This window comes from Alligator mississippiensis, chromosome 1 (assembly GCF_030867095.1).
Source record: "Alligator mississippiensis isolate rAllMis1 chromosome 1, rAllMis1, whole genome shotgun sequence".
NCBI lineage: Eukaryota > Metazoa > Chordata > Crocodylia > Alligatoridae > Alligator > Alligator mississippiensis.
The window spans coordinates 367715170-368291885 of NC_081824.1; the positions used below are offsets into that span (position 1 = coordinate 367715170).

Below are 576716 nucleotides of genomic sequence, written 5' to 3' on the forward strand. Positions count from 1 at the left end.
CAGCGGTGCCTGTGGGCTGTTGGTGCTTGCCACCCCCCGCCAACATGGCTGCAGCCACCTGCAGGAGCTCTCTGCTTGGCCTGCCCCAGCACGGTGGCTGCCTGTGGGAGCTTCCCGGTTGCCGCCAACACGTCCCTGCTGCCTGCAGGCGGTCGCTGTGCCCCCCCCCAGCCTCTGGAGGAACGTGGCGTTCATGCCCAAATCCATTGGCGGGCATTGTAGGTGCAGGCCCAAGCCTGGCTGTTTACGGTTCGGATGCCCCCAAGCCTCACTTGCCCTTAGTCAATGGCCACAGGAGCAAGCTAGGGAGGAGCCCACCCCATTTCTGTCAAGAAGGCAACCAAAATCCTTCCGCTAATTGCTGGACTTGTAGGGCGCCTTGCCCACAGTGCATTGTACAGGGGTGTACCCTCCACTTTTTTTTTTTTTTAAATGGAAAATGTTTCGTGTCCCGAGCCAAATCAGCCAAATCATTTCCAAACCCGCGTGAATCGGTCAGGAGCCATATGTGGCGCTGCGACCAGCAAGCATCCTCCACCCCCCGTTGCGGCTTCAGATCCTTCCAAAGCCTTCGGCTGGCAGCCCGCAGCCCGAGGCTCGCCCTACACCACGCCCACTCCTCTGCGCCTGCAGGCGCCAGAAGGCGGAGAAGCGCCACGCCCCCCCGCCCCGCCCCGCCCCCCCAGCGCCAGGCTGCAGCGGCTCCGCCCTGACGCGTCTTGCCGGCGGGGGCGGGGGTGGGCGCGGGAAGGGGCTGTCGGCCCCGCGTAGCTGGCGCAGCCGCAGCCGCAGCGCCCTGGATCCTTGCGGCTGTCGCAGCTGCGTCGGAGCCGCTTGGTCGAGGAGAGCCCGAGGTGAGAGCAGCGGGGCCGGGGCTGCAAACCCCCGCACCCTGTTGCGCCGCCCCCTTCCCGGCAGGAGGACCTGCCCGGCCTGGCTTAGCGCGGGGTCCCCCCCCCTCCCCTCTCCTCCCCGGCCCAGGGCATCCTCGGTCGGGGCCCGCTTTGTCCTGCGGCCCTGCAGCCCGACGCGCGCGTGTGGTGTGGTCCGCGCGCCTCCACACGCGTCTGGTTCTGAGCATGGGCGCGCGTGTGTTTGCGAGTGTATGTCTGGTCTCTGCGTATGTGTCTGGTTTTGTGTGCGTGTGGGTGGTTCTCCGGGTTTGTGTGCGGGTCTGGGTTTGTGTGCCTGTGCATTGGCGTTGCGTAGGGGGTGCACACGCACCCCCTGAGATTGGCTGCTGCCCACGCTACCAGTGGCGCCTGCGGGCGGTCCTCGCTCGCCGCCCCCCGCACCGCGGACACTGCTGCAGCCACCTGTGGGAGCTCCCTGCCACCATGCCCCCACCACCAACAATGCCGCCACTGCCTGCGGGCAGTCGACGTGCCCCCCCTAGCCTCAGGAGGAACACAACATTTATGTGTGTGTGCACGTTTGCAAGGGTGTCTGCTTCTCTGTGTGTTTGTGTGCCCGTGTCTGGTTCCCTGTGTTTACACACATCTGGTTATGTCTGCGCACGTGAGTGCCTGTGACTGGTTCTGTGTGTGTCTGTGTGTCTGGTTGTGTGCATCAGTGCACCCATGTGTGTCTTTCTGCCTGGCCCCTCTGCAAGGAGGTGACCACTGTAATAAATCAATTGGGTCCTGAAACGGGGCACACTCAATTCACAGATATTGTGGAGGGGTGTCTCCAGTCCAAGGAAGGGGCACCTCCAGTCTAAGGAGGGTGGGAACTACTGGTCTGTATAAGGTGCAAATCTACCCGGACTTCTGTTTGACTTCAGACTAACAGGACTAACTATGTCCCTCAGCTTGGCAGCCTGGACAGATACCAAAACAGTTCCTGATGTCATCCTTGGAACATGCTAGACTTTGCCCTTATTCCAAGATACAGTTCTCAAATCCACTTAAAACAGATTTACTGAGACCAGCACAAAATGCAGCCTGGATATGCCTACTTAAACATGGTTTAATAACCATTTAACAAATTGAATCATGTCTATGCCGAGTCTGATTTAACAGCAGTTGCTTTAAAATCACACTGTGTGCATAAGATGAAGACTTAGTGACTCGAGCTCTTTCCTGGCCTCGGTATCCTTATGGCAGTGCAGGACAGAAATATGCAGCTCAAAGATCTGCATATGTTCTGTGTAGTAGAACTGCCATGTTAGATGCGTTGAAGATCAGGAATTAATCTCGAAGATCCTTGGGAGCTGGCTTCCTTTCTCATATGTCTTAAGAACATCTTTGAATGAAAAACCTTTCTGACATTGATATTTCATGTTGTTCTAAGGCATTGAAATCATGGACATTTTAGACATTATTGTTTTTTATTCAGCTATGATTGCCTTCAGTCTAGTGATCTCTGAGTAGACTGGATGTTATAAAAATGGAGTCAGTCCTCAATACAGCATCAAAAACAGTACCAGTTTTATAGGAAGTTGGCTTTTTGTTTTTGAAATGTTTGAGTTGACAAAATAACGATGTATATAGTTCAGTGATACCTAGGAGGAACTCGATTTCATGTTTTCTAAAGAGGTTAAGTTTCTATTAGAGGTGCACTGATACATTGGTCTGATATTGCATTGGTACCAATATAAAGAAAATTGACTATCGGAAATTGGCCATTCCAGGCAAAAGTGACAATAATTTGGCTGATAAATGCCCTGTGCATGCGTGCAGCTGCAATTCAGTATGTAGGTGACAAGAAGCACAGCCTGGCAGCATGGAGAGCTGCATCCAACTGATAAGTCTGTTGTGGTGGAAGGGGGGGAAAGGGGTGGAGGCAGGAGCAGATCAAGGCCCCTGCAGTGAAGGAGGGAGTGGGGCTGGGGCAGGCACTGCCCAGCTGGGGTGGGGCACGGGATGGAGCCTCAGCTCATGGAGGGGCTCCCACTTCTGCACACACCCTGGGAGGGCATAGGGGAGAGGCATGTGTCCCGGATCTGTACGCAGGATGCGGGTGGGCTACAGCTGTGGGCTGAGCTCTTCCCAGTGGGGACTGCACTGGGCTGTGCTCAGAGCACATAGTGACAGCTCTGGGAAGGGGCTACAGGGGGTTTGTAGCCTCTCCAAAATTTCCCACGGGGGGGGCCCCCCCCAATTCCCCCTCCTAACGCCACCATCCACCCTGTACGTAGCCCTGGCCCGAGCCTGCAGGCCACCCTGTCCTGAGCAGATCCAGGGGCACACGCATGCTTGTGCTTGTGTTGGTCTAAGGACAGGCAGACAAGGTTCTTTGGGTTGACGTGATCTCTTTAATTAGACCAACTAAATAGTTGGAAAGATTGTTTTGTGCAAGCTTGCGGCCACAAACACCCTTCAAATTGGAACAATCTTTCCAGCTGTTTAGTTGGTCTAATAAAAGGTATGACATCTACTGAAGAACAATGTAGATAGCAGCATTCGTTGAGGACCTCTTGTTGGGAAATTCAGAAGCAAAAATATTTTTTTTGTTGTAGGCATAGACCGCTGTGTTATGAGTATCTAGTAGGCAACTATCGATTCTCTGGATCATGGTGTACATGTAAGTGGTTTAACTGGATCCTGATGAATCCATTTGTAGCTGCCAAGCCCAGTTTGAGAGCGACGTTGCTTGTTGCAAGTCTCGCGTATATTGTCTTAGTTGGAGTACAAGTTAAGAGCATGCTGCTTTCTTTTTTCTCATTTTGCTTCCATGCTCTGGATGAAAGCTTCTTCATATTGAGCTGCACCCAGTGTCAGATATTCCCTCTGGATTGCATAGGATTCTGCACGCTCCTCCCAGCTTTCTGTGCTGATGTTGCATGCAAAAATGGTATAAAAATAATTCATCGTGGTACCTCTGTAGAGGGTGACCTGGTTTCTAGAGCCATCTTGAATCTCACTATACAAAATATTCTTGGCGATACAGTTTTCTTCCATTATCCTGTCATAGCTGATCCATCACAACCTCCTCTTGATAGGGGCATCTAAATGTGTCAGTCCTGTCACTTCAGCACCTCTGTGTTTGGTATTCTTTCTTCCCACTTTATTTTCAGGCTCTTCTGCAGACATCTCATGTGGAAGCTGTTCAGTCTTTTGATATACTTAGCATATGTAGTCCACATTTCTGAACTCTAAAGCAGGAATGACAGCTCACAAGTCCTGTAGATTTGCATCTTCACCTTAGCTGATAGTTTTCTGTTATTCCATGCATGTTTCTGTAATAGACAAAAATCTTAGCTGCTTTTTTGATTCTGTTAATTCAGTCTGAAGGTCAAGATTCCTGCTGATTGTAGAATCCAAGTAGCAAACACTTTCAATAACACCAAGAGATTTATCCTTCAGAATGATGTCGGGTATCAGTTCTTTTGCCCCTTGGTACATGATAACAGTCTTCTTGAAACTAATTGCTATCCTGAAGCTCTTGCACGATTCAGAAAATCTGCCCAAGAGATTTAGTGGGGAAGATTCACTGTGGACACCCAAGGCCATATCATAACCAAACAGGAAGTCTCTCAGAACCAGTTCTTTCACCTTGGCTTTCACTCTAAATCTTGTGATATTGAACAAACCTCTATCTAATCTGGTTAGACGATAAAGGCTATCGTTACTGCCCTTGAATGCATGAAGCAGCAGAAATGTAAACATTAAAAAGCATGGGAGCTAAGACATACCCCTGTTTGTTGATGTACTGTTGATGTCTGTTGACTGTATGAAGGCCATCATTGGATCAGTGAAGGCTATGCACACTGGTATTCGTTTTTCTCCACACTTCTCCTTGCAGTTGTTTGACCAAAAATATCATATCAATGGTAGAGCAAAAGCCACATTGCCTTTCAGGATAGATTCTTTCACCTAGAGATTGCAGACTAGAGAGCATGATGCAAGTGACAATTTTTCTGACTATGTTCTACAGGGAGATACCTCTACAGTTGTCATAGTTGGTTTTATCCTCCTTTGTTTATGCATAATTGTACAAACTGAGTATCTTTGAAATCTTGTGGTACCACTGCCTCTTTCCAACAGAGCAGCATATCTTTATGAAACTTTTGAAGTAATTCGTCATTGGCACATTTGTACATTTCAGTAGGCAAACAGTCGTTTCCAGATACCTTGTTCCCAGGAATTGATTTAATGACTTTATGCTAATGTAGGCTTGTCTAAATCCATCGTAACTTCAAACCGTGGTAATACTCCAAGCTTTTTGTATTAGACTTCATCTTACTAGAGTATATAATTCTATTATGTGCAATCCAACTCTCAAGTTGTTTTTGTTTATCAGTAAAGACATTTCTATTTAAGTCTTTCAGCAGAGTTGTTTTCTTCTCAATTGGACCACTTGCTCATTTGATGCCTTCGTACATTCTGTGGCTATCGCCTGCATCAGTTGCTTCCTGAATGTCATCACAGATTCATAGATGTTAGGGTTTAAAGGGACCTCAATAGATCATCGAGTCCGACCCCCTGCATAAGCAGGAAAGTGCTGGGTCTAGATGACCCCAGCTAGATGCTCATCTAACCTCCTCTTGAAGACCCCCAGGGTAGGGTAGAGCACCACCTCCTTTGGGAGCCCGTTCCAGACCTTGGCCACTCGAACTGTGAAGAAGTTCTTCCTAATGTCCAATCTAAATCTGCTCTCTGCTAGCTTGTGGCCATTGTTTCTTGTAACCCCCGGGGGCGCCTCGGTGAATAAATACTCACCAATTCCCTTCTGTGCCCCCGTGATGAACTTATAGGCAGCCACAAGGTCGCCTCTCAACCTTCTCTTGCGGAGGCTGAAAAGGTCCAGTTTCTCTAGTCTCTCCTCGTAGGGCTTGGTCTGCAGGCCCTTGAACATACGAGTTGCCCTTCTCTGGACCCTCTCCAGGTTATCCGCATCCTTCTTGAAGTGTGGTGCCCAGAATTGCACGCAGTACTCCAACTGCGGTCTGACCAGCGCCCTATAGAGGGGAAGTATCACCTCCTTGGACCTATTCGTCATGCATCTGCTGATGCACGATAAAGTGCCATTGGCTTTTTTGATGGCTTCGTCACACTGCCGGCTCATGTTCATCTTGGAGTCCACTAGGACTCCAAGATCCCTTTCCCCCTCTGTGCCACCCAGCAGGTCATTCCCTAGGCTGTAGGTGTGCTGGACATTTTTCCGCCCTAGGTGCAGCACTTTGCATTTCTCCTTGTTGAACTGCATCCTGTTGTTTTCTGCCCACTTGTCCAACCTATCCAGGTCTGCCAGCAGCTGTTCCCTGCCCTCCGGCGTGTCCACATCTCCCCATAGCTTTGTGTCATCTGCAAACTTGGACAGAGTACATTTGACTCCCTCGTCCAAGTCACTGATGAAGACATTAAAGAGTATCGGTCCAAGGACCGAGCCCTGCGGGACCCCACTGCCCACACCCTTCCAGGTCGAGACCGACCCATCCACCACGACTCTCTGGGTGCAGCCCTCTAGCCAATTCGCCACCCACTGGACTGTGTAGTCATCCACGTCACAGCCTCTTAACTTGTTCACCAGTATGGGGTGGGATACCGTTTCGAAGGCCTTCCTGAAGTCTAAGTATATGACATCCCCCCCTCCTCCTGTGTCCAGGTGTTTCGTAACCTGGTCATAGAAAGAGACTAGATTGGTCAGGCACGATCTGCCCGCCACAAACCCGTTCTGGTTTCCCCTCAGCATAATTTGCCCTGCTGGGCTCTCACAAATGTGAGCCTTGATAATTTTTTCAAAGACTTTACCAAGGATGGAGGTGAGACTGACTGGCCTATAGTTGCCCGGGTCCTCCTTCCTCCCCTTTTTGAAAATGGGGACCACGTTAGCCCTTTTCCAGTCCTCTGGGACTTGGCCCGTGCGCCACAAGCGTTCGAATATTCCTGCCAGTGGCTCTGCAATGATGTCAGCCAGTGCCTTCAGCACCCTCAGATGGAGCTCATCCGGGCCTGCCGACTTAAAGGCATCCAGTTCTTCCAAGTGACTCTGCACCATCTCAGGATCTACGCATGGAAGTCTGGCACCTTGCTGCTGCCTCTCTACAACCCCAGTGAGAGACTTGTCGTGCCCCTCGCTTAGGAACACTGAGGCAAAGAACTCGTTGAGGAGTTCAGCCTTGTCCCCCCTGTCTGTCACCAATTGTTTCTGCCCATTTAGCAGGGGTCCTATTCCTCCCCGGGCCTTCCTTTTACTCCCTATATATCTAAAAAACAATTTCTTGTTGCCTTTTACTTGGGTTGCCATCCTCTGCTCCATGGTAGCTTTGGCCCGTCTAACTGCCTCCCTGCAAGCACGAGCAGAGGAGGTATATTCATCTTTAGTGATCTCACCTTGTTTCCACTTTTTATGTGCTCCCCTTTTGGCCCTTAGGCTGCCGTGGATTTCTCTGGTCAGCCATGGAAGCCTCCTGGCCCCTTTCCCTCTTTTGCCTCGCTCGGGGATCGTCTTGCTTTGTGCCCAAAGGATTGTTTCCTTAAGGCACAGCCACCCTTCTTGGGCTCCCATCCCTTCAAAACTCCTACTCTGCAGTGCGTCCTTGACTAATCGCCTGAGTTCATTGAGATCAGCTTTCCTAAAGTCTAGCACTTTCACCCTACTAGTTACCTTACCCACTCGCCGTCTTATGTTGAATTCTATTATTAGGTTTAGCCAAAAATCTTGGGCACGCCTCTTAGCCTCCTTTTGCATTTCTCTTTAAGCCTTTCTCAGATTTTCTAGTGTTATGGTCTTGGGAGATTCCTTATAGTTGGTTAATGCTGTCCTTTTGTTCTCAACCAGTGGTAGAAGGGTTTCAGAGTGCTCTTCAAACCAGTGTGCGTTTTTCTTGCACTGTTTTGCCAAATATTATTATAGCAGCACCGTACATGTTCGCTTTTAAGCCTTCCCAAGCCTCAGTGGCTGAGTTGTTAGGTAAACTTGCGTTTGCAACTTTTTCATTGAATAGTCTGCATTTTTCTGTCTTTGGTTTGGCTGATACCTATGTGAGAGTGACTGGTAGTCTTGCAATGGTGGATCTTTTTGACATGGATTCTGACTTTGCAGCAGACTAAGGCATGGTCAGTATCACAGTCAGCGCTGAGATAAGACCTCATATGCAGAATTTCTTTCAGGTGGCTATACTTGGTCAGTACAAGATCTAACTGATCTTGGTTTCTTCCACAATGTCCTTCTTGTGATTTGCCAGTGAAGCAGATGTTAGTAACACAGGTTTTGACTTGCACAAAGTTCTAACACTCACTGTCTATTTACATTAATCCTACCAATTCTGTAATTGCCCACAATACCAGGCCAATTCTTAAAATTACATCTAACTCTTGCATTGAAGTTGCCGAGTATTATAATGATCTCATTTCTGTGAGTTTTCTCAATCTCTTCTTCAAGCTGTTGGTAGAAAATATTCTTGTCTTCGCTGCTAGCTTGAAGGGTAAGTGCATAACCACTTAAACAATGTGATTGAAGGTGTTCTGTGTAGGCATGCTGAGCGTTATGAATCGAATAGATACAGCAATGTGGCTTTCACAGAGGGATAGGAAGCTGTTACTAATACCAGAGTCTACTCCCTGCTTGTTCCTTTCTCCTGCTGGATTTGCAGGCCAGAATATAATGTAATCATTCTCTTGGATAGAACCTGTATCTAAGAGCCAAGATTCTGATAATGTCAATTCTGAGTGTAACCGATTTATGGTTTAGCAGTGCCGTTTTCTTTAAGTCTGAATCAGACCCAAGGGTCAGAGCCTGAACATTCCAGCATGCGAGTTACATTTTCATTTTTGGCTAGTATAGATCACACCAAGACTTTCAGTGCATATGTCTAGGCAGGAGTATGGAGGAGTGGAGGCTGCCCTTGATCTATCATCTCTCCTTTAGACCGTTAAGACAGTCCAAAGGCCAGACCAAATTGTTCAGTGTCCTGATGTCGCTCAAAAGTAGGCAAAAATAGAGCCTCTGGCCAGATCTAGCCTGCCAATGGATTGGATTTGGCCTGCAGGGTACACCTACCAATTGATTGGATCTGGCCCACAGCTGACCCTGTGGTGCTCCATATGGGGCTTAGCCCCACCCAAGGCAGTCATCAGTCACCTATCCTCCAGCCCCAGTCCTGGCCAGCTGTTCCCAGTGCAGCTGCAGCTGTCCTGATGCTACTCAGCTCCCCTCGCCTCCAGCGGTGACTCCTCCTGCTCTTGCTTTACTGCTTTGGGCGAGGAGGAAGCTTCAGTGGCTCTTGCTCCAGCAGGCAGGGTTCCAGCTCCAGCTCTCAGCTGCCTTCCACCCACTACACTCGCCCAGCAAAATGAGCACCTACCTGCAGGCAGCTGAGTGGGTGGAAAGCAGCTGTGATGTAGTGGGGTTCAGTGATGCCATGGGGTAGTGTGTGGAAGTGCAAGCATGTGGTGCATGTTAGTACTGTGGCAGGTGAGGCTGGAGAGGTTAGCTGGTGTAGTAAGGGGAACCTGTGTAGGGAGCAGTCAAGATAGGGCAGTGTTTCTTAACCTTTATAAACTTTAGGCACCCTTAGATAGACTTGAGGAACCCCACAGAAAATTCTAGCTCTTAAGTTTCATTTGTTTTTTTGGCTACAGAAATGTTACGGGACATTTCTTCTGTTGCAAAGAACTCAAAAACACCACAGCAGGTCAGAATGCTTTTAATGGTATGGATTCCTGTTTTAAAACTCTGGGTTTATGATGTGAATCATGTTTGTACATCTAACAGTGCTAATACAGCATGGTGCCCTACAGCACCCTTGAAAGGATCTCAGGGCACCCCAGGGTGCCTCATCTCCCTGGTTGAGAATCACTGGGCTAGGGCAACATGCGTGGAGGTGCCTGGTGAAGCAAGAAATGTGTTTGTGGGTGAATTACTTGAGGATGAGGTGCTAAAGCAATAGGGAGGCACAGAGGTACCCAGTGAGAGCTGCATTGTTAGGGCATGGTGAGGTGAGGAGGGGCTCATTGGTCCCAGGAGATAGTGTGTGGATGGAGGGGCAAAGCAGGCAGTATAGGGTGGTACTATACCTGGGAGGGAGGAGTATCAAACCATTGCTAGAAGGGGTGTCTGGAGAGATGCTGGGGGTGGGGGGCATAAAGAGGCAGTGAAGCAGGGACAGGCTGTATTTGTGGGGTGAGGAGCTTGGTGGCTGGGGTGGGAGCTGCAGTGAGGCCTGGGGTACAACAGCACAGTGGGGAGAGGGGAGGCATGGGGGCAGAGGAGAGCAAAGCAGGGGTATTGCTGAACTCATGGGTTTGTGTGTGTGTGATGCTCTCACATGCTCATTCTCTCTCTCTCTCTCTCTCCCCCTCCCCCCCCCCCCAGGCACCGCAGAGGCTTTAGCCTGCAGGCAGTGGTAGCCATAGCAACGTGGGCCCCACACAGCCAGTGAGAGTGGAGGCCAGGCTGGGCCAGGCCCGCTAGGCATGGTAAGAGGCTGCAGCTGGGCAGGGCAGTGCAGAGGAGGGCAGTTCCTCTCCCCAGCCCATGCTAAGCCCTTCTCACTCTCTAGACACACTAAGCCATGTCTTTGTGTCTCTCTCTGTGTGTGCAGCCATTTCGGGAACATGTGTACTACCCACTGGATGCAGCCATGGCCGCCCCGGCCCCAGCAGTGCCGACTTTCGGGTTTCGGGCACGGCAGGGCAGCCCAGACTGGCGGCGCCTAAGTGCGGTGGACGTGGAGCGGGTGGAGCGTGAGCGGGATGTGGCACTGCTGCAGGAGCACCTGGCGCACATCACCTTCTGCAGTGCGGAGCGGGAGTACTGCCCACACTGCCGTGGCCCTGCTGACCCGCTGCTGCTCAAGCTGCTGCGGCTGGCGCAGCTCGCCACAGAGTACCTGCTGCACTGCCAGGATGGTCTGGCCACTCAACTCCACACCCTCGAACAAGCGCTGGAGGCAGCCCGGGCTGAGCGTGACCAGCTGGGTGAGGAGGCGGCACGGCATGGGCAGGAGGTGCAGCGGCTGCAGGAGGAGTGCCGGCGGCGCAAAAGGATGATCAGTGCCCTGCAGAGGATGCTGGAGGCTGGAGCCAGCTGCCACCAGGTAGGCAGGCCCCCTTCCCCCTCCAGGAGGCATGTGCAAACACACTCACGTGTACAGACACGTATACATGCGCAGGTGTGTGCCCTTGTTGCCTGTGCTTGCCAGTCCCGTGGCATAGCCCCTGGGCAGCTAGGCACAGCGTATGCCTGTCCGCTTACCCAGACAGGCTCTCACACACATACACATGCACTCAGGGGCACAGATGCACATGTATAGGCATTTGCTTTTGTTGCTGGTGGGGCACACCTTACTTTGAGAGTATGGTTGACCTCCTGCTCCACCAGGTTCACACACACTCAGGAGCATGCATGTACCGGCAGACACTCATGTGCCGGTGTTTGCCCTTGCTGTCCATGTTTGCCACTCCCCTGGTTCATTCCCTGTGCAGGTAGGGCATGCCTTGCTTGATCCCACGTCCCTCTCATATTGACACCTTTCTCTTTGCAAATAACCACCGCTTTTCAGTATGCAGTAGTTTCATACTCAGGCTTTTGGGCAAGAACCTCACACTGCTTGAGAGGAGAAGGAATTGTTTGGTTTTCCCACAGATTTTTTTGTTGGCTGATCGACTTCCCATACTAGTATCCATTTTACTATACTGTAGGGCATGTTTGAAGGAGGGAATTAGCTCTGGTCGTTTTCAAGGCTTCTAAAATAGTCCTTTGACACCTGTTTCCCTTTCACCATTTCATTTCAGTTATCTTACTAGACCACAACTGCATTACAAAGTAGGCAGTAGGGCTGGAAGATGCTTCGCATTGAAATGGCTTATGCATGTGACCAGCAGACAGGTAATTGGAGTTTGGTCCATTGTAAACACTGTAAACGAACGGTCATAAACTACTACAAGACCGTTTCAGGCTGGACATAAGGAAGAATTTCTTTACTGTCCGAGCCCCCAAGGTCTGGAACAGCCTGCCACTGGAGGTGGTTCAAGCGCCTACATTGAACACCTTCAAGAGCAAACTGGATGCTTATCTTGCTGGGATCCTATGACCCCAGCAGACTTCCTGCCCTTTGGGCAGGGGGCTGGACTCGATGATCTTCCGAGGTCCCTTCCAGCCCCAATGTCTATGAAATCTATGAAACAGAAAGTAGTTAAATGGGGCTGGCATCCTGTTTTGCAGTTAAGTAAATCATGCACTTACCCAGTATGCACATAAGTGGAGTGCCTATGAAACTAAGGATTACACAAGGTGGAAAGCCAGCAAAGAAAAAGTTGGCCCATGAAGTCGTAGAGTAGCAAAGTGCCCAATAAAAAAATATTGCAGAAAAGGACAGTTTTCTTGCCATTTTCCAGTTGGTCTAATAAAAGGTATCATTTTGGAACCAAGAGTTCTAGATTTTGTATGTCAATAAAAAAAATGGAACTTCAGTACATCATTCCAAAATTGAAATCTTGAAAATTCTCCTCCAGCTTTGAAGCCCTCTTGAAATGTCCTGCCCAGCTGCTCCTGGCGGCATGCACCTAACCTAGAAATACAATGGGGGTCACTCTCACATACTGAAGATATAGATTTCATAGACATTAGTGGCTGGAAGGGACCTCGTAAGATCATTGGGTCCAGTCCCCTACCCAAGAGGCAGGAAGTCAGCTAGAGTCAAAGGATCCCAGCAAGATAAACATCCAAATGTTTCTTGAAATTGTCCAGAGTAGGTGCTTGCACCACTTCTGGGGGGAGTCTGTTCCAGGCCTTGGAGGCTCATACAGTAAAGAAGTTTTTCCTTATGACCAGCTTAAAATAGTCTTGCAGGAGTTTATGACCATTGGACCTTGTCATCCCTTGGGGTGCGCTAGTGAACAGTCATTCCCCCAGATCATGATGCACACCCCTTATGTACTTATAGGCTGCCATCAAGTCACCCCTGAGCCTGTGCTTTTCCAGGCTGAAGAGTCCCATAGCCCACAGCCTTTCTTCATAAGGCCTGTTCTCTTGCCCTCTGATCACGCATGTGGCTCTCCTCTGGACTCTTTCAAGCTTCTCCACGTCCTTTCTAAATTGTGGAGTCCAGAATTGGATGCAGTACTCCAGCTGTCATCTCACCAAGGTCGAGTACAATGGGAGGATGACATCTTGGATCTTGCTTGAGATACATCGGTAGATGCAAGCCAGAGTTTTGTTCACTTTGCCAGCTACAGTATCGCATTGGTGGCTCATGTTCATCTTGCGGTCCATCATGACCCCCGAGTCTTGGTCATGATGCTAGCGATTGTAGCACTGCCAAACCTGTAAGTGTGATGCGGGTTTTTTCCCCCCCCGAGGTGGAGCACCTTGCATTTCTCCATATTGAATGCTATCAGGTTTTCATCCGCCCACCTTGCAAGCCTATTGAGGTCAGCCTGGGTCACCAGCCTGTCCTCAAGTGTGGACACTCTTCCCCAAAGTTTGGTGTTGTCAGTGAACTTAGCCAGTCTGTTTCTGACACCAGTGTCCTGATCGTTTATGAAGACATTAAAGAGTACAGGTCTGAGAGCAAAGCCTTGGGAGACACCATTAGTCACTGAGTGCCATGTTGATTCGGTTCCATCAACTACCAATCTCTGGATTCAACCTCGGAGCCAGTTCCCCAGCCATCAGACTGAGGCCGCAGTTGCCCAATTTTTCCATGAGGGCATCATGGGACACCAGGTCAAAGGCTTTTTTAAAGTCCAAATAATTATATCAACTTCTTCCCTTTCGTCCAGGTGATATGTCAACTGATCACAGAAGGAAATGAGGTTGCTCAGGCAAGACCTTCCCACAACAAACTTGTGCTGGCTATCCCTCAGAATGTTGTCTTCTGTTAGTTTGTCAAGAATGGTTTCTTTGATAATTTTTTCCAAAATCTTCCCAGAGATTGAGGTCAAACTGATTTGGCCTGTAGTTTCCTGGGTCTTCTTTCCTCCCTTTCTTGAAGATGGGCACCACATTGGCCCTCTTCCAATCTTCAGGTACTTTGCCTGAGCGCCACGAGTTCTCAAATATCCTTGCCAGTGGCCGCACTATGTCGTCTCCCAGTTCCTTTAGCACTCTTGGGTGCAATCTGTCTAGACCAGCTGATTTGCGGGTGTCCAGCCTCTCAAGATGCTTCCTCACAAGATCCATGCCAATGGATTCACCCTCACCCTGGTCATCCCACATCATGTTAGGCAGGGTGGTCCCTTTGGGCTGGTGAAAAACCGACACAAAGTAATCGTTAAGCAGATTGGTATTTTCCTAAGTGTTGATAGTCAGCTGCCCCAGCTGGTTTAGCAGGGGTCCAATGTTGCTCTTGTTTTTCTTTCAGCTTCCCACATATCTGAAGGACTTTTTATTGTCCTTGATTCGTGTAGCCGCTTCAGTTGCAGCCTTGGCTTTCCTAGTTTGCTTCCTGCAGGTGTGGACCAATATAGAATACTCCTCCTTAGTGGTATTTCCTGTTTTACATCCTTTATAAGCCTCTCTTTAGAGACATAGGAGATCCATTAATTAGTTCCCTGTTGAGCCAAGGGAGTTGTTGAGCCTTTTTACCACCTTTCCTATGGGTTGGCATGGACTCCCCTAGTGCTTCTAGGATCTCTTCATCATGAACTCCCCTCCCTGTGAAATCGTGGTCTGTCAGGGCCTCAAAACAAGCTTCCTGAGCTTATGAAAGTCAGCTTTCCTAAAGTCGAGGACTACTGCATTGCTGGCTGACTTGCTAGCTTTGCAATGGATACCAAAAGCGATCAACTTGTGGTCACTGTCCTCCAGCTTCCCTTCAATTCTTAGGTCACAGATTAGATCATCCCCTTTGGCCAGTACCAGGTCCAGCAGCACCTTCCCTTTTGTCGGCCCATAAACTTCTTGAGACAGGCAGAGTTCATCCACATATGTAAGGAAACTTTGAGACCGATCAGATCTGGCCGAGTGCTAATTCCGTGAGATGTCCCAGTAGTTGGAGTTTCCCCATGACAACCATGCACCAAGAGCATGCAGCCTTGGCCAGTTCCATGGCAAATTCTTGGTCAAGTTCTTGTTCCTGGTTTGGAGGTCTGTAGTAGACTCATTGTATCCCCTTCACCACGTTCCCTTCGTATTCTAACCCAAAGGGTCTCCAGTTGTCCTCCTTGGGTGCCAATCTCAGCTTGTAGGGACATGTAGCTTTCCTTGACATAGAGAACTACACCCCCACCCTTTTTCTCGGCATGATCTGTCCTGTACAAGGTATAGCCATTTATACCCGTAGTCCAGTCATAAGAGGAGTCCCACCACGTCTGTTATCCTTATGAGACTGTAGTCATTTTTGGTTAGCAAAAGGACCAGTTCCTCCTGTTTATTCCCCAAACTCCTAGCATTAGTGTACAGGCAAGAAAGTTTGCCATGGGAGGCCCTAGGCTTACTTGTACTTATGCAGAAGCTCTGTTCCTGGGCTAGGGTGGGAGTGGGTTCGTTTGTGCATCCTAACTTGCTGATTTTTGCCGTTGATGCTTGGTGAGCTTGCTCTGATGGTTGTCCGCCCATCCCCATGTGAGCTTAGTTTAAAGCCCGGTCAAATGCAGGCTTGAATGCAGCTTCATTGCTGCACTTCTAGGTTTATCAGGATAATAGGGACCATGTATTCTTGGCAGCAGGTGGAAAGTGGTATAGATATACCGTAAGTTGACTAGGGTACTTCCATTTCAGTGTTAAAGTTCTCCATGTGCCTCAAGTTCTGTTTCTGTACTTGCCCGGAAATATCCCAGCAGCCCATACCTCCTCAACTGACCATGAAACATAAAACAGGGCATTCTTTCTGCCTTGAGGGGCCTGATCTAGTGGAGTTCCTAATGCTTAACACTGTGGTGCTTATGTTGCTTTTCAAATCTAGGCCTTAGGGCCCCTCTACACATGCAGGTAAAGGCATGATGGGATCTAATGCGTGAGCCGTGCAGTTGTACCTGGGAAGAGGCGTGATTTGGGATTGCGAATTGGATCCCATCCCACTATGGCCAGTGCAGAGGGAGCTCAGGATAGGGCTCCCCCTGCATCAGCGAGAAGCAGGCTCCCGTGGCTGGGAGCCCCCTCAGCTGATGGGCGCAATCTCCAAGCTGCAGGGGTGCTCCTGATTAGCTGATGGCACTCCCAGCTACAGGGGCCCCTGGCCACATGTTCAATTAATGGAGTGATAAGAAGCAGCTACAGTTATTCCACATATTTTGTGGAATAACTTTGCAGCTTTTTCCTTTTTTTAATCGCTCCATTAACTGATTGAACATGTGGCTGGAACTGATTAATCACACTTCAAGTGTAACATGTAGATGGGGTGTAGGTTGTAGCCGTGCTGGTCTAAGGACATAGGCAGACAAGGTTCTTTGAGTGAATTTGATATCTTTTATTAGACCAACCCAGATAGTTGGAGAATAGTTATTAAGCAAGCTTTCGGGTTCAAAAACCCTTCGTCAGGCTAAGGAAGTTTCAGCAGTTGGTGTGTGCTCTTCCTGGATGGAATGAAAAGTAAAGAAGCCAGGGGCTGGGCTGGGGAGTCAGTTGCCAGGCAGATTATAATGTATCAAAAATCCAATGTCTATGTTTAGTCCATGATCTCTAGTATCCAGGAGGTTGATGAAATGGAGCTCATAGGCTCGTCTCTGGGAAGTGTTGTGTAAGTTTCCCTGAGGATCAGGACTGAGAGATTGGAGAGAGAGTGGCCCTCCTGTGAGAAATGTGCCCCCACCGGTAATTGGGTATTTCTGTCTTTGATAGATTTCTGGTGTGCGTTCATTCTGGTGCGCAGTTGTTGTTTGGTCTCTCCTACGTATTTTCCATCAGGGTATTTGGTGCATTGGATGAGGTATATTACGTTTCTGGAAGTGCAGCTGTAAGATCCAGGGATGCTGATGTCTCTGTTGTGGGGTGTAGTAATTGTGGGGGTGGTGGAGATGTGTTGGCAGGTTTTGCATTTCTTGTCCTGGCGCGGTCTGGAGCCTTTTGGTGTGTTCTGGGCTTGAGGAAGTTTGCTTCTGGTGATGAGGTTGGCGAGGTTCGGTGCTTGTTTGAAGGCTAGGATGGGTGGCTCTGGGAAGGTCTTTTTAAGAATAGGGTCTCTCTAGTATGGGTTGCAATTTTTTGAGGATTTTCTGTACAGGTTCAAGGGAAGGGTGATATGTCATAACCAGCAGTGTGCAATTTGTGGGGGGTTTAGAATGGGGGCCTTTAATTTAAGGGTTTGTCAGCTTTTGTATTGTACTTCAGGAATGAATCATTCTACCTTAGTGTGTTCTGAAATGAAAAGAACTTACTGAATCAAGACATGGCAAACAGTATCCATGGCCAGCCTTGTATGCTTTTTTATCTTTGTGTGTGTGTGTGTGTGTAAAGTTCATGTGGAGCATGTCTCCTGATTAGAGTGGGTCCAAGCACATCCCACCCACCCATGCTTTCACACACTCTCCAAACTTGGAAGCACACCTGTGAAGTGGTTCCAGGGTCGTCCCTAATAGTGCATTGGAGAGCAAGATCTTGGGACTGGCCACAGATTGATGTCTCAGAACATCTTCACCAGTGCACTTCTGGGTTTGAAGTATATGTGCAGCAGTAAGCGGGCAGGGTGTGGTTTGGGGTCTCCTAGCTCGGATGCATGGTCATTATATAGTAGACATGCCCTTTGTTTGCGTTAACCTGACAGCCTTGAAGGTCAAAGCCCTATGTACAGAATGCATACAGCATAATTAAGAACGGGGTATGCTTTCCCCCATGGTGCCACCATTGGCTTTTGACCACCAACATATCATGGTTGTCATGATGCTAGGGGAAATTTAATTCTAAGATATCTTGACTCGGGATAACTTAAACCTCCATTAATCCAATAAATAAACGCATATTTTTCCCGAATTACCTTATTTTTAATGATAAGCCATGGTATTTGTCATGTTTTGCATTTGTGCCCCGATTGTTCAGTTGTTATATCCTAGTGGATGGACTTCATTGGAATACAGTGCAGATGCAAAAGGCTCCCCTGTAGACTCAGCTGAAAAATAGGGGCCTTTAAGGCAAACTGTTTATGTACTTTGCATGTAGCAGCTTCTGGATGCTTTGATTGACCAAAGTATTTGATTTGGGTTGACAATGAAAACCAATCACTTATTGCTTTTCTGTAAATGCAGCAAAAAAACAAATAATCCTCCTATTGCATTTAGAATGCAAATATAACTAGATCTGTGTATATAGACTTCAAGTGGCTGAGTGAAACCAGAAAATTGTATACTGGACTTGACTTGCAATTGATTACATATTTTTTTATTTTGCATTTAATACCATAAAGCATAATTTGAGGAATCTGATGTCACACATTTTGTCAGTAACAGGAACAGAGAATTACAATTCTATGTGTTGATCCTGTCTTGAAAGTAAGAGCTTGCTTCTACTATATCCAAGTCAGACTGACATGAGTTTTGTGCTTGAATGGATAATAGTATTTCACAGCCAATTTGATACCATAAATCATGCGTAATCTGTTACAGTGTAAGAGATCCCTGATGGTTCTTTGCTTTGTTGCTGTACTGTATCTTCTCTATCTAGACTTTATATTAGGACTTTCTTGCATTTATGCAACAAAATGTAGCTTAATAATTCATGGCCTTGGTGGGAGTTGCAAGACATATATTTAATAGTATACTGGCTATCACTAAAATAATTTAAATATTAGATGAGAGCTGGGAATTTGACTAAAATGATAACATCTTGAATCTGCTGAATGAGTTTTAAATTGTCTTTTACTCATCATTGTGATAGTCCAGTTCTGGCTTTTTCAAGGATATTTCTGTGTTTTGAAATACAGCATTCTATACTGGTCAATTTTCTACAAATGGGATATTTTGATTCTCAGTGAGTCAGTACATTTCAACACCTGTACATTTCGCTCATGCTGTAGAGCACGATACCATTTTATATTATTCTTAAAACAGAATATTCTTTAAAGGTGAATTGAAAAAAGCCTTATAGAATTGAAATTTAATAAATGTTTACAAATATGAGTGTAAAGTAGCAACAGTGTTAATAGGCAGGGTCAGGTATAAAAAAACCCAGCTGAATGTTTTATTTTGTGTGTCTACATACAGACATACATTTATATGCATATGTATGCACAACTTGCACACACCCCGGGATGTGTACACCCAAGTTTGAGAAACAATAATCAATGTGTGACACAGTATACCAGGCAAGATGGACCTATGGGGTCTGACCCAGTAAATGGCATTCTTATGTTTTTAATGGAGTATGTCTTTTAATAAAAGTAGCAGTAGAAGCTATGTTAAAACAAGACTGAACAACGCAGCAATTGTCCTGTGCTCCAAGATCAACTAGTTGAACTAAGAGGCTGTGTTTAGATTCCACTTTCCATCTCTAGATTTTATAATACTGCCCCCCCCCGCGCGCCAAATGACTGCTGCCTGGTCCTGCCACTTGTTCTTCTATGCCTGTTCCTGCCCCTAGCTGCCTGTTCCCTACCCCTTGTGCTTCTGTGGCTGTCTCTGCCCCCCACCCTGTGCATGCGACACCTTATCTTCTGATGCAGCTCTACTCCTCTGGGGCAGTCAGCAGCAGCATGGCCCCGGCCTGTCCAGAGACAAGCAGTGGTAGTTCCAGGCAGGGCCTGGTTGGAGCTGGAGGGACTGGAGCCAGAACAGAAAGTATTGGGGCAGGGGGACAAGGGGTGGAGAGGCAGGCACAGGCAGAGGGGGAAGCCTGCAGGTTCCCCCCTCACCCCATGGTTTCCCCCTACACTCCCTCCAGCCACATGCCACCAAATGAGGCATTCCAGCTGAGGGCAGGCAGTGGCTTAGCTCTGGTTTTGGCCCCAAGCTCAAGCTAAAACTGGAGCTGCTGTTGCCACCTGCCCCAGGCAGGTACTCGAATCCAAGATGAGGTGTTTTATCCCTCTGTGCTGGTTGGGGGGAATAAAACCTCATCTCGGATTCAAGTAAATATGATGTATATATATTAATGGAGGAAGAGAAACTGACCATATATTTAAGAGTGAAAGAAGCATGCATTTTTCTTTTCAGCCTGGTTTAGCTCCAGATGGAGCTTTGTTATGTTTAATTTTAATTTAACCTAAAATAGTAACTTTGAGGCCAGATGGATGTTTTATTTTAAAAGTGTGATAAATAATAGGGGCTATTATTTGAACTACTTTCCAATTTTCACTGCAGTATCCAAAGGTATACAGAATGCTACTAAATTCATTTATGTTTTCCCACACCATGGGCTTACATTGCCTTCAGCTGGATGCAGTTGTCAAACATTCCCAAATATCTGTGATCTAGTTACTTGCTACTGATTTCATCTTATAGAGGAATTCATCCTGATGTTTTTATTTTAATGTTTTAATTAAACATTAAAATGAATGCTTAATTAGTTGTCTCTAGTGTGATCTCCTTTGCCACGATTCTTACAAAAATCTTGGCAGTGGTTACGACTGTTGTTGTGCTGAGACTACTGTTTCCTGATCAGTATTGCCACTTTGCTTCCTTGTCCCCAAACTCAGTTTGGGTTTTTTTATATTTAAATCCTGTCTGAAATAACTTAAAATCTATATTGTTGGTCTATTTTGCACAGTGCTGAGCACACTGGAGTTTTGATCTGTGACTGTGGTTCCTAAGTGCCAACATTTTTAATAATAATTTCAGTATGATAATATTTGAATTTGGGGGACAGAATTTGGATGTACTAGAATGGCATTAAATGTCTGGATGAAATATAATTTAAAATATTACCTTGTAATTGTTTGGGCGCATCTACATGTACATTAACGTGGTTTTTTAAAATGATGCTTAATGTGCATTAGCCTGTTTTAATGCATATTAACGAAAAAGCATGCTTTTTAATGATGCTTCAGTGTGCATTAAAATAGGTTAATGGGCATTAAAGCATACATGTAGACACCCCCAAAAGCTGATATTGTTGATATGTACATATCAGGTATTTTTCTGTATTTTGTAGTGTCGATTTTGTGAGAAGGCTTTTATGAACTATTCTTTTCTACAAAGTCATATGCAGCGGCGCCATCCAGAGGAATCTCACACCGGTATGTACTTTCATGCTGTCAAAAAAGTTAAAATAGTATGGAAATATAGAACATGTATTTAGGCTTGTAACTCAAGATTTTCTGTGATGTAGAAGAAGCTCATTTGACTTACAGATCCCAGGGCAAATTTTTATATCTGACCATTAGATTTATTTCTTTGCATGTAAGCTTATCAAATATGATATATAAATTACTGAACAATAATAAACATAGATTTGTATGCCATCTTTACAGTTACTTTTCAAACCAAATTCTTATAGAACACTTTTTGCCAGTGGGAGAATTCAGAACAATGGTTTTCTTTGGGTAGATAAAATTTGCCATATTACAAAAATATGGGTAGCATAAATAGCTGGCATTATGGGGAAAAAAAACCCTTTACTGATCTGCATTGAGTTATCACCTAGGACCAGTCCAGTTCCATTGAAGTCAATGAGAGTTGGATCATGTTCATAAAGAATTACGCCTGACTATATGATACAACTATAAGAAATAATTCTATTACTGAGCAGCCATTTCATCTAGCTTCCCCTGAGATGATGTTACATTATTTTCATCTTATTTTAAAATAATGTCTTATAAACAACATTCCCGACCAGGAGGTGAAGTTATCTCAGGATACGTTAACTTTAGGTAGTTGAAGGTGCTTGGCTTTTGTCCTTGTAACTCTAAACATTCTTAGAACACAACACAGAACATAGGTGCTGATGCATTGGTAATCCTGGATGGCCTGCTTTGTACTAAGATACCGCTGTGACAAGCAAGAGAAGGCTGAAAGGGGATCTTGTGGCTGTCTACAAATTCATTGGTGGGGGACAGCAAGGGATAGTAGATGCTCTGTTTATCAGGGTACCCCTTGGAGTAACTAGAAATAACAGCCACAAACTGACAGAGTAGAGTCAGGTTAGACATTAAGAAGAACTTCTTTATGGTAAGGGTTGCCAGAATCTGGAATGGGCTTCCAAGGGAGGTGGTATTCTCCCCTACCTTGGGGGTCTTTAAGAGGAGACTGGACAAGCACCTGACTGGGTCATCTGACCCCAGCGCTCTTTCCTGCCCAGGGCAGGGGGTCAGATTCGATGACCTGCTGAGGTCTTTTCCAACCCCAATATTTATGAACTTTATAAAAATTATATAGGTAGGTAGAGTGGCACATTAAGATTAAAGGCTACACTTTTGAGCGTACATTGTAAACTAATTTTTTGACAGTAATCCTTCAAATGAAACTTGGAAATGGAAGTTCCACCAAACTCTCTCTAAAGAAGCTAAACATTTACTGATAAAAGAAGCTGCTTATATTAAATGTTGTCTAATGCATCTTACCAAAATAAATCTTACAGAAACCCCACTTCATTCCTTTTTTGAACCTGTGCTGTAAGTGAAATTGGATTTTATAACACTTAAAAAGTATTTTAAATTCTAAAAGATACTAGAATCTTTTACACGTTGCATTTTTGGTAAGATTGTGGTATTCAATCTGTGGAATGCATCCTGGTAGTCGGGAAAATGTTTTATTTCAAGAACTAAGTGTTTGGGGTGGGATGGGGTGGTATTAGGGAAAGAGCTGGTCTAGGAGAGTTCTGGTCCACAGAATTTAAAGGTGGAGGAAGCAGTGGAGAAAGGCCTTTGCAGGAAGAGTCACATTTCCCAAAAATATAACTAACATTTTGCAAATGTATGTTTCTTTCAAGCAGAGCAAAAGAAGAAAGCACAGACAGATAAATTACAGGATGAGATCAATAAGTTGAAGGAGCAGTTACAGCTCACCAAGTCTGAGCTAGAGGCCGAGCAACATGCTAATATGGTCAGATTTTCTAAGGTAGTATACACTAAGTATTATCAACCTCTTACAAGAATCTGTATTCTGGACTGTGATCACAGACCTCGTAACTATTGTGTAAAATTTAATTTTAGCATAATTTTAACAGGAAGGATATTAGAATGTCCTGCCCTTCCCATTTTATAACCTGGTATTTAAGGCACTATCTTGGAAAGTGGGAAATATAGGTTTGAGCTTCTCTGAGCCAAACTCAATGTTCCCAGCATGCTTAATGAGCCCTGTCCCTGCTGGGACTTAGAAGCTTCCCTAACTCCAATATCAATCACAGTAAATGGTAGGTGGGGGAAAGTGCATAGGGGATCAAACCGGATTGCTCTGAGCATGCTGCTCAGAAGTCTGGGTACCTAGGGAATTTTGTAGTCCAAAATAGATATCATCTTAATTTGAGTATCTGCTGAGTTTTGTGACTGTGAAGTAGGCCCAGTCTGGATTGCTCTTTGGGCCTTGGACACCTGTATTCCACCTAGGTCCCATTTAGGTGCCTATGTGGCTAAAATGGGTCTTAATGTATAGATACTGTGCTGATTTGGTATGTAGCTACAGCATTATAAATGCATGTAGTGGTCAAAAATATTCCTAGTCATGAAAAACTTACTGTCTACCACATGAGATAATGGTTTAGGGAGGAATGACAAGAGGCAAGGCAAGGGCTATTACTTCAGCCTTTTGTTAGAGTTGAACCCTATGTGATCATAAGGGATCCTGGTTTTCTCTGATTTAAAAAAAAAAAAAAAAAGTCCCCAATTTTCAGATTTAAAAAAAAAAGTAACCCCAAATCCATATATGTGTATATGTATATATATATGTGTGTGTGTGTGTGTGTGTGTGTGTTTCATTTTAATCATGGAAAAATGTGGATTATTTTGGGTCACATTTCTTAGTCTGAAAATTGGGGATTTTTTTTTTAATTGGAGAAAACCGGGATCCCTGGTAACCAGTCTACAAAAGGACCTGAGTAACCTTAAAGCAGTACATAGTCTCAGCCATTGGTGAGGTTCAATGAGAGATGAAAGAAAAGTTTAGAGTGAAATAATTTAAAAGCAATAATAGGGTAATAGTACTGTGATGGCAATTATAGGCAGGGGCTTTACTTTGATTGTTGTTATTATTACAGTAATATGACAATAACAATGTGATTCTTGTTTGTTGTTGTAATAACAACATTATGATCCTCCTGGTAAGAGAGTAAGTAAAACAAAAATAACGATTCTGTAGTTATATTAAGCTACTGCACATCTTGATCATTTTGAATCATAGAATTTTTATTACTATTTAAATACAGTCAACAGTCTTGGAGGTGGATTGTAGGAAAAATTATAGAGGAGAGAGTAGCGGTCTCGGAGACTATTTTGGCAATTAAATTCTACACATAAGAAGCATCCTGGAAGTAGTTTTCTGATTACAAAACAGACACTTCGTTCCTGTTCTCTGTTTCATTCAGCTGTCCCCAACTCTGGTATTTAGTTAAAGAATGGGATGGGGAGGGTGGGAACAGTCTTCTTTTTGTCAGGACGGTATCGTTTGAAACACCTGTCCAGAACATCCCACAGAAAAGAGACAAAAGTATTCATTTAACTGAACCGATTAAAACCAACTAAACACTCAGGAAAGGTGTCTAAAATGGACTGTCTGGCTTTTGGCCAAACATGCTGCCCCCAGTGTTTCCAGATTGCTAACATAACCTTTTTTCTTATAGCAAGTTTCTCTCCACATGCTTGTAAATATCTAGTCATTCAGGCAACTAACTATTTTCTTTCAAGGGACCAGCGGAACTTTTCAAACAACACGTTGATTTACTCTGCTGCTGACTGTTAATTTTGAAAGAATCACTCAACATTTATTTTAATCAGAATAAACATAACTCTAGCTGTCTAACCCTCTTCTTCTTTACTGCTAAGGAAAACCCACTTTTACACAAAGTATGCAGTATTTCTCTTTCCGCTTAGCCCCTATCCTGCTTGAAGTCTCCATGTTCCTTTCCTTTCATAACAAACCCACCTGTTTTTCACACTCTCCAATCCATCAGCTACCCAAAAGAGATGGTGATATTTTATCAGAGTCCACTTAGCAGTAGTTATTCTTTTTGTGTGCATTCATTACCATATCTACCTAGACAGTATGCTGTCTTCTTCACCCTTTTATGAATTGAAATACATTTTTAAATTGCTTTGTAATTTTCCCCATCTTCAGCTTTTTGATAATTTTCTCCTACATTCATGGTCATAAACTTCCCTTAATTTTACTGGTAATCTTACACTAAAAGCCATTGTTTTTTCTGTTAAGAGGCAGCAAAGGAAGGACTTAACCCATGCTTAAGCCCATGCTTACCTGACAGTTATGTTTCTGGCCAGACTGCATGTTTCAGCTGATGTTGAAAAAAGGCCTATTGCTAATAGAAGACCTAGGTAGAGTATTACTTGTGGCTCTGAAAGGATTTCAGGAAGCTGTTTGTAAGGGAGTAAGCACTTGTGGAAAGATGCTGCTATAATTGTTTTTAGCATTGATTCACATTGCCTGAGCTTCCTGTCCCTGCCTGTTCCTTCATACCGGGGAGTTAATGGCCCTTCTTTATGTAGCAGCATAACAGGACCAGTGGAACAGATGCTTGGAAGTTTATTCAGCTGAGGTGGATTTTTCTATGCTTGCTTATGTTCCCCATTCATCCATAGCAGCTGTGAGTCCCTTTGGTGTTCTGGGTTTGTGTTGTGGGGTTTTTTTTGTGGTGTTGTTGTTTTTTCTTAATTCCTTATGCAGGCTCCTTAAGGCTGTGATTATTTTCCCCCTGCTCATGGATCTTTGTTATGGAAGAAATCTTCTAATATCAAGGGCTCCCTTGGTTCTTCACTGTTCTGTAGCTATGTTTGATCCCATTAAAAGAAACCACATGAAGAGCTGCTTTTTGTTATCAGAAGGGGAAAGAAAACCATCTTTTGGCAGTGAGGAAAAATTAAGATTAGCCAAATATATGGAACATGATGTTGTAAATAAGACTTCTTAACTATACCCTTAAAATCAGACAAAATGTAGTCTTTAACTGTCTCTTAACCTCCAATTTTTAGAAGTAAGAGTCACAATAATCTGTTTCAGAGCAGCTATGATATTTAGTCCTTTTTCACTGAGAAATCTCCTTGGGGAAACTACTTATTGCTACCCATCTTTTAATATGAATCTCCTGTGCACATCTTCCTGTCTTTTAATTTAAGTGTGCATCTGTGGTGGTAAGGATTCCTGAGCCTGGAGACTCACATGGTTGCTTTTAGAGTGGTGGGAATTGCTTTACTCAGTTCTGAAACCTCATGCTGTCTAAAACATTCTTATGAACTGTTTCCTACTATCATATGTTTATCTCACAATCTCAAATTATTTCCTTAACCCCAAATCACCACATGTCTTTCTTTAACATTTGTTTTCCCTTGTAACTTCTAGAATGTAGTTTTGTGTGTTTAGTACAAACTCGGCATTGTGTAGAAAAATCCATTATTTTAGAGCATAACTTAAACTCATTTTAATACCCAGTTATACTGATTAGTTGGTTTGGGTGTGTTTCCATACTTACTAAAAAAAACATGCTTTAAAAAATAATGTACTTGAAGCTGCAGTACAGTATGTAGTAAGTCATATCAGAATATTTGAGAAATAAGTAGATTTCTCTGCAGAATTTAGTTCAAGTTTACTGCAGAATACACGGGACTTTGCTTTTAATAATGCTCCCGATATGCACTGGATTACATGCTGTCATTTGCTTAGATAAATCTTTCACGAACCATAAGAAACCCCACAAATATTAACTGTTCAATCCTCCGTGCATTGCTTTGAAGCAACGGCAAGTATGTTGAGTAATCCAATAAAATCATGTTTGTGTGTAAAACACAGGGGAATTGAGTCAAGTAAGGAAAAACCTGATTTGTGAATAACTTCATGTCACTGCAAGAAAATCCATTTAGCTGTATCAACAAGGCACCCAGAAACCTTTCTCTTGACAGAAGCAGTAGGAGTTAAGCCTGTGCAAATAGGGAAGTATTCAATTCAGATTCGAATTTGGGCAATTCAGAGGACAGTGATTCGATTGGGAGATTTGGATCACTGCCCTGAATCAATTCGGCCAAATTGGCTTCAGAAGATTCGGTGCTGATTTGGAGAGAGTCAATGATTCGGATCAGCCAGGGAGAGGCAGGCACAGCCAGGCGGCTGCAGGTTCTCCCACAGCTCTGGCTGTGCCTGCCTTTCCCTGGGCAGGGGAGCTGCAGGAGAAGCCCCCATGGCTGCTCTGCCTGACCCCATCTTCTGCCTGGCCCCAGCCTAGTCCCGGCACTTTTTTTTTTTCTTAAGCCCCACACTCACCAGCTGCAGCAGTGTCAATTGGGGCCCCTGAGTGCTTGTGGCAGAGCCCCCTGCGCAGTGGAGGGCAGCGGGTATCGTGCCTCTAACTGGCACCCATGCAACAGCTGCCCCATGGTGCAGGTGCAGCACAGCCCGGCAGGGCACTGTGCACTGCCTGGAAGCCAGGGCCTCTGGGGTTGAGCTTTCCAGGCTCCGGCTGACACGTGGAGCCACCCCAGCTCCCAGACGGTGCACAGCTCCCTGTCGAGCCATGCTGCACACGTGCCATGGGGCAGCTGCTGTACAGGTGCCAGGCCGGGGTGGGGGGCAATCCCCACTGCCCCACACTGTTCAGGGGGCCTCTGCCATGAGCCCTCAGAGGCCCGGATGGCTGCTGCCGGAGCCAGTAAATGAAGGGCTTTTTTAAAAGTGTTGGAAGGCTGGGCTGGGTGGGGGATGGGGCTGGGCAGGACAGTCATGGGGGCTTCTCCCGTGGCTCCTCTGGCTGTGCCTGCTTCTGCCCCAGTGCGGGGAGTTGCGGTGGCTATGCCCTGCTGCTGCTTGCCCAGCCGGCGGTGGGTGAGGGGTGTGATGCAGGCGAAGCTCACTCCAGGTGGCAGCAGGACATAGCACTCGCTCCCAGCACTGTTGCGCTTGCATCAGCGCTGGGAGTGGGAGCTCTGCCCTGTTGCCACTTGCCAGCTGGCGTGGAAAGCAGGTGTGGCAGCACTGGGAGCAGGGGCTCTGTCCTGCTGCCACTTGCTCCCTTCCTCCTGGAGCGAGCTGCACCCTCATCTCGCACCCCCTGCCTTGGCTGGGCAAGTGGCAGCAGGGCAGAGCCCCTGCTCCCAGTGCTGCCGCACCCACATCCCACAGCCTCCCATGCTCCCCTCCCTGAGTAACGCACCCCCCCTGCCCCAGCTGGGCAGCTTGCCTGAGCTCCAACAGGCTTACAGCTGGAGGCAGCTGTGTCAGCTGCCTGTTTAGTCTATGGCCAAATCTCCAAAGTGGACGAATATTTTCTGAAGCTTTTCCAAATCGATTTGGATGTTTCAAATTGATTCAGAGCTCTTAATTGGTCTCTCAGTTTGATTGGGATTTGGAGATTTGGTCCCCAAATTGGGCCGAATCCTCTCCGAATCGAATCAGCTACTGAAGCTTCGCACAGCCCTAGTAGGAATAGTCTGTTGTGAGAGGTTCAGCTTTATTTCTTATAGGTGACAGTATCCTTGCTGTGTTGATGTATGTACCCCGTCTATGTCGTCTCTGCTGTCAGTTTGGCGGATGACAACCAATATAGTAGGAAGGTTTTGGCTCTGATGCCAACTCCTTCTGCAAGCTGGCAGTCAGTTCCCCACTGTCTCTAATGGTGTCATTGCACCTGGCTCCTCCTTTGTTCGCTGATAACAATTAAGTTATTCCGGCCATTTGAAGGCACCATACTTTACATACAGCAGGACAAGCTGTAGGAAAAGGCTAAAACTATCAGTGGCGTGAGGCAAGAAATCTTCCTGGGCAACACCACTGTTCCCTACAGGGGAAGGTTATGTCCTGCTTGCTGTATATTGGTCCCTCTCCCACTCTTTGGGTAATCCTGACAAGGCACACCAAGTGGCAAAAGAAGTGACTCTGCATTGGAGGCTTGTGCGGCAAGGGGGGCCCTACTAATAGTAAGGGAATAACCCGAGGCCCCCTAGCATCATTCAGATCTCATGAAGGAGGAAGTAGAGGATCTTATTTCTGAGGAGAAGCTCCAGGATGACATCTGCCAGAAGGCAGGGAATGTCCAATCCTTTTGGGGTTTTTCCCCATTTCATCTATATCTAACAAATCCTTGGGGGGTGGTGCAAAAATATCAGCAGCTGCTGTACTGGCAGGACCCTTGCAGTAGCCATTGATGCTGGTCTGTGCGCCACAGCCAAGCAAGCAGCACCCAGTTACACATCTGTTTAGAAGCCATGTGTTAAGCACATTTGTTCACTGGCACATACTGGTAGTTGAGCCTACCAGCTTATTTCAATATACATTAAGCACTGAACAACAAGTAGATGTTGTTCCCCATTTCCCTGATGCTGTATTCAAAACAATGATGCTAACAAGAGTGAACCTCCAAGACCCTTTTTCTTGTCCATTTATATGAGGGGCAACTATACTTACTAAGCTAAGGTGCCCTGCTTAGCTCAGTCTTTTAAAATTGCTGTTTTTTTCCAAAAATTTGAGTGACCTGTTGCAGTCCATGTTGGATTGATTCCCTACTTTTTCATTAGGATAATGGATTGCAGTTTGCTTCATTATCACGTTAATAAACTGGACTGTGCAGTGTGACCACTTAAGAGTTGTATATATGATGAAGCTTGGTTAGACTTTGTTGCCTTACATTGTTCTTTTTTTCTAATTCTTACATGTTTCAGTATGTTTGAAATCAGTGGGCTGTTCTCATGCTGACAATTTTTAGGTTGAACTTCCCATAACTTTACTCTGATATATTCAAGACAGTAGTAGTAACATGTACAAAACAAGTAATTAGAGGTTGAACATTAACAGGTGAATATGGTGCAAGCAAAATTTCTTTTTTTGAATGAGCATGTGGAGTTTTTTTAGTGTGATTTTTAGAAAACAACTGATTCGAGTGGGAAGGTTTTTTTGTTTAAAAATTGATGTTGTGGTATTGCCCAATAAACATTAGTATTTGGAGAATATAAGTATAATTGTTTCCTCTTTTGAGATTCACATTTATATTTCATGTGAGACAATTCTTCAAGTAAGATTTTAAAATAATTTCAGGAATGTGAACAACAAAAATCAAAAGAAGAAGAAATACTGCAAGCATTTTATAAATGGAAAGAGGAAGAAAAAGAAAAATTGGCTAATGAAATAGAAAAAGTGAAAGAGATGTTTATGCAAGAATTCAAAGAACTAGCTTCAAGAAATGCAAGCTTAGAACATGTAAGTAATTTAAATATGGATTTTTTGTAAATACGATCTGCGATTCAGTGATCTCAGTTCATCTGAAACCTACCATATGCCTTAGTTTGCTCTGAAACTTTAAAATTTATTAGATGACTGTGGCAGGGCACTGTTTGTGCCTGCCACTTTAAGGGCCAGAAGGCAGCAGCTGGCAGGTGCCTGATGAGGGCAGCCATTTTGGATCAGGGGCTGCCCATATAAACAGGGCAGTTCTGCTGCTGGAGGGCCAGGCAACAACATCGCCTGGCTGGAAAGCTGCTGATATCATTTGGAGGTAAGGGAGGAGCTGTAGGGGATGGTCAGGAGGCTTCTGGTCCTGGGTACGACCTAAAACTGCACCCTGCTGGGAGTGGGCGGCCTGGTGGGGCTCTGTGGCACGGGAGCCCCCAGGAAATACCAGGCCAGTTACCACCCCGGTGAAAGGCGGGTCGGGGCGTCTTAGCCCTAGCCCCCACAACTGGGTGGGTTACCCCTTGTTTGGAGGGCGGACCCTTGGAGAGTGAGAAAAGGGCCATAGACTCAGGTCTATCTGAACTCCCCCTGACTGGCCCATGCTGGGGCCAGGACCGGAAGGGTCGAAGGGCCGGGGGCCCACGGCGAGGAATGCCCAAGAGCTGAGGGCCTGGGGTTCTTACTGGCCTGGAGGTGGGTCAGGGCTAGTGAGCCAAAGGTCCCAAGGGGAATCGCACCTGAAGGGGGATCAGTTCAGGGAGCTATGGTACCTGGTATGACGGCAGAAGAGTCTGCCTGAAGGGAGGAATCCAGGTGGGGTTCAGTAGTAGTGTTCTGGGGCCCAGTGTGGGGGCCGGTGACGATGAGAACATCTAGATGCCATCTGCGAGGCTTGGGCTGTGGTTTAGGGGAGGAATGGAGCTGCAGATAGCGCCCCCTGGCATTGGGGCAGGAAATGGGCAGCCTCCCCCTTATTAATATCTACTAATTAATTATAACAGCAAAGCATGGCGGGCGAGAACGTGGGCGGTTGGCCCAAGAACAGGTGGGCGGGCCACGGCAAGATCGGCCCTGAGCAGGCCCCCTGTTACAGTTACATAAGTATGGTTATAATCTTTATCAGGGGTCTAAACTCTAAGCAGGTGGGGGCTGCATGCCTGTGAGCTGCGCCAGTGCAAGCCACTGGCCCTCAAAGGCATACCCCTTCCCCTGCTACGCTGTGCATACAGACACCCTGGCTTCACCTTCAGCTCCCTAGCCTCAGGATTCTCTGGTACACTGTGGTACTTGGGAACCCCATGCCATGCGCTCCTGTCCATGGCACTATGGATTGTGCTGCACCATACCACTCTGTCCCCTGGGATCAGGGCAGGAAGAAGTCAGAGGAGAGAGTGGAAGAGCAGAGACACTTGCTGCTACTGCAGTCAGGGTGTGTGGGGGAGGGGCAAGGGGAGGGTTGGGTGTGAACCCAGGGGCCTCAAAGTAACTCTTAACAAGCTGCATGTGGCCCACAGGCTGCCACTTGGACTGCCAGATCTATAAATGGTATTCCCTTCTGTCTTGATCTCTGAGTTCTTGTTTTGGAATTGGTTAATAACATATTATTTGTGTCTGTTTTGGCATCTACAAAATAAAGAGAGCATAAGCTTCAGTGAAAAGGAATAACCTTCCTAGGGAAGTCCTAACGGAGTAGAATGGCATGGGATGCTTTCCTTAATATCAAAAGAAGTATTTCCTGGAGTTTTGTCTAGAGGAAAAATTGTGAGAATATAGCCAAGTCAGAAAAGTAATGCACATGAAAGTAGTAGAGCTGTTTTCTTGTGTTGGTGCTATTCCCACACTTGCATCCCAACATTCACAGTATATCTGTTATTTAGAAGTGTTTATAAGGAGAATCTGTACAGTTCTTTTTAAAGTAAACTGCATATTAAATAGCAACCTACAGTAACATTTGTTTATTATGTGCTGGCACTGGCCTTTAACATACATTTCCCCCTCTCTTAGCAGCTCTTAGAGTTACAGCAGTCCAATATGCAGCTGAAATCCAATCTAGGCACTTTAAAAGACAGCCAGGAATTTACAGAAGATAAATCTCAGAGTACTCAGGATTATCAAAATATGATGCGACTTCTTGAAAAACAGGTAGGTTCACTAATTAGTCTCTCTGTTTGTATTTCAACAAATAAGAATTTCTGTAACTCTTATTGTCTAAAGTAGTTGTTTCTTTTCTGATTTACAGCTATCTACTAAGTACCATTAATAATTTCTGTAATGAAAATGTTTCTTAATATGACATGAAGAGGGCATTAGATGCACTTGACTCAGATACTAAGCTGTGACCAATATACTCTGAAAGAAATGTAGTGGTCGAAGCCAAATAAACCATTTACATCTGCCTCTGGAGGCTGCTTTGGTTAAATACATTTAAAAATTGAAAAAATGAGAAGTAGCTCTAATGATCAAAACATGATGTAACATGATGAAAAACGAGTTGTATTCTAACACAGGGGTTTCAACTGTGGGTCACAACATTTTGGTCCCGTAGGCCAGATGAATGGTGCAAGGCCAGTCTCTAGACCAGGTAAGATTTTTGCACACCAAGATTGGGCTCTGGTGGCCCTGTACCTCCTCTGCCTGCTAGGATTGGCTCCAAGGTCCCATGCCACCTCTGCCCACTGGGACTGGGTTCTGAGTCCTCATACTAGCTCCATCTAGCCCCTCACGCTAGAATTGGGGGCCTGTGCTACCCATACCCAGTTCCATGTGCTAGGATCAGGGTCCAGGGCCCTGTACAGTCTCTGCTTGGTCCTGCGTACCATGGTTGGGTTCTGGGGTCCTGCACCAACCCCAGCCAACCCTCCACACTGGGGTTAGGTCCTGTGAATAGGGTATTAGTGCAAGAAGCAGGAGATCCAGGTTTTAGGGTTTGAACCAGAAATCTGGGTTTTCTGGAAAATTTTGAATTCCAATAGAGCGTGATCTGATTTAGCATGTTTATTTGACTTGTATTTAGTAAAAAATACACAACTAAATAAGTACCCCCATGTTAATTTTGTGTCCCAATAGCCACAAGTATTTGAACTGAAATATTTGATTAGGAAAAAAATTAAATACAGCACACTTAATGTGGTTTAAATGTTATATTCAAAGCTTTATGTGGGAAGAAATTATTTTTATTGGAATACTTGTAAAAATGTAAAGACAATACAGAGTAGCATGTACTTCCCTTACATTGTTTGTTTAAATTTAAGAAAAAAAAAATAAAGGCTCTGAAAACTGTTAACACACTAATTTTAGCATACCCCAAAGAACTGTGCATGATATGCTGTGGCTGTCCACTCATCTACATCAACAAAATTTAACTCCCTTCCACTGAGGTCATTGCACCATCTCCAGTTTCACTGTCACTAGCTGTAGAATCACTCACACTATTTATGAGTTCCATTCCAGAATCAGACTGAAGCAAATTGAACCGCATTCTCTTTTGCTAAACGATAGTTTTACCAATGAGTCTGTGGGCGAGGACAACTTATCACGCTGCATCTTCTTCACTAATTGTGCTTCTGACTGATTCTCCAGAAGCAAGAAATGTTGAGAAATAGAAACAAGCTTAGCAGTGCATTCATTTGTTAGTCTATTTCTCTTTTTTGTCTTAATTGAGCTGAAAGCTTTCCAGTTCTGTTCGGAAGAGTAGTTGTTGGTGGAATGCTTAGGATCCTTAGAGCAATCCTGGACAACAGTCGGGTGTTACAGTATCCCTTCCACCTTGTGAGAGGAGACATATTCTCTGCTGCCCAGCAAATGTCTTTGAGTTTTTCTTTTGCGTGGTACTCAGCAATATCTATCATCACGGCTATTTTGTCGATACTGGGGACATTCTTAGCTACTTCCATAATTGTATCAAGAGCAGTAGATAATTCATCTTCTGATAAATGTTGTCCTCTGTGTTGAGGATCGAAAAGGTTTGTTACCAGATGAACTGGATGAGAGCAAAACTCAGATCTCTTAGTAAACATTTGTTTTACATCTTCTTTTTTGAATAGAGGTAAAGAAGGCAAAAGCTTGATTAGATTTTCATTCAGTTGTCTGTATACTTCTGGAATATTTGAAAGGCTTGGTGCATCTCCTTCAAGTTTTTTGATTAGCCACTGAAGCTGGTAGTACCAAATTGAATGCTCCTTGAACTCTAATCCAGAACACATCGTTGTTGAGAATCTGCTTACAAATATTCATGGGAATAATCTGGGATACTGCGTCATATATTGAAGCACACTTCAAACAGTTCTTTGTGCACAGCAAACTATGTAAACACTTTGTAGCCAAGCCCCATCTAGTTTCTCCTGGCAATAAAAATGCACTTTCCTTCCCCTGCTTCTCTTTCTGTAATTTCTTCAAAGTCTGATTAGCAAAATGATGATTGTTGAATACCTTCACAATCGCTTTGCAGTTTACAATGTTGTCTTCATTGTATTCACACTTACTATGTCCTTTGCCAGAAGATTCAACCCATGAGCAAGACAGCCAAATACTATTAAATGAGGAATACTTTTCCTTTAATATTTGCCATGCAGCTTTCATGTTTCTTGCCTTATGAGTTACAAGGGTGGCTTGTACCCTGGAGGGACCTGCACTTTCAATCTCTTCACTCAGTAATTTGGCTATGTATTCACCTGTATGACAAGAAGGTTTTGGTAGCAATTGTTTTCAGGAATACTGGTTTAGGTGTTGCTAACATAATGTTCAATAAAGAATTTCCTTGTATATCAGTCCATCCATCTGACATCAGAGTCAGTGATTCTGCTTGACCAATCCTTTGAATAACCATTGTTTGAACTCTGTCTTACTCTCTATCTAAGAGAGAATGTGATAAGCGATAATGTGACAGTAACTTATATGACGAGTGAATTGGTTTGTAATGTTCTTTCCAGTATTGATTTTCAGTTATGGAAAGAGGTATACCACCTGCAAATATAGCTCTAGCTAATGTCTCATCTGCTTTTTCTTGATCTTCTTTCGATATTTTGTCCACAAAGCTTGAGAAAAAGGTTGACTGTCTTGAACAGTTACTCATGGTGGATCGCATATCTGGTGACAGTGATCTTGAAAGCGAGCATCCTGCTTCTTCTTCCAGACCTGGCAGCTCAACATTTTCATTTTCCATTTTTTGCAAATCTGCTGTTTCATTTGAGCTACCAAGTTCCTGCAACAAAATGGGGGTGGGGGAGAGATTTTTATTTTAGCCTATTCTACTCTGGCCTCATCCTTCAGAAAGAGAAGGAAAAGCGGCAGGGAGCTTGCTTCTCCCCTCCCTGCCAGAAGGAGTACTCTGCTGCTCAACTTGCTGCTCAGTTGCCCTGGGGCTGCAGAACCAAAGAGAAGTATAGTCTGGCCTCTGCCATCAGCCAGAGGACTAAGCTCGCTCTGTTGGGTTGAAATAGTTAACTATTTATCTATTATGTAATTTAAAAAAAATATATTGTTAAGCTTAAGTCACTTTGGGTGCTTAGTGCAAGCAGAAAAAGAGGATATAAATATTTTAAATAAATAAAAGTCCAGAGTTGCATTAACAACCTTTAAAATTATAATGTTCCAAAACAATATAGATGCTAGTGTATACTGTGTGTTGTTTAACATATTAATTTGTTTACTTACATAGGATTCCTGATGTAGACTTTTCTTAGATGATGTTGCTCCACCACTTCATTGCATTAGCTTTCTGTGCATGGCCTGTATTCTTTCAGGACAGTTTCTACATGTTTTTAAATGTTTCTTCATTCTTGTTGCGTTGTTAGCGTACTGCTGCCTGCTGTATTTACATCTACCAGCTTTCTCCCTTCTTTCAATAGCTTGAACTTCACTATAATGATGCCACGTGCTAGTTTTTTTCTGATTAGGCATGATTATGACTATTTCAAGCCAAAAGCACTAAAAAACTAACAGATCTTATACAAACACTTCCAACTTCCCCTAACTCAAGGAAGGAAATGAGGCACAGCTCTGCGCTTGCTGAACTGAAAGTGAAACAAAAATTAATCACAGGTTTAGTTTTGGTTTTCCTTTCACTTGCAGCCTGAGATGAAATAAGAATTTTAGCTTTGGTTTTGATTTGACCTGCACAGCCAGCAGGGTGATTTCATACCTTGATTTTTGGTTTGGATTATTATGTGAGTGTATTTACCCTCCTGTTTACAGATCAATAAAAGATATATGTACTCTCTCTCTCTCACTTCCTAGGGCTAATTATCTGAAAAACATTAATTATAACTTTGAAACTGCCAAGCTTGCCTAATATTGTATTGGCATCCATTCATTGTAACTAACGAATTCTTTGAAACAATGACTTTTTGGAAATGGAAAATTTCCCACAGAAAAATAAAGCAGTGGAAAACTTCCTGCCCTACACTTCTGATCTGAACCAGAAAAGATTTGAACCTGTGTCTTTTGCTTTCTAGCCAAGTGCTCTAACTAGGGAGCCATAGGTTAGGCTTTGCCCAGATCCCTCTCTCTAACTCTCCTCTTGAAGCTGGCCTGGTGCACCTTGGATTTATTATTCTTCAGTTAAAATGGCTAAACAGCACTGTGAAAGTTTCTGTCGCATTGGGATCAGGGGCCCAGTGAGAAACCAATACCCTCTCCCTTCCAAGGCAGCATCTATCTCACTGGGTGCATCTACGTGTGCAATTAATGCAGAGCAATAAACTCAGAAGGAGTTTGAACAAGAGTAAACTACTCCTGGATGCAGAATCTACACGTGCACCTGGGACGGCAGCAGTTTGGGCTGGGGCAGAGCAGGCCTGGGCTGGCAGGGGGCACAGCCCCAGGCTTTGGGTGGCAGTGGTGGAGGGGTGCCTGGGGCATGAGGGTGCTGACAATGCGAAGCTGTGTGGCTAGATGGCAGGTAGTACTCTGGCCCGCTGCTGGCTGGGCTAACCTGCTATAGTTTATACCCACGGTCAACACCTACATATGCGTTTAATTGCACTTTAATTACCTCAGCTAAGATAGAACTGTCCCCAACAGTACTATCTTGCTGCAGTATAGATTAGTTTGCTATGGCCTAATACTATCACATGTATAGCCAATGGGCATGTCTACATGTGCAGTTAATTTGAAGTAGGCTTACTGCACAGTAAGCATACTGGGGAGCACATGTGCTCCCTCTTGGGAGCAGATTTGCTCCCACCCTGCTGTGCCTCCCTGCAGCAGCCAGGGAGAGCTCCAGGCTTTCCCTGGGTGCTAGCCCTGGGGTTGGCAGGGAGCACAGAGCCAGGAGATGGCGGTCTCCTGGCCCTGTACACATCAAGAGGGGTCCTGATGTGCACGGGGTGAGAGAGCTGCTGCTGCAGAGCTCTCCCACCCCATCCACATGGGGACAAGTTCTGTGCCCAATGGGGCCTCTCCATGGCTGGCCAGGACCTGTCCCCATCTGGGGCAGGTCCCAGCCAGCTCCATGCTTTGCCCCTTCCCCACAGTTCTTTCCCAGCCTCATGATTGGGGCACAGGGATGAGAAGAGTCCCTTCCCCTGGAAATTCTGCCCTTTGCTGCCTAGCTGACTGGGAGCAAATTTGCTTCCAGTCTGCCGTCTACACGTGCCTTACTGTTCAGTAACTACTCCACAGTTAATTTGCTAACTGCATTTGTAAATAGCAAACTAAACAAGGAGTAGACCGATATACTGTGAAGTAAACATCTACACGTGTAGACGTTGATGCTTATTGCCCAGTAAATTAGTTTACTGTGCAGTAAAGTGTCTCATGTAGATGCGCCCAGTGACGCTTTACTCTGCAGTCAATAGTCTACTCCGCAGTAAAGCACATGTGTAGATGTGGCCACTGAGACATGCAGCTTTTGGCTTATTCTCCTGTTCCTGGCTCCACATAGTCTTCTCTTTTTGGCTGCCCAAATATATAAATCAAGGTTACTATGAACAAATATAATACTTCCAGGATGTTTAATAACCTAATGACACTAAAACATGTGAGGCACTTCAGTGCTGTTTTAAGTAATGATAAGCATTTACTGAATTTTTAAAATTTTAGTCATTTCAGGCACATTCTCTACTTTAAGGTTGTTACCAATTTTTATACAAATAAAATTGTGAAAATTGACATTGATTTCCTCTATATAGGAGAGTAAATGGACTTCTAGAGTACAAGCCCTTCATCAGGAGCATGAAAAAGAAAAGGGCCAGGTAAGAGCACCCCTATTGCTGTACCTAATGGCACAGGAGAACAATGTAGCAAGCTGTCACTTCCAGCTGCTTGACTCCTCAGCTTGTATGACCAAGTAACCATTTATACATGGTTTGACTGGGGCAGGGGGAATCCTTTAGCTTAAGTCCACAGCAGGGCTTGAATTCATACATCTGGAGCCATACCTAAACACCTTAACTGCTCTGCTGTCATGCCTCGAGACTGCATAGCAATATTCTTAAAATAACATGCACGTTTTTCACATTTTTAAGCAAATAGAATAAAAGAAAGTGTTTCATGGATGGAATGTATGTGGTTAGCATACAATACCTCCTGGATTAGACAATGCAGAGATTTATAATTTATGTTCAGAGTAAGTCCTATGAGAAGGCAGAGTTGTTCACTTTTCTGTGTGTTTATTTAGTGGCAGCACCCAGAAGATAACAGTCAAGATCAGGGAGCTATTCTAACTGTAAAAGAGTTTATATATACATGCCTGAAGAGAATATAATATTTTCACAAATGTTTAAAGTGGTGGTGCTTCCATTGTTGCCAAATGACAGTATTTTAGGGAAAATACATCACTGAAAATGCAAATGTTCATCTATCCGGGACCTGCAGTAGGAGACTTTTTCCAGTGCAGGACCTTCAAGCCCTAACCCTTTTTTTAAAGCTGTTTTGACTATTTAGCACAGTATCTTTGAGCAGTCCTAGGAAAAACACTATCACAGAATGTCAGGTTTGCATTAATGCATGTATTTTACTTTCCATCCTTCTCTTCCTTAACCTTTTTAATATCTGAGGTTTTCTCCGTTATAGTCATATCTCCTTCCTTCTCTAAGTTTCTTTCTCTTTTTCTTTCTCCTTTCATTTCCTGTTGATCTGTATGTCAAAGTAGGAACTGTCCAAATTACAACTGAAATAGATCAGAGGCTACATGGGCAATACCACTCTTCCCTTGATAAGGGCTGGGAAGAGCCACAGAACCCCCTCAGAAGGGATGTACTTAATTTATCTCATTAATGCTGATCCCCAGTACTCGGAGTTAAGCCTAAATGGACAAACAAGCGAATTGTATTCATTGCCCAAATTCTGATGTATTTTCCCTAAAATAGTGTCATTTGGCAACAATGGAAATGTAAATTTTGATATAAATATACGTTTTTCTGTATGTCCTACTTTCACACTGTGTTCACAATCTATATGTACATCTTTTTCTACTTGCTATAATTTTGTATAGTCTCCGTGAAAATGAAAAGTCATCAAGACCAAGGTTTAGGAAGCACTATAGTATGTTCATAAGTCCCTGTGAAATGACACATGGCTAAATACTTTTCTGGATTAGGTTCCTAGAGAGAAGGATTTAAACCAAAGTTCTGCTTATTTGAAAAAATAAAATATTAAAACATTTTATGCACTGTTTTTACCAAGCTACTTTTCCCACTACTTGTTTTTTAGCTTTTGTTGCAGCTTGAGAAGCTTAAATCATCAATGACAGAGGATCTGAATAAAAGTAATACCTTTTATAAGAAGAGGATAGAGGAGCTAGGGCAGAGACTTCAGGAACAGAATGAGCTAATTCTTACTCAGAAAAAGCAGGTTCGTTTTTAAAATATATTTTGGGTATGAAAAGCTATGAGACATAACAAAAGATTTTTAAAAGTAATTATTTTTTGATAAAGTTTCAGTCCCATAAAGCATAATGAGATCCAGTGATTGAAATTACACATTTGTACTAGGAATAAGTCGCAACTTACAACTAATTGGGCATGTCTTCATAGTAGGTAGGGTCAGAAAGGACCTGAGCAGATCATCAAGTCTGACCCCCTGCCCTGGGCAGGAAAGAATGCTGGGGTCAAATGACCCCGGCTACGTGATTATCTGGCCTCCTTTTGAAGACCCCCAGGGTAGGAGTGAGCACCACTTCGCTTGGAAGTTTGTTCCAGATCCTAGCTGTCCTGACTGTGAAGTAGTGCCTCCTGATAGCTAGCCTGAATCTACTCTTGGTCAACTTATGGCCGTTATTCCTCGTTACTCCCGGTAGTGCTCAGGGGGAACAAGGACTCTCCCATAGCCTGCTGGTCCCCCTTGGCCAGTTTGTAGACGGCCACCAGATCCCCTCTCAGCCTTCTCTTGTGGAGGCTGAACAAGTTCAGCTCCTGTAGCCTCTGCTCGTAGGGCCTGCCTTGCTGCCCCTTGATCATGTGGATGGCCCTCTTCTGGACCCTCTCAATGCTGTCCACATCCCTTCTGAAGTGTGGCAGCCAGAACTGGCCGCAGTACTCCAACTGCGGCCTGACCAGCGTCACATAGGGGGGGAGGATCACCTCCTTGGACCTGCCCATGATGCATCTGTTGATGCATGACAAGTTGCGGTTAGCCTTCCTGACCGTGTCCCCACGTTGGTGGCCCATGTTCATTTTGGAATCAATAATGACACCAAGATCCTTTTCTGCCACTGTGCTGACTAGAAGGGAGTTCCCCAACCTGTAGGTCTCCTGCTGGTTCCTCCCCAGGTGCAGTACCTTGCACTTGTCAGTATTGAATCCCATCCTCTTCTCCTCCGCCCACCCCTGTAACCTGTCCAGATCTAGTTGTAGCCTGTCCCTCTCCTCCAGTGTGCCCACTTCTCCCCACATCTTAGTGTTATCTGCGAATTTTCACCCCCTCGTCCAAGTCACTGATGAAGATGTTGAACAGTGCGGGCCCAAGGACCGAGGCCTTGGGGACTCCACTGCCCACATCCCTTCAGGTCAAAAAAGACCCATCCACCACCCCTCTCTGGGTGTGGCCCTCCAGCCGATTTGCGACCCATCTGACTGTGTAAGCATCGATGTCTCTCACCCCATTCTCATTAAGAAATTAGGCGACTGTGGCAATGTTGAAGGCCTTCCTGAAGTCCAGAAAGACTACATCCACCGTGATGCCTGCATCCAAGAATTTTGTGACCTGGTCGTAGAAGGCTACCAGGTTGGTCTGACAGGACCTGCCTCAAATTAACCCATGTTGGTTGCCCCTAAGCATGATCTCCCCTGCTGGTCCCTTGCAGATATGCTCCTGGATAATTTTCTCAAACAGCTTCCCCAGGACTGAGGTAAGACTAATGGGCTTGTAGTTTCCTGGGTCCTCCTTCCTCGCTTTTTTGAAAATGGGGACCGCACTGGCCCTTTTCCAGCCCTCTGGCACCTTGCCAGAGCACCATGAGTGCTCATAAAACTGTGCCAGGGGTCCCACAATGACCTCTGCTAATTCCATCAGCATTCTGGGGTGGAGATCATCAGGACCTGCTGACTTGAACACATCTAGACCCACCAGGAGTTCCCTGACTAGGTCCTCACTGACCCTGGGCCTGGCAGCGCCTCCCCTGGGTCCATCGGGGATCCCAGTGTGGGGGATGCCCTGGTCCCTGCTCAAAAAGATCGAAGCAAAGAAATTGTTAAAGAGGTTAGCTTTGTCGTCTGGTGTGACCACCAGATTTCCAAGCGTATCCTGCAGACGCCCTATGTTACCCGGTACCTTCTTTTTACCCCCTGTGTATTTAAAAAAGGACTTCTTGTTATCCTTGATCTGGGTCTCTTGTCCCAGTTCCATTTCCGCCTTAGCCTCCTAACAGCCCCACTACAATCTTGGGCAATGGAGGTAGAATCCTCCTTGATGATGGCTCCTCCCTTCCATTGGGTGTACGCCTCCTTTTTAGCTTTGAGAAGTTTGTGGATGCTTTTGGTGAGCTATGGGGGCTTTTGAACACTCCTGCTCCCTTTGATCCGTGTAGGGATTGTCACCCTTTAGGCTTGGAGGATCGTCTCCTTGGAGGATCCTCATTACATGTGCATTAATGTGCTATAGGTACTGTGCATTAGGTTTAGTACCTGTAATAAGAGATACTAACAGAATGCACGGTACCAGTGCTACTGCCTAATAGCACCGACACACGCCTTCTTAGTGACGGTAATGTGCAGTAGACTAATTCTAACGCACATTACCATAATAACACGGCTTTTGCTATGCCTGCACATTTAACACCTCATGTTGATGCACCCAGTATAAAGGTAATTAATTATGGAATAATTTACCTGGGAAGGTGGTGGATTCTCCATCACTTGAACTGATCTTCCTAGAAGAGATGATACTGTTGAAACAAAGTTATGGATTTAGATTCCATGTTCTATGTTATTCAGTAAATCAGATTAGAACATTGTTGTGGTCCCTTCTTTAAAATGCATTGATTTATTGATTTAGTAAATGTTGCACATTTACAACAAGGGTTTGAATTAATAGATTTGTGCAAGTGGTTAATTTTAAGCACACACATAAGCATTTACAGAATTCAAGCCAAGGTTGGGGAGAGCTGGTTATTAGTAAGTTACAACTTTTCTGTCTTTTCATAAGAAAAGTAGCAGCTGAACCTCAGATTAACTGAGCAGTAAGCAAAAGACAATAAATCTGAGTTTGCTCATGGAACAGAAGAAGCTTAGTTCAGAAATATTTCTTACGAAAAAGTGATACCTATAAAAAAAAAAAAATTGCATTACTTGAATTGTCAAATAGCTACCAGAGGTTCCCAGATTATTGTTTGTGAAAGGCAATTATGAAATTCAAAGTTTTCTGTACTGGACAATATTGGCGATGCATAAGGGGTGCACACTGGTGCATGTTCACCCCCTGAGATTGGCAGTGCACCCCCTGGGAGAAGCGCCGTTAAATAACATCAGGTTTTCGTTTGCCCACTTCCCGAGCCTGTCAAAGTCAGCCTGGATTTACCCCCCTGTCCTCAGTGTGGATGCTTTACCCCAACGTTTGGTATCGTTGGCAAACTTGGCCAGTCCACTTCTGACTCCAGTGTCCACATCATTAACAAAGAGGTTGAACAATATAGGTCCAAGGACAGAGCCTTGTGGGACCCCACTGGTCACAGGGCACCTTGACGATTGACTTCCGTCAACCACCACCCTCTGAGTCCAACCACAGAGCCAATTTTCCAGCCAGCAGATCATGGTAGACCCGAGGTCACAGTTGGCCAGTTTTGCCAAGAGGTGACCATTGGATACCAGATTGAAGGCTTTTTTTAAAGTCAAGATGTATGACATCAATCTCTTCCCCCTTGTCCAGGCGATAGGTCACTTGGTCGTAAAAGGAAATGAGACTGGTCAAGCACGACCTACCTGCAACAAACCAGTGCTGGCTATCCCTCAGGGTGTTGCCATCGGCCAGTCTGTTAAGAATGGCCTCTTTGATAATTTTTTCTAAGACCTTCCCTGGGATTGAGGTCAGGCTGATGGGCCTGTAGTTTGCCAGATCCGCTTTCCTCCCCTTCTTGAAGATAGGCACCACATTGGCCTTCTTCCAATCTTCGGGCACTTCACCAGAGTGCCAGGACCTCTCGAAGGTCCATGCCAGGGCCTGAGCTATGATACAGGCCAGCTCCTTAAGTACTCTGGGGTATAAATTGTCAGGGCTGGCTGACTTGAAGGTGTGCAGCCTCTCAAGGGGTTCTTTCACAAGGTCAGCATTGATGGAGAGCAAGGAACTCACTCGTCCCTGTCCTGTAGCGGGCAGGGGCATCCCATGGGACTTGTGAAAGACTGACGCAAAGTACCCATTGAATAAGTTGGCTTTTTCCTGGGCATCGGTCGTCAGTTGTCCCATCTGGTTTAGCAGGGGTCCAGTGTTTCCCTTGCTTATCCTCTGCCTCCCACATATCTAAAAAAGGACTTTTTATTGTACTTGATACTTGTAACCAGCTGGAATTCCATCGCAGCCTTGGTTTTCCTGGTTCGCTCCCTGCAGGTCCAGACCAGTACAGTATATCCCTCCATGGAGGTGGATCTAGCCTTCCATCCTTTGTAGGTCTGTCTTTTTAGATGCAGGAGGTCTGCTAGTTCCTTGTTGAGTCAAGGGGGCTGCTGTGCCCTCTTGCTGCCTTTCCTCCGAGACGCCATAGCCTTAACTTGTGCATCTAGGATCACTCCCTTGAGGAGCAACCACTCTTCCTGGGCTCCCCTCCCCTTGGCGTCATGGTCCCTTAGGGCCTCACCGACAAGTCTCCTGAGCTTGTTAAAGTCAGCCCTCCTGAAGTCGAGGACCTCTGTACTGCTGACTGACTTGACCGCTTTTTGGCAGATGGTGAAGGTGATCAGCTCATGGTTGCTGTCACCCAGCTTCCCTTGATAAATATCAATATTTATTGATAAATATCAATATTGATATTTATAAACAATATCTAGAAACCACATTAGGGGATGAAGAGAACTGAGTATGATACCAGTATCTTAAAAGGATTAAGTAAAATTTTGAGGAGCAACGACATTTAAGTCTGACCCCTCATTTATAAAGCTTATTAAGCATGTAGTAAAAGCACTGTTATATGTACAGATTATTCAAAGTAAAAATTAATTTATATGGGAGTGTAGTGACAAATATAACACATCTTTCTGAGGAAATTAAATAGTCTGCTTTCAGAGAGAAATGGACATAATATATAGTTAAAAATTTTACTTGTAGTCCTGCTTTGCTGAACAATAAAAGTACAAGCTGTTTCTACTGTCTAGAAATATATTTTAATTTTTACTTATTTTAGGAACCAAAGAAGTCATTTGCAAATACTATATTGCAAGATCTTCAGGTTGCAGAATTAAGCCATCAAAAGTGAAAAATCACTATTTAAGCTTCTTTAAGCATTTTTTGCATTTTCCTTTTATAGGGATAAATTAGCGGTGTGAAATATGTTGAATCTATCTTAGAACTCTTGTTACAGCTTTATTGTTTACAACCTTTATTTACCTGAGCATTTAAATCTGTCCACTGATACTTATTCATTAAATATGACATATTTTGTTTGTATGTATTGAATTGGAGGTGAGGGAACTGAGGGTGAGCCTGGGATTATTCAGGCACTCTGTGCAGTGATAAACAGAGGGAGGGCCTGTGCAGGCGCACAATGCAGCAGCTGGGGAAGAAGCCAGGGGGTGCAGGTACAAGGTGCTGGGGCAGGGGGAGGGATAGCATCAGTGAAGATGCAGCCCAGGGGGCCCACAGCTTACTCTAGTATGGTCTGCGGTTGTGTGGCCCCCACTGATGTGACACACGAGGTGTTTGGTTTGGCCACCAGGTGCTGACATATTTGTCATCCCCAATCAGAGTGAGGCAGAATTGTGTTGAGAATTAGGCTGAGGAGCAGACATAGTCAGTCGAATTGCTCACAGACCTGAAGTGAAGCAGGAACATAAAATACTCTGATAGATTGGGGCTAGACTTGCAAGATTGAAGATCCTTTGCTGAAGTTGAAAGTACAACCTACAGGAAATGAAGCAGGGCTCATAAGATCACTGACTATTTCTTTGTATATAGACTATATTGTGTTTAATGTGTCAGGCAGGAGATCACACAGAAGACAAGGATAAAAAGCATTGTGTATTTACAGCTTGCTCACTGAACGATTCAGGGATACAATGAAAACAATATGTCTTTATTTATGAAGAAGCTATCATTTTGCAGTAAAGTGTTAGATTTAATATAGTTCAACAATGTTTATTGTTTGAGGCTTCTCAATTTTAAGATCGCTCTTTTATCCATTGTATGACTTACTGCATATACATTCTTAGATGTTTGTAGTATTCTTATTTAACTGTCTTCATCTCACTTTATTTTTTCTTTTATTTTAGATAAGGGAATTATCCACTAAATCAGTAGCAAATATCAAACCATATGATGGTAAGTGCAGGAAAAGACTATACATTAATTCCGTTTCAGAATCAAAATCTAACATCTTAATACTAAATATTAAAACAGTTATCCCAGTACAAACATGGCAGTGTATTTAAAAAAACAGATATAGAGAATTTAATTTTGAAAACCAAGGAGCACTTGCAGCTTAACTGTGCTTCCTATTGCGATAGTGGCACTGCTTCCTTGTCTGTTTTCTGTTGATTGTCCAAACTGATTTGTTTTGCAGCCATGAGCACTTGCTGGACACACAGCAGATTTATCTTGAATAGTGAAGAAATATGAAAGCAGTGGTATCTAATAATTTTATAAGTTAAAAAATGTAACTTCTGGCTTGGATTTAAAAAATGAACCAAATATGTTTTTATTTTATTGTTGGGTGCCTAAAGGCAGCATAAATTTCTTCTGAGCATTTGCTTTTCAAGTACAGTGAGGGACAGATATTGAGAAGGCAGACGAAATGGAATAATTTATCCAAGTATTAGCCATTGTAATAATGCTTTACACTTACATCGCCTTGCACTGAAGAACTTAAGGACATATACACACAATTAAATCTCACAACACTTGTAGAACAGGAGAGTGTTGCAGACCACATCTCCCCTGTTTGACACTGCAGACACGTTGCCTGGGGTTCCTACTTCTTTCTCTAGACATCTCGTGTAGCAAGGGGCTGATCTATTAAATCCTCACAATATAAAGGGTTTATTTGGTACTTCCAGGTTCCAGCCCTTTCGTCCTTTGCCCTTTCAATTTATTATTTTCCAGGGCTTGAGGCTGTGGCTTTTGCTATGGTGCATAGTTCCCTTTCTGATTTGGAAACTTTGCCAATCCTGTTCCAGCCTCTGGGTCTCTTTGGTGAGACTTTTCCCCAGGTCAGTTTCTGGCCTGGTTCCTGTGCTCTAATTCCTTCTTTCCTTGGGGCAGAATGTGCACTGTTCCCATTTTTGGGGTTATACTTGAATCCTGACAGGCTTTCCTCCTCATCCAGCAAAGGAAGTCTTCCTTCCAGGTCCCTCCTGATCAACTGGGATCCTGCTTTTCTCTGATTTAAAAAAAAAATCCCCAATTTTTGGATTGAAAAAAGAATCCAAAATCCACATTTTTCCATGATTAAAATGAAACACCACTAATATATAGATATATAATATCTCCTTATAGCACCAAGATTTTTATGTCCATCCACTGACACCAGCTGTTGGATACAATGTTGGCCCCATTGTATAAAGCAGCTTTCTGCTACTTGGGCAACTCTGTTGTATAAAATTTAGTTTGTTCATTAAAGAAACAGATTTTCTATTTTATAAATGTGTTTGAAGGACATATTTTCTGTGTTTATGAATGTAACAAGATAAAGTTGCTGATGTTACCATAAAACATTTGTTAATATCTTTTTCTTTTTTTTCCTTTTTTTTTTCCTGTTTTAGTGAGCAGTCTGGCACATCAAGTAGCAGAACCTAAATCAAGTCTACCAGGTATGCATGGTAAGTTTCTATAATAGATTCAGTTCCAGTGCCCACAGATCTAACACTCAGTCTTCACAAATTCATAATCTATGGGACTAGTTCTGTAATAATAAATTAAACAGAATTCAACATGATTAATTTTGCTATAATCCTCACATGACATGTATATGTAAAACAACGGTGCAAAGATGAGTAGATGTGAAAACTAACAATGTTTTAACAGTGATTCCTACCAAATGGATGGTTTATTACCTACCTAGTATATTATGTTTTGTAATTCATTTTTCAGCTGAACTTGATAACTAACAGTGGAGAGGAAGCAAAATTGTGAGTTTCTATTTGACAAATGTTGAACAAACTGGTATATACATAAACAGAGCAAGTGAATAGTTTACTGTGAATCTTGTAGTTTCAATCATTGTGGGGGAAAAGCAACAAAAATTATCTAAACATTAGATAGTCATCCAATCTGGATGGTTCTGTATGTACTGTAAATTGGTAGTTAGGGTTCTTAAGCCATAGCATGGTGATACTGTTAGATATTAGCAAAAATATGTTGTCATTGTCTTTAATTATCCCATGTTAGGGATAATACCGCAAAGACCCCTTATTCTTTTTTTCTTGTTCATTACTAAAGGCTGGAAAGTATTCTACCTATTAGGCCCCTAAGTGTGATTCTATTTCATCCTGCTCAAGCCCATGAAAAAAAAGTTGTTTATTTTGATAATATGCCATCATTTTAAGAGTAAGTCACAAAAAGCAGGAAGCAGGGGGAAAACCTATCTGTTATTTGGTTTTCAGGTCATGAAGATTTACTTAAAAAGCTGCTCTTTTCATTCAAACAAGTTCTAATGGACCAAAATGGTGATGTGGCTGGTAATAAAGAAACCTACTCTCAAAAGTAGATTAGCTATGAATTCATAGTTTAAGGATCTAGAGTTCATGAAGCAGGTGTGCTTCTTCAGTTACAGCTCCAAGGTGTTCATTTTTCACATTTGTAAAACACTACATGTTCATCTTTTTGTACTGGTGCAGCAGAAACAGTTTTGTTATTGCTAATCATTTTCACTACCCTGCCTTAGTGAGGTCTGCTTATTTCTGATTATTACCTTCATTCTTTGTGTTCCTGCTGTGGATTCTGTGGTGTTTTCTGAGATTTAAAAAAAAAAGAGATTACTCTTGCTTATTAGTATACAAAAGTCCAATATTAGTTTATTAATGGGGGTATTTTGCTTGGAACATTTTGCTGATGATTATTTTACTTATGCCTTCAGGTTTCGCTTTGTCTCTCCCTTTTCTTCCCTCCTCCGTGTAGATATTTTTGCTCCTTAACTTTCCAAATTTGTGGATATACAAGTTAGCAGAAACTTGAGAGTTGTCCTAAATTGCCAAAGATTTTCATGAGCTTTAGTTGGATCTCCAGTAGGTGGAGTATGAGTGTATCTGACACTGAAAACCTAAGGATTTGTCTATCATTTGAAAAATACCACTCATCTTTCAGTATTAGAATGTTTGTAAAATAAGAAGGTTTTTAGCTTTTCTGCAAAATAGTTTCCCATGTCAGGAGTATCCAGATTATTCCTTTTTCTTTTGGATAGAATTATGAAATTTTGCCTAAGTTTATATTTTCCGAAAGTGCTTGAGGGACTTAGGAGCCCAAGGTATGTTTGCACAGCACAATGCAACATGGTGTAGAGCTACTTGAGCTAGCTCAGCTGCAGGAAGTAGTATAATTATATTAGCATGGCACTAAGACACATGTCTACCTAGCCTGGGTGAAGCACTCTTCTAACCTGGGTGTACTGTCTGTGGTACCTAAGCAGGTTCAATATCTCTACATAGCACTTCATTGTGCCATGGAGCCATGTCCTAAGTCTTATTTTCAAAAGTCACTTGGGAATGTAGGTGTATAAAGGGCTTGTCTATACTGCAGCGTGCCCTAGCACTAGAGGGCATAAGCAAACCCTGCCTCTTCAAGGCCACTGACTTGTTCCAGATATGGGAGTCCTCTTGCAAGGCTGTTCTTGCCTTGTCCCCACACCCATTCTTGAGTCCTTTATCCCTGCAGAGACCCCAGGTTCTGCATGCACAGATCCTGGTCTCTTCCCAGAGCTGTGCAAGGGGCGGGGAGCATTTCTTCATGACTCCACCTGTCCCAGGGAACCCCAGGATGGGTTGAGCCCTTCCACCTTTGCCCTTGCACAGCTTCAGGGTGACTAAATGCTCAGAACAAAAGGCAGAGGTGCTGGAGCTCAAATCCTTCTGGGACTCCCCCAGACAGCGGGGAAGAGAGAGAGGCAAGAGACGGGGCAGACTGTCAATCGTCTGGCCCTCCTGTGGTGGGGAGGGAACTGAAGGCTTAGAAAGCTTGCCAAGGCTGAAGCTGGCCTGCTCTGGCTGAAGAACTTGCCTTTGAGGCATCTATATAGGTGTTCCAGTCTCCTGGCTAAAGAGCTGTGCACCCCATCCCCAACCTATTTATTCAGCATTAAGAATTTCTTAGCCCTGGAACTGAATGCCAACCCCTAGCTGAAATCTGCATTTCAAAAGGGATGTGGCAAGCCTGGAGAAGGTTCAGAGGAGGGCTACCCACTTGGTGAGAGGGCAGGAAGACACGCCCTACGAGGAGAGACTGAGGGACCTGAACCTGTTCAGCCTCAGCAAGAGAAGGCTGAGGGGGGACCTGGTGGCTGCCTACAAATCCATCAGGGGAGATCAACAGCAAATAGGCAGAGCCCTTTTCTCCCCAGCACCACCTGGGGTGACAAGGAACAATGGTAATAAGCTGATGGAGAATAGGTTTAGGTTAGAGATCAGAAGGCAATATTTTACAGTTAGGGTGGCCAGAATCTGCAACCAGCTTCCCAAGGAAGTGGTCCTCGCCCCTACCTCGGGCAGATTCAAGAGGAGGTTGGATGATCACCTGTCTGGGGTCTTGTGAACCCAGCATTCATTCCTGCCTGTGGCAGGGGGTCAGGCTAGATGATCTGTTCAGGTCCTTCCTGACCCTAGCTACTATGATACATGAATTTAGGCATTATTAAAAAATGTGCCTTTGACATAATTCAAGAACATTCATTTAAAAATGACCAGCTTAGAAGCATATATGTATATTGTGTAAGTGCATTGCATGATTTTTCCATTAATTTCTTGGCAGTGAACTGATATACATCTATTTAAAGTGTGCATGCATCACAGAGCAGCTGATACCTCTTTGAGCACAAAATCTGGTTTGAATGCATGAAGTAATTGAGACCATATCTTTTCTGTGCACAGTGATAAAATGATATGATAATCCGGAATCAGCATAGAACGCAACTAACTGATGTAATAGGTGGTTTATGATTCCTTAATTAACTTTTGCTTATTGACATAAGATGTGACATTGACATACTTCCTTTCTTACAGATTCTAGAATATCATTAGATATTAGAAAACATTATAGGATCGGCTTTTGAATATATCCTGGGATTGTATTTCAGTTTACAGCAATAGATTTTAGATTTTACACTTCCATTTCATTTTTATTTTGGGTAAAATCAAAAGCTGTCTAGGACAGCTGCTTTCTTAGCATTGTGTTGTATTCAGTGTAGCATAATGGAGACCAGACTCGTTACTAAAGGTGTTAGGCACCACCCCAATATAGATAACAAACTAATAGTAAAATGATACTCCTATTCGCACTGAAAGTACTTTATCATTGTGTTTTAAGGCCCCTAGTAGATGTTCATTAAAAGGCCCCATTGGATCTGATGTGCGATCCCAACAGTTGCACTTCCTGCGAGGCTACACGTGTATGGCAGGAGGCACAATTGTAGGATCAGGGATCAAATACCAATCATGCCATCATCCATTTGCATATGATTTTTTTTGCATATATTGCTGGAGATTAGTTATTTTACGAAGCATGGTAGGGAAACTGTGTATCCCTTATTTTCTTTAAATAATATAATTGTCCAATTAAGAGATTTAGGTAATCTACATATCTGGTACACCCTGCCCTGCTACAGTCCCCTCCAAATTAAGCCTGGAAGAAGGCATTTGGAAGGATGTGAAGAAACAGTTATAATCTAAGGGTGGATTTATTTGTCAATCAGGAAATTGCTTGGCATGCCCAGTACTTGGCTTCCAGGTGGCTGTGAAAGTCCTATGGTGATCCACAGTGATGGAGGAACTAGAAGTAATTACAAAAACCTAGTTTTGTATTCTGGTGCAAATCAAGGTGATATGCAAAGCTCAGAATTTTTGTTTCTATGTACATATCACCTTTTTCTTCATGTTTCATCTTGAGCAATGAAAATGTTTTGGAATACTCTTACTGGTAGGCTACACATTTAAAATGCTGGGAAGAATGCCAGAGAGGATGTTTTCAGTAGTGGGGAGGGTTCTTGACTCTGCAGATTCCTTTATCCATGAGTCCTACAGAGACTTCAAGACCATACTTTACAAATGTTACTCATTCTTTTGTCTTAGTGAATGGAGAGGGAGGAGAGAGGGGTTTTATTTTTGTTTGGAGGTTTTGTTAGTTCACCTTTAATCTGTTACTTACATTTCACTTGTTTGTGTCTTTAGAGCTGGTGATGTATGCATTTTATAAATTAGAAAATAACTGTGTTTCCATCAAGGGATATTATTTCTTTTGCCTCTTTGCTCTGTCAATGTCCATACGTGCATGCCTATGTGTATGCATATTCACAAAGACAAAACAAGCTCATCTGAAGTTCTGTAAATTGAGGTACTAGAAGTTGTTCAATTTAAGTTTCAAAACTTGATGCAGTAGATTCCTAACAGATCACCTAATGTGCCACTTGCAACTCAGGTAATGTAAGGAGGAGAGCAGGTATACAATGGAGGAGAGCAGGTATACAAGATTGTCTGTGCGGGTGTTAGTAAAGACAGTGTTTTTAGGAATACTGTTGCTAACTCCTTATAGGCATACTATAAGGATTGCATGGATTGCAAATTGGCTGAAGGGCCGTACTCAGAGGGTAGCGGTGGACGGGTCATATTTGACTTGGGAGGAAGTGGGCAGTGGAGTCCCCCAGGGCTCGGTCCTTGGGCCCGCACTGTTCAATTTCTTTATCAATGATTTGGACGACGGGGTGAAAAGCAACCTGTTTAAATTTGCTGCTGATACCAAAATTTGGGCTGAGGTGTGCATGCTAGTAGGGAGGGAAAGACTGCAGCAAGACCTGGATGGGTTGCAGGGGTGGGCTAACAAAAACAGGATGCGTTTCAATACTGACAAGTGCAGGGTGCTGCACTTGGGCAGTAGTAACCAGCAGCACACTTATAAGATGGGAAACTCCCTTCTTGAGAGCATGGAGGCAGAAACAGATCTTGGAGTCATTGTTGACTCCAAGATGAACATGGGCCAACAATGCGAGGTCAGGGTCGGCAGGGCTAACTGGACTTTATTGTGCATCCACAGGTGCATCTCAAGTAGGGCCAAGGAGGTGATCCTCCCCCTCTACGTGACACTGGTCAGGCCACAGCTGGAGTACTGTGTCCAGTTCTGGGCGCCCCACTTCAAGAGGGATGTGGACAACATTGAGAGGGTCCAGAGGAGGGCCACCCGCATGATCCGGGGACAGCAGGGCAGACCCTGCAATGAGAGGCTACGGGACCTGAACCTGTTCAGCCTTCACAAGAGAATGTCTGAGGGGGGACCTGGTAACCGTCTGTAAACTCACTAGGGGGGACCAGAAGGGGTTGGGGGAGACCTTGTCTGGAAGGGTTTGGGGGAGACCTTGGAGTGCCCCCCGAGATAACAAGGAATAACGGCCACAAGTTGTTGGAGAGTAGTTTTAGATTAGACATCCATAAGAACTACTTCACAGTTAGGGCGGCTAGGATCTGGAACCAACTTCCAAGGGAAGTGGTGCTGGCTCCTACCCAGAGGGTCTTTAAGAAGTGGCTTGATGCCTACCTGACTGGGGTCATTTGAGCCCAGTTTTCCTCCTGCCCAAGCAGGGGGTCGGACTTGAAGATCTACAAGGTCCCTTCCGACCCTACTTCTTTGATTCTATGATAAGCAGCTCCGGAATTACTCTTTCAGTGCATGTACAAGCATGTGGATAAGCTGACAGGCTGTAACATGAAAGGTAACTGCTTTTGGGTAGTGATAGTGCTTCAGTCTCCTTCAAATTGTACTTGTCTAACTTCAGGTGATCCAACAAGTACTTACATTAACAGACTATTTTTGTGATTAGTGTGTGGAAGCAAGGCTGGTAAAGAACTAACTCAGCTACTTCTCTGACAAACGCTTGTAATTGTTGAGCAGAATATTGTGAGACAAGGGGAGAAACAACACGCAGAAGGTTAATACTGTCTTTAGATTTCACACAGTTGAACAAGGTGTGTAAACCTGGAGATGAGGGGTGAGGGGCCCAATCAAGCTGTTAGAAAACCTTGGGTACCCCAGGAAACCATTTTCATCCCATAGATACTCAGAGGGGAAAAGCTCCTGAAGGGCCCGGTGTGTTAGAACAGGGCTGTCCAACTTCAGAGTGGCCAGGAACCACATGCTGCAAGAGATCACATCAGCAGGGATTGCACACGGGGAACATGGGCCTCTTAGGTTGCATGCGTGTGTGGGTGGGCACTCCCCCTGTCCTTGCTGTATTATGAGTCAGGCAGGCAGGTACTCTCCCACTCCACTGCACCGTGCACAGGTGGGTGGATGCTCCCCTGGGTGGTGCAGTACCCACACCTTCAGCTCCCTGTGGGTTCTCCTGTGGTATTGCACTGAACAGGCACTTCAGGCTGCTGGCACTGTGAGCTGTGCCATACTGTGCTGCAGTGCACCTCCCGCTAGGGCATGGATCTGAAGCAAAACCTGTGGGGATCCCCAAAACCCTGGATGCTGCTGCAGGTGAAGATATGGGGACACTGGTGGTTGGGTGGGAACTCAAGGGCCTCATGTGAACCCCTCACAGACCTGCATTTGGATGGCCCTGTGTTAGAAGCCTGAGCTGTAAACCGGGTCATGCTTTCTTGTATTAGATTCTGTTTCAGGGAAAGAAAAGTATTTTTATGCTAAGGGCCAAGAGATGACTTATTCCATTAGAAAGACGTTGTTAGTGGTGTTGAGTCTTACCCCACTGCTCATTCAACTACCTAGCCAGGTTGATATCAGCTGTCAGTTATGCATGCACAAGGTTTCTGTGAATGGCACACTTACTTATATGGTTTCCACTACTATTATCATTATATTGTTTTTAATTCCTAATTTTTCTACTATACTTAAGGGGGAGAAGCAGGTGACAATATGATGCATTATCGGATTATTTTAAATCCTGGATTCTGGGTGTTGGGATTTTCCTGTTATCGGAAAACTTCTTAACAAGGACTTTTGTGTGATGACCAAATACACTTAAGTAGATGGAACATGTAAACAGGTTGGGGATGAACTAAATGCAGTTACGTAGCAACTGGCTTAGTGATAGATTCCTGCTGATTCCAGCCAGCAAAGCAGGCTCCTGGTCAGTCAGTCTCTGAGTCTTGCTTTTAATTATTCTATAATAAATGATAATGGTAAACCCTGTTAGCTTTCTCTGATGATATAGCTTGTAAGAAGCATTCTCAAAGCTTCTAATGTATTTTAAATTGTATGGGAGCCAAATTAAGAGACAAATCTTAAGTCTGGTAACTTGCTTAATAATTAAGTCAGGGGTTGAGCAATCCTTTAGAGGTGGGCGTGGAGAGAAAGTAATTAACCTACTGAAGTTTCTGAACAAGCAGTAGAGAAGTTCTTATTTTTTATTGAAATAAGAATGTTGTTTATGCAATGTAGTTTTTTTAAACATCTAGCTAAGCGTCTTTGTATCCCCTTCTTGATCAAAAAATATAATAATTTAAAAATGTAGTAAGAAAAGGAAAAAAAAACACCATAGTCTCAGTCATATAAAACTCTAATGAAGTCAGGATAATGTGTATTAAACTTGTCAGTCTTTGGGAAAATCATTTAATTGGTTTGCAGAAGCTATGTTTTCAGCAGGGATGATGAGGGCACTTCATAAATTTATTGGAGCAGGGACAATGTAATCCTGACTGCACTGAAATAGGATTTTTTTTTCATTAATTTTATTGGGTCTTGGGTTTTAACTTCTGTCTCAGTTATTTATAAAGCATGATCCCACAATAAGTGCATAACATCCCAAAATGATAATTCTCCAGTTTAATAACTTTGCTTATTTATGGGGTTTACCTTAAGTTTTTGAGATCTTCTATAGCCTACCATTTCATTTAATTTTTAAACTCTTAATCCCAAACTGCAAATACACTTCAATTTTTTTGCAATATTTTAAATTTTCTAAAATTTTACCTTGAAAAAGAAAACTGAGCCCAAAAAGAAATTAATATTGCTTATAGATGTTGAAAAAAGACTAAATAAAAAAGGGCGCTTTAAACTCATCACACCCCCACCAAGTGCAACACATGCCCAGAAGAGGCATTGCATTATTTGGACCCAGCTCACCCAACATCTGTATAGATCAGGCATTTCAGTGGGGCTTTTTGGTGCTTTTGTCTAAGCTCTTTGAATCATCAGCTTTAGACAGAAATGCCAAAAAGCCCTGCTGAAGCGCCCGATCTATATAGACACTGCAGATCTGGGTCAGATTAATGTGCTGTCTCTTCTGATAAAGCACTGTTTTGTTTTGTTTTGTTTTTTTCACGTCTGTAAGCAACCTACGTGATTATTGTAGTCTCCAGCCTTCTGCTACCAAGTGTGCTTCTGCTTACTACTTCTGCTTGCTACTATGAATAGTTGCCCTGAATTTGGGTTTTTGGATTTGTGCAGTAAGTTAGCAGCAGCGGTGGGTGGGAGAAATACCAGGATGACATCAGCATGTGTTCTTTGGCATAACTTTTCTACTCTGGACCTTGACTTTCTTCTGTCCTGTTTGTCTGCTATTCCTATTTTTCCTCATTAATAGAGCAGACAGTCTTGATACATATGCTGGAGCCCATAGAGGAGCTTTCAGAGGAGGAAAAAGGTAATGGTGGGTTCAGTCCAAAATGTAGTGTCATTAAATTTTATTTTTTTTGGAAATAAAAATTGAAAACTTTGTTTGATACCTAGGCCATGGACAGGCATTACATTTATGGTGAGATGTATGACCTTTTAGTGCTGCAGAAAGAGAACGTACAGCCATTCAGGCAGAAAAAAACATGATAATTGCACAACAAAACGTTAGCTCTTGCCAGTAGCAACTTCTTAGCCATGCAGTGATTTCCAGCACCATGTGAATACCTGTACAGTTATGTGTAGCACAACAAGGTGTGCCTTGGTCCTCTAGCATCCCAGGAAGCTTTGTTCCTTGCCCTGCCCACCCTATCCCTCCAGGGAGTCTTTCTTGCACCCCATACTCTACTGCCCAAGGGAGGCAGAACTGGACTTACAGGTTGCTGCTCAGCCCTACCTTTGTGAATAGGATAAACTTCTTGCCCAAAAAGGCACAGCGGGAATACACCTCCCAAATTCCCTGGCCATGCAAAAAATTCCTGCTCCTGTCGCTTCAACATCTTTGACATTTTCTACAAGGACACCAAGCAGGTCCTCATAGTTGGTTGAGCTTCTGATCAGGTACTTCAGAAAAATTGGCTCTTGTAAATGGCAGGGCTGGTGTGGAGGGGAGAATCGTCAGTGCTTCTCCTAAAGGGGAGGGAGTGTCAGAATAGGGGGTGCACGTGTGGTTTGCATAGTGACTGGGTGCTGTAATTCATAAAGGCCATGGCTAGGGCAAACAGGAGACTCTTCATTGTCTCTTCTGAAGCAGAGAAAGCATCAGAGCCCTGTGAGAGACAGTGCCTTGGGCAGTGCAGATGGGAGGTGCACATATGTCTAGTCCAGTGAGTGGTTGTTGTAATTCACAAAGGCCTTGGCTGGGGCAAAGGGGAGTCCCTACTACAACCCTCTTGAAGTAGAACCATGTCAGAGCCCTCCCCTTGCCACCAAACTCATGCAGGTTGACAAAGCAGGTGAATTGTGGGGGCAGCACCCACTGGATAGCTAGGGATGCATCCCTCACTGCCTCTCCCACTGTGAACTTGCCTATTCTGAACTAGTTAGGGAGTCAGGGACCACATGGCCAAAGTCTCAGTCATGTCTGCATGGTCATACATAGCACTGAGCACTAGCCTGCGCAGGAGCTGAATGAGCTCTCTGGCAGAGTGGTAGTGGGATTTGACTGTGTGCCAGCAGGAGAATGACACATGGGGGATCTGTTGACCCTGCTAGATCTGAAGCTGCAGAGCACGTAGGTGTCAGGAATCCATTTGAAGCTGGGAGTGAAATTGATGAGCCTTTGGCAGTGGAAACTGAACTGGTGCACTGTGGCTCTGCACTCCTAGTCTTAAGTACTAGGTTTTAGGTGGTCTTTACTAATGGTTTGGCCTCTGAGGGAAGACAGGTGCTGGCTCAGAGTTCATGAGCCAAATTACCAGATCTGGAGGGAAATCTAGGGACTGAGTACACAACACAGGCCAAAGTCAGGGTCCAGGAATCAGATGCTAAGAATAATCCACAGGTTGAAATCTGAGAACAGAGCTAAGCAAGGTCAGGAAACCAAGAAATAGATCTGTGGGGAAACCCAAAGCCAGAATCTAGGAACAGAGCCAAATACAGGGAGTGCAGGGACCAGAAGCCCCAAAGCAGGCCGGGGTCAAAACTGTTGGCTGGCCTAGAAGTCTACCTACTTCCACAGCAGAGACTAAATTGATAGGCAGTGCTGCCAGCAGCCTAGGTAGCTAACCCAGGCTGGGCTGCTTGATTAGAGTCCCCCACCCTGAAGGGGTGTCTTTCAGGCAGTGGCCCACATCTTTTCTATGTTCCAAGTATTTTGTTCCCCCTCTGATGGGCATGAAACTTCCATTGCTATATTTGGGTGACTTCCAAGGGGCAGGAACAAACCTCCAGAGTTCTGGGCACACAACAGGGTCGGGCCTTCAGGGCTCTGAAGGTGGAGCCGAGTTAAAACACTGGACAAATATTTCTGCAGCTCAAGAAATCATTGCATACAGCCCCCTACCCTGTGATGGAGTACTGCCAATACAGGTCCTTGCCATGCTCTGGCAAAAGCTTGAAGGCCACGGACTTGAATGGCTATATACACATTTCATGCCACGTTTTCATAGCACTACAAATTTCCTGGAATTGCTCAGCACTTCTAATGAGTGCCTGTCCATACCCCTAGAGTCTTCTTCAGTAGGATTGAGCATGTTTTGTGTAACTTGCCCACGTTGGTCTCTTTGATGTATGAATGTCTGGTTTCTTGTTGGTGCCTGTAAAATATTATGAACAGTATATTCTAATGGAGATCTAAAAATATGATGCAAGGTAACTTCTTAGGCCTATTCAATAAAGTGATCTATTTACGCAAAGAACCTTGTCTGCCTGTGTCCTTAAACCAACACAGTTGCAACCTATACCCCTATTTATTTGGATGTCTTTATTTTACCCAGCAATGTCCAGCTGGTGACTTACAGGCTGCATGCAGCCCACAAGCCGTTAACTCATGATCCATGGGTTCCAGCCCAGGTGCAAACCCCCCTCCCATCATTCCCACTGTTGCAACCAGGATCTTCAGGTTCCTGTTCCCTCCTTCAGCATCTGCTTCCTGCTTCTGTCCCTGGGGGCAGAGAACCTACAACCCATTTGGCAAGAGGGTCTAGGGTGGCCTGCTTGCACAAGGGACCCATGGCCCACATTGCATGCAGCCCTTAGCCCTTCAGAAGTTGGATAGCCCTGATGTTACTTATGAATATATTAGATGAGGCCTATTTTTATGTCTGTAAAACAGTAATAGTAGCTAACCAGAGAAACAGAGTATCTGATTAGTTAACATAAAAGCATATGGTTAGATTCTTTGGTTTGCTAAGGACATTTTTTTTCTGAGTAAACTTAAAGGGTCCATGATGGTTAATGGAGAACACCCTTGTTTGGTGGAACTCTCCACAGGTTTAAACTGGGGGAGGTTGGCACCATTGCCACTAATACTTAATGCTTTTCCAACTCTTAGCATTAGGGGATGGCGTATGGAGCAGGTTTATGATGGAGCAGAGCTCTGAAGCACCTAATTTTCTCTTACAATATCTAAGAAATATTTTGCAAGTAGTGTAAACTTGGGCTATCCCTAATTTAGCCCAGTTTAGCCTAATTTAGCCTAATTTAGGCTGAGCAACTCCGAATTTGGATGTACAGAGACACCACACCACAACAAAGATAATTAAATCACCTATTATGATATCCCGTCCATGTGACAGTGAGTAGTATCCAATATATCAGCTAGTGGCAATACCTGCTGTCCTACATCTATTGCATAGATGGCTGTGCAGAATTATATATTGAAGTAAAAGTCCTTTCTGACCTTCATACAAAGTCAGTTTAAACCCTAAGGGGAGAGATGCCGATACCATTTTAAAATCTTAATAGTTCTGCAGACTATTTGAGTAAAAGAAATCTTCCCAAGGAAGAATCAACTGTCCTAATCTATCTGTAATATAGATTTCTTGCATTTCTACTCTAGTTCTATCAATGCTTCTGTTTGCCATCTTCTGCCTTTATAGTTTATCTTCATTCCTCTAGTGTACCCAAAGATCCACTGTGTAGTGCAAAATAGAAATAAAGACTGCACTGTATAAGCAGGCCAGAATATTTATTATCCATTACAAACTGTTGTAAGGGAGAGTATAAATGTTTCTGGGTCTGAAGACATCTTTTTGAGAAAACATTGGAATTGAAATACTGGATGAAACCCAAGGTCCATGTAGTCCAGCACCATGGCCAGTGCTAGAGGCTTTAATTCAGCAGTCAACAACCGCTTCAGCCAGCAGGCTGAAATGAACCTGCTTGGGTCTGATACAGCCAGCACAAAGAACCAGCTACTGGCACTTTTCCTAGCAACGGTGCAGGTATCTGCTCTCAAACTGCCAAGGTCCTTCACTGCCAAACACTCCCCAAATCTCTCGGTTCTGGGCCAGGCCAGCTCCAGTGGCTTAGGCTGTGGGTTGTAGGTTGTTGACTCCTGCTTTAACTCAGTGGTAGGCAGAATGGGATCTTCCTCCCATTTAAAGTCTAATCTTGTTCTCTACTAGAGAAAAGCTGGTTTAAATGCTATTCCTATTTTTTTAATTAGGATAAGTCTGGAAGTTTTATATATTATATTATATTATAATTGTCTGTCTCTAGAAAGATATATATATTATATAATATACTAATATAATATCTCTCTCTCTCTCTAGATATAGCTATATACCTATCTATAGATAGATAGATAGATAGATAGATAGATAGATATTATATCTATAGATGGATGTTCAGTCATTTTTCTGTATCTCTCTGGAAGTTGCTGAAGCTAGTAACTCAGTGGCAATGAGGCTACATTGAGGAAAAGAGCTGAAAAGGAAGCAGACAAAAGGTTTAAATGAGAATCTAATTTTTTTTCCTCCCCATTTACAGAGGTTTCCCATTCCCCAAACTATGCATTGCACCTAAAAGACTATTTTAATGGTTTAGGAAAACTGCTTACTTTCTGACATAAAATACAATTCTACACAAATTACAAATATTGTTAATAATAGAGAAACAAGAAATTGAAAATCAGACAGAGAAATATTAATTGGACTATAAAAAGAGATGCAAAATTAAAACAGTAAGGTATGTATAGGATATGTTGCTCTATCACATTGTAGCTCTTAAAAATAAATTTTCTGTTTTGGTTTTGACATTGGTTAATTCTGAGTTTGGGCTTAATACAATAGTATTAAATGCATTAATTTTTTGTTGTTGTGGTCAAGCCTGGCATCTTAAAGGCACTGGACTTTCAAAATGTTTAGTCCTAGCCTCCTAAAAGTCAGGCTCCTTTAAGGGTTCTCATATTGGGCAGTTGCAAAGTATACTAGCTGCCTATAAAATTTCAAAATCCAAATAAAGACCCAAACAGATACTGTCCTGCCCAGCACTTTCTTAGTACTACATAAGGACTGTTTTTAAGATCCTCTTTTCTTTCGAAGTCATGAAAGGGATCTTCTCCCAGGTTTCCTTAGTAGTAATCTCAAAACTCAACTAATCCATCATCTGCCAACCTGAGGCTTACATTTCTTGTCCCACCTGGACACAAGTTTAAGTTCCTTTTTTCTAGCAGAGCAGCAACCCCCAATACTACCTCTCGCATCTTGTCCCCATTTCTCAAAGCCAGTCCCAGAGTGCTGTCTCCTCCTTCCTGAACTACTTCTCTGTCTTAGGCTGTCTCCTAACTAAGCCCTATTTTAAAAGAAGGCTTAGTCCTCTATGGTTGTTTTTGCTTCCTCAAATACATCCAGGTGAAGCCATGAACACTGACTACTCCAATTAAATCCTGCCCACATCCAGGTGAAGCCCTGAATGTTAACTGCTCCAGTTAAATTATTCTCTATAGCACTAACAAAGCATTAATGCATTGTCACATACTAACTGTAAAAGCAGAGGCGTTTGCTTGTGACTGTATCAGAAGTCAGTAAGCACAGAAAACATTAAAGCTGAATTGAACTGCGTTTTAATAAGGCTTATCATGACCACATCTATTTTAAAAATCAGACAGTACTAAATCAGACATTATATAAACAGCACAGCCCAGAGCATGGATGGTACTTGGGGATGCTGCTCCAGAAAGAGCACTGGCAAGAATTAGTGCTGTACAGTTCTTTGTTGGTCTTTCAGAGCAAGGAGTTTGGATTTACCATATCCCTTTCTGGGGTATTACATACTCCCACTCTATGCCCTGGTAGGCATAATGGCCATGATTATTTGGTAAGAATTAAGGCAAATTCTACAGTTTAGGAAGTGTGACGAATCTTATCCCACTTTGCCCTTGTATGCCATGTAAGACCCAAGCCTAATTTATCTTTTACCTTTTTACTTACCTATTAAGGATTTAGTATTATCGTATAAGAGTTGATGATATTACAGATGTATAAAACAAGAAATAGAATTGACGCTACCTTCTCTGTTTTATGCATGTGTGATGCTCTCTACTCTCACAGAAGGAAACTACATCCTGTGGACCCTAGTAAAGCAGAAACTATGTCATTATTTTGGAACACATTTTAAGAGGAGGAGGAAAGTCACTTGCTTGTCATATATCTAGTTAGGAGACATGAGCCAGAGTCCAGCTGTGTTGTTCCATGCTAAATTAGTTATCACAGATCATTTTCCTTTCCCAGAAGGGCACACAGTTCCCTCCATAATTCCATATTTATGCATATAACTTTTTGTTGTTGCAGCATGAAAAAAGCATTGACACTCAAGGCAAGTGACTATTTGGAGGTTATTTAAATGATGGATTCTGAGTGCTCTAATTATCGTAAGGTAGTGCTAGACATTTTTAAGAAAAGAGCAAGACTGAACAAATACAATCCAACTAAAAAAAATATTGACATTTGTATGCTGTTATAAAGAATTGCATGCTTAATTTAACTATAGTATGTGTCCCATGTACTATGCATTTTAAACATTTTTTCAATGCGATTTTCTTATCTTATTTCAGAAATAGAGAAAGGCGATCACAAAATAGGCAGAAGTAACCAGCATTTAATAAGCGCTTTGAAAACGCATCCTTCATTAACTAAAGAATTACGAGCTGTTTTGGAGCAGGCCCTGGAGGAAAAGTTGGAATCCTTGGGAATTAAAATGGTAAGGTGCTTTTAAATTAATAGAGGGAAATAGTCCTTTCTCCTACCTTTTTCCCTTTCCCCTTCAGTTTCTATCACAGCTCTCAAAGCTACTGTATCCTACTAACCTTTCTAAGTAGAAGTCCACTGTCATTATAAGCTAGAGAAGCTTGCTTAAGGGGATTGCTGAAACTCCCCCAGGCCTTAGGATTTTATCTCTAATTCCCACTAACTAATTCTAATTCTCTAATTCCCAAGGTGAGAGTTTTCAGTAGTTCCTGTATGAAAAATATAGTGAGTTTTTGATACCCTTTTAATATATGCCTTCATCCATCTTTCCTCAGTACTGCATCCCACAACCTTTTCCCCCCTAAGGTACAGCAAAATCAGAATCAATAAGTATGGATTAATAGTTTAAGGCCATGGATGTACATTATAATGTTATAAGCTGGGAGAGGCAAAGCTCCCAGCACAAACCAGGAAAAAGTCTCATTATAACTACTGCGTTCAAGGAGGCAAGCTATGTTTGTTGCTGCAAATGGGTGTGTGCCACAACTTGTACTAGTAGCAGAAGCAGTTGGTATCAGGCCCCTGGCAGACATTACACTTAAGACATGATTAACCAGTTAATCACATTTTAAGTAGCAACCCAGCCACACGTTCATGCAGTTAACGGCGTGATAAAACATAGAATGTGTACTAACTTTGTGGTTGTTTCCCATCTCACTGGGGTCTTGAAGCATTCCTGTGCACTGTCGGAGCTGGGAGCATCAGTGGGCTGATTGTCACCCTCTGCCTTGGGGTACACCAGAGCCCTGCAAGACCCCAGTATGCTCCTGAGGCTGGGAACACCAGTCAGCTGATCATTGCTGCCAGCCTCAGGAGCACACCAGAGCCTTGAAGGATTTCTCCGCGCTCCCTTGGCTAGTAGTGCCAGTCAGCTGATTGGCGCTTCCAGCCACAGGAGCACATTGGAGCCCTTCAAGACTCTGGTACGCTTCTGTGGCTGGCAGCAACAGCCAGCCTGCTGTATTACCGGTGCAAGGGAAGCTCAGGATCAGCATCCTGAGCTCCCCGTGCACCAACAAGTAGCAGTCAGCTGATCAATATTCTCTAGTCACGATTGGCACGCTAGTCAGCTGATCAATATTCGCAGCCATGGGAGTGCATTGTAACCCTTTGCTCTAGTGTGCTTTTGAGGCTGGAAGCTCAAGTCAGCTGATTGGCATTCCTAGCTACAGGAGTGCACTGCTGTGAAGGGCTCCCATCCACTCCCATGGCTGGGAATGCCGATAAGTTGACTTGTGCTCTAGCCACAGCTGCACCGGGTACCTGGCTTGCTACTTACCGGTTCACGGGGGGCCGACAATCATGATCGCGGGCTCCCTCTGCATTAGTAATAGGGTGCAATTGGGATCCGATTCCTGATCCCCCAATCGCACCTACTGCCATGCACCTGTAGTATTACAGGGGGCTTGATTGTTGGAATTGCAGCTCATATCCCATCACGCCTTTAAATGAATTGAATGTCTGTCAATAGCTTGAGGGACCTTTGTAATGCTGCCTCCCCCAGTGTATTATAAAGTACCTGCTTCAGCACTGTGTGGGACACTTCAAGAAAGGTGCCTGGCTTCTGCGTGACAGCAGTGGAGAAAGTCCTAGGATTTACCTGGCACCTCTTTCTGAGAGGAAGACAACACCACTTTCAATCTGTAAGGGCAGCAGCATCAACATTCCTTGTTGTGGTCTCCTTAAGCTATTACAAATCGGTTATGCCAGATTATAATGACGTATCTGGCTTCTCGTTCTAAGCCTGCATTTTGTGGAGTCCTCAGCTGCAGCAATAAGTAGATGCACATTTTGCTACAGCAGATGTATTGTCAAAGGGTTGAACTGGACAGTTCTGTTATATAGCACTCTGTAGACCTTTTTTTAACCTGCTGTGCAGACCTGCCAGAAGATAAGATGGATGATGAACAAGGATGACTTGCTCTGGGACTATCTCCAGTCTCGGCTGTAGGTTTTAGATTTCATAGATTTCATAGACATTAGGGCTGGAAGGACCTCTGAAGATCGAGTCCAGCCCCCTGCCCAAGGGACAGGAAGTCAGCTGGGGTCATAGGATCCCAGCAAGATGAGCTTCCATATTTCTCTTGAAGCATTCAATGTAAGTGCATGTACCATCTCCAGTGGCAGGCTACTCCAGACCTTGGGGGCTCAGACAGTGAAGAAATTCTTTCTTATGTCCAGCCTGAAACGGTCTTGCTGGAGTTTATAACCATTCGACCTTGTCATCCCTTAGGGCACTCTGGTGATCAGTCATTCCCCCAGATCCTGGTGAACACCCCTGATAAACTTATAGGTGGCCATCAGATTGCCCCTGAGCCTGTGCTTTTCCAGGCTAAAGAGTCCCATAGCTCTCAGCCTGTCATTGTAAGGTCTGTTTTCCTGACCTCTGATCATGCATGTGGCTCTTCTCTGGACTCTCTCAAGCTTCTCCACATCCTTTTTAAATTGAGGAGCCCAAAACTGGATGCAGTACTCCAGCTGCAGCCTCACCAAGGCCGAGTACAATGGGAGAATGACGTCCTGGGATTTGCTTGAGCATCTATGGATGCAAGCCAGCGTTTTGCTTGCTTTACTGGCTGCAGCATCACATTGAAGGCTCATATTCATCTTGTGGTCAATCATGACCCCCAAGTCCCTTTCATCCGTAGTGCTAACCAGCATAGCGCTGCCGAGACTATAAGGATGCTGCACGTTTTTTCTCCCAAGGTGGAGAACCTTGCATTTTTCAGTGTTAAACACAATCAGGTTATTGTCCATCCATTTCTTGAGCCTGTCAAGGTCAGCCTGGATCACCCTCCTGTCCTCAGGTGTGGATGTTTTACCCGAGATTTTGGTATCATTGGTGAATTTGGCCAGTCCGCTTCTGACTCCAATGTCCACATCATTAATGAAGATGTTGAACGATATAGGTCCAAGGCCAGAGCCTTGTGGGACCCCACTGGTCACAGGGCACAATGATGATTGACTTCCATCGACCACCACCCTGTGGGTCTGACCATGGAGCCAATTCCCCAGCCAATGGATTGTGGTGGACCCGAGGCTGCAGTTGGTCAGTTTTGCCAAGAGGTGATCATGGGATACCAGATTGAAGGCTTTTTTGAAGTCAAGATATATGATGTCAAGCTCCTCTCCCTTGGTGCAGGAAAAAAAGGAGACTGGTAGGGAGAGGATTGTGCTAGACCCATGAAATGATGAGCAGCAGCAGGAGTACATCAGAATGTAGAAGACCAGTGTCTTAGAAATCTGTGCAGAGCTAATCCCAGGTTTCCTTTGTCAGGGGAAAAGCTGCTGGCAATAACTATGTGGAAGTTGCAACCACTTTGGAGGGCTGAAGGCTAGGGGTTGCCTGGTGTCAGACTAGAGCAGGGGCGGGCAAAATATGGCCTGCAGGCCAGATTCGGTTGCCAGGCCATTCCATCCAGCCCACTGGACCCCTAAAAAATTTAGAAAATATTTATGTGCTCCTGGCTGCCTGTCAAAGATGACAGGAGCCAGGGGCATAGATTTCATAGACATTAGGGCTGGAAGGGACCTCGGAAGATCGAGTCCAGCCCCCCACCCAAAGGGCAGGAAGTCAGCTGGAGTCATAGGATCCCAGCAAGATAAGCATCCAGTTTGCTCTTGAAGGTGTTCAATGAAGGTGCTTGAACAACCTCCGGCGGCAGGCTGTTCCAGACCTTGGGGGCTCGGACAGTAAAGAAATTCTTCCTTATGTCCAGCCTGAAACGATCTTGTAGTAGTTTGTGACCATTCCACCTCGTCATCCCTTGGGGCGCTCTGGTGAACAAACGTTCCCCCAGATACTGGTGGTCACCCCTGATAAACTTGTAGGTGGCCATCAAATCACCCCTGAACCTGCGCTTTTCCAGGCTAAAGAGCCCCAGGGCTCTCAGCCTGTCATCGTAGGGTCTGCTTCCCTGACCTCTGATCATGCGCGTGGCTCTTCTCTGGACTCTCTCAAGCTTCTCCACATCCTTTTTGAATTGTGGAGCCCAAAACTGGACGCAGTACTCCAGCTGCGGCCTCACTAAGGCCGAGTACAGGGGGAGAATGACGTCCCGGGATTTGCTTGAGAAGCATCTATGGATGCAAGCCAGCGTTTTGGTCGCTTTACTAGCCGCAGCATCGCATTGCAGGCTCATGTTCATCTTGTGGTCAGTGATGACCCCCAAGTCTCTTTCTTCCATAGTGCTAGCCAACACAGCACTGCCGAGCCTATAAGGATGCTGCAGGTTTTTTTTCCCAAGGTGGAGAACCTTGCATTTATCGGCGTTGAACACCATCAGATTCTCGTCCGCCCACTTGCTGAGCCTGTCCAGGTCAGCCTGGATCACCCGCCTGTCTTCTGGTGTGGATGCTTTTCCCCAAAGTTTGGTGTCATCGGCGAACTTGGCCAGTCCGCTTCTGACTCCAGTGTCCACATCATTAATGAAGATGTTGAACAGTATGGGTCCAAGGACAGAGCCCTGGGGGACCCCACTGGTCACAGGACACCACGATGAGTGACTTCCATCAATTACTACCCTCTGGGTCCGACCCCGGAGCCAATTTTCCAGCCAGTGGATCGTGGGGGACCCAAGGCGACAATTGGCCAGTTTCTCCAAGAGACGATCATGGGACACCAGATCGAAGGCTTTTCTGAAGTCAAGATATATGACATCAATCTCATCTCCCTTGTCCAGGTGATAGGTCACCTGGTCATAGAAGGAAATGAGATTGGTCAAGCAAGACCTACCCGCAACAAACCCATGCTGGCTATCCCTTAAGATGTTGGCGTCGACCAGTCCATTAAGGATGGCCTCCTTAATAAACTTTTCTAAGATCTTCCCCGGGATAGAAGTCAGGCTGATGGGCCTATAGTTAGCCGGATCCACTTTCCTCCCTTTCTTGAAGATAGGCACCACATTGGCCTTCTTCCAGTCTTTGGGCACTACACCAGAGCGCCAAGAGTTTTCAAAGATCCGCGCTAGAGGCTGGGCTATGATGCTCGCCAGCTCCTTGAGTACCCTGGGGTGAAGATTGTCAGGGCCGGCTGACTTGAAGGTATCCAGCTTCTCAAGATGTTCCTTCACGAAGTCAGCATTAATGGAGGGCAGGGGATCACCCTCGCCCGGACTTCCCGGCCCTGTAGCGGGCACGGGCATCCCATGGGGCCGATGAAAGACCGACGCAAAGTACCTATTTAATAGGTTGGCTTTTTCCTGGGCGTCAGTTGTCAGTTGCCCCATCTGGTTCAGCAGGGGTCCAACGTTGCCCCTGCTTTTCCTCTGGCTCCCCACATATCTGAAAAAGGACTTTTTATTGTCCTTGATGCTCAAAGCTAGCTGGAGTTCAGTGGCAGCCTTGGCTTTCCTGGTCTGCTCCCTACAGGACCGGACCAGTGCAGAATAATCCTCCTTGGAGGTGACTCCCATCCTCCATCCTTTGTAGGCCTTTCTTTTTAGCCTCAGGAGGTCTGCTAGGTCCCTGGAGAGCCAGGGGGGCTGCTGTGCCCTCTTGCTGCCTTTCCTCCGAGATGGAATAGACTTAGTTTGTGCATGGAGGATCGCTCCCTTGAGGAGCAACCACTCTTCTTGAACTCCCCTCTCCCTGTGGTCACAGTCCCTTAGGGCCTCACTGACAAGCCTCCTGAGCTTGTCAAAGTCGGCTTTCCTGAAGTCAAGGACTTCCGTGTTGCTGACTGACTTGCCAGCTTTTCGACGGCTGGTGAAGGTGATCAGCTCGTGGTCGCTGTCACCCAGCTTCCCATCGATCACTAGGTCGCCGACTAGGTCATCCCCAGTAGCCAGTACCAGGTCGAGCAGCGCTTTGCCTCTCATTGGCAGTAGGACCCAGGGGGAGCCTGCAGCACGAGGCAGGAGCCCAGCCCTGCCCCACCCTCAGCCATTTTTCTGCTTCCTGCCTCTGCCCTGCTCCAGGACCATGTGGCTCCTGGCTGCATGGCTGGACCAGGCAGCACAGGTCCCTGCTGGTACAGGGGGGATGTTGGCACAGAGGCAGAGGGACAAAGAGAGAGTGTAGGCAGGGGTAGAGTGTGTGTGCAGGCAGGGACAGTGGGTGTATGTTTGTAGGGCGAGTCCCACATGCACACCCCACCATACACATGCACCCACACCCCACCTTGCACTGCCCTACATGCAGACCCACACCCCACATATACCCATGCTCCCCACCCCCCACAATATACAAGGATGAGACTTCTTTTTAAGCTATTATATACAATCGCCTCTATGCACATTACACAAACACATGTAAACCAGGACAAAAATATTTTTGAAATAAATTAATTAATTTTGTAGATCTTCACATTTTAGAATATGATTTGGTGCTTTTCTGGTTCCGAGATGGCAAAACCTCTTGCTATACTTCTGGAGGCAGGGGGCGGGACTTCTGGTGGCAAAGGTCAAAGGTAAAGGCACAGGACTTACCAAGATGGCTACCAGGGGGCGGGGATACCCATGTGGCCCTCAACAGCTTGCAAAAACTTGGTAAGCAGCCCTCCACCCAAAATAACTGCCCGCCCCTGGACTAGAGAGAGAATTACCTGCCCAAAATTGTGGTTGCCTGCTGTGCTGTATGCAACATCTGTAACAGGAAGGGTGAGGTGGGCAGCACTTGCACAGGAGAGGCAGAGGGACTGACAGCCATTCGAGCAGGAAGACGAGGAGGAGCCCCAACAGTTCTTCCGAGACCACTGCCAGAGATGCCCTGTTTGGAAGGCACTGAGCATCTTCATGAGGAAAGAGCATGAATGTTCCTGTGTGTTACTGAGTGCCTGCTGTGGGCACCCTCTGTACAGCTCTGAGATTGCATGCGAGACCACTGCTTTCATTTTTCCTGTTCTAGAGGGTCATTGGGTGCAGATGCACTCTGTGGCCCCCTTCATGTATTGTTTTCCTCTTGGCATACTGTATTCTCAGTAGGCCTGTGCATATCTTTTACTGTGCCCTTAATATTTCTCCCTTTCTCCAAAGGAGTGGCTAAGGTAGGGAGACCCAGGCCCAACCAGCTCCACTGTCCAGGGTATAGAACTGCTATGAGAGTAGCTTTAACAGAGCTAATAGCTCCCATACCACCCACAACTCGCTGGACCACTTCCTAGTTCATTTTTCGTGCAGGTTCCATTTTGGGGTTACTTCTTCCTTCCAAAAGTCCCTCCACCTGCTGTGGGCTTTGTATGCAGCATCTCACCTGGATATCTCCTCCTCCCTTGTGCATGGTTTAGCACTACTCCTCAACCCCTGGAACTCATGCCATTTTGGCTGCCCAGTCTACATTAAGTCCTTCCCCCAGCTCACTGCCTCTGTTGATCAAGACAGGCTTAAGTATATTTATATTAAACATGATGTACATGAAACAGCAATGTGTTATTTTCTGCAGGGTGTTCGTGGTATCCCAAGTGACCATTTAAATAGAATTTTACTTGCTATTGAATCTGCTAGAGAAGAGAAAGAGAAACGGATGCCTGACATGCAACTAATCCGGGAAAGCCTTGAACGTCAGATCAGCTTCAGAATTGAAGAGAGGTCATCATCATCTTGTAGTAGACTTGTTTCCATCCCCCATCGTTCTTCAGAAGGTTAGATAATTTTATTTTACTGGTTTCAGGATTTTGTTTTTGTACTTGTTTTTGAAACCCAATATAATTCTAGTGCATATATTTCATTCTCAAAGTAAAGGGTCTATGTGTATAGTTATTTATGGCTACCTTTTGTAATCTTTTTATGCAGATCTTTCATGCTGTATTTTTGCTGCCTACTAAATGACATTGTTTAAACAGTTCTATACTTTTCATTTATTTTCAGAAATATTTTCTAAAACTGGGCAAAATTCATGGCTGGTTTTCAGAGAAATTTAATTTTTTCATCTTTTCCTTAGGTGTATTCCACTTAAGGTTCCTCACCAACAATGACCTTCTAATGTTGAGATTTGATATTTTATTTTGTAGATAAACAGATGTTGATTCAATTAGGAACTACCTTATCAACATCGTTAGAAAAACCTGTAAAATGGACTTCTAAAACTGTACGCCCAGCTGGACAAAAAATGTCTGTTGCTGAAAACACATCTACACCAAAGTAAGATTTAGCATTTTCTTAGCACTCCTGCCACAGATAACTCAAATATTATTGTCCTAAAAATGTTACAAGTTTGTTCTTTTCATGTACAAGAGAGCTGATATGCCTATTTCTGACTAATGTTAATAGGAATTATCACAGAATGCCCATTCCTATATATAAAGGAAGACAGTTTTCACTGCATATATAGTGGACAATGGAAGTTAAGTAACTTGTTTTATTTCTTACAGACCCAGGAAGCATGTTTTTATAGATGGAGTTTCCAGAAGAACATCTAGCATTGCGTAAGTTTTGCTCACTTCTGGTTTTGAAGATAATATTTTTTAGTGATCTGAGCTTACTTAGATGCTGATAGATCTAGGATGTGAAAACCTATTATTAAGCTAAAATCACAAGCATTTTATGAACCATATTTTTATAATTTATTCTAAAATACATTTCTTTCTGAGTTTGTTGTCATAATTGCTGATCCAACATTCTCACTTGATCTGGTATATCTATAGTACTTAGCCTTTAGTGACAGGGACATAAATATAAGGTATTTTTAGCCTGTTCAAGATTTTCTCTTACCTTGTTAAAATCTTTATTTTTCAAGACTTTACTGCTATATAAATATGCACAGAATTAAACACAATATTTCATGTTAGTCATGTGCAACATATTACACCCATATTCTATAAATGGTACTATCTGTTGATTTTTTTCCTGAGCGGCATTCAGGATGTTAGTGTTGTTTGTAAAATCATAATACTTGGGTACTGGTTATATTAGAAATGTCTTTTTCATTGTCACCAGCTGAACAGGTGGGATAGATTGGGAAACTTCTGCAACTAGTCCCTAGATTTTTTTTTTTTTTTAAGTAGCAGAATTTTTTTGTTAGGGTGTCTTGATTCTGGACTCTTGCTTTCCCTCCTGATTCACAAAAGCTTATGCTTGTTGATCTGGGCAGCTGATTATGATTTGGCTTTTGTTATATAGGTAGAGGGTATAAGAGAGTTAATTTAAGATGTCAGTTTATTAGTTACTTGAAGTTTCTTTAATATATTGTTTGTGTATTTTGAGGTGATATGATACACCATTATTTTCAAATGAAAAACATACATACATTTCCTAGGGAAAACTCAGAAAGCTCAAGATTTCATAGTTCTTAAATAACCCATCTGTTGTTTTTTTTTGTTTTAGAACACCTCCATTCAGTTCAGAGGATGAAGTGGATGATGATGATGATGATATTACGCAGTCTTACATATCACCAGAACTTTTACAGACAAAACTGTCCAGCAGCAGTGTATCTAACTGTGGCATGACCACAGACAAAAGTGCTATAGACTGGATAGAAGACAGTGAAAAGGAGGAGGAGGAGATTGAAATGCCTTTAAAACCCTCCAAAGGTTTTTTTTCATTATTTTTATATATCGAAGTAATATTTTTGGATAATGTTTTAATTTTAAAAAAAACACCTCATAGATGATAACATCAACATGTTAAAAATGCTTCAAAGCTGAACTGTGTGGTAGACATATGCCCCAAATCACATTAAACCAGTGGTTCTCAACCTTTTCAGATTCAAGTCCTCCTCATTAGACTCAAGGTAACCTGTAGTAAATACCAGCTCTTAGCTTCCATTCAGTTTTTGGCTACAGAAAATAATATATTAATTGTTTTGTTGCAAAGAACTCAGACCACACCAGGTCAGAATGTTTTTGACATTCATAGTCTCTGGGCTTACATTGTAAATCATGTATAGGTGTTTGCATACCTAACAGTGCCAGTATTGCGCAGCACCCCCTAGCATGCTTAAAAGGATCTCGTGCCACACCAGGATGCCATGGCATCTTGGTTGAGAATCATTGGCATTTGACACTACCTACTGTTTTGTAGAATCTCATTCTCAGATAGAGATAATCTCTGCCTTGGAGAGATTGCGTTTTGAAAGTCAGAAATTAACAAAGAACTGGGGATACAAACCAACAGGTACAACAGTGAATGAATAAAGTTTACTGAGTTACATGATCGGTTGTTGATGGGGTTTTCCATTTTGGCAATTGGTTTACAATTTTCAGAAATACATGTTTGAAGTTAGGTTCTTATTTAGGCACCTAAATACCCTTATTGTCAAAAGTGGTGAGCACATAGAAGTACACTCAGCTGAACCAGAATTGCTGCTTCAAGTAGTTCAGAATGTCCTAGGCTCTAGTCTAAGCTCTGCAGCTACCTAAATATATAGGTGGTGGAAAAATATGGGAACATTCTCATTAAGATTTTCCCTTTTAATATTCAGATATTTTTAAAGTTTCAACCATATTGTAAGGTGTTTGACAACCTACATGAACAACAATTCTACTAATACAAATTCCAAACTTTATGAACAAGTGTTTGCAGGGTGAAGGATAAAATTAAATTTACTCTTGTCCACATTTGAACTATGATCTGTATCCTACAGTCAAAACATAAATGAATGATTCTGTCCAGAAGTTTGGCTTACGAACCAAACTTTGCTACTTTTATTCTTCACAGTCATACTGACAAAAGCATGTTTTCACTCTTTTTTTATTTTAGTTTTTCTCTAAGGTCAGCTACAAAGAATAGAACAGACCTCTGATACTACTTTTGCATCTGCAATATTTCGTAGATTTCATAGATTTCTAGAGTTAGAAGGGACCTAGTAGATTTCATAGACATTAGGGCTGGAAGGGGCTGGACTCAATGATCTTCTGAGGTCGTCTGCCCCAGGGGCAGGAAGTCAGCAGGGGTCATAGGATCCCAGCAAGATAAACATCCAAATGTGGCTTGAAGGCGTTCAAAGTAGGTGCTTGAACCACCTTCAGCGGCAGTCTATTCCAGACCTTGGGGGCTTGGACAGTAAAGAAGTTCTTCCTTATGTCCAGCCTGAAATGGTCATGGAGGAATTTGTGACCATTCAACCTTGTCATCCCTTGGGGCGCTCTGGCGAACAATCGTTCCCCCAGATCCTGGTGGACACCTCTGATAAACTTATAGGTGGCCACCAGATCACCCCTGAGCCTGCGCATTTCCAGGCTGAAGAGTCCCATGGCTCTCAGCCTCTCTTTATAATCTGTTTTCCTGACCTCTGATAATGTGCGTGGCTCTTCTCTGGGCTCTTTCAAGCTTCTCCACATCCTTTTTGTATTGTGGAGCCCAAAACTGGACACAGTACTCCAGCTGCAGCCTCACCAAGGCCGAGTACAATGGGAGAATGACGTCCTGGGATTTGCTCGAGAAACATCTATGGATGCACACCAACGTTTTGCTTGCTTTACTAGCCGCAGCATCACACTGAAGGCTCATCTTTATCTTGCGGTCAGTCATGACCGCCAAGTCCCTTTTGCCTGTAGTGCTATCCAGCGTAGCACTGCCAAGCACTACTTCACAGTCAGGGTGGCTAGGATCTGGAACCAACTTCCAAGGGAAGTAGTGCTGGCTCCTACCTTGGGGGTCTTTAGGAGGAGGCTTGATGATTACCTAGCTGGTGTCATTTGAGCCCAGTTTTCTCTGCTGCCCAAGGCAGAGTGTTGGTCTAGAAGATCTGCAAGGTCCCTTCCAACCCTACATCTTTGAATCTATGACCCCCCAAGTCCTTTTCATCTGTAGTGCTAGCCAGAGTAACACTGCTGAGCCTATAAGCATGGTGCAGGTTTTTGCTTCCAAGGTGGAGAACCTTGCATTTTTCGGTGTTAAACACCATCAGGTTCTCATCCGCCCATTTTGTGAGCCTGTTGCGGTCAGCCTGGATTGCCCTCCTGTCCTCAGGTGTGGACACTTTGCCCCAGAGTTTGGTATTGTCAGCTAACTTAGCCAGTCCGCTTCTGACACCAATATCCACATCATTAATGCAGGGGTTGAATAATATAGGTCCAAGGATAGAGCCTTGTGGGACCCCACTTGTCACAGGGCACCACAACAATTGACTTCTGTCAGCCACCACCCTCTGGGTCCGACCACGGAGCCAATTCCCCAGCCAGTGGATCGTGGTGAGGCCAAGGCCACAGTTAGTCAGTTTTGCTAACAGGTGATCATGGGATACCAGATCGAAGGTTTTTTGTTTTTTTTTAAAGTCAAGATATACAACGTCAATCTCTTCTCCCTTGTCCAGATGATACGTCACCTGGTCGTAAAAGGAAAGAAGATAGGTCGAGCAAGACCTACCCGCAACAAACCTATCCTGGGTATCCCTCAGGATGTTGCCATTGGCCAGTCTGTTAAGAATGGCCTCTTTGATTATCTTTTCTAAGACCTTCCCTAGAATAGAGGTCAGGCTGATGGGCCTATAGTTTGCCGGATCCACTTTCCTCCCTTTCTTGAAGATAGGCACCACATTGGCCTTCTTCCAGTCTTCGGGCACTTCACCAGAGCGCGAGGAGCTCTCGAAGATCCGTGCCAGGGGCTGAGCTATGATGCTGGCCAGCTCCTTGAGTACCCTGGGGTGTAAACTGTCAGGACCGGCTGACTTGAAGGTGTGCAGCCTCTCAAGGTGTTCCTTCATGAGGTCAGCATTGATGGAGGGTAAGGAATCTCCCTCACCCAGGCCTCACTGTCCTGTAATGGGCAGGGTCATCCCATGGGACTGGTGAAAGACCAACGCAAAGTTCCCATTTAGCAAGTTGGGTTTTCCCTGGGCGTCGGTTGTCAGTTGTCCCGCCTGGTTTAGCAGGGGTCCAGTGTTGCCCTTGCTTTTCTTCCGGCTCCCCATATATCTAAAAAAGGACTTTTTATTGTCCTTGATACTTGTAGCTTGTTGGAGTTCCTTCGTAGCCTCGGCTTTCCTGGTTTGCTCTGCGCAGTTCCGAACCAGTGCAGAGTATTCCTTCATGGAGGTGGATCCAGTCCTCCATCCTTTGTAGGTTTTTCTTTTTAGATGCAGGAGGTACACTAGTTCCCTGGAGAGCCAAAGGGGCTGCTGTGCCCTCTTGCTGCCTTTCCTCCGAGACGGAATAGACTTTGCTTGTGCATCCAGGATTGCTTGTTTGATCATCGGGTCCGACCCCCTGCTCCAGACAGGAAGGAGCGCCAGAGTTAGGTAACCCCAGCCATATGCCTGTCTAATCTCCTTTTGAACATCTCCATATTGTTTGCTATATTTACTTTAAAAACAAATCATTTAGGGCGTTTATACACGTGCTCTGGGAGTTGCAGGGGGGGGCACTTTAATTAGAGTAGCTTCAAGAGCTGCTCTAATTAAAGAGCCCAGAGCTTCTAATGTATCAGTGTCTCCGTGCTTCAAAATGGCGATGGAGGCACTTTATCTAAAGCTCATTAGATGAGCTCTGGGCGCTCTGGACTCATTAGATGAACATTAGATAAAGTGCCCCCACTGCCATTTTCAAGTGCAGGGATGCTGATAAATGAGATGCTGGAGTGTGGTAATTACCACTCTCCAGCAGACCTGAGTAATCTGTAATTACAGTGCATTGATATAGCACATCAGAGCAGCCTCACTGCTCGTGTATAGTCACCCTAAATTATAGGAGCAATTACCACATATGTGCAATCTCATAGAGAACAAGATCACAGAAAAATCACTGAGCATATAATGCATCTTACAGCATTTTCACTAATTCTGATTAGTGTTTTACTGATTTTGATTTGTTAATCTACTATACTGATTTACTGATACAAATAGGATGGAATTATTTTGACTTACATGATCCATCTTGAAGTTGCAAGCCAGCAGGCAAAAACAAAAGATATTTTGAAACAGAGTGTTTTATATATTTAGAAACAACATATGTGGAACTTCACTTTACCCTTCTGAATAGAAATATTTGTTTTTTTAAATATGTATACAAATTAAAAAGGAAAAAAGCATAATTAATAAAAAGTACATTTACATTTTAGTTACTTCATTTTTATTAATTATTAATGTCATAGGATAAATATTTTTATACCTTGCTCTCAAATTAACAGTCTTTCTCCATTTTGTAATGATCTTACAGGTGCAATTATCCAAAAACTGACTGAACAAGTTGAAAAGACTCTTTCTAACCATGGAAATAAAAATAAACCACCTGGAGGGCTTAATGTTGCAGAAGCATTTGTTAAAAAAGATGACATACAAGAACTGAAGGTATTTGTTGTTTTTGTTGTATGAAGTTTAATTAAACATACCTACATTAGCTATGTTTTGGTTAGTTTTGCTATAATGGTTTGTATTCCAAGCTGAGAATAGTTTAGAAACAATGGAGAGTTTATAATAAACCAAAAAATGGCCACAAGCTATGTATAGAAAATAAATTTGGTATACATTTATAATTTTTTGTTTCTTTGTACAATGGGACACCATGTTGGGGAGTCGGAAGCAAATCAGATCTAGCTAAATAGTCCCCAGAACACATACTTCAAATTTTAAAAAAATATTTTTTCTGTGGTATATTTTACATAAAGTGAACGTGCACAGAAGTGGTATGAAGGCTGTGAATTTGGGACGAGCTGCTTAACTTACTTTGGGCTTTTCTGTATCCTGGTTGTCCAAACAGCATTATACCAAACCATCCCATATTCTGTCTTCCCGTATATATGTAAAAGTTTACATATGTATGTTTACATGTGCACAGCTAGTAAAGTTGCATTTTTGCTGAATGTTTTAAGGTGCCTGTGAGATTTAGCCACCAAAGTGACTCTAACATTTGACTGCATGGCAAACTCCATTAAGGCTCCTCTGAAACTGCCTTTTACCAACATAATTTGGAGAAGGCTGCACTGATTAGGAATGACAAAGGTCATTCCGAGTGCTATAAAACTTACAAAGAGGTGGCTAGCCAGGTTAGTCTGAAGTCAGGCAGAAGATAGGGCAGGGTGGCACCTTTGACACCAACTGGTTGTGAGGGACATAGGCAATAACCTATGTAATCCAATAGAATCTAACGAAGAAGGTTGTTACTTATAAAATCTCATGCCTCTCTGAACCAGTAAGGTGTGACCATGCTTTTTATACTTTTATATTATCTTGTAATCTACTTGTCATATTTTTCAGGAATTATTTTAGAAATACTTAGAGTAACAATATTGGCTTGAACTACTTTTATATCTCCCTTTGCCTATAGCGTCCTAACTACTGTGAGTTCAACTGTGCTAACGTGTTACAGCATTTGTTCGGTAGTGGATCCTTTAGTTAATATTGTATAAGATCATTGCCCTCTCTTTATATTTGATCTTAATTTTATTAAGAATTTTGCTTAGGGTCAGCATTTTTCTCTGCAAAGGTCTATTTCATTGTTAATTTTGTAACACTGTAATATATCATTGTTATTTTGAATATTTGAGGAAAATCCCCCAGCCATTATTTTTAATATATAGAAATACACCTCTCCCATTATTGCCACACCTTGCTCACACGGATAACTTAAAATTGCAAAACATTGAAACATGGAATGTTAATAATACAGTACAGCGAGCAAATCTGTCACTTCCTGACAAATATTAGTTTTCAGTTAACAAAGATATGAAGGTTAAAAATGTATGGATGTTGCAATGTATGGCAGTTCCATCAATCTCTGCACTTTAGAAGAGACGTGCTGCATGTGCATACTTGTGAATTTTTATCACTGATGCACATATTGTCTAGTAGCTGCTGACCCTGCCTCTTAGCAAAAGTCACTGACCTCTGTAAGGAACTAAATTCTATGTCTCAGTTATGATACTAAAGTTCTCCCTAGCTAGTGTGAGAAACTCTCTCTCTCTCTATGCAATTAATGCTCTCCAATAACAGATAATTGAACCACAAAATTGCTAAGAAATTGAGAGAGAAGGAGTTTTTTAGGAGATGTTCCTACATATGAGACTGTCTGGCACAAGAAATATGATGATGATGGACTGTATTGTATTCAGATGAGATACAGATTCACCTCTCTTACCTGGCTTTTGCTCATTAAGCTTAATATGCAAATCCAACATGCTAATTTAAAAAAATTACTCCTACCAGATGCTGTGAACAAGAAAAAAATTGAATTTATGTTGTCCATATAATTCTTGTAATGTTGTTTTGTTTTGTTGTCTTTTTAATGCTTTGGAATTAGGAGTTCTTATCAGGTTGTTACTGATAAACAAGACAAGAGACATGTACAGCCCTTTTTTTAATTGATCACACCTAAATGATAAGCTAGGCACTGGGGTAAGTGTGTATTGTGCTGCCAATTATAGCAGAATACATATGCTTACTTCTATTGGGGAAATTCAGGAAAGAGGAGGAGGAAGGCTTGCAGACTGGCTTGCAGGCTGTTTTGGATCCAGTTTTTTCACCAGTTTGCAATATATATACCTGCTTTTCCCTAACAACAGCAGTTCAAATACTCTTAGTCTTGCTGAGACTCTAGAAACAAGACTCAAGCAATATTTCCATGGTTCTGGAAGGTGTCAGTTAGTCAAAATGTATTTCTATGTGAAACTGAAGGGAGGATTTCTTCTTATTAATATTCTTTTTTTCTTTCTTTAATTTATGGTATTCTCTACAAATCTGCTTTTGGTTTTATAACTTATAAGAGAAGCTTAACAAAGGTGTACATACTATAGCATAAGTTACATTTGACACATTATGTTATCTTGCCCATTATTTATACTAACATTCTCATAGAATTGCAATGTGCTGTATTATGGATTACTTATTTCAAGACTTTTGGGCAGGTTTTGTTTCCTGCCAGGTCTTTCACTTAATTTACATGGCAGAGGACACATCTACACATGCATTTACTCTAGGGTGGGTTTACTCTAGAGTAAATTACTCTACAGTAAATACGCCCGTGGCAGGCATCTACACGAGCAGGGATGAAGGAGCTCCAGGATTCCCTGTCCAGCTGGGGGCTCACTGCTAGCTGCCCCATTGGTGGATCAAGGCAGGGGACTGAGACCTGCCCCTCCCCTGCAGCACTTTCCAAGCCCTGCATCTTGATTGCCCAGTAGGGGCACAAAGCTGGGACCTGCCCCCGACCAGGACAGTTCCCAGCCCCCAATCTGTGACTGTGGGGTTGGGGCTGGGGAGCCTGTTCCCAGCCCCTGCTCTGCAATTGTGGAGCAGCAGGTGGGAACAGTCTCCCCAGTCCCTGCTCTGATTGTGATCGGGGAGTGGGGTAGGAGCTCCCTGCTGCCAGGACATGGTCCCCATCCAGGCTCTGGTGCCCAGTTTGCTGTCCCAGGCTGCCTAGCTGTGCAGGATCAAGTTTGCTCCTAGTCCGCCATCTACACGTGCCATACGGCACAGTAAGTAATCACGAGTAAATTTGCTACGTGTATTTACAGGTAGCAAATTTATTCGTAATTAGAGCCAATTATTGTGCAGTAAGCATCTGCATGTGTAGACAGTGACCCTTACTACACAGTAATTAGCTCTAATCTTGAGTAAAGCATCTCATGTAGACGCACCCAGATTCCACTATTTAGTTGTGCAGATTAATGACTTCGCAAGTTCAGTTAAACCTCCCACTTGTAACACTGCAAAGATTCATTTTGCAGGCATGCAAAAACAGTTTTGTGAGCCATAGTTCATGTCACTCTCCTGCAGCTTGGCCCAGGCCTCCTGAAAATGGCCAATGCTGACAACAGTTACTGTAAGGTTGGGTACCAATTAAATAATTAGATACAGAAAGCCTTTATGATCATTTTGTACCAAATATTTTCTATTCTTTTTTTTCATTTTCTCAACATTCTTTTTTATCCCTTCTTTTATTTTCCCCTGTCATTCAAGGAACCTTACATATTAAAAATGGTTTGTGCAGTATTAAAATTGCACAGTTGAAAATACAAGAAGTCAAGGAAAGAAAAACTTGTTTCTGCCAGATAACCTATATGGCCTGTAGTGTCTTAAGCTGTGTACACATATTCAAAGGACCTGGGAGAATTCTCCTGGTTTGGGTCTCCTGTTAGAAAACTTACCCTGAATAGACTCCTGAACAGACATTTGAATGCTGAGACCCTGAAGATCAGAGAGCTTGCAGTGCAGTGCTGATGCTGCTCAGCCAGGTCTCAGTACACAGATCTCGGTGTACACAGATCTCAGTGTGTTCTGCAAGCTCCCACAGTCTGCCTGGTGACAGATGACAGATGGCTGCAGTGCACAGGACAGCCCTGATGGACTAACCCAAACTGCTCAGGGTCCGTCTGTCTCTGCCTGTAGCACAGTATGGAATCGTGAAGGGAACATGATCTCTCCCAGAAGTGTTTTAAACCGGCTTATTCCCAGGTTCTTTTGCTCCTGGAACAGCTATTTTTGCTCTGGTGTAAGTGGCATTTTAATTAGAGTGGCTCCAAGAGCAGCTCTAATTAAAGTGCCTCTCAGTGTCTCATGTATCGATGTCCGTGCGCTTCAAAATAGTGGCGGGGGCACTTGAACTAAAGCTTGTTTGACACTTGTGTACAGACACCCTGAATGTCATGGCGTATATTCATTTTTTCTTAAACTAGTAATAAACTAATATGTAATCAAATCCTTTATAATACTGTAATGCTTAGGAACACCAGTCAACGGCTGCAGATAGCTTGTTAGGCAAGGTACACTATAACACACATAGCATGCAGTGTAACTACATAAACATCATAGTGTGATCACTGGGTCAGGTCCTCAGCTGGTGTAAACCAATGTATGGGGACGGTGCTGTTGAGTGGGACTGCACTGATTTCTACCACCTAAATGTCTGGCTCTAACTTTTGCAGTTCCTGTCACTTTTTTGTGGGGCTTTTTAAGAGTAGGAGTCTAGCACTAAAATAATTTATTGCATTCAATGCGTGCAGAGGTTAAAAGCACATAGGTCGTTTTTTAACCAATGAAACATAGAAGTAAGGTGATATGTCACAACACCACATAGCCTTCATACAATGTGGATCAGAGTATCTTACTTTTTAAGTATTTCACTTCCAAACACTTCTAGTCTTCTCCTGTGTGTCTTGTAAATAGATTTTCAAAAGAATCTACCTTTATAAGTTGAAGTCAGAAAATAGTTTTCCTTTTTAAAAGAAAAACTACTTTTTTATCAGTTCACAGAAGTTGATGATGATGACTGGGATATATCCTCTGTTGAAGAAGAAAGTTTATTGGCAAAAGATGAAAGAGGTCAGAAGGGAACTGCAATTCAAAAAAATAATGGACCCAGTACTATATCAATGGTTCAGGCCTGGGGTGCTCCTAAGGCGAATATGACAAAGGAGGAAGGTAACATGGAACACTATTCAAACCTTTACAGCATTTGAGGGAAAAATCAGGTGTAAATAGCTGATGTAGTTAAAGGAGAACTTCGGTGTAATGTAAAATGTTATTATCACAGCATCTGATTAGAAAGAAAAGTCAAATATTTTTTAAAAATTAAGGTGGTTTAACTTTATAAAACAGATGCTAAATGTTTCTAAGTTCCCCAAAGCTACAGCCAACCATTTTTTAAATTAACCTACCAGGAAAATATCCTTCCATTCCCTCTAAATGAGAAGGTTGTTTTTAAATTACTTCAGCTCCAGAAACCAGAATCATTTTAATGTGAGAATAATATTCATCCTTTGACCTGCTGACATTTAAGATTTCTATCTGATGACTATTAGGCTTATCTAGAACTGTTTATACAGTTAGAAAGGAGACAGTCCCATCTTTCTTGTGAGGGACATACACAATTGCTTTTAGTTCTGAAGTTTCAAGATATACCCGCCGGGCCTCGTGCATCTTACCTCGGGCTTCCTTGATCCGAGTGCTTGCCGGTACTCGCCTTGCCGTCGGAGGTGGCCTTCCGGGAGGTCTTCCCACGTGCCGCAACCTGCCCCTTCTCACCTGCCACGACTTGAATCTTTCAGTGGGTGGGGCTTCGTGCAGCGCGGGTGCCCTCGTCGGTCACCTGCTTCTAAGATGTCTTCTGCGAGGCTCCTCCTCCCCTGCACCTCGCCCTTTACCCAGCCTGGCGGATCTTGGCTGTTTCCGTGGTTGGCCGAATATCCCCTAGATACTTAAACAACGAGCTCACCTCTCGCTCCAACTCCCTGCCTCCACCACCTCAGCCCCTTCTAATGCAGGGAAACACAAAACTCCCTCCAGAACTCAAACGAAAAGCTCAATGAGCCTCAAGAGAGACATAACCCTGCCCCTATTGGGCTTCCTTATGGAGCCGACGGCCTCTTTATCCCTCCGCTTGTTGACAGGGCCACCTGCCCATGGCTCAGTTCTGTGGCCCCTCTCCGCCTATCCCAGCCTCACGCCACTCCTTCTCCGGTATCCTACCGGCGTGACCCTCTGTCTGGGTCCCCTGGGTGCAGTGCCCCTCTTTCCGGGTCTTCCCCGAGCAGCAGTCCTCTCTCCGGGTCTTTCCCGGCCCGTTGACCTCTCCGTGCCACTGGGGCTCTTACCGTTTCCTCTCCCGGCTCGCCTGCAGCTGTCGTGCTGGCCTCGGGCGCTGGCTCGCCCCTGGGTTCCTTTAGTTCCCTGTGGTGAGCGCGGGTAGTCACCTCTGGCATTCCGCGCCTCCAGCTGACTCCACCGGCCAGGCTCCCTCCCGGCAGCCACATGCGCGCCCCGCTCCTTTTCACTGCTGGCCCTTTTATTTCCGCCGGCCAGCGATTGGGAGTGACGTCATCTGCCAGCCGCGGGTAACTTAAGGCGTGATCTACGCCCCGCGCGGGCTTCTCCTGCCGTCCCTGCTCCTCCTCCCATCCTGTGGTGAGCAAGTTACCCTTTTTTATTTTCCTTTTCTCTGTTCCGCCCCCAGCTTCTAGCCCTGGGGCTCCCCCGTGGACTCGGGAGTCTCCCCGGTCTTTCTCTCCCTGTGACACTGCCCTTTAGAGTTGTTTCATTTTTCTGCATAGAAGAGATACTTTGGGCCTATCTGTACTACCTCAAGACCATGTTGGGGAGCTCCAAAGTGAAGCATGCCATGTTTGCTCCATGTACACTATTCCCTGAAATGGGTGTAATATGACTGCCCTACTGCAGTGCTGGGCACATGTCAATGTTACATCGATTTGAGGGCACGGTGTATGTAGATGGGTATGGCAGCATGCTTCGTTTAGTTCTCTAGCATCCTCCTGAGGTAGTGTGGACATGACCTGCAGGTTCTGGGAGGACTTCTGTGCTAGTATCAGTGCCTCATTGTAATGACAAAGGCAAAGTTCTTTTATAGATGTCTATAATGTCCCTGGTGTGGGGGAACCCTAGCCCCATTGAAATCGATAGGGATTTTGTCATTGATTTTTCTTGAGCCAAGATTTCATTGTGTACAATCGATTGCCAGGAAAATAACCTCTCAAAAATAGGATCGAGAGTTGTTTTGGTATGACGTTGTTTTCTTCTTTCTTTGTTAACAGGACTTCATGATGCTGATACAACAAGCACATTAAAAAGCAGCTTAGTCACTGTAACCGACTGGAGCAATTCTTCAGATCTGTAACTATTGCATTCTAAATGGGAGGAGATTCTGTTATTGATTTTATTCAGGTTAAATATCTTGTCTTAAACAGGGCTGTCCAACTTCTAAGCAGTCACAGGCCACACTGGTTGGGGCCACCTGACCCAGGGACTGCACTAGTGTGAGCCACAGGCCCCTGGGTAGCACCTCCCACCCGCTGCTGAACCTCTTCCCCACATAGACACCAATGAACTGCATAGGCAGGCAGCTCCCTCCTCAGCTCCCTTGCTGCACTGCACCAGAGCACTTCCAGTGCTTGGGGCTGTACTGCCCCACCTTGTCCCCTGGGGCAGGAGCAGGAACCAAAAGCTGACTTAGAGAGGGGGAATAGCAGCAGCAACCAGGGTAATAGGGGAAGTGCTGGCTGGGCCTAGGGGCCACGATCAACCCCTCACAGCTGGACAGTCCTGGTCTAAAAGATTCTGACTCCTGGGTTTTCTTTGTATTTTACATTAACAACCAGGAAGACTTGTTTAAGAGAATATGATGGTGTTTAACCTTGAATTGTATGGAAGGATGTTTAAATATATGCGACTAGTCCTCACAGTTTAGAAACGGGAGAAATTCTTGGCCTTGTTGGCTCCTGTGCAGAATTTCCATTGTATTAATTGGGCCAAGCATTCACTTCTAATGTTTGCTTTTAAGACCAGCTGTTAAAGAAGCCCAGAAGTATTAGCCAATAGGCAGTTTATTGCAGTGTTACTAGATCAGTATTTTAAAGCATTTCTAAAATGTATTTTTTGTATTTTGTCCCAAGCTTTATATTAAAATGTAAGTATTTTAAATAAAGTATTTCTTAAAATTAAAATGTTAACATTTTCCAACATGGTTTCCAGTGAGCATCAAAAGCTGAAAAATGACAGTTTACAGAGTTGTTTCTAGAGTATGCCTTAAAACTCAGTATTGGGAAGGTGTTTCTGCTTTAGTTGTTAGAATAGGTTTTTAATGTGTATTCACAGTAAAATAAAATTTGGAAAAATATAACAGGACAACTCAAACTAGAGCAAGAATGGTATGTGTGGCATGGAACACTTTTTTGTTTTTATATTGTATTCAGTTGTACTAATTTACTGTTATTAGCTGCCTTCATTTAATAAAGACTTAACTGTTTAAAACTTAAATAGATAAAAGCACTAAATTAAAAGAAAAACTTTTGTGATCATTACTGTTGTAAAAAGCTTCTTATCTTTTATTTAACTGCAATATTATACTTGCCTTTATTTTCCTTTGCTAAGCCAGTAATGAGTAGAGGATATGCTAAACCAATAATGAGGATAAATTGAGCCAACATTGCATACTACTTCAGTGAAACTGAGGGTCTGTCTATCCAAACTTCAAGAAAGATTTGGCTTTGATTCTGACCAGAAACTAATCCATTATAGTGACTCAGACCAAAACACATTCTGTGGTTATTCATAGACTCTAAATAAATCTGGATTATTATTTATATCATAGTCCATGTGACATCCACACATTTGGCAATCCTTTCAAGCATTCTTGTAGCCTTTCTGAAATTTATGCAAACAGCAAGACTGCAGCAAGTGGCTAGTTTTTATTTCCTACAATGGCTTCTCCTGTTTGCGGTGTCACATGTCTGATCACACCCAGCCAATCTGGAACAGGATTGAACACTTGCCAGAATAAGTGATTTTCCAGCTTTGGGGTGAAGAGCAAAAGGGCAACCATGTTGCAGAGAGAGTAAGTATGAAAGGGTAGGCTGGAGGAAAACTAGGAGAAAGCTATAAATGGGAGCTGAAGTGGGTCAGAGGCAGAATGGAGGAGCCTATTCAAAACTATTGTATTGTCCTTCACATAATCCCTTCAGGTGAGAGAACTTTGTGCTCTTACTCTGCTCTTCCTACCCTGTCCCATTTTCTCCTCACACTCCCAACATACTATTCTCTCATAGTCTGTGCCTGACACAATTAGCCTGACCAGATCTGATTTATCTAGGTTCCCTAGCCATCCCTAGTTCCCCTAGCTTGCTGTACCCAAACCGTTCCCCAGCCTGTTCCAGTGGTATGGGATTCATTATCTTCTACTTTCCTTTACACCTTAGCCCTTTGCTCCATGGTGTCTTAGCTCAAAAATTAAGACCAGATTGCCAGCCGTACAAAGCCCACTCAGCACCCCTTAACCTCCATTGGAGTAGCAAGGTAAGTTAGTAGTTCTGAAGCTGCACAAATGCACAAAACCTGACTGCTTTTTCCAGTACTTGACCTGTTTCAGAATTCATTTCTATGCTGCTGCTCCAATGTACTGCATTGGAGATTGCATACGTGATACCATACAAAGAATCTGACATACAGTATCTGTAAATATCCCATTTATTTTTTTATACAAGGCTACATCATCAAGTGATTTACAGTTATGAATTTTATGTATACCACCAATATAATTCTTAAAACATTGTATAAGAAAATTGATATCAACATGTAAAATCCTGCAAGATAATATTTTAAAAATTCATTGTTCTGGTGGCGATTGCTTCGATACTCTTCTGGAAATTACTCTGTAAACGAACTGTACAAACTGATTTAAAAATTGGCTCTGGTTCTTAGGATAGTACAGTTAAACATAAGCATTTTTGTCAAAGTGCCGTGGAGAGTCTTTGGGCAGTTTAAAGTCTGCTGTGTTACTGTGGGCCTTTGTCCGAGAGGAAATCACAGATGTGGCTCCTTTGTATGTGTACCCGATCCTGAAAGAGAACTATGCATTTACAACTCATACATAAAAGTATGAAGCAGTGTGTGCTGCTGCCCCATCCCCTCACCTGTGCTGGTGCCCCCCCCACTCCCCATTCACTGCTGCCTTATCCCCTCAGCTGCTGTCCATCAAAAATGTGGGTCAGGGCATAGGGAACAGGTTAGGGGATGCGGTAGCAGTGTGTCCAGGGATGGGACCGTAGTATCCATGGGGGATCCAGTCAGGGACAGGACAGCAGCCTGAGTGAGGGTTCAGGCAGCAGCAAGGGTTGGGAACTGAGTCGAGGAGATAGGCAGCAGGGATGCAGAGGGAGTAACTGCCAGGGGGGAAAGGGAACAGGCACCTGTGGGGGCGGGGGGGGGGGAGGCAAGCAGCAGGGGAGGAAAATGCAAGGGTCAGGCTACTGACCCTGCTGCGGCTGGGGACAAATTTAGAATGATCCTCCACTAATTAGGTTCTATACCTGGAAATTACAACATTTATAACTTTCCATGTGTAAAATCTAATTATTGGGGAGTGTGTCTTAAATGTGACATAGTTTTAGATTCTGGTAAATACAGTACAAGTAATAGAAAACTGGCTTTCTTTAACAATAGTACAGGCACTTTAAAAAGACTTGTTAACTTTAAATCCCGATTCTCTTTCCTTCATGCCATTTTTTTGCCTAGTTTCATAGTTCTTTTGGACAGTAATTAAATTTCAGCCATGTACTTAAAATTTACTTCTCTATGCCTTAACTATCACCCATTTGCCAGTAGTGGGGTTTTTTTGCAAAATAAGTGCAACCTTTTGTTCTGTACCTTGGGGTTTTGTTGTTTTCAGCTATTGAGAAGCAGAATATACTGCCACCAATTATACAAAGTGATGATCCAGCCCATCCAATGAACAAAGCTGCTCCTAACTCATACCTGTGGGAAAACAATAAATATGCATTTACTGGACTTATAATTTAGCTTGTAGATTGGTTGTAATGTTCTTCTTGATGCATTGAGACCAACTAAAGAACTTCACGTTTTGCTAAATGATTTTAGACATGTGATATGTACATCATTAGAAAACCAACAATAATAAACCCACAAATGCTGTCTCTAAAGGCTTGAGCATTTTCAAACCTGTGGTTTTCTTTTTGCAAGCCAAAATGAGTTGGTGGGGAGGCACGCTCTCTATTACGCCTGTTGAAGTTGTTTCATTGCACTGCAAAATATATTTAAGATTCATTGTGCCAAAGAGAGGAAGAGAAAGTAAGAACTGTATAGCCTAGAGATTACTGGGTTCCAGTCCCTGCTTCAAAGACATGGAAACACTACAGCAAGATGCCTTGCAGCAGAGTTCATAACCTTGGTTTCTCCCCTCCCAGGAGAGTGCCATAAGCAGTTAGAGTCATGCTCATCACTGGTGCTCCTAAGCTTGTTTCATGTCTAACCCAAAGTTTATTTTCCCCTAACTCCATTATCTTTCTATTAAAGCCCATTACATACTTTGCTAGCTCTTGGGCTAAAAACTGAAATGTTTCTTTAAAAACAATTCTCTTCTTTCCTTTTCTTCCATTTTTATTATTAAGAGTAGTTGTATGAAACGGGATCTAGGATCCTTAGAAACCTGCTCTAAAGAAGCCTTAGGGTATGGATACTCGTACATTTGGAGCCATTTAAAAAAGAACATTCCAAAAGGGAAGCAGCTGTTGTGTGCTAACATTGCTTCATCCAGTCTTGAAGTCAGAGCAGTTCTGCTATATTTGTGTTGTTCCCAACTTGCCCACTTATAATAATTAGAAGGTAACAGCTGCTGTCCTTTTGAAACATTTCCAAATGTATATGTCCATGCCCAGACTCAGCTCCTACTGAAGTGACAGTGTTTCTATTGATTTCAATGGGAGTCTGTTCAATACAATGTAATAATGATGTTTGCTAAAAAAGCTGCAAGAAGGTCAGTGGAAAACTGTAAAATGATTACAAATGTCAAGTCAAAGATCCACCTGTACCTAACAGTCCACGGGGTTAGTGGGATTAAAGCACACCAGTTTCTGAAGCAAGTAGAGAATGATGTGGCTAACACCACAAGTGCTGCCTTTGACTGTAACCTGAATGACTAGGTGCTACTTATAGATATGTAAACTGGGGATGGCCTTTGATACGAGTCCAGAGCAGGGCATGACCCATACTTACCTACTCTGCCACCACACCTCTAATAAAGGATTAGAATTAAAAAGAAGGCAGAGCTTGACTCGAGTCTTATAAATTATGCACAGTGAACCAAAAACCACCTAAAAGTGTTTGCACAGGATAAATGCCAAAAGAAGTAGATACCATATTTACTGAAACATAAGATGAGATTCTAAAAATGGAAAAATTATAAATTAATTATAATTTTCCAGGTAGAGAATCTAATTATTGGAGGTTTGCCTTGAATTCTTGAATTTGTCCCCCCTCCCTGTGCTGCAGCAGGGAAAATAAATGGGGGGGGGGGGGAAGGTCGCTCCCTTGCCCTCTGCTTCGTGTGAGCTTTTCCCCCTTGCACCACTTTCCCCCTCTCCTCCTTATTGTCAAGACCTGCTTTCTCAGAATTGGAGTACTTGGAAGTGAGAGGCAAATTTGAAACACTGACCTTGAAATAAATACAGTGGTAGTAATTTGCATATAGTACCCATAGACTAGATTCACCCAGAATTGATGTATTTTACCCCTTTTTAAAACCACAGCAAGTTTCAGCATAGGTACTCCATAAACAGACTTTTAAGCAGCATTGTTGTACCTATTTATATATAGTACATTTTTGGGGGCTTAAGGCTATATTAGTTCTGATTCCAAATCAACTGAGCTGAGCTCAGCTGTTCAAGTCTGCATGTGGTTCTACCACTGGGCAAGTCTCCTTCCTCCCAGACTCATCAGTCTGGGACTTCAGATACTCCTCAAATCCATGGCAGGCATCCTGTGTGCAGGCCAAAGACGTCGGGGTTCAGATGTCCCCTAGTCACGCTGGCTACTAGCCAAAAGGCTGAAAGAGCAAGTCGAGGGAAAGTACAAATGCAGTTTTCTGCATTTGGGAAACTCACAGAAGTCAGCCTGCCCTGAGTGCAATGGATAGACCTCACCCTAGGAAAAACTGTTGATCATGGTCTCTTTCCTGCCAAATAAGTTCAAAGGCTGGGAAGACAGGTGAGGAAAGGCTCAGGGAACAGTTCATGGTTTGTTTAGAAGGCTAAGGGCAGACAGTTCTCTACAAATATGGCAAAAGAAGTTGTATAAAGAATTAGATCAATTATTCTCTTTAGTCAATAGGAAGAGCCAAGTGAATACAGCTTACTGTATTGAACAGATAGGGAATCCATCAGAAAAATATTTATTAGCAGTAGTCGTTCAGTAGAATAGGATGCCAGTACAAGTTTTGGAAACATCATTATTGTAGACAGAGAAAGATTGACTAGCTTAGGTACTCTTGTACTGGATCTGCCTTAGGAATAGTTAAATCAGTCTTGCCTGCAAGATGGTAGTTGCCCCATCTTGTTCCAGTTAGTTGACATATATAAGGGGCAGGCTTTTACCTTCCTCTGGAGTTTATTTGGTAATGCAAATCTGTCACAGCAGAACATACAACTCAGCATAAGATTAATCTTGAAACCTGCTCCAATGCACTATTATTACAGCATGTCAAAGCAGGCTTGATTAATCGAATCTGCTAGAGCATGCTAATTACACTCCAGCGAGCCTCCACATCTCATGCATCAGTGTTCCTGTGCTTCAAAATGAGCTTTAGTTCAATGAGTTCTAGTTAAATCTCCCCTGCTGCCATTTTCAAGTGTGGGGCTGCTGATACATGAGATGCTGCAGGAGCTTTAATTAGAGTGGTTCTCGGAGCTGCTCTAATTAAAGCATTCCTCCCACCCCGGAGCATGTGTAAAAACACCCACTGTTTCTAGACTGTTACTGCTAGGTCTTCCTGTCTTTACTCATAATTCTCAGTGTGAGGGGCTTTATATCCACCTCTGTCCTGGGAGAGATTAATCAATATACAGCAGAGAGAAGTAAGTAAAAGCTTGTCTGCAAAGCCCCCTACTTAAACTGTTGCAGAGGAAGAGGCATGCTATACCTTCCCTTACATGAAACAAATATATTGCTTGAAGCACAGTTCCCTATAATTAAAATCTAAAGTTCAAACTTTATTTTGGATTATTCCTCTGTACAGAGCAACTGGTTTGTGTGCGGGCAGGTGTGCTAAGATGGAATAAATGACAACTGAATCAGTGACAAATGTAGACCTAAAAATCAGCTTAGCTAAATTGAATTTATCCTCTGCAATTGTTGTAGTACACAATTATAACATTATGCCTTTACAAAGAGATTAAATATTAGTTACTTTATAAGTAATTTGCAAAGATTTTTGTCAGAAGTAATTGCTTTTGTTAGTTCCTGAAGTTCCTGAAGTATGTACAACTTGGTAGTTTAAGTTTGAATAATATAGTGAAACATAATTACAGACCTCATATTTGTCTCTTGTCTAGAGAAGGGGAGTCAAACACCTGGCCTGGAGGCCAGATACAGCCCACAGAGACATTGTATCCTGCCTGCTGGACTACTGGAAATTGAAGGCATTGCCTGCTGCAGAATTCCAGGTCCCTGGACCCTACTGGACATGGCCATTGGCAGCAGCAGGGTGAATGAGGGCTGCGCTGACATAGCCCGTGCTTGTCCTGTGGCAGTTGGGCCCTACCACCAGACCTTGGACCCCTGGACCCTTGCTGCCGCCACTGCTGGACTTGGCAGTGTTACAGCCACTGACCTTGTGGATCTGGCCACAGGTAAGTGTGACAGCCCTGGTCTGGAGCATCCAATTCCTTTACAAATTTACTTCAGTATGTATTTTATCCAATCTACAACCTAATTTGTTTGAAAAATTAATGGGCGTAAAAGTACTTACTTTTGTGCAATAAAAGTAGGATCAAAGAATTCCGATGTGATTCTGTTTGCATATAGGGAACAACCAGTCATAGAGCACAACCCTAAAACACATCAAATGAACAAGTCATTCATGGGCATCAGTATATTACTTTGCAGCTTGAACCTGCTGGCAGTTAAATCAGAGGGAGTTGTGCTGTTGATTTAACTGGAAATAGAATCAGATCTGATAAGGTTTCAGACATGCAGATTTATAGTTATAGTTTCATATTTACCAGAAAGTATGAAAATCAGCCCAGCTAAACAAGCTATTTTAGCTTTAGTCTGATCTGAGCCTCCGACTTTTGTACACTTCATCCCAACCAGTCCAAATATGGAACCAACGAATCCAAGACTGACAGCAGCTATCATGAGTCCTCTGCAGGCTTGTATATAACCTGTAATCACAATGTTTAATGCTGATATTAGAATAGCATTAACTAACAGCTTTCATTGTAGGCTCTTTGATTTCACCCAGGGTACACAGGAGTAACCCACAAGCAGGACCATGCTCCATACCAAGTGATCAGCTCCTTTATCCCTGTTACTCCTGATTCTATTGAATTAAATGGAAACACTCTTATTTATTTCAGTGGGCTTTTGATTAGCCTTTAAGGTCCTGATTCCATACATATTATATTTTCCAGTAGATAAGACATGTTTTCCTTGCAAAAAGGAGCTCTTAGAAAAAAGAATAGATTACTGAAATTAAACACAGGCATCTTGAAGAAAAGCCTGAAGAGCCAATGAGAGTCCAGGACCAGGTTGGTGGTTGGGTGGGCAGGAAGATACTGCCATCCTTTCCTCAGGTGGGTGGGTGGGAGCATGAAGGCACAAATTTATCTTTTGGTGGGTGGCTTAACTTATACACTGATGTATCTTGGACACCAGAAAATATGTGTCTAAATTTAAGCCCACGGACATCCTGTTGACTTGAACGGAAGTACTCACATGCTTAAAAGTAAACATACTTAAGGCTTTGATTCAACAAGGAATTTTCTTGCGCAGGTGTTGAGGACACTCAAGCATAGTGTCCTCAAACAAGAAATACTGAATACTTGGCACTTTGCATCTTCTGAAAGTAAAATCCTATGATAGCAGCAAGGCTTATGGTGAAATGATGCAATCTTTTAAAGCTGAGTTTTTACCATAAAAGATTACTCTTCATGACTTGTTTGTTATATGTTAAATGGAAAGGTGCTTCCATTACTTTATTCACTCATTTCACTTTGATCTCTATTGAGCCATTTTCTGGCTGTACCACAACTGGAACACCATGCTCTATTTTACCCATTCCCTCCCACTGTTAGTCATTTTGAGTAATAGACCTAACAAAGAGGAAAAAGTAGATACTCAGTGGAAAACAAATTAATCAAAATGTTTTAAAACAATAATGATTAAGGACACCACAATAAAGCAAAACAAGAAGCAATATTCATCATGCAGCACCTGTACCATCTATTCTTCAACACCATTGACCAGGATTCTATTAACTTGTGACATATCTGTTTTTACAGTGCTCCTGTTATCTCTCTGCTTAAAGCTCAAAATATTAAATGAATGACTATTGCTGATGGTGCATTACTTACATATGTGCAATCACACCATAGGATTTCTACAACCATATTTATACACGTAGCTAAGGACATGGTAGAAAAAAATCAGTACAAAAGCATGGCTGAGACACTTTAGCTTGCCATCAGAGTTGATACACCAGTATTACCAGGAAAGAGTCATGATCTGGAAAAATATTCTAGCTATTTGAATGCAAATTAAATTTGGTTTAGTTTGCCTGTGTTGTGCAGAACATAATGTGTATTAATATAGAGCACGGTCTTCTGAAAACAAAGCCTATATTCTTTTGTCTACCCTAAGAAGAAACCTTTTGGGGAAAACATTTATTGCTTCATGAAGGGGAAGAGGAGATGTTCTCTAAAACCTTGTGAAGTTTTAGGATAAGTGAAACAACTGGTTGCCAATACTGCAGGGGCTGTAGCATCTGCAGAGAGAGCCAGCCCCTCTGTGGTGGACTCCAGACTTCCCTCTTCTCCAGCAAGACAGCTGATTCAGAAGCTAGAGTACCATAACATCCCATCATTCCATTTTTCTCTATTTGCAGCGGAAGAGGGACACTTGGCTCAAAGTCACCATCTATGGCAAGGAGTTTAATTCTGGTAAGGTACATAAATAAAATGAAGACGAGATGAACTGCAATTAAATTCCCATATACAACTCCATGTAGAGGAAAAATGTTTCCAGTTTGATCAGTGCTGAAGCACTGTAAAAAGAGCACAAAAGGGCCTTTATTTCTTTGTGTTTGGGAATAACCTAAATGAAAATGAAAAGTACACCTTTAAGGACTTGTGCACCTTAAATTTAAGTACTACAGCACTCCAGCATGGAATTCATAACCCTGTGTTAGCTACTTAGGCTTCGTATAGACTGCATACATACAGAGAGTGCTAAGTGCCTCCAGATGGGACCCAACATGACCAGCATACTGAACAGGGAGCTACCTAAAATGAGACCATGGAAAACACACTGGAATTCAGGCAACTGATGTGGGATGACAGGGAGATGTCTTGTTCCGCTTGGGATCCACAACCTAGAACTCTCTCTTGAAGGTGTGTGTCTACACTCTTGCTTTTGTAGGTCTGAGCAGCACTCACTCTTTTAAAACATGCCTGGAAGAAGAGGGACCAACATAATCTACATTTTATATAGTAGCTTAGCTGTTAGAGCACTGGATGAGAATGCAAGAGAACTGGTTTTAGCTTCCTTCTCAGCCTGAGGAGATTAAAATCCACAACTCCCACTGCCTAGGACAGTATTCTGCCCACTAGGTTAGAAGCTGTTCTGAGTTGGGAATAGGCATTCTTCATCCCTCCTGTTAATACTATGTGACTGTGCAGAAAAAAAACAAGGATAAATTGGGCCAAGAGAGACCTAGGGGAATGGGAGCTTGCTGGTTAAGACACTCACCTAGGATGGAGAGTCCTGGGTTGTTTTCTAGACTTTCTGCATTTTACTGAAAATGGCTATTGGATAAAATATAGAAACAAACCAGGGAGCAGGACTCTACCTGCCCAGGTGAGCACCGTCATGGTTCCTACTGCGTTCTCCTGACCCAATGAATTATTTATTTGAAGACAAAATTTTGGGTATGCTTACCAGTGAATAGTGTGAATAATTTCTAAATAATACACTCATGTACTATAAAAGGTTTGCTCAATTCCAGGACTGCCTGTATAATGAAACTGACTTTACAGGTGATTAGAATAAACTGAAACTTCAGAATTATAGCCTCCAGAATTATAGTCCTCAATTGACTTGGTTCCTGTTACAGTAATAGGGTGTGTCTACACGTACACATTTAATCTGCATTAGCCCAATTTAAGGCACATTAAGGGCACGCAAATACACGTGCACCCTTAATGCCCCCTAAAAATGATGATTTAAGGTATTTGAGCCTAAATTTGATACCTGCATAAAGATATCAAATTTATGCACTAAATGGCATTAGTGAATGCGTAAAGGCGCTAATGCACATTAATGTGGTGTGGGTCCATTGACTTGGGACTAGCTTTAATCCCAAATCGGTCCACACACCTGCATTAATGCGTGTTAGCGCATGCATATGTAGACATGTGCCTAAATTGCCTTAATGTGCATTAGGTTAATGTGCATTAGGCACATGTAAAAATGTGTAGACATGCCCATAGTGATCTTTCTATTTCTAGGACAAAAGCTGCACCTCTGTTCAATCTTTACTCTGATAAACCTGCTAGCTGAGTCAAGAGGGGGGAAATTTTAATAAGGGAGGATGCCAAAATTAGACCCTTGATTTGTAAGTCTATAATAAGCTATTTCCTTTTTTAATTTTAGCAACATGAATATCAGAACTTACTTCTACTTTCTTTGCTTTGGCAATATATTTGCCATACCATTTTGGTATAGTAGAAGATGAAAACTGGCTGAGGAAGCCATTATTTTTGACAGGTCAATTTATTGGCTCTGTTAGCAGCTAATTAGCACATTAAGGTGCTGAACCATGAACATATTTACCCACGGGTTCTTTAAGCTTTATTTATGTCTAAGTTTCCTAGGAGAAATATTCACCTCAACAAAAATAGTTAGCCTGTGCTATAAACAACATGGCTGAGATTCGTTTGTTACTAAAGGTCAAAGCATGCTTGCAAAATAATAGAGGTTAGTGCCACAGCAAGAAATAATTAACTCACTCAACTACAAAACAGTTTCAATTAGCAATACCATGACTTGGAATATCCGTGGATTCTGTTGAATGAATAACTGTACTTGACCAATGTTTTACCAAGTTCAGTAGGCCAAATAAACTCTAAGCTCAGTTCCATGTACTAAAAAAATCATCCAGTTAGGGCAGCATTTCCCAAACTGTTAAATACAGTTTTAAATTTCCTTCTGACCACTTAGCTAATAGGAAAAATACAAGAAAAAACAATAAAAGAGGAAAAAGTGAGGACTTCTTCAGTTTCTACTGGTGAATGAAATAAATATACTACTTCCTAACATGTTAAAAACATATTTGGATTGCAAGCTGTAAGAAACTGGTTTATTGAACTATGCACCAATTGATCATTCCAATAAACAGCCAGAACAACTTAAAGTCACACATTTTAAACAGAGGAGGAAAAATAAATTATTGAGAGAAACAAATGTTTCAGCTACATTATATATGTTCAGCAGCATTCCAATCATGACCTACTTCAGTTTTGGTCTTTTGTTTTTAAATGTTTTGTGCATTCAAAATAATCCTATTAGGTAATGAACAATACTGCCCTCATGTATGAAAAGTTCTGAGGAGCTGACACATCCATTTCTTATGATATAAAGAAAAAATGCATAATACTATAAGGACTGTCACTTCTGAAATGCATGCCTTCTATGACATCGTCCACATTGCACCATGTGAAACAAATGAGATTTCTCTATAGACAGATTCTTTCATAAAACGCACACCCAGGATGTAAGCTTCTGTATAGTTTTCTTAACTCTTTCTTTCCTGAAGTGAACTATTTTTCAGCTATCCTCTTTTAGCAAGTTATTTGACCCATTGGTGAGAAAATGGTGACTGAAATGTGCTAATTGTGTGTGGTGGCTTCATTATTTGTGTCCTCACGTGGCACTGCACAAAACTCAGAGATAAATTTATGACCTGTTTACTCAGGCAAAGCTCCCACAAATTTCACAAGAGTACTGTAAGCAGTGTGGTATTGGGCCCTGAATCAGAATGGGCTATATGGTGTGTAAGGCTATCAGGAAGTAAAGGTTGTGGGAAAATCTCATGAAAATTGCCATGATTTAAAAAATACTGCAGTTCCTCATCAGCTTTTGATTAGGCACGAACCACCTGCTTTCAAATATTTTTCACAAAAAAGAAGAAACAGGTTGTGGGGAAAGGGGACCCCTGCCACAAGTACGTAGGGAAACTCAGATTAAAACCCATACTTAAGAAGGACTTGAACAAGGAAAAGCAACAACTTGAACCTGGGATTCTTTTTTTCTATTGAAGTGATCTGATCTCCAACCTAGATGTATCATGTGGGAGCTGTTCCAGGGCTCAGAGAAACTGATTCTATCCCCTAATGCACAAGTATCAAAGATCCAGTCTACAAGTCAAATCCATCCCAGAGAATCCCACTATCTAGCCCCCAGTGCTGCCCCTGGGTCTGTAGTTGACCTGCATGCAGCACCTGCAGGGTCTGAAACACACTGCACATGGCACCCGTTCTGCTGCCCTACTACAGCAGAGGGAAGGGGCTGGGAGAGGGAAAGGGCTGGGGGGCCAGATTGAGAATGTGGAGGGAGTGCGTCTCTGTGCCCACTCCTAGGAGCAGGGCCGGGGGGGTGAGGGCAGCAGTGCCCCTCTGCAGGCCACACGCACTGCCTGGATGACTGGTGGGGGTGGGGCTCACATGCGGCAGCCGCCACCACCCCACCACTGTCAGACCACTTTCCCAAGGCCAGTCACACATGTGGCTCTGCAGGCTACTGAAGGGCGGCACACGAGGTGCGAAATGCGTCAGCGGCCCACGGAGCTGCACATGTGACCAGCCACAGGAAAGCAGCGCGGGGCACAGCAGTGGTGGCATGGGGCAATGGCACCTGCCATGTGCAAGCCCAGCTGGGCAGCGTGTGTGCAGCCTGCAGAGGGGCACCGCTGCCCTCAGCCCTGCTCCTGGGAGTGGGCACAGAGAGCAAGCTGAAGTGTAGGGTGGGGAGGTACGGCGGTGTGCTAAATGGGGCTGGCAGCACCCGGCACACCCTTCCTGCTCCCCGGGTAAGAAGCAAAATATGGGAAGGTGCCAGGGGAGACCCCACTACCATGCCCCAGAGCATGCTCTGTCCGCGCTCATCCACACGTACGTACCCCCTATGTCCTTTCTAAATATCCCTGGGGGTATGCGTACCCCCAGTTGACAACCCCTACGCTAGACTGTTGGCAACTTTGTTCTCACTTGCTCTTATTCCACACACCTATTCCAGTGGACCTGACTAGTTGGTCTTGCCAGCATATTGTGGTCTGAGGGTGGGGGAGATGGAATAATGGTTCTTGACTTTCCTTGGGGGACCCAATGGGCTAGATCTTATTCTGCCTATTAGATGCCTAAGTAGACTGACATCTAAGCACAATCCTATTCCATCCTGTTTGAATTCCTGCAAATCCATTAATGTATCTATTTTTCCAACCTACAAATATCTTTAAGACTAGATCATAAAAAAGCAGCAAGACAAAGGAGGATCCACACACCTTTTGTATTAACAGTTTCTCAGAGACTCAAGTGAAGTGGACCAAGATCTCACATAAACATGCAAATCTACTTATTCATCTAACAAGTAAAGTGGGATCTGGCCCCATATCTTTATTCAGGAGATTAGTTAGGAAGAAAATTCTCACTACTCTGTATCTTAAAAATGGGAATTCCCTGAGCCTCTAATACAACTGGGCAAGAAAGAAGGGGAGGGAAGAGGGAAGCTACATAAACGCCACACAGAATTCTGTATGTGCCTTAAGGTGAGGGAGGTAGAAACCATCCTGAGCCATGCCCGGCATATCACACTGCAGCACGCCTGACATTTAAGTTCTGTGACATCAGGTATGAGATAGGAAATATTCATAACACCATGTGACAGGTTCATGGCAGGTTCTGCACCATCTCACTGAAGGGGAGTGATAATGCCAGTCTGACCATGGAATGCCTATCTAATGAGACTCATCAGCTGCTAAATCTTAAGCTGATATAGCAGCCGACCAGTCACTCCATATCTTTCCTGGAGTTTTGGGGAACATGTCACTGCCAACACACTCTGAATCACCCGATTGTGGCCAAGCCTAATCATTTGGTCCCATATTAGAGATACTGACCGTATATATGCTCACACTGAAATTAGTTTTGTTATGGGACCAAAAAAAAAAGTTAACTTCATAGTGGTTGCAGAGTGAGGCTGATGAGGGAAGTCCTACCCCTGCTGCTATGTCTGGAACCTGCAGCCACCTGCCAGGTATGTCTCTGGAAAAGCCTGCCCCACTCCTCCATCAACTCTGTTCTCCAGCATTCAGTCCAACCATCCCACCCACCCCTTCTGGCCCAGGGTGCCAAAAGACCTAGCTGCACCTTTGCTGGTAAGGAACTTTTTCTATACCCATTATTTTTTCTTGCTGTCCTATTCTTATTCTCTTCAGAGTTCTAAATGCTCCTCATTTTACTAGCTTTATTGTTAACTTTGTTTTCTTTTTCAGAGCAAGTAAATCTTGGAGCCAACAAAAGGAAATGCTGTGATTTTTGAAAGAGGGCAGAATGGAGCCAGTCATCATTTTGTTATGACTGGTTTTATACATTGCACCTGTTGAAGGGAACGGCAGCTCCTTAGCTGGTGAAATTGGCCTTAGCATCACACAAGTCATCTGAAGTAGGAGAAATGACACTATCCTGGGATCTGGCTCGGAGGGATTCCGTGTCAATGCATGTGGTTGCCAACCTAGAACAGGTTGTAGATTGGACAAAGACTGAATTCTTATCCCCACAGGCACCAACTTTTATTCTTGGGTAGGGAGGGGCAAAGGATGATAGATATGTGGAAAGTTTTATGCTTTTCAGGTGACCGCCCTCTTCCCAGGGGGGCCGGAGCCCATGAACCCCCACGTACTCAGCACCTCTGCTTATGCTTATTTGTAAAGCAGAAGCAATTCAACAAAAACAGTTGAAAGTCACCTACATGACCCTGCCACTGTACCTCACCCCTGCTCTGGCAGGCCCCTTGACTGGGATCAGTGAAAGGTTTCATATCTCACTACCACCCCTTTTTAATGATTCAGCTGCTAATTAGTTTTTTGTTTGCCTGTTTTTGTTTTTTTGTGGTCAGAGTTTTTACACTAGAAATATTACTGCCTCTTACCTCCTTTTTCAGCCACAGGTTGCAAAAAAAGGATTGCAAATAATATAAATATTATACATCCTATTTCACATCCTGCAGTTCACCCAACTACATCCAGAGCTAGAAGTGATAAAAAAAAAATATCCCTTCCTGCCTCCCATATGTAAATGATTCCTTTTAAAATCAGAAGAAAAATTATTTAGTTCTTTGCAATAACTCAATCTTTAGCTTCAAACACCGGAATAAAATCGCAGTTGCAGCACTGTATTGCTACTTGCTTCAAAACTAAGCGATGCACATCTTATTCGTGCATACCCAACTGTTGCAAACTTTTAAATTGCCATTTATCAATAAAGTAATTACATCTGAGTTAGTACCACTTGGAAGCAAAAGAACATTCATTAAAATAGAATGATGTAAAGGTTCATTTCCTCCCCCCTCCCTCCAATCCTGGGCACGTTTGGCAAAAACATAAAAAGCTTAATGTCTCAATGGTTTAGAAACAATTAAGAGACAAGAAAAATTAGGTCCTGTTCTTTTCATGTCAGCTCCAAGTGAACTGCTTGGCATTCACATAGGAAATTAGCTACTGACAGCTGGAGAAGGTAGTGTGCAGAGTTATCCTCCTGTAAACTGCCAAGTGTGGAATATATATGCCTGTTAATCTTTCAAACAAATTGCAGGTAGGAAGTTCCAAGTTAACTACATAATATTGAAAAACTTGGGAACACAAAAGGAAAAGTCAGCTCACTTAAGTGCCTGAGTGTCCAGGAAAGCAAGAGTGGGAAAGAATCAGTTCAATTTTAAGAAATGTTTCTGACCTGCGCCTAAAACCACCCTGGGAAGCAAGTTTTGGATGAGAAGCTGTGTTTCATGCCCTGCCATTTTTGATCAGAAATGAATAAGGGGACAGAATGGAGCCGTTGGCATCTCGCTGCGACCGACTGGCGGCCGGCACATCCCTGCATCTACTCAAAGCCCGACCCAAGTGGTGACATTGGCGTTAGCCTCCCAGAAGTCGCTGGAGGTGGGAGATAGCCCACAGTCCTAGGATGGGGGTCGGAGGGGTCTCACGCCCCCGCCTCTGTTTGCCCACAAGGCACAGGCTGCGCGTCCGGCCTAGGCTTTAGCGCAGGCATCGGAGTGGGATTAAAGCGCAGCGCTCAGGCTTTGTGGCCAGGGCAGGGCAAGGAGCCTGGTCGAGGTCTGACACCCGAATGCTGAAGTCTAAATCAGCTGCCGGGGAGATGGGAGAGCTCTGCACTCTCGAGCAGCCCCTCTGCCCCTCTCTCCCCCTCCCCAGCCTCGGGAGAAGAGGGGCAGATGCCCGAGGAGCCCCGCAGTGCCCCCTCCAGCCCCCTCCCCGCCCCACGGAGCAGCACAGGCAGAGAGGGGAAGGGGTCGGTGCAGACCGTCCAGGGCCAGCATGGAGGGGAAGTCCTTGCAGTTGGAGACGCCGGTGGAGTCGGTCACGCAGGTCTTCCACAGGTTGGCCCAGAAGGTGGCGGTGGTGATGACGGTGCCGTCGATGGACGAGACCTTCCAGTAGTCGGTGGGCAGCGTGGAGGACACCAGCACCCAGCCCGCCAGCGCCAGCGCCAGCGCCGCGATCTCCGCCGTCGTGCTCGCCATGGCCTCGCCGCCCGGCCTGGGCGACAAGGGACCGGCCCCGGCCCCGGCCTGGGAGGAGCCGCGCGCCCGCCTCGTCCCGCCCCGCCCCGCCCCGGCCCCCGGGACACCATTGGGGCCGGCCCGGCCCGGCTCGGCTCTGCCCTGCCCTGCGCCTGCAGCCGGGGGCGGCCGGGCGTGTGAGAGACAGCGAGGGGTTGGGTGCTTGCATGAGACGCTGTGTGTTTGTGTGAGAGTGTGTGTGTGCGGGAGAGAGAGGGAGACTGCGTGTGTGAGAGAGTGTGTATGTGAGAGATTGTGTGTGTGTGTGTGTGTGTGTGTGTGGGAGACTTTTTCTGAGTGTGTGTGAGAGGGAGAGACTGAGAGTGTGTGTGAGACTGTGTTTGCATGTGAAAGAGTATGTGTGTGCAAGAGGCTGTTTTAGTGAGTGTGCATGTGTGAGAGAGACATTGTGTCTGAGGGTGTGCGAGAGTATGTGTGGGACAGAGTGTATGAGATTGTGTGATTGTGAGAGTATGTGTGCGCGTGTGGCAGACTGACAGTGTGAGAGATTGTGTGAGGTAGGGTATGTGTGCTTGTGTGTGAGAGTGTGAGTGTGTGTGAGTGAGCGTGAGACTGTGATTGAGTGTGCGTGAGAAAGTGTGTGACAGACTATGTAAGAGTGCGTGTGTTTTAGATTGAGAGAACAGGTATGATTGTGTAAGTGTGCATGACTGCATGTGTGTGTGATTGTGTGTGAGAGAGTGTACATGACTGTGTGAGAGTGTGTGTATAATTATGTATGTGTGAGACAGCATTTGTGATTTGTGTGGCGGGGGGTGACAGAGAGTGTGTGATTGCATGTGAGAGTGTATAGGTGTGAGAGAGAGAGAGCAGTTGTCCAATTTTGGCCACAAAACGGCCAAAACCTGTGACACGATCTAAAGAGGGAACAAGTGCTGCTTCTGTACACGAGCCGGGACAGTGCCATGAGAGCCTTTTAAAGGTCCCGCGCACATTAGTGCTGCAAGGTGTGCAAACATTGGCTACAGATTCACAAGATCAGCCCAGAGGAATTCAGCATGCCCAAGCCATGCTGCCTACTGTGGCTTTCTGTGCTCTTTGCAACAGAAGAATTGCTCCTGTTATGCTGTGGTCATAAATAATGCCACATGAAATTGAAGAGCTGGGATTTTTCAAGAGGTTCCTTGAGTCGACAAAGAGCTACCTGGCTCTGAAAAGGTTGAGAACTGCTGCACGGGTGCAAATTGTCTCCTACAAATCCTGGTACAATGTAGCTATCCTTTGGGATCTGCTCCCTTACTTCAATGTGAATGAGTGGACGCATGTTCCAGTTCACTTCTAAAATTCAGGATTTATACAGCTTCTGCTGATCCAGCAGAATAAGCCAGATCTCACAGGATCACATTATTTATGGTCTGCACCAGCCTTGCAGCTTCTTAAGCTTTGTACAGTCCTCATCATAGACTATGAGGGTTGGAAGGGACCTCAGGAGGTCATATAGTCCCATTCATCTGTCCGTCATCATCCCCCTCCCCCATGCTCAAAGCAGGACCATCACTTTGTCACTTTGTCTAGTGGGTCTTCAAAGCCTCCAAGGATTTACATATTCAGCTCTCCTATGAAAAGTAATAACTGGGCTAATCTACCTAGTAGGGCATTGCAGAGATTATTCTGAAATAGCTATGCCAGTCAGTTTTTCAGTGTAGGCAAGGCCTCAGAGGGGTTGCATGTAGCAGCAGCACTGGAACATTCTTATCTCTCAAGTCTTTTAAGCAAAGCTCAAGTTAGAAAAAGGATAGGGCTAAAGTGCTATTTAAAACAATAAAAACCAGAACAAACTTTCTATGATTACATTTGGACTTCTTGCTCTTCAGAGAGTTCTTTTGAAGGTGCAGGGAGGAAATTGTCAGTAACAAGTGTGCCCAAAAGAGGTCTGCCCAAGCCTACTTTGGATATGGCAGGCCAGTTCTACAGCCAGTGGCACATGAGGGAGGGGTGTAGGTATCATGTCTGCTTGCCCTTAATGTCCCATTCTGAATGACTAGGTTCCCAGCTATAGCTGGGTCAACGGGGGGTGGAGCAAGACTCAGCTCATGCTTTTAGAACCTAGCAAGATACCTTAACTGCTGTACCATAGTGCCCCAGCAGACCCAATGCCTGGAGGGGGTCTCCTGAAATTTTCTCACCAGTAAATTTTCTCTGAGAGCCACTCTAATTAAAGCACTGCAGCATCTCATGTATCAGCATCCCCGCACTTCAAAATGACGGCGGGTGGGCTTAAACTAAAACTCATTTGACGAGCTTTAGTTCAAGTGCCCCCCACTGCCATTATGAAGTGTGGGGATGCTGATACATGAGACACGGGAGGCTGCTGGAGCATGGTAATTATCATGTTCCAGCAGACTCGATTACATGGAGCAGCCTTTGTGCTCATGTACAGGCACCCCCAGATTCTGATTGATTCCATTTATGCTCTGACATTCTTCCCTCACTTCTAGCGCATCAAAAATCTTGTGGAAGTCTCAGGGACTTGGAAATGCAAAGATCAAAGACAGAGCACTGTGAATTCTAGAAGACTCAGTGGACCTGAAGTCAGGGAAGATGGCATTAGGAATCAGTCACAACCTGAGACTCTAGACTAGGGGTACTCAGCCTCCAGCCTGCAGGCTGGATGTGGCCTGTAGATCTGTGTCATCTGGTCCATGGTCTCCCCCCGGGTCTGAAAATTTGGTGGAAGGGAAGAATGGCAGTGTTAACCGCTGCTCCTCTGCTCCTAAATTTCTGGCTGTGTGGGGCAGGGGGAGGTGGTATGCTGCCCGCCGGGCTGGGACCCGATATGGGCGTGCAGCGTAGGACCCAATATGGGCATGCAGGTCTGGGGCAGCGCAGGGCCTGATCCAAGCACGAGGGGCCCAATCCAGCCCACAGACCAGCTGCATACCACACATCTGGCCCATGGGGCTGAAAGGTTGAACAGCATTGGTCTAGACAGATGAAGCAATTGTACTACTTTAAAAAGGAGTGGGCGGAAGACTTACCTCAATTCAGCTGAATCCACATTTACTGTTTTACCAGTCTGCTTCAATCCCATGGTAAGTGGAGGTTAAACCAGGCCAATTTACCCCTGAATGAGATAGGGCTGGGTTATTGATTTCACTTGCTGCAGGATAGGAGCAAACACATAGAACAGTGAAATGGATCAGCTGAGGTGCAGTCACATGGAGTAGATCCCTTTACATTAAAGCAGCATAATTGTGTAATTACATAGATTTCATAGATGTTAGAGCTGGAAGGGCCCTCAAAGATCGTCAAGTCCAGCCCCCTGCCCCAGGGGCAGGAAGTCAGCTAGAGTCAAAGGATCCCAGCAAGATAAGCAGCCAAGTGTTTCTTGAACGAGTCCAGAATAGGTTCCTGCACCACTTCTGGAGGGAGTCTATTCCAGGTCTTGGGGGCTCGGTCAGTAAAGAAATTTTTTCTTACGTCCAGCCTAAAATGGTCTTGGAGGAGTTTATGACCATTGGTCCTTCTTTTTCCTTGGGGCACTCTGGTGAACAGACCTTCTCCCAGGCCCTGATGCACACCCCTTATTTACTTATAAGCAGCCACCAGGTCCTCCCTGAGCCTGCACTTTTCCAGGCTGAAGAGTCCCATAATTCTCAGCTTCTCTTCATAAGGCCTGTTCTCTTGCCCTTTGATCATGCATGTGGCTCTCCTCTGGACTCTCTCTTGAGCTTCTTGAAATCCTTCTTGAATTGTGGAGCCCAGAACTGGATGCAGTACTCCAGCTGCAGCCTCACCAAGGCTGAGTAAAGCGGGAGGATGATATCCTGAGATTTACTTGAGAAGTATCTATGGATGCAAGCCAGGGTTTTGTTTGCTTTACCAGCTGCGACATCACATCGGTGGCTCATGTTCATCTTGTGGTCAATCATGATCCGCAAGTCTCTTTCAGCCGTGATGCTAGCAAGCATAGCACTGCCGAGCCTATAAGTATGCTGCAGGGATTTTTCCCCGAGGTGGAGTATCTTATCAGTACTGAACGTCATCAGGTTTGTATCCGCCGCTTACTACGTTTATCCAAGTCAGCCTGGATCACTAGCCTGTCCTCAGGTGTGGACGCTATGCCCCAAAGTTTAGTGTCATTAGCGAACTTAGCCAGTGTGCTTCTGACACAAATGTCCACATCATTGATAAAGATGTTAAAGAGAACCGGTCCAAGGACAGAGCCTTGGGGGACGGCACTGGTCATGGAGTGCCATAATGATTCGCTACCATCAACTACTACTCTCTGGGTCTGACCTTGGAGCCAATTTCCCAGCCATCAGACTGTGGTGTAGCCAAGGCCCCAGTTGACCAATTTTTCCATGTGGAGGTCATGGGACACCAGATCAAAGGCTTTTTTAAAGTCCAGATATATGATGTCAAACTCTTCTCCCTTGTCCAGGTGATATGTCGGCTGATCATAGAAGGAGATGAGAATGGTCAGGCAAAACCTACCCGTAACAAACCCGTGCTGGCTGTCTCTCAGGATGTTGCCCTCAGCCAGCTTATCCAGAAGGGTCTCCTTGATAATTTTCTCCATAATCTTACCGGGGATTGAGGTCAAGCTGATTGGCCTGTAATTCCCACAATCTACTTTCTGCCCTTTCTTGAAGATGGGTACCACATTGGCCTTCTTCCAGTCTTCAGGTACTTCATCTGAGCGCCACAAGTTTTTGAATAATTTTGCCAATGGTTGGGCTATGACCCCTGCCAACTCCTTGAGTACTCCAGGGTGTAATCTGTCAGGACCAGCTGACTTGAAGATGTCCAGCCTCTCAAGGTGATCCTTTACTAGATCAACACCGATGCTGGGTATAAATACGCCCTCATCCTGGCCGTCCCACGTCTTGCTAGGCAGGGCGGTCCCATTGGACTGATGAAAAACAGATGCGAAGTACCCATTAAGCAGGTTGATCTTTTCCTGGGTGTCAGTTATCAGCTGTCCTGTTTGGTTCAGCAGGGGTTCAATGTTACCCTTGGCTTTTTTCCAACTCCTTACATATCTGAAAAAAGACTTCTTGTTATCCTTGATATGTGAAGCCAGATGGAGCTTGATTGCAGCTTTGGCTTTCCTGGCACAGACCAGTGCTGAGTACTCCTCCTTGGTGGTAATTCCAGCCTTCCATCCTTTATGTCTCTCTTTTGAGGCATAGGCGGTCCTCAAGTTCCCTGCTGAGCCAAGGGGGTTGCTGTGCCCTTTTGCTACCCTTCCTCCAAGATGGGATGGCCATCCCTTGTGCTGTCAGGATCACTCCCTTGAGGAGCAACCACTCCTCTTGGACTCCTCTTCCTGTCGAGTCGTGGTCCCTTAGGGACTTGACAACAAGCCTCCTGAGCTTGTCAAAGTCAGCTTTACTGAAGTCAAGGACTTCTGTATCATTGACTGACTTGCCAGCTTTGTGATGGATAGTAAAGGTGATCAGTTCGTACTCACTATCACCCAACTTTCCATTGATTCTTAGGTCGCTGACTAGATTATCCCTTTTGGCCAGTACCAGGTCCAGCAACGCTTTACCTCTTGTCGGTCCATGGACTTCTTGAGTCAGGTAGAGCTCATCCACACATGTGAGGAAGCTTTGTGACCAATCAGATTTGGCCAAGTGCTCTTCCCATGAGATGTCTGGATAGTTAAAGTCTCCCATGACAACCATGCACCGAGAGCATGCAGCCTCAGCCAGTTCCCTGGTGAATTCCTGGTCCAGCTCTTGTTTCTGGTTAGGAAGTCTGTAGTAGACTCCTACCATGATGTCCCCTGTGCCACGTTTCCCATGTATTTTAACCCAGAGAGACTCTAGTCATCCTTCCTGGGTGCCAATGTCAATTTACAGGAACATGTAGCTGTCCTTGACATAAAGAGCTACAATCTTTGTACAATCTTGCCTGTAAAGGGTATAGCCATCTATACCTGTGGCCCAGTCATAGGTGAAGTCCCACCAGGTCTCCGTTATCCCTATGAGGTCGTAATCATTCTCGTTTAGTAGGAGGACCAGTTCCTCCTGTTTATTCCCCAAGCTCCTGGCATTGGTGTACAGGCAGGTAAGTGTCCCATTGGGGGCCCCTGCTTTCCCTACAGATTGTTTCTGGGCTAGGGTAGGGGTGGGTTCCCTTAAGTGCCTTAGTCTGCTGGATTTACAAAGGTTGCCCAGTGGGCTTGCAGTGGCAGTAACCCCCCCAGCCCCCAGCAGGCTTAGTTTAAAGCCTGGTGGAGCAGGTCAGCTAGTCCCTCTGAGAAGAGCCTCCTCCCTAGATGAGTGAGGTGGAGGCTGTCTCTCCCCAGAAGACCACTGGCTCTCTCACCAAAGAGCAGACAGTGATCGTGGAAGCCAAAGCCTTCATGATGACACCAGAACCACAGTCTTTGGATGACTACTTCGACCCGTCTCTCCCTCCTCAGCCCGTGACCCACAACCAGGAGGAGCAAAGAAAAGACCACCTACACCCTCAACCCTCTAAGCCCCACTCCCAGAGCCCTGTAGTCTCTCATGACCTGGCTAGGATTGTTCATGTGTCCTTTACAAAATAAAGAATTTTAAGAAATGTTATTCTTAAATAGGGCAGGAAAAAAAGACACATTTCTTTTGTGTTATTCTTTTTTCATGTCATGTACACTTGGACTGTTTTGGGAGGTGGATAGCTGGTTTTATGCCAACTACCTTCACTTGAAAATTGAATCAAGTTTTTCTTCCTCCACCCCTATGCGGGGAGAATGAATGAGATGAGATGGAGTTAGCCAATTACTTTGTAGCTGACTGTTAAAATTAATTTGGCATCTCAATCAAAATGCACTGGTTTGGATAATTTTTTTGAATCCAGGGGTACAAGGCATGTAAAGGGGGCAAGCACAGGTCATCGTCTGTGTAAGTTTCAGCCTTCCTGTTCACTAGAGATGTGAAAGCATCTGGGGCCCTAGTGCATTGGGAACGTGTCTATTCTACTGAGCTGAGGCCTGTAGTGAGAGAGTAACCCCTTGTCTGGTGGAAGTTACCAGTGCTTCTTTGGCCTTCTCTATGCTTACTTGATGCAGTAGCAGAAAGTTTAGTGCCAGCCAGAAGCTGTCACTACTAAGCTGCCACCTTGAAAGGGTGGGAGGGTGCTGGCTGTAGACCAAAGGCATCTTCACTTGCTTTCAGCTGACTGTCTGGGTGCACTTAAAGTTTCCTGGAATCTCTGTAGTCTTGACCTTTGTGTGAAGGTTTGGATTGTTAGGTGTGCTTCAAGGAGCACTAGAGAAACTTCCACCCAACAAATCAATTTTTGTTCCTGATGATCTCACGTACTACAGACTGGTATCAAGCCTCCTGGTTTGGGCGGGGGTTAATCATTGTAAAAATGAGGATGAAGCAACTGTGGACATTATTGGCAGGATTTGGATTTCCTTAATTTGGTGCAGGGCAGTAATTATAGGTACTGCTATTTCCTCTTGTTTATAGATGATGAGGATAATGTGGGCTTGATTCTCATGAACACTAGGGCAATATTATGTGTCTCTTCTAGAGTAAAGAGGGCTTAAAGTGAGTGTAAATACAAGTTGTATACTGCCTTGTCGATTGCTAGAATGATGTAAAGTGACCTTTGTGTAAGTGAGAAGTAGGTACAATCTGTCTGTTCTGATTGCTTACATGAATGATTCTGAGGTGCTGAGCGAAGAAATGTGGTCCTACACAGAACTACACCGAAGTAATTTTGCTCCTGTTTGTATGAGTGATTATAAGCAGGGATCCTGGTTTTCTCTGTTAACAACCCCCCTTCCAATTTTCAGATTTGAAAAAGTAACCCAAAATCCACATTTTTCCATGATTAAAAGGAAATACCACTAATATATATATATATAGTGGTGTTGCATTTCAACTACAGGAAAGTGTGGATTTTGGGTTACTTTTTTTTTATCTGAAAATTAGGGATTTTTTTATCAGAGAAAAGTAGGATCCCTGATTATAAGCAATCTATCTATCTTAAATACTCTTTCATGGCAGAAAATGCAGGCTCTGATTTGTTTCCCATTCTGTTTGGTCAGGTTATGTATAAGAGCTGTAGAAAGGCTAATAAAACTTTATAGGTGACATTGTTTTCAGTCTGTGGATCCCAACCTGCTGTAAATCTCTACTACAGCTGATCCCTTTGGTGCAAGGGAACGGATGACTCAATGTCCACAGAAAAGTGGGTCCTGAAAGAAGACTGACTGGATTAATTTGGGCAAGGCTGAGATAGCATCAGTAGATTTTAGAAAGCACCTGAAAAGGGACTAGAATTGTGCTGGCATGGCAAATTGGCTGTCAGTAGCCTCTGATTATGTATCAGTATAATATGGGCAATCTTCTTTGATTCATAACTAGTTGTAGGTGTTCTGATAGCAGCCCTGAAGAGCATATATTTTTTGTGTGTGCCTTGTAAGGCATGTGAACTCTTAGTTCAAATGTGGTCCTTAGTGCATTTTTCCATGACTTTTGTCACCTTGTGATTATATTGCTGTTACATTGCCTCGAAAAAGCTGCTACTGGGGACCATTCAAGCCCATATAATGTGGTGCCTCAGTTATTGAATTTAATTTATGTTCTTTAGTAATAGTTTTCCACCCTGTGGATTTATAACGCATGTGTAATTTATGTGTATTTTGTAAATAAATGTGTACCTTCCTTTTTAAAAAATCAGACCCTGTTACTAATTTCTTGCCAAAAGTCTCATAGGCATTTAGGGGACCTAACATTACAATTTTTAGAATTATCATTCTTATTATACATGGGATGCAAATGACCTTGAAACCGTTTGATAATCTTGTATAATATGCAAAAATATATTACTTTGCATAAAGGAGTCCTGAAACGTTTTTGTTGCCAAGTCTGAAATACAATATATTATTTGAACATGAAGGGGTAAAATCACAAGCAGTCATCATTGCCTCATAAATTAAATCCTGGATGACAACATTATTTGTTCTTTAGCCAGAATAAATAGAACAGGGTCGTCATGCCTGTGTACTGGGTTCAGATTTCTTTTAATTTTATCATCAGCAGTAGGGCCACCTGAAATTCTTTCCTGGGTCTTTAGCGTCATGATTTTCAGGGTGCACAGAGCACCTGGCCAAAGAAAACAGATATCATTATTTGAGTAGTATTGAAGAATTAACTTCTTTGAGTCATAGAGTATTCCTGATAAATCACATATTGCAAACAGAAGTTAGAAATGGCCATCTCCAGAATAAAATGAAAAAGATGTAAGCAGGACATTCATCTCTGAATAAAGTCAAGTAAAATGGATAATTTCTTGATTTTATCTTTGCTATGCAACTTGGAAAAGATCTTTCACAGCAGGTGCACAGTTCTTAATCCACAGTTCTTGTTTGTCTTGGGAAATTGCAATTGGTTTTTTAAGCTATCAACAATCAAGTTAATCAAAAAAAATGTTAAAGTAATCATCCAAATTAAAAAAAAATGTTAGGACAAGAATTTATATTACATGAGAAATATTTGACTTCAGAGGAAATGCTAACATACAAGATTTTTAAAACAGTGAAAAATGACATATAATTGAAGAACTTTCCTCAAATCAGATTCCTACAGTCTTTTTGAAAATAAAGACCTTGGTTTTTGACACTGAGATTAATGATTTTTTTTCAGCTTTGCCATATATATATATTTTAAAAAGCCTGGGCTGTTCCTTGGAACGTTTAAATACAATGCTTTTAAAAATAAATAACCTGTTTAGCACACTGAACAGGAAATCTGCAAAATATATCTCTCGCTTTACATTCCACCTGGCAAACAAAGCAGGTATAGTTTTCAAAAGTTTTCTGAGCACAGAATTTGGTCTTGCTACGCATGAGCAGATCAGAACCTATTTAGCAGAGATTACCATATTTTCTTGCATACAACACTCCCCCGAATCAAACAAACAGCTTGTTTTTATGGAAGGCAGAATGTAGAAAAATAAGAGGGGTTTTTCAGTTATACCCAACTGTGTGACATAGAGGCAACAATTCTTGTAGGTGCTATGTCTTATTTGATCATCTGTATGGTTGGTATAGACATAGACAAGTTTTTAGGTATCACCCTTCTATGTGTGACACAGAGTGCCCATGAAGTGTTGTCAGCTACCAGACTCAGACTGTCTCCTGGGATGCCATACTTCCTGGAGACTGTATTTCCAGGAGGAGTTACTCTATGTCACACAAGGTTGGGCCCTGGACCCTTGCAAGGAGAGTGTTAGTTCTTTACCGTATGTAGGTTTTTAATATAAGTTCCTGTCATGAACACTGCATGCCCCCGGAAGCTGGGGGGCATGGCAAGATCCCACAGGCAGTGGCAGCAGTGGCAGCAGTGGGAGCATGGTGGAGGCAAGTGGGGAGCTGCCGCAGCACTGTTGGCTGTGGGGGGCGGGGGTGGTGGTGAGTGCTGACCAGTGGTTGGCGACCACCCGTGGACACTGCTGGCAGTGGCCGGCATCGATCAAAGACCTCCCGCAGATGGTGCCAGTGGAGTTGGCGATGGGGAGCAAGTTGTGGGGGGCAGCAGCAACCGTCCGTGGCACCTTTTCACAGGGGATGCACTGCAACGCTCAGGGGATGCACATGCACCCACATGCACCCCCTGCACATCACCAGTGGTTCCTGTAAATAAAGTGCTGTTTCTATATAACAAGCCTTATCAACATACTACCAGTAGCTCACTTGCTGCTTCATGCACAAGCTACAGTGCACAGCTAATAGCTATGGCTGGGAGAGGGTTAACACAAGACTTCCCCCATCTTGGCAGCCATCTTGGCAATTGCATGGCAGTTCTCCTTCCAGCGAAGAGAACAGCTTCTTCCAATTTGGGGGACCTGATTTTGGAAGAAAACTGTGTATTGTATGTATGTGAGAAAATAAGGTAAATTTATTGAAGCAAAGATTTTATTTATTGGCTGATTTATAAAATGTGTCCTATCTAACAAGGTTTGGAATGCGTGGACAAAACGTAATAATGCTTTTGCTTCAAACAATGGAATAGAATGGAATTTTGCACTTCTGTAAAACACCAGTTGACAGCAGTATGAAACAGCCTTCAGAATCATGAGATCATCCTTAAAATGTGCCCTGAAAGTTGAATGATTCAAGCTATGTATAGTCATTACATTCATACTGGTAAATATGCCTGGAGAATTTGCCTTTGAATCTTAGTAGCTCCTCAGCCAGGAGGCTGGAATGGCTGAATGCCTCACCCTGCCACCCCCACCATAGCGCAATATTTTTGTAGTGCTACAAAGTACCAAGACACTTCGTAGCACTACAAATGAATACCTGCCCATACCCTCAGTTGCTGATCAGTACCTAACTGAATTCCAGAGTTACCCTGCTGTCAATCCTAGATTTATTGTCTCGTGTACCATAGCTAACCTCAACTGCCACTTCAGACTGTGTGCAGCTGTGGGATGCTAATAACCTGGTGCCTTTCCAGAGCTCCAAACTAGCTCTAAAAATTGAAATGATTTGCAAAGCAAAAACTACAACTGGGAATGCTATTAGAGGTCTATCTTACAGGAATGCGGAACTATAACTCAGAATTCACGGTGCCATTTTAAAGAACTGAACTTCTACCAGATAACTTTCCATTGCTATATTGATTCGGGGCAGCAGAATAAAGTAACCACTTGCTTTCATGACAGATGTTCTTCTTCAGACACATACCTAGGGCAATATATTCAAAGGCATGTTTCTGTATCAAAAACGGAATTTAGACATGGTTTGATCATTGTTATTCCTTTTAAATTGGGCATAACAAGGGGAACAGTTCTTTTGATAGGTAGCCATCCAATCTCCAAACAACACATTATACATCTTACTGCTTATTTTACACTTACCAGCAGTCTGTCACAGCTTTTAACACATGGAACTTTAAATACAGAGCTGCTCTTTAGAGAAAGGTCAGAACCAAATAGTGAAGGCTTTGAACCAAAGGTTGTCCTGAGAAAGATACTGGACCAGTCATCCCTGGTAGATTTAGCTACTTGATTAAACTCAAAGAAGTTGCACAAAGGATTGATTTGCCCCTTTATGTTTATATTTTAACAGGAAGCACACTTCAGGGAATTAATGGCTGTAAAAGTAAAATGTAGATGTGCAGACCAGTAGGCATAGCTGCAGTAACACAAGGCTGTCACACTTGTGAGCATCTGGGGGCTGCATGATGCACAAGTCACGGGCCCCTGAGGCCCACATTGTATAGGCTGCGTGCCATGGGGGGCACATGCCACATGGGATCCCTACTGTTGCCATTGTGAAAGCAGTACAAGCTCCCTCACTGCTGCTGATGCATGAGCAGGATGATCACTGTGCCCCTTCCTGCTGTGCTGCCCTGTCCCAGAGACCCCAGCTACCAGAGCAACAAGAGCAATGGGGACAATGGTGGCCAAATGCCAGGGGCTTCATGTTAACCCTTGTGGGCTAGATAGAACCTGCAGGCCACCAGTTGGATGGCCTTGTAGTAACAGATAATCCCAAATTTCTAGCTATTTAAGATAGATTGATATATAGATATAGATATAGATATATATAGATATGTGTGTGTGTGTGTGTGTGTATTTTCAGGTAAGCCTATGCTAATTCATAACAGTTCTAAACGAAATTTTGTACTTTTGGACTTTACCTCCTTTTTTTGGCAATATTTTGGGATATGTTAAAAACATAAAAGGGACAATGGATCACTAAGGATTTTTGCCCTACAAATAGACTCAGAAAAAGAGTGGAATGGTTTATTTATTTATTTATCTGGTGAGCATGAAAGTGTATCTAAAGGCCAGTCTTATTTCGGCCATTAGTGTAAAGCGGTGGAAAGTAGGGCTGTGCAAAGCTTTGGTAGCTGATTTAATTTGGAGTAGATGTGGCCCAATTTGGCTGCCAGATCTCCAAATCTGAATCAAATCAGGAGACCCGTTAAAAGGTCTGAATCAATTCGGAGATTTGGAAGGCTTGCAGGAAACATAAACTGAGAAGAGGGAGGGAGAAGAGGGGGGAAAGACTGCTCTGATATTGGCATCTGTAGCTGGCCAGTGACTGTGATCTTTCTTTGAGTTCCCTTCCAATCACAGTGCTCTGGGGGAGGGATGTAGAAACAACATATCAAGCTGTGTTTGAAGTGATCTGTACCTTTTGTGAGTTGTTTCTCTCTTGGACCAGCAGCATCTGAAAGGCTCTGGCAACTCTACCTAGTGTCTTGGTAGCTAGTCTCTCTTCTCGTACGTTGTATCCAATCCTTTTCTACTTACCCTTGCCTACAGTCCCTATTGTTATCCCTATCCATTCCTTTCAACTTATTCTTCCCTGCAAATCCTCTTATTTGTTTTTGTTAGTCTGCCTTGATTCTTTCCCCCTACACAAAGAAATCTGTGTTTTCCCTGACAGTGTGTCATCACTGTGCAGGAAAGCACAACATATATTACAGACATACACACATTTTGCAGCACACCAAACATTATGAAGCGTGCTGGAAAGTCAGGTGCCAGGACTTCTGGCAGGGGAGGGAAAGGGGGCAGACAGAGAGCTACAAGTTCCTCCCACCCCAAACATAGACACACCCTTTTTCCTGGCAGTGATGAGTCTTCTGCTGCTAGTGGGAGCAAGGAGGTGGTAGCAGTGCCTGTACCTGTACCACCACCACTAACACCACTAACCAGCAGCAGAATGACATTCTCCACTCCAATTTCAGTTCCCAGCATGAACCTTCCAATGCCAGAGGAACAGCTAGATCTGGAAGCAGAGGAGCTGAGGGCCATAGCAAAGGAAATTCTGGGGAAGGAGAGGGAATCTGTGTTTGTGCTCCAAGCCTCTCAAAGTTCCCCTAGAGGCAGGTCTCCTTCTCTAGAAGGCACTTCAAAGGAGGTTGTGGGGGCAGGTGGGGAGGAGGGGGATCAGGCAGGATCCCTACCTTCAACCCAGAAGCCTGTGGGTAGTGTAGTGTGAAATCATTTTGAGGTGGCAGATGATCCCACGTATGCTACCTGCCAGCACTGCTGAAAGCATATCAGCCAGGGTAAGGAGGTGGAACACTCTGCCACCATGGCAATGACTCAGGAGACAGAATCCCCTTGCCCTTGTTCCTCCTCAGCCTGGCACCAGTGGGAGCATGCCCAAAAAGAAATCCTCTTCTCGCTCCAAGTCCCCCATCCCCAAGAAGCAGAGACAGGCCACTCTGGACCAGTGGGGAAAGGTGGAGACAAAGGGGGTGCATTCCCAAGGTGAGTGAGATCACCCAAAACATTGGGGAGATGTTTGCTCTAGATGGCCAGCCCTTCTCCTTTGTTGAGCATCCAGGGTTCAGGCAGCTCATGGCACTCACGGCCCCATCCTTCCAAGTGCCCACATGCACCCCCTTTAGCAGGACGGTGCTGCCGGTCCTGCATGCCTCATACAGGGAGTACTTGAGGAAGGAGCTGTGAAAGGCAGGTCTGCAGGTAGCCTTGTACTTGGACATCTGGAGAAGCTGGGGTGGAGATCATGACTACCTCTCCCTCACAGGGCACTGGTGTGATCAGTCAAGGTATCAGTGGGCTCTCCTTCAGCAGAGCTGATGGATGGGTCCCACACGGTGGCCAGGAACTGTATGGTGCAGGGTTGGCTTGCTGGGCAGGGTGAGCTCACCTGTGGGTTCATGGTCACTGACAATGGAGCCAATATGGTCAAGGCAGTGCATGATGTCAATGGCACTGTTACTATCAGCCAGCTTATTTTGAAATGCAGGAAAGTGGCAGCATACTTCTACTGGAGCATCAAGGGGGGCAAGATGCTGCGGGACAAACAGGCAGAGCTGCGCATCCTGCTGCACAAAAGCATGCAGGATGTGGAGACTTGGTGGAACTCCACATACCTGATGCTTGAAAGGCTGGTCAAGCAACAAAAGGCCATCCATGAGATGGCCTTGGTTGGGGATATTGGGATCAGTGGCCCCTTTAATGAAACAGAGTGGGATACTATCTCCCAGATCTTGGTGGTCCTCAAGATGTTCCTCATGGCAACTGAGAGCCTCAGTGCTGGCAATACCCTCTTTAGCCAGGTGATCCTGTAGTGAAGGAGCTTGAGAATGAAATGGAAAAGTTCCAGGGGATCACTGTTCCTGGCTGAGGCATGCTGCTTTCACCATAGATGCAGGCACTGGTGAAGCAGCTGAAGGAGGGCATCAAAAAATGGCTGGATCCCTTGCAGTCCAGTACAGTCCATGTACTGGCAGGCATGTGCAACCTGAGTGTGAAGGGGAATGTCTGCAGCAGCAAAACCCTCAATTACTGGATGGAGGTGTTGGTGAATTGAGTCAGGGAGGCAGAAGGGCAGATCCTGGGGGGTAGGGGGAGTGGAAGAGGGGGATCCATTTTTCCGTGCCAGCACTCTAACCGCAAGCCAATCTCCTCCATCACAGCCACTGCCAATGTGGGCCAAGGGCATGGCTTCAATTTTGGGATTCAGAGGCACCAGATCTCATCATCAGGCAGGTAGCACGGAGGCCTTAGTGGCTACCTATCTCACCAAGGATGTGGAGCTGCTCACTGCGACCCCTTGGCCCATGGGGCAACCTGCAGCCAGGTGTGGCAGGATCTGGCCATGGTTAACTGGGAACACCTGTCCTGTCCACTGACCAGTGTTCCAAGTGAGAGGATGTTCAGCATTGCTGGGGATGTTGTGACACCCCCCTCACCTCCTTAGATCCTGGTTGGTGGAGCAGCTGGTGTTCCTGAAGGTGAATCTCCTGCTGCTGGGGTTCCCCAAGCTCCACATGTAGACAGAGTGAGTGCCAGCCTCCTCACTCCATGCCTATTTGTTTTTTAAATTTGTTTTCAGAACCTTGAGGTACAGTTTCATGGAAACCCCTGCACCACTCTGCCTGAAACCTGGTGGGCCTCATGCCTGCATGAGGGGCTACCATCTCTGCTGTTTTCATCTTGCTTTGCCTTAACACACACTAGTGATACGAGTTTTGCTTTCAACAGTTTGAGGTGCACTTTCACAGAAACCCCTGCACCACTCTGCCTGAAACTTGGCAGGCCTCATGCCTGCATGAGGGGTTACCATCCCTGCTGCATTCACCCCACTCTGCCTTAACACACACCAGTGATACGACGTGAGTTTTACTTTCAATAGTTTGAGGTGCACTTTCACAGAAACCCCTGAACCCATCTCCTTGAAACTTGGCAGGCCTCATGCCCTCAGAAGGGAATACCATTCCTGCTGTTTTCATCTTAATCTGAAAAAAAATGACAAAGTTATAGGTATTTTAGTGTTTCCCCATTATAGTCTATGGCCAAATCTTTGAATTGGTGTCAAATCTCCAAATCTGAATCAAAGCAGGACAGTGATTCAAATCACCTAATCAAATTGCTGTCCCTCCGAATCAGCCAAATCTGAATCCAAATCAAATACTTGCTGCTTCACGCAGGCCTAGTGGAAAGGGTAAGTGATTGTGCCTGATATCTGACTCCCCAGGTACCTCTCCACTATTCATCCCCCTTCTCTCCCCCCGACCCAGCCTGTCTCTCACCCACTGACTCCTCAATTTACATCTTCACTGACTAACTATCTTGTATGCATACCAGCCCAGCCGCTGGTTTCTTTACTTTTCATTCCATCCAGGAAGAGCACGCACCAACTGCAGAAATATCCTCAGCTTGATGAAGGGTTTTTAAACCTGAAAGCTTGCTTAAAATTTTTTTTCCAACTATTTCAGTTTGTCTAATAAAATATATCAGATTCACCCAAAAAACCTTGTGTGCCCAATGGAAACTCACACCAGGGAGCAGGAGCTTTATGGTCTGTCTGTCTAGGGTTCCATGGGAGTGCTATGGGTGCAGGCTACTTGGGAAAGTGGCAGAATCAACATGTCCCCTGACATGTCCCCTGCCCATTCCCAAGCTGTCTGCTCCACTCCTGATGCCATCACATAAAGCAGCAATATCAAACTCACATCCTGCCCCAGGCTGGATCTGGGCTGAGGGGCTCTTTGCAAGCTGGATCCAGCCCAGGGCACAGGGTGGCATCTCCAGCTCCCGCCTGGTGTGTGCAGTGGTGGTGGTGCAGCTGATGCCACATGCTGCTTGCCAGAGCTGGACCTGCTGAAGCTGGCATGCATTTCATGCTGGAGTAGCAGCTCTGGCTCTGAGACAGCGCACACAGTGGTGAAACCTCCAGCTGTACTTCCAGGCTCAGTACAGGGCATGTGGCAGCAGTGGCAGCAGCAGGTGCCACTCATACTCCCTGTATGAGGCATGCAGGACTGGGGCCACCACAGTGGTGATGAGTGGCAGCTGGAGGGCCAGTGGGGATGTGTCAACCTGCTGCCAATCACCATGACCAGTAGGGCCCAAATGCCCTGGATTCTGTGGCAGGCCACACCCCCTAACATCCTGTGTCCTGCTGGTAGCCTGGTGGGTCAGATCCTGTGGCTCCCCAAGCAGTATGTTCGACACCCCTGTCATTAGTTGTATAACAAGGGTGGAGCATATGGGCAACTTCCCCGGATGCTGACTGAGGGGGTAGTGATAAAAAATGCCTGCTGCTCGCTGCCACTATCACAATCCAAGCCGTGTAACCATAATCATGGTTGCAGTGTCAACCAGAAGTCACCACTGCCTCTGTGCCCTGGGGCCCTGGCTGCATCCCTATGCTGTTGCCTGTCATAAAGATTCAGATTTCCCCCCACAAGCAATGAAGTAGGGATATAAGCAGTTAGTGATGCTGCTCTCCCCCTTCAGATGACTGAGTGTTAGTGGATGCTGTCATTGTGACAGTGGGAACTGTAGCGGATTTGAAATGAAATTGAGGCTTATCTATTTAATGAATAATTATGGTTAATATCAGTGAAGAATTAAAATGGCATCAAAATGCAAGAAGTCAGGCTTTTTACCTGATTTTGTTCTCTATCACTATTTTATGATTCCTGGCCCCAGAAGCCTTTCTAAGAATATCATGCTATGCAGATATTACCTATTCAACTAAACAGAGTACTTTGTAGACATTCTTCATTAGAGATCTAATCAATCTATTATTTTTCTAAAGGAAACATAGCACCATTAGTGCATAGTTGTGAGATTTGTATGACTTTGTAAGAGCAATTACTAAAAACTGGTTCAAGCTAGTCAAAAACTGCATTGATTTATAACCTATTGTTTTGTGTTCTTTGAAAAACAGGAAAAGGCTGATAAACACACTTGAACTAAATCAAATCTAAATTGATGAGCCAACAAAACTACATCTAAAAGACAAATTAAACAAATTACTGTACTGCCTATGATTTCCTTCAGCTTCTGGATGGTTTCTTGATGACCACATTTACTAAGCCCAGATCAACATTTTCAAATAAACTATGGAAGTGAAAAATAAATCTAAGTTCAGACATTGTAAAAATGATAATGAAACATATATGTTCAAATAGTTTTTCAGTGGGTTTCAAATACTGGCCCAGGCTCTGAAGTGGTTATCATGGTCCCATGTAGTCAACAATTCACCATTAGGTGCTAAGGCTCATCAACAACAGCATAACTGTATAAAGGCAATGATGTACTGCCCTGGTGGTACCACTTGCTGCCAATAGGAGCACCTGGGGGGACTTTTGCTAGCTCCCAGGCTTTACAGAACACCAAGGGGATATATTGGTCCTATGAACGTGTATGTAAGAGGGAGTATGGCATGTAGGAAGCTTCGAAGCCAAGCAGTGGAAGATTTCTAGTTGGAAGAAGACTGATTATGAACTTAGACAGCAGTGGGAATAAGGGTGGGACAATGGTTTCAAGCCTAAAGATGTTGGGTGGGAGAGGATTCTGAGGCAAGTGGATCTGTGAAAAAGCAGAGTATCAAGGGAAGCAAGGATTTTTTGGAGTGATATATTTTATTGGGGATAAAGTTAAACAAGCTTTCAAATGCAAGGCATTCTTCATTGGATCTGAGGAAAAAAGCAGGAGGTGATAATCTTTGGACATGAGTGGTAGGAATTTTTGAATAACTGGGGGCTGGGATGGACTTAGGATGGTTTTGAGTTGGGAAGATGGATGGGTCATCTGGGCTCAGTACAAGGGGGGCATGGAGCCAATCAGTGCACAAGTTTGCAGGTGAATTGGTTGTTTGGATTGTGATAGAATGGGAGGACAAGAAGCAGTCTGAGGAAAAGGTAAGGGACAAAACAGTGGGGTGATAAAGAGAAGAATACTATTCTATCAAGCTCTACCTCTCATTATGTGCTCCAGTGTTTCATTCTAAAGGGGAGAAGTAGAAGAAGCAGAAGGCTGAAGGGATGGAGTTTTTCTTTCTTCTTCACCACTGACCTTCCACATTTCCAAAAACTCTCTTCCCCATGGTCCCCTCCTTCACTAGCTTGACCACCAAATCCTCATTTTTCATGCTTGTGGGCAGGGGTCTTACAGATGGCTTTCTTCAGCACCACTGCTTGTTTGGGGCAGAGCCTGTCACAGTCTTTGATATAGGATACTATTAAATCCAAGGCATTAAAACTAAAACTTTAAGCAGAATAGTTTCTGTAGTGTGACTTAATCTGAATGTGGTCCAGCTGGGATCAGAAAAGGTCAGGGTGACAAATGAAAGTTAAAGCTTAAATCAACATGGGCACGTAAAATAGAAACAAAAGAGAATAAGGAAATGCTGTAAAACAAAAGCTTTAGTCATATGAGTCCAACATGGACTTCTAAAAAATATAGTAACTAGGATACATTTGCAAGATAATGTACGTTCGGCCTTCAGCAATAAGTGCTTCCTTGATCCTAGTATGTATTTAAATGTGATGAGTGTTTGTTAGAAATATAAGCAATTGATAGAGTAGATTTGTAGGTAAAAGGGTAAAGATAGCACCAACAAAAGTTCACTGATAAGGAGGATAGGTTTAAAATCAAACTTGACGTAACAGGATGCAGGAAGTAGCAAGTTACTTTTGACCACAGGAATATGTGCGTCTAGACAAATGTGATATGTCTGCAGTGCCACATACTGCACATTCAGCTGTTCTCTCTGCTGCAAGGTAGCAGTGTGGGGTTTTTTGACTCTGGGAGATCCCGGGGTCAAAAAAACCTGTGCAAAAACAAAAGCAGAGTGGTGTTCGTGGGGCAGCATGTACTGCCCAAAACCAGAGCCTGGGTGGCCAGAGCCACACTCCAGCTGCCAACCAGGCTCCAAAAGTCAGGATCGCTGCTGCTGCAGCCCCAGGAGGCCCCCAGGATGCCAGGTAAGGTTCCTGGGGCCAGCCTCGTGCTGGGCCCAGCCCCCGCTCCCCAACCTGGGGTAACCTGCCGTGCACCCAAGAGCGTGTGGCACAGGCATTTCCCAGGGACAAGTAGCAGCGGCACAAGGTGTGCTGCTGCTTCTTGTCCCCAGGGAAACAAATATCCATGCTCATGTGGATGCAGCCCTTTGGAGCAAGAACCAGAGAAAAACTCAGAAAAACAGATGTGATTTGGGAGCATATGAGTTCTGAAAGGAACCTTCTCTTTCTTCTTCCCTTTGTCTTTATCAGGTTTTGACATTTCAAAATGAGTATCACTTCAGTATATGCACAACTCTTAATTGTTGCTTTTTATTCTTTTCAACATCTGAAGTAGTAACTGATTCCTTTACTCCTCTTTTTATCTTGGAACCACACCCCAGCAGAAGAATGCCCAGGGACTCTTGAAAATAGTTTTCTAGCATTGGTCCCATTGAGTTTGGTAAATTAAATAAAATTTTATTTTAGAGGTAATTAATTTAAAACATTCTTTATTACCACAGTTACTCAAGTATAAGACATGTTCCCCCCCCCCCCCTCCCAAATCTACATAGGGAAAAAAGCCCCTTATCTTACATTTACATGCAAGGAAACCTCAGTAAATACATGCTTTATCATTAAACTCCTGTGAAAAGCATGGAAACCAACTATGAAGCTGATTAAATATAGTCAACACTGAGCATGACTACAAAACACATGACACATGTTGCAAACATGAGCAAACATACTGCACATTCAGCTGTTCACTCTGCTGCAAGGTAGCAGTGTGGGGGGGGGGGGAGGAGGGGGAGGGTTGACTCTGGGAGATCCCTGGGTCAAAAAACCTGCACCAAAAAAAGTGGCATCCTACATGCAAGCCCCCGACTAGGAAATCTTGGGTTTCAGATGCCCCCTAGTCTCACTTTCTCCCCAAAATTGTGTACTCAAGTTTGCTGCGTTTGGGGAAACTCGCAGTGGTCAACTTGCCTGGAGTACAATGGACAGATCTCACCCTGGGAGAGTGACCTTGGGGAAATCACGGGGGTCAGCCTTTCCAGACTCCAAGGGACAGGCCTTACCCTGAGAAACCCATCTTGGTGATCACAAGGGATCCTGATTTTCTCTGATTAAAAATATCCCCAATTTTCAGATTATTTTTCTGTGATTAAAATGAAACACCGCTAATCAAGATCTCTCTCTCTCTCTCTCTCTCTATATATAGATATATGTGTATATATATATAAACAGTGTGTCATTTTAATTATGGAAAAATAATCCAAAAATTGGGGATTTTTTTAATCAGAGAAAACCAGGATCCCTTGTGATCACCAAGATGGGTTTCTCAGGGTAAGGCCTGTCCCTTGGAGTCTGGAAAGGCTGACCCCTGTGATTTCCCCAAGGTCACTCTCCCAGGGTGAGATCTGTCCATTGTACTCTAGGCAGGTATATATATAATTTTGATCATGGAAAAATGCAGATTTGGAGTTACTTTTTAAATTAAAAAATGGGGATATTTTTATCAGAGAAAACCAGGATCCCTGCTGATGATCAAACATGCTGATAGAAACCTTTTTTTCTTTTTTTTTTTGGCCCTTAAATAAACAAAAAACTAGGTAGGTGTTCCCTCCAGGGAACTAGCACTGGGTCTGGAGATACTGCAATACTAGGCTAGCAATGGAAGGTCCAGAGCCAACCCTAACATTCTCCCCTTGGTGACAAATATTCTATTACATTTGCTCTTAGCCAAAAGGACAGGTTACTGCAATCCATCTGAATAAATTACAGGGTACTGCCAATTATACTCAGTCCCCCTCAGTGCTGACTCTTTTCTAGGTCATTGTGAGCCACTACATTGAATACATTTCAACTTCTGCTCCTCTAACAGCTGAGCTGTGCCTTTCTTTTCCATTGTCAATGAGTCCTGTTTTTAAACTAGCCTTAAATGTCTGGCAAACATCACCAAATGGGGCCCCAAACAATTCACCCAGAATTCCTCTGTTGCCCTCTCTCACAGCCTGTTGCATATGATTAATGTGGCCCTGACCTTCAGAGGGTGGAGCCTGACCTGTTTGTTCTGAGTCTCATCTGAAATCTTGAAATGGTGCACACAAGGGCTATGTGAAATTTCGCCAGCTGTTTCATTTCAGCACTATTTGGATTCGTTTTGAGCTTGAAAAAGCGAAATCAAAATGAATCAAAGGGCTTTGAAACAGCCTTGAAATGAAATGAGGTTGGTTGAAATGTTTCAAAACTTTCAAAATATTTCAAGTTTCAAAGCTGAACCTGGGCTTGCCTGCAGGGAAACAGAAAGTAAGGAGAGGGAGGGGGAAGAGGTGGGAAGGACTGCTCTGATATTGACTGTGACAGTTTGGCTGCCTGAGATGCTGCTGGTGCTACTGTGCTGCTTTCTAATTTATTACCTGTTGCCATTTGAAATGGTGGACTGGAATGAGGCTGTAGGGTAGGAGGAGGCTTCATTGGGGCACACTACCATGTTGTGTAGAGGCCCTAGCACCAGTGAGGTTGTGCCTTAACACACACACAGTCACACATCATGAGTTTTGCTTGTCAGCAGTTTGAGGTGCAGTTTCCCAGAAAACCCTGAATCTATCTCCTTGAAAGCTGGCAAGCTTCATGGCTTCAGCAGGGGCTACCATCCCTGCAGTTTTCACCTCACTGCACCTTAACACACACACAGTGACACATGTCACGAGTTTTGCTTTTCAGCAGCCTGAGGTTCAGTTTCCCAGAAACCCTTGCACCTATCTCCTTAAAACTTGGAAGGCTTTGTGGTCTCAGAAGGGGCTACCATCCCTGCAAATTTCATTCAATCAGGCAAGAAATTACAAAGTTATAGGCAATTTCATGCTTCACTATTATAGCCTATGGGCTATAATAAACAGCATTGAAACAGCGAAACAGTTTAGACAAAGTGAAATGGAAAAGACTTTTGAAACAAAATGAAACTCAAAATGAAACAGTGTCCCGGCAAAACGGAAAGCGAAACAAAATGGTACTGTTTCACCCAGCCCTAGTGCACACAAATCTTAGACTCTTTTTCCATACTTAATAGGAATGTATTCCTCTAATGATGACTGAAATTATTATCCCTTGGTAACAGGTTACTTTTTATTAGGGCTCTGATTCTGCAAGGACTTAAGCATGAGTTTAACTTTGCGTATAGAGAGTTGTGCCATAAACCTTCAATTAAAAAGTTACCATTGCACTATAATTTTCATGTACTGCTGATAATATTCTTTCATTGTTATAACAATGTTATTTTGCTATTATTCTTGAAAAGGAGCAAAAGCCTTTGTCATCCACAATAGATTTTCAGAACCATGCTTTGTTTTTGCTCTTTTTTCCTCTGATTCCTGACTGATAAAGTGTCATGCCTCAGATGAAAATTACTTTGAAAGCAGATTTTCATTACTGGTTGGACTGATCATTCTGGAATGAGTTCTGACTTCCAAATTAAATTTAAGTGCATATTTCGAAGAGAGAGCCTGACACAGTAACACTTTCAGTGGATTTTGAAGTAATAGCAATTAAAACTTAACATATTTTTTGTGACTAAGATAGGCATCACAACTTATAAGGAAAACCTGTTTCATTAGTTTCTTCCCTATTTCAGTTTTGTAAAAAAGGGAGGGAAAATTTACAATATGACATGTATCTTCTAAATTTTTATGTGGTAACAGTCTTTTACTTGATTTTAAACAATTGATTATCATGCAGTTTTTTAATGCAGCATTGGGCCCGAAACCAAGAAAGTAAACCAATGTATTTACATTCCCCCAGCTGAGTGAAGTGCAAAATGTTAACAAACGTCTCTATCAAGCTATTTCTACTTCTTTTCATCAATAACAAATGTTACATATCCTTTCTTTTTTGGGAATTTTGAGTGTAGCAAGAAAGGATCTTGATGCTGTTTGATAGATTACAGGAATCTTACAGTGTGCCCCATGCTCTGCAGGTTACACTTAGTAGTAGTAAAAAGATGCAAATGTCAGTAGTTACCAAACAATGAGATCTGAGGTGAAAGTGGGTGTGTCTACATGAGATGCTACATTGCCATAACAATGAGCTATGGCGATGTAGCATTGGCAGGCAAAACCCATGATGCCACAGCTATGTCACCTAGTGACACGCTCCCTTGGTATAGTGCATCACTATGGTGACATAGCAGCTAAAAATAAGTGTGTGCCACCGGCACGGTGCAGAACAGGCTGTTACTGCACTGTCATTTAGTACTTCCTTTTGGAAGTACTAAATGAGAACACAGTAATAATGGCGCTGTAGGGGAATGTATAGATGAACCCAGAGTTTCCCCTATACTTACCATAGTGCTTATCTTAGTCTCTAATAGCACCATGTGGTAAAAATGACATTTTCAATTATATCTGGTGTAGACTACTAGATATAAATTGAAAGCAGAGGCAAATCTGAGGACTGTTCTAAACTGTTGGCCCTTAGGATAGGCCCATAACATCTCAGTAAGGTATTTATCATAGAATCATAGAGAAGTAGGACTGGAAGGAACCTCCATAGGTGATCTAGTCCAAAGGTGAGGCAGGATCATCCCTATCCAAATCATCCTATACAAATCCATTGTCTAACCTCTTAGCAAGTCAATCCTGACACAACACAAGACATAACATGCTAATATACCGCAGGTAAAGTAGGGGGACCAAAGCAGTCCATGTCCTGCTGTTGTAAATTTTTTTAATATATGCTCAAGAGATCTCAGGAAGAGGGCCATACTACATCCCTATGGTTCATACCAATCTGATCACAGGGTAAAATTCCTTCCTGACCCTAAATATGACAATCAGCCTAACCCTGAGCAAAGGGGCAAGACCCTATTGTCAGGAATCCCAGGCTTGAAGTCCCAGCAGGCACACTGGTACACCCTAGTCAAAATGCCCAGCCTTGGCTGCAGCCAACACCCAATGCCTCAGAGGAAGGCTTAAAAACACCTTGGGCGTGTTTACATGAGATGCTTAACTGCACAGTAGCCTAGTTTAGTGCGAAGTAAGCACGTGCGTCAACACATGCACATGCTTATGAGGCAGTAAATCTCTCTAATTGTGAGTAAATTTGCTACCTGCAAATGCAAGTAGCAAATTTACTTTCAATTAGTAATGGTGCAGCAGTGCTTTTGTAGATGACTGACCAGGAGCAAATCTGTTCCCGGTCAGCCATCCACCAGGGGTTAGAAGATTGCTCCCTGCCCCTGGAAGCTGCCTGTTGCCAGGTTGGGCTCTATCACTGAAGCCTGGGCATGCACTACATCTCCTTACCCCAGCAGCAGGGAGCTCCGAGCTCCCTGGTCCAAGATAGCGATTGGGGGGTGGGGGCTGAGACATCCTTATCTCCCAGCCCTCCCTCCGCCATCATAATTGGAGAGCAGGACACTGGGATATCCATATCTCCAAGTGCTGGTCACGCTGTCACAGAGCTGGTGCTGAGAGGTAAGGATCTCCCAATGTCAGCCCCACAACTGTGGAGCTGGCACTGGGAGTTAAGGCTCTCCCAGCTCAAGCCCCACAACTGTGGAGCTCAGGCTGGGAGATAAGGGTCTCCCAGTGCTAGCCCCACAATGCAGAGCTGGAGCTGGGAGCTTCCTGCTGGTGGGGGCTGGGGAGCCTGTTCCCAATTTGTTCACAACCCAGCTCCACACTTGCAGAGCTGAACAGGAAACAGGCTCTACCACACTTGTGAGTTGAGGGCTGGGAACTGTCCTGGTCAGGAGCAGGTCCTAGCCATGTGCCCCGATCAGGTGATTGAGGCACAGGGTTTGGAAAAAGCTCCAGGGATGTGGTAGGCCCCAGCCCCCTGCCCTGATCTGCTGATGGGGCAGCTAGCAGCAAGCTAGCTGCTCGCTGCCCTATTGGTGCTGTTGCAGGGCACCTCGGTGCGCCCTGCTCCTAGAGAGGAGAAACTGCCAGGGTGAGAGCCCTGGCAGTGCCTAATGAGCACAGCTGCAAGTTGCCAGGGCAACTAATCAGAAGCAGCTGGCCAGAAGGGGGCAGGGCCTGGCCTTTATAAAGCCCAGGGCCGAAGCCAGGCTGGCAGTTCTCTGCCAGCAGCCTGGGAGGCAGGAGTTCTGGCAGTGAGGATGTGGAAAGAAGCCTGACTTGCAAGTACAGCTCATGGTAGCCCTGAGAGGATGGGCACTATGGTTTAGCCAGGGGGCTTTAGGTTTGTGTTATAGCCAGGAGGCTTGAGTTTGTTTGACTTTGTTATTACACCCGGAGGCTTGGGTGAGGCTGTAGGGGTTGGAGGAGGCCTCAATCACAGGGACCCCAGAGAGTGTGGGGTGCCCTAGCGCCAAGAGGGTGCGTTATTTTCATAGCGCCAGGGAGGGCGCAGCTCGCATGCCAGTGCGTGAGCAACTGGCGGCAAGGAGCGCGGCCAGTGGGTCGCGGGCGCAACCAGTGGGTTGCAGACGGGGGACGTAGACCCCAGATTGCGTGTGGGGTACATAGACCCCAGCCCCAGAGCGAGGGGTGATTGCATTGAGAGCCCCGTGGGGGCACGGTGAGCCCCAAAGAGGGGGAACGCCACATCGCATTATTGAGTAGCCCAGTGTGGGCACGGCGAGCCCCAAAGAGGGGGAGCGCCATACTGAGGAGCCCTAGAGAGCGGGGCGAATTACTGAGGAGCCCTAGAGCGGGGCGAATTACTGAGGAGCCCGAGACGGGCATAGTGAGCCCGGCCGCCGGCTAGTGCAGTAACACCCCTCAGACCGAGGCAGGGCGCTGCGGTTGCCCCCGAGAAGACAGGGAGTAGCAGCGCGGTGAGCCGGGGTCGGAGAGGGTATCCGTGCGGGTGGCCAGGGAAGGGCCGAGGCCCGCTAGAGAGTCCCTGAGCGGGACCGCACCATCAGGAGAGTCCCAGCGAGAGACTGGGTATGAGAGAGAGAGGCCCAGTGAGAGGCTGGGCACGAGAGAGAGCCCAGAGTGGGCTACACTATAGAGGAGGCCCGGGAAGCGGGCGTATAGACCTAACAACATCCATTACATCTGCGAGGCTTGGGGCGTGGTATTAGGGGCTGGTAGGAGCCACGCACAGCCCATAAGTCTGGGGTGCTTGAGTAGCACCCATCGTACGGGGCGACCCACGAGGGGTCCAGGAGTTTACGTGCCCAAGGAAACACAAGGCAGCCTCCCTATTACATATTCCAGCAAGACGTGGCGGGCGAGAATGGAGGGTGCCCTCGGGCCGAAGTAGCGTGGTGAGAGGGCCTCAAGGAGATCACGGCCCTCCTAGAGGACTCTGCTGTGACAGGTGCATCAAGGCAGGGGGCTGGGACCTGCCCCTCCCCTGCAGCTCTTTCCAAGTCCCTTGCTCCTGATCAAGGAGCCAGGGCCAGGAGCTCCCTGCTGCTGGGGCAAGAGGACATTGCCCCAACCTGGCAGCAGGCAGCCACTGGGGGCAGAGTGTAATATCTCAGCCCCAGCCAGGTGACGGCTGTCTCCTGGCCGGGTGCTTCCTGCCAGGCCCTGGACTAGCACCCAGGGGAAGCCTAGAGCTCCCCCTGGTGGTGGCAGGGGCTCATTGGAGGGCCCCAGGAAGCGGGACCCTTCCTTGCATGTGTAGACACCTGCCTGGGAGCATTTACTCGCAAGTAGTTTACTCATGAGTAAACTAATCCCAGATCAAATGCATGTGTAGATGTTCCCCTTCACATGCAGGAGGGGGAAAAATTCCTTCCCAGCCCCATGCAATGGCCAGTAAAGCCCAGAAGCACAGAAAATATCCATAGTAGAACAGAAGAATAGCTACACCTATATTGTCCCTGACCAGTGGCTGTCCAAGTTTTTCTTGACCATCTCCAGTGATGGAAAGTCCACGACTTCCCTAGGCAGTCTATTCCACTGCTTCACTGTTCTAACAATGAATAAGCTTTTCCTGATATCCAATCTAAACCTACTTTGTTGTAGCTTCAAGCCATTGGTTCACGTCCTGCTCTCTTCAACAAGGAAGGAAAACTATTTTTCTTGTTCTACATGTCAGCCCTTCCTGATTTAAAGACTGCTATCATGTCTTCTCTTAATGCCTTTTCTGTAAGGTGAATGCACTTATTTTCTTCAACCTCTCCTCATATGGTTTGCCTTCCAGACCCTTTGTCATCTTTATCACCTGTCTCTGGACCCCCTCTAATTTTTCCATGTCCTTCTTAAAAGGTGAAGTCCCAAACTACACACAATATTCATTACGCATTCATGCTATACTATAGACAAAATGATTGTCTAAGTGTTTACTTTTACATTAGTTTCTCCATTAAAAAAACCCTTAATTTGTAGGGCTAAAATTTGATGGAATAGGAAGTACTTTAGTTCTCTCCTAGACTTATTCAGACTCTCATGGAAGGCACTGGAAATTCTCACATTTACTTCAAGATGGAAATGGATCAGATCCATAAAGAGCAACAACTACTTTTGTGTTACTTCCTATCTTAAAAAAAAGTCCAATACAAATTTCAAATGCAGAGTCAAAAGATGTCCAAATGTCACAAATGACATAATTTCCACCCCATACTCAGAGGAAGATAATGTTATGCCAAATGGTATTGAAAAATAGAGACGCTGTTAGCCAAATTTTCAAAGATAAAAGTAAGATGTTTCTGTATCTGTAAAAATCTGCCTATTATGACCTATACTTCTGTACTTAAACATCTGTATGCAATAGTCTATTTTGTGTTAATTAATCAATTTTATATATGCACTAAACACACTATTAAATTTTGCAGGTACACTTTAGGTATATCAGTTTTACCATGTCACAATTAATTTCTTGTAAGAAGTGCCTCTGAACTTCTGAACTTTAAGCTTACCGAGCTAAGCAACAGGGAAGATTTCTTTATATTAAAACCTAAAACCATGCCTAATGAGATGATTCATGCCACATACTGATCATACCAAATACTTGTCCTGTGGGGCATGCATAATTAAATTTATTGAGCTAAATTATACTCTTAAATGCAAGCAGATTTGCTAAAAGTCATTAGGAGAGCATGTCTGTCACTAGAAGCAGGGTTTGGTTTGCAGCCAATCAAAGAGCATGAAAAACAAATGACCAGTTCTTTTGGAAAAACTCTCTAAACAGCCTTAGACCAAAACCCCATGGTTTCAACATATGACGAAGTTCTGGTAAGAGACTGATCTTTATTTCTCATGTTATGGGGTATAGGTTGTAGTCATGTTGGTCTAAGGACATAGGCAGACAAGGTTCTTTGGGTAAATATGAAGAATCTGAAGAATTTTTCCAACTATTTGAGTTGGTCTAATAAAAGATATCAGATTTACCCAAAGAACCTTGTCTGTCTTTATTTTCTGCACCCATTCAAGTGATCTAAACAAATGTTACAAGAAGGTTACTGGGTTTTTGGTTGTAGCCATGTTGGTCTAAGGACATAGGCAGGCTAGGTTCTTTGGGTAGATGTGATATCTTTTATTAGACCAACTGAGTGGTTGGAAAAAAGTTCTTTGCAAGCATTCGGGCACAATCACCCTACTTGAAGCTTAGGGAGTCTCTGCTGTTCTGAGATCTCCAAGGAATTAAAGAAGCTAAAAGCGTGACAGGAGGTCTGTAAGAATGTAAATAGATGGAAGTTAGGAAAACAAAAAGTAGAAAAGGGTGGAGGGGAGAGTAGGAGGGGGGAAAAAAGCCAAAGGTAAGTAAGGGAGACTCTATTGTAGTAATTTTCGAAGGAAGAAAAGAGGCTGTTTGTGAAAAAGTAAATAGCTGGAAATTGGGAAGACAAAGGGTGAAAAGGAGAGGATGGGAGGAAGTTGGGGGAAAGAGAAGTGTAAAAGTTCAGGTCTGGTAGGTACCTGGTGAATCAGATGTCAGGCAGGTTGTAATGTGTCATAAATCCAATGTCTATATTGAGTCCATGATTTCATCACAACACAGAGTCATGATCCACTCACTCCAGTGTCTGTTATTATAGCTTCCCTTTTAAAAAAATGAAAATCAAATATGAATAAAGCACAATAACCAAGAACATCCACCATAAAGTGATATGTCTAATGAATAAAGTGGATTGAGAAAAAAAGAGAGTGGCACTTATGGACAGAGGAGGGAGACAAGACTTGACATGCCAAACTCCCTTGACAAGTGGAAAAAAGTTTTTATCTATAAGGCCATGTCCATAGGGCCATTTTTTCTTCTCAGAATGTTTACTTTTGCAGTTACATTCACCAGCTGATGTTGGTCTGTCACTTAGCTCCCCTGTTTGCTGCCACTAGTGTATTTATTGTCTATGGGTAGGCTAGGTGTTACATGTGTTAGTATATAAGTGATGTAAGGAGTTGTCTGGATGTCCTTACAAACAGAGAGATCATACTGTTTCTCCTGAAGGATTGGCCCTAGATGTGGTTAAAGGACATGATTCTGATGTGGTTAGGAGGTCTTATGCCAACTTTTATGAAATCTGGCATTCTCTCTCACTTGCAAGAGGAAACCAAGATGTAACTGGTTAGTATTTTTATCGTAGCATTTGTCTCTTCTACTTTCTTTTAATCCATTTTTTGTGATTGCTTAAGGGTTAATTGTCCATACGTTACATGTATTGAGGCATTTTAACAATGCTAAATATGAATTGCTTCAATCCATAAGAGCTTTGATTTTATTGAGGTCTTTGCTATTTGTACTGACTTTTCTATTAGTCTACTTGATTGTACATAATAAGAGATTGATGTAGTGTGCTTTATGTATCAAAGCATATTGTCAAAACAAGTCATTAGTGAATTGTGAGCTATTATGAGTTACTAAGTCATTTGGAATCCTTGAATTGCACTTTATAATATATTATTACATTGCTACTTATGGCAAGAACTCAATTTTATAAAAAAATGGAATAACAATCCACTAATAAGAGGTAATTTCTCCCAGCTTTGTTCCAATAGAACATCATCAGCCTTGACCTCAGAGGAATTTCACGTTGTTTCAGTAGGTTGTTAACATTCTGTTACCAATGTTTGCTTATGATTTAACATCTGGATATTTATCTTTGATGTCAAGATTCATGGCTGGCCAGAATAAGATATCTCAGGCTCTGTTCTTACATTTCTCTATGTCCCAATGTACCTTGTGAATTATGCTTAGCATTTCTGGATTTATAGTGGGTTTGTTCTTGGTACAAAATCCCATGTATGCCATCATTTATCTCTGTTGTCCCAATGCATTTTTATGCCTGGGCCTATTTGGTTGGTCATCTAGAATTAATCTTTTGTGTTTTTATAAGATTAAGTAATTTTGTTTTTCATTTGAGTTTGTCAGAATTTGTTTTAGAAATGGGCAGATGCTATATTTATTGTGTCTCAGAATATCTAGTGTTACTTCAAATTCAAGTTAACAAAGTTATGGTATATTATGAGAATCTCAGTTCTCCTTCCTAAAACCAGGGTTTTCATCCTCATGATTATGAAGAGAAGCTTAAAAACATGGCCCAAATTTTACCCTGAATGCTCAACTACCGAAAGGGAAATAAACATAACTTTGCAATTTTTAATCTAATAAATTTTAAACCAGTCTCATGATTTCTTGTTCTGAGTCACTATGTTTGAATGCTTGATGTTAACAATAAAGTGGGGACTACTTAAGTTACATTTACAGTTACATTTTTAAAATCATGCTTGCTGTTAAGAAGCTCTTTAGAAGGTTTGTCTTTCACACAGGATAAGTAATTTTGCAAGTTAGTTTTGGGTCTGGACTTGAAGATACTCTGAGGTCTCTTCTAGCCCTAATGTCTATGAAATCTATGAAGTTGATTATCCTCTCCTGAAATCTAAATGTTGGTTTGTATATAATCATTTTTATAATATGACTCCCAGCACATGCCCCCCCTGAGATTGGCCCTTACCAGCCAGGGACCGGGGAGCACCAGCTGGTGCTCCTCTGAGAAGTGCCGGCAGCACTTCCAGTTTTGCTGCTGGTGCTTCCGGGTTCAATTCGCACTCCCCCGCCCGGTCGGCGATCGGCTGCTGGTGCCCCCCCCCCCCCCCCCCCCCAAAGTCAAAAGGCACCAGAGTCAAAAGGCAACTGGTGTTGCCTTAGTTGGGGGGGTATGTGCCCCCCCCAGCGACCAGTCAACAACTGGGAAGGATCCCCCAATCTCACTGACTGAGGGGGTCCCCCCAAGGCAGATCCCACCAACCAGGGGGGTGTTTCCCCACAGCCAATCATGAGGCAGCTGATTGCTGCGGCAGCTTCCAGTGCCGGGGGGGGGGCACTAGCGGTCCCCCCTGCCCATCGCCTAAGCAGCGAGCGTGGCCGGTCAGGGGGTGCACTGGTGCTCTCAGGGGGTGCATGTGCACCCCCGTACACCCCCTATACATTGCCACTGGCACCAGACACCCATGCTATGAGTGTTTTGATTGAAGCCTGGGCCTAAATCTGGGCCTCAATGTGCCATCCTGAACCCCAAAGGGGTTTGGCATACTACTAGTCTGATTGGTCTTATGGCCCATGCCTGCTTCTGTGTTGCGGTGAAAAAAATATTTCTGGCACACCACTGTGCAGGGGGGGATCTGGACCCACACCCACACTTGAACTTACAACCTTGTGACTGTAACCAAAAGGTAAACCCCTAAGCTAGGGAGCAAGGGCAACTGCAGTAGTTTGCCACAGTCCCTGCCTACACCAGCACCCCACACACATGCAGATGTTTGCCCAACACCACACCACACCACACCACCCCACACTAAAAAAAATTCAAACCCTTGATGGACAGCCCTGTCCCTTGCAAAAAGAGGACAGAGGCAGCAACAAACATCCCCTGCCTGCATCATGCACAGCCCCAGAGACGCAACAAAAGCCTCCAGGGTTGCTGGCTTCTTCATTATTGGGCCTCAACTTTCTAGGCTGCTCCAAAATTAAAAAACAACAAAAAATGCCATTTTGTCCCCACCATCTTCCCCTTCCTCAGAGACACTCTAAATGCTCTGATTGAAGCATGGGCCTAAATGTGGGCCTCAGTGTGGCATGCTGAACCCAAAGTGGGTTTGGCATGACACTCCAAGGCCTGCACCTTTCTACCCTGTAGCCCGCCCACTTTTCCAATTGGTTCTGGGGTCCATGGCAGCGTCCATGTGTTGTGCTGAAAAAATACATACACACTCACATACAGACATTTGCCCAACATCACCCCAGACTAAAAAATATAAAAATAAATAATCAAACCCTTGATGGATGGCCCCGTGCCCTGCAAGAAAAGGGCAGAGGCAGCCACAAACATCCCCCTTTTCCCTGTCTGTATCGGCACAGTCCCAGAGACACAACAAAAGACTCCAGGGCTGCTGGCTTCTTTGTGCTCAGGCCAAACTGTCTCAGCTGCCCCAAAATTCAAAAAGGAAAAAAAAAAAGCCATTTTGCCCCCACCATCTTCTCCTTTCTCAGAGACACTCTTGAGTCATAGATGATGCGGGGCGGGGGGGGGAGGGGGAATGTGCTCCCCCCCCCCGAGATTGGCCTTCGCCGTGGAGTGGGGAGCACTGGCCAGTGCCCTCCCTGAGAAGCACCTGCAGCACTTCCGTTTTTTCCACCGGCGCTTCTGCATTTAGGTGCCTACGTACCACTTAGGTGTCTCACAGGTAAAAGAGGATTTGGGCCTGAATGGGCATATCTACATGAGATGCCCACTGTGCAGTTGTTACTGAGCAGTCATTTAGTACTTGCATAACCAAGTACTAAATGACTGTGCAGTAACTGGCATTACTGAGCAATAGCATCCCTGCACAGTAGGTTGTTACTACTGCACTGTAGCACTGCATCACAGTTTGTGCCTGGTGACACTACTGCACAATAATAATGAGCTACTGCACAGTATGCTTCTCATGTAGACACAGTCAATGTTACCTTATTGCTCTGGAGTCTAAAATTAACCTTTATGGCTTTATATGGACACCAGAAAGAGACTGACTGAAAGAGATTGACAGTTTATAAAAATATTCATCACAATGATTCGTCAGTCAAAGAACAACTGAACCGTAAGAACAAAATCTTCAAAAATATGTCAGCGTCTGTGGTTGAGGATTAGCTTTCGAAAATTACTGATGTTTTTATTTGGGTGCTGAAAGAAAGTGACTAGAATTCTTTAAACTGCCCAACAATTTGAGAATGATGGTGATTTTCAGTGCTTCATTCAAAAAACTGTTCTTGAAAATCTGCCTCTACAGCTATAATAGCTATTCAATGATAGTTTAGTAAACTGTCATTAATGTACCCTTTTGTGGCAGTAATTAAAAGAGTTTTTATAAATCAAAGAAGGCAGAGGACATATGATGTTTAATTTTCACTCCAGGATTTAAAAACAAAGCAGCAAACTGTTCTTCATGCTGTTTGCTAAATTTGAACATTTGTTGGTAGCAGTATCTTTCTTTAATATTAACACATATGAAATCTGCGCCCTCTCCTGGAAAAAATGGTTAGAACAGGTAAATAATTTGGAAACATTTAAACTTTTCTGTATTAGTACAACATAAACATGGTTCCATCTTCATTTTACTGAAAAGTCTGTCACAATTAATTTCATATTAAATGTTTAGGATCTTTATTAGCATTATGATGCTTTATGATTACTAGTATTTTGCAAGCCCCAAACTAGCTATTTAACTGCTAATGATGTTGGCACTTTGTTTAGGATCTTAATGAGATTATCTATCTTGAGAGGAAATAACTGAAGCACAATCAACACACACCTAAGGAAAAGGTAAATCAACTCCTACTTGCTTTGCAAGAAGAACAGATGTAAAGATTTAAAGAAACAAATGACTGGAGGGGATTGGGATTAACAACAGTATTTTACAGGGATGTAACTCAATTGGCTTCTGCAATGTTAGCTTTAATTGCACAGGTGTGGGTTGATAATCAGAGCCTATACATAATGACAAGCAAATAAAAGGGCAATAATTTATATCTATTGTTAGAGTAACTCTCACCTGTCAGTGCTATATATGTATTTATCTTACTGATAAATCAGCTGAAATATTGTAACCATGATCACTTTCAATAGAGTGATGCCAGGCAAAAAAAATGTGGCTTGTTTTAATGTTTCTGATCACACGGTGGAATACTTTTGCAATCAAGGTGGAAAGGCTCATGTGCTATCAAAGCACTCAAGAGTGATGCCATCTGGAGTTTTGTACTCTTGGTAAGGTCACTCATGGCAAAAAGGTCAAGAGTGAGGTTTCCAGACTAATAGCAATCCAAAAATAAAAATGAAAGTCCTTAGTGGCGGAGCAGGAAGATGAAGAAGGAATACTTCACAGTGGCTGAAAAGGCAGATGAACGCTGCAGCAGAAGAGAAATCTAGGCTTTCCTTGCCATCAGATTAAGGTTTCTTTCTGTGAAGTAGTGTGAAGTTGCTGATGTGCAGTCTTATATTAAACAAACACACATGCAGGAGTCTTCTACCAATAGCAAGTCTTGCAGTGATGGACAAGTGGTGATGGGGGGCAGGTGCTAGCAATTACCAGAAGCCCTTAGTCATTGAACTACACAGAGGCAATGATTATATGATAGTCACTGTAACAGACAGGCCTGGGCTCTCTGTTACTGAGAGGGAAAGCAGCCTAGCCAGGGAGCTCTGCAGGCAGGCAGGGGGCAGCAGCTGCAGGTCACCAGGGCAACTGGCTAATGAGATAATTAGCCAGCACCTGCAGGCGGTCAGATGATTGGATGTAGGCAAGGCCCAGTCTGCTTATAAGGTCAGGGCTGAGGCTAGACAAGGCTGTCTTTCTGTGACTGCTATTGGGGAAGGAGTTCCTGTCTAGGGGAGTCTAGGAAGCTGGATTAGTAAGCATTTACACTCTTGCAGGGGTGGAAGGCTGCTACAGTGGTATTTATGTTATAGCCCAGGGGGCTTGTATTTGTGTTATGTTAACTGGTGGTTTGCAGATGAGGCTATAGGGGAGGTGGAGACCTCATTATTGTCCAGGGGGGGAACTGACTGCCTTGAGCCGTGCCAGGGGCAGGCTCAGGGCTTGGGCACTTAGGGAGCCACAGAAGGGCCAGGGGTCCAGCTCCAGCAGGGGCGCAGTCACAGAGGGGCCTGGTGTGTAGGAGTCAAGGGCTCGGTGCCTAGAAAGGACCGTAGAAGCTAGTGCCTTGAAGTCAGATCCTACTCAGTGGGCCTAGTCTAGAAGGCCTAGCTAGATTAAAGGGGCAGAGGCCAGGGAGGCCAAAGCCACCACAGAGTAGGGTGGCTATCATAGAGGACGTTGCAGTTTTCTGCTACTGTCCTCTATTGATATAAAATCCGATGTCTTTTATGTCTTCTATTTTTTTCTCTTACAGGGAAAAATAGAGGACATAAAGGTGTTCGGTTTCATATCAATAGAGGACAACCAGACTGTCCTCTAGATGACCACTCTACCCCAGAGGGACATCATACTGTAACACCCATGGGGCATGGTAAAAGGGCAGTTTGCAGCTGCACAACTAGCCCAGAAAGCTTTGGGTGCCCTACCAGGCACAGTTGATCACAGAGGTCCAGCCAGGGGCCTCAGACCAGTGGAACCAAGGCCTACCAAAGGTCTGGGGACAGCCTCCCTATTCATTTATAACTCATCAAGGCATGGCAGGTGAGACAGCGGGAGTGCCCTAGGGGCAGTACAGGGGATAGTTGCGGAGCTACCAAGGGGGATCACAGCCACACCTGGGACCCCAATGTGTTATAGTCCCTTTGTACTTAAAGCTGAGACAGGTATGCAAGTTGGCAGCTGCAGTCATGACTGAGCAAACCTATTTAGGATCCATTCTGCTCATCTCATATGGGGAGGGGGCTAGGAAAGATGTTCTAAACATAGTCTATCTCCCTTCACCTGACTAGAAAAGTGCATCCAGTGGGATCACTCTATTTGTGGTACAGTATGGGCAGTTACTGTGCTGTGGTTTAGTACTTCCAAAAGGAAGTACTAAAGCACGGCACAGTATTAATGTCACTGTAGGTCAACATGTGATGTGCCGTCGGATACAGGTACTGTCTGATAGCTTAGTAAATTGTTGTGGTTAAATGCACATAAAGATGGTGATGTCGGGATTAGTTTACTCCAGCTCAAATTGCACCAGAGTATATTCAGTCACATTAATTGCACATGTAGACACACCCAGCGAGACCAGATGTGCAGGGGACTGGCAGTTTAGAGAGCCCAGTAATGACTACACTTCTTTTGGAAAGGAAAAGCTGAACAAAACAGGCACATCCACAGCATTAGTTTTGCTATCAAGACCAAGATTGTTATTCAGATGGTGGGATGTGCAGCTGGCATCAACAAACATCTCATGATTCTGTCTGCCCCTGACCAACAAACAACATAAAACAATCATTGGTATATATACCCCAATCCTTGATGCAGAATGATGAACCAAAGGAAGAATTCTATTCTCAACTCAATCTCTCATCTCTTCCCCAAAGAAGATTAGGTAATTCTTCTTGGTGATTTCAGTGCTAGAGTGGACATGGACTCTGAGCTATGGAAAGGAACATTTAGAAAGGAAGTGATGGGGAGAAATTCATTCAAATGGAATTTTCTCCCAAACAAGTATTCAGAACATGATTTTGCCATCAAAAACTCCCTGCTTCATTAAATGGAAGATATAGATATACCCCTACTCAAAACACGGACACCTAATTGATCTGACTATCATAGTGCATGCCTGGGACTGTTGCAATACTTGTATCACAAGCTATGACTACTGCAGATGATTGCTGGACTGATCATCATTTGATACCTTCTACCATGTCTATTTGTATTGTCCCAAAATGGTGTAAACAAAAGAAGCATTCAAGGAAGAGGTTTAGTATGGAGTGCCTGAAAGACTCTGCTAAAAGTGATCATTTCCAAAACTATCTTAGTGAGAAATTTTCTAAACTCCCTGATGATCTTGGTACCATTGATCACTGGGATAGCCTCAAGAAAGGCAGCCGTAAGGTATGTGAAGAATCTCTAGGCTTCTCCACAAAGAAACACCAGGATTGGTTTGATGAGAATTGTAAGGAAATTCAAGCTCTCGTTGACAGAAAAAAGACAGTCTCCAAGTTTGGCAGAATGACATCAACTCCAAAAAGAAGCAAAATACTTATTGCCACATTAAAGCAGAGACCCAGCAGCAAATTCAAGAGCAAAAGAACAAGTGCTGGGAAGATGAAGAAAAAGATATCTGGAAGTTTGTTGACAGCTAGTTAATTTCTTCAGTACAACCAAAGCTACCTATGGGCCAAGCACACAAGGAGCCATTCCTCTGGGCTAGGTATAGACAGTCAAAAAGACTGATTGATCTAAGTTGCACGGTTTTCTGTAAGTGGCATAGTTTTAGCTAGGTAGTGAATAGAACACGCATTCACAATCAACACCAGCATTGAAGCCATATTTATACAGCACCAGCTCCATAGGACCAAGACATGTCTTAAGGATGTCTGACAACCAGCTCCCAAAACAGGTCCTATAATCCCAACTCACCAGTAGTCACCACTCTAGAGGTGGGCAAAAGAAGAGACTCAAGGACACCTTGAAGGCCAATCTGAAGGAATGCTATATTAACATCAATACTTGGAGGACTTGAGCACTGAATAGTCCCCAGTGGTGCTGTGAAATATGACAAGGCATCAACCATTTCAAACAAACTCACTTAACTATGTAGGTGAATAGGCAAGAGAGTAAAAGAGGCTGATCTGTAACTTGACATCACCTTTTTCACATCACCAGCTTGACATCATCCTTCCTTCTGGAATTACATGCCATGTGTGGCAGAACACCTTTGGTAGGAAAAGCACAGGACCAAGACCCAAAGAGTGGGGCCTGAGGCCCATGGGGCATAAGGCCCAAAAGTCCCAGTGACGGGGTGAAGTAATGGCCCCAGTGAGAGGGCGGAGTGAGAGCTGAAGGCCATGTAGAATGGGGTCCATGGGGGGGCCTGAAGGACTGAGCATAAGTTGGCCGGAGTAGAGGCCCAGTGAGGGCAGAAGAGCGGGCCCAGGAGGGGTCCGGAGTAACTATGTGGTCCACAAGCTCGCAGTGTGAGAAGTATTTGGAGGGGCCCAAGAAAGCAGACCTGTATGGAAGAGAGGGCTTGCTGCTCAAGATCCTACCCAGAGAACTTCAATTGGTCAATGCTGGGGCCAGGACCATGAGGGCCAAAGGGCCATAGCGTCCACCACAAGGGATGGCCAGAGCCAGCCACCTAGAGTCCTGACTGGCCTAGATGTGAGGCCTGTGAAGCCAAAAGTCCCGGAGGGGGCCACTGCTGAGAAAGAAATGGGTTTAGTGGGGGGTTGCAGCCCAGATTGATGGTGGAGTTTAGGCTGCCTGAGTAGGAGGGATCCAGGGTAGGGTCTGAATGTCAGACTGGAATTATAGTGAGGCCCAGTGTTGGGTTGGAGCCATATAGTGATGCCATCTGCGAGGCATGGGACATGATGTAGGGATGGTATGGAGCCGTGTATTATGCTCATGGCATTGGGGCATTAAATGGGCAGCCTCTCACCTAGGAACAAGTATTTAACTTGATTACAACGAAAGTGTGGCAGGAGAGTCAGGTGGGCGGACTGCCTTAGACAGGTGGGTGGGCCGTGTTTGGACTGGCCTCGAGATAGCCCCCTGTCACACCATGTTTGCAGGTGAACATGCAAATTTCAGATTAGCCTCTTCAGTCATCTCCAGACTTAATGATGACTTCCCGATCCACAGGAAGATTGTCATCCTAATACCAAAGGACTGCCAAAAATGGTAGTAATTTCAACTATAAGAACTATTAAAGTAGAACTTCCCCCAAACATTTTTACAAGTGGCAGAGGGGTGGGGAGGACAGGGTTTGACTGGTTCCAGTAGCAATCTAAAAATTCTTATTTTCAAAATTGACTTTGTCCTAATTATAGTTTCATGATGTCACTTTGTTAGAATCTGTATTTAGATGGCAAACAATTGCAAATAGTCACCAGAGCTGCTAGTTTGCATGATATCAGGTTTTTTATGGGTACTTTGTTTTCCCTACTGCTACTTAGCCACTTATTGAAAATGTTTGATCATTCAAATGCTTCACGTGGTTAAGGAAATGCTCAACAAATGAACTTATTGTACTTAAAAAAGCAAAGATGCCAAGCTACTCTTTGTACGTCTTATGGACCAGCAATATATATTAACATTGACACTAACTTCTTGGCCAGAATCTTAGCTAATGGCCTGGAAAAGGTCACTGAAGTAATCAATCTACTCCCACTATATTTCAGTATGAAGAGGAACTTTTGCAGAAATAACTGATGAGATCTGTTTTGTGATGTTAACTCTTCCTTTGTTTCCATTTCTACCTTTTACTTTATACCAGTTAATAGTGATGGAGATTTTGATGGATTTGCTTGTAAGTTTGGAATCTCTACACTGAAGCACTGAGTGAGATATTCAACCACTGGATAAGAGAAGCATCAATGACCTAGTGCTGCATGAGTGGTCTTCCCAAGTACAACAAAAATTGTTTGGCTTAGTTTGCCTATTGAAGCTATTGTAAGCTTTCTACACATGCAAGCATTGTGTTCTACAATGATTTCACAGTGGTGTAACAGCCTGACTTTCCAGTGATGTGAAATACATGCACATGGGGAACTGAATTATGTATAGCAATGTTGAGTCTGAAGAACTGACTTACTTAGGAAAGGAACTACAGCAAAAGTAGGTGGTAGATTTATTTTTTTTCATGTTGGGTAATTCTACATAATAGAAGCATATGGAAGAAGTAGAGGGATACAGAATTTTTGCTGGGAGAGTGCAAATTCAGAGTGAAGGGGGAAGAGACATAGGAGAAAGGGTTGCAGTGGACGGTGTATTAGGCCATAGAGAAATCTGAGATGTGGCCTTCCCCTATGGATCATATTGTGGACTGTAGTCAGGCTAGAGACAACATGAACATGAGAGACAGAAATGAGCACCAAGAGAGTCGCATTCCTAGGAAAAGGTTGTGCAAAAGACAAGTGATGCACTGTGCAGCAGCAGATATCTAGAGGGAGTATATTTACCCTGACTGATCATGAAAAGGGCAGAATAATAAATAAGTGCGCTTTAGTAGTATTGATATAGCATTTTAAATACATGTGCACCAAGAGAGAGTCTCAGCAGGTCCTGTGCTGGCATTTGGCTCCTTATTGCCCAATATTGTGTCATTATTAGCAATTTGAATAGTATTTATTATAAATAGAATGACCCCAAATTGTCCACTTCAGGGAATTTCACTGTCCAGGTGACACTTTCAGCAAACTTAGCACAAAGATATCATGCAGTGCTGGCCCTATCTCCCTGCTCTCTGGCACAATATAGATTTTAATCACCAAATTCATAATTTTTCTGAATTTGGTGGCACTGCCATGGAGAACCATGAGCATAATTGGCTATTTCTGTGCCTTGGGCACAGAGTGGGATGGGGAAGGGATTGTACTGAAATCAGAGTTGGGGGGTGAGGGGCAGGCAGAGGTGGGTTTTTTTGTTGTTTTTTTTTTAATATGTTACAGTGTAAACTCACCCAGGGCTGCAGGCTCACAGTGGGGACCCAGAGCAGAGTCCCCTTGTCAGCTTCATTCACCCTCTCCCTTGTTAATCCTCTTACAAATGCCAGTGATCTACATGTAGATAATATCTGTGAAAGCCTGAATTTGGCTGTGAGAGGGTTAACAACATAGCTGATGCTATGCAGTGCAAGGGTTATCTTGACTGGCCAGGCAGACCTTCTCCGTGGAAAGCGCCCATGGCTTATGTCCCAGTCACCTAGCTGCAGCCAGGCAGAAAAGTCTCTTGCACCTCTGTTTTCAGGAGGGGGCATGCTGGGCAGACTAGGTAGGGCTGTTGCAGAGGAGCTCCTACTGCAGCTGCTTTTTGGTCTGTCTGGTGATCCCCTCCTGGAAGCAAATTTATGCGGACAGCTCCATCTAGCAGTGGCAGTGGTGGCAGCTCTGCAGCACACCTCAAAATGTCTTACAGCACTCCAGTTGAGAATTGCTGTCTTAATGAAATAATCATCCCACCATCAGGTAGGTAGAATTTGTACCAGCTCCTATTCCACTACTGGACATCTAAGTGAACTTGTGTATCTAAGTGCAATTCTTTTGCATCCTGTTCAAGTCCTTTAAAATTCCATTAATGCATCTACTTTTTTAACATACCATCATCTTACTGTTAAGACTGAGCCACAAGAAAGGTTCAAGGAAGAGGAGGTTCTGCCCACATACCTTTTGTATTAATAGTTTTTCAGGGACTCAGGCAGGGCATATAACATGTAGGTGCCTAAATCCACTTATGTGTCTAATAGGTGAAATAGGATTTGGCCTTTTTTGTGCACAGCAGTGGTTGTTCAGTCACCCTTAGCTTTTGGTAGTTGATGAAAGTTATGTTTGGGGTTTCCATACATTGTCTGCCTTTTTACATGCCGCCTTTTTTCCACATAGACAGCACACAGAGCACTGGATAATCCCTTCATCCTTTAAGGCAGGTATTTTATAGACCTGCACTTCTCTGCAGAGGATCATTCCTGTGCTGCATTCCTGTCTGAGAGACAGTTGGTCTCTTTGTGGTCTCTTATTGGACCTCATAAGGGGACATGCAAATCTACTGTGCTTGGTGATATTATGATAATAATGAAAATGTAAATCTAAGGGTAGAATTTTGCTCTTCATTGCAAGCTATGCTGTATGTGTTTCCCATGGTGGTGGAGCTGGTGAGAGAGAAGATGGTGATGACAGCAGTGACTAAAAGGACTGGGAAATAGACAGGGAAAGGAAGGAGGGAGGGGGAATGGCGGAGCTAGGGCGAGGTTGCATCATTGTGATGGGCGGGGATGATGGTAATGGACATGTAGGCTTGCGGACACGTGGGAGTGCGGGTGAGAGAGTGTACAGTGTGGATATTGTGACTGGTATGTGTACAGTGTAATTACAACTATGTGCTTTGGACTGTCAAGTGAGCCATAGCAGCAACAGGACAGCTTGGCAGCGGTACTGTGGTGTGTGTGTGTAGAGAGAGAGGAATATGCTTTTTAAATTTTTTTTTAAATGTTTCCCATGGCACTGCCACTTCCCTGCAGGTGCGGTCCTATCTCATACTGCCAGGACCCTCTCCCCCAAAGTCTGGTTGTAAAAGCTCTTCCTTCCCTGCTTATGGTGAGGGAGGGAAGGAGGAAATGATGAGAGGCTCCTTAAGATGGGAGCTAATTAGCACACTATTAAGCTACACACCTGGAATAGTTCTATTATCAGATCATTATACTGTAGCTTTAATCCTCCCTTAAACCTTATTAATACACTGCTATGTTTATCTCATTTAAACTACAGAATGAAGTGGCAGAGTTACTTAAGCAGGTGGGTTCAGTGCATTTAAAGTCAGGCTTATGGATGTGTCTGGTTTGTTCTATTGTTGTTTGAGATTTAGCTAACGTAAAACTGTCAGTATATAATGCACAATTTTGTACTTGTAGGCTCCTCTCTTGCAGGCTTCCCCCACAAAGGACATCCTTACTTAGGTGGGTGAAAGTCATGAAGGTATTCATGGGTGTTGTATTACCATATGATGGCATGTTCCATATGATACCTCTTGCCTGAGGTACCTCACCATCTTTCACAAATGTTCATTTATTAAACCTCACAGCATTTCTGGGGGAAGGTAAGAAATAGGCTGCTGACATTTTTTTTTATTGAAATTTTTCAATTGTTTGATTTCCTAACTGATGTCTTTGCCCCTGTCCAGGATGCTTTTTATTTTCATGTAGACCTTTTTGCTTTTCCTAAGTAGTTTCCCTTTCTTTATTCTTAGCCTCAAGCCATTAAAAAGGATCTGTGTCTCCACCCCTGTCCCTATTGCTAGTTTGTTAAATTTGGTTTCAGAACCTGATATTCCATTTCGAATCTATAATCCATTTCTAGTTCCATTTTCCACCCTAAACCATTCAGCTTTCTTGTCTTGGGGCCTTGTTACACCTTACGCTGTAAGCTGCACAAATGTTAGTGCTGGTTTGGAGCAATCACACCCTAAGTCTAGAAACCTTCTCTGACTGTCCCCAACCTGCAGAGCTGTGACTTGCCACTAGAGGCCTGGTGAGCAAGGGCGGGACTTGGAACTAGAGGCCTTGTGTGCTAGGACAGACTTCTATCCCTCCTCTACCAACAGGGGTGTGAGAGACCCTGGGATACTTGAGGATTTCAACTTGAGTGACACATCTGTGGGCAGTGGCTAGACTTTAATGGAACAGGAGCTGGGTAGTGCAGATCAGAGATAATCCTGCCCTGGAGCAGCGTAACTTTGAGTTGCATGATGAGTGCTTAAAATTAATTTTAAGGTGTTAATGTGTAGACAGTCCAGGGGTTAAGAGCTCCAGAAGCCACCTTTGGACTGCTGTGTAACAAGGTCCTTGGACTGCAAATTTTGAAGTGTGTTATAGGCTTCAGATGTATTCTGCTTGTCAGGGGGTTTCTGGAAGCCAAGATTCATTCACATTCTATCACATTCTTCCGGACTTATATTGGGACCCATAGCCATAGTATCTAGCTACGTTTCATCACTAAAATCAGGACCTAATTCTCTAGTCAGAGGCTGGCAGCCTATGGCCCTCAGGCCAGACCCAACCTGCCAAGCAATCAGATCCAGCCTGCAAAACCTAGACACCTGCAGCAATTCAGCAGCTGGGGATGTCTCTGACATTTCTGTGGGAGGTCAGAGCTATGAAGGGCAGCAGTGTGAGTGGGAGAGAGAAGTGTGGTACTGTGGTGGAAAGGGAAAACAGCAGTGGCAGCACCAGGTAGGTCAGAAGTGGCGGCCTGCCTTTAGAGTTGGGTCCGTTAAAGTGACCCACCTCTTCAAAAGGTTATGGACACCTGCCCTTGGTGGCTTCCTGAAGCCTCTAGCCTTTCTCCCTATGAGATCTGTGCTCTGCTTGGTGCACATATAGTTGCTGTTTTTCTCCATTCATCATGAAATGCATAACCTGGGTGTCTGTAAAAAAATATCCCCTGTTAGGCAGAAGGCAAGTTGGAGTGGCACCTAATATATGTACCTTATACCCTACGTTCTGCTTGACTTCAGACTAACATGGCTGACTACTTCTCTGCTTTTGGATACCCCTGGCTAGCTATATCTGTTCATTATCTTCCAAACAGCCTGCTTGTCAAATTCTCTAACACTCAATTTTAGGAGCCCATTTTTTTTTATTCATAAAGTAATGAGAAGAGATAAAATTCAGCTCCATTCTCCAATGACCAGCTGTCCAAGAAGCAGTTCTCTAGCGGTTGTTGTTTTCAGAACAATTCAAAAATATTTTCAAGGAAGTCGCTGAGCCTGCTACTTTTCTGCGCAGCAGATAAACATTTTCTTTCCTTCCTACCCTATTCTCCCATTCCTTTTTTTTCCATATCTGAACCATATTTGAGGCACACTTCAAAAACTTTTCTTTTAAAGCATCTTTCAAATTAATCACTTTTTCTATCAATTCACCTGCCTCTTTTTGTGTCCACAGTCTACAATATCTCCCACTTACTAGACTTTATCAGGTCTCATTTGACCAAAAAAACCCAAAGGCACACCCAAGCCTTCATGGTTATGGCTACCAGTTTCAGTAGCCATTGGTATACAAGGGAGACGGGATGCTAGGATTGAGCCCTGCAGCCTTTTGACTCCCCAGCCCAAATGACCAGCTACTCACTCACAGCTGGGTTAACAGGGGTTGGGGTTGCTTTTGGTGTGGGGTTTGACTTCACACCTCAGGAACTTCACACATAAACAGCTCTGTTTGATGCAAATGGTGGGTGGGTTCTCATACTCCTTGCTGCACTTACTTTTTGTGACTTAGGCCATGTACAGGCATTATGTTTTTCCCAGGACAATCACCACTCTTCTCGTAGAAACTACAAGTGCATCAATGTTCATTCAATTTCTCCCAGGAGAAACTTGACCCCAAATGAGATGAAATCTGTCATGAGAAAGAATGCTTGTACACTCACTTCCTGGTCTGGTATGAGGGAGTGAAGCCGTGGGCTAAAGCACCTCTGCCCATTCCCCAGACCAGGGATGCCCATTCTGGGGACTGGGTAAGGGGTTGTCAGCTGTGCCCTTGCTCTGCTCCCAGCAGTGGGAACAGAGCAGAGAAGCAGCCAATGCTTTCCTACCCCCTTCTCTTCCACCTGCTCCCCAGACTGGGGTTTCTGCTCTGGGAAGAAGAGAGGGGCTTGTCTCGCTGTTCCAGTTCCCTCCTGGACCACTCTGGCAGGTGATAGAGCCATTGTTCCCCACACCTTCCCCAGACCAGGGCATGCGTGTACTTCTCTCTGTCCCAAAAAGACTTCTAGCAGTGAGAATTTTTTTTTAACTGTTCTCAAAAATTTCCATTGCTAGAAATGAATACCTGTTCAAGCCCTTAGTTTTAAAGCTAAGATCATGGCATATTGCAAAAGTAGAAGAATTAATAGTTTTGTAGGGACTTGAAAAGGAGGTTGAATCATGCTTAGGCACATAAGGCCCCTGACAGATAAAATAGTATCTGGCTCAGGGTTTTGAAATTCTTCCTCCAAGCCACATATGCAGGAACCCCCATGTTTCAATAAAACCAGTTTATAACTCATTTGTCTATCTTTTCCAAGATGGAATCCAATTGAAATTTTGTCTTTTATATTGTTTTTTCTATGAATGACTTCTTCACCAAAAAAAGTTCTTTTCCATTGAAATATAAAGTTTCTCCATCATCTGCAGAAAGTGCACAACGTTTTTTGTAAATAATACTTACCCTTACTCGGGATATATCACATTACTCTGTATTGTTTTCTGTTCTAACAAAAGGTTATGTTGTTGGTTTTTATGAATAGGTTGGACAGAGTTCTTGCAAAACTGGTTGTGTCTGACATGTTGAAGCTGTTCCAAAATACCTTTGGCAAAAAATGCTGTGTCACATATGTTGTACATTTATTTTCTATAAATTTAGGATGGTGTGTTACTTGCATGGCCCTTCCACCTTTGGGCTATATCAAAAAGTGAGGGTGAATGAAGCAATACCTTCTGTAACAGGAGAGGCAGGCGCAGAAAGTTGCGTTATTTCTGGCAATGTGTATGAAACAAGCCAGAAGCAGGTTGAAAAGGAGTCACACTTTGGTGTGAAGAGGGGTGGAGAAGCCAAGGAGGTCTTCCAGAAAAAAGGGGCTCATGATGATTAGGGATCCTGGTTTCCTCTAATTTAAAAAAAACCCTCAATTTTCATATTAAAAAAGTAACCCAAAATCCATATTTTTTCCTTGATTTAAAATGAAACGCCATTCTCTCTATATTAGTAGTGTTTCATTTTGACCACAGAAAAATGTGGGAAAATTGGGGAATTTTTTTTTATCAGAGAAAACCAGGATCCCTGATAATGACTAATAGATAAAGCAAGAGAAAATTGTAAAATTGCATGCGGTTGTTCCTATTTGCTTTGGGTAACTGTAGAGTTACAAAGGACTTTTTCTCAGAAAATATATTTGGAATAGTCCTCAACAATGAAGTCATCACTAAACAAAAAGACAAGGTTTAACTCAGTTAACATACTGGATTAATTTAGCACTGTATACTACATTAAAAAAGAATGTAATCTCCCTAGAACACTGTGCTTGTGGGCCTCTTTGCTACCACAAGCCACCAGCAGCAATGTTCAGCCCCTGCTTTCATGCAGCTCCAGAACCCAGGGGCTGCACAACACTTCTGCTTTTTCCCCTCCTTTCCTCCGCTGAATTCAAGAGGGTGGGGGCAGGAGGGAGAGGAAGCGTGAAGAGCAGAGGTGTTAACGGTCTGGACTCCGTAGCTGTTTGAAAATAGGGACTCTGAGCACCCCGTACCAGTCAGCTGGTGAGAGCTCATAGCACCTGTGGGCTGTGCACAGCCAAAGGGAGGTGTGAGCATGCTGCCTCACTCCCTTTGCATCTATCCATCCCCCATCCTAGGGTAATGCTTGAGGTGAGAGTATGTTGTTGCATGCTCTATATTACCCTGGGGTAATGCACTGAAGTCACTTGAGCTTCTACACATCAGCTGTGGTGGAAATGAGGATTTGTCCTTAGCTTTGCCATGAGCTCCAGACCCAGCTTGGATTTTGCTGGTATTCCTGGCTTACATGCAAGCTGTATGACATGTAGGCATCACCTTGGTGTCTTGTCTCCTGTATGCATGCTGGTGTGCTACAGAAAACCACCCCTAGGGGCTAAGCCCTATTACTGTAGACCAGGGGTCAGCAACTCCTGGCATGTGCCGAGCATGGCATGCAAGGCCATTTTGCTTGGCACACCACCTTCAGCCCAGGCTCTAAGCAGCTGCTGCCAGCCACGGAGCCCGGTTGCTCCTAGCAGGCAGCTGAGAGGCTGCAAGCCCTGCTGCAATCGGACCGGGCTCTGTGGGCCTGCTGCAGCCAGGAGGCTGCAAACAGCTGCTTGGGGCTGTGGCATGTCAGCACTTCAGCATCTTCTAAGAGAGACATTGTAGTTTTTTTGGCACTCCAGCCAAAAAACACTGCCTACCCCTGCTGGAGACTGACACAGCTACATGAAAGACAAATATGATTTTGTGTTGTATCAACAGGAGAATTATGTGCAAGACATGGGAACTGATAGTGCCTCTTCGATTGGCATTGATTAGACCTCATCTAGAGCAGTTTTGGGCTCTGTATTTTTGGCACGTTTTGAAGAGGACATGGAGAAGTTAGAGAAGGTCCAGAAGCAGGCAACAAAAATAAAGGGCTTGGAAGGCATCACAGCATCTGATGAAGTGATCCTGGGCTCATGAAGGCTTGTGTATCTTTCCTTCAGCTGATCAATAAGATGCATCTTTATCCTGCTTTCTGCCTGACTGCAGACTAAATCTTTCTGCTCTGCTATACAAGGGGAGGTTGAAAGAAACTGGCATGTTTACCTAGTGGAAAAGGCAATTAAGGGGGGATATGATGGAAGTCTTCAAATATTTGAAGGGCTGCCATAAAGTAGAGAGAAAATACCTCTTTTCCTTTGCTGCAGAGAGCAGGATGTGGACCAGTTGGATATCAGGAGAAACTTTTTCACTGTTACAGCAGTGAGGAAGTGGAATACACTGCCTAAGGAGGTTATGTAATCTCTATCATTGGTTTTCAAGAAGAGATTCCATAAACGTTCATAGATCATCTGTATTCAGTAGCTAAGCCTGGAAAGAGCAACATTTGGAAGCTGAGGAAGCCCCCTCCCCACCACAGGTCTTTGGGAGATGAAAATAGCTCTGCAGCCTGGAGCAGGTGGCTGTTGGAGAGGACCCTGATCAGCAGCAGGAGAGTGAAGTAGAGCTCCAGAACCAGCTTCATTACAAAAGAAGACTGTAGAAGTGGGAATAAGTTTATGGAGGGGATACAGAAAGAGGAGTTCTGGCTGCCTATTTAGAGGATGTGACTTGTGGAGTTGTGCTTGCTGTCCCCAGGTTGCAGAGTATAAAGAAGGGTGTTTGTTTTTTCTGATTGCCATGTGGGGCTGGGAAGGAATTGTTTCCTTCTCCTCTTGCTGCACATATTGTTTTTATTTCACTTTCCTCAGAAACATTGGTTGTTGGCTGCAGCCAAGGCTGAGGATTGTGACGGGTGTTAAGGCATTTGCTGGGACTAAAACCTGGAGGTTCAAAGTAAGAGGGTCTTCCCTGATGCTCAGGGTCAGCCTGATCACCACATTTGGCATCCTGAAATAATTTTACCCCATGGTCGGATTGGTATAGACACTGGGGGATTTTACCTTCCTCTGTATCAGGGTGCACACCCTCATCCTTGGATCCCTCAAGTGCATTTTAACAATCCTTGCCGCTGCGGGACACTGGCAGGCCTCATCCCACTGCTTTACCTGTGGCAGGTTATGGTGCTTTTAGTATCTTTCCACAATATTCCTTGTAGTTGTGCAACAGGGTTCATTTTGTAGTTTTAGGTTAGAAAATGACCTACATGAAACAGTGTGCATAGAGATGATCCTCCTTCAAGCAGGGGCAGGGGAAATAGCTTAGATGACCTTTGGCAGTCCCTTGCAGCCCTGTCTGTTCCCACCCAGTACAAAGGATGAGTGAAGGGAAAGAGGAATGTAAGAAAAGGAACAGGACCCCCCAAAACCATTAGATAGAGGCAACCAAAATAATGAGAAGGATGCCCTTGAAGATGTCATTGAGGGCTCGGGCAGAAATTCCCTGAGAAATAGGTCTATGTTCAAGGAGTGTCAACCTGCTGCTGAAGTTCTTTTGACTAGTACAGGGAACAAGAGCAGGCCTACCTGTGACGGGAAAAAGCCAGAGGAAATTGCTCAAATGTGTATATTCTAAAATATGAAGGGCTTTATATAGATTATATTCTTGCTTTGGATGCGAGTATTAGGTAATATACATTTATTACTATATTTCCTAACACACCTTACATAACTTTCCCCTGCCTCGTATCATCTCTCCAAAATTTGGGTGGATGTCTTAACTGGATGCTGGAACAGAAACAGGGAGTTGGTGTGCTCTCATGTCTGCCAAAATGGTTCTCACTTCTTTCTGGCTGAACAAACAGCAGGGGCAGGAACCAGTGTTAACCCTTTCACAACCACTAATGGCTGAGCATTGTCGTTTGTGCCTGAAGCAGCAATTGAGCTGGCTCAGGGCAAGTGAGCTGCTGCATGCAGTCTGTATTATTATCTTGATGATACTTGTGGTATGGAAACAACTCTTAAAGGAATATTTAGAGGAAATTATAGAAATAACTATTTACAGTAAAGAAGTAACAGTCTGTTCTGGGGCCTAGTTTTATTGCTGTCCTTCCAGACCAGTGCCTAGACTGGTTCCTGGGATGCCATGCTTCCTGGACACACTGTTTTCAAGAGGACTTGCTCTGTTACACTTAGTCATGACCAGGGATACTGTTTTTCTCCAATTAAAAAAAAAAAAAAAAATTCCCAATGTTCTGATTAAAAAAAGTAGCCCCAGATCCACATTTTTCTGTGATCACAATGAAACACCACTATATGTTTTAGTAGTGTTTCATTTTAATCACAGGAAAATGTGGATGTTGGGTTACTTTTTTAATCCAAAAATTGGGGATATTTTTTATCAGAGAGAACCAGGATCCCTGGTCATGACTGGAAAAAAATCTTTTTTTCTACATTCTGCTTTCCAAAAACAAGGTACATGCCATATTTGGGGGGCATGTGGAATACAAGAAAATATGGCACTTTTAAAAATAGCACTAATGAATTTCAGAAAAATAATTAATTTTTAACCTTCTTGAAAATAAATTGTTTCCTCTACCTTTGCTAATGAAACTTAAGCAGATCATATTCCTAACTTTAGAGTGGGATATAGCATACATGCAATTCTTGGTTTCATCTGCTAAATATATAACTGAGGAAATATTTTTCCTTTAATGGGTCTAGGTGACTCCAATTGCTGTTAATGGAAGAACTGTGTTTAAACAGAGAGCCTGATGTTTTGCTGTTGTAGGGTGTGACAGGAATGTGAGGTGAGCAGGAGGTTACTTTGAAGACTATTGTGTTTTGCTGATGATGAGGTTGCTGTAACACGAGTCAGCAAGATCATCCGGCGCAGCATAGCTACTTTAACATAGCTATATACTCTGTCTTGATGCAGGTCTTCTTTTTATGGGACTTCTGCTGAATGGGCTTTTCAACAACTTTTTCCCTGTCCAACATGAACAGGAAGACAAATATGAGAGAGAGTTATCTAGTTTTCAGATTTTCTTTCTCATTGAAGGAATTCAAAATTTATTAAAACCCCTCATTAAAAAAATGAGTGACATGGAACATCCAGGAACTCAGTGTGTATATGTGACAAACTTCATCTTCATTTGCCAAGCAGAGACGTGAAGAAACAAACTGTGTGCACATCTCCTGGTTTGCTTGTGCAAGTGACAATATAAAAATATGATGGCAGACAGTTGATCAAATTTCATAATAAAATGTGAGGTTGGTGTTTGGCCGTAGGTGCGCACAAAGCTTGTGTGGCTCGTAAGGGATTTGGAAAAAAAATAGCCCTTGATTTATATAATCTTTTATTAATTCCATGTAAAGTGTTTACTTCAGGTAGATCATTTATTTATGGGTAGTATTTGCAAAAGCACCTAATAGTTGGAGTTAGGTACTGCACTCACTTCTCGCGCTCGGAGTGGCTTCCTGAATTGTGTGGTAGGCTCCTGTGCGCAGCACAGGGAGAGTCAGGTGCCCCAGAATGATACCCAAAACCAGCACCTGAGTAAGAGCCAGCATAGTCGGCATGCAGCTGCCTAGAGCAGGGGTGCTCAGTCCCTGGGACACATGGGCCACATCCAGCCCTGGCGCTGGGTGATCTACCTTGTGTGGTTTCCCATGAGTATGTGGGGAACCTTGTGGACTGTGGCTCTGCACACTAGATCAGGTGTGCAGGACAGCACCAGACAAATCCTGGCATGCGGGACCAGGCAGAAGCAGTATGGGGCCCTGATCCCAGTGTATGGGGCCAGGTAGAGGGGGTGTGGCATCCTGGGACCCTGATCCTGGCATATGGGATCCATTCTGGCCTGTGGACTGGCCCTGTATTATTTATGTGACCTGTGGTGCCAAAATGTTGAGCACCACTGTCTCAGGGGAAACACTGAAGATACGGATGTGTCTGAAATCTTGTCCTCACTGGACTTAGCTCAGCTTGCTCAGTACAACAGACAGACCCATCTGTCCTATTGGGATCCAGAGTACATTTTGTAAGATGCTCAATAGGGCTCACCCTCTCCTTTGAAATCTACACTAAAAGAGGAGGAGGAGAAGAAGGAAGAGCTGATCCCCTATGTAGGTGTCAGACGGTTAGGGCATGTGCCTGGGAAAATGGATCTCCATGGTTTGTTCCCTCCTGAAGGCTTTTTCTGCATTTTATCCAATGACTGCTTAATATTAAATCCAGACAGTCCTGGGATCAGCAGCAAAGGCCCTGGACTCCACTTACTTGTTTGAGTGCCAGGCTATCCAGGCACTGTGCCTCTATCTTATTGCATCTTTTGGGATTAATGAATGTGGATTTTTTTTTCTCCCCAAGTGACCTAACTTCATCAAGAGGAGCAGAGAGTGCCTCCTACCCCAGAACAGCTTATAGTCTAGTGCTTGGGGCTGTCTTCAGGGAGAAACACTGAAGGTGTAAGAAGGGTACTTCCTAGTGCTTGAGTACAAGACTGAGAATTGGGAGTACCTAAATTTCAAGACCTGTTCTGAAAAGGATTTCTTCCACCTTAGACAAATCAATTAGTCATTTTGACCCAGTGTCATATTTATACATGCGTTACTAAGAAAATGACTGTTCTCTGCTAAACTCTATTGAAATCTATTACTTTTATATGGACCTCCTTTCCTTTAATCTCACTTAGCATAAATATTAGCATTTAAACCATCTATTTCTGTATTTAAAATTAAAATCAATTTTAAAATGTGATCCGACGATCTTCCCCCAACACCTCCACAAACAATACCCTGAATGGTGAGACTTAATCGGCATTACCGGTTCCCAGACATGCATAGTACATAAAATGGCCTTTAGAGGGAAGCAGATCCAAAGGATCTATCTACCTACAGGGCAGGAGGAACATTATTTAAGAGGAAACTTCAGATCTTAAAAAACCTGAACAACAATGGCTGGCTTCTTTGCTCCTTTACTATTTTCATCAAACATGAGCACCTTCCTTACTCTTCTAGAATAAAAACCCTCATACAACAAAGCGATTTATTCTTTCTTCTTATTCTTTTATCTTAATTTGCAGGTGTAGGAAAAGCCTGTTGCATTATGTTTCAGGAAGTCTTCCTCCTCCAAAATCCTCTCTGAGAGGTTTTGATGTGAGGAGTAGTAAGCATGAAGCCCCTGGAGGCTGGGGGGCACGGTGCCCACCCACAGGCGTCAGCAGCAGGGGTGTGGCGGCAGTGAGTGGGGAGCTCCCGCAGGCAGCCACAGTGGTGTTGGCTGCAGGCTGAGTTGGGAGCTCCCACAGGCAGCCACAGTGGGGGAAGTGGGGGTGGCGACTGGCCAGCACTGACTAGCAGTTGGTGACCATTTGCAGATGATTCCAGCGGCAGTGGCAACATTGGTGGGCTTTTTGTAGGAGGTGCACTGCCAATCTCAGGGGGTGCATGTGCACCCATGTGCACCCCCTACGCATCGCCAATGGTTGTAAGTCATGGGTTTATGTTTTTGAAGGATGATGAATGTCAGGAAGCAGTGGAGACATGTAGGGTTACTGGGCTACTACCAGTGGTTGATACTCTAAGATGGTGATTCTCAACCAGGGTCCCAAAGCACCCTGAGGTCCCTTGACATTATTCCAAGAGTTCTGTGAGTTGCCACGCAATGTTAGTACTGTTAGATGTGCAAACATGATTCATAAGATAAACTTGCAGATTTCAAACAGGGATTCACAGTGAGAACTAGGAGCTGGCACTTTCTAAGTGATGCCTTTCATCTAAAAAGGTTGAGAATCACTGGTCTAAGACCTGTATAATTTACTTCCTGCATCCAGCTAAGAAGGGGCAGTTTGAAAGATAATCTACCAGTTGAAATGTCCTGGCTATTTCTCATTCTCACAGGAAAAATCTTGTGAACAAGATTTTCTGTCCTGCTCATGATCTTATGCACTGCCCTTTGGCACAAAGACATGGCATCCAACTCCTGGAAGTCATTCCCAGTCCAAATGTAGTGGGCTACTGTGCCATTTTCCTCACAGGTATTTTAGGAAGGCCTGGTCCTGCAGTAGCTTATAAAGCACTCCTGCTTTGTCAAAAAATCTGTGGAGGTAAAGATTTCAGCAGCCTATCCCCAAGTGTTGTGAAGGCTTTGGGATTGTCTGGGATAGAAAATACCAGAAATGTAATCTAGTATAACAGCAGCATTTATCAGAAATTTTATGAGCAACTGGTTACAGGGAGACCCTGCTTGTGTGATAATGGAAGTGTCTGTTATTCTTTTAGCTCTGGGTTATCTCCACTATCTCCATTCACCTCAGCATCCAAAAGAACACTTGGAATTTCCCCTAAGAACTCTCAACTTTTCATTTCAGGTTATATAAATAACTAGCACATTGAAAGTACTTTGACACTGGCAAACCTATCAAAAAGCTATTGCCACTATGCTGAATTGAAATTCTTATAATTCTGCTTCATATCTTAGAATCCATCTATGAATTCACATCTATGAATATATGAATCCCTCCTAGAAAGGCCAAGGTCCTTTCTTAATGCAGCTCCTGTCTTTAGAGCAGTTTAATAGCACATGAAGTTTACTCTACCTTAGGGCTTTCAGGTTTATGAAAATAATTGCTAATCTTAAGTACCAGATTGAATAAGATATCTTCTTGTCCGGAATTTCATAGAAATGGTTTCTTCATCATCCTTGAACTTGAAATAGTGCTTGAAGTGTGGTGCTTCAAAACACTTTGCAATCCTAACCAGGGTTTAATTTTTTGTTTGGTTTCTCTTTGCTTTTGTACTGGACTTAGCATCTCGTGCAAATAAATTTGTCATTGCAAACACCATTATCAGTGGTGCCAAATTAACTATCTCTTCTTAGAGAAACCTGCCTATATTTCATATTAGCCTTTTTTATCTTGATAGCTCTAATCAGTAAGAATGACACAGCATTATGTGGTTTGCTGGCTTTTGAATATTGCCAGCACCTCTTTGCATGGATTCACTGTTGCTTATATCAGTGCTCTGTAGCTAGCTGAAATGCAAACAGAGAAATAAATAAGGAAAATTAAACTGTCTGGTTGTGATGCAGGGATCACAAAGTGGTTACTTCTATAGATTAAAATCACATTTTTAACTCTGCCACCAAAGCAAACCCCCAGTTTGTCTCTGTTTGTTCTCCAGGTTACGTGTTGTTTCCATGGCCCCTTTGCTAAGGTGTAACCAGCTGTAACAATAACTTCTGCCTCAGCACAGATTAATGCATTTTATAACTACAAATGCAAGGCCACAAGGGCTAGGGACAGACATTCAAAAAGCCTGAGCCTGAATTGATTGGGAGAGACCCTGTTCCCCCAGCGCCCCCGACGGTAACAAGGAATAACGGCCACAAATTGTTAGAGACTAGGTTTAGACTAGACACCCGAAGGCACTACTTCACAGTCAGGGCAACTAGGATCTGGAACCAACTTCCAAGGGAAGTGGTGATGGCTCCTACCCTGGGGGTCTTTAAGAGGAGGCTTGACGTCTACCTGGCTGAGGTCATTTGAGCCCGGTTTTCTCTCCTGCCCAGGGCAGGGGGTCAGATTTGATGATCTACAAGTATTTCTACACTTCCAACCCTGCTTCTATGAATCTATGATTCAATCTTTGTAAGTTAGTCTAACCTGCAAAGCTTGAACTGATTTGGAAGTGGATAGACATTCCCTTTTCATTCCAGAAATGCAGGCACATGCCTGCAATGGCTTAGGCTAGAAGCTGGAGGGGTGGGGCACTAGAGCAGCCCTGCCTCCCCTTCTACAGTACTGAGTGGAGGGGGGCTTGGCCAGGCCCCTGCAGGATACTCTGATTAGGGACCCCCTCCCTTGCTAGTCAGAGGAGCAGCGAAGGGAGCCAGCGTGGAGTTGCACAGCATTTACTTACACAGCAGGGAGTTGCACAGTGTTTATCAGCCCATCAGCAAAACAAAAGGCTCTCATTAGTTCAAGCTCTTCTTAACTTTTTCCAAGGAAGGAATGGAGGGACATTACCGTCTATTTGTTGATTAGCTCCAAAGAGCCCTAAGATGACACTGTTGTATCTGCCTTTGTCCCATCTCCCAAAGCATGGATTGTAGCCAGCGTGTGGTATGCTAGCTAATGCTGAGAGGTGTCTGTGTAAGGCGGAGGGGATGGGGATCCCTGGTTGAGCAGGGAGTGGTGATGGGAAGGCAGGGAGCAGGAGGAAGCCAGGCAGACCCTGCTGTACCTGCAGTCTCCACTGCTAGGGACCAGAGGGCAGGGGCCAGCCCTGATGTGCTGGAGCAGAGCCATGCCCAGAGTTGCAAAGCATCTAGGATGCTGGAGGACTCTGATTTAACTTAAACCAGGAAGAGGTCTGGGGCAGACACTGCATAAACCTGTTTGAGCCAAATCAGTTAAGTCTGATACTACATTCAACCAGGTTTATCTCTAACCTGTTTCAGGCATTTTCAAACTGGCTTATGTGTACTGAACATCTGTTCTGTTACAGGTTTAAACCAGTTTCTGATCTCTTCAGCCAGTTTGTGTGTAATGTCTGTCCCTAGCCAAGGTGAAGGAAATTCAGATCATACTTATTCTGAGTTCCAGCACTTAGAACTGCAAATTACCTGGGTAAAATTTCCTATTATATGGAAAGTGAAGACAACTTTTATGCATAGCTGAGGTTCCACTTAAATTGTGCGTAGGTAAAGTTCTCTGAGTATAAAAAGCAATGAGAAACAATAATGAAACAAGACTGGACTCGTATGCACTGTAACAGAGTAGTTTGGCAGCAAGCCCTGTTAAAGATGTTCAGCTATGGGGAATTCTGCTAATGAGAGAGTGTCCCATTGGGAGCTTAAAACCTCAAAAGAGAGAGCAGGAGGCAGGCTGTGAGGGAGCAGTTTGCAAGGAGAAGTCAGGCTACTGTGCTGGAAAAAAGCCAGAGTAGAAAGTGGTTTTTTTTTCCTAATGTCCAGAGAGACAGAGGATTTTGGTTTGTTCTGTTTGTGTTAGGGACTGAAGTTTGTTTTATGGGAACTGAACTGCTTGAAAGGCTATCAGCAGAGCTAACTGGCCTCCAAAGGGCAGCAAAATAAAGGACTTGCTTACGTGTATGTTTTGCTGAAGGAAAAAAATTAATATATAGGAGAAATATTTCAAATTGTTCATCTTATACAGAAGGGGTGCCAAATGTGGCCTGCTGGCTGGATCCGGCCTGCAAAGCTCCGTCATCCAGCCTGAAAGACTCCTGGAAGGGCTACGAACTTGGGAGCAGGGCCCGTTGCCAAATTATGGATATAGAACCCTGTTGGGGATATACTTCAACAGCAGTTGGGCAAAGCCACAGCTGCATGTGGTTCAGGCTAATGCCACTGCTGCTCACCCCACAGTCAATGGTGAGTCTGGATTTGGATCTGTGAGGAGCACTGTGGCTTAGATCCAGCCCAGGGGGCCAAATGAGCTTGATACCCCTTTTACAGAGTATAATTTTAAAAGATCGCATTTAAATTTCTGTCTCAGAGAAATCAACTGAGAAGTTATTTGAACATCTATGAGGATATCACCTAATAATAGAATTCAACATAAGACGTCGAGTGGGTAAGGTAACTAGTAGGGTGAAAGTGCTAGACTTTAGGAAAGCTGATCTCAATGCACTCAGGTGATTAGTCAAGGACGCACTGCAGAGTAGGAGTTTTGAAGGGATGGGAGCCCAAGAAGGGTGGCTGTGCCTTAAGAAAACAATCCTTCAGGCACAAAGCAAGACGATCCCCGAGCGAGGCAAAAAAGGGAAAGGGGCCAGGAGGCTTCCATGGCTGACCAGAGAAATCCAGGGCAGCCTAAGGGCCAAAAGGGGAGCACATAAAAAGTGGAAACAGGGTGAGATCACTAAAGATGAATATACCTCCTCTGCTCGTGCTTGTAGGGAGGCAGTTAGGCGGGCCAAAGCTACCATGGAGCTGAGGATGGCAACCCAAGTAAAAGACAACAAGAAATTGTTTTTTAGATATATTGGGAGTAAAAGGAAAGCCCAGGGAGGAATAGGACCCCTGCTAAATGGGCAGAAACAATTGGTGACAGATAGGGGGGACAAGGCTGAACTCCTCAACGAGTTCTTTGCCTCAGTGTTCCTAAGAGATGGGCAAGACAAGTCTCTCACTGGGGTTGTAGAGAGGCAGCAGCAAGGCGCCAGACTTCCATACATAGATCCTGAACGGTGCAGAGTCACTTGGAAGAACTGGATGCCTTTAAGTCGGCAGGCCAGGATGAGCTCCATCCAAGGGTGCTGAAGGCACTGGCCGACATCATTGCAGAGCCACTGGCAGGAATATTCGAACGCTTGTGGCGCATGGGCCAAGTCCCGGAGGACTGGAAAAGGGCTAACGCGGTCCCCATTTTCAAAAAGGGGAGGAAGGAGGACCCAGGCAACTATAGGCCAGTCAGTCTCACCTCCATCCTTGGTAAAGTCTTTGAAAAAATTATCACGGCTCACATTTGTGAGAGCCCGGCAGGGCAAATTATGCTGAGGGGAAACCAGAACGGGTTTGTGGCAGGCAGATCGTGCCTGACCAATCTAGTCTCTTTCTATGACCAGGTTACGAAACGCCTGGACACAGGAGGAGGGGTGGATGTCGTATACTTAGACTTCAGGAAGGCCTTCAATACGGTATCCCACCCCATACTGGTGAACAAGTTAAGAGGCTGTGATGTGGATGAGTACACAGTCCGGTGGGTGGCGAATTGGCTAGAGGGTCACACCCAAAGAGTCGTGGTGGATGGGTCGGTTTCGACCTGGAAGGGTGTGGGCAGTGGGGTCCCGCAGGGCTCGGTCCTTGGACCGATACTCTTTAATGTCTTCATCAGTGACTTGGACGAGGGAGTCAAATGTACTCTGTCCAAGTTTGCAGATGACACAAAGCTATGGGGAGAAGTGGACACACCGGAGGGCAGGGAACAGCTGCAGGCAGACCTGGATAGGTTGGACAAGTGGGCAGAAAACAACAGGATGCAGTTCAACAAGGAGAAATGCAAAGTGATGCACCTAGGGAGGAAAAATGTCCAGCACACCTACAGCCTAGGGAATGACCTGCTGGGTGGCACAGAGGTGGAAAGGGATCTTGGAGTCCTAGTGGACTCCAAGATGAACATGAGCTGGCAGTGTGACGAAGACATCAGAAAAGCCAATGGCAGTTTATCGTGCACCAGCAGATGCATGACGAATAGGTCCAGGGAGGTGATACTTCCCCTCTATAGGGCGCTGGTCAGACCGCAGTTGGAGTACTGCGTGCAATTCTGGGCGCCACACTTCAAAAGGATGCGGATAACCTGGAGAGGCTCCAGAGAAGGGCAACTCGTATGGTCAAGGGCCTGCAGACCAAGCCCTACGAGGAGAGACTAGAGAAACTGGACCTTTTCAGCCTCCGCAAGAGAAGGTTGAGAGGCGACCTTGTGGCTGCCTTTAAGTTCATCACGGGGGCACAGAAGGGAATTGGTGAGTATTTATTCACCAAGGCGCCCCCGGGGGTTACAAGAAACAATGGCCACAAGCTGGCAGAGAGCAGATTTAGACTGGACATTAGGAAGAACTTCTTTACAGTTCGAGTGGCCAAGGTCTGGAACGGGCTCCCAAGGGAGGTGGTGCTCTCCCCTACCCTGGGGGTCTTCAAGAGGAGGTTAGATGAGTATCTAGCTGGGGTCATCTAGACCCAGCACTCTTTCCTGCTTATGCAGGGGGTCGGACTCGATGATCTATTGAGGTCCCTTCCGACCCTAACATCTATGAATCTATGAGGAATCTTTGCAGTCTTTACCCATAATATAAAGGCTCCCCTCTACAAACAGATGCTCTCTACACACAGTGAAACAACTTGGTCTTGATTACAATATCCAAGTGGCCCACATACTGAAGCCAACCTTCTTCCAACAATTTCTGCAAAATTACTGTCCTACCAGCAAGATTAGTTAGCCACATTTTACTAATGCTTTTCATGCTGGCTTTTAAATTAAGTTTGCACCTGTACAAGACACGTTTCAACTGAAACAGGTTAATTTATATATTTATATAGTTGTATATTCAAATTGTTCTTTCTTTGAAGAACAGATAAAACAAGACAAAATAATAGCAATTGGTTTGTGGTATGGAAGAAAATAGGTTATGTGGTAAAAAAAAAACAAAAAAAAAACTCATGATTTTTCATATATGGTTAGAACCAGGAAGTATTAAAAAGTTCACAAAAATTTCAGGATCAAATGTTGGATACGCATCTGAAAGATGACTAACAGTGTAGGTTTTCCCCTCACTATAATGCATTGGAATTATGTGTATTTATTAGAAGCTTACAGTTAACTGAGAAGACAACTAACAATATATTCCAGCCCTTCCATGTGGCAGTACAAAGCCCTAATACTACATCATGACAGCCTTCACAGGCAAGTGACTTGTCAAGACCAAGGCTGGGCAGCATATCCCCTGTGATAGCGAACTACTAATCTCCTGGATATGTTATTGTGCATATAGTTTTCCTGTGTGGCAGTATTGATACTGCTAAAACCCCTGACTCTCATCTGAGTCTGTCTCCTTCTCTAATAATATTTAGAGCACACTGACCAAATTTATGCAGGAACCCACTCCCTCTTGCTCTTCCTTCTCTTCTCTGTGCTACTTATGAACTTTATCACTTAGAATTAGGGTCCATCATTTTTTTTTTTCTTTTTTCCATCTTTGTTTACTCAGTGCCTAGAATAATGGTAATAATCATGAGTCTCTGTCTTGGGTTCCTAGGAACCATAATAATATTAAGTAATAATAATAAAAGTTACAATTTCAGTGCTGCAGTTCCCAATAAGCGCATTTTTGCTGTGTATGGAAAAGAGCATTTTTTTTGGTTCTCCTACAGAGCACTGCAAGAGAGAGATGTCATTGTCACTGTAAGAGTGCCTTATCAACAAAAAGAGTGAAAATCCTTACACATCATGATGCCAAATGCACAAGAAACAAACAAACTAAAATAAGAATCTATTTCCTAAATCATTTGTTATTGATAAAAATGTGCAGCACTTTCAGATGGAAATATGCTTTCAACTTAACTTGGTCTCTTCAAGAAAAAGATGAGGAAGGGTGCAGGCAGTTATAGGTAGAATTAAAATGTAGGAAAAATGGGTGACTGAAGTGGAAGATAGCTAAACAGAATGATTTGTAAAGTAAACTGAATTTCAGATATATTGCTGGTCAGGTTTTCAATATGGCTTATGAACAAATGTAGCTTGTGTTTCTTGTGCTTTTCTAACCCCCTCCCACCAAAAAAAACCCAACCAGATTTAGGGTTGAATATATTGCCCTTATACATGATTTTTAACAGGATTACCTGTGGAGATAAGGTACTGTTCAGCTGGTATATGCAGAGGTGACAGAATTTATTCCTTGAGCCTAGAACTGTCCTAGTTATATTGCTTTGTTACTTTCACTTGATCCTATTGGACACAACTCCATGTGTGCATCTGCTCAGCATTGGCAGTGGAAAGGGAAAGCTAATGGGGCTTAGCCCTCACAAATGCGGGGTAGCGGTAGGGCCGCAAAGCAGCCCAGCCACAGGGTTCCAGCAGCTGCAGCAGGGGTGGGGAGGGAGTGAGTCTGGGGCTGAGGCAGGCACTGTGCAGCTGACAGGGCACAGGACTGAGCTGCAAGCAGTTCACCCAGGGGGCATAGCACCTGCTGCTATGTGCACTCTGGGAGGCACGGTGGGGCATGTGCCTCGGATCTGTGCGGGGCAGGGCAGGCTGCTGCTCACTGTGGGCTGGTGCTGGAGCAGCACTGGGCTCTTCCCAGCAGGGGGAGCTGGGCCGGGCTGCGCTCAGGGTGCACGGCAGTGGTGTTGAGAGTGGGACTATGGGAGGGGTTGCAGTCACCCCAATATTCACTATAGCCCCCACTCCCAGCACCACCGCCACCTGCCCTGAGCACAGCCCGGCCCAGCTCCCACCTCTGGGAAGAGCCCAGTGCCACCCCAGCCTGCAGCTGCAGCCCACCCTGCCCCTTACAGACCATGGGGCACGTCCCCCCATGCCTCCCAGGGTGTGTGCAGTGGTGGGAGCCACCACCCCCTCCCCACGCTGGGTGCCCTCTGGACCAGCCACTTGCAGCTCCGTCCTGCGTCCTGCCCTGGTTGTGCAGGGTATGGCCTTGATCTGCCCCTCCCAGCCCTTTCCCCTCCCCCCATCCCTTCCTCTATAGACTTACCTGATGGGGCAGGGGGCATGCATGTGCGCTCAGCGCCCCTCTCAATTTTTTTTCTTCTTCTGCCTATGCTGTTCAGTGATTTAAGTAAAAAAAAAAAAAAAAAAAAAAGAGGTACAATAAGATACAATTTTATTCCTAGAAACTAATATCCATTGTACCCGTAATGAAGACCTTTGAAGGATCAGTGAAATTGTGACAAAGCTCAAATGGATAGACAGGTAACTGCAAGATACAGATGCACATATAAATCAAGGTAGTTGGTGCAGAAATTCACAGGACCAGTTTGACAAAATTAAATATGAAAAAATATTCCCTATATGCTTCAGAATGAAGGTAATCTATCCCCAGTTTCCTTACAGGCCAGTTTGCTCAAGGTCACAAGTTCTACTGCTATTGTTAAGTTAGAAGTTACTTGTTTTCATTTGCCGAATCACTGATCTAAGTGAATTTGAAGCCTAGTTGTACTTTAAAAGCATAAGGTTCAGTAATCTTACAAGACAATTAGTACATTAACATTTCCAGAAGTTTTGAATAAAAGAGACTCTTGCTTCAAGTACGTTCTGGGTTAATGAGTGACAGTGACTTAGCGTGGCAGAGCTCTCTCAAGCAAAATGCCCTTCAATTGAATTAATTTTGACAGTTCTCCATTTTTCTGACCAACTTATTGCTCTTTTCTTTCTGCAACTGGGGAAATAAAGAACTGGAATTGTTCTTCCTGAATAGACTAGATTTTGTTTTTTTTTTAGTTCCTAAATTACCTTTCTGTTGGAGTTAAAAGTAGAGCTCATTCCTGAAGGGAGAAATGTTTGTTCATGCTGGGAAATAGCAGTAGTCTTTTACTAAGTTATTAACTTCTGAGCAGTAAGGAGGTTCACAGTTAGATTTCATCGCAGACAGAGAATAGAAAGACTCATTAGAAGATAAACAAGCTACTCATGGAAGTAGTGAAATGTTAACCGGAAATTTTCAAGAGTCAGGATTTTTCTGGTCTGGTTTAAGATAACAGAGCTGGCATTTGTGTAGATTGGGCTAGATGATCAATGAGGTCCTTCTAACCTTCTGATTTTACAGGGTATGATTGATTCTATAGTAGATATTATCCTCAATAGTTTTACAGCACCACATTTCCAGCATTGCTATTAGAAATGCAAATCATTTATGGCAGCAACAGTCAGAATGCTTACTTAAGATAAGAGACTGAACACACTGTGGCAATTTTTTCTCACTGAAAAATGCTCTTTGGATGAAATTGAAATGTTTTGTGAACTGCATTACCTGTGACAAAGCAGCACAGGGACTTGAACACGAGTGTGCCTAATGCTTGGCCTGGTCACTGCTCAGACTTGCGTTTTCTGTCTGTCTGTTACTTTCTGCTGGACTTGAGAAATGTTGTTAAAAGTGATACAATTCCACTAATCATTTCACCATAACAGTATTTTAAACAAGAATTTTTCTGGATCACCTCCAAGGCGATTTTGCATGCTGGCTTAGAGCCAGGACTTGAACCTGGTTTTCTCATCTCCCAGGCATGTGTCTTAAGCACTGGGTATTGACCATGCTGAGGGACGTGTCTTCTTTTCCTCCTTGCTTCCCTCCTTCATTTGTCATAAACTCTCAAAATATATTGCCTTTGTTCTGCATCAGAATGGAAACAAACTCTAAAACCATGAAAATTTTCATGAAACAGAACTGTTGTTTTCTGAACAACCTTTGGAGGCATAGGTGGCCATTGATAGTTTAATGGCTCTGCTATCTAACTCTACACGAAGCAAGTGAAAGTGACATGGTGGTTAAAATATGGACGCCTGCCAGCACTTTATCTATGCTATCACTCCCTTCATTGCCACTCCTGGAGACCTGGAAATTTTAATGGACAATTCAGTGGGCATGTGACAGGAATGCTAGTGAGGATGGTACAATGATAAAAAGTGAATCGGTAGAAATAATGATAATGTAAAAGGGCTGAAAACTTAAATTTTATTAACAGTAGAAATGGAAGAAAATATCAGAGCCAGTATAAAAATCAACCAGACTTCAACAGGGAAACAATATTTTTAGAGCCATCTGGTAGTATGTAGAAAATATTTTTTCTTCTTGGGAACATTGTTCAAGATTAGCTAACCAGTACATAGGCCTGTATCTATGGGCAGGAGGGCTTAAAGCACTTAGCTAGAAAGGCTCTAAGGCCTTGTACCTGAGCAGGAAAGTGGTACACAGACTACTTCTGGGATCATACAATGCTGAGGGGTAGCTTGTTTGTCTAGCAAAAATTTCAAGACCCCTTCCTAATACCTGCTGTTAAATTTTATATCAAGGAGAAGTATTCTAGCATGCATGGTAGGTGGTATTCAGCCACAAAATTTGTTGATGCACCGTATAGATGAGGGTTCCTGCCCTCTTGTCAGCACATCAATGCTAAATAAGCCATGATATTGTCAAAGACAGTGAGATTTTACACCAAAGTTTCTAAGTCAAGAGCCTGAAGTTAGGCAACTAGGACATGATTGTTATGTAAACTGATACCACTTTGCAGCAAGCGAAGGCCCTAAAGTAAGTATAAAGCACATTTATATCTATTTTACACTGCTACAGAAAGGTAAAGGCCTCAGCAGGCACATCCACATGTGCATTAAGTTTAATACATGTAATAACGCGTACTAACTTAATGTGCCATAATTGGCACTACTGCACAGTAGTGCCAGTGCCTGTCTTTTAGGTAATGCTAATGCACAGTAGACTAAATCTATTGTGCATTAGCGTGGCTTTCACTGTGACATGCTGTTGTGCAGTAGAATTAGTCTACTGTGCTTCAAATGACTCATGTCATGTAGATGTGCCCAGTGTAAATAAGGTTGAGGCCTCTAATAAATCCACATTTAAATATCATCTAATGATACGGTATCAGTTTTCGGAGGTGCCAAGCACTGAAGTCAATGGGAGCTATGAATTCTCTACACCTCTAGGGTCAGGCTGCTTATGGATTTATGTATCAAACTGTAGGCACCTACAAATCTTGCAAATCTTGGCCTGAGTTTATGGACCACAAAAAAAAAACTACCTAAACAAGTAAAAAAAAAAAAAAAAAATGACTACCCAAGAATTAGTTTGCTGTTAGAATTAATTTGCAATGTTCCCACCCCCTATTGCTCTCCTCTTTGAACTTGTAGTCTCTTCCAGACCATTTAAAGTGTACCACAAAGTGTACTGAAATCACATTATTATCACAAGTAGACTTTTAAGTTTCTCAAAGAACAGAAAACCAAAAATCTATAACTTATGCTCCAGAGCCGCTCTAATTAAAGCACCTGGAGCATCACATATCAATTTCCCTGCACTGAAAAATGGCAGCAGGGGTGCTTTAACTAAAGCTCATCAAACGAGCTTTAGTTAATGCGTCCCTGTTACCATTTGTCAGTGCAGGGAAACTGATACATGTGATGCTGAAGTCTGCCGGAGCTTGATAATTACCATGTTGCAGCAGACTTGATTAATCAAATCTGCTCTGACACATTGTAATTATAGCACGTCTGACCAGCCTTGATGCATGTGTATAGGCACCCTTAATAAGCAGTAAAATAGGCTACTGCACATTAAAGTAGACTTGTAGACATGCCCAGAGTGAAGTAGTTTTATATCTTGAAAGCCTTATTCACTCTCAGGAGTCAGCTGGTGTAATTTCCACAACATCAATAATGTTTCTCTGTCTTTAGAATTTACATAATTTAATGGTGACACAGCCCTGAATCTTTAAGCATGTCCATTCTGTACAAATGTGACATGGGTTGTGCAGAGGGAGCACTTAGAACCAGCAATTCAGAAATTATCACATTATCAGATCCTTTTTTCTTTCTAAGATGGCAGTTTATCTTTGTGTATTCTTGCACTGCACACTCATATTGATATTAAAATTAAAATCATGCTTCAGTCACATCAAGACATTTAAAATATTTGCTGATACTTTAGCTTTGCAACCTGACCAAAAAATCTGTTCATCTTGGTATCAGTATTCTACAGGCAGTCGTCAACTTACAACGTTTTGAGTTACAAAATTCCTTGGAAACGTTCTTTAAGAAAGCAGACAAGACTCCAGAAGAGCCTGCAGCCAAGACTCCTGAGAAGACTCCAGCCAAGAACCCTTCAAAAAGTCCAACCAAGAGCCTTTCAAAAAGTCCAGCAAAGAAGTCCTTCCCAATTAATATGATTGCTATTTACAATATAAAGACATTAATGTAGCTATATTACTCATCTATAATTGATCGAGTACAAAATTCTGGAGTATTTTTAGTGAAAATAGGGTGTCAGGCCTTGATTCAGGAACCAATCCCTCATTCATAACATTGTTTCTTATGAGAAAATTGGTTCCGAGTTACATTTCAACTTAAGACGCGGTTTTCAGGAACCAATTGTGTTGTAAGTCCGAGGACTGCCTGTATCTACTACGGACAATGGACTCCTTTAGAAAAATTGTGTCAGCCTGTGGTATGCTAAATGCTTCACCAAGAAATCCACCCATATGTAGCGGTTCATGGCCATAGGGGTGGCCGTGATGCCCTCTTGGTGGCCATAAAGGCACCTGCTTGGCTCTCACTCTAATGTTGCCCTCCCTTGATTACTCGCCCACCACACCATGTTCTTATTGAAAGTTGAGTAAGCAAGGCTGCCTTAGATTCATAGATTGTAGAGTTGGAAGGGACCACAATGGATCATCGGGTCTGACCCCCTGCCCCTGGCAGGAAAGAGGACCAAGGTCAGATAACCCCAGCAAGGTGACTATCTAGCCTCCTCTTGAAGACTTCCAAGCTAGGTGATAGCACCACCTCTCTTGGAAGCCCATTCCAGATCCTGGCCAACCTTACTATGAAAAATTTCTTCCTAATATCTAACCTAAATCCACTCTCAACTAGTTTACACCCATTATTCCTAGTCATTCCCTGGGGTGCCTTAGTAAACAGCGCTTCCCCTATTCCCCGTTGACCTCCCCTAATAAATTTATAGGTGGCCACAAGATCTCCCCTCAGCCGTCTCTTGTGAAGGCTGAAGAGATTCAGCTCTCTCAACCTCCCCCCGTAGGGTCTATCACGAAGGCCATTAATCATGCGAGTGGCCCTCCTCTGGACCCTCTCGAGATTCCCCGCATCCCTCTTGAAGTGTGGCGCCCAAAACTGGACACAGTACTCCAACTGTGGCCTGACCGGTGCCGCATAGAGGGGGAGCATCACCTCCTTTGATCTATTAGTCATGCACCTGCTAATGCATGACAAGGTGCAATTGGCCTTGTTGATGGCCTCGTTACACTGCTGGCTCATGTTCATCTTGGAGTCAATTATGACTCCAAGATCCCTCTTTGCCTCCGAGCTGCTGAGAAGGACACTCCCCAACCTATAGGTGTGCTGGGGGTTCTTCCTTCCCAGGTGGAGTACCTTACATTTGACTTTATTAAATTGCATCCTATTTCCTATTTAGAGAGTGAGCCTTAATTTGGGTTTTTCCCAAAAGGGGTCTCTTGTGGATCTCACCAGTCTACGTCCCACCCTCAGGTCTGATAGGTCCCTATCAGCCTGTCTATACCTCTGCAGGGTACTTGTAGCTTTAGGGTCAAATTGTGTGGCTCTGTTCTGCCTCTATACTATACCCCAAGCTTCACAGGTGTTATCGCTTATGATGTTACCTTCACACACTCAGCCTCCTTGGACCCCCTGGTCCCTCACTCAGGCTTTCCTCTGAGCTCTTGGAGCCCTGGTTCCACACAAAGCACTTCTCTCAGAGCTCCTGGACTCCTGGTCCAGCTTGCAGCCCCTCTTGGACTTGTGGACCTTAGTCCAGCTCTCGTCCCATTCCTGGGCCCATGGACCCTCTAGTCTGACTCTTAGCCTGTCACTAGCTCCTGAATCTTCAGGTCCCACATGTAAGCAATCTCCCAGTCTTTGGACTTTCTTTGGTCTCAATCTCTCAGCCCTGCTTTGTGCTCCTGGACCCTCTGATCACCCTCCCAGGCCTTTCTGGGCCTGGGGGTCATGGATCTCTGGATCCTTACCTCTGGGCCCACTCTCAGCCACTCTTGGGCTGCCAGCCCTCTGAGTAGGCCTTACCTGGCCTTTTAGGGTTTCAGGCTAAACTGCTAGTACAACTTCATAATGAGCACCTGCCCTCTAGCAGACACTCAAGCCTTCCTTAGGCTTAACATAAACCAGGGCCACCTGGCCATATAACTAAGCCCCTCTCTAACCCAGGTACCTTCCCTTGTTCTCTGCCTTGGAGAATGGCTTTCTTTCAATGCTCAGGAGCCCTGCTGCTAGGAACTCCTCATTTCATAGCTCCCAGAGCTGGACTGCCTGGCTGGCTCAGGCTCAGGGCTTGTATAGCTCCAGCGCAGCCTGCTGGTGATCAGGTGAATCTTTATTTGTCGTCCCCCTCCTCCCCCCAACCTTTTTCTCCCTGCATGCAGCCCCTCAGGTTGCTTGCTCCCTTAAGGGAGCAGGCACACCACAGTGCCCTGCTATACCATAACTATGTCCACCCATCTATAACCATCTGTACTGCATCTAGTACTTCCTTCCATACCCTGCCTCTCCTGGTCAGTGTTCTTCCCACTATTCAGTACCACGACTACTACATGGTTCCCCTACTGGTCAGATGTTCTACAAGAGGAGCTGTGAGGCTGTCATCAGCAGGGATCCTGGTTTTCTCTGATTAAAAAAAAAAAACCTTAAAAAACCCCCCCAAAAAACTTCCCAATTTTCAAATTAAAAAAAGTAACCCAAAATCCACATTTTTCCATGATCAAAATGAAACACCTGATGAATACATATATCTATGTATTGATTAAATCAATATATAGCTATAGATAGTGGCCTTTTATTTTGATTGTGGAAAAATGTGGATTTTGGGTTACTTTTTTTAACCTGAAAATTGGGGATTTTATCAGAGAAAACCAGGACCCTGGTCATCAGCAGTTGCATAGATTGTCCTGTGGCATTTGCCTATGAGAAAAGTTGATTAGGTAGGCTACAAATCCCACTTTGGTGTGTTTTGGATGGTGAAGCTACTCAGAGAGCAAGCTGCAGCTTCGAGGTTCCTACTCTAATGCTACAACAGCTTTGTCATACTGTACTACCACTTCCTCCTTCATGTGTGTTGCTGGAGTGGGCGATAGTTTAAAAACAAACAAAAAAAAGGTCTAACTGTGTGTCACCACAGTATTGGAATACCTCCCAGGAATAGAAATAGCAATAACAATTTCTTCCTTCCTGGCTTGTTTAAGAATCTATTTGATTAGTCTGTGGGGATTTGTATGCTTGTGTGTGGTAAATGTGTTGTGGAAAAGAAGTGTCACAGAAATGACTTTTGCATTATATCTTGCAGAAGTGAGCTATGTAGTCTGTTCAATTCCTATCAAAAGATCTCTTCCCCACATTCATGGTCTTTGTCCTCCACTCCTGGTTGCTCATTTTGTTGTTACAGTGGATATACCCATCATGTGACGTGCAGCGAGGTAATCTCTTGGGTGTATAGTCCCAGGTCTGTTCCTGGGAAATGGAAATGCATGATGAGCTAATTCAGAGAGGGCAGCCCTATGGTGATAACCCATGTTGCCGAGCAGAGAGGCTGTGGTGCTCTGTCCCAGGTGAAGCTCCACCAAGGGATGTCACTTATTTTCTAGATACAAGCTGTGACATTCAAGCATAAGGCTATTACTAGGGACCTACTGAAATTGCGATTTTGTAGATTTTGTGCAATCTGGCATTACCTGTGGAATTGGACAAGGCCTGCAAAATCCACGGAAAAAAATACTTACTGAAAAGAAAATGCTGGCTCCTCAGAGGGAGCCTGCACTCTTCAGGGTGTTGCTGCAGCCTGTCAGGGAAAAGGGGAGGGAGGTCTGCCCGCTTGAAGGGCTGCTGCCTCACCTCTCACCACTGATTGGCTGTGAGGACTGCCTCTCATGTGGCCCCACTCCTCTCCACCAATCTGAGGCAAACGGTGGGGCTTCATGATGGGCAGCCCTTGCAGCCTATCAGTGCGAGGGACAGAGTTCTAATAGAGGTTCTGCAAGGAGCCAGAGCTGGAATTGGAATAATCCCTGGGATGTGTCAGGCTACTGTATTCTGTCTATGATTGTTTGTAGTTAGTAAAACAAAGCAAAAAGATGTGCAAAGCAGCAAGTGTTATATATAAAACATAGTGGGCTGTACAATATTTCACAATCACTAGGATGCTGCTCCCACTGCATTTTGAGAGCGTGGGCATGGATTTCAACAGAGCAAGATTTCACTAACAGTTTTATCTAAAATCTTAAGGTTAAGTGAGAAGTTAGATCATTTTTAAAAAGCTTCTGACATTTTCATGTATGAAAGAAATTCTAAAATTACTTGCAGAAATCAATCAAGGTATTTTTAGCATTTTTTTTCCAAAATTGTATCACTCTAGAAAGTTCCAAATAAAAATCTTGTTTCCAGCCCCTGAACTCCATGTTACCCACCTCGTAATATAGCACTTCAAGGCCACAGCATTTTTATGTATTTTTTGCAGGAAAAGTATACATCAAGGATACGAGCTTACAAACAAAAGAAATCATTTAGGGGCCTTGTTGGTGTCCCTTTAAAAGAGAGGAATTTGAAGAGCCTGTTTTCAAATGAGAATAAATTTCTGCCATGTGTGAGTCACCCAAAGCTACTTCCTGAGCTAGAAAAATTACTGGCAAATTTCACTTCTCTCCATTAAGGAAAAGAAATAGTATTGTTCACCAAGAAGAAACAAAAGATGCACTTTCAGGTCTTTAAGTGCTTTGGTTCTTATTTCCTTTAATTTAATTTCCATGATTAGAGATATTTTCTATTGGGGTGTATACCTTATTTTCATTTCCTTTGATCCATGAAGCTGCGCACTAGCTACTACTAGGCAGCTGGGTCCTCTATTGCTTAGCCTATGCTAAAAGTTACAAAAGCTAGTCCATGATGCCAAACTTCTCTTTTCTAAGTAAGGTAATCACTGAGACCTATAGCAAAAATTACTCCCCAGAGTGACTTGTTAGCTGCCACTACCCTGGTTTCCATCAAACCAGCTACAGGCCTGTCCCACAAACAGCACATCCCAGCACAGCAGCATGGGACACAAAGAGCACTTGTTGTTCTAATCTCTTAATAGAGAAGGGGGAAGCATTGATATTCATCCTGCTGGGCCATTCTGTTCCCTTTGATGCTCCCTATTACCCTGACCCTCTTCCCTTACCTTCTTCCTTTATTATACCTTTACCGTCTCTGGGCATGTCTACATGAGGCGTTTATTGCAGTTGCCTAATTAGCTCTGCAATATATGTCTCGACATCTATGCGTAAGGCTGTATGAGGCCTTGGGAAACTAATAAACCCTGCAGCAGGGTAATACTCATAAACATAAGTACTATCCTGCTGTGGCGTTTTTTACTCCGCAACACCACATGTGTAGACGCTGATGTGGCTGACTGGGGCACAAGGGTGCTTCATTGTGTGGGCTGCCTGCTGGCTAGCTCCACCCTGGAGCACCCTCTTGCCCCAGCCAACCCCTCTGCAACATGTTGAGCTGAGCTGGAACAGCCCCAAGGTGACAGGCTGACTTCCTCGGCCCCCTGCCAGCCAGGGCTGCTACGACCTGGCTCAACATGCTGCGATCCTGGGTGCACATTCAAACTACACCCCAAAGAGCAATACACTCCAGCACGATGTACACTGGAGTTAATTGCTCTGCATTAATTGCATGTGTACATGTGCCTTCTGAGTCTTAATTTTGGGTTGACACAGACCCACAAGCCCCCTGTCTAGACCTGTTCTATGCACTGTTCCCTACTTACTCCTATAATGGCTGAACTACTTTTCTCAGAAGCTCCATTTGTTTCTTTTTCATAGTTTCTTAATGTCACATCTTTACAAAGCTAGCCCAGTTTGCTTTGGTGTCGTTTCAGTATCTATGCTCTTCTTGTTTCCTCGCAGTTTATTTTCTTCTGCACCTCTCACGTGGGAGAAACCTTCCTTGGATGGCAGTTCTACATCGTCTAAAAGATCCTCTCCTGGGTTCCAGGCAAAGAGGAACAGAGTTAATGCTGTCTTCTCCCTTAGTCCACTTCTATCAGAGCTAATTTCTACTGACAACAGCATTGGTAACTTGTACAGTATATGTAAATGTAACTTGTATGATGTATGTAAGTGTATGGAAATGTGATCTGCAACTGACCTACACCTCACTCCTGCTCCCCACTTTTGGTCTTTCAGGCGACTTGGGAGGGAGAAATGTCTCCGCAATAACTCTACCGGGTCACTGCAATCCATCATACATTGACCAGTGACCCTAAAGGCAGTATTTTAACATTTGCTTAATTTTACTGACATTTAAAACAAGAATTTGTGAGGTAAATGGATGATGCAATACCATTCTTTTCCTCACCAGCTCCCATAAATTTCCCCCTTAACTAATAGTGAATTGTGTAACAAGAGTGCAGGGATTTGCAGACAGGAAGGGTGAGGGAATGGGAAGTCTAGCCACTTATTTTCCCATTTGAACAAAACCACCTATCTTAACACTAACTGAAGAAGGATGCAAAGCCTCTTGGCAAACAAACTTGTATTCGGTACCTTTGCTGGAAATGTTTATAGTTTTTCCTGTAAAACATACCAAGAGTGTTGATAGAACAGCCTCATGTTCAGATTGCACAAACTGAAGTGGGGGAGGAGCAGGAAGATCTCTAGGAGATTGTTGTGGAAAAATATTTGCTAGATGAAGTATGCTAGGGCATTGCTAAAGCAAAAAAAAAAAAAAATTCTTTAGAGGTCACTTATGAACCTTAGAGCCAGGGTAAGTTTGTCAGGGAAGAGATTACCTTCTATGCTAAGCTAGGAAGCGTCTTCTCTTTCCAGCATGCTCTTCTGAAAACTATCTATCTGATTGTAAGTTAATTCTCACCATCTTAGACACATTTGAAGCTGATACTGCCCCGTCTGGAAAGGAGGTCACTGAAAAAATGCTGTGTGGCCAAAGAGGACAACAGGGTAGTGATGTGAAAGTGCTAACCTCCCAGGCATTTGAACCATACCTAGGAGAACTAAAGCCCAGTGAGAACACATGGTCCTGTTTTGAACACTTGTGTAAGCAGTGTCTCATTTTGGCTTCCCAAGTGGGTAAAAATTACTTTGTGAGTAAAGCTTGGAAGAGGTACTACTTTTTCCCTCCTATTAGGCCCTTCATGGCCAAAGGGAAAGGCTTAATTTTAAGTTGCTTAAATTTTGTGAAGATTGAACACAAGAAATTGTGGTGCTAGAGAGAGTGTTATATAATCTGAAGTTGGTCTAATAAAAGATATTTAGTTTAGACGGGCCAAAGCTACCATGGAGCTGAGGATGGCATCCCAAATAAAGGACAACAAGAAATTGTTTTTTAGATATATAAGGAGTAAAAGGAAGGCCCAGGGAGGAATAGGACCCCTACTAAATAGGCAGAAGCAATTGGTGATGGACAGGGAGGACAAGGCTGAACTCCTCAATGAGTTCTTTGCCTCAGTGTTCCTAAGAGATGGGCAAGACAAGTCTCTCACTGGGGTTGTAGAGAGGCAGCAGCAAGGCGCCAGACTACCATGCGTAGACCCTGAGATGGTGCAGAGTCTCTTGGAAGAACTGGATGCCTTTAAGTCGGCAGGCCCGGATGAGTTCCATCCGAGGATACTGAAGGCACTGGCCGACGTCATTGCACAGCCATTGGCAGGAATATTTGAATGCTTGTGGCACACAGGCCAAGTCCCGGAGGACTGGAAAAGGGCCAATGTGATCCCCATTTTCAAGAAGGGGAGGAAGGAGGACCTAGGCAAAATATAGGCCAGTCAGTCTCACCTCCATCCTTGGCAAAATCTTTGAAAAAATTATCAAGGCTCACATTTGCGAGAGCCTGGCAGGACAAATTATGCTGAGGGGAAACCAGCACGGGTTCGTAGCAGGCAGATCATGCCTGACTAATCTAGTCTCTTTTTATGACCAGGTTACAAAATGCCTGGACACAGGAGGAGGGGTGGATGTCATATACTTAGACTTCAGGAAGGCCTTCGATACGGTATCCAACCCCATACTGGTGAACAAGTTAAGAGGCTGTGACTTGGATGACTACACAGTCCGGTGGGTGGCGAATTGGCTACAGGGTCGCACCCAGAGAGTCGTGGTGGATGGGTCGGTTTCGACCTGGAAGGGCGTGGGCAGTGGGGTCCCGCAGGGCTTGGTCCTTGGACCGATACTCTTTAATGTCTTCATCAGCGACTTGGACGAGGGAGTGAAATGTACTCTGTCCAAGTTTGCAGATGACACAAAGCTATGGGCAGAAGTGGACACGCCGGAGGGCAGGGAACAGCTGCAGGCAGACCTGGATAGGTTGGACAAGTGGGCAGAAAACAACAGGATGCAGTTCAACAAGGAGAAATGCAAAGTGCTGCACCTAGGGCGGAAAAATGTCCAGCACACCTACTGCCTAGGAAATGACCAGCTGGGTGGCACGGAAGTGGAAAGGGATCTTGGAGTCCTAGTGGACTCCAAGATAAACATGAGTCGGCAGTGTGACGAAGCTATCAGAAAAGCTAATGGCACTTTATTGTGCATCAGCAGATGCGCGACGAATAGATCCAAGGAGGTGATACTTCCCCTCTATCGGGTGCTGGTCAGACCGCAGTTGGAGTACTGCGTGCAATTCTGCGCGCCACACTTCAAGAGGGATGCGGATAACCTGGAGAGGGTCCAGAGAAGGGCCACTTGTATGGTTAAGGGCTTGCAGACCAAGCCCTATGAGGAGAGACTAGAGAACCTGGACCTTTTCAGCCTCCACAAGAGAAGGTTGAGAGGCGACCTTGTGGCTGCCTATAAGTTCATCACAGGGGCACAGAAGGGAATTGGTGAGGTTTTATTCACCAAGGTGCCCCCGGGGGTTACAAGAAATAATGGCCACAAGCTAGCAGAGAGCAGATTTATACTGGACATTAGGAAGAACTTCTTCACAGTTGGAGTGGCCAATGTCTGGAATGGGCTCCCAAGGGAGGTGGTGCTCTCCCCTACCCTGGGGGTCTTCAAGAGGAGATTGGATATACATCTAGCTGGGGTCATCTAGACCCAGCACTCTTTCCTGCCTATGCAGGGGGTCAGACTCGATGATCTTTTGAGGTCCCTTCTGACCCTAGCAACTATGAATCTATGAAGATATCAGATTCACCCAAAGAACCTTGCCTGCATATACAGGTCAGTTGCATCTTATGCGGGGGTTAGGTGCTGAAGTCAGCGGGTAAAGTGAAAATCGCGTAAGGTGAAAACCGGTGACTATACACTGGGTGGGAGGGGAGCAGGGCTTGAGTTTGCATGCGGCGCCCTGCTTAGAGCTGTGTGGCTGGTGGCAGCGGTGCAGTGCGGGGTGGTGGTGGGGATGGCTGTGTGCTGCCCGGCCACCACCACACTGCCGCTGCTGCTGCCGCCTAGTGGCCGGCCACACAGCTCTGGGCACGGCTCCATGGCGACAGCGGGAGGTTTTGGAGGCAGTGGCTGTCACCACCATAATGGGCCTCCAGGTAAGTGGTAGTGCTGTGTGCAAGCTCAAGCCCCGCCCCCCCCCACCCCGCATATAGTTGAATTCGCGCAAGTTAAATGCGCGTATGATTCGACTGACCTGTAATCTGAATATATTTAGTAGCTATTGATCAGGGCCAGCCCTATTTTGCCCCAAGATAAAGTGCTTACAGTCAATAGCAGGACAGGAACAAAGGAACAAGACAAAGAGTGTGCAGCTCCCCCACTTGGCTGTACTGTGCATACACAGTGGGTACATACAGATGTTTGGGGAAGTTAGGGGGAGGTTAGATTATGTTGTTCATCTGGTTGCTCATCTAGAGGAGAATCAGGGGGGCTAAAAATAGCCCCTGGTCAGTGGGGAGAGTTCCTCCCATTCCCCCAATCCTCCCTAAGGACTCTGCTAGCCTTTGTGATCCTGCCAAATCCTGCTAGTCCCTACCAACACTCCTGTAGTTTCTGCTAGCCTCCCCCCACCCCCCCCCAACAATACCCCAACCCCCTGAAGACCCCACTTGCACCCTCAATCCCTTTTGTGGACACTGTTTGCCCCTCTGATTTCCCCAAACCCCCCACAGACTGCTTGTCTCTCCTTGATCCCACCCCCAGTCACCCACAGACCCTGGATGCTCCTGCTGATACCCCAAAGCCTCCCCACTAGGTTCCCCATCCTGACTTACCTTAGATCAGGTGGCCATTTTTAACTCAATCTAACCTTTCCACCCCCAACTTCCCTGAATGTCTGTGTGTATCCAGTGAGCTCTGACCTCACCAGCTTATTGGGGAAGGGTCTGGCAGAAGAACCTGCTTTTATATGGCTCTGGAGCTCAGGGAGCTCCAGCCAAACCCTGTACCGAGCTCATGTGCAGCCCAGCTAAAGAAGGGTGGAACTGTGCTGATATACACTCTCTGGATCCACCCTGGCTTGGAAATCTCTGGGTACATACAAATCTCTGTATATAATTGTAATTTATTAAATTGTTTCTCTCTACACTTTGTACTGTATCTACAGTTGCAAATAGGGCTGACATTTTGATGCGTTAGCATGGGGTAACAGCCATAACTTGCTATTTGCTTGCCCAGTGCACACATCTGGCCCTGCAATTGAGAAGGCTCTTATATCTCTTAGCAGACCCAGTCTGGTTAGTAGGCCAATTAAACAGGATGCTAAAATATGTTCACTGAGTCACATTTCTTGGTGTCTACTATTTCTTGGTGCCTGGGTTTTGTTTTCCTGTAATTACCATATACAGGATATGATGTTAGTAAATGGACTTTTATAATTTTCATTCTGTTTTATTATTTATGATTTCATTTACAGAGAGGAAAGGCAGTCTCCAAATGTCAGAATATTTTGGAACATTTCCATCTGTGAAAGGAAATCTGAAACTCCTGAGTTGTCATTTCCTTTGGAAATATGTATCGCTATTCACTACTTTGAACAAATGTACTATATAAAAAAAGTAAGATTTACAGTACATCTTATATCTTGTACTCATTTAGAATGAGGATATTCTTTTACAACTAGCAATCAGATGCATCTTAGTTGGTCTTCCTTGAGTATGAAAATATCTGTAAGCAGAGAGGTTGGTATCAGTGATACCAGCAGAACAACAATATGTAATACTTCATTGTGCTTTACTGGAAACAGTCATAGGATGCCTTTAGGATTAGAAACATGAACATTTTGAGATTGAAAACAATGGACTACAAATTAAATTCCAGTAGAAGAATTTAAAAGGTTATTATATAAATTGGATAAAATATCCCCTTTATTGCATAAAATAGTACACCATGTGGAATGAAATCAAAGAAATCATAGGGAAGCTAGCAGGTTGTGTAATGGATGCCTACACAGTCAGGTGGGTGGCCAACTGGCTTAGGGACCGCACCCAGAGAGTGGTGGCGGATGGGTCATTCTCGGCCTGGAAGGAGGTGGGCAGTGGGGTCCGGCAGGGTTCGGTCCTTGGACCAGTGTTATTCAATATCTTCATCAGCGATTTGGATGAGGGTGTGGAGAGCACCCTCTCCAAGTTCACAGATGATACCAAATTATGGGGCAAAGTTAACACACAGGAGGGCAGGGAGCAGATACAGGCCGACCTGGATAGGTTGGATCAATGGGCGGAACAAAATAGAATGTAATTCAACAAAGGTAAATGTAAGGTATTCCACCAAGAAAGGAGGAATCCCCAGCACACCTATAGGTTGGGGGATGACCTCCTCAGCAGCTGAGGCTGAGAGAGATTTTGGAGTCATAGTTGACTGCAAGATGAACATGAGCTGGCAGTATAACGAGGCCATCAACAAGGCCAATTGCATCTTGTCATGTATTAGCAGATGCATGACCAACGGATCAAGGGAGGTGATGCTCCCCCTCTATGCGGCATTGGTCAGGCTGCAGTTGGAGTACTGTGTCCAGTTTTGGGCGCCGCACTGCAAGAGGGACATGGAGAATCTGGAGAGGGTTCAGAGAAGGGCCACTTGCATGATTAGTGGGCTCCATGAAAGACCCTATGAAGGGAGGTTGAGAGATCTGAATCTCTTCAGCCTTCACAAGAGACGGCTAAGGGGAGAACTTGTAGCCACCTGTATGTTTATCAAGGGAGGACAACAGGAATTGGTGATGTGCTATTTACCAGAGTGCCCCAGGGAGTAACAAGGAATAATGGGTGCAAACTAGTGGAGAGTAGATTTAGGTTAGACATTAGGAAGAAATTTTTTACAGTAAGGCTGGCCAGAATCTGGAATGGGCTTCCAAGAGAGGTAGTACTATCGCCTAACTTGGAGGTCTTCAAGAGGAGGCTCGACAATCACCTGGCTGGGGTCATTTGATCTCGGTCCTTTTTCCTGACAGGGGCAGGGGGTCAGACACTATGATCCATTGTGGTCCCTTCCAACTCTACAATCTATGAAAGACATACCAAAAGAATTTACCATAGAAAAAGAATCATTGTTGCAAGTACTGTCTATGGAGTTTAGTATGGTACTTTTTAAAAAAAGGAACAAACCTTTTGGCTAGGGACAGAAATTACACATGAGCCAGTATAAGTGATCAGAAACCAGTTCAAATCTGTAACAGCAGAAATTTGGTGCGCATATACCACTTTCAAAACGGCCCAAACCAGTTTAAGATAAACCTGGATGGATGTATTATCAGACTTAACTGATTGAGGTTAAATTGGTTTATTGAACTTCTGTCCCAGATCCCCTCCAAATTCAATTCAACGCAGAGTCCTCCAGCATCCCAGGATGCTTTGCAACTCCCCCGCAAATTCCCCTCACAGGGTGGGCAGGGTAGCCTTGGCCCAACTTATCTGCTTCAGCCAACCAGGGGAGCATGCTTTGGCATCCCTCGGCTTCTGGTTTGGACCACTGCAGGCATTTCGTTGCATTTCCAGAATCAAAAGTGAATGTCTATTCACTTGCTTATTGGTTCACTCTATGCAGCTTATACTAACCTGCGAAGATTGAATTGATTCAGCCTCTGGCTTTTTGACTGTCTGTACCTAGCCTTTATCAAAAGCAAATTAAAGTTGCAAGCCTGTTATACCAAAAACTGGTTAATGCTCCAAACTAGATACCTTTTTCCCGAAGTTTGGTATCCTTAAAAAGTGAACAAAAGGACAAATTTACATATGTAGAAAGTTAATGATACTTAGCGATATTCTATTAATTTGTTATTCTGACCATATACTTTTACAAATACTAAGGAACAAATAATTGGGTGAGCAGTGTAAACTGGGCAGGATGAAAAATGACTGGAGTAGCTTCCATGAGTCTACTCATACGCTTGAAGGTAAGCATGTGCTTTGTGGAATGAGGGCCTAATTTGTTAATTTCCAGATTTTTGAGTACTTTCGTATGGTAGGGTCTTGCCAAAGAATTCTTCCAGTCCTCTGTCCCAGGCACCACTATTGTTCTGAACTGTATGAAGAAGGAGCCCCATTAAAGGAAAAATATGCTAAAAGAATATGCTAATACTTACACAGGAAGGGATAAATTAGGGTGTGAGTGTGTGACATTGTAACTTTAATATTAAGTTTTAAAAGAAGGAAACTAAAAAAGCCCAGAAGCCTTATCATCCTGTGTGTAATATTTGTAATGTCTGCACTGTGCACTTGATTAACTGTATTCTCTTTAATTAATTAATAACCAGGGATCCTGGTTTTCTCTGATTTAAAAAAAATCCTCAATTTTTGGATTAAAAAAGTAATCCAAAATCCACATTTTTTCCACAATGAAAATGAAACACCACTAATATATAGATGTATCTACAGTGGTGTTTCAGTCATGGGAAAATGTGGATTTTGGGATACTTTTTTAATCCAAAAAATGGGGATTTTTTTTATCAGAGAAAAGCAGGGATCCCTGCTTATAACACTTGCATCCATCCATAAATGACTAGTTTAGACCACATGGCTCTCTATTTGTGTCTCCATTCTCCCCCAGCCTCCCCATAAAATGTTCTGATAACTTTGATTCCCACTTCAAATTCCTTACTATCATTACATTACTCTTTTTCACAGAGATTTGATTGTCCCAGAGTCATGATAATTAGTTTCTGTGCCCAGCAGGTTTTTTTATCCATTATCTCTAGAGGTCTGACCAGGAGAAACATTATTAAGTTGGTCATGAGCTGTCAGATTCAGTGATGTGGACAGTTGATATGACAATATGGCCCATTTATGCAGCCATATTGAACTTGTCAGGGTGGAGAAGTTTACCAGGACCTGTCCAAAATTGCTGCTGAGAGGAGATCTACCAATATATATTAGGTGATGTAGTATACCAGTAATACAGCAGTATCAGGAGCTTTATATTACTCTTCCTGAGTACTGGCTGTCTGGTGCCATGTTGGTAAAAGCTTTCTTCACATGCTTGGAGATCAATACTGTCTTACCTAACATTCCTTCAGATGTTTGCATCAGGAACTTAACACTTTATAGTTTTATTTCTCTGCACTATCTATTGCCATTGCAGCAGCTTCTCGCTCAAGCTGGCAGTTGCGATAGAGAGAGAACATTATTTCTTTACCACGTTAAACCCTGTGACAATTGGCTTCATTTGCCATCCTCCTTCCCTGAACTTTTTGCTTCTCATTTTCCTTTCTTTCCCCCTTCTTCCCCCCCCCCCCCCCCCAAAAAAAAAAATTGGACATTCCTTGCCTATTTCCTCATTCCCATTAGCAAAGGAGGATTAAAATTAAAATACATTTTTAAGAAATATTTTTCTTAGAAATAATTAGAGAAGGTGCATTTATTTCTAGTTATGTTAGTGACCTCACTTTTAAGAACTCTAGAGGTGTTCAGGCTACAAAGACTTACCCAACACACTGGTATTTTCAGGCACTATGATGCATTTGCATGGATACCAATTACTGCTGAATTCTACTAGTGTATCATTGCACTCTGTGGTGAGATACGTTCATACTTGAGTCATGAACACTGTAAGGTAAAACAGCCCTTTTACCATATTTATTCAAATAGAGGATGACCCTGATTATAAGATGACCCCCAATAATTAAATTCTATATATGGAAAATTTGTAAATTTGTTACAGTTTTCCAGGTATAGAATCTAATTTTTTTGAGGTTTGCCTTGAATTTGTCCCCCTCCCACTGCTACAGAAAGGAAAATAAATTGGGGGGAGGGGGGAAGGCAGTTAGCCCTTTCCCCTGGCCGTCCCTTTCTTTCCCCTCTCCTTACTGTCAGACCCTGCTCTCTCTGAGCACATGGAAGTGAGGAGTAAATTTGAAAACAATAACCTTGAAATTAAACATGGCCGCAGAAATTTACATGTAGTACCCATGCACTTAGCTTATCTAGAATAGATGCCCCATACCTTTTCTTCCCCTCCATGCTAATTAGGGAAAAAATAACTCCTTTTGCATTCAAGTGAATATGGTAATATTACTGAGGTAGTTTGTTTTCTTTATCACCAGCTGGAAGGTATTGTCTGGACAAATTGCAGCTGTTTCAAACCTTTCCAATATGCCCAGTGACATGGCCTGGAGTAGCATTCTTCCAAGTAAGGACTGCTTTCAGAGCTGCACATTCAGTTACTACCCTCTCACCTTAAAAAAGTGAGAAGGACTTCTCCCTTCAAGCCCTCTACTCCACTCAAAGGAAAGGGGGATCCAAATGCCCATATTACAATCCCCAACTCATACCAGTGAAATTAAGTCACAATCAATCATACAGCCTCAGTATTCCTTCATTTCCCCAAAATACATCAGGCCTATGGGCAAGTCTTCTGCATTGGACATGTCCAACCTTCAAATGGAACCATAGGGTGGCATTTGGCATTCCAAACTCATGGGAAAATAAAACATTTTATAGTGGTTGGTTTGGAGTCTAGGAGGAGTGGGACAATACTTAAAAATGTTTTGTCTGATTTCTCTTCATACTTGTAACCATGCACAGAGAGGAATTATCAGCCACAGACAACCTGTCAAACCTCAAGAAAGTTACAAGAGCTAAGGAAGTTCCATTCCATGTGGCATTCAATCATCCCAGACTTAGTGAGCAACTGTTCACCAGGACACCCAAGGGGAAAATCAGGAGCAATGGCCACAAACTCCTGAAAGATCAATTCGGGCTCAACATTAGGAAAAACTTCTTCACAGTCAGGGTGTCCAGACTGTGGAATAAGCTCCCTCCAGAGGAGGTGCAATCGCCTACCCTGGGAATATTCAAGAAGAGACTAGACAGTCACCTTGCTGGGGTCACCTGACTCCCCATTATCTTTCCTGCTTGATGCAGGGGGCTGGACACCATGATCTTCTGAGGTCCCTTGTAATGCCTTACAACCTATGAATCCCAGAGGGACACAAAAACTTCAGTGTTACAGTGAAGGTTACTTGGAGCATTCTCCAAAGCTCAAGACAGAGCACATTGCCCTGGTAAAGGACATGATACAGGCACTGCAGAGAAAAACGGGGGTGATGGAGTCCCCTTTTGTTATAGAGGTTTAATACTTCAATGCTCTAGTGTCCTGCAAAATGCATAGAACACATGATGCTGGTGCCACCATTTCAATCAGCCTTTCTAGAGGTCCTTCTCACCACATTCTACCCTAAAGGAGAGGGAAAAAAGAAAATCTTCAAAGTATGTCAACTTCAGGAGTTTGGGTGAGCACTCCTGACCAGGCCTAACTACTTAACTACTAGGGCTGCGTGAAATTTTGATGAGTGTTTTGTTTTGAAGCTGTTTGAATGCATTTCGAGCTCAAAACAGCAAAATTGAAATGAAACAAAAGGCTTTGAAAGAGCTTCGAAAGTTCTGAAAGTTCAGTTTTGAAGCAGCCTGGTGGCAGGAAGCAGGGGAGAGCCAGGGCTATGTTCTGCCTCCCACCACCAGGCTGAGCTCCGTGGGGATGGCAGAGCCAGTTGGAGCACAGCCCTGGCTCCCCCCACCTCTGGCTCCTGCCACTGGGCTGCACTCCAACTGGCTTCGCCAGCCCCACAGAGCTCAGGCCAGAAGTGGGAGGCGGGGGAGAGCCAGAGCTGCGCTCTGCCTCCTGCTGCTGTGATGAACTCCGTGGGGCTGGCAGAGCTGGTCGGAGCCCCATGGAGCTGAGCCTGGAGGCGGGAAGCAGGGGAGAGCCATTGGCTAGAGCTGCCCTCTGAGTGGCTCCACCACTGGCTCTCCTGCCACTTACCAGTGCCAGGCTGAGCTCCATGGGGCTGGCAGAGCTGATAGGAGTACAGCCTGGCAGTGGGAGGCAGGAGGAGCCAGGGCTGCGCTCTGAGCAGCTCTGCCAGCCCTACAGAGCTTAACCTGCCCTCCCAACACTGCCGGACTTCTCCCGGGGGTGCGGGCCCCCAGATCTGTGCACAGGATGACAGGAGGCTGCCACTGCTGGCAAGTGACACAAGTTTTGCTTGTCAGCAACTTGGGGTGCAGTTCCCCAGAAACCCCAGCACCTATCTCTTTGAAACTTTGCAGACTTTGTGCCCTCTGAAGGGGCTGCCATCTCTGCAATTTGCATCCAAATCAGACATGAAATGACAAAGGTATAAGCATTTTCATGAATCCCCATTATAGCCTATGGGCAAAATGTTGAAACGTGTCGAATCAGCGAAACAGTTTTGAAGAAACGAAATGAATGGTGTTTTGAAACGAAATGAAATGACAAAATGAAACACTGTCCCTTCGAAATGGTGAAACAGAAGTCAAAACAAAATGCTGCTGCCCGTGCTTTTCAGTTACTTCGGTGTTCTCCTACATTTATCAGAGAAACATTGTTAGCGATGCTTTTTTAAAATCTATAAATGCATTTTCTATGAACTTGTTTATTTAGGTCCACTTAAGCCCATAAACCAAAGAACACCAGTTGCTCCAGGCTATTTACTTCTAATAAGAATAAACTAGAACACATTTGTCAGTTGATGGATCATTCATTGGCCAGCTACACTCTGGCTTTAAAGTCATAAACAATGCATCTGTAACCCTGTTGCCCTGACCACTTGGGCAACTTTATGGTGCCCTCTCTGGTCATCCACTGTTTTGAGAGAATCTCCTCCAGGACTTTTCACTTGGTCTCAAATAATTCAGCATGCATTGATCACACGAGGCACCAGTGTGCTGAGAATCATTCCAGTCTTTTCACAAGGCATCACTCTGCCTCTCCTCTCAGCTTTCCAGAAGCACAGCGTGCTGACATTCTGCAGCTGCCCAGAAAAATGTTAAACTGCTCATTTCTCATGTCCAACTGTCCAACAAAGCAGAGGCTCAGAGCACACAGTGTTTGAGTGCTCTTAATCATTCCAGCAAACAGGCACATGTTTCTGAAAATTCATAGCATCCTGGACTTTCCCTGATCACTCCTAATTAGTATGTGTGTTTCTTCCACAGTGATCAGGTAAACTTTTGCAGTGAGATATGGATATGCCTTTGGCTGTGCACCAGGGGTAAAGAATACACATTTTTGGCCATAGCTACAGGTCCAAAATGGCATTGTTACAGTAAAGTGAATGGAGGCCAGGAAGGGATTTTTGGGATGTTTGAACACAAGTACAAGAATTCCTGTAGTTTCTGGTATGTATCCCACAATGCACTGCATGAAAGAAAAATCAAATCACAGAGCATAGAATGGAGTGGTGCAACTTGGTGGGACCAAATCCCAGTGCTTTGTGGGATACCTGCCCAGAGTATTGAAGAGTTAATCTGCATAAACACAGAAATGTTGAGATGCAACTATTAACTGCTATAACTGATATCTGGGGACTGATTTCAGTTCATTACATTTAAATTTGGCACTGAAAGTGAACAGAGTGGATTGCTATAACATCACCAAGCAAACAAGTCCTGAATAAGTGAAACTTGCTGCTGTGAAATCTAAAGCAGACTCTTGTGAAATTCCAGGGTTCTAGGACTGCTAGAGTTTAAGAAAGAATGACTTAAGTGCCATTCATCTGAGGGTTTTAGGCCCTGTAAATAAGACCCATAACTTCCCTGTAAGATGTAGACTAAATGGTTTAGACCTCTCCCAGTACTGACAGAGATAAAAACTACTGTGGACAAGATTCATTCAGGCTTTTCTACAAGTAGATTTAGCAGACCAGGGCTGTGAAACAAAGGTACATCCACACTGCAGCTCAGCTAAACAGTAGTATAACTAAGGGGGTGCACCTGCCCTAGGTGCCAACTTTGGGGGAGAAGGGGAAGTCACAAAAATAGCTGCCACTGCTGATGCTGGCCTTGTACTGTTATTGGTGGCAGTGACCTGGCCACTGTCACTGCTCTGTGCATGGCTTGCCCCACAGGGAGCGCATCTACATGAGATGCTAACTGTGCAGTAGGCGAATAATACTGTGCAGTAGCACGACACAGCACAAACAGTGCTAGCATGTTACTGTGCAGTATTAGGCTACTGTGCAGTAGCATCACTAAAAAGGCATTTGCCAGTGCTACTGTGCAGTAACTCTGTTTACTGCACTTTTATTTAGTATTTGACTATATAAGTACTAAATAATACACTGCACATAGCATCTCATATAGACACGCGACCAGGGTGTAGAACTGCCCAGCTTTGCCCCTGCATATGGATATACCTAAGGTAGCCTTAAACTAGCTAGCTTAGTTGCTGCTAGCAGAGGAACCATGCTAGACAATACCACAGAACAGGGTGACCCTTTGAATTATTTAACCTTGTTTCTGGGCTGGGTATTGCAGCCTGCTCTGAGGTTGGTGCTGCCATAGGTACACAACTAACAGCACCTGAGCTTCTTAAATGAAAGCTAATTTGGGACTGTCCACAGGAACTGTAGACACTGTCATGACAGCAGTATAGATATACCCAACTCCTATACTTTACATTCAAAACAGACCTGTCTCCTGTGTTATTGTTTCATGCAATTTCTGAAGTAGGAAAAAGCATCTGAAATTGTGATATATTCTGACATAGCTTCAATATTGCCCACTTATTCAATAACACCTTTTTGCAGTTTATCACAACCGCCTTGCATCAGTTAGGTAAGCTCTTTGCTTCCTGCATAACTGTTAGTCTTTAAACTCCCCTAAAAAAATATGAAGAGTAATAGGGAGATATTATTTCTTTTGAATCAAGGCTGGTTAGAGTATTAATGTTTTCATGCACTTTAGACTTTTGTGTGGAGAGGAGCTGTTTTCCTATCCTGGCCTACAGTCAGTAATAATGATGATATACTGAGGTTCCAGAAAACAAAAAGACAACTTTGTTACTTTTGAATAGCAGTGTTTTCATGTTTTACAAAAGAGGACACTGTGCAGAGATCTGCTAGTTTTGTTTTGTTTTTTAAGATTAAGATGATGATGTATTTTGTAGTTTTTCAAAACAAAGTGTTAACATTTTTTTGAATGCTTGCTTCCCCCTGCATGTAACACTACACTATGCTTGCACTGTCTGGTTAAAATTAGATTTCCTAAATGTCAGTTCAGCATATTGCTGCCATCTCATTTTAACAGGAGCATGTAGCTTGAAGCGTTTGTAATTTCTTATCTGTGTTGTTATAGACCTCTAGTAAGCAAAAGCTAATTGGAATGTGCATACATTTTATTTAGAGGATTTATGCATATTCATGGTAAATTTACTATTGTTGTGCCAAATTTAGTTAATCATTGATTAAATAGTTCTAAATAATAATACTAAAAAAAAAAGAGGACAAATGGAGCTATAATGGAACTATAATTTCATTCATTTTCACAGTACTAGTTTGTCCATCAATTTTATCTGTGTGGCTTTTACATTTTCACATGGGTAAATTCTTTTTGCTGGCAAAGACAACACTTACAGAAGTGTATTTAAGTCATAGGGTGTGTCTACACATTGCCATACGGCAACATAGCTATGTGCTACATTGCTGTATGATGCTATATAGCAATCGTTTGGGTCTATACATGATTGGCAGCTATGTTGTAGCGGCGCACTCCCCTGGTATAGCATGCCACTATGGCCACATAGTGGTGAAACGTAACCATGCGTTGTGTGCATGGTGCAGTATGGGTGGTTACTGCGCTGTGCTTTAATATTTCCAAAAGGAAGTACTAAAGCATAACGCTGTAGCAATGTCGCTGTACAGCAATGTGTAGACGCACCCATAATGTGTCAAATTGCTCTTTTGTTAAACCTTAAAAAAAACATTTCCAATTTATTCAGTGGGACTATGATTTGACCTATTTAAAGGCCCCTTGTGAATTCTCCCCTAATTAACTTTCTTGCAGTTCTCCTAGAAGGTAGGAGCGTAAGTAGGGGGGTGGATGAATGGCACCCAGGGTTGGTGCCCCAGCTTAGGAGGAGCTCCATAGTCATCCCTCACTCTGTGAAGTCTAGTGCTGGTAGCAAAAACAGCCCAATGTTGCTCTTGCAGCACCAGCAGCTGGGTGCCTAGATGCCATGCTGTTGCTGTAAGAGCTATAGCTAGGGTTGGCAGACCATGTGGCAGTGGCTGCATCAGCAGTCACAGCCAGGGACTGTTTTAGAGTCCCCAACTCCGCTTGTTACACCTCTTGCTGGAAAGTTTTGAGATGTTGGCTCTGGCCTGGATTTTTTCCCTGACTCCATAAAAAGACTTCTTAGGCAGAATCCTATTTCATGTTATGACCCAAAATGGCATTGATCCATCTATCTAAGTACTATTTTTGACACTTACACACACGGTGATTGCATGCTACTGGTAGTGTGAATATGAGGCATGCTCTGTAGCTGAATGTTTGCCTATTCACACAACACATGGAACAGGATCAACAGCTGTGCATGAGTGCCAGAAATGGATTTATGTGGCTTATGGACAAAGCAGTATTCTGGTGTGTAAAGTGAAATGGGGTTTTGTCCATAAGTTCTCTTTGTAACTCAGTGCACCCCTTGGTGGGCTGCTCCCCTCTGTTTGTTTGCCCTATCCATGCAGGGGGGTGCAGCTTTAGCAAGGTCCGTTGCCCCTATAGGTACCCTAGGGTAGGAAGGAACACTGCTGCTTGCAGTTGAATAGTGCTGCTATGTAAATTATCATTTTAAAGACCATCTTTTTTAGTATCTTAAAATATATCAGCAAGATACTTCTCTACACATACACAGGAAAAAAAACAACCCGTCACCGAAAAAACCTGAATCTAGTAGAAATTCTGTGGTCAAAGGTAAACTTCTCACATTTCTTTTTACAGTTTTACAGATTACTCATGCATAGTTACTGTATCTCAAACTCATACCATATATGTTTAAATGTTAGTGCATACACCGGTATTTAACTGATGCTGGCAAGTTGCTTCATTGTAAAGGTAAGCTTAAAATCAAGCATTTGCTTCCCCTCCTTAGTTATTGCAAGAAGTGTTCTAAATCTTGTCATTGTTATTTACTTTTGTTATCCTGATGTATATGTAGTTTCATACTAAAAGTAGACAGGAACAAGATGTAGGTCATCCAGCCCCCTGCCAGTCAGCAAAGCTTTGCTAGTGACAGTAAATTTGTCAAGGCTTTGACCAAGACACCTCTAATTGTCTTATAGTTCAGCTTCCACCTCCTTCCATGAAAGGTCCGTACATACAGCTATCAGGTAGTTATTTCTAATATTCTGTTGTTTTATATTCATACCATTACTTCCAATCATATAAACAAAAATAGTGACCTTCCTCCTTAGGCTTGCACCTTGAAATGCAGTTATTTGAGGATGGTACTTAAATGCCCTCCACTGATTGTTGTTCCTTGTGCCCTTAAGTTCTAATAAGATCACATTTACTTACCTTCTAATCTGAAGATGGTGAAATGTGGTCTGCAGTGAAAAGCCCCCAGAGCGTTCCCTGCACAGTTCATCCAAAGACCCTGGAAAACCCAAGTTGCAGTAATAACTGAGGATGCTCTGCTAGTTACTTTCCACTCGTTTGATGCAGTGGCAGCAATAATAGCACCAATTCCACCAAAACAAAATATAAAAGCTACAATCTGTATTCCTAACATGCTTCTTGAATCTCACTGTATTCTGAGCAACTAGCAATGTCACTGTGTGGGCAAGGAGTAGTATGTCAGTCATCTGGGCAAGCAAAAAAAAAGGTACAACATAAGCAAATTACACTTGAACAAGTATAACAGAAAGTTAATGTGGATGCAAACCACTTTTCATGCTTGAGTGATTAAGAATGATGCAGGTGATAGAGAGATTTAGAAAGAAAAGATATTATTTTTAGAGGTCATTATCAGTAGATATTAAAATGTATTAATGTGTAATTTAATTCTAAAAATCATTTTAATTGTTTTCATATTTTTCTCCTTTTTAGTATTCCAGTTAATGCTTAATTTTTAGTTAATTGGAAACTTAAAGTTTGCATCTTGGAAAAAAGTGCAGAGTCCAAATTGTAGAATGCCATTTAACAGATTTAGAAACACATTTTTAGAAGATCAAATATGATTTGGAACATATGATTTAAAAGCAGCTTTGAATTTAGCTGTAAATAGTTCAGCTGGTAGTTCTTTCTCCAGGGCTTTAATCTCTTAGGGATAGGGGCTGCAAAGATTTATGATTCTCTATTATTGTCTATGATTCTATGATTAAGGTCCATATGCCTGTGGTATAGCTGGAATGATGTATAGAAAAGGACCTCCATTATGAATAGGACCTTACTAGTCTTTTTCCTTGGTCAAGAGTCAGGATAGCAGCATTTCAGCTTATAAATTCTCTTAGGATCTCACTTTCCAGCCTCTCTCTTGGCTGCCTTGTGCTCTGGTTTCTTCCTCCTCAGTTCTGTCAACCTTCTATGAAAGCATACCTTCTTCTGCACATTGAACACTTTCCACCCTTGTCCTCCCTGCCTCCTCACCCCCCGTAGCAGTTGCCTTGCTTTCCATTGAGCCAAGACAACAATCTGCTGGGATTTCTGACATAGTCATATCAGGAGATGGTGAGAACACACTGTGACATTTGAACTTGAAAGCTGCCTAATATCTGCTCCACAGATGTTTTTAGTGACCAAGTTTTTATTCCACTGAGCAGAGATGTCATTGCCACCACACTGCACGCTCATATCTCAGTCATCACACTCACATGCCACTATCTCAAAAAAGGCTATAAAAGGTGTTGAAACACTACTGAGATGTTTCGTAAGGATGGCTCTCCCATGTTAGCTGGGCCTGGCACTGGTGCAACGGCTCTGAGAGGCAAGGTTGTACAGAACCTAGATTAAACTATGAGAAGGATTTCTTTTTTGGTCAACTAATTGATTCACCTACCACGCTCCAAGTACAAATGGGAAGTATCTATTAATATACTTAAGACATGACAAACTGCTTTGCCAAAAAACATTGAACAGACATCAACATATAAAAGATTCTACAACAAGGATGATTATACTTAGGAAGCATCCAATTCCTCCCAGTTGTCAGATACTACAGTAAGGTGCCTATGGCAAATAATCTTTCTTGCCATTAGCATTTTAATAGGATAGAAGAGAATAATTACAGTCTGGGTAAAAGTAGTATAAAATGGATATACAACTAGTTGGATCATCATGATCCAAAAAGGCACAATTGAATTGGACCTCTAAACAGCTCAATGTTTAGTTGGGAGGAGGTATGCAGTGAGATTCCCCAGGGGTGCGCCCTGTTTAGTGTCGTCATTAATGATTGAAGGATGGAATTGATACACGCTTAGCAAATTTGCAAATGACAACAAACTGGGTATATTTTCAGACACTTTGGAGGATAGGATTAGGATTCAGAATAACCTTGTTAAACTGGAAAATAGTCTGCAACTAATACAATGAGATTCAATAAAGAAAGAAAAAAGTCCTACATTTAGGATGGAACAATCACATGCACAAATACAGATTAGGGAATAACTGGCTAGGCTACAGTATTGTAGAGGGGACTTGGGAATTATTGTGCAGTATAAACTGGATGTGAGTTGATGGTGTGCTCTTGCAAAAAAGGCTAAGAGCATACTGGGTTGTATTAACAGAAGTGTCACTTGGGAGTCCAAAGAAGTGATTCTTCTGTTCTATTCAGCACTGAGACCTTATCTGGAGTACTGTGCCCAGTTTCAGGTATGAAACTTCAGGAAAGAGGTAAGCAAATTGGAAGGAGCCCTGTGGAGAGAAACAAAAATGCATAAAGATCTAGAAAACATGACTTACAAGGAAAGGTTGGAGAATATTAGATTATTTTGAATAAGAAAAAAAAAATGAGAAGAGATTCGATAACAGTCTTCAAATTTTAGAAGTGATTATAAAGAGGATGGTGATAAACCATTTTCTTTGGCTGTAGCAGACAAGACAAGAAATTAATTATCTTAAACTGTGACAAGGGAAATTTATGTTGGATATTAGGAAGAACTATGAAGATGGTTAGGCATTAAAATAGATTTTCTAGAGAAGTTGTGGAATCTCCATCCTCTGAAGTTTCCAAGAGCAGCTTAGACATACACTTATCTGTAGGGACCTACTCAAATCGCAATTTCATTAATTTTGCAGAAATTGCGAAATTGGGCAATGTCTGTAAAATCTGCAGAAAAAAACTTACTAAAAATAAAATGCTGGCTTCCCAGTGGGAACCAGCAGTCCTCCTGGCCATGCAGCCTGCTGGGAGTAAGGGAGAATTGGGATAGGAGGGCACAAAAGGGAGTAGACAAGATGGCGGTTGCTCCTGTGCCTCACTGCTGAGAAGGCTGCCTGTCATGCAGCCCTGCCCCTCTCTACCAATCAGCAACAAGGGATGGGGCTGCATGAAAGAAAGACCTCTCTGCCAATCAGTGGGGGGGGCGGGGCCATTGGGGCCCCTTGACCAATTAGAGGCATGGGAGCCCCCACTGTGATAAGCCTGCAAAAATGGCAGCCAGCCTCCTTGAACTGGGTAGACCCCTACTTATCTAGAATAGTTTAGACAGCAATGACAATGCCTTGTGAAGGTTCCATCCCTATGATTGTATGTATGCCAACATTTAATAGGTTTGAAGGGGCAAGCATTACCTTTTTTGTTCCTACTATGCCAAACAAAATGGTTGGTGCTTTCCTTTTCCTTCAGGGCTATATTAATTTGTTCAGGAAAACCAGTAAGAAAATAAGGAGGAGCTAGGTAGCATATAGCTCCCCGATCTTACAGATCCTTTTCCTACTAAGCTAGCTATTTCACACTAATAGCTACCTGCTTTTTAGTGAAGTAGGAGGTTGTCCTACATTATTTTAATTAGTAAAAAAGGCACAAACATGTATTTACTGTTGTACTGGCGGTGATCCCTCATGATTGAGGATGATCACTCTCACAGGTCAAGTTGAGGGTTGTAAAAGAGTCGGTTGACAGCTAAGAAGGCCAATCCTAGAGCTGCAGATTATCTGGCAAATGGCACAGATGGTGGTTAAAAGGTGGGATGGACCACAGATTTCTCTGTCTTGTTTCCTTTCCTTCATTTCCGTAATTTTTCTGCCTCCAGGGAGAGATGGTATTCCTCAAAGTAAGATGTACTTTGAGGAAAACCTTTTCTGACAAGGCATCACTATGTATCTCTGTCCCATGCTAGTTTGTCCCAATTTGTGGTGCCAGTGCCACACTTCTTAATGTTTGCATTGTGGGTATCCTTGAAGCAGTTCCTCTGGCCTCTGGTCCATTTCCTCTGGTCCTTTGTCCTTGGTGGAGTTGGGAGTATAGCACCTTTTTTGGTAAATGTACATCAGGCATGCTCACACAACGTTGTGTCCACGGCAGCTGATGAATAATCAACGCTTCCATAGTGGTGTTAGCATTGGTGAGGACACTGGGAATTGTCCAATGATCCTCCCATTTTATGCCAAGGATCTTCCAGAGGTAGTGCTGGTGATGGCATTCCAGGCTTTTCAGGTGGTCTCTATAGGTTACCCAAGCTTCACAGCCATAAAGAAAAGTTTAAATTACCACAGCCTTAAATAGTAGGAACTTTGTTTGAGTCTGATGTCATGATTGTTGAACACATGATGATTCAGTCTTCCAAAGGCAGAGCTGGCACATCAAATCGTATCCTGATCTTCAAATCATTATTGGCCTTCTTTGAGAGATGGTTACTGAGGTATGCAAAATATTCAGTATTCTCCAGCTCCTGTTTGTCAATGAGGATCTTTGATGGGGGAGTTGATTGGCTTGGAGCAGGCTGGTGTAGCATCTTTGTTTTTCTGGCATTAAGGGTCAGTCCCAGGCACTGAGAAGCAGTTAATGGCCATATGTAGGTCTTCCTCCATATGTGCAATTACAGCACAAGCATTAGCATACTGAAGTTTCACAATCAAGGCTGAAGTAACTTTGGTTTTGGTACATAGGCAGGAGAAATTGAAATGGTTCCTGTCCAACTTGTACTCAGTGTCGATGCCATGTGGCAGACAGTCATGGATGAGCATCTTGATGACCACAAGAAAGATGGGAAACAAAATTGGCGTGATCATGCAGCTCTGCTTGATGCCAGTTCAAATGGCAAAGGGCTCCATAGTGGAGCCACTGCATAGGAGAGAGGCAGTCATCTGGTTATAAAGGAGTCTTAGGATGCTGATAAATTTCCTTGGGCAGCCAAACTTTGGTAAGATGTTCCACACAGTCTCATGGTTAACAGAGTCAAGGATTTTGGTTAAATCAATAAAGGCCATATACACTTCCTGGTGTTGTTCTCAGCATTTTTCCTGGATCTGTTGCACCGCAGAAGTCATATCTGTGGTGCCTCTCAATGGTCTAAAGATACACTGAGACTCAGGAAGGATTTCCTTGGCAAGAGGGAGCAGTCAGTTCAGCAGAATTCAAGCAAGGATCTTCCCAGTGATAGAGATAAGGGTGATACCTTGATAGTTTCTGCAGTCAGACTTATCTTCCTTTTTAAAAATGGTGACAATATAAACATTCCTTAGGTCAGTGGGAATTTTCTGTGTTCCAGATTTTGAGAAACAGTGCATGGGGCTTGTTTGTCATAGTTTCCCTGCCAACTTTGAAGACCTCAGCTGGTATGCCATCAGAGCTAGATGCTTTGTTGTTCTTCATCTGTCTTATCACCTGGTGGACTTCTTCAGAGATTGGTGGACTGGCAAATGCTTCCCTTACTGGATGCTGTGGGATGAATTCAGTGGTTTCATCAGCAAGGATCCTGGTTTTCTCTGATTAAAAAAAAAAAAATCCCCAATTTTCCGACTAAGAAAAGTAACTCAAAATCCACATTTTCCCATGATCAAAATGAAACATGACTGTATATATATACATATTAGGGGTGTTTCATTTTGATCAACGAAAAATGTGGATTTTGGGTTACTTTTTTACATCTGAAAACTGGGAATTTTTTTTATTAGAGAAAACCAGGATCCCTGTTCATCAGTCACTGTCGATTCTTGGTTCAGGAGCTTTTGGCAGTGCTCCTTCCACTGACTCCTTCTTTGTCTTCGAGAAGTGTATTGCCATCTTCAGATCTAAGCTGGGTGAGTCCACAAAAGCTTGGTTGCACACAGCTTTGATTGCACAGAAGAAGCACTGCATGTCTTGACTGTCAACAAATTCTTGGATTTCTTTTGCCTTCTCTTCCCACCATTTGTTTTTGATTTCTCAATTTTTTTTCTGGGCTTCAGCTTTAAGCCATCAAAAAGTTCTCTGCTTCTGACTGGTTGTAGGATGGTTTTGCTAGTCACAGAAAGCTTTTCTCTTCCAAATGAGAAGGGCTTTGATTTCAACATTGTTTTTGTGAAACCAGTCTTGATGGTGTCAGGTGATAAAGTCAAGGTGGACTGAAAAACCTTTGAGAATGATTTACTGTCCTTTTTATAGCCAGTTAATAACGTATCAGGGCTGTGTAAACACTTATTGATGAGTAAAAAGCTTGCTGTCTGATGAACTTGACCTACCTTAGTGGACCCAGCCCAAAACACATCTTGTGCACCACTTAAATCTCAGCTGTAATCTAAGTGTCTTTACATGTGCTCTAGGATGTGGGGGAGGGTGCTTTAAATAGAGCAGCTGTCAGGAGCTGCTCTAATTAAAGTGCCCACAGTGTCTTCAGTGTCCTGTGCTTTAAAATGGTGGTGGAGGTACTTTAACTAAAGCGTGTTCAATGAGCTTTAGTTAAAGTGCCCCTCCCGGCATTTTGATGCACAGGGATGCTGAATACGTGTGACGCGGAGGCTGCTGGAACTTGCTAATTAGCACGCTTCAGAAGACTCGATTAATTGAGTCTGTTGCAATGTTTACTAATTAGCATGTGTTTGGAGCTGGTGTCTGGCACGTGTGAAGGTGTCCTAAGGGCTTAAGTAGTTTATAAGTGGTTTATAGGCCTAAAGCTAGTGGTGAATTTTACCCTATTGTGAGTAATTCCATTGCATTCATTGAACTTTCCCCTGATTATGGGGTTCAGTTCTTTATTTGTGAGTTCTCAATAAATTAAACAGACACATAAGTGGTAAGAAATAAATAATCTTGTTTTGAGCCTTCATGTTTGAAGTTATAAGCCATGAAGAAAAAAAGTTAATCAGTTGTGTAAGAAGGTCAGGGCTAAGTTAAAAGTTAATTTGACAGCAACATATTTCACAATATTGAAGCTTCTTTTCTTTGTTACTGACGGGACAAAGGATTGCTAGATAACAACTTTGTCCTGACAAGTTATAAGTTTTCAAATGCTAAGGGAAGAAAAGGTAGGCATTGATTTTGACTTTTATTAAACTATTCCATCCCAAATATCCCAACGTGATCTTATCTAATTTAATTGAAAAACATATGAACAACATGGGATAGACTGTTACTACTCTTACACTTTTATGAAATCTTTTCAGTGCTGGTTTCTAAAATATAGTTGGCAATAGAAGCTGCTCTGCAGAAAATGATAAAAGTTGGTATTAGCCAGTAGTACTTTCACTTTTACACTTCATGTTTTGCTTTAAACTAACCTATAAGATGGTTCAGTGAAACTTCCTATTGACTGTGCTGTGTGATGCATGGTCTGGATACTGGCAGTATTTGGTTACCTCATAAACAGGGATCCTAGTTTTCTCTGATTTAAAAAAAAATCTCTAATTTTTGGTTAAAAAAAGTAACCCCAAATCCACATTTTTTCTGTGACTTAAATAAAACACCTCTAATATATAGATATACATATAGTGGTATTTCATTTTAATTATGGAAAATGTGGATTCGGAGTTACTTTTTTTTAACCAAAAATTGGAGATTTTTTTTTAGTTAGAGAAAACCCAGATCCCTGCTCATAAAGATACCTACAACTTTGCAAGCAACTACCAGATGCTCAGACCTTATCAGTAGTATAATGTATAGATGGCCACTGTTGCACTAGAGCAGGGGTTGGCAACGTTTTTGGCCAGAGCGCCAAAAACACCTCAACCCTGACCTATGCTTTGATTTGGCATGCCATGAGTGGACAGCAGGGAAGCCATGAAGGGCCTGATCCTTGACTGCAACCAGTTGCACTGGGCTCTGGAACCCTTGTCTAGGTTCTGTAGCAGTGTGGCTGCATGAACACTTCTGGGGGGATGGCAGGGGAGGAGCTGGGGTTGTGCTGCCCAGGTCATAGATTTAATAGATTTCATCATAGACATTAGGGCTGGAAGGGACCTCACAAGATCATCGGGTCCAGCCCCCTACCCAAGAGGCAGGAAGTCAGCTGCAGTCAGATCACCCCAGCAAGATAAGCATCCAAGGTACCTCTTCTACTGTTCACGTGGAAATGTGTGTGCACCTGCCACTGTCATGGAGCTGGTGTTTGGGTTCTAGAGCCCAGTGCAGCTGTTTGTAGCATCCTGACTGCTGCTGGCCATGGGGCCCAGGCTGCTCACAGTAGGTGGCTGGGAGACTGCAAACCCTGTGCCCCATGGCCAGCAGCAGCAGCTGAGAGTCTGGGGTGGCTGCGGCATGCTGAGCAAAATAGCCTCACATACCATGCTCTGGCATGTGTGCTGGGGATTTCCAACCCCTGCACTAGAGCCTAAAAAGACTTTGTGTGGCAGTGACCATGAGACAAATTAGGTTAATGTCCAAGGAAAAGTTGGTTGAAACAGGAGCCAAATTGGATCTGAAGAAGTTAAAGAACAGCTCCAGGAAGGAAGAATACAAGATGATGTTTGAAGACACGGGAGACTGGTGCCGCCTTAGACAGGGGGAGCACATGTCCCCCCAGTGACCGGGGGATTCCCCTGCGGCCAATCCTGCTGACTGGAGCAGAGTCCCCCCATGGCTGATCTCACTGACTGGGGAGAGGGGGGTTCCCCCATGGCTGGCCGTGAGATGGCCAATCATTGTGGCTGATTTCTGCAGCTGCTTCCAGCCAGCGCTTGCATGGGGGACACCGGCACTCCCACTTGCCCCCCCTGCCCATTGCATAAGCAGTGAGTGCGACTGGTCAGGGGGTGTATCAGCGCTCTCAGGGGGTGCACGGGCACCCCCGTGCACCCCCTATGTGTCATCACTGCTTGAAGAGTTTTTCTGGACATTGATTTGTGAAAATGAAGATCTCTCACTACAGACCAGATGGCAAACGCAAAGTGATACTAAGCACAGCAGAGGATGTTATTGGAAGGCGTAAACAAAGAAGGAAAAGCTGGAGGAATGGTGAGGCAAAGGAATTTACAGGACAAGCTAAGGCTGCCAGGAAAGTGGAAGAAATAAATGCATTACATAAAGCAGTGAAGAAATCACTAAGACTAACCACACACAACCTTTGGAAAGAAGTTGTTGGCTTAACAAGTAGAAGGGGCATCAAGAGAACAACATAGGGAAACAATACACAAGAAGGACATGTCACATGGAAGTACAATGAGGCCAGCAATGCAAGTGGGAAGAAATGGTACGTGACCCGATAACTAATGCCAAAGAGTTAGAAGCATGAAAGAAGCACTTGGACAAATGCTGAACTCTGCTAAACATACTGGATGAACAGGACAAGTTGCAAAACAACAGGTGTCAGTTCTTAACCACCACAAGAAGAAGAAATAGAGCAGTGAAGCAAGGAAAAAGGGAAAAGCTGTAGGAATGGACAGTAAGGTGAGCTGCTAAGATCTATCTGGAAAAATGTGTCCAAACATTAAAAAAATTTATAAAGTCTGGGGATTAGATAAGCACCAATTGACTGGGTAAAGACAGTGGAAGTGCTGGTCCTATAGAATGTAGATCCTGTCAATCTAAATATTGCAGCTTTTTATCAGTACTGGGAACAATCTTGATGAAAGTAATTGTCCACATTATAAGGTCAGTTTTAGAGGAAGTCGTTTATAAAGAACAGTGTATCTTCCAACCAAAGCTACATCAATCAGTCAAGCTGACATTTGATAGGAAAAAATGGGGCATGTGCATTAAAAGTATCTGCTGTTTTCAGTGGCCTTCAAAAACATTTGATTTGGTTTGGAGAAAAGCATTATGGAAAGCAGAGAAATCATACAGTGTCAGATAATTATGAGTGGGAAAACTCTGTGTGAATATTCCTGCAGAGCAGTAGGAATCATCGTCAGCATTACCAATCCTTCACAGTCGAGGATGATTGTCTCTTTCAAAATCATCTTATCTGTGGGTCCAAAGATGGCTGACAAGGCCAATCCAGGATTGACAGGCTCTACTGCAACTTTGGTATATTTCTGTGCAGGGTGGGTGGCTCTGGATTCCTGATTCAGTCCACAGTACGCTGTTTCTGCCACTCCCACTTTTCTGTCTCCTATTGTTGTTGTGAGATTTGAAAGTACAGGCAGTCCTCGACTGACAACGTTTCGAGTTACAACGTTTTGCATTTACAGCTTTTCTAAATTGACACCCTGTTTCAACTTTCTGATGTCAGTTTCGACATAACGCTTGATCTGATGTGATGCCATGACAGCGAACAAGTCGCTGTGTCACCCATCTCCCTGGAGAACATCTGTCCAAACTTCCTTGGATACTTTTTTAAGAAAGCAGACAAATCTTCAGAAAAATCTGCAACCAAGACTCCTGAGAAGAACCCAGCCAAGAGCCCTTCAAAAAGTCCAGCAAAGTCACCTCAAAGAAGTCTTTCCAAATCAATATGATTGCTATTTACAATATAGATACATTAATGTAGCTATATTACTCATCTATAATTGATTGACTACAAAATTCTGGGTTACTTTTGGTGAAAACAGGGTATTGGGCCTTGGTTCAGGAACCAATCCCCTGTTTCCTATGGGAAAATCGGTTCCAAGTTACAACATTTCGACCTATGTCACCGTTTTCAGGAACCAATTGTATTGTATGTCCGAGGACTGCCTGTACTGAGATCCTTCCAGCAAACTCTTCCTCTATTTGGGACGATCCTGGACAGTAAGAATAGATGGGAAATTAGGGAACTGGTTCAAAATAAAAGGGTGCAGAGTCAATGTTATTCTTCATCAAGTCCTTAAGATGGATTTGAAGGATGTTAGATGGGTTGGGCAGTGCGATCTAGAGTTAGGCTTGTACCTACAAAGGAATCTATATGTAGTGACCCTGAGTGTGTGTGAAACTGGGATTCACAGAGCCAAACCTCCTGCTAGACTAAAGTGCTACACAAAATTCAGATGTGTAAATTAGTCCCAAAACTGGTACTGAGGTGGAATTTAGGTTTCTATGTCCCCAAAAGTGATCCAGATCAACTCTCTCTGCCTGTGGCCAGAAAATGCCTTAGGTGCCCAAATCCATTCTGTTTGCACATGTTGATTCTTAAAGAGGCTTAAATACCTAAACTTATGCTTATGCGTCTGTATGGAAGCACCCCTTTCAGAAGACTGAGGTGTCTAGCTCTCATTTAAACCTCATTGTGAATCAGGTAGGAGGCAAAATGGCACTCATTCCACTTAAGTATGCAAAAAACCCCAATCTGCAAGGCATTCTCAGAGCGCACCTAATGGTCATTGAAGGGACTGAGTTTAGTACAAAGCACAGTATAAGTCACAGTCATTTTAACTTAAAAGCATGGTGACAGCAGTAAGTAGTACCTCTGCCTTTTGTATAATAGTTTTGGGGTCATAGCACTTGCCAAGGAAGTAGAAGAAGTTCAAGGCCTTCCTCAGCCTGAGAGGATTGTAATAGGGCCTCTGCTCCATTACTGAGAGGGGAGGGAGCCCAGGGCCTGCTGGCCAGCCTAGCCCCTTGAACAGAGTAAATGGGAAAAGGGGACCTTAAATTAGATGTCCTCCCACCCCAGATGTAAGCTGTGATTGGCAGGTTTGGGGCAGAAGTAGAGGGTCAGGTGACCCAGGGAAAGGCTCAAAAGCCCAGGGCTTGGCCCAGAGGGGGCAGTCTGCAGGAGCCACAGGAGGCAGAGCTCCAGGGAAGAGCTAGTGTGGACTGCCTGAAGGAAAGGACTGTGCCACAGAGACTCTGTGCTGTGAGCAGCATGAGATAAGTATTTTCAATCTTTTTTGTTTGTGCTACCGTACTTTCGATTTACATTTGAAGGAGGGCTGGAGTGGATTGGAGGCCACTAGGGTGCAGCAGGAGCACCTAGCTCAGAGTGCTCCTGGGGCCCAGAACCCTTGGGAGTTGAGTACAAGCAGGAGTCCAAATACGTTCAGAGGGAAGTTGTGGCATGTCAGAGGACTGCGTATCTGACAGCAAAGACTGGAGAGTGCAACTCTTGTGTCCACAATGGGCCTACTTAGGGGTCAAATGGCCCAGATCCAGCAAGGGACTAGAGCTAGAGCCTGATGACCCAGGGTCCTGGTGTAATGGACCCCAGGCAGTGGGACCCAGACAGATTAAAAGTGAGCCTAAGCTAGGAAGGGCCTAAGTTCAGACAAAGGCCTACCCCAAAACCCACATCTGCCTCCTGGGGGTCACCTCCCTATGACAGTACAACATCAAGTCATGGTAGATGATATAACCATGTTCTGGGAGGAACCAGATAGTCCAGAAGCAAGGGTGGGGAGGCTGGAGCCCAGCGGCAAGCTAGGCTAGGAGCCTTGTCATGCCAGCATTGAACATTTGGTTACAGGGATTCAAACTCACTCTCACTTCCCAGGAGAGTGCCTAACCTCCAGCCTGCAGGTCAGATTGGGGTTTGTGCACTCTCCACCCACTCTGTTGAAGGCAGGCCATCATAAAACCAAAAACTCAAGAGGCATGGGGCCAGAAGGAGAGCAAGCAACAGCCAGTCAGTCTCTGAATCCTGGTGAGAGGGTATTCCTGGAAGCAGGAGTCCTGGGTTCTGGTCTCTGCTCCCTGAACTGCCTATGCATTTTACATTAGATCAATGATGCTCAACCAGGGAGCTGCAAGATCTTTTTGAGAGTGCAGTGGGGCATTGCACAATATTAGTACTTAGATATGCAAACATAGGAAAGAGAGAGACTTGATGGGGGAGGCACCTACAGATGATCACAAGAAAACACAGTGATTTTAATAACAATAAGTCAGAATGTTTTCACACTATGAATTTACATTATGAATCCCAGTGTGGATTTTGACCTGATTTTTACTTCAGAACCACCTCCCACCTCTCTTGATTCTGACCTCATCCCCACATTCACTATCACTAGAACAGGAGAAAAGTGTCAGAGTATCATATCCTTTATTATTCCATTTCAGATTCAATCAGTGTGGCTTGCTTTGATGAACATCCCAGACCTGTTCCCTGGCTATGTATGTATATTAGTATTCAGGTCTGACTGACATTTAGTCTTACTTTTAAAGGGAACCCTGTTGCAATACTCAAGAAAACCTCTGTCTTGAGTACCTGTAGTAATTTCCCTGTAATTCTAATATAATAAAAGGCTCTGTCTGTCTGTAACGCTTCTGGGCAAGTATGCATGCACCACTGAGAGGGTGGGTGGCCTGGGCTGTGTGGGCCCAAGTTTGCACTGCTGCTGGGGAAGTTTGGCAGTGGGAAACATTCCCTGGCCATTCCAGCAGCGGGGCTTCCCCCCCACCTCCCTGCCTCAGGGCGAAGGGAGGGATCATGGTGGCAGCACCCCCCAGAACGTCAGGCAGGGAAGGGGAGGCAGTGGTCAGGGAGGGAGGGAGGGGACTGGGGAGGCAGGAGAACATGAGCCAGGTGGACCCAAAGCAGTGTGGGGGGGGGGTGGAGTGGGGTCAGACCCAAAGTGGTGGGGGTCTAGGGGGGAGCAGTATCAGACCTGAAGTGGCCGGGGGGGGGGGGGGAGTAGGAGTGCAGTGGAGTCAGACCCGAAGCCACAGGTAGGTGAGGGGGAGGAATGGGTTTGGACCTGATTTGTCAGGAGAGGTTGGGGGCGCAGTGGGGTTGGAGCAAAAGCAGCAGGGGAGTGAGGGGGGAGCGAGGTGGGATCCAAAGCAGTGAGGGGGAGATGGGGTGAAGCAGGGCCAGACCCAAAGCCATGGGTGGGGAAGGAGGGGAGTGGGTCTGGACCTGAAGCTGCAGGGGGGAGGAGGGTTGCAGCGGGGTCAAAACTGAAGGCTGAGTGAGGGGGGAAGGGGAGGGCAGGGGGTATTCTTGACGGTCAATTTGCTACTACTAATAATATGGATCTGGCCATGACTGGAGAAAGCAAGGTGAATTTGGACCTGAAAGACTAACCAAAGTAGATATATATATATATATAGTGCAAGCTTTTCATGAAGTTTACTTAATCAGAGGGTGTGAAATGATGGGCAGAAAGCCAAGTATAAGAAGGATAGAGACTTGACTGGGGGAGCAGCTGGCTGCCAAATAAAACACCCATTCTGAAGGCACCACCCTGGGAATGCAGTTGAAGATAGCTATGTAGTTTATGCAAACTAAACTTCTTTGCTTCTGCTCTCCTTGCCAATTCCCACCAGCTTGCCAGATTTTTAGCAGTTAGTAGAAATACCTGTCTCTGGATCTAACTCAGTCTGCAAACAGACCTGCCTGGGTGCAGAAGAGTATGTGGGAAAGCTCCATTTTTATTTTGCTGGGAAAAGTAGTCCTGATCTGCTAAACAATCTGACATGAGGCCAGCAGGCATGCATCCTCACTTACATCTACCTTGCTGCAAATAAAAATTCATATGGGAGTCCCACCACCCATGACTCTCACAGCTGGTTTGGGAACTACTGATGGATCTAAAATAATCTGAATTCCTAGGAGTTAGAAAAGAGTCATCCAGGGACTTGGCTTCTCAATATAGCTTAGCCCTTGTGATAAAAAAATCAGCAGTTTAAAGCCTGATGGGGTATCAAGGCTACAAGACTGCTTAATGTGAACTTTGCTCTTAATTAGCAACTCTGATATTGTTTATAGCAGGGACAAAGAAGAATAAGAGAAAGATCATTATTCTGTGCCCATCATTCACTAACTTCCTCATATGAAGATACTGGCTCAAGTTATATTTATAAATTCAAAGGCCAGAAAGAACCATGGGACATTTTCCTAACTTCATACAGTGGAAGTAATCACATCAGTTGATAGCTTCCTGACTTTTCCAAATCTACATAGATAATTGTTTCCATTGTTCCTGTTTCCTAGATTCAGCAATGGTTTTAGCAAGATGGCTTTTTTCATAAGGTTGCTTAGGTGTGGAATAAGGGTTTAGAGTCTGACATGTATAGAAGCAGGGGTGGATAAAGATGGGATGTAGTGGCACGGTTGCATCCTTTTCAACAGTGTAGTATACTTGTCAGTGGCTCCATTTCCCTGTGGCCACAAATGCCCAGGACTGCTGTGGAGACCAAAGCCCAGCTGGAGCCTGGTGCTGGTGGGGGATATCTGGGGAACCATGCAGGTAGCAGCTAAGGAATGGAGGACTCACCTACTGCTGCTTCTATCTCTATCTGCCCAGAGGTCAGCTAGGGAATAGCTCTGTGCTGTGCTCCAGCTGGGGTTGGGGGGTGGGGGGAGGAGGAGTTCCACGAGTGGTTGTATGTGGTGCTAGACTTGGTGGCAGCAGGTCAGAGGGCAGATCTCAGCTCCCTGTCCCCTCTCTTGAGTAACCCCTGATGCCCATGCCTGCTTCAGGCCAGCAAGGGATACCTGTGGGGGACTGGGAAGGGGGCAGGCGCTGGGGGTGAGGACCACCCATCACCAGTGAAGTCCCCAGCTGAGCCCAGAACCCCCTCACAGCCACTCACCAAAGCCCCAGGTGGATCAGGGCAGTAGTGCCCCTGGGTCAGCCAGGGACAGTGGTGGGCGGATCTCACTCCTTCCTATGCCTGGGAGCAACACCTGGGTACTCCCTGCTGGAGAGGGGGAGGAGAGATCCCACTGAGCACTGGAGAGGAGGTAGTGCCCAAAACAAGGGTGAGGGAGTCATACCTACATCAGGGACTCAAAAGAGTCTTTACCAGCTGCTGTCATGGCACAGTCTGCCCATGGGTGGGCGGAGGTAGGATAGGAGAGGATAGTTGCAGTCACCCATGTGGTGCCAGTGGTATCTCCTGCACCCTCCTTTTCAGAATCCTAGATCTGCCAGTGTATCCAAGTAGAGAAATAAGGAGTGCTGTACTGCCAGCTGTATGTCACAGTGGTTTCTGTTGAGCTATCACATTTGAAAGAGTCCTTAGGGAACTAAGTAAAATACTTAGGAACTGAACTTGTACATCATAGAACCAGAAGGGACCTGTAGGATCATCAAGTCCAGTCCCTGCCAAGGGCAGGAAGTTATTGGGCTCAGACAAGCTCAACAAGGTGCCTGTCTGTTCAGCCTTCTCTTGAATACCTCCAAGGATGGTGACTGCACCACCTCTGTTGGGAGTGTGTTCCAGATTCTGGCAACCCTTACAGAAGAAGTTCTTTCTTATATCTAGCCTGAAATGACCCTCCATACATGTATGCCCATTGGTCCTCGTCCTCCCTTGAGATGCCTTCCTGAAGAGTTGCTCGCATAGATCTTGGTGTTCACCCCTGATGTCGTTGTAGGTGGCTATCAAGTCACCTCTCAGCCTTCTCTTACTCAGACTGAACAGGCCCAATTCTCATAGTCTCTCCTCATAGGTCCTATCCTCCATGCCCTTGACCATGTGCGTGGGCCTTCTTTGTACCCTCTTGAGCTTATCCATGTCCTTCTTGAAGTGCGGTGCCCTGAACTGGACAGTACTCCAGCTAAGGCCTCCCCAGTGCCAAATAGAAAGGGAGGAGCACTTCTCTGGATCTCTTGGCCACACATTGACTGATGCATACCAGAGTTCTATTTGCTTTCCTGGCAACCTCATGACAGTGCTGACTCATGTTCATCTTCCAGTTGATCTTAACCCCCAGGTCTTCAGATCCTGAACCAGCCAGTGGACCACCACCCATCCTGTAGTTGTGGTTCTTCCTACTCAGATGAAGGACTTCGCATTGAATCCCTGTTAAACCTCATCTGATTCTGTTATGCCCATGAGTTCAGTCTGTTGAGGTCATCCTGGATCCTGATCCTATACTCCAATGTGCCCACATTTCCCTACAGCTTAGTATCATGGGCAAACTTAATAATTGAAGTTTCCACCCCCTCATCCAAGTCGTTAATGAATATATTAAAGAGCATGGGTTCAAGCACTGATCCCTGGGGAACATCACTGGAGACGGCCCTCCAGGATGAGGCCATCCCATTAATTTACCACTCTCTGGGAGCAGCCTTTAAGCCAATTGTCCACCCACCTCACTGTAGACTGGTCAAGTCCAGCACCCTCAAGTTTGTTTGAGAGAATCCCATGGGAAACAGAATCAAAGGCTTTACTCAAATGTACTCTGTCCAAGTTTGCAGATGACACAAAGCTATGGGGAGAAGTGGACACGCCGGAGGGCAGGGAACAGCTGCAGGCAGACCTGGATAGGTTGGACAAGTGGGCAGAAAACAACAGGATGCAGTTCAACAAAGAGAAATGCAAAGTACTGCACCTAGGGAGGAAAAATGTCCAGCACACCTACAGCCTAGGGAATGACCTGCTGGGTGGCACAGAGGGGGAAAGGGATCTTGGAGTCCTAGTGGACTCCAAGATGAATATAAGCCGGCAGTGTGACAAAGACATCAGAAAAGCCAATGGCACTTTATCGTGCATCAGCAGATGCATGACGAATAGGTCCAAGAAGGTGATACTTCCCCTCTATAGGGCGCTGGTCAGACTGCAGTTGGAGTACTGTGTGCAATTCTGGGCGCCACACTTCAAAAGGATGCGGATAACCTGGAGAGGCTCCAGAGAAGGGCAACTCGTATGGTCAAGGGCCTGCAGACCAAGCCCTACGAGGAGAGACTAGAGAAACTGGACCTTTTCAGCCTCCGCAAGAGAAGGTTGAGAGGCGACCTTGTGGCTGCCTTTAAGTTCATCACGGGGGCACAGAAGGGAATTGGTGAGTATTTATTCACCAAGGCGCCCCCGGGGGTTACAAGAAACAATGGCCACAAGCTAGCAGAGAGCAGATTTAGATTGGACATTAGGAAGAACTTCTTCACAGTTTGAGTGGCCAAGGTCTGGAACGGGCTCCCAAGGGAGGTGGTGCTCTCCCCTACCCTGGGGGTCTTCAAGAGGAGGTTAGATGAGTATCTAGGTGGGGTCATCTAGCACTCTTTCCTGCTTATGCAGGGGGTCGGACTCGATGATCTATTGAGGTCCCTTCCGATCCTAACATCTATGAATCTATGAATCAGGTCTAAATAAATCATGTCCACCTCATGTTCCTCATCCAGATGGCTGGTTACCTGGTCATACAAGGACGCAAGGTTTGTCAGGCATGATCTACTCTTGACAAAGCCATGCTGATTGCTTCTTAACATCCTGTCCTTTGCCAGCTTGCAAATGATGGTTTCCTTTATAAATTTATCAAAGATTTTACCCAGGATCGAGGTCAGACTGACCAGCCTGTAGTTTACAGGGTCATCCTTCTTCCTTTTCTTGAAGATGGGTACCACATTGGCCCTCTTCCAGTCATCTGGGACCACTTCCAAGTTCCACTTAGCCAGATAGTTTGGGGTTGAGTGGTTCAATTAGAGTGGCTCCAAGAGCTGCTCTAATTAAAGTGCTGCTGTATCTTGTGTATCATCATCCCTACACTTAAAAATGGTGGTGGGGGCACTTGAACTAAAGCTCATTCAAGGAGCTTTAGTTCAAGTGTCACCACTGCCATTTTTAAGTGTGGGAACACTGATGCACAAGCTGCAGGAGGCTGCTGGAATGTGGTGATTGCCAAGCTCCAGCAGATTCAATTAATCGTGCTGGAATTCCAGCACAGCAGCCTTTGCGCTTGTGTATAGGCGCCCCGCAACAGCAGGCCCCATTTGCAGCAGGCTCATCTCAAGGTGCTTATTGTGGCACAATCTGTATAAAAGAGGAAAACTTTCACAAAGTGTAATTGGTGTCTATTGTTGCTACCTGGTGTACAGATGTGGCTCTTGTTCCAACAAAGCCTCCAGGCAGCAAACCTGATTAACAGAAAGTGGTCACATGTTCTCTGCTAAAGAAGATGATTGTAACTCTGCTTTTTCTTCCATTTGCTCCTCACAATCTACAAACTAATTCGGTTTTTTTTGCATTGAGTTTCAGCCAGTGAATTCTAAACCCATTCCCAGATCCTCTGTTCTTGATGGCTAAGATGATAAGTAGCATCAGCTGAGTCTCATGGAAAAAAGACATGGAGATGAAAAAACTGGAAAGACAGGCTACGTTGAAGCCCTCACCCCCTTATCTCAGTCATCTTGCAGTTGGATATAAATTTCCCTGATGTCCCTCATTAATATTACTTGATTTGTTGACAATTAAAAAGTTATACTGAGTGGATTTGCACTTTCATGACATGATTCCAGATTTAATATATTTTTGTACTTGTAAGACAGGAGCAAGTAATCTATCTAGACTTGAATCAGTTTATAACAGTGATTCTCAACCTGCTGTGGTCTTTCTGAGTTATAATTGGTCTATTTTTAAGTTTTTTGTCATCAAAAAACAAGAGAAAACTAAGAGCTGGCATTTTCTGAGAGGTGTCTTGGGTCTAACGAGGTGCCTTGAGTCTAAAAAAAGTTGGAAACCACTAGTTTAGAATTCATAGATTGTAAGGCCAGAAGGGACCTCAGAAGGTCATTGGTTCCAGCCCCCTGCACCAAGCAGGAAATATTTCTTTTTGTTCTTGCTGTCAGCAATGGTCCTTCTCATGGTTCTGTATCTCCTGGGCATTGACAGATCTGTTAGCCATCATTTGCTTTCTGGCATTGCTTCTACCCTGTTAGCAGTTCTGCCTTTCATATGGCATAGACAGCTAATCAGGGAGATCAGAAAGTGTTTCCTGGAATGGTTATTTTACAACATGTTGGATAATCCCCCACTAAAACCATTATTATTTTGTGCACAAATTCCAAGCATTCCTGTATCCCTCTAATGTGGCTTTAAACAGATTTACAATGAGCTCAGAAAGAAGAGGTCTGCTTATTTTATATGTGTAACCAGATATCTGTCAGATCCTGTTTTATACGAATAAGAGGTACAATTCAGGAAATGACACAAATGCACAAGGTATGGTCTTTACAAAGGAACATTGTTTGGTTTTAACTTCCATTTTTTGGTGTTTGGAGTTATCCCTGTATTCTCCAATTTGACTAGTTCATGCTTAAAAGAAAAAAAAATATCTGGCACATTCCCAGCTGTCTGACACCTTGTTCATGATTTATAATCTGCTTAAATGGCTAGTCTACTATGGCTGCAATGGAGTAAAACATGCAGATTTATAAAGAAGGATAATTAGTGTGTGATATAAGTAACTGCCACCTGATCAATAAAATGTCAGTCATAACAGGAAAAAATATGCAATTTTTAAGGGTGGAATCACTTGTTATCATTTTCAGTCCAGCAGAAGGCTGGGCAGGGTGGCATAGGGGTCCATTGTTGGTCATCAGATTTCTCCTGAGACAACGCTTTTTATTCTGGGATCCTACAAACAGACAAATCCAATTGTCTACTTTAAGTACCTGGGAAGTATTTGAGATGGTATGTTTTGCTGTGACAACTGGGGCTAATTCGAGTTAACTGCCATTCAGGTTGCATGTAGAATTGCCATTCAAGCTCCTCTCTATGCCCCCCTCTCTCTTCCTCTCACCCCCATACCCTTTCAACCACTTTGATGGGAATCAAAGCCTGGGACAGTCAGACCTGAGAGAAACCAAACATCTGTTTTTACCTTGTACCTGCCTCCGTTCGATTAGGAGCTCGCGCGCCGCCTTAGCCCGGGCTCGGGATCTTGTGCCCCCGAGCTTCGTTGGTATGCCCCAGGGTTTACCCCGGCTGGTATTAAGGGGGACCCCAAAACTCTCCTGCCATGACTTTGATGACTCACTCAGTGGGGGGTCTTCCCTTGGGGTATCCCCTGGTGCCGGCACGCCTCTTCGCGGGTACTCTCGGGGCTCTGTCCTCCCCTACACCCCGGCCATACGCCACCTCGGGTCTTCCTGTCCTGGCCTCTCACCCATCCTCGTCTCGTCCTCTCTCTCGGCTCGGTCACCCTAGCCCCTACCGGCTGTCTTCGGGCTGGGTATGCCTCTCCCAGTTGAAGGGTGCTGCCCTGATCCCTCCTTGCTTGGGACGCAGCCGTCCTCTCTGCCTCCCCAATAGTCTCGGCCGCTGTTACCCGCTCCGTCGGCCCCGCAATACCGGCTACAGCGGGCCCCGCTCTCGGGGTAGCTGCTACGCCTCCCGCTGCCTCGGGTGTCGGGTTCCCCGCTGGCTGCGGCCCCGCCTCTGGGGCTGACTTCTCCCCCTGTCTCTGCCCTTCTGGGCTCTCCGCTGCGCTGCTCGCAGCCTGCTCCGCCTCTACCCGGCGGCGTCCCGCACTCCGCGGGTGGCGGCTGATCCCCTGCTCGCTGGGGCTCCGCTCTCCAGCTCTCTCCCTTCAACCGCTCTGCCGCTTCGTCGGGGCCGCCTTTTGTTCCTTCCGGCCCTGCGGGAGGTAAGCAGACCCCTTGGCCGCCGCAGGGGTCTCCTGGTGCCCCCACTCCCCTGGGACACACCTTAAGAAATTAAGTGGTTCAGAGAGGCATAAGCTTTCAGAGGCAACACCTTCATAACATCTGATGTTGTTGATCATGATAGGGACCAGATATTCTTGGGCCTGGCATGGCCCAGCCCAGCCCAACACAGCAGATGTGGGGGGAGGGGAGGAGCAAGGCCCCTCCCCCCATTGGGCCCAGTCCGATTCCTCCCTCACCCCCGCTTCCCCACAATGGCTCAGCCTGCTCTTCCTATCCCCCTGCCATTGCTGGGTTGGCCTGGGCCTGCTGCTTCAGGGGGGAGCGGGCCCAGACCCAAAGCAGCAGGAAGGAGGGGGCGCAGCCCTGGATGGGTGGGGGGGGCAGGGCTCCATCCCTGCCCACTCCCCTCCCCCCATCATTACTGACGGGCACCTGGCTAGTATATCAAGAAAGGCAAAAGAACTTGAAAGAACTCCAAGCTAACGGAATGTGTACCACTTTAATAAGATTAATAAGAATAAGCAAAAAGTCTAAACGGAATGGGAAAAAGAGCTTACCAGTGGAGAAAGCTGTGTGAGATGCCAGGAAGTGTAGGGATAAAGTGAGATTTACCAAAGTCAAATTGAGTTAGACTTTACAAGTGGCATTAAAACAAACAGTAAAAGGTTTCTCAGTTATATAAAAGGGTACCCAAAAAGCACTCTTCTTAGTGAAGAAGGCTAGAGACAGACATTCAAAAAGCCTAAGCCTGAATTGATTCAATCTTTGCAGGTTAGGCTAACCTGGCTAGGCTAAACCAGTTTGTAACCACAGAAACATCCCCTCTAGACTGAAAAAATGTAGGCACATACCTCCAGTGGCTCAGGCTAGAAGCCTGGGAGGGGTGGGGCGCGGGGTGCTAGAGCAGCCCTCCCCAGCCCTCCCTTCTCTTCTATAGTGCTGAATTGAGGGGAGCATGGCCAGGTCCTGGTAGGATGCTCTGATTAGGGAGGGAGGGGGTTCCCCTCCCCTCCCCTCCATACTCCTGACCAGCCCAGCAGGGAATTCATAACACAGTATTTATCACCCCATTAAGAAAACAAAAGAGGGACATTACCAGCTACCTGCTGGTTCTGCCTTTGTCCTGTCTGCCACACCACCAACTCTAGCCAGCATGTGGCTAATGCCGTGTGTCTGTAGAAGGCAGAGGGGATGGTGGAATCCCTGCTTAGAGGGGAGGGGGGGCAGCAGAAGCCAGGCAGATGCCTACAGTCTATGCTGATCTTGAGCCAGGAAGCAGAGGGGAGGGGCCAGCCCTGCTATGGAGCAGAGAGCCCTGCCCAGCCCAGAGAGCATGTCAGGATGCTGGGGGAGTCTGATTTAACTAGGACAGACATTGTATCAACCTGTTTGAGCCAAATCAGTTAAGTCTGATACTTTTTTAAACCAGGTTTATCTCAAACCAGTTTCAGCCATTTTCAAACTGATGTATGTACACTGAACATCTGTTCTTTTACAGGTTTAAACCAGTTTCTGATCACTGAAATTAGTTTGTGTAATGTCTGTTCCTAAATGAAAGGACAGACAGTAAGGATAATTTGTGTAGCTCCCAAACCAGAATACTTTGCCTTAGTATCAACAAAGATAATGATGTTGATGAAATGGGCAAAGGCAAGATGGATGATAAGAATGAGGGTATAAAAAGAAATTACTACAAACATGGTGAAACCCAAACTCAAAAATCTTAAAGTGCTCAAGTTAGGGGGACTAGGGAATTATCTCAGAATTGTGAAAGAACAGGCACATAAGATAGTGGGTCTGACAGCAAATATTTTAATAGATCTAGCAAGCTAAGGATTAGTGTCACCTAGTAAGAAAATGGCAAAGATAATGCAGTACTTATATTTAAAGAAGGGGGAAAAGCAATCCATGCAACTTCTGGCTCATTATTTTGTCTTCAGAAGTCTGCAAGCCTTTTGAACAAATTTTGAAAAAAAGAATAGTTAATGACATAGCAGTATCAGACAAAATCCAATGTGGGTTTACCAAAGGTAGGTCATTCTGGACTAACTTGGTGGTTTCTTTTGATAAGATCAATTATTTTTAAACAGAAGTAATGTAAAATATCTTATCTGTGTTGACTTAAAGTATTTGATATGGAACTACCTTGGAAGCTATTAGTGAAGCTGTTGAAGATGAAGATTAGTAGAGGGATTACAAATTGGGAAAGAACCTGGCTACAGGGGAAATTGTAAAGGGAAGTATGAGGCTGGAAAGAGGTTAATAGGGGAGTTCCTTGAGGATAAGACCTAGGATCTTTTGGCAAGTCTTCCTTGATGACTTTGGCTCAAAGTGTTAACGTACTGTTGAAATTTGTGGATCACACAAGGTCCCGGTGAGATCTCATCTGAAATACTGTGTATAATTCTGAATAACTCGGTATAACTCATGATCAAATAAGTTTTGCTGAATCTGCAGAGAGAGGCTACTGAGATGGTAATTGGAATGGACAGTTTGTCATTGGAGAGGAGAAAACTACCAACATTGGCTTGTTTAGTCTAGCAAAATGGGGAAGACTAAGACATTAAATGATTCCTTTTCATAAATACATTGAAGGAAGATAAACACCAGAGAGGGGGAAGATGTAATGCTTGCAAAGGACAACGAATATAAAAAATAAATGAATACGTTTATACTGGAAATTGGAAGCAGGTTGCTAACCATTTGTAACATGGTGGTCTACCCACTTAAGAGAGAGCAGCCAGCTTTGTTGAGTAGCTGTAGCTCTGATGAAGCTGCTAATAAGGAAGTGATTCACTGGGAACTTAAAAACCCAATATGGTTAGAAGGGAGAGCATAGGGAGACTGTGAAAGAAAAGTTTGGAGAGAAGGAGCCAAATATGAATAATCTGAAAGGTCACAAAGTTTTCTCATGTGCGTGGAAGACCTCTATCTGGCCCAAGAAGTCTACAGGCCGACAAGGGGTAAAGCGCTGCTTGACCTGGTACTGGCAATGGGGGATGACCTTATCAGCGACCTAATGATAGAATGGAAGCTGGGTGACAGTGACCACGAGCTGATCACCATCCGCCGTAAAGCTGGCAAGTCAGTCAGCAATATAGAAGTCTTCGACTTCAGGAAAGCTGGCTTTGACAAGCTCAGGAGGCTTGTCAGTGAGGCCCTAAAGGGCCTCAGCCCAAAGGGGAGGGGAGTTCAGGATAAGTGGTTGCTCCTCAAGGGAGCGATCCTCGATGCACAAGCAAAGTCTATCCCATCCTGGAGGAAAGGGAGCAAAAGGGCACAGCAGCCCCCTTGGCTCTCCAGGGAACTAGCAGACCTCCTGTGTCTAAAAAGAAAGGCCTACAAAGGATGGAGGATGGGATCCACCTCCAAGGAGGAATATTCTGCACTGGTTGGACCTGTAGAGACCAAACCAGGAAAGCCAAGGCTGCAAATGGAACTCCAACTGGCTACAAGTATCAAGGACAACAAAAAGTCCTTTTTTAGGTATGTGGGAAGCTGGAGGAAAATCAAGGGCCACATTGGACCCCTGCTAAACCAGATGGGACATCTGACAACTAATGCCCATGAAGAAGCCAACTTGCTAAATGGGTACTTTGCATTGGTCTTTCACCAGTCCCAAGGGATGCCCCTGTCCATTATGGGACAGGAAGGCCTGGGTGAGGGAGATTCCTTACCCTCCATCAATGCTGACCTTGTGAAGGAACACCTTGAGAGGCTGGACACCTTCAAATCAGCTGGCCCTGACAGTTTACACCCCAGGGTACTCAAGGAGCTGGCCTGCATCATAGCCCAGCCCCTGGCACGGATCTTCAAGAACTCCTGGTGCTTTGGTGAAGTGCCTGAAGATTGGAAGAAGGCCAAGGTGGTGCCTATATTTAAGAAGGGGAGGAAAGTGGATCCAGCAAACTATAGGCCCATCAGCCTGACCTCTGTCCTGGGGAAGGTCCTAGAAAAGATTATCAAGGAGACCATTCTCAACTGACTGCCCAATGGCAAAATCCTGAGGGATAGCCAGCATGGGTTTGTTGCAGGTAGGTCTTGCTTGACCAATCTCATTTCCTTCTACGACCAGGTGACCTATCACCTGGACAAGGGAGATGAGATTGATGTCATATATCTTGACTTCAAAAAAGCCTTCGATCTGGTGTCCCATGATCGTCTCTTGGAGAAACTGGCCAATTGTCGCCTTGGGTCCCCCACGATCCACTGGCTGGGGAATTGGCTATGTGGTCGGACCCAGAGAGTGGTGATTGATGGAAGTCAATCATCGTGGTGCCCTGTGACCAGTGGGGTCCCACAAGGCTCTGTCCTTGGGCCTATATTGTTCAACATCTTCATTAATGATGTGGACATTGGTGTCAGAAAAATGCAAGGTTCTTCACCTCGGGAGGAAAAACCCGCAGCTTATAGGCTTGGCAGTGCTACACTGGCTAGCATTTCTGGTGAAAGGGACTTGGGGGTCATGATTGACCACAAGATGAACATGAGCCTTCAGTGTGATGCTGCAACTAGTAAAGCAAGCAAAATGCTGGCTTGCATCTATAGATGCTTCTCAAGCAAATCCCAGGATGTCATTCTCCCATTGTACTCGGCCTTGGTGAGGCCGCAGCTGGAGTATTGCGTCCAGTTTTGGGCTCCACAATTCAAAAAGGACGTGGAGAAGCTTGAGAGAGTCCAGAGGAGAGCCATGTGCATGATAAGAGGTTAGGAAAACAGACCTTATGAGGAGAGGCTGAGAGCTATGGGACTCTGCAGCCTGGAAAAGCTCAGGCTCAGGGGTGATCTGATGGCCACCTATAAGTTTATCAAGGGTGCTCATCATGATCTGGGGGAACGTCTGTTCACCAGAGCGCCCCAAGGGATGACAAGATCAAATGGTCACAAACTCCTCCGTGACCATTTCAGGCTGGACATAAGGAAGAACTTCATTACTGTCTGAGCCCCCAAGGTTTGGAATAGACTGCCACCGGATGTAGTTCAAGCACCTACCTTGAATGCCTTCAAGAGACATTTGGATGTCTGTCTTGCTGGGATCCTATGGCCCCTGCTGACTTCCTGCCCTTTGGGCAGGGGGCTGGACTCTATGATCTTCTGAGGTCCCTTCCATCCCTAATGTCTATGAAATCTATGAAATAAAACTGTTTCCTACAGTGACTGGTGTGTCTTCTGTGCTGGGGGCCAGAGCCAAAGGGGTTCTCTTTTGAGTGCCTGTAACGGGGCATCAGGGTTTGGTTTTGATTGGCTTATTTGCCTATTGGTTTAAAGACTGTGTGTGAGTTTGGAGGAGTGGCTGAAAATCTCCTGAGGGTGCCAACCTGCCTGCCAGAGCCAGCAGGCTAAGCAACCTGTGTACACCATAAGAGTAATGTGTTTCTGGAACAGCCTTCCTATAGGAAAAGTGGGAGCAAAACCACTAAGTAGTCCTATGGTAGAAATGGATAAGTATATGAAGAGGATTATATGAAAAGCACATAAAATAGCAGGGATGCATGAGGCCCTCTCCAGTTCTATAGCCTGAAGGATTTCTGGTTTTACCCTGATCCTATTGCTGCTAAGTATATTGGACTTCTGGGTGCTTAATCTCTTTTATCTTTCTCCTCAACTATTGGAACATGTTCCAGGAAAGAGGAAGAACATCTTAAGATGCTAACTTACCAGCCTTTTAAGGTGGTTTTAAATGAGATTTGAAAGAAGTCAGTTACAAAAGCCCTTATCCGTCGGAACAAGAATATCAGTGACCTGGTCAAACATCTGTAGTCTGGGTGGTGAGGGGCAAATGTGCAAATGCAATAAGGCTAGAGGAGGGAAAATAATGGACCGGTATGCCAAACATCTGAGATGTCCATATGAAATTGCCCAGAGGCCTAGGGAAATAAACTAGAAGTCCTAGTGCAAAACCTAAACTATAACATACCTGGCATCAAAGAGATTTGGAAAGACAAATAACAGAACTGGAATACAGTTAAGGTAGCCCACAATGAATTTATTTAGTGGCCAGGAAGCTGACCAATATCTTGTGGTTGGATAATCCTAGAAGCCCACCAGCTGGCTGCCAGCTGGTAGCAGAAGCCTTGCCCTGCTCTGCAGAGGTGGAGTAACCTGGATAGAGAAGATTATGCTGCTTTTGAGGACCTGTGAGTGCTCAAGTCTCTGCCAGCAGAATTTTGTGTGTAGCAGTGCTTAGCTTATAGCACAAACAGGAGTTAAGTGCCTTATAGAGCTTCCGACTTTCAGTTTTAATAGTAGGTGCTCAGCATTTTTGCAAATGGGGCCCAAAGTTGAAAGGTATGCACATAGGAAATGTGGAGAGCAGAAGTAACCATAAAAGAATCCTGTGGCAGAAAGAGTAACAATTCTGTAGTGTTGTATTCAACTTTCTTAGTTATGAGACTGTACTTTTTCCTCCTACAGTTTTCATAAGGATTTTTTTTAAACTAGTGGGCTAGGGACAAACATTAAAAAAACCGGATTCTGAATTGATTCAATCTTTGCAGGTTAGTCTAACCTGCAAAGATTGAACTGATTTGCAAGTGCACAGACATTCATGTTTTATTTTGGAAATGCAGGCAACATGCCTGCAGTGGCTTAGGCTAGAAGCTGGGGGGGAAAGGGGCACTAGAGTAGCCCTCCGGTCCCTTTGCAGCAGCCACAAGACTGGAGGGAAGCTGCTGGAGATGTGGCCAGGCACCCTGCAGGAGCTAATTATGATTGTGGAGGGGTTTAAACCCCCACCCCGGCCTGTAGGGATCCCAGCCAGGCTGTGTGTGGAGAGATAGGAGGGATGCAGCCCTTGCCAAGCTTGTCCCCAAGGACAGAAATGGACCAGGGCAGCACCTCAGGCAAAGGGGGGCAGGGGATGGGGATTAAACTTCCCCGTCTCCAGACATGGGACGGCAGTTGGGGCCTACCCAGCTTTCCCTCCTGTTCTTGCTTGGGGTGGGGCTGGGGGCCTGGCCAAAGCCAGACGGCATGGCCCTGCTATGGCCCTACCCAGGGCTGGGGCTGTACCTGGGGCTGCAGGGCTGAACACAGCCAGCCTGTGGGTGTTGCTGATGGCAGAGGCAGAGGGGCAGCCCAGGCTATGCAGCCAAGCTGGGTGGGGCTGTCATTGAGCCCCAGCCAGCTGGGTAAGGCCCCATGGGGCTGGTCCTTGGGGGCAGGACCCTTCCCAACCTGCTGCAGCTGCATGATGGCCCTGTCTGGCAGCACAGATGGGAGCTGGCTGGGGAGTGGGTTTCTCGGGACAGCTCAGAGATGCCAGCTGGCTCCGAGCCTGGCAGCTGCCGTCGCTGCGCTCCTTGTCTCATGCAGCACCTGGGACTGCAGCCACACAAACAGCCGTGGGCTGGTTGGCCTGATGGGGGGCAGGGCTGTTCTGCCCTTCTCGCCTCCAGCTGCCACTGCTGTGGCAGTGCCATGCCACTCTGGGTGGAAGGGGGGATGAGAAGTTTCAGCCCCATGGCTTCTGCCCAGTGCGTGGAGCTCCAGCTCCAGCTGCCAGATGCCTTAGAAGGTGGAAGGTGTCTGGGTGGAAGACATGCCAGGGCTGCACCCGGAGCTCCATGCATGGGGCAGAAGCCGCCAGGCTGAAGGTTCCCCTTGCCACCCCTCCTGCCTCGTCACCTCTCAGAGCAGCACAGCAGTGGCAGGAATGGGAGGGGGAGTAGCCACTGGAGGCAAGTGGAAACTGGCTTGGCCCAACAAGGCTGTCTTTCTCCCCTTGCCTCCAGCTGTGGCTTCTGCTTCTATTGCACTGTGCAGTGCCGCTTGAGGTGAGGGGAGCTTCCTTCAGCCCAGCTGCTTCAGCCCAGCTCATGGAGCTCTGGCTCCAGCTCCTAGACGCTTTCCATGCTCTCTGCCCACAGGGGCTGCTCATTATACCATGCGGCAGAGCAAATGGAAAGCAGCTGGAGCTGGAGCCAGAGCTCCATGCACTAGGCTGAAGCCCTGGGGCTGAAGCTCCCCCTGCCCTAAGCAGTGCTGCATGGTGCAGCAGGAGCAGTAGCCACAGCTGTAGGGGAGTGGAGAAAAACAGCCCTGCTGAGCCAAGTCAGCTTCCCTTTATCTTCAGCCAGCTACTCCTCCTTCCACTCCTGTCACTGCTGCACCACTCTGGGAGGTGGCGGGGTGGGGGGCGAGGAGAACTTCAGTCCAGTGGCTTCTGCCTTGCGTGTGTAGCTCCAGCTTCAGCCCCCACACACCTTCTATCTGGGTACCTTCCACCTTCCAAGACATCCAAGAGCTGTGCATATAGCTGGAGCTCCGCATGCTGGGCCATGGGCGAATGTTGTCTCCCGAGTCTGGGGGGGTACCAGATCACCAACCAGTGACCGGAGGGGGAGGATAACCCAGCAGCCAATTGCTGATGGGGAGTGGCAGGGGGAAGGTTCCTCAGCAGTCGATCGCCGAGCCCGAAATCACTAGCTGGTGATTTCCAGGGGGTGCATGTGTACCCCCTATGCATCGCCAATGTGCTGGGTAGAGGCCGTGGGGCTGAAGCTTCCCGATTTTTTTTTCCACCACCCATAGTGGCACAGTCATGGCAGTGGCAGCTGGAGTTGAGGGGCAGAACAGACCCACCTTGCCTCCGCCAGAGTGGGCAGCCCGCTGCTGGTTGTGCAGCTGCAGCCCCAGGTGCTGCACAGGACAGGATGTTCAGCAACAGTGGCTGCTGGCCTTGGGGCCCGCTGGCACCTCCAAGCTAGCCCAGGAGGCCCACTACCCAGCCAGCCCCTGCCTGTGCTGCTTGGCTAGGCTGCCATGCAGGTCCCTGCCCCCACAGGCTGGCCCTGTGGGGCCCTTCCCCGCTGGCTGGGGCTCCATGACAGCCCCGATCGGCTTGGGCGTGGGAAGCTGCACAGGCCCCATGGCCCCAGCCCAAGCTGCAGCCTGCTGGGGAGGACCCGGACCCAGCGGCCCAGCCCAGGCTGGATCCTCTACCTCCGCCTTCAGCAGCATTGGTAGGCTGACTGGGCTCAGCCCTGCAGCCCCAGCCAATGGTGAGGCAGGTGGATGGTGAGGGCCATGCTAACTGGCTCTGGCCACGCTCCCTTCCCTGCTGTTGGATTCTGGGTGGGGGGGAGAAGAATAGCTGACAGGGGCTGCAATCCCCTGGTAGGGGACTCAGGGAGGAATAAACCCCTCCCCTGCTCCCTTTGCCTCAGGGGGTCATGCATCTGGTCATGCCTACATCCCTGCTCGGGCTACAGAGCAGAGGGCTGGGGCCAGTCCTGCTCTCTGGAGCAGAGAGCACAGCCCCACCCAGGGCTACAAAGCATCTGGGATGCTGGAAGACTCTGATTTAACTTGTCAGGAAGGGATCTGGGACAGAAGTTGCATTAACTGGTTTGACCCAAGTCAGTTACGTCTGATACTACATTCAACCAAGTTTATCTTAAACTAGTTTCGGCCATTTTGAAACTGAGTTATGTGCACTGAAACTTATGTTCTGTTTCAGGTTTAAACAAGTTTCTGATCACTTAAATCAGGTTATGTGTAACTTCTGTCCCTAGCCTTGTAGTGAGGTGGCTACTATGTTTGTGCACCATTGCTCTCTCCTGGTGAGAAGATCAGAAGTACTTATCCCTGAGTGACAGGCCTGATATGAACAATGACAACAGCTAATAGCATTTTCTCTTTTTTGTGTGTGTTTCTGACTTTAGAGATTAGCCCACAAACAGCATAGTTGGACTACAAGCACATCTATAGATACCTAGTTTTATGCAGACTAGGGTCTGACAGCCATGCTTCTGATGGCTGATCCAGCACCACTTTCTTTCCTGAGCCGCACTAGATAAATAAAAACAAAATGGAAGTGTTTATATTATGTTTCTGTACATTGAGGTACAACCCATTTTTAATTGCTATTGCTTTCTAAATGTAGCATTATTTGGCAATTGTATACTTACTCTGTTATATCATTAATCCTCAAAAACACTGAAGTGGAAAGAACACCACACCCTTTTGCCCTTTAGTCATAACTGATATCAGCCCTTACTGCGGAAAACCTTCTTTTGCAGTTGGTAATACTTGCTGAGCTTTTTCAAGGTAATTTTAAAGGGAGAATGATAGAACATCTTTATAATTTCCACATGAGTGAAGAAATCAATACTTCCAGCCACATGGTGCAGAGGCAATCTGTGCAGAGTTCAGTGCCTAGATGCAGATTTGGGCTCTTTCTCTTGTAGTCATGCTTCAATAACTCTGCATCCTTTAGATTCCAAAAGGTGACTGTAGTGTGATCGCTTTGCTGGAACCACTGTTTCCATTTTTCTCCTTAGGCCTTAGGGGAGTCATTGTCACTGGGCCAACTTTGCAAATTAAATTCTTGCATTGCTAATGATGAGATCATCTGCAATGTCTTTGAATCTAATTTCCAACTGGTCCAAAGTAACAGCAGCCCCTTTCTTTGCTTCAAAAAGAACAGCAGGTCTACCAGTTCCCTTATTTTCTAAAAAGTTTGAATAGGATCAGAGCTTTTGTCTTTCCCTGGAGAGAAGCTTAATTCATCTGTACTGCAGTGTGGCATCCATCACAGATATATTGGTATCCCAAAGGAGCAGAAATATCACACTTTCTAAAATGCTTAATATAACCAAAATTGGAACATTACCGTTTGGGGAGATAAACCGACAATACCTGCTTAAAATATGTCTACCTAAATTTCCCCCGAATTTTCCCCTAGATAGACTGCTCTTAACTGTCATGTACTATAGTGTTTTAAAACAGGTCTCTGTTTTTTTTTTTGCCTACTAGTAATATTGCAGTGACACATTAAAGGTGATTTGTTATATAGCTCACTACTGAAAAATGTCATTTACAATCAGTATTATCTTCCATCGTGTTAGAAAATGTCCACCAAAACCAGTCTGTTACCATGAATTCATTGTAAATATATAAAATGTAAAAGTGCAGCTATACATCTATTAGATATGTAACCAATATGCCACACTTGGGGTTGGTGAGGATAATTAAATATTGCCTAGCACTTTTGTTAAGTGTACTTAACATAATCTTGCAGTCACCAAGTAGAATGACAACATATGCATGAACAGCTTTTCATATGTGAATTCTTCCACTGAGGCTAATTTTATCATTTTATGAACCTAAGTCCACGCACCTGTAGATGCCTTAAAGTTCAGGGCCTAAATATTGTATATAAGTTACCACATCTAAATCAACATAAAATATAATTGCAATACATCAAAACTGAACAGGAAGACATAAGCCTACTATATATACATTTCATTTGTGTTATAAGTATATTTGGTGTATATTTGACATTATATATGTGTATCATATAGAGAGAACTCACTGAAATGGAACTGAATGATCTATTAGTACCAGCCTACTGAATTTAACTGCTCTTTCTGCATTCTGTTTAACAATTATCGCCTCAAAGAACTTTTTTTAAGTTTTACATTTTTATCTGTAGAGAGACCATGTCTTTACAGTGGTTTGTAAGCAAAATATGGCTTCAGTTCTCTTCTAGATCTCTGGAGACTACTTCAGTATAAACAGATGTTAGATAAAAGGCATTAGCTGATCAGGCGGCTGTGACAGGTGCTCTACATCCGAGCTGAACATCTTAACTGTAGAATCAGGATCCTTCCCTCTCTCTTTCTCTGGTCCAATGATTCTTGAATTCTTTGTCCCGTGGCCCAGCTTCTGCAGGAGGGCTGGGGAGTATCTCCACTCAGTCTGGCTTGCAGTGTGCTGGAAGTGGGCATAATGGATTTGAACCCCTTCAGGCCAGTTTGGGGTGAGAAATTACAGTGAGGGCTGGGATTTTTCTTCAAATGGATATTTTGTTGTAACTAAACTTGGGTCTTTCACTTGCTGGAGGAGTGCTCCAACCACTAGGCTAAGGTGGACAATATCACCCTGGCATGTGGCCTCCTGAGATCATATCAAGGGCTCAGTGACTTGGGAAGTCAGCCTGGGCATGTCTACACATGCATTTACTGCACAGTAAGTGGTTTTTACAATAGCATCTACACATGCAGGTATTACAGTGCAGTAACTCTGTGTGTGGACTGATTTTTAGGACCTAAGTTAGTTCCAAATCAGTCCACATACACAGGGTTATTGTGCAGCAAGGCATCTACACGTACATTGCCATGCAGGTGGCAAATTTACGCCCAAGTTGGCAGAAGCTGCCATAGTTACTGTGCAGTATGGGTGTGCATATGTAGACACACCCCCATACTGAGCAGTAATTTTTGGTTACCTAAGTAACTGCGCAGTAACTGTGCATGTGTAGACGTGCCCCCTGTGTGGCAATTTGGTGAGTTGGCAAGACTGTTCGTGAGCACAGGACTCTATTGGAAAATGTAGCTTGTAATAGGTTGTCAGTAGATTTTGAATTATATAACATTACAGGCATGTTGCATCTTATGCAGGGGTTAGGTTCCGAGGTCATCACGTAAGGTGAAAATTGCACATAGCTAGTGGCGACTGCCTCTGCCTCCAAAAACTCCCGCTGCCACCGCAGAGCTATGCTTGGAGCTGTGCAGCCGATGGCAGCAGCGGAGCATGGGGTGGTGGGGGGGATGGCTACATGCTGCCAGGCCACCACCATGCTGCTTCCACTGCCGCTGCAAACTGAAGCCCCGCCCACCCCTCCCATCCCGCGTAAAGTTGAATTTGCGCAAGTTAAATGCGCGTATGACGTGACTGTACTGTATATACAAGGGTTGAGGCAGCAGAGGGCTTTTTTTTTTGTTTCAAAAAGAAATTTTGTGATAGGTTCCATCTTGTCAGCATGTTAGTAGGTCTTCTGAGCATGCTTCAGGGGGCTGTATCAGTCATTCTGGAGTTTCTGTATCCTGATATGCTTGAGCTAGTTATGGAGTTGGCCTGACTTAGGACTAAATGCTTAGGAGCATAGGCACATATAGAACTCTAATTGTCCAGGGAATTTTAAAATGAAAGAAATTTAAGGTCCATATAGAGTGTAGGCACTTTAGGTGAGAACTGAATAGTGATTTTGGATGTAGGTTCCTAATTTCCACTTAAGTCCTGCTCTGCAAACCCAAAAGCTTGTCTAAATCTACCTCAATCATGCAGTTGGTCCAATAAAAGATGTCACCCACAAAAACTACTTGCTGCTAGGCACTTAAGTACTTTATTGGATCTATCCCCTAGAAATTGGATATTATTAAGTAAGATAGTCAATCTGACTTTAGCAAGACCTACATGACTTTCTCCTTTGACCATTCAGTATTATTTCCCCATATCAAATTTTGAAGCATTTTGATCGGATAGTCTGGTAGAAAAATTTGCACTCCCTACGCTTATTAATACAGAAAACACTTTGTTCAGAGTTAGTTATACTGATGTTCCTAATCTGTGTGGATCAAGAAAACACAATTCATGTATTTAAAGTTGCAAGCAGCTCTATTATGTGTTAATTTTGTTTTCAAACTGAACTTTTGTGATTTCCCCATTAATGGTGTGATGAATATAAGAAATCAGCCAGTGATTAATAGTGGCTTGTTTGAGGGTAGTTAGGAGAGTTGACACTTTGTTTCTGGAAAACGTTAAAAAAAATGCATTTCTATGTAGTGATATTCAACGGTACATACTGCATTGTTTCTTTATGTTGTCCTGGGTCTTGTTAATCTCCAACCCTTCAATTACTTCTGTGTACATATAAGGTTTACCTGACTAGAGGCAGTTGTAGAATCATGTACTTGGACTGGGAGCTGTACATAGCAGCCACTATGTCTACATATGCATTCTTGCAGTGCATGCAATCCATCTTCACTATTGCCTCTGTACAATACTGCAGTATGTATTTAATAATAAAAACTCTATTGATGACTACCTCAATTTCCATTATTGTTCATTATTATATCTGCTCTGGTGCTATTGATAATGCTTTTTATATAAAGAAGAAAATAAGCAAAGCAGAGCAGTGTTGTCTGTGCTTCACAGTAAACAAGAGGTAGGGAAAAATACCTATCTTATGCCAAATGTACTGGAGGAAAAGAAAAGATAAACATTTTGTGCAGCATGGGCACTGTGGAAAAGAAAGTATACATTAAAATGATGGAAAAATTCTTGACATTGCCACCTTCATTCCAAACAAACAGAAATCATTCTAGGTACTCTAATAAATGTATCAGAGCTTTTTATTCCCACAACGAACAAACAACATAAATATAACCATGAATACTGAATTGCATTGCATTTAGCTTTACTTAAGTCTCTAGGCTGTGCCCTAAAGTTGGTGAAGCTTTACTGACTGTATGAATACTGTTTTGTGTTGAGGTCAGAAGAAGAAAAATCATAAGGACAGACATAACTTTGCTAAAGAAATACTCGTGAAATACTTTAAATGTGGAAACAAAGAAGTGTAATGAGAGATGGTGTGCCAGGGCCTAATAAAAGCTAGCTTTAAGTTAAAGCTTAGTAGGAATGTGCAGGTGTGTATTATGCCTGCAGCAGATTCAAGATGAAGGGGAGAAGTAGGGAAGGAGAGTGTGAGGAATAAGACATGCCAAGGAGAGAAAGTGTGGGGAGGTCTGAGATCCTTCCTCAAAATGAAATGCTATTACAGTCTGGACTAGAACAGTAAAAATACAGATTCAGTGACACAGAAACAGTTTGTTAATTTGCATAGCATATCTAGGGTTGACCAAGACGGGCACCTGCCCTGGATGCCAAGTTAGGAGAGGCTGAAATCATCCCCCACCCAGCAGAGTCTGCACCCCAGCAGCATACCTGTGCTGGGAACTCCAAAACAACCTTGGCTGATGCTGCTATTTTTAGAGCAAGAGCTGGGGTGGGCAGAGCATGCCGTGGTGACAGCAGCAGCTCAGTCGAAGACTCTTTCAGAGTTGTTGGCAGGGGTAAGAGTGCTGGGGCCTGCTTCCCCAGCTTGCAGAACCGTGTGCCCTCCCTCTCCTCTTTGCCCTCCCTGGAACTCTGTGTTCTGTCTGGGAGCAAGCATGGCTGGGGGAACCACTCCAACCATTACCACTGCCACGGTTCCCTACTGAGCCCAGTCCCTAAGCCAGCCCAACTGGAGTGAGCAGGAATGGATAGCCCTGGAGCTTGCACTACTCCTGGGAAAGCAGTAGGGGGAAGGAAGGGGAGGGATGCGTCTCTGAGCAATAGGGGGGGAAGGGAGTGCAGACACCCCTGCAGTGCTGGTTGCTGCTCCCATACCTCTTTTTGTGAAATCTTGGATCCCCCTCTCAGGATAGATCTATGCAGTCTTTGAACTATCTTTTGAAAGTTAGTGAAACTCATGACAAGGGGCAGCTGTCATTCTATATATTCTTCACTCAGGTCCTTAGTATGAATATTTGGTCTCTGCAATATTTCTTGGACCTGAAACCATTCTGTTCTCCTCTGTGCTTTGTATCTGCTCCTTTTTTCATCTTGTGTAATACCACAGTGTGGAAGACCTTCCCTGTAAGACAAAGTAATTCAGTTCTTCTGTTGTTACTGTCACCCTTTTTGGATATACCAGCAATGATTCTGTTTCCAGACTTCATTAAAGATCTGTCAGTTTTATTGGGGCTCGTGTTCAGTATTTTTTACATTTCTATTCTGGTCTGTTCTTTGAGGGAATATCTAAAGTGTTCCATGTCTGCAATTGAATAGTCAGAAAAATCATCTATTAAGCCGCAGCGGTGGCAGGGGAGTATGCTTCTGGCACTAGCCATTGTAGGCATATCATTGACTTCTGTACATTTTTTAAAATGTACACAGGGAAAAAACCAGGGCAGTCTCAAGCAGTCTTCCCCTGGCCCTGCATTCCCATCCTCTGCTGTTCTCACCCAGCCACACAGGGGCTTGCAGGAGGGTCTTCCCAGGCCCGGAGTCTCCTCCCAGGCAGCCCCTCTCTTGTGCCTACCCTGGCAGGGCTTAGGGGGAAAAGATGGAGAATGGACATACTGTAGCACTCTCTTCTGCAGGGCTCTGCTAGGGGCTCTCAGAAGGATGTGTGGGCATTGGTGATGCTTATGGGGTGCACATGGGTGCATGTGCACCCCCTGAACATGGCAGTGCACCCCCTGTGAAAAGGCACCACTGACATTGCCGGTGGCACCTGCGGGTGGTCACTGCTCACCATGCCCCCACCCCTGCCGACACCACTGGTGATGTCTGCAGGTGGTCCACAATCACCGCTGGCCAATGGCACTGCCAGCAGCGTCTGTGAGTGGTTGCTGACTGCCAGTCGGCACTCACCACCCTCACCCCCCCCTCCTCGTTTAAGAGCAAAGGTGTTAGCTGGGTAGTGCCATACCCTGGGAGGTGGCAGAGCACAGGGACTGGAGCTGCAACCAGGCTGCTGGTAGCAGCTGCAGTGACTGGGTGAGCAGTGTGGGTCTGATTTGTCTGTGGAGGCCTTGCTGGTGGGTGGTGGACTGGATAAGGATATCTTCCAGAAGCCCCAGTCCATGTCATGGACTCTGCCAGGTAATTCTGGTTTCTTAAGGAGAGAAACATTGGTGGGCTGCTTATACAATTGCATTTTTTTTCTCTTGGCAAATTTTCTATTTCCATGTTTGATCTATTGGCATGTGGCTGCCCCACATTTTTTCATCTCAAATTAATAAATCATGAAATAATAACAATAATAAAATTTAAGCCTTTTGTATTAATAGTATTAGGACAAAGAAATTAAAATGTAGATGTGACGGGCTAGCTGGCACTGACCTAGTCCAGGGGTTTTGAAAGGGCAAAAGATGATTGGAGGACTTGGGATTCCCTTTCCTCACCAACCAGGCCCCAGAGACTCACCCCTCATGTCCCCTGATTGGCCCCTTGGGTCACCTAGAGGGGGATAAAAGGGGCAGCATGGCTGACTCAGGGAAGAGACCAGCGAGGGACCACAAGGAAGGAGCTTCAAAGAGCTGGCAAGAGCTGAGCCAGGGGGGCAGAAGCAGTTGCCCCAGAAGAGCCTGAAGGAGCAGGACCTGCAGGCAGCAGTTGGACCCTCAGCATCACGTCGTGTGTCCAGCGGGAGAGGCTTCCTGCTGGGCTCCAGGATCCCCTATGAGAGGCTGTGGCCAGCAGGAGAGGTTTCCCGCTCCAGCAAGGATCTGAGCAGCGACCTGAGGGGTTCGCAGCTCGGCTTCCAGCTCCTCCAATCAGAGACCGGGCAGTTTGACATGAGGCCAGGCTCCAGGAAGGTCAAGATCCCTAGCAGCTTGGCACAGTACCAGCACTGGTGGCTGTGTGGCAGTGTTTCTGCCTACCATGTGGGTGATTGAAGTTCACTAGGGGTGAGTGAGCTAACAAGGAAGAATTCTTCTTGCAGTGGAAGGGGCCATTGTGCTTTCTCCCCTTCCAGGTACCTAGGCCCTATATTTCTTTGACATTTTGTATTTTGTGCCTTTTTATATTTCCCCAACCAGTATTGTTTGCTCTGCTGTTTGTGTTTTATATTTTGTTAACCCTGTCTTTTGTCAATGATTGTAAGTGTCTAACCTTTGTTGATTCCTGCCCCCTTGGGGCATTGTAGTGTCCACTATACCCCCTGATTATGCCTGTTATGTTCCCAGTGTTGTTCCCTCCATAAAAGGTATATGGTTAAGTCCCCAGTGGTGGTCTGGCTCTGCTCTATAGTGGGAGGAAAGTCCCTACACCTCCCACAGCGCTTGTGAACCTGCTTTGATCCCTTCAATTGGAGAGGGGGTACCTTTTGGAGTACTGCCCGGGTTACACAGAAATGCTGTAGATTCTGCTGTATGAGTCCTGATCACTAGATCAGTTTAAAAAGCATTGTTTTAATAACAATTGGTGTTATATCGCAACTGAATAAATACATCCATAGGGTTTTTCTTTCCTGTTAAAACAGTGAAACTGGGAAATCCATGTACCTTTCTGTGTCGAATAATATTCACCCACTTTCAGAGCAGTCATTGCTTTTAGTCATCTCTGGAGCATTTTGTGCTAGATCTGGACTGCAAGGATTCCACGTCACTTTCAGTACAACTGAGAGCTGCAGAGATGCCTTAATTTTCTCTTCTACCACTGGATTAACCCAGAGAGACAGTATGACCAGAAGAAAGGATGTCTGTGGTTACAATAGGCCTGTCAAGTTTTTATATTTGGGGTTTTTTGTTTTAGAGATACATAAGGAAGTTGTAAGAGGGGTGGCAGCAGGTTTGAAAATCAGTTAAGTTTCAAGACTCTAGTTTTGATATAAATGTTTTGGCTGCCCTACTAACTGATGTTGGGGCATATTGAATAAAGTAAGTAGGTGTAACAAGTCTGAGTAAAAACATTTTATATAAGATTTTAGTATATCTGATGTAGTCTACACCATTTGTCCAGTTTACTTCTCACAAACAATGGGACACAAACAATTAAGGCTCCAGGCTTTTTGTTCTGGATGGATCTTCCTGCAGAGAATGACCTTCCTCTAAGGAAACACTGGACTCTTAAGATTTCTAAAGAAAAACCTCTAGAGAATTGAAATACTGTGTGACTCATGCTCAGCACAGACAACAAAAGCCAGTAAGGTAACTGTTATTATTACTATGTATTTGTATGGCAGTAATGTCTGGCAGCCGTAGTCATGGACCAGAATCCATTGTACAAAACAAAAATATGGTTCCTACCCCTAAGATGAAGGTTGCCTATCATATTTAGATGCCTAATTAAAGTCTTGATTATACTGTTCACTTAATAAAAGAGGTACATTTAAATTTATAGCTTATCAATTTCATATACTTGTAACAGTCTGAAAAAAATGTACCTGTATCTTTTTTTACTCTGAAATGTGAGAGTCTTTTGCTCTTTTTAACTGCTTTGCTTTTGTTGTGTGACGGGGCATACAAATCCCACACAAGTCAGGAAAGAGTTAATGAAGTTTCTGGGCCTGCCTCAGCTCTGCTCTATAACAGCTGAAGCAGATGTCAGGTTTTGAAGGAAGAGCAATAAGGAGAGTGTTTGGTTCAGTAGTTGGTAGGTTGACTGGTCAGGTAAAGTTAGCTCATAGTAGAAGTTTCTTGTGGAAAGGAGGTTTGTCTATTTTCCAAAGACTGAGCTTAAAAAGATAGATGATGCTAAAGCTTTTTTTTTTTTTTTTTGCATTTGCTTTGTTGTATTGTGGAAAAGTGGAAGTCCTGTGTGACCTGGGTGGAAGACTAGGCTGCGAGCTTCTCCATGGGGTAGGGCACCGGTGGCTGGTTGGATCACCTGAAGCTAGTGGAGAAATAGCTGCAAGCACTGGCATACTGTGTTATTATATGAGAGTGCAAGGTGGCCAGGGCATGTTGGGTTGTGGTTGTGATTTTTTAAATCTTTATTTATTTTAACTAAATCTAACTACATACCCAGTGCCTGGGACAGGAGCTGTAGATTCTGTATTGCAGCCTAGCCCTGGTCCCTCCCCATCACCAGAGATCCTGGTTTTCTCTCATTTAAAAAAAAGAAAAAAATCCCCAATTTTCAGATTAAAAAAAGTAACCCAAACTCCACATTTTTCATGCTAAAATGGAATGCTACCAACACACACACACACACACACACACAAGTATAGTGGTGTTTCATTTTAATCATAGAAAAATATGTATTTTGGGTTACCTTTTTAACCCAAAAATTTGGGATTTTTTTTTTATCAGAGAAAACCAGGATCCCTGCCCATCACTGAGGACCACAACTGCAAGGCTGTACCTGTAACAAGGACACTTCTTGGCTAGCTTGGATTTGAGATATGGCTAGGAACAGAATTTCATGGCTTTCTTGGCATGGATTAGTGTATTTTGGCCATCTGCCCTTTGTATCTCTTGCCACTGACACCTTCTATATCAGGGATGTCCAACTTCTAAGCAGCCAGGGGTACCAGTGGGGCAGCATGCCTGCAGGTCATGCCATGATGAGCCACAACCCCCCTGGGCTGCATGCTATGCAGAGACCCACTGCTGCATTGCTTTACCACACGTCTCATGCCTATCTCTCTCTTCCCCCCCCCACTTTTTCTGCTAAAATGCTCCCTTTCTAAAATGATTGCACTCAGACCTGACTCCTGTTTTAAATGTTGTTCCCTTCAGCTATGGTCTCTGAGACCTGGAACTCTTTGCCTGACAAGCTGCCCTCTCTTAGGGAGGTCTCTCTTGCTCTCCATCAGATTGTCAGTGGTGGGCTTTTACTCTACTGTTCTTGCTGCTTTCAAATGTCTTCTCATTTTGAACTGTCCTAAATCTGTTTTCTCTCCTGCCCTTCCACAGTGATGTTATCTGTCTGCCCAGTTCTGCCTCATCAACCTTCCTCTTTCCCTCTCCTTGCTCTTGCTTGTTTTCCATTACGTTAAGCTTCCATGTTGATGACCTATCTGACTCATTAAATACATATATCCTTACCCTCACATCTTAATTTAATGTGACCCTGATTCAACTCATCCATTTGCGAAGTACCTTTCTCTCCACTGAGTTTCTCATTGACCTCACTCATTGCTTCCCACACCATCCTGTCACTAGGTTGCTCTGTGACTTTAATTAATCAACTAAATGATAACTTCTCAACTGCTTCTGATGAGGGTTCTCTGCCCTTTTGTTTATTTATGCCTCACTTTTTGCCCTTTCTACCATTCCTTTTGCTCTACCATGTCCCTAGTTGAACAACTCTAATTCCACAACTTAACGGAGTCCCATATCTATAGGCAAACCAACCTTTTCCTTCTTTGACTCTTTATGTCCTTCACTTCTTTCTGTGAAGGATCTTGCCAGTTACTTCCAAAAGAAAACTGACAAAGTGACCTTTACTTGTCTTCCACCAGCTCCTCCTTCTTTCTCATTAAAGACACGGAGGATGACAGCAGACAAACTTCTGACTCCTGAACTCGCTCCAGTGACCCCATTACAACCCATCTTTTAATCTCACCCATGTCCACTCTCATTCCATATTTTCTTAATTCTTCTCTCCTCTCTTTTGCCTAAGCTCTTACTTTGTATATTACCTTCTATATTTTTACTTTATTTCATCTTAAGGAAACCATCTTCTACTGCATTGGCTTCCAGCTATGTTGCAATCTCCTTTGCATCTCTAAATTTCATTTGAATGTGCTGTTAATTGTAGCTATCCAGAGTAAACCAGATAGGAAACTTTTTCCCATCTTGCAAAACCTTTTGAGATTTCAACATTTTCTCTCTCTGTATTGCAAAAAAGGAAATGCATTCCAGGAAAGCCAGTAGCCTGGTGGGCGGGGTACTTGCTGGCAGTCCCACATCTAAGGTGAGTGCCCTAACCACAAATGCATGGTTTCTATTTTGGAATGAGGCTCTCAATATATCACTGGAGCTGTTAATATAAAAGTGCCAGTATTCATTAGTGCTGGAAGAGAAAGGGTGTATCTTGGTGGTTAAGACAGTGTATATCACAGTCTTTGTGGGTTTGTTTCACCACAGCAGAGTGTGCACTCTCACACTCCTCCCCCTACTTCAGCTGCCACCATTGTGGCTCCCTCTACCACTGAGGGACATCAGCAGGAGTCAGCAGTGGATGGGGTTCCAGCAGTGGATGGGTGGTCCCTGATGCCAATTCCTGACTGCCACCAATTCTGAGGACCTGGCAGCAATCAATGGCCATTATTTGCTTGTGCTCCCACCCAGGAAATGTGCTCTCCCCAGGGCTGCATGCTCCACACTTTGGGAATCTCTGGGTTAAGACATTCACCTGGGATACAGGAGACAGGTTCAGGTTCCTGCTTCAAGAAATATTTAATTAAACAAAAAGGAGCAGTTTTAACGGAAGACAATGAGAGGAAAATACCTGAATAGTTTACAACCACAGTGAAGTCCCCTTTAGTTGAAGTGACATGCTCTGAATTAGCCATTTCTTTCCATGGCTTAGCATTGCTCCTGGAATCCTTCCAGATGCTGGGCTCTTGCATAGCAACACCTTTTGAGTACTCTTTTTCCCTTCAATCTACAATTGGCTAGCGGACTCCATTCCAGCTTTGTGGAGTATAACCAAGGCCAGGTCACACACAGGCACCTTTGTTATCACTAAGCTGAACTATAGCAATGCAGTTTAGTTGAACAATACCACATAGCATAGAACACTGCAGCATGTCTCTTCAGCTACCCTGGCTACTGTAAACATATCATGCCTATTTTCTGCTCTATGCACTAGTTTCCCTTAAAGTATTAAATCAAATTCAAGGCCTAAATTCTTATCTTCAGGACCAGCCACAGGCTATTTTTTTAAACCCTCTAGGGTGGAGATTGTTGTTAACAGGTCTACACCTGGGAAGAATAGAACTTTTTTTATTACAAGGGCACAATGTGCCAGGGCAAAAAAGCAAAGCTTTTCCGAGCAGCTTGTTTGATGATATGGAATTCAATTCTAATGGGATCTGACAGCCATCAAAAACTTCACCTCTATCTGTTCCAAGCAAAAAGTGTTCTTCAACCTCAGTTTCTCTTACATAAACATAGGCATGTCAATGCATGTATTAAACACACACACGCACAAAAACCTTTATGAGAACAAACGGTATGTTGCACACAATCATCTTACCTTGGAAAGTAGGAGAGACTGCATGCAACACTTGACACAGAGTAGTCCACATTTAATATACTGTTGGAAGGTACTTAGCTGCTGCAGTGACTTGACTGAAGTAGTATAAGAAGTGATACGTAACAGAGTAAAATGAAGCATGTAAAGTCTTTAGTCCTTTAGTCCTTTACTCCTATGCAAAGTTATGCTTATGAATAACTGTTAGCAAGAGTGGGGCCTAGATCTTATTTTTTTAAAAGAGCAAATTAAGAAATATCAAGGCAATTAAATACCAGTTCTTATTGGGTGGGATATATAAATTCTATACATTAGTTAGTGGTCTGCTGGCATCCCAATTGGACCTGCTCTGTAATGCATGAAGCCAAGCCGACAACAAGCTAAGAGTGAAGAACTAAAAAGGAAGATTCCCTTAGTTCATTTGATGATGGTAGTGGTGAGCTAAAGTGGATCATCAGCAGGGCACCTCGGTGCTCTGCTCCTAGAGAGGAGAAACTGCCAGGGAGAGAGCCCTGGCAGGACAATAACGAGCACAGCTGCGGGTTGCCGGTGCAACTAGGGAGAGTCAGCTGGCCAGAAGGGGGCAGGGCCTGGCCCTTATAAAACCCAGGGCAGAAGCCAGGCTAGTAGTTTCTTGCCAGCAGCCACAGAGGTAGGAGCTAGGATGTGAGCATTGCAGGAACTGCTCTAGCTGAGTGAAGGAGGGCAGCTTGAAGAGGTTGGATCACCATGGTTTAGCCAGGTGGCTTATAGTTAAGTTGTAGCCTAGGGGCTTGTGGTTTTGTTGTTGTCGTTTATTACACTGGTGGTTTGGGTGAGGCTGTAGGGGTTGGAGGAGGCCTCATAGGGGGCTCATGGTAAAGTGGGGACCCTGGTGCCAGTGAGGGTGCACTAGGCCCTGAGAGTTGCAGGGCAGAGTTGTGGGGTCAGTGAAGCTCAGAGAAGAGTGGCTGAACCCCAAGGGACCCACAGGTGTGTGGGGCTCTAGTGCCAGCGAGGGCGCAGCATACTCAGAGGGAACCCCAGTGGTGTGGGAACCCTGGCGCTAGTGAGGGTGCAGTATCCTTAAAGGGGCCTCGCGGCGGAGCGTGAGGACCCTGGTGCCCAAGGGGGGTGTAGCAGGCCCCAGAGAAGGGGCAGTATTGTTGCTGTGCCCACGCTAGGGCTCCTCAAGTCCCAGAAGAGGGGGACTATGGAGAAGCCCAGGATGGGCGCAGCAAGCCTGGGTAGTAGGCTAGTGCTGCAATAGACCTCAGACAGGGGCAGGGTGCTGCAGTGGACCCCGACGAAAGGGGTTAGCAGTACAGAGCCCAGGAGAAGGGCGAAGTGTGGCGGTGGTCCCCGGCAAAAGGGGATAGCAGCATGGTGCACCCGGAGGACGGAGGTTAGCAGTGCGGTAGGCCTAAGAGATCGGAGGGCTTGGTAATAAGTCCCAGAGCGGACAAGGGTCCTGGAAAGGGACGACACTTTAGAGAAGGCCTAAAGTCGGCCTCGAGAGCCCCAAGGGAGGGGCAGTATACTAGAGAGAGCCCAGAGTGGGCACAGAGAGGGAGAGCCCAGGAGAGGGCGCTTCCATAGAGCGTACGGAGTAGGCCCGAGGGAGCGGGTGAGTTGATTTGCGACAGGACAACGTCCAGAACATCTGCGAGGCTTGGGGCGTGGTATTAGGGGTTGGTAGGAGCCACGTGTGGCCCTAAGGCTAGGGTGTCTGGGGAGCACCTGTTGTACTGGGAGTCCCTGGGGGGGGTCCAGGAGAACACGGGGACAGAGGTCCCGATTAGCCGTGCCCAAGGAGGTGTAAGGCAGCCTCCCAAACTTACTGAACATCAAAGACGTGGTGGGCGAGAATAAGAAGGTGCCCTTAGGCCGGACTTGACATGGTGAGAGGGACTTCAGGGAGATCATGGCCTTCCTGTGGGACCCTGCTGTGACGCTCTTATTTAAAAAAATCCATGATTTTTGGTTCAAAAAAAACCCAAAACCCCAAATCCACATTTTTCTGTGACTTAAATGAAGTGTCACTAATATATAGATATACAGACAGTGGTGTTTCATTTTAATCATGGAAAAATGTGGATTTGGGGTACTTTTTTAACTGAAAATTGGGTATTTTTTTTAATTTGGAGAAACCAGGATCCCCACTCATCAGATCTTTCTATGGGAGACCAGGCTGGTTTGAGCCAGGACATGAAGAGGACTTTCTTATAGAAAGGTAGGTCTGGTAGTCTGCTGAGGCTTGAGCTCAGAAAGTGGACAAGAGTTGGTGTGTTTATCTTGAACTTTAGGTACCTCCGAGGTGCAACTTTTTACTTAACTAGCCACAAAGCTAGGCTACTGAAACCCAGAAGGTGTTGGAGGCTGAGTGGTTCAATTGAAGACTAGGAGGCACGCAGAGGTAGAGGCACTGCCATGTCAGCTGTAAGTGCCCAGGGTGGAGGAGTCTACACTCCTGCTAACTGAAAATTAAGTTTACTACTTTAGAACAGCAAAGATGGGGGGGAAAAAAGCATTATTTCTCACAGAGGCATAACGTGTATTTTAACCAGTAGATTTATTGTGTCCAACAGACTTCTGGGTGCTGCTCATAGTTTAGTGCTGCTGCTTGGCCTAGTGGATAAGAGAAGACGCTGTTGATCCACAGAAGTTACGCTCCTTAAATGTAATATGCCACTGGATAAGTGGCATACTAATTGAAAAACTTGCAAGGCAACAAGATCTGCGGTTCTACTTGATAGCCGGAGGGGATATTATTTAATATACGAGGAACATTTGCTTTCTTTTTGTACCAAAGAAAACAGCGCAAACTCAGATCCTTAGGGCCAAATCTGGCTTCTGCTTTTATGAAGGATATTAGTTCTCCCATTCCTTTGTTATTAAAATAACCAGGGGTTACTCAGACTTGCTTAATAAATTTTCAATCTGGTTATCAGGTGCTCCTTCCCTCAGTTATATATAAGGGTCCATATTTTAAAAGTTACTTTAGTATTATTTCACTCAGTGTTGCAAAATCTACATAACTACATCAAGTTCTGCTGCCAGAACATAAACCATTTTCAAAAGTGACTCAGGTTTCTCATGGCTTTCTGAAAAAATGGGCCTTCTTTTTCTAAATCTCTTAAGTTTCACTTTACTAACATTGCAAAGGTTTAATACTTACAAAAATCTAGATCAGAATCCATAGGGAAAGATGCTTAGTTTGGATAAACCTTTGTAGCACTGCTAAAATAAAAGATTTGGAACAGCTGAGGTAAAGGCTGTTAGCTCATATTTAGGTTTGGAGAGGAAGTCTTTTAAAAATGTGACTATTATCTGTCTTCTTCCCTTTGGGGGAAAAGTTTGAGTTCTGAGTTTTTTAAAGGGAGGAAGATGGATAACTAAATCATGGTAAAAATCTAGTTAACTTTCCTGGAAAAATCACGATTCAGATGACCCCCTAGAAAGCAACACTGCCAAAACAATGCCATTTTTGTTCAATTTTTTTTAATGTCTTAGGGATTTTTTTGATGTTTGTTTCAAACTGCAAGGGGCAGTGCACACAGGATCCCTAGTACACCGTGTGCAAGTGAGAGACTGTGTAAATAAGTTCTTGAGGGTTTATTAGTCAGTATATCCATGTGCTTATTTAATGATAATTTGTTATGTTGTAAATAATTAAATCTTGTAAATAGTTTGAGAATTGTCTGCGAGGGTGCTTGATTGTAAGGGGAGGCTCTCCGCTTGGGGGCACTGGAGCAGCTTCCCAGGGGGGCTGTGTAGGGCTACTGGCTACCGGGTACCCCAGAATCCCATTATTCAGGTGAGGGCGCATGTAGTGTCATGCCCAGGGTCACATTTGTACTCTAGACAAAAAAAATTCTGGTGCAGGTAGCACACTCTATTCTCTACTGCTTTGGAAGATAGGATAAGCTTTCAAAATGACATTCATAAACTTGAGAAATGGTCCTAAATTACTCAGATGACAAGTGATATACTTATTTTGTATAAATAAACATTACTGATTGATCTATAGGAATGAATTGAAAGAACAGCACTTAGCTCTATGATTTTTCTAATCATTCCTCAAATTATTAACTTTTTTACTGTCTAGTCATCCAATTGTCATTGTGCCATTTAAACAGATTAAAACAAATGCAGAATCAACTAATTATTTTGAAAAGAAATAGTTTTAAAAAGTTCCAAGGCCTACGTGAAGAATCACCTCTACCCATGTCAACTTCCAGAACAGTGGTTAGCTGAAATACCTGGCCTAGATTGCTATAGAGGAGAGGGGAGCACACTTAAGGAATTCTCTGTGAAGGTTCTGGGACAGTTTCCACTTTTACATTTTGGGGGAGGGAGGGCTACAAAGGTAAAGAATCTATCCTTATGAATCAAGCTGAAAGTGGTACTCTGGAAGTTGCCTTTCCCTTTGGTACAAAATAAACTGAATATGGTGATCTCATGGTCACCCTGAAGGAATGGAAACTTGTAAAGAAAACCTGTTTGGTAGGATTTTTGGAGCAGCTGTTGCCTCCATAGTGGTAGGAAGAAGCTCTCTTGTCAGCCTTCCTATTTCAACAACTATGTTAATGCTTCTGGGGTTTTGTCATGATACTGTTTTAGGGTAACTTGAGTTTTGTATAGCCATGTGATTCATTGAAACAGAATCAATTAAAAAGATGGAGAGAAAAAAATAAAACTCACTGGGGTAGGATACAAAGCTAATGAGTATGAACAAAGAAGATGGGAAAAATGGAGTTTGGGTGAATTCAGCTGAAAAGAGTATTGGGTCAGAAATGTGTGATGCTTTATACTGTATGTACCTTAGAATCTGTTTCTGATATTTCTCTTTGTCAGGTCAGGAATTTAGTTAATTTATCAGTGGTTTTGAAGTATGCTGAGGGAAGGTAGAGCAAATGCTAGTTAAGGATAGGAAAAAAAACTATGAATTTCTAAATCCTCAACCTCCCAATAAATTCTTTTTTCTGTGCTGACTAACCTAAGATACCAGGAATAGAATGAAGGTGAACTTCACTGAACTCCATAATGATGATTGGCTGATTCAATTTTTATCCCCATAATTTGGGTTCCTGGACTCTTAAAACAAGTAATTAATGCTTTCTAAATCTACTGTGACAGCTCTTTCAGAAGCCCTCCACTCTAGGACAACCATAGTAACACACAACTTTCTCACATGCTACCTACTGTAGGTCACCTACAAAGAAATAACCCTAAATGTTAGTATTCTTTCTTACTTAGAAAACTCATTTATAGTCAGAGAAGAGATGGAAGCAGGATGGAATGAAGAATGCAAAGATAGTGGACAGTCAAATTCAGTGTGTTGTGAACATGTTGAATGAATATGGCAGAGAAGGGGAGGAAAAGCTTTTACCCATAGAATCCCCAAAACTGCCACTTCAGACCTCCACACACAATTGAGGCACAAAACCAGAAACACCAAGAACACCCCATAATGTAACACAGGTAGATATGGATGAGGATGCTGCCATTGCTCTGGCACTGCAGTGACAGAGAAATAACTGGTTCATAGCATCCTCTCAGCATGTATTAAGAGGACCATGCCCCATGCTACAGAGGGAAGCAAAGTCCTTGCCAATCTGACGTAGAGAACAAACTCCTCCTTTCTGATTCCAGACTTGGCATTTATTATGACCCAGAGCAAGACCTTCCCAGAGTTTCCTAAGTGCCAGCAGGAGCATTAGCACACCCCAGGCAAAAACCTCCAGCCATAAATGGCCGTGCCCAGATAAGTGTGGACATGTGGTATGTGGCGCCACAGACCCATTTGCAAGACAAACACCACACATGCAGACATTTCCCACACAGCTACCTGGCAGCGTGGTGAGTTTTTTGATCCCAGGAGATCCCGTGGCAGCAGTGAGCAAGGCCTAAAACCAGAGCCTGTCTGGCCAGAGCCATGCTCTAGCTGCTGGCTGGGCTCCCAGCTGCAGTGGTACTATGGCCCAGGACCCCAGGTAAGGCTTCTGGAGCCAGCACAGGGCATGTGGCATGGGTATTCACTGGAAACAAGTAGCAGTGGCACAAGGTGTGCTGCTGCTACTTGTCCCAAGGGAAACAAATGTTCACGGTCATGTGGACGTGGTCAATATGGCCAACATCCCAGTGCTTAGAGGAAGCCTCCAAAAAACCCCAGAAGGTAGTAGACTTTTATCTTTCCTACTTCCTGCAGGCAAACAAAAGCCCTGAGGAATTGAATTACCAGACATCTACCACATTTTAAGAAAGTTAGACCTGTACCTCAACATAGGGATTGTATGTACTTGACCCTATATATAACCAGGGTTGGTGCCACTGGGGTGCAATGGTGCAGCTGCACTCCCCTTCGATTCTTGCTGCACCCAAACTTTAAAACCAACTACCTTCATAGCTCATTATCATCTCCCTGATTCCTGCTAATCTCTCTCCACTCCATGGGTGATAATGACCCTCTGTCTTTTTAATGGTCCTGCTAACCTACTGTTCAAACTATCCTTTCTTCTGCCATTTTGTTGTCTGTTAGCCATTCCTGGTAATGTCTCTTCTATTTCGTAGCCTGAAGACTGTTTTTAGTTCTAGGAAAAACCTTAACTCAGGTGTAGAAATGGCTAACAGGAAGTATTGGCGGTACTATCAAGACACTCGAGAAGAGTAGATTTTGCTTTATGAATCTGAATAAGAGATGTACATTTAATTATAATGACTACCGGACTTAATGATACAATATATTTTGATCATTTTGACTATTTTGCCTAGTTTATTGTGTTTTTTAAACTTTATAGATAATCTAGCAAATTAGTGCACATTTAACTAGTTATATTGGTTTTTGCTTTGACCTTAAAATGCATAATATGGTGCTAGCATATTAGCAAAGCATCTGGTTTTCCTTTAAGTAGATAAAAATGTGTTGTGTATATGTGATGATGTGCCACACTGTCTGCACCTCCCTTTTCAAAATCCTAGCTTTGTCTATGCATATAATACAAGGTAATAGTTGACCCAACAACTTCTTTTCCCATAATATTATGCTTTTGATAACTTATCTAGTTCAATTTAAAAACAGTTCCGGTTCTTTGTCCCCACATGAGGAAACACTTTCTAGTCAATAAATCAGAAAACGGGATAACAAATTGGACACAAACTGAACAGGTGGGTTGTAAGCCAGTAGACTACCAGACTGTTTTTGCCTATAGTATGAAAGGAAACCAGGCAAGTCAGTTGGCTGGTAAGCCCAGCAGCCTACTTGCCTGTCTGCTTTTCTGTCTTGTTTTGAACAAAAGCTTTGACAGAAACATGTTCATCGGAATCTTTTGATTCCATCAAATCATCATTTTCCTATGGACAATTGTTCCCTTGGAAAGCTTTCAACCACTCTAAACTGCTTTCTATGCTTCCTTTGCCAGACAGTTGCTATGTAATGCTAGGCAAATCACTTAAACCAAATTTTTGTTCCTGGTTACTCATTTTGTGACACCCCCCCCATTTCCTAATACTCATCTTGGGCCCCTGGGAGCTGATTTGCAGAAGTTCTGAATGCTCATAGCTTCAACAGATTTCAATGGGAGTTGCACTTTGAAAATGCATCATTGTGTTGAATATCCTGGAAAAGTAGGTTCTAGATGTACCTAACTGAGTAGACATTTTTTATTTCTTTGGAAATTTTTAATTTACATCTCCTTCATTGGAAGTTTTTTTTTTTAATTTTTAAAGAATAGGCCAGATAAGCATTTGTTAGGGATAGTTTAGGAATAGACAGCTTGCATCTGTGCAGGCAGTTGGACTAGATGATTTTTGAGGTCCCTTCCAATGATTTTAATAACGCTTTGCTTCAGTTTCCCATCCAGAAATTGGAGGTCATACCACACTATTGGGAGATGTAGGGTGAAAAATGTTTGTAAAGCACTGGGTACAGTAGTGATAAATACACAGAAATGCTCACAGGGAAGTTAGTAATTCTATATTCAGACCAAGGTATGAATAGAGCAGTAAATAAGGCATATTGCCATATATTGAGAAATGAGGATAAAATGAATATTGAACAGCTGCCCATTCAGTGATGACCAGTTTTCCTGTACACCAAATGAGAAAGGAAATCTGTTTGTGTTGTTTTTTTTAAATGTAATTGAAGGCTGTAACATAATGCATATGTATAAGAGGTTGAATTGTGTTGCCTTTTCTTAGGCATTTCCTAATCATGAGTGCTTGATCATACAACCTTAATGTTCTTTCAAGGTAGCTGTATGTAATTATTAATAAAGTTGTACTTTCTAGAAATGGCTCTGTGTGTGTGTGTGTGTGTGTGTGTGTGTGTGTATATGTATCTGTGTATCAATAAGCACAGAACTCCATATATGACTAAGTGCAAGTGTCAAGCTAGTGGTTTTGTCCCTCCTGTCTTTATATTATTTCCTATGAATTTGTTCACTTTTCATTTTCCCATTTTCTTTTGTATGTAGCCTTAAATTTTCAGAGGACAAAATTCCATGGCTTGTTTTGTGTTTTATTACCTTTTATAATGATGCAATGTTCTATTTCTGGGTTCTTGCCAGGTAGTGGCATTTTCCCAATGGTAGACAGCTCTGTAACAGCTACTCCTACAAATTTATCTAGCCTACTGGCTTTTAAAAAAATATTTTCTGTTTAATATGATTTTGTTTTTTTCCCCTTCTGCTTTGCTTTCCTCTCTCCATCCAATTATCTTTTAAGAGCATTTGGTTTTGGAAATTAAGTTATTGGAAATACTTAAATGTGTGTAAATGTTTACAAGGCTGGAGCCCTAGTTGGTATCATTTACAGTATCAGTGTCATTCATAATAATGGGGGTGGAATGCAGAGAGAGAGAGGACTTAAGACACTAATCCAGGAAGTAAATTATTTATTCTTTTCTCCAAAGCCAATGTCCTTGGGGGAAAAAAAAATTCTCTCTGTGTTATAACAACAAAGCAGTCATTACGGTATGACTAAAATTAACCAAGGATTATAGACTTAATTTTGCTGCCTTATCCAAAGAAAGAATCCTAATTCACAGGCAGCCCAACTTTACTATTTTATCCCAGGAAGGTAATGGTGCTTATATTAAGATCTCCACCTTAATGTCTTTTCACTCTTTTAAAATTTTTTTCCCCCCTCTGAGTGGTATAAAGACCTTCTACAGGTTTTTTCTGAAGTTCTGGCATGAGCGACCGGTGCCTTCTGAGTCAGATGGGTCCCCCTGCAGCTGATCACACTGACCCAGAAGTGCCAACGACGCTTCTCCTGGTGCCCCTACTCCCCAGCCAGCGCTTTCAGGGGGAGCACCAGCGCTCCCACCTGCCCCCCGTCCATTGCTTAAGTGGGGAACGCTGGCTGGCAGGGGGTGCATAAGCGCTCTCAGGGGGTGGATGTGCACCCTCATGCACCCCCTCCATGTTGCCACTGAGTCCCAGCTTTAACTTTTGTATTAAAAACTGCACGCGCATATCCAGAGAAGCTGTAATGGGGTAGTTATACCCCCTCTTTTGGATTGCACTGTACCAGGGGAGCTTTGGGGGACTTTTTAACTCTTTAAAAAGAAGTGAAAACCTTCCTCCCCTGCTTTTCCCCACTTTCTCTGCTTTCTCACTGTCCCAGGGGTGGGGGAAGCACCAGAGCCGCTCCTGTCTGGTGTAGCCAGGCTGCATGTGGGCTGATCTCAGCTGGGGACGGCAGCAGTGGGGATGGGTTGAGGGGAATCCCCTTCAGTCTGCCTGCTCCCAGGGGATGGAGGACAGAGAGAGGAACTACTCTCCCACCCTGGTGTTGCCCCTGTCCCCTCCCCAGATGAGGCCAGCCTGGCTGGGTGAGGAGGAACAGCTCTGGTGCTCTCCCAGCCCCCAAAACATCTGGGAAAGCAACAATGGCAGCTGTGGAATGGGGAGGGAAGGGAAAGGAGGTGGGACTTGTCACCTGCTTTAGAGACCTAAAGTCCCTGCGGGCTGTTGAGGACAGTCTGTTTGCACGGGTGGGGAAGGAAGCAGGGAGGTAGGGGTACAGTCACCCCCACACCTCTCTTTGGGAAATCCTAGATCCACCCCTGAATAAAAGGTTGGCCACATTTGATCTCGGGGTAACCATGATTTGCCTGTTTTCAGCGAGTGCTAGATTCCAGTGAGAGTGGGCCGTGTGTGTTTGAGCGTATGTTTAAGTGTGTGAGCATGTGTCTAAATGAGCATGTCTCCACATGCACCGTTACTTGGCAGTAACTTAAGTTACCTCTCAGTGGCCAAAAATCACTGCGCAGTCCGCACACTGTGCAGTAACTCTAGTGACATGCACCGATTTGGGTGGAAATTTGCTACCTGCATGAGGCAGGTAGCAAATTCCCACCTGAGTGTTTCCTGCACAGTGACAGGGGTTTAGGTTGTAGCCGTGTTGGTCTAAGGACATAGATGCCTTACTGCACAGTATCCCTATTTGTGTACCCAAGTCCATCCAGACACAAACTTACTGCGCTGTAATGCCTGCGGGTCTAAACCCAACCCTCTCCATAAAAGCCCGGTAAATGCACGTGTCGACATGCGCGGTGTGTGCGTGTAGCTGTGTCCCTACATGCCATTCAAGAAGGGTTTGGGCGCTCTGAGGTGGGCTGCAACCTGCTCTTTCCCTGCCGGGCAGGGGCAGGGCCGCGCCGGAGCCTGTCGCTCAGGGCCGTGAAGGAAGGGACTTTGGAGGGGAGCAGGGCACCCGCACCTGGGCTGTTTCCGCGCCAGGCTTTGAAGGCAGGGAGCGGGAGCGGGTCCGGGCAGCCCTCTCCTCTGGGGCGGCTCCGCCCCGGCCCGGCCCGGCCCGGCTCCCGGTTCCCGCCGCCGCTCTGTGCCGCAGAGGCAGGGCCCGGGGCGGCCCCGGAAGCGGCGGGTGCCCGTGCCAGTGCCCGTGCCCCGGGGCTGGCGGCGGCATGGAGGCGCTGCCCCGCGCGGAGAACCCCAACCCGCTGCAGGGCGCCAACCTCTGCTCGCGGCTCTTCTTCTGGTGAGTGCGGCCCGCGGGGAGCCGGGCTCCTCTCCTCCTCCTCGGCCTCTCCCTGCGCCTCCTCTCGCAGCCGCGGCTGGAGGGAGCTTCAGGTCGGGAAAGCCTGTGGTCGGGCGCGCTCTCCCTCTGCCCGCACCCGTGTGTCCAGCCGTGCCTCTGCCGTATCTGGCATCTCTCTCATTCGCACTCGCTCTGTCCTATCCCTCCAGAGCTGTTTCTTTCTATCACTCTCCTGCTGCATCTGTCACCGTTACCATCACTCACTCTGTCACTGTGGTGCCCTATTGCTCGCTCGCTCTTTATCACATCGCCTTGCTTGCTCTGTCACTCGTATCTATCACCTTATCACTGTCTTGCTCCCGCTCACTCATATTGTATCGCTTGGTCTATTGCTATCATTTGCTCTATCACTTGTCTCTGTCACCGTATCACTGTCTATTGCTCACTCTCTCTTTATCACATCGTATCGCTTGCTCTGTCACTCGTATCTATCACCATATCACTGTCTTGGTTTATCGCTCGCTCTTACTATCATCTCGTATTAGTTGCTCTATTACTGTTACTGTCACTCGCTCTGTTGCTCTATTGTATTGCTCTCTCACTGTGTTGCTCTATCATTGTATCACTGTCTACTCCTCTTTTGCTCTCAATCATATTGTATCACTTACTCTATCACTTGTTCCGTCACTCAATCACTATATCACTGTCTTGCTCTGTCACTCACTCTCTATCATATTGTATCGTTTGCTCTATAACTATAACTATCATTCACTCTATCAATTATATCTATCACTATATCACTGTAGCTCACTGTCATATTGTAGTGCTCACTTTATCACTCGCTCTGTCTGTCGCTCTATAGCTATAGATCTGCTTTAAGGTAGATATTGCTCTGGTGATATAGCTGTAGATCTACTCTGCATAGACAGATCTAGGATTTTGAAAAGGGAGCTGGGCATATAGTGTGGTACGTCATCACGTATAACACAGCACATATTTATCCAGTTAAAGAGAAAGCAGATGCTTTGCTAACCTTTGGTTAGTCTATAAGGTGCAAATCTACTCTGCTGTCCACTTGACTTCAGATTAACAGGGCTAAAACTCCATGCTCTGTACAGAGGTGGCATCACCCATGGCTCATCCCTGCTTTCTACAGTGGTTGCCCACAGCAGGGAGAGAGTTTGCTTCTTGTTTTCCCTAGACTTTTTGGAGAGGGAGGTGAAGAGGATCCCACCCACTTGTCTTCTCCCACTCTGTGCATCTGGATCCCAGCTTTATTCGTCCCTTGGCCAGATATGCAGTGTGAAGACTTTGCAGGGGCTGGGCAGCATGCCAGAAACCTCTTTGTTTGAACACTTTGGAAACCCAGATGGTGTTTGAATTAACCATCTTGACAGTACAACCAGATCTGAGTAGGTGCAAGAATCCTTTCTGGAAGGTGGAGAGGGACCATCCCTTCCTCCAGAAAGACAAAAAGCAAGTGACCAAGCAGATTTTCCCTTATTTAGGGTATGTGTTCAGAGGTCCTAAGTTTTAGGAGGTACAAAAACAAAACATCCCAGATAGCCCTGGTAGAGTTCCCTCTGCTGGGCGCTCACCAGGCTGCTGTGTTTGCGTCTCAAGATGCTAAAGCCAGGATTTTTTTAGGTTTTCCTTGGATGGAAGAGACTGCAGCACACTCTTTTTCCTTGCCCTCTCTAGCCCTTTAGCACAGAGGTGTTGTTAGCTGTGTTAGTCTGAAGTTAAATAGAAGGCAGGGTAGATCTGCACCTTATAGACTAATCAGACCACCTCTATTTTGGTTAGTCTGTGAGGTGCAAATCTATCCTGCCTTTCTCTCTAGCCCCTTCCTGGGCTGTTTCTGCTCCACTGAAATGAGACCATATGGGCCAGCTGCCCAGCACATTAGAGCAAGTGCTAAGCTCTCTGTAGCTTGTGTGCACCTGTTTGCAGGACTGACCTTGTTGGTGTTTTGCATTTTCAGCTCTCCCTGAGTGGTTACACTATATGCATACAGCTGTAAAGTGGATTTCATTGCTGACCTGTATTACAAAAATAAAGCTAGTGTTTGCAACACCACTAATACACTATTTTGTTAGAGCTGGGGAATATGGAAAGCCTAAAGGCCGTGTTGAATGAGTACTTTAAGAAGTGTGATTTTTTTTTTTTTTTAACAGCTCAGTTCTTAATCATTATTCTTAGGGGGAAAAAAATTATAAGTTTGTGAATTAATCCAAAGAAAGTAAAGCATGTATCTCAGATACCAGAACTACAGTGCACAGAGAAGAAGAGAGAGGAAGCAGAGAAATGTGCCAACTGTTGTGTTTTGTAGTGAGTCCTGTCAGGAATGGCACCCCTCTAGGGAATTCCTACGCTCTGCATTAAGAAGTATGCAACATTTGCATAGTTATTCCTTGGTTGCTCTCATTTTCCTTTGTAAACCCTTGATGTCCCAGTACTGTGGACCTTATGATGAGTAGTAGCCTCACTTGTTCTTTCAGGCAGGTGGAGAATGTTGAAAAGTCACGGGTTCCTTTTGCTGTGGATGTAGAGACTTTTCTCAATCCTCTGCACATGCTGCTGTGGAGGGGAAGGAATTCAATCATTTTTAACCTGACTATAAAAAATAGTCATTTTTAAAGTGCTCACTTAAAACTTGAGAATCCTAGTCTTGAGGATGCAGTGTGGTGTGGATTGATAGATAAGCTATTCATGTGCAGCTAAAGAATCCCAGTGAAATCAAGGGGGTTCAGGGGGTCCTCCCGTATGTATTGCAAGGCAGGTGAGTTCATGGCCATTTTTAATCGCTTTTAATTAGTTTTTATATAGTAGTACAACGCTATAATGTTTGTACTTCAAAGGATTCATATTCATTCATATACATTAATATGAAATTTTTTTTTCCCAACGAACTAAAAACATTTCCTTATATATTGTGCCTAGTAAAACTTTCTCCTCCAGAGTCTTAATGTCTTAAAACTTTTCTAGTCTTGACCTTTTAACATCTCTTATTTTATATATATATATATATATATATATATATATATCGAGTTACATTTTAATCATGGAAAATGTGGATTTTGGGTTACTTTTTTTAATTAAAAAATTGGGGATTTTTTTTATGAGAGAGAACCAGGTTCCCTGGTGATAAATCTTTTTTGTTTGTTTTTCCTAAATTTTTATTTTTTTTTGTATCTTAAAAAAACCTGACTGTTTCTTCAGTGAAAAGTTTATTATGGCTTGTTAGTTTAAAATGAGCGTTTAGGGTTACTTACTAGAAGTTACAAACACCGTGTTTATGTAAGAATGCCAATAAAAGGTTAAATATGTTTCACAGATGAATCTAGTCTGCAAGTTAAAGTTCGTTTCTAGAATTTTACAGCATTTCTGCAAGATGCGTGAATGTGCAAGCTTCAGAAGTTCTCCATAGGTCATATGAACAGCACTGACTGCATTGTACCAGTTGTTTTACACAGACTGAGGGGCTTTCAATGGAAATCATTAGAAATGGAGTGTAAGGAGAGAAACTGATGGGAAGAGCTGCAGGTGAATAGAGTTCTTTAAAACTACGTGTATGTTGTCCCACAGAAACTTGGTCTTGCACAGTGAATAACATTTAATCACATTTTCACTAGGCATTTGTATTGAATATACATTCTCTATTATTTAAAGCCTCAGAACTATTTTATTTCATTCATGTGGGGGGGTTGTGAATTTGAAAATATGTGCTTGGGAACTAAAGAAATGTTTTAGTGATGCATCCTTGGGAAAGAGCAGTGTCTCGATTATATTTGATCGTTGTTGCAGAATGAAGTCCTTCGTATAATGTAAATCATCTGATATTTTGTCTACACAGATGTTACCGTAAAACCAGACTTTATTCATGTCAGTTATGAAGATCAGAACAACAGTAAAAGTCTTGTTTATTAGTAGCTTTCACTGGAATGATTTATTCTAAGATAGGATTAACAAAGTCCAAAAGTAGTTTCTGTGCTTCCTGGCATTCCAGGTTTCCAGGTACTACTGGTATGTTCTGACCCTTATGCAACCAATTGTCAGAGTCTCATATTCCCCCCCTATTTGGCATTGGTGAGGCCACATCTGGAGTACTGTGTCCAATTTTGGGTCCCCATCTACAGAAAGGATGTGGACAAATTAGAGAGAGTCCAGCAGAGGGCAGTGAAAATGGTTAGGGAGCTGGGGCACATAACTTTTGAGGAGAGGCTGAGGGAGCTGGGCTTTTTTAGTCCAGACAAGAGAAGACTGAGAAGGGATTTAATTGCAGCCTTCAGCTACCTGAAGGGGGGTTCAAAAGAGGATGGAGCTGGACTGTTCTCAGTGGTGGCAGGTGACAGAACAAGAAGCAATGGTCTGAAGCTGCAGCAAGGGAAGTTTAGGTTAGATCAGGGGTCAGCATGCTGGGGATGGATGGCAGGGTAGCTGCGAAGGGCCCTATCTTTGTTGTGGCAGCGCAGCCCTGGCCCCTTCCCTGCCATCCGCCCTGAGGTATGCATGCCTGTCACGGAGCCCATGGTGCTCGTAGCAGGTGGTGGGGAGGCTGCAAGCAGCTTCATGGAGTCTGTGGAGCCCTGGCCCAGTTCCTTGTCAATGGCGGTTACACACATCCCTCAAAGTGGATGGTGGGGAAGGGGCTGCATTGCCACAACAAGGATCAGGTCCCTTGTGGCTCTCCCACCGTCTGGCCTGAGGCACGCATGCCAAGTAAAATGATTTTGCTTGCCATGCTCTGGCATGCATCCCGAGGGTTGCCTACCCTTGGGTTAGATATTAGGAAGAACTTTCTTATCAGGAGGGCAGTAAAGCACTGGAACAGGTTACACAGAGAGATTGTGGAATCTCCACCCTTGCAGGTTTTTAAGACTTGGCTTGACAAAGCCTTGGTTCAATGATCTGTTTGGGGATGGCCTTTAAGCAGGGGCTTGCACTGGATGTGAGGAAGCCGGTGGCGGATTCAGTGGCAAGGGGTGGGGGAGTGCTGAGCATCTGGATGTGAAGCCAGTGGCAGCATGGAGTTGCTGCGGCCGCTCCGCCCGTCTCTGCGGGGCCCCCCAAAGTGCGGGGCCCGGGATGGTTGCCCTGATTCACTCTCCCCTAGGGATGGCCCTGGGTAAGGGTATAATATTCTGTTATAGAGGTATATTTATTTGGCTTCCTTACTCTCACTGCATGAGTGCATGTTGCTTGCTCATCTTAACATGAGGGCTCTGATAGATTGAAACCAGTGTCTGGGTTGTCTTTAATTGTAGGACAACTGAGTTTATTGTTCTCTTCAAAACTAAGTTAGTGTTAAATCAGTTTAATGTTTTGCCCTTCAGATCAGCATTTCTTATGCCTTGCCTTAAGTAGGGAACAAAGTACATTCTTAACTTGAGCTTTTTACATAAGGTAAAAACCCTTTTTTCTTATTGAAGACATTTCCTCAAAATTTAGAAAATATATTACTGTGTGCTATATATTATGTAGCTTATCGGAACACTGATTGAATTGTCAAAGGGATATTTCAGCTGTGCAGTTAAACCTATTAAAATTGACTTTTCATGTTATCTATATTCAAGATAAGAAGTTCACTTCTGCAAGATGTGTACTATACAGTATTTAAAAAAAATCCTGTTGTTATTTATTGTGACCATTGAGAAAACCACTGGTTATGTTAGCTAGAACACCCTGTCAAGGAAAATGGAACTTTTTGTTCAGAACATCAGAAGATTATTTACAGAAAGAAAAAAAAGAGAACAGTCCTTCTAAGTGTCTTTCTACTCATCTCATTGCAACGTTGAAAAATGGGCTATCCCATCTATCCAAGGCCCCTTGGATAGGTACCTTACTAGATCATCCACTGAAGAAAGGCAATATAGTAATTCCCATTGTGACTTGCTGAGTTTAAATTTACTGGAAGGTGAATTTTATGATAGATAACATATTCAACTTGTGATAGCATACTTTATCTAATGATGCTGCTCTTGGCCTACCATGGAAATGTATAGACAGTGAGTCACTACTCACTTCTGTGCTTTGATAATCCTTTTCAATAGTCCGATGCACACCATAGTGGGAGGAGAACTGCCCTTGGACCTCTTGTCCCCTATCTCCCCCTCCAGTCCATCTGGGCCGGGGTATCCCTGGTGAACTCCTGCATGTGGGATCTGATTGTCATCATGCACCTTGTGTAGTCATTTACTTTTGAGTAAATAAGGACAGTAGTGTGTATAGCCCCACCAGGAGTGTAAAGGCCAGAAGGGACCATATAAATAATAAAAACTGTTCCTACCGTGTTGATCCTTTGGTGCTTGGTTAAAGCATGTCTTCGAAAAAACCAGTGTTTATTTTAAGATATCAAGAAAGAAATCCACCACTATTCTTGGCAGTTTGTTCTAGTGGCTGATTTCCCTCAGCGTTAAAATTTAATGACAGATTTCTAATTTGAGTGTCTGGCTTTGGCTTCTAGCCATTGGTTCTGGTTATGCCTTTCTTTACTAGATAAAGAAGCCCTCGTGAAGGCAATTACACACGCTGTAACGAAGTCATTTTCTCAATTTTTTCTCTTAGCTAAACAGACTGAGATCATTCATTCTCACTGGAAGGCTTTCTTTTGTCTCTTCGTACTGTCTTTCTGTTTTTCAACACCCCTTTAAAATCAACTGTTGGTGTCTACACTGTCTTATGCAGAAGTAAAACTGCCTTCTTAATCACCAGGGATCCTGGTTTTCTCTAATTTAAAAAAATAATCCCCAATTTTCAAATTGAAAAAAGTAACTCCAAATCCACATTTTTCCATGATTAAAATGAAACACCACTATATATATGTATAAAATGTGAATGAATTTTATGTGTGTGTGTGTGTGTGTGTGTGTGTGTATATGTATATATGTATATTAGTATTGTTTGATTTTAATCATGGAAAAATGTGGATTTGGGGTTACTTTTTTCAATCTGAAAATTGGGGAATTTTTTTATCAGAGAAAACCAGGATCCCTGTTAATCACCATTCCGCTCTTCATATGTCCAAGTTTTGCTTTAGACTAGTTCACATTCAGCTACTTGCCCTCCTTTTGTCATTCATCATTTTCAGAATTATTCCCCCACAGTGTAGGGATGGCCTGTGTTTCTTGCTCCTAGATGTGTAACCTCACTTTGTGTTTGAATGGGATCAGCTCAGCAAGCTGGCCACACTACTCTTTGTGCATATGCCAATCTGTCAACCACACACTTATCAGCAGTGATTTTTATGGCTACTTTAGATCAGATTATGGATGAATACTACTTGAGGTTTTATAGAATCATAGGGTCAGGAGGGTATACAAGGTCCATCTGGTCAAACCCCTGAACAAATGAGGGTTTTTTCACTCCATAGAAATGCTTTATCCAATCTCTTCTTGGAAACATCTATTGAGATTACAGAATAGCCTTTTCCTTTTTCCTACAGTTTTTAGTTTTCCCTGAGAGTTAATCCCCAGGGCAAGTGGAGCAGTAGAGAAAGACTCCCCATGCCTTTCCCACACTGGGATCTCCTCTGCTCTGCTCCTGGTTTCTGGGGGTGAGTAGAGGTAGCAATGGGGCAGAAGTCTTCAGCCCCTTTCCCAAGCTGGGCTTTGCCTGGTTTGGGAAAGAGGTAGAAGGCAGTGGCTGCTGCTTTCTTCTGGGTAAAGCACAGGGAACATTTCTTAAAGGAAAGAGGGAAATCTTTCTTCTTCAGGAAGCATTTTTTGCCGCAGGAGAAACTTGATTAATGTCTGTAGGCTTGTGGTTTCTATTGTGAGAAAAGTAGTGCCTGTACGTAGGCTAAATCTGCCTTTTTGCTGTTTAGACTCATTGCCTTGTGATTTGCCCACCGCAGCAAGGAAAAGCTGTTATTCTTCATTTTGGCACATTTAAGATATTTCAAACTTGCTATTATGTCCTCCTGTTAACATCTTTTCTCCTACCTAAACATGTCTAGTTCTTTCAACCTCTTTTCATATGCCTTGCCTTCCAACCCCTTTATCATCTTTATCACTTGTTTCTGGATTCTTTCTGGTATCTCTATATCCTTAAAATACTTCCAGAACCATTCACAGCACTCCCGCTGAGGCCTTACCAGTATCAAATAGAGAGGTTCTGTCATCTCCCCTATCATACACACAGTACTTATGTTAATGCAGTCCAAAATTGCTATATTCTTGCTATCAATGCCCTATCCTGCATTAGTACATTTGTTTTTCTTCCCAACATGTAGCACCTTATATATGTCTTTGTTGAATTTCATTTTGTTTTCTGGTGCCCAGATCTCTAGTTTATCAAGATCACTTTGAATTCTAATCCTACCTTGTGAAGCTTTTGCAAACAGTTCCCAGTTTTATGTTGCACACCAGCATGATCAGGGAGAGCTTTGTTTCTGCATCTAAACAATTAATAAAAATGGTAAACAGCCCTGTACTCAGGCAGTTCTTTGAAAAACCACTTGAAATTTCCTGCCATTCTGACATCAATGAAGGCATATTTATTCTTTGCTTGTTTATTTAGCCAGTTATGTCTTTACTTAACAGCAATTCTATCTGGCCTGTATTTCTCCAGGTTTTTTTTTAATAAGAAGGTTGTATGGGATTGTATCAAAAGCCTTACTAAGATTGAGGTTTTCATATTTATTGAATGTCCTTCATCCACCAAGCTACAGTAGTTACTGTGTCAAAGAAGGGAATCAAATTGGCTTGGCTTGATTTTTTTGATCGCAAACAATCACTGCTTCGTCTGTTATGTATTTACTAATTGATTGTTTTATAATCAGGGATCCTGGTTTTCCCTGATTAAAAAAAAAATCCCCAATTTTTGGATTAAAAATAACCCCAAATCCACATTTTCCCTGATTTTAAAATGAAACACCACATATTTCTTTATATTAGTGGTGTTTCATTTTCATCAGGGAAAAAGGCAGATTTTGGGTTACTTTTTTTTAATCCAAAAATTGGGGATTTTTTTTTTTATCAGAGCAGACTAGGATCCCTTGTAATGAGGCCTGATATTTGTCCCCGTGATGATGATTTCTGATTGACAACCCATTTTAGAGATTTTCAGTTAGGTATCTCTTTCATGTTTTAAATCATAACTGTCCAACTTCTTAGCAGGGGCATGTTGCACCAGTGGGAGCTGCACAGGAGTACACCAGGGTTCCCCTGGGTCACATGAGTTTCCAATGTTGAACTGCCCCTTATGCTGCATTGTGCCATGTGGTTGCTCTGGGTTGCAGGTTCCCAGGCCCCACAGACTGTGCCATGACACCCCATCTCACCCCATCTCCAGGGGTGGGGGCAAAAAAGGAAGTCAGAGAAGGGAGAAGGGGCGTGGATACTCCAGCTGTTGTAGCTGGAATGATGTGGGGAGCGGTGGCCATGTGGGAGCTCAGGGGTAGCAAATTAACCTCTCACGAGCGGGCTGCAGGTTGGACAGCCCTGGTTTAAATGATTAATCATTAAATTGCTGATGTCTTGTGATACTTTTTAAAGTGTTTGATCTAGTATTGTGGGTAGTCATTTATATCTAATACATTTTATCAACAAAATTTCCAATAACAAAAAAAGATGGGGCTTATTTAATAACATCTGTTTTCCCTGAAATCATGTTGACTGGCATTATATTCCTGTCCTTTCATTTCTTGATCACTTAAACCCCATGTCAGTTTCTCCATTATTTTGCCCAGAATTTGTCAGGCTTGTAGAAGGAAAAACAAGTTCTAGGGCAAGTACCTATGATATCTTAGTATTTACTGTCACAAATAAGCATTTTTGAGGTTTAGAGGCTCAGTTCAGTTGGGAACAGCTAAAGAAGGGTTCCCCATACAAATTTAAGTGGGTGTGAGTATTGTTTGGAATGTAGCATTATCTGTCTGGATGGCAGAGATGGAAATTATTATTTTTTAATGCATTTGAGCCTTAAACAATTTTGAAATACAAGTATTTATGATAATTGTTCAAATGACCAAGTCCCCAGTCCATGGTTTTAGTAGGGAAGAGTCTGGTGAAACTCTTTGTGGGAGTGGAGCCTCTTTTCCTTTTGTCCCTTTCCTGTTTTCTACCACACCAACTTTTGTGCCATATGCATCCTGATTTTTTTTAAGTAATCATTTTATATCTTTCCCTAGATTAACATATTTAATAGCCTACTTTGAAACAAATGAGAAAAAGTTGCATTTTTCAGGGTCATTTCAGGCAGTTGGTAGTTTCAAGCATATAACATTTTTTTTACAAATGAAAACTATAATTCAAGAATGCAAGCTGAGGAGGCTTGGTTAGTAACTGTTACAGAACTGGTGCAAGAACACTTCCTGTTCCTTCTCCCAGGTCACATGAGGCTAAGTGGAGGGTGTTGGGGGTGGGGGATGTGACAGTCTCTGGGGTTTTAGTGAAATACAATCTGCTTGCAACAGATAATTCCTAAATTTTAATTTGCACTTGAGCCCTTCTGGTCTGCTGTTCTTCCCTACCTGCTTTGAGCATCAGAAGCCTTCTTAGAGCAATTATACACTGCAAAATTGACAGGGCAGCATGGGATTCACTGGTTGCATGAGGCCATCTGTGAGAAATGAGACCACTCAGCGCTTTAGGGCTAGGGACAGACATTACACATAAACCAGTTTAAGTGATCAGAAACTGGTTTAAACCTGTAAGAGAACAGAACAGACTTTCAGTACACACAAACCAGTGTGAAAATGGCTGAAACCAGGTTGAGATAAACCTGGTTGAATGTAGTATCAGACTTAACTGATTTGACTTAAACCGATGTATGCATTGTCTGTCCCAGACCTCTTGCTGGTTTAAGGTAAACCTGACACCCCCAGCATCCCGGCATGCTCTCTGGGTTGGGCAGGGCTCTCTGCTCCACAATAGGGCTAGCCCCTCCCCTCTGTTTCCTGGCTGCAGCTCCAGCACAGACTGTGGGCTGCTCCCCTCCTCCCACTTGCCACTCTCTGCTAAGCAGGATTTCCCCACTCCCCTCCGCCTTGCTGAGGAGGTGTCTGTGTATTAGGTAGCAGACCACATGCTGGATACAATCCCTGCTGAATCAACAGGCAGAATCAACAGGCAGCTGGTAATGTCCCTCTGTTTATTCACTGGGGCGATAAACTGTTATCAATTCCCTGCTGGGCTAATCCGAGCATCCTGCTGGGTTCTGCCCCCCTGCTCAGTTCTGTGGAAGGGAAGGGAAGAGAAGAGAGGGCTGCTCTAGCACTGCCCAGCTTCTAGCCTGAGCCACTACAGGCATATGCCTGCATGTCTGGGATGTATGTGCAGTTACAAACTGGTTCAGCCTAGCCAGGTTAATCTCAGGCAATGAGAATTTTTGGACTTTTCTTTTTTTTAACAGTTGAATGTAGTGAAGCTCTGGGATTCTGAAATTTGTGGTAATGAGCAGGGATTCTGGTTTTCTCTCATTTAAAAAAAAAACCCAATTTTTGCTTAAAGGAACCTAAAATCCATATTTTTCCATGGTGAAAATGAAACACCACTAATATGTAGATATACGTATTTGTGTGTTTCATTCTAATCATGCAAAAATGTGGATTTTGAGTTGCTTTTTAAAACTAAAAATTGGGATTTTTTTTATCAGACCAAACCAGGATCCCTGGTAATGAGTTCTGCAGGTGAGGTATGCCTGTAAGAAGGCCTTCAAGCAGTTTTCAAAAACGTTATGAACTTCTTTGAAGATGTTTTCATTTTGTAAAATGTCAGTTATTGCAATATATTCAGCATCAGAGTGGCATACTGATTTGCCATCTTTGGATGGATGAATTGTTCATGTGGTCTGCTGGCACTCTAGTTTGTCTGTCAGTAAATGTTTTCTTTTCATCCAGGAGAGAAATAACTTAAGACGCTAGCAAACATGACTAAGAAGACTTCCTGGTTTTTAGGAGATGTGATTCTTACTCTGCTACATAGAGAACATAGACTGTCTTGATTCAAAATATATCTTCAAGATAGGAGGGGCCTAACATGCTTCTGTATTAGACCACAGCAAGAAAGGATAAGACAAGGTCAACTGTCCCATTCTTACTCTCACCTGAAGGCAGCTCTCATTTAAGTTGGTATGTATTTCACCCATGTGTGTTCAAGATCAAGTCCTCTAGAATCAATGAGAGGAGATTCAGGGCCTAAACAGGAACTTCAGAGGTTATTTCCCATTCTATCACATTGAATTTTTACTTCTGTGGTTGCTGTAATTACTATGATTAGAGCTGGTAGAAATCAAATATCTTTCCATGGTTATGAAGCTAGAAAGCTACAGAGCATCAATTGTATGTGATACTGGAAATCTTTGTCTTGTTAATATTGGTATCTTAGGATCCATCGTGTGTGACATTGGAGTACAGTGACTGCTGTGGTGTCCATCAAGTCCAGATTTGTAGCAGTCTCCTGTGAAACTAGCTGGCCCTAATGTGACACCAACTAGCCCTCTTCTCTTTCCAAAGTTGCTGGATGCTGTCTTTGAGGTGGAACAGTTTTTCCATTGCTGTTTTGTAATTGAGTATCCCAGGAGCTTGTGCCAGACTTGTGAGTGAGAGGTACCTTGAACCCAAGTGACATTAGTACTTTGGCATTGACATGGATTAAGTCTTGGACTCTTTTCAGAATGATGTCCTTGATTAATTATTCACCTAGGTAGGGAAAGGGAGACATTTTCAGCTAGGACAGGATGCTTAAGGTCTTGTCTGATAGTACTCCCATTTTGATGTATAACAGTTTAGTTTGTAATACATTTTGAAAGGGATTGCACAAGTATCCAGATTTTTTTAAGATGCATTTGGGTGAGGTGCTACTTGGCTGATGTATAAAAAAACTGGAAGACTAGTAAATTCCAAGCAGTATTTAATTTTTCATCCAAATATAGAAAGCGCACAGGACCAAAGCATCAAATGAGTCCTGCACATAAATTCCCTTACCCTAGTATTACCTGTCTATCCATAGCTCATGTCAGTTTGACTTATTCCCTATCTCTAAATTGAAGGGACGAGCCTTTACTGCTTATAGCATACTCCCTCTGTTTCTGTGAGACTTTCTGATAATCTTTTCAGCGTGTCAGCATTTTTTAAAGTGATACATACTGGACAGCCTCTTTCATCTTGTTCATAACCTGGATCCCTTTTGTTATTTTTCTGAACTGATTAGTAGCTCTCGATATGAATCTGGACAAGACAGGTACTTGTCAAATCTGGGAAATGAAGAAGTCCTTTGGGCTGTAAACTTGGTGGCTGTGATGGAGGGGATGTTATTTAGCCAGGCTATCCCTTCCCCCCCCTTTTTTTTCTTTATTTTAAAAAATATTTTTACAGCCTCCTTTCATTTTAAGTATGCCTTCATGTGGGCAGCTGTGTAAAACTGAATAGGAAAGATCATAATTTCATTTTAAAGAAACAAAACAAACAAAACCCCCCCCCAAAAACCCCAAAACAAAACAAAACCCCCCCAACCAAACCAGACATTTTGCAAATGGATTACAGTAGCCTATATGAAAAAAATATGTTAATAATTACTTGGGTGCTAGAGTTCATGCTGTACAATCTAGTGTTGCATTTGGCATCTCCATAGATTTTCATATTAAATAAATGAAAGTTTTTTAGAATAATAGCTGAAATCTCTTTAGCCTCTCAAAGTGATGCCTCCAGGCTTAAGTTCAAGATGAATCAAGGGGAAAGGGAAGCATGTACAGCTGTTTTGCTCTATTGAACTAGTGTTTTGAACAGAAAGAGGACTTCAGTCTTTAGGTGTCTCAAGCCATGCCTTCCAAAGGACTTAGTTCCATTAGAAAGGAAAATGCTCTGACTGAATCTTTTTTGGTCTATAAATTTGCTTAATAATCTAAAAAAACCTGTCTTATCTCAAGGGTTAAGCATTTACTAGGACAAACTGGAACATCTTAGATTTACTGCCTTAACAGATATTTAGCTTCTTAAATCTTTTGAAGCAACAGGTCTTAAAGATTCATTTTTAGAGAGATAGAGATCACTGGTATCTAAATTCTTTATAGTGTCTAGGATACCATGAATATTTAACTTCTGGTAGATGTTTAAAGGCACATACTCCTGTTTTATCCTAGAAGATTCATTTATATATGTGCCTTGAGCTTGTTCCTAGTGATAAGCAGTTTGGTTTTCAGAAAGTTTTTTAGTTTTGGTTATATTCATATTAAGGAATCTGTGAACCATGAGAACAAAACTCATAATCCTCAGTAAATTATTGGACTTTGGGAATGTGGTGAAATTTTAACCAAGATTGACACAAGAATCAAAGCAGGACCTCAAATACACAAGTTTGATGAAGCCTTTTCTAGAATTCTGTCTCTCTTCAAGATCTGAATTTGCTTATTAGTATTTAAATGCTGGCAACACACTCAGTACACTGGAAAATGTAAAATACAGGCTGTTTTTGCTGGAAGAGCTTAACTGCAGAACTAGATAAAGACAGAGGAGGTATTGTGAACTAGAGAGCCTCTAAAAATAAATTATTAGGAGTTTTAAAGTTGTTTTACATGGAATATTTTTACTTAACAGCATGAAAGCATGACAAATTTCTAGGAGTTGGTCTTGAACTGCATATCGTTACTGTCATTTTACATGCGGTAAAACTGATTCGTAATTGAAGTGCACCCAATACTTGTTCCCTTGAACTATTGTTCACCCTACACTTTACATTAAGTATGTACTTAAACATTAAGCCTTATTATGGTATGTTATTATTAAGCATAGCCTAATTTAGGGGTGTCAACGATACAGCCTGTGGGCCATATCTGACCTGCAGAGCTCAATTATCCAGCTTGTGATGCTGCCTGTAGTCCAGACGTCTTGAACCAGCCCTTACCCTGGGCCCACATGTTGCATGAGTTTTTAGTAGAGGTGAGAGAGCCTTGTTCCACAGAATGTAAAACCAAAGGGGATTTTCCTGTCTGTTTTGTTCCTCTTGGATTTACCCTCTAAAGATCCCTGTTGCTTATTGTATATACTACCTAAATTAATCTCTGATTTACTAATGTTACAAATAACATAATTCTGTATAGTGTTTATGGGACACAAGATTTGGAATAAATGCTCTTAGTAATGTTAGGGTCAATGCATATCTTTATGTAATATCGTCAACCAGAGGTGATGCTTATTCTAAGTACAGTGTTGGTAAGTAACGAGGATGTTATCTAAGTGCCGGCCACAGGAAATAGCAATTTAAATGGAAGAATGTACAAAAAGTAGGTCTGTGTTCTTCATTTCAAAGGGCAAATATTGACATCCCTAGCTGTCAGCAGCTGTAAAGAACTAGTTAATGAGGTCAGTGGGATGGAGGAGTCTGGGGTCTTGAATGTGGAGTAGGACTGGAATTTCATTAAGTCAAATATGCTAGAACAATCTGGAATGTGTGTCCCAAGGAAGGTTCTTCAGATCTATGTGGATGAAGGATATCAGAGAAGAAAGAATTAGAAAAAAGGACTGATAGTAAAGAAAACTTTCTTTGAAGTAAAAAAATGTGGGGTTAAAGTAAGAGATGTCAAAAGCCCATAGGCTTTTAATGGACATTTAAAATACAACAAATGTTTCTTTACTAAAGAGGAAACGAGGACAGAATCATAGAGAAGTAGGGCTGGAAGGCACCTCCAGAGATAGTCTAGTCCAGTCCCTTGCCCGAGAATTACTAAAGGTAGATCATGTCAGACTAGCCTGCTAACTTTCCTTGGGAGCACTGATTTTTATTAATGCAGCTGGAGAGGATGAGGATTAGTGGAGGAACCAGGAAATGGGTCAATACGTGGATGAAGGTGAGACAGTGGTGGTGATGTTGCAAGGAGACGGATCAGGATGAAGGGGGAGTTGCTTAGTAGGGTGTTCAGGTTGGTGCCAATCTTGTTTCCAGTATATTTTCATTAAGGACCTTAGCTAAAAATATGGGAATATACTGATATAACTTCCTGATGAAACAAAGTTAGGAGGCATCAGTGATGCAGAAGAAGATCAGCATGCCTCAGTGAAAGAACTGGGTGACTTTGAGGAAAAGAGTATTTGAAATAGGATGAATTTCAATTGTATAAAGCCCAAGGTTTTGCACTTGGGGGATTTGAACCAATAAGTAACTTATTTCATAAGGTGGGAACTTATCCTTCAGAATGTGAGAAGGACCAAGTTGCACTAACTCATGATGCTGTGACTATGAGCAGCCAATGTTATACAACAAGGGTGCCAAAGATATGGCCTCTGAAGCCCTATCATCTGGCCTACAGTGCTACCTATGGGTCATGGAATAGGGTGCTGAATGCAGCAAATCCTAGCTCTGACCCTGACATCCAGCATTGTATGCAGTGTGCAGATCATCTGGCACAGGCTGTATGTGGCATGGGGTCTGAAGCTGGCACAAACGCTGCACATGGCATGCAGGGCCAGTCTGGACCGTATGCTGCATACAGTGGCTCTTCCAGACTGGCCAGATTGGACCTGTGCTAGATCCAGCATGCAGGGACAGTCTGGCAAGGGTACCATGTACAGCATGCTACCTGGAGTGTGCCATGTGAGAGAACTGGCCCAGTGCCTTGCTTAGCTTATGCCCCCCAAAAGGGGCTAATGCATGCTGTATGTGGTGCATGGGGCTGGAGCCTGCAGGTGCATTGTGAGTAGCACACGGGCTGGCCCAGGGCATGTACTACAGGCAGTGCCTGCACTGGACTGTCCCTGTGTGCTGGATTTGGTTTATGAGATCACTCTGTAGGTCCAATGCAGCCTGCAGATTGGCTCCCTCATCTGGCACTGCAGGATAGAGGATTTTGACATCCTTGTTATATAGCATGAAAAAGATATGATTGTGGGATGACGAGTCATCTTATTTGTTGTTTCCATTAGAGAGAAACAAATAATAATGATACTGCCACAGTGCTGGTGAGACCTCAGATGGAATATTAGGTGTAACTCTGGTCATCTGTGCCCAAGAAAGATAAACAAGTGTTTAGGACTGCTAGGGTAGTCAAGAGCATGAGGAGCCTATTTTTAGAAGTCTAGAAGAGCATGGTTTCAATAGAAAGGTTGAAAGAAGTTACGATCGTTGGCCTTTATAAACAATACTATGGTATGTCATAATCAGGGGTCCTAATTTTCTCTGATTAAAAAAACAACAACCCCATTTTCATATTTAAGAAAGCAACCCCAATCCACATTTTTCTGTGATTTAAAATGAAACACCACTAATATATAGAATGGTGTTTCATTTTAAATCACAGAAAAGTGTAGATTGGGGTTACTTTTTTAAATCTGAAAATTGTTGGTTTTTTTTTTTATTAGAGAAAACCAGGATCCCTGGCCACAAGTATCAGTTTAAACTCTTTGCTACTGAAAATGTTAGTTAGCTGGCTTTCATATCTACACAAACTAGGTCAACTCCTTAGGTCAAGCTGAAACAGTAGATCAAAATCACACTCTTGCTTCAAAACAATGCTCCTAAAATTAGTCACAAAACAGAGGTACTAACTTGCTTGCTCATCTCAAATCAGGCAACAGTCCTTTGAAAACTCCTTTTTTAAGTGCTTACTGTGTTGATATAGGTCATGCTACTGTCTATAGTCTTTTTTAAGTAAGTCCCATGATTGCATATCCATAAATCTAAAAAATAGTGTCAAGGGGAATGTGAGAAACCTTTGCAAAGAGCTGATTTTGTAGCATAATAAAATCTGTTTTCAGAGGTCTCATATGAACCAATTAAAACATATAGAAAATGTAATGTCTCTTTCACATGTGCTCCAATTTACTTCTGGACACTTGAAGCCTGTTAACTTTTTAAAGAGTTATTTAGGTTGTAGTACTGAGCACTGGAAATGCAGTAAAGCTAGATTTATGGCTGTACCTTAATTCTGTGCTCTCATGCATTTGTTGTGTCTGCTTTCATGGGGAGTTTGGGGCAAGGTCCTTCCAATTATTGTAGGCTGGGAGCATGCATGTATGTAGTCACCACTGGACAAGTATACACAGTCATTACAGTGCATTTATTTAGTACTTGTATTAGCAAGTACTAAAGAAATGTGCAATAACTGCAGTTAATGTGCCATAGCACCAGAGAACATCTTTTAGGTGACGCTAGTGTGCAGTAGCCTAATAATACTGTGCAGTAGCATATAAGCACTGTCCATGCTGTGATGCATTACTGCACAGTATTTTTCAGCTACTGCACAGTCAGCATCTTGTGGCAATGCACCCACTGAGTAGCTAAACACTGAAAGGTCACACCCAAATAACATGTTTGGGTGGACATCCCCTTTGGACAGATTCTTAGGTATTTCGATATCAATTTGTCTCTTTAGGTGCCCAACACCTCCATTTTGATACAACTGAAAGCACTATTTGATGGTAGCATTGCAAGTATTTGGGTCTGTGGGTTGGCGGTTGGCTATCTATGGCCCATGGGCTATATTTGCTCCATGGAGCCATTATATCTGGCCTGCAGAGCTGGGACTTCAGTGGCTTTTGACAGAGGGTTCTTCACTTTCCTGTGTTGTGCCCCAGCTAGGCAGCAAGGAGAAAAGGTGATATTGACGGTTACTGGGCCCTAGCACCAGCTTTCCTTGAATCTGAGCTGGACCATTCTGGCCTGCCACTTCTGATCTAGGTTTCAGAGTTTTAGCTAGTGAACATGTGCAAAGCCGTGTAAAAGGTGATGCCTCCCCCTGCCAAAGAAAACTGAAGCCCTGGAGGCTCCAAAGCAGGGTTTGAAGTAAGTGCTCCCTTGAATGCCATATCAGCAAGGTACTAGATGTGTCTGGAGCATCCCTAGGTCATGCAGTATTTTTATATAGCGGATAGTTTGGTCGTTACAGTGTTCATTTAGGTTGTGGCAGATCTGGGTTGCATTCCCTTTTTACCCAGTTCAGCCCAGAAAATTGAACTTTAGACTCACACATTCCAGATAAGTGACTTGATAGCCAGGGTGGTGGTTATTCTGGGAAGTGTTTTTCTTGGTTTCTCCTCATGGAGATGCTGTTTGTTTGTTTTTTTATATGTCTAGATCTGGGTCCAAGGTGTTGATCCCACCTCTCAGGTAAGTGGCTTAGCTGAAGTTAGAGCTGAAGCTAGCCCAGTAAATAACTAGTTATACAGAGTGAAACATCCTCCTTAGTAGAGAATGAAGCATCTGCTCTGGAATTAGTAATAGTCTAGGGCACTCCCTTGGTATGCAGGAGATGCTGGTTCAAATCCTGTTTCGGCCCCTTTTTACAGCAATGGGTGGTTTGGACAGCTCCTAACTTGGCTGTTTTTTGAGGAGCCCGTGTGTTGTATGGAAGTCTGTGCATTTCTGTCAGGATTGCGTTAAATGGCAGAGTGTTTGGACATTCTAGCTCACTAATAAGTGCCCTTAATCTCTTTGTGCCTCCATCTGTAAATCTGGGTAACTTTGTACCTCTGATGTTCTGGGAGAGTAAATAGATTAAAGACTGTGAGGGGTTGTTTCCCCCCCACCCCCTCGCCATCGATGAGAGAAAATTATAGTGTAGTGATCTACCAAATATATGAGTAAACTTATTTCCTGTTCTATTGATTTGAATGTAATAGTCTCTATTTGAATATAATAGTCTATATTTGAACAGGTGGCTGAATCCTTTATTTATTGCTGGTCATAAACGGAAGCTTGAAGAAGATGATATGTACAAAGTGCTGCCTGAAGATTCGTCAGAAAGGCTTGGAGAGGAGTTGCAATGGTAAGGGAAAAAAATCAATATTCTGGTATACTGCATCTTCATCTGTGAAGAGCGATGCTGCATTAAGGTTTTGGCATGAAAATAGTCTACCAAGCAATCTGGAAGGCCTTCTCAGCTATCTTGCTAGTGATGGCTCTGTTTTGTTTTCCTTGTCCTTGAAGCACTTATTTTCTATGCAAGCATCAACTTTTTGTTAATGAGAACCTATGAAAGGACTCGTATTTATATCAACTACACTTCATTTGAATGGCACCCTGTGAAATTCTTAGAATTGAAGACATTTTCTCCTCTGTCATTCCTTAATAGAGCAAAGGATTTCCTATGCTGTAGTAAAGCTATATAATATTACTTATCTACTGTCTTGGTGCAAAGATGTGGACATGTCTTTATGTTTTGCCTTTTCTGCTCAATCCCACTACCCCTGAATTAGCATTGGCAGCTCTATAACCTTAATAGGGTGGGGCACTGGTGGAGAGGTTAGATGGGCTAAACCTATAGGCTAGGAACAGAAATTACAGATAGACTGGTTTTATCTGTAGTGATAAGAAACTGGTTCAAATCTGTAATACAGCAGAAGTTCAGTATATGTAAACTGCTTGCAAAATGGCTGAAACCAGTATAAGATGAATCTGGATGGATGTAGTATTAGACTTAAGTGATTTAGGTTAAATCAGTTTATTGAACTTCTGTCCCAGATCCCCTCCAGGTTCAAGTTTAACTCAGTCCCCCAGCATCCCAGGATGCCGTGTATCTCTCCCCCAGTGCCCCCCCCACCCCCTCCACGCCTTGCAGGGTGGGTGGGCAGGCTAGCTTTGGCCCAAGCTGTCTGTTCTAATGGAGCAGGGAGGTGTGCTCTAGTGCATCCTGCTATTTGGCCTGGGCCATTGAGGGCAAGTGAATATCTGTTCACTTGCTTATCAGTTCAATCTATGTAGCTTAGACCAACCTGTGAAGATTGAATTGATTCAGCCTCAAGCTTTGTGGCTGTCTGTACTTAGCCTTAAACGCTTGTCTTTACCAGGAATTTTTGCACTGGTATAGTACAGCAATACAAATATTATTTTTGTGTCTGTTCAAAAGTTGCATTCTTCCTGGTATTTTTTGCAATCTTGGGCCTAAGAGTTGGGCTTTACTATAGCAATACAGCTTTTAATGAGAATCAATTTGGCAAGGTGTGTTTATTTTTTTTTTTGTTTTTCTCTCTTGGGTCTCCTGAAGATCTGTCGATTAAAAAAATGTGCCTTGAAAATTTCTAATAGGTTTTTATCAAAAACTAATCTGATACAGGCAGTTTTTTCAATCAAATTGGAGTAGGCTGCTAGAAAAGTTCTATTTTGTGCCATAAGAATGTCAGCGTAGTCACTTAACCTCCTGCACTTTATATGAGGGGGTTATGAAAGGTCTGATCTTCACTACAGGATTGGGAGCAGGGGCTTCTCTGTGGAGGAGAAAGGAGTAGAAGGATCTTTCACTGTCTTGTTCTGACTGAGTCAGGGTAGATATGCACCTTTATAAATTAACTAAATAAGATCTTTATATCAAGCACAGACTTTCATGAACCTAAGGCCAGTTGGGTTCACAAAATCCTGTGCTTTATATACAGATCTTGTTTAGTTGGTCTGTAAAGGTGCATATCTAGCCTGCTTTCTGACTGACTTCAGACTAACACAGCTAACTACCTTTTTCTGGCTGAGTTAGCCACAGCTGAAGAAGAAGAGAAGGCAATAATCCCTTTGGAATTCAGCATTTAACATCTTTCCAGCAGGAGATTATTGCCAAATTCCAAGACTATTAGCATAGCAGAATGTAACTTTATGAGTATAATGAATGTCTTCATTATGATCAAAGTGAATATCCACTGATGTGCCTTAAAGCGATTCAGGCCTTTCATTATGGAGGAGGACAAACTCTTTCTGATTGCTCTTTTAATAACTGCTCTCTTTTGCAGGGGAGTAACTGTAGGGGAGGGACTGAGGCAGCAGCCACAGGTGCCACCTTTTGGCAGAGGAAGGAGTGGGGGTCCAAAATACCCACTGCTGCAGCTGGAGGCTGGCTACGCTGCTGACGCTGCTCTGTGCACTGGTGCTGCCCATGGAAAGAAGTTGCTTTTTTTATACTTCTGTTCTTTTGCTATGTGTTTAGGTGAAACACAAACTAGAAAAGTTGCCTGTGTATGTGTATATGTTTTTTTTTTCAGTCTTGTTCAGCACACACAGACAGTCATTTATACACTGTTACTGAAGTAAACAGCCTTCTCACTGATAGACTATGGTTTACAGAAGCATCACAAAACCTAGCCAGTTGTGGCTTCAAACCTGACGCTTTCAGCTGACCACATTTGTAAACTCTTTTATCTATAGAAAAGATTGTGAAGACTGGAGTAAAAATGGAGTTCCTTAATAATAAAGTGGTCACTAGAATAATATTTTCTATCTCCTTGGTGTTTGTGTACAACACAAATCCATTGTTAGATCTGGATTTGACCCCTTGACCTAATCTCAGTCCTCAGAGTTTACTGAAATTTAGCCCCTAGAAACCAAGTGGAATACCTTAAAAATCCTATGATTTTAAGAACTGTTCTTTGTGGTGTGTTGTAGAAAATGGACCAAACCACCCTTCTTCCCCCTCCCCCACTGCTTTTTCCCTGATCTTTTGTTTGACTGTGAAAAGAAAGTGTCCTGCTTGTGAACTGTTGCACAGCAGCACAGGAGGATCTACCACTCTGGATAGGTCAGGGAAAATTCCAGTCCCTGCCTTTGGCAGCCTGTGGAGTGCTGCTTTCGTTGCTAGAATGATACAATCTACCCCATTACCATGGTTGTGCTTCCTTTCCACCTAATGAAGGTAAGAGAACCAGAGACCAGAGGCAGGTAAGCGAACACTGTGGTAGACTGGAATGTGCTTACTTCCCATGTACTGCTGCCACCCTGCCTTGATACAGGCTAGAACCAGGAAAGAATATAACTTAGCTTGCCTTAACTAACATAGCTGGCTCAGTCTGAACTGGGTCAAGAACAGACAAATGATGCCTTAGGAGTTCTGCCTTTTGTAGTATCTATGTATTAAGTTAGCAGCCAATCCAAGTTTTTGTGATATAAGTGGCTTGCTCTCGACACAGAGGAACAAATAACTCTATAATATTAAATGCAAGCCTTTCATGAGTCAGAAACAAAAATCTGATTTTCCTATAATGTTTATTTTAAAAACAGTCTATGTGAAGTTAGAGCAGTGGTTCTCAACACTCATGTGCTGGCCAGATGAATGGCATGGAGTTTGTCTCCAGGCCTGATCTGGTGCATGGGGTTGGTCCACAGACACAGTTTGATCTGTTGGGTCACGTTATCTGGCCTATAGGACTCCCCACAGGTCTGGAAATGTGGCAGTAGGATGAATGGTGGCAGCGTTAATTGACATGGGCCTGGGAGTTGTGGCAATTAACGCTGCCACTTCTTCCCTCAGTGTCAAATTTCCAGACCTGTGGGGAACCCTGTGAGCTGAGTGACATGGCTCTGTGGCCAGATCTGTCACCAAGATCCATCCTGAGAGAACTCTGGTGTACAGTGGTCAGAGAACATTGAAATTCTACAGCATGTCTAACTCTGTTTCACTCCTTTAGCAAATTATCTTCTGTTTTTCTTACTTTTTTTTTAAGTCATACTTTTCTATCCTTCAGTTTCATTTTACTTTGAATTCTAGGTACTGGGAAAAGGAGGTCCAAAAAGCAAAAAAAGCAGCAAGAACACCACATTTAACCAAAGCAATTATTCTGTGTTATTGGAAATCCTATCTAGTCTTTGGGCTCTTCACGTTAATTGAGGTAAAGGATGAAAATACAGTAAAATATAACTTTTTCCCTTATAGCAATGTGAAATGTAGTCTGGTCCAACTGGTGTTTGGTGAACACTGGCAACTTTGTTCTGGGACCTGCTTTTTCCCTACTTGATCTTTACCTGTTACAAAACAGCACCTCTGATGTGATTTAAAAAAACCCCATATTTGATGGCTTAGAGTATTTTTCAAAAGTTTGTGTTGGCTTATTTTTAATATCAAAGGTACCTCTTTTGGAGTACATCAGTAAACAAACAGTCATCTGGTTTCTTATCATAGAATTATAGAATCATAGAAGTAGGGTCGGAAGGGACCTTGTAGATCTTCAAGTCCGACCCCCTGCCTGGGCAGGAAGAAAACTGGGCTCAAATGACCCCAGCCAGGTAGGCATCAAGCTGCTTCTTAAAGACCCCCAGGGTAGGAGCCAGCACCACTTCCCTTGGAAGTTGGTTCCAGATCCTAGCTGCCCTAACTGTGAAGTAGTTCTTACGGATGTCTAATCTAAACCTACTCTCCAACAACTTGTGGCCGTTATTCCTTGTTATCCCGGGGGGCGCTAGGGGAAACAAGGTCTCCCCCAAACCCTTCTGATCCCCCCTAGTGAGTTTATAGATGGTCACAAGGTCCCCCCTCAGCCTTCTCTTGTGAAGGCTGAACAGGTTCAGGTCCCATAGCCTCTCATTGTAGGGTCTGCCCTGCTGTCCCTGGATCATGTGGGTAGCCCTCCTCTGGACCCTCTCAATGTTGTCCACATCCTTCTTGAAGTGGGGTGCCCAGAACTGGACACAGTACTCCAGCTGCAGCCTGACCAGTGTCGCATAGAGGGGGAGGATCACCTCCTTGGCCCTACTTGAGATGCACCTGTGGATGCACGATAAGGTCTGGTTAGCTCTGCCGACCATGACCTCGCGTTGTCGGCCCATGTTCATCTTGGAGTCAGTGATGACTCCAAGATCCCTTTCTGCCTCCGTGCCCTCAAGAAGGGAGTTTCCCATCTTATAAGTGTGCTGCTGGTTACTACTGCCCAAGTGTAGCACCCTGCACTTGTCAATATTGAAACGCATCCTGTTTTTGTTAGCCCACCCCTGCAACCTATCCAGGTCTTTCTGCAGTCTTTCCCTCCCTGCTAACGTTCCCATTTCACCCCAGATTTTGGTATCATCAGCATCATCTTGTAATGTTGTAAAAGAAATTAACAAGGTGAGCTACAGTGCCAGTAGTTCAATTCTTTGGCTTGATACACACTTGAACAGAACACTACAATATAAAATCTCTCTCTCTCTTTCCCTCCTTTTTTTCTTTCTTTCAGGAAACCCTCAAGATAATACAGCCAATATTTTTGGGAAAAATTATTAATTATTTTGAAAATTTTGATCCCCTTGACACTGTTGCTTTGAATTTTGCCTATGGCTATACAGCTGCTTTGTCTGTGTGTACACTCATTCTAGCTATAATGCACCACTTGTACTTTTATCATGTGCAACGGGCTGGCATGAAGTTGAGAGTAGCTATGTGCCATATGATTTATCAGAAGGTAAGCAACCTTTTATGTTTTAAAATGTATGTAATATGTTGGCTATTTTATTCTAGTAGCTGGTCATAATAAATATTTGCATTCATTAGTTATTATCCTTTATTCCTTATTTATTATTTGACAGAATATAATGCATATTAATATAAATTAGGGTTACCATACAACTAAGTGTCCTTCATACCATGCTGAACATGGAATCTGCTTGGGGCTACTGCTTGTGGTAGGAAAGAAACCTAAAAGATTGGGGAGAATCTGCTGATTGTTGTCTGACCATGCTGTTGTGATCCAGAGGTATACTGGGACAGAGCATCAAGCTCTGGAATGGGGGAAATAAAGCTTATGACTGTATATACTGGAGCCTAGCTGTTCCTGATGCCTCAAATTGCATATTGGGGGTGTTCATGGGAAGGGGCTTGTGTGCCTTCCAGTATCCAGAAGGGAAGGGCAGTAGGGGAAGTGTTGGGCACTCTCAACCTTGTCTCAATTTAAAGCCTTTCTGGGCCTTTAGGGGCTGTTTTGCCATAGGCCTGCCCCCTGTCCTTGATGTAGCTGTGCTCTTTTCAGAACAGGGTTGGTCTGATCAATGCCTGCCTCTCAAATCTGGACGATTTATGGAGATTTATTTATTTTTTTCCTTTTAGACCAATTTGTGGATCAGTAGTTCATAAGCTGTTTTTCCTTCTTTTCAGCACTGGAGGCATAGCTTTTGTTAAAAGGTGCAAGAATGAGCAATTTAATTTTAAGAGGACTGCAGAGGTATCTGAGACCACTTGTAGATAAAGGCTAGAAAGACCAGCTCCCAGAGTTACGAGATATGGGATATGGCTGGTGGACCTTTCACTAGCATACTGATGTCCCCCTTGGGTACTCTCTGCCCTCCTGATTGTGGGAGGATGAGACACTTCAGAAGAGTACAGAGTCCCTGGAAAATCTTGTCAGTTGTATGATGGGAGTACTGATATGCTTCACTGATCCCAATTTAAATGCTTAGTATCTGAGAAGGAAAAGAGAACCCTATGCCTACCCTATTGTTAAGGCATGGGCCTGCTGCTTAAATGTTGTCCTTGTGTTTGTTTGCCTTCACTTGTTTGTCTTGATCCAACATGAAGCAACCTACATCTGAAAAAGAAACCAGCATTGTTAGGTAATAACCAGTGGAGCAGAAAGAACAGATGTTATTACTGTAGGGCAGCAGATGGAGGAAGCTGCTTGTGCCTACCCTGTCTGGCTCTTGAAGCAGCAGCCTCCCCTTCTCTCCCTTTATCTGTGATTTAAGGGCACACCCAAGTCTTCAGGTCTCTTTTCACTTCTGCTTCCCAAGCAGAAATCCTATGGGGAGGTATCAGAGGGGAGAATGATCTGTCCATCTAGTTAGGGGCTCTGGAGAGAGCCGATTTAATTTTCATCCTCTCAAATTATTGGAGTGGTGCCTGTCCAGCATTTGATTAGTAAAGGAATTTGGCAAGGATTAGGTATTTCAACTTGAACATAAACTTAACCTTTTATTTTTTTTTCATTTAAGAATTATAAAATGGGTACTGTTCCTACTTCAAGGAAAAAAGTTAGAGTATTTACCATACACACAAATAAGGATGTGCGGGGAGTTTGTGGGGACAGCGGTACAGTACAGAAAGGGAATATGCTAGGGAATAGTGTACAAGGCCATCTTGAACTGTTGGATTGTTTTTCTTGCACATATTTATTCTCCTCCTTCTTATGATACCTTGGAAATTATCCTCTGGGAACTCAGCTCTAACATGGCACACTGCTTTCTTGTACATAAACATATCTCTGAGGTATTAATTTACTATACTGATTATCATAACAGTTTGAATTTCATGAAATATTTATATAGCAAGTACTGTTTGTTGCACTGTTGAAATTAGCTTACAGGGCTGAAAGCTTGGAAAGGCAAACTGTTCATAGTGTGCACCCTTATTTCAAGAGATGCGATTAAATGGAAAATTAATCTTCTCTCATCTCATAAATGTTTACTCCTCAGGGTGAAGGCTGAGGTCATGGCAGAACATTGATAAACCTTACTAATCAGTTGTCTTCATTATTTAAGGTGTACAGATAGATCAGACCTTCTATTTATCCTTTATATATGCTTTTGAGAGAAGCTGAATGCTAATTTACCAGTACTTTTGTCATGTTCATTAATGTCTGTAGTAAATGTATGTACCTTTTGAAATGATAATTTTTGGTGAGTGCTGAATGTCTGTCATTAATGTGCTAGCCATATTTAATTCACTGACACCTCTGGCAGACGTTACACTTAAGATATGATTAACTGGTTAATCTTGTCACCTCTTAAAGTGTAACCTGACCACAGTTCAGGCAACTAAAGGCATTACAAAAAGTAAAACCAGCCACAAAATGGGTAATACTTTTTTTTAGCTGTTTTCATTTGTGCCTTAAAATGAGTGTATGGTTAGATTGACTGCACAGGGGTTCTACTGCATGCCATTAAAATCTCTGATGGCCCCAATCAGATGATTGGTGGCAGAGTGGGGACTATCCCAGGGCTTGGGGGGGGTGGGGTGTTCATAATTCTTTTTTCAGTGCTAGATTTGTGGATAGAATCCTCTAAAGCATGAAAAAATTATATCAGTACAACACAATTTATGAAAGCCTGAGGTTTTGGGTTTTTTTCCTTCTCTTTTTTAGGCACTTCGTCTCAGTAACTCAGCTATGGCAAAAACTACCACTGGCCAAATAGTAAATCTTCTGTCAAATGATGTGAACAAATTTGACCAAGTAAGAATCATTATTGATCATCTTAAATGGATTCAAAGTGCAGATTTTAATGGGCTTGGAATATGAGGTCACAGTTAGTGGCCACAAATTTCTTTTGCTGGTTTACCAAACATCATGAAATTAGGGGTGGGGAGAAGTTGATTTCTTTTTTCCAAGGGGAGGGGGGAGGCATGGCAGCTCTGCTTACAAATGTATTAATGTACATATTGTAAAAACAACTTGGTGTTTCACTTTTACTTTAGAATTTTTCCAACTATTTGATTTGGTCTAATAAAAGATACCCGATTTACCCAGAAAAACCTTGTGTGCCAAAGATGGAATGGGCATGAGTCGCTGGGTTGGGGGTAGGTTGCAAGCAACAGCTGCATTAACCCTGTGTTGCCAGTGCTCTCCCAACTGCCTGCATCTGGCCTGGGAGGCTCTTTGCAGTCTGGGTCAAGCCTGTGGAGAGCTCCATGGTCTGGATGCAGCCTACGGGCACAGATGTGTTTGACACTCCTGCTTAAAACAATTATATGCTAGGCTAAATTGATAAAACAGCATCCTGTTATTGAACTAATTGATAGCTTCCTAAGCAGTTTTATTATGCTAAAGAAGCATTTAACCTAAATATTGTTACATACAAATGATCACCAACACGGGCATTCAGCAATTAGGGCATTCTAGAAATTCATGTGCATTTGAGAGACTATATTTTTCCACAGGCTCCCTGCCTTATTTTGTGCTCAGGAAAGATAGGGTTAGAGAGTGGTGTTGTACCTGTGATAGTCCAGGAATCATACAAGAGACAAGGCTTTTTTGTGATCTCTTTTATTGGACCAATCATAAAGTTGGGAAAGCTGTTGGGCAAGCTTTCCTGCAGTCCTCTCAACTGTACAGTTGGCCCTATAAAAGATATCACAAAAAATCCTTGCCACCAGAAAGGTGGTATTTACTGAATGAGTAGCTGTTCAATACTTGGTTTTATCCTCATTGTTCAGTGTTTGGCTCAGTTTGTTTATGGCAAAGCATTCAAACTCTGCTCTAAATACAGAATTATTACTGCTATTTATGCCCTTTTTAAGATGTTCATCACTAAAATATGTAAGAGATATGTTCATGTTTGTGAAGCAATATTCACAATATCCTGCAATGGTGAGATAGTATTGTCACCAATTTACAGCTGTGGAACTGAGATGCAGAGGTGATGTTCATTAGCATGCAGTGGGGTGCCCAAATTTAAATACAAAGCAGCTAATTTTTTTCCAGAGTACTTAAAGTAGATATAATGTGTCAATGGGAGATGGACTTTGACCTTCAACTGCAGCTATGAGAGCTCAACATTTCTGCAAGGCAGACCCCATGGTTCAGTTCTTCAAGGTAGTGCCAACTGTCTAAACTCCTTTTTTTTCCTGTGGTCCTGTGTTACTCACTTCCCAAGTTTTGCAGCAGAAAAGGGATGAGTTCTGTAGAAGACAGCTTCCTGTGCTACGTAATCCTGATTCATCCTCAGAGCAGGTCCATCCTGTGAAGTGAACAAGGTAGTTAGTGCTGAGGAAGAAAAGTAGCAGCGGTCCTGACCCTGAGCCAACTTGCTCTCACTCCTCCCTGATTTTTTTCACTGACTTCTAGTCCCAGTCTCCTTTTTCTAAGCAGTCTTTCTTGTCTTTTCTTACTTCCCATGATTTTTGGTTCATAGTCACAGTCTCCTGAGACTCCGTATTACAATTTCTCCTTTTCCTTCTTCCTTTCTCTTGCCTCTTTCATTTCTGAATTTGAATCAGATGGCTGCTGTTTACACACAGCATAAAAGTCATTCTGAGCAAAGATGAGAGAATAGTTCCCAGATCTCATTTCTGGTGTCCTGCCTTGGTGTAGGGCAGCCGTTACAAGGAATGCCCTTCTGGACCTCATGGTCCTGTATTGGGGCATGTAGGCAATCAGAGAGGTTGAGTGCACTCAATGCAGACAGAGCCTTGGGAGATTTTTTTAAGCTGCTAAGCTCTGCTGAGTGCGAAGACTGCCATTTTTCAGAATGTTCTTACTTGGCTTAATTTTGGGAAAACGTAGAAGTGGCTAGATCACTAGAATTTCACATAGGCAATAATACATGATTTTGTCTGTCTTTGTTTTTGATAATGAATTATCATGATGAATTTAAAAAAAATAAAAACCTAAGGTAGTCAATTGGCATAGAGAGCTTTGATTAGCAAAGTTTTATAGTGGCTGAAGGCAAGGGCTCATAGAGAAGTGCTGGAAAACGGTAGTCTTACTTTTTGCTGGCTCTGTTTAGAATATGAATGAGAGAGAAAAAGAAAACTACAAGGATACTTGAAAACAAAATAGACTGACAAACTGCTGAGGGATTACTCTTCAGAACTGCTTTGAGACTCTTCCTCCAGTAACTCCTTATATTCTTTTTTTCTCTCTTGTTCCCCTTTTCCTTCTTTTGATGTTTTTTTTTTCCTTTTTTCATTCAGAAGAAATATTTTTTGATACAGGTCAGAAAGGATTTTTCCTTCTCAATAATTGTAATTTATTTTTCTTTAATTATATTCCAGAACTGAATTGTGAAGAGCTGAGATTTTTCCCAATAAAAACATTATTTGCATAAACTTACTTAAGTTTTCTGACATTTTCATTGTTTGTACTTATGAAGGAAAGGAGGAATGAAAAGTTGGATCGAAAAGAGAAAAATAAACTTTCAGATTTTTAAAAATTGTTTCTGTTTTAACAAGTTTAACATCCTCAGTCTTTTTCTTTTCCCCTTTGTTGTTTGTGGTAAATTTTTGCATTTTTGAATCTTCAGCCCAAGGGAATATAAAGTTCACATGACATGTTTGCTGTTTCCTGACATTTTGAAAAGTGAGTCAGCAGGATTGTGGTCTCCAGATAGACTAGAGAAAGGCAGAGTTGCACATAGAAATACTACTCAGTTGTAAGCTTTGTAAATGAGCTGAGAAAATAACAGATCCTGTAATGCAGTTTTGCAAGTCAGAATGAAGAGATGATTTAAGGTTCCTGATGCAATTTCCTGTGCTATAGCAAGCTGATGATCCTGATTTTAAAATACACCTTTTAATTTTCTCCCAGTAACTGTACTGTGAGTATCCATTTCTTCTTGTGTTGACTAGAAGCCATTATCTGCTGCTTCTTGGCTTCCTTTCCAGGTCTGCCAGCAACAAAGTTGCCACCTCAACTTCACATTCCCTTGAGTTGAAGCAGGACAATGAATAAATGTTTCCATTTTAGAAATACAAAATGACATTTAATTTCTGCTGCTGGGTGTGTTGTGCATGTGCAAATTAATACTAAAGCCAATTTTTGTGTCTTAACCATTTGTTCAGGTAACAATTTTCTTACACTTTTTATGGGCGGGACCACTTCAAGCCATAGCAGTAACCGTTCTTCTCTGGATTGAAATAGGGCCATCGTGCCTTGCAGGAATGGCTGTTCTGATTATTCTTCTTCCTTTGCAAACCTGTATTGGGAGGTGGTTTTCTTCATTCAGGTAAAGTAGCTTTTGGGGCATATGTCCTCTGTACAAGTTTTGAAAATTCATGTGTGTGGGCTGGCCTGATGCAAGAGCTGTGCATTGTTATGAGTTAGGCCCCCAGTTCAATTTTTCAGGCTTGTGCCCTTTTTTTTCCAAAAGTAGCCATTGATGTATGCTTACTAGGCCCATATTTAGCTTGGGTGTGTGACAAAAAAAATGTTAACAGTCCATTTACTTATTTAGGTGCCTTATTTTGGGGTTAAATTTTAAAGTACTTGACCTTAGCATCTTGTTGCATGGGCTTTTGGGGACTGGGAGGGCAGTGCTGCTGGCCCTTGTATTACAGCCCCTCCCTCCCAAACAAAATGAACCAAAAAAGGCACTGTGTTTATTCCTGCTCCTGCTGCAGGTTTAACATGAGTATGAGAAAGGAGTTCCAGCAAAAAATGATAATGATTGCTGTTTGAGACTTCTTATCAGCAAAAATGCTATGTGTAATACAGGGCCTTTAAGATGAAGAAGGGCTATGAGGGAACAAGAATTAAAGTTGCAGCTCCAATAATGCAGGTAAAATTTCTAACAGGAAGTGTTTTAGTTTTCTGTTAAAAACAATTTCATACCTCCCCCTTTTGCAACTTTTCTCCCCAGATTCATTAATTTTAGATTCAATTCTGATGAATTAGAATGGGGGTTAGCAACATTTCATAACAGGGAACTAAATTATCTCAGCTTGGTCCTGAGGTGAGCTGGAGACAGTGGTTGTGAGATATTCCACCATGAGATGGCTCATAGTAAAGGAATATCTAACAACTGCTACCTCTGTGTTGATATCTTTTTTTGTTATGCTTGACAGTCCAGATAAAATTTCTTTATGTGGATCTGGCATTTGGGACAGACATTACACATAAACCGGTTTAAGTGATCAGAAACTGGTTTAAACCTGTAACAGAACAGACATTCAGTACACGTAAACCAGTTTGAAAATGGCCGGAATCAGTTTGAGGTAAACCTGGTTGAATGTAGTATTAGACTTAACTGATTTGGCTCAAGCCAGTTTATGCAATGTCTATCCCAGAACCCTTGCTGGTTTAAGTTAAATCAGAGACCCCCAGCATCCCTTGTCAGAGCCTCGGCCTTCTCAGCCTCCACCCTTTTCTTTAGCTGGGCCTTCTAGCCTGGGCTCACTGTACTGGACCTCACTTCTAGGCACCAGCTCTTACCTTGATTACATTTATTCTGGGCTCCCTGGCCTTGTCTCAGCCCTTCTCTCGGCTCTAAGCCTGCTTTGGCTCTCTCTAGGCCCCTGGCCATATCTGGCTGGAGTTGTGCTCAGCTGCAGCCCTTCTCTGGGCTGCCACCCTATAAGGCTCACGCCCACACCATGTCCAGGGGCCCCTCAGCCCTACGTGGGCTCAGGACACTATTGGGACCTCCATACCACCCCTGCTAGTCCCAAACCACCAGTATAAATTATGACAAAGGCATAAGTCTCTTTGGTTATAACATGAACTAACCCACTCTGGGTCTAAATGTAAATAGTCACATGTTATTCTCTGTCACATTCCCCTGCAAAGTGGCACCAGTGCCAGCTAGAAGCTTTCCTGGGCCCTCCTGCTTTGGAGCTGCTTCCATTGCAGCCTCCAGGGCTAGAATAGTTGTGTAGGCTCAGACCCTGAGCATATATACACACTAAGCCCTGCCCACTTCTAGTCAGGTGACCCAGCAGCCATCACAGGTGTTTTCATCCTGACCCTGCTTAGCTGCTGGTTGCAGCTCTTAGCCCTGAGTAGCCTGGCTTGTCTGTCCCTTGTGTCTACTACTGCTGGCTTTTGACTACACCTCAGCTAGCAAGTAGCTAGCTCTTTAGCTGCTAGCTTTCCTTGAGCCAGCTCACCCTGCTGCATTTTCCTCTTAAGAGTAACTGGAGCCTTCTGGCTTCCTGAATTAAAACATTTTAGCTAACCCTCCCTCCCCCAAAAGCCAACCCTCCCCCCCCCCGCAACCAATCAAACAAATCCCCAACCCCCCAAAAACAAAAACCACCCTGCTTTCAGAATGTATAACCTTTCTTTTTATGGGTGCAAAATCTTTGATACCTAACTTTGTCTTACTGAAATGTTTATTTTCCATCTGTTCACTCTTATTTTGAACACGCTCTTATTCTGATCACACTTTTTTGCTGTAGATCATCTTTGGGGTGTACTCTCTGTGAATGTTTTCATGCCTTGTCTTTTGTATTAATAAAACTGCGTAGTGAAGTATTAGCTTTCATTCCTTTTTAAAATTGATTTGAAGGTAGAATATTGGGGACATAGCCAAACTGGCATGGCTACTACATGGCTAAACCTTCAGAAGTCTGGAAGAATCAATATTGGAGTTACTCGCAGAACTGTTTCTTATATGTAGTCTTCATGATACAGTCTTCATTTTACATGATCAAATAGAATTTCTAAAAGTATGAATTTCCCCAACAACTTTAGTTACATAATGCAGATACACTCTGATAAAACTATATTAAATAATTGCTTTAGGCTTTCTATATTCATACCAATAATACTTAGCACTTAAATAGTGCTCACATCCATAGATATCAAAGTGCTAAGCATTATTATCCCCATTTTACAGATGGGAAAACTGAGGCTCAGAGAGATAAAGTGACTTGCCCAGGGTCACACAGTGAAGTGAGATTGTCTTCTATTTAAGGTATGTATTTTAATAATTAGTCAGTGGCCACATACTGTTCCATTTTTTTCCCCAGTTGGCGGGAGCCATTTTCTTGGGTGCAATGTAGCTAAGTTAAAAGTAGCCTGTTAACTAGGAAGAATGCTTGCCTGCACACATGTGTGTGGCTCTTTTTATTTATAGTTCTAAGAATGAAGCAGCCAACTGAGTAGCTAATATAGACTTCTCTTGGAAGTGCCTATGAAAGCATGGAAGTCATTATGGAACTGTGTGGGCAAAGCTAATTGTAGGATTAGGGCTTTCAGAGCAGTCTTAGTTGGCCTATGCATGCCAGCTATATTTTTTTTCTACTATTTCTCAGCATTATGCTCATGTCCCCAAAGTGGCAAATACCTATGTATGTGACTGGACTTATTTAAAAGTTCTGCTGTCTTTAGTATCTAATTTCAAGTGTGTAGATGTTTGCAGGATTTGGACTGTTAAGCTGGAGCATTTTGAGTAGGAATAAGACCAGAGTAATTTTCACATAAATGACTTCTATAGCCTTTGGGTATATGGCATTATACAGTAGTGCGGATAGTGGTACATAACAAGAAGTTGTACAAAAGGTATGGCATCTACTGTGTTATTTAAGAAGTTTGATTATGAAACTGAAGACTGTATAATAAATAAATACAACGAAAAACCCCAAGGTTGTATGAGTAACCCTTAATATTGACTTCCTGACTTCTTATTCCTTAACTATGCAATTGTAGCATTCTCATTAAAGGTTCTTTGAAAGCTTAACTTTGTAGTTGTTTGTAAAATAAAAGTTGAAGATGAATTCTGTTATATGGGATTGTTGGGCTAGCCATCATCAGAATACTCTGTCATGTTTTGATGTGTAGGAGTAGCACAAAATACAAATAGGAAGTCTTCCATCTTGCATAATTTAGGTGGATTTAAAAAAATTCTCCATGCATCTTCCATGGCCAGCAACATTGCCACCTAGATTGTGCATGTTTTATGATTACAGCTGTCATCTTTTATTTTTTTTGTGGTCCAATCTTCTGTTATAAACTGGGATAACTCCACCACAGCCCATGGAACGATATTATTATAGGCCCCCTGGCCAAATGGTACATGGGTTTTTTGCCCCCAGGACTACATGCCATGTAGGCTGTGTTACTGGGGGCGCCCCCACCCCCTGCACTGTGTTGATGCCATTGTGCCCTGCATGTTTCCCTCTCCCCTGCCACTACACAGCATGGGGGAGTGTCATCTTATACTACGCTGGCATGCTGCACCACAATGGCGTTCCTGTGTTCCTACAAGCCATGGATTCTCTCAGCCTTTCACTCTTCTCTGCTACTAGTGCAATGCCTATAATAGCCACAACAGCACTACTATGGACAAAGCAACAGGATATCTGGGCTGAATGACACATGCCAGCAATTTCCTTTAGTGCCTTCTGTGCCAGTGCTCCAACCAGTGCTGCCAGGCTTTTGTTTTGTTTTTAATAAAAGCTGAATTTAGAAATTATACCAAATTACTTAGTAATAAAATGTATGAGATATCAAAACAAAGGCTGGGTGTAATAACTAAGTAGGCACACCTTTTTACCCCTCTACCTGAATGAATTTAGTGTGTTCCTAGTACACTTAAACCACATTTTATTTATTTATTAAATTAGACATTGGCAGGATTTTTCTGGCACAGGCTAGGGTGTGCAACCTTGGCCATGGGCTGGATGTCCTTATATCATATCATACTATTGTTTTTCAAGGAACTGGCCTTTTTACCTTGCTGACATGCCAACTACTCTGAGCATAGACTGTTTTTTATTTGGATAGTGTCTGAAAACTGAAAAAAATCCCTCTTGAAATTCTCTTTTGTTTGTCAGATGTTATTTTTGATGTGAGTTTCCTCAACAGGTCTAATTATAACAAACATGTTAGTATTAAAAGGAATGTTGAGCTTCACAAAGAGATTGTAGCAGCAGGAATTTAACTTAATTCTGTTCTATGATACCTTCAAAAGTCTCTGTTTTTCTTCTCTGTATTTACAGAAAGATGTTGCCTCAGCATGTGATCCTGGACGTCTCTTGATATGTTGAAACCAAATTGTTTTGCTACTTGAACGTCCATTATATTTTTAAAATCTTGTCTATTAAAGCATGGGAAAAATTCTTCTGTATGTCATGCTTTGAGGCCTATTTTCATTATTAGCTTAACTTTTCTTGGCCATTGTTCATATGGTGGCTAAAATGAAATTTTCTTTTCTGTGCAGAAATATTGTCTTTCTTTAATAGAGCATAAAATCACACATGAAGGTGCACAGTAATACATGTGATTGGTCTTGTACAAAGAATTCTGGAACGTGCAAATGCTAGTCAGTTCCCTGGCAGCTTAGGTAATATTGGGCTATATGTAATACAGCCTTACAGTATAGGAGTCTGTTTTTTTAGTAAATAGGGAGAAACCTGGTTTAATTTGTAAACTATTGCTTCTTTCAGATGTTAAAAAAAACAAATAAAAATTCCCTCCAAAAAACACGCTTTACCAGAAGAACTGGTGTGTTACTTTGACTCTGTATAGATTCTATATAGATTGGGTGCTTCAGCAGCCAATCTATTCTATATAGATTCTATATAGAATGGGTGTTTCAGCAGCGCTTTTTGGTGCTTTTATCTAATAGCTGATTCAGTCAGCTATTGGATAAAAGAGCCGAAAAAGCCCCACTAACGTGCTGACAAGGTTTTTTGGGAATGTGATATCTTTTATTAGACCAACTAAATAGTTGGAAAAATTGTTCTTTGAAAGTTTTTGGGCACAAACAACCTATGCCTGAAGAAGGGGGTTTATGCCTGGAAGCTTGCAAAGAATAATTTTTCCAGGTATTCGGTTGGTCTAATAAAAGATATCACATATTCCCAAAAAACCTTGTCTGCCTGTGTCCTTAGACCAACATGGTTACAATCAACAGCCACTAACACATCCAATCTATACAGACGTTGGGCAAGCTGGTTCAACTAATGGACTGCCTCTTCTGAGCATACACTGGCCTCTGCACAGGAGTACACCGAGTTTAAAATAAAACACCGTGTTGTTTGTTTGTTTTGTTTTTAAATGCCCACAAGCAGCCTAAGGTAATACAGAAGTCATTTTAATTAAGAATCTGTAATTTTTTTCTATCAATTACAGGAGCAGAACGGCAGCCTTTACAGATGTCAGGATAAGGACCATGAATGAAGTCATAACTGGTATAAAGATAATAAAGATGTATGCCTGGGAAAAAGCATTTGCAGATCTTGTGAACACTATAAGAAGGTAATCAATGTTGGACTGAAAGTTAGACCTGGATATTTGATCTATATGCATTTTTGGGTGTTAAATACTTTCTTTGCTGCTTTAAAATGCAAGGATTTCATTAAAAAAACCCTTGTATAGCTTTGTAGTTTTTTCCTTCATCTGTACATAAAGAGGGAAGTTTCTCTTAAGGGCAGAAAAAACAATTCCTTTGATATTTATGAATCTTGTTTCACCTAAGTGTGACTATACATTGGGTCTCTATATTCCTAAAGAATTTCATCCCCTCAGCCATCTCTGCTAGATCACCATACCTTAATTTGCAGAATTCTTTTCATTGCAAGTGTGTGGAAGCAGGTTTTTTCTTATCTTAGCTATAAATTTAGAACCTGCAGATGCTATATTTTGATCCCTTTTTGTATCTCTTGCATGAACTCCTTAAGTGATAGGCCTGGCTTTCAGATTTTTCTGAAGTGTGTAGCCACGGGGTTCAGTTACTCTGGGTCTATACTTCTCAGTCACAGTGCCAGATTTGCCCTGTGGAGTGGGGGCTTTGGTAGTGTTTGACAGAGAGGTGGAGGGGTTTGCTTTGCCTTCATCAGGTGGGAGGGAGTTTCATTCCTGTGTGCCATGGCTGGGTGATGGGGAGAAGTGCTGGGAGTGGCTGGGTTTTAGCACTGACCCCCTTTAGACCTGAGCTGGGTCATGCTACCCAGAAAATGTTGCCAACGCCTGTCTTAATCCTTCATTGCAATCTCCCAGCTACCTCCATCTCTAGGATGGAAGAAGCAAATTGCCTGTTTGCTGTAGTTTCTGGATCCCTTTCCCTTCGTTTCTCAGTAACACTCTCTCAGCAGCTTCTCCCAACTTGCTGAATCCCCACCCCTTTCCAGCGCTTGCAGTTCTGTAGTAGAATAAATCAATAGGGAGGATACTTAGCTTAGCCTTGAAAAGAGTAAGCTGTTCTAGCTTGAATGGAGGCAGAAAGGGGTTTTTCCCAGTCTGGAGCTTCACCATTGATTCAAGGGTCCTTGGCATTTCTTAAGATAGCATTTTACCCTTGACATTGTTTTGCTGGTTTCTCTCTTGAAGCCAACCTTTTGATTTAACTTTGTGCTTTCAGGCAGTTTAATACAGATAATCTGAGTATCATACTATCTTTTTAAGGAATAACACACAAAACTCCATCATTTTCCATGGATTTCAAAAAGGATTATTAAGGATTAATGAAGGATGGGAAACCATTTCATTTAGGAATTTAGAAACTAATTGGATTAGGCCCAGCTCTACTAGTCTGTATATGAATGTTGTTAACAGTGTACTTTGGAGAATAGGTCAGCAGTTGTGAGCTCATAAATTGGTGGGAGGGTGTTGAACTCTTTCAAAGTCTGTCAATACAGCCAGTTTGGCAACTATAGTGGGAAAGTTGCTTAACTCCTGTAGAAGAACATCCTTCTCCTAAGTGAGAGATTCATTAGATTTATGTGGGATGATCTACAACTTGAATTCCTAACCCTGAAATGGAGGTCCCAAAGGAAAGCAATCTGATTAGAATTTCACTAATTAGTAGAAAATAAACTGGAAAAAAATAGTAATAGGTATGAATAAATTGAAGGAATCTTGCTGGAATTAGGAAATGCAGAACAAAGTAACTATCACACTTGTCATACACTAATTGTTTATACTGCCTGAATAATTGTTGGTATTCATATCCCATATTGTGAACTTGGGTAGAGTAGCTAGGATCAGACTGGGTAACTAATCTTACAATTGGAAATTAAAGCTAAATTTTTAGAGCTTTCAAGTTTGAAAAAATATCTGTTCCAAAAGCCTTCAAGTCATTACAGGGAGGCACATTAGTTGAACAGGCTTGTGTCTTTGTGGACTAAATCTGCCTACCAAATTCCAGTTAGCTGACATAGTGGCTGGCAAAATAACTGGTATAGAGGTCACAGATCCAGTCTGCCAGTAGGGGAAACTACATCTTTTAGAGGGAAAAGCTAGAAAAAGGGGTCTAAGTCTATAGAGATAGAAAATCTAGTATAAACATAGGGAATATGGAAGGTGCTATGATTTAGCTAGCAACTGATTAGACAGTTAACCAACTACATGGTTATTTTGAACCAGCACTTCATAGGTGAGCTTATCACTTAATAAGTGAGATCACTGGTGAGCTCAAGGCTGCATCATTTTTAAACTGTTTTATTTCTTAATAGGCGTTATATGATTAACTTTACTTGATACAGCAAATGGTGAAAGAGAGTGTCTCTGGATATTCAGACTATGTAACTGAATATATTTGTATTTACTCCTGGAAGAAAACCCACAAAAAAACAAACTAAGCACAAGTGAAGAATTTATTAAAATTGTTGGCAAATAGAACAGTTCATAGTGATGCTTTGTATCTTGAAAAATGATAATACTTAATTTTGTTATGTTACCTTTGAATAAAATAGTCTTTGATTTGGCACTTTCCTTTTCTATAGCTCAGGGCTTCCCAACTTCAGAGTGGCCAGAGGCTGCATGCTACACAAGTTATGGGCCCAGGCCTCTTATTGCTTGCAGCTCTCCTACCATGCGAGTACCATAAACCCCCCACCATTGCTGCCATGTGAGCCCCTTCCCCTGGTGCCACAAGTGTGTGGTTGATTTGCTCCCCTTGTGGCTCCGTGAGCTGCCAGGTGGACTACCCTGCTGTAGCTCATACTAAAGAATCTTGTATTTGACTATTATTCTCATCTTTGTCTGAAAGTCTCTGTTCTTGTTGTATTTCCCAAGCTCAACATTTTCTTTCAGTTAATGCTTGTCCATTTTTTAACTGCATCTTAGCACAAAGGATTTAAAAAAAAATTCTAGTACTTAATAATAAAATGCTGTTACTGATACTGAGGTGTTTTGTGTTGTTGAAAGCAGTAGTCATTGAGAAAGGAGCCTTATGAATGATGTAATATACCAATGGTGTTGAATCTGGTGAATTTTGTTTTGCATTTTTAGGAAGGAAATTTCCACGGTTCTTAAAAGCTCCTACCTTCGAGGACTGAACTTGGCATCTTTCTTTGTTGCAAGCAAAATAACAGTTTTTATGACTTTCATGACATACGTTCTACTTGGCAATGTTATCTCTGCAAGTCGGGTGTTTGTTGCAGTGTCACTGTATGGTGCAGTAAGACTGACAGTAACTCTCTTCTTCCCTGCGGCTATTGAGAGAGCATCTGAAGCAGTGGTTAGCATACGGCGAATCAAGGTACAGTGTTTGGATTTAATTCATTATGATATATTTACTACTTCACTTTCCATCATATACTTTAGCATTTCTAACAAAAATGATTTCTTAATATGGTTTGTAGAGTTCTGGATTTCCGTAATGTAGCTGGTGTCCAGAATGGAATACCTTTATATACGGTACCACCTGGAAAAAAACAGGTGCATGGAGGATATGGAACAAAGGAGAATTTGGTTGTGTGCAAAGGAATGTGGAGAAGTAGAGTTGTGTAGTCCATATACTTTGTATTGCCATGGCAATCATGGAAAGTAGCTGGGATAAATTACTCTGTAGTAGTCTTGTCAACAACATAGGGTGCAAACACAAGACAAAGGCCATTTGCATATGCCACAAAATTGGCCTTTAAAGTGGCTTAATGCCCTTTTGCACCACTTTAATGGTGCAGCTGTTTGCACGTGGTGATGGCGTAATGCACTTTAATGGCAGGCTGTTTGTACATGTCGGCGGTGTAACGCGTGTTAAATGACTTTGGGATGCAGAACATCTCTGCCTTTTATTTATCTGGTTTAGTTTGGCATGGAGGGAAGCACCAGGCCCTGTGCATCTCAGGGGCTGAGCAGGTAACCTGTATAGGCAGCCTGGCAGCAGCCTATGCAGCAGGCTCCACTGAAGGGGAAAAATAAAAGCGGTGAGCCTGATCTCCCCCAGCCCCCCCCAAGCCTGCTTGCCTGAGCTGCACGGGCCCGGTGCTTTCCTTTGCAGCTGCGGTGCCCTCTGGGACCGCTCAGGCTGGGTGCTTGTGGGTGGGTGCTGCCTGGTGGGTGCCACAGCTGCTGCGAAGGGAAGCACCAGCTTCCCCTCCCCCCCCCCCCCCCCCCCCCCCCCGGACCACTTGGCCTGTCAGCAACTCTCCCTCCCCTCCCCTCTGCCAGAGAGGAAGGTAAGGGTCGGGCCTGACCCGTGTGTACACACCATGAGGATTTACTTCACCGTAAATTGAAGTGGTGTTTTTAAAGACCCAGTGCTTCAATTTAGGAAGAATTATACCAAAGTAAATAAATCCTTGTGGCATGTACAAATGCCCAAAAGTAACAAGTTCTTTTTTCTAAGAGAAGAAAATTATATATATATATTTGATTGCTGTGTTAGCTGATTACAGTAGAAGCTCCCATATGTTGGTGTGCATACATACATTTTTATAATTTAAGTAGGTGATTGTTTATGCATATAGATTAAGAAACATATTAGAGCTAGCACAAGTAGGCAGACAGTCAAAAAGCCCGAGGCTGAACTGATTCAATTTTTGCAGGTTAGTTGAATTGACAAGTAAGTAGACAGATGTAACCCGGGCGGTACTCCAAAAAGGTACCCCCTCTCCAATTGAAGGGATCAAAGTAGGTGCACAAGCGCTGTGGGAGGTGTAGGGACACTCCTCCCCCTATAGAGCAGAGCCAGACCACCACTGGGGACTTAACCATATACCTTTTAATGAGGGAACAATACTGGGAACATAACAGGTATAATCGGGGGTATAGTGGACACTACAATGCCCCAAGGAGGCAGGATTCAACAAAGGTTAGACACTTACAATCATTGACAAAAGACAGGGTTAACAAAATATAAAACACAAACAGCAGAGCAAACAATACTGGTTGGGGAAATATAAAAAGGCACAAAATACAAAATGTCAAAGGACAAAGATATATAGGGCCTAGGTACCTGGAAGGGAAGAAAGGGGGAAAACACAGTGGCCCCTTCCACTGCAAGATAAATTTCTCCTTGTTAGCTCACTCAGCCCAAGTCACCAAAGATGGGACTTGAACTTGGATCTTTCACGTGGTAGGTAGAAACACTGCCACACAGCCATCAGTGCTTCAAGCTACTAGGGGTCTTGACTTTCCTGGAGCCTGGCCTCATGTCGAGCTGCCTGGTCTCTGATTGGAGGAGCTGGTAGCCGAGCTGGGAACCCCTCAGGTCGCTGCTCAGATCCTTGCTGGAGCGGGGAAGCCTCTCCTACTGGTCACAGCCTCTCGTAGGGGATCCTGGAGCCCAGGAGGAAGCCTCTCCTGCCGGCCACAGCCTCTCATAAGGGATCCTGGAGCCCAGCAAGAAGCCTCTTTGCCGGCCACACACCGTGCTGCTGAGGGTCCAACTGCTGCCTGCAGGTCCTGCTCCTTCAGGATCGGAAACTGCTTCCGCCCCACTGGCTCAGCTCTTGCCAGCTCTTTGAAGCTCCTTCCTCATGGTCCCTCGCTGGTCTCTTCCCTGAGTCAGTCATGCTGCCCCTTTTATGCCCCTCTAGGTGACCCAAAGGGCCAATCAGGGGACATGAGGGGTGAGTCTCTGGGGCCTGATTGGTGAGGAAAGGGAATTCCAAGTCCTCCAATCATCTTTTGCCCTTTCAAAACCCCTGGGCTAGGTCAATGCCAGCTAGCCTGTCACACAGACATTCACTGTTGATTCTGGAAATGCAGCCACATGTCTGCAGTGGCCCAGGCGGAAGCTGGAGTGGGTGGAGGTGGGGAGCACTAGAGTACACCTCCCTGGTCTGCTGGACCAGACGGCTTGGGCCAAGGCTAGCCCACCCGCCTTGTGAGGGGGGTGCTTGTGGGAGAGATGCAAAGCATCCTGGGATGCTGGAGGAATGTGAATTAACTTGAATTTGGAGGGTAGAGTTAGGAAGTTTGTTAAACATGCAGAGCACAATCTCACACTGTGGATATTTATAGTATTTTAGGGCTCAAGCTAGAGGGACTGCTGGACTTAGATAGTGGATAGGACTAGTCCTGGGGGTGTTGGTTTCCCCTCTCCCCTGCCAACCTTGCCTGTTGTTTGACTCTGGACAGTACTGTTTGAAGCCTTATTTTCTCTGCCCTGAACTCTAGTGCCAGGCAGGTTGAAGTGTAGATGGGTAAGAAGGTGCATTAACAAAGACTAGAGCAAGAGTTGAGCTGAGCGGAAGTGATCCCATCATCTTCACTCCTGTCCTGTTTTTGACTAGGTCAAAGATGCATCACAATATTAAACTGTCAAAGCCTGGAGGAAGAAGAAAAAACAACAGAAGACTCCTGTGAACAGTGACTTGGTTTAATGTAGATAGAAGATACATATCTGTCTTTATGTATGTTTTAGGGGATTGAATATATCTTTAAATGTTAAATTTGTTATAAAATTTGATAAGTTGAATTCATTAATAAACCAAATAGAAAAAAACAAAAAACCTCCAGACACTATGCTATTTTATTTGATTGAATGATGGTTCACCCAATGTAGAGGAGGGTGGAAGGTGAAGATGTTACAGGTGTGGAAGAGCCTCCTTTCTGCATGGAAGGTAAGGGTTTCTTATTGTGATACAGACTTTCTCATGAGAGAGAAATCCAGAAATAAAACAAGTGTGTTTTTTTCCCTCAGCTATGAAATATACACTTACGGATGAACCTGTAAGTAAAATAGGTACGCATGCAGTTAATTTAATTTGAAATCCTTGGACTTGGCTTCACTAACATGACATTGAGGTTGGAGTATTTTTCACACAGATAACATGGATTTGTATACCCTATGCTCAGAAACCATCCATTTTTCCCTTCCTTTCCTTGTGTTTTCTTTTACTACAGAACTTTCTGGTCCTTGATGAGATTTCAACTTTAAGGTCACAGCTGCAGAGTAACAATGAGAGGATTTTGCTTCACGTTCAAGACTTGACTTGTTATTGGGATAAGGTAATTTTCTCTCCACAAAACTCCATTTAAGTATGTGTGTATATAAAACTATATTGTACTTGGTGCTACAAGTATTCTTTGTGTAAATAATTCTGTGTGGAAGCTTTTGTATTAGTTCTCATGTACAGGCAGTCCTCGCATTTACAGCGGGTTACATTCCTGGAAAAGGCTTTGTAAATTGAATCTGATTTTCCCATAGAAACAATATTATAATAGGGGGTTATGTTCCTGACCAAGGGCCTGATGCCCAACTTTTTATAGAAATGACCATAAACACCATATTTAAATCAACTATTTAATTTTATATAATCAACTATTTAATTTTATTAGATTCATAGATTCATAGATGTTAGGGTCGGAAGGGACCTCAATAGATCATCGAGTCCGACCCCCTGCATAAGCAGGAAAGAGTGCTGGGTCTAGATGACCCCAGCTAGATATTCATCTAACCTCCTCTTGAAGACCCCCAGGGTAGGGGAGAGCACCGCCTCCCTTGGGAGCCCGTTCCAGACCTTGGCCACTCGAACTGAGAAGAAGTTCTTCCTAATGTCCAATCTAAATCTGCTCTCTGCTAGCTTGTGGCCATTGTTTCTTGTAACCCCCGGGGGCGCCTTGGTGAATAAATACTCACCAATTCCCTTCTGTGCCCCCGTGATGAACTTAAAGGCAGCCACAAGGTCGCCTCTCAACCTTCTCTTGCGGAAGCTGAAAAGGTCCAGTTTCTCTAGTCTCTCCTCGTAGGGCTTGGTCTGCAGGCCCTTGACCATACGAGTTGCCCTTCTCTGGACCCTCTCCAGGTTATCCGCATCCTTCTTGAAGTGTGGCGCCCAGAATTGCACGCAGTACTCCAACTGCGGTCTGACCAGCGCCCTATAGAGGGGAAGTATCACCTCCCTGGACCTATTCGTCATGCATCTGCTGATGCACGATAAAGTGCCATTGGCTTTTCTGATGTCTTCATCACACTGCCAGCTCATGTTCATCTTGGAGTCCACTAGGACTCCAAGATCCCTTTCCACCTCTGTGCCACCCAGCAGGTCATTCCCTAGGCTGTAGGTGTGCTGGATATTTTTCCTCCCTAGGTGCATCACTTTGCATTTCTCCTTGTTGAACTGCATCCTGTTGTTTTCTGCCCACTTGTCCAACCTATCCAGGTCTGCCTGCAGCTGTTCCCTGCCCTCCGGTGTGTCCACTTCTCCCCATAGCTTTGTGTCATCTGCAAACTTGGACAGAGTACATTTGACTCCCTCGTCCAAGTCGCTGATGAAGACATTAAAGAGTATCGGTCCAAGGACCGAGCCCTGCGGGACCCCACTGCCCACACCCTTCCAGGTCGAGACCGACCCATCCACCACGACTCTTTGGGTGCGACCCTCTAGCCAATTCGCCACCCACCAGACTGTGTAGTCATCCACATCACAGCCTCTTAACTTGTTCACCAGTATGGGGTGGGATACCGTATTGAAGGCCTTCCTGAAGTCTAAGTATACGACATCCACCCCTCCTCCTGTGTCCAGGCGTTTCGTAACCTGGTCATAGAAAGAGACTAGATTGGTCAGGTACGATCTGCCTGCCACAAACCTGTGCTGGTTTCCCCTCAGCATAATTTGCCCTGCCGGGCTCTCACAAATGTGAGCCTTGATAATTTTTTCAAAGACTTTACCAAGGATGGAGGTGAGACTGACTGGCCTATAGTTGCCCGGGTCCTCCTTCCTCCCCTTTTTGAAAATGGGGACCACATTAGCCCTTTTCCAGTCCTCTGGGACTTGGCCCGTGCGCCACAAGCGTTCGAATATTCCCACCAGTGGCTCTGCAATGATGTCGGCCAGTGCCTTCAGCACCCTCGGATGGAGCTCATCCGGGCCTGCCGACTTAAAGGCATCCAGTTCTTCCAAGTGACTCTGCACCACCTCAGGATCTACGTATGGAAGTCTGGCGCCTTGCTAAGCCATTATAGACCATGTTGATTCTGACTGTATAAATAATTACTCACACTGGGATGAAAGGCCAAGAGACAGCAACTACCAGAGCCCCCTCCATAACCCTGTGTTGACAGGAGTGGTGAGCAAGTAGAGCAGAGCAAGCTAGGGCAGGATGTCAGTGGGGATGGAGCCAGTGTAGGAACCAGCATGGCCTCAGCGCAGTGGAGGTGTAGCAGGGCACCTGGGGCCAGGGCAGTGCACAGGGCAGTACGGGCTGGAGCACCCAGCTGTCAGCTGCAGTAACAGCTATTTCTAGGCCCCTCCCCGCATAAGGCACTTGCCACCTGACTTACGCTGCTGAGCAGGAGGGAGGAAGCCTTTCTCCATGCAGCTTGGAGCTCTGCCTAGGAGCCCCGCATGCTGCCGCCCTGCTAGGAGGTGAGGCACCAACCCTGCTCTCCCCCACACAGGCCCCAAGACAGGCTGGTGCTCTTGCCCCTCTCTGAGGTGGGAGCGCCATGTGTCCCCAGCTAGATGGGGGCATCCTGCTGCAGTGCCCCACGTACCTGGGGAACAGCACAGAGGAGACAGGAAGTTTGAGGGCACTCACCACTGCCACTTTCTTTCCGCCACAGCTACCCCCACCGGGCAGGCAGTGGCTGGAGACCCCCAGGGCTGGGCCTCGCGAAGCTGCCGCCTACCCCCAGGTTGCTGCAGCTCTGTGGCTGGGCACAGATGGGTACCAGCCCTAGAGGCGCTGCGCCCCACCGCGGCTTGGCCCCGGCCCTGGCCTCAGGCGGCTTCACAGCCACATGGGCCCGTTCTCGGCTGGGCATGGATCCTGGGGCAGGTGGAGGTGACCTTGGCAGCGCAGGGCTCACCCAGGTACCATGACCACAAGTCCTGAAGCGGGTCGCAGGTCGCTGGCTGTGGGCTGGATGACATGCAGTGCTAGATCCTCACACTTACGACATGCCGTAAGTGTGAGGATCAGAGCTGTAAGTAATAACATAGGTGTCAAATGCGGAGCGCCACAAGTGCGGATCACCACAAGTCGAGTTGCTGGAAGTCGAGGACTGCCTGTATATATAAACTTCTAAGTAGGTAAAGCCAAGATTTTATGGCAGTTATTAAAACACTATAAATTTAACTGAATCATAACTTTTAGGTACAGCTGTATTTTAAAAGTGGTTAAGTAAAATGCTTCTTTATAGTTATTTTTTCTCATGATTGAATAACATTTCTCTTGGAGCTCAGATATGATTTGTTGCTCATCAAGAATATAACATTTTGCAGTATGGACTATAGTGAACTGATTATAGTACGTTTTCAGGTTTTACTTTTTTGTGCATTTTAATGAAATGACTAGCTATGGATCAGCTTATTGATTCGGAGGCAGCTCAATGCTCTTTCATATATCAGTGTTGAGATTGGAAGTTTATGGCAGCTAATGGGAAAGGATTTTCATTTCTTTTTTTCTTTAAATTATGATAGTAGCTATACTGTTCATTTATAGATTACTCTTTTAAAATGTACTGAAACCATTGTAAGCTCAAAATTGCTTTTGAAGAAAAAAGGAAGAAAATACATGAAAGATAAATCAAAAATATATTAAAACAATTTGAATAAAAGTAAAGTGGCACAACTGAAATATAACTTGAGTCTGTAGTGGATCCCAACAAATATTATTTAAACATTTAAAAATTCTTTATGTATATGAAAGATTATATAAATGTTGCCAGAACACTTAGACATCACAATTCCATCTACATTGCTTTGTGTCAGCATTTGCCTAGGACATAGAGGGTGTGTCTACATGACATGCTTTAATGCTCTTTAGATTAATCTAATATGCACCAAATGCAGTAGGTTAATGCACATAAGATTAGTCTAACACGCTTTTCTCTATTGCCAGAAAATACAGGGTGCTTGTAGATGTGCTGGGAGGCTGCTCTGACATGCTGTAATTATAGTACGCCAGAGCAGGCTCGATAAATCGAGTCTGCTGGAGTGTGCTAATCAGTGTGTTCCAGCCAGCCTTTGCATTTTGTGTATCAGCATCCCCTTGCTTCAAAATGGCTTTAATGAGCTTTAGTTCAAGCGTCTTAGTCACCATTTCGAAGCACAGGGACACTGATACACAAGACACTGTGGCTCTTTAATTAGAGCCATTCTAAGCAGATTTGCTCCTGATCAGCCAATCCACTGGGGGCCAAACTCCAGCCAGGGACAGAACACCATGGCTGAGATCCCCTCCAGCCATGGGGCAAGGGGCGGCTCCTCAGCAGCCCCTGCCTGGCATTTATCCTGCTCTCTGGCGCTTGAGGCCAGCTGTTGCCTGCTCCAGGCCACTGGGAGTTACCTTAGTGGGCCTATCTGGGCAGCAGCAGTGCTGCACAGCCCTGGTTTGAGCTGTAGGGCTCTGCTGCCTGCTCCTGGCCACTAGGCATTGTGTCCCTGCGGCATGGGCATGTGCTATTTCTGGCACTTGAGCAAACCCTTGACTTTGCTCTCTGAACCTCATGGTGCACATGCCTGCAGTCCTTGGCAGTGGCAGCCCGTAGACATGGCAACCTCCCTGATCCTGGGGCTCTCAACTGGCTGGCAGGAAAAACTGAGGACCTTGTGGCCATTTGAGGCAGTGCCAAAGTGCAGCAGCAGGTCAGCTGGGGCATGTGGTCTGAAGCCCACATCTACAAGTCAATGCCCACATTTTTCTCTTTAAAATAAACATTTATGTTAGCTGGAGATCTGGCCCAAATTGGGGTAAACTACAGTGAAATCATTACCAGCTGATAATATTTGTCTGCTTGAGAAATCAACCTGTAATGTACTGTCAAAAATGTCCTGATGCTGCCACCTAGTGGAGGATAATACAAGAGAGTTCAAGATCAGCAAGGAATGTTTTTTACTTTTCGGGTACTATCCTGATCTGGAAATAATGTAGAGGTACTATTCTTATATGAACTTTGAGAGACAAGATTGACTTCCCCGTTAAGTTCTTAAAAAACAAAAACGGAATTATTTGGTCCCTGTAAATATTTGCAAAGAAACTAAACTGATTTTATTTGATTTACATTTTCAGAAGTGGCTAATGATTGGGGCGGGAGGCAGTAATGTTAGATTTGAGGCATAATCACCTTCTGTACTGAAAGTGCTGACCTCTTATTTCATTCCTCTTCTCTTACACTGGCTGAATGTAGTTTGCCCTTTCTCACTGTTGTAACACCATCTATTTTTATTTATATTTCTTATTATTTGAATTGTTGTAGTTAAATTATTAGTTGATGTGCTGTGGAAGATACAGATTAGAGGCATACCTTGATTCAAAAGCCACTGACATCAATAGTAGCTGCATTAGGTCCTTAGAATTTATCATTTAGAAAAACTTATAGGTTAAGGTATGCTTTCCATTTCTAGTAAAACAGACAATGTTACAGTAGTGGTTTGGGTGCAGAGATTCAAAGCATGTCCAGAGATCCTTATGTATAAACTATATAAGGTAAAGTAGATATAGACTAGAAATAGATAAAACTTAAGGAATTTTAAAGTATCTATTTAAGTTGAGATTTATTTCCAAATTTATATGCATCATTCCGCTGTATTAAAGAGGATATGTATTTTCCAGATAATGAAAATGTGTTTTTTTTTCTCTTTAACATACTTTTAGAGTGTGGGAGTCCCAACACTTGCACAGCTTTCATTTACTGTCAGACCAGGAGAATTATTGGCTGTGATTGGCCCTGTAGGAGCTGGGAAAGTAAGTCTTAATGCATTGCTCTATTTTGCATTGTTGCTGTACAGTTTTACTGACTGTATACGTTGTAGACTTATGAACTTGAAAATACACAAACACCGTTCTTATGTTTTGTGGTGTTAGAAGTTATATGTGCATACCAGCTTGCAAAGTCCACTGACAGTGAGGAATAAAGTTTGAAGTGTACATTCCCAGATATTTTACTTTCTGGATGTATTTGAAATATATTATTGAATTTGTACTTATTTAAATAAACAAGTTAAATTTAAAAAATTTTAAATCCATTGCATTATTAAATTTAGCCTGGTATGCTTTAATTTAAGTGACACTTTTAGTGCAATAAAATGCTTTTTAGTAAATTGTCAAAATTATATTCTTAAATGCAATCAGTAATTCAGGTAAAGGACAAAAGTTCAACAATACTTAGTGGACTTTGAAACCTAAGTCCCATTTACAGAAGCTTGGATGCCTTTGAAATTTTTTATCAAGCCTTTTTTGCATAAAGTGCAGAATTTATTTTCTGAACACACATATAGTGTGTGAAGAGTCTTTCTGAATTTTGTCTATTGCCTTCATAAGAAATGGTTTTAACTCTTTAAAAAATATCTTTCAGTCTTCTCTACTAAGTGCTGTACTTGGTGAAGTGCCTAAAGATGAAGGTTTAATAAATGTTAGAGGAAGAATTGCCTATGTTTCTCAGCAGCCCTGGGTTTTTTCTGGCACAGTGCGGAGTAACATTCTATTTGACAAAGAATATGTAAAAGAAAAATATGAGAAAGTTCTAAAAGTTTGTGCTCTCAAAAAAGTAAGTTGTTTTTCTTTGTATTCTGATTTAATTTTAGCAAGAGCCCTGCTTATTTTCACCCTAATGTTGTTGCTATAAGTATTGGCATTTACTGTAGTATATATTATATTGAATGGGTTTTTAATAATGAGATGAATGAATTGTATTTAATACTATGCAGCACTTGTTTTTTGACTTGTTGGGTATAGAACAAATGTCTGTAATATGAAATAAATTCACTAGAGGGAGATCCGTTTTTTTGGGAACTAAGACAAATTTGGAAAGCGCTAGGGGAGAATCCTGTTTTGCCAAGTTGATGCATGAAGTGCCACTTAATTGCCTCTTGCATACCTGCCCATGTCAGTGCTATTTTCCCATAGTTCAGTCATACTTTGAGGGTTTAAGTGCATTGTGTAGATACAGTTTACCCAGTAACTTGCCTGCATGGCCACTGAGCTTGCCTTATATAGCGTCCTGTGATTTGTGGAGGCAACAGTGGTCGCTTACACCCTGGAGAAATTCTCTTTTGCCTATGTGCAGTCTGCCTGGGCTGTACACTGGCTGAAAACCATTGTTATGCAAAAACAATGCCTAGCAGAGGTTTGCTGCTTTCAACAGGTACATTTGCTGCATCCCTTTCCAGCCAATTTGCATGTATATAAGGGGATCTGGCGGGGGTAGGGAGTATGACACACAGTCAGAGCAGAGCCAGGTAGTGTGAGAGATGCAACTGAGAGAAATCCTAGGCAGAGCAGGCAGACAGTTGTAGAGCAAGTAGGATAGTTGTATGGATTGGGGGTGAGAGTAGATAAGGCCTTAGGGGGACACAGGAACAGTTTAGGTATGGCTGGGATAGCCAACGAAGGCCTGGGAATGGGTGCACTTAAACAGGCTGGGGACCCCTTGGCTAGGGACAGACATTCAAAAAGCCTGAGCCTGACTTGATTCAATTTTTGCTGGTTAGTCTAACCTGGCTAGACTGAACCAGTTTGTAACTGTACAGACATCCCCTCTGGACTGAAGAAATGCAAGCACATGCCTGCTGTGGCTCAGGCTAGAAACTGGGAGGGTGCTACAGCAGCCCTCCCTTTCCTTTCATGGTGCTGAGCTGATGCGGGGCATGGCCAGGCCCTAGCAGGATGCCTTGATTAGGGAGGGGTTCCCCCCCCCTCGGTGCTCCTGACCAGCAAGGAAACAATCAGGGAATTGCACAGCATTTAGTTACACAGCAGAGTTACACAGGGAGTTGATAACAGAGCATTTAGCATCCCATCAAGAAAACAAAAGCCTCTCTCATTAGTTCAAGCTCTTAAACAGCTTTTTCCAAGGAAGGAATGGAGGGACATTACTAGCTGACCTGTTGATTAGCTCCAAAAAGCCCTAAGTGGACACTGTTCTGTCTGCCTTTGTCCTGTCTGCTTTACACAGACACCTCTCAGCATTAGCTAGTATACCACCTGCTGGCTATGATCTATGCTGTGGGAGGGGGCCGGGGGAATCCCTGCATGAGCAGTGAGTGGTACGGAGGTGGAGGGGAGGGGGAAGCCAGGCAGACCATGCTGTGCCTGCAGTCTCTGCCAGAGCTCCAGCCAGGGAGCAGAGGGGTGGAGCCAGCCCTGCTTCGGAGCAGAGAACACAGCCCAGGGCTGCAAAGCATCTGGGTTGCTAGGGGACTCTGGTTAGAGTTAAACAGGAGGTCTGGAACAGACGTATAAACTGGTTTGACTCAAATTAGTTAAGTTTTCTACTACATTCAACTAAGTTTATCGCAGACTAGTTTCATCCATTTTCAAACTGGTTTATGTGCACTGAACACTTGTTCTGTAACAGGTTTAAACCAGTTTCTGATCACTTAAACCTGTTTATGTGTAATGTCTGTCCCTAGCTCTTGGGGTAGCAGTGGATGCCTGGTCACTGGGATAGGGAAGAGGGTGGAACTTTTGTGAAAGGAGTGGGTGGGGGTGGCTGGAGATCAAATGACATGCTCTTGCACCCCTAAGGTACGTATCCACCTCCAACCCCCAGAACTCACCTGTGGAGTAGCTGATCTACTGAGCTCTGGGTGGCCTTATGTAATTTCCCTTGTGTGAGCCACAACTGTAGCAGATCTTTTTGGGCTTTGTCACCCAGATCCAAGAGTGAGCCAGTCCCCTGGAGTCAGTGTGGCTGGGTGCTCTGTGGGGCTAAAGGAGTGTCCAGAACTACCTTGGATGGCTAGATGGAAGTGGCTAGATGGATTACCTTGGATTTCAGGAGGAAGACAGGCATGGAAGGCACAGGGCTTTGGCATGTCAGGGGGCAGGAGCATGTGCCTCAGCACAGACACCGGTGCATGGCCTAGCTGTAGGAATCCTCTAGCAGGATGAGTTAGTGCAAGACTTGCATAAGTCTCAGTGGGAGAGCTGCCTTGCTTGTCCCCCAGTGATGGGAGATGGAGCTTTTCTGCTTCCTGAGGAGCTGAACCCCCATGAATTCTTTGAAAAACTCTGGGGCATAGACCCACAATTGGTCTTTAGCCATCAGAAGAGGGCTCCTTGATATGCTCTGGGATGGGGGCTGAACCTCCTCCAAAACGTTCCTCTCTCAGAGGGTGCCTGTGAAAAAGCAAAAGGTAGCTCTGGTGGTAGTTTGTGAAGCTTGTGTAAGGCTCTCCACCTATCTGCTGCCTGGCAGTATGCCCCCTAAACTTGCCAGTGGCTGAGCTCTGCTTCTTCTGCTGTGCTGGCAGTTATGTGGGTTTAACTGTGAAGTGCTGAGGCAGCTTGGCCAATGTCCTTTGCTGGGAGGCGTACAGTTGTCCTGCCTGCTATAGTGCCACGGGGAGAGTGTTGAAATCCCCCTGCATAGGGCAGCAATGAGGTTCTTTTCCATTAGTGGGTATTCTAGACCCTACAATAATTAAAATGATAAATGAAAACCATATTACTTAGTACATTGTATAACAGTAGGTCTTGAAAATTTGTAGAATAACATTACAGTAATTGCTAAGGACATTGACAGAAAGTAGTCTGCTTTGCACAAATACTGGAAATAGTTGACATAGTGGAATAATTATTCTAGTTATTGTGACAATTCATGTTTTAAAAAATCAAGCTATTAGAAGCAGTAATCTGCCAGGTGGATTCATTTTTTTAGATTTGATAACTATGAGTATGTCTTATAGAGCTGTGCGAAGGTTCAGTAGCCAATTTGTTTCAGAGGAGATTAAGTCCAATTCAATGGCCGAAACTCCAAATCCGAATTGAACTGAGAGACCCATTAAAAGGTCCGAACTGAATCAAAGCCTTTGAATCGATTCAGAAAAGATTTGAAGATTCGGAGGCAGACATGCAGGAAACAGAAACTGAAAAGGTTGCGGGGGGAGGAACTGCTCTGATATTGACATCTGTAGCTGGCCAGTGACTATAATCTTTCCCTGAGTTAACTTCCAATCACAGTGCTATGGGGGAGGGACGTAGAAACAACCTGTAAGGCTGTGTGAACTCATCTGTGTGCCTTTTGTGAGCTGTCTATCTCACTGTTGCAGTAGCAGTGTCTGAAGGGCTCTGGCTTGGTAGTAGGTAGTCTCTTGCCACCAAGTTCTCTCCAGTCCTTGCCTATTTACCCTTGCCTGTCATCCCTATTGCTATCCATTCCTTTCAGCTTATTCTTCCCCCAGAATCCTCTTATGTTCTTGTTAGTCTGTCTTTTTTTTTTCCCCCTACAAAAAGAAATCTCTGTTTGCCCTGACCATGTGTCATCACTGTGCAGGAAAGCACAACATATATTACATTTATTACACATATCCACACACACACATTTTTCAGCACACCAAACATCATGGAGCATGCTGGAAAGGCAGGTGCCAAGTCTTCTGGCAGCCAAGGGAGAGGTGCAAGTCCCCCCCTCCCCCCCAACATAGACACACTCTCTTTCCTGTCAGCGAGGAGTCTAATACTGCTAGTGGGAGCAAGGAGGTGGGAGCTGTGTCTGCACCTGCAGCACCACCAGTAACCACAACCAGCAGCAGCATGACAGTCTCCAGTCCTATTTTAGTTGCCAGTGTGAGCCTTCTAGTGCCAGAGGAGGAGCTGAATCTGGAAGCAGGGGAGCTGTGTGCCATAGCCAAGGAAATTCTGGGGAGGGAGGGGGAGTCTGAGTTTGTGCTCCACACCCCTCAAAGTTCCCCTAGCAGCAGGTCTCCCTCTCCAGAAGGCATCTTGGAGGAGGTTGTGGGGGCAGGTGGCTCAGCTTCTCCTATTGTTGTGCCTCTGCCTGCTGAGGAGGGGGATAAGGTAGGATCCCCACCCAGAAGTGAGTGGGTAGTCTCGTGTGGAATCATTTTGAAGTGGCAGATGATCCCTTGTATGCTACCTGCCAGCATTGCTGAAAGCAGATCAGCTGGGGCAAGAAGGTGAAACACTTTGACACCATGGCAATGCTGCTGCATCTCAGGAGGCAGGACCCCTTTGCCCTTGTTCCTCCTCAGCCTGGCACTAGTGGGAGCATGCCCAAAAAGAAGTCCCCCTCTAGCTCTAAAACCCCCATCCCCACAACGCAGAGGCAGGCTACCCTGGACCAGTGGGGGAAAGGCAGAGACAAAGGGTGCTGCGTTTGGTGAGCGAGGTCATCCAGAGCATTGGGGAGATGCTTGCTCTGGATGGCCAGCCCTTCTTCTTTGTTGAGCGTCCAGGGTTCAGGTGGCTCATGGTGCTTGTGGCCTCATCCTACCGAGTGCCTGCATGCACCATCTTTAGCAGGACGGTGGTGCCCTCCCTGTATGAGGCCTGCAGGAAGTACGTGAGGGAGGAGCTGTGGAAGGCAGGGCCGCAGGTAGCCTTGCACTTCACCTTGGCCATCTGGAGCAGCTGGGGAGGAGATCATGCCTACCTCTCCCTCACAGGGCACTGGTGCAATCAGTCAGGGCATTGGTGGGCTCCCCTTGAAGTGGAGGTGATGAATGAGTTCCACACGGCAAGGGAGATCGTGGTGGCCATGAACCGCATGGTAAAGGGTTGGCTCAATGGGCAGGGTGAGCTCACCTGCAGGTTCATGGTCACTGACAGCAGGGAAAGTATGGTGAAGGCGGGGTGTGATGCCAACTTTTTTGGCATCCACTGTGTGGCACACAAGTTCCACCTCATAGGGACACCTTGGAAGGGGACAGGGCTCCCAGTGGTGGTAGTGACGGTGCCATGATGAGCCAGCTCATTTCGAAATGCAGGAAGGTGGTGGGATACTTCCACTGGAGCATTTAGGGAGGCAAGATGCTGTGGGAGAAACAGGCAGAGCTGAGCATTCTGCAGCACAAAATCATGCAGGATGTGGAGACTTGGTGGAACTCCACATACCTGATGCTTGAAAGGCTGGTCGAGCAACAGAAGGGCATCCATGAGGTGCCCTTGGTCGGGGAGATTAGGATTGGTGACCACCTTAACGAAGTGGTGTGGGATGCTGTCTCCCAGATCTTGGTGGTTGGTCCTCAAACCATTCCTTGAGGCCACCGAGACCCTCAGCACTGGTGATGCCTTCCATAGCCAGGTGATCCCCATGGTGAAGGAGCTTAAGAATCAAATGGAGAAGTTCCAGGGGATCAATGTTCCTGGCTGGGGCAAGCCATTTTCACCAAAGGTGCAGGCACTGGTAAAGCGGCTGAAGAAGAGTATCAAAAAATGGCTGGAGCCATTGTGGTCCAGTACGGTCCACGTTCCGGCTGACATGTGACTTGAGGGTGAAGGGGAGCATCTGTAGCAGCAAAATCCTCAATCACTGGATGGAGGTGCTGGTGAACAGTCAGGGAGGCAGAAGGGCAGAGGCAGGGGAGAGGAGTGGGGGTAGAAGAGGGGGATCCACTGTCCTGTGCCAGCACTCCAAGCACCAGCTGATCTCCTCCACCACAGCCACTGCCAATGTGGGCCAAGGGCATGGCTTCAATGTTGGGGTCCAGAGGCACCAGATCCCATCATCTGGCAGGTAGCAAGGAGGCCTTGGTGGCTACTTATCTTACCAAGGACGTGGAGCCACATGGAGACCCCTTGGCCTATTGCATAACTCGTAACCGGATGTGGCAGGATCTGGCCACAGTTGCCCAGGAACACCTGTCTTGTCCACCGGCCAGTGTTCCTAGCGAGAGGGTGTTGAGCATTGCTGAGGATGTTGTGACACCCCACCACACCTCCTTGGATCCTGGTTTGGTGGAGTAGCTGATGTTCTTGAAGGTGAACTTCCCGCTGCTGGGGTTTCCCAAGCTCTACATGCAGATAGAGTGAGTGCCACCCTCCTCACTCTGTGCCTATTTCCTTTCTTTAGTTGCTTTCACAAGCATTTAATGCCCCGCTCTCAGAGCTGGATGCGGCAGTTTAATTTTCTCCAGCCATCAGGGGAAGAACATCTACCTGCCAAGCTCCCATGCCAGGATGAACTTGGAGGTATAGGTTGGGGCTGTGGGGAAGGAAGAGGCCCCAGGTCCTGGGCATGACCTAAAACTGTACCCTGCCAGGGTAGGGAGGCCTGGTGAGACTGCCAGTGGCATGGCATCCCCAGGAAGTGCCAGGACCATGAACCTCCACGGTGAAAAGCGGGTAGGGGATGCCTGATAACCTCCAGCCACTACACGCACACATGCGCAGTCCTGGCTGCAGAAAGCTCAGACCTGTTAGATCTTTGACAGGCCTGAGGCCTACCGGTTGTGGTGGAGTTTTGTGGGTGAGAACAGTCAGGCGACTCAGATCTGATGTAAGGTACCCTTCACTGATCCATGCTGGGGCCAGGACCCAAAGGTGGGGTCAAAGAGCCAGGGGCCCACCACAAGGAATGCCCAGAGCAAGAGACTCGGGATTCCAACTGGCCTGAAAGTGGGGCCAGGGCCTAAGGTGGAGCCAAAGATCCCAGAGGGGGGACTACAACCTGGAGGGGATGAAGGATGCCATCTGTGAGGCATTGGCCACAGTGTAGGGAAGTTTTGGAGTTGTGGAATGGATGTCACCCCTACACATCAGGGGTCTAAATGGGTAGCATTCTTGCCTGGGTAACATCTGAATCAGTTTTCCATCAAGGCATGGCAGACGAAAGAAGGGTGGGTGGTCAGCCCAGAGACAGATGGGTGGGCTGAGATCTAACCAGCACTGGGAAGGCCCCCTGTTACAGGCTACCATCTCTGCTGCATTCATCCTGCTCTGCCTTAACACACACAAGACAGACAAGGTTCTTTGCGGCAGTCTGATATCTTTTAGTAGACCAACTGAATAGCTGGAGAAATATATCTTGGCAAGCTTTCGGGTTTAAAAACCCTTCATCAGGCTGAGGAAGCATCTGCAATTGGTGTGTGTGCTCTTCCTGGGTGGAATGAATAGTAAAGAAGTCAGAGGCTGGTCTGCATGCAAGGAAGGCAGTCAGTGAAAATGTAAATAGAGGCATCAGGGGGTGAGAGACAGGCTGGGAGGGAGAGGAGAAGGGGGATGTATCAGGTAAAAGTGGAGAGGTACCTGGGGAGTCAGATGTCAGGCAGGTTATGGTGTGTCATAAATCCAATGTCTGTATTGAGTCCATGTTTTTTGAACTGAGGAGGCTGATGAAGTGAAGTTCATAGACTAGTATGTGAAAAGTGTTTTGTAAATTCCCTTTGAGGGTCAGGACTGAGATTGGAGAGAGGGTGGTTTTCTTGTGAGAAATGTGCCCCCACTAGTAATTGGGTGTTCTTCTCTTTAATAGATGTCTGGTGCGCATTCATTCTAGTGCACAGTTGTTTTGTTTCTCACATATTTTCCATCAGGGTATTTGGTATAGTGGATGAGATATATAATGCTTCTGGAGGTGCAACTGTAAGATCCAGGAATGGTCATGATTCTGTTGTGGGGGAACTAGAGATATTGGCAGGTTTTGCATTTTTTGTCATGGCATGGTCTGGATGCATTCGGTGTGTTTTGGGCTGTAGGAAGTTTGCTTCTGGTGATAAGGCTAGTGAGGTTTGGTGCTTGTTTGAATTTACAAAACACTTTTCACAGACGAGGCTATGAACTTCACTTCATCAACGTCTGAGATACAAAAACTCATGCACTCAATATAGACATTGGATTTATGACACACTATAACCTGCCTGACATCTGACTCCCCAGGTACCTCTCCACTTTTACCTGCTATATCCCCCTTCCCCCCCCCCCCCCCCCACCAGCCTGTCCCTCACCCCCTGTTGCCTCAATTTACATTTTCACTGACTGGCTTTCTTGCCTGCATACCATCCTCTGGCTTCTTTACTATTCATTCCATCCAGGAACAGTGCACACACCAACTGCAGATGCTTCCTCAGCCTTACAAACAGTTTTTTAAACGTGAAAGCTTGCTAAGCTATATTTCTCCAACTATTCAGTTGGTCTAATAAAAGATATCATATCTACTCAAAGAACCTGGCATGCCTGTTCCTTAGACTAACATGGCTACAACCAGAAACTCAGTTAACACAAATAAGTGATGTGAGTTTTGCTTTTAACAGGTTTTTTTTTTTCATAGATTCATAGATGCTAGGGTCAGAAGGGACCTCAACAGATCATTGAGTCCGACCCTCTGCCTAGGCAGGAAAGAGTGCTGGGGTCAAATGACCCCAGCCAGATGCCTATGCAGCCTTCTCTTAAAGATCCCCAAGGTAGGGGAGAGCACCAGCTCCCTTGGAAGCCCATTCCAAATTTTGGCCACCCTTACTGTGAAGAAGTTTTTCTTGATGTCCAGCCTAAATCTGCTCTCTGTCAGTTTGTGACCATTGTTCCTTATTACCCCAAGAGGTGCCCTGGTGAACAGAGCATCTCCAATCCCTTGATGTGTCCCCCTAATGAATTTGTATGTGGCCACAAGATCACCTCTCAGCCTTCTCTTGTGGAGGCTGAAGGGGTCCAGGACCGTCAGTCTCTCCTCATAGGGCTTGTCCTGTAAGCCCCTAACCATACAAGTGGCCCTCCTCTGGACCCTCTCGAGTCTATCAACATCCTTCTTGAAGTACAGTGCCCAAAAATGGACACAGTACTCTAACTGCAGTTTGACCAATGCCTCATAGAGGGGAAGTATCACCACCTTGGTTCTGTTTGTCATGCATCTGCTGATGCATGATAAAGTGCGGTTAGCTTTGCTGATGATTTTGTCACACTGACGACTTGTGTTCATTTTGAAGTCCATTATGACTCCGAGATCCCTTTCCACTTCTGTGCTGCTGAGAGGGTCACTTCCCAGCCAGTAGGTGTGCTGGATATTTTTGCACCCTAGGTGCAGCACTCTGCACTTGTCCTTGTTGTGTTGCATCCTATTGTGTACTGCTGACTTTTCTAACCTGTCCAGGTCTGCCTGCAATTGTTCCCTAGTCTCCAGAGTGTGCACTTCACCCTATAATTTAGTATAGCAGTTTGAGGTACATTTTCACAGAAACCCCTGCACCTATCTCGTTGAAACTTGGCAGGCTTCATGCCCTCAGAAGGGGCTACCATACCTCATGTTTTCATTGAAATGTGCAAAAAAAAATGACCTAGTTATAGGTATTTTAGTAATTCTTCATTATAGTCTATGGCTGAATCACCAAATTAGCCGATTCAGCGGCCAAATCCCTGAATCCAATTTGGCTGAATCAAATCAGGACAGTGACTCGAATCACTGTCCTTCCGAATCACCTGAATCTGAATTGACTATTTACCGCTTTGTACAGGGCTAATATCTTGTGGTAACCTGAATAGGTATCATAGCAATTAATGGTATGGTGCTCTTTGTGGTGGCACAGTAGGGGGTGCTACTACGCAGAGCCACCTGCCTCACTTTGCTAGACCCAAAAACCTCACTTTGTGAGTCTCCCACAGGGAGCCTACAGCTGGCAGTCCCGCGTCCTAGAGAACACCCGCAAGCCTGGGGTAACGCTGCCACCACCTGGGCACTGTGCAGCCAGGGGCACACAGACCCTATGAACCTTGGGGTTGCTTTGCCCACAGGTAATATTTCTGGATGCCTCTTTTAGCCCAAAGCATCCCAAGATAACCTCAGGCAGGGAACATAGACAATCTCCACTGGTCCATCTGGGAGCAAAAAGGCCTGCCTCCCCCCCCCCCCCTCCAGTAACACAGCAAGGCACACCCAGGTATCAGGTAACCTGATACCTTTATTGACTGGGGAGAGGAGGGGAGATAAAACAAGGAAGTCAGGATACACTTTGAGCAAACAGTCATTCAGAGTCTTGTATAGTCTTGGACATAATAATCCTTTTAAAACTTGACTGGCCTAGACATAAATCCTAACTTCTGGCTAGTTTCCAGGTCTTTGCTTATAGATAATCATCTAGGCAGCAGCCTGGAGGCACGTTGCTTGTTGCTTTCAAAATGCCCACTGCTAGGAAGAGAGCATTCCGCTCAGGATTTTATCCATCCAGGTCACCTGATTCAGAGGTTCCTAACCCCTGGACTACAGCCTGGTACCAGGCCATGGCGGGTTGGCTGTTGGGTTGTGGCACGAGCCCCCTGCTTGGTGCCTTGTCTGTCCTCCAGGCTTCCAGGGTTAAAGCTGAGTTTCCTGGGTTAAAGCAGCATGGTGGGGCAACCCTGGGAGGGAGGCAGCCAGCTCTGTATGCCCCAGGTTGCAGTATAAGAAAGGTTGGGAACCACTGACCTGATTGACCATCCTGAACCAAAAAGAAAGCGAGAGAGAGAGACAGATCCACCTGGAATGATCCAAGTGAGGGGCAGAGAGAGGGGGATTTCTTCATACTCTTTATCCATGCAAAGTTTCTACATGTCCAAAAGTAACCATGCTTTCCTTCCAGCAGTAGACCTGGAGGAGAAATATACTGCTTATAAAATGTTTTATTTTTTTTTCTATTGCTCCCCCATTTCTTCTTTCTCTTGCTTGGAGGTTCAGTCTTGATACATTGTTTACATTATTTTCTTACATAAATATATTGAGATAGGATTAGAATTTGTAAACAGAATGCAACTCTTTTTATTAAACACTTCATCTATAACGAAGTATCTTGATAAAGTAATTTAGTACACGGATGTAGATATCTTTTCTTAAATTGTTTTTACCAATGCCTGCTCTTTGTCACAGGATATGGAATTATTAGAAGATGGGGACCTAACTATTATAGGGGATCGTGGAGCTACACTAAGTGGGGGCCAGAAGTCCCGTGTAAATCTTGCCAGGTAAATATTTTTGTATTCTGTTGGTACCTCAGGCCAATAGATATTATGATAAATAGCCATTGTTGGGAAATATGAGCTAATTAATTAATTAATTAATTAATTAATTAAAAATTGTTTGGCACGAACCTGACTAACGCTTCTTTTAAATATTGTAGAGCAGTGTATCAAGATGCAGATATCTACCTCCTGGATGATCCACTGAGTGCAGTAGATGCAGAAGTTGGCAGGCACTTGTTTGAAAAGTATGTTGGTAGTCTTTTTTGTTTTTCATTTTAATTCACATTTGCTGATTTGTCACGGGAAAATTTAGAAAAAAAGCATTGTTTTTAGATATAGTTATACTTAATATAGCTCACCTTATGAGAGTTCTCTTCCTGAATTTAGTATTTAAGATACCAGTATGCAGCCAGGACCAGGGTGACTATCTGTGTCCATGGACAGATGTTACATTTGTTGCACTGCAAAAGTCAAGTGGACAGACATGTATACTCCATGAAGCACTGGAGAAATGTTGTTGGATCAAACAGCAACTTCTTTGTAGTACTACATTGGGTAGCACCCTATATAATGGTGTTGCTGGTAGGTGTTGTAAGGTTTTGGCTGCCTCTTTGTTCGTGCCTTGCCCCCCAGCGAAATCAGGGTGAGATCCAATTTCGGTGCCACCTAGATGGTCCGGGCGCTGCCCCTTCTCGCCTGCCATGTCTTTGATGTTGTTTTTGGGGAGGCGGTTCCCTGTCGGTGACCTGAAGGGGTCTTGGTCCTGGGGTGTCTTCATGGGGCTCCAAACTTCCCCTTTACCCCACCCTTACCATGTCCTCAGCCTGGGTAAATGCTGCTCCCTGCAGGTCTTCCCACACTGCCCACCTTGAAAGGGACGGGTCTTCCTGGCAGTCAATCTTCAGGGGTCCTCCCCTTGTTTCTGGGTTGGCTTCCCCTCTCATGGGAAATTAAACCTATGGTCCAGTTGTCCTAGTCCTTCCAACTAGCATCATCTACTTCCCCCTTCTGGGGGCTCGGAATCCCCCGTGCTCTGCCCACTACAGGGCTGTCTGGGGACGCCTGCGGGCTTGAGGAGTCATCCCCAGCCATAGTGCCCAGAGTCCTGCTGCTCCCCAACAGTGTCTCTTGTGACTGCTGCCCCTCAGTGGGGCTCCCTTGCCCCTGTCAGACCCTGAGGCTGCCCTCTGCCTCACCGGTCAGGGTTTTCCAGCAGGTGCCTGGCTCCTTGGGGCAGCTGGAGTTGGAGCCTACCAGCTCCGCAGCTGGCATCTCCCAGCTGGCATTCTGCTCCTTGCTTCCTGGTGCCACCTCAGCTGAATCCCCAGCTGCCTTTTGAGCAGCCTGTGCTGCTTGGAAACCACGTTCCCAGTGTTCACTGATATGCTCAGGCAGCTGTGGAACTGCCGAGCTTGCATCAACACCTCCTTCCAGCTGCCGCTTGTCTTGGCTCCTAAAGTAAGTGCCAGGGCGTGTCGGACAAGAGTCTGGGCCATGCTGGGGGGGGCTTTTGCCTCCCCTCTCACAAATGGTCTGTGCAGTACATTGTAGCATGACTGTTGCACAATTTATTGCACAGAAAATGGGATGCTTAGTGCTTAGAAAGACTGACATGACAATTCCATCAATAATTAACAGACAGGCTTTACTAATTAAATAACAAGTTTTTACAGGAAAATGACAGGTAGGCTTATTGCAATCTACAAACAAAACAAGGTATAATCAAGTACAGTACTATTAGTCATAATAGTGGTTTTCTCACCAACATGGGCAAGAAAGTGGTTCTGGTCTTTGCAGCTTCTCACCAGGCGTAGATCTGTTGCTGAGGGTGGTCAACTGGGCACAGGTTATGGTGGGTTAGCGTGGTGTTTCCCTTCTGGGATGAGCGCTTCTTGCTGGCAGCTTCCTTCTTCTCTTATACACCTTCTTTAAAGCATATTTCTCTTAATGGGTTGAAGATCAGGGTCCAGACAAAGCTGGTAGGGTGGAGGGTTATTGTTCTTTGGTTGTGATGTCAGTGTTAGCCTTTTGGATCCATCTCTGGTTGTTGTGGGTGAAACTGACATGCACAAAAACCCTTGATCACTCCGGAGGTTTATCTTTTGCTTAACTTTAGTATGGTTTGATTACTCCAGCCCAACACCCTAAACCGGAGGTACACTACTTGATTTAATTTCAGTAGGACTTGGTTACTTGAATTGAGCACCTTAGAGCCTAAATTGTAAGACACTGTATAGGTTATTGTGATAGCAGGGCAGAACCCCAAATATTTTCCAACTGGCAGAAACACCTGGATTGGTGGGGAATGTGATAGCAAGGGAGAGGTAATCACTCTGAAAGGGGAGCTTGTTCATAACTAAATTAGAGTAATTGGTCATGGGTTGTACTTGATACTAGAGCCAGAGATGAGATTAACTGTATTGTTATGCTTTAGGTGGTCCCAGTCACAAGTTTATATTCTTGTGCAAAAAGGCACTGATATTATAATTTAGTTATTTAATTTCACATGTAGGTCCGGACAAGCTCTGTGTCCAGCAATGACAGTATACCATCATGCTCCATTCTCCTGTCCAGCTCCAAGGTGGGAGTGGGGAGAAGAGCTGAAGAGGAGGGTGGATGGACACAGAAGGCCTTTATAGACATGGTCCAGGATTGTGTATGGTGGCGGGGAGGGGTGCTTTTAATTAGTGCAGCTCTGAGAACCATTCTAGTTAAAGCTTCTGGAGTATCATGTGTATCAGCATCCCTACACTGAAAAATGGTGGCAGGGTCACTTTAACTAAAACTTGTTCAATGACCTTTAGTTAAAGCACTCCTGCTGCCATTTTTCAGCATGGGGATGCTGATACATGTGATGCTAGAGTCTGCCGGAGCATGTTAATTACCACTCTCCAGCAGACTCAATTAATTAAGTCTGCTCCGATGTGCTGTAATTACAGTGCATTGGAGCAGCCTCCCCATATGTGTATAGGTGCTATGGTCTTTTTGGTTCCCATGAGAGGTGGGGGAGCAGGTGGCAGCCCCAGAGGTTTTGGGGCTGCAGTTGGATCAATGCAGCTCCTCTTCCCCTCAGTCAGGAAGCATTCTGAAGCCCCCTGCCTGCAGAGGACTGTAGTTAGGGAGCATAAAAAAACACATAAACTCCTACAACTGGTAGCAGAACTCTAAAATGTCATGTAAGTGGCTTTTTTGTTTTGCAAAAAAAAAAATAGGGCAGGGGGGATGGGCTTACCATTTGGGCTAAAAGTTGCAAAATGTAAAGCTTTGCAACATGTATAATGTGCAGGGGTCACTAAAGTCTTTTTAGTACCTTTCTGATCTAAATATGTACTATTTTTTAGGGATTCCCTAGAGTACGTCTAAAGTAGTTCATGGAATGTAAATTACATCCTCTAAATGAAGAGGCAAAACTGAAGAGAGCTTTTAAGGGCAAGTTATCTGTAGTGTAAAAAGCCACTGACGCAACCTCTTGCATGTTGGTCTTCTACATGAGGGAAATTCTGTGACTGATGTAGGTACTAGTACATAATGTAGCATCTCATGAAATGGTGGCTACATATGTTACAAATAGTATACAAGAAGTTTGTGCATTTAGCATTTCCAGTCAATGTACAATATATTTAGTTCTTTAGGAAATATATTAAGTACTTTCATTTAATTTGCAAAATATTTTGTTTCTTGGTTCAGAGATATGGTTTTAGAAACTAAGTTCTATGAAACTTTTAGAAATATTTTGTAGAAAAATAATAGTAAATCTCTTAAACCAGGGGAAATTGAGGAGAAAACATGAGTGAAGAACAAATCAAATATACAGTAATAGTAATAATAGAGATTCCAGTTCACACTTGGCTTTATTGCAGATGGACATTCTTATTGATTTTAGTGGAAATCACTGTAAGAAAGTGGTTGCTGTAATAAGGTTAATCATGTGCATAATCATCCAAAAAGAGAGGCCAAAAAGAATGCAAGGAAAAAAAAAAGTCATTAAAGAAAAAAGGGAAAAAATTCAGATATGAAAGAAAGCTGGTTCTTAGAGATAAAAAACTTAAAAACAAAATCTCTCTCTCACACACACACACACACACACACACACACACTCTCTCTCTCTCTCTCTCTCTCTCTCTCTCTCTCTCTCTCTCTCCCTCTCCCCCCTCACCACTGTTGGAGGGAAAACGGAACTAGATTTAGAAGGAAGAACAAACAAGGATTATGTGCTAAGGTGCCAAGCTAGCAATTGATTCTGGTTGGGGCCCCATGCTAGTGCAGACCCCATGGAGGCAAGTGCATTTTCTACAGTATGCTTGGCAGGATTGAAGCCTGCAAGCTATTGGATAGTTTTTAGGTGCCAAAATGGAACATTGGAGATAGAAACAAATAGTGCAAGTTGCTGGACACCCACAATGTTCATTGGATGTTGAAGGGGATCAGCAGTGTTCAGGAGGTCTTCTGCACTTTATTGGGTTGATCCTTATAAATCCAGGGGTTGTCAACTGGAGGTATGCATACCCCCAGGGGTACTTGGAAAGGGGTTAGGGGGTAAATGCAGGTGGGCAGGGATGGAGCATTGCCACCCACCACCCCATGCCACCACTGCCATGTGCAAGCCCCCCCACTGCTCCAGGTCTGGCCTCTGTCACCCAGAAGGGGTACACTCCTTAAAAAAAAATTGAAAACTGCTATAAATCCATTACAAACAAACTGGAGCTGATGGAATGTAACATATGGAATGCATATGTAGCAGGTATGTAGCATATTGAATATACCTCTCGCTTTTCACTGCATACAGATTTTTCACCTGCTTTTAGTTATCATGGATTTATAATTCCATGGCTCTGTTTGGGGAATTCCAGTCTTCTTAAATAACATTTATCCCTATAAATAAACAGCTTCTTACCAATGTCTTCTCACCTATGCTGCCCTCTTCCATTTTCTTCACTCTTTTAAAGTACTTTACTTTTAGTGTCTCATTCCCTAGGAAACCTTTTTAACATGCATTTTGCTTGTTAAAATATTAAAAATTAAGGAATATTGTTTCCAATACTGATCAGTATAAGGCTGTCCCTTATGTGATCTGTGTCGGAACCTGATCAGTTTCATACAGTTTGAGGTCTTGGTTTGAAATCTGTGACCTACGGCTATGGTAGTACAGGGACATTTCTATGTGTGTATAATCTGTGTACAGTTCATTTTAAGCCTGCTAAGTATAGACTTGCAAGTGGCCAAGTAAGATGATATATTGCCACATTCTTTTTTAGCTATGTTTTAATTTACAGTTCTTATCCCAGGTGTGGATGGACAAGGGGGTGTAGTGGCATGGTCATACCTCCTCTCCCCTTCCCCTTCCCCTTTTTGAAACATGGCCCTCTTGCCCACCCCTACTTACACTATTGTAACCCCTAATTACACCCACCCCTCCCTTCCCTTCCATGTTCAGCAGCATGCCCCTTCTCCTTTCTGTCCACTTCCCTGCCCACCACTATCTGAGGCTGATCTGGAGTGATGGGAAGCTCCAGAACCCCTCCTACCCAGCTCCACCAATCCTGCACAGGGAGCTGGGCATAACTGGGGACAGCAGCAGCAGTGGACAGGTTCTTCCTCTGCCCAATCAGCTGGGTGTTCCCCACCATCCTGGGAGCAGGCATGGGGAGGGGAAATCCATGTACTACCGCTGCCTCTGATCCCAGTCAAACCTGGATCCTTGTACAACCTCCCTGCAGCCCCTGCTGGAGTAGAGCAGGAGCAGCTTGGACAGTAGCAGCAGTAGGAGGGTCTAGAGGTGTAAGTAGAGGGCTCTGGGGCTCCCTTCTGCTGCTGTGTTAACCGGGGACATACTGCTAAGCATGGAGGTGATCAGGGTAGGTGCCAAGAGTTGGGGAGGGGATTTTTGTTTTAAGAACTTAAAGTTCCCTGGTTACTGCTTGCATGGCATGTTCTACCTGCCCTAGGTGGGGTGGAGAGCCAATGAGCAAGGGAGTGCAGCCTCCTCTGCAGTGCTGGTTACTGCTATCATGCACCTTTTTTAGAATTCTGATCTGTCAATGGGAGTACATTCTTCTGAAGTAAAATGTACCAGGAAGGAACTACTTAGATGGCTTGGTAGTAGTACTGTGTTCAGTTTGGGACTCCACACTTCAAGAAAGTTGTAGATAGGTTAGAAAAAGTTCAGCAGAGAGTGACCAAAATAATTAGAAACCTGAAAAGCATGAGGAAAGGCCAAAATAATTAGGGTTAGTTAGTCTGGAGAAGAGAAGACTGAAGGAGGTTTGATAACAGTCTTCAAATACTTGAAGGAAAATTATAGAGGTGATGGAGATGGGCTTTTATCTGTAGTTGTAAAGACAGATCTAGGAGCAATGGACTAAAGTTACAGCAAAGGAAATTTAGGTTAGGGATTAGGAGGAACTTTCTGACTGCAAGGCTGGCCAAGTATTGGAACAGACTACCTAGAAAAGTTCTGGAATTTCCATCCCTGGATATTTTCAAGAGCAGGTCAGACAAACACTTGTCTGGGATGGCAGTCCTATAGATCAGTTGAACAGGGATCTGGACTACATGACCTTGTGAGGTCTTTTACAGCCATAGGCTGTGAGTAGACGAAATGAGAGGCATGTGTGCATAACACTTTAAAGTGGGTTAAATGGGGGTCATGATTGACCACAAGATGAACATGAGCCTTCAATGTGATGCTGCGGCTAGTAAAGTGAGCAAAACACTGGCTTGCATCCATAGATGCTTCTCAATCAAATCCCAGAATGTCGTTCTTCTGTTATACTTGGCCCTAGTGAGGCCGCAACTGGAGTACTGTGTCCAGTTTTGCACTCCACACTTCAAAAAGGATGTGGAGAATCTTTAAAGAATCCAGAAGAGAGTCAGATGCATGATCAGAGGTCAGGAAAGCAGACCTTACGATGAGAGGCTGAGAGCCATGGGACTCTTCAGCCTGGAAAAGCGCAGGCTCAGGGGTGATCTGGTGGCCACCTATAAATTTATAAGGGGTGCTTACCAGGATCTGGGGGAACATCTGTTTACCAGAGCACTCCAGAGGATGGTCAAATGGTCACAAACTCCTTCATGACTGTTTCAGGCTAGACATAAGAAAGAACTTCTTTAGTGTCTGAGCCCCCAAGGTCTGGAATAGAGGGCCTCTGGAGGTGGTTCAAGCACCTACTTTGAACGCCTTCTAGAGACATTTGGATGTCTGTCTTGCTGGGATCCTATAACCCCTGCTGACTTCCTGCCCTTTGGGCAGGGGACTGGACTTGATCTTCTGAGGTCCCTTTCAGCCCTAATGTCTATGAAATCTATGAAAATGCTTTTGCACTGCTTTAATAGTGGTATTTGCATGCGTCGGCAGCATGTTGCGCGATAATTCCAGCCACTGTAGGAAATTTGGCAGCGTAATGCACCTTAAATGACTTGGGGTGCAGCAAACTAAAACTTAAATGACTTGGAGTGCAGGCAGCCTGGCACCAGCCGGGAAAGACGGGCTCTGCTCAAGTTCTTTTTTTTTCTTCTGGAGCCTGCCTTCCTGCCTGAGCTGCAGGGGGGCCTGATGCTTTCCTCCACAGCTCCACTGCCCCCTGGGACTGCCTGTGCCGGGTGCCTGTGGGCAGGTGCCACCTGGGTGGGGGCCGGTGTTGCCGTGGAGGGAAGCACCAGCTCCCCCCCAGCAGCCCAGGGACCGCTCCGCCTGCCAGCAGCTCGCCCTCCCCTCCCCGCCACTGGAGAGGCAGGTAAGTTCAGATGTGTGCACGACACAGGAGTTTAAAGGGCCCTAAATTGAAGCAGTGTTTTTAAAAACCCGCTGCTTCAATTTAGGGCCCTAGTTTCATCTACACACTCCCCTAATTTCCTGTGATTCGGTGATCATATTCTCTGATTCATACAAGCTGAGTTGGGGTTAGGGTACTCTTCTCAGTCATTTCATTGTGTCAGGGCAAAAGGTGTCAAATAGGAGAGCATTGTGGAAAAATGCCTACTTCTGGTTAAACTTGGCTTTCAATATGGTCAATATTTGATTTAAATAATCTTGCTCATGTTTTGAAAATGGAACTGTTTTTCAGCATGTATTATCATCTCAGTTTACTGTTTGCAGTTAAAACAAAATGTATTAAGTATTCATTATGGCCCTACAGGATGCGACCATTTATCAGTTTTGCCACATGGTAATTTGCATATAAACATTCTCAGAGTAGAAAAGGTATTCAAGTTGTTGCTTTTTCTTGTTACCTAAGAATATACTATGATAAATAATTTAAAATTGCTATTTTCCTGTAGGATACAGAATAATCTGCATATAAGACCACCTCTTCCCCTTTTCCCCAAGGATAAAACTGCTCACAGTTCTTTAACCCAGGGGGTTAACAGGACTTTTACTCACACCCTTTCCCCCTGCCACTGATTTTTACTAACAGTGACTAAAACCCTCAAATTACCAGCAGGTAAGGGGCATGGGAAGGTGTGAGTGGGTTGCAGCAGATTTAACCCCTGACTTCCAGAGCCACCCTAACCCGGCAGGCCACTGTGGTGACAAGGCCTGACACACACAGATGTTTTGCCCAGTCCACAAGAAGTCCTGAAGGCTCGATGACCCTCCTTTGCAGGCCAGATACTGGCTGCATGTTTGACATCCCTACCCTCAAGACTTTTGCATTCCTTTTTTCCCTGTGATACTGCTTTAACAGGAGGTTGGAGAGGCCATGCTTAGATTTCACTCCCGAGTGCTGGGAGAGGTATGTTTGAAACTCTCCAGTCCAAAGAGGGTCAGGTCTCCCACTTAATGAGCTAATATTTAGCCACTGTAGGAAAAGCCTAGTCCCCTATCACAATGTTGTGCTTTAGAATGTCCATGGTTATTGTTTTGTGCTGAAATAAACTCTCTGTGTTTGAACAATGCTCTAAGCATGCTTTGTGGATTCAGGAGACCTGGAAACCAGGTGGAGCAATTGAAATTTCGGTGGAAGTTTGGGACTGAGTAGCTCAGACAGGGGCAGTATGGGGGATATACAGAAAGAAAACTTGCAGGTAAAAAAAAGGCAGGTACCTCTTGAGTTAAATTGGCTCCAGGATTTAGATGATTGCAAAGCAGGTGGGTTTTTTGTAGATCACCAAGTGGGACTGAGACGCATAAGACCATTCAAGTCCTTTTTTGGCTCTGGTCCAAATTGAAAATGTAAATGTAATAACTGGCTACAGAAATGTGCAAAACAGGCTTATGGACATTAATGTATGTTTAATTTCTTTCCATCTTTTTGTAGGTGTATTTGTCAAGCCTTGCACCAAAAGCTCCGTGTTTTAGTGACTCATCAATTGCAATACCTCCATGCTGTAAACCAGATTCTAATCCTAAAAGATGTAAGTCATGGCATTAGGCAGCTCCAGACCTTCACCTGTGTCCTACTAACTGTTTATATTCTAAGGAGGGAGGAGTGAAGAATTTAAAGAAAGAGTTCTTTTCTGTTAATTATTCTATACTATAAATAAGAGATGAGGGCTTCTAGGAATCTTTCAAGGTTTTTATTTGTTAACAGTGCATGGGCCAAAAATCTTGGGAGTTAAGAAGATTTCTGCAATAGATATATAGAGGGGAAAATTCAAATGCACCCTTTTCAGGATGTGTACACTGACTATGAACAGCATTAAAAAAATATTTCAATTTTAGGGTAGAATGGTGGGGAAAGGGACCTATTCCGAGTTTCTGAAATCTGGAATCGACTTTGCTTCCCTTTTGAAAATAAATGGTGAAGATGAGCAGTTGGCAGTCCCAGGGACCCCCAAATTGAAGTCATCAAGGAATCGTGCTTTTTCACAGTCCTCAGTCTGGTCAGAGGATTCCTCTGTGCAGTCGCAGAAAGATGGAGCAATAGAACAGTTGTGTGTGAGTACCCACTATAAGCATTAGGCCACATAGTATTTTTTTTTCAACTTATGCTATTGGTGTGGTAAGGGTCTGGTGTGCTTGAATTTTAGTAATATTAAATCAGGTGCCTTTAGGATGAATGAAGACCAGCGCAGAAAGAGATCACAAAAGGAGTTTATTGCTTGGTGGTCCACAGCTTACCAAGCAGAAACATAAAGGGGTGATATACAGACAACTAAATGAAAGCTACGGTTGCAAAATCAGGCACTCAGCAATTAGGAAATAACACAGTTAAGGTTGCCTCTGAGCACTCCTCTGAGCAGCTCCCCAGGAAGGATTCAGTAGGGTGGAAGTGGCATGGGAGCCTCTGGAGAGTTTTAAAAAAGTCCTGAAAGCTGGTAAGAATCCAACTCTTACCCTCTGTGCTCAAAGGCACTTCCCCTTCCTTACCTTTTCTCTGTTTGCCTGCCTGCCACTGCTGCTTTCCCTGTTTTAGAGTATCTTACATTGTAAAATTGAATTTCTTCTTTTTCTCATCTTTTTAATATCAATTTTAAACTAAAAATATTTTAGTGTAATCATTTTAGCTCCATATTTAGGTTTGTTTTTTGTTTTTTGTGTTTTGGTAATTCTTAACTATGCTGTATCACTGAATTTTATGAATCCATATAACTTCAGCTTTCCTATCCATTATATTCTGTGCAGACTGAACCTGTGCTGACTGCAGTGCCAGAAGAGAGCCGGTCAGAGGGAAAAATAAACTTTAAAATATACAGGAAATACTTTTCTGCTGGAGCAAACTATTTTATCATTTTTATACTACTGTTTTTAAATGTGTTGGCACAGGTAATTCCATCTCTTGGTTCTACAAATAATAAAGAATGAATCTTGTTTTGTGTTTATGGTAGCAGTAGCATTTTTATACTTGTCATTCAGTTGAAGGCTGTGTTCTCATGTTTCACCAGAAAGGATTTTGGTCTATGATGCTGTCTTACAATTTTTATGGTCTATTGGAATGTGGTTAAATTAGTTCAAATATTGTTTCCTAGTGGGACATTTAGTTAGTAGGTCCATTGTTCAAAATACCTAGTGCTTTGAGCAATTTTGTGCTGGTTAAATTTTTCTGATTGTTTATTCAAACAAATTATATACCATTACAATTTTCAGAGATGCATACTACAGCTACCAAAGTTATCTAAAAATAAGCCATACAGCACATTTTAAGAGGTAGCAGTTAGGAAGAAAATGCTTTTTATGGTAAAAGAAGGCTGCTCTGGTATAAAAACACTGCAGAGGAAAGAGATTCTCCAGCCCCAGGCAGTAGTTTATGACAGTGATCAGCAGCTTTCTTATGCTGTGGCCTGGAATGACCCAACTTGGGTCAGAGGCAGGCAAGTTGGTGGAAAGACCCAGTGGCTGCCACCATTTCTCCCACTGCTGAAGCCCATTGTCTGCAAGCCAGATCAAGTGGCTCAACAGGCAAAATATGGCCTGTGGTCTGTAAATTGCTGACTCCTGGGTTATAGAAAGGGGCAGAGGTGATTATTTAGTTGGTGGGGACAGTGTAACTAGTGATGTTTGTGCACTGGGAAGAGATTAGGGTGGTAGGGAGTACTGTGCTAAGTACTTGCAAGCTGTGGGGGTGAGAAGGAGGTGCAAGTGGGGACAATCATGGGAGGGTCTCACTTGACAGCTGATGCAGTTGCTGTCAGGGCTGGCTCCCTGTATTCTGCCTCACAAGGGCTGAGACTGGGATTGGGACTGGGATCAGGGCTGGGGCAAGGTTCAAGGCCAGCTTCTTGCATACTGCCTTGCTGGGTCCATGCCTGGGGTTGATTCTGTGCACCATCTGGCTGCAGCTGCTGGGGGTACAGACTGGCACTGCCTCCAAATTGGCATCCATGGTTGGTGCTCCCTGTTGCTACATTCTAGTTAGACTACTGGATGGGGACAGTAGAAAATAATGTGTGAGGAAGTGGCTGTAGCAAATTCATGAAGTTTTAAACAAGCAGGACCACTTTGAATGTTTCTGGGGGAAAAAAAAGAAAATCAGTAAAGCTGTTAGTATAAGGAATATGACCATATTTCTTTGTCCTGATGGGAACGTTTAAAGTAGTTTCATGGAAATAATTGGTCTTGGTTGGAAAGACAATTTAAAAAAATGCACCAGTTACTACTTACTTTTCTTCAATTAAGTTTCTATGTTTGGAAAGATGGTAATTTATAATCAGATTTTTCTGAGGTAGACCTACAATATTTACTGTACATCTGCAGGGTATGTGTGTGTGTGTGTGCATGCATGAGCATAATGTACCCATTTTAATTTAAGTGAACAGAGGCACAATTTAAGATTAATAAGTACTAGTCCTTAGTTTATTAGTTTATCCTTATCTCTAGGCAAGAAGGAAAGGGAAGGGAAGCAGAAATCCTTTGACTATGTGTTTCTAATTTAATTATCTCCCTCCAAAATAAATACACTTATAGACAGGTGGCATCAGGGGTTGGCTCTTCTGCTGGGAACAAATGAGCCAAGCAAGATTCCTTTTGGGATACACGAGAAAATTTAGGAATTGATAAACCTAATCTTTTGATGTTTGACATAGGAGGATAGGAGGAAATTTAGGAATTGATAAACCTAACCATTTGATGTTCAATTTAAAATATATTAGAGTGTGGCCAGAGACCTTTTTTTTTTTTTTTTATTGCGTCAATGGTATTGCTTTTCCTTTTGTTCACCATCAAGTAGTTCACAGAGCAGGGTCATTTTTTGTTTTCTGAAGACAGATGATTACACCTCTTTCAAGGTGTTTTGCACTTGGAGAATCGGAGGCGGTACTTTCGCTTGGATGCCTCCCATCTGATTTTTTTCTAGATATGCAGTGACACATTGTATTAACTGATGATGCGAAAGGGCCCACCTTCTAGTATAGTACTCTAGGAAAGGAACTGTGTTGTGTGTATTTTTGTTTGTGGATTTGTTTTTGTTTGCTTATTTAATGAGATTTTACTAGAGGACAAAGAAAAACAATTCTGAAAGCTTACATTTTGAGTAATTTTTGCTGTATGTATATTAATTTGACTTTGCTTGTTTAAGGTTGCTTATGTGCTCCAGGATTGGTGGCTTTCCTACTGGTGAGTTATTTCTGCTGTTTGCACAAAAGTGTTGTACAATCAACGAAAATCCAGTAGTGAGTGGAGGGAGGGTGTGGAGTCTGTTCTAAGGAAAACTTAAAACTCATTCAGTCATCCTTGTCTTTTAAACCTCACTTATTTTACCTATTGAAACAATGTAAAGTTCTTACAATATAGTGACCAGAAGTCTTCACCCATGTGTGACTCATGACAGCCTGAACATAGGCATATATTTAGACCTGCAAATCTCAAGTTGATTTGAAAAAGCAGTAAATTGTTTGTTTGCATATTAATAAAAGGTACACAGCTTAGTTAAGGCCTTGCTTACGCAATATTTCTGTTATATTGTTTATTCCTTTTTTTGCATATATTTCTACAGGGCAAATCAGCAAAAAAATCTGAATGTCACAACAAATGGAAATGGAGGAGTAAATGAGACTATGCATCTAGATCTAACCTTGTATTTAGGCATTTATGCAGGTAATATATATATTTGAATTATTTGCAATGCTATAGTATAGGGTTTTGAAAGCATCTGCTAAGCAGTAGTGTGGGAAAATAGGATTTCAACAGTGATTCAGTAATGTCTTAACAGATTAGCATACTGAGACTTGTTTCCTGACTAAATTAATTGTAATAATTAAAAAAAAGAAAAAATCTAGCAGAAGAAATGGGTTGAATGGAGATTCTTAATTTGCTCTGTCTGGATTTTGGAAGGTAAACTAAGAATTGAGTATTCAAAAAGTCAGTCGCCGTAAACTTGTGGTTATTGTCTATACTAATATGTTCCGCTAAATCTTCAATCATTTTATGGATGGGCAAGAGGGATTAGACATTGATCCTCATCCTGAAACTCAGTATTCCAGTTTTTGTTCCTACAAAATGCTGGCTTTTAAAGACTCATCATGGATATTCTTCTTTGGTTCCTTTGCTATTGTACTTCAGTGATAGGGAAAAAAAGATGTTCTTAATATATTTCAATGGGCTTTAGATACCTAAATAGTAAGTGGGGTTTCCAAAAATATCTATCTACATATCTTCTAAAGATCTGATCAATAGTATTAGAGTTTGCATACCATTCCCTAATGTAAAGATTATATGTTTTAATTAGTCAGAGGGGGGAATAAACATGTAAAGTCAACCATGCCAAAAGAAGTTGCCCCTAAATATGAATTAGTTATCACTTGCTTTGGTTTATTCTGGTGTACAACATGAACACCCTACACTCCCTTTTATGACAGGAAACACTCTTTTATATTGTGGTCCTGAGGGACACCAAGGAAATAAGCAAACAGAATGTATTCTGGTACACTTCTGTCTTTTTATCTAATCTAGATGCACTTAAAACACAGCCCCTATCCAGATTATATCACTCTTCCTCTATTTGGTATGTTATTTTGTGATATATAGGACTGTAGACTTCCATATAGGACTGTAGAATATGGCTAAGGGTAAGAAAATCAACGTTTTTATGATTGTACAACTGTAGATTAGTTTACGAATAAATTAAACAGATTTTTATACAAGCTTTGTTTAAAGTGACAGAACAGTATAGATAAATTATGATACTGAAATTTTAAGAAAGCTGCAAGACAGAGTTAATGAACAGAAAATAAGTTGATCCAGTGCCATCTTTTATAGGAATCAAGTCTAAATAAACTTGAAAACCAATTGTGAAAATACATATTTTTATGGGATAGTATAATCTATATGTTTTACCACTTTTCCAAGAGTGTCCAGTGTTTTGTCTCAGGTACCAGGTAATTGAAAATTGTATACTACTTTCTTTCTAATCCTTTTGGTTGTATAAAACAAAGATTAAAAAAATATTGTAAGAATGTAGAACGCTAAGCTAGCAGAAAGTCGCCCACAAACAGTATTGTACATCTGACTGACCTAACTTATAAGTGCATGCCATTTAAAAGCTCACTGTTTCTCATTTTTGCCATATGCTGATATCTGAAAAAGTTGGTTTCCCCCATTCTTAGAATGAGAAATAATTGGGGACTAATGTACAGTATTACATTTAAGTGTGGTGTCTGATGAATAAGAGCAGATATGCAGGGATATTATACAAGGCTAACTAACAACTTTTTCTGTTTTAATAAAATAATTTATTACTATTAACAACAGCAAAATATAAATTTTCTTTCAAATGACAATGTGAGGATAATTCAAGGTATTAGCAAGTTTATAGTAACTGATCATATTATATTCATCTGGAATCCTGTCTTTATCTTGCGTTCTTTCTCTTTCTGCAAACTGTGTTGAACCCAGCAGTGAGCAAAATATATATAATTTTGTCTTAACTAAATTGCTCTTTTCAGCTCTTGTATAAAAGATGTATGTGTGTTCTATGATTATTTCTTTCGTGTTTAGGTTTAACAGTGGTTACAATACTGTTTGGCATAATAAGAAGTCTTTTGGTATTTCAAGTTCTCATTAATGCTGGCCAGATTTTGCACAACAAAATGTTTCAGTCAATTTTGAAAGCTCCAGTGTTGTTTTTCGACAGGAACCCTATTGGTAAGCTGAATATTTTAAAATTATCATATAATATACATTGACAATTATGATAAGCAATGTAAAAGAAAAATTAGGCAAATATATGGTAATCCAAATTAATTCACCTAATTCTGCTTTTGCACTCGCAGACAAACTATTACATTGGTACTGCATACTAACTTACCAGTTGAGCTATTAATTACATGATTTAGCTGCATGAGTTTGCTAGCACTGGGACAATAAATATGTTTGTATTTTTTTTTTTATTTTTGGAAACTAGTTCTAATAAGTATTGGAGAAGTCCAAGGCTTATTAGATAGATAGGTATCTATATCTATCTCTTTAATAACCTGGTTTAAAATTTGCTATGGTAATGCATGACTGTAAAAACGGCAGTTTAGCCTTTTGTAAGAACAATTCATTCATTCACTCAGAGTTGATAGAAAACCCAAACTACACAAGTTAAAAGTTATCATCTGAAATAATGAAGAGAAAGGGGTTTGGATTCCAAGTAGACATGATCAATTTGTGTGAAATTAGATAATGAGATTTGAGAAGGGGGGAGCAAGAAAAGAATAGGTGGTTTAAGGCAGTAGAAGGAAAGGAAATAAGAAAGTGAAATGGAGCGAGGAGGGATGAAGAAAGAGAATGCCAACTAGGTAGTCACTGGTTTATGGGAAATGGAAGGGTGATGGCCTTTCTACATTTAATTATCTCAAAAAGAAAAATGAGTAGACTTGTTTTTACAATTCAGAAAGTTGTTTCCTAATGAAAAAATCTAATAGGGATACATATTTTTATACATTCATAGAATTTCTTTTTCCTTCCAGAAAAGTTTTGTGTAAAGAGTCAGTTCAAGTCAGATCATGATAGTGTATATGCACATAGTTCCCTTTCTTTAAACATACCATTGTGCATGCCTAAACTTGTATTGTTTGTGGGCTATTATTATGTGTATGCAGTAGTTTAGGTTTGAAGATCACAGGAATGGTTGGAAAGGAAAATGTAGGCTCAGCTATAGGGTGGTGACCAGAGAGTGGATCTCTGTGGGGCAGGATCTGTGTTCCTGTAATACCTGTTTAGAATTGGTGATGAGCAATGACAGGACTGACCACCATATGTCAGGGTGGGCAACATTTAAGCTGGAAGGCTGCTAAATGAGTTTTGGTGAGCTATTGAGCGCTGCAAGGGTAGCCTCACCCCTTGACAGGTGCCCTGCCCCCTGGTTGCCATTGTGGGACTGGGAGTCCCACCCCTAACCCCTGACCTTGGCCACTGGGAGTCGCTCCCCTTGCTGCCACTGGCCCTCCCTTCCCCACACCAAGTTCTCCTTTTGGAAGGGGGGGGTGGGGAATGCAATCTTGGAACCGGAAAAAAAATTGAATCGTATACTAAAAATTGAACATCTACTATGAAATATTTAAATTTTATTTCAAAAAATATTTTGTCCTGATTTGTGTGTGTTTGCATATTGTATGCAGAGGTGATTGTGTTGTAGTATACAAGAGTAAGATTTTATTTTGAGTTATGCATGGGGTGTAGTTGGGGTGTTTGTGTGTGGGGTGGGAGGGTGGGTTGGTGGGGGAGTTTTGTGGGGTATGGGTGTGTATAGGAGCCCCCTCACATGCCCCCCACCATGGTACACAGCCCCTGTGACCAACAGCAGCTGCAGAAGCAACAGGTAGTGGGCCTTTGAGACAATCGTGACCTGTGGCAGGTGGAGCCCTCTGGTGGTGTGAAGCTCCGGTCAAGTCCTGGGAGCTACACATGAGCCGTGGGGAGCCAGCTGCTGCTGACCTGGATTCCATGCTCCCACTGACCTGCCCTGACCCTGTGAGACCCAGCCCTGGCGTGGGCTCTGTGCTCCTGGCCATCTGCAGCTTTCCTCCTTCCCATTGCTGCTTCCCAGAGTGCTACAGTAGGAGCAGGTGCTGCTGGAGGCTGGGGAAGGAAAGCAGTGGCAGCAGCAGCCCCGCGTGGAAGCTGTGTGTGTTGGCTGGGGCCAGGGCTATGGCCCTCCTGCAGTCAAGGGTGGTAGGACAGTGCACTGCCCTGGTGTGGGTGAGTGGGGCTCAGCCCCATGTGGAGTACAGCAGAGGCAGCTGTGGGTCTGGCCAGATGTAATAAATTTGTGGGCCCCTGCCCATGGGCTGGATGAAATCACCTGGCAGGCCAGATCTGGCCCCTGGGCCATATTTTGACTGCCTCTGCCATATGTGCAGTCCCTTCCCGCTCCCCCCCTCCCCCCCCCCGCATTTGTAGTATATAGAACATAGGGGGAGGTGTAGTAATGTCAACAGTCTTTTACTGTATAAATATATTTCGTTTGTTACCTCACAGTAAAGATGCCTATGAGCTATATTATTAGATTTTGAATTGGAGTATGGTTTGTGCAAGCTAATAAATATCTCTATTTATTGATAGAAATTCCTTTAAAGAAATGTAGCACACAATCATTGCAAATGTGGTTCTCTTATTATTAGGGGTCTACCCAACTTGAAGACTCATCTGGCCAATTTCACGGGCAGATCAGGGGTCTGGCCACAGTTTTCATGGGCTTATCATGGTGGGGCCCCCCCCACAACTCTGGCTGAGGGGCCCCAGTGGCCTGTCTCCCACCGTTGATTGGTGGAGATGGCTGTCCATCATATAGCCTCACCTCTCACTTCTGATTGGCTGAGAGGGCTGTCCATCCTGTGGCCCTACACCTTGCTGCTGATTGGTGGAGAGGGGCAGGAGCAGCAACCATCTTGTCTGCTTACCTTCCACCAGCAGACTGCATGGCTGGGGAGGACTCTTGGCTCCCACTGGGGAGTCAGCATTTTAGTAAGTTTTTATTTCCTGTGGATTTCACAAAGGCTGACCGATTTTTGCACTTTCCACAAAATTGCAATTTGAGTAGGTCCCTACTTTATATAATACTTATATTACCATTTTATGAACAAGTAAAGATGAAACTGTACCTGCACATAAGTTAAGAAATTCATTTTGATGTTCCTGCAGTCTTTGCAGTCTTCTTACTTCTCTGTCCTGCATCAGGGTCTTATGTTACGTGATCTCTCAAAACATAAGCAACAATGCTAAATGCCAAGGCTGAGCTGTTTTATAATAGACCCCTAAATCCACTAAGCCTAATTTTTCAAAAGTGCCTAACACTGGAAATTTCCTGCCAGGGAAATGGGTTTATAAGGAGAATCACTGGGAAATAAGTTTTGAGAATCAGGATGTCTGTTAACTCCCAAGGGCACAGATCAAGTCAGCTATGATGAACAATGGAAATAATTTCTGTTCTAAATTCTGTGTTTCACTAGTTGGCTTTGGCTGGAGAGACAGGATCCTGTTGGACTTGCTGAGAGATCTCTTAGTGGTACTCTGGCAATTTCAGAAGAATGAAAATGTGTTTTGGTGTAGGAGAATCTGCGACAAAATTGAGACTGGTTAAAGGAATCTAGAAGCATTTGTAGAATAGTGATATTCTAGAAAATAAAAGAAACAATAGACATTTTGTGAATGGTGGTTTTAAGTGATCAGATTTCATGCTTTATTTAGTATAATACACATGTAAAAATTTAAAATTAGGATTCATTCTTTAAGTGAACCTTTATCTGACTTTCTGAGTTTCTTAAACATTTGAATGTGACAGATGAACAATTTTCTTGTGTCAGCTGCTTCATGATAACTGTTTCATGCATCCACTCTATCTCACAATAAGTGGAAGGTAAATGTGACAGTTTACCTATGAATGAAACAACAGCTAAATTACTGTAGTTTTGTTTCCACTTATCACAGGATAGAAAAGACACACAGGGCAGTTAAAGCAAAACAACTTGATGCATGGTGAGTACCCCCTCACTTTTAACTGTGTATTCCTGAAGACCTAATAAATTCTGGATCTTAAATATATAAAGTTTAAAAAAAAAATTATCCTATACTAAGAAGCAGATTGAAAGTTACATGATTAAAAGTCAGTTTTAGGTACAGATCCCAGCATAATCTTAATTATGGATTCATAATGATGATTGGTGTGATGTGATGAATCACATCATTGGGTTTCAGGGATTATCTGTATTTGTTAATAGAATTTACATTCTTTTTGGGAATGTACAAGTTGTCCTTTTCTTTTCAAACTTACCTCTGCTTCTTCATCCAGATTGCAATATGGGAGCCACATGCATGTCGAGTTATCTGTTAGGAGAAAAATATGGACATTTTCCACTTCATAGTGAATGCTTCATATGTTCCACTTCATCTGTTCACTCACATGAATAAAGGCTATTTTTGCAAGTCTAGCACAAGAGGGCAGCATGATCTATTTAATCATGCTGTAGTATTACAGCAATATATAGGAAAAAAATAACAGATTTATCTGGTCTGGTTTTAGAGACAATTTTTTGGATTTAATTTTCAACCTATACATTGAGCAGTAATAAAATGATGCTGTTGTATTATCTTCCTTGCAATATTTTATATATCTTAATTTTTGTTATAAGTTTTCTGTCTGCCTACTGAGAGAGAATGGTGTTCTGGAACTTGGGTGGCTTTATAACTAGGTAACCTTATAGAGTTTCTTTTTGTTTTGGCCTCCTGTTGGGAGGATTCAGGTTTTCATCAGTGTCTCTTTCCAAATGTCTGAAAAGTGCCATTTATCATCAGTTTGACTAGATTCTGGGTTAATGGGCCTCAGTAAGAATGATTGCTTAAATGGGAGTTCCTACTTTGAAACTAGTTCCTTATTGTTTGTTTAACAGATCCCAGTTTTGGCTGGCTGTGGAATTAGACACGAGTTTCTTATTTTCTTAGTTTTTAAATAATTCTATTTCTCAGATTTTTGGGGCAGAAATCTTGTCACTTAGGGAAGGGATTCTAGTGTTTGTTGGCATTGTTCAGTAAACTGTATTTTTAGTGGGTTGCATATGTAATTTTTTCTGTTAGATATAGGAAGCCAAACCATGCTAAGAAGTGCTATAGGAACGATGAATGATATACGTGAGTTTGTTCCGATGAAATAGAAACTTGTGCCCCTCCAAAGCTTTGTCTAAAATTCAAAATGAACCAGAACCACCACTGAAATGTGCACTGAATTCTAACTTAAATTAGTACCTCTGAGCACTCATGCATTCTGGTTGGTGATCGAATAACAGGCTGAGATACCGAGTAGTGCAGCACTTGCAGCATTTCTTGCCTGCCGAGAAGCCAAAAAGTACTGACTGTACTGACTGAGAATTTCATAAGTAATGCTTTATTGTTAAATTTTTAGCCTACTTATTCAAGAGCCCTACCTTCCAGTTCTATTTCCGTATGATTCTAAGAGGTTTGGCTAAGCATTCCAACCTCAGAATGCTTAGAATGGAGATCTGTCCAGTCTGAACGTCCTGAGGGTCAGTCATCGTGATGGGAATTCTTCTCTACTTTTATAGCCAGAAACGAGATACCAAATTGACAACTAATAGAAAAAGGGTTGCTAGGTAAAAGCATACCCTAATCATAGAAATCAATCGAAAATGTCAAAAGCAAAGAAAAGGCAGCATTATGATACAAAGTTTGTTTTTTCTCTGCGGTAGAGAGAATTTAATTATGATGTTTATAAATGAAATGTTGAAACACCTATAATTTGACAGTGAAAGTTCCTTTATGGGATTAAAACCTTGTTCATCAATGCACAAGTGTCTATCTATGTTCTTTCTGAAAGTAGTTTCAAATGACAATGCTGTTATGTATTTAAACATATAATATTTTCTATAAGTTTGATATTTCAGCAGTCTGAAAATTACAGTGCTGATAATGAGGTCGTTAAATTATAGCTCTATCAGTTAAATAGTAAGACTGCTCTAGCTAGTGTACATTAATCTTAGCTTGTTCACACAAGTGATTCTGCTGATCAAGTAGCATGTTTAAACAAGAAATACTGGTCTTAAACTCTATGATTTGTGGTAGGTGGTGTCTTGACACATGAGACAGTTTACAAGGGAAAGCTTCATGTTAAAATATTTTGCTAGTGTTATCATTCATTGCTGATATGAATATTCAGCAGCAGTGGCATAAAATTGCTTGTACTTAGATTCAATTACTTAAATGTTTCCTTTTAAAGAGAAGATATTATATACTGGTTTTTTAAAAAGGGTTAGGTTTTTTTAGTTTGTTTGTTTCCTTGTGGTCAAGAAGAATTTTAAGAAACGTTGAATAAGGGTAAGAGCTATTTGACAGCTTTCATGTTCTCTTAAGTAGATTGGTTTTTGTATTAGCTCAAGTACTGAAGGCTTTGTTTTTGACTCTTTGTGCCAACTTCTGAAACATTCACATGTACACAGCTTTTGTTAGTTTATGCTCAAAAGAAGTTAGTCACTATAGGGCAGCCTTTGTTGTAAAATAAAAACGTACATTCCTTCTTCTGTGTTAATAACAAATGCAAGTGATTATAAAGACAACGCCACAATAGATTCCATCAATCGTAGAGATCCTTAACAACCACAAAACACTCCAAATATTATTTTTGGGTGTTAGAGTGGAGTAGCTTGTAGCTAAAGTAGGTGTGGCCGTTAAAACCTGTTTGGTTGCTACACACGTTTAAAAGAAATCTTTAATGTTTTTTTATATAACAATGGTTATATTTACTTAACACCTTATCAGGGTGTGATATTAAATTTGATTTTGTGGGAGTTTCTCATTTACTGCTAATAGTATCATAGCTTTTGTTATGCATTTAAATATATTTGATCACTATTTGTTCCCTATTGTGATTCTATCAGTTACCTTTATAAAATTGATGATTGTAGGAATTGTCTAACATTAGTAAATATTACATTAGAATTGTGTTTACATGGGAGCATGGGAGTTAGGGCTACAGCCTTTAAATCAGAACTTCTTATACCCTAAGTGTTGGAGGCTTCAAGTAGCAGAAGAACAGGGGGAAAAAACCCTGGTCATACCCTGTGTATTTTGCCTTTCAGCATCCACTCTGTTACTGCATGGGACAGGATACTGTGCAAGATGGACCTATGGTCTTACTCAGTAAATGGCAGATCTTTTATTCATATTTAGTATTTATTATCTAAAAAACCTAATTCAACTTTATCTTAATTTTCTTTGCCATAATTATTGAATGAAATTCAGGCAGAAGCTGAGACAAGTCTACGGTGTTTGTAGTTTACTAAGTAGCCGTTCACCCTAAATGTGTGAAATAAAATGATAATTGTTTATAAAAAGCTGTTTAGGGAAAGACCATACATAATTCTGAAAAAGAAAACTGTGACACTTGTATGTACAGCCACTTGCAAGTGGCAGTCTCCAGCTTTCCAAGCACAAGATTTCAAGTCCCTTTACAGAGGTTTTCTATCTTCCTCACATTAAAGTCCCCTGCAGGGAAAATGATCTGCTTCAAAACTCATTTCTGACCATATATTGACCTGCCCAGATACTGTAGTTCTCTGTTTCCATTTGCTAAAGCAGCTACAAAAGAAGTTGCCTCACTCCAGTTCAACCTTATGGAAAGGAGCAGAAAGAGTTGACAAAGATAAAGGAACCTAATTACCAATGTTGAATTTGTAAGACCTGAATGAAAATCATTCATGGACCTGGTAAGGATAGTGGGAAAATAGAGGAAAAGTTGCAGGATACTTTAAGAAAATTTGCCACAAGTGGAAAAGAAGCAGTTATGGTCTGCGATCTCTTCAAACAAAGAGAAATGGAAATTGATACAATCAATGAATCATGGTATGAGTGGTTAAAAACAGTGACATTGAGTAATGGCTTTGGATGACACCACTGCATTATGATTCTACAAATAATGATTTGGAGACCAGAAAAACAGGAGAAATGTATTACTTCAAATAATAATCTGAATGATGGAGAAAGTATCACTCTGCTTAAAATTACGGGAAGCTGCTATGAGATCTGTAAATTGTTAATGGCAGACTGAATACACAAAAGCATTCTGTCTTCCTATTTGTGGCCAATCCAGTTGAGAAGGAGATGAAAACTTATGTGGGACCAAAAAATGTTCCTTTTATACACTGGGATAATTTGAAATTTAATCTTTGGAACTTTTGTTTGTGGATAAAAGGAGACTAGATAGCAAGTGGCTCATGATTAGGGTGCTCACTTGGGCTATGGGGAAATCAGGTTCAAATCCCCTTTTTGTCTGGTTTGAGCTAGGACTTGAAGTAGGGGTCCTGCATTCCAGGCAAGTGCGTGAACTACTGAGCTATTGATCTTCCTGGTCTTCCTCTCTTTCTGTTTTCCATCAACACTTTTATTTTTTTGGAATGAATAAAATAGACACACACATTCCATTGTGTGAGATAAACCAACCTGTTAAGCTGCTATATGGTGAACAGAGCTGAAGACCATTACAATTCAAAATGTTTCATTAATAGCATTTTCCTATTTTTAATGCACAGAAGTCCCTGAAGGTGATCATAGGTAAACTGCATTGCAAAATTTGAATGAATTAATTATACCAGATTGCAAGCATCTTGCAAATTATGCAACAGGCAAAGATATGTTTTTTCTGCGTGTGGCGATCTTCAGGGAAATTTGGGAACAGAAGACACTTAATTCAGAAAGAATATTTAGTAAAGAGATGAATGAAGTGGATGATGATGTGTCAAAGAATCTACCCACTCCAGGAATCAAGAAAGAAATATGAATTATAAAAATCAGTGATTTGGGTAGCAAGGAAATCCCTGCATTGAATGATATTTAAGAGATCTGTACTGTGCTGTTACATTAGAAGGTGCAGTGGCATCAGTCATAATAAACAAATCAGTTGTAAGCAATCCAGAGTGAACTTTTTCCCTCCTGTAAGGATTTTTTTTTGTGAGAAATGATGTAGGTGCTTTCACTTGTCCTAAATCATGTTTCCATTTTTAAATGAGTAAAATTGTGGGAAGCTTACAAAGTATCAAAGCTTGATCTCTGGCATTTTTTTTTTTACAGTATGAATATCACCTAAATAAGGATGTTACTTCATATTTAGGTTTGTAAGTTATACAATTACTTGATGTGCTAGATCCATTACCAGCCATCAGTCTTTACAGAAGTTCTGTATTAGTAAATATATTGCGATTGTATGGTGTTCTTTTATTCTTTCTCTGGAAGAGTCAGGAAGAGTCAACAAATGAGATATACCTATTTCTGTGTCAGCAGACAGCAGCTCCACAAGTATGGAGTATTTTAAACTGGTAGTATAGAAGTAGCTCACCCAAACTTGAAAAAGTTTTTAAAAACTAACTTTTAATACCTTGCTGAACTTTTCTGTGCATGTTAGGTTTATCTGCATATGTTTAATGGGAAGCCTTTGGAGGTGTTGCCAGCTGCTTTTTCTTTGAAATTGTGTTTCATAGATCCATAGATTCATAGATGTTAGGGTCGTAAGGGACCTCAATAGATCATTGAGTCCGACCCCCTGCATAGGCAGGAAAGAGTGCTGGGTTTAGATGACCCCAGCTAGGTGCCTATCTAACCTCCTCTTGAAGACCCCCAGGGTAGGGGAGAGCACCACCTCCCTTGGGAGCCCATTCCAGACTTTGGCCACTCTAACTGTGAAGAAGTTCTTCCTAATGTCTAGTCTAAATCTGCTCTCTGCTAGCTTATGGCCATTATTTCTTGTAACCCCCGGGGGCGCCTTGGTGAGTAAATCCTCACCAATTCCCTTCTGTGCCCCCATGATGAACTTATAGGCAGCCACAAGGTCGCCTCTCAACCTTCTCTTGCGGAGGCTGAAGAGGTCCAGGTGCCCTAGTCTCTCCTCAAAGGGCTTGGCCTGCAAGCCCTTAACCATACGAGTGGCCCTTCTCTGGACCCTCTCCAGGTTATCCACATCCCTCTTGAAGTGTACACCCAGAATTGCACGTAGTACTCCAACTGCGGTCTGACCAGCGCCCGATAGAGGGGAATTATCACCTCCTTGTTTCTGTTCGTCATGCATCTGCTGATGCACAATAAAGTGCCATTAGCTTTTCTGATGGCTTCGTCACACTGCTGACTCATGTTCATCTTGGAGTCCACTAGAACTCCAAGATCCCTTTCCGCTTCCGTGCCACCAAGCAGGTCATTTCCTAGGCAGTAGGTATGCTGGACATTTTTCCTCCCTAGACGCAGCACTTTGCATTTCTCCTTGTTGAATTGCATTCTGTTGTTTTCTGCCCATATGTCCAACCTGTCCAGGTCTGCTTGCAGCTGTTCCCTGGCCTCTGGTGTGTCCACTTCTCCCCACAGTTTTGTGTCATCCGCAAACTTGGACAGAGTACAGTTCACTCCCTCGTCCAAGTCACTGATGAAGACATTGAAGAGTATCGGTCCAAGGACCGAGCCCTGCGGGACCCCACTGCCCACACCCCTCCAGGTCGATACCGACCCATCCACTACGACTCTCTAGGTACGACCCTCTAGCCAATTCGCCACCCACCGGACTGTGTAGTCATCCAAGTCACAGCCTCTTAACTTAACTATAAATTGTTCACCAGTATGGTGTGGGATACTGTATCGAAGGCCTTCTGAAGTCTAAGTAAATGATGTCAACCCCTACTCCTGTGTCCAGGTGTTTTGTAACCTGGTCATAAAAAGAGACTAGATTAGTCGGGCATGATCTACCTGCTATGAACCCGTGCTGGTTTCCCCTCAGCATAATTTTTCCTGCCGGGCTCTCGCAAATATGAGCCTTGATAATTTTTTCAAAGACTTTGCCAAGGATGGAGGTGAGACTGACTAGCCTATAGTTGCCTGGGTCATCCTTCCTCCCCTTCTTGAAAATGGGGACCACATTGGCCCTTTTCCAGTCCTCCAGGACCTGGCCCGTGCGCCATGAGTGTTCAAATATTCCCACCAGTGGCTGTGCAATGACGTTAGCCAGTGCCTTCAGTAGCCTCGGATGGAGCTCATCCGGGCCTGCCGACTTAAACGCATCCAGTTCCTCCAAGTGCCTCTGCACCATCTCAGGGTCTACGCTTGGTAGTCTGGTGCCCTGCTGCTGCCTCTCTACAATCCCAGTGAGAGACTTGTTATATATCTCTTTAAAAATGTAGTCTTCATGCACAGAACTTGGATGCGAGGTGGCCCATAAGGAGGAGATATGGACTAGGAAAGGGTTTTGGTTCTTTTCTAAATAAAATAACAGCTGGAGTCAAAGATGTAATGAGTTCCTTCACCATGCTGGAGCAGGCTTAGAGTGGGGGAGGTGGTGGATGCCAACCATTGGAGATGGGGAGTGGGGAGTAATAGGAGAAGAAGTGAGGTGAAGGCAGTGGGGGCAAAGTCTTGCCGCTGTTGCTCTCTGCACTGTGTAGGCAGCATCAGCTCAGATAACAGCAGTCCTGGGAGTCTCCCTGAGTCTTCCCTGGTGCCCTGTTTATTCTCCCCCTCCCCCACAGTATGCTATTGGGTGCAGCGCTATACCTGCTGTGGGTGGGGTGGGGAGCAGTGCAGGGTCCAATAAGGCAGGAGTTGGGCTGGTGTGGAATCCAGCAGTGGAGGGGGTGGTGCAGGGCCTCCCAGAGGCAAAGAGTGATACCTTGTCTGGCAGGGGCAGGGATAGCAAAAGTCTGAGATCTGACTTTGGTGAACTTGGCTCAGTGCTGATGGCCTTATCTACTGGGGCCAAGGGGTTCAACTTCCAGTGCCCTCCAGTGAGCTGGTTAGAGAGGCTCTGTGGACTAAATCTGGCCCATGGGCCACATATTTGATACCTCTACTCTATATTTTTCCATCCTCATACATCAGTGTTAGTGCAGCTACTGTACACTACAAACACTTCAACCTCTCCTTTTCCCACCTGGAATTCTATCCTACCATTTACTCCTTTAAAATTCCTTCTGCACATGGCCATTTACTGAACCATTACATCCCAACAACTACTAGTGTTGGGGGAGGAGGGAAATAGTTTGGCAGAGGAGTGCACGTAAAACCATAGAATGAAGTTGTGGGGAAGGCTTTTATGTGCCTGGCCCCTTCACTCCTCCACTGGGGTTTTTGATGTATGATAGGCATGCTAGTTATTGTGTGTCAGTAGATGGATGGATGGGAACAGTGTGTACTGTTAGCCAACTAACTTCTTTCTTTATTTTTGTCAGTGTGGCGGGGGACCATTCCAGGGCTGAGATCTCACGTCGATCTGCCCACTTGTTTATATGGGGCAGTCTGACCAGTCTCTCCTGCCATGACTTTGCTGGTATAACAAATTGGTGGTAAATGTGGGAGGCTGCCCATTATATGTCCCGATGCTAGCGGGCACTATCCATGGCTCCATACCTTCCTTATTTCATGTCCATGCCTCGCAGATGGCATCTGAACAAGTTCTTATATTTTGACCCAAACTCGGTGTCTCAGTGTCTGACGACTTACTGGGGTCTCCCTCTGACCCAGACATGTAGCCTCAACATGCCTGAGGACTTACTGGGGCTGTGGCTCACCCTAACTCGTTGGCTGCACCATGCACTCGGCCTCTGGGTCAACTGTAGCCTCAGGCATCCATTGACTTACCTTGGCCTATCCACCCCCTATCTGGGGCTTCAACTTGTGCCCTACAACTCGGCCCTCCAACTGTGCCCTCTCAGGAGGGCCTTCACTGTACCATGAACGTTATTCCTCAGGGGCTGGCCCGTGTGCTGCTCTTCAGCTCATCCCTTCAGCCTTACTCAACACCTGGATTACACACAATCCTTTGGGTTGTAAAGACTCCCCCCACTCTGTGCAGGCCACCTCTGCTCTCATGCTCTCTCCCTCAGGCTACACAGTTGCCCCCTCTCTGGGGCCTCCGGGGTCTTACATCTCTTTGGGACTCAGGTGGCTGTAGCCATGCCTGGACCCTTTAGCCACATTGTGATCAAACCATTATGGGCCCCTAAATTAGTACTGTTTTATCACTAGACATTGCACCCTTAAAGCTACTGAAGAAGTACAGTATTTTACAAATGAGTTGCTTTATAGATCCATTAGGGATGCACCTCTCTAAAAAATAAATGTGATATCATCATAAGACCACTGAATGTTCTTAATCCCTTGTACTAATACAGCAAAACAGTCCATGGCATGAATCTTCTATCTTCAAATCAAGCAATTCCAAATGTATGGGTCAAATAATAATTCCTTTAACTACAGTTGCAATGTGGAAGGGATGGTGAAAGAGTAGAAAGTGTAGTGATAAGCATTTATGCTTACATTATGTAGGAGCAGGAGTGGTGCCTCTGGTGATGTTGGGGCTGATCGTGCTTTATAGTGTAAGTTTTGTACAACCTTTTGAAAAGACATAGTAGAGGTTTCTATAAATGGTTCTACATTATAGAAGCACACAGTATAGCCTGCGGCCTATCTGGAGTGCCCAGTGCATCTCTTTTCTTTCTCTACCATAATAATTATGAACACATCCTCCTGTACGGGATCACATAGTAAGTGGGCAACATAGGAAAGTTAAAAACCTCTCCCCAGTTACCGCAGTACCTGTAATGAAGGAGCCATTATTTAGCCTATAACTTTGCTACAAGAAAACATTTTTTCCCATTAAGATCAATTAAGAACACTTTTAATTAAACAGAGTACATTTCTCTAAAGAAGTCTGATATCAGGTCACACAAAGGAGACTTCTAAATGTCAAATTCTTCAATTTGATATTTAATATGAAATAGCTAGACAAAGGATTGTGAAGTTCTAACTCAGTAAGGGTTTTTTTTTTCAGTATGGGGAGGAAAAAAGTAACAAAAAAAATTCTTACCTGTTGTATGAATTACTGTTCTGTCATCTGTTGTTAGTAGGGACACAAATTCTTTATAACAGAGAGATCCTGGATTAATGAAAGCATTTTGGTGATTATTTCAGCCAGAAAAAGTACCTTTGAGATCATTTGCCTAAGGTCATCTCTCTTACCTTTGCTTTTACTGTATTCCCCTACCTCAAGCTCTTGACTTACATTTTCTCAGAGAAACTGAAATTATTTAGGGTATAGACCCAGAATGAAGGTAGGCAAGCTTCTTTCTGTGCTTCTTGGAAAGCCAGAAAAGTCTTTCTGCCAATGGTTAGAATGCAATATTCCCATATTTTTGTACCTATATGGAATCTAAACTATTAAAGTGGAACATGTTGAAAACTACATTCTAAGGCAGTGTTTCTCAGCCAAAGTGCTACAGCACCTGGGGGTGTCTTGAGATCCTTTCAAGGGTGTCACAAACTGACACACATTGGTGGACCATTAGATGTGCAAACATGATTCACAAGGTAAAACTTGAGATTTTAAATAGGAATCTGTGAGCATTTATACACATGCTCTGGGAGTGGGGGGAGGGAGGGTGCTTTTCTTAGAGGTGCTCGGTTCAGTAAGCTGTTACCTAAAATGCCCCCATTGCCATTTTTCAGCGTGGGGATGCTGATACACATTACACTGGAATCTGCTGGAGTGGAGTGCAGAGCAATTAATTGAGTCTGCTCTGATGCACTGTAATTACAGTATGTAGAAGCAGCCTAGCTGCATGTGTATAGGTGCTCTATACTGTTAAAAACATTTTGACCTGTTATGATCTTTCTGAGTTCTTTGCAACAGAAGAATTGCTCTATTATTTTTCAGTAGTCAAAAAACAAGAGAAAACTAAAAGCTGGCATTCTTCCAAGGAGTGCCTTGAGTCTTAAAAAGGTTGAGAACCACTGTTCTAAGGGCATACCAATGCCCTGAAGGTAAACATGACAGTTTTAATGTGTTAAGTATGTTGGGGGGAAAAATGTTGAATTGCTTAAAAAAATCCTTCATATATCCTAGATGATATACAGAATTAAGTCATACCTCACTGCTTCTCATTTTAAAGGGAACATAGGTTCTATTGTAATAGACTTGTGACAATGAAACAGATGACCTAAGCATGCTGTTCATTTGAGAGGTCTGATGGGTCTGATGTTTGCTTTTCAAACTGCATTTTGCCTTGTCTGGTATGTTTGTTTGTTTTGTTATACCTGTTTTCATTATAATTTGGAAACCATTTGGAAAGAAAATAGAGTAAAGCAGCAGCTTATTTTAATTATTGAATTCTAGACTCCCTTCAAAGACTTTGATATTTCCATCTAATTCGCTTTGCAATAGATTTCTGTTGAGTCTTTTAAATACTCTGAAGTTAGTAAGACAAAAGCCCCTTTCTTCACAATTGTCAAATTTTATTGAATCTCAAGTCTGGGTGATAGAGCTTAGTTGTCAGCAAAATAAGTCTTGGTTTCTGTAAATTGTTTGATCCTCAATTGGTTTAGAAGCACAAATATATTTCCTTTTACAGAGTATAGATATTGTTTGCATGTAGCACGTGGAGCAAGGTTTGGACCTACTAAATGAGTTATTTCAATTGTTTTCTGCCATAAAGACAAAGAGCTTAGTTTCAGTTCCTTTAAAGTTCAAGCATCTGCCACTAGGGGCAAGAATTATTTTCCTGTAGGCATTCACCCTTTGTAAGAGATGATAGTGATGCTTCTCTTAATAGATAATCTAATTTAGACATCAGAAATGAGTCATGTCTCCTTAATGGCATTCAAATCTATCGTAAATACTCCGATGTCAGACCTCTCAGTTCTTCATGGATTTCTTTTCTGGGCTTTTGGTTGTATTTCTTGGCTAAGGAGAACAGATGAGCTGTGTAAATACTAGCAACTATGTGACATTATCTACATTATGTTTTTGTTGTGTTTTAGACACCCAGGATGCATCTACATGTGAAATTAAGGTGATGCAATATATTCCAGAGCAGTTTGCACTGGAATCAACTGGTCCTGGGTGCAATATCTACACATGGGTTTAGGACGGCAGCAATTTGAGCCAGCATGGAGCATCAGGCCTCAAATTAAACAAGGCAGGGCCTGGCCAGTGCTCAGATAGGAGACCATCTGAGCCCCTGGCTGGCTGGGCTGACTAGGCACAACCCAGTTGCCATCTACATGTGGGTTTTGATGCAGTAAAGTACTCTGCCATAAGATGGTACTGTCCATGATAGTACTATGCTTCTGTGGAGTTAATTAGTTTACTGCATCCTAATACTGGTGCACGTATAGACTATGACACTTTACTGTGGAGCTAATTAGTCAACTTCAAAGTAAAGCACACATATAGATGCACCCCCAGAGTATGTTCTTTTGAACCATTTTCTGAAATGGTGCCAAAATTCCTAATCTAGGCCCAGGTCTTACAAGCTGGTCTGTATGGGCAAATTCCTCTACTTATGTTGAAATCCTATTAAATCAGATGGGGCTCCATGCCCATCTGAACTGATGAAATTTTAGTTCTGTGGCATTATTTCATCTGTCTAAACCAGTGGTTCCCAACCTTTTGCTGGATGGATGGTGCTGGATCCCTCTGCAGGCCAGACGCAGCCAGTGGGCCCAATTTGGCTATGGATGGTTGTGCAACCTGACCCTGATTTGTCTGCAAAGTGGCTTTGATCCAGACACATGGGGGTGGGCAGGAAACAGTGTGGTCCCTGTGTTGGCTACAAAGCACCAACACACAGGATCATCATAAAATTCTAGTTTATTCGACAGATGCAAAATTCAGACCATAAACCTTGGTGTTGATCCTCTCAAACGCACACACATTCACACGCACACATACACTCACAGTAGCTAGCTCTGAACACTAAGCACTGGTGTCAAGATATACCTATCCCCAAGCACTGGAGTCTCCTGTCGATGGCCAGTTGAGGCTTCTTTCAGTGTGATGTTGCTGCAGAAGGGAGTCACCGGCTGGTCCTTCTGGCTGGACAGGCAGGATGCTGGTCAGGTCAAAGAGGGCACAATTGGAGGTCATTCTTCGCTGCCTTTTTATCCCTCTCTGGCAGACTTTGGTAACTCCCCAATTCTTCGGTTTACCCAATCTAGGGGTTCTTGACCTCGAGGGACGTCCCTTTTGGTAGCTGCTGGATGGCAGCTGTCAGCCCCAGGGGTCATGTCTGCACGTATGTGCAGTCTCAGGAGTCTGTTGATGAATTTTGATTGATTCACTGCCATGATGAATAGAGCTCTTGAAGTGGTTGATCAGGGGGTATTTCCACCGTTGATTAGTTCAAACGGGGGCCTCCATACCTTTAACAATGAAGTTTCTGGGAATTCCTGGCTGTTTATTGATTCTTTCTTCTCTTTGGTTTCTGATTTTGTAGGTGTTAATTGCTGCTCATTAACATACTTATCCAGACTAGCTACTGTGTTACACAATCAACCATGATTCATTCAGGGACCTGCTCCATACAGATATTCCTTCTCTTGCTAACATTGTTACATGGTACAACTTACTTTTAAATTTAAAGTACATTTGTAAAAGCATCTACAAGCTCTATTTTCACTACAAATATACCTTATATAAAAATAATAATGATATGATAAAAGAAAGAGAGGAAGGAAGAAAATGTGGAAAAGAGAAAGCATCCCCAAAAGGAGGCAAATACTAAAAGAGGGGCTTTTGCCATATGGAGGAGCTTCACATTTGAGAGGGAGGCAGACAAAAGGGTTTCTTGCTACACCAGTCCCTGTCTGGAAGCATGGGAAGGGGATGGGATGGGCAGCTCCAGTCCAGACAGATGGGAAGGGGGTGGAGGATGGAGTGGTTCCAATCTAGATGTACATGAGGTGGGGCAGGGAGCAGCCTGGCCCTAATCAGGACGTCTGCAGGGGGGGCACAGAGTGACCCTGATCTGGACATGTAGGGGAAGAGGAGCAGCCTGGCCCCAATCTAGATGTGTGGGGCTATGGGATGGAGCAGACTTGATCTGGATGTGTTGGGGTTGGGTCTGGCCCTGATCCCTCTTCACTGCAATAGTCTGTCTGAGGCTGGAACCAGCTGTGCAGAGCTTCTGCTGCTCCTAGCGGCCCACAAGCTGGATTTGGCCCACGGGCTGGAGGTTGAGCATTCCTGGCTAAACTGCAGCTGATGTAGTATTTCCCAAACAAGGGCTTATACCCCCAAATGGCATTTCAGGATTTTACAAATTGTGGGAGGGGGGCTCCCAAGTCTCCAGAAATTCAGTTGTTAGTAGTTGGGTTCAGACCAAAACTATTGTTGTTGTGGAAAAATTTGGAAATTACTGGATTGATCATACATTTTTATAGAATAAATTTTATGAAATAATATAATATTTAGGTGTTGGTGACCACATTAGCAATAAAAGCCTTCTATGAATATATAGTGCCACATCACAGACCTGATACAGACTATCTAAGGCTGAAATATAATGGAGAACTAGGTAGCCAAATGATAGAAATCCCAGTAGAAATCAGAAATTCACAATATTCTAACCTTGACAATTGATCTTAGACTGCATCTTATACAACAAAGGATATTTTTTTTTGTCTGCACTGGGTTCCTTTTAAACTTAAAAAAAAATAAAAAAAAAATATATATATTGCCAGTGGCTATATGTTAGAAATGTGATGCATTGCAGGTGATGCTCAGTTACATATTTTGTTCATGCACTATTACCAATTTTTTTTTTTTTTTGGAAAGTAATTATAGCTAGAATTAACATGGTTCTGAACACAGCACTGATACCTTGGGCAAATATGTGTGTCCTTGGGTATAGCTCAAGGAGTTCAGACTGAATCCTTCCCAAACTGCATTCTTACGGAGGGCCTTATTGGTAACGCGCAGGATTATCAGGCTTTTGATATGGGCTCCCACAGCATTCTTGCAGGCAAGCTAAGGAAGTATGGGCTGGATGAATGGACTGTAAGGTGGATAGAAAATTGCTTGAAACATCGGGCTGAGAGGGCAGTAATCAATGGCTCAATGTCTAGTTGGCAGCTAGCATCAAGTGGAGTGTACCACAGGTTGGTTCTGCTACTGGTTTTGTTCACTATCTTCTTCAGCAATCTGGATGATGGGATGGAGTGCACCCACAAGTTTGCAGATGATACCAAGCTGGGGAGAGTAGTAGATATGCTGGAGAGCAGGGCTAGGATTCAGAGAGACTTAGACAAATTGGAGGATTGGGCCAAAAGGAATCCCATATGCATAGATCATGGTTTTCTCTGATTTAAAAAAAAATCGTCAGATTAAAAAGTAACTCAAAATCCACATTTTTCTGTGTTTAAAATGAAATGCCTCTATATCTATATCTATATCTAAGATTGGGGATTTTTTTTATCAGAGAAAACCAGGATCCCTACTCATGAGGTTCAGCAAGGACACATGCAAAGTCCTGCACTTAGGATGGAACAATCCCATGTGCCAATACAGCTTGGGGGCTGGCTGGGAACCGGCTCTGCAGAAAAGGATCTAGGGGTTACAGTGGACAATAAGCTGAATATGAGCCAACAGTGGGCCCTTTTTGCCAAGAAAGTTAATGGCAGACTGGACTGCGTTGGTAGGAGTGTTACCAGCGGATCAAGGGAAGTGATTATTCCCCTCTATTCAGTACTGGTGAGGCCACATCTGGAGTACTGTTTTCAGTTTTGGGCCCTTCACTACACAAATTGGAGACAGTCCAGCGGAGGGCAATGAAAATGGTGAGGTGGCTGGAGCACAGACTTCTGAGGAGAGGCTGAGGGAACTGGTCTTATTTATTTTAACGAAGAGGAGACAGAAGGAATAAAATAGCAGCCTTCAACTATCTGAAGGGGTGTTCGAAAGAGGATGTAGATAGACTGTTCTCAGTGGTGTCAGGTGACAGAATGAGGAACAATGTTCTCAAATTGCAGGAAAGGAAGTTTAGGTTAGATATTAGGAAGAATTTTCTCACAAGGAGGGTAGTGAAACACTGGAACAGGTTACCAAGAGAGCTGGTGGAATCTCCATCCTTGGAGGCGTTGAAGACCTGCTTTTAGGCTTTAGACAAAGCTTTGGCTGAGATGATCTAGTTGGGTATGGTCTTGCTTTGAGCAGGGGGTTGGACTAGACCTCCTGAGGTGCCTTCTAGCCTTAATTTTTTATAATTCTATTATATTGATGCATTGGAAATGTAGGATATCTCCAATGATCAAAATCTGGTACAATGAGATGGTATAGGTAGCATCTATGAAGAAAGTCATGGTTAGCAGGCTTGACTGTTTCAAAAAGTTTAGTGTAATTTGGAAGAAATCCTTGGAATATTTTGTTAGCTGGATTGTTGGTTATTGTATACTTCTCTTTTTTTTCTTCTTTCTTTTTCTATCCCTTCCTCTTCCTTCCTTTATTTATTTATTTTTTTGTCTTTATTGACAATGAAACTTTTTGCTTCTGGTTGGTGTTGAACTCCTAAATTTGAGCCCAAACCTTGTCTGAGCCCTGCCAGAAGGGTTACACCATTTCGCTTGGAAGTTGGTTCCAGGTCCTAGCCGCCCTGACTGTGAAGTAGCGCCTCCTGATGTCTAGTCTGAATCTCCCCTCTGCCAGCTTGTGACCGTTATTTCTAGTCACTCCTGGTAGTGTTCGGGGGAACAGGGACTCCCCCAATGCCTGCTGGTCCCCTCTGACTAGTTTATAACAGGCCACTAGATCACCTCTCAGTCTTCTCTTGTGCAGGCTGAACAGGTTCAGGTCCCTTAGCCTCTCCTCATTGGGCCTGCCCTGCTGCCCCCTGATCATGCGGGTAGCCTCCTCTGGACCCTCTCAATGCTGTCCACATCCCTCCTGAAGTGCGGCGCCCAGAACTGGATGCAGTGTTCCAACTGCGGCCTGACCAGTGCCACATAGAGGGGGAGGATCACCTCCTTGGACCTGCTTGAGATGCATCTGTGGATGCATGACAAGGTGTGGTTGGCCTTCCTGACCGCATCCCCACACTATCGGCCCATGTTCATTTTGGCATCAATAGTGATTCCAAGATCCTTTTCTGCCTCTGCACTGACAAGAAGGGAGTTCCCCAGCTGTAGGTGTGCTTCTGGTTCTTCCTCGCCAGGTGCAGCACCTTGCACTTGTCAGCGTTGAAACCCATCCTGTTCTCATCTGCCAACCCCTGTAACCTGTCTAGGTCCAATTGCAGCCTATTCCTCCCTTCTAGCGTGCCCACATCCCCCCACATCTTAGTGTCGTCAGCAAATTTGAATAGGGTGCTTTTTACCCCCTTGTCCAAGTCACTGATGAAGATGTTGAACAGTGCATGTCCGAGGACTGAGCCCTGGGGGACCCTACTGCCCACATCCCTCCAGGTCGAAAATGACCCATCCACAACCACCCTCTGGGTGTGGCCCTCCAGCCAGTTAGCAACCCATTTGACTGTGTAGGTGTCGATGCCACAGTCCCCTAGTTTTTTAATGAGAATGGGGTGAGAGACAGTGTCAAAGGCCTTCCTGAAGTCCAGAAAGACTACATCCACTGCTATCCCTGCGTCTAAGGATTTTGTGACCTGGTCGTAGAAGGCCACCAGGTTGGTCTGACAGGACCTGCCTCTAATGAACCCATGTTGGTTGCCCCTAAGCATAACCTCCCCTGCTGGCCCCTCATGGACATGCACCAGGATAATTTTCTCAAAAAGCTTACCCAGGATTGAGGTAAGACTAACTGGCGTATAGTTTCCTGGGTCCTTCTTCCTCCCTTTTTTGAAAATGGGAACCACATTGGCCCTTTTCCAGTCCTTTGGCACCATACCAGAGCTCCACAAGTGCTCGTAAAGCCGTGCCAGGGTTCTCTTAATGACCTCTGCTAATTCCCTCAGCACTCGGGTGGAGGTCTTCAGGACCAGATGATTTAAATATGTCCAGTCCCTCCAGAAGTTCCCTGACTAGATCCTCACTGACCCTAGGCCTGGGTTCACCTTCCCTGGGGCTTGAGGGGGTCCTGGTGGACGGGCTGATCTGGTCCCTGCTCAGGAAAATGGAGGCTTGTTAATAGCAAAGTTACTTATGACTAAGGTAGGGTGTGGATTTAAAGTGCAATGACTATTCCAGAAGAGCTGGACAATATTATCCTACAATTATTGTACAATAGCTATGCTGGTTGCTCTCCCCAGGTGGAAAACTATAAGAGATGATTCTTTTCTACTTATCTTCCATAATAGTTTTTTCTTTTGCAAGTATCTTATGTAGACACATGCATTTTTGCATTATACATCTATCTTATTTTTATACTTAAAATTAAGGAAGATATATAAACTTTAGTCAGTAATGTGCTAATTTCACTCTGATTGGCTGTCTCAGCAGCTAGAGTGCAAATACAGCCTTATGGACAGAAGGCGGCAGAGCACCGCTATGATGGTGGGGACAGAGGGGGCATGGGGCGGGGCGGGGCTGGGCTCTATGGAGGAGGCAACGGTAGCACAAGGAGGGGTTGGAACATGGGGCTGCGGTGGCAAGGGCAGTGGGAGCGTCTCCAAACCCAAACCACCAGGCGGGGAACAGGGTTTGGCCCGAAGCAACGGGGGAGGGTGGGGAGAACAGGGTCAGGCCCAAATTTGGGGTGGGGGCTGGGCCAGATGAGGGGAGCAGGGGTGCAGGGCTGGATGCTGGACTCTTTCTGTGTTGGCCCCACCAGGTGTGGGTAGGGGCAGTGGCCCCAGCACCAAAGCAGTGGGGGTGAGGGTCGAGGAAAGCATGTCTGGCCCTGGGCCTCTGTCCTTGCGCACCCAACCCCCCCCGGCAGGTGGCAGTGATGGAGCAGTTGGGCCAGCCGTACTGGCCCCACCCCTCCCATGGCAAGGCCAGTGGCATTTGTTCTGCCTCCCCCCGCGGCAAAGCAAGCACTGCTGGCCTCAGCCCTCCATCCCTGCAGGCAGTGGCGACAGAGCTGATGGGTGGGGCGGGGCCAGCAGACAGAATGGGAGTGGCCCAGCCCTGGCCCAGCCCCAAAGTGGCGGGTGGAGAGGGACAGTGGGTCTGGCCCCGAAGGTGGGGGGGCTGGCCTTACGCAAGCCTCTGTCCCTGGCTACTCCCCCACCCATTATTCTTATTCATAGATTGATTCATAGATCAATCTTGATGGGCAATTGGCTAGTCTTCTACATACATTTTCTATAATTTGTTGATCTATGCAGTATTAAAGTTGCATCATGATAAATTACCTTTCTTAATAGTATAAGAATGTAAAATTCTTTACTGTCTGGAAGACTTTATATTCTTCAATAACTTTTTCTCTTTACTTTACATCAGCAACATTATACACAACAAACAGTTGAAGCCTGGTAGTGAATATATTTAGGTTCATTGTCTGGAACGATGGTATGTCCTGTGTAGGACTTATTTGCAAGGTAATTTCCATGAAAAGCATCTTCAGTATAACTGCATTTATTCAGGTGCTGGGAGTTTTGCAGACTCTTAAAATACAGTTTATGGGGGTCATGATGACCCATCTTCATATTAACCACGTAGAAACAGTATTAATTTGATATCATGAACAGTTCGGTATCATAAGCTAATTTCTATGCAAGTTTGAGACTGATGCAGTCATTTAGCTTAGTAAATGAGTATGCTATTCCATGCCATTTCATTAGCTGAGGCTACTTTACACCATGCAAAAATTATAGTGTGCAGTGAGCTGAGTCTAAACCAGTTCCTTACTGTATGGAGAATTTGTAGTTGTCTATTTCTGCATAAAATGTTCAAATGTAACCTTAAAATGAAACTGATCTAAAGGTCATTGGAGCCAATGGAGCGGTTCATTCATGCATTTGTCATGCCCTCCGGAATAACATACAGTTGTACAAGGTGTTGATTAAAAATACTTAGTTGCTTGTGGCAGATATTTTAAGGTGAGTAATTATATTTTATTTTATAGATAATTTATGTATCATTTGTCTTTTGATATTATTAATAAGCTCTTCATTGTTTTTCACACAAATAAAAGTATGTTTTCACCAGGGATCCCGGTTTTCTCTGATTTAAAAAAAATAATCCCCAATTCTGGGATTTAAAAAAGTAAACCCAAATCCACATTTAAACCAGGTATTGATTGATCTAGAGAAAAAAACTAGTTAGTTCCCATGATTCCTCATTGTCAGTTTCTGAATTCTTAGGTAGCCAAGGTTTCAGAGCAATTGTAAGGTATTTAGTGAAACTAGGACCTGCCCTGTACTATAGAAGTTATTCTATATAAATCTATTACTTTGTCCAATTTTTCTAGTATGTTTTTCCTGAATTGTATTTATCATACACAGCAGTACACCATTTTTCTTTATCTGCAGATACATACTATAAAAATAAAATATTAGTTCCCTGATTATCTTAATAGGTCATAGACAGTACCTAAATATGACAACTTACATTGCAGTATTGCAAAGATATGACATCAGTGTAGTAGTTAACTATCACAGAATTGTAGAAAATATTCATGAAACAAACTGAGTCTCCTTTTGTCAATGACAAATTATTATTTGTTATATTTTTATGTATTCTGAAACATTTTAAATAATTAGTAATCAGGCTTCTATCACTTCAATTTGGAAAATATTTCTCAGTCTAAATTTATACTGTTTGAGAAATTTTGTGCTATTCAGCTTCCAATTTTTTTTCTCTAATGTACCTAATGTACAGGGATCTTGGTTTTCTCTGATAATCCTCCCTTCCCCCAATTTTCAGATTAAAAAAAGTAACCCAAAATCCACATTTTTCCATGATTAAAATGAAACACTTACCACTAATATATACCTATATTTTAGTGCTGTTTCATTTTCATCACAGGAAAATGTGGATTTTGGGTTACTTGTTTTAATCCAAAAATGAGGATTTTTTAAATAATTTTTTTTATCAGAGAAAACGAGGATCCCTGCTGATGTATTTTCTAGAGTATAATTTTTCATTGATTTGCCATAGGAATAAAATAGAAAGATTTGAATAACAATCTAAATGAATATTCATTTGATTACTACTTTTTGTTCTTAAACTAGTTATGGAATTTACCATATCTATCTAAAAACAGTTTGGAGACGTAAGGAGACAATCTTGTTAAATGTAATTTTTTGCATGTATTTCTAGGTGAGTAACAAAGGAAGGGTTTGTATTTCTCTTGAACAGCAAAAACCTAATAAGCTGTAAATATCAGCTCTTTTTTCAGGTCTGGCAGCTCAGACAGATATTCAGGATGGCTTTCTGCCTTGTGGTTCCTCTGGAGAGGAGGATGAAAACTTCCTCAAAGGTGTACTCTTTGACGCTGCCCTCTCCCTGCGTATCCAGGGTCCTTTTAAAACTTCCTGCTGCTGTTGCTAGCTTTACAGTATTTTCAGCATTGGGCCCTGTGCGTCCACTATTCTAAAACTTTCATCCAGACCTTCTTTTTCTGTTTTGACTCCTGTCTCCTCTTCAGGCTTCTTTACATGTGTCTTGTCCCACTTACATAAATCCAAAAAGTTGCTGCCAAGAACATATTCCTGGTTCATTGTTTTAATCTGGCCAGCTCTCTCTACCAGCTGCCCTTTCTTGATTTATTAAACATGATCTTCCATTTGTTTCATGACTATTTTGCTCCTGTTTTACTAGATTGGGGCTCACCTCTGGTTGTGATGAGGTGGTATCCTTTCTTGTAGTTAATAGGACTGTTCATTTTTGTAGTGCATATAAACTAACCAGGAGAAGCATTGTACAAATGCAAAATGCAGAGTAGTAAAGGTCTCCTGCATCAAAATGCTGATGATCGAAATCAACAGGAAATTGGCTGGGGGAAAAGGGGAACAGGCATGATAACCATGGATTGTGGTTTTCTCTGATTTAAAAAAAAAATCCTAATTTTTGGATTGAAAAAGTAACCCCAAATCCACATTTTTCCATGACTAAAATGAAACACCACTAAAATATCTCTCTATATTTAAAATTTATTTTAGTGGTATTTCATTTTAATCATGGATTTGGTATTACTTTTTTAATCTGAAAATTGGGGATTCTTTAATAAAAAACATCAGGGATGCTGGTTAACACTCAAGGCACAAGTGGCAAGGACTAAATATATGGCTTGAGGAGAGTTACTAATTTCTCTTTCTTTCTATCCCTAAACGCATATAGTTGGTCTTGCAACCCTGTATTTCTATTTCCTGTTACCTCTGCTCCTTCTCCCAATACCTCCCCTTGTTGGTCTGCCAGAATTAATTGTTTGGGTTTCTTTAAAATGAAATATTTTGATGGCCTCTTACTATATGTACCTAGTACAGTGGGAGTTTGATCCTCATTAGAGTCTCCTACCATAGTCTAAATAACCAACACTTGTAAAGATTGACCTTTTGTCAGGGTTTTTTTTTAAATTTTAACCTCAAGGCATTTGTCATTGAAAATCTATCAATTTTTTAAATAAAAAAAAAAATTCTTTATAATTCATTTGCTTTTTCTAAGTTATGTTTAACACATACCATTCAGTGCTCTGTTCAATTTGAAGTGCTGTGAAGCCAAGCAGGTATACTAATTTCTTCCTCAAATGACTCATGAGAGCATACTCTTTCTCCGAGTGCTAAGAGAAAAATGAAGACTGTAAAATAACTTTGGCTGCTGTAATTTTTTTATTTTTTCTGTTTATCTTTTTTCAAGTCTGCTCATAATTATGTAACTATTTTGGAATAACTATTTTGGAAGCCCAAGAAACTGTCCAGTTGATCTTGTTTGTAAAACACAATATATTCTGCCTTTTACACAGGATATTCAAAGTTGTTTTTACATCATTTTTTTAATTAAAACTTGGGTAATGAAGCGGAGACCTTGTACATTTTGAAGGGGAGAAGGAGGTGTTGTAAGTCAGTAAAGAAAATACGTAATAGACTATTAATTAAAATGTTCAAATGAAGAGCTGAACTGACAAAGGTCCAAAGATGTAAAAGACTGCACTGTTTTATATCAGGATCCTTCTATCGAAAGAAAAGTTGTTTATTTTTATAGGTTAATGTAGACTAATAGAACTACAATAAAATTACTCTTCATGCTGCTCTGACAATAGCACTATACAATAAAATAATATTGCTGTATTTTGGCAATGCATTAAAAGTAATACAGTAAAATCTCTGTTATACAGCATGAGTGGCGAATGCTGGGTGCCAGTTATGTAAAAATTCCGGTTATTTGAGGCAGATAACGTGGAGCAGAGGCGGGGGTGAGCCGGGGGGGGGGGAGGTTGCGATGGTCGCGCACAGAGCGGCAGCAACACAGGATGGTGGGTGGTGGCAGTGGTGGCTGCATGCAAGCTCCGCCTCCCCCCCCCCCCCCGCATCTAGCCAGCCAGCCAGAAATTCCAGTTATTAGAGTATTCTGGTTTGTAGAATGCCACATAACAGGGATTTTACTGTAGAATGTTTTATTTCTTAATTTTTACATTCATTTTCTTGTATTGGATTCAGTGCTTTTCTAAAGCACAGAAAGATTTTAAAGCTTTAAATAGCCACATTCCGAAATGTGAGTAGGGAAAAAAGCATTTTGAGGCATGATGGTAACAATATAATATGGAGGTAATGGGACAGAATAATAAAACAATATTTATATGAAAAAATATTCTTATAAAACAGAAAATGTAGCTGTTTATTTAGGTTAGCGGGTAGAACTGATTTTTAGACAGGCAAACTGAATAATTCTGATCTTTTTATTTACTATGAAGGAAAACAAATGATTTAGGAAAATATTGCTAAATGAATCATGAGGCTGTAAACCAGTTCAATGATCAATAATTGGAAAATTGCTTGTGAACATGTTATGAAAGAAGACTAAATTTTTTTTAAAAGTGTATTTTGCTGCTGATTTTATTAAGGATGCTAAATATTACTCTAATTCTGGAAAAAGTGCTTAACTGGCAGTGCTTTATTTTAGGAGGCTGATTACAGTGAAGAAGGAATCAAGTTTTTTTTTACATGTAGTTATTTTTACTGAGACACATTGGGTGCCTATACATAAGAATGGAGGTTGCTCTGGTGTGGTGTAATTAGAATGCAATTACCGCACTCCAGCAACCTCCTGCATCTCATATATCAGTATCCCTGCGCTTCAAAATGGCAGCGGGGGTGCTTGAACTAAAGCTGATCGAAATGAGCTTTAGTTCAAGTGCCTCTGCTGCCATTTTGAAGTGTGGGGATGCTGATACATGAGACACTGTGGCACTTTAATTAGAGTGGCTCTCTGACCTGCTCTAATTAAAGCACTGCTCCCCCACACCCGCTCCCGGAGCATGTGTTAAAGTGCCCATTGTTTTGTGCTACTGAAATTCAGTGCAGGAGTTCTTTTGTTGGATGGTAATTGAAGTTGGTGCATGTGTTTTACTAACCACAACCACATGACAAGGCAAGAGGAAGGATCTTTAAATGTACCACTTAAGTCCCACTTAAATCCCCAAAATCGGTTTTCACTAGGGTTGAGTGATGAATAAGCTTTGTGTTGTGCTTCTGCAAACAGGTGAAATTTAAACAAGAATTCATGAAAAAGGTGTGGTTGGAGTTAGAAGCAGCAGCTCAGGAAACATTAGTAAAGTTTTTGGAGCAATAAATCACACCAGGTAGTATATACAAGTCTTGTCATTGTTAAGAGTGCTAGGGAAGTCAAAATGCAATCTATTCCTAATAATAAGACACTTGCTTAAAAACTACTGGTCAGTTTTGCAAAGTATGTGTTGTTGTTTTCCTCTCATCCTCTTGCTTTTTTAAAAAAAAAATCTTCTGCTTGAAAATTAGATTAAACACAAATTGTGTACAGATTTTTCATAGAATTTCTTTTTCCTGTTTTTTCTCTGCTTTTGACAGCATTGATATAAGAAGTCTTTTTCAAGTAGTAAATGAATTTGGGTAGCAAATACCCACCTGAATTTATTACATGCTGGCAGTTTAGATAAATGGATATTCTGATCTCAGCATATTTCTGCCCAGCACAACTCTGCCCCTTTGCAAAAGTCTGAGACATTGATAATATTCCTGTCAGTTTCAGACTGCTGGAGAAAAAAATGGGGCAGAATTTCTTATTTGTATTTATGGGATGCCTTTAGGGAAGCTACTTGTGCTCTATATGGCAGTTTACATGCACATGTAGTGGTAACTGAATTAAAAAAATATATGAGAAACAAATAGGCATTTCTTTATAAGATCATGGGAAAAAATCCAGATTAGATCATTGATAGATACACAGGAGATAGATACATTTTTAGATTTTTCTGTAGAGAAATTTGTTTCACAAGCTTATGGTTGTTTCATAGTCTGTGGTCCCTTCTAAATTTTAGTTGATTTAATGATTCCATTTAGTTGAGTTTTACCCTCTGTACCTACCCGAGGGGAGGGAGACAGTGGGAAGGAGCTATGCTAGTAGTTCTTTAGCCAGTGGGGGTGGGTCAGCTCTGTATAGCAGCACAAAAATTAATTTCTGCATTGTTATTGCTTTTTGGTCCCATATTGTATAAATTGAATTTAATATAAAACATAAATATTTATAAATGACTTATAATTAGCTTTACGATTAATGTTTTGTGACTGCTAATGTGTTTATCAGTTATGTATGGTAAGCAGGTTTCTCTGATTTTTTTAAAAAAGAACAAACCCAATTTTTGGTTGAAAAAAGTAACCCCAAACCCACATTTCTCCATGATTAAAATGAAATGCCATTAATATAAAGAGCTGGGTTTTTGGTTGTAGCCATGTTGATCTAAGGAGATAGGAAGGCAAGGTTCTTTGAGTAGATGTGGTATCTTTTATTAGACCAATTGAGTAGTTGGAAAAAAGTTCTTATCAAGGTTTTGGGCGCAGTCACCCTTCTTCTCCCTCCCCCCCCCCCCCCCCTCCCCCCAAATATCAGCCCTGTGAAATTGGATTATATCTTGTGTGAAATAGAAGCATGAAGATGTGCTCTGATGGTTGCAGCTTGTCTCTGAGCCAAAAAGCAGAAGGGGTGGAGTCCAGTATTAACCCTTTCCCAACTACTGCCGACTTGGCGGGTAGCTTTCAGCTGCTACCAATTTGGCACTGGAGTGAAAAGTTTAGCATTATAGGTTTTGTCTGAAGCAGCTATTAAGCTTGAGGAGGGTGATTCAGTTGGTCATCTCTCTGCCATGACTCTGGAATCATGTTGTTTTTTCTACTTTGTCTTCCAAAAGCAAGGTGTGCGTCTTAGTTGGGGCATGTAGCATGCAAGACAATACATGAGGTATCAAGACCCATTTGTATGAAATTGTTAAAGTTACAAAGGAAAGATGTTTATCTTTAGAAAGTAGTATCACCAGACCAAAGAGATAGTCACAAACTAATTCTGAAATATACATTGACTTGGCCTCATAAATTATACACAAGACTTTAAAGTTAGTCTGTCCAGTTTGTCCTGTTGTAAAGGAATATTTTGGTTTATCCACCAGCCAGCCAGCAAATCACTATAGCTAGGTTTTTTTAAATTTATTTTAAAGACTAAATTTCTTGATGTTTGGAATTTGGATTGTGTAATTTTAAATACTGAGGGTAGCACTTGGACATACCTGCCAAAGATCTTAGTTACTCCAAACTTTCCTTTTCTCGTGCTTAGATCATAACTGTTGGTTTGGTTTGGATTATATCCCTTTCATCATAAAGTATGTATAAACATTTTGGATAGGTGCAGTGCATTAAGTATTTTCATTATTTCAGTGAAAAGATTTGAATACCTATTTCGAAGAACCAACAAACACCTGCAGAATAAAAGTGGATATAGAGCACCTGAACACATTCTGATTCATGCAATTAAAGCAGTTTACAGAGTTAGTAGGAAAAGAATATCGCACTCTGAGGTTTGATGTCTTTTTCAAGCAGAACAAAAGAGTTTCGATTCTTTCTCTTCAAGTTTAGCCTAACCATTGTGTAGCAAAGGAGGTTTAATGAATCATTGTTTAACTTAGATACTGCCAAGTATTTGACCATTAAATAGTCTCAAATGTGTACATAGCACTTTGGTGACAGACCCTTATTTAACTGTGATTAATTGGCATTGAATAGTTATTTAATTACTTTGGAAGAAATCTAAGAACAGTGTGTGTTCTGATTAAGTTATTTAATGTAATAACATACATGGAACTACTGAAGTGAGCACATTCCCCATTGCAGCTTGCTACTGACATTACACAAAGCACATAGAAATTTCCAAGTAGCAAAAATAGCAGGTATTTTTTTTGCAGATTCAAGCACTTTTGCAACACTGGTATGTTTAAAGATTTCTGAATTGATTTATAAAGAGACTCTTCATCAGTATTTTTTATGCATCTCATTGCTGTACAAGTAGTAGATTGTTAGAGTATATGTTTTGCCTTTAAGGAACTGTTTAAATACTGTTTGAACAATTATAAGTTGCATGTAGGTGAGTGCAAAAATTCCATAGCTAGAAAATGTGTGTGAATTCTTAGGCGGGATTTTGTTACAAATACACTCACGTGTCTGAGATACCAGACATAGACCAGGCATACTTTCAGTTCATATCAGGAACCTGGGGATTTTTGAAACATAAGGAAGTGTCTGGAAATGGCAATAGAATAGGAGCCACACTTAAGTTTTAGAGACAAGTTATTTGGTAGGATAATTTTGCAGTCTATCCTGTTCAAATTTATTTAGCAAATGCTGATATGCACATAAGATATATCCATGTGAAAATGTTTAGACTTCACTAGCTTTGCTTTCTTATCTAGAATCTTTTTCTTTTGCATGGCTAATAAGGCATTTGCTTAGTTATGCACCATTTGTTTCCAGAAAGTAGTTTCTTAATATGTTATGAAATGTTATATTTTTTTACTTACAAACATACTGCAGTCTTTCTCAGTACAACATCATGAGAGTTAAGGTTTTGGGGTGCTTGTTGTTTTGTTTTGTTAGTTTTTTGAAGGGGGAAGGGATAACAGAGGGGCTGCTTGCAGACATGGAAAAAAAACAAAACGGCACTTGGCATATTCAAGCACCAAGCCCAACACATGCCCAGAAGAGGCATTGCATCAGTTGGACCCAGCTTTCCCAATGTCTGTACAAATTGGGTGCTTTATTGGTGCTTTTTTGGCTCTGTTATCTAATATCTGATTGACTCAGGTCTAGATAAAAGCCCCACTGAAGTGCCCAATCTATACAGGCACTGCAGAGCTAGGTCACAGTAATGCACTCCTTCTTCCAGTTATGCATGTTCCACCCCATTCCCCCTGCCATGTCTGTCAGTGCCCATAATTCATGCGTTTGGCCTTAATGGTTGAAAGGAGACTGCTGTCTATAACTGCTCCTTCTGATGGCTTTTGCTTATAGCATCAGTATTTTACTGTTCAGAAAGTAGTAAAAGAGGTGTTATAAAGGTGTAACTTCCTGAACAGGGTCTAATACAGGGGTGGGCAAAATGCGGCCCGGGGGCCGGGTGCGGCCCACCAGGCCATTCTATCCGGCTTGTGGGGCCCCTAAAAAATGTAGAAAATTAATATTTATCTGCCCTGGACTGCCATTTATGTGGCCCTTGATGGCTTGCCAAAACTCAGTAAGCGGCCCTCTGCCCAAAATATTCTGGAAAAAGTGCTTAACGCCCCTGGTCTAATGTAAGCATCTTGGCTTCATTTTGATCTCATGGAGTAAAACTAAGATAAAAGCAACACGCACAGAATTGAAGCAGCATTGCCTTGTTGCTTGTCATCTTTTTAATTTATTGATGTAACTAGGAAAAGAAAACATGAAACTTTTGGCAAAAAGCAATTGACTTTTGTGATCTTAATGTCCCCATCTACACGTTACACCTAAGGTGTGATTAAGCAGTTAATCGTATCTTACGTGGTCACCTGGCCATATATTCAATCAGTTTGTGGTGTGATAAAAAGAGGAACAAGCTACAATGTTAGTCCACAAATGTGTGAATAGCTTTGTAGCTGCTTCCTATCATGCCATTAATTGAATGTGTGGCCAGGGGCCCCTGTGGCTGCAGGCTTATGTGAGCCCCTCAGCCTGGCAGGTCCCAGCTGACAGGGCTTCCAGCCCTGTGGGGTAGAGGTCCTTGCACTCCACTGGCTGGGAGATGACAGTTTCTGGGGGTCTCCCAGCTGTGGGGGTGCCCCCATGGCTGAGAGCCCTGTCAACTGAGGAGGCTCCCAGGTATGCCTCTGTGCCTTCTGGCAGAGGAGGAGCACGTGTGCCACAGCAACAGATGTGATTGTGTGGATCACACATTAGATCCCACCACACCTTTACCTGCATGTGTAGAGGGTCTCAATGAAAGGTCACATGTATAAAAGGACAGGAATAGTGAATAGGCAATTAACAACTTTGTGCAATAATTTTGGATGTTTCCAAAAATATTTAAATCCTATCGTCTCACAGAGACCTGAATATTGTATTTGAGAGTAAGGTGATCCATCTCCAGGATATTTAAATTACTCTGCTTTTTATAGGAAGGGTTGTCAAAGGCCCATTGCTTTCAAGTTTAGTCTTGTTCATAAACTGAGTGTTTTCTTGCTTAGTTATAATTTAGTCTTGTCATTCTACAGAATTACTGTATTTACATTTGAAAGAGGATTAGGCAGATTAAAAGATGTTTTTACACTTTATTGATAATGTCAGATTAATTTCTTCTTTCATACCAGCAGCTCTGTCAAAAGCATTCTGTAGAAGTAGTACTATACTTAACAGTTTTATAGGGCAATCACCAAAATACAATTCTGGCAATTAATTAGCAACTTACTTACACATGAGACTGAAATAGCTGTTAGTCTAGAGATGCAGATATTTGGAGGAAATATTCAAACTAGTGGAATCATTAGAATGGTTCAAGCCAGCTTGGTTTTATCTTGGCTTTATATTCATCAAATAACTTTAGGTAAAAAGAGATGTTACTGTTAATGAGAACATTCTGGTGTATTAGTTTCTGGAAGTTGTTGTGAACTTTAGCGTGGTATGCTCTAAGAGACTTTCATGTGTATCTATGGCCCTGAATTTTTTGAGCGAAGGGATGTTGTCAAAAGCCTCTCCATAGTCAAACAAACAAAGCTCTTCAAATTCTTCATATTTAACTTGTATATTGCTATATAAACCTCTGAGAACTGAAATTTCAGATGCTGTCAGTATTGAAACTTCAAAGGGATAAAGTGTTTTGACAATTTGTTACTAATTTGTCTATGCCCTCTAGCCTTTAAGACCTCATCATCAAAAGTACAAAGTTAAACTACCATATTCTGTATTTTTTTTCCTCCAAAAGAACCATAAAGTTCATACTTGACTTATACACTGAGCTAACCTATATTTTGGGCCCCCAGCAGTCTTGACTTTTTGTGTCTACAATAAAAATACTACCTCAGACTTTTTTTACGAGTACATTTTATTTTAGTATTTTTACTGCATTTAATCTTTTGGGTCTTTCTGGATTACTTGATTCTAAGTCAGTAGATAAAGCTGTCATCTTAAAACCACCAGAAACTGAGAGGCTGATGTGTAATTGGAACAACATATTATTTTCCCATCTGTCAGACTGACCATAGTATTTTATTGGAACAAATTTGACTGTGTTTTCCAGCTTGCAGAATCATGTGGTAAGGGTATCCTATGCTCCTTGTTACTGCTAGCCTTAACCTTCATTGTATTGCTGGTATTGAAAGAAATCCAATTTGAACTCCTTTGCCTTCCAGGTGTATTGCTTTTGATTGTGGGAGTCATTTCTCAAAGACCAGGCTCTGCCACCAGTTCTGTCATTATTATAAATAAAGTTAGTGTATGTTTAATGGCAAAGTAAAGTTCAAAATGGAATTAAGCTCAGTTTTCTGGGCTGTTGTAACAACAGGATCTTACACAGAGACTGTCATAAAGAGCTCACAAAACAATTTTATAAGGGGGTTCAGCATCTCAGTCCCCATTTATTACGGGAAGTCAGATGCCTTTCATACAAAGGAGAAATGAGGTTACTCAAGTTCTGCATCAGGCAAGTGGCTGAGCTGCGAATATAACCCATATCTCCCCAAGTTTCCAGTCCACTGAGCTGTCAATTATACTCAGTTTCTTCCCAATATATTACTTTTATACAGGTCATTGTGGAATTTTCCTGTGAAATACAGGTTAAATTTTAAGCCCTGCCCCTTCTTCCTCCCCTCCCCACCCTTAAAAATCCTGTTGGTACCACTTTGTTCTGAAGATATCCTGGAATGTGACTTGAGATCAGTGGCTCCCAACTTCATTGGCCCATAGTAATGAGTAATAAGATGTAGTGCACTGTGGGCAACATCACTCCTGACTTTCCCTGACAATGTGAAAAAGTATGTGTCCATTGAAAGCCAAATCTCTTGTGGTTGTAAACAGTGTCGGAGGGTCTTAAAGGCAATGGATTGCCTCCAAGCCACAACCAAACTTCAGGAACCAAACTGCAGTGCAAAGGCTTTACAGAGTGAGCTGTTCCTTCTGCATCAAAACCTTCAAGGGGCCAGGGGGGAGGGAGTGGTGGGTATGGTGTCAAGAAGAAAGAGACTTTAATGAGGGTTTCTTTGTGGGGTTGTTTTCTTTCTGTCCATTCCAATATGAAATAGATAGCAGATTGGATCCATCAGGCCACCTTTATGGAGGTCTTGGTGGTAGCCCTGTACTCCCAGTTCACCTTTCCTGTGTGTTCTCACTGGATTTGTGTAACAAGGTCACCACCTGCTGGCACCTGCCTCAGAGATCCCCATAGATCCCCATGAGGAAAGAGCATGGCAGAATAGATAATACAGAACATTAATCTTTGCAAGCATGTTAGAAGGTAAAAAATGGCATAGGGTAACTTGTCCAGGGTAGAGTTTCGTCTTGTCTGTCAGCCCCACCCACTGTCAGTCTTGAGCCTTTGAACAAGTAACACTAGCATGCGCTGTACTCTTCAGATACATACAAATAATTTTTCATTATCCATTACATTATTAAGTCACCTTTTCACTAGGATGTTTGTATGAAGGCTACTTTTGTTGCTTATTCAGTCCTCAGCTTAGGGCTCCAGCACGCTGTGAAAATGTGAAATTTATTTACTCTTAGTTCAGTGAATTGGTTTGATTTTTCTTTTTTTTAATTTAATTTTATTATTTCTTAAAGAGTTATTTTTTCTACTGTTGCCACTATTTCTCACTGGTAAAAACAATTCTTTGCAATAATTAAGCCAAAATATGTGTAAGTAAAGAAGCATAAATGCATGCTCAAGCCTGAATACCTTGTAAAAAGCTAGTCCTGTTCCTTAGGTTGTTGTTCCTTCCCCATTAGTTGAACCAACACACTATGGAGGTTGGTACTTATCTATGTACAGGTGATAGAGATTCGATTTTCATTATTAAAGATCTTTTGCTCTCTGAATATTTTCAGTCAAGTAGAACTCAAGAAAATAGGAGAGTGTAAATGCTTCAGTGATAACTGATTAAAATAGTGTTATTAGTTTTAATAAAGATCAGCATTGTCAAGGTTTTGAATAAATATAAATATAATGATACATTAATATAAAACAAACTCAGATTCGATTTCAGTAACATTTACAACTTGAACTTATGTTTACTAAGATTTTACTGTATTTTTATGGGAAATCTGAGTTGTTTAAAAAACCAAGACAGTACTATAGTTGCTGAAGCAGTCCTCATGGTAGGCTTCCAATACCTGCATACAGTGTTAATGACAGTGGAATTTTCAACCAGAATAAGAGGACCAGAAAAATATTGTTTGACATACATCATTGTTAAGATGCCACCCAGAAAACATTACCCTGTATACCTAAAATTATACTTTACTGTGCAGATTTGCAGAATTGGGGCTTTAGGTGCCATCTAGATACTCACTAAACCTGTATGGGCATGACCATACAACAACTTTTAGGGAATCATTTCACGTTGTATGTAAATGTTGCACTAGTGGGTATCACGATGATGTCATAGCATAATTTGTCTTTATTTTGGTGACTTTTTAGAAATGAATTACGTTAGAAAAAAACAACATATTTTTACTTGAATCCTGTTTTATAGGGAGAATCCTAAACCGTTTCTCCAAAGATATTGGCCATCTGGATGATTTGCTTCCGTTAACATTTTTGGACTTTATGCAGGTAATACAGTCACTACGTTTATGAAGAATATTATATTGCATTACGAGTTTATATTCTGTTGACGTATAAAACTGAATAATATATCTTTCAAAGAACTAGCTGAGTTTAATGAAAGTGCTTACTTGAGAAAGGAGGGTGTGGTCAAGATTTACTGTGTAAATAAAAAGCTAACATGAGTAATAACTGACAGGTAGGAGTGGCTATACAAAGCTTGCTATTATGTCAAGATTTCAGTTCATAGTAGCTACATGCTTGGTAAATTGCTCCTGATTTGCCTCCAAGCAATCTGGCAAGCCTTTTGCTGTTATGAGAAATATGTCCACAGTAAAGAAACAATCAACTCACTTGAAAAGATCGCACAGATTAACCTAATTATGTGTGTACTTCCACAAAGAATCAAATGTTTACCACACCATTTTTGGATTAAAACAGGTGTGGCTATTTACAAAGAAAAGATTAGTGTAATAGGGTGAAAATAATAGTCTTAATAGGAACAAGAGGGAAAAGTTACTGCTTATATCAAAATGGACAAAGCAGAGAGGATTTTGGTAATGAAGAAAAGGGTTATTCTTCTAGCATTAAAGTGATTCTGTTTTATTGGAGGCCCTCATGGCCATTCCTTTTCATGAAATACTGTAGAAAGCAAAAAGTTTCTAAAAACAAACACATTATATTATTGCCTTCAATATTTTGAATTTAGTATCATAAAAATTAGACATGGAAAAGCTGTATTAGGTCATCTATAGGTTCACCACTACCAATTCAAGAATGTATTCTATAGCACATTTACTGGGCATTTTTATTTTCTCTGTTTATAGTTCACTTTATGAAGATTTCACCTGTGTGTTTAATTTTTTCCCCTTACATTCATTAAAAGAAAATAAATAATCTTTTAAAGTATTAATACTCAGAATTTTCTGAAAAACTAATTTAGGCTATTATTAGTCAAAACATGCTTTAACACGATATCTTTTTATTCTACTGCATAGATAGCTTAAGGCTGATGGAGCTTTCTGTCCTGTTTTTCAAAACGCAGTACAGTAGATCATTTGGGAGAAGAAAAAGGAAGGAATGTGTTATTTATTTGCTTGGAGAAGTTCCATTAGAAGCTTAAATACTTTGTGTTTGCTGATATTTTCTTTATTCTAGTTGTCAAAATTTTGAATTTTACAGGTTTCTAAAAATACATAAAGAATCTATATTTCAGCTATATATTTCCATCAGTTTTATATGGATTCAGATATGCGTTTCTTCAGAGTTATTAACTGTTCTTCATTAGACAGTAAATATGGCTTCATTTCAGCTGGTTTAAGGCAATGCTTTTGCATCCTTTTATGCTACAACACGGCTGCCTACTCACTGGCTTCCTTTATTCTGCTTAGTACTTACTGCCTGCTCAGTGGCCTCCTAGGCATACCATGCTTATTGCTACCCCTGCTGTGCACAGGGCTGGATAAGTTCAGGCAGAGTGGACCATTAGGTGGTGTGGCTCTATTTTTACTGCTGTTTCTGAGACTTGATTGGCTCCCCTTATCAGCAATCTCCTTCCTCTGCCATACCTCTAACTCTCCGCTCCACTCTGCTCAATTCCCAAGGGTTGCTGAAAAAGCTGATATTGTTCCCAGGACATCAAAGAGAGGAGGAGTTTGTGGGCAGAGGGGTAGAACTGGGAGAACAATTGGGGACAAAAGAAAGCAGAGATGGTGAGAAGTTGAGTGTGGGAAGGGAACAGAGGGAAACAATCAGTTGTAGGGCAATTTTTTTATATTGTATCTGACAGGGTTAAGTATCCTGTGCTGTCACTCAAGTCGGGAGATGGACTCATGCCCTGTTGTGCAGTGCTGGAGGTTGTTATAGAGGTCTTTCCAACTAATGGGGGTAATATATTACATTCGTCTTCAAGCAGCCACTACTATTGCTAGTAGGAACCCAGATGCTGTAGTCTAATAGAGGCAATGCCAGTAGCTTGCACATGTACCAAAATCAAACTGATCTGAGATGCAAAAGTAACGCATTTCATAATGCAACTATAATATTCTTTTAACCACTATCAAGTTTCTTATCCATATTGTGAACCCTGTGATTTACAAAGGTTTCCCATCCAAGGCTTAATGTTCAGGAGTACTTAATCTCTTGTAAATAGGTCATTTGAATAAATTATGGCACATATTCTCAAGTTTGCCTTGCAAGTGAAAAACAGATTTCTGAAATTGTACAGTAATAGAAACCATGAGGAGCTTGTTAAAATACAATAGATATGCATATCCAATCTATTACAATGAGATTTTTTTCAACACTTAAATATTCTGTTGGGCATAAAATGAGGCGTGGTTAGTTAGAATTTCACTATAGGCTTTTTTGCATTTAACTTTTTGTCTCTCAGAGCATGAGAGGAAAAATGCTTCCTCTTCAGCATAGTCTTCTTTGGTAAAACTTTCTACTCTGGACTATCAGCTGGGCTGATTAGTCAGTGCATCTTGGATACAATACCAAAGGTATATGACATTATTTATTTTTAAGGAAGCATCAATTTGTAGGAAGGATGACCGTTATCAATTATTATAAAGATCTTTTGTCACTTGTTTTGTTTGCAGGTGTCTTTTATAAGACTTCCCATAATCCTTTCAGGAAGAAATATTTTCTCCTCTTTAAAAACAGTATTAGCTAAATATAAAAGCTCTGATCCCTACCATTGTTGTTGATTCTTTGAGGGACATTTCCCAACATTCATTGTTTAAATGGTTGTCAGGAGGAATCAAGTGAAACTTAATAAACAATGCAGTAACTGGTTCATCTTACTTTGTGTGCAGAAGCTTTTCTTGAGAGGATTTGCATTGAAGAATTGGTCTTTTTTCTGAGTTATCGTAAGGGTCATTTTGAAACATTCCAGTCTGTTACTATATTAACAAGTGGCTGTTTCATTCCTGCACAAATAAACCAAATGTGCCTGTGCACTCAAGTACTACAAGGATGAACATAATAGAAATACATAGAAATAAATAAATCCAGTGGCTTCAGGGATTTTGTAACATTGGTAATTGCTAAAATCCTTATAAAATCATGTTATAATCACAGGGCTAAAGTTATTCTGAGTATGATTAATCTAACCACTATATTGATTGAAAACTAGTATTTTATAACAACTTACATTATCTTTCCTGAATTTTTTTATGATTTTATTTTTAAAGTGAATGGAAATGTGTTATATATATTTTTAGGGTTGGTAAAACAAAAGTGGAACGATGGGCACATGAGAAGCACAAAAATGCATCTTTTTGTGTTTGGGCTATAGTACAGATAATGTTTTGCTAAACTGTCAGTCTGAAATTACATCCAAATAGTACTTCACTCTCAGATATATGAGAATTAAAGTGCAGGAGTTCCAGGTGAGTTCTGCTTTCCCTGTTTTGCCAAAATTCAGCATGCAGGTCTTCACCAGGGAAGATTTCGCCTTTTACAATGTGAGGAAACTATTTTCTTGTGCTGCTCTATAAATGTTTAAAGGGATATGAGACAGATCTTGTTAGTGCCCATGACTAACTATTGGAATGATATCTTCCATAAGCATATGAAAAAAATCTTTTCTTTTTTTTTTTTTGAGAAAACATTTAAGACTCTATCCTCCTAGACAGATATAAACTGGGTCTCTATGTGCAAAGTTCGGTTGTGATAGTTAACTAAATGCGCTGGAGCCTGATTCAAAGCCCGTTATAATCAGTGGGAGTCTTTCAATTGACTTCAGTAGATTCTGGAGCTGGCCATTAATGTTAAAGGCCCTTTCTACAGAAAGGTAAATAGATCTGGGTCCTTAAGCCTGGGATGGACTCCGTAGGGAAGGAAGTTCTAGGCCAGCGTCTCTATTGAAAGATAACAGGTGCTATGTTTACTGTTTTTGCCATTGATCATTTACGTTTACATTTAATGCTATATTTATTTATATATTTAGGTAATTTTTAAAACAATCCCTTAAATAACCATGTTAATGCAAATATTTGAAAAACAAAATTATATTAGCAGCGTTTTGACAAAATCTTGCATATTTTTATCATAGTTCTGTTCCCCTCACTCTTCAGTCTTCTTTTTCCTATGGTGGATTACATTAATTTGATGCTGGTTTCAACTGTTGTAAGCTCTTCAGGGCAGGGACCATGGACAAGATGTTTCAAAGCACATTAATGACTTTCAATAGGATTTAAGCATCAGTGTCACATAGTTGCTTCTTTTTCATCCCTCATCTAGTTATATATTTGTGCTGCGTCTGGCATGATGAGATGTTAGCCATGACTTTGTTCTTGAGATACTACTAGTTTATATAAAGAATATATAAATTATCACCAGGGATCCTGGTTTTCTCTGATTAAAAAAAAATCCCCAATTTTCAGATTAAAAAAAGGTACCCTAAATCCACATTTTTCTGTGATTAAAATGAAACACCACTTATATATATGAGAGAGAGAGAGAGAGTGGTGTTTCATTTTGATCATGAAAAAATGTGGATTTTAGGTTACTCTTTGTAATCTGAAAATTGGGGATTTTTTTTCAGACAGAACCAGGATCCCTGATTATCACAACTCTTCTTCCTTTAGTTAACAGATCTGTGTCATTGACCATGAAAAAGGTGGAATTTTTAAAGGGGCTTGGAAGAGTTAGGTGGCCAACCCCTTCAAAAGTGAATGGGATTTAGGCACTTTTGGGTGCCTATACGTATGCAGTGAGGTAACTGCAGCACGTCGGAATAGACTGATTAATCGAAAGTAATTACCATGCTCCGGTAGGCTTCAGTGTCATGTGTATCAGCATCCCCAAGCTGGAAAATGGCTGGAAAATGGTGGGGTCCTTTAAACTAAAGTTCATTCAAGAAGCTTTAGTTAAAATGCCCCCGCCATCATTTTCAACATGGGACTGATGCATCTGATGTTCCAGGTGATTTAATTAGAGAGGTTCTCAGAGCCGCTCTAATTAAAGCACTCCCCACCCCCACTCCCAGAGCACTTGTATAAATGTCCTCTAGGTTCTTCTAGAAATTCCAGACAATCTTTCTTAATGTCTGAGCCAAAAGAGTATCCTAACTCTGTGTTAGCACTGCTTGGTCACAAGCTTCTATCCAGGTAGAGTGGGTTGAGGGACTTGAACCTTCAGTTTAGATATGGTGTGGTTAAAATGTCCATTTGTGTCCAGCATAAACTAATATATTGGCTTTATTCATTGAAGAAAAAATCTTTTGCAGAATAGTATAAAATTTAGTGTTTCAAAAGACCATCTATGGTATAAACTCATATTCAATAAAGTTATATTTTAAATATCCCTGATTTTTTATAAGTGGCCACTGATTTTTGATGCCTAAATCTTTGTCTATCCATTTTGAAGCACTTCAGGAACTTATTCCCAGAGGTAATATGCATCCACATGTTACAGTCTTCAAATAGACCTGAAGGACTTAGCATCCTTGAAATCAACTTTGAGGTATTTCAGGTTGGCTACCTAATATTAGTTGTACTTGACATTTTTGGCTAATATGATCATCATCATCAAATTAACTCATTTTTCCATCTCTTCTGTTTTCCTATTTTGTTCTGTTTTTATATTCCCTTTCTCTTATGTTATCCTAATTATTGTGGATCCTTTGTTCCTTCTACAGTTACAAGGTAGAACTTTTCTACAACAAATGAAACTAGCAAATATAAAAAGTTCATATAAAATGCCTTATTTTGGCTTTTTCCTCCCCATTGTTGGACTGAAAGAAAAAAATCAAGATGTTTTGTTTCTGGAGAACATTGTGAACATGTGAGCTATCTGCAGCTGCCCTTGGAAAAGGGCAGTGATTTATTGAGGAAAACTGAATTGCAAAACCTTTTTCCTCCCCAAAATCAACAGCTTGACTGAGTTTAAATAACTGACTTTTCATATCTTTTCATTACACACAAAGACCTAATCCTGAGACTACTTGAGCCACCAATGTAGGCTGTGGCTGAGACCACCACTGAATGTGTCATTCCCTTCTCACCACGCACAAAACACATTGACTGCAGCTTTATGAAGTGAAAATGCTGAAGAAAAGGAAAATGTGAAGGAGGTGTCCGCAGTCATTTCTTTAAAAAAAAATAGCTCCTGCATCTGGATATTAAGAACAAAAAGTGCCTAAGACTGGAATAATAGCTTGGGTCACTCGCTTTCATAAGTGCAAAAGAGTGGAACTGCCTTTGCTTGTTTCAGTACCACTGACCCTTGCATTTTATTGTGTGGAGATGTCAGGGAAAGTGTGTAGAGGAATTCCAGCATCTTTTAGCTTAACAATGACTTTTGTCATTTTATGATTTCAATGTTTTTGGAGTTTTTTTCAGGTTAGTCAGGTTTTGTATGTGTTCATGTATGAGATAATATTAAGAGATACTTGTGTTAACTATTTAAAGAATAGTTTTTATTGCCTGCAAAAAATGATGTTTAAATATGTCATGAGAGGGGGAGGTATTAAATATCAGTCTGTCCTCTTTTTTTTTTGTATAGCAGATGGTAGAAACCTCCATCTTGAAATACCTTCCTCTGTTGTCTTTTCTAGCTTTACTAGTCTCTGATTTATTTTTTTTATAGGTGCTACTTAAGTCCAAAGATTTTGTGATTGTCATGTTTGGTAGGAGGGTTAGCTAAGGGAGTATAATGCACATTGACATGTTGGCATTTAACCCTTGGCACTTGTTGAACCTTTCCTCTTCATAGCTGTAATGTTCCAATTTCTCTTTCCCAGCACGCATGCTGCAGAACAGCATTTAATATACAGAAAAGGGCTAACTAAGAGAAATGTGGATGTATTTTTTTTAATTTGGCACTACTTTTAGTTTCATATTATGGAGAAATTGATAAGCCCATTACAAAGAAGGTGATGTTACAGTTACTTGTTCTGTACTCAGTATTTTGTCTGCGTTTTCAGTGTTGAATTAAAATGACTATACTGATGTCAAAAAAAAGTAAAGAGAAGGGGACTCAGATAGGTTTCTGTCTGGAAAACCAAAATGGTACAAATATGAGATTTGAATTGGTTTGTCTAGCTAATGCAACCCTTCATTTAACCTTCCTACCTCTTTTTTTTTTTTTGAGTGCTCCAGTTTTTAAATCTCTGCTGGTCACCATCAACTCAAAATGTCTACTGAGGAGTAATATATGCCAAACCTGTAGCTATCATCCACTTTCCTTTATTTCTTTTTTAAAAAAAAAATGTTTTGCACTTGATCTGAGTGAGAGGGTCTTCCATATTGAGGATAAAGTATCCAAGGCTGAGCAGTCTCCAATTCACCCATTTTATATATGCTAATGTCCTCAGGATTTTTCATGCTGATGAAGCCCTATTATCATTATATCGAATATTTAAAAAGTAAGGTAGAGGGGGAGAAAAATGTGTGTCAGTCTTTCAATAGCAAGGCCAACAAGGCAAATAGATGCTTGGAAAAGATCTGGGCAAGGACAAGCAGTAGCATAAGAAAATGCATGTGAAAATATAACAAACACAGATACCCGTTTCAATATTTTGGGGCTTCTTGTTTTACAATGGTTCTATTTGTATTAAATATAAAGTACCTCCTAATTTTACTGCTGTGGGAATAAAATTCTATGTACATATATATGTTCCTCTTCAATTAATTTGCCATTACCTTTTGCCTCTACTTTCACCCCTTTTTTCTTTTTCTTTTACCTTAGTGTGAGTCTTAGTTTACAAGACCTTCTTATTGTAACATGGTTATTTTTCCCATTTTTTCAATGAATTGGGGAAAATGTATGTTTGGAATTTACTACTAAGTTCATAGAAACAAGCTCTGCATAAAGGATTAGGTTGGTTCTGTTGTTCTCTAAATTTCTGTTGAATTACTATTTTCCTTTCCAGTTTGCTTTGGGTGAGACATTCACCCGGTACAAATGAATATCACTTGAAGTCCATTCATTTGCACCAATTACACAGCAGCTGAGGATCTAACCTGTTGAGCACACTAGTTTTTAGAGATCTTTCAAGAGGCATTTTCTTGAATTAAATCTCCTTAAATCTAAACAGAGGGTTCTGACATTTGTTGGTATGAAAGGCAGCAAAGAGATGCTAAAATGAAAATACTTTCTGCAGTTTATTTTTGGTCTTTTGTTAAATACTAAATTTAATTTGGTACCATTTTGGAACCCTTATTTACGTAACTTCTAAAGCAGTTTTCATAATTATTCACATTTGTAGCATAGCTTGATTATTTAGAAAGAGACATATCAAGGTCATTAACATTTCTAACACTTCACAGCAACTAGAAATCTTTTAATTCTTCTGTCAGTCATAGAGTGTAACAATTCTGTTCCAAATGGTGATAAGTACAAATCTTCTACATTGCCTTAAACTATTGATATACTATAGATATGACTTGTGTGCTTACAAACAAAGTAGGATTTCACTCTTTGGCAAAAGGACTGTAGATTTCTGTTTTGATTTATAGAAAAAAAACTTAGAGCATAATTTGAATTACTAAAATATGTTTACTGTTGTGGGTGTTGGATCATGATGCATATTTATGCCCAAAATGCAAATCTAGGGACAAATTATCTTTTAAAAAATAAAGAAAGAGAAAAGATGGTATTTCATACAAATATGCTGCTAGGGTTATGTATGCATCTCATGCATATATAAGAGTTTTTCTTCCTTTTTTCATGAGATCTGAAACTGATACAGTGCTGGATGAGGGAACGCTGCAGAAAACTAAGGAGCATACTGAGGAGTCCAAAGAGAGTTTGTCTTTTTTGGATACAAAAATAATAGCTGCAGTGTGGATCAGTTTAGTACTAAAGAAAATGCAGCCTTTCTGTGCGCATCCAGCTGAGCACGCACATGCTGTATGTGGCGCTGCAGACCTGTCTATGGCACAGCACATGGTGCATGTGCAGCTGTTTCCTGTGTTGCTAATTTGCAGCTCAGAGGGTGAGGTGTTGACATTGGGAGATCCCAATGTCAAAAAAACCTGTGCTAGAAAAAACTAGGGTAGTGCATCTGGCGGCAGTGTGTCTCGCCCAAAACTGGAACCTGGCTGGCCAGAGCCACTCTTCAGCTGCTGGCCAGGCTCCCTGCTGCTGCATTGCTGCCGCTGGAGCCCTGGGCAGCCCCCAGGATCCCAGGTAAGGCTGCTGGGGTTAACCCAGGTGCTGGCCTCAGCCTCTCCTACCCCACCCAGGGCAACTTGCCAACAGAGATGTGGGCTTTCCAGAAAACTTTTTAATTGGAAAATTTTCTGGAAAAATTGTCCAATACCCTAAATAGAACGTGATCTGATTTAGTATGTTTATTTGGCTTATATTTAGTAAACAAAACTAAAAAAGTACCCAATGTTAATTTTATGTCCCAATAGCCACAAGTATTTGAACTGAAATATTTGATTAGGAAAAAAATTAAATACAGCACACTTAATGTGGTTTAAATGTTATATTCAAACAAATTCAAAACTTTATGTGGAAATAAATTATTTTTATTGAATTACTTGTAAAAATGTAAAGACAGTACACAGTAGCATGTACTTCCCTTACATTGTTTGTTTAAATTGAAGAAAAAAATGAAGGCACTGAAAACTGTTGACACACTAATTTTAGCACACTGAAAGAACTGTGCATGATATACTGTCCATCTACATCAACAGAGTTTAACTGTCTTCCATCTGAGGTCATTGCGGCACCTCCAGTTCCATTGTCACTATCTGTAGAATCACTTGCACTAACTATTAGTTCCATTCCAGAATCAGATTGAGGCAAATCTGATTCAGAACTGCTTGAACCACGTTCTCTTTCTCTAAGGATGGTTTTACCAATGAGTCTCTGGGCAAAGGCAACGTATCATCGTGCTGCATCTTCTTCACTAATTGTGCTTCTGACTGATTCTCCAGAAGCAAGAGATTTTGCATTCGTTTGTTAGTCTATTCCTCCTTTTTGTCTTGATTGAGCTGAAAGCCTTCGAGTTCCCTTCACAAGAATTTGCTGTTGGTGAAATGCTTAGGATCCTTAGAGCAATCCTAGACAACAGTTGGGTGTGACAGAATCCCTTCCACCTTGTGAGAGGAGACATATTCTTTGCTGCCTGCCAAATAATGTCCTTGCTCCAAAGTTTTTCTTTTGCGCAGTACTTGGCAATATCTGTCATCACGGCTATTTCATCGATGTTGGGGATATGCTTACCTACTTCGATAATTGTACTGAGAGCAGTAGATAATTTATCTTTTGATAGATGTTGTCCTCCATGTTGAGGATCCAAAAGGTTTGCTGCCAGATGAACTGAATGGACGCATCCACATGAGTGCACACGTGCCCCCTGCCCCGCCTCAAACCCCTTTGAGATGGGGCAACAGGCATGTGCAGGAACAAAATTTTTTTCCCCACGCTACAAACTTGCAGTGTGAGGAGAAAATTAGACCCCTGGATATCCAGGAGTCTAAAAAAAACAAAGTATAAAAAAGTGGGGCAACCAAAGGCTGGGTCCTCCATGGAGACGCTCTGGCTGCCAGAGTGTCTCTATAGTTGCCCCTCGCCCTGGTGCTCCGGTGCCAGTGAGTAAAGAGTCGGGGGGGGCTGGAGGAGGGGGAAAGGGACTGTGGGGGGGACCCCTGATGGCCCCACCAGCCGCCCCCCGCAAGTCCTGCCAGGGCTGGCTCCTCCCCCTGCCAGCCCCCACCGGTTCCCCTCCCCCTGCCAGCCCTCCAGCCCCCCTGCCCCTGCCCTGTCTGGCCTCATCTCCCCAAACTCCCTCATCGCTGCCCCCCTACCCTGTACTTAAGAAAACCCAAACAAACAAACAAAAAACCCCCCACAGCACTTATCAGCAATTGAAGCTGCCATCTGGCTGCCTGGGGCCCTGCCCACACAGTGTGGGGCAGGCTGACAGCCCCAACGGCCCAGCCCAGGCCCTCCTGCCCCTGTGTTGTCCCGTGCTGCTTGAGGTGCTCTGCCAGGAGGCCCTGGAGCCCCCCCACCCCTGCTTCTCAGGTAAGCAGAGTGTTTTTTTTCCATTTTTTTTTTTGTTCTTTTTCTGGGGTTTTTTTTTAAGTGATGGTGCTTGGGGTTGTGGGGCTAGCCTTGGGGGCCTGGGGGTGCAAGTTGCGGGGTGGGGCTTGGTGGGGGAAGCCATTGGGGGAGTCTGGGGGTGTGGGGCTGGGTGGGGCGGCCATTGGGGGTGCTGCAGCAGCTGGTGGGGAATGGGGCCAGGTGGGGCAGCAATCGGAGTGCTGGGGTGGGGCATGTGGGCCTTGCAAGGGGGGTGGTAGCCCCTGCAGGGGCCATTTGGCCCCTTTTGGGGGGCTGAACCCCTTGTGAAAGTGCCAAACCCCTTGTGTGGGGGCTGAATCCCGTGTTGGGGGGGCCATAGCCCTAGTGCGGTGGACCAACCCCTTGTGTGGGGGCCATCGCCCTGTGGGAGGGCAGCAAAATATGTATTCATGAATTCATGAAACCTGTATTTAGAGTTAACTTTATTATTATGATAAGAGACTTGCTTTAACACTGTAGATATATCAATAAAACATTGTCCAACTGATTGCTGTCTGTGTTTCACTCTCTCTCTCTCTCTCTCTATAGTTGTCTTTTGTTTTACTTGTGGAGGAACATGGATTTGGGAGTATTTTAGAGGGTGATTTTTGGGATTTTTTTTTTATCAGGAATTTTTCAGTTTTCCAATAGGGAACACCAGAATTCCTGCTAAGGAGGCCAGTGGCAGGACCCTGCCTGCTCAGAGCTGGCACCTTGGACCCATCTGGCTGTGGCTGACCTCCCGGCCAAATGGGGCCATGAGGACATGCTTTGACAGTTCAAAGCAGGCCACCACACCCAGAACCTCTTCTGGGTGATAGCTGCCCAGATGGCCAGGCAGGGGGCACAAATGGCAGTAGTGCCGCACAAAGGCCAACCCTGTAACCTCAGTCCACTGGCAGCTGGCCCAGAGGGGCAGATGCCTCTACTGGCTCTGCAGTCCCCATCCAGGTCTGGCAGGTGCACAGCAGGTCACAGCCAGGCAGCAGCCCCCACTGCCAGACTGCTGCAGTGGGTAGAGTGTGCAGGGAACTCTCAGGGCTGCTGCAGCAGTCCAGCTGGCACAAGGGGTCGTGTTGACAGGTTCCAATTGGCTGGGCCCCAGAAGCTCCTGAGAGCTAGTAGCCCTGAGCCAGGGTGGCTTTTTATACTGCTGGGGCCAGGACAGGGCAGCTTTTTATACTGCTGAGGACAGCACAGGTGCTGGCCCTGGGCTCTAGCTCCCCCTGGCAGAAGATGCGGGAGAAGCCAGGCAGGGTTATTTTGCCCCAAGTGGCACAATTTGCTCCACAACAAAGTGCACGTCCAATCATGTGCGCTGAGGCAAAAAGCCCTGGCTCAAATTTGCACTGCTTCTATTTGAGCTGCTGCAAGCTCATGTGCTTGCATGTGTGGATGCGCCCGATGAGAGCAAAACTCAGATCTCTTATTAAACATTTGTTTTACATCTTCTTTTTTGGATAGAGGTAAAAAAGGCAAAAGCCCAATTAGATTTTCATTCAGTTGTCTGAATATCTCTGGAATATTTGAAAGGCTTGATGTATTTCCTTCAAGTTTCTTGATAGACACTGAAACTGGTAGTAGCAAATTGAATGCTCCTTGAACTCAAACCCAGAATACATTGTTGTTGAAAATCTGCTTCCGAATGTTCATGGGAATAATCCCATGATTAATTTGAAGCACACTTCAAACAGTTCTTTGTGCACAACAAACTACGTAAACGCTTTGTAGCCAAGCCCCATCTAGTTTTTCCTGGCAATAAAAGTGCACTTTCCTTCCCCTGCTTCTTTTTCTGTAATTTCTTCAAAGTCTGATTAGCAAAATGATGATTTTTGAATACCTTGACAATCACTTTGCAGTTTGCCAATATTGTCTTCATTGTATTCACACTTACTATGTCCTTTGCCAGAAGATTCAATGCATGAGCAAGACAGCCAAATACTATTAAATGAGGATACTTTTCCTTTAATATTTGCCATGCAGCTTTCATGTTTCTTGCCTTATGAGTTACAAGGGTGGCTTGTACCCTGGAGGGACCTGCACTTTCAATCTCTTCACTCAGTAATTTGGCTGTGTATTCACCTGTATGACAAGAAGGTTTTGGTAGCAATTGCATTCAGGAATGTTGGTTCAGGTGTTGCTAACATAATGTTCAATAAAGGATTTCCTTGTATATCAGTCCATCCATCTGACATCAGAGTCAGTAATTCTGCTTGACCAATCCTTTGAATAACCATTGTTTGAACTCTGTCATACTCTCTATCTAAGAGGGAATGTGATAAGTGATAACGTGACAGTAACTTAGATGATGGACAAATTAGTTTGTAAGAGGTATACCACTTGCAAACATAGTTTAAGCTAATGTCTCATCTGCTTTTCCTTGATCTTCTTTTGATATTTCGTCCACAAAGCTTGATTAAAAGTTTGACTGTCTTGAACAGCTACTCATGGTGGATCGCATATCTGGTGACAGTGATCTTGAAAGTGAGGATCCTGTTGCTTCTTTCCCCAGATCTGGCAGCTCACCATTTTCATTTTCCACTTTTTGCAAATCTGCTATTTCACTTGAGCTACCAAGTTCCTGCAACAAAAGGGGGGAAATATTTTTATTTTAGCCTATTCTAGTCCAGCCTCATCCATCAGAAGGAGAAGGAGAAGTGTCAGGGAGCTTGCTTCCCCCCTCCCTGCCAGAAAGAACACTCTGCTGCTCAACTTGCTGCTCAGTTGCCCTGGGGCTGCAGAGCCAAAGAGAAGTATAGTCTGGCCTCTGCCATCAGCCAGAGGACTAAGCTCTCTCTGCTGGGTTGAAATAGTTAACTATTTATCTATTATGTAATTAAAAAAAATATTGTTAGGCTTAAGTCACTTGGAGTGCTTAGTGCAAGCAGAAAAACAGGATACAAATATTTTAAATAAATAAATAAAAGTCCAGAGTTGCATTAACAAGTTTTAAAATCATAATGTTGCAAAACAATATAGATGCTAGTGTGTACTGTGTGTTGTTATACATATTAATTTGTTTACTTACATAGGATTCCTGACGTAGACTTTTCTCAGATGATGTTGCTCCACCACTTCGTTGTATTAGCTTTCTGTATATGGCTTCTGCTCTTTCAGGACAGTTTCTACATGTTTTTAAATGTTTCTTCATTCTTGTTGCATTGTTAGCATACTCCTGCCCGCAATATTTACATCTACCAACTTCCTTCCTTCAGTGGCTTGAACTTCACTATAATGATGCCACACACTAGTTTTTTTTCTGATTAGGCATTATTATGACTACTTCAAACCAAAAACATGAAAAACTAACAGATCGTATACAAACACTTCCAACTTCCCCCAACTCAAGGAAAGAAACAAGACACTGCTCTGTACACTTGCTGAACTGCAAGTGAAACAAAAATTAATCACAGGTTTAGTTTGGTTTTGCTTTCACTTGCAGTCTGAGATGAAATAAGAATTTTAGCTTTTGGTTTTCATTTGACCTGCGCAGCCAATTAGGTGAATAATAACTTGATAACTTGATTTTTAGTTTGGATTATTATGTGAATGTATTTACCCTCCTGTTTACAAATCAGTAAAATGTATGTACTCTCTCACACACTTCCTAGGGATAATTATCTGAAAAACATTACTTACAACTTTGAAACTGCCAAGCTTGCCTAATATTGTATTGGCATCCATTCATTGTTACTAATGAATTTTATGAAACAGTGAATTTTTAGAAATTGAAAATTTCCCATGGAAAAATAAAGCACTTCAAAATTTTCTGCTCCACATCTCTGCTTGCCAAGTGCCAGAGCGTGCATGCACAGGCATTCCCTGGGTACGAGTAGCAGTGGCACAACTATATACCGCTGCTATTTGTTCCTGGGGAAATGCACGTGTGTGCTCATCTGGATGTGCCCTCTAAGATTGAAAAAGGATGTAAACTTTCTTCCTTGTAACCTGACTGCTGCTGCTTTTCCCTGGCTCCAAATTGCTTTTGCTAACCTTCACAGAATTTCCCTGCTGCTGAATTGCCACTAATATCTGGGCTTAGTAAGCTGAATGAAATTGTTTGCCAGGCTGGATCAGGCCATGTAGGCCATTGGTTGCCAGCCCCTGCCCTAATCCATAGGGTACTTGCCCAGGAAGCAGGAAACCCAGAATTGGTTTAAATCTTCTCTTTCACTTCCTAAGAACCAGGCCATGGGTTAAGGAGGGCCAAGATCACCTTTTGCCCCTTTTGTTGAAGCTGTTCCACTGGACTATCAACATTGAAATAGTCATGGTGTTAGGGGGGAAATAAGTCAGAAAGAGCTTGATTCTGTGACTCAGGAAAGTGAGAAGATGCTTTGAAGGGAGAGCTCTAAATCCTTCTCTTCCTGAGGGTGTTTCTGAATTTTCCTTGAAACATCATAAAAAAATGATAGATTTGAGGCACTTTTTAAAATAGTTTCCTCCTCTGCTTGAATTACTGAAAAGTAATCGTGAAATTCTCTCACAAATTTGAGGAGTAATGAAACATATGAGGAGCGAGAGAGAGAATGAATCCTTGACTTGGGCACCTAGAATTGGCAAAAGGAGTAACATTAGGTCATGGAGGATGAACTCTGACACCTGCCATAGAGGCTTGCAGAAATCAAAGCTGCAGTCAGTATCATATACAGCTTTATTCACTTTATTACATAAGCTAAGACCATGGCCAACATTTGGCAAAAAGCAGTGGATTCCATCACTTTGCAAGAGTTTGCAAGTACCAGGAGAGTGTGTAGTACAGCGAAGAAAACAAGTAGCTCAGAGGAACTCGGTGTTGGACTAGTAGACAAAAATTGTAGTCCCAGCTGAGTGCAGTGTCATCCTCAAAGGAAGTGGGTGTTTATTTGCTTTAAGTAGGATGCAGGTGCACAATCAGTGTGGTGCCAGAAAGTTACATCAACACTGAAAGATAAGCCACGGTTAAAGATAAACGAGTGAAGCTCAGGACATACTGTGCTGAGCTATCCTCACTAAAGGAACGGATGGATAAACAACAAACAGTATTGGGGAAAATAGTGTTTAAATTAAAAACGCATCTAACATTTGGTGTCAAAAGGGTACATTCAGTTGAAGGCATGGCATCAAAACAACTGGAGAGCCTTCCAGAGGATAGATGGAATAAAGATTTAAGCACAGAATAAAGCTGAAAGCTCAACCCACCCATGATTCATGCCCTTCAGAAAACTGTTTTTGCTCTAAGATAGAGAGGCTTTGAGGAGCTGGTAGGCTCGTTTTGGGAATCAAACCACAAACAGATTTTGCCAAATGAAGCAAATCAGCTTTGCTGAGATGTGTCCTGGTGCAGTTGATATGTTTCATTGGGCTAAACAGATATTGTCTATTGTCCTGCAGGGTTGGACCCCTGTTCCTTTGGGAGTGCCTCTGCAAACAAGGGGATCCTGGGGATCCCCACTTGCAGAGATATGCTCAGGGATTCTGACTTGGAGCATACCTCTGCAAACAGTGAAACGTGGGCAGATGCTCCTAGGTTTTAGGGCTTGATCCTGCATGCCCCAGGAATTCCCTGGGCATGGAGGATCAAGCTTTAGATGCATATGGATGACAAAGTTGTGTTAATGTAAATTACAATTTTCTCATTTGCAATTTTGCAGTTTTAAATATTCAATCCCAACTTTACATTTCCTTAGAATTTTACATTTAGTTTTTTGGCTTGTTGTTTAAAAATGGGGAAAGAATGTCATTGTGTACAATAATATCAATATTCAAACATTCCAATTTTTGTTTTATATTTTACACCTCTCTGAGATGACTGCAGTTGGGAAGGATTATATTCTCACCTTAAAACCACTTTTTTACCCCCTGGGAATAGGCTTTTGGCAAACCCTTGGAGAAACGGCACTAATCAGTTTGAACAGCATTGTACAATCTATCTAGCCTGCAGGGTCATCCACACAGGGCAGTTCCTGCATGTAGGGTTCCCCAAGGTTCCAGAAATTTGGTGATACAGAAGTGGAGGCAGTGTTAATTCCCATAACAAGCCACAATTAACACTGCCACTATTCCCTGCTGTCAAATTTTGTGGCCCTCTGATCAGCCCCATGTGATGGATCTGGTCTGCAGGCCATAAATTGAGTACCCCTGGTTTAGAAGAACTACTCAGGGTATATACACAAGTGCAGGCCGTCTGTTTGGGAGGCACTCTACTTCATGATGCTGTACACAAAGCACCATGACTTAGGCCCCCATTGAATCCAGTGTGGGTTCCCCGTTGGATGGCGGGGCTCAGAGCCCACCTTCATTGGCCCAGGCCAGCAGGTGGGAGTGCTCCAGCAGCCTCCCTCCCCCCCATGCAGACCTAGCCTGGCTACCCCTGCTGGGCTTTTGGGGAAGCTAGGCTGTGCCTGTGAGGTGGCAGGGAGGGCTCTGTTCCCACCCTGCCCACTCCAGCTGCAGCATGGCAGCCAGGAGGTTGATTCTATCAAGATGCTCGTGGGGTGGGGAGAAGGAGTGAAGGGAGCTGCCCACAGCATATGCCTGGCTCCCCCCAACTCTGCAATGAGGTAGCTGGGGAGGGGGCACGTGGTAAAGGGGGGCTCCCTTCTTCCCCCCCGCCATGTAAGGTTTTGACAGTGGCAGAGGCTGCCACACCTGGAGCTGGGGCAGAGTGGGGGAAATAGAACCTGCTCTGCAGTCATGAATGTTTGTTATGTTACCGCTTTAGAGCACTTTTGGGGGCCTTATTCTGCAGAAAAGGTAACTTCTGTAAATGTCCACAAACTGTGAATCTCAGTAGCACATAGCTAGACTTTTGAGAAGATAATAATCAGCCTATTAGTTTTATCCAAAATGTTATCTCACGTTCTCCTACCTTCTTTCAAGGGGTCTACTAGAAGTTCATGATGTCTTTAACCAAAGCGGTTAGTTGTCAGTTGTGAAACTAAGTAATTAGAACCTTTCACTTGCCTTATACAATAACTACTTGATTATAATCTAAAAGCAGTTGTCTGGCTTTCAGACTACCTCATTAAGAGTTAATTTATATGCAGGTTTTGTTTTTCCAAAAAAGCACACATGACTGATCCACCCTATCATAAATTTTGTAATGATAAGGTGTTGCTGGCTCATCTAAAATTCCATCCAAAGGTGGTGTCAGATTTTTACTTTAGTCATCTTAACAATCTTTTCCTTCCCCTTATTTTCATTGTTGTAAGACATTGTTATATGAGCTCAATCTCAGTAGTGCTGCTCCTATCCCCAGGGCAGTTTGCAACATATTATAGATTGTCATTGCTAAAGCTCCAATGTGGATTTATTATTACTTTTTTAAAAAGTTCAGATGACCTCCTAATTCATTCCTTGAGCAGCTTTCTGTGCTTCCTTTTATGTGTCTGACTGATAGTGTCCAGCAGATGTCCTGCAGAGGCCTCTGGTCTGTGACTGTGTAGGAGTTAGGGCAAGTGGGGAGGGTAAGAAGCTTGCAAATTCGGGCATAAGAAATGTGGAGTGGGGGATGTTTTTCAGATATTGTCATTCTTGTGGAAGGCCAGCGTGGGCATGGTGAGACTCTTTAGCCCTGTCTAAACTTAAGACAAATGGCAGATATGGAAGAGGAGAGAAGTTAGTTGCATTTTGGAAGAGAATGGTTTTGGAGTCTTTTTACTGAGTTCATCACCCACTAGTGTCAGAGTACAAATGAAATGTGAGCTGCTCTATGCTAACATTTCTATCTTGCTGCTTTTCCTGATGATTTACAAAGGGGTCTGACAGTGGTGCTGGCATAAATTTAAAAATGTGACTTCAGGGACTCCTGAACCATTTAGTCCAGTCCTTTGCCCTTATAGACAAGCATTTAATAAATATTTGCACAAAATGGTCCTTAAGAACATCCTTTCTGGCCTCTCTCACATTCACTCGCATCAGAACAGCAAACAAAGCAGGCTAGTACAATTAAGGCAGAAAATAGAATAAACTGTTCTATCAGTCTTCTTATAGTTTGAAAATAAATGCGATCTAAATAATGTAAGAGTTGTTAGTATTAATTGATGGTAATTCTTACATCTCACTATCCAGTTGCACTTTGCAATTATTTTAAGTACAATTCTATTTGATATGGAATTTTACTTTTTCCCCCTTTGTTGTTGCAGACTCTCCTACAGATTTTTGGTGTGGTGGGTGTAGCAGTAGCGGTGATTCCTTGGATACTCATCCCTTTAGTTCCACTTTTTATTCTTTTCATTTTTCTCCGACGATATTTCTTAGCCACATCGAGAGATATTAAACGCCTGGAATCCACAAGTATGTAGCTTGTATAAAACTGGTTTAAGTTTGAACTACTTTTTATTTCATGGAATGGTAAAATTCTGTACACTATCTGTTGATCAAGATTTTTTTCTTTTGTTCTTATTGTCTTGGATCTCAGCAAAAAAAAATTCAAAATTTGTAGGTACTTGCTTAACTCCTGTTTCACCCCAGGGCTAATACTCAGGGAATTTTACTTGGGCTGCACACTGAATAAAATTAAGGACATGCTTAACTGCTTTGCTGAATCCCACACTTAGTTAGCTAGCTACATATAGTATCACTAGCAAATGGTTCATCAAGAATGATGGGGGGGGTGGGGACAGAGATGAATGTCCGGCCCCTGTCTACCCCCCACCCCCTCCCAGCACTTTGGGTCCAATCCCGTTCCTCCCCCCACCCACTGCATTGGGTCCAACCCTGCTCCCCCCACTCCCCACCCCATGCCGTCTCAGGTCCGACCCCGCTCCCCCCCTCCCTGCTGCTTTGGGTCCACCCTGCTCCGCCTTTTACTATGTTAGAACTAGTAAATTGCCCATCAAGAATGATGGTGGGGGGGCTGGAGTGGCTGGAGCCCTGAGTCTGGCCCTACACCCCTTTCCGCCCACCCCCCTGCCACTCCTTGGCCAGCTCTGCTCTACCCCCCACCACCACTTCAGGTCCAGCCCTGCTGCTTCCCCTCCCCCCCCACTTTGGGTCTGACCCTGCTCCTCCCTCCCTCACTCCCCCACCGCTTCAGGTCTGCCTGGCTTGTGGCCACCTGTCTCCCTGCTCCCTCCCCCTTCCCTGCCCGCCGCCTCCTCCTCCTTGCCGACTGTTCTGGGGGGTGCTGCCACTGTGATCCTCACCCTTCACCCTTAGGCAGGGAGGCAGGGGGGAAGCCCTGTTGCTTGAGCATGTTCTCCACTGCCAAACTTCCCTGGCAGTGGGGCAAACTTGGGCCTGCCGAGCCCAGTCCACCAAGCCAATCACCTCCTGTCCTCTCAGCAGCGCAGGCACAGTTGACCAGAAGCGTTATGGACAGACAAACATACAGACAGACACAGAGACAGGCAGACTAAGCCTTTTATTATATTAGAATTGTTTGTGACCTAGCCTCACAATTAACAAAGATATCATGCGAGTAATAAAAGACACAAAACAGGAAAATTTTGAACTTGAAAATTGTGTGAGAATTAATTTTCACTCATATCCAAATGGTTGTAGTGAGTAACAGGAATTTTAATTAAAGATACTATATATTTACTGTAAAGATTCAACAAAGTAGCTTGCATCGGTAAATACACAGTAGTAGTAGGATTAGAGATTACTCTAGCACAAACATAAAAAATTAAATACTGCCCTTCAGCTAAAGTGGGATTCTCCTTTTTCACTTTGCAGCTCGAAGTCCAGTATTTTCCCACCTGTCATCCTCTCTCCAGGGACTTTGGACTATTAGGGCTTTGAAGGCAGAGCAAAGGTTTCAAAAATTATTTGATGCTCACCAAGATCTTCACTCAGGTTTGTAATGAATTAACATGAACAACCAAGTTCTTAGCTCTGTAGGAGGGATATATCTTCTGCCCCCAGATGCACATATTCCACTTACATTTAATTTGGTAGGAATTGTGCATGTCTCTCTCTAGGGCAAAATCTCCCTATTATTATTTTCCCTGGTTTGATCATTCATTTTAGGCTGTATTACAATTTGAGATACCCAAGCTTGTATCTTTAATCATCTATAAAATAAACATTTTAAACTATGCCTGATAAGGATATTTAGGGAATCCTTTTTCTTTCACTATATACCATTTTGGGGAGAAAAACAATTTTCACTTTATAATATTTATTTTATAAAGCATATCTAATAATAATGATGTGCTTTTAAACAGTTTCAAATCAGTAAATACGTTTTTTAATTCTTTGAACAGTTTTCATAGTTCCTTGCCATATAAATACTGATTTGATTACAGTTATTAATTTGATTAAAGTCATCTTGGCTATAATATTAATACTTTGTAAAAAAAAAAATAAATCTGAATTAGATTTATATCATGACCTTTAGCAATGAAATTAACCAAACTAAGTAACAGGAAAGGTTACTGACCTTTTAGTAAATTATTCAAGTTCCTGTAAATATTTCTTGTAGGAATTTGAATAATTTACAGGTGAATAAGGAAGAAGAATTAATATCTTATTATTGTTAGATAAGATGTTCAACTTCTATCTGCCTTAAGGTATGTAACTATACCCTAAAACACTTTACCTATCATTTTTTAATTAATAAAATCTAAGACCCACATTTACTGTTTGATCACCTAGCCTGAGCTGTCAAAAGGCATGGAATCTCAGCCTGCTCCCACCCCCAGGTGAAATTGTGTCTTGATTTGAGGACCTCAGCCCACTGCTTTCCTTACTCCCATGTTCCAGGAAAATAGTGTCAACATCAAAGCAGCTTTTCAAATTTCTGTGCGGATATTTCATGTTTACTGTGGCAGCTGTGGGTGGTAGACCCAATAAAGATTCCAGCTCCTCTAAAGCCCCATTTTGTAGTTCATTTTCCTCCCCAGTGGATCTGACTCCTTATGGTCTTTCAGCTGTTTCTGCCCTAGAGCCAGCTGTAGACCGACCAGTCAGAATCTGCAAGGCTGCTAGTCTAAGAATCAGTCTGCGTAAGCAAAGCAAGTAATCAGGGAGCCTATTCTAGTGTACCTAAGAACAAGCATAATAGTGAGACTGTGCGTAAAAACTCCACTGTGTAAACAATGATTGGATTAGCCCTTGTGTCATGGCTTCACACTGAGACCTCATGTTCAGTTGCATATCCTTTCACTCCTGAGTTCTATTAAGAGTCATCACATTCCTGAGTATGGTCCTCCTATCTGCATGTATATCATTAGTGCGTTGGATTGTATTAAGTTGCATTTTGTTTGAATAATCCCAGTCTACCACATGATACCCTACTGTGAAATTTTAATTTTTACATCTATAACCTCTGTTCCTGGAGGAAGGCAGGGTATAGATGCACCTTACAGACTAACTAAATCAGAGATGCATAAACTTCATCAGAGCTCACTTCATCAGATGCTGTTGTAACTGGCCCTGTGTTTGAGTGCTTCAGTTTCTATCAGTGTTTTTATACTGTTTTTTTTCTTCAGCCTTATACTAAATTACATATATTGTGTTATAAATGTTCAACTAAGTTGACGTTTATTGTGACACATTTTATCTGAAAATTAAGTGAAAGAAAAGCTGTAGTATTTTTCATTACATAGCTCTCCCCTCACCTGAAGTCTTCTAAAGTCCATGAGAATATTTTTCCATTGACATTAGTAGATTTTGGTCCTTTTCTTTCTGCACTCATTACTATTAAATACGTTAACTTCAGCTGTGTTGAGCAGTACAAAGATTAGTATCTGAAGACTGGTCAGCCTTCTCTAGCAAAGCAAAGCATGTTTATCACCAGGGTCACTGCCCCCGCCTCCCGCCCCTGCCCCCCCGCCCCGGGCCCCCCCAGTCTCCAAGAAAGTGATTTGCTGAATTTTGTGGGATTTGCCATGGAACTTATATCTTCTGTAACTTGTTGTTCTTTATGACTTTTACAACACTCTTTAGAGGCTTGGTTTCTATTTTTGACAACCTCACGATGGTTTGCTGTGCGTTTGGATGCCATCTGTGCCATCTTTGTTATAGTGGTTGCCTTCGGTTCCCTGCTTCTTGCAAAGAGTAAGTATACATGTTAGAAATGTTTACACTGTAATTAATATTTATAGCAATGTCTAACTCATTTTCAAAGATTGCTTCTTCTACTAGTTTAAGGATTGCAGTTGAGTTTTTCTTTCTAGATCCTGATCAGAGGGTTGGACTGCGTCTCTTTAAAAAAATGAATAAATCCTGAAGATGATTCAGACTTCTTCAGATGATTCAGACTTATCACTTATTATCTTCTTCCAAAAGGAAAATGATATCTTGTCTACATTATTTAAATCTAGCTGCAGGTTGAAAGATGCAGCTCAAGTGACTTGGATCAGTGAGAGATGCCTATCCCAGAAGGGAAATTGTCCTGTAATAATTTATGTGTTCGTTGTCATTCTCGTACAGTCATTATTTTATTCATCATCCTACATGTAATTGAGGTAGATATATTAACTTCAAAACTGGATGATTACTAAAAAAAGGAAGGAATTAACTTGGACATGAAGATTAGTGTTAATTTCCTATTTTCTTTCCTTTGGTTTTCCTTTAGATACATTTTATATACATAATCCATATTACGCATTAGAAAATTAGGAAATCTTGTCCTTGGTAGACACATTCTTGGCTGGGATGATATAGATGTGAACAGTCTTGTTTGGGCAGAGGGTTGGAGTAGATCAGTGGTTCTCAGCCTTTTTCGTACCAGTACCCATTTGCCAAGATAGATGGCTTGTCCTGACCCACACCCCTCTGACCCTGTTGGTAACTGACCCACAGTCCCCTGGCCTCCCAGGCCATGCTGGACCTCTCACTCCCAACCTGCAGCCTCCTGCCCCCTCAGCCCTGCTGAAGGGGGCCTCCAGCTGCCCCCGTCCCACTTGGGCCACAACATGATGGCTGCAGTGGCTCTGGCTCATGCAGATGGCAGCAGAGTGAATAGGCCTGGCATGGGCTGGAAGGAGGAGGGGAAGGGGAGGCCTGTGGCACACCTGCCCTGGGCTGGCATGCACCATGCCAGGCAGCCTGGTCACAGCCCCTCCCACCTTCCAAGCAGCGTCTCCCAGCTGCCCTGCCCCTATGAACACAAGCACCAGTCCTAATGTCGCCAGTCTAGCCATGCAGCTCTCCCCTGCCCCTTCCCCCATTGAAGGGGCAGGTGCCTTCCCCCTGCCTTCCTGCCCTGCTGCAGCCTTGGTGCCCAGCCATCTTCCCCCAGTGTTAGCAGGCACCCACCCCCTGCCACACACCCATCCCCTCCCCACACACACACATGCATGCACTCACGTACATACCACTCCCTCCAGCCCCCAACAGTCCCCAAGCCCTGGCCCTCCATCCCCCACTCAGTGTGCACTTATCTGCATCTGGCTGCTGGGGCTGCTCCCACAACCCTTCCTGGCTGTGTGATGATCATGCCCCAAGCAGCCCCTTGGAGGCTGGAATGCTGCCAGCCTGAAAAGGGAAACCTGCACTTTTGCAATTTTTTCTGGTACTTACTAATGACCCTTTGAAATATTCTTGCAACCCACTTTTGGGTCATGACCCATGGGTTGATTAGCACTAGTCTAGATGATGCCCTGAGGTCCCTTCCAACCCTAATTTTCTACAATTCTCTGATTCTATATTAGATAGTATATTGTAATGATATGTTTTATATATTATATAGTATATTGAATGCATTATATAAAAATATATATAGGCTATATTATTTGTATAATGAAATTATATACATTGTATCACAGTGAAGATTTCCTGCTAGAATTGAAGTTACTAGATTGGAATAAAGAGCACTCAAAACCATGGCCTGAGTCTCCTCTCAGCTCAGGATAAGGAGAAAAGGGCGTCTTTACACATGCTCCGGGGTAGGGGACACTTTAATTAGAGTGGCTCTAAAAACCACCCTGGCCCCCTAGCTTTCCACCCCCACATTCCTCCAATGTGGCCAAACTACTCCCAATCCCATAAATTACTCTTGGCACTGTTTGACCAGTATTCACTGGTCCCGGGAACCAGATTGAAGTAAGTCATGGTGGGCAGATTGTGGGGCTAGCAGCTCCATGGGGAGTTTGACAGAATGTGGGGGTCAGTTTCCCCCTCCCCTAGAACTAGGGGCTATTTTTAGATGAACAACCCCTCTGTCTACCCCAACGTACTTCAGACCAGAGGCCTGAGTAGTGAATGAAGACTATTTTCTCTAACAGATTTTTGAAAACTTAAGAAAATATTTGTCGTCGTATTTTTATTTGGCACTTTTGTTTATACAGGTATAAAACTGAGGTGAAAGAAAGCAGTCTGTCCCTACCACTTCAATCATACATTAGTTTCAGAGAGGAGCTTACTGGAGTTTTGTGTTGTTCTATAAATTCTTTTCTGTGTTATTCTATAAATTCTTCTTTGTGTTTTGTTTTTAATTTATGCTCCAGCTCTGGATGCAGGACAAGTTGGTTTGGCATTGTCCTATGCAATCACTCTCATGGGAATGTTCCAGTGGGGTGTTAGACAAAGCGCTGAAGTTGAAAATCTGGTAACATTTATTTCATTTTAGTCTTTTCAAATCTCTTTGCTGTTAAGTGACATAATATACATTAGAAATGTTATTTTTGCATTGGGGCTAATGGAATTTTTAGGACCCTGTCACTTATGCCTAAAAGCTTATGCCTGTTGATGAATATTTAAAAAGTATTAATTTTTTATTGAATTCACTACTTTGCTATATAAAATAAGTCGATTTTTGGCGTTTCCCAAATATATGTAGTAGAACATCCTAAAACAATTTATGCTATATATGAGGAAAATATATGCTGGATAGTAAGCTTTTAAAATTAACGTGGAAGCAAACAAATACTATAAAGAGAACACACTGCATCAGAAAAAATGACTTTTTCATTTGTAGTGACAATTGAAATTTACTTGTAATTATGATGATTTGTTGCAACATAGTGCAGTATATACACCTAGTATATTAGATAAAAAGTAACACATCCTTATGTAACAATAAATAATGCTAATAATAGTCTTGTGTTATATTTATACTGTATAGCACATTTGCATTTTCAAAGCACTTTCCAAACATCAGTTAATAACACTGATAACACTTACCTGAGGAGTGAGGAGAGACTGCCACATATTTTTGTGTGAATTAGTGGAATTCACTGATTATGAGTTTGAAGAGCAAATCAAATCAGGTGCTAAAAATACGTATACACTTAAATATTATGCTGGATTGGAACCTATGTTAGGAGGAAAAGGCAAACCCTTCCACTTTTTTATTTCTATTTCATAAATACAGGACATTGCCAAGATCTCTCCTTTGCAGAATCTGTGATTGAAAGAAAAGTTCTATGATCATCTTGCATGCAATGTTATAATCAAAATATTTTTCAAGATTATAAATAAACAGGGGTCTGTCGCTTTTATGACTTTCTAGATGATATCAGTAGAAAGAGTAATGGAATACACAGATCTTGAAAAAGAAGCTTCTTGGGAGTCCAGTAGGCGCCCACCACCTGAATGGCCAGCTCAAGGGATGATTGCATTTGAAAATGTTAACTTCACTTACAGCTTAGATGGACCTTTGGTGTTAAGGCACTTTTCTGCCTTAATCAGATCAAAAGAGAAGGTATGCATTTGCTGCTTGCTTCAACTGGACCCAACATGTTGTTTAATATTAAGTGATATAGAATATAGTCTTAAAAGTGTAGTTATGTTAGTAATAACAAAGAAAGAAACACTTTAGGGGGAATACAAGTAGCTTTCTGGGGTTAATAACCTACCTTGTAGTTTGAGAAACTAAGCAGTTGAGAGGGTTGAAAAGTGCCATTTCATTGAGCATAAATGTTTCATTGGAAACTCCTTGGATGTGACCAACTTTCAGAGAATCCAAGGCAAATAGGGCCAGAGTTGTTGAGGAAGAGGGGTAAAGATGCAAAGAAATGGCATGCTGATGGTGCTTTTGTGCTGCTGGTAGTTGGCCCTGGGGAATGCCCCTGCACATGCGATCTGGCATCTGCCAAGTTGCCCTGGGTGCAGTAGGGGAGTCTAGGGCCAGCACCTGGACTGGACCCAGCAGCCTTACCTGGAGTCCTGGGCACCTCCTGGGGCTCCAGCAACAGTGATCCAGGTATGTGGAGCATGGTTGGTAGGCCAGAGTATGGCTCTAGCTGGCTAGGCTCTGGTTTCAGGCAATGCTCTCTGTTGCCACTTGCACCACCTTGCTTTTTTCTGGAGCAGGTTTTTTTGACACCGGGATCTCCCAATGTCAAAATAATCCACTGCGCTGCAAATTAGCAGTGTGGTAAACACCTGCATAAGTAGTGCATGCAGTTTGCAGTGCTGCAGATGGGTCTGCAGTGCCACAAACCACACGTGTGTGCTTGTGGGAATGTGCCTAGAGTGTGAGAGGTAATCCATTTTCATAGATGGATAAGGATAATTAAGAGGAAGATGCATGCATGTACATGATGAAGAGAGGTAGATATTTTATGATTGAGGATTTTATTTCAATTCCTTTCACCTGCCATGATTAAATTGGTAGTTGACAGAAATGTAGAAACAAAATCTTCCTTGTCCAAATTAATCTCCCTCTTTCTTATTCTGAGACTACCCCAACTTAAAAAGTATCATTACAGAGGGAGGTCTCCATTATAGAAAAAAAATGAAATTACAGGAACTCAGTGTCAGTTCAGGCTTTGCTACATTTCAAATGTACACACACTTTTTTAAAATTAAGATTCCTTACTTGGGAGCCTTGTCCTACTCTGCCCATCACTGCCCTGCCCTATTTGAAATTCATCTTCCATTCAGCCTCAAACCATTCCATGAATGCCTCATGCCCCCAGAAGCTGGGGGGTTATGGCGAGCTCCCACAGGTGGCAGCGGCGCTGTCGGTGGCAAGAGTGTGATGGCACTAAGTAGAGAACTGCTGCAGGCAGCCTCAGCGCTGTTGGCGGTGGAAGGAGGGGGGCGAGCGCTGACCAGCAGTTGATAACCACCCGCAGATGTTGCCGGCAGCAGCGGCAGCGGCCAGTGGTGATCACGGACCGCCTGCAGATGCCACTGGCAGTGTCGGTGGTGCCTTTTCACAGGGGGTGCACTGCCATGCTCAGGGGCTGCACCTGCACCCGCGTGCACCCCCTACACGTCGCCAATGACCCATTCCATTCCTCAAGCAAACCATTTTAGTAATATGTATGTTACAAGAATTTGGAATTTCAGTGCTACACAGAAGCAATCTGGTGGTAATAAGTAGTTAGGAACTCAGGGCAGGATGTTTGCAAAGTGTAGTAAAAAGGATTATTTTTCTTTCCTGTGCTTTTCTCACCTTTTGGCCAGCTCTGTAGAAGTTATAAGCTACCTAGTATAATGGTGATAAGAAGATGTACATTTTTTAGTAGGAGGTTGGTGAGACCAGAGTAAGAAACAGAAATAAAATAAAAGAGCAGATGAAAAAGAAAAGAACAGATGCTAACAATGTGTAGCTAAATACTTGTTGGGTTTTTTTGATCTATGTGACTCCTGTGGGTTTGCCTTTCTAAAAGAATTTTGCCCAGTTTGAACCAGTTGCTACCTCTGGAGAGAGATTTGGTGTTTTTTTCCTTCCTTTTTGAAACTATTGTTTTTGGTAATGTTTTGCGAAGTATTACAGCAAGCTGCAGCTGCTAAAAAATAATAGGCTCCCAAGCAACTACTGTACCTTTCCTAGTTTTTAATGATGGAGAAACATATTTCATTGTCCTTATCACCCTGTCTAGACTACAGGTTCACCTGTACTAGGAGTGTCACACTGGTATACTGTACTGGAAAAGTGGTCTTAGTGTCAAAGCAGCTATATCAGCACATCTGTGTCTCTAGTAAAAATCAACAGTGTAACAAGCTTTAGTGATACAAAAAGCTTTCTCATTTGGGGCTACTTCCCACATGATTAGCGATGTCAGATGGTCTGTGACCAGCATAGCTATTCCAGCAGACACCTGTAGTGTGGACTGAAGGAAGAACTTGTTCAATTTTTTATTAAATGAGTATTCCAGTGCTGCCCAATCCCTAGTATAGACAGGAATGTAGGCAATAAAAGTGGTATTTAAAAGCTATAAGGTAGTTGCTAAATGGTATTCAAAACCATGTTAGTATATGCTGGCTACAACAACAATTTTAGGTTGGCTAATAATTTGACAAACAGTAAAATGATTAGCCCACTTAGTACCACATAGGAAAAGCAAATTGAATGAGATATTTAGTGAACATAAGCATCCAAAGAAAATAATTCATAAAAGAAAATTTTGTCCTCTAAGAGCTGTTTCAAATTCATGTTGATTTTTTAGCAGCTTGTTGCCATTTTGACCGAAAATACAAATAGATATAACAACTCAAACACAGTCCTTTCATTTGATGCCAGCCTGAAAGAGGGATTTTAACAATTTTCAGAGCAGCTGCACTTTTATTTTAAGTATCACTTTATTTGTTTAATGTTTTTCTTTATGCTGCTAATACAATATGGTGTATCATTGACATTTCAGAGGAAACAAATGAATTCTTGTTCTTATAACGCTTTTGTGTGTGTGTTTTTTCCCTTCTGCTTTTTCTTTTTGATTTTTACTTTGAAAGGAAAAGGAGTTCGAGTATAATTGTTTGGGCACAATTTCCCTTTTTTCTTTTTTTCAGTGATCTAAATTCCAACATACAATATATGCATATATTGGTGTGTATGTGAGCATGCACCTACACACACACACACACACACACACACACACACACACACACACACACACTCTTAGATTAATTGTTTAATAAAGTTATTGAATTAGAATCGTTAAACTGGATAATATGAAAGGATTTTTTTACTTTTATCTCCCGTGTCACTCCTTACATTTTATTTCATAGTGCATTGTATGGTTTTAAACAGCGGTTTATTCCAGTTTCTGGAGAGCCCATTCATTTAATCTTTCATGGAGTTTTTTTATTTCCTGGTGTTTGTTGTTAAGTTTCCCTTTCTTTACTTTCATTCCAGTACTCCTTGTTATTCTCTAAATTTGCATATCATATTAGTATATACTATATGATTGCCCTCCCATGTTTGTACTCTTAATATACTCATAAATTATTGTCATATTCCCTTCTAATCATTTAGGGAAGCTGTATTGTACATATTTAACCCTATTATTTCCTTGTAAATCAGTATCTCCATCTCATATTAATTTTTGTTGCTCTTCTTTGAACTCCCTCTAGCTTACCAGTAGCTTTCTGAAAATGTGGTCCCTAGAACTGAATGTAATATATAACAGATGCTGCCAGATCAGATCTGTTATAGCAAGTTATGCCCTCCTGTACTCTGTGATATAGTTTATTGGAAAATGCTCAGGTTTCCTAAGTAATCCCTTACATATTTCTTGCTGAAGACAGATATTTTTTTTTTAAGAAGTTTCCTTTCTGGGTCATATTTAGTCACCATTACTTGTCATCCCTTTTCATTCCTATTAATGAACCTACTTTCTCTCCAGCATTTTACCATTTCATGTATTGAAAAGTCTTCTTAATTGTATTACTTTAGGCATTTCCATATGTTGTATTTTTCTTGTCTTTTGTTTTCTCTGAAATTCTTTACTGAGTGACTATATTTGTCTGGTAGCTTCTTCATTCTTTTCATTTCCTGTAGAGACTTGGCATAATTTGAGTTTTATTTTTTATAATTTATAATTTTATAATTTTTATAATTTCGATGTCTAAAATCAATGGCCATTTTAAGCATTTGTATCAATTTTTAAATGTTTCAGGGTTATGCGAAATTTGGGGTGTGGAAATGGACTCTGTGTCTCTCTCTCTCTCTCTCTCTCTCTCTCTCCCCCATGAGGGAAGTTGCCAGTGACTTGCTCTGCCTGCTTGCTCCTACCCGAGTTTGCAAGGGAGGACCTGGCTGGCTAGCACCCTACAGGCACTGAGCTAGGGAGGCATTGGCAGGGGTGGGGACAGACACAGGCAGGCAGGCAGAGCCCAGCCTTCCCCCCTGCCTCTTACTGTTGCTCAGCAAGAGCTTGCCCAGGCACTACAGCAGCTGCCTATTCTTATGTCCCCTTTCTATAAATGTTGATGATTAACTATAGGAATAGTTTTTCATCGGTCTGTGATTGTGAGATGAAATCAATATTTACTGATAAAAATCAAATCCTGCCAAGCCTAAGTATATGGTACAAAATGCGCTGCTTTTACCAACCTTAATTCCTCATTTGCTGTAACTAACCATGAGCACTGACAACATCTGTATTTCGATACCAGTTGTGATCCTTTTGTTAGCTTTAATCTTATTAGGGATACTCACTGATTAACCTGATATTTGACTTGAGAAAGGTTACCAGATGATGGCTTAGCTAGCTTGATTGCTGTTAGGTAATGGTTATTTAATAGTAAAGCGGTTAATAAGCTGACCTCCGAGTGCTTTACAGAGGTCAGTACCATTCTCCTCTTTTTGCTAATGGAATAATGAAGCACAGAAAGCTGAAGTGACTTGCACATGGTCACTCAGTAGGAAAATAGAGAAGCTTAGAATAGGACCTGTCTCGCACAAGTTGCAGGCTAGCATTCTCCCTGCCAGGCTACATTGCTTCCTATGTATTCCACAGCACATATTAAGGGAAACCTTCAGGTTTTTTGTCAAATGTTTTCTTATTTCACCTTTGATTTAATTTAGACTATTTTGAGGCTTAAAATGGCATGTGATCGTAGGCTGAGGTTCTTTTAAAGCTAGATCCTGTTCAGCCTCTTAGGTGTTTAAGTGCAACCCATTCCACCCTTCTCCAGTGCCTGAGAAACCATTAACACAAAAGCAGAGGAAGTCCTACTCCTCCTCACCACTTTTGTGATTCAAGGCTAAGATAATGGCGTGTCACAAAAGTAGATGTTTCTAGTTTTTCAGGGACTCGGGCAGAATGGAATAAGATTACACATAGGTGGAACAGGAGTATGTACTTTAACAAAAATATGTCTTGTTGTCTTGCTTATCAGTTGATTCAAAATTTCATTTTTCCATATGGAAGAGCACTACAAATACAGCCTCAGAAGCTGCTGGATTTAGTCATATTGGTTTGGTTGGTTTTGCAGGTTGGAATAGTGGGAAGAACAGGAGCTGGAAAGAGCTCTTTGATAGCAGCCCTCTTTCGGCTGGCTGAACCTGAAGGAAGAATTTGGATTGATAAGTACCTGACAACAGAACTGGGACTCCATGACTTGCGGAAGAAAATTTCAATTATACCTCAGGTATGAAGTGGATTTTTGTCTGCTCCACATGTTTGTGCTTTAGGAATCTAATCTTGTAGAATCTCAATTATGCCACCTTTATCAGGGAAGGAGCTGGACCAAGAGTGGTTCCCTGGTACCTTCCATCCTTCTGCTTTGGTGGGCTAACTAGAAACTAGTACAGCCGAGAATGTGTTTACAGAGATTCCTTTAGTATTCTTGTTGGCTTTTTTCAAAGAAAAAAAGAAAATTCAGAAAACCCTAAAGGTTTCTCTCCTTACATACATACATATATATACAAAGTCTTGAGGTTTGTGTATGTGATGATTTTTAGGTTTCCAGGTATTTGTACTCAACTCTGAAAGAAAATGGGGCATTTTAAAAATCAATATTCAGTCACCTAAATAAAATTAATATTTGAAAAGTTTGGTTATTTTCCTAGTGAAATACTTACATAGCATCTGTGTGCAAGCATAAAAAATAGTATATGCATTATCAACGGCCTTAAAATAAGGCCTCACCTCCATTTTTCAGAAACATCTGGAAACATTTATATTAATTTAAACTACCTTAACCTTCACTCCAGAACTGATAACATACCTCCCAGCTGAAAACAAAGTCTGAAAGAAAGGTTGTATCCTAAATATTATCTTCTGCTTTAGTGGACTTAATAAAGGAATGACAATTCAAAACTGGACACATTTTTGGAGAAAGGTCTTGCTCCTTCCCTGTCCTTACGAGACCAGCCTTTGTGGCAGGTGGATAGAACAATCGACCTATGGTATTGCAGGTAGCTTTTCTTTTGAACATCTTCTGTAAAAGAGGTATAAAAGGGAAAATGGAAAGCTGAATGATGGACTACAGCAGCAAAACCAGAACTGTGTCTTTGCTAAAGTTGACAAAGGAGGAGCAAGCCCAGGCAGTGACCTATTAGGAATAGCAGCCTGTTTCTTCAGGAGCATCTGAAGGCTCCAGAAGTCCAGGACAACCATTAGATAGCCAAGCCATTAGATACCAGCCCTTCACCTGCCAAGATGGGACTGGGTGGTAGCTTCTGTGGCTCACCTTTGAGAAAGGATCAGTGTCACAAAAGTAAACCAGAATACCATTTAGCAACCATTTAATGGAAGAAGTATTAGGCTATCTGTTTTTTTAACAGAAGAGGCACAAGTCACATATTATTTATGGATGAAGCTGTTGAGAGTTACAGAAGCATCCATATTACCATCCTATATCTGGTTGTAAAAGTACCTGCAATAGTTCTGGAAGGAGACTTTATTCTTCAGGGGTGTGGACATTTACCATATTTTATCACATACAGCATATACTCACTCCTCTACACCCCCTGCCCCCCACCACCAAAAAGAACCCAAAACCCAACCCCAGCAGCTGGAAACTGGGGTTCTCATAATGAGTTCAGGAAATATAGTAACAGAAGTTTCTGCCACTTAAGCTTCTGCTGGGCAAAAACTATATTATATAACTAGGGCAAAAACGATATTATATATTATGTATAAAAATACAACTAGATAAAAATAATCAATAGTTGTTTCTTTAGTGCTGGGCACATCTACACATGCATTTACTCCAGCCTAGATTTACTGCACAGTAAGCTACTGTGCAGTAAGCTATTTTGTTTAAGTGTCTACATGTGCAGGGACCTGGCAGAAAATGTGCTGCCAGGTCCCTCCAACCCTGCTACACGCTCCTGTGGCCACTGGGGTGAGCTCCACGCTCTAGCTCCAGCTGTCACCAGCCTAGCAATCTTCTTTAAGACCCAGCCCTGTTCTCTGCTGTCTGGGCAGCTAGTTCCTGTGCTCAGAGGAGCACCATGGCATGCTCAGGGGCAGCACGCAGCAGGTGTGTTCATGTCCACTGTACCTCCTTGCACTATGGCTGCTCCAGACCCTGGCCCTGGCAACCAGGAACAGGGTCCCAGCATCCTGCTGGCTGTCTTGGTCACCCTGCTGGCCTGCTGTGCTGACCATCACCATGGCTACCCCACACACAGCGACTGCCTACCTGACTGCAGCGCGCCCTCCCAGGGCCCCCACCATTGTGCACTTGCTGCCACCAGGGACACAGACAAGGGGCTTCATGAGGCCACTATCGCCTTCCTGGGCCTCCAGCCCTGCCAACTCTGGGCCCACTACCTCAGCCACCACTGGTGGCAGCCCTTGATGCAGAAGAACTGGGACAATGAGCAGTGGGTGGACGCCTTCCATATAATCCAGGCTGCCTTCAGGGACCTGCTCCACCAGCTCTGGCCCCACCTGCAGTGCCAGGATACTGGCATGTGCCTGGCCCAGGCTGCCAACACCCACCTCACCCTGGTGCTGCTCAAGCTGGCCACATCGGCCAGCTTCCAGTATGTGGGCCACCTGTTTGGTGTGGACACAGCCATTGCCACGGATGCCATCCTGGATTTGTGCAGTGCCCTCAAAACATGCTGGCAGACACCATCCTCTGTGTCCATGACCCCCAGGCAGTGGTGGCAGGCTTCCATGCACTGGGGTTCCCTCAGTGTATCAGGGTCCTGGACAGGATCCACATACTGGCTACTTGCCTGCCTCTTGGAGGCTGCCTCTATTAGAGCCACAGGGGGTTCCACTCTGTAGTCCTGCAGGCTGTTGTAGACCACCAGGGGACATTCATGCACATGAGTGCCAGCTGGATGGGTAGTGTGCACAATACCCATATTTTCAGGAACTCTAGCCTGGCCGCACAGGTAGAGAGTGGGTGTTTTGTGCCGGGGGTGGTGGACCTGCAGCTGGGCACTGTTGTCGTCGTCTCACCCCTGCTCATCAGGGATCCTGCGTGCTCACTCCTGCTCTGGCTGATGAGGCCCTGCACCAGGCATCTGGACCCCTGCCAGGCCCACTTTAACCTGTGCCAGACCTGCACCCTGATCAAGTGAGCCTTCAGCTGCCTCAAGGGCCTCCAGTGCTCTCTCAGTGCCCACTTCAAAGTCACTGAGGAGAAACTTCCCTGAGTCACTGTTGCAGCCTGTGCGCTGCATAATATCTGCAAGGCCTGGGAAAAGTTGTTCCACAAGGCCTGGTATAAGAGGTCTGGCACATGGAGGTGGCCTGGCAGTGGGAGCACCAGCTGTGGCAGCAGCAGTGGGTCCCCCCTGCTGAGACCCTAGGAGAGCCACATACCTGCCAGCAAGGGCCAGAGCACTAGGTGTGGGAGGCTCTGGTGGACCACTCTCTGGAGCACTCCCCTCTCTAGCCCACCTGCCTCGCCGCCCACAGACCTCTAATCCTTATCCACCCCCAGCACCACTCTTATGCCAGGCAAAGATCCAAAAGAGAAATCTTTATTGCCCTCACAGTACACAACCCCCATCACTCTTGCCTCCCTTTCCAACAAACAGCCCCTTCACCACCCACCAACAATAAAAAACACTCTTCCGGGTTTGAAAACTGTACAGAATCTGTGTTTTTGTGTCCCAGGCTAGGGGGCTGTGGGGTGGGGGCACCTAGGGGGCACAGCCTGGAGGCAGGTGGCTAGCACCCTGGCCTTAGGCTGTTCCCCTGTGGGTGCACACACTGTGGCACTTGCAGCAGATGGAGGGCTCACCCAGGGGTGATGGCAGTCTGTGCTCCTCCAGGGTGGGCAGCTCCCCCTCCGGCTGTCAGAGTCCAGGCCCAGCCCTGCCAATGTCAAGTCCTCATGCTGCTGCAGGTTACTTCGGCTCTATGCCTGTATGGAGCCGGGGTGAATGGTAGTCTAGGCCTAGGCAGGTGGTGATGGACCTGGGGAAGGAGCCAGGCTAGGGGCTTCTGTGGGCGGGAGGTGGTGGAGAACCTCCCTGGCCCAGGTGGGGGCTTGCTGTGGGGCATCAGGCAGCAGTGGGCATGCATGAGACAGTCAGGCCCAGGATGGTGTCCAGGGTCTGGTGGTCATTGTTTAGGACCCCCATGGCCAAGGTCAGGATGTCATTTTGGCCCTGCAGGATTTGGAGGCGCTCCTGGTCCAAGGCTAGGAGCTCATTCCAGTGCTCTCGGTCTGCCCAGTCCTGCACCTTCTCCCAGGTGATGTCCTTCTGGTGCCACCTCTCCTTATGGCCCAGGTATTTCTCCCACCACCTCTCCTCCCAGGCCAGGTCCTCCTGCTGCCAGGCCCAGGTGTCATCTGGCCTCTCCTCTGCCACCACCACCAGCCACTGGAGGAGGAGGGTCCAGTCCTGCATGCACCTTTGGTGCAGCCACCACATCCAGAGGGCTCCAGTACTGGATGTCAGTGTCCCTGAGCTCCCATTGCCTCTGGGCCATGGCCTCTCCCCTATGTTCAAATGCAGGCCCTGCTGAGCCAAATGACAAAAGCTTTTTGTCAGAGTTTGCAATATTTTAGAGATAAGCTCTGCATCAGGTGCTGTGCACTGCCCAGCCTCAGATCAGGGGCTGGCTATACACTTGTGCCCAGGAACCACAGTAAGTTGGGCCAGGTAGGCCCAGGCCCAGGTGGCTGGCAGCTGAGCCCCCACATCCCCACATACTCCCCTGAGCCTGGTGGCCCATTGGCTGCTTGCCCTAGGCCATCCCCAGGGCAGGACAGACCAGGCTTGTGACAGCACTTGCTGCCATGGCTCCAGACCTTGCTTACCTCCTCTCCCCCTGCAGGCCACCCACCTTACTATGCTGCCACCCAGCCCACAGCACCCAGGCTTGGGGCCCACAGGGCTCTCAGACAACTGGGACAAGGAGCTGGCTATGCCCCTGGCCTCCCTGCAGGGGTCTTCTCCAAGGAAGCACCCCAACGTCGACCCCCCCACACCTCTGCTGCACCCAAGTGTGACTCTGCTGTGTGTGCCCCAGTTGGTGTGCAGTGAGCTGTTTGTGCAGCCTGAGGAGTGCCCGACCCACTATGCTCTGCTGCTCCTGATCCTCATGATGCCCCGGGTGAACCTGTGCACCTGGTATAGGACTGTGAGCAACAGTGGTGCAGGGGGCAAGCCCAGGCTGCCTTGCAACCTATGCTGCTGCCCACAGGACTACCTGTGGCAATGCTACACGTCCCTGCCCTCAGCTGCTAAGGAGGACATTGTTGCCAATATTGATGCCTTCCCTGGGGTAGGAGAGGCCTGTGCCTGCCTGGCTGAAAGGACATGGGATGCTCGATAAAGTTTTGAACTACATCCCACCTCTGTGTGTGCTGTGAGGGGGAATCTGGGGCCAGGGGAGTGCAGGTAGGCCAGGCAGAGAGGGGAGGAAGGGGGTGGGGCCAGGGGCAGCGGTGGGGACTGGGAGTACCCTCCCCCCAGTGCATGGATTACCACATGTTCGGGTCTGGCAAGGCTGGTGGCTTGGCACGGTCCTCTCTGTCAGTGATGGTGTTCAGCTCTGTTCGGGGTCCTTGGCCCACAGTATGCAGCATGCAGGCATCTGGCTGCCCCACCCCCCCGACCCAGGGAGAAGCTTGTGCTGCTGACAGCCCACAATTGTGGTTGGTTACAGCCACCCCCTGTGCCTGCAAGCACTGCCACACTGACCAGGAATGCCCACTCTCCCACATCGCTCCTGACAAGGCCTCATAAATGTGGGCGTTGGAGCGCTCACCCCGCTTGAGCTGCCTCTACACTTCTGTTTCACTGCAGAGTGCCACGAGGTCACCTACCTTCTTCTGGTTTCAGTTGGGGCCCTGGGTGCAGGGCACGGGCATGTGCACATAGGTGGTGCCAGGCCTGGCGGGAGAGGCTCTTAGGCTGCAGCCCTGAGGGTGGCCTCAGGCCAACCCCCTAGTGGCTGAGCAGACCTGGAAGCAAATTTGCTGCTGGGTCACATCTACAAGTTTGTCACTGCATGGTAACTGATCAAGATTAAATTTTGCTATCTGCAAATTTAATCATGATTAGCCATGTGCAGGAAGGGCGTGCACATATAGAAGCTCGTCTGCACTGAGCAGTAAACTAGGCTATTGCTTAGTAATGCATCTCGTATACATGTGCCCACTGTTGTCTTTAAGATTAAATGTACATCTCTCTTAGATTCATAAATCAGCTGGTCCAGATAGGTTGCACCCAAAAGTGCTAAAGGAACTGGCAGATATCATAGCACAGCCACTGGTGAGGATATTCAAGAACTCATGGCACTCAGGTGAAGTACCTGAAGATTGGAAGAGGGCCATTGTGGTGCCCATCTTTAAGGAAGGAAGGAAAGAAGACCCAGGAAACTACAGGCCAATCAGTTTGACCTCAATCCTTGGGAAGATTTTGGAAAAAAAATTATCAAAATACCATTCTTGACAGGATAATGGAAGGCAATGTTCTAAGGGATAGCCAGCATGGGTTTCTTGCGGGTAGGCCTTGCTTGACCAATTCCATTTCCTTCTATGACCAACTGATGTATTACCTGGACAAAAGGGAAGAGGTTGATGTCATATATTTGGACTTTAAAAAAGCCTTTGACCTGGTATCCCATGATGTCCTCATGAACAATTGGGCAACTGCAGCCTCGACTACTCCACACTTCAATGGCTGGGGAACTGGCTCTGAGGTCGGACCCAGAGAGTGGTAGTTGACAGAACCAAATCAACATGGCACTCAGTGACTCGTGGTGTCCCCCAAGGCTCTGTTCTCGGACATGTACTCTTTAATGTCTTCATAAACGATCTGGACACTGGTGTCAAAAGCGGACTGGCCAAGTTCGGTGACACCAAACTTTGGGGAAAAGTGTCCACACTTGAGGATAGGCTGCTGATCCAGGCCGACCTCAGTAGGCTTGCAAGGTGGGACACATATGCATGATCAAAAGAGACTTGGGGATCATGATTGACCATATGATGAATATGAGCCACCAATGCAGTGCTGCAGCTGGCAAAGCAAACAAAACTCTGGCTTGCAGCTACTGATGCATCTCAAGCAAGAGCCAGGATGTCATCCTCCTGCTGTACTTGGCCTTGGTGAGATGGCAGCTGGAGTACTGCATCCAATTCTGGGCCCCACAATTCAGGAAGGATATGGATAAGCTTGAAAGAGTCCAGAGGAGAGCCACACGCATGATCAGAGGGCAAGAGAATAGGCCTTACAAAGAGAGGCTGCAAGCTATGGGACTCTTCAGCCTGGAGAGGTGCAAGCTCAGGGGTGACTTGGTGCCCTATATGAACATAAGGGTTGTGCATCAGGATCTGGGGGGAACACCTGTTCACCAGAGCACCCCAGGGGATGACAAGGTCTAACGGTCACAAACTCTTGCAAGACCGTTTTAGGCTGGACATAAGGAAAAACTTCTTCACTGTTCAAGCCCCCAAGGCCTGGAACAGACTTCCCCCAGAGGTGGTGCAAGCACCTATTCTGGACACTTCAAATAAACTTTTGGACGCTTATTTTGCTGGAATCCTTTGATCCTAGCTGACTTCCTGCCCCTTGGGCAGGGAGCTGGACCTGATGATCTTACATGAGGTCCCTTCCAGCCCTAATGTCCATGAAATCTATGAAACTAAACCTTGAGCATATTGAGAATGCATCTGATGCTTCACTGAAAGTTATTTTCACACCTGTGTTGATATTAACCCAATTTAATGTTTCCATACCTGAATTAATGTTTTTACCTAGAGAGTCTACAGGGCTGTGAAATAGGGACTACATTAAGAGGAGCAGCTAACAGCAGAATTGCAGAAGAAAGGATAGTTTAATTAATGGAATATCAAGACCATTAACGAGGAGAGAGGGTTGTTAACGCTTGTGGAATGAATTGTTTAGAAGGGATCAGGTAGATTAGAATGACCCATGAAGTCAAATGAATCCTTCCCTGCTGCCTGAATAGAAATGCTGCTGTCACTCGCAGGCAGTTGGTTTTAAATTGTGGCCGGACCAGGAATAAAAGGGGACTAACACTGCACCTTCCCTGGATCCACCCATGTCCCTCCTCTTCTATGCTTTATTGTTGTTTTTGTTTGTATGATACAAAAACTTAGTCTGTTTTTAGAAATAAGATCATAAGAGGATGTGAAGCGATAGTGGTGGTTGGTTTTGTGGGCTTAGGCTCCTAGACATGGGTGCAAGAGAAGAATTTGGAATGACTGATAGCTTGCCTAGTAGGTTCAGTATCCCATTCTGCTTTGCTGCATCATGCTACTGAAAAAACATTGGTGCAAGATAATGGTTTTGATATGAGCTAAGAGTTTCCTGCAGTCAGAGTCTGTTCAAGTTGCCAGCTTCCATGGGGAATCTGATCTCTCTTTCCTGGAAAGGAATATGACTTTAAACACTACAAATAGCGGATGCTCCCTCTTTGACACCTTATTTTGTTGTTGAAGGTGTGGCCCCACAGCCATGTGGTTTTCAGGAATCTCATCCTACTTGTTTGGTGGTGGGGAAGGTGAAAGAGACACTGGGCTAGAAACTAGAGGATTTTTTTTGCTAGGAAACAGGTTAATTTAAATTTTCCAGATTTCATTCTCTTACCCCTGTTCCTCCAAGCTAACAGGATGTCAGAGGCCTTTGGCCCTGTTTGTGTCTAAATGTTTGCTGATACTCTAAATGGGGAAGAGAAATCAGGGTGGCAGCCTGTAATGTACTGTTTTTTATATTTCATTATCTCTTTTCTTCTTTTTTAACTAATTGTGAGTGTGATTAAGAAGGTTAACAATGGCTTTCTAAAGCATCTCTTCATTACCTAGCTTTCTTTTTTCTTTCTCAAGAATGGAAGCCAAACAGAAAGAGGTAGGTATGCTATTACTAGCAAAGAAATACAACTGGATTGCAGCCTAATGCAGGCTGCCTTTTGTTTCTGCACACTGAAGGCTTCATTAATGCACAGTGGTGCTACTCACTAGAGTTAGTGACCTTTTTGTATTTAAAGAGGACTTTACATGGACTTAAATTCTTTTTCTTTTGTTTGTGCACAATGTTCTTTTCTTTCGAAAATGGATGATGATCAGTTCATTCAAGGGCTAGAGAGTTTCTTGAAAACTTAGTCTAAGACCATCTCAGGTGATTTTCAGATTTGGAAACAGAACATAGTTGAACAAAATATAGCTTTACAGAAGGAAAAATGCTGATCAAATGCAGTCTTCAGGTCTTGAGTCCTGCAGGTGCTTGTAATTAACTATATATTCATGTGGACATTTCCTGACATAGTCTTAAAATTATTTGACTACAGTGAAATGTTATGACTTGTATCTTGCTGGTTATATAGAATGTTTTTCATCGTGGTCCCTTGAGGTTTTAAGTGTCTGAAGGTTACCAGGTAGGATTTCTTTTTCAGATAAAGAGAGGCTTGTTTTCTGCTAAATATATGCAAAGGTCTATGGCCAAGGAATGACTCTCTTTCTTTTGTGGGGCAGAGGAGGGAAATGGAAAAGAAAGAATAATGATTATACATGAGGCAACTGTTTTGTTGCATAAACCCTTACAATTTTACAGGGATGTGAAAAACCAGGGAAGACTTAGTAAAATATATAACACAGGCTGATAAACTGAACCACTCCCAGAAAGCAATGAGTGAAGGTTCCAGTTTTTTAAAAAGAAGTTTAAATATGTATGCAGAGAAATAAAAATGTGCTTAGTCTTCTAATTGCTTGCTTGGATAGAGCTATGTGAAGGCTGTGTTCATCTGTAAATCTTCTCTCTGCAAATATTGTCTGCTCCCCCGACTGCAAGCATTTTTACAACAGTTATTTACAAGTTTGTCTTATTAACTTCCACTCATAAAATAGGCTATTTTAAATAATAATCTGTGTCAGAAATGATAATTAAAAATTATTCTTATCTACTGTTGCAGTACAGTACATGTCTGCTGTTAGGACTTTTATAATAGTTGTGAGCATTTTATAAATTCAGCTTCTTCTTTTGCCAGCCTATAAAAATAGATTGAAATAGAAAATAAACTTAATAATACCTTCAAGACACATCAACTTCTGTATTAAAATATGTATTGTTAAACAAATTACTTGCTTTGTTTTCTTAAAATAATGTTCTTTTAATCTGTTAATGTTTTGTTTAACTCTTCACTCGTTCAACAGGTTTTCATTGAAGCTTTGTGAGTTTAACAAATATTTTCAAGTAGCTGATGTTATAAGAAAAAGAATTCACATTCTGTGCATGGTCTGTTTATTGTACCATGTTCTCCTTCATTGATCCCTTGGATCAATCCAGGAACAGCTTAGGCATTAACATATTGTAAATCAGTACAGAGTTTAAGCTTTATGACCTCTGCAGTTTAAAAAATACCAGAGAGAAGCAAATATATATATAATATATATATTTTTAAATGTAGACTTTCTTTAGGTGCTCCAGTAACTCAATAGATAGTTTACAATTCTTGACAGCATTATTTTTTACTTGAGTTGTGCTTCCATATTATACCCAGGGGCATAAATGAGCATGTGGGAGGGGTGTCTGAGGGCCAGAGGAATAGGGTGGGACAGGGAGGGAGGGATGTAGCACTGATGTGAGTTTTATGACAGACTTGAAAGAACCTAGTGGTTGCTACCATGGCTGCTACTGCTGCCCCACAGTCTCCTGCATACCAGTGTATACTGCCACTATAACACTGCCTCCCCAGTGACTGCCCTTTTGGTGCCCCTTCTAAATTGGCGCCTGGGGGTGGTGTCCTGCTTGTCCAGTCATAGGTATGCTAGTGATGGTACCAAACGTTATTTTCCTCTAATGTCTCCCCCTATGATGCTTAGATATTTGCAAGGTGTGTGTGGATACTGAAGGGCTTTCAAGCTATTACTGGGGTTTCTGTGGCAAAATCCTACTTCTCTGTCCCCATCTCCATTGACCAGATGATCAGTGCCTGGATGTGGAACAGAACTTGGTTCAGCTCTCTCCCATTTCTGCTTATTTTACATCTTATTTTTTCTTCGGGGGCAGAAGCAAGCTTATTTTCATGTCTGTTCTTCTCTTTGGAGCTTTGAAACCATTTGACTCTTGGATTTTCCAATGAATTTCCTTCCTGGAAAGCTACTTACCCCCTTTTCCCATGGTAGAGGATGCCAAGAAATGTCAGCCAAAGGCCAAACAGTGCTTCACCTGTGAGGAAGTTCTTAAGGAACTTAGGAAACTCTACAGTCATTGGGCCATTGCTTTGAGATGGGAAATGCCCCAGAGCTGGATTAGTTCACTTCCCATTAAACTACATTGTCTCAAACACTGAAAGGAAGGAATCACTCAGCAAACTAATAGGAGGGGCTGTCTGGGCCTGTTAAGCCTGCTCCAGGGCCCTCCAGAGCTGCTTCAACTTTGCCTCAGTCAGGAATTACCCTACCTTGGGAGACCTGCTCCCAGCTGCCTTGGAGATCAGATCATCTGACCATTCCATATGCAGAAGTATCTTACACTGCTGTAAACATGCAGTCTGTCCATAACCTAAGACAATCTTTTATTTCAAATCTCTTCTCAAGATCTGGTGCTGCTGCTCTGACACCAACTAACAACTAATCTGCCAGTGATTTCCGGATTAAGAAAAAAGAAATAACTTGGAGCCATCAATTTGTGTACTTATTTGTTGGCACTGAATTTATGACCCAGATACCTTGTTCTGGGTAGACCCAACCCCTCAGACTGATCATGATTTCTTCATTGAATAATAGGAACATTTTATTGATACACAGTGATAGCAGATAAAAATAATACAAACAATTCTATATCTACCAGTTCTAAAGCTGTCACAGATGGAAGGTACATCTGGACAGTATGCGAGCTTCATCCTGAGGTTCTCTCTTGAATGCCAGATTTCAGCAGGCTAGAGGTCAAAGGCTGAGGCCCACCCTCCCTCAGTGGGGTGGGTGAGATGTGCCCTCTATCTGTGGTGGCCTTGGGTTCCCCTCTCAGACACCTTTTGCTGCTCTGAAATTCCTCCTTTTGTAATCTTTCTCTCCTCTGACTTTTCATCTCTGGGCATCGCTGATTGGTCTCCCTGTAGTAGTTATACTGCCCATGTTCTGTTCTTTCAGCATATTCTTTTTGTTTCTCCAACTCATCACATGCACATACATCTTAATTTGGGCATTTACCGAAACTGGAAATGCCAAGGGCTCTGCAGTTGGGCACTTTAACCTGGTTCTAATGCTGTGAAGCCCCTTATCTCTATTATAGAACAGTGTTCATGTCTTCAGTTTCCCAGCCTGTGTATGCCCGCTTGTTCATTGGCCTCAGACACGGTGTCTGCTGGTTCCAGACACAGTGGGCCTTGAAGGAAACTTTATCACAAACAGGTGTTTAGAAACCAGTTAACCCTTCCCTTTTCCCTGGACCATTCTTCTAATGCAATATTTACCTTACCTACAAGTCAATTTCCAAAAGCAAACCTCTAAATATCATTTTCTAGCCATCAACATTAGCTCATGTAATCATATAATCTTTGTTTTGTGTTTTTGTCTCACTCTTCGTTCTCTCCTTTTGTATGTCACAACTGTATTTGTTTGCTTCTTTTTTCACAGTTGGGAATTACACTTTGTGGAACAATAACTTATGTCAAGCAGACGCTGCCCTAGTTTTGAATGACACTGCTTTGGCTATAGCAGTCTAAATGATGGCTATTAATAAAGGTCATAAACTAGGTATCTAGGCTTAAACATTGCAGAGAAGTTTGCAAAATCCATTTAATATTATATCTGAAGAACTACTGCAGTATGGTTTTTTTTTTAAAAGCTTTGCTCAACTTTTTGAGTTACTAAATTCTTCTCTGTCTGTGTACTTACGTAGGTAGGGCATTTAAAAATGTAATGCCTGTTGAGTTAGGAGTGGGCATTCATTGACCTTTATTGCACCTTTCTTCCACTAGCAGTGTCAGAAAAATAGCAATTATTTTATGGTGGCTTCATTACGTGTCTTGTAAATATACAGTGAAAAGTGTGTGGTGTCTAAAGCAGCCAAATTATGCCATTTCAAGTACAGACAGACTAAATTGTTGTTGCACATGCCAATTTTGCAAGGATACCTGTAGCTTGGTTTTTCATGTTTGTTTAAATATCTTCAGGCAGATTTGTTATGTCTTTATCTTTTTTTTCCTCCTTAAATACCTATGAGGTATTTTTTTCTTCTGTTATATGAAAAGAACAGCAACATGTTCTCCTTGCATTTCAGTAAAGATAATTTGCTGTAATATATGTATGTGTCATATCTGTTTTAACATAATATTTAATATATTTACATTCTCTACTGTAGTATAAGAAGTAAGTGTGTTTGTATAAAGTATATAAAATGTTTCATTTGTTTCTAGGAGCCTGTTTTGTTCACGGGAACTATGAGGAAGAACCTGGACCCTTTCAATGAATACACTGATGCAGAGCTGTGGAATGTCTTGGAAGAGGTAACTTAAAATATAGACACACACACACACACACACACACACACACTTATATATAGTTTGCTTTACTTGAGGAGTAACATAGCATAATAGTGGTTGTGCATACCAGGTTTGACTTAGTTTCATCATTCCTTTAAGGATATGGCATTTGAATGAAGAAATGGTAACATGTTTGGTATGCTGTATCTACGTCTTCACACTGTCTGCTTTTTGTATAGTGTCTTTCTATCATCTGTAGTGCTTTTTTGGTTAATTTTGATTCATATAATCTTAATTTGAATGAAACTTTAAACAATGTATTGTAATGATTTTTGTTAACCTTCATTACTCTAGAATTGAAGTACATAGTGTATGCACACAAACATGATAGGTAAATATTACATGTTTACTGTTGTATAAAGCACCTATCCTGATCAAACCAACAATATTTTGTTCAGAAATGAGCTCCTTATTCTGTAATGTTCTCACATGCATAGGTGCAACTGAAGGAGGCTGTGGAAGAACTGCCTGATAAAATGGAGACACAATTAGCAGAATCTGGATCTAATTTCAGTGTTGGTCAGAGACAATTGGTGTGCCTTGCCAGGGCAATTCTCAAAAAAAATCGAATACTAATTATTGATGAAGCAACAGCAAATGTAGACCCAAGGTAAGGCACAAATAGCCATATTGAAATTAATGATCCTATCCAAATATGTTTGATTTTAACATAACTGTGAAATGAAAAAAAGCCTTCGTATCTCCTGTAGCCTGTGTTAGGATTTGTTTTTTATTAGTAATGCTAGTCAAAAATAGGGACCCCTCCTGATGTTCAGGTAAAGGTGTGATAGGATCCGATGTGCGACCCACAATGTCACATTTTTGTGGGATCCAATCAGCATCCGATCCAATCGCATCTTTACCTGAACATCTAGAGGGGGACCCCTAGTTATGATTAGAGGACGCTGCCATGGCTGAGAGTCTCACCATTTGGCAGGGTGGGATGCTACTGCAGCTGGGAGCTGCACCAGCTGCGGGGACGTACCTTGCTACACATGCAAATTTTAAAGCTGGATGGAAACTAGCTAAAAAGTTATTACACATTTTCCAGCTCTAACTTTATAGCTAGCTGAAGCTTTTCATGGTGTGACAGCTAATTTGCACATGTTGCTAATCTAAATTGTGCGATTAACCAGTTAATTGCATAATATATGTAACATGTAGAGGGGTCCTAAGAACTGTGAGTGCTGTCCTGATTTCAGAGAGCCAGGGAGTTACACCAGTGAGGGCCATTGGATACAGCTGACACTGCTTTTAGGTTAATGGTTTCAGCTGTTGTGATACACTTGGAACTTTTAGCTCCATATGTTTGTCTCTAGATAGAGGTACAAGCCATGATGGAAGGTTTGCTGTTTAAAGACATAGACAAATCATTACATGATGTAAAGAACCTTACTCCAGAGCTTCACTGAAGTTTTTCAGTCTATTTTCCTTTGTGCAAACATACACAAACATTTCAGCCTCACACTTCACACAGAAGGGTCTCTCAGTAATCTGTACCCTTTCAAGATCTACTGTTTGAAAGAACACAGTCAGTGTTTAAGCTGCTTAGGAAGCATCAAAGAACACAAACACAAGGCTGTCTACCTCCCCCTTGCCATCTTGCAGAACCCCTTCCTCACAAATAAAAAATTTGTTGTAGTCAAGGAAAGTGATATACTGTATTTTTACACATATAACACACACTCCAAATATAATATACTCCTTGTTTTTGAAAGGCATTATGAAGAAATTTGTTTTTCAGAGTCACTGCTGCAGAGAGCAGAGGCAGAGTCTACTCTTCATCTAACTCAACATCCCTTTCTTCCTTAACTAAAATCCCAGCTATTGCTGAAGACTGGTCTCCATGGGTTCATCTATGACCAGGGATCCTGGTCTTCTCTGATTTAAAAAAAAAATCCCCAATTTTTGGATTAAAAAAATAACCTAAAATCCACATTTTTCCTTGATGCAAATGAAATTACACTAATATGGAGTATATAAATTGGGGATTTTTTTAATCAGAGATCACAGGATTCCTGACTATGAACTTGAAAATAGCTAAAGAGCTGTGAAATAGGAAAAGAGACCAGAAGCCCTCACAGCCAGCAAAATACCCTAAGAAAGCTTCATTAGTGGTATGTCTGTTAAAAAGGAGAGAGAATTTTTAACAACTGTGAAGTGAAGAACAGTGAGCCATTAAATCAATACCCCATTAATGGGCCATTGACTCCCTCAGATGTCTAAATGGTAATACCAGACCTCTTGCATTGTGAAGCAGGAATTAAAACAGGGTGCATCTGTCTTAGGCACATCATCAACTTTCCCACTGAATATACATACCTTGATGGGGGGGGAGGAAGGTACATACTGTATGCAAGAAAATGTGGTCTCTTCATCAGGCCTGTTATCTTAATGTTTCATCTGCTTTTATAAATTATTTTGTCTTTTACTGTAAGCCATCATAAGCCTTTCTTGGAAAGGGTTAGGGTTAGGGAACCCCAGTACCTCAAGGGAAAGGGGTTGTATAGCACTTATTTTCTGATCCCAAAGGGAAACTAATGATGATGATTCAGGTGGACCTAAAAAAGGTCTTCATGATCAACTTCAAGATAGTGATGGGGCTCATACCATCCCCTTATTAAGGAGATGGGTTTTCACCTCTTGACTTACAGGATATATACGCTTATGTTGCCTTAAAGCCTTTGCACTGAAATTCCTTTAGTTTGCAGTGGGACAGGACTATTACCAGTAAAAGGTCTTCTCCAGTTTTCTGCAACTCTGGGAATCTTCACCTCTTGATTATATCCACACATCTTGGGAAACAAAAGCCTGCAACATTTTTCTTACCTAGATGACTGCTTGTTTGCAAAAATGACCTCAAAACTTGGGTGTGACAGGGACAACCCTTGGGGCTGGGTCTCATGATGGCCTGCCCGTCTATCTCTCTGGGGCAATCTGCCCAGTCTCGCCTGCCACAACTTTGTTGTTCCCATAAACTGATGGTATAATGCGGAAAGCTGCCCATTCCCTGCCAAAATGCCAGGAGGAATTATCTGCAGCTCCGAACCTCCCCTACACCGCAGCCCATGCCTCACAGATGGCATCCAGATCAATATTACTCCCTGGTCTGAGACCAGAGCAAACCCAGTCTAAAGTCAGGCTCCACACACCTGCTCATTCATACCACCTCCTCTTTCACAGGAGGCCTCTTCCACTACACAACCCTCTCAACAGGGCCCCTGGCATACTGCCCATTACTGGGCCATACTCCACTGCCCTTGCTCCTCCTTGAGCAGCCCCTCTTGGATCATCAGACTTTGCTACTCACATACAGGCCTCACCACACAGTCCTTCAGTTCCCGTGAGTTCCCCTACTCTGTGTGGACTGGCATTGTGCCAAACCCTGAGCTAATTCTGCCTCAAGCCCCTCACCGGGAAACTCTACACTACACCCCACCTGGGGTCTTTATCTCACGCTTGCAACAAACTTCTCATGGGACTGGCCTTTGCACTGACCTTTAGGCTTACTCCCATTCAGCCCTACTCAGCCCGCCTCTGGGACTGTCCTTCAGGCCTACTCCCACTTCAGCCCTACTCATCCCCCTCACGTGCATAGCCCTTTGGGCCTACTCTAAGTTCAGCCCTACTCTGTATGGGGCCTCCCAATGCTGTACACACTACCCACTCTGGGGTCTCCAGGATCTACATCCCTGCTAGTTCTTGGGTGCCTACACGTGGGCATACTGACCCCCTCTATTCCTCCAGCACTCAGAATTACCCACCAGGTGGTGAAGGCTGGGGTTAAGACGCCCCTACCTGCCTTTCACTAGGGAGGTAACTGGTCTGGCATTTCCTGGGGGCTCCCACACCACTAGGAGCCCCACCAGGCTACCCTTCCCCGGCGGGGTGCAGTTTTAGGTCATGTCAACGACCAAGAGCCTCCTGCTCTCACGTCTAGATGTTTCATGCTGCTCAGCCAGGCAATGTTTCTGCCTGGGCTTTATACACCTCCCAAAATGGCTGCCCTCATCAGGCACCTGGTAGCTGCCTGCCTCTGCTGTTAAAGTGGCAGGCACCCAAAGGTGCACTGCCATATTGGGTCAAATAATACTTGGAGAGTGCTTTACCTCTTTCAGTGTCTTAGTAAAGAAAGAAAGACTAAAAAAAATAGCAACATGCACCGTTTTTATTAGGTGCCATCTGTTTAAAATACTTAGCATATCAGACCATACATACAAGAAATTACAGATAAAACCTATTAAATATATTTGTAAAATACAACTTTTTCTGAAACACCTCAGGAACTAAAAAATAAAATGAAAATGGAATTTATTTTAGGAAAAATTGTGAAAATGTGTGCTGCATCCGTTAGTTTGAGCTGAATATATAGTTCTACCAAGCTATGGCTTGAAGAACGCAAAATCCTAAAAGAACAATAAAACTATGAATCCCTCATGTTAAATGCATTTTGTTTGTCATCTGCCTATGACTCATTTTTATAACTTCATCCTTGAAGGGAATGGTGCCAGCTTTGCAGTTAAGTGTCCATTTTATTTGTAAGACCTTTAAAGTAGTGCCATTCCCTCTCCAAAGATTTTGGGCTTGTTTACTTTTGGATAAGGAGTGATAATAACTGTGATTAATAAGCACAATGGAAATGTAATACTTTTTACTCATCCTCCCCATTTTGACTTCTTGATTTTTTTTTTTTAACTTATACCCTGCATTTAATTAATCTTGCTTAATGTGTCCTGCAGTGTATATAAAGGTAAATGTTTACCTTGTGTCAGCTGTAAGCGTAGTGCTACAAAAATATAGGTATGTAGTTTAACTTGGAATTTATTTTTTTAAGTTTATTTGCAGCTGTATAAGTTCTTTTTCTTTGGTTTCTGCTTATTTATGAGATAAATTCCCAGTAGTTTTTGCATATTTTGGTTTAAAGAAATTCCAAGCCACCTCCATATTTAACTGCCTGAACATTTTAGTGTGGTTAACTTCACTAACTAGTTCCATTCATTTCTCAAAATTTGCTTGTTTGAAATCAATAAACTTAGTTACAGATTTTCTTTCTTTAATTTTGTCATTTAATTTAAGCTGAATTAATTTTATTATTTGATCCAAGACTTTTTATAACCAGTTCTCTAATGTCCTAGTTACCAAATCCCAATCTAAAATAACATCATGTTTTGTTGGTTAGTGACTTTGATGAAGGAATCTGCTATCACATCCAGCAATTACTGGGTCCAACCATTATTATTAGTACTTATTCTCCATTTTTTATCTGGGAAGAAAAATCTCTGATTGTAGTACAAGTATTTTTTTCCCTAAAAAGAAGCATTTCATAGATTTCATAGACATTAGGGCTGGAAGGGACCTTGTAAGATCATCAGGTCCAGGGGGCAGGAAGTCGGCAAGAGTCAAAGGATCCCAGCAAGATAAGCATCCAAATGTTTCTCAAAAGTGTCCAGAGTAGGTGCTTGTACCACCTCTGGAGAAGTCTGTTCCAGTCCTTGGGGGCTTGGACAGTAAAGAAGTTTTTCCTTATGTCAAGCTTAAAACGGTCTTGCAGGAGTTTGTGACTGTTGGACCTTGTCATCCCTTGGGGTTCTCTGGTGAGTAGGCATTCCCTCAGATCCTGATGGACACCCCTTGTGTAGTTATAAGCTGCCACCAAGTCATCCCTGAGCCTGCACTTCTCCAGGCTGAAGAGTCCCATAGTTTGTAGCCTCTCATTTCTAGTGTTTACCTGTTGAATCCTCCTTGTGTGTATGCAGAGGCAGATCCAGAAAGGGTGCTTTTGCACCCCACTTTGATTCCTGGTCCACTCAATGTTTAAAGACAACTGCCTGGCAGTGGCAGCAGCATTTCTATTCAGGCAGTGCTGAGGAAGTCATTTGACTTCAGAGCTCATTATAATCTACCTGATCCATTCTAAACTCTTCATTCCACATGTGTTAATGACCTTCTCTTCTTTTAAATGGTCTTGATGTTCTACCAATCAAGCTATCCTTTGTTATGCAACTCTGCTGTCCTGGTAATGAATTAGCTGCTCCTGGTAATGAAGCTCCTATTCACAGCCTGCAGATTGTTTTTTAATTTATTCCAATTAAGTTATATTTGTTTTTGCTTCAATCTTAAATTGAATAATACAGCTCCACCCCAAACCCCCTTTCATATTAGTAAAACTTCTAGTTTAACTGGAGAAAAATGTGTGTTGTTTTATATGTAATATCTTCACCCCCCCTTTCCAAAATTTTAGAACTGCCCATGTGTGCGTGCTCATAATTCTGCAAGTTTAAAACTTAATGAAGAAAAATAGATGTTCTGAAACACCTCTGTAAGCTTACATTTCTTTATTTTTTTATAGGGGTTTACAAGAAAATAATAAAGCTTCTCTGCAGTCTGATTAATCACGTAAATGTCTAATTATGGTTATTTGTGTTGCTCTTTCTGTGTTTCAGAACAGATGGGTTGATTCAAAAGACAATTCGTGAAAAGTTTGCCCAGTGCACTGTGCTGACGATTGCACACAGGTTGAACACAATTATTGACAGTGACAAGATTATGGTAAGAGTGCAAATAGCGTCTGTCCAAGTCTCTTTTCAATAAGATTGAATGGGATTTTATTTTTACACTGAATTTCATTTTTAACTGGAAATAGAAGAACATTACCATCTTCCTATATGTTTATACCTAACAAAACCACATTTACTGGCAGATTATAGAATCACAGAATGTAGGGATGGAGGAAAGGCCTATTAAAACACCCAGTGCCGTCCATGTTGGTGCTGTTACATCACTGTACCCTAAAGTCAGGGCTCCATGTATTCTGCAGTGATATTAATTTATTTGTTGCTATGAAATGTCCACCATGCACCCTCAAAAAGTGTTATTACATATAGTTGAAAATATATTCTGCTGTGCCATACTCTGATTGTTTGTAAAGAATGGGGTTTTTTTGGCTGTGTTCTCTAGGCAGCCCAGGTGCCGGCCCCAAATCTTGGTTTCTGCAGTGTTGTTTAGCCTAGCTGATTAACGTGTTCTACCCATATGTGCTTAGGCAAAGACTCTCTTGAATCTGGCTGCAGTAGGTCATATCCTCCACTCCATAGAGCTCAACTGTTTTGTGGCTCTCTAAGCATAAGCTTCCCAGTTTACACTTCTGCTTTCCCTCCCCCACTCCCAACCTTTTGAACCCCACAAGAAGTTTCCTGGTTTCATAGTAGCATCCATTTCTAGATGTAGGGCTCAAAGAAACAATACTTGCAATTAAATAACCTTAGTGGGGAGCTTGGTGGAGAAACAAATAGGATAGTACAAAACCAAAATATCACCAGTAAAAAAACAAAATCAGAAGCTTAGCTACTGTAAAAAATGGAATTGCCCAGCAAAAATGTATTAATAATCATACACACATATATTTGATTCATATATATATATAGTAACTTTATACACAGATATACATAGATATCTATGCACATACGACACACATACACATAATATATCTACATCTATGCCTATGTCTTTCTATGTAGATATAGATATATATTCAAGTTATCTTTCTCTAGATATGGATATATTAATTTGATTATAAAAATTAATATGTAGTGTGACTTTATAATATTTGGCATTTTGGAAATATAAAATCTGTGAGTGTAGAACTGCAGGCATTGATTTAAGATTTTTAGGCAGCTTGAGCCAAGTTGTCTGCAGACTCAGGCAGGGATTATTGCATTGAGTTTGGTTCAGTTCATATTTTCAAGGCAATTTTTGCAAACTTAAGGACTAACAACTTAATGTGTCTTAAAAATATTATTAATAAAGGAATATATAATTAATAAAGGTTTTCAGAGCATAACCTGAGGGAGTTCCCATCCCACAAGAATGTCCCCCCATCCCATTAATCAGCTGATTGACAGGAGTGGGGCATTCTCTCACAGTCTCTCCCAGTTCTCCCCTGCAGAGAATAGCCCCACTCTTCTTTTGGGCTGTTCTTCTTTTGCTTAAATGAAAATTGGATCAGCAGTTGTGACTTATGTGGAATGAGCTGTGTTTGCATTCCTTTCAGAAGGTCAGGACTATTTCATCCGTACCAAATGTAAACCTGTGTCTTGTCTTGGAGGAAAAGATTAAAAAGTTGGTATCATGGGTATCCATGTTGCATACTGTTAAGAAAAATGAAGATATCTTGGATAGAAATCATGAGAGCCTGGTACTGAAGAGGCTAAAGGGAAAAGAAGAGAAATGGCACCATGTGACCACTAGAGGAAGAATGGTCCCCAGAATTCAAGAGGAACAGATTCAAGTTAGCAGCTGCTTCCAAGCACTGTAGTGGAACAGCTGAGAAAAAATCAGAGGTGAAGACATTGGCAGGAAAGACCTAGAAGACTCAGCAGTCCAGAGAGTGGGAAGTGCAGGGTCCAGGGATGGTACCTTTAAAACGGGGGTGAACAAAATACGGCCTGCGGGCTGGATTCAGATGGCTAGCAGATTCAGTCTGGCCCACGGGTGGACAACCTCCAACTCTCTGGATCTGGCCTATGGGTGGCTGGCAGCTCCGACCGCTGTGTGCTGTTGGGTGGGTGGACGGGACTGCTTTCACCCAGCAGCATCAGACATCAGCTGTGGACTCAGGTGGGACTTCTACCGAACCAACCACTGGCGGTGTCAGCTGTGGATGCTGTGGGCAAGTTCAGGAGCCTGGATGCACAACCTGCCAATGGCATCCACAGCTAATACCACTGCCCTCCTAGTGCAGTGAAAGCTCCCGCCTGGAGCCATAACCCAGAAGATGCCAGCAGCATCACCTTTGGATCCAGGCAGGAGCTGCTGTTGTGCTGGGTACACGGCAATGTCTTTCTCTGTCTTTTCTCTTCTCTCTGTCTCTCTCCCACTCCTTCCGTCCCTCCAGAACCTGGCTGAAGCTGCAGTTCATCAGCAGCCCCAAGGCTCAGCTGTGGACCCAGATGGGAATTTCCATCTGGGTCCATAGCTGAGTGTGAGGACTCCTGGTGAACTGCAGCTTCAGCCAGGTTCTGGAGGGAGGCGGAGGGAGGGAAGGAGCAGGAGACAGGAGGAGAGAAAGGAAATAGTGAGGAGAGGAGAAAAGACAGGGGGAGGAGAAGATTGGTGGGGGGGAGGAGGGAAGAGAAGAGCGAGACAGAGACAAGAGATGGATGTGGCACTCTAGGTTCGAAGGACTCATTAAGTGGACCTCCAGCTGAAATAATTGCCCACCCCTTCCCTAAAACCATTACACCATGAAGAAAAGTGCTGGTGATTGGAGACTCCCTTCTGCAGGGAACAGAAGCACCAATTTGACATCCAGATTTGGGGTCCCAGGAGGTGTGCTGTCTGCCTGGAATCTGTATTCAGGGTGTTGCAGAAAGTCTGCCAAAACTCATCCGTCCCTCAGACCACTACTCTTTGCTCTTGTCTGTGTAGGCAGCAGCAATGCTGCCAGGAATGTTGTTGTTGGCCGCCCCTCAATACAAGGATAACAGTTTTCCATACAAGGAAATCATTAGTGAGTCAATATGACTGAAGAGGCAGATCCAAGATCTTCATGGTCAATTGCAGATGTGGCAAATAGTTTTAGGAGGAAAGAGTGGAGTGGATCCTGATGATGTCAGGACACATTTATTTCCCTTCATCTTTTATCTATCCATCTCCATAGTGAGGCAAGTCTGCTCAAAATGATTGATGCCTTGTCATACATTACTGTGGCATTTGGGGCAGTTCAGTACTCACGTCTCCCAGGTATATTTACTTTCTCTTCACCACTTAATATTTTGTAAACCCTATTCTTTTCCCCCTTCAGGAATCTCTTTTCTAAACTTGAATAGGCCTGCCCTCTTTACTCTCTCCCCATAAGGAAGCCCTTCCATAACACTAATGATTTTTGTTGCCCTTATCTAGTTCTATTATATACTTTTTAAAGTATGGGGACCAAAACTGAGCATAGTATTCAAGGTGTGGACACACCATAGATTTACAAAGGAGCATAACTATATATAGAGAGAGTGAGATAGTTGTTATTGATCATAATTTCCTTAATAATCCCTAATACATTGCCTGTTGGATGGCTGCTGATCACTGAGCTGATGTTTTCAGTGAACTGTCCACAATGATTCTCAGATCTCCTTCCTTTGTGGTGACAGTTAATATAGAACCCATCATAGTGTAGGTATATGTATTTATTTTTGCCCAGATGCAATACTTTACACTTATCTACATTGGGCAAATTAATAGCAGATGAAATTAATTCACTCAGTTGCACCATATCCTTCTGTAGTTATTCACAGTCTGCTTTGTTCTTTACCGCCTTGAATAATTTTGTCTCTTCTGCAAATCTGGCCATCTCACTAATTTGGCCACCCTTTTTCAGATAATTTAAGAATATGTTAAACAGCACCAGTCCCAACGTGGGTCTCTGCAGGACCTTCCTATTTACTTCTTTCCATCCCATTTATATTCACTTTTTGTTTTCTATCTGTAAACCAATTTTTAATCCGTGACCATGGGCAGATCTGGGATTTTGAAAAGCAGGGTGCAACTAGCATGGTGCATCATCCCATATAAGCAAGGATTCTGGTTTTCTCCGATTTAAAAAAAATCCCCAATTTTCGTTTTTTAAAAGGAACCCAAAATACAGAATTTTTCCATGATTAAAATGAAATACGGATATATATCTAGATCTAGATATAAGTGGTGTTTCATTTTAATCATGGAAAAATGTGGATTTTGGGTTACTTTTTAAAAACTAAAAATTGGGGATTTTTTTTATCAGAGAAAAGCAGGATCCCTGCATATAACACAGTACTTATTTTTCTCTAGGTAAAAAGAAACTAATAGTTTTACTAGGGGCCTTGTGCTATATTATTTCATTTAACATTGAAGCAAAAACAAACCTAGATATACTATGACAAAATGATCCCCCTGATCTACCTGCTTATTTACACCCTCAAAAACTCTAGTAGATTGATAAGCCATGATTTCCCTTTGACAAAACCAGCAAGTCGTAGCTATTCATGTGCTAAACCATTTTTGGTGTTGTTATTTCTACCAGTTTTCCAGGAATGGAAGTTAGACTCACTGGCCTGTAGTTCCCCAAGTCCCTTCTAGAGCCCTTTTAAAATACTGGAGTCATTGACAGCCCTCCAGTCCTCTGGTACCAAAGCTATTTTTAGTAATAGGTTGTGTACTACATTTGGGAGTTCTCAGATTTGAAATTGTCGCTCCTTTAGAACCCAAAAGTGAATGCCATCGGGTCTTGGTGATTTGCTGCTGTTTAGTTTATCAGTTTCCTCTATGACCATCTATTGAAACCTCAGTTACGGTCAGTTCCACTGACGTGTCCCTACAGAGGAGCAGGTCTGTTAAGGGAATCTTCCTAACATCTTCCACAGTGAAGGCAGAAGCAAAAAATGCATTTTATTCACAATGGCTTATTGTCCTTTATGCCAGGGACAGGCAATTATTTTGGGCAGAGAGCCGCTTACTGAGTTTCAGCAAGCCATCGAGGGCCACATGACAGGCAGCTCAGGGCAGATAAATATTAATTTTCTAAATTTTTTAGGGGCCCTGTGGACCGGATAGAATGGCCTGGTGGGCCGCATCTGGCCCTTGGGCTGCATTTTGCCCCCCCCCCCCCCGCTTTATGCTGTGATCATCCCTTACACGTAGTAGGCAACTGTCAATCTTTTGGATCATGGTGTACACACAAAAGTCTCATAAGATGCCTGAGGAATCCATTTGTGGCTGACAAGCCCAGTTCGAGAGTGACACAGCTTGATACAAGTTTCATAGATCCATGTGTTGTCTGACTTGCAGTCCAAGTTTACACCAAGTTTATGCTGCTTTCTTCTTTCTCATTTTGCTTTTATCCTCTGGCTCAAAGCTGCTTTGTGTTGAGCTGCACCCAGTGCCAAATGTTCTCTCCAGATTGGGTGGGATTTTGTGCGCTCCTCCCAGCTTTCTACGTTGATGTTTGAATGACTTAATATAATTTTTGTATGCCTCATGGTACCGCCATAGAGGACAACCCTGCTTTCTAGAATCATCTCAAATCTCTCTATATAAAATATTCTTGGGTATACTATCTCCTTCCATTTTCCTGACCTGGCTGATGGATTGCAACCTCTTCTTCATGATAGTGGCTTCTAAGTGTGTCAGTCCTGCATGCTTCAGTACCTCTGTGTTTGGTATTCTGTCTTCCCACTTTATTTTCAGGATCTTACTTAACCATCTTCCACATAAGAGGCTTAGTCTCCTGATGTGCCTAGCATATGTAATCCACATTTCTGAACCATAAACCAGGAATAGATGACAGCACACAAGTCTCGTAGATTTGCATCATCACCTTAGCTGATAGTTTGCTGTTATTCTATGCACAGTTCTCTAATAGCCTAAAATTCTTAGCTGCTTTTCTGATTCAGCTGAGTCTGAAGGTCAAGATTCCTACAGATTGTAGAACCCAAGTAGCAAAAACTGTCAATGACACCAAGAGATTTATCCTCCACAGCAATGGATTGATTCTTCCACCCTTTGGTACACGATTACAGTCTTCTTGAGACTAATTGCCATCCAGAAGCTCTTGAATGGCTCAGAAAATCTGCCCAAGCCCTTACATGTCTTCAGCTTCTAATGCACTTAAAGAAATGTATATCTCTAGCAAGTTTCTCCTCAATTTTTTTCTTAGCTTGTCTTGTGGTTTTACATTTGATTCACCAGCCAGGTCTCTCTTATTTTCCTCTTTAGGATTTGATTTCCACCTTTTGAAAGAAGCCTTTTTTCCATGGGTGATTGGTGCTGCCTTAGTCAGGGGGGGCACGTGCCCCCCCTGCAACCAGTCCTGTTGACCCGGGGGGGGGGAGGGAGGAGGGGGATGGTCCCCCCGTGGGCAATCCCATGATGGTTGATTGCTGCAGCCACTTCCGGGAGTGGCTGCAGCCACTTCTGGCAGCAAGCGCCAGCTGATCGCTGCAGCTGCTCCCAGAAGCAGCTGCAGCGATTGGCTGGTGGTTGCAGGGGGGGCACCGGTGCCCCCGCTTGCCCCCCTTGTCCATCATCTAAGCGAGCGTGGCCAGTCAGAGGGTGCACCAGCACTCTCAGGGGGTGCACATGTACCCCCTATGTGTCCCTACTGCTTTTTTCTTTTTATTACCTCTGCAACTCTACTATTAAACCATGCTAGCTTTCTTTCAATCTATTTTCCATTGGGAAGAGGAGGGGCTATTTGCAGTATCCATTTGTTCTGTGCCTCCAATATGGTGTTCTTAAGTAGTTCCCATACCGCTTACAAGTTCTTCACTTCCTTAGGTCCCCTTTTAACTTCTGTCTAACTAGCTTTTTCATTGTTGTATAGTCAACCTTTTTAAAGTTAAAAGATACTGTGGTAGATTTTTCGTCTCATCTCCCCTCCTACATGGGTATCAAACCCTATTGCATTGTGATGTGGTTTTCAGCACTTCCCTTGAGCACCTTATTATTCAATAGCAATGTTGTGAGATTTCTGTTTTAGTGATATTAAACCCCTAAAATAACTTTCTATAAATATCCTTAGACTGTGACTAGCTTTCATACTTCCTTGTGACTTTCTGTTCTTGTTTTCGGCATTCAAGTGTGTGTATCTTTCTCTGTCAATAAACTGAGCATGTAGCATTGAGACATTTGCATCTGCCCACATAAGCAAGATCCTCGAAAATTCTAATAAATGTTTGTTATTCTGAATTACTTCATTTTTGTTTTCTGGAGCTTTCTGGCACTAATGTGTTCAGAACTGAAAGTATTTCATGGAAGGTTGACTCAGCACTATATAGCAAAATAATACTGTTGGTGCAGCCTAACTTTGTGCTGGCTTTTGGAATCCCATAGGGCATATCTACACATGTAATTAATGCACCTTAAGGTTACTGCACATTAAAATAAGGTGTAGTACACTGTGCTCAGGAATGTGTCTACACATTCGCCTGCTTTGGGAACAGATTTGCTCCCAACAGGAGCAGTTCAGTTCAGGGCTGCTCCAGCCCCCCTGCCATTCTCTGCCTCCCTCCAGCAGCTAAGAAGTGCCAGGATCCCTCCGGTGCTAACCCCAGGGTGGCAGGGGGCACAGGGGTCAGACCTAAGCTTTGGGGAGCAGGGAGAAGGAAGCTTGTCCCAGAGTGGGGGAGGGCTTCCCAGGGTGGAGCTTGGGATCACAGCCTGGCTCGGTGGCGATGGCTTGAGTCAGTGCCCCATGGCCAAGCACAGCAGCACCCTAAACTCTTCCTTAGCTTTGCTTGCTGAGGGGATGGGAGAGTTTTCAGGATTTGGGAGATGAGCAGCACTGAGATGGAGGAGCACTCTGTCCCCACAGCACTGGGCCAGAGACAGAGAGCTTCCACATCCCCTCAGCCCTGCTGCTGCCCTCACAGTTCATGCTTCAGTTGGCTCCAGTTCCCACCTCTGTGCCTGGGGGGAGCTGGGAATTGAGCAATGATGGGACTTGTCTCCCCCTCCCCCCCCCCCACATGTGGAGTAAGCAGTGCCAAGACCAGGGGAAAACTTGTGAGGGTCAACAGCACTGGGACCAGTGGCAGACAGCTCCCCCATCCCCTCAGCAAACAAGGGAAGAACTCAGAGTGCTGCTGCTGCTGCTGCTTGGCCATGGGGCATTGCCCTAAAGCAGTGCTGCCAAGCTGGGCTGCAGTCCCAAGCTCTGCACTAGAGCCGCAGACAGCTCTCTCCCCCACTACCTGTGGCCCCCTGGTGTCTAGCCTGACTGGCAGCAAATTGGTCCTGGTCAGCATCTACACATGTACTACTGCGCTGTAGCTACTGCACCATTAATCTAGTATCTGTGTTTGTTGGTACTAGCAAATGGTGCATTAGCCTAATTTCCTGCACAGTAAGACCTACATTTGTGTAGATGTTGATGCTTTACTGCACATTAGATTAGTGTAATGCTCAATAAAATGTCTCATGTAGATGCACCCATGTTGTATTGCAGACTTGTCTCATTTGTTTTCCAGCTCTCCTGGGGGGTTTTCTGAATGACTACATTCCAATTTTATTTTCTTCCATTAGATATCTATAAATTGTCTTGCATTTTGTTGTTTGCTCCTCATGTTTTTTCAATCACTTGCATTGAATTACTGTAACAAACTTGAAAATGAGGCATTTTTTAGGAAGAGCACTGTATGTCAATATAGAGTTGTATAGCTTGTTAAGAGGATTGTTTTAATGGCATGTAGAATCTTTTCTCTTTTGCTTTTGTGAACTTACCTTTCATACAAGCTAACAAACATAACTGCCAGCTCTAACTGATATGCTAGATATGGATTTGTGGCATCAGCTAATATATTAGGTCCCAGGCATTCAACTGATGGTTCACAGAAGGCTGCTCTTCCTTCAGAGAGTGCAAATGAGATTAATTTGGCTCAGTGTATGGATAGATGGTTGCAACCATGCAGTTAGTTGTTGTAAGATCCTGACTGTTTTCTGCACTGAAAAAAAACCCAACAAGATGAATGATTCTAGAGGTCACTGTTGTTTGTGAACAGAAAGGTCAAGATTTAACTGGCCCTGAAGTGTCAAGTATACTTGTCTCTAGTGACAGTGCTGTTAATATACATGGTTACATAAAGTATGCAAAAATGAAGCACAGTTCTTGTGTTCTGAAGAATGGAAAAGTATAGTTTATGTGTGAAGCGTTGTTGTTATGCTAACTCATGTAATTGTAAGTATTTAAGATGTAATAATTTCTTCAGTGGTGAATACTTGTTTGCAAAGACTGATGTATATGGTTCTGTTTACTACAACTAAATTGAATAAAGGGCTTGTTAGGAAACAACTGTGACCTAATTAATAATAGCTGTGTTTGTATGTTAGCTGTCCAAAGGGATTTCCACAGGTTTTGGTTCATTAAACGCTATTAGCATGTCAAGCTGTGAATGCTGCTTTTATAAAGATGTTTTCTTAATTTTACCTTTCTTAAACAAGGTGCAGTCCTAATGATAGCTAATCCATACTTTGCTCTTTTGCTGTAAAATGAAGGAGCAGTGCAGCCAAATTAAAAGTCTTTTTTGTTCCTGCACAACATGCTGCTATTACTCAAGATAATTCCTCTACTATGGTTTTAGAGCTGTCTGCTTGACCTTAAAACCCTTTTCCAATAGCTTCCTTTATGTCCACATACTATCCAGTTTGAATTCTCTGGCTGTGCCCAGATGTGCATGGACATTTGTTTCCCCGGGGACAAGTGGCAACGGTGCACCTTGCGCCACCGCTGCTTGTCCCCAGGGAATGCCCGTGCCACGCGCGCTTTGGCACACAACAGGTTGCCCCGGGTTGGGTAGTGGAGGCTGGGGCCAGCACTGGACTGACCGCAGCAGCCTTACCTGGGATCCTGAGGGGCTCCCAGGGCTGCAGCCTCAGCAATTCTGCCCCGCGGAGCCTAGCCGGCAGCTGCAGTACGACTCTGGTCAGCCCAGCTCCACTTTTCAGCAGTGCTTGCTGGCTGAGTATGCATTGCACCAGGGGTTTTTTTCTGCGGTTTTTTTTTTTTTTGAACCCCTGGATATCCAGGGGTCAAAAAACCTGCAGAAAAACCCCCCAATGCAGTGCACACTCAGGCAGCATGCCCTTGCAGTGCGAAGAACACTGGACTGTGTGGTATGTGGCACTGCACAGTGTTTGAAGTGTCACATACCTCATGACTGCGCTCGTCTGGATGTGCCCTGTTAGCAGATTTGATGTCCTCTCTAGAGTATATTAAGAAAAGGATTTACAAGAAATACCTTGCCCAGTCAATTTTATAGCTCATAAATATTTATAATTGTGATATTTTAGGTGTTTTTTCTCGTTATGGGCTTGAATTCTGAACATATTTTTAGGGTAAAGCTTAATATAGAAAGAATGATAAAACTCCTACTGATTTGTGTTCTGTTAAGAAATCTGTTTAATTCAAGATCCAATGTAGAGTTTTTCCTGTTTGAGATCTGCTTAAAGCTTCAGTGGTTTAGGTCTGAGGATTGGGTGTCACCCAGTCTTCTCCCACTGTACTAGCAGCATGATACTATTAACTCCGTCTCCATAAAGGTCAGACGTATTGCACAACACTGAGAGTGGCAGTGTGTGTGGCAAGGATATTTCTAACTGATGCAGTATCTTTTTCTAAAAGAAAAAATTGTATATACAACATCCATGCACTTTTGAGCGGGCACCTACTAGGAGAGGCTTAGCAAGATGAGTGGAGCTGGGCCGGGTCAAGCCCCGCCCAGGCCCCTACTTGGCCCAGCCCCCCAGGGAGAGAGAGAGAGAGAGAGAGAGAAGGGGGGGGTACTCATCAGCCCCCCTCCAGTAAGGCAGGGTCCCCCAAATCCCGGGCAGGGCCCCCGTATTTGCCTTAAGAGCAGCTTCCTCGACGGCAGGCCCACTGCGCATGTGCGCAGTTTAAAAGGGCCCGCCGACCGGGAAAAAGCCCAGTTAGACGCGGGAGTGGCGAGAGACGCGCGGGTGAAAGCTCGCTGCACCCCCGCTCCCCTGAAGCCCCCCAGAAACCCTCCAGCCGCTGCGGAGCCCCCCGCTGACCCCCAGCGCAGCCGGGGTAAGCGGGGCCCGTGGAGAGAAGGGGCTAACCCCCTTAGTGTGTGTGTGGGAGGCGGCAGCTGAGTGGAGCCGGGCCGGGTCAAGCCCCGCCCAGGCCCCTACTTCGCCCAGCCCCCCAGGGAGCCACGCGAACAGGCTGCACAAACAGGCGCGCTTCTCTGCCGGCACGTGAGTTAGCGCGGAGTTTGTGCGGGAGGGCGCCAGACCCTGCCTGCACACCCCCCAGGGTAGACAGTCCCAGCCGTAGCCAGCCTACCTGAGGCATGACACAGATGGGCACGCGCCGCACCCCGAGGGTCCCCTCGGGCTCCGCGGCCCCCCCCCCTGGCACCTCAGAGACGGCCACCCAGACGGAGCCCCTGGTTCCGGGCTCCACGCAGACGGAGCCCCTGGCTCTCGGCTGCGGGGGCTGCCTGTCCCTTTTTCAGGCTCTGGGGCCTGGGAGCATGGCGACCTCCCCTTGTGGGGTCTGCTCCCTTTTGGGGTCTCTGGCACACCAGCTGGAGGAGCTCCAGGCCACAGTCCACAGACTGCGTGCCATCAGGGACTGCGAGCAGGAGATAGACTCCTACTGCCAGGCCCTTCTCCCCCGGGAGGCAGAGGGTAGATCACAGTCTCCCTCCAGGCCAGAGGAGGACTCTGGGACCTCCTGCTGTGTCCAGCCAGGGGCATGGACCAAGGTGGTCAAGCGCCCTAAGGCCCGCCGCACCAAGGCCCCTCCCCCGCCAGAACTGAGCAACAGGTACGCACCTCTTGCCGCTCCAGCAGAGCCTGCTGAGTTGCCGGCCCCCACAGGCAACATGGGCCTAACTGCAGCTCCCGCCCCTGCTCTCCCCAAGACAAAACGTAAGGTGTTTGTTGTGGGAGACTCCCTCCTGAGGGGGACGGAGGGGCCAATCTGCCACCCTGACCCCTTAGCCCGGCAAGTCTGCTGCTTCCCAGGGGCCCGCATCCGGGACATTGCAGAGAGGATCCCCAAGCTCCTCAAAACCACAGACCACTATCCCATGCTCCTTATTCATGTGGGCACCAATGACACTGCTCGGAGCACTCCCAGCCAGGTCATGAGGCGCTATAGGGATTTGGGAGCGGGGCTTAAGGGTCTGGGGGCACAGGTGGTGTTCTCGTCGATCCTCCCAGTCTCAGGCTATGGGCTGAGAAGGGACAGGAGGATCTATGTGGTCAACCAAAGACTGTGGCGCTGGTGTCGTCAGGAAGGCTTTGGCTTTCATGACCACAGCCCGCTCTTTGGCGAGAGAGGCAGCGAGCTGCTGGGAAGAGATGGTCTCCACCTCTCTCCCCTAGGGAGGAGGCTCTTCTCAGCCAGACTGGCTGACCTGCTCCACCGGGCTTTAAACTAAGCCCGCTGGGGGAAGGGGGGACTACCGCCACTGCTGGCCCGCTGAACAATCCTTGCAAAGCCAGCGGATCATGGCACTCAAGGGAGCCCACCCCAGCCCCAGCCCTGGTAAAATCTGTGGGCAAGGAAGGAGCCCCCCAGGGGGCACTTGCCTGCCTGTACACAAATGCCAGGAGCTTGGGGAATAAGCAGGAGGAGCTCATCCTCCTGCTTAGTGCAAACAATTACGATGTCATAGGGATCACGGAGACCTGGTGGGACTCCACCCATGACTGGACCACGGGGATAGATGGCTATACCCTGTACAGGAGGGATCGTGTAGAGAAAAGGGGCGGGGGTGTAGCTCTCTATGTTAAGGAAAGCTACGCGTCCCTGCAAGCCGATATTGGCGACCAGGGTGGACGGCTGGAGACCCTCTGGGTTAAAATCTGTGGGGAACACGGCACAGGGGACACAATGGTGGGAGTCTATTACAGACCTCCCACCCAAAGTCCTGAACTAGACCAGGAGTTTGCCCAGGAACTGGCTGAGACAGCTTGCTCCAGGACCATGGTTGTCATGGGTGACTTCAATTACCCAGACATCTCGTGGGAGGATCGCTCAGCAAAATCTGAGCGGTCGCAGAGCTTCCTCTCGTGCGTGGATGACCTCTACCTGACTCAAGAAGTCTATGGGCCAACGAGAGGCAAAGCGCTGCTCGACCTGGTGCTGGCTACTGGGGAGGACCTAGTCGGCGACCTAGTGATCGATGGGAAGCTGGGTGACAGCGACCACGAGCTGATCACCTTCACCATCCGCCGAAAAGCTGGCAAGTCAGTCAGCAACACGCAAGTCCTTGACTTCAGGAAAGCCGACTTTGACAAGCTCAGGAGGCTTGTCAGTGAGGCCCTAAGGGACTGTGACCGCAGGGAGAGGGGAGTTCAAGAAGAGTGGTTGCTCCTCAAGGGAGCGATCCTCAATGCACAAACTAAGTCTATTCCATCTCGGAGGAAAGGCAGCAAGAGGGCACAGCAGCCCCCCTGGCTCTCCAGGGACCTAGCAGACCTCCTTAGGCTAAAAAGAAAAGCCTACAAAGGATGGAGGATGGGAGTCACCTCCAAGGAGGATTATTCTGCACTGGTCCGGTCCTGTAGGGAGCAGACCAGGAAAGCCAAGGCTGCAACTGAACTTCAGCTAGCTTTGAGCATCAAGGACAATAAAAAGTCCTTTTTCAGATATGTGGGGAGCCGGAGGAAAAGCAGGGGCAACGTTGGACCCCTGCTGAACCAGATGGGGCAACTGACAACTGACGCCCAGGAAAAAGCCAACCTATTAAATAGGTACTTTGCATCGGTCTTTCATCAGCCCCATGGACGCCTGTGCCTGCTACAGGGCCTGGAAGTCCAGGTGAGGGTGATCCCCTGCCCTCCATTAATGCTGACTTTGTGAAGGAACATCTTGAGAAGCTGGATACCTTCAAGTCAGCCGGCCCTGACAATCTTCACCCCAGGGTACTCAAGGAGCTGGCGAGCATCATAGCCCAGCCTCTAGCGCGGATCTTTGAAAACTCTTGGCGCTCTGGTGTAGTGCCCGAAGACTGGAAGAAGGCCAACGTGTTGCCTATCTTCAAGAAAGGGAGGAAAGTGGATCCGGCTAACTATAGGCCCATCAGCCTGACTTCTATCCCGGGGGAGATCTTAGAAAAGTTTATTAAGGAGGCCATCCTTAATGGACTGGCCGACGCCAACATCTTAAGGGATAGCCAGCACGGGTTTGTTGCGGGTAGGTCTTGCTTGACCAATCTCATTTCCTTCTACGACCAGGTGACCTATCACCTGGACAAGGGAGATGAGATTGATGTCATATATCTTGACTTCAAAAAAGCCTTCGATCTGGTGTCCCATGATCGTCTCTTGGAGAAACTGGCCAATTGTCGCCTTGGGTCCCCCACGATCCACTGGCTGGAAAATTGGCTCCGGGGTCGGAACCAGAGGGTAGTAATTGATGGAAGTCACTCATCGTGGTGTCCTGTGACCAGTGGGGTCCCCCAGGGCTCTGTCCTTGGACCCATACTGTTCAACATCTTCATTAATGATGTGGACACTGGAGTCAGAAGCGGACTGGCCAAGTTCGCCGATGACACCAAACTTTGGGGAAAAGCATCCACACCAGAAGACAGGCGGATGATCCAGGCTGACCTGGACAGGCTCAGCAAGTGGGCGGATGAGAATCTGATGGTGTTCAATGCCGATAAATGCAAGGTTCTCCACCTTGGGAAAAAAAACCCGCAGCATCCTTATAGGCTCGGCAGTGCTATGTTGGTTAGCACTATGGAAGAAAGAGACTTGGGGGTCATCATTGACCACAAGATGAACACGAGCCTGCAATGCGATGCTGCGGCTATTAAAGCGACCAAAACGCTGGCTTGCATCCATAGATGCTTCTCAAGCAAATCCCGGAACGTCATTCTCCCCCTGTACTCGGCCTTAGTGAGGCCGCAGCTGGAGTACTGCGTCCAGTTTTGGGCTCCACAATTCAAAAAGGATGTGGAGAAGCTTGAGAGAGTCCAGAGAAGAGCCACACGCATGATCAAAGGTCAGGGAAGCAGACCCTACGATGACAGGCTGAGAGCCCTGGGGCTCTTTAGCCTGGAAAAGCGCAGGCTCAGGGGTGATCTGATGGCCACCTACAAGTTTTATCAGGGGTGACCACCAGTATCTAGGGGAACGTTTGTTCACCAGAGCGCCCCAAGGGATGACAACTAGGTCGAATGGTCACAAACTACTACAAGATCGTTTCAGGCTGGACATAAGGAAGAATTTCTTTACTGTCCGAGCCCCCAAGGTCTGGAACAGCCTGCCATCGGAGGTTGTTCAAGCGCCTTCATTGAACACCTTCAAGATGAAACTGGATGCTTATCTTGCTGGGATCCTATGACCCCAGCTGACGTCCTGCCCTTTGGGCAGGGGGCTGGACTCGATGATCTTCCGAGGTCCCTTCCAGCCCTAATGTCTATGAAATCTATGATATCGTGGGAATGTATGTAAAAAACAAAACCAAGAAAGTGTTGTTAAAATATCAGCAGGGCCATCCCTCTAAAAGCAGGACATTTGGCAATCCAACCAAATGGTTCATAAACCAGTTATGCAGAAGTCCAACACTGTATCCCTTTGTGCTTATGTTTCAAATATAGGCTTTCAGTATCACCATTTAAAATTGTACACATTTATTATTATAATACACTTGAGAAAATTGTTTGAAAAATAAAAATGCAAAACATGAAATGCCCTCCCCCACCACCGACCAAACTTATTTCCTAGCCATTTTAGGTTTTACAGCTGTTTATCTGAAGCTTGTAAAAATAAAACAGCCTTCATTTCTGACCATCCAAAATCAATGCTATCTCAAGTTCTGATCTGTTAAAAACTTTTCAGGATTCATAGGTCTGACTTAAACCAGAATTTTAAATCTGCTGAAGTGATTTTCTTAAAACTTAGCTTGTTTTTATAAATTTCACCAAGGCATAAAAAAAACAATTTTTTTTTTTAATATCTAAATAAGCTTCAAGTATGAATACTGGCATTCAATGCATGCATGCTGAACTTATAGTAATTGTAACAATTATAGTTATTAGCAGTTTTATAAAAAGAAAATCGTTGACCCCATATGCTTTAATAGTAGTGGTTTACCTTTAGTGAAATCCCTTCTGACCCAAATGGGTATAATTTAACCAGTGGCCTTCCATGCCTGTAGCTGAAGGCTTATTTAACATGCGCTGTAGAATCTTTACTAGTACTAGTAAGCTTTAAGCAAAAGGAACCAAAGCTGACTGTCAAGAGTCTGGGTGAATTGCAGGGTTGGTACTTAAAGAAAAAAAATCTTTATTTAATCTTGGTAAATTTGATGTGAGAAATCAGTAATATATACAATAGTGATAGAAACCTATTGTTGTCTGTACAGTTGTTTTTTTAATAAAATTGCACTTCAAGCTCTCCTAACTTTATAAAAAACCCCACAAAAACACTTTGGTTTAAACTTTAGCTCTAAACGTAATCTGCAAAATAAATCAAGTTGAACTTTCAAATATAAGTAAAGTCTGCAAGATCTTTGATCTGAATATATTTTGAATACTGAAATATCTAAATATTCCACTGATTACATTAATTTTTTTAATGTATTAACATTTTGGCTATGTCCAACCATAAAACATTTTAGACCAAAAGGAATATTTTAAGCGATTGTGAAAAAAACAGTACAGTTAGATTTGTATGCATATTGGAACTGAACTTGAGCAATACCAACCGTGTGCGCTCATACTCACTACCACAGTCAGTTCTATTTTAGAAAAGGAGAGAAACCTACTGAAAGATATGGAGGAACTGACTGGTTTCTCTCAGTGCAGCCAGGCCTTTCTTTAGGAGTTGTTTTAATTCAAGTTTGTTCCATCCCCAAAGCCATACTTCTGGATTCATAATCCAGGTCACACCTTAAGAGTATCTCTGCTGTATCAATCTTAATTATAAATATGTGTCTAAACTTCAAACACTTGAAGTCATTGAAACAAAAATTGTATTGTGTAAGTGATACTCTTCTAGCACAGTGACATCAATGAGTAATAATATTTTGCGTTTGTATAGCACCTTTCATCTGAAAATTTCAAAGCTCCTCATAAACATTAATTAATTAAACCTCAACACTTGGCTAAAGCAGGAAAGTACTCACGGAGTTATTGAAAGTAGAGTTGGAAGAGGCTTGTCATGTAGGTTATCAAAACAATCCCCTATAATAATGCCACCATAATATTTTAATTCCCATTTAACAGATCAGAAAAATGAGAGATGTAGGGATTAAGAGATTTGCCCAAAGTCATAGTGCATCAGTAGCAGAACTAAAAATAATCAAGAGTCCACATGCTTTGTTTTCTCTGCTGCTTCCATTTTTTTCTCAGGAAACCTTATAGAAACCTTTGAATTGCTGAGAGATCTGTGCCGAGATTCACAAGGATTGGGGGTGCCTCTCCCCAAACACTTTTTCCTATCAAGGCAATGTTTGTTTGAAATGGAAACTCTGGATGTGAACAACATGTAATATTTTTAAAAATGTACTTAAAGGGGGAAATGCTATAGCAAGAGAATCTTGAGAGAAGGGTTGCTTATTTAATGCAAGACCTGTTGTAATTACATTGTGAAATGACTAATATCTAGAGTGACTATGAGATGTCACAGTCAGACCCAGAGTTCAAGCAACAACTAGCCAATATTAATTTTTCTATTAGCAAATGCTTAGACACAATCTGATCCACTCTATCGGAAGCTTTTATAGCAATTTGGATTCAATTCCACATGTAAATATTAAGCAGAAGTAACATAATATAATGTCTTTTTTATCAAAAGCCCTGGAGTTTTTAGAAGCATGCCAACCAGGAAGTGATACGCTTGCTATAGATGCACCCAGTATTACACATTCTTTATTGTATCCTTTTTCACTTGAAGAAAATGTGGATCCCATATATAGGATTTTTTGTTTGTTTTTTTAAATTTAAAGTATCTATTGGTTTATATTGAGGGAACAGTGAAACTTCTCACTCTATTATTGGTTTTCTTTTATCTTTGGACATCACTGGATGTCAGCATTACAAGTTACAGTTTCTCTTTAGCTGACTGTATGGGCAGTTTGATGTAGCAAAAATGTATGATCTTAGTTGCAATGCAGTTCTACATAGAAAATGAACATTCATCAGTAAAATTGATTCTCTCTGCCTGAGTGGATCTGTCTAGAGTCATTTCTTAAGTGGAGAACTACTGACTATAGGACATACTGAATCATTCAAGCACAACTTTGTGTCAGGAGCTCTGCATATGCAGCAGGTAGCAAGGTAAGTCAGCTGGCAAGATGCAGGAGAGTGCTGTAAGTGGGAAAAGCCTGAAGTATCTTGAGAAGTCAGGGCAGTTTTAGGGTTGCAAGCAGACTTATGTTCACTTTAAAATCAAGAAGTGGGCAAAATTGCAAGAAGGGTGTAAAATGTATGCAGTTTTATGTTGTGAAGCACAGAATCTATCCCTAGCTTGTGAACTAATTAAATATCAGTAGGAAATATACTGTGGTGTCATTGGTATCTGCTAAAACAGATTACTTAATGAAAGACTAGAAAGATGTGTGCAACGGATTACACCAATGTCAGTCAACTAAGAGACGTTGAGACCCAGAAATTTGCACGTAATTGTCACGTGGAGCTGATTCTGCTAAGTAGGTGATGGGATGCCACAGGGACAGAAAAGAAGCATCATTTAGGGGGGCTCATCAATAAAAAATGGAAACAGGTTGGAAGCACTATTGCATTCTTCCATTCAGTAAATTCACAAGCAAATTATTTGTATGTCCAGACTTCAACTATCCTGAAGGTCAGATCTGAAAGTCTGGGAAAGGAGGCCAATAATAATTACTTCAGTTAAATGAAAATACTTCATGGAGGATATTTAGATTTTGGCGAAACTTCACTAGAGACCAATCATGGTTCCTGCTGCTTGCCCACCCAGCTCTTTGGGATTCCAGAGGTTGGATTCATTTGTAGCACATCTAATATGCTGAAAGAAAGCTGAGAATTTGAAAGGTTCAGTTTCTTGGCTGGCTGTGCTTTCAAGGGCCCCAGGAAAGAGTTGGGTATGTGGGAGAGAATTCTGTAACTTTGCTTTTGCTGCCAGTCAGGATTAGACCAAATTTTACAATCTCAAATTCCTCTGATGTTGAATTGCAATTTAATTTCCCCAAGAGAAAAGTGCATTCATCCACTTACTCTTTGGTATTCACTTAGCTCAAGAAGCATTTCTAATAATAGAATCATAGAAAAGTAGGGCTAGAAGGGACCTTGAGATCTCATCTAGTCCAGTCCCCTGTCTGAACGAGGATCAGCCCTATTCAAACCATTCTATAAAAATGCATTGTTTAACCTATTCGAAAAAAGTATAAAGTCAATCCTAATACAACCACAATACATAACACCCTAGCCTGTCCCAGGTAAAACAGTGGGACCATGGTGGCTAACATCCTGCTGCTGCAAAAGTAATTAAAATATGCTGGAGACAGCCAAGGAAGAGGGCCACCCCTCCCTCCCACCCCTCTACCTACCTCCTGCTACAGAAGAAGACAAAAAAACCCAGACTGTACAAATCTAAACAAATTTGGGGTCAAATTTCTTCCTAAACCCAAAATATGGTGATCGGGCTACCCGTGAGCAGGAGGAGGGAGATAGCGGGGAGGTGCAAGACCATCCAGCTAGGAATCTTCAGGTTTGCCCTAGGAGAAGCATTGGCACACCACAGTCAAAACCAGTGTTAAGTGTTCTATTCAGGACTTTGTACAGCTCCCATCATTTGATGGCATCTTGAAGTTTGTGCCTGGTATTGATGGACGTGTCAAGTGTATGTGGCATGCCCCAGATATCTAACAAATAACGTTAAAGTCACTGATAAAATACTTTCAGCTGAAAAATGTGACAGACAGTATGAAGCCAAAGAAAATCAGCAGTAGTGTCTAAGGCAAAACTGTCAAAATCCTGCTGATCTTGAAAGGAGATTAAGATTGTTGAATTTACCTTGCCAAGTGTAAACCCATACCTCAGAGAAATTGGTACTGCTAAATAGATATGCTAGAGAACAAGTCAGACTCAGCGTTTCAGTGGGGACACAGAAAGTTGCTGTTTCTTGAGCAAACGAAGCAACTAATTAGTAAGGCAGTATGTTCAGTTAAAAGCATCCAGCTGTGGTCTTGGGTTTGAATTACAAGAAGAGAGGCCACCATGACTGAAAGAAGTGTTCACCATGACTACTAAGTGTTCAATGCGTCCAGGGGTTATGTCTACATGGTGTTTCTAGCATGTCCTGGCAGGGATTGTCTGAAGTATACCCTATCCATCTTTTCCTGCTTGCACCCACCAAACTTAGACAAAGAATTGTGGAACCATTCCAAGAGCATCCCTCCCACATCATCTCTCAAGCATGGTGGATACTGAAGTCTTGAGAGCAGCCCCAGAGGAGATGTATTTGGAAGTGCTAGCAGGAGTGGGGTGTGTCCAGGAGTACCCTACTAGGATATATCTGAGCATGGTATAGACAAATTCCAGATAGACAAATTCTTCTCTCTCATTTATAGCATGGAATTTTGGTAACTGAGAGTATGTTATGTGCAGTCATATCACATTCCTCTGTAGGCAATAATATATATCCCCATGTCATCACACTACCAAATCTACAAAAAGTTTTACTTTTTCAGAAATTATGCTTACATTTAATAGTTGTCCAGAATAGGACATAGCAGCCACTGTTACCGTAAGCGAATAGATTCTGGTTGGTTATGTCAAGTTTCAGGAAACACAGAAGAAATTGACAGAATTAAGGTTTGCCCCAAAGCCATTGTGTCTATACTAATGGAAACTATCATTGCTAAAAGAAAAAATGTTTGCCACAGTTGTGAGAAAGTTGAACACTCTTTGAGGAACTAGCGGGTTTACATATCTGATTTTAAAAGGCGAAAAATGTATGAACATGAAATTATGGGAACTGGAAAACAGAAAGATCACTGGTTCAGTGCATTTTAGTGAAGGAGCAGAGGACCAAATCATTGCTGTTTTGGCATTGGACAAATAGAAGAATAGGCCCTAAATATTTAGTGTTCTTAGAGCATGACAAGCCACACTTTTAAGGACCTCAACATACCATCATACCTGTGGCACAAGACCTTTGCATATTGCATAATAGAAACTGTGTGTTATAGTGGTATGTTACATATATTTTGGGTTGGGGGAAACCGAAGAATGCAAAGATATCCACCATGACTACTAAGTGGACACTTTGCCCACATAGAATACATGGGGAGTTGTTTTAGACAGTGAGTACTAGTACAGAAATTCTACATAGCTATAACTTTTGTGCCATCATAACAGCTAGCTGTAGTTACATATGATCAAATGGAGAGACCAGAAAAAGAGTAGACTTAAGCACCTGCTGGTAAAGCCTACAAAGAAGGGAGCCCTTACTTAGAGCATTTCATCCACTAAAGCTAGTAGGTCAACTTCTGATGAGTTGCATGTCAGAAACAACTTGAGACTAAAAGAGATTTCCTGTTCAGATACACTTTCTCTGTTCCTGAGAAAATGTCTATGCAGAAAACCATTAGTGTATAGCAGCCTTATCTCATCACTTAGCACTGTCCTACCTGGTTGATGGAGAAATATTAAGACTATTAAAAACAGGTATTCAAGATAATGGCCTTGTTATGCTGAACACTGTACAGTGACTACAGACTCTGCGGACAAAAACTGAAATCTTAACACTGTTTAATATCAAATTTGGCTGTTCTTAGCAGTGGCATAATTGATCTTGAGCCCTGAAAAGGTTTGGGGAGTGTTCAGATTAAATGTAGGTGAATGGGCAGTTGTTGCACTGCACAGGGCCGCAGGCATCTCCACCTTACTGCGTTTGGGTGGTGTCCCTCCTTCCCCTGCACTGTACGTTCAGGTGGCCCCCACATCTCACCTCGCCATGGGTTCCGTTGGCATCATGGGTTTAGCTGTGGATTGAATGATATGGGGGGCATCTGGGTAGAAGTCCAGGAGCCATATTAACTGTCAGTTGGACAGCCCTGGCGTAGATGTTTGTAAACATGTATTAGTTGGGATGAAATGCATAGATGTTTCTCGTAAGAATTATTTTGGCTATTTCTGATCTGTCCTGGCAAACCATGAGGAGGAGGAAAAGACTAAACATACTTAAATCTGAAAATATTCAAAATGGAAGACAAGCTACTGACTTATTTCTCACAAAGCTATATACTGTCTTGGGTAAATTATTTTTTATAATTATGATAGAAAAGTGGGTGCAGCTACATGTGCGTGCAGCTACATGTGATGCTATGTTACCATAGTGACGCCGTATAGCAACATAGCATCCACAGGTGTCTACATGTGACCAGCAGCTACTTTGCTGTAGCAGCACACTACCCCATTATAGTGTGCAGCTATGGTGAAGTAGGTGCTAAAAATAACCATGTACCGTGTATATGGTGCAGTTACTAAAGCACGGTGCAGTAACAATGTTGCCATAGGGCAATGTATAGACCTGCCCAGTGTGTCCTAAATACATGCCTCTCCTAGGATTTTGTGGAAGATCACTTTGTCCTGTCCTTTGAAGAAAACATTGTTTAACAATTATTTCCTATTAGAGTTTTGAACTTCATAATTATTTTCCTGTTTGGAGGTGCCTTATCTAAGTCTAAAATGAGACCTATTTGCTAGGAGATAATTTCCTTGAATTGTTTCCATTTTGAGGAGGAAATAAAAGCATTTAGGTCAGTCCTTAACGCTCTGGTTTTCTCTCTGGCTATGAAGAGAGGATGAATGTGAATGAGAATAATATTTTTTCCTTAGTTGGAACACACTTGCATGCCATCCCATCTCTCTTTTGCTGGACACTTTTATCCCATACTCTGACTTTGTTCAATGTTTTATTACTGTTTATTCTTTCTGTATGCTTTTGTCACTGGAAGTTAGAAAATAAACTTTTAAAACTCTATTGTTATTTTTGGACAATTTTTATACAATATTTATTAGATCACTATCAATATCTGTATGGTTTCTTTTTTTTCCCTCTCAATAGTGATGTTTCTTTTATGTGGTCTGTGCTAACTGCATTACTTCAATGAGAAAATTCATTTTCAAAATTAGTATTAACATAGTGGTATGCAAAAGGAAGAGTAAATACTGTGTCTAAAGATATACTTTCCTTTATGTTTTGATTCATGAATCCAGTCTTGTTCTATATAAAAATTGACTTTCTTGACCTTCAGTGTGTTACTTTCCATTTCTTCACTTTACCAAAGAGACCTTTGATAACTTTTTCCTTTAATATAGTTTTTCTTTATCCAGTATTTTAGGTTTTCAGATTTCTTTTCTATTTGTTAAGTGGATGGCAAATGTAAATATGAAAACAGTTATCCATGAAGATATACTGAAAGCACAAACTAACCAGGTTTGTGAGGGTATGTGTGTGCATGTATGTGTATAAATAAAAGTTGTAATGAAAATGTTTTTAGCTTCCTAAAAAAATAGTTTGGAAGCATTTTTGTTGATAAAACTCTGCCTTCACATTTTTTTTCTTTAGTTTATTTTTTTTTGCGGAGCACTGCAAACTTAAGTAGCTGCTTTCTCTTTTAACTTTTTGTTTAAATCCTAGTTTTTTCACTGTTAATCTCCTTCTGTCAAACAAGATTTGGATGTGAAAACTGCTTTCCTGCCTTATATCCAATACCATGAGCCCCCTTGGCAAAAATAAGAATGATGAGGCTGATGATAGGTATTCATCACCCAGAATACTTTTATAACTGAGTTAAGACAAGTATTTGGAAAGATTTATTCTAGAACTGGCATACATTTTTACACTTCTTTAAAAAATTGTAAAATGTATGGCCAATGCTGCCTGAGTACAAATATCATTCAGAAGAGATCTCAGTAATAATCGGTTGTACTTCAGACATGAAGGTGAATGGATGTCTTCCATTAAATTTAAAGTTTATTTAGTTTTCTATGTGATCATTGATGTTCTCTCCTATAAACTTTTACTCGTGAGACTAGTCCTCTAGTATTGACAGCACTAGCCCAAAGATTTGTCTCCCTTCAGGTTTGTCTCTAGTATACTTGTGTACACAGAACTAGCACAAGTTTAAAAAAAAACAAGTAAAAATGATGCCAAATCAAAATGGCCTCTTTTAGTGTAGCTCTGCCCAAGCGTAATTGGCTGCCCAAGGCACAAAGCAAGGGAAAATCAGGTCATAATTTGCATGCCACTGAGTGTGTCTACCCATTCATTAATGCATCTTTGCTACTGGGGTGTTGATCTAAGGACATAGGCAGACAAAGTTCTTTGGGTAAATCCAATATCTTTTATTAGATCAACTCAAATAGTTGCAAAATTCTTCTTTGCAAGCTATTGGGTACAAATACCCTTCATCAGGCTGAGGAAGTATCTGCAGATGATCTGTGCTCTTCCTGGATAGACTAGTAAAGCAGCCAGAGCCAGTACATATGCAAGAAAGCCAGTCAGCTAAAATGTGAAGTGAGGTAGTTAGTAGGTGAGAAACAGCTGGGGGGGTGGTGAGGAAAGGGGAATGAATGTAGCTGTAGTCAATGGATGAGAGATGGGGAGGGGAGGGAATGAGAACAGCTGGTAAAAAGCAGCGGGTTTACTTGGGGAGTCAGATGTTAAGCAGGTTGTAATCTGTCATAAATCCAGTGTCTATATTTAGTCCATGATTTTTGTATCCAGTAGATTGATGAAGTGACGTTTTTGCTGTGAAGTACTAAAGTGCAATAGAACAGTCCACCATGTGTCCTGTAGGCACACCCAGTGTTTTGGGCTTATGCACTGGTTTTTAGTCTAGGATCTCAAAGTATTTTGCAGGCAGTTAATCCTTGCAGCATCTCCATGAGGGATTATTTTCTGTATCTGACTGCTTGTGAAACTCAGGTACAGAGAAATATGATTTGTCCAAGATGCCACAAATAACTTCCATGTCAGATTCTGGAAAAAGTTGAGGTCAGACTTCAAGTTCAGAGAAAGAACTATTCTCTTCTGTACCTGAATTACTGTTGTCTGATCTTACACTACTAGTCTGTCTCACTTTCCTACACTTAATTCAGCAGGTGCAGCTACTTTGGAATCTGCCTGGGTCAATTTAGTGATAGAAATTGTGCTTCATATGAAATTTGATCAGAAAATGAGTAATCAGTAATTAAGGGTCATATTCTGCCTCTCTTTGCAACGTAGTATCATGCTAATTCATACATACTCCTTATGATACTAATAAGCCTATACATTGAAGTATATGAAATTTGAAATAAGCATAGCAGAACCATAGCAAAAGCATTTTATTTATTTGATTTTTACATGAGCATCCATACAAAAATGAGTGCCTTCCCTTTACCCTAGATATGACTTGATGATTCCTAAATATTTAACTACCAAATAAACCCCTCCTATAACCTCCATCTTTCAGCTATCAATCACTATTCACACTGGTGAATGATAACCCAGCAGCAAAAACATATTTGAAAACTTCAGTAATTCTACTGAAATATTCCCATTCTCTCACAGCCAGAAAAAAACTGATGACTGATAAACAGGGATCTTGGTTTTCTCTGATTTAAAAAAATCCCCAATTTTCAGATTTAAAAAGTAACACAAAATCCACATTTTTCCATGATTAAGATGAAACACCACTATATAATAATTAGTTCTGTATATATGTGGTGTTTTATTTGAATCCCTGTATATCTATATATAAGTGGTGTTTCATTTTAATCACAAAAATGTGGATTTGGGGTTACTTTTCTTAAGCCGAAAATTGGGGATTTTTTTAATTGAAGAAAACCAAGATCCCTGCTGATAAACTAAAGCTGATCTGGACCAAAGCGAGGGGAACAAGGCTCAAGCTGAGGAGTGGTTGCATGGGGACACCTGCTAATTGCTTCCATGGCTAGGGACAGACATTACACATAAGCTGGTTTAAGTGATCAGAAACTAGTTTAAACCTGTAACAGAACAGAAGTTCAGTGCACATAAACCACTTTGAAAATGGCTGAAACTGGTTTGAGATAAACCTGGTTGAATGTAGTATCAGAGTTAATTGATTTGGCTCAAACCAGTTTATGCAATGTCTGTCCCAGACCCCTTGCTGGTTTAAGATAAACCAGACTCCCCCAGCATCCTGGCATGCTCTCTGAATTGGGCAGGGCTCTCTGCTCCACAGCAGGGCTGGCCCCTCCCCTCTGCTCCCTGGCTGCAGCTCCGGCAGAGACTTGCGGGCTGCTCCTGCCCCCTCCCCACACTCCATGCTAAACAGGAATCCCCCTCTTCCCTCTGTCTTGCTGCGTGGTATGTGTGTATTAGCTTGCAGACCACATGCTAACTACAGTCTGTGCTGTGACAAAGGCAGAATCAGCAGGTAGCTGGTAATGTCCCTCTGTTGTTTTCTTAATGAGGTGATAAACACTGAGTTACGGGTGATAAACACTGTTATCAATTCGCTGCTGGGCTAATCAGAGCATCCTGCCCCCCTCCCCCTCAGTTCAGCTCTGAGGAAGGGAAAGGAGGGCTGTTCTAGCAGCACCTGGCATCTAGTCTAAGCCACTGCAGGCACGTGCCTGCATTTCTGGAATGAAAAAGGAATGTTTATCCATCTCCAAATCAGTTCAAACTCTGCAGGTTAGACTAACCTGCAAATATTGAATCAATTCAGACTCAGGGTTCTTGTATGTCTGTCCCTAGCTCGTTTGTTTATATCAACAGGGCTTCACCAATAACTGCTGAATTCAATTACATCAATAGTATGGTATTCAAGGAAATGTGGTCTTTTCAAATGAGTACATCTCAGGCATACTTGTAAGCCAAAACCACTACCATAAACTCTACCCACTACTTCATTAATCAGAGCAACTGACAGGGGGTCCCCCACATTAATATACAAAGAATAATGGACCCTCTGAAAATAACTTAAAATATTGCCTTATCTGTAGTATTGCCTTGGTTTTTTTCTTTGTGATTTTAAAAAAAGTTACACATTTTTTCTATTCCATTGACCTTGTCTCCCATTTTGTACTATAGTCAGGTGCTTTTTCCTCAAGATTGGAGGAGAATGTGTACTTAAAATTGTATATGTTAAATACAAACATTGCTTTTCAAGTTAGTCATGCACATGTTCTCCCCTCTTCTGCTGATATTCTGCTAATTTGTCTATTTAAAATTTATAAAAGAAAACTGGAGTAGGCTTCTCCCCTCCAGTCGGAGGAGATACTTTGGCTCTACTTACTGTTGGCTGGTTGGTTTTCTGCATTTTTCAAAGTTCTGTGCCTCATTAGCAAAATCTGAATTTCATAATAGTTAAAAAGCAGTTTTACATAGGTATAGCACTACACAAAGTCAAAATATGCTAACTCTCCAGGCTTCGGTTGTGCTCATGCACACTCAATTCTCTGAACCAGTTAGTTTATAAGGTGCTACCCTGCTCTACCTTCTGCTTAACTTCAAACTAACGTGGGTAAACACCTCCCTGCATAATGTAAATATTTATGGATAAATTACAAATGCAATTTACATTACAATCTTTTATTAATATAATATAATATGAAACAAAATTAAAATTATAGTTAAAAATAGCTTTAAGAGTAGTAAACTGGGGACCTTTCTTTTCTCTGTTGCATTCCACATGAAAGATACATATTTAGAAAATGTTCTTTTTCTTTAATTTCACAAGGGATGTTTACATGCTGCAACGCTATACTTAGTGGAAAAACCCCACATCATGTTTAAGATGCCTAACATGGAATGCCAAATTATAGGATATTTTAATGATTATGTAGGTACTGTGTATAATAGTTACCTTTGAATCCTTAAGAAAGCTGTTCTTAACTATGACTTGCTCTCTGTGTTCATATGTAATCTAAATAACATATAAATAAATTTGAAAGATTGCAAAGACAATTAGATGTGCAATTTATCCTTAAATAGGATAGATGTCTCCATATGTGCCCTTGAATGGCATAGGTGGCATTCTTTGAATATTTATTATACATTAAGACCCATTTGTATATCATATAATATCAAAACTTTTCCATTTATACTTTGTAGCCACTCTTGGGTGTATGTATGCATATGATGTATCTGCATGTGGGAAGGGTGTATAACAGTCTTGGGTTTAAAAAAAAAATGTCCACATACATTTTTCCGTGCCCCCCCAATCATTCTTATTGCCTGTCCCTGTGTCCCCTCTGTTTCAGCTATATCAATGCTGATTTTAGTATATGTTTCTGTATTTTAAGTAAGAAGCTATATAGCCTTGTTGTGGATTTAAAGTAAAAAGAAAAAAATAAGTTTTATGTGAAGGCCATTATTATATGACCCATTTTAAAAAATACCTAGTCTGGTTCTGTAGAAATGCTTCATCTCAAGAAAATGTTTCTGATTGTCTTTCATGGTGCTGGCCATACCAAGGGCTTATGGTATGAAAAAAATATTTTCTGCATGGTTTTGTCTCATTCCTTATGTATCTGAACATTTGGGCCAGGTACATACATTACACATAAACCAGTATTACTGACTGGAAATCAATCTAAACCTGCAACACAACAGAAGTTCACCAAACGTAGACTGGTTTAAAAATGGCAGAACCCAGTCCAGGATAGACCTGGATGGAAGTAGCATCAGACTTAAGCAGTTTAGGTTAGACTGATCTATTAAACTTCTGTACTAGATCCCCTCCCAACTCAAGTTACAGTCTACTAGCATCTGAGGCATTTGCAGCCCACCACTAGCCTCCCACTCTTAGGGAGGTGCCATTGCAGCCCGCCCTTGGCTGCTCTGTCCCCAAGCTCTCTCAGAGCCAAGTCAGCACAGTGGCTGAAGCTGATGGGGGAGTGGTAAGGGTGCTCCACTGTGCCCCGCAGCCTGGTCAATCTCCCTGGCTCTGTGCCCACTTACAGGTCATGTAGGTCCCTGGGTGGATGTATGGGAACCCACTCTGCCCCCTTCCTCCCCCCCCCATCCACCCATGATCAGGCACAGCACCAGGGAGCAGACTGACTACAGATGCCCGAGGTTGTTGCTGATGGGCAGAGATCCTGGTTTTCTCTGATTAAAAGAAAAACTCAATTTTGGGGTTAGAAAATAACCCAAAATTCACATTTTTCCATGATCAGAATGAAACACCACTATACATATATCTATGTATTAGTGGTGTATCATTTTGTCCCGGAAAAATGTGGGTTTGGGGTTACTTTTTGTAACCTGAAAATTGGGGATTTTTTTAATCGAAGAAAACCAGGATCCCTGCTAATGGGGGAAGGGTGCTTTTCTGTGCAGCCTAGTTGGGCTCTCTGGTGCTGCGCCCACTCGTGGGTGCATGGGGAGGCCTTGGATGGGTATGCAGGAAGCCACTCAGAGCCTCCGCATCCACCCATGAGCAGGTGCAGTGCCAGGTAGCAAACTTCGCTGCAGGGTATGGGAGCCCAGTTGCCTCCACAGCTTGCCTTCAGTTGACAAATGGCAGTAGTGGGAGAAGGTGTGCTCAGCCCTGTCCAGCAGCTGCACTTGGCCATCCTCAGCAGTGGGGATCCCCCAACTTGCTGGCCTCAGCCAGTGCATGTAGCCTGTGTCGCCCCCTTCACTCAAGGCCAAACATCCATTCTATTTGGCAGCAATCTAACCTAGGGTGCTTAGAGTAAAACACACAAGTTAGATCACTTCCACCTCAGGCTTTTTGAATGTCTGTGCCTAGCCTTGGTTTGACAGTGACTGCTCTGCATTTAAAATAGTGTTCAAATTGCACACTATGATGCCTATGTTTCTTTCCTAAGTCTGTTAATTGCTGTTAATTTGGAATCCCATAAAGTGTATGATTAATTAAAATAATGCATATTGTCACGTTTTTTAGTTTTGGCTTTCATTTACCATTGTATTGCTCATTTATTTTAGCTTGGGTAGGTTTATCTGAAGTCTTCCTTGATTTAAACTTAAATACTTTTCCATCATCTGTAGGTTTTGCCACCTTGCTACTTGATGCCTTTTCCTGAAGATTAATACTTACGGTCCTATTATTTGTGGCTCCCAGCTGTTAGACTTTTGCCAGTGTGAAAATTGTCCATTTATTTTGTTTTCTGTCTTAAGTTTCTTATTCATTTAGATTTTTTTCTTTTGTACCATAGCTGTTTTGTTACTCCAGTTGCCTTTTCAAAGTCCAAACAAATTATTTAGTTGTTCTTTTCTTATTGACTGTCCCATTCACTTATTCTAGTAAACTTGTGAGATATAATTTTCTTTCACAAAATTGAATTGTGAGTAAATTTTATCATATCATGATCTACCACGTATTTAATATTTCTGTTATAATGTTAACCAAATTGCAGGTAAAGGATTGAGACTTACAGATCTGTAAATTTCCCAGATCACCTCTTACACCTTTTTATTTAAATATAGGTACAGTTTTTGATATATTTTGATATTCTCCAGTTCTTCAACAGACTGACTGATTTAAATGAGAGAACGAACATTTTTCCCAACAGCTCAGTCACTTTATTTTTGCATTCTTTAAAACTCATGACCCTGTATCATCTAGTCCTAGTGATTTACAATATTCTCTAGTGAAGACTAATGAAAGAGATAATTTACTTTTTCAGCAATATCTTTTTTTAATTGCACTTCTACCCTGCAGCCGAAAAGGCCCAGCTGTTCTGTTGCAGCTTTCCTGTTCCTAATGCACTTAAACCAAGCAACAAGGTTTTTTTAAAATACCTTCAGTATTGACTTTTTGGTTCACTTTCAGTATGCCATCCTTATTTTCTTTTTACAAAATTAATGCTACAGTTTATTAGTCACTTAATTTGCTTCATTAATATTGAATTACCATATCCTGAAGAATTTGTGATTGCATTCATATAACTAATGTGACTGTAGGACCCTAGAAAATAGTATATAGACTAGAAACAGAAAATATAATACCACCCCCAATAAAGGGCCTTCAGGTATTCAATTTTCTGTCCTTTTTTTTAACAATAAATCAAAGTACATATTTTTAAAAAATCCAGCCACCATCCTTTGTATTGTAATCTTTAGGGTAATGTATGTTTCAGAATTTAATGTGGTCATAGATTTGTTTCTGCTGATTAACAGGTTTTGGATGCAGGGAGACTGAAAGAATACGATGAGCCATACATTCTGTTACAAGAGAAAGAGAGCCTGTTTTACAAGATGGTGCAACAAGTAGGCAAGGCAGAAGCTGCTGCTCTGATTAAAACAGCGGAACGGGTAATTTGAAGATGTGCTAATTAAGTTTAAGTTTATCTCTACAAGTTATTTTTCACAAGTTAGCATAGTCAGCGTTGGAGCCAGCCCAATACACTCTGCTTTAGTTAAAGATCTGTCAGCTTTTCACTTCTAAATCCTTATGTTCAGTGTTTTATTACTTGGGATTTAAAATAATATATATCTAGAGTTTTAAATGATAAATATCTTGAGCTGCCAGATTAGTCTGGATGGTGTGCACTTACATGTATGTATAAATCACATGACAGACATTGGTCTTTGTTAAGCATCTATGACTTTGCAAACTTAACATTCTTTTAATTTTTTTTTTAAGTCGAGCACTAAGAAGTTAGTTATCCAAACTAAGGATGCACATATAACCTTAAATCTAAGACCCTGTGTGCATGTACATTATGGAACAGTCTTTAATTATGTATTTCATGTGTGTCTGTCCAAAAGGTCCCCTGCTCCATTCTGTGCACAGCTGGGTGATGCTCAGTTAAGGACCAGTGTTCATATTTTGTTAGCTCCTTATTGTTCTATGCACATCTCCTTATTTATTCTGCTCCCTTCAGACCTTCTCTGAATGAAGAATTATCAGTTTCCTTAATTCTCTTGAACTCATGGCTATAGAATCTTGGCGTTTAACCAACACAGACTAATTTATTTTTTCAAGACAGAGGTGGGTCAGAGAAGTGTGGAGATGAGACAGAGATACAAAATGTTCAGTAAGTTGAGATCCCTGATTTAATTAGCCTGTGGCCTATTTTTTCAGAGAATCTAGCGCTTTTTAGATTCCAGAACAGTTTCATTATCTCTAGTGGTTGTTGAAAGTGCTCAGAGTTTCTGCTAATATGATGTGAGATCTCAAGTTGGGAACTTAGTGGGCATGTTTACACGTGACACTACATTGCTGTAGTGATGCGCTATGGCAACGTAGCATCTGGTGTCTACATGTGACCAGCAGTTACTTGGTTGTAGTGGCATGCTCTCCCATTATAGCGTGCCACTACAATGAAGTAGCTGCTAAAAATAACTGTGTGCCACACATATGACGCAGTATGAACAGTTACTGTGCCATGCTTTTGGAAGTACTAAAGCATGGTGCAGTAGCAACATTGCCATAGGGCAATGTCTGAACATGCCCAGTGACTACTATTTCTCCCAGCATAACATTTGTGGGGCAGTAGGAGGAAAAAATACAAGGAATCTCTAAGGAAACATTCCACATATTGAACCATGAGACCTTCCTGTTTCTTCTTGGAGCTCCCTTGCATTGTTCACTTGTAATGCTCCCAATTTTCCAAGGGTGGGTTTTTCTTGAGTCCCCCGCCAAGATAGGCCTCCCCTCAACTTGCTTGCCATGACTTTGACAATACACAATTTGATAGGAGGGGTTCAATGTTTTTCAACACAGGGGTCCCACTTGGGGTTACTCATGGATCTGAGAGCATCTGGGGAGGCTCCACCTCCCCTACACCCCCAGCCATAAACCAGCCATTGGTGTTGAGACAATGAACTGATGCAGGACCCTGGCTTGATCTGGGTTTTGACTTAAGGGGCAATTCCGAAGACACTTCCTAGTCTTGTCCGGATTACTCTGTTGCTCCCTTGCTGACAAGGGGTTAATCTTGAGCTTAAGGCCAGACCTTGGAACTCCACCGGTCTCAGGCGGCCTTCTCTCAAAAAAAAAAAAAGAAAAGAAAAAAAGCCAAAAAAAGAAAGAAATGAAGCGGAATCTAATTCCTACGATGGTTTCCTACGACGGTCTTAGCCTGCCAGCAACTCATCCAGCTTGTTTAAGCTGATGGGTTTTGTTTAGTAAATGAGGCTTCACTCCCTAGCCTTAGGAACATGGAGCCTATACTGCTCAGTATATATTGATCCCCAAGGGCTCCAACATGTCTCAGCTTCGGTGTCCTGCACCTGCTGCTGCCTCTGCCATAACTGGCACAGAGTGGCTCTCCACTCACCTCCCTGGCACTCCAGGTGTCTTTTCAATCTCCTGCAGCAGCACTGGGGGCTGGCGTCATCAGCCCAGCGCCGCCCAGCTTGTTACCAGCTGCCCTGCCACTTCCTTCTCCCAGGGTCAGTTTTGTGTTTTATTGGGGGCTTGTTCAGCCCCTGTGGAGTTCTGGGTCTTGCTCGTGGGGTCTTTCAGATCCCTTTTGTTACATCACTATATATTTTCTAACTTATGCAGCAAAAGGTAAAGGGGTCCTTTAGACCAGGGGTCAGTGCCCTATAACAGCAGACCAGATTAACAAAACTTGGTTCTAAGGTGGGCTGAACTATAGCTCCCAGGGTGCAGTGCTTTGGTGGGGTGTAGTTCCCCATCCAATGGGAAGTGAGGGAAGCAAGACTATGCAAATGTCACTGGTAATTCCATTTGTCTTGGAAATGTTGGGCAGGGTAGGGAAGCTGTAAGACCTCTGATGGGTCAGCAGGGCCTGAGCAGCTGTGACTCACCCAGTCTAAGACTCTGTGGATGCTCCTGGCCACTCACACCACTGGGCCTGGTTGGGAGCCACAGGTGAGAGTGGCTAAGAGGAGGCTATGGGGGCTCCCTGCATGGTAGCAAGAGCAAGGTGACACCTGGGGGCCCAGGATTTTTTGGCATGCTTGATGTGATGCACAAAATTTCTCTGCAGACTGGATGAATCTTGCAGGGTGTAAGATACTGATCCCTACTCTAGACAGCAGCCTCTTCTACTATACAGTTCTGGTTCATTCCCTCATTATTGGTGCTCTCATGTATTGAATGATCACCAAGGATCCTGGTTTTCTCTGATTAACCCCCCCCCAAGTTTTCAGATTTAAAAAATTAGCCCAAAATCCACCTTTTTTCGTGATTAAAATGAAACACCACTAATATATATAAATAATATTAAGGCTGTGAAAAGCTTTCAGTGGCCGAATCTCTGAATCCAAATTGAATCAGAACCTTCCAAATCAATTCAGAGAGATTCAGAGATTCAGACATAGACATAGACACAGCTTTAAGTGCTTTTTCTACACACCTCAAAGTAACAGGCAGCTCATGAATTCTGTGATGCTGGGGCACATGGAGCATCCCACAGAAGTGCAGGGGGGTGGGTCCCCAGCACGCTAGGAAGCAGACCCAGAAGCACTTCTGCTTCACTTCCAGGTCTGCCAGGGAGCACGCTGGAGGCCGCCCTTCTGCCCCCTGGTTCAGTAACTGGTGCCTCCTGGGTCTGCGGGGGAGGGGGGGGCACTCAGGGTCCCCCTGTAGCTGATTGCCAAGCTAGCAAGGTGTGTGGGCCCCCAGCATGCTCCCCGGCAGACCCCCGCACTTCTGTGGGACGCTCCATGTGCACCAGCATCACAGCAATAACAAGCCACACCTGCTACCTCAAGGTATGTAGAAAAAACTTTTAAAACTGTCTATGGCTGAATCACTGGTTCTCCAAATCAGCATTGAATCTTCAGATTCAGATTCATCTGAATCAAATCAGGGACAGTGATCCAAATCAACTAATCGAAGCACTATCTCTGATTCAGGCCAAATCTGAATCCGAATCGAATAGGGCCCAACAAAGTTGGCATCATGCACCACCTTCACCAGATTGGCCCCTTTGTCAGTGACCCTGAACCCACAGGTGAGTTTGCCCTGCCCAATGAGCCCCCCCTGCACCATGAAGTTCATGGCCACCATGATCTCCCTTGCTGTGTGGGACTTATCCATCACCTCTGCTTGAAGGAGAGCCCACCGATGGCCTGACTGATTGCACCAGTGCCCTGTGAATGGAGAGAGAGGCATGATTTCCACCCTGGCTGCTCCAGATGTCCGAAGTAAAGTGCAAACCTATCTGCCTTGCGCTGCTCCTCTCTCAAGTACTTCCTGCATGCCTCGTACAGGGAGTGCACCACCATCCTGCTAAAGGTAGTGCATTCAGGCACTTGTTTGGATGGAGCCTCGAGTGCCATGAGCCACCTGAATCCTGGATGCTCAACAAAGGAGAAGGGCTGGCCATCCAGAACAAGCATCTCTCCAGTGCTCTGGGTGACTTTGCTTGCCTTGAGAATGCTCCCCCCCACCCCTTGTCTCTGCCTTTCCCCCACTGGTTTCTTGGGGACAGGGGCTTTGGAGTGAGAGGGGGACTTCTGTTTGGGCACGCCCCCACTAGTGCCAGGCTGAGAAGGAAGAAGGGCAAGGGGGTGGTGCCTGCAGAGATGCAGCAGCATTGCTGTGGTGGTGAAGTGTTTCACCTTCTTGCCCCAGCTGATCCACTTTTGGCAGTGTTGGCAGGTAGCATACCTGGGATCATCAGCCACCTCAAAATGATCCCATACTATACTACTCACCTGCTTCTGGGTTGAGGGTGGGGACCCTACCTGATCCCCCTCCTCCCCAGGCAGAGGAACTGAGCCACCTGCCCCCACAACCTCCTCCAAAGTCCATTCCAGAAGAGACCTGCCTCTAGGGGAATTTTGAGGGGTGTGGAGCACAAACTCAAATTCCCCCTTCTTCCCCAGAATTTCCTTTGCTATGGCCCTGAGCTCTTCTGCTTGCAGATTCAGCTCCTCCTCTGACACTGGAAGGCTCATGCTGGAAACTGAAATTGGGGTGGAGACTGTCATGGTGGTGCTGGTGGTTATTACTGGTGTTAGTGGAGGTGGTACAGGTGCAGACACTGCTCCCACTTCCTTGTTCCCACTAGTAGCAGAAAACTCATTGCTGCCAGGAAAGAGGGTGCGTCTATGTTGGGGGGGTGGGGATTGCAGCTCTCCTTCTGCCCCCTCTCCCTCCCCTGCCAGAAGACCTGGAACCTGCCTTTCCAGCACACTTCATGGTTTGCTGCAACGTGTGTGTGTGTGTGTGTGTGTGTGTGTGTGTGTTGTGCTTTCCTGCACAGTGATGACACACTGTCTGGGAAAACACGGATTTCTTTTTGTGTGGGGGGAAAAAAAGACAGATTAAGAACAAATAAGAGGATTTGGGGGCAAGAAAGGGATAACAATAGGGGTGGTATGCAAGGGTAAGTAGGAAAGGATTGAATAAAACTTCCTAGCAAGAGACTAGCTAGTGCTACCAAGCCAGAACCTTTCAGATGCTGCTGCTGCTGCTGCTGCAAGACAGACACAACTCACAAAAGGCACAGAACAGATCATTTCACACACAGCCTTATATCTTGTTTCTACATTCCTCCCCCAGAGGACTGTGATTGGAAGGGAACTCAGGGAAAGATCACAGTCATTGGCCAGCTACAGATGTCAATATCAGAGCAGTCTTTCTCGCCCCACTCCCTCTTCTCAGTTTGTTTCCTGCAAGCCTGCCTTCTGAATCTTTTCTGGATCGATTCGGATGCTTCTGATTTGATTCAGACCCTTTAATGAGTCTTTTGATTCTATTCAGATTCAGAGATTCAGCTGCCAAATCGGGCCAAATCTCCTCCGTATCAAATTGGCTACTGAAGCTTTGCACCGCCCTAATATACATATAGATCCACATATTTCCATGATTTGAATGAAATGCCACTAATATATAGATAAGTATATAGATCCACATTTTCCCTGATTAACATTAAACACCACTAATATAAAGATATATATAGCGGTGTTTCATGTTAATCATGGAAAGATGTGGATTTTGGGTTACTTTAATCTGAAAACTGGGGATTTTTTTTATCAGAGAAAACCAGGATCCATGATGATCAAAGGGTCCTGAGTGTTGAGAGAAGTTATATGAACTTGTTAGTAATATGAACTTGTTAGTAAAAAGAGTGTATTGTGATTTATAGGCACATCTCCTTCCCAGCTTCATGAAACAAGGTTGGGGAGCATGTATTACAATTCAGTTCACTGTCCTTGTGGAGAAAACTGGCCAGCCAGTAGGTAGGCAGCAGGGCAGAGGACCAGAAACCAAAAGGGCCTGGTTACTACAAAATGGTGAATTCCATGGCTAAAATGGGCATGTCCCTGGTACCTTTGAAAAACTTGAAATTTTGCAGGTATGGCATCATGAACTTCACAGGCCCCTGGGTTTGATGAATGGAGCATATCATGCTTTTCAAGGCTGTTATTTCATGCCTATGTTGATACAGGAAGAGACTACTACATCATACTTTGTGGGTGTTCTTTACAGAAACGAAGACTTTTTGTTAAATAAAAGGAAAGATTCTGACAGTTTTGCATATGGGAATTTTTTTTGTGGCTAATTCCAGAGCTGTAGAATGTATAGGTCCTTATTCAAAATTATGCATGTTAATGAACAAGTTTATCACGTGTGTAAAGCAAAGTAGATCTTATGGTGCAATTCATGTGTAACACTAATTGCAGAAATCTGGAACTGGCTTTTTGTTCTCTTACCAACCAGAACATACTCCTGTTCCTGCTGTTTTGCCCAGGATGTTGCACCGAGACTCCTAGTGTATTATTAGAGAGAGGGATTAGTCATGTGAAAGGTAGGTTAATAGAAAAGGAAGTTTAATTTAACTTGATTATCTCTGGAGCTTACATAAATGATGTTAAAATAAACCAATTTATATGTAGAGAAAGCACTTAGCTACAAAAATAAGACCCACATTGAGTAAAATATAGAATCAGTCTTGTAGGATCTGGAAGAGTTAAAGCTCCTGAGCTATCTGCAGAGAGTTAAACTTCGTAGTGCAACCTCTCTTTTTTCCACTTAGAAAACGGCATATGTGGATAGCTCTATATATAACATTCCTGGATGGCTAATATTCCTTGCTGCATAGTCATCTTGTACTCCTATATGCATGTTGTTTCATTGTGTACAGGAAGCAGAGAGATCTCTGAATCAGCCTCTTAAGATATTTACACCATCACAAAGTTTTTTCTAACTCCTGAGCTAGAGGGCAGGTACACACTTAATCATCTTTAAAGTATGTAGAGCATGGGGCTTATCTCTCCCCAGCCCAGAAAATGGGAGTACAGAGAATCTCTAATTTAGTAGCTAATCAGAATTGTGGTTAATATAGCCTTCTCATTAAAGGGGTAGGAAGCATTATTCAAGGATTCGCTGATTAGTGTTTTCTGGGCTTCTTGTATATTACAGAAATTGTTTAGTCACAAGTGCTCATCTTAATGGCTCCTCTACAGTAATATGTTTGTTACAGTATATTATGGGTGGTTTTCCACATTTCTGCTTTAATTTCGAACATGAAATTTAAAAAACTGCATCTTAATAGATTTCATAGACATTAGGGCTGGAAGGGACCTCGGAAGATCATCAAGTCCAGCCCCCTGCCCAAAGGGCAGGAAGTCAGCTGGGATCATAGGATCCCAGCAAGATAAGCATCCAGTTTCATCTTGAAGGTGTTCAATGTAGGCGCTTGAACCACCTCCGGTAGCAGGCTGTTCCAGACCTTGGGGCCTCGGACAGTAAAGAAATTCTTCCTTATGTCCAGCCTGAAACGGTCTTGTCATAGTTTATGACCATTCGACCTAGTTGTCATCCCTTGGGGTGCTCTGGTGAACAAACGTTCCCCCAGATACTGGTGGTCACCCCTGATAAACTTGTAGGTGGCTATCAGGTCACCCCTGAGCCTGCGCTTTTCCAGGCTAAAGAGCCCCAGGGCTCTCAGCCTGTCATCGTAGGGTCTGCTTCCCTGACCTCTGATCATGCGCGTGGCTCTTCTCTGGACTCTCTCAAGCTTCTCCACATCCTTTTTGAATTGTGGAGCCCAAAACTGGACGCAGTACTCCAGCTGCGGCCTCACTAAGGCCGAGTACAAGGGGAGAATGACGTCCCAGGATTTGCTTGAGAAGCATCTATGGATGCAAGCCAGTGTTTTGGTCGCTTTACTAGCCGCAGCATCGCATTGCAGGCTCATGTTCATCTTGTGGTCAATGATGACCCCCAAGTCTCTTTTTTCCATAGTGCTAGCCAACATAGCAGTGCCGAGCCTATAAGGATGTTGCAGGTTTTTCTTCCCAAGGTGGAGAACCTTGCATTTATCGGCGTTGAACACCATCAGATTCTCATCCGCCCACTTGCTGAGCCTGTCCAGGTCAGCCTGGATCACCTGCCTGTCTTCTGGTGTGGATGCTTTTCCCCAAAGTTTGGTGTCATCGGCGAACTTGGCCAGTCCGCTTCTGACTCCAGTGTCCACATCATTAATGAAGATGTTGAACAGTATGGGTCCAAGGACAGAGCCTTGGGGGACCCCACTGGTCACAGGACACCATGATGAGTGACTTCCATCAATTACTACCCTCTGGGTCTGACCACGGAGCCAATTTTCCAGCCAGTGGATCGTGGAGGACCCAAGGTGACAATTGGCCAGTTTCTCCAAGAGGTGATCATGGGAAACCAGATCGAAGGCTTTTTTGAAGTCAAGATATATGACATCAATCTCTTCTCCCTTGTCCAGGTGATAGGTCTCCTGGTCGTAGAAGGAAATGAGATTGGTCAAGTAAGACCTACCCGCAACAAACCCGTGCTGGCTATCCCTTAAGATGTTGGCGTCGGCCAGTCCATTAAGGATGGCCTCTTTAATAAACTTTTCTAAGATCTTCCCCAGGATAGAAGTCAGGCTAATGGGCCTATAGTTAGCCAGATCCACTTTCCTCCCTTTCTTGAAGATAGGCACTACATTGGCCTTCTTCCAGTCTTCAGGCACTACACCAGAGCACCAAGAGTTTTCAAAGATCCATGCTAGAGGCTGGGCTATGATGCTCGCCAGCTCCTTGAGTACCCTGGGGTGAAGATTGTCAGGGCCGGCTGACTTGAAGGTATCCAGCTTCTCAAGATGTTCCTTCAGAAAGTCAGCATTTATGGAGGGCAGGGGATCACCCTCACCCGGACTTCCAGGCCCTGTAGCAGACATGGGCGTCGCATGGGGCTGATGAAAGACTGACGCAAAGTACCTATTTAATAGGTTGGCTTTTTCCTGGGCGTCAGTTGTCAGTTGCCCCATCTGGTTCAGCAGGGGTCCAGTGTTGCCCCTGCTTTTCCTCCGGCTCCCCATATATCTGAAAAAGGACTTTTTATTGTCCTTGATGCTCAAAGCTAGTTGGAGTTCAGTTATAGCCTTGGCTTTCCTGGTATGCTCCCTACAGGACCGGACCAGTGCAGAACAATCCTCCTTGGAGGTGACTCCCATCCTCCATCCTTTGTAGGCCTTTCTTTTTAGCCTCAGGAGGTCTGCTAGGTCCCTGGAGAGCCAGGGGGGCTGCTGTGCCCTCTTGCTGCCTTTCCTCTGAGATGAAATAGATTTAGTTTGTGCACTGGGGATCGCTCCCTTGAGGAGCAACCACTATTCTTGAACTCCCCTCTCCCTGTGGTCATGGTCCCTTAGGGCCTCACTGACAAGCCTCCTGAGCTTGTCAAATTCAGCTTTCCTGAAGTCAAGGACTTCCGTGTTGCTGACTGACTTGCCAGCTTTTCGGCGGATGGTGAAGGTGATCAGCTCGTGGTCGCTGTCACCCAGCTTCCCATCGATCACTAGGTTGCCGACTAGGTCATCCCCCGTAGCCAGTACTAGGTTGAGCAGCGCTTTGCCTCTTGTTGGCCCATAGACTTCTTGAGTGAGGTAGAGGTCATCCACGCACGAGAGGAAGCTTTGCGACTGCTCAGATTTTGCTGAGCAATCCTCCCATGAGATGTCCGGGTAATTGAAGTCACCCATGACAACCATGGTCCTGGAGCATGCCGCCTCAGCCAGTTCCCGGGCAAACTCCTGGTCAAGCTCAGGACTTTGGGTGGGAGTTCTGTAGTAGACTCCCACCATTGTGTCTCCTGTGCTGTGTTCCCCATGGATTTTAACCCAGAGGGTCTCCAGTCGTCCACCCTGGTCACCAATATCGGCTTGCAGGGACGTGTAGCTTTCCTTAACAGAGAGAGCTATACCCCCGCCCCTTTTATCTACACAATCCCTCCTGTACAGGGTATAGCCATCTATACCCATGGTCCAGTCATGGGTGGAGTCCCACCAGGTCTCCGTTATCCCTATGACATCATAATTATTTGCATTGAGCAGGAGGATGAGCTCCTCCTGCTTATTCCCCAAGCTCCTGGCATTTGTGTGCAGGCAGGCAAGTGTCCCCTGGGGGGCTCCTTCCTTGCCCACAGCTTTTACCAGGGCTGGGGCAGGGGTGGGCTCCCTTAAGTGCCTTGAACTGCTGGCTTTGCAAGGGTTGCTCAGCAGGCCAGCAGTGGCGGTAGTCCTCCTGACCCCAGCAGGCTTTGTTTAAAGCCCGGTGGAGCAGGTCAGCCAGTCTGGCTGAGAAGAGCCTCCTCCCTTGGGGAGAGAGGTGGAGGCCATCTCTTCCCAGCAGCTCGCTGCCTCTCTCGCCAAAGAGCGAGCTGTGGTCATGAAAGCCAAAGCCTTCCCGATGACACCAGTGCCGCAGTCTTTGGTTGACCACGTGGATCCTCCTCTCCCTCCTCAGCCCATAGCCTGAGACTGGGAGGATCGATGAGAACACCATCTGTGCCCCCCAGACCCTTTAGCCCCGCTCCCAAATCCCTGTAGCGCCTCATGACCCAGCTGGGAGCGCTCCGAGTCGTGTCATTGGTGCCCACATGAATAAGGAGCATGGGATAGTGGTCTGTGGGTTGGAGGAGCTTTGGGATCCTCTCCACAATGTCCCAGATGTGGACCCCCAGGAAGCAGCAGACTTCCCAGGCTAAGGGGTTGGGGTGGCAGATTGCCCCCTCAGTCCCCCTCAGGAGGGAGTCTTCCACAACAAACACCTTACGTTTTGTCTTGGGGAGAGCAGGGTTGGTAGCTGCAGTTGGGCCCATGTTGCCTGTGGGAGCCGGCAACTCAGCAGGCTCTGCTGGAGCGGCAAGAGGTGCGTACCTGTTGCTCAGCTCTGGCTGAGCAGGGGCCTTGGTGTGGCGGGCCTAAGGGCCCTTGACCACCATGGTCCATGCCCCTGGCTGGACAGAGCGGGAGGTCCCGGAGTCCTCCTTTGGTGTGGAGGGAGACTGTGATCTACCCTTTGCCTCCCGGGGGAGAAGGGCCTGGCAGTAGGAGTCTATCTCCTGCTTGCAGTCCCTGATGGCATGCAGTTTCTGGACTGTGGCCTGGAGCTCCTCCACCTGGCGCGCCAGAGACCCCAAAAGGGAGCAGACCCCACAAGGGGCGGTCACCATGCTCTCAGACCCCAGAGCCTGAAAAAGGGACAGGCAGCCCCCGCAGCCGAGAGCCAGGGGCTCCGTCTGCGTGGAGCCCGGAACCAGGGGCTCCGTCTGGGTGGCCGTCTCTGAGGTGCCAGAGGGGGGGGCCGCGGAGCCCGAGGGGACCCTTGGGGTGTGGCGCGTGCCCATCCGTGGCATGCCTCTGGTAGGCTGGCTACGGCTGGGACTGTCTACCCTGGGGGGTGCGCAGGCAGGGCCCTGGGCCCTCCCGTGTGCCCTCCCGTGTGAACTCTGCGCTAACGCGCCGGCAGAGAAGTGCGCCTATTTGCGCAGCCTGTTTGCACGGCTCCGGTCGCGTGGCTCCCTGGGGGGCTGGGTGAAGAAGGGGCCTGGGCGGGGCTTGACTCGGCCCGGCTCCACTCAGCCGCCGCCTCCCACTCACTAAGGGGTTAGCCCCCTCTCTCCACGGGCCCCGCTTACCTCCGGCTGTGCTGGGGGTTGGCGGGGGGCTCCGCGGCTGCTGGAGGGTTTCTGGTGGGCTTCGGGGGAGTGGGGGCGCAACAGGCTTTCACCTGCGCGTCTCTCGCCGCTCCCACGTCTAACTGAAAAAAAAAAATAAATAAATGGCAATAATCAGATTGTCAAATGTGAGCACATTTTCAAAAGCCATACCAGTATGTTTACTAACCAGAGTGGTTCAGAATGCAACCAGGCTTGCCAACAACCTCCTTTTCTAAGTTGTGCATCAAGGTTGCCTAAATTGAGCATACAGAAAATAATTCAACATACAATAATTATCTATAAGTTGAGACAAAGTAAATTCTATAAAGCAGTATGGTTGTTGCAAATGTAACTTAAATAAAGAGCAGGTAAATCTTTGTAACCAGAACCAGTATTATCTCAGGTGACTTGGAAGTGTGTGCCCTAAATGCTGGGTGCCTAACTTAAAACATAAAACAAAGGGGCCTGATTTTTAGAAAATGTCACTTTACAGATGTTCCATGTTAAGTATCCAAGGATTCAGGCATTTGTGGTCTCTAGATACTTTTTCAAATCTTGGCCTGGGCTTCTAAATTCCTTCAACTCTGCACACTCCTTAACCATTTTAGTCATTCAGTACCCCTGGTATAGCACAGTATGCAACTGCCGATTCTCTGGATCATGGTGTACGCCTAAGAGGTCTAGTCAGATGTCTGATGAATCTGTTTATGGCTGATGAGCCCAATTCAAGGGTGACACTGCTTGTTACAAGTTTCATAGGTCTCTATGTTGGCTGAGTTGGAGTCCAGATTGCAGTACAGTATAATGCAGCTCTAAATTTACCCTGCTAAGCACATGCTGAGTAGCTTATGAGTCTGAAAGCTATATAGTAATACTCAATGCTGACAAACTTCTCTGCATGGCTGAGCCCAATGTGAAGATTTGGTCACTGTTCAATTTTACAAGAAGCTATTAAAAAGATAATTCTAAGGAAGTGAGAAAGAATCATTAGTGTATTCAGTTATCTAGATAAGCAAATTCACCATTTGGATCCTTCTCCTGCCTCTACTGAATGACCTGTAAGCCTCACCTTGGTGCTTGGGAAGATCTTGGAGGGAATCATCAAGGAGCACATCTGTGGGGGGCCTGCAGGGGAGATCATGCTCAGGGGCAATCAGCATAGGTTCATCAAAGGCAGGTTCTGCCTGACCAACCTGATTGCCTTTTATGACCAAGTAACTAAATCTTTGGATGATGGTGTCGCCGTGGACGTAGTCTTTCTAGACTTTAAGAAGGCCTTTGACACTGTCTCTCACTCCATCTTCATCAATAAATTAAGCAACTGTGGCATTGATGCCTACACAGTTGGATGGGTAAAAAATTGGCTGATGGGGCACATCCAGAGAGTAGTGGTGGACAGGTTGTACTCAACCTGGCAAGATGTGAGCAGTAGGGTACCCCAGGGCTCGGTCCTCGGGCCCACGCTGTTTAACATCTTCATCAGCAACTTGGACAAGAGGGTGGAAAGCACGCTGTCCAAGTTTGCTGATGACACTAAGATGTGGGGCGAGGTGGACACACTTGAAGGGAGAGAGAGGCTGCAAATAGATTTAGGCAGACTACAAAAGTGGGCAGATGAGAGTAGGATGGAGTTCAACGTAGACAAATGCAGGGTGCTGCATCTCAGGAGAAGGAATCCACAGCATACATACAGGCTGGGGAGTTCCCTTCTTGAAAGCACAGAGGCAGAACGGGATCTTGGAGTCATTATTGACTCCAAGATGAACATGAGCCGCCAATGCCAGACTGCAGCCAGCAAGGCCAGCCATACCTTGTCATGCATCTAAAGGTGCATCTCAAGCCAGTCCAGAGAGGTGCTACTCCCTCTCTGTGCGACTTTGGTCAGGCCGCAGTTGGAGTACCGCATCCGGTACTGGGCGCTGCTCTTCAAAAGGGATGTGGCCAGCCTAGAGAGGGTTCAGAGGAGGGCCACCCACTTGGTGAGAGGGCAGCAGGACAGGCCCTACGAGGAGAGACTGAGGGACCTGAACCTGTTCAGCCTCAGCAAGAGAAGGCTGAGGGGGGACCTGGTGGCTGCCTACAAACTCATCAGGGGAGATCAACAGCAAATAGGCAGAGCCCTTTTCTCCCCAGCACCACCTGGGGTGACAAGGAACAGTGGCACTAAGCTGATGGAGAATAAGTTTAGGTTAGAGATCAGAAGGCAATATTTTACAGTTAGGGTGGCCAAAATCTGGAACCAACTTCCCAGAGAAGTGGTCCTCACCCCTACCTTGGGCAAATTCAAGAGGAGGTTGGACGATCACCTCTCTGGGGTCTTGTGAACCCAGCATTCATTCCTGCTTGTGGCAGGGGGTCAGGCTAGATGATCTGTTCAAGTCCCTCCTGACCCTAGTTCCTATGAAACTATGAAACCCTTGCTGTTTTAATGGCTTTTGGAGACATGGGAGAAAAAGTTGGGGGTGAGGGAAGGGGGCTGGTTGGTTTTTCCAGTGACAGAGATATAATTTTTAAAATATCAATTATCAATCAATTATTGCATGTGGATAGCATTTACCCTTTTGAAGTTGTTATGAAGTTACAGCTCTTTTGGTAGGGGAAGAATCATATTATAGGACTAGTCTTCTATGAAGTGCCATGTACCATTCCTTCTTAAGTTGTGGGAATTCAATATTTTGCAGAATCAAGTCCATTGAAAAGAGTCCTATATATTTGCATTGAGAAGGTTGAAAAGTTTGTGCTGTTTCATTATATGTGTGGTACTATGGTACGATTTTCTATTAACTTTCTTGAAGAAAATTCACTTTTAAAAGCTTCAGTCAAAGTATGTTAAAGTTGTGTCTTAAACTAGTAAAAGGATGGAAATATACAGTGAAGATTGGAGTCTTAGTAATGTTATATGCAGCCAGGCACCAAATTAACTTTCCTCTGTTGCTCCCTGTCATGGCTGGTTACTGGAGAATCCTTTGCAACAGGACTTCGAGTCCTGTTCTTGATTCAAATCATAACCTTAATATTCCCTGAAAATTGTGAAACTACATAGATACTATGTCAACGTGTATGCACAAAGGAAGACTGTGATACTTATAGGAGTTCTTATATAATATAACCATTTCTTTTTTGTACTGCATGTCTTATACATTTATTCATATATGAAAAGAACATTATTATCAAACAAACCTAACTTTGTTGACAGTGCCCCCAAATATAAATTGGAGAAATGTTTCATAAGCCATATTCAGAACAGTGTGAGTATAAGCCCTAAGTCATGACATATGTCAGCCTTGGAAAGATAGTGTATTTTCTGTTTTTAAAGACTCAAACAAAACTTTTCACATTCTTCTTTTAAAAAATTACATTTGAAGTCCTTTTTCACCCAAACACATTTTTAGATAAGAGCACACAAGTCTTGACATTATTTCATTTTGTTATGCGCATCTGTCAAGGAAAAGAGATATGATACAGCTACTAAAAACTGATGATTGTGGAACACTGAAACTTGACAGCATTTCATTTCCTTTATGTTCTGATTATACATTTATCAGGAAACCTGTATCTCTTCTAGTTCAGCTAGAAATTGGTAGAATTCAAGAACTCAAAGGCTTGGCAAAGAACTGTCCTATTATTTGGTATCATCTTACATTTTAGAGAAGTTGCTTGGTTGAGTCATTGTTAAAGCTTTTGCTTCTCCTTTCATTATTGTGGTGCACTATCCAGAGATCACATTTCTATAGGCTCTATAACTGCTCTGCAGCACAAATTAAACGCTGGGATATTTCATACATATACCGCAAACTTTCAATGGTTGTCAATCATAGTTTGTAAAATATAGGGATTACAACCTCATATTAACATCCAAATCCATTGTGTTCATTTTATGTGTGAAAATGAGAAACCCTTGTGCAGACGCAAGATTTCACAGCTTCTTTGTCACACTGTTTTTAATTTATCTCCATGTTTTGAGCCAGTAAAATGATTTTACTTATCAGTTTAATGTAAAGTGATAAAATATATCTATGGATCTGATTTATTGGAACTTGAGTGGATCTACAGGTCATGTGAGGATTCATTCACTCTTTGCTGCAGTGATTGTAAGACCAGGTAGTAATTTTACTAATTCGTCAATTAATAGAGTTATTTATTGAATTCTGCTAAACTAAAGTTCTTGTTGTTTCCTTAAAGAAATTTAATTTCTATACTTACATTACATTAATCTCTGTAACTGTCTTTTGAAATTAAATGATGTGTAATGGTGAGTTTAATTACTGACTCATATATAATTTTGCATCCCTAGGTCTACTTCAGCAAGAATTACCCAGAAGTGATTCAAAATGGTCAAGTTGTTGCAGACTCTTCACCAGATTCTTCCTCAGGATTCATCATTTCTGAGACTGCACTGTGATCCCAATTAAACACAGTTATTTTCTATATATTTGCAATCCTGAAACTATAAATCTGAAACAAGTAAACCCTAGGTGACTGGTGCTTAAAGGAGGGTGGTTTCTTGCACTGGACATCTATAACATTTATTAGTGAGAAAATATATCATGTCCTGGTTATGTTAATTTCAGTGCAATAACTTTCTCTTTTTTAAAATTTCTGTTTCTAAAGGAATTACAGACACAGATCCTCTTTGAAAGCTAATCTAGAGACTTTTCTTATTAAAATAGGTGCAGGACACTTAAAACTAGGGTGCTTTCTGGAGGTTTTTAAGAACCTGGAGTTCCCTTATATCTTTTGGAAACAAGCAAAAACATTGTTGAGTTTGCATTAGAATGTTAACTTTCCTACAGCAGTTTTGATAATCTATAACTCAGTTGTCTAAGGCAGCATTTTATATATACATATATATTCTTACTTCATATTTTTACACAGCTGTGTGAATAGGCAAAAACAAGAGCTGAAAAAGCCAAAAGTACATTTAATAGAGGAAATAAATATCCATGTATTGGCATGTTAAATTAATTTTTTAATTAAATGTAGCAATGTGCATACATTGTCCAAAAATTAATGTAAAAATTGCCATTTTTCTTTCCTAAGATCAAAATGCAAAAGAAGCAACGTTAATTTACTGGATTAGAAATGAAAATGGTCACATTTTACGTATTTGCACTACACAAATATTTAAATAATGAACTTGCATTCCACTTTATCCAGGTAATCAAAGAAAAAAGTATTAAAATAACTTGAAACATTTGAAAGACTAGTCATAAGCAAATATTTTGTAATAGAAAGTTATCTTCAGCGCAGCACATTGAAATGTATACATTATTTGCATTTATTGTGCCTTAATATTTGTGCCTTCAAGCCAAAGCTCTAACTGCAGTTAATGCAGCAAATTGATTCAATATACTTTTTAATGTTTAAAATTAGTATATTTAATTGTCTTGTATCAGGGATTATACCTGTTTAATTGAAGCTCTTGAAATTGTCATTTTGGTGCACATGCATAGAAGGGTAAAAACAACTAGAATTGTTGAATGGCCCCTGCTAATGTTTAAGAAGAATTTAATGAAACAGAGATCTGTTATGCCCTGATTCAGCAAGTTATTTTAACATATAGCACTAGTTGCACGACTAATAAAAATAAGTGAGTGAATTATATTCTTTGCTTTTCAAAGAGATGCCTACAATTTGATATTCAATGCAGTCTAAGCCTATTTGTCTTATAGTTAGAGCGCACCTATGCACGAGCACAGAGGCTGCTCAAATGAGCTTTAGTTCAAGTACCCCCACTGCCATTTTAAAGTTTGGGGATGTTGATCTACAAGATGTGGTGGCACTTGAATTAGAGCGGCTCTTGGAGTGGTTCTAATTAAAGCGCTGGCTCCCCCACCCCTAGAGCACTTATAAAAGTGCTGTTAAAGGGCATTTACAGCTAGTAAAGTGTAGAGATGGAAAAACACAAATCACACTGAAAATATTGTGGGGGAAAAAGGTGTTGCTTTTTAAAATGCTGCAGAAAATTAATATTGCACTGTGTTCTACATGCTGTCTTCCTATGGGTCCCTTTGCCAAGCATCCCAAGGACACTGGCCTAAAGTAAAGCAATCCATTTCTGCTACATTTGATTCCAATTTGTCCATCCACCTAGTTGTGGTATTATGGTTTCTTGTAATGTTTCGCAGTTAGCAACAAGTTCCAAAAATGAAACTCCATCCTTTTAATGAATAGCACCTCACTTCATAGTAATTATCACTGAAGTCAGTGGGGCTACATTTTATATGATGCTAGTCCTAATATGAGGGTCGCATGTTGTGGTCTGTAAGTTTGGCCAGAGTCTAGTCTTACCTAACCTCATTGTGCAACCATGTAATTGTATCACAATCATGTAATTTCCATGTAGTTACTTCTGGACTTACAACACAGCAAGTTTTAAATGGCTGAGAGGTCACATCTGCACAGCAAACTTACTGCTCTAAGCAGCGGTGTATTCAAATATGAGCTGACTCCTGAACTGAGAAAGTGTAGCCCTGTTTCCACTATGCTGTGAGCAGGCTCGTTAGCATAGCAGTGTCATGCAGCTGTGCTGTTTAGCTTTTCTTCAATGCCATGTGAATATAGCCACAATGCTGCTGGTTCAAGCAGCAGCCCATATGGAGCGTGTTTGAAAGCTCTGCTGCTTGGCATGGTAAGTTTGCTTTGCCTTGACAGTGCTCATGAGACAAAGTTGCAATTACACTGCTTCTGATTCAGGAAGCAGCCCTTTCAGAGCAACACAGTGTGTTTTAAGGGTGCCACTGCCAGGTCTATTAAGCTGGCAGTCTAGACGTGGCTGAAGAAAAGTGTTGTGCTTGCTCTGTGTAGTATGTTGGGGATTTTTGTAAACAAAATAAGCAAGTGCAGACCGTTGGCCACAATTTGCATCACTTTCAAAGAGAATTATGTGTATGGATCAAGGATATAAGGTGGCGCTAGGTCACTTCAGCTAAAATTACATCTGTAGCAATAACACTTGAGTAGAACCAAAAGTTTTTGTCTTCCTCAAGCTTTTTGGGTTGAAAGCTAGAGAAATCCTAATATATCAGGCAATGAACTAGCATAGTCTACTTAGCAGAATTAACTTGATACTGTAGCTTTTTGAATGTACACAAAAAATGTTAGGCATCTTTGAGAGTGCTGATTTTTCTGCTTAACATGTTTTGACAGGACAAGGCTGACTATATATATCAAATCTCAATGTAACACAAACTGAAAAACAATGTAACCTGTTAAAAAGCACAACTGGTACTAGTACTTTCATAGTCTGGTAACCTCTTGCAATGTGTTAAATCTATACTTTACTCTTTCTTTACAAAAGATAAGCTACATGATCGTAAATTGGATTTTACCAAGAAATCATTATTCAGTTTGTTTCTTAATGTCTGCTGCAGTTGTATTTAAATGATTATTGATGGTAACAGTGGTTGATCCATATATCTTCAGGCAAGCAAAATATTTGTTATTGCACTGCACTATTAACAGTCTATTTAAACTTGGTAGTTATTTAAGATGTAGGATGGACTTCGTCTTTCATTCAGTGAGCCTCTTGATTGCTTAATGTATGAAATCTATCCCCAGACCAGCCTTTTTCATTTCCTCTTCAGGTAGAATTCAAACACACTACAGTATCCACATTTGAAAATGCATTTAATTTATTTGCAACAACAAAACTGCACAAAATGTACATGCCTAAACAGGGATTTCACGGGAATGAACTCAGTCATGTAAGTTAGTAAAGCCTTTAGCATATTTCTTCACCAACAGCTCCCTTAAAATTCACTAGAGTTGTCATTCTAATATAATACTGGAAGTAACTCGTCTTTTTTAAGAGAAGACACATCAAAACAAGGTCAGATTTTTGTATTATACTATAATAATATGCTGAAAATCACCACTATATAACCCTTTTTTGTCGTTGTTGTTGGGTGTAAGAGACTAGGAAGTGCCCCCATTTATGCTTTAAAAAATTGTACTTCAGATGAAATACCTGTACAATTTTGTTATAACTTAGATCTTTGTGTAAAAGAGAGAAAAATTCTATACAAACACAGTCTTCTTTAAAACAGTGTTTTTCTCTGGCCCAGTAAGTCTATAAGCAAAGTTCTGTCAAATCCATTCATTCTGAAGATACCAGGTCACTCTTCAGATGTAGGCTGAAGTACTGACACTAATATTGTTCCCCATGCTTAGAAGAGACAGCTGCTTGATTTGGTCTAAATCAGGTATTCTGGTTATCTGAGTGATGTTGACTGGTTCTAACAACTTTCCCAGTCTGTGCTTAAAACGGTAGTAATATTATGCTTGTGGGTAAACATAGGCTGGAAATAGAGGAGCCAAGAAAGGTACAAACCTCCCTGCCAGTCTTGCTTTTCACATCACCCTGTCTCTCCCCAACAAAAATCTGACCTTATGATGTCTGTTTTGATGTCTCTTCTCTTACAAAAGACCAGTTACTTCCTGTAATAATGATGATGCACTTCTGACATCATAGCAGAAGAATGGATTTTTACATACACTTTAGTATCTGTAATGTAACACTTTTTGACCATTTAACTCTGTTTTCTGTGGTGAACATTTTTGTGTAATGACTTCCTTACAATGTTGTCATGGAAGGTTTTTTATTTGGCTATTTACAATGAAGCTCTTATGCAATAAAATATGATTATAAAATCCTCAAAAGCATAGACTCCTGTTGCAATGATTACACGAAGTGGAACATCCTGAATTTCTGCTTTTGCTGCTTTTGAAATGGTTTGGTTTATGGCAGCATCTTGAGCCCCATCCCAACACCTTTTGCTGCATTGCCAACTCCAGGTCTTGAAAGTTCACTTGTTAGGATGCAAAAAAGCATTAAAAATAATGAATTTTGTGTTGCTAGTATTTGTCCTTTGGTTCCTGAGCCTTCCTAGATCACACTTTTAAGCATTTTCCCCAAACAAGAAGGCTACAAACTAAGTTTAGAAAGAGCAAGCAAGCAAAAGATGGAAACAGATTTTCACAAATTAATAAATTGAGACTGTTAAGGGCTTGTCTACACCATTCAATATGCTGCCCATTCATGGCTGATGGCACATTCCAAATCGAGAAATATGCAACTGATCCAGGATTGTCCAGAGCAGTCACTGTCAAGGACACCAAAGATCAAGAACTGGAGAATAGGCTTTGGGGGATGCCTTCAAGTAGTGTCACCAGCAAACTTCTGACTTGATGTGTGCCTACAGGTATGGATGGGTGGGCCCAATCTGGCCAGAACAGCTGCTGCCCTAGTGTAGGCAAGCCCTGTAAAATTTTACCATTACTGTCCTAGATGTTATACAAATGCACAATAAGAGATAGCTCACAACCTGGACATACCAGATAAAGGGCAGAAAGAAAACCATGCAGAAGGTTGCCTAAAATTATGCTGCAGGTTAGTGACAAAGCTCCGATCCTGTTCTTTGGATTCCCAGTCCTCTTCCTAACATTGACTGCATTGCCTCATTAACTGAGTTACTAACATACTCTGTTATATGTCATATACAATACATAGTTTTTCTTAAGAATGGGTTTAAGGCCCCTTAATATCTAAATTTGAACCTTGTTCAAAGTTCAGGCCATAGCATGTTAATTATACTTGATGAAGAAGGCTCAGCTCAATTTCTAGGCCTGGTGCAGCAGGTATGTCACACATCCTCCCACAAGATATGGCCTGGTCTTTATGGTAAACCTATTTTCCCTATCATCCTCAAACGTCTTCCAGCCCAGATGATAGATTAACTATTTTATGTTCCCCAAAACTAGTTTGGTTTGATACTAATATGTTGTCCCAATGTAATAAGCAAAATCAATAGATATAAAATATCCTGTTGGAGCATGTGTTTCCAAATCTACATCAGTAACCTGGTTGTTGATCATAAAAGTTCTCCAATAACATTGTCAAGATAGGGATTTTTTTTCTCTCTGGAAAACAACAGCAGATAAGTAGAAGATCCAAGTGTGTGTGTTCCTGCTCTCATCCCCAAACAACCTATGCGGGTAAGAAATTCATAACTTTAATATATTAGACTGATGCAAAAGTTCAGAGAAATATTGAGGTAATGCAAAGGAATGATTATAGTTCACAGCAGACAGGCTAGAAATGCCCTTGTGTGGTATTTCATGCATCTTTTTCAGTTGTGTAATTTCAGTAAGCGTTTAGGTACCTTGTGTTCCAATTATTTGATGGCAAAGAAGAAAAAAGTTGAGGTATTCAGAAAGAAATCTGAAGTAAGAATAGCAAGATAATTTTCAACATGACAGCATCCAATATTCCTAGAATTATATAAATGACAACTACTATCCTTTATGGCTCTAGGTTGGAATGTGTGAAGGAAGAGTACACACTTTGGACTTCCAGTCAGGATCTTGGTGTCAGTAAATACTACAGGTTTCTTCCCATCAGTGCATGTCCTGAGTGTGAACAAGACAAGGAAAGGCTAGGGAATGAGTTTTTGAGAAAGCTTGTGTCCATCTTGCAGGTTATAAGCAAAGTGTGATTTTTCTCAGGGCTAGCAATAGTGGTTTGCAACCATATTTCATAGCATGTTCCAAAAAAGGGCACCCTACATTAAACACAAGGGCTTCAAAGACACATGATTGCTGCAAGTAGAGTTATGCAAGTAAATCATAATCTGTCTCTTAATCGCCAAATTATTTGCCTCTTTCCACAAGTGTGACTTCCTCACATTCATTCTTTATTTAAAATGCAGTACTCTGAACCTTTATGCAGGGTTTTGTTATGTCTATTGCAAACAGTTCCCTGGGAACACTTGATTAAGAATTACCATTATTAGAGGTGGTATTTATAATTGATCAAAGAAGTCACCTGGGAATTGCTTCAGTTTCCTTCATTTGTTCCTATAAATGTTCCTATAAATTTAAATTTCGTTAGTGTGACTACCTGGGCATGTAGCTTCTGAATTTCAGTATCTGGGAACATTGATGCCAGAAATGCTCAATCTATTGGAACAAACATAGCAAGTCAAAGCAATGGGAGGCACAAACATGGATATTGCAAAGCTGTTTAGAAATTCAAGTGGTTGTTTATGGGAAAGACTGTCCCTGTTCTAAAAATGAGAAGTATGACAGAAGAGATGAAAACTCTTGTTGAGCCTAGAAGAATCTGTGAAAGTTCCTTAGCAAATGATGTGATTTGGAGCAGGGACATCCAGTTCAAATTGGTTGGTGGGCCCTAGTCTCTGCCTTGCAGGTACCTATGCATTGCACCCCTATTTTTTTTTTTTTACTAAAACTTGTTTATTAGCTCAGCTTACATGTCATGTAAACTGTATGAATGTGTGTCTGTCACAAAATGCTGAGATGCAGGAGTCAAGGTAGATGTCATCTACTTGGATTTTAAGAAGGCCTTTGATACGGTATCTCATCCCGTTCTCATAAACAAACTGAGCGGCTGTGATGTAGCTGATTACATGGTCAGGTGGGTGACAAATTGGCTTAAGGTTGCACTCAGAGAGTGGTGGTTGACAGGTTGGTAGTGACCTGGAAAGATGTGGGCAGTGGGGTCTCCCAAGGCTCAGTCCTTGGACCTGTGCTATTCAATGTCTTCATCAGTGACTTGAATGAGGGTGTGGAGAGCACTCTATCCAAATTTGCAGATGACACGAAATTATGGGGTAAGTAAACACACTAATAGGAAGGGATCAAATCCAGGCGGACCTGAACAGGCTGGAAAGTGGGCAGAAAACAATAAGATGCAATTCAACAAAGACAAGTGCAAAGTGCTTCATCTAGGGAGAGGGAATCACCAACACACCTATAGGCTAGGGGTGACCTTCTCAGCAGCACAGCAGCAGAAAGGGATCTCAGAGTCATAGGTGACTCCAAGATGAATATGAGCCATCAAAGTAATGAAGTAATTGGTAAAACTAACTGCACTCTATCATGCATTAGCAGGTGCATCACAAACAGGTCCAGGGAGGTGATACTTCCTTTCTATGCAGCACTGGTCAGGCCGCATTTGGAGTACTGCATTCAGTTCTGGGCACCGCACTTCAAGAGGGATGCGGACAACCTTGAGAGGGTCCAGAAGAGGGAGGCTCATATGGTTAAGGGCCTGCAAGTAAGACCCTACGAGGAGAGACTGAGGGACCTGGATCTCTTCAGCCTCCACAAAAGGTCTGAGGGGTGATCTTGTGACCATTTACAAATTCATCAGGGGGTGCAGCAAAAAATAGGAGATACTCTGTTTACCAGAACACACTTGGAATAACCAGGAACAACAGCCACAAACTGACAGAGAGCAGATATAGGTTGGACATCAGGAAGAATTTCTTTACGGTAAGGGTTGCCAGAATCTGGAATAGGCCTGCAAGGGAGGTGGTGCTCTCCCCTATCTTGGGTGTCTTTAAGAGGAGACTGGAGAAGCACCTGGCTGGGGTCATATGACTCCAACACATTTTCCTGCCTATGCAGGGGGTGAGACTCAATGATCTATTGAGGTCGCTTCCAACCCTAACAACTATGAATACCATATATATATATATAGTGTGTGTGTGTGTGTGTGTGTGTGTGTGTGCGTGCTCGTATCAATAGCAGTTTTCAGCGTGCGTCTTATTTTAACTTGTGGATGTATAAAAAATTATTACAAACTGTGAAAAATTGGATTTATTTTCAAAAAGTATTTGCAACAACTCCTATAGGGAAAATGAAGGGAATATATGATGAATTAAAAACACAAAATATCTTCTGCATACACTAATAACTTACTACTAGTTGTGCTTCTGGACACCTGTCATCCCTTCACTGAAACTAGTTCCTCGATGTTTGGCTGGAAGGTCTGTGCTGAGGCCACTTCCACGGTGGCATTCAAGTTTTTGTCACTTGAATCTTGAGTGCAGTTTTGCACTGTTGATATTCATCACTGAGATCTACTAGCACACACACGCACTTGTGAACATGGATAACATCTTTGAAGCAAAAGATTCTATTGCTGGATAGTTTTCTCCTAAGTATCAATGGAATTCATTTATTTTAATGGATGAAAACTAATCTTTCAAGGTAGTGTTACACTGAATAACAGTGAGTTCCATTTGCAGTTCCTCAAGGACATCTTCCAAAGGGACAGAGAAAAGTCTGAACTCTGGTCCATAACTCAAAGTCAGAGAACCTGTCTTAGAAGTAGTTCCTGAGATCTGCCATTGTGACTACATACTGCTTGCTCCAAACCTTCACCACCTTCAGTCCCAGTGGCACTGAACAGTGACTTCAAGGTGGGGAAATGTGCTCCGTTGCAATAGAAGTGCTGTCCTCCCAAAGAGACAGCTTCATTTCAAAACAACATGCAGCATCATAAAACCTGATCACAACCTGGTTCTGACCCTACATTCTCATGTTGAAAGTAGTGAGATGACCTGTTATGTCCATCAAGAAGGCAGGTCCTACAACCATTCATCATCTGGCAATTCAGTCACAGGTTTCTCTTTTTAGCTCCTAAACACTTCTGTCTTGGATCACAGTTCAAAGAAGTTCTTTAAGAAAGCCCTACAACTCTGCCAGGGCACTTCAGCATAAAACAGAAGTCTTCCTACAAGACCTGGGTGAATTGTCATTGATTGAAATCCCTGGTTCAGATGAAATTGACAGTTTTTGCCACAACAACCATCACATGGTCCATACAGCTCATGGCCTGGATCCACATCTATGCACTTTGTTCTAGAGTTCCAACACAAATGTTGCCTGCCTCCCATGGAATGAGCCCTCATCTGTTGTAACACTCACTGTCTTTTCCTCACCTAATTTGTCCAAAACTGTGGTCAGTTTGTTGAAAATGTCCTAACCCATAGTTGTGTCTTTCATCAGCAGTAACTCTATGAGCTTGTTTCATTCATATCTTGATCAACACCCCAAACCAGTGTTTTCCACCCTTTTCCAGCCCAAGGCACATTTATATTAATAAAAATTTTCTGCAGCACACCTGTTAAGGCATTCCCCATCCTCATACCTATTGTTGCTCATTTTAGCTCATTGCCATGGCAAAATTCCATGGCACACCTGTTCCTTTCTGACTACAAACTTTTGTGCTGAGGCGTACTGGTTGGGAAACATTGCCCCAAACAAATACAGCTAGTTGTGCAGTGTTGCTTATATCTCTACTTTCATCAATTGCTATTTTAAAAAAATACCTTTGTTTTTTTTCTGGAGGTTGGTATTTCCAGAATCTTGCTGAATGTCTTCAGCCTCCGTCATACGTTTCTTGCAGAATTCTCCCTTAGAGAAGGCCTTTGCAGAAGCAGCTATTTTTTTGAGAAAGGACATAGCTAACTTTCACTGCTTTCTCCACCACAAATGTGAACTGCTTGTGGGAAGATAAATTATTACTTTTTCAATGGCTGTTAGAATTCACTCAATTTATCTTCCAGGTAAATTTGGAAGATAGCTCTTATCACACTTGATTCCATAGCTCGTCATACTTGACACCATGATTGCTTCATTGTTTCTTAACCTTGTGTTCTTTAGAAACAGCCCCTACTTGCTTACAAATCAAATACATGGGTTTTCCATTCACTTCTGTGAAGAAGTATGAGAGCCTCCATTTGTCCTAAAACACATGTACTCTTAAATATCTTCTTTATGTGATATCTACAGTTAACACAAATATATAAGACATGACACATGGTGCACTTCATGTTGCTTATACAAAAATTGCTAATGATATTGTTACAAACGTGGGTATAAGTCCTAGAAATAACACCACTGTTGTATTTTCAAATTCTTTTTATTCCAAATGCTGTGTTTCTACAGTGTCACCCTACACATACAGATTCAACTCTTCTCTCAAGACTACTGCTTGTCAACAACAACAGCTCTCTGAACTTTGTTACTTATACCATGCTTGGATAGTTCTCAAAATGTCTGGGATGTTCCAGCACTCTTCTTTTGAGAAAGATTTAGGTTACCATGAGTTCATTGGTATTTTCTTTTCCATCTGTGTTACCATAGGATACAGACTGGATGGAGATAAGGAGTAGAGAGAGATGGGTGGGCTAATATGGAGATAAGCCACACTTATTGGGATGTACTAATGCAAAAAAAAAAAAGGAAACTGAGGAAAGAAAGATGAACACAAGGAGCTGGCACATACTAGTGGTGATCTAAATAATGCTGGAGTAGGTCAACCAGAGAGCACTATCATCTGATTTACAATAGTGAAAGAAAGCTAGGCCACCTCCAACTCTTTTTTCAATATAAAGCTTGCAGTAGGTGCTAAGAATCCCAAGTGGAAATTTCAGGAAAAAATGGAGGGTTGCCTCCATGGACTGTATGTTTGACATCTCTAGTCTAGAGTGAAGAAGATGGTTAGTGCCCTCTTTCATAGTCCCTTGCATTAGTGCTATTTGAACATATACCGTAGATTTGGAGTGATTATATAGCTACCAATTTCTCTCATTGGGCAGATTTTCAATAATTCTGTATGCTTATAAGTAGTTGTGACAGTGACTAGGGCTTTGTAAAATTAGTTACAATGGTTGAAAGCAGAAAGTGAAAGATAAAATCCTCCCTGAAGAGCAATCACAGCCATTTCTTCATTGAGTCCAGAGAAAGAGACAGGATTCAAGCATGCTCCCAGAGTGGAATTAGTATCATTTTCACGAGAGTACCAAAGTGTAGAGACCAAGGAGCTGCCTGTGCTCCTTGGAAAGAAATCAGACTCATTCCTACAAAGCCCTGGAAAAGGGCCTAGAGCCCTTTCAGAAGAGTTCAGTGGCTCATTCTCATGAACCCCACAGAAAGAATTAGAGCCCCTCTAGGGAAAGTGAGTGGGTTTGTAGGGGGAGTGGCAGAAGTAACAGCATGAAGATTTTCCTGCAGCGGCCCCAGTGGTTTGAACAAAGAACTGTTATCTTACTGCTTTTAATAGAGGGATTAGACTTTTCAGAGAAAGGTGTGGTGTGACCAGCTGTTGTGAAGCTTCAGGGTGCCTGGTGTGGGATGTTTAACATCTAACAATGGCTACAAAACCTTCTCATGATATGCTTAATTGGCTGATGGAGGAACCTAAGCTATAGCCCAATGAATATGAATGCTTGTTAGCTGAACTCCACTGATTAACAGAGAGATTTTTAGACCCTTGAGAGGTGCCTTTCATGGGTTGTCAACACTGTAACTAATGATAAACTAGCCCAAGTTGCTGATGCTTTTGTTAAGGATCCACCCAAAAGGGTACTTCTTTCCCTCCATCATCATCTTCCAAGAGGAGAATATCAGTCACCCAACAATTATTGAGGTAAACTTCTATTGTTGTGTATTAATATTTACTGGTTACATTTTTTCCCCATCTGTAATGAAGGTTTTCCAAAGGTGAGAACATTTTGCCCAAGTAATATTAAATATTTGCTTTGTGTGACTCTTTGGCTATGTGTTTGCTTCTTATCAGTGCTTTATCTTGCCCATCTTGAGGGGTTTGTACTTTTAACAGAGACCTTGTTGTTAAACCAGTAGCACTACTATTTGTTCTTCTTTCATTTGAGGAGCCTGATCTAAGATTTGAAGGAACATAAGCTGAGCACAAGCTCATCAACCCAACCAATACAGAAATGAAGACAGGAAAAATAGTACTGTTATAAGCTTTTATTTGGAGAGAGTTTGCTTCTTCCATTGCAATTAAGAATGATCTGGGATGGCTTTAATAACATTACTTATAATCTGAGGCGGCTAGTGGGGTTTTTTTTGTTGTTCATCTGTTATATAACATCTCATAAAGTGTATTATGTCCCTTAATGTCACTCAGTACCAATCCCCAGAAAAGTAACCACTCCAGTTTTGCATATACTAGAGACTAGTGTTTTTTTGGACCTGATCCAAAAAAAAGTGACACCCTAACTGAAATTTAAATGTCTAAATCCAAAATTGAAATTCTGAATACCCCCCTGCTTGGCTGCTCCCCAAGCCTGAAGATGTCCAGGTGGTTCCTTTTCAACCTTAAAATTCAGTAAGTGCCTAGAGTTGTGCCTTTGGACATGTTCAGGTCAGCTCCAACCTTGACATCAAAGTTTGATTGGGATCCAAAAAATTAAGTGTTCAAATCTACATCTCCTGCATTCCTAGAAAGTGATGTAACCACCAGCCTACTGAACTGCTTAGCCTTCTGGATCATACTAAAGCCAAGAATGCAAGAATCTTTCAAGACAGGTGAAGAGAAACATGAGGAATCCTGACTCAGAAATCTGGATTTGGGTCTCTGTTCCCAGGACTGTTTGCATTTCATATGTAACAGTCACTGGATAAAATTAAAAAAAAAGAAAGAAAAAGCATTCTGGGAACAAGGACCAGAACCCAGGACTACCTACTCTTAGCTGAGTGTCCTAGGCTACAGAGTCAGATTCTCATTGTGCTTTCTTCCTGAGGTCATGACTATTGCTCTCTTGGCTGCACAATATCCCACTCTCCTGGATGGTGTAAGATGTGAGTTTTAACTTCCTCAGGCTGTCAAGGCAACTCAGCCTGAGTCTAACCACTAGATAGTTACATATGGGCACCTTCTTCCTCCTCCTCTTTTCCCTGCTGTGTCTTAAAAGAAAAGTTGAGTCCTTTCTTTTGAAAGAAAACACATAGATGCCTACCCTCAGGAGATAGTTTTAGGTTTGGATACTGACTGAACAAAAATACCTTTCTTTAAAGAGGAGCCTCTTTCTTCAGTGTCTCCTGTTGGCTGTACCTCATGACTTTAGGTCGTTCCCTGCTCAGCGTGATGGGTCTTAGATCCCATTCTGAGCTGTTTCATCCCCCCTGTACGTGGTGGGCACTCCGGGTTCTTGATTCTGCTCTGGGACCAGCACCTAAGGGCATGTCCATACCATAACAGCTGTCCTATCACATCTGGACCATTCTTGAGCATTCCCTGACAACCTGTTCTTTCACACACCTGTTTCACTTAGGGGTATCCCTCCTGCAGCTACTTGCAAGACCTTAGTCTTTGACATGCTTGAAAAAACATAACCCTCAGGCAACCTCACTGGTATTTTTCCAGTTTTGAACTGTGCAGGCTGGAGAAGACTGGTGGGTGTTAAGGTTATCCCAACCAGGACAGACCATTTGCAATGCTGTAGATACACCCAAAAAATTAGGTGTTTAACATCCAAGTTGATTATTAGTGCTAACCCTAATTTCCTTAATAAATTCAAATCAAATCCAGACACGAACTCTAAAAAGACAACTTAAAAATACAATTTCATAGATTCATAGATGTTAGGGTCCGAAGGGACCTCAATAGATCATCGAGTCCGACCCCCTGCATAGGCAGGAAAGAGTGCTGGGTTTAGATGACCCCAGCTAGATGCATCTCCAACCTCCTCTTGAAGACCCCCAGGGTAGGGGAGAGCACCACCTCCCTTGGGAGCCCGTTCCAGACCTTGGCCACTCGAACTGTGAAGAAGTTCTTCCTAATGTCCAATCTAAATCTGCTCTCTGCTAGCTTGTGGCCATTATTTCTTGTAACCCCCGGGGGCGCCTTGGTGAATAAATACTCACCAATTCCCTTCTATGCCCCCGTGATGAACTTATAGGCAGCCACAAGGTCGCCTCTCAACCTTCTCTGGTGGAGGCTGAAAAGGTCCAGGTTCTCTAGTCTCTCCTCGTAGGGCTTGGTCTGCAAGCCCTTAACCATAGGAGTGGCCCTTCTCTGGACTCTCTCCAGGTTATCCGCATCCCTCTTGAAGTGCAGTGCCCAGAATTGCACGCAGTACTCCAACTGCGGTCTGACCAGTGCCCGATAGAGGGGAAGTATCACCTCCTTGGATCTATTTGTCATGCATCTGCTGATGCACGATAAAGTGCCATTAGCTTTTCTGATGTCTTCGTCACACTGCCGACTCATGTTCATCTTGGAGTCCACTTTCCACTTCCGTGCCACCCAGCAGGTCATTCCCTAGGCTGTAGGTGTGCTGGACATTTTTCCTCCCTAGGTGCAGCACTTTGCATTTCTCCTTGTTGAACTGTATTCTGTTGTTTTCTGCCCATATGTCCAACCTGTCCAGGACTGCTTGCAGCTGTTCCCTGCCCTCCGGCGTGTCCACTTCTCCCCACAGTTTTGTGTCATCCGCAAACTTGGACAGAGTACATTCACTCCCTCATCCAAGTCGCTGATGAAGACATTAAAGAATATCGGTCCAAGGACCAAGCCCTGCGGGACCCCACTGCCCACACCCTTCCAGGTCAAAACCGACCCATCCACTACGACTCTCTGGGTGCGACCCTCTAGCCAATTCGCCACCCTCCAGACTGTGTAGTCATCCAAGTCACAGCCTCTTAACTTGTTCACCAGTATGGGGTGGGATACCGTATCGAAGACCTTCTTGAAGTCTAAGTATACGACATCTACCCCTACTCCTGTGTCCAGGCGTTTTGTAACCCGGTCATAAAAAGAAACTAGATTAGTCAGGCATGATCTGCCTGCTACGAACCCGTGCTGGTTTCCCCTCAGCATAATTTGTCCTGCCGGGCTCTCGCAAATGTGAGCCTTGATAATTTTTTCAAAGACTTTACCAAGGATGGAGGTGAGACTGACTGGCCTATAATTGCCCGGGTCCTCCTTCCTCCCCTTTTTGAAAATGGGGACCACGTTAGCCCTTTTCCAGTCCTCCGGGACTTGGCCCGTGCGCCACGAGCGTTCAAATATTCCCGCCAGTGGCTGTGCAATGATGTCGGCCAGTGCCTTCAGCACCCTCGGATGGAGCTCATCCGGGCCTGCCGACTTAAAGGCATCCAGTTCTTCCAAGTGACTCTGCACCATCTCAGGGTCTATGCATGGTAGTCTGGCACCTTGCTGCTGCCTCTCTACAACCCCAGTGAGAGACTTGTCGTGCCCCTCGCTTAGGAACACTGAGGCAAAGAACTCGTTGAGGAGTTCAGCCTTGTCTCCCCTGTCCGTCACCAATTGTTTCTGCCCATTTAGCAGGGGTCCTATTCCTCCCTGGGCCTTCCTTCTACTCCCTATATATCTATAAAACAATTTCTTGTTATCCTTTACTTGGGATGCCATCCTCAGCATCATGGTAGCTTTGGCCCGTCTAACTGCCTCCCTACAAACACGAGCAGAGGAGGTATACTCCTCTTTGGTGATCTCTCCCTGTTTCCACTTTTTATGTGCTCCCCTTTTGGCCCGTAGGCTGCCCTGGATTTCTCTGGTCAGCCAAGTCAAATTTGGAGATTTAATAAGTTGAAGTACCACCAAAAGAGGATTTTTTGTTTGTTTTTTTAAAAAGAGGTCACACCAAGAGCTTAGTCTTTGTTAATTTTAAAGGGTTTGTACTGAGAGCAAGTTAACACCTCTCCTTCCCCTCCACCCCACAAAAATCTCTGCCAGTGCATTCTATGAAAACTCAATTGAAATAAAAGTCAACCTGGTTTGTCAATACTGACACACTTCGTTGTTTAATCTAGGTAACTTTGCACAATTGTCAGTACTTTGGCTGCATGCAGCAGAGAGTCAGGAAGTCTCTTCATGTACTTCCAATCACCAAAAGAGCTGAATTCAAATCACTTTGATCAGCGCCACTTGGGCAAGCAACATGTATTCTGCTGCTAGCCAAGCGAAAAAGCCACTGTTTTCTATACCATGGATATGACATAACTACCACAAAAATTGTGCCTCTAAATCACCTCAGTATTGAATTAATGTAAATTAATTTTGTATATTCATTTCCAAATTTTTCTTTGTTAAATCCAAAAGCTATTTTGGTTTATTTTTACCAGAGGAAAGTCCAGGGTAGGAGGGGTGTTGTCAAATGAACCTTTTGATTCTGGGTCCACCCAAAGTTTAAAAACAACCACTTGGTGTTGGAAGCAGCATTTCTAGTCAGGCAGTGCCGAGGGAGTCAGTTGACATGATGGCTCATGATAATCTACCTGATCCCTTGTCAGCTCTTCATTCCCCAGTGTTAATGACCCTCTCTTCTTATTAACAATCTTGATGTTCCACCAATCAAACTCTCCTTTGTTCTGCAATTCTGCTGTCTATTAGCTGCCACTGGTAGTGAAGCTCCTATTTTACAACCCTGCGGATTGTTTTTACTCATTCCAATGAAGTTATATTTGTTTTTGCTTCAATCTTAAACTGAATAATACAGTCCTTAACCCCTACCATATTAGTAAAGCTTCTAATTTTTTTAACTGGAGAAAAATATGGGTTGTTTTATATGTGATGATGCACTTCCCCCTCTCCACCCCTCTATTCAAAATTCTAGATCCACCCATGATTGTTACCTTAAAAAAATTACGCAGCCTGTTTGCAAAGCTCCATATATGTACATTGACTAATTCTTTCATTGTTTCTTGGCTGAAGCCCTGCCCCATTCCCAAACAATGTCCGAATCCAGCTGCTTAACAAGAGATGCTGCAACCAGAATGAGGAAGGACATGCATTTCAACTTCCTGTAGCAGCCCACTCTTTCCACACTCCTGCCAACAGATCTAATTCAGTCCTATGGATATGAAAAGGATTAATTAAAATCAAATTCCTTCCCATAATCACTGCTCATTAGAGAACGTACATGATCTTACAAATAGCTGGACTACTCCATATTTCAGAAACATTCATTCTTCATATTGCTTCTCTAACTAATTTCCATCATCACTGCTAACATCTTAGAGAGAGAGAGAGGTTCTCACTATCTGCCCTTCCTTTCCTTCTCTTGGGAGAAAATGTGAGTGAAATCACTGAGAGATATACAGAACTAAAATACAGATTCTTGCTAGGCATTTACTTGCAAGAAGAATCACCAGGATATGCTACTCCCAGAAACAAGGAAGATGGCATTTACTAGATCATTTTAATATGGCATTCTTAAGCCTAGTTCATTGTTTTTGTATTTTTAAGATAGGGATCAGCATTTGCCTTCCTGTATGTGTAAGCAGGCTTTCCCAGTACATTTGCATTTGCAAAAGAAAGGCCTATTAAAGATATAGAAAAAGGCATGTCATACATTGCATAATGGCTTCTGTAATAACAGGCAGAAGGCAGGGTAGATTTGTATCTTATAGATGAACTATAGCATGAGCTGTTGTGAGCTTGAGCTCACTTCAATAGATGCTGTGAAAGGACATGCACCGAGCAGTGAATAAAATGGAGTAATTTTAATACAAAATATAGGGAAGGGTGTGTAAACTTCTCTTAAACTTCATAAGCTGTACAGAGTATCTGCCACAAACAACCAACTAGCCTGTCATGCATGCCTACATGCACAGCTCTAAATTCTGGGTTTCACATCTTCCTTTATTTTCTTGGTCCTGTTGAGAGTGCTCACTTTCTCAACATGTGAAAATTTCAGCAAAAGTTACTTGTCTGAACAATTGGATTCCTTCGACGGTTGAAGAAGAGAGGTTCTAAAACTGTATTCCTACTGATATACTCATTCTGTGCTGATACTTGGTTTTACTTTGGGTGGTACTTAGGAGTCAGCTTATTTTCAATAGAAACACAGGCAGTAAAGTATAACTATTAGACGGTGGCTGGGTGTTCAGCTGAATATCAGATGTTTTGACTGCCCCTTTGGCTTTTCTTGTAATATTAAGGGCATAGGGGTCCAGTCATGTAGGGGCTGTTAGATGGAGCCTTTAGTCCTAAAGGAAGCTCAACCATGATATCATCTTGAAATAAGGAGCAAGGAATGTTATGCAGGATCCTAGAGATAACACAAATGAGATCACTTAAAGTTAGCTATCTTTGGCCTGTTCGCCACTAGTTAGACATCTGTGGCCTAGAAAAATAAACAGATGATATAGAAGGTGATATTTGGAATGACCTCCCATTGTTAGAGACATCCTACTTTTCACTTGCCACATGGTGAAGGTATTATTCACATGGGGGAAGAGAAAATATGGACTACAAAAGTCTCAGCAGAAACGTTCTGCTTTTCAGAGAATGAAGCTTACACTCAGACATGCTCTAGAACAGTGGTTTTCAACCTGTGGTCTGTGGACCCCTGGGGGTCTGTATACTATGTCTAAGAAGCCTGAGAAAGATGACTATGATCAATCAGTAAGTATGTGAATACCCAGACTTACAATTCAAAGGAGTCCACACCTCCATTTGAAATTTCCAAAGGGGTTTGCACCTCCATTCAATTTTTTTTAGGGATCTGCAAATGGAATAAAGTTGAAAACCACTACTCTAGAAGATTTGTCATTTCTGAGACTTTCCCAGATTTTTTGCAGTGGAAGATCACATTTTAAACCAGATTTTCATGTTGACTTCACTCTTCCTATTCATACCTTTCTGGACAAATATCTGTCCCATGTGTAATCATATTACATGCTGGTGGCATCTACAACAGCTGGTTACATGAAAACCATTAGTAATGTGTTTACGGTACGTCTAGCTGTCTTTTAATGCAACTTGGCAGCTGGAACTAGGAGGATGCGGAAGTATCAAGTATTACAAAGTAAATGGAATTTGCACACACACTGACACATAATAAACTGACATTGAGTATGTCTCTCTGATTACACAAATTGGCCAATATAAAAGATCTGTGAATGAAAGATCTGTGAATAAAAGACCTGTAAAATATGCTGACATCCTAATAACATTTGTAATTCAATGTATCCAGCATTTCTGTGGGAGACTCCTCACGATTAAACTGGATTTATAAATGTTACTCCTGTTCCAGTACCCTTACTTATAAGTAACCATCATTCTCAAGAAGTTTCACCAAAGTTACATTTGAGTCAATAGGGCTTGTATAGTAAGGTCATGGCATCAGTATGCAGCCCTTAGGCTATAGACACGCAAAAGACAAAAAAGAGGACTCGTATCTAAATATGCTTTCATGAAAAATTATTAATTTAAAAGTGAAACCCTGGCCTCAATCAAGAAAAGGACACCCCATAAAGTCAGACATATGACCCAAATGTTTAGCTGTTGTAGAGACTTATATTATCACTAATGGTATGTATTGTGTTTTATGTAATGTACAATTTATGTAACTGTATTACTTTGGCTAGGGGTTGTATCCTTTCATTCTTTTGTTTCTATATGTCTTTGTAAAGCTATTGTGAAAAGGAGATATTCTAGAAGAAGGTATGCTATTGAGGATTTAAAAGGGTCCCTTTTCTGAACTTCAATTGACAGTCATCCTGTAACTTCTCCCTTACATGGTGATATTAGCATGAACTGATTCTTTTTCCCAAAGGCTGACTACATTTCACCTCCCCAAATTCCTCTGCTGTTTTTTCCTGAACAGTGTAGCATATTCCTCACTCCAGTTTTCATCTTAATCACCCGATTATGTCACCTGTCCTTTGTACAACTCCATTTTCTTTTTCAGAAGAGGCTCGCTTACATAGGGAGAATGTTAACATCATATTTGTCTAAATTTACGTGTGAGAGAAAATTAAGCCCTCCCTTCCCCTTTTAGTTGTTGCCATGGTCACAGGAAGGGAATTAAATCATCAAAGCCTTCTATTTCCTGATGAAGGATTAAGGAAATTATTAATTTGTCTTACAAAAAGGCAGGTTGTCTCTCTCCAATTAATGTTAGAAGGCCCTTCATGAGGGGAATTTCAGCCTCCTGGGCGGAGGAGGCTAAAGCATCTGCTTATTCAACAGCTAGATACCCCAGACTGCTCTGGGGTCTATTCTATACCTCCTCTTTCCATTAGGCAGTGCAGATAGTATTTGTCTGCTTAGACAGTAGTTTCTTTGGGGCACAAGATTACAAATTCAAGCTCCCATATAAATTAAGCCCTATGCCCTATCCATATGGCATCTTACATCCATTTTCTCTTAGGATTTTCTATTTTGGATCAGGAAGAGAAAACAGGAAAAGTTACTTACCTGTTTCTGTCTTTGTCCTCCTCTTGCTCTTCCCACAAAATGCTTCTCTCCTTCTTTGACACCCCGTACCTGTGTTGCATATACGCTTTATTTATGTTGATTAAGAACTGAATGCAGTAAAATACTTTGCTTGCAGATGCAGGAATTTTCACTGCTGCTGCTTGCACTAGTCTTTGCAAATGGGGTGGGATACCACCTCCTTAAGTGGCCTCAGTGAAAAAGTATGTTGTAACCTTTCTGGGGATGACATAGTTACCACATTGCTCCCTGGAGATCTAAAACCACTGTCCAGAGAGTATCTTATGCTGCAACAATGCCTTCATAGTACTACTTTTGTTTTTTTATTGCTTTTCAACCCTTCTTCATCATGCCAACTACTTCAGTCTGCATGGTGGACTGACTTTTCCTACATCATCTCCCTTTCATTAGGCCATCATTAGTCCAGCTGAATCATTGGATTAGCTTATACATCTAGGATGCTGTTTATCTCACAAAATGTCAACAACCCCTGAGTGCCAAGTTCTTCTTGGCCAATGTGCAACCACTATAAATCATATTATCCTTGATGGGGTTTTTTTTCTAAAACAAATAATGGAGGAAAAGGAAGTAAACAGGAAGAGATAAAATATGGCAAGTATCATTGCCAGGTCTGTTGTCATAAGCAGAAGTGTTGGTATCCAGAGGGTAGAAGAGTGATGGGAGGGTGGGGGGCAGGGATTAGGCACAGGAAGATGCAGGGATGGGGCATAACAAGAAGCATCAGTAGTGCTTTGGCCAGCCCAGTGTTTCCTGTGAGGAAAGCCCATTAAATTTAACATTGCATTTCTTAAGTCAGACAACATTGAAAGAAAGAATTTACAAATATTTCCTGGCAAAGCACAGTACTCCCAGGTGTTCTTCAGATGCTCCTGCTTTCCTCCTAAAATAAGGACCCTGTGCATGATCACTGATCTAAATGATAATCCTTACACAAACAACACACCTGCCCAGAAAAGCCTGCATGTGTTCCTGCTCAGTTTCATACAGAAATTCCCTTTTGCTTCATCTCCCACTACAATAACATCCAATGGGCTTCTGGCTCTACTTGTCAATCATAGAATCACAGAAAATGAGGGTTGGAAGGGACCTCAGGAGGTCATCCTATCCAACCCCCTGCTCAAAGCAGGACCATCCCCAACTAGATCATTCCAGCCAAGGCTTAATCAAACTGGGCCTTAAAAACCTCCAAAGATGGAGAGTCCACCACTTCTCAAAATAACCCATTCCAGTGTTTCACCACCTTCCCAGTGAGGAAGTTTTTACTAATATCCAACCTAAATCTCCCTTGTTGCAACTTGAGACCATTGCTCCTTGTTCTGTCATCTGCCACCACTGAGAACAGTTTAGCTCCATCCTCTTTGGAACCACCCTTCAGGCAGTTGAAAGTTGCTATTCAATCCCCCCTCAGTCTTCTCTTTTGCAGACTAAATGAGCCCAGTTCCCTCAGCCTCTTCTCATAAGTCATATGTCCCAGCCCCCTAACAATTTACTAATACAGCCCAGTATGCTGTTAGCCTTCTTGGCAACAAGGTCACACTGTTGACTCATATCCAGTTTATTGTCCACTGCAACCCCCAGGTTCTTTTCTGCAGAGCTGTTGCTTAGTCAGTTGGTCCCCAGCCTGTAGCGGTACATTCTACTGTCCTAAGTGCATGACTTTGCACTTGTCTTTGTTGAACCACATGAGATTTCTTTTGTCCCAGTCCTCCAATTTGTCTAGGTCACTCTGAATTGTAGTCCTACCCTCCAGTATATCTGTTACTCTTCCCAGCTTGGTGTCATCTGCAAACTTGCTAAAGATTCACTCCATCCCATCTTCCAGTTTGTTAATGAAGATATTGAACAAAAGCCATTGGTCACTACCCATTAAGCTGAACAATCGAGCTAGCTTTCTATCTATGCTACAGTCCATTCATCCAACCCATTCTTCCTTAGCTTGCTTGCAAGAATGCTATGGGAGACAGTATGTCACATCTACTGCTTTCCCTGCATCCTCAGAGCCTCATCATAGAAGGCAATCAGGTAGGTTACGGGTATTGGTTGTAGCCGTGTTGGCCTAAGGACATAGGCAGAAAAGGCTCTTTGGGTGAACCTGATATCTTTTATTAGACCAACTAATAAATGATGTCCAATGCAGTAGTTTGGGAACTGACCTTGCCTGTGAAGACTGAGGTAAAAAGCATTGACTACTTGAGCCTCTTCCTCATCATCTGTCATTAGGTTGTCTCCCCCATTCAGTAAGGAAGCCACACTTTCTCAGGCCTTCCTCTTATTGCTAGCATACTTGTAGAAACCCTTCATGTTACCCTTCACATCTCTTGCTAACTGCAACCTCTATTGTACTTTGGCCTTCCTGATTTCATGCCGGCATGTCCAAGCAATATTGTTATACTCCTCCCTAGTCATTAGTCTTCCACTTGTAAACTTCTTTTTTGTGTTTAAGCTCTCTGAAGAGTTCTCTGCTAAGCCAAGCTGGTCACTTGCCATATTTGTTATTCTTCCTGCACATCAGTATGTTTTTTTCCTGGGCCCTCAGTAAGATTTATTTAAAATGCAACCAGTTCTCCTGGATTCCTTTCACCCTCAGAGTGGCTTCCCAGGGGATCCTGCCCATCGGTTCCCTGAGTGAGTAAAAGTGCTTTTCTGAAGTCCAGGGTCCAACTCTGCTGCTCTCCTTTCTTCCTTTTGTCAGGATCCTGAACTCGATCATCTCATGGTCACTGTGGCTCAAGTTGCCATCCACTTCTACACCCCCCACAAATTATTCCCTGTTTGTGAGCAACCGGTTAGGAAGAGCACAGCCCCTAGTTGGTCCCTCCAACACTTATACCAGGAAGTTGCCTCCAACATTTTCCAAAACCTTCCTAGATTGCCAGTGCCTAGGCATCTATAGCTGAGAAGGGAGAAGCCTGGGGGGATATGCATCATCCTCCTTGAGACCCTTTTGGTGGAGAGAGAAGGCAACTAAACACAGTTCCTCCATGACATGGAAACCTGCTAAAGAGGAGTCTAGGTGGAATTCTTGACAGGACAGCAAACTGAAACCAGGCTGACAGATGGTTAAAGGGCTGATATGGTTGGAGGCCAACATTTCTGGAGCCAGTGGGGGACAGAAAGGGCTTACTGTCAAGCTTAATGAACTGGTGGTTTTGAGGGAGGGGCCATTGTCCTTATTCCCCAAGCATTCTATAGAATAATTTGGAGAAACTCCACAGGAGATGTTTGGAGATGTTTCAGATTTTGTTGAAACTGTTGAATAATATCCTGCTCCCTCATAATGATCCCAGAATTAAAATGTGTATTAAATCTGATCATATGTATTTCATTTTCATTTAATGCAGGGCTGTCTAACTGGAGGCCTACAGGCCACATGTGGTTCACCAGGGTTAAGCTGTGGCCCCCAGTGGGAGGAGTATGCAGGCATATGGTACAGCAGTGGGAAGGGAGGCATGGAACTGCTTTGCAGGTACATGGTGCGGTGCGCGGAGGCCCACATGGTATGCAGCTCAGGGGGGTTATGACTTACCCTGGTGTATCCCCTGGGCATGCAGCCTCTGCTGGTACAGCCTATGAGGTGTTCAGCCCATGACCACTTAGAAGTTGGACAGCCCTGAATTAACAAATTGCATTTACCTGGACAGTCCCTGAAATGTCTTCTCTGATCCCATTGCTCCACATAAATAAGACTCTTCCATTATTGAATAAAATCCATAATGCTTATTCCTCCCCACCTTTAGGCAAAATGCTGAACAAGGTTTGGCTGGTTTCATTGCTGTAAGGTATAGTAGCGATCACTGATGTTCATTACCTCAGCTACTGGTTGTTTTAAATCTATTGCTGTGACATGGCTGTTGTATTTCAGGTTTTTGTAGTAAAGAAAAACCTGTTTCTCCCCTACCAGGTTTATATTGCTTGCTTGTATTTAAATGTCTACTTCCTGCTTAGCAAAGACACAAGATATGTCGATGAGGAATTTTTACCTTTGCGGAGACAGAGACAGAAAGAAAGAAAGCAGGAAAGATTATCCATTTATTTTCCAGCTTAACTGCACCTGGGCCTCAAGTGCAAATATTATAACTTGTAAATAGTCTTATGGGGAAAACGACAGGTTACATGAGAAAACCAGTACCTGCAGTTGCTGTGTAGATAGCAGGACAACATATATAGCAAGGGTAATATTTTTAACTTAATGATATAGAGCCAGAAAAAAGAGTTGATGCTCACTGAAAATTTAGTGGAAGGGGAAAGAATAAACTAGACCATCTCATGCTCAGTTTGTCTGCTCCAGAGAAAGGCAGCTGATAAAATAATGGCAAAATTATAAAAACTCTGCAAGAACCTTTATCACCTATGCCACTAGTTATAAAGGCTCAGGTTTCATAAATGGAATCAACGGGAGGGCAAATCTGTTTCCTCTCCTGCACCCTTGAAGAATTAAGGTAATTGTCAGAAAACTGCCAGTTTCATGATCGTTTGAATGAAGCATTGAAAGACAGATTAGGATATGGAATCTATCCTGAAAATATACAGCCAAGGATTTTGTCTAAGGCAGACCTCAAATTTTACTGTGCCATTGAAACTGCTGTGTCTATGGAAACTGCAGTAAGAGATGCAATAGAGTTTCAGCCTAGTGTTAAGACAGAAGGCAAGCAGCATAAAATAATCACACCACCAAACAGTAAGTGGAAGAATTCTAAGCAGGCAGAAACATGTTACCATTCTAGGCAAGCTTTCCATAACCCTTCTGAATGTAGATTTAAAGGTTAGGGTTTGAGTAGGTGTAATAAAAAAGGGCACATCCAAAGAGTTTGCTGCTTAGGGAAGGGTAAAGAAAAATCATTCTTGAAGGATGGGAGACTAAATAAAAATATGCATGCTGTGGATAAAGATAGAAATTCAGACTGTGAGACTGGGGGAGCCAGTTTAGAAATATTCAGCTTGCACAAGATTGATAGAAATATAATCTGGCTAACACCCTGGGTAGTGGGAGAGAGGCTGAAGATGAAGCTGGATACAGGATCAGCAGAGGCTGCCATCTCACATTGGGAGTATTAAAAATCCTTCCTACGTGCTAAATTGATGCAGATGCCAACCCTGCTGAAGACTTAGAGAGAGTTCCTCCACTGGTGATCTAAGGAAGTGGCAACAACAAGAATGTCTATGTACCTATATGCCATTGAGAAGGGAGGCCCAGAAATGGTTCAGTTCAATTTTATTAAACTGAAATTAGATTAACATCCCTCAGGTCCTGTCAGTGATCCCCACCAAAAAACTGAGCAGCTGAGCATGCTGTCTGATGAAATATTGAAGAGGAGAATGCAGGTTCCTTAAATACCAGGGAGGTTCTTTCACTCGCTAGCATTCCTTGGCTAATTAGAAGAACATCTCACCATGTAGAATGGAAGTTTTCAGACTGACTGAAGTTTCAAGGCAGATGGCTGTAAAAGACTATGATGAAAATTACTTTACTACCTGTCTACACCAAGGTGGTTGGTATCTAAAATGAGTATTGTAGTAACTTCCTTTGCTACTTGATAGCTTTTTCAGAACTGAAATTGTTCAGAGCAGAATTGAAATATGATAACTCATGTACTGTTAAGCAAGAAAGCTTTCTGAGATAAATTTTATAGTATGTAGTCTATCGGATTACAAAAGCAAGGGGGAAAAACCAGTAATTTATTTATGTACATCAAGCCAAATACAGGCAGTCCTCAGACTTACAACACAACTGTTTCCTGAAAACTGTCTTAAGTCAGAATGTCGTAAGTCAGAACCAATTTTCCCATAGGAACAATGTTATAAATGGGGGGTTGGTTCTTTTATGATGCTGGATACAGCTGCATCCAGCTGGTAAGTCTGTTGTGGTGGAAGGAGAGGAGAAAGGGCCATGGTGTGGGCATATAAAGGGCCCCTGCAGTGAGGGAGGGACTGGGACAGGGGCTGGGGGAAGTGCTGCCCAGCTGGTGTGGGGTGGGCATGGGATGGAGCCGCAGGGAGGGCGGGTCATGGCTCCTGCTGCGGGTGCAGCTTGTCTGGTGGCTACAGTGGCTGCTCCTACTGCTCATCTAGGAAGGCACTGGGGGGGGGGGCATGTGACCCCAGATCTGCACAGGGCAAGACCAGGGCTGCAGCAGGCTGAGCTGGGAGCAGGGGCTATGCCCTCCCGCTGTTCACCCAGCTGGAGTAGGGCAGGATAGGCGGGTGCGGGACTGAGCCCCTCCACTGCCTCCAAGTGAGCAGCATGCAGCAGCAGGAGCTGCCCCCTTCTCCCCCCACAGATGAGTTGCAGCTCCATTCCACACCCGCCCTGGCTGGGTGAGCTGTGGGAGGCCATAGCCTCTGCTCCCAGTGCTGCTGCCACTTGCTGGGAAAGCGGGGGGGGGGGCATGTGCCCCTAGATCTGCATGGGCTGGGACTGCACCGGGCTGCACTCCGAGTGGGTGGTGGGGGCTATGTGGGGGATAGCAAATTTTCAGGTAGCTGCAGCCCCCCATAGCCTCTGCTCTGTCACCTGCCCCTCCCCAATCTGGGGGCACATGCCCTCCTGTTGCTTGCCCAGCCAGGGCAGGGTGGGCACAGGACAGAGTCATGGCTTGTACGCAGAGGGTGGGGGGTGGCTCCCGCCACTGTGCACCACTCGTCCCGAGGCAGCGCAGCAGTTCAGTACCATGCCTGCTCCGCCCTGCCCTGGAAGGGCAAGCGGTAGGAGGGCATAGCCCCCAATCCGAGTGCTGCTGCTCACCAGAGTGCAGCCCACCCTGTGCAGATCCAGGGGCACATGCCCCCTCTATGCTCTCCCGGATGAGTGGTGGGAGCAGTGAGTGGAGCCACTGAGCGAGCCATGGCCACAGCAGGAGCTGCTGCCCCTGCCTCCCTGTGACTGTCCTGCGTCCGCCCTGCACCAGCTGGGCAGTGCTTGCCCCAGCCCCTGGCCCAGTCCCTCCCTCACCATGGAAGGCCTTGATCTCCCCCCACCTACACCCCTTCCCTTCCCCCTTCCCTTCCACCACAGCAGATTTATCATCCGGACACAGCTGTATGCATTCATAAAGTCAAAACCTGTTGGAACCTTGAAATACAGTGTCAATTTATAAATGTTGTAAGTGCCATTTGTTGCAACTCAAAGTTGAAAGTCAAGGACTGCCTGTATAAAGAACCAATAAAATTTTTTTTGTCTAAATGGAAAACCCAGGAACACTGTTCATTTAACAGAATAAGAATAGTCATAGTATGGTATTCCATGCTGTCTTCACAAAAATGGTATGAACTAAAATAAATACAAAATTTGTCCTTGGAACAATCAGGTAACTTGATAAGAGGAATAAACATTTGCTTCAGGCCTTATCTTTCTACCATCCTTTACCTTTATTGGTTTTGGTCTTTGTTGCATGTGACAGCTGAAGAAAACAGCTTCTCCTGTTAGTGAACTTGTACTAGTTCTTATATTTGGGTGCGATGACATTTTTCAATACAGTTCCTAAATGGCTAGAATGAATACCTCAGAGGGCCCGTTCATTGAGAAATTACACTACCTTCCATATCCCAAACAACAATCTCATCATATTAAGCGAGTGCCCAATTAACTCTGTTGTTTAGAGCATGGTCCTATTAACAACAAGGTCATGGGACATGAGACCTTCCTGCCTCAGGAACGGGTTGGACTAGATGATCCAGATGATCTCCGCCTGGCCTCAGCCCCCACTCACTCCCCCAATTACCCCCTGCCTAGCCCCAGCCCCTGCTTGCTCCCCCGAGGTTGTTCTCCTAGCTGACCCATCCTCCAGCTGACCTCCGCTCCCTTTCCCCCTTCCCATTCTGAAAATAGTGACAGGCTGGGTGCTCCACAGGCACACGTTACAAAAGAGAGTACATTTTGAAATGTCTTTATCTGATAACTCATGCAATGAGGGGTCAGATTTTCACCCATTCAGCAATTTTTTAAGCTGTTTGCAGCCATGCGCTTGTTTGGTCACAGCTATAAACTGCTTTCTGTGGCCAGATTGGGTGAAAATTGTCACTTCTGTTTGCACATATATTTCCAAAACTTTGTTGTATACTTTCATTCTGAAAAGTGACACTGTAAGCCTGACATTGGAGGGTTCAGCTGTTATTTTTTTGTCATGGGCCCCATATGAAATCTGCTGTGATTACAAAGATTTTTGTCCCACTTCTGAAGATCTGTTTTCATCTAACCAAACCTTGGTTGAGCTCAGAACATCAAATCCTGTCCCATCAGTTAAACAGATTCTGCAATTGGAAGTGGGCAGTTCTGTTGCTGGCACGTGAGCCAGAACGGAATGATGCTGATAAAGCTGCACTGGTTCTGCATAATATATATATAGCAAACTTTTGAGCCAATACAGCTTGGAAAATACACAATGGAAGCTGATCTTTTCAATAAATATGTTCCTTTTTTGCATTCCTAGTTTTCTTCGTTTGACAGAGTTTGTGTCACTGAACAATAAAATTTAAAACAGCACTCTATTTTTTGAAGCATTCCAGAGGTTGATGATAAAGAAGAGCAATAGACACTTATTGTGAGCAAGGAATGATTTGGCTAAAGTTTTATACATATTCTTAAATAAATCATATTAACTGTGATGAAAGAGAAGATAACTGTGTTATTTAGGTAGCTGAAATTCTACATAGTGTATCGAACTCCAGGTCATTCCATAACAAGCCAGACACTTACAGTGGATTCTTCACTGGATTCTCCTGGTTTGATTATACCTCGTAGGCAAAACAACTTCCAATATGTACATAAGTATACAGTAAAAGCTGTGTTATTTGGCACCCATGGGGAATGCGGGGCGCTGGATAACAAAATATGCCGGTTATTTGAGAGACCCAAACAGACGTGTTTGGCTGTTCGGGCCACTGCTTCTCCTGCTACATCCGGGGTATCGCCACCCCTCCCACAGCATCACTGCCCCTCCTGCCATATTGCTGCCCCTCCAGTGGGCCCTGAGGGACAGGGAGTTGGGACCCATGCAGCCTGCTATGACCTGGGCCATGGGGGCTCAGCAGCACAGGCTGCTTTGCCCCGGGCTCTGGGGGCTCGGCAAAACCGGAAGTGCCATGGTGGGCACTTCCAGTTTCACTTTACCTTACAATCTTTCATGCTGGTTAACAGAACATGCTGGCTTGTAAGGTGCTGGTTAACGGAGCTTTTACTGTATATAGAGTTGTTGGCTGTAGCCAGATTGGTCTAAGGACATAGGCAGACAAGGCAAATCATTAGGCATTTTTAATTGCTAAGTGCTATCAAAGAGGATATATTTTTTATAATGTAGTGTTACATCTCTCCCCCCCCCCCCCCCCCAGTTAAATAGTTACACTTCTATTTACTTCAACAGAGACATTACTTTTCATCAAAACACAATCTGGCCCATAATTTAAAGGGAGAAAACAGATTACATATTTAACCTAGTCAGTGAATCTGCTTCTATCTGTAATTGACTAAAACCCACTGTTTGTGTTGAATGTGTTGTTTGAAATTGTCTATTATATCTTGATTGCTGCTAGATACTGCAAGGCTGATAATTTCCTCAACTTGAAGAGGCTAACTTTTAGTCCGAATGTTATTGTTTAGTAAATACAGTAAGTACAATCTCAGTCTGCTTTTTGTATGTCTCCTGAATCGGTAACTTCTAGTTCAGTCTTTGAACTGCTCTTGAAAATTCTGGACTGGCCATTTTCCCTCTATAGCAGCTAGTCATAAAATCTCTGGCTCACCCCATGTAGACACATTTCATTGTAATAAAAAATTCTTCAGTGACATGACAAGCTATACAAGTTTTGCTAACATCATACATAAAAAAGAGATCTTAACTCTCAGGTCTGTCATAGGTAAATACAATATATCAAACATATGTCCTGAATAGACTCTAGTAGAGTTGTAACACTTGGAGTTCATGTATCATTGTGGCGGTGTTTTTCTGATCCAATGGCAGATTCCTCAGTAGCATGATGGTAAGCCATTTTTTTCTATCCTCCTGTGTTTACAAAAAAAATTTCTCAACATTTTTGTTATAGGTAAGCCTTTTATTTTTAATTTCTGTTTAGAAAAGTATTTCTTAGATTTGCACCCTGTTTGGCTTATTTATATAGGATGTGTCTCTCTCCATTTCAAATTCTACTCTATTACAATGGTCACTTAGTAATTTCTTTCTGGTTCTGCACTGTGCTTTGCCTCTTCTGATTTTCCAGTCATTTGATTTAAAATATTTGAAAGATTACCATAAAGAAAATGGAGAACATTGTTCTCCCTTGCTACAGAGAGCAGGAGATGGGGCCAGGGCTTTAAATGATAGCATTGCAAATTTAGATCAAATCTCAGAGAAAAGTTGCTAACTGTAAGAACACTAAGACAATAAAACAAACAGCCTAGGGAAGTTGTAGAATTGTCTTTGCTAGAGGTTTTTAGGAAGAGGCTGGATAGGCATCTCTTGGAGATAATTGAGGAATAGTAAATCCTGCAGGGACTGGATTAAATGAACCTTGAGGTCACTTCCTAGATCTACAATTCTTTATTTTCTGAGGGTCTATTTAAGATTGGCATACTTTAATGTGGTGAAAAAAAATCTATTAGTGTGAAGATTCTAGGTAAGGATCTTCAGCTAACTAACTTGTTAGGTTTTTAATGTATTTTCCTGGTGATTGATATATTGTTGTAAGTCTGTAACTTGGGCTTGATCCACAGAGGGACCCAGACACCCACTGGACACCAAACTCCTGATACAAAGTGTGAGGAGAGTTCAGTGACTGACAATAAGCTTCACAGAAACCAGCACAATGAGTTTGGAGCTACCAAAGGTACTCCAAATAAGGCATACTGAGGAGAGGGGCAAGGCCTTAAGCACCTGTCCTCAAAGGTGGATACCTATCTCTGCTCTGGGTACAGGTTTCCTTGCTTTATGCAGTACATGTGTTCCTGGAAAATGGTGCATAACTTGAATTTACATAAAGGGAACCCACTTTAAAATGTAACCAATAGGGATATATTCCAAGACCTCAACTGTACTGACCCCCAGACCCATTTCTACCACTTTTACAAGACAATTTTAGTACTCTCCAACAGCCGACAGTACACACAATACAGGGCACTATCATAATGGGAATGGCAACTACAGAAACATGTGTTGCAGACAATGAGCGAGGAGCACAGATGCACACAGGAGACTATATTTTGGTGCACGTCACTCCCACAATGCACTGCACAAAGCAGCTGACTGCAGGCTTCTACCACACCAATTGCATAAGAGTGAATTTACCTTGCATATAATACATTTTTAGTATAGAAACGGTCATCACATAAGAGCATATTAATACATACGGAACCTGAATAAAGCGAGGGAAACCTGTTCATTGGTGGAATTTTCTTCTGGAGTGGTGGTGGTGGGGATATGCAAGCACATACACACACAACCCCCAATGCCAAATAGCTCAGATAAATGCTCAGATAGGAGACCTGTCTTTAAATCCTTACCCCACTCATTTGGAGCAGTGACTTATACTCCCAAAGGATTCCCCAGTCACCAGGCTTTTGGATACTCTGTATGGAGACTTTCTTAAGTTCTTCTCTTGGATTTATTGCACTTTGCATAAATAATTGACTCTTAATTAGAACAGGGACTTGCAACCTGACTTTCAAACTTCTGAGGTAAGTTTCTTAGCCTCTACAGAGCCATTCTCTCTCCAGCCCGATGTATATTATTTATGCAAAGTAGATAAGCGTCAACAGGCAGACCATCTTCAGAATGCCCAAGAGCCTCATGGTTAGGATTTTTTCTAGGGTTTGATCTAAATTGACAGACTTGGGATTCAAACCAGGGTATACCACTGTAGAGAAGGATGATCTACCTAGCTGGTAAGCCGGGGATAGACGTGCAGTAAGTGGTATCCCCTATTGCAGGGGTGGGCAAAATGTGGCCCGTGGGCCGCATGCAACCTGCCAGGCCATTCTATCTGGCTCGTGGGGCCCTTACATATTTAGAAAATTAATATTTATCTGCCCCTGGCTGCCTGTCATGCGGCCCTCAATGGCTTGCCAAAACTTAGTAAGCGGCCCTCTGCTTGAAATAATTGCCCACCCCGGCCCTATTATCTTTTGTGCAGGTTGCATATGCTCTGATAGCCCCTAGCGGACTGGGCCCTGAGGGTCAGATGAGCAGAACACCTTGTTGGAGAATCTTGCTGGAGCTCCTGCATGAATTGAGCAGGAGCAGACTCCATTTCCCAGCAACCCCTGCCCACCTTGCTGCAGCTGATTTGCATGGTGACCGTTGGAGTGGTGGGGCTGTGACTGCTTGAAATCAGGGTTTCCATGTACAACAGCCCAAGTGGCACAGACAGTGTGTGTGGCTGGGTGGGGAGCTATACCGGGACCAGGGCTAGGCCTGGGATTTTACAGTAGTGGCAGCATGGTCCAGAGCTGGGGCAGAGCTGTGATCCACTGCCTGCATGCCCCTACCCAGGGTGTGCAGGCAGTGGACTGCAGGTCTGCCCCAGCTCTGGCTTGTGCTGTCACTGCTGCAAGATCCTGGCCCTAGAGCAGCTCCTCCCCCAGCTGTGTGCCCTGCCAGCACTGCTTAGGTTGGTGTTCATGGAAAACTTGGCACTGTGCTGTCATGGCCAGCTGCTCCTGGGTAGTCTCTATGGAAATCAGCCACAGCGAGGCAGGCAGGGGCTGCTGGGAGATGGAGTCTTGCCACTGGCCTGGTCCACCATTTTCCCCACCCCTGAACCAGAGCATCTTGGTGTTATCAAGACATTAACAGATTTGCACCTAAATGTTAGACCTTAGTATTCAGAGAGATCTTTATTTGCCCAAGTCCCTTTGTGGTTTTTGGGAAAAAGTGACTGAAGGAAAACTTAAGTGGAATTAAGGCATCAAAGGTTCAAATCAGCATTAACACCACTTCATGAACTTAACTTCATCCACTTTACTTAACTAGGTGCCTAGAGGTCTCCACCAACTCAAGCTCAATTGAGATCCAGAACTAAGGGTTTTTCTTCTTAGCCAGTCAAAGGGACTAATTTGGTAGCTGTTCTCAGAGCACATCTTACACATTCACAGAATCAGGTGGCAGGAGAACCCACATTTTAAATAATATCCTAATGGTTAGAAAAGCATGCTTCCAGGAAGTTAGAGACATAGCTCAGTGCTCTCCTCACCCTGAGGAAGTGCAAATCTAAATCTCTCTCCTTCCAGGAGAGTGCCTGAACCAGTGGCTAGGCTGAGATGGGAGGCACTCTTCATCCATCACCCAAATTGGGCAACTATGCCAAAGGAGCTGAGTAGGAAGGGCTATAATAAAACATGTATTAAGCAATGATGTTTAGAATTTGCCTTGTAGTAAAGAAAACGTTCATAGGAACAGCCACACTGGATCCTTCATGAGGCATCCAGTATCCAGCCACCAACAATAGCCACTATTGGATGTTTCAGAGGAAGATGTAAAAGCTCCATCATGGAGAATTGCAAAAAGTTTCTTCTCTAGTCCCTAACTGGTGGACATTATCACACAAGTTTTATCCCATTTAATGTAACATTGATGGATGGCCTCATTATATAAGCAGCCAGTCCTTTTTGAATCATAATATCTTGGCCTCAGTGGTATCTGTGACAATGAATCAATAGGTTAATCATGCCTTTTGTAATAAACTATTTCTTTATAGCAGCTTAAATGTGCTGTTTTCAGTTTAACTCAGCGTTCCATTGGTCTTATGATATGAGAGCTGTACCCGGGTTGAGGATTGCTACTCTAGAGGCTATGGAGATCACAGTCCTTTTGTGCTTCTTCCTAGAAAGAGCACTGGTAAATTTTCCAGCCTTCTCTCTGGATTCTGGGTGGTGTCAATCTTTGCCTGCCTCTTTAGGTCTTACTTATAGAAATCTCCACTACGCAATTTTTTCCTTTGCCATCATTTCCCAACACTCTTCCTTACCATTATGGAGACAGCCATTACCATTCATACATTTCTAACCTTCCTAATCCTTACATCCATGTTTTCCATGAGACAGAACTTTTTTCACCACGGAACTGTGAAACTCATTTTAAATTGAAATGAAGCCAACTCACCCCAATAACAGATTTTGATATGATATTATCAAACTTTGTTTTTCCTCTATTTCCAGCCTTCAGGGCTTGGATAATTGTGGAAAGTATGATGATTTCTATTTGATGTCATTGTATGACAAAGATTTTTAAAAAGAGGATGGGAGAACACCAGCTTATAAATATTTCTAGATAGATATGATTATTTTTGCTCTATTTAAGAGCATGACACTCCTGTTGCAAGAAAAAAATTATGATCATATTAATAGCTGATGGCTGAAATTGTGTAATACATATGGTAGGATCAACCCTTACACTGAGGCTTTGACAAGTGGATGGGATAAGTACAGAACAGAGGGCTGGAATCTGACTGAGATGATACACTGGTTTTACATCTGCATAAAGACATTTCAGTATAGTTTTTGTATTTGTTAAGAGTGATGTTCATTGTATTACAGGTAACGGTTTATAAAAGTGTCCATTTCGAATGAATTTTTCAGAGATCTATAATAGCTATAAAAGATGTTTATTCTATTAAAACTCAAACTACAAAGCCCCTGCCCACAAATTATATATTTGTAATTAAATGTTGTAGAAGTCCATTCAGGGATTTTTAAATTATTAGAAAGTGTCATTTTTTTTCTTTTTTCTGTGATCTCCTATAATTGAACATGTCCCAGCTCTTAGATGATGATGTCTACAAACAATTTCCAGAAAATTTTGAGAGAAATGAAAATTATCCCACCTTTCTTTTTCGTTTAGAAGTGCACTTATGCAGATATGCCCTTTTATTTGTTGAGGAATCCTCCCCACTCCTATAGATTTCTCAGGGTAAAGATCAGCTAAGAGGTACACTCCAAACTTAGATTTGTGTGACTTAAGCTAGCTCCATGCATTGAGCTGAGCATAATCCCCTTCAGTGCATATATATGGCATCTGAGCAATTTGTGGGTTTAAAAGTCCCTCAGAGCTCATTGACATGATGGCTCATAACAGCTCCAAGACAGTTATCACAGCCAATAAGGTAAATAACATTCATTAAACATTTTTCACTAAATATGTAAATTTCTTTCATCCACCATAGACCAGAAAAAATGACCAGCACCCTGTCCTGGGTTAAGTACTATCCTTAAGCTTCCATAAGATTTTGAAACATATGTAAAATCTATGTGCACACATGTACCGGTACACATATGCACATGCCATACTCCATGTTATAGAGATAGTCTGATAAACTGAAATAAGACACGAACAAGGTAGAAAACAGAGTAGCTTTCCCAAGCTAACAAAAAAATTACAGTATGCAGATTTTCGGTGAAAAAGGTTGCCTCTTTGCAGTTTATATAAATATGATTTACACTAAGATGAGAGTTTTCATATACCTCTTATTATTAGTGGGGGATCTCTGAACCTGCTGATATAAGAGGAGCATATAGTACAAAAATATTTTATACTATATAATGTGCAATACATAGGAACAAGGAATAATTTAAGGAAGGAAATTCATTTAATGGATTTTCAGTGTGGAAGGGACGCATTTTCAGCTAGCCTCAAAATCTGTGCAAGGACCGTGTATACAGAGGTTGTATGTGTGGTTGCCATGCTGAAATGCACACACAGCTGTCACTGTGTGCCTACTGTCATCACACTCGTGTGATCAAAACTTAAACAACATGCAGAATAACTTGTCCTGAATTTTTGTTAGGAACATGCATTTTGTTTAAGTTGCTAAAAGTTACTGCAAAAGAATGTTGTGAAAATCAATATTTTGTATGGGGGAAGGGGTGGAGACTGAGTGGATTTATGGCATTCAGTAGCCTTAGTTATATCTAGTTTTATGACAAATTTGCCAGCCAGATAATACTATGGGGGGAGCACAGAAAAAAAAAAATGCAAAACTGCAAGCTGCTGCTGCTGCTGTTGCTGCTGCGGAGTGATCACAGTTTGCTAAAGGCTTTGCTCAGAGGATCTCGCTGCTTCTTTCCTAGACAAGCTTTGCTACTTTGCTAAATCAGATGGTGATTAGATATACACGGAAAGCATAAATCTAATCATATTTCTGGACACTCAGAAAAGTAGCAGCAGCAGCAGGACAGGTAAGCAAAGGGGTGATGAAGGAGGCATGAAATCCAAGCGACAAAGAAACAAACCCCGCTGGAAGAAGCATCTGCTTTTCAAAAGCACCGTTTACCACACACACAATCCAGAGAAGAAGAAATAACTTGCAGGGGCTGTTCAGCAACGTGTTTCCCTCTACTAGCAAAACAGGTCTCCTTGTGGATTTGCCAAAGCTGATTAAAACCCTAAACTTCCCCCCGCAGTGGGGCTTCTTTCAAGATAACATATAATGTTAAACACTTTGAAGTGATAAGCTTCATTTTCCATTCACAAAATTTCTTCTAGCTTATACATGTATGGGCTATACATTAAACTGCATAATACATTAATGTGTATATTTAATGTGTGTTCAACCACCTCCATGTCAGGTATGATAGTAAATAGATATCTATATATGTATATTTACAGCATATGATATCTTTAATGTGTGCATGTGCATATGTATTAGATATGTATATATCTGTCTCATATGAAGTCTGTATTTTTATGTATCTGCTTGTGTATGTATATGGCTTTCTACAATTGTACTAAGTTCATGTATTTTATAGTGTTTGTTTATGAGAATAGTGTGAGCAAAGGGACAGAATTTTATTTGGGATAAATCTAGTTTTTCAGATTGAATGAATATATATATCAATATATATATTTGCTATATATATATATATATATTTGCTATATATATATATATATATATAGCATATATATATTGATATATATAATATTAAATCATCTAGGTTTTTGGAAGTCTAAGTCCTATTTTCAGAAGTGGCTTAGGAACCAAAGTCCTATTGACTTCCAATGAAAGTTAAGCTCTTGAGTGTTTAAGTGGTGTTGGAAAATGGGACTTCTAAATAGCCATCTAAATCTTTTAAGCGCTTAATTTTTTCTTACAGTCTCTTGAGTTTTAATGATCTGGGTTTTTGGTGTGTCCAAACTATGCATCTTTAGTGGTCATGTTAACATAGATTCTATGCTAGATGAGTGAAAAAGCCGTATTCAATAAACTTGATTCAAATGTGAATTCATTAATTCAATTCAGTTCTCATGTAACTGCAGGATATATATATTATAAATTGAACTATTTGCCTATGTTTTAAAGTGCTTTGTGATCAGTTCATTATAAAATATTATTGAAGTGCTAGATATTATTAAAATGCATGTACATGTGCACAAAGGAAGAATGCAAAACACATGATGGTGTGGTGTGGTGTGGTATAATTATCCACTTGGGTCACAACCCACAGGTTATACATATCATCCCAAACAAATGCCAGTGAAGAAAGGCATAACCAGGCAGCTGGGTGCCCCAGGCAGCTGAAGTGTATGCAACAGCAGCATCACAATTGACCTGGAGGCCTATAAATATTTGCACCCTTGAATAATTTTATTCCTGTGAAGAGTCTCACTGAATTTGGCTCTATACAGTATCTGAAGCAAAATAGAGGAGTATAACTCATCACAGTAAAAAACACTAAAATTAAGTGATTTTTTTTTCTGTGAATCATACAGTCACAATTTTATGGTGTAAAAATTTCAGGATTTTCCAAGGAACTTGTGTAATTTGTGGGAGTCAGATCTCTTCTTCATGTCTGTGAAGCTACCATTTCTAATCGTAAGCATTTGTGCAACAGCAAACTTTAAGGCTGTCACTGGCCCTGGGCCTGCTCTATCTTGGACCTTGGACCAGAGTAATTTGGAGAGGTGAGAGTGATTCCATATTAACCCTCAACCCTAAAAATTTGTAAGCCTTTGAGGAACCCGAGTCGCATTGTTTCTGACTGAATGGCCACTGAGGTCAAAAGGAGTGCCACTGAGTGTTGAGTCAGTCTCAGTGAACTTGTTGTAAGACTAGTTGTGTCTACTGAGTTATTTCCAAGTATATATATCTGCAGAATTAGGACCATAGTAGGAACAAAAGAAACATTTATCTAGTAGGATTTTTAAAAAATAGCAGCTGTTTGACATTTCTCAGAGGTTAGGAATCTTAGAAGTAACTTACTGCAGAGGAAGAAGAGAGGTAGAGAATACAGGTGAACATATCTAAAGGGCATGAAAATCCAGTTTGTCACAGGGCTCTGTCATTTCTCGTGTGCTTATCACTTCCCCCCTGCCCCCCATGTCATACACAAGTATGCACATGTGTATGAGTATATAGTGTGTATGGGCATACATTAAGATGTGCATGCACACAGACTGTATGTACTGACCTGGTAATGTGTTTTACATATCATGTGCTTGATATTTCATGGTTAGATCTGGCTTTTACAGACACAGCATGCCTGCTAGAGACAAAATTCTTCTTGAGGTCTTCTGCTATTTCTGCAATAGATGCAACATGTTCTCTTAACCCTGTGCTCAGCTGGCTTTGGCAGCCTGAGTATAGAGAACAACACATGTGCTCTTGAATAGGTTAGATGTGGTAGGGCCCTGCACAAAAGAACAAGGAAGAAGTTTCTTGCAGCCATGTCTTCCTTTCTTCTGTGCATACCCAAGACTGGTTGCAATCCAACCTGCTGTGCTTATACATAGTGTTACATACGTAGGCTGGAGGAGGAGGATGTCTGATCTGCTGCTTCTCTTCATGAAACAGAGAAAATACTGATGCTGCAAAGAGAATCGATGTGTTGAAAACCTGAGGCCCAGATTCCTAGCTGCTGTAAACTGGTGAAGCTCCATTGATTTCAGTTCAACTCCAGTTGAAGACAGTAGAAGGCTGGTGATGATTACCAGGGACCCTGGTTTTCTCTGATTAAAAAAAAAAATCCCCAAGTTTCAGATTTAAAAAAGTAACCCCAAATCCAGTTTTTTTCATGATTAAAATGAAACGCCACTAAGACATAGACATAGATAGTGGCGTTTCATTTTAATCAATTGTGGGTTACTTTCTTTAATCTGAAAATTGGAGATTTTTTTTTTTTTTTATCGGAGAAAATCATCAGGGATCCTGGTTATGGTGCAGAAAAGCCTGTCACCAGATCATAGTGGTTTTGTCCTAACTTTTCAAAAGGGCATGGGGTTCAGAAGACGTATTGTGGACTGTTAATGAGTTTCCAAAAAGACGCAACACGTTAGTGAGAGGCGTAACTACTAACCTGCTGTTTTGTGCTGCCCACTGTCACTAATGAGTGCCTCCTGCCTCTCATCCAGCGTGCTGAGTAAGCACCACCTGGCTGCCGCTGCCGCTCCTGCAGCAAGGGAGAAAGTCTTCCAAGTCTTGTGTAGACTCAGGAGAAAGAGGTGGAGGAGGCTCAGGCTGGTGGTGTGCGCTCTCCAAGTGCCTATTAAATGATAATTAGAGAGGTCCTGGCCTGCTTTAATAACAGGCTTACTCTTTGTTCAGCTCATTCATGATAAAAGGCGATGTCATAAGTCTGAAGTGAAGAAGTCTAAAAGGAGTTGGCTAAATAACAGATCTCGGCCTCTCTCACCCTCTTTGAGAAAAACAAAACACAACTACACCTCCTTGTATGTGTGTGCGTGCATGTCATTGTATCGTAACAGGACAGGATCCCTCAGGCAAAGCTGCCTCTCTTTAGTGATTTCAGGAAGCAGCTTTTGAAATCCTAATTGTAAACAACCACCTGAGCATTTTTCTAGAGTGAGTCACTTCTTGACTTCCCTTTCTACTGTCAAAGTTTAGAAAGCTAAGCTAAGCCTAGTTGTCCTTCCTTGGCAAGCCCTGTTGTAATGGGAAGAAAATCTGTCAACGTTTAAGAAGAGAAAGTCCCTGCTGGATCACAAACTTGAACTGCAATTCAAGTTGAATACCATGGCCAAACAGATAAATAAAAAATTAAAAATAATGACATGGATCAGTATCCTTGATGCATTCTTAAAAGTGCCAATAATTTCCATATACAAAGAATTTATTTTAGCCTGGAATTTCAGTGCAAAGTGATTCGAATAGGGTAAGTAGGGCCACTTTATTGCTGTTCAAAAATTCACATGCATTTATTCTGCTTAAAATTTGATATAGGGCATTTTTTGTATTCCCATTTATCGCTTGCCAAGAAATAATTAAGAATAGGAGCTAGAAGATTAATTTTAAATAAAAAATCTTCTCAAATGAAAATGTCAGGTCATAAAAATTCCTTTTAAATCATAACAGCATATAAATCTTTGAAATTAACCATGTAATTACAATGTCTATCAACTTTTACCTTGAGCTTTGAGCCTCTCTTTTTAATCTTCCATTCTTTTTTAATGAATAGCTATTTTGAAATTAAAAAGTACTGTTCATTACACATGCCCCACTATAATAGGGTTTTTATCATATTTGCTCTATTTAAAAATACTTGCTACTTTGTAATTATTCACACGCCGATCCCTTCCTATATTGAGTAGAAAATAAAAAATGAAATAGAAGTCAAAGGTGCTTTAGAGCTGAATGATTTACACAATTCATTAAGGACGGTGATTTTTCAGTTAGCATCAGATTAAATGGTTACTTACTCTCAAATAGCCCTTGGGGAGTTGAATTGCTGGGTAGCAAACAGATTAAAGTTTGCATTGAAAGAAAAATTGAATTCAGAGGTAATCAATAGCATAATAGGGGCAGTGAGTGGTGCCTGCTGCCTGAAATGAAATTACCATATTTTTAATCTTAATTTTCCACTCTGTTTATCTGACAGTGTGGATGTGCAATCCAAACAGATAATGAGAGAGTGGGATATTGACACTGCTGTCCTCTGGAGTGCTTGTTTTCAGTGATTAAATGCTGTGATCTGTGATTACTTTGTGCAGGGATGTCAGAGCTGCTGGCCAGAACTATGGGAGGGACACTAACTCAGCAGCTGTAGCTTTCTGGTCTCTCAGGTCCTAATGTCTGAAATTCATTTTCTACTGGCAATATTGGGGGAAAAATTACCTATTTATGTATATGCTTCTGCTGCACAAATTACAATAATTAATCCTATTATTATTGTTGTCCTGAATCAAAAACATTTAATTAGATCAATATGTAGTGCACCTTCACTATAAGTACTGTATTAATGAGCCAACAAACTTGCAAGTGATAGTAAAGCATGAGTTGTTATACAACGCATGTCTACCAAAGTTTGGAAGTAAAATGAATTATGTTTTTAGCAGAATTAGAAAGAGAATAGACAGTCTTTAAAACAGAGATATCCAGCAAAGCCAGTTGCCGTAGATATACAGAAATTTGGAATGTAAGTAATAGCTATTGTAAGCATAATGTCCATATTCTTTTAAAATGTAAATGTAACAATGAAGACATTAGCATTCAAAATATAAAAGGGCATTGGCACAAAACATGACTTCAAAAAATTATAAATGTTAATATTGCCAGTACAATTGGAACACAGAGATATATAATGAGGTGGTCTCATCCTGACAAATATAAAAGCTTTCTTGAGAAGAAGTTAAAAAAAGAATCTTTACATAGTTTTGGTAGAACTAGAAGACAATCCAGACTGCTAAGATGTTATTTAACCACAGAATGTGACAACTCATATAAAATATCCTCAGTGCCACTGTATTAACACAAATGCCTCATATGGTCAGCATCAGAACCTGGTTCTGCAAAGACAAACAATGGGAATATGGCAGGCGGACGAGTTCGTCACTTGTGTAAGTCTTGCAGGAATGGGTCCAGGAAACAATTTACAAAGGTCTGTAGCGTGCCTGTGTGCTTCCTGGATACACCTGAATGCACCTGTCCTTGGTGGCAGCTACCAACTACCTCCGGAGAATTGGCATCCATGTGTAATACAGTATTCGCCTTATACTATAATAATAATAATAGGTTTTTATTTTATCTAATAGCACCAATGAACCTTTCTAAAATGAATATATTAAAACTTATAACAACCGATTGAGGGAGGTAAGTATTGTTTCCTGTTTTATGATGTCATCCCATCTTACCAGCGGGGAAACCAGTGATAGAATTTCAAAGGTGCTGAGCTCCCACTGCTGCAATGGAAATCATTAGTTGATGACAACGACTGACTCCTACTTATATTAAAAGTTGAGGCACTCAAACAGGGTATAAGTGATCTTGTCAAGAGATTCCACAGCAGATTCAACAGTAAAACCAGGGTCTCCTGATTCCATTCATGCACCTAATTTAGGCTGTGTGTAGAGGAATACAAGACTATTCTTCATTAGTCTGTTATTCTTCATCAGAATATCCTCCTCAGTGCTCCTCTGTATTGTGTATGTGGGCATGCACTCACACACAAACACCTACCCCACATGCTCACACATAACTTAAACATGCCAAATAGTTAAATTCTTTCATGCTCGTGTACACTGAAAAATGGAGAGGAGAATGAGAAGGAAAAAATATGAATTCACAAGGCTAAACTTGGCAGTCCTTGAGTATGCTGGGACTTTGTCCTGTAGCAGTTATTTCTACAGGTTGGAGTAATCACACAAGGTATGAGCTAGTGGGCAGCTCATTTATACCTTAACAAGTGTAACAAATCTCTGGTCCTCCAGCTGAAGCTGATATATATATATATATTTATAATTTTATAATAATAGTTTGTTATATTTATTTTTTGCCCTCCTTGCCACACTCTAAAACACTGAAAGAGGAGGATAGTTGCTTGAATACTCAGGCAAAAGTAACCCAAACTGTCTTCCCAAAATAGAAGAGTGAAGACTCAGAAAACTGGGTAAATTAAACCACTGAACATTTTGTGACATCTCCACAGCACTCCTGTTGAGCGTTAAGTGGTAAAATAAGTGCTGCTTTTCTGGTTCATAAGCAATATAAAAAGAATTATTTAACCCTTGAGTATCCGCAGATATGTACTGAACTCACTGAAAAGCCTGAATGAGAAAAGAAAAAGGAATATCTGTAAATATAAAATCTATTTCAGATATCATGCTGTGATTTATAAAACAGGATTCTTTTTCCCCCTCCCCAAGTTTAAAAAAAAAACCCTTAGCAGAGGAAAGGTGCACGCTCATTGAAGTCAACAACACAAGTCCTCTTAACTTCAAAGGTTGCAGGAAGCATGAAGCAACATCCAGATTAGGACATAAACTCTCATGGGAGTACAGTATATCTCCATTTACTCAATACAACATAGAAGTGGTTAACCTATAAGTCTCAAATACAGCAATGATAATTTCATATACACTGGTAAAAACTAAAACTGAGTGAATCATTTGCAGTGAATGACTGATCTGATCAGCTGGTTGTCATTTTATTCATGGAAGAGCCATGATCCTGAAATTACCTTGCAATTATTAGATCTTACTGTAATGTTGTAACCTAGTGATTGATTGCTAATAGCTCTCTTCCAGTGTTTCCTATCTGGTATTTGAGTTGTGTTAATTAATTGTTATTAGTCATGTAAGTTATATGGTATTGTTTCTGTTTCTTGACTGGATTATCAGCAAATAGAAGCTGTGGTTGTGAACCACTAAAATCAACGGTGATGCTGCAGCTGTCACCGGGAGCTATGGCCACTGCAGTGGCAGCGCATGATGTGGGGTGCAGGGGTCACAGGGGTCGTAGGTGGAGGGTACATGTGGGGGGTGGGGCAGGAGGACAGGAGGGTACATGCATGGGGGTGGGAGGACATACACTATAGATGGCGGGGGGCGCTGGATAATTAAGAGGGGGTAGAAACTTAAAGGATTACTTCTCTCCCCCATTTTAAAATAATACTAATACTAATAGGTTTGAGCAGACCCATCCCGACCTGCCTGAATTGTGTGCTGTGAAGGAGGAGTGAAGGAGGGTACAAAAGAACACACAGTGGCACCTCCTGGCTAGAGGCCAGAACACAGCACTCCCTCGTGGCGAAGGGGATTAATTACAAGTCTTTGGAGTCTCTGGCTATTTGCATGAACAAAATCCACGGTTGGAGCAGCGTAACTGGAAAGCAACACAAATTAAAACATCTCTGAGTAGTGTTAGTTTAAGGTGCTAAATGGACTTTAAAGCGGCGGGGAATCCCAGGTTGTACAAACACAAACGCAGTTGCGTTGGTGTAAAAGGGAAATTTTGTTTCATCTACACGCGCCCAATGGCAGCAGGCTTGTGGTCAAATGCATCCTAGGACTGTGAAAGTATACAGTCCTGTTTAGTGGCTCACTCAGCTTAAGAAAATCTGAAACAAATACACCTGCCACATAAGTTGTTCTTTATGTGGTTCAAGGTCTAGAAGAGTTTGCTTTTAGCACTTATTGTGCTTGGTTTAAACCCTGATGTTGGCTCTAGAGGGATAATTGTACAAGCACTTCTGGCATGCGGGTAGTAATGCATATTCATTTAAAATACTTGAGCATATGCATATGCCCTTGAAATTTACTTTTTGCAAACTTTTGTATCAGTAATAGTCAAAGGTACAAAAATGCCTGGAAATGAACACAAAAGGGAGTACAAGTGTGGCTGTACCAAATCCAGTTAAGTGTATGATCAAATATGATATGTTTCATGAAATATTTTTGCAGTATTTGTCCACCTCTAATAAGAATACAGAACAAAATGGTTACATACTATAGTAATCTCATTCTTTCAATTGTTTTTTAAATGACACTATTTTTCTTATTAATTTCACACTTTCATACAGCATACTGACCTCCCCTCAGATTGGTCAGTATCTTCCTGAGGCATTTGTTTTGTCATTTTTTTTAATGTTTTCACTTGAGATTACTATACCTTTTGTATTTGCCATATCAAGAAATATAAAATATAGTCAATTTAATATTGGAAAGGTACCACATTTGATTTTATTCCTAAAATGTATGAACATGAGATACACACTTGATTCATGGAACATTAATCTATTCCATTTATTTAGTAAATTATTATAGATAAAGGTGGCATTACACAAAAAAAGTTCCAAAATTATAATGGCTTGCTGATGCTATTGAAGTTCAGAAGCTTTATTAGGGGCTATTAAAATAACTTATCTAGAACACCCAGAATTCTAGATCATTCAATTCCAGAACCTAGAATTGAAGCTATAAATGAACTTCAATTTGTTCTACACATAAATGCATAAATTTATTGCCACTTTGACAAATTATTCAGCATTCAGAAAATTATAAACTCATATATAAACTACACACAACCTTCTGTCCTCCTTTATAACACATACATCTATATTCATTATAAGTACTTGTATACTTGTAAGTTCTTCAAACTTTTTATCAGTACTTAAAATGCTGATCTTTAAACCTTGGAATATTGTTGATAACCACCCATTGAAATGGAAAGTGGCTAAAGGACTATTTCCTGTCTTGTCACTACCTCTATAGTCCAACTGAAAGTTGGGGTTTATAAGAACACAAAAGGTTTCTTCTGCCCATGTACCTGCAGTCACCACTTTAAGTATATTGAGCTTTAGGACACACAAAGAAAGGGGAGAAAATCCAAACCAATCTCTTTCCTTTCACTCTTTAAATCCTGACATGCTCCATCACCTTTTTAAAATAGTAAGCTGCCTGTCCCCAAAATGGAGAAAAGAAACAAAATCAAATGCAAAACAATGAAGGAAGGATAATCTGGTCTTTAAATAAGGAGACATGTTGCTTGGAGCTTAAAGCAGGGTAAAGTTTCACAGTGATGTCACCTTTTTCTGAGAATGTGACCCCCACAGGGGAGGTTAGGGGTAAACTATAAATTCCACTAATCCGTTGTATTTGTATATCTTTTAAATATGTGGTGTGTTTGGCTTGGTTGACTCCACCAACTGTCTGGCAGACTAGTGAGTCTTCACTTCAGGCATCAAATGGGAGGTATTCATTTAAAGTAAACGTCTGCTCTTTGCTTTCCTTATTGACATAAAGCTTACTGGTGCCTTTTCATTAAATATAACCATGTTTTTGTCTTATTTCAGACAAAACTCGGTTTTCACATGCAAAACCAGCAAAGCCATTGCTTTTTCTATGTGAAGAGATATCCTCCATACACATAGTCCCAACCTTGTTCTAAGTGAAAATTCATGCATGCAAGGCTAAATTTTTCTAAAACACATGTTCTAGTTCAAACAAGAATTAATTCAGAGAAGTTCTGTGTCCTGAGATTTAAAAGAGGTCAATCAAGATGGTTAAAACAGTCCTTTCTGGCCTTATGATCTTTGAATACCTGAAATGATGTACAATTTAGTTATAGGGTGCTGCCAACTTAGTTTAGGCCTAACATTTTGGGTTTGTGTTTTTGAAAAAAAGGAATTTTGACCAAATTTATTGAGTAGAAATATTTTAACAACTGTAATCATTTTAATGGATTATTTTGTTTGACATAATAAATACATCTGGATTACTGCGAACCCAAACAGGATATCTGAGAACCAAAAAGTAACACTTACTAGAAAACAAAAACAAAATTATCCAATCTATTTTCATTGTTTAGGTGAGAGTTGAAAAAAAAGCAGAATTAAAGATTAGTTTCTCCCTACCATACTGTGTATCACAGATGTGCTACATGTACCAGTATTTGGCTAGATGGAAGCTAAACTGTTAAAAATGTTCTGTCCCAATAGGTCTTTGTAAGGACAGAATCTTCAATGGCCTTTTCTCTGGCCTTACATATGCTTTCTATCCATCTTCATATCCATTCGGAAAGGTGCTACAAGGATGGTATTCTCAGCCCATTGCTTTGTGTCCCCCTACTTGATCTGTTTTCTCTTTTGTGTCACCCTAGCTACTTTTAAGGCCTTTCCCAGCCTATCTCTACCTTGCTGATCTATTCTGATTCAGAGAACTCAATACCCACCTCCAAATGACTAATGATCAAGGATCCTGGTTTTCTCTGATAAAAAAAATCTCCAATATTCATATTTTTCTGCAGTTTATATGAAACATCACTATATGTAGGTCTATATATTAGTGGTGTTTCATTTTAGTCATGGAAAAATTTGGATTTGGGGTTACTTTTTTAAATCTGAAAATTGGGGATTTTCTTAAAATCGGAGAAAACCTGGATCTCTGTTAATGATACCAGCTTCCTCCTTCTATATGTTAGATTTTCAAATAAGCACCTCTGTGCATTTTCTCCTCTTGCCTCTCTCACTTAGGAGGAGCTCCCTAAAGGTATCTGCAAAACTACCTCATTGTTTACCTTCAAATCCATCCTTGAACCTCTTGTTTTCCTGGACACCTGAAAAAAAAACCAAACAAACTTGACAATGGGTAGGTTGAAACCACGGCTTCTTACGCTGACCAAGATTCTCAGCATCTCCTTGTAGTCCTCTGTCTGTTATGTCTGTTAATCCCCTTTGGAGAAGGGATTGTCTTTTTGTTATATATTTGTACAGCATATGCAATGATGGGGTCCTGGTCCAAGACTGAGGCTCTTAGGGTCTTTGATAATTTAATATTAAAAATAATGTATTTGTCACAGCATGGTGTCCCTAGGGATGGCTGTGATGCCCCTAGGGCTCCGTGACTGTGCCAGCTTCGCCCTAAGGGCACATTCTACTCTCACTTGCCACATCTTGTTGGTATAAATAATAAATAGGGAGGCTACACACAAGTTTCTATATGGTTACAGTCCTGTTGAACCCTACTAAACCCTGTGGGTTCCTGAACCCTTTGTTGGGTTCTGCTCCAAGTTGGTGCCTCACAGGACACCCTAAGCTTTATGGGCTAGATGCGTGGCTCCAAAACTTTCCCTTTACCATGCCCCAGGCCTCACAGGTGGTATATAAATATTATATCCCTAATAAGGTCTTGGCCTAACTCAGCCTCCTGTGGTCACTGGGCTCTATGGCTCCTGTTGCTACACCCCTCTGGTCCTGGACTCTCTGCATCCCTCTAGCAGCACCCTCTCTGGCACTCTACAGAATAGTGTGCCCCAATGAGGCTCCACCTCACCTTAGCCTTATCCTGGTCCACCGGTGCAAAGAACAACATAAATAAAAGCCCCTGGGCTATAACATAATAATAACAATGAAGGCCACACTCTATCTCTTTAAGAAGACAAACTTCTCCCCAGGTATTGAGTGCCTCCTAGCACTGGGTATCTTATGAGCTCCTGGAGTCCCATTAGTCTTACAAGCATCAGATCAGGCAGCAGTCAAAAGTCTCTGAGTAGTTCTTTCCTGCAAGAGCTCCTGCCAGAGAACTAACCCTAGCCAGCCCCAGACCTGTGGCTTATATGTGCCCAGGTCCCTGCCTCCTTCTGGTCAGCTGACTGGGTGCAGGTGCCAGCTAATTCCCTCATTAGCCTGCTGCCAAGGCAACTTTCAGTGGTGCAACTCTGTCTAGCTCCCAGTGCTCTATAGCTAGACTGCTTCTGCCCTTAAAGGAGCAGATACACCTTAGTCCCCTGCAACAATATTATTAGCAGATGGAACTCATAAGAATCTGAAAGGTGTTTAAGGAACTGGGATACATTAAGCATGTATTGTATTACACTGATCCAAGTTCAGCACCAACAGTACATGCTAACCTTGACTGTTGAGGTTGGAACCTGTCTTGTGCTATGCCTATGCCTACCTATTACAAAGAGACCATGATGCCAGTTGAGCCCTCTAGGAAATACTCATAAAAATAATGGCAACAAAATCTCATTAGCACTGTGAAATTAAGGATAATTTGAATTTAACCAAATAGTGAAATAAATGTTAGTCAGTGATTATAGACATTAACTGGCAGGAAAAACAGAATGGTTGCAGCAAAACGAAACAAGTTAAGAATCAAAAAGAGATTAATAGAACTATCAAACATGATTGCTCTCCATGAAGAACTCTGAGGACCTCAGATCTGAAGTGATCACCAGTTTCAACAAACACAAGCATACAAAAAGGAGAAGAACTTAACAATAAACTTTAGTTGTGGAGCAGCAGGCAACCTCTGCAGACCCTTTTTCTCTCTTAACTCACTCTCCTAAATGAGGGACCATCTTCAGTTCCAACTTCTGTAGTAGTCTAAATAAGGAAGTGTCTCTGAATTTATAACTTCTATCACTACATATTCCCTATTAACAATAACTACAAAAATAAATTAACACAAAATTCTGTTAATACTTATCTACATAGGAAAGCTTACTCGCATGTCACTCTGGCTGGAATCTTCACTTTCCTATTCCCCTTTTCTGCAGTTCCTTTAAGAACTCTCTGTGAGTCTTTCAGGAAGTTTCACATTCTTCTCACGTCAGCAAAGTATCAGATCCAGCTTCTGATTTGTTTTTTGGTGGGAAGCTTTTTCTCCAAGTCTTGATAAACTTTAGTCCTTATACTGGAATCTAATTGACTTTTACTTTTGGCAGCTGTGCTTCTACACATATCACAAAGCTCATTAGCACTGAGGCTACTTTCCTTTGTCTTCATGATGGTATTTGCATTTGTGTCCCTAGGTACATTTCTTCCCATAAGGACATGATCGCTCCTTGTGTTCTAGAGCAATTGATGTCTTCCTAACAAGTCCAGGTTTGGGCAGTGAAAGCCAAGAGGATCATCAGGAGGCACGAATCTTGTGTCTTCTTGTACTGCAAGCACATACTTAACTAGATTCAGCTTCTAACAAACAATCAGACCCAAAACTGGTGTCACCTCCTTAGATACCACAAAGAATGGAAGTTTGTATACTCTATTTTTATATTGGATGCTAGCAGTGCATCTCACTTTCACTGGTATGTTTGTCCCTGAATACACAGTTATTTTGATATTTGTTGGAATCATCTTTGGTGACCATTTAAAATTTCTATATTCATACTCTGGTAAAATATTAATGTGAACTTCAGTGTCCAGTTTAAATGAAACCATGGTTTCTTGCACTTCCACTGGCTACATCCAGTTCCTCTCATTGATTTTTCTTGATTCTACTATGAATACAAAAAATCTTCTGGTATGCTCTCAACTATATGCACTTGAGGTTTTGTGTTTGGGATCTGTAGCACCTGGCAAAACGATGCCTCTGGATACATTAAATAAGATCTTTCCAAATGCACAGACTTTTGGAGGCATGTTGCTTTCCATGCTTGCTGCATGCTATGCCTTTTGCCCTCTCTCTCTCAGCATTCTTCTTGTTAATGGAAAAATCTACTCTGTGAGATGGATTCTTACCAGTGGAAAATTCCACCCAATGAGGTGTCTTCTGACCACATTCTTTCATGTCTATTGCACGAACAACTCATTTTAGTGTATTCACCTCTGGAGTCTGGGCCTCCATAGTTTTGGCTGCCCTCCACATTTGGACAGTCTTTTCTAGGGGCAAGTCTCCCTTATGCAGTAGCCTTTTTTGTAATGTATTGTCTGTAATGCTGCAAATAATCCTCTCTCATCAGATATTCTGTCAAGTTCCTAAAAGCACAGTTGTTACTCAGTCTTTTTAGTTCAATAACATGCTGATCTATACTTTCTCCAGTTGTTTGTCTCTACATAAAAATCAGTGTCTTTCAAGGGTCTCACTTATTTTTTTTGGCTTGTAGTGCTCCTCATTTTTTGGACAGTATTACATTTACCTACATATTTTGGCTTCCTTTGATGATAAAGATGTTATAAACAGCTGGGGTTGCTCCCCACAATATGCAAAAAGATAAACACTTTGACATTGTCATTTTTTCTCTTCTGCCCCTGTAGCTGCTAGGTAACACTCAAACTTTTGCTTGTATACCCTCCAGTTCTATGCCATGTTGCCTGACAGCAGAAGGGTAGGTGGAGGTTGCAAAACTTCCATGACTAACTGTCCTTTTACTTCAACTATAACTCTGCAGGAAGATCACATACAGTGGCTCTTGTCCTTCCACATAGCTCCATTGCTCCTTTTGCTGTCAGATTCCAACTTCTATTTCAGTTTGAATGTCAAATTCTTTCAAGTTTTTTCTCATTTGCCACTTCTGATTCCATGTAGTAATCACCAGGTTCAGTAAACACAGGCATACATGAATGAAAAAAAAAACTAAGCAAGCTTTAATTGTGGAGCAGTAGGCAACTTTTGTAAACCCTTTGTCTCTCTATAAATCCTCAAATTGAGGAGCCATTCCCAATTCCCAATTTCTGTAGTCTTTTATGTAAGGGAGTTTCTCTAAATAATAATTTACATCACTATAAGGTGTATACTTCACAGGCAAGACCATCTTCAGGTTTTCTTTCAAGCTAAAAATTTGGGTTTTTTTTTTAATTTTTACCATGCTAAGGAAATTGCAAAACTGTCCCCCATTCCCTTTTAGGTTGATTTACATTCGTGTGATTTCTCTTCAGAATGGCTTCAGCATGTAAGGTAAAGAAAGCATTGTATCCTAAAGTATCCTAGGGAATACAAAGCAAAATGCTCTTGAGGGCATATGTTTCCAAAGTTTTTACTAATACACAAGAAATATACCATTCTTAAAATAGTTACTCTTGAAGAGTTTTGCATATGAAGACACACGTTTCAAACCAGATGTAAGTATTCAGCAGCGAGGCTGAGGTAGACATCACAGCACCTTTGTATTACAGTGACCAGAGTTGCTAAGTAAATCGATTGCTGCCTTTATACCACTGGCACTTTTTCAAGGTTCACCTTCTTTTCATCCTTGAAAGAAAAATGGCTCACAGTAACCAAACTGGTAGCTCCAGGATGCTGAACCACTAACCCCACTGCATGTGGAAGGAATGTTTGGCAGCAACATGCCTGTTGTTGCCTGGCAACTTAGCAGAGTTAAAGCTATAGCCTCTAAAGTAAGATCAAATATTTGAACACCTCTTAAGGATCAGCTCTACCTAAAGAACAGAAGACATAAACAGGAGCTAGCAGGACACCAACTAGCTGTTTTTCAAGGATTTCCAAAGAGTTTCCATCTCAGTGGCCAAACTGGATATTTGGGAAAATCTGTTCTAAGAAATAGTTAGAGGGTCACTGAGGTTCAAACAGTCCTGTTACAAACTGATATCCAGTGATGAGTTTGTAGGTATTTTTGCCTCTTTCCCAAGGCAGTAGCATCTGTGGAGGGCCTTTCAGGTCAGCTTCCCTATGGAAGAGAAATGAACAATACAGTCTGGTATATTCTAAGTGCAGCTTGTTTTATTTACACACAGAGACTCTATACACATGCACACAGTGATATCCAGTTCCCAGGGGCAAACCCTGTATCAAGAACTGACCCTTACAAAAACAATTTGGAACAGCACCATCTGGAGACACCTGCTGTGACATTATTTTCATATATTATGGTTTATTTCAATTTGATTTGAAAAAAGGGGGAGCATAAGAAAAACAATTAGATATAACTGCAGTAGCTGGAATTAGTGGTTACTAGCTTTTGCCAAGTGGTAGAAAGATAATTTTGTAAATCTCAGCCAGGCTATATAGCAGGGATCAGAGAAGAAAATAAAGATCAGTCTTTTGTGTAACATCTTCATTACAGAAAGCTCTATCCTGCAAGTTCTCAGTGCACCCATGTTGGCGGTGTTCCTTGAAAGGGAATAATTTTCAGAAAGCTGGGCATTCAGGCTTATTGCATATATTGAGGATCAGGGACACGAGGCTGACCTTGGAAAGTAATGCATACCAGCACCTGACATACAAACCAAATAGAGTTGTGGGTACTCAGTACCTCTCAGGATCAGTTCAGTGCACAGCACCAGTTCATATGCATTTTACCAGACTAAGACCATGCCTGGTCTGCATAGTAAAATGTTACTAGTTATCCTAGTTCATTCCCTGTGGGGACACATCTAGTCAGATATAATAATGGCTGTTGTTACTTGGGAAGCTGTTTAAACTAAACATCTAAAAAGCTAAATCAAAAAAGGTTATTATACCGTGCCAACACAAGGGAAATTACATTGGAATCAGTTCTCACAGTTCTCTCAATAGTACTGGCTTTTCCATTTAGGCAAGGCCTTAATGTCCTAAGCCTACATAGGAGTTTTAATTTCAGTGCCAGAAGGAGAAGGCTCTATAATAAATAACTTAAAATTAATGTGCCATGACATTTCCTGGACTACAGTGTTTGTTGCTTCAGACATAGCCACTAGCCCAAAGATTATTAATAGTAGTTGTAGAAAATATTTGTATTATATTATAGTAGTGTCCAAAGGTTCCAATCTTGATTGAGGTCCCACTGGACTTAAGGCTGTACAGCGAAAGAGATGATATAATTCCTTCTTTGCAGGGCTTACCATCCAATGGGCACGAGTAAACAAAAGGTAGGGGAAGGGGAATGCAACGTACATGCAAATGCCAAAGACTTGGCACAGCTTTGTGAGTTGCTAAACGGGGTGTTGGTGGTGCTTCAAACAGGAGGTAAAAATATGTACCAGCTTGCCAGTAAGTAGCAGGAATTTTCTGATCCCCAGACTGTCAGGGAACAGAAAAGTGCGTGTGTTTCAACTGATTGGATTTTAAAAAGAATTGTATTGTTATTTTAATTTTGTTTCCCCCTGAGATGAATGCTTCCTGCTTAAGACCAAGCAGCCAACCTAAATCTGTTAGTTAGTAATCTAGGTAGCTATTACTACCTATTAATAATTACTGGTACCAGTCAGTAGTAACGATTACATATTTTGGGTACAAGTCTCATATAACCGCATGTTGACTAGGAACTTTAGGAACAAGGCAGCTCACAGGCAGGCATGCACATGCCTTTTAAAAGCACTTCCTGCTTCCTAAAAATTATAATGTAACATTACGCATGCACCCCATAGGAGCATTATTGTGAGGACAGATTACAGGAATAGAGGTTGCTACACCGTGGCCCCTCACTGTCACTGTTGAAGAGATAACAATGGTTTGTTGCCTGACACTGAAGCTTCAGGCCTCTTACCCAAGGCAGCCTCTGAGAGATAAATAGCATAGGTTGTCTCTGTATCAAGAATGTCTCTTGTCTTTGATGGGACCATCACCATGGTAATGGGTGTGGTATATGAACCTAAATAGAATAAAACATTCAGATTTGGTATGAAGGGTTATTTTGCCTTCTGGGTGTTATTCACTGACTTGTTGATTGTTTTCCAGTAAAACTGGAGCTCCTTGCATGGATTTTAGCGAAGAAAGGCTCTATTAGGCAGTTTTAGTAAACCTGCAAAAAAGCTCCGATCTACTCATAGAAGCAGAGGCAAAAATCTCTCCCATTCTACATATTTTCCAGGTAGGAGTGAAGGCAAGGAAGAAGGTAGCCTTTTAGCAGCTACCTCACTGTAACCTAGCAAGGGAGTCAGGTAAAACAGCATTTTCTCATATTTTACTAATATAATACCTTTGAATTACACTGTAGTCATAACAGCTGTTATCCTACGAGCCCTAGAGTAGCCTTAGTTTGCATACCTGTGTGTCTAATGACATGTGTTCCATATCAGTTTCTGGGGTTAAGGCATAGCTTGAACGTGTTTGGGGGCAAAGTGAGGTTTTGAATAATGCACTAACAATTCTTTTTCAAAGCCCGACATAATAAGGTTTTTAAAAAAATGAAAATGAAATGACTTATGTTTATCCATTTTTCTGGGGAGTTTACATTGGAGTACCGAGATTTTCCTAGTTAGGATTCAATACATGAAATAGTTTCTAGCCTACAGTGCTTTTGGCACTGGATAATGTCTGTCTGTCATATCCTTGGGGTACCTGTTAAAAAAGGTATTTTTGAATGTGTTGATCTCTTAAGATTCAGGCTTTGTCTGTTGTTTCTTATTAGCCCAAACCAGCCTCCTTCCCCTCTCCTACCCACCAATGCAGGCAGACCATACCATGGTAGCCTCCGGGGACTTTTTAAAGTCCACAAAGCATGTAAGAATCCCCTCTGCTTCCCTTCCATGCTCTAAGGCAGGGGTAGGCAACCCCCAGCACAGGTGCCAGAGCGTGGTACATGAAGGCATTTTGCTTGGCACGTGCACCTTGGGGCTGACGGCAGGGAAGGGGCAGGGGCTGAGCTGCCACAACAAGGATCGGGTCCCTTGCAGCTCCTCTGCCATCCGTCCCGGCACACCAACATCCTACAAGCCGAGTTTGCGAGCGTTTTTGGCACTCTGTCCTAAAACATTGCCAACCCCTGCTCTAAGGCATGTTCCCTTCCCTCCTTCCCTGTCTGCTGCTGCTGTTTTCCCCACTGTCATGAGGGTGGGGAAAGCATCAAAGCCATTTCTGCCAGCTCCTGCCATGCTTGTGGGGGTTGGGCTAGCTGGAACAGTGGCAGCGGCAGCAGCAGTGATGAGAAGGGTGGTGGGTTTCCTCACCCAGCCCAGTCACCTGGGAGCAGGCAAGGGGAGGGGGAACCCATCTGAGTCTAGCCCCCACACAGCTTGCCTGGAGCTGGCAGGGGAAGGGGATGCACCTTTGAACATGGAACACTTTTTCAGGCTCAGCTTTCATGACCTCTTTGACACCTCAGTTTTTTCCTTCTGGTATCGAGCTTCTACATCCTATAACTTCTTTCTTTTTATCAAGGCAAATTTGACTACACCCCAGGACATTGATTGCTAAATATTGTATTTGTACCTTAGTCTTTTGCCTTGTGTTCTGTTCCCTCTTCCTCATTAATTTCTCACATCTCCACCAGCGATGCATAGGGGGTGCACATGGGTGCATGTACACCCCCCCCCAGTGTGGCAGTGCATTCCCTACAAAAAGCCGCTGCCAACACTGTTGGCGGTGCCTGCAGGCAGTCACCTCTTGCCCCCGCTACTGCCGCTGCCACTGCCAGCGGCATCTGCAGGAGGTCAGAGATCGCTGCTGTCACTGCCAGCAGCGTCTGTGAGTGGTTGTTGACCCCTGGTCAGCACTCACCACCCCTCCCCACTCCACCGCCAGCAGTGCCTACATAAGCTCCCCACTTATGGCCGCCATGCTCCCGCCACTGCTGCCGTGCTCCCGCCGCCACCGCACCCCCCCAGCTGCCGGGGGCACGCCTTGTTCATGCACATCTCAGTTCTATTCTCCATCCAAGCTACTTCTACAAAAGACATTTTCCTCTTCTGCCTTCTCTTCCTTTTGTGTTCCAACCATGTCATTCTGTCTACTCAAAACCTTCCCTGGGCTTTCTTTTGTATGACACTGAATTCTTGCTCCTTATGCTCACCTGAAAGTCCTATACAATCTCACCCTCACATGCCACTCTGCTGCTTCCCCCCACGTTCAAATTCCTCTTCCAAATTCCATTTACAACTGAATAGCTTTTCAAATCCTATCTACTCATAGTTTCATAGTTGGTAGGGTTGGAAGGGACCTGAGCAGATCATCAAGTCTGACCCCCTGCCATGGCAGGAAAGAATGCTTCTCTTGTGGAGACTGAATAGGTTCAGGACCCATAGCCTCCCCTCGTAGGGCCTGCCTTGCTGCCCCCTGATCCTGCGAGTGGCCCTCCTCTGGATCCTCTCAGTGCTGTCCACATCCCTCCTGAACTGTGGCGCCCAGAACTGGACGCAGTACTCCAACTGTGGCCTGACCAGTGTCGCATAGAGGGGGAGGATCACCTCCTCGGACCTGCTTGTGATGCATCTATGGATGCATGACAAGGTGTGGTTAGCCTTCCTGACTGCATCCCCACATTGTCAATAATGACACCAAGATCCTTTTCTGCCTCTGTGCTGACGAGAAGGGAGTTCCCCAGCCTGTAGGTATGCTGCTGGTTCTTCCTCCCCAGGTGCAATACCTTGCACTTGTCCATATTGAAACCTATCCTGTTCTCATCCACCCACCCCTGTAACCTATCCAGATCTAATTGCAGCCTGTTCCTCTCCTCTAGTATGCCCACTTCTCCCCACATCTTAATGTCATCCACGAATTTGAACAAGGTGCTTTTCACTCCCTCGTCCAAGTCACTGATGAAGATGCTGAACAGTGCAGACCCAAGGACCGAGCACTGGGGAACCCCACTGCCCACATCCCTCCAGGTCGAAAATGACCCATCCACCACCACTCTCTGGGTGCAGCCCTCCAGCCAATTAGCAACCCATCTGACCGTGTAGGCATTGACACCACAGACAATACCCAATATCTTTGAGTATTGTCTATACAGATGTCTCCTGTGATTGTATTATAACATATTTGGGGTTTTTTTTTGCCTTAGAGTATGTATACTTGTGCACTGTGGGGAGGGGGAGGTGGGGCAGGGTGTGTGTTTTAATTAGAGAGGCTCCTGGACAGCCACTCTAAAACAATGCAGCATCACGTGTATTCAGCATCCTTCATTTCAAAATGGCCACAGGGGTGCTTTAACTAAAGCTCATTTGATGAGTTTTAATTAAAGTGGCCCTGTCAGGATTTTGAAACATTGGACACTGAATACACATGACATTTCATCACACTAGAATGTTATAATTAGAATACTTCAGCAGACTCAATTAATCAAGACTGCTCTGATACAGTAAAAAGGTATTTCATCAATGCGTCTCATTTTGTTGATAAAGTGTTATGTACATTTTTGTTGTTAAATAAAAGTAAATACTAATGTTTTTAAAATGAGAAATACAGTCTAATCACCTTTACATTTGGATCCTTTTAGACATGCGTTGTTTGCTCATTCTTCTGTCTGCTGTCTGTGAAGCCACTAACTGCCACTTACATCAGTTTAAGATGGACTAGATTTTACTATATACTTACTGAATATTAAAATCACAATTAGCCAATGAGGAAGGGCACAACATTATAACAAGAAGATATAATTATAGATGTGTGGGTATAGGACTATGAGGCTGCCTAGAGAATATTTCTTCCATAGTTTTTTTTTATTGTAGACAAGAGTAAAATGTTTTGAAACTCTGGATTTGGATTTAGATTTAGGTTTTGACAGTCCAACTGAATTAGACTTCTGCTAATGTTAGTATAATAGCTATGCACATTAATTAATGATTTATGTGCCCTGTGCTTTACATTAGCTAATGAACTAAGTGCCATAGATATCCCTATGTGACATTCAGTATGAAATAATCAACTAGTTTAGGGTAATATTTATCCCATCAATCAAACTACATATTCCTTCCATATTGTGGCTAACAAAATCTTAAGAATGAAGCCCACCAATTTTGTATACAGCAAAAAGACTAAAGAGGTCTTATTCTATGGCATTTAAATATTCATTATTTTCCTAGGATTCCTGTATCATTTCAACATAGACTTTAATACAGACATTTGTTCTAGGAATATTTTATAGTTCTTATTGATTTCTAACCCATCTGTATTTTTTTAACATAAATAAAATTCTAATTGGTGTAACTGTTTGAGATGATGCCTACATGCAACTGTTGTAGGTTATTGTATTACTTTTCTTAAGAGTTCTTTTTTTTCTATCAACTTGATTACTGATCTCTTCACCTGTATAAGTTTTGAATAAAGATAAAGATTTATACTTGATTTATATTTGTATAGCTCAAAACTATGATCTTTTTTCTTTAAACTGATTAAATAGCCAGGGGGAACTCTTAACAGAAGAGGCAAAGATGGCAGAGCTACTTTACAGCAACTTCCCCTTGATCTTCTGAAAAAAATTAAGCTGCAGCTAGACACCAAAGTTTGGATAAGGAAGGGAACAAGTTGAGGGATGAGATAACAACAGAGACAAAGAGCTTTTAGTTTGAATGAATTCAAGTAATCGAGGCCTGATGAACTTCATCCTGGGATACTGAAAGGAACTGGCAGAGGAGATCTTGGAACTCTTGGCAATAATCTTTATTAAGTTGTGAGAGATGGGTGAGGCACCAGAGGACTGGAAAAGGGTCAGTGTAGTGCCCTTCTTTAAAAAAAGGCAAAAAGGAGGACCCAGGGGATGTTGGCACTGGATTTATGACCCAGATACCTTGTTCTGAGTGAACCCAAACATTTAGACCCAAACCCACAACTTCTCCATTTTATAATTGGCAAATTTTATTGATACACAGTCATAGCAAATAAGAATAATGCAGGCAAGGCAAACAAAATAACTTCTACAATTCTATATCTACCAGTCCTAGGGCCGTCACTGAGGGAAGGTACATTTGACTAGTACATGAGCTTCACTCTGTGGTTCTTTTTTGAATGTCAAATGTCATCAGCCTGGAGGTTGAAGACCAAGTCCATGCCCCCCACTTCCCCATAACTGGGTCATAAATCCAGTGCCAACATTCCCTAGGCCCTCCTTTTTGCCTTTTTTTAAAGAAGGGCACTACATTGGCCCTTTTCCAGTCCTCTGGTCCCTCACCCATCTCTAACAACTAAATGAAGATTATTGCCAAGGGTTCCAAGATCTCCTCTGCCAGTTCCTTCTGTCCATGGTGGCTTCAGGTTCCCCCCTTGTGGACCCTTTGCTACTCTGAAATCCCTTCTTTTGTATCCTTTGTCTCCTCTGATTAATTTCCAGGCACCGTTGATTGGTTTCCCTGTGATCATCAGACTGTCCGTGTTTTGTTCTGTCAGCGTATTCCTTTGTTTCACAAACCCATCACATGCACATATATCTTAATTTGGGCATTTACTCATCTCCTAATTTGGTCTGTCCACCAAAACCAGAAATCCCAAGGCCTCTGCAGTTGGGCACTGTGGCCTGGTACCAATGCTGCAGAATCCCTTATCTCTGTTTGAGTACGCTATTCATGTTATGGAACAGTGTGGTACATGCCTTCAATTTCCCAGCCTGTGTCTGGTGGCTCTTGACACAGTGGGCCTTGAAGGAAACTTTGTCACAAATAGGCTTTTAACCAATTAACCTTTGCCATTCCCCTGGACCATTGTTCTAATGCAATATCTACTTTATTTACAAGCCAGTTCCCAAAAGCAAAACTCTAAATAACATTTGCTAGCTATCAGGAACTACAGACCAGTTAGCCATGCCTCAGAATCCAGAAAGTTACTGAAGCATATACTAAGAAAGACCATTTGGAAGCACCTGAAGGAGGAAAGTCTGATCACCAGGTCTGATCCTGGTTTTCTCTGATGAAAAAAAATCCCCAAATACCACTAATACATGGGTATATGTATGTGGATTTTGGGTCACTTTTTTAAATCAGAAAATTGGGTATTTTTTAAAATCAGAGCTAACCAGAATCCCTGCTGATCATAAGCAGCCAGCATGGATGCCTTCATGGAAGAACAAATCATGTGAAACAAACTTGATCTTCTTTGACAAAGTACTTGGGTGGATGAAGGGAATGCTGTGCATATAGTGTATCTGGATTTTAGAAAGGCTTTGATAAGGTCCTGCGTGAACTTCTCATAAACAAATTGTCAGTAGGACTGGATGAACTTCATCCAAGAGTGCTGAATAAACTAGCCAAAGTCATTGCAGGACTGCTGATGCTCTCCTGAGCATTTTTGGTGCTTATGAAAGCTCCCAGAAGACTGGAAGAGGGCCAATGTTGTGCCCTTCTTCAAGAAGGGGTGGAGAGAGGGCCCAGGGAACTATAAGCCAATCAGCCTAACCTCTATCCCAGGAAAAATCCTCAAAACATTTCTCAGAGTCCATATGCGATAAGCTAGTAGAAGGCAAAATTCTGAATGACAGCCAGCATGGTTTTGTCATGGGTAGGTCATGTCTGATTAACCTCAGGGGTCTGTCCTGGGACCAGTGCTGTTTAACATGTTTATTAATTATTTAGATTCTGGCACTGAGATCTTGAGCAAGTTTGCAGATGACACAAATTGGGAAGGATTGTGACCAGGATCTTGACAGTTTGGAAGGCTGTTCTGAAACTAACAGGATACAGTTCAATGCTGTCAAATGCTATGCCTAGGGAAGAATGATCAAAAATACAAATACAAAATGAGTAACACCTGGTTGAATGGTAGCCCTATGGAAAACAATCTGGGACTCTTGGTAAATCACAGATTCAGCATGAGTCTGAACTATGATGAAGCTGCATAAAAGGTAAATCCAGTTTTAGGCTGTATCAACAGAAGCATTAGGTACAGGAGATGATAATGCCCCTTTATTTAGCACTGGTTAGAACTCATCTAGAGTATTGTGTGCAGTTTCTGGCTTCACATTTTAGAAAGGATGTGGAGAAGATAGAGAGGGTCCAGAAGTGGGAAACAGATGATCAAGGGCTTGGAAAATAAATCATATGATGAGAGGCTGAAGGAGCTACATACCTCTAGGTAGCAGGGTGCGAAGTAGGGGTGTGCGAAGTGGGCCTTATTCAATGCAGATTTGGCCCAAATCAGGGACAGTGATTCGATTAGTTGATTCAGATCACTGTCCCTGATTCAATTCAGCTGAATCTGAATCTGAAGATTTGATGCTAATTCGGAGAATCAGTGATTTGGACATAGACACAGCTTTAAATGTTTTTTCTACATACCTCGATGTACCAGTGTGGCTTATGAATGCTTCGATGCTGGAGTAGATGGAGCATCCCACAGGAGTCGGGGGGGGGGGGGGGGGCCCTCCATGTGCTCGGCGGCGAACCCGGAAGTGGACCAGAAGTACTTCTGTTCCATTTCCAGGTCCACCAGGTAACATGTGGGGGGGGCACCCCTGTGCGCCCCCAGCTCAGTGATTGGCTGTAGGGGGACCATGGGTGCCCCCCAGACCCTGTGGGATGCTCCCTCTGCCCCAGCATTGTAGCATTCACAAGCTACCTGCTACCTAGAGGCATGTAGAAAAAAACATTTAAAACTGTGTCTATCTGAATCATCTCCAAATCAATTTAGAGGGTTTTGATTTGCTTCAGAGAAATTAAAGGATCTTCTGATTCGATTCAGGATCAGAGATTTGGCCACCGAATCAGGCTGAATCTCCACCAAATTGAATCAGCGACAGATGCTTCACACTGCCCTAATGTTCAGCTTGCAGAAAAGGTGCTTAAGAGGGGACGTGATAGCAGTCTTCACATACTTGAAGGGCCACTATAATGAAGAGGGAAAGCACTTTTTCTCTCTTGCTTCAGGGAGTAGGATGTAGGCCAATGGCTTGAATTTTCTGTAAAATAGGTTTAGATTAGATATCAGGAAAAAGTTTTTCACTATTAGAACAGTAAGACAGTGGAATAGACTGCTTAGGGAATTTGTGGACTCTCCATCAACCAGTTCAAGAAACTGGTTGGGGATCATCTAGGTGTAGCTATGTCTATGTTATAATATGGGTATTTCCCATGCTTCTGGGCTTCACTGGTTGCTGCATGGGGTTGGGAGGGAATTATGTGCCCCCCCCTTCCCCACACTCTCTTGCTGCTACATATGTCATGGGAGGGGGAAAAGGCGGGAAGCAGGAGGTTAAGGCTTTCTCAGAGGCATTGGGTGTTGGGTGCAGTCAAGGTTCGAAATTTTGACTGGGGTGTGCAAGTACTCTTGCTGGGACTTAAGCCCAGAGATTTCTGGCTAGAGACTCTTGGCTCTCAGGAGCTCAGGAGCTCTAGAGCCATATTTGGGGACAAGAAGGAATTTTACCCTGTGATCAGATTGGTGGACTGTGGGGGGGTTTGCCTTCCTCTATAGCAGGGGGCATGGCCCTCTTACTGGGGTCTCTTGAACATACATTAACATTTTACAGAAGGAGGACTTTGGCCACTGTGGTCCCCTTCATTTACTTGTGGGAGGTTAGGATGTTATGTCTTGTGTTTTTTCAGGGTTGACTGCAATAGAGGGCTGACTGTTGGCAATAGTTCAGTGTTCACATGGCACCAACTCACTGTATCTGGTCCACACCAGGGAAACTAATGATCCTCCTATCAAACTGAATCCTGCAAACTTTTTGAGGAAGCCCGGTGTCATAGCCACCAATCACCCAGGGTTAACTGCGTTTTACTTATGGATTTGTATAAGATAGTTTGGATAGGGATAATCCTGCCTCAGGCATGGGTTTGGACTAGATAACCTGGAGGTCCCTTCCAGCTTTACTTCTCTATGGTTTTATGAGGCTACGATTTAATGGTGAGAAGGCAAGAAAGATAAACAGAAGTCAACTTTGTCAGAAATATTCTGGGTGTTGGATCTGGGCATGACACTTTTTGAGGAAAGAGCTCCCACAGAAAGAACTCTGTATCCTGGCTATATTCTTTGTATCAACATATCTTAACTGAGGTATGAACATAGGCTCCAGTATGCTCAGGAGGAGACTCTAGTTCGTTGTGACAGATCATCTCATTAATAAAAATGTATGTTATGCTTAAGGATCTGAAAACTGAAATTGTTCTTTACGATTCTTAGCTTACTGATTTGGAGGAAAGAGTGAAAGTGCAGAAACGTAGAAAATTGCCAGGTAAAATACAGGGCTGAGGCAGCTAGTTCTGAAGCTCTGAACTGAGTTCTAATTAAAAGAAAATACATTTAGAACAGAGATGCTTGTAAGCATTATCAAATTACAGGGCTCTGAAAGAAGGAAAGGTCTGTAACAGCTTGATAGACTTTATGTGAGGATCTTCTGCAGTCCTGATTTTAGAGATTTCAGCTCTGCATAGAGATGTAGAAGTAATTTTCCTGAGTTATGTTCTAATTAGGCAGCAAAGAGGATTGGAGCCTTTTTGAGGTGAAGGAAAACAGAAGTTGAAACAGACATGATATGGTATTACAAAAAATCCTGGAAACAGTCAATCAAGAATGGGCTGATGTTTCTGTTTAGTTTAATTACATTTGGTTGAGTTAATAATAAAATCAAACACCAGGAATTGAAAAGTATCCAATATTTTTGTCTTCTTTTCAAAGCAGAGCTTCAGCTGTTTAGATTGCTATCCTTAATTGAAGCAATTTTGAAGTGCAAATTTAAACCTGTTATGAAAATGGTTGAAGCTTTTCTAATTCCCCTTCAATTTGTGAGTACTCAGAAGCTCTTAGTATTTGCAGGTAGTAGAGTAGTTCTTTCTCATCATTTAATATGGCCTTTTTTTGCTGAAAGATCAGGATTGAATTATTATTACTGTATGGAAGAGAAAATTAATTAATTTCTAGGAAAAGGAAAAACCTACCCTTACCAGTATCACCTAAGTTACATGATCCCAAAGACAAGACTGATCTCTTTTTAGGTTGTTTTTAGAGGCACTGCAAAGTAGCACTGGGGCCCCTGGCAGATGTTACACTTAAGATGTGATTAACCAGTTCATCATGTCTTAAGTAGTAACAACATGTTCAAGCAATTAATGGTGCGATAAAACAGGGACTAAGCCACAAAGTTATTACATAAATCTGTGTAATAACTTTGTGGCTGGTTCCTATCATGCTTTAAATTGAATATGTGGCTGTTCCCACCTGTGGGAGTGTACTGGAGCCCTTCCAGGCTCTGGTGTGCTCCCATGACTGGGAGTCCAGATCAGCTGTCTTGACATTTTGAGCCACCGGTCACCCAACTTGCTACTTGCTTGTGAAGTAGGGGATCCCAGAATCAAAATCACGCGCATGTGGCCTGGCAGGAGGCACAATTGTTGGAATAATGGATCAGATCCCATTGCACCTTTAATTGAACATCTGCATGGGGTTTCAGTCTGCTTAAATGAGTTGCTCTGTGGCATTTGGTACAACAGAACAATCTGAAACCTCTAATATAAGGGTATCAAAGATCAAGGCTGTGGGCCATATCTGGCCTGCAAAGCCATGTCTTTTGTTCCACAGAATACCCCATGTAGCCAGAAATGTGGCAGTGTGGTGACAGTGTTAATTGCCAGGGTTCCAGAGACACAGCAATTAACACTGCCATTGCTTGTTCCACTAATTTCCAGCCCCGTAGGGAGCCCTCTGAGCCCTGCAGACCTGTGACATCTGGTTTGCAGGGCTGCACACAGGGCAGGAAATTTGGCAGTGAGCAGAGCAGCAACTACCACTGCCCCCACCAGATTTCCAGCCCCACAGATAGCCTTGTGAGCCAGATGAGTTTGACACCCCTGCTGTACTATAATGCATTGTTTTAATACGTTCTAGTGCACTCTAGTACATGCAACTTAATTTAGCCAACTTTCACGGGAAAACATGATATTGCTCTTTTCTCCTCTTCACCCACCTCCTCTCTTTCTCCCCCTGCCTCTGCTTCTGCACCCCCTGTGAAGATCCATATGGTATTAAATGGGTCAAAATACAGCCTTTTGAGTGAAGAGAGACATCTTGTTATGTTCCACCCTTCAGGCTTCTTAGGAAGAGGTAGATACATAACACCAAATTCTGAAAAGGATTTAATTAATATGTCTATTTTGCCAGACTTTTCTAGCACAGCATTTACTTAGCTTATGGACTATAACTCCAAAAGGAACTATTGATATGTTAATTGTATATGATTATGAATGGTTATTTATGGCATTGGATCTCGCTTCTAAACCAATTATGCTCTATTTGTGAGATTTGCATTATACTGCATTTAATTAAACTTCTATTTCTCATCTTTTTCTTTTTGTTGGGCTCTTCCAGCCTTAAATTTATCATAGACTGCACTACCACTCTATAGTTACGAATGAAACTGGCTTCTCAATAGATCAGCTTGACTGGCCTCACTCATGTTACCTAATTTATGCTGTTCACACAATCTGAATTTTGTCCCCTAAAATGTAGAATAATGTAAGCTAAGATAAGAATAATATATTAATTGATTAGAATATCTCAGTTCTTGCTCAGTGGATCCATTTCTAATAATTACATGTCAAAACACTGTTTGTCTCTCGTCACCAGTGTCCATCCACCCACCTGCAATCAGCCTCACAGTAGGTGGCCCGTTCAGCTAGACCAACAGTTCCCAATCTGTGGTACAGGTACCACACAGACAACCTGTCAGTGGTATGCATTAACAGATTTATTATAATTATTTTATATGACAAAAATTTGCTTGTAGCACTTAAGGTTGTATCGTTTTAAATTGGTGGTGTGCAATATGTCAGAGTTTGGGAACTGCTGAGCTAAACTGTTTAAGGCTGTAGCCAGTGGCACACAGAGAAATGACATGGTTAGCATCATGTCCAGCTGTCTTTGCTTCCCAGCTCGAACAGCCAGGTACCCATTTACAGCTGTGGGCAGTCTTTGGCATGAACTCACATCTTTGAAGCTATAGACACACCTAACCACTCTTCTACTGTATACTGTACCCTGTGTTTACTGTTAAACAATATAAACTTGCAGTCTTCACACAAAATGTGATGTGTTTACAACATGGTGTAATCACTATGTTTTCTGATGTCAAACGAATCCTTCTGTTGATTAAAATAATGTTCTTCACCAACTCATAACGCAATGAAAAATGTAGTTGCGTGGCACTGGGGCTATATTATTTTGGAGATCTTTCTGGCAGTTAATAAACAACATGTAAAATCAAGAATATGTTCTATGGTTTGGTTCAGAACAAATAAAAAAATGTGTGTTTGTAAGAAATGTAAATCTGGGATGACAGGAAGTGATAAAGGATTTCTTAGTCCTTGCTAATTCCCACAGGTTTTTTTTTAAATGTATGGGTTATTTGCACATAGTACACATTTTGCAAACAGAGTGAAATAGTTTGGAGAGATCTTAGCTGAAGTCCACTGAAATGCATGTTCAACCTGAACTGGGAAACTGCTTTTACATTTTACCTCTATAAAAGAGTTTTATAGTGGAGAAAGGGCTTACATTAATAAGCAAGATATTCTCCTTTGTTCCTTAAAACTTACCAGATAGCATGCTTTAGATTTATACTAAATGGTCATCTGCGTCTTTATATGAATGAAAAATGCAAGAGTAGGGGTGAAGAGAAATGGCCTCTCACCTCGGTAGCTACTATTGCATGCCATGGGCGAAAATAGTTTGCATGAACCACTGCATTACTTTGGATGGATTTCTAAGACCACCAGATGTGAGAAATTGTGAATACAGTAGCCCTTTCTCCTGCCCATATGTGGTTCCCTCTTCCTTGCTGACTTGGGCTGGTATAGAAAACTTACTCCTCCATCACAGGAACTCATAATATCCTCTTATGGGCCCTCCATTGATTGTCACAACTCTCCCATAATGAGGAGCTTAAACAGCATGGAGACCCTTGAATAGAAGACTCCTGGACATACTTCACCCATCATGTGTAGAGACAGGCAAGTTCTGAAGCACTTCCTCTGGCAAACTCCCACTGATAAAATTTAGCTCTTTAGGCTCTATTCTACTAGGTCTTGCAAGGATACTTAGAGGCAATGGACATGGAGGGAGCTCAGTGCCTAGAAAGATTAAATCCTAAATGCATAATTGAACAGTTCTTAAAAAATCAATGAAAAGGCATTTGCCATGTTCTCTTACTGGGATGAGGGCATATACTTTGAAAAACTGTATCATCAGGGGATTGATTTAATTATATTCTCTGCACTATTATTCGTTAACAAATAAAGGGTCAGCCCAGCTAGCATTTATCTAGTCTGTCTTAGAAGGCAAGTCCAAAAATGTTGATAGTAATGGTAGTTGAGGGATCTCTGAAGGTGACCTAATTTGAGCTAGCTAGAAAAAATACGTCTTTGTATTAAAAATAACACTATCAATTTACAAGGATCTGAAATCTCACATTGTTAAAAAGGTTTATTTTATGACAGGGAACCTCTAGTTAGCACCCCCCTCCCAAAATGTTCTTTTTCATAATTATCTAAAGCACAGACGAATCTTGAAAAGACAATTGTCTACTTTCTTGTGTTGCTTCATGGGCTTTAAGTGCCTACAAAAAAGGATTCCTTATGCTTTAATTTCTCTTTATTTTTCTGACTGTAAAGACCCATGGGGTAAATGCCAGTCCCACAATCCTGCAGTTATATGGTTACTGTCAGCCTGCTCAAATGATGCTTCCTGTTCATTAGGCGTCCTTTCATCTGACAACAATGTACTGGCTTTGCTGCAATTCTTAGTCAACGCCCATCTCTTCAATAGCCTGTGAATAGTATTAAATAGTGTTTATGCTAGCTATTGTTGCCTTTTGTGTGGTTTGCCTAATTCACAGAGAAAAGTCTGCTTTTGTGGTCTAAGACTGGCTACGTCATGGCACACCATGTGCCTTCTGATGGGATCCATTCCTGCTGAGTGATAACATTACAGCCCTGAACTTCTTTGCAATACAATCCAGTATTCTTAACACAGTCAATACACTCAGAGGCAATCTAGTTTACTCTTTATATTAAGAGGTTTAGGGAGATAAAGTTCATATAAATACCCACTCATGAAATAAATACGATGGATTCAACTGGTTTGCAATTTATTCCTCAACTCCCACACTCCAAACAAACAAACAAACAAACAAACAAACAAACAAACAAAAACAAACAAAAAAAGAGCCTGAAATTGCATTAAAAGCATCCAAGGCTCCCAGGTGTGGTGATTTTTGAGAGCGAACACTGTCTTTTTTACAAATAAGGTCACCTTATTTGTTACTAGGTATTGTTCCAGATGAGACTTAATACTCAATTCAGTACTGCCTCTTTTCTTTGCCTAAAGTACTTGCAGAAGAGAAAGGATATTGTAGTGATGATTACTTTATCCTCTAAATTCAGGAGTCTTTGTAGGGCAGGTATGTTGTTATGTCTTGAAAAGGCTTTTGATATAAGAAGATCATTAGAGGCTCAGTGTGTAACAGATCCTTAGCCATCCCTGGCTTTTGGTGCTTACAGGTTATTTTAGTCTAACCGTATGCTCCCTGTTCTAGATATCTAAAATCTCTCCCTTCCCCCTTGTTGCACAGTTAATGTAGGAAGAATGGAGCATCTAATACAAAGAATCCAATGCAAATGGAGAGCCATTCATGCTGCTAACTGTATTTATGCTGCCATGTATTTGTACTGAGATTTGTTGTCATCAGTTAGTTCCCTTTTGGACAGGATTAAGAGTGGCACTGAAAAAATGAAACAATAACAATAACCACAAAGCATTATTTTTACTCTCTTGCTACTCAAGCAATACTTCTCTGCAAGGCCAGATGCAAGTAGGTGAATGGAGCAGTGACTTGTCTCAGGGAGAGCTCTTTGTTGTGTGTCACAGACGGATGTTGCAAATCATTGTTCTGGTCAGGACAGCAGGGGAGCCCCAGGAGGGAACTGCTCCTTCCTGAGACAAAATGTCTTTTACCATCCCCAGAGCATTGTGGCTACACTCTGATCCTTAGCATGGACAACATAAAAAGAGCATACAGAAGTCTGTCCTCTTTTTTTTTATTATTTAAACATTTGAAACTCTACATGCAGGACAGTGGTAGTCATTTAGCCTCAGTCTTTGAGAGAAAAATTAATTCAGCAATACCCAATTGTTGTATCGATATAAAAATATTTTCTAAATTGCACATTCCACTTTCAAATGCTGTATTAGAATGAGATGCAAAAACGTAAGTTGTGGTATTACAAGGACAAGCATGATTACGGATAGCTGGAGGAACTAACCAATACGGTTTTCTCACCTGTATTTCTAGTACATTCATTTTTAAAAAAATCAGAGCACAAGCTCACCTAAAACAATCAGGTAGACAACACTAGTTTGCCAGAGTAAGTGAAATGGAGCCCAAGTCCTGCACAAAGTTGTTGCCTTGTTTTGATCCCAAGAATGAGCAAGGAGAGATCTGATTACTGCTTTTATAAGGAGTCATGGAAATGAACTAGACTTGTCAGAAAAGCTCATTGATTTTACAGGATCTCTCCAAGTTGTACGTTATAGTTTGGAGAAATAAGACTTCCTCTTAAAAACATAATTTTTCAATGTACTAATATGTATGCTTTTGTGCAACCGATAATGGTTTCATAAACATTTTGTGTAATCAGCATTTAGCAATAGCTGGGAAGTTGGCAATTCTGACTAGATTTTAAAGATACCAACTTTTTTGCCATTAATACTTTTTATTTTCTGTTTATATCTCTAAATTGATTTCCAATAGTTAAAATTTAAACAATAAAGGCAACCTGAGTTTTCAAGTCTGCAGATAAGAGACACAATGTATGCAACCTCCTCATTGATTGACTCTTCTGTTTTTATAGATTCATCCTCTTGAAAGAATCATTAAACAGCAGAGAAAATGATTTGTTGCCATTGATTACATGACATACTGCTCTGACATACAGAGTTTTTAGATCTAAGTTATTAATTATGTCGTTAATGTAATTTGCAGGCTGAAAGATAAATCATTCAGGATTTGACTGGATATTACCAGATACGTTGCATATATAAATGCATCTTTAGGTAGGAAAGGATCTGCTACCAAGAATAATAGATTAAAAGGCCACTAGCTCAGTTTATAAATCATTATGAGCAAAGGAAAACTTCCTCTGCCCATTTATTTTATTATCTTTGAAAAGCTGAATTTTTCACATCTCTGTTATTTTCTTGTTGCAACAAAACACATAATCACTAAGTGGTAGCATAGAGGGAATCCTTACTATTGTATTATTTAAATTCTATTCCCATCCTCTCCAGAATTTCAGAGCTTAAGGTTAATAAACTACAGGGCATAGGAAAGCCAAGCTTAATTCTGGTCTCCCCAAAGGCTTCACTGAACTTTGTTTTTTGTACTGATGCAAGGTACCGTGTGCTAGCTTAATTCTCTATAACTTCCTTTTTTTCCAGCAGTGATTGCCAAGAAATTAATTATGACAGCCATTGTGGTGAATGTGTGCCTCTGTAGTCATCTGCTGCTGACTGAGTGACTGCAAACCTCCTGCTTCAAAGGTCTGTACATTCCTACCAAGAAATTAGTTTAAAAAGTTCTTCCTTGTTTATGCTTTGTTTCAACAGGTATAACTCTTCCCAGAGTTTTTGCGGGGTTTAATAGCAACTATACAACTGTTACCCTGGGAGCATACTGCAGATTATTCATGCTTGCCTGACATTTGACAGATGCCCTTAAAAGGCTCAGCTTCCTTTTCACAGGGGCCAGGGGGTTGAGGAGAGTGGAGAGCTAGACACATTTCTCAAGTGAGTGACATATGTTTAAATGTCAAAGTGGTCCTACTGAATCCACAAGCACAGCCCTTATATATTGTAAAAGAGTCTAGGTATGAAATCTCTTTTTTTAGCTATAGCTGAGAATTCATGTCCTTTAATATTGTTGAACCCTAAAAGGACATAGTTTATAATTTGGAGGGGTTATTGAATGCTGAATATTAAATTTGGTTGGGGGCATATGCCAAAGCTTCTTAGGAAGTCTCCCCTTCTAAAAATGGTGAATAAAACATTTTTAATATTTGCTGCTGAATATGTGAAATTAGATGTATTTTCTCCCTTTACATGCCAGACTCTGTCCATGCTATGATTGAAATCATACATTGGCATAGTTATTGTTGGCATAGCTTCAGATGTAGCTTGGATAAAGCCTTAAGTGGGCACAGAGAAATAGAAAGGGTGGTGTTTATACGCACGCATGCATGCACCTACTAAAAGAACTCAAGATTCTTGAAACTAAAGATGAATCTGGAGTTTTACATCTTTTATTCTGGTAATCTCATTTGAGAAAATATTCAGTTTTTAACCACTATTAACCATACTGTAAATAGTTTATTTTAGCACTTGACAGTTGAGACACAGACATTATAGGTACATTTTCCAAAGTGCCTCAATTTTGGATAACCCAACTTGAAAAACACAGATAGACAGATACTGAGGCATTCTGTATTAATGACCCTTTTGAAAATGGTTGGTCCAAATACAGACATCAATAGATATTAAGATTCCCGTTAAAGTCAATAAGTAAATTCCTACTGACTAGAAGAGTGCAGGGTCAGCCTGCAATTCAGACATTGATCCTATCCCCCTTTTTTTTATTGTAGGTATTATGCATGAAGTTAGTGTTCATGAGGGACTAATAGCCCCGGCCAGAGTAAGGAACATGGGAAGTAGATTTTGTTTAAGCTTCATTACGCAGCAATCCCAATAGGCCTCAAACCTGATCTGCAACTCCTTCGCTATTCTAGACCTTAGTCTTGACTAAGAAAAAACTGCCAATTATATCACCGTGTCTAGAAGTAGATAACTATCTATGTGGGAGAAAAATAAGGCTACCATCATTTTTACTTGTCAATTAAATTGAATTTGAACTCCGCTCTCTAGAGAAACAATTCTAGTGAATTAACCCATTGTGGCAATTGATACCATCATTGATCCTATTCATCATACAAGGCATGTGCTCTTCATGTGTTGCATCCCACTTGTACAAGTAGAAGACGGGGGCAGATTTTGTTTTCTGTTTCATTTGTGAAATTCTGAATGTCTTTATTGCTGGTGCTCCTTTTACTCTAGGTTTACACTGGTGCAGATACAAGAAAGCAGAATTTGGGTCAAGAATAATCAAAGTTCCTGCTTATTAGTTCTTTTTTTTTCCAGAAGTTAAAAGGGAGAATTGGCTTAACTCTGTTACATTGTTAAATATGCAAGGATTTAATAATAATAGCAGATTTAAAGTACATAATTTGTTGATATGGCATAGGGTTTCTTGGAGCTGTGCAAATTGAAGGTATAGCTAATGCCTTAAGTCAGATGACTGTATATTATATAATGACAGTAGTTACCCTATCATTAAAACTGACCCTGGTTAACACCCATCTCCATAAAATATGTATAAACTGATCTTCCTCAAATTTTACAAGTGCATCTCATATCTCAGTAGAGATTTTTGGGGGGGACATTTTATAAATAAACAAAGATTTTGTCTAAACTGAAGCCAAATACATTGGCTTTAATGGATATCACCCATAATATTTTGGTAAACACAGTCCAAATTTAGTTTTAAAATATATTTGAATGAAGTTTGGCCTGTCATATCTAAAAATGAATCAGATTTAAATCTCTTCAATTACTTGGGTTTCCTGGCTCCAAAAGGGAGAAGGATCTTAATATTTGTGAGAGGGTTATGGTTAGTGTGGGCTAAAACGTTCTAAAGTGTTTTCTTAAAAATACATTATAATATAAATTTTTATAATAATGAACTGACCTCTGATTTGAAAAGAAGGCAGGAGGCAGGTGCCCATGGGAAATGGGATGAAGGAGGAGTCCAAGAATGGAGACAGAAGGAAATTGGTTTGTAGGCCATTATACAAGGGTGTTGAGCTTACTGTGAAAAGGTGCTTCTAAGTCTCAAACTAGTGTGGGGTACAGGTGGAGGAAGCAAATGGAGTGAAAGGGCATAATATTATCAGGGTATGGAAGGACGGATGGCCCATAGGGACGTAGGAGCACTGAGGAGGAGAGGTCCTGCTTGTCTCAGTAAATAACTTCGTAAAATCCTCTTCATAAATTTATCAATCTCCATCTTAAAACTAAATAGATTGTTTGCTCCCACTACTCTTACAGGCAGAAACCTAAATTCCAGCCTAAATTTATTCATGGCCAGTTTCTAATCCATCTTGAATTTGAAATTTTAGAAATTAATAGGTCAGGCATACAGCCAATGTTCAACTCTCATGTCATCTCTCTTCTCACTGTGTACCATCCCTCCATGTGTAGCCAAACAAACAGCAGGTTGACTCCAAATAGAGTTTACAGAAGCACACACAAAGGTAAAACTAATATATTCTTAAATTATAACATCCCATTACTGATTCTTTATCTCCGTGTAATTTATTATTTGGACATATATTTTTGCAGTATGTCATGTGGTTACATACTCCCATCTCCACATTGGTTACAAAATTACATACAAAGACAATGTTAAATAACATTAAAGTTGTAAATAAAGCACTCAGAGGTTATGAAATGCTGAAGATAAAGTTTCTTGTGCAATGGTAAGATGACTTATTTGAATGCTTCAAGAGTCAGTCTTGCCCAACATCACATACAAAGTCTGAACCACAGCCAGAAGAACCTGGTTTAATGGCCTATAATCTATTGGCTTTAGACCAAACCAACCTCTTGGCCATTCTCTGCTAGATCACTTTCCATCTAATGAATAGAATGAGGCATGGTCTTCTGCAGAACAAAGAGTACCTTATCAGATAATTAGGCTGAATCATAATGCAAATGCAAAGAGATCAAATTAAAGTTGCATAGGCAGTCTTAATTTTGCCTTTCAGCATTTGGCTTTATAATCCTAACATTTTTTCTTATACTGTTTTGGGTTTAAACTCTTGGGTTTGATTTTCAAATTCTCTTTGAAGAACCATGTTGATCCCCACATGGGTCATCATTAGGATCTAAATCCAGAACTTCCATATCTACATAAGAGATTTTTAACATTTGTGCTCAAACAATAGTTAGTGGTAGTAGTAAGCTCTTATCTCCTGTGTGGATGAGCCACCAGAGGGAGATGGAACACACATTTTGTAAGCATCCTACAGATTTATATTGTAGACCTGGGGTAACCAACCTACAGCACAAGTGGCATGGGAAGGCTCCATGAGTGGCATGTGGCCGTTCAAGGAGGGGGCAGGCAGCATAGAAGCAGACAGGGCAGATAGCAGAGGAGGAGATGAAACTGGGTGCACAAAGGAAGGAGCAGAAAGCAGAGCGGCAGAGGAAGGAGATCAGAGTGGCACTGGGGGGGGGGTGTACAGAGCTAATTTGTGGCATGCCTGCCCCCATATCCCCATATGCTAAATCACAAAGAATGTTGGTTTGAAGATTTCTGAGTTTAATTCCTGGCTGTAGAGGCAGAAGGCAGGGCCTCTTAGGCTTCATATAGACATTATAGCTAGAAGTTCAAGGGGTTAGACTGGGCTAAAAAAGGTCCCCCAATCTGACTCAGTAATTAGATAGGTGCCAGAAACCTGACTGAAGGTAAGTCAGAGGAGGAAGAGGGGAAGAGGTGTGCGGAATGGAGTGGCTAGTGGGGGGTCTATGGGGATTGGGGGACTAGCAGGGTCTGCAGAAGGTTTTGAGGGGTTTGTACAGCTAAAGGGGTCCTTGGAGGATGGGGGGGGGGGTTGGCAGGATCTAAGAGACTCTCCAATCCCAGCAACCCCCCCCCCATACAACCCAGCTCTACCCCGCCATGGCTGAACCACCCCATATCCCACAATTCACTCCTAGGGCTGTTTTTGCTGGCATTCATGTATCCTGGGAGTCTGTTTGAAGTAAATCAGGGTGAGAGGAAGGGGGATTGGTGGTTCTGCAGGGGAGGGGTTTGGTAGGATCAGGGAGGGCTCTCTCCTCACCCTAACCAGGGGCTTTTTGTTTTGCTCCCTGGCCCCCTGCCATTCCCAGATGAACAACTCCCCCACAATGAATCAACTTCCCTAGCCTCCTGACCTTGACTTAGTTCAATCAGCAGCCAGCACCAGCAAATGCTGGTGAAATGGGCACTGGGAGTGGCTTAAAGGATCACAGGGTTTAGCACACTCAGGGTGGTGGGGGGCAGCTGGCTGGTATGCAGGGGCGGGGTTGTCAGTCTGGGGGTGGAGGAAGGGATTGGGGAGGCTAAAAATAGCCTTGTGCCACGGAGGGGTAGGAAAAGTAGTGCTTTGGGGCTGGAGTAAGTGGCTTGGCATTCCCAGCTCTGGGGCTGTGCTTGAAATGTGTACAGAAGTTCAATTAGATCAGTCTACCTATACCCAATCTAACTTAGTGCATCTCTGAAATACAGTAAAATTAGGTTGGGTTAGCCAGAAGTGACAATTTTCACCCAATCTGGCCACATAAAGCAGTTTATACCTGTGACAAAACATAAGTGAACTGCTGCAAATGGTTGGGTGAAAATCTGACCCCTCATTGCATGAGGTATCAGATAAAGATGTTCCAGAATGTAGCATCTTCTGTAACTTGTGCTTGCAAAGCTCCCAGCCTGTCACTGTTTTCAGAATGGGAAGAAGAAAGGGAGAAGAGGGAGTTTAGTTTAGGGGGTTTTCAGCCCCCCTGAAGGGTGAAGTGGCTGTACTGGAGCCCTCTCTGGGTTGGGGGGAGGCGGGGACTTCAATTCACCCACCTCACCTCACCCTTCAGCACCAGGTGGGGAGCCCCAAGAAAGAGCTCTCTCCGCTGCCTTTCCCCCTCCCATTCTGAAAACAGCGAGCACTGGCAGAGAGCCTGGCCATTACTATGGGAACCCAGCTGCAGGCTCCCAGCCCCCAGGGAGATTTCCCTCCCCCTGGAGCCAACAGTGAATGTCTGTTTGGTCTGGGGTAATGCTGCAACTCAGAGCACTTTGCAAAAATCATTCTGAGTTACAGCCGGGAGATGCAATTCTGTCTGCACCTTTAGAGACTAACTGGTTAAAAGGCATAATATTTTGTAGGTAACAACCTACTTCCTTAGATGCAATTTGAAAAGACAGGTTATCATGTCCATTTTCAGATTGGCTATAGAGGGAGTGTTGCCTAGTGGTTGCACACTAGGCCAATCATGTCTGTTGAGCACATTTTTTCTGAAAAGCAACATTGTTGAGTGAGTGAAACTTGGATCTGTCATACCAGAGACAAAAATCCCTTCCCCAGGGCTTCCAGGAGTAAATCTGTGCAGTATCCACATACCTTTCTGAAGGACCCTCTTGTGATGAGGCACTGATATGGAGGGAAAAAACAGGAACAACTGGAAAAAAATGAATATTGGAAAATGTTTTTTGCAAAATGTTTTTAAGCTATGCTGATCCTGAGATGTGGCTTTAGCTTTTTTTGGGCCTTCTAGTTCAATAGAATCAGAGCAACCCACAGGCTTGCCATGGCGGGAATAGCTCCACAGATCCATGCCAGAACCAGCAGAATGAATGAAAAGCTATGGTAGGGCCAGCAGAAAGAATGCAAAAGATTTGTAATTCTCAATTTTGGAAATCATCCCCTGGTTTGTTTCCTGTGAATTTTGGTTTACTGTAAAGACTAGGTAAAGATATTTAGGCACTTAAAGATGCAGATAAGCACCTAAATTCCTCTTGCCTCCAGGCTGTGTGGAAATGTTTCTCCTCTCCAGATGTTTAGCCTGTTCATCTTCCTTTTAAAAAGCACACAGACTGGGTAGCAGTCCACTATATCCCAAACTGCAGCTCTTTGAGGAACTGTTGACATTGCCAATGTTTATGGATAAGAAAATGTTAGTTTCATGCAAATTATACTTAATTACTGTTGTAGGATAATAATTATTTTTCATTAATAGTGTCCTAAATCCTTAAAAGCCTTAAATACTGTATATCTCATTATGTTACACAGAACAAAACAGTGAAAACCTTTCATTAATTCATTAATGATTATTTGGAAAAGCAATGTGTCAGATTATTCTACATGCAACCAAGTACTATTAGTACACTGATATACACAGTTTAATTTAGAACTTTAATATTAGAGTTTTAGTTCTTCAACCATGGAAATTGAATAGAAAATAACTATGAAGATAAATGTTCATTTGATTTTTTTTCCTCAACCAATTTTTCCAGTAAGTACTCATTCTTTTTTCAAATCAAAACAATAAGAACAAAAAATAAAGAGTGCATGTGTAATGGGGGGGGGTGTTATATTTTCAAAGAGTTGTGCAGTGTTTCACCTATATGACTCCCACAAGATATAATGAACAAAATTCTACAGTAATGTAAATTATAGTTTAAGTGAAAGTGGTAAGGTTGATAAGGCCCATGTAATCTACAAGCTCGCTGAATCTGGCATGGAAGCATTCTTTGGAGTTTTACCCACTCCTCGAAATGGCCCAGTGGGTTTCCTGCAACCATGCACACCAGGGTTTGGCAACCCCTGGCATGCATACCATGCTGGCACATGGGGCCATTTCACTTGGCAAGCCACATCCAGCCCTGACTCTAGGCAGCTGCTGCCACCCATGGAGCCTGAGCTGTTCGCAGCAGACAAAGAGGAGGCTGCAAGCCCTGCTCTAAGTAGCCTGGGCTCAATGGCAGGCAGCTGAAGCCCAGAGCCAAGGCTGAATGTGGCAGGCAGCTGGGATGCATCTCTGATCCCACCTCAACCTTCCCATCCATTTAGCAGAGACAGGAACCCACCATGCCAGCAGCCCTTGCTGGCAGCACCTGGGGGTGTAGGGTGAGTAGCTTGGGGCCAGGCAGGCTGGGCTGTGGGCTTCCCCAGCTGTAGAAACCAAAGTACCTGCCATCCCTGGGGCCAGGTCCCAAGCCGCAGAGCCACCCGCACCCTTGCCTAGACCAAAAAGTGAAGCAAGTGGCACAGATGACTGGGAGCCCCAGGGGAAGCACCAGGCACTGCTGAGCCATGCTGGGGGCTGGTGGCTGTGGCTTGGTGTTCTCAAGGATGAGCCTTGCTGTGAGCAGCCATTGAAGTACTTGCCTGCCCTGACCCTGCCACCAGTGCTATGGAGCTACATGCAGCCCAGCTACCCTGTAGGATGGAGCCATGGGCTGGTAGTGGCTGCCAGCATAAGCAGGAAGCCAGCTGCAGCGCTCCCCTTACCTGCCCCTGTGGGCCCTGTTCCATGGTAAGTGTCAGTCTCTGCTGCCCACTTGGCTCTACCTAGCCCTGCTGCCCACATCAGCTGTGCCATCCATGGGACACGGGAACCTGGGCTCTGGGCTCTGCTCTGCTGCAGCAGCCACTGCCTCCCACAGGTGGCAGCCAGGTCTCAGTTGCTGCTACAGGGGGCAGGGGGCTGTGCACCCAGGTCCCTGGCCCTGTGGCCCTTGCAGCTGGGGGTCCCCTCCAGCAAACCTGAGGAAGGTGGGGGGCTGTGGGTCTGGAGTGAGGGGCTCCAACAGGGCCGGGGGCTGTGAGTGGGGAGTGAAAGGCACCAACAGAGCCCAGGGGGCTGTGGATGGGGAGTGGGGGCACCAACAGGAGTGGGGGGGGCTTCCAAATTGCTTCAACATTGTAAATATATCAATAAAACATTGTTTTGAACAGATACCTATATATATCATAGCAGCTCATTTTAATCAAGGAAATACACAACTTTGGGGCTTTTAAAATCAGAGAATTTTTTTTTAAACAGAGAAAACCAGGATCTCTGGTCATCAGGCTCTTCTAAGGGTGGGGGATAGGGGATATGGGAGAGAGATGGAGCTCTCCCCATGCCTAGAGAGCTTGCTTTTGAGGCATCTGTGTAGTGCTCCAGTCAGAGAGCTGGAACACCTGTATGCTCCATCCCAGACTTATTTTTCCATGGCTAAGAATTTCTTAGTAGTGAAACTGATTGCTTGTCCATGGCCTTAATGGATGTCCAGGATTCTTTCTCTACTGTGTATGCAGCTCTAGCCCCAACAACTTGATGTATAATGTATTGCATTAATTTCCCCAGTCGAGTCTTTGGGAGACAGTAATGCAGAGTACAAAATTATTAGTCCCTTACAATGTCTGTGGATGGAAAAGGAAATCTGTGCTTAAATCAAGACTTAAATGTTATTGATGTGCTGCATGCTGTCTTCTGCCCTAGATAAACCTAGGTTCCAAACACTGGTAGAAAAGTATGGGGAGATCAACAATAAAACAAAGGGCAATTTAAGGGCAATTTGAAGCTCACAGTATCCATCCCAAAGATATCCAGAAACCTTCAGTTTCCTTGCTGATATACATACCTTTCCCCACCAAGAGGTATTTAACATATCAAAAAAAAGGGAAAAAAAAGAAAAGAAACAAACCCGCTGCTGTCATCTCTGTTGATTTTTCACTTAGTAGACTTCTTTATGGATTAAAAAACTTTTTTTTCTTCTTCTTGTAAGGCACTGTTCATTGAAGCTTGGCCAATAGATGGTATCATCCTTTCCAGAGTCTATGCTATGGGAGGCCTATGGAAGCATATCTGCTCAAGGCATTCATGCAAATTATTACTTACTGCCCTATATGCTCATAAATTAATAGCTTCTCTGTGGAAGAAAAACAGAAATTAGACAACCATTAAGGTTGAACAATGTATAAAGAATATTAAATATTAATATATGAAATGAAAAAGTATTGCAAGAGATATGAATAGATATGCCAAGAGCATAACAAGCCAAACCTAAGAAAGTAAATAATAAAAACATGTTTTCAGCTAGATATTCTGGATGGTTTAGTATTCAAATTAAAGTTTGTTTTCCCCATTCAATAAAAACAAAACAAAGTATTTACTGTTGTCATATTTGCATGAGAGAGAGAGAGTTCATTTTCAAATACAGAACAAAAGCTAATTTGAGCTGGAGAAAATCAAAATGTCAAAGCCACTTTTTGGTTTGTGTACTTTTAAAGAGTATTTCTGTGCAGCTACTGGAAGTTTGACAGAGAGAATACTCTTTGCTAGTTTAAATGTTATTTGAATGAATAATTGTGAAGCTAGCTTGTGCATTTTAATGACATGTATCAGCACTAGCTATAAAATTGAAATGGAAATTGGATGAAGAGTTTACTTAATAATAGGATAAGGTTGCCTGTTGTTACAGTATACCGGCTCACTGCATGTGTCACTTGTCTCTGGCAATGATGACTCTGGTTAGAACCCCTTATAACTACAGGGCATGTAATTTCACATGGAGCAGCAGTGTAAAGGACAAAGTTAAAAAGAGCTTATTTCTTTGCAGACCTAAGTCCACTTCCCAAAACTATTATACTCTAGTCAGCTGCAGCATAATTTCTACCAATTCTGAATTGAGCAGTATTATTTATTCCCTATTGAGTTTTATTATGAGGAATATAGTACTTGTACACATATATCTATCTATCTTGAATGTGGATTTCTTGAGACTAAAGTAGTCCTTGATTGATTCTGTCTCCTCTTATGTAAAGGTAACAAATGCATACATTCTAAATGCACACATATATAAAGCCATGTTTTCCAAAGCTGTTGGTTCAACTTTATTGTGTATCATTTGCTGATTATCAAGGATCCTGGTTTTCTCTGATTTAAAATAATCCCCAATTTTTGGTTTAAAAAAAAAAGTAATCCCAAATCCACATTATTTCTATTATTAAAATTAAACACCATTTTACACACACACACAAAGGTGTTTCAATTTTTATATATATGCACCTTATGCATACATTATAAATGCACACATATATAAAGCCATGTTTCCAAAGCTGTTGATTCAACTTTGTTGTGCATCATATTGTGTACCAGTCCAATGTAGCCACCAGAATTCTCCCAAGGCCTTTAGATCAGGTAGTATATAACACCTGGGCTAGGGCAGAAGTTACACAAAAACCAGTTTAAGTGATCAGAAACTGGTTTAAACCTGTAACAGAACAGAAGTTCAGTACACTTAAACCAGTTTTAAAATGGCTGAAACTGGTTTAAAGTAAACCTAGTTGAATGTAGTATCAGACTTAACTGATTTAGGTCAAACAGTTTATGAAACTTCTGTCCCAGACCTTTTCCTGCTTCAAGTTAAATCACTGTTCCCCCAGCATCCCAGGATGCTTTGCAGCCCTGAGCTGGGCTGGGCTTCAGAGACCAGGGTTGGCCCTGCCCCTTTCCTCTCTAGCTGGAGCAGTGAGGGCTGGCTAGCAAGGGGGTGGGAAACCCAGCTGGGGACTGCAGCTGGGTCTGCTGGGAGGGCAGCCCATGCCAGGCTATTCCCCGCTTGCTGCATGGGGCAGGGCACAGGGTGGGAGGGAAGCCTGGGAGGGACTGTCCCCTCCAGACAAACCCTGGCTTGGATTCAGGGCCAAGAAGGGGGTTTAAATCTCCTCTTCCCCACCTCAGTGTGGTGGCCCCAGACCAGGGCATGCCCATGCCCCCTGCTCTCCACTTGAGCAGGTTGTGGTATGGGGGGCAACACAAACACACAGGCACTAATGCACATACACACATTCACACATGCACACACTCACCCACTCTCACACTCACGCACACAGGCAGTCATTCAGGCTCCTGCCCCTTCTCCCGGGCAGAGGGAGACCCTGGTGCACGTGAGCCTCATGTGCACCAGGCTGCAGCCCCTCCACCTCTATTTCCAGAGCCTCCTCTTGAGGTTGTGGTTGAATTTCACCCCCCACCTTTTTGTTTTTGGTCACCCCATCCGTGGCCCCACCAAGTCCCAGGACCTCCTGGTCAACCTCCTCCTGGCCCTGGCCAAATGGGCCCTGTATTTGACCAGGAAGGAGGCTCTGGCTGGGAAGGTTCCCAGAGACTGCAGGGCCGCTTTCCTCTCACTTGTCCACGCATGTCTCCAGGCGGAGCATCAGTGGGCGGTGTCCATTGGCTCCTTGGATGCCTTTGAGGACTGGTGGGTGTGGCCCAGGGGGCTCTGCTTAGTGTCCCCCTCAGGCGTACTTATTTTCAAGTTTTGACCCTTTGACCCAACATGACACTCCTATCCTGTTTTTTTCATTAGTTGTCCCAAGTAGTTTGATGCGTCATCCATTAAATCCATTTAAATTATGGAGATAACATGCAAGATGCAGCACAGTTTGCAGGGCTGCAGGTCTATTCCTCCTCCTCCTCCTCCAAAATAATGAGTTAAGATAGAGGGTGTCTCAGAGATTCAGCCCCTAAGCCCCTCAGGATGTATTAAACTAAGCAGTGCAATATGTAAAGAGGAATCCGCTACATTTGGAAGCAAGATGTGTTTCTTCAGACCGCCCAAAAATATAATGGTGAACTATGACACTGGAGACTGTTCAGACCCAGATCTTTGCTGGAAACTACATGTGCACATGCATTCACATATTTAACAGGACGTCTCTAAGAGCAAACATATATTCCCTACATTTATTCATTGGTTAAAGCTTTTGATTAGTGGCCGTCACAACCAAAACCTCCAGTAGACATATGATTTGAAAAAAATATGCTTTGTTTTCCATAACCACTATATTTTTGATGGGCTAGAGTGACCAGAACCAAAGCAAACTACAACTCCTCACATATTTCCATTACAACAAAATCTAAACTGTAGAAGCAGTTAGGTGTGTATCCAATTTGAGATTATACGGTGTAATGTTATGTAAATATCCTATCAGACATGAGGTCAATCAGGCCCAGATCCTTCATTTTAAGGGAGGTAGCAGCTGTTACCTAACTCATGTTTTGGTGAAGAGTCAGGTTTTTATATGACAAGTGAAAACACAGATACAAATTAATGGAAAAAGAAAAGCCCCAATTGTCCATTTGTGTTGCATCACAAACTGCTGAGTAAAAGCAGCCCAGCATGGTTTAATCATCCTGTTTTCCATTTCCTTTTTTACTCATTACATTCATTATTGGTCACAAAAGACTGCTCACAAAACAGCTCGTGATTTTAATTTAATGCATCCTTTCTAAAACCTGCAGGGAAATTAAAGGAGGGAGCAACCTGGAGAGGGTTGGGGAGCAAGGGGGTGGGGGGAATGGGGCTTGGCACATCTGAAGCTTTAAATGCTAATAGTCAAAGATTTCCCAAATAGATCAGAGCTGACCCTAAACACATTGGGAGGACTTAACTCATTAGTTTGCAAATTGAGTCAAATTGACACAAGGAGTTTCCTAGCAGTGCCTTTAAATCTCTGATCAAGGCTGGGGAGTGACCTCTCAATCTGACAGGCCAATAGTTGCCAAACCATATGAGAAAAACCAATAAAGCTGAAACATCCACTCAGATCATGAGAGGCTGGTTTATTCCCTTATTTTGTAAAAATGTTTACCATTTCCACCCACATACCCATTTGCCAACATTACTGTTTTATAAAGAATAATTAATGAAGAATGCAGTAACCAAAAATCCAATCAGAGCCTGCCATAATATCTGGTAAGATGTGGTGAGAGTCAAAGAGATCACAGAGAAAGTGAAGCCCTCCCCTCTGACGGGGTGCTGCTCAAGCAAAAAGGCACCCTCACATTGTTTCAGATTAACATTATGTGGTTTACAGATACAAATCAGCAGCCCTAGGGCCTGGTCCAAAGCCGGTAGAAATTAGTGTGAAAGACCCCTTTGACTTTTATGTCAGGTTTCTATTATGGGCTCCTTGCTTCTAAGGCCAGCAGATAATGATATGCATGAATGCTGAAGCAAATTAGGTTCTTAGCTCTCAGTTCCATGGCATAGCCATTCATTTGCCTCATACCTACCTTTTAAAGCAAAGGTAGCCAACCTGCAACACGTGTGCCACAAGTGGCCTGGGATCAGTACGTATAGCTCACAGTCAAATCTGCCCACGGAGCTGGAGAAATTTGCTTGTGCCTGTGCCCCCCACAGGCACAAAGCAAATGTAACAAAATGTGCCAGGCAGCTGGAAGCAGCACCTGCACCCCCACCACTTCCCTCAGTCCCTGCTTCCGTGGCTGCGGTTTGGGCCCAGCTTCTGGCCAGCGGAGAGATGCACTGCAGCTGGGATGGTGGGAAGTGTGGTGGTAGTGAGGACACAGCTTCCAGCTGTCTGGCTGCAGTGCAGTTCCTAACTGGCTGTGCACAGCTGGGGCTGGGGGAAGCAGCAAAGGCATGGGTACAGATCCCAGCTGCTTAGCTCAGGCACAGGCACAGGCAAGACCCCCACCAGTGATGCACCACTGAAGTACCCAGCCTGGGTCAGACCAGAGCTGGATTGTTCTGATGTGTTGCCTGGTTGTATTGCAGAATGGAGGCTGGGAGTCCATGCAGGAAGAAGACTGGGGCTCTAAATCAATGTGCAGAGAGAAATTGCACTGGCCCTCAGCTCAGCCAGGGGAGAAAGAAAAATCTGCCTGGGGGCCTCCAGCATTGATGCGCTTATTGCAACCAACATGAAATTGCTCCAGCTAAGCTTTAAAAATCAAAAAGTGAACTAGAAAAAAGACCACGTGTCAAACTGCCTGGGAAAAATATTGTACAGATAGACTGTGTTCTTTTATAAAGTATAACAGGGACCAAGTTGAACTAAATGTTTAGACCAAAGTCACTTGCCAGATGGAAGGAGGCTATTTAACATCTAGACAGTAGGTCAAGACAGACAAAATAATTATACAGACTTCAAAATGGGAAAGGGGATGCTTTATCACTGTTTTTCATGTAAATGGAAGCTGAAGTGGAGCTGTACACTTCCAAAGGAAACAACTGCTAAATTACCAGAGTTTACTTTCCACTTCCTATGGGTTGGAATAGACACGGGAAGCGGTTAGAGCGAATCACCTTGATACATGATAGCTTCCCTGCCACTACCTTTAACTTGGAATAATTATTTCATCTATTCATGCCCCATGTTTGTGCATTGGACTGTATTTTTCCCCCTTTGAGCATGATCCAAAGCCCATTGAAACAACTGCAAAGCCTCCCACTTGGAATCAATGGGGTTTGAATATGGCCTTCAGCAGTTGCTTTTCCCCTTTTTGTAACAAAATGTGCTGCTGTTATTCCTTTTAGGGCCTTCCACAAAAGATTCTATTCTTTAGCCTCTTAACCTCCCTCTGCCAGAAGTGAGTGTGCTGCAGAGAGAGACCGTGACAGGTGGGTCATATGTTTCACATTTAAACAATAATGTTTTCTTCAAGTATAATCAAAGAAAAAACAAATGCTCTTGGGAGACATGCTCTGTCCATACAATGTTTTTGTGCTTGGGGGCAGGCATTGTCAGTCTGCTGCACTCAAAAGGAAAAAAAATGTTCTTCCAAATTATTTCTATATACTCCAACTCCCAATCTGGCAGGGCTGATTCAGTAGCATTCACGACTTATTCAGTAGGAAAAACACAAGCTTCCCCTCAATTTGGTAGGAGAATTTTGACAAGGCATTTCCAGGAGCTCTTCTTAGCCCCTTCTGCTAATACAGCAAATCACTGCCTTGTAAACACACTCATGATTGCATGAGTATTGAGGACGATTACATGCTTCACACTAATCACCTTTTGCAAAACAAAAATGAAAAACCTTGCCCTGTCTTTACTTAAGTTTGTGTTATTTTGTTTTCAAGAATATCACCCTAATTTTCTTGGCAATTGTTCTATATACCTTAGAATTTTGCACGTTACACACATCCTTTCTCTGTCTCCTCTTTTCTAATGAACACAATGCTAATTTTCCCAAGCTCTCCACATGGCTGTAACACCTGAGACCCTTTCTCATCCTTGTTGCTCTTTGCTGTGCTGTTTCTCAAGCTCCAGTACTCCAATATCCTCCCGGCAAAACAACACCTGGTATAATATACAATGTTTCAGGTGTGGTTTGTTGCTTTTCCAGATGCTGCCAGATAAAACTTTTACTTCCAAGTTCAAAAATGTTTCATTGCTACACTTGGATCATGTGCAGGAGCCTAATCCTGGCCTGTGTCATGTCCTTAAGGGTAAGCTCAAAGGAAAACATTCCAGTCTGCCCAAACTTGATCAATCATCACTTCGTTTGCATGCTGTACCCCTTCTACAACCTTTGTCTGTGTTTGTAGACTAGGCTTTTCAGGACAGGGACTGTTCATCCTATGGGAAGTACAGATGTTCAAAAAGCCTGAGGTGGAATTGATATAAGTTACACGGGGTTTTGGAAGCGGCATAGGTTATATTGGTAGTGAACAGAACACATGTTCTCCCTTTTGTGGGGGGTCACACAGGCTTCCTGCCTTGGCTGAGGCCTACAGGTTGGGGGCAGTTCTGCACACCTCCCACTGTGCCCCCCTGGAGACTGCAGAGTGCAACTGAGCACCCAGGCCACCCTGGGTTGGCTGCCAGGTACAAGCAACCATGCCCCCATGCCGCCTTGCACCCTAGTACTCTGGGACCCTGTAGCTGAGGGCCAAAGAAGTCTTGCAGCACCCCAGGTGCCCACAGCCTGGGTACTTGCTGGCAATGGCCAAGCTGCAGAGGTCACAGGATTGTCTGCATGCAGGCCTAGTCTTGATGTTCTGTCCCCTGCCACCCTGACGCACCAGAGGCAAGCTGCTTGGTGAGGAGGGGCATGAACATGCTGGGCTCTGCTCGCAGGAACCAGAGTTGGGCTGTATGAGGTTCTGCTTGAGCACAGGGGCATAGGGGCCGCTCGCCGGGTCTAGAGGAACCATGGTTGGACTCCATGGGGCTCTGCTCAATTGCAGGGAGTGTGGGGGGTTCTCCTGGGCTCAGTGTCAGGGGTGTATCTACATTGTGGGGTGATTTGTGACAGTGTGGGGGCACAACTTGGCCACGTCCTGGTGACTGTGCAGGGGACACAGATGCCTCCCTTCCCCTGCCCACTCTACCACTGACATTTGGCCAGAGCCATAGTGTGGGACTGGGGAGAGGTTGGGTGCTGGCTTGGATCTTGGAGAGCTGAGGGGCAGGGCCTGCTGAGTGCTTGGCCAGAGCAGCCAAGTGTGGGCTGAGTGCTAGTGCACCTCCCAGTGAGGGGAGGGTTGTGGGAGGCTGCAAAGGAGGCTGGAGTGCCAGAGAACAGTGATCTAACTCAGGGGTGATGCATAGGGGGTGCACATGGGTGTGCATGCACCCCCTAAGCGTGGCGGTGCACCCCCTACAAAACACCCCTGGCAGCATCTGCAGGTGGTCAGTGATCCCTGCTGGCTACTGCTGACGCTGCCAGCGGCGTCTGTGGGTGGTTGCAAACCCCTGGCTGGCACTTGCTACCCCCACCCCCCACCAACAGCACCAGTGGCATCTGCAGGAGCTCCTCCTTACCGCTGCCACGCTCCCACTGCCACTGTGCCCCCCAGCCACCAGGGGCACATGTCGTTCATGATCTAACTTGAATCGATAGGGGATCTGGTACAGAAGTTCGACACCAGTCTAATCTAATTCAATTAGATTTGAGTGCACATTGAACCCACCCCACCCCAAGCTGCGACAGGTCTATCTTAGACTGGGTTCCACCATTTTTAGAGTGGTCTACGTGTACCAAACTTATGCATGGTTATGGATTTCTGATCACTGAGACCGGTTTATGTGTAATGTCTGTACCTGCTCTATGTGTCTGTGACATCTAACACATTTTCAGTACTGCTGTAATTTATGCCATTAAGCTGCTGAGCATGTGGCTCAGTTCCTGGGACTCTTGATGTTTCAAAAACCATCAGTGGATATGCATAAAATGAGAGCAATGGTAACATATTTTGTATCAGTTTTTAAAATTTCAGACCTCTGAGATAAATAAAGGCGTAGTCCTGGAGTCCTGAAGGAGATCGACCCCTGTTGACTTTGCTAGAAATGAACCAAACCTGGGTTCCAATCTAGGTTTGCACCTTGAGTCTCTGTTTATAATGGGATGAACGAAAGCAGTGAATCTGAACCATGGAAAAGTTGTTATTGGCTCCTGAATTTGAATCCTAAAGTCTGGGAGCATTCAGCTTCAGGGTCTGATATTTGCCTGTTAGAGAAATATATAAGCTTCATATTTTATCTGGTTTGAAGCAGGAATGCTGTTTGTTCATCCGATCTTTAATGTCATTGGTAGTTTTGTCTGAGTAAAGACTGCTGGATTGGGTCCAGCAGGAACAAAATTTTCTTATCACTATTTTATAGCCTGGGGTCTGTGAGCATGCAAGAGAGTAGAAACTGTTGATATAAAACACAAGAGGTGGGGATTCAATGTTTTGTGATTTGTGGCAGGTATTTAAAATTAAACATCACTTTAAAAAATAGCTCTACACATTTAACAGCCATTGTCTCATTGCTAAACTTTTAAATCCCTTCATTTTAATCCCAAATTTAAATTGTTATCAACTTCTTTTGGGGGGCTACACATTTTAATCATAAATATAAGACAAAAATGTGAAGATATAGTATATATTTGGCAGATACTCAGCAATCAAATGATAATACCGAACTAGAGTTTTCATATGATCACAGAGGCTAAGGGATTAGAAATTAGATTTAAGTGGGGCCAAGGGGCAAATTCAAAGACTTCAAACATCTTTTTAAAAACAAAATGCTCTGGTTTTTAAAAAAAGATTTAGAAAAAGGAATTTGCCAGCAATCTCTCCTCCAGAAAAATTCTATCACTTCATCAGGCTTATTTATTTATTTAAACTGACTTTGAAGCTTTTTCATTACAAAAATGAGCTCAAATGCATACATTGCAGAGGGACAGAATAAACACCCAAATAAAAAAAAATCAATAAGAACACTCTCCCTTAGCACATGAAAAAGTGTACATCTATCCCCAAGGCTGCATTTGGGGTCTACAGAAACATGAACCCTTATCTAGACCCAACTTAGAATTAAGTCCTGAGGAATATTACACTTAATCATAAGAAGACAATAACAAATAATTCAGTACAGATGCATAAAAAAGAATCAGGCATCTTAAATGGAACTTACAGGGAATGTAGCGTATAGGGAATCCCTGTGCAGAGATGCTCTGTGCCCGCTCCGTGTGTGCAGTAGACTCCTGACTTAGGTGAGTATTGCGTTCCGGGGGAATTTCACCCAAGTCAAATTTGCATAAGTCGGGATGACTTTCCCCATAGGAAATAATAGAATAGTGAGGGGTTGTGTACCCCACACATACCTTAGTCATAGCTTTTTTTCCCCCTTTTCTCGGCAGAATTGCCTTTAGGATGCGTCTCTAGCATCTCACCTATGCATCTTGAGATACCACTACCACAGTGGCGGCCCAATGGCGGCACAGCTCTGCTTGATTCCACCTGCAAATCTTGAGGCGTTTGCGTATAGACACAAATCTCGTGAGCATTCACATATATACACGAATGATGTGCATCTCAATGGGCATTTCCCAGTCCAGACCCTAATAAAAAATTGCGTAAACGCAAGACACGGGTAAGTCAGAATCGTGTAAATCGGGGGTCTACTGTACTAGCTCCAGAAGTAGTATAGCCACATTAGAGCAGTGTTGTACCTGGACTGTAGAGAGCAGCTGATTAGCCTGCAAGGTTCTAGAGTTTCTGGTTCTAGAGCTCCTGTATACAGAGCTGCTGCTGCAGCTTTCCACCCTTTTGGATCAGACAGCACCACAGGAGACTGGGGGCACTTTTTAAGCCTTTAAAAGGAAGTGAAAATCCCCCTATCCTCCATTCCCCTCACTTTCCCACCTGCTGCTGTTGCTTTCCTGCTGTCTGGTGGGTGGGGGAAGTGCCAGAGTTGTTCCTATCCACCCCAACCAGGCTGCATGTGGGCTGGTCTCAGCTTGGGGTGGGGAAAATGGCAGTGGGGATGTGCGTATGTGTGTGTGGTAGGGGGTGCATAATCCCTTTCCTAGAGCCTACTCCCAGGGGACCAGGCCAGGAAGTGGGGAATTACTTTCCTGCTCTGCTGTTGCCCTGTTCCTGTCCACAGATGAGTACAGCCTGTCTGGGTAAGCAGTAATAGCTCTGGTACTCTCCCACCCCCAGAGCAGGAGGGAAAGCAACAATGCCAGACTGGGGAGCAGGGAGGGAAAGGGAAGGAGAGGGGAGATTTTTACCTGCTTTAGGGACTTTAAAAAAGTCCCTGAAGGCTCTCGAGCGTGTTCTGCCTACACTGGTGGGGAAGGAGTCAGGGAGCTTTGGGTGCAGCCACCCCTGCAGTGTGGGTTGATGCTCCTACATCCCACTTTGGGAAATACTGGATCCACCTCTGTGCACTAGTATTGCTGCATGGTGCTGCCTTGTGTCATGTAGATGGAGCTTAGGTGCCTCAAAATTCATGTGTAATCTCTGAAGTGCTCTCTGTCCCTATTATATGATGATCTAGTAGTAAGGGCACCTGTCCAGGAAGTAGAAGACCTGGATTCAATTCCATGCTCAGCCTGAAGGGGTTCCAGCTTACATATTACAGGATACTAGCTTGATGCATTCCTTTCTGGCAAGGTCCATGCTCTGTTAATGCTTCATACATTCATATGTCATGAATAAGATGTATGCTGTTCTGTGTACGTGGGCCACACGGTAGGATGGATTCACTCAAAAATCCAGTTTGATTCTAAATCAGAAGTAGTTTTAATTAATTCTAGGCTAAAAGGTGAAAGAAAAATAGAATCTGGTGAGCTAGTGTCACCTGTTCTTCCGGTTATTTTATTCCTTTTCACAGGTGGTTGGGCTTGATCCTGTGGGCTTGATCCATGTTTCCAAAGAGGTACTGAATGCTTTCAATCCCACTGGGTGCATCTACACCTGCACTTTACAGAGGAGTTAACTAATTAGCTCTGCAGCAAAGAGTCATTGTCTACATGTGCGCCGCCAGTATTAGGGCACAGTAAATTAACTCCACTGTAAGACCATACTATCTTACGGCAGTTATTAACTGTGGTAAAACACACATGTAGACGCTGACCCAGGTGTAAATTGTGCCTGGTCAGTCCAGGCGGCAGGGAGCCAAACCCCTGCCTGCCACCTAGCCACACGGCTCCACACGTTCTGCACTGCACTGTCATCATGACCCAGCCAGCCCCTCTGCCACCACCCAGAGCCTGAGGCTGATCCCTTGAGTCTGCTGCTAGCCCAACCCTGCTCCACCCCAGCTCAAAGTGCTTCTGTCCCAGGCATACATGGAGACACTGAGCCTGGGAGCAGTGTACTTTAGCTCAAAGTGCTCTGGAATGTATTGCTTCGCATTAATTTCCCATGTAGATGCACCCAGTGGTTTCACTACAAATGAAGAGTACCATCATCTGGTAGGATTCCTGTCTTTACAGTTCATTTTTTTCTTTTCACCTATCTCAAAATGAATACACCTGACAAAGCTGAGACCCCTGACATAGAACCAAGCAATCCTGTCTACTGAACATCCCAAGAAAGAGGGAAAATACTAGGAAAAGCTCTGTACAGTCAGGGAACCCCATGCTTCTTCTGACAAGAATTAGCATCCCCACAGGGGCAAAGATCACATCCCTCGAGCTTGAAAACGGACTAAGAAATTAGGTCCAATACCATAGGTTCCCAGATATGTGTGCAATGTGTCAGGCCTCTGTGCTGACCCCCTGCCTTCCCCTCTGCAGCATGTCTGACTATAGAGTCAAGCTACTGTTGCCTCCCAAAGAGTAGTGCACTACCCTCTATAATGGAATTAGAAACCTCCGAGGGAGAGTTAATGCTCCAGCTAGCAGCATCAATTTACATGTGGAGTTGTATTTGGAAATGTACCGAGTTTCAAGTGAAGTATGTTGTAGGGAGGGCTGATCCCTGGCTTCTCCCCTCAGTGACCCTACTGTAGCTCACCATACCGTTCTGCACTCCACAAAGCCTCAACAAGGTGATGTTCATAAGAAGGAGTTTAAATGGACATCCCAGAGACATGTAACATGTAGTTACTACTCATTGTGCTTTTTTGTTGGGGGGGCTCTTTTTTACTTGCTTTATATTTTAATCTCTCTGCATAAAATACTTCAGGGAAGAGTCCTTAGTTAATAAGAGCTCCAGTATCTAACTATACAAGACAAAGGTTGACACAAGTGGGCTTGCAGTGGAAATAGTCATTTAAATACATTTAAATGAATGTTTAAATATAATTTAAAATACAATTCTGCAGTGGTAAAAGTCAGTCTTTGGTGGATGCGTGCAATGATCTTGCTAGGAAAGACTGGAGGCATATTGATTTGAATTATTCTGTTGTTAGTATTTTGATTGACATTTAAGAAAATGTTTCTAAAAATACTGTTAATCAAAAGACAGGATTGTTTGGTTTTCCTTTCCATTCTGCACAGCTTCTGTCTTGTGAAAGTAAACTCAAGAGAGGTGACTTGGACAACTAAAAACTTCAGAGGCAAAGTTTAAGAAGCAGTTGGATTCAAAAGTGTTTGTGTTGTCAGCTCCAGGAGTAAAAATGTTATCATCTGTTTAAGCACTGCTGACTGATGTATATTCAAAAGCAAATCAACACAGTCGCACCCACTCTCCAAGCATCAAGGAAACCAGATGAGACCAGTGTCTCAGAGATATGGTGTCAATGGATTTTTTTTTTGAAAGCGGATGGAAGGGGAGAATCGCATTAAAATGTAATGTTTGTCAATGGCAGTGATAAAAAAAGAAAACTTCCCTGGCCAATACTGGCAATCTGAATACATTGGTAATGTGAGGGACTGATTAGTCCTGTGAGGCTGCCTACAGGTTAGCAGGCCTCATTTCAAATCTCTGACAGCAATATGTGTCGTTTCATGCTTCATCCTCATTCCCCATGTTCAACACAAACCGGGGTCACTCTATATATGGAAATCACTGTCTTCAGGGCAAAAAAATTAAAAAAGGTGAGATTGCCGCTTTAACCTCACTGGCCTCAGAAAATATGTTTTAGTCTGATACATTATACTAGTAGGAATTATTTATCAAGAAGATACAAGCTTGATATTTCAGAAATAATGAGATGTTCTGGTTTTGCAGCTGAAATTTTATGGTCCAGAGAGCATCAGCTATGAATCCAGAGGAATGAAGTAAACTTGCAATGAATGATACACATCATGCTGCTGAAGTAAAATGGCTGTGCAAAGGGTAATATGAAAGTTATAACACAGTGCAAAGCTCTGTGTGGCTGAAGTGCCTTTGTTGCAAGAAGGAACAAGGTATTTTGAAATAGGGGCAGGCATGAGATGCTCATAGCGTTTACTTACAGAGGTTTTGCTTGGGAAAGCTCAGCTTTTGTGCTGAGAAACTATAGCCATTAAATCTTACATCCTGTATTTTATGAAAAATATTTTTAAAATTCATGGGGAAAATAGTCTAACAGCAGAAATATGGGGAAAGAGACTAGATGTTCTGAAGTGAAGGCTGGAGCTTCACTTCCATTGTATTAAAATAAATGTTATCTCAGCCCTTTTATCTCAGCCCACAGCAAAACCAAACCGGGAAGAGCTACAAGTGTCAGCATATGCCATGGTAGTTTTTTTTCCTCTAGAAAGTCTGTGGTGAATTGAATAAGGTATCTAGAGCTTTAGTAAGGTTTAACTAAATGAACATTTCTCTACATGTTTTGGTTTTGCCTTATCATAGCTCAAGCATTGAATATGGTAGGTAGGGGTGCAGTCTCTGAATCGGAACTTCCTAACCCTCTGAATGCTGGTAGCTGATGGGGGAAAGGAGCAGGACATGCAAAATTCGGGACATGCCCTGTTCACCGACCCCCTCAGCACCTACTCTCTGCTACTGTGAGAGACAGGATTCTGGCCTAAATGGACCTATGTTCTCTGGTCCATCCCAAATTAGTATTCAAACTAAATTATTTAGAATAGGGCTGTCCAACTGGTGACTCATAAGTCCTTGTGATGCTCAAACAGTGCAACTAGACACTCCAGTTTTCATTTTACTCTCACCTATTAGTTTTGAGTTGTCAGGGGTGGTCACAATGGCAGAACCAGCCTAGGGCTGGGGTCCACTTCCACGCAGCCATGGCGGCGCTGCTGCTACCAGCCCCAGCCCCACTGCCCAGCAGCTTGGCCTGTCCACCCTGCACCTGCTGCCAGGGGCAGAACCCACATGGGCAGGTCACACAGCTGGGCAGCTGGGATGGGCCCATGGCCAGGAGCAAGATGGGCAGGTGGGGCCAGGAAGACCCCAGGATCTTGGGTTGGTGACAACGTGGGGCTGGGGCCATCAGAGGTCATCTTAGCCTCTGTGTAAATTCCTTTATATGTCTCTCACCCTAAAGAAAGGCCAAATCCTTTGTACCCTTTGGTCATTAAGCCCCCGCCTTTTACATAAAACATAGATCAAAACACTAATAGAAATGGCAGGCAGCACTTACAGGGCTGAAGCTCTAGTTTCTCAGGATGCTTCACGGTGGAGGCTGAATATGTCCTCATAAAATTCTGCTAGATTGTCCAGAACCTACTGAGAAAGCTGTTCTGGAGTCACCGTGGGTAGAGGTAACATAGTCACCATTACAACTGGGTCTCTTCTTTGACAGATTCTTCTCTTCCTTCCTCCCCGGAAACTAAGGCCCCTAAGAGAAAATTAAAATATGGTGTTAGGCTTGGTGGACAGAGTACAGACAAACTTTATGCAGCAGGGGCCTGAAGATGAGGCATGACTGGGCCTCTGATTTGTGTTTTTTGCCTTTATGTAGAGCTGCTTCAGATGTTTGTTAGGCACCTGGCACTGCAATGTAGTGAAAAACCAGCCGTGCAAGCTGATTCAAAATGAACTTTCTGGACTCTGGATTCTTATCCCATTCCCTGGACTAGCTTTTATAACCCACATGCCCCTCAATAGCTTAACTGCTTTGTTTTCCCCTTTTGAACTCTTCAATCTACTTTGGCCTCTCTCGCCAGTGCCGCTCCATTCTTTCTTCCCCCTCTCCCTGTCCTTTGAATTTTAATGACTTTTTTCCTTTCTACTTGGTACTCCTGCTCTCTGGAAGTCCATTCATAGCATGTGATGAAGTGGGTTATCACCTACAGAGCCGTATGTCTCTATGAACAGGTTAGTTTTTAATGTACCACTCTGGTCCTGCCTTCTGCTTGACTTCTAATATCTAAATCAGGGGTGGGTAAAATACGGCCTGTGGGCTCTATCCGGGCTGCAGTGGATTCCATTCTGCAGCAGCCCCAGTGATGCTGCTGCTGCTGGACCCAGCCCCACTGCCCAGGCACCCTAGCCCATCTGCCCTGCACCCACTGCTAGGGTCAGGGCCCTTGCAGGCAGGGTATGGCTCCAAGATCCTGGTGTCTCCATAGAGCCTGGCTGGGAGCTGCACAGGCAGGGTGCTCGGCTGAGCAGGGAGCTGTCTGGGAGCTGGGATCTTGGGGTGGTGACAGCACAGGGTGGGGGGCAGAGCTGTGATATCCCTTCATACCCCTGTCCACAGAACCTGTGCCTGTTGCAGGGGCATGCAAGCAGCAGATTCTGGCCCCAGTCCTGGACAGAGCTCTCCTCCTGGCTGTATGCTCTGCCACGTGGCTCCCGGCCAGCTTCCATAGAAACCTTGGGATCTTGGGGCACTAACAGTGTGGGGCTGGGGCTGGGCCTAGGGCAGAGCCCTGGTTCTGTGGGCAGGAGCATGCAGAGACCACATTGTGGCTCTGCTCCAAGCCTGTGCTGTCATTGCCCCAAAATCCTTGGGTCTCCCTGGAGATGAGCTGGGAGCTGCGCGAGCAGGATATGTTGCTAGGCAGGGAGCTGTGTCCAGGACCATGATCTTGGGGAGGTGAGAGCAGGGCTGGGGCCAGGGTTGGGGCAGAGCTGTGGTGCACCCCCAGCACACCCCTACCCGCAGGACCCGTGCCCATCATGGGGGCCTGCAAGCAGTGGACCCTGTCCACTTTGCCCTGACTGTAGCCACATGCTGGCACTGCCCCAATATCCGGGAGTCACCCTGGTCCCACCTGCTCATTTTGCTTCTGGCTGTGGTCCCACCTTGGCTGCCTGGCCACTCACCCTGCCTGTGAGGGTCCCATCCCTGGAGGTGGGTGCAGGGCAGACAGACTGGGGTGCCCAGATAGTGGGGCTGGGTCCAGCAATGGCAGTGCCACTGGGGCTGCTAGCAAATAGGAGTCTGCTGCATGTTGGATCCGGTTTGCGGGCTGTATTTTGCCCACCCCTGTCTTATAGGGTCACACAGCTCCTATTTGTTGTTACAGAAGATTAAAGACTTCTTTTCCCTAATACATTATTACATTCTGCATAAGTACAATGTTTATTGAGTTATAAGTTAAGAAAATGTTTACAGAAATGAAGCTCTGAGCAGCCTGTGAATTATATAGCCCCTTTACATTTGTTTAATGTTAAAAAGACTTCTGTAGTCCTTCCTAGCTTCTTTCTATTGAAGATGTCCTTGGGTGTGAAGAAAGCCATTGTTTTTTGGCAAAAGTTCCCTTGGGCATTCACTGTGAGGGCTTCATCACAGAAATCTTTAATGGCAAAGTCTAATAAATGTATTTCTCCTCTCCCTCCCAGATGGATGTGGTTATCTATTTAAGGAACATAATCAGCTCCACAGCTAGAAAGTGCATACACTGCAGTCAGTGGCCTCAGTTAGTTAGCGACATGAACTGTTTCTGGCTGCAGCAAAATATGCCTTGCCCTGCATCCATTAAGCCTTTCCTCTTGAATCCTGTTTTGTTTGGCAAGATTTCTACAGCAAAGTGCACACACATTCATATCCCTTCTTTTATTCATTGTGCAACCCAGGGTAGGATCTGACCCTATGTAAATAGTATTGAACATACCTATTCACTTCAGTGAAACTATGCTGAGTTATCCTGGCTGAAGATCTGGACAACAGTAAATCTTAACATATAAAAATACCCATAATATGTAATAATTTTACAACAATAGACCTTCACTTCAGTTTTTGTCATAATTAATATGTGGTATGTTCAATCAGCCTCTGTGCATACCTTGTTGTTGGTGTAAACACTTCCATTGCCTCACCTGCAACTTAAAAGCTATGATTTGAAGGTTTTAGTTGATTTATTACATAAAATCCAAGCACTTCAATGACTTAAAATAAATGAAACCAAAAAAACAAAACAAAACAAAACAAAAACAAAAAATGTAAAAGTGGAATGAGTATTTCCCTTGAAAAAGCAATTTCAGAATCAAGTTGTTAGTAGTTTGAATCCTATTTTCTCACTTACACAATGGCAGAATAAATCCCTAGATTTATATCTGTTGGTGATTTAAATTACTTAAATTCAGGTATAAATAAAGGGGGAAATTCCTGATTAGAACTCAATAAGCATTTTAACAAAACATGCTTTTTCAGCCCAAAATAATATTTTATGCAAAACTTTTATTTTGATGTCAATTGGCATGTGTATGTGTGGGGGTGGGGCAGGGAGTCATTGATAAAAAAATAAACATTTTTCATGTTCATTTTTTTAGTTTGGTTTTCAGTAAAACGTACTAGGTTGTTTCAAAACCAGAATATTTTTACAGAAACTTAAATATTTTTTACTAAAAACACTTTCTCAAAACTGAAAAATGCTCGGTATTTTGGTTTTGCTTTTTGAATGCAAAAATGTCATTGAACAATTGAGGGAAACAAATTTCATTTTTGAAATTTTCCATGCTAAGTCATGGGCATTTTGACCACCACTATGAATGACCTTTCTCCAAACTTTTTATATGAGGGAAGGCTCTGCTTGCTGCCTCCAACAGGGATCTAGAAGTTCAGCTTCTGAACTCCACTGATCTTCTCTATGTCTACTGCAGCTCTGAAATTCATTATCCTAATGCAGTTCTGTTTCAGAGCTTGCCAAAAAGCAGGACTTCCCCTTTGGGTGTCTCCTTTTTGGAATCTCCCAAAAGTGCAGCTTCTGCCTACAGAAACTTAAGGGTTTATCTAAAGATGGTGAATCATCTTCATCTCCTGTGGGAGGAGAAAATGGTCATTTGTGCACACGCACTCCTTTCTAAACTTTGCGATTCTTTCAAATTTCTATACTATAAGTCACTCTCTCAAGAATGCTGGGGTGAACAGGAACTGTCAAGTGGATAAATCAAGTAGGCTAAATATTTTGATGGGATGCAAAACTAAGACAATATGACACTTTAAACTTGTTTTACCAATCCAGAGAGGGTCCCTCCAGCCCAAGCAGACTCTTTCTATAACATAGAGTTGACTAAGAGGTTCCAGAATGACTTCTTGCTATCAGCATAGCAGGGTGAAGAGGACATGCTACAGCTAACTTATTTTGCATTTCAGTCTCTTTAGGCAACATAAATCAGAGCAATCTTTAGGTTACTTTAAGGGTAAGGGAATTGCAATATAGAATTTTAACTTCTCCTTTCCCCCTTCTGCTCAGCTGTTTACTGTACAGTTAAGCTATACTCTTTTGTCTGGCTGTATCTGCCTAAGAAATGCCCACACAGACTGTTTTTAAAATATTCCTAAGACTGTTTTTAAAATATTCCTACCTGGCTGAGTTGCATTTAGCTCTAAAAATACCTGCTTACCGGTTCCTCCATATGATGTGTTGGATCTGAGTGGACATCCTTAGTATTCTCAAAATGATACTCCCTTCACATTTGGCAATTCAGCTAGGTGAAACCCTGGTAAGAAGGTCTAGACTTATGAGGAAGATTTTCAAGAGATCTCAGTGCACTGAGAGCTGAACGTTTTTTTTAAAAGACCATTGTTTAAATGCCAGAAGGGGAGATGAACCCATAAAAATTGCCCCAGATACCTATTGTAGCATTATACTTGCCACTAAAAGGACATAGTTCTTTGAGGCTTATGTAGTATGCATATACCATCAGATGTAAATGCTTTTTTAAATTTACACAGCTCAGAGTTGGATATACAACTAGAAAAAGCATAATTTTATTCAATGGTAAATTATTCTAAGATGTAATTTAAAGTTGCATGATATTTTTGTGCAATTTATTCTAAATTGGGTAAGATCTGAAACAGGAAGTCCATGTCCATTGTGTTTCCACTTTGAATGTACTTGAAGTAAGCAGAAGTGTAAATCTTAGATGACTACTGAAACTTTAATTAAATCTATATGATAGGTTAAAGACATACTTTTGAATACAATTAAAAAAGAACATTCACAAATGTATCTCCTCTTATTCAGTGGCCACAACTAGTTCTATTTTATATTGTATAAATTAATGAATTGAATAGCAGGCCAATATCATTCAACATGGAGTAATTTATCTTAGAGGACAGGCCACTGTACACCGCTGATTCTGTACAATACATAGATTTCTACATCAGCTGTTCCAGCTGTGGTAAAAAAGGTTGTGTTACTGCTATGACTTTCACACTAATGACCTGTATAATAAGGCTTGTCTGTTCCTCTAAAAAATGAGGCTTTGACTAAATATCAGATATTTTAAGCTATTAATGGCCAGATCCAGATTGGTAAATTAGTTACCTAAGTGCATTGTAGATGGAATTTAAGTGCTTACGTCACAAGCAACAAAATAACCCCTCTCCAATGGCCACAAAACACTGTAGATGCCTTAATTCATTCACTGCCTCCATTTAGAACACAAGACACCCAAATCTGGCTTCTGAGCATATGCCAAAACAATCCCATCTCCCAGCTAGATGCCTAAACCCTGCCTAAACAATGTTGCAATTCAAAATGGGGATAGCTGGTGCCTTATATTCTGTTTGAATCCATGGCAAGAGGGAGGGGGAAAGGGGCTGATCCATTAGGCCAGTGATTGTTGTCAGAGATTCGTAAGATCCTTTTAAGAGTGCAACAAGGTGCCATGAAATTTCAGCACTGTTAAGCGTGCAAGCACCTGCACATGGTTCACAAGATAAACCCAGAGATTGCAAATAAGAATCTATTCGTGTCAAAAATAGTTTGTGATTGTTCTGAATTCTTTGCAGCAGAAATATTGCTCTATTATTTTTTCCTGTCAAAATGAGTGAAAGCTAAGAGCTGGCATTTCTGAGGGGTGTCTTGAGTCTAAAAAGGTTGAGAAACCCTGTATTAGCCATTAGTGGTTTCACAGATTTCATAGATTTTTAGGGTCAGAAGGGACCTATTAGATCATCGAGTCTGACCCCCTGCTCTGGGCAGGAAAGAGTGCTGGAGTCAAGTAACCCCATCCAGGGGTGCTTGTCTAATCTCCTTTTGAACACCTCCAAGGTAGGGGAAAGCACCACTTCCCTTGGAAGCCCATTCCATATTTTGGCAACCCACACCATAAAGAATTTCTTTCTGATGTCCAATTCTCCTTCAGTTTATGGCCATTGTTTCTAGTAACACCAACGGGCGCCATGGTAAACAGAGTATCTCCTATTCCCTGCTGACCTCCCCTGATGAGTTTATAGACAGCTACACGATCACCTCTCAGCCTTCTCTTGCAGAGGGTGAAGAGATTCAGGTCCCTCAATCTGTCTTCATAGGATCTTACTTGCAGGCACTCAACCATAAGAGTAGGCCTCATCTGAACCCTTTCCAGGTTATCCACATCCCTCTTGAAGTGCAGCACCCAAAACTGGACACAGTACTCCAGTTGCGGCCTCACCAGTGCTGCACAGAGGGGAAGTATCACCTCCCTAGTCCTGCTCAGGATGCACCTACTAATGCAAGACAGAGTGCGGTTAGCTGTATTTATTACCTCGTCACATTGGCGACTCATGTTCATTTTTGTATCGACTATGACTCTGAGATCCCTTTCCACTGCTGTGTTACTTAGAATGGTACTTTCCAGTCTGTAGGTGTACTGGTGATTCTTTCTCCCCAGGTGCAGCACTTTGCACTTATGGTGTGGGCACTTGTGGGAAGATAGACTCCTGGGTTTCAGTATGTATTCCCAGGGCTGCCAATACATTTTACATTAGACCCACATTCAATAAAGCTAGAAGCAGAGAGTGCTCTCACCACTGGGCAACAAAGTCAGGCTCTTTCTTGCTTGCTCTCTTCTGGCCCGGTGACTCTGGCATTCTTAACTGCACAGTAGCCCAGCTTCAACATAGCTAGTCACCTCAACACTGGCAGACCAGAGGTTACATCACTACTTGGAAGTGGAAACTGTGGGTTTTAATCCCCTGGTACTGAGTGGGGCCTAAAACCTAGTCTCTCCCTTGCTGGGTGAGTTCTTTAACCCATATGCTATTCTATAAGAGGTGCACAGTGGCAGTGCTTCTACCACTGTTTGGTGCCTATCTGACCCATGGCGAGGTGGCACTCTGGGTTCTCAGTAGATAGAGAAGCCTAACTTACAGCATTGAATCAGGTGCCTTGGCTTCAGAGATGAGTAGGAGTTTGGTCAGCACCTGTAGTTAGTATTTCCTATGATCTAGTTTTAGAAACCTCTCATGCAGCATCTGGGCTCTGAATTGCCCTTCAGAAGTATCAAACACTGCCCATTCACTTGATAGTAAACCTTAGCTCTTACCCATATTTCTATGGAATTGGGCTTCTATTTTTAGTACTTCTATTGGATACACCTAACAGGCCATCCTGGATTTTTTTCTTTAGGCTTGAAAGACCCAATGAAAAAGTAGCCTAATAAAGGGCAATATCTATACAGAAAATGCTTGGACAAACAAGCCTGTGTCCCCTATATAGGAAATGAATTGTTTCCTGTTTCAGCAGATTCGGCAGATCTATACCAGTTATCCAGTATGTACTTTTTACTCTTTCTATATCATCTGGGTTGCTGGAATGTGATTGTGAACAGGATTTGCCTTGGGTATCTCTTGAGACAAAGGGCCTCAATCCTGCACCACTGACTGGTGGGAGAAGGATGAAGCCCTCTGTGCTTATCTTGATTGAGGAAACTTGGTTGTTTAAAGTGAACAGTGCTGAGCAGAACTCAGAGAGAGGATTTCAAACTGGAGTGGACTACCATACCAAAACCTCTCTATCTCAAAAAAAAAAAAAAAAAAAAAAGAAAAGAAACCAAAAAAAGCAAAAAAGCATGTATTCTTATGGTCAAATTCTGGCTCTGTTGAAATGAATTACTGTTCTGACAAGAGGACCAGGATTTTTTACTGTTTTATTTGAACACATGAAAAAAGATATGCAAACCCAGGTAAAAAATGAAGGGTAAAACAAAGGAAAACAACAAGAAAAACAAGAAAAGAAGAGTTAATTTGAGGATGTGATTGGACACAGTATCAGCTTTGCTCACTGTTCCCTGCCTCAGACCTGTGCTTTAGTCTTACATGATTTTCCTGACTTTCTACATTTTCTTCTCATTCTGATCCCTGAGTCTATGCAACATTTCTGCAGTAAAAAAAAAAAAAAAAAAAAAAGCATTTGTGAAATACTGATTTTCTTCAACTAGTTTCTGATTTTTTCAAATTTGTCCTTCACTCCAGGGCTTTTGAGTCTCCATCAAGCCACATTTTTGAGAGACGATGGGAAAAAAAATCCCCACAAAACAAAAACAGTATTTTCAGAATTCCACTCTACTGCTTTCAGACTATTTCCATCAACCCTCTTATTCATTTTGATTTATTTCCATCCATAAGCAGACTAACGCTTTTCTATGCTTTTATTGTTCTTCAAGAATAGGGCTTCTATTGGAGAAAAATAATGTCTCTACGACCACCACTTTGCTCAATGCAGATCTTCATTAATCTGCAGCCACAGTACAGGCTTTTAGCAGCAAGCACTTTTGATGGGAATTGAATTTGATACTGCATTATGGTTGTAGGGCTTCTCACAATAGACTGTGTTCTTTTCTGTGTCTGTGCACAATCAGAGAGACCCAATTAAATAATTTGGTGCAATAATGGAGAACAAAAGAGTATGAGGGCTTAAAGTGAGGGCTTCAGCATTTGTATTCTCCCTTTTCTGTATCATGTTAATTAATTTGCCTCAAAACCAAAAGAAAGAACATAATGTGAAACAGCATAGCTCATCTACAACATGGAGACACTTTAAATGCAGATACCATACCAAATCAACATTTAACAAAAGGACATTCTTTGCATTTCCATAAGAAAAAAAATAAACTTGCCAGCAATGCTAATGTTGAATGATCCTGGTGCTGGTCATTGGGGATAACTGTTGTTTGGAAGAAAGATAGTTAGTGTGGAAGAATATTATGTGCCTCTGATAACATCTAAAAATAAATAACCTAGTTTTGAAGCCTAATTGGTGGCTATAAAATGACTAATCTCTATAGCCAAGGAGATTTCAATTTTTTTTTAATCTTCAGGCCCAGATAGCTCAAAGCAGGCAGCCCCCAGGACCTCCATCCCCACTCAACCCCAACAGCATCTCCATAGGTAAGAAGGTAATCTATGTTCCACTGCCATGTGGATCTAGGGCTGTGTGTGTCAGGTCAGATCATTTCCCCCAACATGGATGCTGTGACCCAATACTTATAGTCCTTACTGTCTTTCTGAAGCTGGGTATTCGTGGAAGTTAAGGTCAGTTTGCCAGCTGAGATGATTTGCCACCTGAACTATAGAAACACTCCTTCACCCTACAGTATGTTTTTCCCGTAGCCTTCCTGCAAAGATGAGGATTCTCATTGTAACTGCTGAGTTCTTTAAAATGGACATTTATTTTGTTCTGTAATAAATGTGACTAAATGCTTGCATTCCTAAAAGATGCAAACTCTGTGATTACTCTCTTGCCTCTTTTCTTAGCAAATGATCATTAATGATGAAGGTGAATGACTACCTTCATTATAATTATTACCTGTAAAGTATTATTTTATGAATATTATGAAGAACAATTTACCTAAAGGCTACGAATCTTATTTCACAGCATATTAATCAAAAACATCCATGACTGAGAGGAAAATATGATCACAAATTGTAACATCCATATGCCTTAAAAGCATATGCAATTACATTTTAAAAAATTGGAGTAGGTTCGTTTTATCATCAAAGTAAGTTTTCACCCCAAAGAAAACCGTCAGTGTAGTTTTGTCTTTGAGCCATTTGGTAACTTCATAATAGCGGTTATCAGGATGTGTGCGCCTATCACACCTCATTTTTCATATCTCACCACAGGTACTAAAAATGACTACCAAATCACCTCTCATTACATACCATTATTGCCAAAGCTTCATGCATTCCTCAGCATGCCTTTTAAAGGCCTATCTTTCTGAATGTTATTTGTGTTGCTAAAATGAAACTTGGGTGGGAGAAACCAGGGATATCACAAATGGCTAAGATAGTTGTGGCTTTTAAATTATTATTATCTACAAAGATCCGACCATCCTTCCTTGCAAAAACCAGGGACCTATCTCTCCCTCCTCTTTACTATTACTGTAATAGTTTGTTGTTTTGTTAACTCTGATTCATTCTTTGATATCAACTTTCCTGCCATGCACTGGTAAACATCACCAACAGCAACGTGGATAAACCACTGCATGGAAGGATGCATTTGGTAGTATTTGCAAGCTATCATGATAAGTGCTGTCCATTTTGGTAGGTCTTCAGCCCATAATTACAATACATGAGGCATGTAGTCATTATATTTTTCCGTTCCTCGGGAGGATTTGAAAACAGAATGGCCTCTTGGATCTTATATGTCTACAAGTTTCTCTGATAAAAAAGGGTGGGGGGAGGCAAAAATATGCATTTCTTCATATTCTCAGTTAATTCAGTCTAAAAGTATCATACTTATTCAGCAGCAGTTAAAATAGGCTGTGATGAGAGCATGACAATTTCCAGCTAAACTAGAGGATAATTAGAAATGCCCCGTAGCAGGCAAGTCAGTGCTTCAATTTATTTGCTGTTTATTACCAAGTCCCTGCCCCTTGGGTGTAATGACTGTAAAGCAGCACCTGCAGCTTCCCAGTGTTTGATTTAGTGCTGTAAATGGTGCTCAGAGAGTAGATTAAGCTGGAATGTGATCAAACCTTATTTGCAATCCGATTATACAAACTGCTCCTTGCACTGACCAGATTGAAGTAATTTCCCTATAGAAACGTTACACTCACTTTGGTGTAAAAATGATTAACATTTGCTGACTGTAGGTCAGCCTTTCACTTCCAGTGTAATTCTTTATCAGGCAATATGCCCATCTTTTTCTTATGTTTGCCACATTTGTGTACTGCGTGGTATTTAACCAATGGATATAATCAAAACCCTTTTTTCAGGTCTTGTTGATGAATGATTATAATAAATAAGCACTCCAGAATAAGCAGATTAAACCATTTTTCCTCTGTTTGATTGTTCAGCAGTATTGACATGCTTAATGATCTAACAGAGAACAGCTACAGAAGAAATTTCCATATTTTACTGAAAAAGGCTATTGAGGTATTTATAAACAAATGGTCAGTGTACATGTGGTGCTTTAACTCTACTATTAGTTTTGATTTAAAGGCATCAGCATCAATCATAGATTTAACCTGTGTTTTCAAAAAGTGCCTAAATACCCACTGCCACTACTAATCCTTTCACTCTTAAATAATCAGCAACATAAGGCTACTTGGTTCCCAGTAGTCATTTTTTGCACTGTATCAGGAATTCTGGATGTGAAAACAGTTTCTCAGACAATTAGCCTCTGGTAATGAAATACAACCAAATATATTCTGAACACTGAAAGCAAACACTTGGCTCTCCACATATTTCTGTGACAATCAAAGAAATATTTTAGTCTGAAATGCATTATCAAGCCTGACTCAAATACCAGCAATAACATGTTTTGTTGTATAACATTTTTAAGCTGATTTTCTACAGACATTTTAGTTGTAACCCTTTAAGGGCTGTGGACATATGCACATATATACCCAGTTTTGTAAGTATTCTAGCCTGAAAAATGCTAGTTAGGTGGGTTAAATAGCCTTTGCAGAAGATTTATAAAATGGGGTGAAATATGTACCAGACATTACAGCATAAATACCATTTGAAGGTACGTGCTACAATTCCCTGGATATTCCTTGCAGTCTTTTGTTGTAAAATATCCATGTGCCTAAATATTTGCTTATAGTAAGCAACTGATAGTGCATGTAAGCAAAACTCCTAGCGTTGTCAATGGAGGGCTTTAATAATCAGCACAACCTTGCAAGTTTTGACTCAAATGTTGACAAAGAAATGTGTCTGACATATGCCTTGTTCAGATGTATATTATTCAGACAAATTGCTTTAGAATTAGTCAATGGAACAGCACAATGCTCTTTACATTCATTTATAGAACTGGCAACACAGTGAGCATTTAGTAAATTTCCATCCATAATATGTTGAGCCAAATTCTGGCCCCACCGAAACACTTGCAACCCCGCTATTTCCTTTGGGGGGTAAAGGAGGGCAAATTTTGTTCTGACATGTCTTTCATTCTGTCCAGACTCAACCCCAGTCCATCTGAAATCAGAAAATATCCTTCCATCAACTTCACAGGGCACTGGATTAGACCTTAACCCTTTAGTCAGAAGCAAGGTACATTCTGTTGCTGCTTCCCTAAAGCAGCCCTTAAATTATATTAACACATTAAAAGAACAATCAAGTAAAACAGAATTTGAGTGTCAAATCACACCTTTTTTCACAAGAGCAAGTGGAGAGCTATAGACTGCAGCAAAATCATTCAGAAAACTTCCTAATTGCCTAGCTTTATGGCAAATTCATTTACATATGGATAGAGATAGGATGCTGCAGACCTATACCAGAAATAGGATAGTCTTCAGTCATACAAAGAAACTGTCTTGAACATTTTTGTTAATCAGTGTAACTCATTGATTAAAGCTGATACTGAGATATTTTGGTGGCTGACAAAATAAATACATGGCCTAATACTTTATAAATGAAATGTCTTCTGCCTGTCTCATGTTTGAAAAAGAAAGTTTGAATGTTGGTGTTTGAATTATTACCGAAAGAAAATCACATGAAAGATGGTGACTGCAAACTCGTGTTACAATTATGCCTACTTTTCTAAAATCTTATACCTAATGGGTGAACTCTGTTGTTTTCTTTAACAGTATATTCTATACTGTAGTTCAGATTGAGTCCCAAGTTGCTTTGTGCAAGGAATGTAAGGTTACCATATTTCCAGTTACGAAAAAGAGGACACGTCAGGGAGGGGAGGGGTAATATGATGGGGGGGGCAGTGATATGCCCATGTCCTGCCCCTGCCCCTCACTTCCAAGCCATAGCCCCCCCCAGCCCTGCTGATGCCCTTCATTCATGACCCACAGTCCACCGCCCCCCAGACCATGCTGGTGACCATGCTGGTGCCCCTCACTCCTGACCCACAGCCCCCTGGCACTGCCTGTTCCCTATGCTCCCAACCCACAATTCCCTGCCCCACCTAGTGCCCCTCAGTCCCAAAGCACAGCTCCCCCTAGCCCTCCCAGTGCCCCTCACTTATGACCTGCAGCCCCCTTACTCCTCCCAGCTCTGCCCGTGCCCCTCACTCGGCACCTGCAGACCCCTGCCCCCTTCAGCCCTGCCGGTGCCCTTCACTCCTGACCTGCAGCCCCCTGCTCTCCTCAGCCCTGCTGATGCCTCTCACTCCTAACCCACTGCCCCTGTTTCCCCCAGTCCTGCAAGCATCTCCTGGTTGCCCTGCCCCTGTGAGCACAGGCACCAGCGTGGCCTAGCCCTGCTGTCCCTCCCCCATTCCCTTCCCCCGCTAGAGCAGCAGGTGCCTCCCTTGCCCTCCTGCAGCCAAGTGCCAGGGAAAACTTCAATGCTGAGCAGAGCAAAATCCCAAATCCTGGACATTTGTTTCTATTTAAAAAAAAATGCCCGGATGGAGATAGGAGAACCCAAAAAGAAGACATGTTAGGGAAGTCCTGGACATATGGTAACCCTAAAGGAATGCATCTGAAAAGCAAAAGCTGAGGTTATAGAGTTCCTCTGCAGAGTTGCACAATAGAACCTGTATTTGGATAAAAAAGATGACCTTGCATTTGTGTGCCAGTACCAGGCAACAATATCAGATGCTCAGCTGTACTTCTCTTATGGAGCACCGGGCAGCAATATGGTTCTGCATGAAGTCAAAATACTTGTCATTCAAGGAGACAAAAAATACATATCTATATTTCTAACAGACTCCTGAAGATAATTTACAGATTGTCTAGCCCCTTGGTTGTTTGCATATTTTTTTCTTTTTGCTTGTTTCATTAGTCTAGTTCTTTTCCTTAACTATATTGCTTCTGTTCAAAACAAGCAGTGGAACACGTACAGTAACAGTTGGAATTACAGTCCACTTAGAGAATTTCATTCTGGCAGCAAAACTTGAACAAATGTCAACGGGAGTTTTGTAGAAAGAAGAGGTACAGCTCTAAAAACTGGACTAGTGGTCCTGGTACAGGCAGAATTAAATTCTGTTTCAATAGGAGCCTCTTTAACTTCATCATTTATAGAATTGGCAACACAGTGAGCATTTAGTAAATGTTAAAAAAAAAAGCCTTCAGGGATCCTAGTTTTCTCTGATAAAAAATTCCAATTTTCAGCTCAAAAAAGTAACCCCAAATTCACATTTTTCCATGGTTGAAATGAAACATCACTAATATATTTATATATTAGTGGTGTTTCATTGTAATCACAGAAAATGTACATTTTGGTTTACTTTTTAATCTGAAAATTGGTGGTTTTTATCAGAGAAAACCAGGATCCCTGATTATCATTAAATGTATCTGGCAGACTTGCCTTTGGGGGCTGCGATTCAGGGAATGTAGCATTTCAGTGTTTTAAATAAATATTTGTTCTGTGCTGGCTCTTCTTTAGTCTGGTGTAATTCAGAAATTCAGATAGCTGTAGTGTATTTTTCCCAGGTGGTTTGCCTGTTTTGGAAGTTGGGAGATATCTTTGAATTCTGTTGCTGTGAATATTTTCTGTGGGTGTGCTGCATCTTTTCTTTACAGTAAAAGGTAGTGGGTGGCAGGATCTTTCGTTGCTAAAGGGACTCCCCGGGGATAGTTCCTCAACAGAAAAAAAAAAAGATTGACTTCATTTCATGCCCAGATTTCCAGCTGGGATCTCAAAAGCCTATGAACACCAATCGGTGAAGTTATGCATTACACTTAGACCACACTAAGGGCATACAAAACCCACAAACATCTGCACATTAAAAGCCCATTAACTCGTGCTAAGTGCCCTTGCAGTATGTCAAAGTTATGCAACTTCAGACAAGAGTTAACTCTGGGCCATGCTACATAGCTCTTGTTTAGGCCACTGACAGATGTTCAGTTTAAGATGTACTGGGATCTAATCCTTGATCTCAACAATTGGATGGCAGGACATGCAATTTTGGAATTAGGGATTAGATTCCAATAGCACCTAACTTGCTGGGGCAGGCGGAGCCTGGAGATGAAACCAATCAGTTTGGCACACAGAGAGCCCATCATTGGACTGCCACAGTTTGGTGCCAGGCTCCCCGTGCACTGGGAGCTATATAAACCCTGTGTGCAACCTAGCTGGGAGGTGCACAAGGTCTTGACAGGTCCTAACCGCACATTCTATTTAAGGTATGATATAAATGAGCTGCAAAGTGATTCCATATTATATGTTGAATAACTTTGTGGCTCATTTATTGCATTATTATCGCAACTTAAGTTGAATAGCACATGTGGCCAGTTACTGTTTAAGGCACAATTAACTTGTTAATCATGTCTTAAACATAATGTGTCATAGGCCTTAGGGTAACTTTAGTCTGCTCCACAGAGGAAAACATAGCTATCTGCAGTCTTTCAGCATCCCAGGATACACTGTTCACAGAGCTCTTCTCACCCCTCTCCACCTCAACCAGGGACAGAATGCAGATGTCCTAGTTCCTAGCCATGCCCCTGCTTGCCAGGCCTCTAGGCTAAGTACAGACCATCAAAAAGCCTGAGGCTGAATTGATTCAAGCTTTGCGGGTTAGTCTATGCTGTGTATATTAAACCGATAACCAAGTGAACAGATACTCACTTTTGATTCTGGAAGTACAGCCATATGCCTGCAGTGGCCCAGGCCAGAAGCTGGGTGGGGAGGGGGTTTGCTAGAGCACACCTCCCTTCTTGGTTGGAGTAGACGGCTTGGACCAAGGCTAGGCCATCTGCCCTGCAAGGGCAGGGGGTAAGGAGGGAGGGGAGTTATGGGGGAGGTGAAAAATATCCTGGGATGCTGAGGGACTGTGAGTTAACTTGAATTTGGAGTGGATCTGAGACAGAAGTTCAAACCAGTTTAATCTAAATCAGTTAAGTCTGATACTACGTCCATTCAGCTTTATCTTAAATTGATTTTGGCCATTTTGAAAGAGGTTTATGTGTATTGCTCTGCTGAGTTACAGATTTGAACCAGTTTCTGATCACTTATACCAGTTTATATGTCATTTCTGTCCCTAGCCATTGTAGCAAGTCATAACTGTGCGGGAAAGAAATGGTATTAACACTTAACCCTGAGACTGCTCACAGCATGTTCTAACTTTAATAGCACTTAAGCTTCCACAGATTTAGTATGGTCTAAGTGTAAAATGTAACTTTGGCCTCATCAGTCCATGCAGGGAGTTGTTCTTCTCAGGGAACATCCTCTTACGTTACTGTCTTGTTCCCTTTTTCAGCCAGCACCTGTGAGAAAAAAAGGTACTATGAATGATTCAAAATGATTCAGTTTGCTGTCCATTTGATTAAAAATTAAGTGTAATGAGTACAAAGTACAATACCACTGTCTTGTCCTGTGCTGTACACATATATTTGATAGAATACTTACATGTATATTGAATGTCATTTAAACTGTAAAATTTACTGCACCACTAAATTTATGGGGACTGGACTTGTTAAATCTGGAGGTCTCTTCCAGTCCTATGTTCCTCTTTGTTTCACCAGCTATATTTGAGATGTACTCTGTACCTAAAACATGTATTAAGTACTGTTACCAGATTTGCCCGGCCCTTTGGGGTGCACTCACTTATTAGAGTTACATTTCTGGGGTCTGCAATTCTATCAATGTACTCCTTGCGTCACTTGTGTTTCTATATGGAGCTCTATCTCTCCCTTCTGCAAGTCCTCACCCCTGATGGAGCTATCTTGCTGGGCTTAGTTTCAATGGAGCTGGGTTCCTCCAGCTACCAAATCAGCTGAACACACACACACACATACGCACACACACATGCACGCACGCACGTCTAAGTAGTCAGGGTTACTCAGCATTTCCAGGCTGACACCCTCATATGCCCCAGCTCAGCACTTCCCAATCTCTTGTCCCAATTGTCCTGATAGTAACTCCCTTGATGAGCAGACCCCACAGGATTTTGGGCTATACAGGGATCTTTGGCTTAGGTAAAAGAAGCATTGCTGCAGAGCAAATGAGGGTGTCAAGGAGAAGAAAGAGTAAACAAGGTTCAGAGAGAGAGTATGGCAACCAGCTTGACCATAAAAGTTATTTTATTACCTTGACCATAAAAGTTATTTTATTACCAGGTATATGAACCTGGTGATGATACTAGTAGTAATAGCCATACAAGGAAAAACAAACAAAACAGTTACAGCATTACACAACTCCAATTGGGTATTTTGGGGAATCTAGCTCAAATCTGATCAACAGAAGTCAGGTTTATAAAGTAATGCCTGGAGTAAGAGAGAGGAAGAGAGAGAGATTAAATCAAGTTTGAGGCTTAGAAAGTGGGCTTAAACAGAGAGAGAGTGAGAGATGGGGTCTCACCACTCCATGAAGCTTGAACCAGGTGAGGTTCCAGGTGTTTGTTAGAGCTCACAGACAAGCTTTTTAGCTTCAGGTCCGGAGTGCTTGATCCAGGCAGAGCCCCCAGCATGATCAGTGAAGATATTTCAGGCAGAAAAGGAGAAGGTGAAGTCCCAGTGGAACTAGTGCAGTGTTTGAATCCAAGCACCAGAATAGAAACTTGAGCTTGGATAGGGGTTTTTATAGGGAAACAACAATGGTTCAAGGGAGAACACTAGGTTTATTTATGGGTAAATGATGGCTCAAGGGAGTATACCAGAGCTGTTTTGTTATGCTGGACAGTAGGAGCTGATCATTCCTGGCTATTCCTATTACTCTGAGGGAGTTCACAATGCAAACAGGCAGATTCAGTATTTTGGGCATCAGTATAGGAGTCATCACTACAGGTAATTAATGCTGAGCTGGGTGTGTGCAGATGTGGGTTGATCAGCATTTGTAGCAGAGATCCCACACCATGCAGTGCTCCCTGCTTCTCTGGTCCCAGAGTTTGGTGCAGTCCTTGCCTTGTAATCTCTGTTCTCCACTCTGAATGCTAAAGGAGGTGCCTCCCTGTCCCATCTTCGATGTAAATGACACTAGGGTAGTTGCCTTACTCCTATCACCCTTGTTCAGAGGGGCTTAGGAGTATCTCCCACTGTATCTTCATTGCGTTTTGTAAGTCCTTCCTCTGGTCAGTTCCAGTTCAGGCAGAAGTTGCGGGGGTAAGTCCTTGGTAAGTCAGACAGGTTGGGTGCTGTGCCAGGGTTCCCCAAGAATATCGAGCTGGCAGCTAACAGTATATGAAGGTAAATGTAACTACTAAAAGCAACATATGTCAAGGTCAAGGTTTTCAAAAGTGGCTGGTAGCTTTGAGTGCTTTCATTTTTGAGTGTCTGATTTGGGATACCAAGAAGAGGCCTAATTTTCAGCCATTACTGGTCTCACGCCCTGACTGCTCATTTAAGGTGTCTCTAGTTGGGCATTTGCAAAAGGAAAATTGCTACTCCCTTTTGAAAAACTTGGCCAGTTATAGAAACACCTAATGCAGAACTCCTGTTAGTGTTGAATTATATCATTTATGCCCCCCATTAGATGTTTGTGTGTGAACCTTCTGATTTTGAACATGAGAGAATGATAGCACTGGTTTGTGTGAGGTATAAGACAGTGAGCAATTTTATAAATGTATACGCATAATTTTGTCAATACTGGCCTCAGAATCTTTACTATTTCAGTCTTGTATAGGTCTCTCTTAAATGAAGGTTGTCAGCTGCCCAAACTGTTTGTTAATTTGGCATATGAGAAGTAGATTTGTTTATAAAAACAGTAAGCTAACACCGCCACATTCAAGTTTGCTTCTTTGTTAAGTTTAATTTGACTTGATGCTGTTTATTTCTATTAATACATGTACATGTTATTCTTCTGGAAACTAATTCCCAGGCATGGACATTAGATGACATAGTGAGAGAGGGAGAGAAGGAGAGGGGTCTCAGTAATAGGACTAAGGAAGGGCTACTGTAAGAAACCTCCTGAGATTCCTTCCAGCCCTACTTCTCTGTGATCTGAAATCCTAACTCAGCTGTCCTTTCCTCTTTAGTTTGCCTGCCCATTGTGGCCAGCTTTTTCCATGAGGTTGTTTTTATTTTTTTTGTCTCACAGGATGGGAGGTTCATAGCACCAATGGAGACATTTGAATGAAGAGAAGGTGAAAGGTCATTATGTGAACAGAGCAACGGAAAGCACAGAGTTATGAGTGAAAGAAGAAAATGAAAGGCTAGCATTAAAAGAGTGAAAACAAGGAAGCAGAATATGATGTGATGTGAAACAGGATCTGAGATGTATGTGGTGCCCTGAAGGAAAGGATGCAAAATTGAGGTCTGAGACTGGGTGCAAACAGATGTTGCACTTGTGCCACTATAAAAATGTTTATAATGGCACAAGCTGATAGGAAAGTAGTAGCAGACAGCCAAGTGCCAAAAATGTTGCACCCAAACGTAGTCACAAGTTGTGACGCCTTAAATGGGAGGGTATCTGTTTGCTTATTGCACATCACAGGAATCCTGTGCAGGGAATTTGTGTGGTGCATATACCTTGTTGCCATGCCCTGAGTTAGGGTGCAGAATCCGGGGGTGTTGTCCCACAGAGCCAGTTCCCTGAAGCCCCACGAGCAACAGGGGACTGACCCTGCAGATAACAGCCCTAGACAATGTCTGTAGATGCCAACAAAACAGATCATCTGTGTCAAGACACATCCCAGCACAGCTGATCCTGTTCCCAAAACAATGTCTGTTTATACTAGAGATGTAAATACCAATTAAAAAAATATCCATTGAATCTGTTGTAGTTACAACCGTTAAATGATTAATCATTATGGCAACCCCAAGGCAGACAGGAGGAAGGAAAAAGTGTGTGGGGTGGGGGGGGAGGAGAGCAACTAGTGTCTAATTATTACTGTGCTACACATAGTGACTAGCCTCCTGCTGGCCCCACCAAGGGATTTTGTCCAGCCTGCTGTGGGTCCTTTGGCCCTGCCCAGCCGAGGGGCTGGGGGCAGCCTGGGCCATGGTGTTTGTGGCCAGTCCCACTGCCCCTGGGAATGCAGCAGAGCTGGGGGGCATGGCTGCTGGACTCCACTTCCTGGCAGCCCTGGCAGCAGTGGCTCCTTCTGGCTATCACAGCCACCAGACCCCTCTGCCCGGGCACCCCAGCCTGTCCTTCCTGTGCCCACCACTAGGGTTGGGACCTATGCAGGCAGGGCATGTGGCTGGGCAACTGGGATGGGACTGTGGGCTGGTGGGGAGTGGCATCTGGGAGCAGTACAGGTAGGTGGGACTGGGATCATGGGGCCGTGACAGTGCAGGGCAGAGCCATGGCAGGCACCTGCCCAGAGCCTGGGGTGCTGTGACTGGTGGCACGGAGGCTACAAGTGGCTGCAATGGGGTGTGAAAAGCCTAGCCATAGGTACTAATCCCCACTCCTCCTCCTTTTTTCTTCACTCCTCCCTTCCTCCCTGTCTCTCTCCCTCCTGCCTGCCTTGCCACCTTCCAGTTCTTGCTGGGGCATGTGTCTTCCCTTCCACCTCTTTCCTGCCAGACTGCTCCCTGCCCCTGACTAAACAGTAATGGGTCAAGCGATAACTGGTTATCACTGGGCTTATCAATTAAACAATTATTTAACCATTCACATCCCTAGTTAATACCCTGTGAGAAAGGGGGATCAAAGGAAGTGAGATGGAAGAAAGGTCTGACATGATCTAATAATTGAGAGATTATTTTACTGGAAACATTTGGAAGGACTGCAGGGGTTTGATGTAGCATTCAAAAAGGAGGAAGTTACAGTGCTCATGAGAGAGGACAGCAGTAGGGACAAGCATTTTAGCCTCTTGTCCAGAAAGAAAAGGTTGAATCTTCAGTGTGTTGAGGATGTAGAAACAATAAGATTTGCTGACACCCTAGTTGTGTCAGGAGACAGGAAGAGAAAAGTCAAAGATGATTCCATGGTTCTGAATCTGAATGATAAAGCAGACAGTGGTGTTGTCAATAATGACCAAGAAAATTATTTAGGTGGAAAAATACGAGTTTAGATCAGATTAGTCTTCTGATGGTGGTGAACCACGCAAGATAATGTGGCAATGGGGTAGTTAGATATTTAGGACTGGACAGAGAGAGAGAGAGAGAGAGACAGGAGTGGATCCAGTGTGGGTGCCCTAGTACACTTGCACCCCCTACCCCACTTTGATTCCTGCTCCACCCAAAGTTTAATACAAACTGCCTGACAGTGGCAGCAGCGTTTCTAGTTAGGCAGCTGAGGGAGTCTGTGTACTTCATGGTCCATTATCATCTACCCGATCCCTTCTAAACTCTTCATTCCACGGGTGTTAATGACACTCTCTTCTTTTTAACAGTCCTGACGTTCTGCCAATAAAACTAGCCTTTATTCTGTAATTTTGTTGCCTGTTAGAAGCTCTTGGTAATGAAGCTCCTATTTCACAGCCCAGCAGATTGTTTTTAACTCATTCCAATGTAGTTATATTTGTTTCTGCCGCAATATAGCCCTAGGCCCCTAGCATATTAGTAAAGCTTCTAGTCTATTTTTAACTGGAGAAAAGTGTGTGTTGTTTCATATGTGATGATTGGGGATCCTAGTTTTCTCTGATAAAAAAAAATCCCAATTTTCGGATAAAAAAATTAACCCCAAATCCACATTTATTCATGGTTGAAATGAAACACCACTATATATATATATATTTATATATATATAGTGGTGTTTCCTTTTAATTATGGAAAATGTGGATTTTAGGCAACTTTTTTAATCTGAAAATTGGGGGTTTTATCAGAGAAAACCAGGATCCCTGGTGATGATGCACCTTAGCAAGTGCACCCCCCTTTACAAAATTCTAGATCCTCCCACGGAGGGACAGGTTGTTTTTAGAGAGCAAGGTTTCTGTATCTTTTGATAATTGAATTCATATAAATGGATGAAATTACCCAGATTTAAGGGGTAAAAAGAGGAATTTGCCATTTACAAGCACAATTTCAGTCATTAGGGCAGTGGGGGCCAATATTTTTGGCACTTCTGCTACAGATTAGCACTGCACACTCCCTGAGTGCCATTCCCATCTTGCTTAATGCGCTCCTCTGTTTTCTGCTTCCAGCTCTGTCCTCCCTGCCTGATCTGCTGCTCTGCTTTTGGCTTCCTTCCTTGCAAAATCAGCTCCGTATGTTGTGAGTGGCCCACGTAAATCCCTTAGTCACTCTGTGATTTAGGTAGGCCCCTTACTATTATTTATGTTTGCTT

The 576716-nt window shown here is 43.1% G+C and overlaps 3 protein-coding genes and 1 long non-coding RNA gene across 17 annotated transcripts in view; 3 read left to right on the forward strand and 1 right to left on the reverse strand.

The window, feature by feature from the left end:
- The first annotated feature begins 715 nt into the window (after positions 1 to 715).
- Positions 716 to 85794, forward strand: DZIP1 (DAZ interacting zinc finger protein 1). Of its 8 annotated transcripts, none has more exons than XM_059721118.1 (20): positions 717 to 854; positions 9528 to 9598; positions 10261 to 10364; positions 10490 to 10984; positions 20908 to 20992; positions 22684 to 22811; positions 29937 to 30098; positions 32076 to 32213; positions 38201 to 38263; positions 39723 to 39863; positions 45926 to 45974; positions 47414 to 47470; positions 62980 to 63125; positions 70553 to 70751; positions 71121 to 71250; positions 71481 to 71534; positions 72433 to 72641; positions 77205 to 77335; positions 82231 to 82405; positions 84532 to 85794. In XM_059721118.1, exons 3-20 carry the CDS (start codon positions 10362 to 10364, stop codon positions 84612 to 84614), a joined length of 2448 nt encoding a protein of 815 aa, XP_059577101.1. In that variant the 5' UTR covers positions 717 to 854; positions 9528 to 9598; positions 10261 to 10361; the 3' UTR covers positions 84615 to 85794. The 8 variants fall into 8 exon arrangements, with proteins under 8 accessions (XP_019342499.1, XP_059577103.1, XP_059577101.1 ...); XM_059721119.1 differs by having other exon boundaries at positions 9528 to 9580; XM_019486954.2 differs by lacking the exon at positions 9528 to 9598 and having other exon boundaries at positions 716 to 854; positions 32079 to 32213.
- Positions 85795 to 86941: 1147 nt separating this feature from the next.
- CLDN10 (claudin 10) lies at positions 86942 to 192514 on the reverse strand. 2 transcript variants are annotated; one of them, XM_019486957.2, is made up of 5 exons: positions 192239 to 192514; positions 92506 to 92667; positions 92253 to 92334; positions 88139 to 88246; positions 86942 to 87330 (listed from the first exon to the last, which is right to left on the reverse strand). In XM_019486957.2, the coding sequence occupies exons 1-5, from the start codon at positions 192450 to 192452 to the stop codon at positions 87204 to 87206; spliced, it is 693 nt and encodes a 230-aa protein (XP_019342502.1). In that variant the 5' UTR covers positions 192453 to 192514; the 3' UTR covers positions 86942 to 87203. The 2 variants fall into 2 exon arrangements, with proteins under 2 accessions (XP_019342502.1, XP_006259052.1); XM_006258990.4 differs by lacking the exon at positions 192239 to 192514 and adding an exon at positions 102097 to 102335.
- Positions 192515 to 205019: 12505 nt separating this feature from the next.
- ABCC4 (ATP binding cassette subfamily C member 4) lies at positions 205020 to 464316 on the forward strand. Of its 4 annotated transcripts, none has more exons than XM_019486948.2 (31): positions 205020 to 205040; positions 266318 to 266428; positions 270125 to 270245; positions 271566 to 271790; positions 274461 to 274550; positions 277877 to 278040; positions 283890 to 284015; positions 286989 to 287238; positions 290832 to 290936; positions 296529 to 296618; positions 297229 to 297420; positions 308446 to 308540; positions 308696 to 308782; positions 317795 to 317891; positions 318199 to 318414; positions 319102 to 319242; positions 321491 to 321528; positions 321908 to 322008; positions 323908 to 324054; positions 360752 to 360831; positions 379980 to 380130; positions 381514 to 381633; positions 383728 to 383838; positions 386232 to 386332; positions 387236 to 387427; positions 392896 to 393051; positions 406206 to 406295; positions 406769 to 406941; positions 412775 to 412880; positions 443952 to 444086; positions 459950 to 464316. In XM_019486948.2, coding segments are annotated over exons 1-31 (3921 nt in total). In that variant the 5' UTR covers positions 205020 to 205038; the 3' UTR covers positions 460058 to 464316. The 4 variants fall into 4 exon arrangements, with proteins under 4 accessions (XP_019342493.1, XP_019342494.1, XP_014452490.1 ...); XM_014597004.3 differs by lacking the exon at positions 205020 to 205040 and adding an exon at positions 246344 to 246730; XM_019486949.2 differs by lacking the exons at positions 205020 to 205040; positions 443952 to 444086 and adding an exon at positions 246342 to 246730.
- A 26066-nt stretch (positions 464317 to 490382) lies between these two features.
- The window catches only part of LOC132247784 (uncharacterized), a 186690-nt gene continuing 100356 nt past the window's right edge, over positions 490383 to 576716 (forward strand). For all 3 annotated transcript variants that reach the window (XR_009459219.1, XR_009459217.1, XR_009459218.1), the window contains exons 1-2: positions 490383 to 490456; positions 530923 to 531024. This is a non-coding gene — a long non-coding RNA (uncharacterized LOC132247784). The remainder of the gene's footprint in view (positions 490457 to 530922; positions 531025 to 576716) is intronic.

What these genes read in the sequence shown, in the direction of transcription:
- DZIP1 (XM_059721118.1), top strand. An exon ending in CTGGAGCCAGCTGCCACCAG is followed by an intron (nt 10,985 to 20,907) that starts GTAGGCAGGCCC and finishes TGTATTTTGTAG; the next exon opens with TGTCGATTTTGTGAGAAGGC. An exon ending in AATCCTTGGGAATTAAAATG is followed by an intron (nt 63,126 to 70,552) that starts GTAAGGTGCTTT and finishes TATTTTCTGCAG; the next exon opens with GGTGTTCGTGGTATCCCAAG.
- ABCC4 (XM_014597004.3), top strand. Translation starts at nt 246,657, where the DNA reads ATGGAGGCGCTGCCCCGCGCGGAGAACCCCAACCCGCTGCAGGGCGCC. An exon ending in TAAACGCCTGGAATCCACAA is followed by an intron (nt 380,131 to 381,513) that starts GTATGTAGCTTG and finishes TTCACTTTGCAG; the next exon opens with CTCGAAGTCCAGTATTTTCC. An exon ending in TTCCCTGCTTCTTGCAAAGA is followed by an intron (nt 383,839 to 386,231) that starts GTAAGTATACAT and finishes TTTATGCTCCAG; the next exon opens with CTCTGGATGCAGGACAAGTT.
- CLDN10 (XM_006258990.4), bottom strand. Translation starts at nt 102,316, where the DNA reads ATGGCGAGCACGACGGCGGAGATCGCGGCGCTGGCGCTGGCGCTGGCG. An exon ending in CTCCATGCTGGCCCTGGACG is followed by an intron (nt 92,668 to 102,096) that starts GTCTGCACCGAC and finishes TTGTGATTACAG; the next exon opens with GTTATATACAAGCCTGCAGA. An exon ending in GCTGATTTTCATACTTTCTG is followed by an intron (nt 92,335 to 92,505) that starts GTAAATATGAAA and finishes GATGTGTTTTAG; the next exon opens with GGTTGTGCTCTATGACTGGT.